The sequence below is a fragment of the Crocodylus siamensis genome, chromosome 2 (assembly GCF_052110815.1).
Source record: "Crocodylus siamensis isolate JL-2025a chromosome 2, ASM5211081v1, whole genome shotgun sequence".
In the NCBI taxonomy this organism is placed as follows: domain Eukaryota; kingdom Metazoa; phylum Chordata; order Crocodylia; family Crocodylidae; genus Crocodylus; species Crocodylus siamensis.
Window position 1 is genome coordinate 125,580,367 of NC_143396.1, and position 570,618 is coordinate 126,150,984.

General features: G+C 42.1%; 4 protein-coding genes across 15 annotated transcripts; 2 read left to right on the forward strand and 2 right to left on the reverse strand.

Moving 5' to 3' along the window:
• Nucleotides 1-113,344: 113,344 nt before the first annotated feature.
• GIMD1 (GIMAP family P-loop NTPase domain containing 1) lies at nt 113,345-128,610 on the forward strand. Of its 2 annotated transcripts, XM_090036756.1 has the most exons (4): nt 113,345-113,473; nt 113,805-113,871; nt 117,750-118,171; nt 127,094-128,610. In XM_090036756.1, exons 3-4 carry the CDS (start codon nt 117,779-117,781, stop codon nt 127,349-127,351), a joined length of 651 nt encoding a protein of 216 aa, XP_089892882.1. In that variant the 5' UTR covers nt 113,345-113,473; nt 113,805-113,871; nt 117,750-117,778; the 3' UTR covers nt 127,352-128,610. The 2 variants fall into 2 exon arrangements, with proteins under 2 accessions (XP_089892882.1, XP_089892881.1); XM_090036755.1 differs by lacking the exons at nt 113,345-113,473; nt 113,805-113,871 and adding an exon at nt 115,732-115,869.
• An 864-nt stretch (nt 128,611-129,474) lies between these two features.
• On the reverse strand, nt 129,475-214,403 carry AIMP1 (aminoacyl tRNA synthetase complex interacting multifunctional protein 1). 3 transcript variants are annotated; one of them, XM_090036752.1, is made up of 7 exons: nt 214,261-214,403; nt 164,977-165,110; nt 160,560-160,673; nt 150,392-150,553; nt 148,055-148,266; nt 136,423-136,591; nt 129,475-129,725 (listed from the first exon to the last, which is right to left on the reverse strand). In XM_090036752.1, coding segments are annotated over exons 1-7 (960 nt in total). In that variant the 5' UTR covers nt 214,263-214,403; the 3' UTR covers nt 129,475-129,558. The 3 variants fall into 3 exon arrangements, with proteins under 3 accessions (XP_089892878.1, XP_089892879.1, XP_089892880.1); XM_090036753.1 differs by lacking the exon at nt 214,261-214,403 and adding an exon at nt 178,995-179,121; XM_090036754.1 differs by lacking the exon at nt 214,261-214,403 and adding an exon at nt 171,378-171,652.
• A 203-nt stretch (nt 214,404-214,606) lies between these two features.
• TBCK (TBC1 domain containing kinase) lies at nt 214,607-396,034 on the forward strand. Of its 8 annotated transcripts, XR_016440822.1 has the most exons (28): nt 214,607-214,743; nt 216,864-216,949; nt 220,961-221,193; nt 227,711-227,783; nt 252,205-252,319; nt 254,587-254,660; nt 258,584-258,725; nt 260,424-260,484; nt 262,419-262,480; nt 263,772-263,833; nt 264,873-265,021; nt 265,995-266,133; nt 267,514-267,613; nt 269,464-269,513; nt 270,063-270,192; nt 272,480-272,578; nt 279,909-279,971; nt 280,807-280,933; nt 281,588-281,638; nt 284,963-285,046; nt 290,371-290,456; nt 301,889-301,925; nt 303,677-303,838; nt 334,628-334,803; nt 367,764-367,939; nt 376,700-376,859; nt 390,252-390,334; nt 394,902-395,022. XR_016440822.1 is itself a non-coding variant. In XM_090036745.1 (27 exons), the coding sequence occupies exons 3-27, from the start codon at nt 221,001-221,003 to the stop codon at nt 395,010-395,012; spliced, it is 2,682 nt and encodes an 893-aa protein (XP_089892871.1). In that variant the 5' UTR covers nt 214,607-214,743; nt 216,864-216,949; nt 220,961-221,000; the 3' UTR covers nt 395,013-395,737. The 8 variants fall into 8 exon arrangements, 7 of the variants coding, with proteins under 7 accessions (XP_089892871.1, XP_089892876.1, XP_089892877.1 ...); XM_090036745.1 differs by lacking the exon at nt 390,252-390,334 and having other exon boundaries at nt 394,902-395,737; XM_090036750.1 differs by lacking the exons at nt 390,252-390,334; nt 394,902-395,022 and adding an exon at nt 377,120-377,765.
• Nucleotides 396,035-461,308: 65,274 nt separating this feature from the next.
• On the reverse strand, nt 461,309-542,695 carry NPNT (nephronectin). 2 transcript variants are annotated; one of them, XM_090036757.1, is made up of 13 exons: nt 542,542-542,695; nt 539,642-539,742; nt 529,314-529,364; nt 509,002-509,094; nt 500,871-500,990; nt 499,910-500,029; nt 498,482-498,616; nt 497,316-497,438; nt 492,299-492,754; nt 474,415-474,510; nt 472,992-473,090; nt 465,412-465,668; nt 461,309-463,258 (listed from the first exon to the last, which is right to left on the reverse strand). In XM_090036757.1, the coding sequence occupies exons 1-13, from the start codon at nt 542,610-542,612 to the stop codon at nt 463,163-463,165; spliced, it is 1,818 nt and encodes a 605-aa protein (XP_089892883.1). In that variant the 5' UTR covers nt 542,613-542,695; the 3' UTR covers nt 461,309-463,162. The 2 variants fall into 2 exon arrangements, with proteins under 2 accessions (XP_089892883.1, XP_089892884.1); XM_090036758.1 differs by lacking the exon at nt 529,314-529,364.
• Between the last annotated feature and the right edge of the window lie 27,923 nt (nt 542,696-570,618).

The window sequence follows — 570,618 nt, forward strand, 5'->3', positions numbered from 1 at the left end:
AAGATGACTTTATAGTTTTACAGTGACCCAAAAGTGAGAAATGTTATCATTCTTGTTGGTAGCAGTAGCTCAAGTACAATGTGTCTGGGCTCTGCCTTCTGTCACTATCTCCTTGTCATCATTTTTATTTCTGCTGCTGCTCCCAGAATACAGACTAGTAGAAGGGAAGTCTTCTGAGTCCTTGTGCTGCCCCAGTCCAAAAGCACAGTACAAAGCAGTCACTTCAATAATCACCACTAGCATTTCTTAGTCAAAGGCATATAATAATAGTATATTCCAAAGCAGTGAAAACAAAAATATATTATTCAAATTTAAATGGCAATTCCTTTAAGGTACATTTTCTTGTTTAGCTAGACAGTTGTTCTCAAGTATTTTGATGGAGCCTAGAGGTAATCAGATTTTTCAGTCCCAGGCCAACACAAGGTTTTGAAATCTGGGAAATTTAAATTATTTATTCAACTAAATGGGCTTAATTCCCTCTATGCCAAGCTAAATTTCAGTCCTTCCAACCATTGCCAAACAGAAATGAGACAATGGCAGCTAATAAGAAACATTACTAGATCTGGAGAGCAAGTTACAGACGAAATAGTCTGGTAAAGCCCTTTGATCTTTGTTAGACATGTCCCTTTATGGTCTGAATGGGATGTTTCCTCATGCCCGTATGGTACATGTTAGGAAATGTTTCTCCTTTTTAATAAGACAGGTCAGCTGACCACTTGCACAAGTGTTTTCTTCCTTACTAAAAGATGTGTCTCCATCATAGTGTTTCAATGAGTAAGATCCTGCCTTAGAAAATTTCATAACACTTCTGCTTTGTTTGTATGAAATTATTGTGGGTATTTGTCTATATAGTTATACATATACACTTTCTTTTATAAAACTAACATGGAAATAATTTGACAGCAACACTGCAAGGCACATAGTTGAGTAGCTTTTTTAGACTTAAAACAGATGTTAAAATCAGAAAGAAAATGTATTTAAAACAAAGAATATAGTATATAAATAAAAGCTTCTATATGAATGTCTTTCACAAATTCAAATTGGCAGGGGGAAACAAAACTGTGAAAGGGGCAGTGAGATCATGAATGTTGCACTAAAATTGAAGTTTGCATATCAGTCATTTGCACATCAATGTCACAATGAAATGGGCATTTCTAAAAACTGAGGAAATGTCTATAGAAGCTTTGCCTATTTCAGGTAGTTAAATCCCAAGCTGATGGAAAGGAACTGCAGAAAGATCTCAGCAAGCTAAATGAGTTGGCAAAAAACTGGCAGATGAACTTCCATGTGGACAAGTGCGAGGTAATGCACCTAAAGAAAAATAACCTCAACTGTGCATACACAATGCTGGGTTCTGAACTAGCTGTTACAACTCAGGAATGAGATCTTAGAGTCATAGACAGGCCTCTAAAAATATCAGCTCAATGTGCAGCAGTGACCAGAAAAGCCAATAAAATGTTGGGCATCATTAAGAATGGGACTGAAAACAAAACAGAGAACCTCAAAATGCCACATATTGAATGCTCTGTACAGTTTTAGTCTCCACATCAAAAAGGATGCAGTAGAACTGATAAAGATACAGAGAAGGACAGGAATATGGAGCAGTTACCATACAAGGAGAGACTAAAAATGCTTGGACAGTTCAGTTTGGACAGGAGAAGGCTGAAAGGCAATATGAAAGAGGTCTATAAAAACATGGAGGATGTGGACAAAGTAAACAGGGAACTGTTGTTCAACCAGTCTCAGAATTCTAGAACAGGGGGCACCTACTAAAATTAGTAGAAGATAGGTTTAAAACTAAAGAGAGAAATTACTTTTTATGCAACACATAATTAACTTGTAGAATTAATTGTCACAAGAGGTTGTAAAAGCAGATAGCACAGTCAAGTTCAAAAAGGGACTGGATAAATTCATGGAAGATGGATCTGTTAATTGCTGCTGAATAGAATAGTTGGAGATGTTTCCTCTGGCATCTCTAAACTAATGGTTAAGGCCAGGGAGGGCATGAATAGGGGATAAATCATTCTAGATATATCCAGTTCAGTGCTGTCTCTCTAAAGCAGGGGTGGGTAAAATACTGCCTGTGGGCTGGATCTGACCCACCAGGCCATTCTATCCAGCCTATGGGGCCCCTGAAAAAAATTAGAAAATTATTTTTTATTTGCCCCTGGCTGCCTGTCAAAGATGACAGTCAGCCAGTAGCAGCAGGACTGAGGGGGAGCTGGTGGCAAGACCCAACAGCTGAGCAGCAGGACCTGCCCAGCTCCACCCTGCTCCCAACCCCCACCCTCCTCCCACCTCCAGTCCCCAACCTGAAGCCTCTGTGGCTTTGGGCCTCGTGACCCTGGTGTTGTTCCCTGCCTCCCTCCATCTGAATGGAAAGTAAGATAAGATCAGATGGAGGAAGGTGAGGAAATTGCTGTGATCCTCCCAGTATCTGGGAGCTGTGTGATGCTGGCTGGGCTGGGTTGGAGCCAGAGGAGGAAGCAGTAGGCAGGGGGCAAAGGGAAGTGGGGGGGGGGGGGTTGTGGGAAGCAGCAGTGTTATAGGGAGCAGCAGGGGCCGTGGGAAATGGTAGCAGTGTGAGGAGCAGTGGGGAATGGCAGTGGCACAAGGAGAAGTGCAAGCCACAGACAGCAGCAGTGGCATGGGGAGCAGCAGGGGCCATGAGAAGCTGTGGTGGTGAGAGGAGTGGTGGGGGTGGCAGCTGGGAAGTGGTGGCAGCAGTGGTGGGCAGGCATGCAAAAAGGAAAGAAGGGAAATCACAGGGGACCGGTGTAGGTGGGCAGGAGTGGAGATCCTGTGCCAGTGCCCTGGAGCTGACAGGGACCCAGGGTGGAGTAGCAAAGGTGTGGAGCCTGGCCGTGGGGTCTGCCTGGATGCATCATGAGGCTCACACACAGTAGCTGAGAGCTGCACACAATGGACCCAGCAGCCCAGGCCCATCTCTCTCTCTCTCTCTCTTTGTCTCCCACCCCACCCACCACAACCCCACGCCCTCCCACAGCTCAGACACCAACCACATACCCCACAACCCTCCACACCCACCCACCATACCCACTGCCCACCACACACACACCACCACATACACCAGCTTACCACCCATACACAATATACAGTAGGACTGTATTTTGAGCTATGATGCAATCACTTCTAGATACACTTTGCAAACACATAAATCAGTACAAAAATATTTTAAAATAAAATTAAAATAATTTATAGTAGATGTTTTAGTTTTTTTTATATGATTTGGGGGTTTGTTCCGGTTTCAAGATTGCAGCATCCTCCCTCCCAAAAGGGGGAAAGCGGAGGGACTTCCAGTGGCAAAGGTCAGGGGTGGGACGGGGGTGACTTCCGGTCCCAATATGGTGACTGGGAGTGGGGCAACTGTCAAGGGGCAGGGCTACCCATGCAGCCCTCAACAGCTCACCAAAACTTGGTAAGTGGCTCTCCACCCAAAATAATTACCTTCCTCTGCTCTAAAGCATCCACCCCTGCTACTGTCAGAGATAGGATACTAGATCAGGTGGACCATGGTCTGATCCAGTATGGCATTTATTATGGTTTTATATAATTCAGTCTGTATCACTCTACTTAGTGCACCATTCTCAGGACTGTCCTCAGAGGCATAACATGGAAAAAATGTCCCCTGGGCAGCTGTCTCTTACCCTTATCCCCCGTGCCTCTGCCTACACTCTCACTTGCAGGTACAAAAACAACAGTCACCAAGATCCAACAAAGAACAGTGTCATGGAGTGTGACACATTTCAGAAACTGTATTTCTCTAGACAGGCAGTGGAGTTTGCTGCTGCCAGAGGAAAACTGTCACCCCCGTTTCTTACTGCCAATGCTCATATCCAGAGAGCAAACAAATGCTGAATTTGACAGCAAAAAGGGGAATCTGTTCTTCTCCCAACAACAAACTCTAGTGTTGCTCTACAAAACTGATTCTTAAAAAGCCTTGAGCTCTATGACACCCATTGCCTGAGTTAACAATGTGTGTCATAAAAACAAGCAGTGAGGCAGGCTGGCAAGCAGCAGAGACAGAGGCAAGCAGTGTCCACAGGGTGAAGCAGTTCTCCCCTTAGGCAAGTGCCCAGGGCACATGAGCTGCTCACCCACCATACGTGACACCAATGGTTCTCCTAGCTCTGGGTGTGCTGACAGGTCCCCAAGTGCCTTTGAGAAAACTTAAGGCTTGCTCTCCTCTTGCTCTGGACCAGCACTAAATCAGTACTGATGTTTTTGTCTTGTCCATGAAATTCGGAAATCACGATCAGAATTGCGGGGTAAATTGCAATATTGTAACAAGGCCCGGGCCATCCGCCCCCTCCCGCGGGGCCCCGCACGCTAAACAAAGATGGAATACCATTGTAGTGACATGTACTGACTTTTCTGCAAACCCATTTGACTATGTATAGCAGAGGTGTCAAACATACTGCCCATGGACTGGAACCACTCCACCTGGCCCATTGGAGTTGGGGACCGTGGCTAAGTGAGTGGCCTGCCAAGGAATTCAGGGCCCTTGAGTCCTGGTGGACATGACAATAAGCCCCTTGATACAGCCTGTCACTCCACCTCCTCCACATCAGTATAATAAGCAATTCAAGAACCCTGGACCAGTCGTTATCTGTTATTAACCTACTAAGCCCTATGACAAAGAAGCTGCAGCTTAATGTGATTAGAATGGGCTAATTTAAAAGAAATAGGTAGTATTCTACTAAGTCAATGTATCTTTCCTGCTTAATTAAAAAACAACAACAACAACAGAATGTGTCAAACTTAGACTAAATACAATCAGGAATCTCATGTGGTTTAATTTAGGCAGGTTCCATGTATTTAACTATCTTAAATATCTTATCTTTGGCAGCAGCAGTTATGCTTGGCTAGAGCCACTTTAGGCTCTGTTCTGACAGTCTCAATTTTTCTGACCTCTGGTTGCATGGCATTATGATGTCCTTTGAAGAAAATCACATCCTTTGGGCATCAGTACAGTCCCAGTATTTTTTATGTTTGAAAGAGCCATGGCATGTTTTGTTGGACATTATCAGGAATTGTGTTTTTATACTGTTGTAAATTTGCGTCATTTTACATTTCTAACTGGCTTGGCAAACATTGTAACTGATAACTGTAACTGTAAATGCATGGTATTTGAGGCATATTTACTTCCAACACTTCTCCCTTCACCTTCTTTGCTTCTATTATTCATGGAAAGTTGAAACGGAGGCAATTTTTTTCACTTTCAAGAAGCTTTCATAATGAGGCCATTCTTCTCCTAGTTATATGCTGTACATCCTGATCATCTCTGCTCATCTCAGTAGTTATTCTGGGATTTCTCTCGTGTAAACAAGATAAGAGTTTGGTCCATTGAATCAATCAGCATTCCTCTGAGTTCATAGAAACAACCATTTTATCCTGATATTATTAACTTAAATGTAATCAAAGTGATATCAAAATGTTAATGTCAATACTTCCAGCCTTGATATACAACAAAACAGTTGCTTCCTCCCCGAGGACCATTAAAAGGCCCATAAAGTAACTGCCTGGTATTAGTTTGCAGCCCTGAGACTGTAGATGGCAACTGTAAAATGTGAAAGGCTTTGGATAAAAATGTCATAGGATTTTATAACCTGACCGTATTTCACAAGCTGAAAATGTGAGTCACCCTTGTATGAAAGATATGCCTCTATAAGATAACTGTACTATGTGACTGGCTCATTGATCTTACCTAAAATGCACAGCAGTATGCTCACTGTGATACTGAGTGACAAAAAGCAACATAAACAACAGATAACTATTGGAAGATCCAATCCCACCATTACAGCAAAGGTTTCTTCCAATAAATACATGCTCTGTGCTCTGAACAATACAATAATCATCACACAAGAGAATCTACATTACTGCACCCATAAAATACATAATCTGGGCCCCATCCTCTAGTGAACACCAGTGAATCACACCCCAGTGTGTAGTAAAGTTCAGGTACAGCCAGACATTTGAAAGAAGCAAGTTCAATGGCCTGCTGTCCTAACCTCTATACACGCCTAAATTCCCAATGTGACAGGACTGATTCCAGGAAAATCATTAATACGCATACATGTGGTTGTGGTACACATGGGTGCAGTTACTATAGATGTAGATATCCAACATTTTAATAAAAGGCCTGACAAAATACATTAAAAAATAAGCCTGCTAGTTGCCATAAGACATATTGCCCCCAAAAAATAAAACAACAAAATGTACCACATTAAGACCTCCCACATTTCAATACAGATGTATTGCTATATAGAATTTGATTCAGTTAAAGAAGGGTGCATGCTACTTCCAGAGTAAAGCAGCAGACTTTGAGATGGTGTGGTCTCCTTTCATAGACTTTTGTAAGGTTAGAAAAGGAACACTCCCTGCACCCCCCCAAAAAAGCAGCAGCCAAAACTCAGACTATGAAGCATCCAGTTTTATGTTTGAAACTGAAATCTGACAATAACTTTTTTAAAAAGTCACCATTTTATTCTGTTAGTTAAAGAGGATTAATCCAGACACAAAGCGTGCAGAGATACCTAATAATCTCTTTTGGGGTGCTTAGAGTACATCCCACTAATAGAAACTCTACTGTCAAACATTGCCTGCAAAGTACATGCTACCAGGGGGCCAACAGTTACTGTATGGGACAAGGAAAGAGATCAGCAGTTGATCCAGAAGAGTAAACAATTGATTTATTTTTTTTTACTTTGAAGCTCTGGCTTAATTGAAATACTTCCTGCCCAGGGACATATCATGCCTTGGGCAAAGCAGCCCTGTGTAAGAATGAGTCAAGACATGTGTCATTGTTTCCTTGCATGAAATTGTTGCTGTTTTTCTCTTTAATTTCTCACAAACTTTCTAATTAAGCAAGGAATAAAATATGTCTGTCAAACTGTACTAAAGCCATGTTTACTCTTATCTGAACTGAAAGGAAAAAATAAAACAAAATTATACCAATAAAAAAGGCATCCAGTATATTTTCATAGAAAAGCAAATTTCTTTCCCCACCTGATAGCCATTAGGTTACAAACTACCTAAACAACCATATGGTAATCATCAGTGGGTGCATCTACACATGCTACTAATGCACTTGAGTAAACACAGCCCTGGGCTCCAGGTGACAGCAATAGGCAGCAAAAAGGCTGGCTGGGGCATGGGGATGCTACAGTATGTAACTAGGCAGTAGACAGCACCCAATACTGTAGCACCCTCATGCCCCAGCCAGCCCTGGTCCCAGTCTACATGTGCATTTGAGCACACATAGTTACTCCACTATAAGATAGTGCTTGTCCTGAGCAGTACTGTCCTACAGAGGAGTTAGTTAGTTTACTGAGCCATAATACAGGTGCACATGTAGACTGTGATACTTTACTGCAAAGCTAATTAGTCAGCTCTGCAGTAAAGTGCACATGTAGATGCACCCAGTGGGGGCACCTAAAGTGCAATTAATGCGCATGAATGTTACTGCACAGTAAATTCAAGCGCATTAAGCTTTGCCCAGGAATGCATCTACACATGCAACCTGTTGGGCACAGATTTGCACCCAATGGAAGCAGTCAGGTCCAAGACTGCTCTCGTCCTGCTCTGACCCGGTGCAGCAATCAGGAGGAGCTCCAGGCTCCAGCTCCAGCTGTCCGGGTGCCAGCCCTGGGCTGGCAGTGGGTTCCAGCACACTCAGGCTGTCAGGGGATGTTCTTCTAGGGTCAGTGCACCATGGACTCTTCTTCCTGTCCCCTTGGCAGGGGCAGACAGAGCACTATGACTATCTCCTCCTCCACCTGCTGCAATAGGGCACCTGGGCAGCTACCCATGGACCCCAGGCCCACAGGGCAACCCCAAGAACACATGAACTATGGACAGTTTGTAAGAAACTTTATTTCCCTCCACCACACATCAATAGACTCTCTCCCTCCCAGCAACACACCCTTCCCTAACCCCAACATGCACCACCAATAAAGGACCTGCTTCCCATGCAACTGTATGCAACTGTGTCTGGTTTGTGAACTGACAGGAGGAACAATGGGATGGAGGTGCCTACAACATGGATCCCAGGGAGAGGAACTCAGCACCCCAGCCTCTAGCAACATAACTGTGGGTGTGAACAATGCAGTGAGCCTGGCAGGCTTGGAGCTGGCCCCAAGGGTAAAGCTGGGCATTGTCTGGCTCACTCAGCATGCTCCCCCTCCTCCACAGGGCAGGGCCAGCAGATCCCATGTACGGAACTGGCCCAGCTGCAGCCAGCTCTGGCTCATGAGCTGCATAAAGGAGGGTGAGCAGCAGGCAACAGCATAGGCAGGGGGCGAGGCACAGAAGGCCAGACACAGACCACTAGGGGAGGAGGTAGCAGAGGGCCCTGGCTGGTGCAGATGGCACTGTACCTCCTCCCAAGCCCACTGGGGGGGCCTGGAGCTGGGCTGCAGGCAGGTGCCAGGGGCCAGATGGGACTGGACATCAGGCAGCACAAAGTTGACCACCAGGGCCAGGATGATGTCAAAGACCTGGCAGAGCTCCTCAGTTGCCTTCAACACTTAGACCACCATGGCACTCTACCAGTCCTTGGCCTCCACCAGCCTCTCCAGGAGGGCAATGTGCCTCTCCTCAAAGGTTAAGTACACCCGATCCCTCTCCTGCTCCTTCGCCAGGTCCTGGGCTCACCAGGCCCAAGAGTCCACAAGCTGCTTCTCTACCACTCTGACCAGCCAATCCAGCAGCAGGGTCTGGTCCTGGGTCTGATGCTGGTGGCACAACACATGCTAATAGTGGCGGTGTCCTTGCAGCCCCAGCTGGTGGTTCTCCTCTGTGTGCAGCTGCTGGACCTGAAGAGCAAGGACAGAGAGGCTTTGTGAGAGTTTGCAACATTAGAGAGATAAATGTGGAGGCCACTGTACTGAGGGGCTGCACACCGCCCAGCCTCAGATAAGGAGTCACGTGCACACAAGTGCTGAGGGACCATGGTAAGTTGGCTGGGAAAGCCCTTCCACAGGCAGCTGCCCACCAAGCCCTCCATCCCCACTTCCACAGTGGCAGGAGGTGAACTACTTGCCACTCACCACAAGTAACCTGCCTTCCCCACCCCCTACCCAAGCCAGCCCAGGACCAGCCCACGGGTTGTTTCTGCCAGGAGCTGCCATGATAGCTCCAAACCAACTCCCCCACTTCTCTTCCCTATAGGTCAGACAGTTTGTTCCCTTGCTGCTGGGACCAGGGCACCCAGGGCAAGGGGGTGAGGGACTCTTGCCCAGCTGGGATATGGAGCTGATGATGCCTCCCCTGTCCCAGGGCAGAGTCCTGTGCCCCAAGCATGCCCCTAGTCAGAATCATCTGGGCACACCGCAACAAGCTGTTTGAATTCACTGAGCCATCATGACCCACCATGGTTCCCTGGGTGCCGCTGAAAACCTGGCATGGGGTCTTGGACTTTAACAGTGCCCCAGACAAGCCCTCACTTCCCCATAACCTGCACTGCCACCTGGAGGGGCATCTCTGCCTATATTATGACTGCCTGACTCTGCAGCCAGTGAGATCATCACTACGTAGGCATGTGCTGGCTGCAGCAGCCCCGTGGACTCTGTCTCTGCCCCCTGAGGCTCATGCCAGCAGCTGCCTAGCCCATGGGCTTTTGAGTTTTCCCTCGCTGCCTAGCTGGGAGGTACTGGCTGGGAGGCCACTGCTCAATAAAGTTCTGAACTGCCTCCCGCTTCCCTGCAGAAATTCAAGCACATTAAGCCGGGGGGGAGGGTAGAAAACTCTAGTGGGTAGGGAGGAGCTCAGCCAGCAAGGGAAAGGAGGGGAGAGGAGAAGGCAGGGCCCACCCCCCCATGCGAGGCCCTGCATGTGAGACCCTGGCTCCAAGTGTGCAGCCCAGTGCCAGGCAAGTAAGCTGGTGTGGGCATTGGTGGCTGCAGCAACTTCCTTCCTGTGCAGGGCTTACCAAATGGATGTGGCAGGTGCTCCTGACAGCTGGAGTCAGTCTCTGGCTGCAGTGACATGATCCAGATGCCTGTGTCCCAGGGCATGGAGGCATGGCACCTGGCCACCTGGGCAGTCGCCCCCTTCAGGGAGGAGCTAGAGACTGCTTGCTGCTGAAGCCAACTCCAGCCTGTCCTCCTGGTTTGGGGTGTGCTGCCACAGTTGGCAGGGTAAGTAGTAGACCAGGCTGCCCAAGCAATCAGGTGAGGCCGCAGCCAGGAGCACACCAGGACCTGGCACTTGTGCCCCATAGAGCATTCCCCTGCAGAGTCCTCCTCCTTGTCGGGTCATAGCACAGGCTCTGGGCAGCCTACCCCTGCTGGAACACATTCAGCAGGGCTCACCAGGATGCCTCAGGCCCAGGATCTAGTCCAGCTACCGCGTGGACCTGCAGGCAGCCTTGGACTGATGATTATGGTCCATGACTCAGCCACACACCAGCATGTGGGCTGATATGATCACATAGATATGTATGTTTGCCCTCGTGGCCTAGCAAAACTGCTTCTGGACCTCTGCATCACCCCAGGTTGTGGTGACATCCGTGGTCCCCTGCTTCATCCTGTTGGGGTCCCGGGATGCTGCCTCTGTTGTCAAGGAGGCCACCATGGCAGCTGCTTCCAGGGACCTCAGGGGGTCAGGCTGAGGCTTCAGGTGCTGGTATTGTCTGGCACATGCCTGCTGTGGCAGGGCAGATTCTGAACATGTAGAATTCACGGGGGCAGAGCCGGAGCCTTCAGGGCCCAGTACATGCCCGCACTGGTGGGGCACAGAGCCCATGGGCCAGGTAGCTGCTGGCATGAGTAAAGATAGCACAGTAAAGCATCTCATATAGATATACCCACTGAATATGAACAAGGACCTCAGAGGGCTTGTCTTAATCACAGTACCCCTGACAAGAACAGGTCAAGAACAACTGCTTATGTTCCACCTTGAGCCTGCTGATGTTCTCCAGTAAAGTCATTCCAGGCTCATCCTCTGTAGCTGCTCTTAGGGCACGAGAGTGGCCACTGGCCACATTCCCAGATCTGAGGCATACCTGCAGGCACAGGTGGGTGAAGCATGGGGGAGGTATGTTTGGCCCTATTCTTCCTGGAATGAACCTGGAAGAAGTCAGAGCTGGTGTGCTGCTGAGGTGGGACTTGTGTTTGGTTCTATCTTTATGTAATCTGCACACCCTCAAATCAAGATGACAATAAACCTTAGGGAAACCACAGTTTGTGAAGTGGGGCTTCTTTTGTTACTGCATCAGCTATCCACTTCACTAGGCTTACAGTACCTATATTTTATAAAGAATTGTATTAATCCATGGCATCATCCTTGCCCTACTTAAAGGTAAAAAACTGACTACTTACAGGTGCCTTATGTGTTAATGGCATGAACCATGGTGACAACATAAAGTCGTGTTTATAAATAATGATGACAAAGTTCCCTACTATAAGAGAAAAAAACTTCAATTCTGTTTCTGGGTATACAAAAATAACTAAAAATAGGCAAGAAGGCAAAATATGGCTTTCATATTCATCCCTGCTTCTGCATACTTCTAAGTCTAAAAATTCTCCTTAGAGCCTAAAAACTATTTATGGTTTGCCTCAGCCCACAAATAACTTACTTAGGAATGTTGGAGGAAAATCTTAACCTAACATTTTTTAGCTGATTTGAGTAGTTTTGAAGGGTTTTGGTTTTGGGGGGGGGGCTTTTTGGGGGGGGGGGGCGGGGGTTGGCTCAACATTAACACAAAATGGCTGGAAGAATCTCCATACACCCCTAATCTCCTGAGCTCCATATACCCCTAAAGTCCCAAGGTGACAAGTCATGGATTCCAGCAAAGTTATTAATAAACATACATGCTGTTGTGGTACACATGGGTGCAGTTACTATCAATGCAGATATCCAACAATGTTTGGACATACATAATCCAAATGTCAAGTTTCTTTCCCAAACAGATCAGGGACTCAAATATGAAAGCTGTGTCATAGCCTTTTTAAATAAGAATTAAAGTCGTTTTTCCAACTCTCTGTTTAGAAATGGCTGAGACATTTTAACTCAAAGTTTTGAGTAATTCATGCACACACACCAGACCAGATGTCTGCCTAAATTTGAAACTAATCCATGTAGCGTTTGTTCTTCTGCAGCTATCTGTGCTCATACATCTGCAGTAGCAGAAAATCAGAGTATCTTACTGTGACTCCAGAGGCATGAGTTCAAGCTTTCCTCTGGAATTGTGCTGAAGGCTGCCTGGGTCAACCCAGCTATAAATGGCTACCAGGTCTCCAAGTCTGGACCAGAGTCAAAGCAGTCAGAGGCGATGCTAAGCACATCACAGTTTGGTGTGATATTGATTTAAAAGACTGGTATGACTAAACTACCTGCCATTTAGATTCAGGTAGACCTTTGGCCTTTTTGATCAGTCCTAGAAAAGAAGTAGTTGTAAGCCACATGCAAGACCAACTCATTCAGGGATCTTAACACAAATAGAACTGTCTGGTTTCCAGGGAGCAACTCTGCCTCAATAATTAATTCCAGGTAGGGAGACTGAAGACATAAGCAAACTCCCTGACTGCTGGCAGTAGGTTCCCAAGTAAACTACAACAGAAAACCAGCTAGTACTCAGCATTTCCCTACAAGACTAAGAATTTGCCAAGAAAAAGAACTGGTAAGGCTAGGAGTAAAATCATCATTTGGTGACATATGCCATAACACAGTGACCTGTTTTACAAAGTGACAAGATATACATAGCAGTGAATCACATTCCTATTCAGTCCCCATATAGATATGGAAACCTGGGGTGCCATTTAATTTTTTTGTCTCATTTGTATCATACGTCTATTAAACTAAAAGCTTCCCTCATTTGATATGAAAGCTCTGATGTCTTTGGAATCTGTATATATTTTTGCCATTTAAGAAATCATGCACAATGACAAAAGTCATATGCACTAATAAAATCACTAGCCTGGCCACCCTGTGGGTGTATATTGTATTACAGGCAATTAAGTCAATTTAACTTTCTTAGTGGCACAAGAAACACCACAAACCTAAACACAATAAATACACTGGAGCCGATTAGAAATGGAGCCTGATAGCCTGGGGAAAACTCACATGGTGGGCTTGCTTGTTTCATTTAAAGAGAAAAACTCTTCAAGCTTGTTAGGGTCATTAATGTAAAACAATCGCATAGGACCTGATCCAGCAGGTCCTTCACTAGAAAAATTTGAATGGAACAGCCAAGTTTAGGATGATCGTGGAATATGAGTTTCGATGAACAGCCTATAGAATTCAGTGTGCTTTTAGCTACTTACTTCAATGAGCTTTAGACTGATCATTTGGATTTATTAAAAGACCTAAAAGTTTACTAAGGGTTTCATAGTAGGTAGGGTCAGAAGTGACCTTAGCAGATCACCAAGTCCGACCCCCTGCCATGGGCAGGAAAGAATGCTGGGGTCAAATGACCCCAGCAAGGTGATTATATAGCCTCCTTTTGAAGACCCCCAGGGTAGGAGCAAGCACTACTGCCCTTACCAGAGTATGGAAAATATGGCTTTCATATTCAAGGTTGTGGGTTATAGCCATGCTGGCCTAAGGACATAGGCAGACAAGGATCTTTGGGTAAATCTGATATCTTTTATTAAACCAACTCAAATAGTTGGAAAAATTCTTCTTAGCAAGCTTTCGGGCATAAACACCCTTCATTAGGCTGAGGAAGCATCTGCAGATTGTCCATGCTGTTCCTGGATGGAGAGGTAAAGCAGCCAGAGGTCTGTACTGGATCTCCTCATCAGTGTTGACTTTCTGGGAGGTGGCTACTGAGGTAGAGGCAGGGCTCAACCACCTCCTGGGTCTTTCCCTCAATGGTAATTTGGGGAGGGGGTCACATTCATAGCCTGGAGCGGGTGATAGAGGACTTCAGTCTTCTTGATGTTGAGAGAGAGGCCCAAAAGTCTGGTAGGCTTCTACAAAGAGATCCAGTGTTGTCCGGAGACTTCCCTCGATGTATGCAAGTATGGCACAGTGGTCGGTATATTGAAGGTCAAACGTTGTTTCGCATACTCTGGTCTTCAAGGAAAAACGTTCCCAATTGAATGTCACTGAACAGGGGCATAACTAGGAAGTTTTTCATCTTGGGCAGCAATGTCTGGAGTAGGAGGCAGAATTTTACCTGCTAAGGGACTCAAAGATCCTAGCTGCTGCAACACAGCCTTCCCACCTCTGCTTCATGCTGCTGTGGTGTGGTGTCTTCGTACCATAGCTGCTGCTGCCATGACACCAGCTTCCCAGTGATGGCTATTCTGACACCTCCCCTACATCAATGCCCAGTGCCACCAGTGCCTTCATTCAACCACTCCTAGTTACACTCTTGCCCTGAATGAAATGGAGCTGTTTATATAGAGGAGGGGGGCAGATTTTGGTCTTTTAATAGTAAGCTCTTTGGGGCAGGACTTTTTTTTTTCAAGCACCCGGCCAGTACACCTATGGGAAGGCAGATGGCTGATGGTAACAGTAGTAATTGCTAAATGTTTTTTCAACCCCCAAATAAATCAACATTTGGCATGTGTTGTTTACACATTCTTCTGGCTGCAAGTATAAAATAAGATTCCTAAATCTGTATCTGCAACTCTGGCACCATGATGACATAAAAACACAACACAAAGAAGCATTTTGTAATATTTGGACAACTGTCTTTTACATTGTGTAAAGCAGTTAGTGGCCAGAAAGTACATCACATATGCTCCAGCTGGAGGAATGTCCATCTGTTGTTATATTCATTATTTGTGCATCTGACATTATCGCAGTGCTTCCTTACACAGGGATCCTCGTGGCTCTTATACGGAAGCTCTACCATATGAGACATATGTAAGACTTCCTCTGGCCAAGCCAGTAGACATTGTTAATCCTGCCACTGCTGGAAATTACTTTCAACATACCTTGTAAGCATAGGACCACATTGTGTTCAGCTCCTCTGGTGCATTCCTGCTGACTTTAGTGAGGTTGAACTAAACAGCTGAAAACAGAATTTGGCCTATGATGTTATTGAAGGATCATTTTTATAGCCTCCTTAATTCATACAGTTTATTCCAGATTAGTAGAAGTAGAATAAAGACCTTCTTCAGGAAGCCAATGGTACTGCAGACACAAGATCTTTTTAATGAACAATGTAAGGTCCTAGAGTCTTAAAATTCCCTCTGTACTATACCGTATTTTCTGACCTGAACAGTGACTTTTTCTGAATAATACTGAACTTTGGTTGCACAGTTCCAAGGATGAGAGCCCGGGCTTCATTAAAATCACCAGCAAGATGTGGATTTTACTTAAGAGGTGTAGTGCTGCCTTCCAAAGAACAAGGGACTCTATCAACTGTCTTTTTCTTCTGAAACAGGAAGTCTAAATATATCAGCAGCCTGTAACATAGGAACTCCTTTTATTTTAATTTTTCCCCCTTCCCTCTGAATATTTAAAGGATCCTTTTGGTAAAACAGTCTTCAGCTTTGGACCTGACAAGACATGCAGACAAACCCCCTTTCCTTCCTACTTTCTTTTCTTACTTTGCACACTCCTTCCTGCAGCTTCCTCCAATGAAGTTTTGTTGCTACTGTTACTAATAAGCACTGTTTTGCAAGTCCTAGGAACAACAAAATGCATAAATATACAAACAAATAAAATTCTTTTTGCTTTAATTTCTTCCAGTTAAAGTAACTTGGGGTTACTTATTTAATAAAATAGGTACACCATAATCAAATTGAGATGAGATTTTAAGCTTGCTAGCATCCCTTTAGGTCATCATGAAAAACTAGTTAAATGATACATATTTAACAGTAGGTGAACTTTTCTGACTAATTTCAAATTCACAGTGAAAACATGAATTAGAAACTTGGATTTGAAACTCTTTAGGTTTTATTAAACTGAGAAGATATTTCTAAGAGTAAGATTACACACTACAGTTAGGTCATGTTAAGAGCTCTTAAAACTTGAATGATCACACATTAAGGCTCATTAACTAGTGCCAAGTCTTGTTCAGGTATTTTAAAGTTACACAACTTTGGACCAGGATTATCTTTGACATGAGCAACCTAGTTAAATTAACTTCTGGGTGTTTACCTGAGATAAAACTAACAATCTGCAGTCCTCCAGTATCTCAGGAAGCACTGCTGCCAGGTAGCCTAGCTATCTTCCAAGATTATATGGCTCTGGACTGACATCTGGGAAAGGCCAGGCAACAGGTAAGTGAGGGTGGACAGGGGAGGGATGAAAAAGGGGTTAAGGGGGTAAAGGAGCCAGGAAGCGTGGGGCATGGGAAAGGGGTAAGGGGGGGCAGGATTGGAGGTGGGAAGAGGGAGACAGTAGTGGGAAGGGGGGAATAGGTGAGTGGGAAGCTACCAAGCTGCTGCCTCCTTTGCCTCCCAAATCTCCTCCCCAGCCCTCAGATTGCCTCCTTCAGCCCCATATTACTCCCTTGCCACCTCAATTACCCCCTGTTCCCCCTTCAATCCCAGATCACTGCCCTACTATCCTGATCAGCCCAAGAGACGCTAACAGGGAGGTTCCCCCTCCTGGTCTGCTCCTGGGGTCTCTACAGACCACACTGCTTCAGTGTGCCCACATCCAGCCCCCATGAGGACCTGCAACTGAAGGGGAGGCAGATAAAATAAGATGAGGGGGGCAAGGAGCTGCCAGGTAGCTGCAGGGCCTGGTGGGGATGGATCTGGGTGTGCAGGGGTGGCATGGGCGGCAGGAAGCCTGGGAGCAGGCAAGGAGGCAGACCCGTTCCCCCTCTGCTGCTGCATGCATGGCTCTTGGACTGTTTGGGGTAGCATGGTAGTGATCTTGGAGTGGAGGGGCCAGTTGTGGGGGTGGGAGAGGGCAATCCAGGGGCTGAAGGGGGCGGCAGTGGGGTGCTTTGGGGGATAGAAGGGGTAATCCAAGTGGCATAGGAGACCTCTCCACTCCAAGCCTATGCTGTCTAGAGAGCCAACTATCAGGGCAGACATGGAGCAGACTTGTACCCCCTAGCCACACCCCTGTTCACCAACCCTCTAACGGCAGATCTGAGCAGTGTATCTTAGAGAAGGTGTTAACCCTGAATATGTGATGGATCACTAGCACTAGTCAACCTTAACACAGACTAATATTCCTTAGAATGAGCATCGGAGAACTGTAACGTGTAGCTACACCCTAAGAAAGGCACAAGGAATTGAATTAATCAAATCAAAAATATATGAGAGAAAAAGCCTCAGCTGACACGGACAAATATACACATAACCCAGTGTAAACTATCAGTTTGCATACCTATATAAATAACACTGTGATCAGGATGGACAGGCAAATCCTCTAAAGAAAATCACACAGTAGACAGTTATCACAAAATACTGTACCTCTCCCAGAAATTAGAAGTCTTAGTCGCAGAGAAAGAGAAAAGGTCAGGGATACAATAGGTTGTAAATGTAGAGGGGAAAATTTAGTTTGAAAGTTTCCTAACACTTTGAACTACACAAGGTTTGCCCATCATAATTGATTTTTTTTAAAGCCCCTCATGATAATGAAATGATTTGTATGCTTGGGAAAATGAAAAAGTCCAGGTATCTTATTTGTTTTAGTCTCATCTGGTGAACACTGGTGAAACATTTTTAGTTGTTAAATATCAGTTTTCCAGATGTATGTTTTTTAAACATTTCCTTTGTAGTGTGTTCTGCAGAATGAAAAATGCAAATGCCGAAATTGTGGTGCTCACTCCTCCCCATCTGAAAGTACTTTTTACTGATTCTTTCATGGACATGAAATATAACACAATTTGAAACAGGTCAGAAGCTAAACAGTTCACACACACACACACACACACACACACACACCCCCCATAACATAATCCCAGGCCCAGCCAGGGGCCTAAAGTGAAGTTAGCTTGGTGGTCTAACCTCAATCCCATGATAGAAGTTTTCTGCATCCAAACCAGAACACCTGATTTTGCAGAATTTGACATTTATATCTGATGCCTCAATGCAAAAGAAAAATTTGACATGCATGGAAATTAAATTATCTGCTACCCCTAGAGATGGTCATCTTCCCAGGTCAGGGTTACCTGAAGGAGAAAAGAGGGAGCTCACATTTTATTGTTCACATTGTATCTGCGACTAGGTGGAGAACACCTCCTTTTGAGTTTTTGTCAGGACTTTGGATTTCCCAAACATTCTTCATAACAGAACAAATTTTAAAAAGAGAGTGAGGCTAATGCAGCTTTAAGCAAATTGTTAGTTCGGGAAGTACACCGAAATTGAAAATTCTGTGGTTTTGGTAAAGGACGAGAACGCTGTCACATGGCTGCTCTTCCACATATGTTTTGCATTGATGGTCATAAACCATAAATAAACATTAAGAAAACCATTATAAAATTTTCAAAAATCACTGGTAGGGACTGTAAAAGAAAAGACGCTGCAAAGGAAAACAAAGTCTATCAGTCAGACTTTGTGATGGTGAGTGAGCTGTGATGGTTTTGCAAGCAAGCTTATGTTTCACAAATGTTTACAACAAATATGAAGCCTAAAGGCATTTAACAAAAAAAGCAGGAAGACAACCACAACTATATTGCCAGGGCCACCATGAAAATTTCCAGGCCTTCAAGAATTTGCAGGCCCTGCATAAGGCCCCTTAATTGATTTAATCAGAACTCCTGTTTGGCTTTAATATGGATATTAATAAAATACACACGAGTTCTGCTATATGTACTGTATTTGTTGGTTTCACTCTTGGATTGCCAAACACAATCCAGTTACTGAAATAGTGTGAATGATGAACTACAACCTTCCTAGCTGACCAGAAGCTTTTGTTTCAGCAAGTTTGTTCCATTAGGTTGCAGCATGGGACCATAACCATGTGCTTACCTTTAACGACCATATGCAGACTCAGGATTAAGTTTAGACTTATTCTTCAGTGTCTGTGCCCGATTCATTTAAACTTATACATTAAACACAGCATTTGGCATACATTGCCCTTCTCTTTCACTTTTAAAATCATGCTGCCAATCCATAAATCCATAAAATATTCTTTATTTGTATAGCACTTAGCACAACATGGGACATTGGATGAGGTGAAGGGGGAGTGGCAGTAAGAACAAAATAACAGCTGAAAATGTATCAGTATATTCACAGAAAAACAAGATGTCACTTCATGTTCTGAATAATATTTGCACATATATATACAGAAAACAAAACTTACATTTTTGTAACTTGGTTCCTACTGTTGGTGCTGTAACTATGTAGCTGGTGTCACCTGATAAAATGTGTTTATTTTGTTGGGAGCAGGGATGGGAATCCAATCATACCCCTCCCTGTGAAATGCCCACATCACTCAGCTACAAACTCACCATCTTTCTTGTTTACTTTCCCTCTTGTTCTGTGAAACTTAGATTCCTGTTTACACATTAGCCCTGCCTCACCAGGAAAAGTACATTGGCCCCAGCCCTGTCCAGCTTCTGTACTGATTAATATTAAACAAGAATTATGCTATTTAATCCTAAGTGGGAGATGACCTGTAAATTGGTTCTGGAGAGGAAACTCTGCAGAGTAGGTTTGAGGATGTGACCAGCAAAGCACATAGCTTTCAGGTTTGTATTTGTGTCTGCTAAAGGCCCATTGTGCAACACACATTTCTGTTGTGTTTGGGACCTCCCTTGAAGGAAGGTTATGTTCAATTACAGTTCTACCAAAGACTTGTTGTTTGTCTTTGGGCAAATCACTTAATTTCTGTGTGCATCAAGTTCCCTAACTATAAATTAGGGATAATAATACTGTTTAGTCCTCCAGGACTATTTATTTTTGGGAAGCATCCAGAAACTTCAGTGGTGGAGCAACATAAGTAACAGGAAACAACAGAAGACCATCATGATAGGTGCGCTTCATTTTAAATGCATTCTCAGGCAGTAGGTTATTAATCATCAGTTATTTTTATGAGTATTCTCAGGGCTTCACTTCCTTTGTTGTACATTCCATACTCACCAGTACCAAGCAAGACATTAAATTCTGTTCCTTGTTAATCATACCTGCACTGGTCTTTTCTAGCTTTGTTCACTCCATCAGTCTCATGATGAATGAGCTTTCTGGTCTCATCAAAGACCATGCTGAGGATGCTGAGGGAAATCAGGGCAAGCCTCAAATTAAATGATGAAAAATAAGAGATTCTTTAGCTTTCATATTAAAAGTCAATGACTGGGAAGGAAAAAGAGAAATCCTAATATTAACCAAAATGATTCACACTGAAAGCCCATGAAAGTCTCCTGTAATGTTGTGACACCATGGTCTGGAACAGCAACTGTGATAACATACTTATCAATGGAGTTTGGTGGGGGGTTCTATTAAATCTTGGGCTAGGTACAGGTAGTCAAAAAGCCTGAGGCTGAATCAATTCAGTCTTCACACAGATTAAGTTGAAACAGGAATGAACAGACATTTACCTTTAACTCAGGAACTACAGCCACATACCTGCAGTGGCTCAGGACAGACGCCAGGGAGGCACTAGTTCTCTGGCTGTGTGTTCACTTCCTCTTTCTGCCACCCCTGAGGTCTCTGAGATTTGCAGTCCACAATCAGAAAAGCAGGACTGCAGATTTGCTTATTACTTCTTCTGTCTGCTTCCAGGTGTCTCTGGGATTTGTAGTCCAAAACTGCAGCCAGCAGTAAGTTTGAGCAGGGGAAGGCATGTTTAACTGCCCTTCCTGGCCCCAGATCCCGACCAGGGTTTGCCTGCAGTGGGGGGGCAGTGTGTCCCTGCACCCCCTGCAGACTGGGCTGCATCCTCAGCCAGGCATGCCCCCCACTACCCCTTGTCAGCCAGCCCTCACTGCTCCAGCTAGGGAACAGAGGAGCAAGGCCAGCCCTGCTTCTGGAGCAGACAGGCCATCCCAACCCAGGACTGCAAAGCATGCTGGGGGACCGTGATTTAACTTGACCTAGGAAGGGGTCTGGGAGAGAAGTTTCATAAACTGGTTTGACCCAAATCAGTTAAGTCTGATACTACATTCAGCCAGGTTTATCTTAAACCAGTTTCAGCTATTTTGAAACTGGTTTTGTGTGTGCTGAACTTCTGTTCTGTTACAGGTTTAAATCAGTTTCTGAACACTTCTGTCCCCAGCCTTGATGTTTTGTTGAATTTAAGGGTTTGTTGACACTGCATTTTTGCAACAGTGTATTCCAGTTTGAAGTTGTGGTCAGTAACACTCCTAGGCATCTTTTTTTTGCCATTGCATCATGCTCACATGGGAGGCAAGAGGGAAATGGTTTATTAGTGTAGTTATGTCTGCGAAGCTACCTTGATACAAAAAATCCCAAATGCAGATAAACCCTAGATTCATATTAAGAAATTAAAATTAATGACTCTTGAATATAAAACTAAACTTCATCTCAGTGTCCAACTTCAAATACTAAAATACTCTCTTTGCCCAAATCCCACTCTTACTGAAGTCAAAGCAAAAACACCCTTAAGCTAGGACTAGACTTTCTGCAAAGAAAAGTACATTCTTTCTTTAGATTAGGTTTCTGGAACAGTCACATTCTGAAGAAACTTCATGTTTACTACTTACCAAAAAAACCCTCCAAACCCCAAAACCCATGGTTGCTCACTAATAAGCTGGTGATAAACTATCTGTAAGGGTGCCAGCATCTGTTTCTCATGGAAGAACAGAACTGTGTATTGAACTGACACACACATGTAAAATTGTTGTGGTCTGCACAGATTGATTACATGGCAGAAAAATAACAATACCATAATGAAAAGTCATTTCAAATTCATCTATGCATCCAATTAAATTTTTTGGCTTAAGCAGGTGTAATATGATGGTAAAAAAAAAAATCACCTGGCCATTCTTTTTGACCAAGTCTTTTGCCAGGAAGACAGCAGTTTGCATTAAAGTTGCAGGCTTAAAGGTCAGTTGCAGGACAGGATGTTGGAACTGCATTACAAGCAAGTACAGAGACCCTGTTCCTGTTCCTTGTTCTTCATAAGTGACTTTTGTAAGCCAAGCATCTTCTGTGTTACATTGCCCAGAGAATGCAGCAAATTGAGGGCAAGTGGGAATATAATGCATTTCTATGAAGTTGACAGAGAGTTCAAGGGCCTGGTACCAGGAAGAGTCCTGTTAAGGGACAGCACGTTCTCTCACTTCCAGTGTTAATTTCTTCCCCCCAACCCACCCCCATTTTCTGTTGAATAAAAAAAATATCTTAGCACTTTAGTAATAAATTAAACCAAAATATACCCTGTGCTATCTGGAGGAATAGTCATCTGCAGTTAAGTCCAGCTGCTAGAAGTACCTTAACGTTCAAGTTTGGTATTAATAAGAAAACAGCAACAACAACAGCATTTGGAACAGATTGCCCCCAGAGGTGGTATAGTCATCCACGCTGGCAATCTTCAAAAAACTTCTTGAAGCCCATCTTGCTGGGGTCCTCTGATCCTAGCAGTCTTTCCTGCCCAAGTGCTGGCTGGACCCGATGATCTGTAAGGTCCCGTCCAGCTGCTAACAACCTTGAAACAAGCCTCCAAAACAAGAATATTTGTACTGCTATGAGTGTGCCCAATTCTCCTCATCCCATATTCCATTTCCCTACTCATTCTAGATTTTTCTACAGTGCCTATCACCACAGTATCTATATGGTTTCTCCTTCAACAGTTGGTAGGGTTGCTATCTTCTCACTAGGCAAAACAAGTGCTTTAATCCCTACAAGTTGCCACACACTTTTTGATCAGTTGATTCAGCTCTCCTGCTCCTACGTTTACTGGGCCCCTACTGAAATGGGTTTATTAGGGGTATCATTGAATGCTTTGCACTGAATTCAGGATTACCCGATGTCAGCCCAACTGGCAACATAGAAAAGATTTAGTAAGACAATTTCTGCTTAACTATATATTATCCAACCCTATGAAAGTCAGTGGAGCTCCATGGTGTGTGTGGTAAGTTCAGAATTCAGAGCAAATTGTTTTAAAATGGCTAAAGAGAAAGTGCATTTCTTTGGACTACCCCAGAAATCTGTAATGGTAAGCATACTTCATGCATGAATACATTAGATAGTTCTTTTTCTGAAAATGAGTGCTTCAAGTCAGCTAGGCTGCATCTCTGGGTTTTGCATCTGTCCTATTATTCCACCTTGCAAAGTGCATTCATGGAGTTCTCCTGATGACAGAAGCAATCATCATTCTTTCTGCCATAGCTATTAGGGGCACATAGCTAAGGCATTTTGCACATATACTCTTCCTGGTCTTATTTGTTGTCTAGCTTATCAAGCTCTGGCCCAGTTACTTCTCTGAATTTCACCTCTAACCCTCCACACCTCAGGCACACAGGTTATTCAAGGATTTTGGATCCCTAACACTCTTTCCCCCTCTGCAGAATCTGCATAGGTTCCCTGTTTAGGTCAATAAAAACAACAAATTACTTCCATTTTCTTAGCTGGTATTTGGGATTACTTTTAAGGTTTAGCTTAGGGGGGGTACTCAGTTGCCTAAGTTTACTAAAAAATTAACTGTGATAGTTGCCTAGGCCTATATACAGAAAAACTGCAGGCTATTAAGTCTGAAAGCTTCTAGACAACTCTAGGTAAAGCTAACTTTCAATGGTTAGTTGTCCAGATTCATAGCCATGTTCCAATACATCCTGGTCCCTTATCTTTCTTCAGTATTTTATGAGATACCCTAGGTAAGTGTCTAGAATCACATGACTGTAGCCATTGTTCTATTAAGGAAAAACTCATTTCCCTTATTTCTTCAGTAATTTTCCTGCTTAGTGGAGAATTAACAATTTCCTAGAGCCCATTTGCCTTCAATAGGCTGTTTTCCATGTGAAAGTTAAACTGTATAGTTTAAATAGGATTATTTTTATATCCTGTTTTCACATGCCATTAATAAGTCTACTCATATTTTATATGTATTTCTAAAACATTAAAACTAAAAATTATTATTCCCACTAAGATACTTTTGAGTAGTAACATGTCCTTATATGATTCCAAAGTTCTGACTATTACAACCAGACCCCTTCACAAGGGAGCGCTATTAGCTGCTCCTTTATGAAAGTCCCTAGTGGATATCTATAGAGCATCTAAGATTCAGCCATGTAGTGAACTGTGAGAGTAGGCACACTACAGTCAATAGGGATCACTTGCATACTTTGAGCTAAGCACCTTCTTAAGTGCTTATACAGATAAAAGTGATTGTGCCCAATTTGCATTTTCATACATGTATCCCAAATTGAAGACTGAAATTCATCCCAGTCCATGAAAGGACAGAATGGAAAGTTTCCCCAAAATATAAGAGAAAATGACAGAATGTTGAGGGATGTGGCTAGTTTGTATGTTGATGAAAGTATGGATATATCACACATCTGATATTCAGCTCTTTTCTCTCACAAGATAGCAAAATCAGGTTGTTCACCATGTGGGGTGCCACAGAAGAAAAAAAAATGACTTTCACTTGACCAACCTGTCTCAGCATGTTACTAAGATCAAATCTCACTACTTTCCTGAGAAAGAGTTTTGTGACAGTAAACATGATTTGAAAGAAAGCCCAGAACAGTCATGTGATCTTTGGCCTTTGTAGCATACGGAACATTTTTGCAAAACCATTTTCTAGAATAAGCCAGAGTGTAACAGCCTTCTGTATTATCTGGCTTTGGGCCTCCAAGCAACAACCACAAATGAATTTCAGATAACATTAGTTCTATTCAGACTGACATCCTGTCTTTGGCAGATGGAACAAAGCACCTTGAACCAACAACAGAAAACTTAGATTTAAATCCAGACACAGGACAAGCTATTAGTTTTCACACTGTGCCAAATTATGTTCACTTTATTCACAGGAGTCATGCAATTCAGGTCAGTGTGATTGCTCACACGGGTAAAGTGAGCTGAATTTGGCACACTGTGCTTGAATAGTGCAGATGTAAAATCTACTTCCTAGCCAGAGACAAATAGCAAGATTGCAACTATAGGCAAGAAAGGGCTCGACTAGGTTTCTGCTGACCCGCTCATGCTCTGAGACCCATCCAGATAATCAGGAGTACTCCCTAATGGTACAGTTTATTGCTAAAAGTGTAATTTATGTTTCAATAGCTTATTTTTTAAGAAGGAGACCTAGACAGTTGAATAGAACTTGCCAATATTTTCTGACAAATTTTTGAAGAGTCCATCTCACTATTGAAGAAAAATGTGCTTGATTTTAAAAATCCAGGTTTTCACAGCAGAGCTTGAGATACCAACATTTCTTTACACATGGGACAAAGAATAAAATACCTCTTGAAATAGTAGTAATTCAGACACTGATGCAAAATAATTAGGGAAATATCTTTACAAACTGCCCCTTGCACATGTGCAACTGCATTGTATCTTATAAATTTTTCAAGGACCCAGAATGTAGGAATAATGAACTACTGAATTAATTTCCAATTCATTTACTTAAGGAACATGTATTGACTAGCTATGAGTACAGATTCTTCAAAAGCTTGACTTTCCCAGCTAGAATCTTAAACACAAGATTCTCCCTACTCCCTTCTACTCTTGAAGGCCTTGATCCTACACTACGAAGTCAATGTTCATAGGGTTTTTGTATAGCATAATTCCAGTTCTAACTGGGGAAGTCCAGCTTTTGGAGCATCTGTATTCACAGCTGGTCAGTACAGGTCTCTTTCTCCTCTGATGACTCTTCATTCCTGGGTATCATTGATTGGTTTCCCTGTGCTCATTATGCTGTCCACGTTCTGTTTTGTCAACATATTCCTTTGTTCCAACAAACCCATCACATGCACACATCTTAATTTGGTCATTTACCAGTGTCTTAATTTGGGCATGCCTGGACTCCTAATTTGGTTCGTCTAACAAAACCAGAAATCCCAGGGGCTTTGCAGCTGGTCACTGTGGCCTGGCTCCAATGCAGCCAGCTTATCTTTTATTATGGAAGTTCAGGGAATATTGTGGTACATGTCTTCAATTTTCCCAGCCTGTTGTTCTGCTGGCTCCAACCTCTAAGGCTGAAAACATGAAACTTTATCATAGATGGGCTTTTAGACACTAAGTAACGTCTGCTGTTCCCTTGGACCATTATTCTAATGCAATATCTACTTTGCCTACAAGCCAATTCCTAAAAGTAAATATCTAAATATCATTTTCTAGCCATCAACCATTTTCTAGCCATTAACATTTTCTCTGTCCCATACTAAGCAGCTGAAGGGAACATAATCTGTCTGGCCAATTTCCTGCTGGGCTAGTTCAAGACAGCAAATGTCAAGATACACAGTTACTGGGTCATAGGAACTGCCTCTGATAATGCCCTCCACCTCTTCCAGTTCCTAATACAGATATGAGTCTCCTTTGAGTTTGGACATTTCACCCTACAACACAATGGGCATGTCCAGACAAGTGTGGTCATGTGGTACATGATACCAGAAACAAGTTTGCAATGCCACATACAGCACAGTTTGGTGTTCTCCATGCTGCATGAATATCCAGGGGTAAAAAAAAAAGTGGGGGGAAAAAAATGAAGCAGCACACACTTGGGCAGCATGGACTGCTGAAAAGCAGAGCCAGGCCACACAGAGCTGCACTGCAGCTGCTGGCCAGGCTCCACCTGGAAGGATCACTGCTTCTGCAACCCCCAGAGGTTCCCAGGACCCCAGCTAAGCATGCTGGAGCCAGCACAGTGCTGGCCTCAGCCTCCCCTACCGCCCCCAGGATAACTTGCGCACCAAAGTGCATATGGCATGGGCATTCCTCGGGGACAAGTAGTTGTAGCACAAGGTGCACCACCACTACTTGTCCCTGGGGAACCAAAAGTCCAGAGACATTTGGGGAACCAAATGTTCAAACATCCCAATGGGTGCGTCCAAATGAGCGTGCATGGGCATTTCCTTGGGGAGAATTAGCAGTAGCATATAGTGGCTACTACTTTTTCCCCAAGGAACACCTGTGCACGCACGCCAGCCAGGCTTCAATTTCGGGCAATGCATGCTACCATTACATGCACCTCCCTGCTTTTTTCTGCCACAGGTTTTTTTGACACCAGGATCTCTGGAGCCTGGCCCAACAGAGCCACATGTCAGTCACCAGCCAGGCTCCATATGCCTGGATCACCACTCCTGGAGCCTATGGGCTGGCCCCAGCAACCTTACCCCACCTAGAGCAACTTGCCAGAGTATGTGTGCACAGACATTCCCCAGGAACAAGTAGCAGCACAACTATGTGCCAATGCTATTTATCCCTGGGGAAATGCATGTGCACATTGATCTGGACATGCCCAATGTATCCAAATTTGTCATTCCAGACCATCAAGGAGGTACTCTGCATAGTAAAAGATGGATAGCTAGTCCTAAATGTGTGACCCCATGAATGGCAGGTGAGGGCTAGGGGGTTGTCCCCCAAGCCAGGGAGTGCCCCCGGGACTAGCCTAGGGGAGCAGGCTCCAGTCTCACCAGATCCTCCCCAGTGGGGGTGCTCAGGGGGCGGGATCATTGACAGGCACTTCCGGTGACACCGGAGCGCCTGATTGGTGGGTAAGGCAGCGGCGGGTAATTCAAACCGCCTCCTTTATAAACGGCGGTTTGACGTAGCTTCCGCCACTTGGAGGTCAGGAGCAGCGGGGAGAAGAGGGACTCAGGCGCACGTGTGTCCTTCCCACACGTGTGCCTCCTTTCTGGACCCGGAGCGGAGGAGAGTGCAGCAGTAGAAGCGGCGGCGGCGAGCGGAGCAGCTGAGGGGCCAGCAGCAGCTGATCCCCCTAAGGTAAGTGGGGCTGAGGGACTGAGGGGCCGGCGCAGCTGAGCCGGATCCGGAGGGGAAGCCCCCCGGGTCCCTCTTAGCTGAGCCGGTAGGGAGCCGCGCTCCCGAGCCGCGCGAACAGAGCGCGCAAACAGGTGAGGGCTAGGGGGTTGTCCCCCAAGCCAGGGAGTGCCCCCGGGACTAGCCTAGGGGAGCAGGCTCCAGTCTCACCAGATCCTCCCCAGTGGGGGTGCTCAGGGGGCGGGATCATTGACAGGCACTTCCGGTGACACCGGAGCGCCTGATTGGTGGGTAAGGCAGCGGCGGGTAATTCAAACCGCCTCCTTTATAAACGGCGGTTTGACATAGCTTCCGCCACTTGGAGGTCAGGAGCAGCGGGGAGAAGAGGGACTCAGGCGCACGTGTGTCCTTCCCACACGTGTGCCTCCTTTCTGGACCCGGAGCGGAGGAGAGTGCAGCAGTAGAAGCGGCGGCGGCGAGCGGAGCAGCTGAGGGGCCAGCAGCAGCTGATCCCCCTAAGGTAAGTGGGGCTGAGGGACTGAGGGGCCGGCGCAGCTGAGCCGGATCCGGAGGGGAAGCCCCCCGGGTCCCTCTTAGCTGAGCCGGTAGGGAGCCGCGCTCCCGAGCCGCGCGAACAGAGCGCGCAAACAGGCGCGGTCTGTAGGAGCGCGCCGGCGTTTGCGGCGGCGTTCGCGCCGGCGGGCGAACAGGCGGGGCCCAGAGGCTGACCCCTGCTCTGCTAGTAAGGGCAGCAACTCCTGCGATGGTGTCGACACGGAGTTCTGCCAGGGCCCCTGCCCGGGGGGCGCGGCCTTCCCGGGGCTTGTCCGAGGCCTCCACCCAGACAGAGCCCTCGGGGGGGCTGCCGTCCTCCAACCCCCTGGCCTGCGGGAACTGCCTGGCAAGGTCTGGGGGGGCAGGGACTGGGGACTCCTGCACCTGTCCTGTAGGTATCCGCCTTAGGACCCTGGAGGAGCGGGTGCAGGAGCTCCTGGAGGAGGTTAGCAGGCTGAGGGGAATCCGTGAGGCAGAGGAGGAAATTGATAGGTATTTTCTTTCTCTGCAGGGTGATACAACAGAGGAGAGGGCAGACCGGGATGAGCCCTCCACCGCTGAGTGGCAGACAGTCTCCCGCGCCAGAGCTATTAACCATGTTGCGGCACCAGTTCCTCCTGTCCATCTGGAGAACAGATATGAGGTCCTGGCAGCCCTGGAGGAGGAGGGAGCAGTGGAAGATTCCAGGGAGGAGACTTTGTGCACACAATGTCCTGTGCGGGCGGCGGGAGTCAAGAGGCCTAAGAGGAGGAAGCGTCGCGTCATCGTGATTGGTGACTCCATCCTGAGAGGTACGGAGGGCCCCATCTGTCGCCAGGATCCCTCAGCACGTGAGGTATACTGCCTGCCCGGAGCGAAGATTCAGGATGTGAAGGGGATGCTCCAGTCCATCATCCAGCCCTCCGATTATTACCCCATGGTCCTTGTCCATGTGGGTACTAACGATGCGGCCAAGAGAGCCCCTGATCGCCTGATGGAGGACTACCATGCTCTGGGAGGCGTGCTGAGGGAGATGGGCGCACAGGCGGTCTTCTCTTCCATCCTGCCAGTGAGCGGACGCGGCAGACGTCACGAGATGTGCATTGCGGAGACCAACTGGAGGCTACAGGAATGGTGCTTCGAGGCGGGCTTTGGCTTCCTCAGCCATGACCGGCACATCGTGATGAGAGACATGCTGGGATGGGATGGGCTCCACCTTTCCCCTAAAGGTAAGCGTGTGTTCTCTTCCAGGTTGGTGAACCTCCTTCGGCGGGCTTTAAACTAGGCTCGTCGGGGGAGGGGGAAGATGAGGGCGGAGGAGACGATGAGATACCAGGCCCAGCAACAGCCAGCGAGCCCAGACCAATGGTCATAACGGAGAAACAGGTAAGCGATAGGGGACGGGGCATTGCTGAGACTAGGGGGTCAGTGGGCACAACCGCTGAAGGCCTCAAATGCCTCTACACGAATGCTCGAAGTATGGGGAAGAAGCAGGAGGAACTCGCCCTCCTCCTAGCTGTCACCAGCCCTGACATAGTAGGGATCACAGAAACGTGGTGGGACTCATCGCATGACTGGGCGGTGAGTGTCAAGGGCTATAGGCTATACAGGAGGGACAGGATAGGAAGGAAAGGTGGAGGAGTAGCACTCTACATCAAGGAGGAATATACTTCCTCGTTAATTAGCATGGGGGTAGAGGGGGGGCACTCTGAGGTGCTCTGGGTTAGAGTAAAAGGCAGTCCAGGGGAGAGAGACTTAACGGTGGGAGTCTACTATAGACCTCCCAACCAGGGAGAAGAGCTCGACCTGGAATTCTTAGGTCAGCTTACAGAGGCAGTGAGGGCTAAGGATGTGGTCATCATGGGGGACCTAAACTTCCCAGACATCTGCTGGGAGGAGCAGTCAGCCAAGTCTGATCGCTCACGTCGGTTCTTAGCCAGACTGCAGGACCTCCATCTAACCCAGGAGGTGCACAGTCCCACCAGGGGAGACGCCTTGTTGGACCTAGTGCTGGCCACGGGTGAGGACCTGGTGAGGGGGCTGCGGGTGATGGGCCACCTGGGAGACAGTGATCATCGCTTGCTGGAATTCACCATCCAGCGTAAGGTGGCAAAGGGCTGCAGCAAGGCAACAGCCCTAGACTTTAGGAGGGCTGACTTCAACAAGCTAAGGAGGATAGTTGGGGAAGCGCTGAGGACCCAGAGGGGAAGGGAATCAGATGTCGAAGGTGAGTGGTTGCTCCTTAAGGAGACGATCCTCCATGCCCAAAGGGAGGTAATCCCAACAAGGGTCAAAGGGAGCAGGAGGGCACATAAACCCCCATGGCTCACTAGGAGCATCCGGGAATGTCTCCTTGCTAAAAGGGAGGCATACACCCAATGGAGGGATGGGGTCATCGCCAAGAAGGACTATGTTATAGTCGCCCGAGGATGTAGGGGGGCAGTCAGGAGGGCCAAGGCAGAGTTGGAGATAGGACTAGCTTCCCGGATTAAGGACAATAAGAAGTCCTTCTTCAAATACATAGGGGGTAAAAAGAGGGTCCCGGGTAATGTGGGGCCCCTGCAGGACACGATGGGCAACTTAGTCATCACGCCAGATGACAAAGCTAACATATTTAACGATTTCTTTGCCTCTGTCTTCCTAAGTAGGGACCAGTTCAGCCACCTCCCTGCTGGGCCCCCCTCGGGCCCCGAGAGAGACACGCCTGGGCCAAGGGTTAGCGAGGAGTTAGTTAGGGTACTTCTGGAGAAGCTGGACGTGTTCAAGTCCGCTGGTCCGGACGATCTTCACCCTAGGGTTCTACAGGAACTGGCTGAGGTCATTGCGGGACCCCTGGCACGGCTCTATGAGCACTCGTGGTGCTCTGGCGAGGTGCCGGAGGACTGGAAGAGGGCCAATGTGGTCCCTATCTTCAAAAAGGGAAAAAAAGAGGACCCGGGAAATTACAGGCCAGTTAGTCTGACCTCAATCCCGGGGAAGCTCTTTGAAAAAATTATCCTGGCACATGTCCAGGAGGGCCTTGCGGGGGAATGCATGCTCAGGGGCAACCAACATGGGTTTATCAGTGGCAGGTCTTGTCAGACCAACCTGGTGGCCTTTTACGATCAGGTCACCAAATCATTAGACGCAGGGGTTGCTGTGGATGTAGTCTTTTTGGACTTCCGGAAGGCTTTCGACACTGTCTCTCACCCTGTCCTCATCAAAAAGCTGAGAGACTGTGGTGTCGATGCCCACACGGTCAAATGGGTCGCCAGCTGGTTGGAGGGCCGCACCCAGAGGGTGGTAGTGGATGGGTTCTTCTCGACCTGGAAGGATGTGGGCAGTGGGGTTCCGCAGGGCTCGGTCCTCGGGCCTGCACTGTTCAACATCTTCATCAGTGACTTGGATGAGGGGGTAGAAAGCACCCTGTTCAAGTTTGCTGATGACACTAAGATGTGGGGGGATGTGGGTGCACTAGAAGGGTGCAATAGGCTACAAGCTGACCTTGACAGGTTGCAACGGTGGGCGGATGAGAATAGGATGGGGTTTAACACTGATAAGTGCAAGGTGTTGCACATGGGGAGGAAGAACCGGCACCACACTTACAGGTTGGGGAACTCTCCTCTTGCCAGCACGGAGACGGAAAAGGATCTTGGAGTCGTCATTGACTCCACGATGAACATGGGCCGGCAGTGTGGGGAGGCAGTCAAGAAGGCCAATCGTACCCTATCATGCATCCACAGATGCATCTCGAGCACGTCCAGGGAGGTGATCCTCCCCCTCTATGCGGCACTGGTCAGGCCGCAGCTGGAGTACTGCGTCCAGTTCTGGGCGCCACACTTCAAGAGGGACGTGGACAATATGGAAAGAGTTCAGAGGAGGGCCACTCGTATGATCAGGGGTCAGCAGGGCAGGCCTTATGAGGATAGGCTACGGGACCTGAACCTGTTTAGCCTCCACAAGAGAAGGCTAAGGGGGGACCTTGTGGCCTGCTACAAACTGGTCAGGGGGGATCAGCAGGTATTGGGGGAGTCCCTGTTCCCCCGTGCGCTGCCAGGAGTGACCAGGAATAACGGTCACAAACTGGCGGAGGGTAAGTTTAGATTAGATATTAGGAGGCGCTACTTCACAGTCAGGGTGGCTAGGGCCTGGAACCAGCTTCCAGGGGAAGTGGTGCAGGCTCCTAGCCTGGGGATTTTTAAAAGGAAGTTAGATGAGCACCTTGCCGGGGTCATCTGACCCCGGTGCTCTTTCCTGCTAAGGCAGGGGGTCGGACTAGATGATCTACCTAGGTCCCTTCCGACTCTAGCTACTATGAAACTATGAAACTATGGCGTTAGGGGAAGGAGGTTTCAATCTTTGGTGATAACGGCAGCTTGTTACTGATGATTGTTTCATGTCTGGCACTTGGCAGGGCCATACACTATTGCAGTAGTTCCCACACTCTGGCAGATTGTGCACTACCAATTGAAAATGATACAACCTTAAGTACCACCAGCAAATTTTCCAGTTCAACCTGAAGTACCACCAGCAAATGTATATTCATATGAAATAACTATAATTTAGGGGGAGTAGGAGGGCCACTCGCATAATCAGGGGTCAGCAGGGCAGGCCCTATGAGGAGAGGCAAAGACACCTGAACCTGTTCAACCTCCACAAGAGAAGGCTGAGGGGGGATCTTGTGGCTATTTACAAACTAGTCAGGGGGGACCAGCAGGCATTGGGAGAGTCCCTGTTCCCCCGAGCACTACCAGGAGTGACAAGAAATAATGGTCACAAGCTGGCAGAGGTTAGATTCAGGCTAGACATTAGGAGGTGCTACTTCACTGTCAGGGCAGCTAGGATCTGGAACCAACTTCCAAGAGAAGTGGTACTGGCTCCTACCCTGGGAATCTTTAAAAGGAGGCTAGATGAACACTTTACTGGGGTCGTTTGACCCCAGTACTCTTTCCTGCCATGGCAGGAGGTCGGACTTGACGATCTGCTCAGGTCCCTTCCGACCCTACCCTACCAACTATGAAACTATAATAAATCTGTTAACACATACCACTAACAGGTTGTCTGTGTACCACTGGTGGTACCCATACCACAGATTGGGAACTGATGAACTATTGCATTTTCATCTTTTGTTTTTAATAATTCTATAATAAAGCTAAACATTTCTGTCTGTCTACTATCCACTTACCTTTGTAACTCAGTTCCCCATCTGTTAAATGAGTGAATATGAGTATATCTGACAGTTTGCTTATCAATTTAAATTGCAAACTCTTCAGGGGAGAGACTGACTCTTTCTATGTATTTGTAAACTCAGTGGTTTGAACATGTAACGAGAAGGCCCGGCACCCTTGCCAACACAATTCTGCAGGGTGCTGTGGATGGACAAAAGAAAAGGAAGACCTAGCACAAGCTGTCCACCAGCATCAAAGTCTGGACAGGATTAAAACTGACTAACTGTACAAGGATTACAAAAGACTAGGAAGAATGGAGGAAAATTATTGCTATATCAAAGGTGCCCCAACTGTCAGTGTGGCCTTGGAACTCGCTAACTGACTATACAATATGTATATTTGTCAAGTGATTCATTCAGGGGCTCTAACAATTAAGAGATATGAGTGACAACAACAGCAATAAAGTTCTAAAATAATTTAAACTTTAAGTATAGATTGTGATCTATATATTACACACACATTTTAATAGCAAAATTAATTCTATATTGCTTTCCATATCTTTATGGTCTAATCTTAAAATGTTAGAGATAGTTTATACCTTCCATTTCTTTCAGACCACAAGTTAACAACACTCCATCTTAGTTTTAGTATTTCATATGTAATATAGTAATTATTGAAAATATCTGCAAATATTAAATAGTTTTGGAGTGATGTTTTAGCTGTGATGATATAGGAAATATGCAAGAGACAAGGATTTCTATGCGTGAAATGTGTAATTTTCATAGCTAGTAAGACAGTTGGTTCTACAGAAACAAAATAAATCTATTATTGGGTCATATTTAAAACAGCTTTTTCCCATTTTTCTTAGTGTAGTGGACTTTATATATGTATGATATTTATATCATATTATAAATATAGCTTACATATATTTTGAAATATATTTTCCATCATATAACTGTGCGATTATATAACTGAACTGGCACTTATTAAGGTGCCTATTGTCCTCTTCCTGGTCTTATCTCAGAGTTACTCCAGTCATACCCTCTGGCCATTTATACATGTGCTCCGAGAGGCAAGGCGAGGCAAGACGAAGGGGGTACTTTAATTAGAGCAGTTCTGAGAACTTTAGTTAAAGCACCTCCACCACCATTTTTCAGCACAGGGATGCTGATATATGTGATGCTGATGTCTGCTGGAACATAGACATTACCATGCTCCAGCAGACTTAATCAAGTCTGCTCCAACGCATTGTAACTATAATGCATCAGAGCAGTCTCAATGTATGTGTATTTTACTGATATTGATAATCATACTTGTCTTCTTGACACCTCCTTCTACCTTGGCTGATGTGAATACTTCCTGTCCTATTCTCCTTTCTTTAATGGTTCCTTCCCTGACTCCTTATTCTTTGATGAATCCTTCTCTTCTACTTATGCTTTCAATGCATGGCTTTTTATATCAATATACAAATTCCTTTCCCTCTTTTTCCTGATCGATCACCCTGGTCCATCACCCTGACTCCAAAACCCTTTCCTTTGTGTCTCTATTTTGTGCCACTTCTCCACCATGTAAAATTAAAGTTTCTTATCTTTAAGGCCCTTCATATTTTCATACTTCGCTACACCATTATTGGGTCCTATTTTCATCTCTGTCTTATAAAACTTGGGGAGGAGAGTGAAAGCACTACAAGTTTTTATTTGTTGAGATTCCTGGCAGTTCCTCATTAAGCGGGATGTTTTCCCCACCAAGAAAAAGCCAGCTGTCCTATCCCACAAATCCGCACAGATTCCTGGAAGTGAAAGTCACCTGGATTAAGGCTGCCACACTTAACAACTTTATCTGCCCTTTCATGCTCTCACAAACACAGAATTACTACTTCCTCCAGGTAATTATCTGTGATGATTCACCCCGACATGATGACTCATAGCCATGAGTTGGAAGCTAGAAGTTTGTGGAGTATATACTTGTCCTGTACTAGTACTAGTGCCTGTTCAATGTGACCCTCTTGAAATTTCTCACCCTTGTTCCTGTGTTAATACTCAGTGCTCCCTGCGATTCTCTGTTCTGCATAACCATGAGCACTGTGGTTGGGTTGTTGCCATGTTAATTTCTGTCCATTTCTGGTTCTTACATTTTTTTGCCTAGGGCTGTCCCGGAAGTCCCCTTCAAAGGAAAATGCCACAACATGAAAACAGTAGCCTGACACAAAGTGTTGCATTTCTTTTAACCCAAGTGAGATAAATGGTGCCAGAATGAACAAAGCAGAGTCTTTTATATACATTATAATTTCCCTTTTGTCTGAATAAATGTACCTTAATTTTCATTTGTCTCGTTGATCCTGAAATGCAGACATAACCATACAGACCATATCCTTGAGTTCATCCATACATCCTTTAGTGAACGAGCTTAGTCATTTACCCTTCTTAGCTCTAAGAACAGGATTGAAAGGGAATACTGGAGTTATCAAGTCTGGTTCCCTGGTCAATACTAGGCAACCACATCCTAGACAACCACATACTAGGCATTAAGTCCATTTCTTCTCCTTCCTCTACACGTGCTTCCCACAAGACATAAAATGCCCCCTGCCATCTTACAAAGAAATTAAGTTCTTCAAGACAAAACATAAAGGCCTCAAAAACTACTATGTGCCTTAGGAAAAGAGCAGGAGAGAAAAAGGACACAGCTAACATCTTGGGCCCTTTACAGGACAACATATTTCTTTGGGTAAAATATAGCCATGCAATCTGAGGAAAGGGACTTGCCCCATGCTGCAGAGGAAATGGGGTAGGAAGGGAGAGAAATGGGGGGAAAACAATTCTTGTTCTCTATCAGTGTGATCTGAGAGAGAATATTTCCCTGAACCCAAACTGGTGGTTGAATACTGAGCATGTAAGTGAGCCACAGCAGGCAGATGCCTCAGAGTTTTTCATTGTCTCTTGGAGCATGAGACCATCTAAGCCAATGTCTCATCTCTAGCTGTGGCTAGCTGCTGATGTTTCTGAGGAAGGCAAAAACAAACAACCAGAAGACAAGGTATGCCTTCAAAAAAGAATTTCCCTGGGCCATGAGGTTAATTAATTACATATGATGCAGCTGAATATGATAAAAAAGTAGTGCAACAGGTATCTCAAGCATAGTCAATAGAAAGAACTTTGATCAAGTGAAGGAAATTGAATATGGAAAGGCAATTCTAAGTACTTGGCATTGTTGATAGCACTAACAGACAACTTTTGAGCACCTGAAAGAGTTAAATGACATTTGTTTCACAAAGCCATGGAGGATACATGTGAAGATCCATCTTTGATCCAGCTTGCATTTCTTTCCAACTCCTTTATTTACTCCATTCTGAGTTCCCACATAACTGCTGCTCACATACTGGAGGAAGCTTTGCATTAATTCCAGCAGCTGCAACAGTGGAACCTTCATATCACCTTTTCCTCTTAGCTACAGACAAGCTTTTGCACTGGTTCTGTACTGGAGTCAATCCCTCATGCTTTGGACAACACTTCTTTCGTCCTCTCCTTTTAAACCCTTCCCTAAAATTCACATATTTCATGACGCTTCCTACATTGGTCCACTCATCAGTGATGTCTACACACTCTGGTATTTCTCCAGTGTCATATTGATTATAATTACTTATTATATACTGAATTCATGGAACACATCTCCTGATGTGTACATGAATCTACATTCCCTATGTAGTAGGGTCCAAAAGGAATGAGTTAGAGTCACATTTAGTTCTTTACAAACTTCTACAGTACTCATTGAATGTGGCATGTTCCTATAAACATGGAAGGAAAGATATATGGATATGTGATATTGGCTTACTCCAATATAATAAAGAAGAGATCCTGAGTACAATGTCTACAGTTCAGAACAACAGTTTGCTGTTGTGCTGCAGTAGCACAGTAACAAAGTGCATCATACCATAATTCTTACACAGCCTCCCGCTTGACCCAGATAAAACACGAATCTTGAGCTATTTCCAAAAGACAATATATAATCTTGCCCTGAGCAAAACATACTGTTCTTTGCCCTACAATATATCTGTAGCAGGACAGTCTTGTTCCTTAAGTGGGGCAGCAAGCCCTGAGACAGAAGCCAGCTGTAAGTGATTAGCTGACAGTTAAAAGCCCAAGCAGGGAGGCAGCAAAGAGCTCCAGCTTTTGTGGCCAGGAGGTAGGCTGAAATTTAGAGGAGCTCACTTCTGCATAAAGGACAAGAGCCCTCTCCTGCCACCTGAGGAAAGCCTGAAGATTTGCTTTGCTCATCTGTTTGCTTGAATCAATAGTTACAGTTTGTGTTATAAACCATTATTTGGACTGGCTGAGGACAACCCTACCTAAATGGAAGCAGGGACACCAACCCATTTACACCATCCTTTTTTACTTTTGTAGTCTAAGCACAATGGTATCTGCCTTCTGTCAACTACAAAAAACCATGTGTCATACCACAGACTCAAAGGAAGTCACTTTTGTATTCTTTTATGAAAAAAAAATACCATGCACCTCAAAATGTCATGATTAAAAAGGCAGGTTTGCTACAGGTTAATCTTGGCTAGATTCATGCCATAGCAGCATAAAGATTTAATATAATCCATTCACTGAAACATTGTCTGTATGACCTGATTAACTTGACACAGCAATAGCTTTTTGCTCCTTTCTTGTGCTTATAATAAGAACAAACACTTTGACAGTGCAGAAGGTGGTTTAGACCTTGATGTTGTACCAAAGATTTTGGCTTTTCAGAAAAGCAGACCTCTCCCTAAGTATCTTCCTATTATAATACACATACTCACAGAGTCTCCACTCCCTCTCATACATATGCATTTACTTTAGAACGGTAATATTACCAGCCATTTAATCACATCTGCCGGGTTGGCAAGCTGTTCATAAAAAAAAATAATGAGGCCCGCAAGCTTTGCAGCGGTAATATTTATATGCTATTTTTCCCTCTAAAAAATACATTTAAAAATCGTATCAGTGGGAAATCGGCACTGGCATCTGTTATAAATTACCTTGCCAGCTGCACCCAGTAAGATTAAAATAATTTCAAACCCCTCAAACTCTCATTAAAGTAAAATAATAATAACAATACTTCCCCAATTTACCTGCAGATAGTAGAAAAATACTTATCTATTCCAGTAAGCTGTTAGACTCAGGAGGACACATACAAACAAAGATACATGAAAGAAAAAGCCCATTTAAAATAATTTTCACCCACTGAAGCCAAATACTCTGCATATAGGAATATGGTAAAACCCTTTAAAACAAATATTTGATAAAGCAAGCAAAGGAGAAGACTAAGCTTCAGTTGCAGAAAGGTGAACAGTAATAGTAAACTGACTTGAGAAAAAAATCCAGATCTGTTAAATGTCTATTTTCATCATACTTTATGCACCTACAGTGTTCAGTAAAATTGAGGAGTATATCTAAAACTGGTTTTCAAACTTCACGGAACCCTTTCATATCACTTCTTCTGCCACAGAGCCCCTCTCCCTATACTAAAGACTGATGCAGAGCCAGGTGATGAGCAGTGATCCTAGTTTTCTATGATTTATCAAAAAGAAAAGTAACCTCAAATCCACATTTTTCTGTGATGTAAATGAAACACTGCGTGTGTGTGTGTGTGTGTGTGTGTGTATAAGTGGTGTTTCGGTTTAATAATGGAAAAATATAGATTTGGGGTACTTTTAAAAAAAATCCCAAATTTTTGGTTAAGTCAGAGAAAACTAGGATCCCTGGTGATGAGGCCTGGCAATGGTAGCATAGCATCTCTCCACCCACTCTCTCATTACCCCGTACCTTTTTGTGGAACCCCTGGTGACCTATCACAGAATTCCAGGGTTCAACAGAACACAGTTTGAAAACCACTGTTCTAAAACAATACCTCCAAAATGGCTTAGCACAAATTTTCCCTCTTGGAGGGAGGGGCACTTACATTATGACCAGGGACAGAAAATACACACAAACTAGTATAAGTGATTGGAAATTGGTTAAAATCTGTAACACAACAGAAGTTCATATACACTCCTTTCAAAGTGGATGAAACCAGTTTAAGATAAACCTGGATGGATGTAGCATCAGACTTAAGGGTATAGACAGAAGTGCAGCTCCCCATGGTAAATGAGAACATCTTGCAGGAAGGGATCTGAGTTACAACAATCCCCAAAGCAAAAAGAAGTTCACTGTTGGTTCCAGAGGGAGAGGAATCTATCTGCTGGCTACCAGCCTGCAGCTGGTTTCCCCTAATGATGGCCTCTCTTCCCTGTGTGGCTACAAAGTTTCAAGAAAGGGAGGGGGAAAGAAGAACAAAGGGAACTCATTCTAGGGGTTCCCCAGTGGCACTGGAGGGTGGGATGGGTGAATTGGAGCCCCCCTGCCTAACAGGAGGGGACTTCAGTACACCCACCCCACTCTCCAGCAGGGGCTGAAGAAACCCCAGAATGCTCCTTTTCCCCCTCTGCTCCTTTTCCCCCTTTCCATTCTGAAAACAGCAAAAGGCTGGGAGGTAGTGCAGACACAAGTTACAGAAGACACTGTTTTGAAATGCCTTTATCTGAATCCTCATGCAATGAGGGTTCAGATTTTCACCCAAACAGCCATTTTTGAAGTGGTCTGCAGCTGTTCACTTGTGTTTGACCACAGCTACAAACTGCTTTCTGTGGCCAGATCAGGCAAAATGTTTCACTTCTGTCTGGGCCCTTCCTGATTTAGGTTAAATTAGCTTATTGAGCTTCTGTCCCAGATCCCCTTCAGATTCAAGTTAACTCACAGTCCCCCAGCATCCCAGGATGCTTTCCATCTCTCCCACAAATCCCCCCCCCTGCAGGGTGGGTGGGCTAGCCTTGGCCCAAGCTGTCTATTCTAACCTAGCAGTGGTCTAGCACCCCCTGGCTTCTGGCCTTGGCCACTGCTAGCACGTGGCTGTATTTCCAGAATCAAAAGTGAATATCTGTTCATTTACTTATTGGTTCAATCTACACGATTTAGACCAATGGGGGAAGATTGAATCAATTCAGCCTCAGCTTTTTGACTGCTTGTACTTAGCGTATGGCTCTAAAGTCAGGTTTTTAAAAAATAGGAATGTAACCTGAGATTCTTATTCCCATATATATGCATCTGCTTGACTTTCTAAATTTCCGAGCACCCGGTATCTGTAGCTAAATTCAAAATGATTTTTCCTTTGCTTCATGGAGGCTAAAATACAACTCTTTAAACACATAATCCTTAAACACATTAAAGCATTGCCTGTTTGAGAAAAGAGCTTTGTAAGGAATTATGACATTAACTTGTAGATCTTTTCCACACTAAATTTAAAGTAGATAGTCTGAAAAACCTGCAACCAAGTAGAATAAATGTGATAATGTAGTGGGGGATCACCATGAATACACTGTCTTTGCTCTCCAAAAACTCTGGTTGACACTGTGAACTGTCTGCATACCTGTGGATGTTAGCCTGCCTACTTGGTTGATCATGTATGAGCTTGATTTTATCTTTCACTAAGTTTTTTCTCATCATGTCACATGAGCTTGTGATGTCTGGCTACTAAGATGTTGCATCATTCCTTTTCTTGAAAACAATTGATGTTGATTAACATTGTTTATACCATATTTTTGCACATACAACATGACCTGGAATATAATATTCACCTTGATTTTGCAAGGCAGAAGAAGAAAGTTCTTTTATTGTATTAACTAACTAAATAGCAGCAGATAGGAAACTGAGCTTGTTCATTGTTCTTCTCTCTGTGGATCACTGCAGATTTTACTTTTGATTTTACTTTTTTTGTAAGCAACAGAACTTACTCTTACTGTATTTCTTGCATGTAATGCATAATTGAATTTCCAGCAGTTTTTTGTGGGGGGGGGGGGAAGGGGAGAGAAGGGGAAAGGTGTGTGTTATTCTTGTGATGTGAGAAAACATGATATTTTAATTACTTAGTAACCTTATTCCTTCTACTGTTCATTTATAATGGTGTGCAGACAAATTTATAATATTGTAGTACAATAATGGTACAACAAACTCAGAGGTATTGTTTTTCTTAGCAATAAAATATGAGGAGATGGGACATATCACACAGCTGATTTACTACACCAGAGAGGAGGAGGAGCATATACTCTTACTCAAATTAATTATGCTCTCAAGGCTCAGGCTTGTTCTATGTTGAAGTTAACAGGAATTGTATATATGCATAGTGGCAACTTCTACTTAGGAATCTTACATCTATTGTAACAGGACTTGGGCTTCTCTGTCAGAGAAAGTCCTGATAGCACAGAGGGGAAAGTTGCTACATACCGTACTCATTCACATTTGGTCACTAATATCAGTTTCAGTGGGTACCCTTTTATCATCTCTCAGTATGTATAAAACAGTTTTATAATGAGATAGTTTAATAAAAAGACTGCCAGTTTCTGGCCTCACCATTTCTATTGTTTTTTATTTCCTTTTTCAGAAAAAAGGAAAAGGGCATTCTTATGTAACCTGGAGTGTCTTTTCTTGCTCTGGAATGGAACTCTGTGGCCTATTCTTTATTTGCATATAAACTATAATAGCACTTCATTTCACTTACTGTTCTGGCAGTTTGAAAAATTCTCTCTTCAAACTTTTCCATCCTCTATGAAGATTTATGAGCATAAACAAACTTAAGTATTTTCCTTTGTGTAATCTATTATTATAAGTGTTGTCTTCAGAACTGTAAATGCCCTTATACCTTGTCCAGCAGCCCTTCTTACCACTATCATCAATGTCAAGTGAAAAACGTTCCCTGAACCAGGGTTACGTTTAAATAAAATGTAACAATAATAAATTCAAGAATAAACGCAGAAATCCTGTATAAACCTTCCTGACAAACTGCTGTAATGAGCTGGAAAGTACAGATGTTTTTCCACTAGGTTTGTTACAGTGTTTATTTTTAAATATATTTTTTTTAATCATGTTGTTTTTCTGTTGTAATTTCTGTAAAGCAGATGTGGCATTTTAGGCTTAAAGGCTTTTTTTTTTTCTGATTTTGACAGCCAAGGCTTGAGGTTGCTTACACAGACACAAAAAGGCCTTATGCTAATGACATAATCAATATCCCATGAGTGGGAACTAAATGAGTGAAGAAACTTTCTATGGGGATTTTGCACTTTTGGTGTGTTAGCGATATGGCTTCTACCAGAAGTTTAGTTACTGGATCCACACATGACATGCTATCCCATAGCCCAGTCCCAAAACTGGATGGAATGGGTCACGTCAGCTACACTCAGCAGCAGCAGCTTCAGGCCCAGTACATACATGAACAACTGGTGCTGAGTACAAATATTACACATAATTTGAAATTTAAATCTTCCCTCTAGGAATCATTAACACACACAAAAGCTCTGAATTGGGTCAAGTTAGTTCCCATTTTTTATTTTCTAACTTGACTATTTACATGGTACATCAATTACAATGTCAGACTCAGATTTGGCATTCAGGGAACAGTCATCAGCAAACAGAAGATTGTGAACAGTCACTTCCTGTAACTTCTTCACCTGTAGCATCCTCAAATTGAAGAGTTTGCCATCAGTAAGTGATATCAATCCCAGTGTCACAGTCATGAAAGGCATCTGTAAGCATAGCAGAGAACATCAAACTGAAGAGAGTTGTGGCCAACACACAGCCCTGTTTGACTCCACTGGCGGCTGGGAATGGTTCAGATGACTCATCGTCATCCACAATGGGAGCGAGCATGCCATCATGGAATTACCAAACCATTGCAATGAATTTCTCTGGGCAACCCAATTTTGTCATGATCTTGCCTCAGTCAACATACAATACTGAAGGTGTACAAAGCAATTGTGTTGCCAGTCCTGATACATGCATGTGAAACCTGGATGGTGTATGAACGCCATACTATGAAGCTGAACCACTTTCACATAAGCTGTCTGAGGAAACTGATGAGCATAAGATGGCAAAACAAGGTCCTAGGCACTGAGGTTCTCTTACATGGGCAGGTATTCCAAGCATCCACACTCTGTTGATGAAATCACTGATGAGATGGGCAACTGCCAAATAAGATCTTTTACGGTGAATTAAAGAAGGGAAAGTGCTCTCAGGGAGGCCAAAAGAAATGCTTCAAGAACTCCCTCGAATCATCCTTGAAACATTTCAACATTGACCCCAAGTCTTGGGAAGATCTTGCTTATGATCATTCCACCTGGCAAAGCCTCATCCATACTGGAGCTACCATCTATGAACAGAAAGAACTGCCGCGACAGAGCAGAAATTCAAACAGCATAAATCTCACAACAGCAGCACGCCCTCTGTTGATCAAGCAACCCAAAGCGGCTTCTCTTGCTCCGTGTGCTATAGACAGTTCAAGGCACAAATTGGCCTGATCAGCCATTCACATGTTCACAGAAACCAAACCAACCAGTGATGTCATGGTCATCTTTGAATTTGAAGGACAAACAACACACCCTTTCACATACTTTACTATGGTTTTCCCTGAAAATACACATACATGATGCAAGATGACCCTTATTATGGATGATGCACAGACTGGTATGAAATTGTTTCTAGCACACCTTTGTTTGTCTGCTTTTGAAAGCAGTGGTTGTCTTCTATGATGTGAACATACAGTGCTCAGCTGGGGTTCCAGTTTCAGTCATTGCCTTTAGATGTTGCTACCCTAGTAAAAATAACAATCATAGCAATATCTAGCTGCATCTTCCTTCCACATGGACTTCCAAATCCTTTGTCCTTTAAACTGCCCCTTTTTGTTGTATAACAGAGATAAGCATGTCTGGATATGCTTTCAAAAAATTGATAGCAACCATTCCTATTTACTTTCAGAGAATTCAATCCAATCTCTGGGCAATGCTTGTTTACTGTTCAATCCTCTCTGATACTTCTCTAGTATTTTTTTCCTAAACTGCCACAGATCACCTCAGACCTGCTTGGAAAGTTAACTTACTTGGTAAATGGCTCTCTGCATGCCTGCTTGCCAACAGAGAGCTCCCCATGGGAGAAGTCCCATGAGGAAGCAAAGCAGTACATTTTATGCTTATGTGCTCAGGTTAATGTGGGCAAGTGCCAGAAGAAACCACCCCCCCCCCGATTTCAGGGGTAAATACTGTGAAATGTTCTACCTGAAAGGAATCTTCCCTTTCTAGCTAACCTGATGATGTTAGTAAAAGAAGTTAATTTAAAACACACACATTAATCTTCAACCAGATGGTCAATGCAACACAGATTACAAGGCCTGAATATTCCAGGAATCATCATTTGTCTCAGTTTGTTAAATGACAGAGTACTGTTTTTTATGAGTAACAGCAGTAGTATCTCATGCAAGCTTTCTGCTCTGCCACTGGTTAAATGCTATTCATCAAATACATTCTTCAACAATTTTTTTCTGTTTTTTGACCGTCTCTTCTTAGCACCTTTATTTTACCTATCCATATGTTTACATGGCTTCTTTCTGTGCCTCCAAGCAATCTATTGCAAGATCGTTTGTACCATTACAATTTGACTGTGTCAGTTGCTGAAAACTTTCTGCCATGAACTCAGCACTGTTACCTCTATTGGAAATCAAGGAGCCCAGTACCTTACAGGGAACACAGCATATCACACAACTGAACCCTTTAACATTTCTGTGCTAGGAAGGCTGTAGAGCCACACTATGGCACGTGGAGTTGTAGAAGGAAATCTGCCTTGGGGAGGTAGGATTCTTCTTTGAGCTCCATTTACAGAGGGGAGACCACCATGTATCTACTATGCTAGTAATCCTGAATACTTGACCATACTTCATATCGTTTGGGATCCTATGACCCCAGCTGACTTCCTGCCCTTCGGGCAGGTGGCCGGACTCGATGAACTTCCGAGGTCCCTTCCAGCCCTAATGTTTATGAAATCTATGAAATCATATGCCTATACTACATGAAATATGAAGGATGGTCAAATATTCAGGATGGTAACACAGGACTTTAAAACCCAGATTCAATTACCTGTTCTGCCACCTGCATCTTTTATTACCTAAGGCAGGTCACCCAGTGTGTAAAAAGATATGGTCTTTGTGCCACCATAAAAATTCTTATGATGCCACAAAGGCCAAGCAAATAGACATCAATGACTCTTCTTACACAATAAATGCCCACAATCAGTGGCTGAGACATAGGTGGTATGAATTCGTGCCACTAGTTTGCAGTGGATGTCTGTTTGCTTTAAGGTGGGAGAGTGCAGGAAGCCCAGAACTGCCCACACTCTCTTACTGCCCTGAGCAGTTGCTCTTGGGGCTGCAGCATGGATCCTGCTCTTGGGGCTGAGGTGTGGATCCTCTACACCCCAAGAATAAGAATTCCCAAGTATGCAAGATTGGCCCCCTGAAGTCCAATAAGTGCCTGTCTGGGTCCCCCCATTTGGGATTCCCTGGGCATGTGTCCCCACAAACAGGGAAATCCCAGGATTCCCTACCAGTAGAGAGGTGCCTGGACTTGGGGCACACCACTACAAATGGTGAACCCTGGGTTTCCCCATGTGCAGAGAGGAGGTCCAAGTGTTGTCTCACAGCATCAGGCCCCTTTTGCTTCTAAGAGGGATAATATGTGCAGTCTATTTCATCCAATGAAGTGGATCAGCTGTCCCAGGACACATCCTGGCACAGCTGACCTGCTTTATTTGCCAACATCTATTTATACCCTCAGAAACTCTATGTGCCTGTTTTTCCATTTGTAAAATGGGGATATAGCACCACCCTACCTGGCAGGAATGTTGTGGCATTAAATGTAGTGCAAATGTCAAATCCTATGGTGATAGGTCCATTCTAAGTACCTCAAGAGCTAAACTGCTCAGCACTACTGTCTCAAAGGTAGGCAACATTGTTGGCAACAGAAATATATCATGAAAATTCAGTTTTGGTTTAATTGTACAGAATTTCAATATTGTACAGAATTTCAATAAGATGAGAACAGGAGTAGTTAATTACAATTTATATGCCATCAAGTGCCAGTAGTAGCCCAATCTGTGCATATTAAAATAATGTAAAGACTTTAATTAGTTCAACTTTCATTTCTTTTTTGCATTCCTTTTTTTAAAAGTCCACCAAAGACATGACCAAGCATAATATAAGGTTAACTTTCTAGGTTAATTTGCCATACACTGTAAATTCTTTTGCTGATGACATAAAGGGGTAATGTCAGCTAGTAGAACAGGGTGGGCAAAATCCAGCCTACAAGCCAAATCCAGCCTGCTGAGGGATTTTATCCATCCAAGCATGGGAGGCAGCAGAGGCCATGGCATGTGCAGCTAGTCCTGCCAACCCTGGGCTACAGCAGAGCCAGCCTGGTGGTTGGACTCCATTTTCTGGCAGCTCTGCCAGCAGTGGCTCCTCTTAGATGCCACAGCCGTTGAACCCAGCACCAACCCTGCTGTCCAGGCACCATGGCCCACCTGCCTTGCACCCACCACTGGGGGCAGGACCTGTGCAGGCAGGGCATGTGGCTGGGTGGCTGGGTTGCAGGCAGGTGGGGAGCAGCATCTGAGAATAAGATGGGCAGGTGGGGCTGGGAAAACCCTGGGATCTTGGAGCAGTGCTAGCACGGGTTCAGGCCTGGGACAGAGCTGCGATCCACTGCCCCTGTAATGGGTGCTGGTTCTGCAGGCAGGGAGTGGATTGTGGCTCTGCCTCAGCCTCATGCTGTCACTGCCCCACGTTCCTGAACAGTGCAAGCCCAGAACAGAGCCCTGGTTCTCTGGACAGGGTCACGAAGGCAGAAGATCACAGATCTATCCTTGTCCTGGCCCTGCACTATGACTTCCCCATGATCCCAGGATCTTCATGGATACTGGCCAGGAACTGTGCAGACAGGACTCATGGCCAGGCAGATGACAAGCTGCATCTGGGGCCGGGGCTGGGATCTTGTGGCAGTAACATCACAGAGCTGGGGCAGAGCTGTGATCTGAGATTTTTTTATGGCAGGAGACAAATACAAATCTTTTAAGATATGTCTATGGGAAAAAATGTAAATTTGAGAACAGTAATACTTTATTTTCAATGCCCATCTTTTATCATATTTTAAGTATTATAAAACAGGACCTCCAAACTCCTTGCAATGTGTCATTTGAAAGCAATTGCAGAAGCTGGACTTATTCAAATTGTACCATTGTGGCTTATGTTTTCAATAAAGGCAAAATCCTCAGTCCTTAGTCTTTGCTAAGGGAAAACTCCCACTGAAGTCTCCACTACAACCAGCGTCACTGCAGCTGAAGCTACCAAATAGCCTTAAAGCTTACATCACTGAATAAAATATCAAAAGCAATAGATGTTGGTTGAACCTGGGAATGTCACTTAGAATTAAAGTCTTTTTTCTTTTCAGATAACCATATAACTTTCTAAAAGATATAACATAGGAAAACATTAAAATAATCTGTTAAATAAAAAAAATCACATTTATTCATATATACTTTAGCATACAATGCTTTAAGACCATATGGGAAACAGCTGATAATTTTACTAGGGTATTATTTCAATGTGGATCGTATTAAAGACATAGGGTCCCCTTCGTAAAAACTATAGATACCACTAAGCCTAAAATAGGGTATTTCCTGTTTATTTCAGGTTAAATCAAAATCAGAGCCCAATTTTCTTCTATTTTCCATTCTGAAATCTTTGCTCCATCACAGTTGGGAAGAAAGCAAACTATTAAATGGGTACTCAGTACAAAACGGAAAGGAGCCATAGTGAGAAATATGGCAGTACAGTTCTATGCATAAAGATAATGTTGTCTTTAGCAGGGTAAGAGAAAGAAGTTAGGTGAGCTTACCTTCAGTTTTACTTTTACCTACTGCTTTACTTTCTGAGTCTGTAAAGTGAAGCCAACAATATCTATCATGAAATTAAATATTAGCTACTGCTTCCAACATTCCTTGAGCGCAGGGTCATAGGTTTTCCAAAGTGACTCTCTTAACTGTATGCTATACCTGAGGCCAGATTTTCAATGATTATCCAGAAATTTCCATTGGTCACTTTTGAAATCAGGTCACTTAGGTTGTGTGTATATGAAACAGGGGCCCTAAATTGAAGCGGTGGGTTTTCTGGCAGTCCTGGGGGGGAACCACAACTGCAGAGGGAAGCACCGTGCCCCCACACAGCTCAGGCAGGCTCCAGGGGGGGGGAAAAAAAGATCAGGCTTGCTGCTTTCTTTTTTTTTCTTGGGTGGAGCCTGCCTTCCTGGGCTGCTCTCATGCTGCCTGCACAGGCTTCCTGCAGAGCCCCTGAGGTGCACGGAGCCCAGTGCTTTGTTCCATGGCTATAGGGCAGCAAACTAAAATTCCTCTAAGGAGTTTCAGTTTACTGCGCCCCAAGTCATTTAAGGTGCATTACGCCACCAAATTTGCAACAGGGGCTGGAATTACTGCACCATATGCTGCCGATAAGTGCAAATACCAATGCCCCTAAAGAAGTGCAAAAGCATTTAACCTGCTTTAAAGTGTTGTGCACACATGTCCCTCATTTCATTTACACATGGCCTTAAATACTTAAAAGAGGAAAATGGTATATTTACACACACAAAAAAATGCCCTTATCTATAACTGATTCTCTGTTACTTGTTTTGTATGATAATGAAGTGGGGAGAAATCACCTGTGCCCCATATTCCAGATCCTTGTATCTTAAGTAACTGAATTTGAAGAAAGTGCCATATGCTCCTGCCTTGTACGTTATTTATTTGTAAGGTGGAAAAACATGATGGTACCAGCATCTTGAATTAAGCACAATGTACATGCACACCTGCCATGTCACACACGTCTGCACAGCTATACAGTGGGAAGGCAGAGCAACTAGGCCACCTACAACATTTTTTTCTAATTATTTTAACAAAAACAAAGAGAGTGAGTGATTTGGAATGCTTCACTGAAAAGATAACCTGTTTCACCAACTTTCTTCTTTCCTTTCATTTTATCTGTTTATTTTATTTACTCAACTTCTTTCTCTTATCCTCCTAACCACTACATTGCTCATCAAAATGGGGGGAAAAATAACCAACCAAGCAAAACCCCTCATGCTATGTTTTGTTAGCTCAACTCAATGTTTTTGTATGACTGAATAAAACTACTTTTTAAAAAGAAAAGCTGTCCAGCCAGGGAAGCAAAGAGCAGATTTTGAAAGATGCATGAGGACTAAGAACAAAGGTTCCTCATTTGATTGTTCATCTAAGACCTGTATGGATACACTGTGGAGAAAGAACATACTGTCACGGACAAAAGCTATCACATACATCCAGCAGGTGAGGCATTGTACATGGAGTCTAGAGACCTGGGTAGAGATTTTACTAAACCCAAACTTCCATGACAAAGTATTGGGGGGTGGGGGGGGGCAATGTTAGGCTTAGGCTTAGGCTTAGGCTTAGGGTTGAAGGGGGGTCAAATAATTCCTCTGGTACAGATACTACATAAGGAACCTTTAGGCTGCTCTGTGTAGGCCTTTTTGCAACTCCCAAGGTGACTGATTAATTATCTAGCTTCTAATTTCAAAAGTTTAATTCATGATAAGTTGAGCTTTAGGGCAATATGATTTTCAAAAACAGCCTGTCTAGATATAATATTCCAATATAATATGATTATATTAGTGTTAATTAAGTAGAATACAACTACGTTATTTCTCAATATGCTTATAAATTTCTTGTACTGTTATCAAAAATAACATGTAAGCTCTGATTCCCTTATTCAGCAAAAAGGCCATCAAAGGAAGGGGGGCCTATTATTTAGAGTATTAGCTTAGGACTATACATCTGTGTTCAGTTCCCTGGCTTCACAGGACATTGTTTGTGTTATTTAGGAAAAAGGGCCTAATCCAAATTGACTTTGGAAGGCCACTGAAATACCTAAAAGTTGGGCAATTTGTCCCTTGGTGGGTCATCCAGATTGACAGATCTAGGCATCTAGGATCCCTGTACACAGAAAGAAGAGAACTAGACACTTCCCATGGGCAGCCCAGTGTGCCTAAGGGCAATAGGCAATGTGTGGGATAGTACGAGCCTCTCCAGATTTCTGTGCAGACAGCAAGGCATGGGGTGTGAGGTTGCAGCCTTGCCAGAGCCAGTGTCCAGCAGCAGGGAGGGTGGCAGCAGTGGCAGTGGTGCAGAGTTATGCCCCCTTCCCACTCTCAACACATATGTATAATCTATGCTAGGGCCTGATCAGAGAGGCATGTGGGAAGTGCAAAGGACAAAGATATACATCTCCTTAGAACTTATGGGTGCTGACAGATGTGCAGCTCCACACTGTAACTCATGGCACTTCACAGAAAGCACCATGAGTTATACTGAACCACACTCCCCAGATTTGGATCTGGTCTTAGATGTACAAAAAATATCTAACTCTTGTTTGAAACACCTACATCCAAAACTGCTATTCTTAAAACTCCACTTAGGTGATACACTAGAAGCACGTAAAATAAGCAGCTAGGTTTTCAGCATAAATTCTACCACAAAACTAATGTTCTGATTCTGGGAAAGCCCAGATGTGTCTCTCTATTGACAAAGCCCACAAGCTCAGAATCAAAAACTAGGCATTCTTCTGGCTATGTGACCTTGGAGACCTGATCCAGGAGACATTCTCACAGCATGCCTAACAAATCTGACTCTGTACAAAATAGTGACAGAAAAGGAAGACCCTAGTCAACTGAACCATTTCATCATTTCATATTAAATATTCTTTGGGACTTAGGACTCCCTCAAGCCTGTAGTGATCTCTGGGTTCATTAAGCAGGCATATGTGAATAAGATAAACTAAACAATAAACTTCAATTGTGGAGCAGCAAGCAACTTCTGCAGACCCTTTGTCTAACTCTTTGGCTTCACTGAGGGTCTGCCCAGCCACTAGGGCCACATGGCAGGGTGCAGGAATTTGGCATTCACTTTAGCATGTGTAGACACCTGTCAAAAATTGCTTAATGCACATTAAATTTAGTCACACTTAAATGCATGTGTAGACATGCCCACAGAGCACTAGTCCCTCTCTGGATTTAAGCCTTAGCCTTATTTGTTGTTCAGTTCCATTTCTGTAAGACTGAAGGTGCAAAATAAATTAAATGTACACTCAATGAAAAAAAAATACTTTAGATTGTTGGTTTTTCATTTCAAGAGTCCTAGGCTTAATTGCAGTGACTTTTTCACTGTCAGTCTAATAGGCTCAGCCTTTAATAGAAGAGTATTAGATATTCAGGAACTGTGGGAATAAGAGGTATCTCAGATAGGCAAGATAGCCCTTAAATATGACTAGTGACAGACGTAAGCAACTATGAATACAAGAACATAAGAAGTGCAATACTGGGTAAGATCAGTGCTGTATCTAGACTGGTATCTTGTCTCCAACAGTGGATGCTATACAGGGAGAGCGCTGAACTAGCTATTTCCAGAGTGATCTATCCCATTTTCAATAACCGCCCTGGCGGAAACATCTCCAACTATTCTGTTCAACAGCCATTAATAAATCTATCATCAATGACTTTATCTAGTCCCTTTTTGAACCTGGCTATGCTAGCTGCCTCCACTCCGTCCTGTAGCAATGAATTCCATGTTAACTACATGTTGCTTTCTCTTGTTAATTTTAAACCACTCTCCTACTAATTTCAGCAGGTGCTCCCTAGTTTCAGTGCTTCTCTGATTTGGAGTATAAAATGAAAATGGACTCTTACAACTACAGTATTTTCCAGTAAAGGAAAAACTATCAGCTATATAAAAATGTCCAGACAGCTTCACACACCGATACTAAAGTTCTTCAGCAAATAACAGCAACACACAACAAAATGTGTTTTCTATTGTGTTATATACAGCTCCAATATTTAGACTAATTCTGCTTGACATTTTTCACTTTATAGCGTTACTTTTTTCATCAAAACAGAAAAAAGTTATAATAAGATTGATCCCCCTGAGAAACATTGCTCCAGTGTGAAGAATTTGAATCAAGAACCTTGGCCAATGTACAAATACAATATAATAAAATATAACACGTTGTTATCCCTGTTTTCCCACCCACCCCATCTTTATTTTGTAGAAGGTAGTCCTCTGTTTAATTTTTCCTATGACTGTAGGCTATGCTTTAAAATAATTTCATTGTAAAAAGAGCTGAATATTCTCTTTTGGTCTTGCTTTTTCTGTCAGTTAGCTGCTGTGAGGTTGTATGTATACTGATAGAGAACATACATCCCTACTCTAATTATGTCAGCTAAGTTTTAAAAGTAAGGCATAATATGACCTAAGCATGAATACAAAAGCTAATTTTATCTTCACACTGTAGATTTTTCCTCATAAAACTGTTTAGCCTAATTCTGATCTGTCTCCTCATAACTGAACTAGCCTTTTCTTTAAGGGCAACAGGTCTTTAAGAACCTATATCAGCTGCTTGCCAGTCATTTAAGGAAGAAACAATTCTACTGGAGGCACTAATGTCTTTGTGCATGTGGAGTCGTAATTCCATCTGCAGGGAGGTGTAGAATAAATAAATGACACAGAAGTGTGGGCAAGAGATCAGTTCATTTCCTGAACAAGTTATTTAAATAAGATTCAACACAAAGGCTTTAAAGTAGTCATAGCAGTAGTGTGTAAAGAGGTTAATACATTTTTTTCCTATTATATTATTAAGACTTTTTTTGAATCAGTGGCTACTGTTGCTTAAAAGACCCCTTCAGAGTAGCCCATACATGTAAAATCAGGTAGACTTACAGATTTTTATGGGTGCCCCAGCTACACTGACAGTTGCAGCATAAAGAGAGTTCCCACTTCAGCTTTTCATCTAGGAAGATGAAAACATATAGTTATATGTTTGATACTGGAACTGAAAGCTACTAGGTTGCATGCAATATTCTGATTACTAGAGAACTTTTGTTTTCAGATCTTCTGCCATTTTTACCTATGTGGTTTTAACAATATCATAAGATTGGCTGTTTGCATTTAATTTCCTGTTGTAATTTTTAAAGTTAAAAGTAGGAAAAGAGGAGGAAACAGAAATAAAACGCAAATGCCACACGCAGAACTGTTCACTAAGTGTCATATGTGCCACTGGCCAACTGCCAGTAGCTGTATCCTTAAAGTGCACAGCGCTTGAAGAAGCAGTTAGGTAAACCTTGAAAAGTCTACACTCTGAAATAAATGCACATGCATATAAAATATGCATGCATGCTTTATTTCTTTTCACACACTGAATGACCCAGCACATGTTCTTCAGGTAATTTATATCCATTTATTTTGGCCTTATCCTCCAGCATGCTGTGTGCCATTGGCTCCCACTCCTAATGATAGCAAAGAGGGCTTTGAGAACTCTCCATCTGACTCTTTTTAAAATCTAGTTTTAGTCTATAAATTACCAAAAATGAACTCATTACCCATTATCAAAAATGGATATTAAAGAATTAGAGCATGGTAATGGAAGGGCATTGAAGATAAGAAACATGGAAAAACACCTCTTATAATCAGATTGACCTTTTTTTTTTACCTTGAAAGAAGATGAATAAGAGGGGGCACACTAACAGTCTTTCACTAAATGAAAGGCCTAGAGAAGACAGGCTGGGAGTTTCTCTTATCCCCATGCCTTGGTTGAGAAAAAGAGGATTGTCAATTAAACTGAAAGGTGGTAAATTCAAAACTAATAAAAGGAAATGGTTTTTCAAACAATACCATATTTACTTGAATCCAAGGCAAAGTTTTCTTTCTCCAGTCAAGATTAGGAGGGGAAAACCATTTTAGATTTGAGTATAGCCAGGGGTAGGCAGCATCTCAGCTCTGGCTTCAGCTCTGGGCTTGAGACTGAAGCTGAAGCTGAAGATGAAGCTGAGTCACCACTTGTCCCTGGCAGGGATGATTTGTGTGGAGGGAAAGAGAGCTCATAATAGTGGGGGGAATGCAGGAAAAACCACAAGGTAGGGGTGGGTGGAATGCAAGGGAGACCTACAGTGAGGCTGGGAGGCATGGGGGAGATTGCATAGCTTGCCAACACCCTCCTCCCCGCCATTTACCTCCAGTTCCAGCTCTGGATGGGTGCCCACGCAAGGCTTCTGATAATCCTTGGAGCAGAGTGATAGCTGAGGATCTGGGGGGAGCAGCCAGAAGAATTGCTGTTTTCAGGTTAGAGCCCCACTGCACATGGGAGAGATCCCATGGGGAGTTTGCTCATGTTTCTAAGATAAAAATGTTTGAAAAAGATTGTATTTATAGTTTATAATGTATTAAGGAAACACTGCTATTCCCTTTCCGCCAAAAAATTCCCATATGAGCAATAACCAAGAATATACATTTTCAGATAAAATGAGATTATTTTAACCATCAGCAACTCAGAAAGTACAAACAAGAAGATATTTAACTAGCTTTTGTGTCTTAACCAGAAATTTGCCACTGTGTGGGTGCACCTACACATGCATTTATTCCAGCCAAGATTTACTCTGTGCAGTAGCTTTCTGGTTTAGGGAGATTTCCTGTGAAGTAAGAATGTGCACATGTAGACCCATGTGCTTACTTCACAGTAAATTATGTTAATTGACCGTTAAACGTCCTGTGTAGGCATACCCAGTAAGAAAGAATGCAAGACATCATTTGGAATCATGCATTGTGAGGAAGATCAGGACTCTCTGGTACTTCCTGTCAACATTGGCCCCTATGGTTAGCCCACTAGCACGTAAGTCCAATAATTAACAACTCCAGTGTTGATGTTGTAATGATCCTTTCTTGCAATTTTTACTGTACATTATCTAATTAACCTCATCCTTATAGTGCCTTTTTACCCCAAAGTCTAATCTAATGTTTCCCTTTGGGAATTTTTCAGTCTGCCAAATAGTACTCACTGCTTTGCAACAGTAGGTTAACATTTTGTCCTCCCAATCCAAAATGTTTTCTTCAAAATATTCCATAAACTGTTGTAAGCCAATGCCAGAATAAAATCAGATATCCATGACTATGTTCTTCCAAATACTAAATCAGATTTTTTTCTGCTAAATGATGGTAGTGGCAATTGGCAATTTGTTTTCATTTTGTATACTACTTAGTTGCATAATATGCATTACACACATGTATTTTTTTCCAAATACAGATTTGAATTTTCACAGTGGGATTGATTGTGAGCCTTCTATTCAAGTTGAACAGTAACTTTTGTTTGGTTGTTAAGTGCAAGTTTGACTTTAAGTTCCATTTCTGAAGTAAGCTGCAAACCAGGATATCAAAACTGTATTTCATCTCAAAACTTAGTGTTCTGTAAATATGCAAGATAATGCAGGAAAAGGGAAAACACAGAAACTATTTATAATTACTCTATGTGTTTATATTAACATACTCATTTCCTACAAAAAGGGCAATTTAAGCACAGTTTCATCTGAAATATCTTTCTGTGAACATCCATGGAGAAATTAAAGTGTGTTTGTCAAGAGCAGGTGCAGAAAACACTAATTTAAATTGTGTATACTTTATTACTCAACCTTTAAAATGGACTTGCTCTTGCCCATCCTGAGACTTCAGTGATGGAAAATTAGGTTCTGTAACAGAGACAAACCTATAATTAAGGCCAGTGACTATTAAAGGCAATATGGGATCTGATCCGCAATCTCAAAAAATCATGCTTCCTGTCATGCCATACATGTGTGGCAGGAGGTGCAGTTGTGGGACTCCCAGCCATAAAAGCTCATGACAGCCAAGGGCTCCATGAAGTCCAGTAGCTGGAAACCCCAGTCAAGAGGTACTGGAGCCCTTCAAGGCTCTGATGTTGGCCACATATACAATTCATGGTATAATAACTTTGGGGCTTATTCCCTGGTTTATCGAATCATTCATTGCCACTTAAGATCACAAGAAGCCAAAGACAAATCCTGTTATATAATTGTCTCATTTAAACCTCCAAAATTCCTATAATCCACTCCTTCTCAGATTAAGTTTGGATCTTCATCACAGGAAGTTGTCAGCAAGAACTATATGATGTAAGGTCATACAATAATTTGACTTTTCACATATGAGGATATGATGCACCACTTGGAACCATGCAAAAGCAAAAGTCAACATGAAGATCAAAAGCCCACAGGCCACAAAACAATATCATCAATCCAACATGACTACTGGTTGTGATTTCAAGTCAGCAATAGAAACATGAAGACCTGTAAATATTTCCAGTGTAATGGAATACGACTCCCCCGCCAAAATGTTGAATGAAACTTTAAGATTATGTTGATTGCTGTCTTTGTCAAGGAACACACGTCTGAAAATGTGAGAAAAATACTATGAAACTGGGATGCATATCAACTGGAAACTGATAAATTGTAAAAGTAAAGTTCCCTTTAGTCCCAGCTGACAAAATCAAGATTGATCATTTATAAAGCCCAGTTTTTCACAGAAATAAGCCTTATAATTTCAAGGTCTTTGGGACAGTGAATGAAGCTCCTGTTCCCTTTAGACTGGATAACGTTATATTCCTTTTTTCATGCCAAAAAAGCTTAGATTGTGGGAGTATGGAAATATTTACAATGTGATTATTATTTATTTATTCTTTTATTTACTTATTCAGATCCTATTCAACTGAGGTTTGTTATAAATAGGCAGCAAAGATTAGGCTGCTTCTTGGAATGGAGGACATCATCCCTGCTATTTCACAATACCACTCCATCATCTGGGAACCCCTCTATGACAGTGTTTGTAAGCTGTCAATATATGTCTTATTAAAAAAATACATATAGTAAAAGCTGAGTTATCTGGCACCATACAAGCTGGCATACTCTGTTAACCAGCATGCCAGCTTGTAAGGGAAAAGTGAAACTGGAACTTCCCACCATGGCACTTCTGGTTTTGCAGCACCCCCATGGGCTGTGGGTAAGCAGCCTGCACTCCCAAGCTCCCATGGCCCAGGGTATAGCAGCCTGTGCAGGTCCCCCCTTCCCTCTCCCTCGGGTTTTACGGAGCCCACAGGAGGAGTGGCAATGCAATGGGAGGGGTGGCAATGTGGCATGAGGGACAGCAACACCCCAAACACAGCAAGATAGGCAAAGACGCCTGTTTGGGCCATTCAGTTATCTGGCATATTTTGTTATCCAGCACCCTCCATTCCCCATGGGTGCTGGATGACAAAGCTTTATTGTACCACAAAAACAATTTTCGGTCACAGATACTATGCTACTAGGGGTGGACCGACATAGATTTTTGGAGCCAATACTGATATCCAATTTTTAAGGAGGCATATCAGCTGATACCTAGCCAATTTCCAATACAGTGTGGAAAGCTGCCTCTGGCTGATAAATCCATTGGGATTAGAAGGTGGGGGAGGAAAGAGTCATGGAGGGGACAGATCAAATCCTCCCTCCTTTGGTGAGGGAGGGGACAGGGGCAAGGGCAATAGCAGGGGCAGGTGCTGCTCAGCTGGGGTGGGGTGGGTTAGGGTGAGACCAATGGCTCATTGGAGAGGATAGCTCCTGCTGTTGCTTGCACCCTGAGAGGGCACAGGGGGGCCATGTGCCCCCCCCCACATCGGCACAGGGCAGAGTGGGGCAGGTGGGCTGCAGCTGCGGGCTGAAGCCAGTGCTGTATCGGACTGTTCTTGCTGGAGGCTATGGAGGGGTCTGCAGCCACCCCAAATTTTGCTGTATGTCCCTCCCAGTGCCACTGACACTGCTGCACACCAAGTACAGCCCCAGGTCTTCCCGGCATGTGAGCAGAAGGTGAGGGTTAAGCCGGGAAAAGCAAGGGCTGCACTAGGCATGAGCAGCACTAAGAGGGAGCTACAGCAAAATTTGGATGGCTGAAGCCCCCTCCATAGCTGCCAACCAAGGCCAAACCCCAGCAAGAAGAGCCCAACACAGCCCCAGCTCTAGCTTGCAGTTGTAGCCCACCTGCCCTGCCCCACACAGATCTGGGGGCACACACCTCCCCCCATGCCCTCCTGAGGTGTGCACAGCTGCAGGAGCTGCCCCCCTCCATGAGCTGTGGATCCATCCTACACTCTGCCCCACCCCAGCTGGGCAGCACCTGCCCCTGCCCCGTTCCCTCCCTCACCATGGGGTGGGGGTTGATCTGCTCCCCCCACACACCTCTTCCCTCTCCCCTCCCCTTCCACCACAATGGACTTACCAGCTGGAGGCAGCTCTCCATGCTGCCAGGCTCTGCTCGTCACTGCCCGAGTGCTGCGTTGTGGCTGCATGCACACACAGGCATTTATCAGCCAAATTTTTGGCCCCATCAGGCAGATTTCCAATACACCCAATTTTCTTTATGTTGATACCAATCCAGTATTGGACCAATGTATCAGTGCATCTCTATATGCTACCACCAGCAATATTTTAAAGAACACATTTACTTCCCAAAAGGGGGTACACAAAACATTGGATTTTTGAATGATGTAGCAACTAGTGTCATTTTGGCCATCCCTGAGACCCACAGCCTCTAGAATAACTTGCATGACAAAGAACTCTACAAAAGAGTGAGAGAGACTCTAAAATAAACCGGTTCAGCTATTCAAAGTGTCAGTTTGTTATGAGAAGATAAATTTTTATTGCTTTGTGTTCTGATTCAATGACTTTCAACCAAGCTTTTTAACAAGATTACCAAAGCTATTATTATGGTGAAAGGACAATTCTATTTGTATCAAGGATTATATCATTAAATTAAAAGAAGCTATATGATAACCAGGGTTTTTGGCTGATACTTAAAAACATTTGTTTGACCAGACTTTTAAGACCGATGGGGAAATTTTTCTTCTTTAAAACTTTCAGTTGAAAGGTAATAGTGGGGACATTGGGGGATTATTTTATTTCCCAAAGGAGAACAAAGGAAGAAACAAATAGCCATATAATAGTATTCCTTCTTCTGGCTATGGGTGTCACGCCATTTATCAACCCACTGGATGTGATCTGCTTTGCTTTGGTGAAGCTTTCAACTATAGAAACTTTGGCAATGATCCTCCCTGTCCCTTGAGAGAGTCATCTGGGTTATAACCACACTAGCAGCAGGATTAAACCACTTGTAAAGAAATGTATCATTTTTCATTTGGTTTCTTAAAACTCTAAAAGAATTTGAAACTAGCATCATGAAAATCTAAAAGGAGCATTTGTGAGAGTTTCTGAATTCAGGTTTAAAAGTTCTTTAAAAGGAAAGAAAGACTGGTTTGGATTTTATATTTTCAATTTGTTGCAACAGCTCTGCTTATCTAGGGGGATGGTTATACAAGTCTCATGAAGTAGTGAAATTCCTGTAGATGGAAATTTTGCATATATGTGTATTACAGCCTTAAACCTTAAGTTTAGAGATAAAAATCTACAACCACAAAACCTGAAAACCTTTAATCAAATGATGTCAAGAAATATTCTAATTAGTTTTAATTAATACATACCTAGAGAATGGCAGAATCTCCATCCTTAGAAGTTTTCAAGAGCAGGTTAGACAGAGATGGTTTAGTCAGATATGATTCTGCCTTGAGCATAGGACTGGACTAGATGATCTTGTGAGGTCCCTTCCAGGCCTACTTTGCTTTGATCCCCAATCTGAAAGAAGGAAGGAAAGACACCAATAAGTAATGAAGAAAATAAATGATCTTACTGTAGAGTATTTAGGATTTAATCCAATGCCTACAGAAGTCTGTAGAAAGGTGGTCTCCTTTGCTGTTCCAATTTAAATCATTGTTACCACTCATCTACACTATTGTTGCAGACTTCAGAGATCATGATTTATGTGGAGAATGAGACTATTATGGTCTCTGTCTACTCTAATATTGCTTTCAGTGCTAGCCTTTAGAGAGACTGTGAGAGCCACCACAGGACTCTGAATTGAGGTGACAACATACACAGCCACTAGGAAATGCAAAATATCATGCATATAGTTTGACACCAAAGCACGCAAGTTTCTAAGGGGTAGGCAAAGGTTTTTTGGCTGGAGTGCTGAAAAAACCACAATGTCTAACTTGGAAGGTGCCGGAGTGCCAACATGCCAGAGCCTGGAGAAGCTGTTTGCAGCCTCCCAAGCTGCAGCCAGCCCACAAAGCCCAGTCTACAGAAAGTCTGCTTTCAGCCTCCCAGCTGCCTGCTCGGAGCAGCCTGGGCTCTGTGGCTGGCAGTAGCTGCTTAGAGCGCGGGCTGGTAGTGGTATGCTGAGCAAAATGACCTTTCGTGCCATGCTTGGCACGCGTGCCAGGGGTTGCTGACCCCTGTTAATCCATCCTCTGCCACATTAGGCTTGCTGACTGCTTGCACCAGTTTTTTAATCTTTTCTTCATTGGAGCTGGGGTCCTCTCTGAAGCTCAATAGGCTGCACCATGTCAGGCAAGAGACACAATAGGGACTGGCTAGAAAGATTTTTTGTTAATAAAAATGGCTTCAATTTCATTTCCTTTATGGCCTTACTATGGAGATGGAAGCAGATACGTACTGGATGGTTTGCCTTGGTGCTCCTACTTGTAGAGGAAACCAGACTTGGGCTGCTCATGAAGGAAAGCTGAAGCCAATCATATACTGAGAGGAAATTGTTGAGGAGTTCAATTACATTTGTAAAATAATAAATGTTGAGGATCAAAAGACAATGTGGGGAAAAGATTGCCTTTTGTGCATACTGAGAAAAAATTGTATATTGTGTCACTTTTTGAAGGGAAAAAAAGAAAGGAAAATTAATTTGGAAAGTATTACTTTGGGCCAGGAAGAAAAGTGATGCTATGTGGAAGTGACTACTATGTTGATAAATGAGATTTGTAGAAAGGGAGAGAGTTATGTAATTAGGAATGTTTAACTGGGGGAGTGTACCAGGGCAGTCTGGCCCTTTAAGAGGAAACAGCCCTGTTGGGGACCTTTGGATAATGTTCGAGTGTCCTACTGGGAATATAAAAGACCAAAGCAAAGAGCAGAAAAATATCAAATTGCAAGGGAACAGTTTACAAGAGTAAGCAAAGCAACCTTGCTACAAGGAAGAACCAGGCTGCTGTGCTGAGGCCAGAGCCAAAGGGCTCCCCTCCTAGTGCCCTGGACATAGCATCAGGGTTTGGTGCTGTCTGTTTCTTTGTTCATTTGGTCACTTATTTGGGAGCAAAACCCACCTGTAGACATCAGCAGACTAGGCTGCTTTAAGTAGAGCCATTTAAAGGGAGCCAGTCCCTACTTAGCAGCTCAACTGAAACATTTAGCAATTTCCTCCCCCCTACCCAGCCTTATAACTGTTTAAGGCTGGTTGAGGCTCCTTGTCATAAGTGCATGCCTCCACTTCACAGTAACCTTAATCATGCCTGGCTCTCTTCGCAGGTAGGAGTCTTTGAATGTTACTAGAAGCATATCTTAAGGTTGGTATTACCAAGGCAGTGAAACTGCTGTAGAAGGAAAGGATAAAAATGGAGAATGTGCAAGAGATAAAGCTAATCTTAGCAAGGAGTCTTGTCAAGTAGTAAGCCAGGATGTGGCACTGGTGAATCAACATTGTCTAGCAAACAGCTTTAGCAGAAATGGCTAAAGTCAGCTCAGGAAAATGAGCATGTATATTAATCAATTTAAAATATGCAAAATTACAAAGTATGGAAAATTTCCTTGGCTTACCCGAACTAGAATACGTGCCATCACATGACAAGAAGAAAAAAGCAGCTTACCGTACATTAAACCACAACAAAAGGATTAGTCATTAGCTGTTCATTTAATTATGCTTTATATATAAAGAAAGGGAGGAGGGAGGGAGAAAGTGGGGAGATTTGTGTTTGAGTAACAGAATTTTATTGTTTAAGCTGCTCTCACATTATAAAATTACATGCAAGCAAATTGTGTCTATCAGTTTATTGAACTTACTGAAGTTCTCTGTTGACCAACCTCATACCTACTGCTCCGTTAACTGGTCCACCATGCTCTTTAATCAATTTCAGTATATCTTTGGTCCATAAAAAGTTTCCAAAGCATGTACCTGAAAGTGGAATGAACTGTATCTGGTGGCTAATCGTAGCCTTGTCATTGCTTTTCTTTCCTAGTGCTGCATTTTTCATTAACATTTGTACTAGATTCTTTTCATGTAAATCTACCAAATTAATTTTTGTCATTTTTCTAGAGTGATGAAAACTTTTTCACACACAAACTCAAGTAAAGGAGAGCAGAAAGGGATCTCCAACAGAATTTCTACTTCATCCAAAGCTTCTGTAACTTATGTATCTTTTTCTGACTCAGTTAAAACTCAGGGTAGCCTGTGTGCTCCCCAAGATCCTACTGACTGAAATGGACCATAACTGGAGTTTGGGTGGAAAAGGAATGCAGGACTGCATACTCAAAACTTTTTAAGGCCTTTTAGATATATGTAAACAACTCATCTCTAAATGTCAGAAAAAGGCAGAAAAATAGCAAGTATAAACTAGCACAAGCTGTAAGGGCAAACAAAAAAGAAGGAAAGATTGCAGGGGGTGGAAGGGAGGTTTGGCTGTTTGCTTTTATTTTGTTTGGTATAATTGGAGGCGGTGTTTTGTTTGGGGTTTTTTCTTCCCTCTTTTTGAAGATGCACACAACTGCTCAGTAGCAACTGTGAAAGCCCCCTGCAATAAGGTCACATATTTTGCAATTTGCCCATCTCATCACATGCGGTTTGTTTTTATTCTTTGCCACCTTTTACTGAGGATGGGGCATCACCCATGCAGAAGTAGGGTAGAGGCTAATCTAGGCCCTACAAATAGGATACAGAACATTCTTATGGTAAAAACAGATGGAATAAAATTGACTGCTACAATTGAAGAATGAAGAACAGAGGGAAACCTGACCTGCAGAGAAAGAAGTCTAGATGAGATGGAGATGGTTTTAGGAACATAAAATAAACTTAAAGCTACGATAAGGGTATTATAAAAAAACCTGACAGTTAAGAAAAGGTATGACCGTTAGTGCAAGTAAAGCACAGGCACTGAAATAGAGAGCTGAGAAGGAAAAAAAAAGATATGATGTTGGATAAAGGAAAAAGTGAAGAGGACCGTGAAACAGGAACTTACAGTAATTTATATTGTCTACCAAGCTAATTGAACCATGTGTGCAATGAGACTAGGTCATCTATATGTGAGGAAATACATGTTTATTATTATATCAATGGTGAATGACATCATGAGACTTGATTATCTAACATTTGTATCTTTTTTAACTTACATGAGAGTAAACATTAAGAGAATCTCGTGTACAGTTTATCCAGGTATATTCACATGCTATAAATATAAGTTTCCTCTTAGTGTTATATTATTTACATTTTATTGCAGTTGTATATTGGACTTTGGTTATACTACAGACCCACTTACATATTAAGGTCATGTTTTCAGATACTTATACAGATACTTGTTTATTTTAAGTCCAAGGTAAAATCAATACAATTCTAGTTCATCATTTTTGAGTTAATGAAGCACAAGAATGCATTTTTAGTGGCTTAACCCTGATATTTAGTATTCCATCCCCAACTTTCTGTCATCTATTTTAAATGTAATGCACGCTTTTTAAATCAGATTGCCCCCTGCATGTGCAATTTCAGAACACATGAAACTGGATTTTACTGTGCAGACAACATACAGGTTGTATGAACTTGAAACATACAAATGGATGCACCAATAGTCCTGGTTATAGGTAGTAACAATAACTAAGACTGAAAGGTCCAGATTTTCAAAACAGCCTAGCTCCTATTCAGGCACCTCAGTGAAGTACATCAGATTTTCAAAAGTGGTCAACATTTAGTACATCCCATTGTTCTCAAATGGGTTCTTCACATCTCTGCATTCAGCCGTATATATCTACTTTCGATGTCCTCATACTAACAGCAGCTCCACTTACTATGAAAACAGTGGGCCTTCTCACATTCTCCATGTCCATTCAGTAACCTCTTCAAATCTGACATGCACAGTAAATAGGTTTGCAAAGGAACCATCGGGAACGCTGAAATCAGCTCAGCTAACTCTCTGTCCATAGAGACCCTCTGACTGAAGCATTTGTAAATTACATTTGGCACAGTCCTACATAAAGCGCTGATCATCTTCCCAGTTGTTCAAATCGTGTCTTGACATTTGATTAATTTATAGCTTAGTCTTCTATATTATTAATCTCCCCTCACAGCTTTAATTATTATGTATTTGTCAGATAATTCAGCATTTTTCTATCACTGTGTTACTTTTAGAATTTTCTCCAAAATAATTTCCTCTACTTTTGATAATGCTGGGGTTTTTTTGGTTTTAGTGGGCCACTGAGCTATCCTGTTCACTCAAATCTAAAGTCTGTAACCCCCACCCCAGTTACCAGCATTTGGGGGAAGGCCCTCATCTTAGATTTGATTACAAAGTGAGGAGGGGGAACAGGCAGCTAATGTAGGTCAGATTTTGGCCCTGAGCCCAGGTTGGGGCCAGAGTCAGATCCATAGCAGCCTCCTACCTCCCCTCTTCCACTTCCTTTCTGCAGCTTTTTCTTCCCACCCCCAATCCACAACCCTTTCACCTCCCTTACTGTCAAGGTGCAGTTTGGCTCCAGCAGCTCAGGCTGGCTTCCCTCCTAATCATGGAATACATGGAAATTCTGCCTCCTGCCTGGCCAATTAGCTGTACCAGCATTGCTGCATGACCCCTGCCTGGCCAATCAGTAGCACGGACATGGCTGCACGGCCAGCAGGGGCTGTGCTTCCACATGCTGTGCTCCAGGAGGGAAGAGAGCCCAAGCAGCCTCTGACAGTAATGGGAGAGTGGGGTGAAGAGGTGAAGACAGCAGGAAGTAGTGGGGTGGGGCAGAGGAGTGGGACAAGACAGACAGAAGCTGTGGGGAGCTGGGGGGAAAGGAAGGCTGCAAGGAGAAGAAGGAGGAAGAGGGCAAAGGAGTTGTCTGACCCTCTGTCCCAGATACCTGACTCCCCCAGCCACCTCTTTCCCTGCTGTAGCAGTGGGTGGTGGACAAATTTAAGACAGCCCTCCAATAGTTATATTCTATGCCTAGAAAATTGTATCACATGTATACATTTTCCATATATAGAATCTAATTATTGGGGGGTTGTCTTAAATTCAAAGTCAACTTAGATTTGAGTAAATGTGGTATTTCACATTATCAGATAAATTGGAGACTTCTTCTTTCATATGACTTCAAAAAGTCAACTCCTCCAACAATTTAACAATAGATCCATCAATACTACTGCAATCTTTCAGGCTGTTTGCTTCCTCTGGTGGACCATATAGAGGGCAGTCAGTATATGCTGAGCTGTCTGATCTCTTTTGCCACAGGGGCATGATGGTGAGTTTGTAAGGCCCATTTTATATTTGATTTTATTGAAGTCTCCATAGCCTGATCGCAGCTGATTCAGGTTTACCCATGCCTTACATGGGAGTTTATAACCAGGAGGGTGTGAGGATGGGAGTGGTATATAGTTGTGTAGCGGGATATTGTTGTTATTCCATTGCTCTTCCCACCTTCTCTGGGGCCATGATGACAGTATGGTGTCTCCTGCTTCCTCTGTGGTGGTTCTGACAGATACTGGTAAGAGGTTTTCTGCTTCTTCAGCGTTTCTGCATTGTGTATTTTTCAATCATGTCATGTAGTGGATGGTCTTCCTGTTAGACTTTGGTTGCCAGGTCAAGCAGTATTCCAGACCTCTTGATGTTATGAGGTGGGATTCCTGCCAGAATGAACGTGTTTTCCTGTTCCATGTATACTGGACAGCCACTTATTGTTCATGGTGCAGAATTCAGGTTGCTCTCCAGTTTCCGGGTGTGGGTGCTATTTGCCCACAAAGGGAGGCAGTATTCCACTGGTGCATAAACCATGGCTAGTGTAGTTGTTCACAAGGTGGAACAACAATTGAAGACTTCATCAAGTGAGAGGCAAATTATTAGGGGTGTGTGAAGTGGGCCTATTCGATTCAGATTTGAATTCAGCCCAAATCAGGGACAGTGATTCGATTCATTGATTCAGTTCACTGTTCCTGATTTGATTCAGCTGAATCTGAAGATTCAATGCTGATTTGAAGAATCAGCGATTTGGACATAGACACAGCTTTAAATGTTTTTTCTACATACCTCAAGGTACCAGCATGGCTTGTGAACACTGCAATGCTGGGGCGCACGGCATGTGCCACAGAAGTGTGAGGGGGCCCTCCACATGCTCAGCAGCGAACCCAGAAGTATTGTGTTCCCCCCAGCTCAGCGATTGGCCATGGGAAGACCCCAGGTGTCCCTCCCAACCCAGAAGTTACCAGTTGCCAAGCCAGGGAGGTGCAGGGGGCCCCCCAGCATGCTCCTCGATGGACCCAGAAGTGGACCGGAACTGCTTTTGCTCCACTTCCAGGTCTGCTGGCGAGTGCACTGGGGAGCCCCCCGCACTTCTCTGGGACACTCCATGAACCCCAGCATTGCAGCATTCATGAGCTGCCTACTACCTAAAGGTGTGTAGAAAAAACATTTAAAGCTGTGTCTATGTCCAAATCTCTGAATCTTTCCAAATCTCTCTGAATCAATTCAGAGGATTCCAATTTGATTTGGAGAGATTAAAGGGCTCTCTGATTCGATTTGGATTCAGAGATTTGGCCACTGAATCGGGCTGAATCTCCACGGAATTGAATCAGGGACTGAAACTTCACACAGCCCTACAAATTATATATTAAATGACTCCAGTTTCTACTTTAATTGAGGTCTATTGACCCTAGCACAGTTTATAGCTTGTTTAATCAATTCAAAATATCCACTGTATGGTTTTTAAATGCAAAAAAGTACAAACCCATAAAACAAGTACAACTTTTAATTTTCAACATTAAAAACATGCCCAAGTAGCCTTCAGTAATTCAGCACATTTTTAGTCTAGCAAAAAGTTTAGTTGTCCATAAATTTAATTAATCTATGAAGAAACATTTTTATCCCCTTTACATATACTGTAGTACTCATTTTTCATACCACAACAGAACTTTAAGGGCATTTATAGATATGCTTCAGGAGTGGGGGGGCGACAGGACTTTAATTAGAGTGGTTCCAAGAGCTGCTCTAATTAAAGCACCTGGAGCGCCACATGTATCAGCATCTCTGCACTGAAAAATGGTAACAGGGGTGTTTTAATTAAAATTTGTCAGATGGGCTTTAGTTAAAGCATCCCTACCATCATTTTTCAGCACAGGGACACTGATACATGTGACACAGGAATCTGCTGGAGCACAGTAATTACCATGCTCTAGCAGATTTATTTAATTGGGTCTGCTCTGATGCACTGTAATTATACAGCACAGCTCCAGACAACGTGTCTCTGTTTTTGAGTGGTGCGTGCTGCCCATATAGTGCCACATACTGCATGGCCAGGCTCATCTGGACACAAGCCTGGACTTGACTAACTTCACAGTATGGTGAAAAGTGAACCATGGATTTGTAGAGTAGAGAATCAGCTCCTACATGCAAGAAGTGCACAAAGGTCTTGCAAACCATATGGACCTTCTAAGCATTTAGGAAAGGGCACTGTATAGTTTGGACCTGAAGAACTCCTAATGCCCACAGAAACAGGACTTTTTTTCTTGGATTTCCTAAGAAGAACATTTTCCAGTGACAATTCAAATTGTTCCACAATATGGAATGTACATGTTACTGGTAAGGATTTGCAAAACAATGGAGTTTTAAAGTCCTGGAAAGTGACGCCTCAAGCCTCACGCCACAAAGCAGACTTTGACTCATTTAGGGAACTCATGGGCAATATCCTCCGGGAAGCCAGTCTGAGGGGGAGATGAGTCCAGGAGAGCTGGCTGTACTTTAAAGAAGCCTTACTGAGAGTGCAAGAACAAACCATCCCAACACACAGGAAGACGAGCAAGTATGGCAAAAAACCAGCTTGGCTTAGCAGGGAACCCTTCAGTAAGATAAATCACAAAAAGGAAGTGGAAACTTGGAGAAATAACTAGGAAAGAATATAAGAGCATTGTTTGGGCATGCAGGGATGAAGTCAGGAAGGCCAAAGCACAACTGGAGTTTGGGGAGGAGGTGAGTAGCCCTCAGTGGGAAAATAACAGGAACTATTTAGAAAAGCTGGACGTGTACAAGTTCAGGGGATGGGATGAGATGCACTCAAGGGTGCTGAGGAAATTGGCTGATGTGATTGAAAAGCCATTGGCTATCATCTTTGAAAATTCATGGCAACCAGGAGAGGTCCTGGATGATTGAAAAGGGCAAACATAGTTCCCATATATAAGAAAGGGAAAAGGAGGATCCTGGGAACATCAGACCAGTCAGCCTCACCTCAGTCTCTGGAAAAATCATGGAGCAGATCCTCAAGGACTCCATTTCTAAGCACTTGGAGGAGAAAAAGGTGATTAGGAAAGGCAGCATGGATTCACGAGGGGCAAGTCATACCTGGCCAGCCTGATTTCATGGATTTCATAGCTCTCATAGACATTAGGGCTGGAAGGGACCTCAGAAGATCGTTGAGTCCAGCCCCCTGCCCAAAGGGCAGGAAGTCAGCTGGGGTCATAGGATCCCTGCAAGATAAGCACCCAATTTACTCCTGAAGGTGTTCAATGTAGGTGCTTGAACCACCTCTGATAGCAGGCTATTACAGACCTTGGGGGCTTGGACAGTAAAGAAATTCTTCCTTATGTCCAGCCTGAAATGGTCTTGCAGTAGTTTATAACTGTTCGACCTCGTCATCCCTTGGGGCGCTCTGGTGAACAAGCGTTCCCCCAAAAACTGGTGGTCACCCCTGATAAACTTATAGGTTGGGCGGGAGGACCCATCACCAGGGAGAATTATACTGCAGTTGCTCGGGGATGCAGGGGGGCAGTCAGGAAGGCCAAGGCGGAGATGGAACTGGGACTAGCTTCCCGGATCAAGGAAAACAAGAAGTCCTTTTTTAAATACATAGGGGGCAAAAAGAAGGTTCCAGGTAATGTGGGACCCCTGCAGGACACACTAGAAAATTTAGTTGTCACACCAGACAACAAAGCTAACATATTTAACGATTTCTTTGCCTCCATTTTCCTGAGCAGGGACCGGAACAGCCACCCCCCCCGGGTCCCCCCTCAGACCCCAGGGGAGGCACACCTAGGCCAAGGGTTAGTGAGGAACTTGTTAGAGAACTTCTGGAGGGACTGGATGTATTCATATCAGCTGGTCTGGACGATCTCCACCCTAGAGTACTGAGGGGATTAGCTGAGGTCATTGCGGGGCCCCTGGCACGTCTGTATGAGCACTCATGGTGCTCTGGTGTGGTGCCAGAGGACTGGAAGAGGGCCAATGTGGTTCCCATCTCCAAAGGGGGAGGAAGGAGGAAACTATAGGCCAGTTAGTCTTACCTCAATCCTGGGCAAGCTTTTTGAGAGAATTATTCTGGCACATGTCCACAAGGGGCCAGCAGGGGAGATTATGATTAGGGGCAACCAACACAGGTTCCTTAGAGACAGATCCTGTCAGACCAACCTGGTGGCCTTCTATGACCAGGTCACCAAATCCTTAGATGCAGGGGTAGCAATAGACATAGTCTTCCTAGACTTTCGGAAGGCCTTGGATACTGTGTCTCACCCCATTCTCATTAAGAAACTGGGGGACTGTGGTGTCGACACCTAAACAGTCAAATGGGTCACCAACTGGCTGGAGGGCTGTACCCAGAGCGTGGTAGTGGACGAGTCCTTTTTGACCTGGAAGGACGTGGGCAGTGGGGTTCCACAGGGCTCGGTCCTCGGGCCTGCACTGTTTAACATCTTCATCAGTGACTTGGACGAGGGGGTAAAAAGCACCCTGTTCAAATTTGCTGACGACACTAAGATGTGGGGGGATGTGGGTACGCTAGAAGGGAGGGATAGGCTGCAATCAGACCTAGACAGGTTACAGCGGTGGGCGGACAAGAATAGGATGGGATTCAACACTGACAAGTCCAAGGTGCTGCACCTGGGGAGGAAGAACCAGCACCATACCTACAAGCTGGGGAATTCCCTTCTCGTCAGTACAGAGGCAGAAAAGGATCTTGGAGTCATCACTGATGCCAAGATGAACATGGGCCGGCAGTGTGGGGAGGCAGTTAGGAAAGCCAACCACACCTTGTCGTGCATCCACAGATGTATCTTGAGCAGGTCCAAGGAGGTGATCCTCCCCCTCTATGCGGCACTGGTCAGGCTGCAGTTGGAGTACTGCATCCAGTTCTGGGCGCTGCACTTCAAGAGGGATGTGGACAACATGGAGAGGGTCCAGAGGAGGGCCACTCGCATGACCAGGGGGCAGCAGGGCAGGCCCTACAAGTAGAGGCTACGGGACCTGAACCTGTTCAGCCTCCACAAAAGAAGGCTGAGGGGGGATCTAGTGGCCTGTTACAAACTAGTCAGAGGGGACCAGCAGGCACTGGGGGAGTCCCTGTTCCCCCAACCACTACCCGGAGTGACTAGGAATAATGGTCACAAGCTGGCAGAGGGTAGATTCAGGCTAGATATCAGGAGGCGCTACTTCACTGTCAGGGCGGCTAGGATCTGGAACCAACTTCCAAGAGAAGTGGTGCTAGCTCCTACCCTGGGGTCTTTAAGAGGAGGCTAGATGAACACCTTGCTGGGGTCGTTTGCGCACAGGCAGACAAGCGCACCTGTTTGCGCAGCCTGTTCGCGTGGCTTCCTGGGAGGCTGGGCCTAGTAGGGGCCTGGGCAGGGCGAGAACTGGCCCAACTCCACTCAGTTGCCTCCTCCCACTCACTAAGGGTTAACCCCTCCCACCATGGGCCCCGCTTACCTCTGGCTGTGCTGTGGGTCGGCGGGTGGCTCCGCGGCTGCTGGGGGGCTTTGGGGGAGTGGAGGCTTTCACCCGCACATCTCTCATTGCTCCAGAGCCTAACTGCCTTATCTGATGAGGTGACCGGCTCTGTAAATGAGAAGAGACTGGTGGATGTGGTGTACCTTGATTTTAGCAAGTCTTTGATACAGTCTCCCACAACATTCTCACAGGCAAACTAAGGAAGTACAGGTTGGATGAATGGACTGTAAGGTGGATAGAAAACTGGCTGAAATGTTAGTCCCAGAGAAGCTTGATGTCTAGCTGGCAGCCAGTATCAAGCTGAGTGCCCCAGGGGTCAGTCCTGGGGCCAGTTTTGTTCAATGCCTTCATCAACCATCTGTAATAGAGCAAAGAGTGCACCCTCAAGAAATCTGCAGATGTCACCAAGCTCAGGGGAGTAATAGATACACTAGGGTAGGACTAGGATTCAGAGAGACCTCGACAAATTGGAGGATTGAGACAATCTTATTAGTTTCAATAAGGACCAGTGCAAAGTCTTGCACTTAGCACAGAACAATCCCATGCATTAGTACAAGCTGAAAGCTGACTGGCAGGACAGCAGCACTGCAGAAAAGGACCTGGGGATTACAGTGAACAGTAAGCTGAATATGAGCCAGCAGTGTGCCGTTGTTGCCAAGAAGGCTAACAGCATACTGGGTTGCATTGGTAAGTGTGTTGCCAGTAGGTCAAGGGAAGTGATTATTCCCCTCTGTTCAGCACTGGTGAGGCCACATTTGGAGTATTGTGTTCAGATTTGGGCCTCCCAAATAGAAAGAATGTAGATAAATCGGAGAGAGTCCAGCAGAGGGCAACAAAAATGGTGAGGGGGCTGGGGCACATGACTTATGAGGAAAGACTGAGGGAACTGGGCTTATTTAGTCTAGAGAAGAAACTGAGAGGGACTTAATAGCAGCCTTCAACTACCTGAAGGTGGGGGTTCAAAACAGGATGGAGCGACACTGTGCTCAATGATGGCAGATGACAGAACAAAGAGCAGCAGCCTCAAGTTGCAGCAAGGGAAGTTTAGGTTAGATATTAGGAAGAATTTTCTCACAAGGCGGGTAGTAAAACACTGGAACAGGCTACCCAGAGAGGTGGTAGAAGCTCCATCCTTGGAGGTTTTCAAAACCCGGATAGACAAAGCTTTGGCTGGGATAATCTAGTTGCAGATGGTTCTGCTTTGAGCAGAGGGTTGGACTAGATGACCTCCTGAGGTCCCTTCTAAGCCTAACTGTCTATGCTTCTATGAGGGGAAAGAGGGTGAGGTGGGGGTAAACAAATATGAAATCTACTTTAAGTGCTTCAAAATCAGGAAATGCTAAAGTTAGAAGTTGTACACATAGCAGTAACTCTACCTCCTTTGTATATATGCATTATGGTTTAATGTTTAATTAAGGGATCACATTATTTCACAAATAAAATAATACAGTGAAATCTGTCTGCTGTAAATTTATATGCATGCTTCAAATTAATAAATTACTTCATCCTTATTATAGAAAAAATATAAAGGGATTTTTTTCCAGGCCAAAAGTTCAATAAGGTGCCCCAGTTGCATTAAGTCAACAGGAAAAGCCTTTAGCTTTCACATTTCATGACTTTTGAGTGCTTAACCCTCCTATCTTAACCTACTCTTAATGTGCTTTTCATTTGGAACTATAATATCTAAGATGCTGTTTCATTTATTTACTATTGCTTTGGCAGTCTCCCTTGAACTTTTCCCTTTTCTCACTCATGAGTGTTTTCAACAATAGGTACTTGGCTGAAACACCTGGATGAATGTCTTAAGTGCTGACTTTTAAACGTTAGAGCCCAAAGAGCAGAAATCAAGATGTAAGCTATATTATAAGAGGTAAAAGATGGCACCTACTCTCTCACTAGAGGTAGTTTCTGAGCTTTTAGACTGCAACTATGGATCTTTCTCCATGACATCATGGCTCATCCTTTGTGCTGGTTATTATACATTGCTATTCCAGGGTCTTATTGGTCCCTCTTTGATCCAGATTCTCAGCTGCTACAACTCAGTTTTAGTCAGTGGAGTAATGCCTGTGGAGAGTTTGGCCCTTGGTTTTTCATAAAAGTACAGACAGACACATAACTCATCAGAACAAAATATACATTTCCAATATTGTTTAAAGGTCACAGTCAGCTCAGTGTCTAAGTCACAAATGCATACAACTAAAGGTCGGTTACATGTTGGGAAGCGACTGAAAAACTGGCAGTGAGAAGTTCCATATTTATTGTCTCTGATTCCCAGATTCAATTTCTTGTGTTTATCAAATAAAGCTGTATTTTCTAACTGCCAAGTCTTGAAAACTCAACATGAAATTAAAGATCAGACCGAGTTCTTTATTGCCAATGTTCCAATCAAAAAGATTCCACTGGCCACATCCTTTCCTCTGTTACATCTTTATATCCATGTCTTCAGATTTTGCCTTTTGATGAGAAGTAACTAAATACAAGGTTTGGCTGTCCAACTCTAGCTGCTGATGCACGAACTAGAATACATTCAGTTCCCCTTTCTTAACAGTGTCAGCACTTCAGTGTTAACAGGAAGAGGCCAACTGTTTTTGGTCACTGAAGATCAGATGAGATGCATGCAGCTGAAATTCTGCTGATTGATACAGGGGCATTAGGATTCAGTTTTTAATTAGCATTCTAGCAGAACACAGCTTATAGGGACCTCCATGAAGTGTCAAATCTGCCATTGTCTGACCATGGAATTTTATAAACTCAGCAGTTTTGAAAATCTGGCCCTCAATATTATCCTTTATTTGGAATTCTTTTGCATTTCCTCTATTAACAGGGACAGATTCCCATTATTGTAAACCAGATGTTATTAAGCTAAAGTAAAATTAGAAAACCAAGAGCAGTGCACATTGCTCAGCTTAAAAGGACATTGAATCAGAATAATAAACATACTTAACAAAAAATAATTTTCCTAAATCATGGTAAAAAAACTAGTTTGGATTCGGGGAAATGGTATTACCAGGATTTACCTGTGGTCTCAGTTTTAAACAGAAATCTTTAAAAACCCAAGGTACATTTGAACCTCCATATATGCACACTAAGCAGCAGTTGCTCCAGTTAACTTCAGGGATTACTCACATTACTGGTCTCCTGTGTTACTGAAAGGGTCCCAGTATGACTCAGAGGACACCTATACACGTGACAAACCATGCTAATTATCAATATAATTAGCCCTCTCCAGCAGCCTCTGTGTCCCATGTATTTATAGTCCTCGCATTTCAAAATGGCAGCAGGGATGTTTTAACTAAAGCTTGTCAAACGAGCCACTCTAATTCAAGGGCCTCCACCCCAGAGCATGTGTATAGACTACTAGAGTATCCAAGTCAGGATCTGTAATGAAATGAGGCCCCATTGGGGCAGATCTAGCCCCAGGCCTCATTTGGAAGTAATCAGGAAATCAGGCTGAATCATCCCTCAAGAAAAGGGCCCCATCCACACTGGTCTGTATAAACTAGGAACAGACAGCAGTAGGCTGTCTGGGCAACAGACTGCTTGGCTGTGCTTCTGTCCTGCTTGGAACTCTTAAACATGACTCTGTTCTTTGAACCTCTGGCTTGGATCTTCCCAGCTGTTCCTGTTCCCTTCTTGGACCTCTCAGTCTGGATCAAGTGTGTACCCTGACTGTGACCTTAACTCACCCCTTGGCTTGCTATCGTGTACTAGGACTGATACTTGGCTTTGACCTTGGTTTCTACTCTGCTAATCCCTTGACTTAGTGTGTTCCAGTCAGATGAACCACTTGTGGCTCCAATCAACCCTTGCAGCATCTTGAGTTTAGCAAGGAATTGCAAATCTCCCCTTGGAAACAGCTGAATCCCTGTATCTATAACATTACTATGAGCCAATGGTGTTTAAGAGAGAACTTTGGAATGCGTCCACCATCCATCTGATGCAAGTCTCCAATCTAAACATCTTAAATTTAATTGTAAAATAATACTTTAAAATACATTTCTCATGAAGCAAAACACCTATGGAGCAAAACACATCAGTGTTCCAGTTAGTTTGTCTTCTCACTCTAGCTTTCTGGTTTGTACTGTTGGCTGTACACAGAGCATCTGCTTGCCTAATCAAATCCACATCTATCCAATTAATCTTGCACCTCTAATTATTTGTTGGATATGAAAGCAATGAAGCAATCTGTCAAAGTCTGAGAGTATGTAAGATACATTATTCAGAAACAGGAGGCACCGGAAGATCCTATTTCACATAACATATGCATTACTCAGCAAGATAACATACCTACATTTTATTTATTCTTTGTCCAAAGAGTAAGGACTGTAATTTCAGAAAGGATCTGCAATAATCTTTATAGAGATCAAATTGACTGAATCCCTGCTTCAAAAATAAAACTCAGATAATAACACTGGAACCACAACTAACAGAACTTGAGATTTAAGTTAATTTCCTTAACTCTTCTTGTGATACTTTTCTGTTTCTGGTTGTCATACTGTATTAGCTCTATACATATATTATATATGTTTTAAAACTGTTAAGGTTGTGAAATAAATCAACAAAAGCAAAACCATCCAAAATAGTTTCTGGCACTTTTATCTCAGTCTACCTTCCTGTCCCTTAGTTATTCCATATGCTATAGGAAACTTCAAGCACCAACTGTAGTGCATCAGATGAATGGGGTGAAGACCCAAAGATCCTTTGCACAGTAACTACTAATGGATGAACCTTATGGATTCAAGTAATGTATAACCAGTTCAGAGGCAGTACCAGAACTTTTTGTTCCAGATTTTCCAGACTTTACAGATTTTGATACAGAATCATATATCCATGACTCTGAAAAGGTAACGGTGTCCCTAGTTCTGTGGAGAAGCTAGAGAAAAGGGTGGATTGTCTTGAATTACTGGAATTAGGAAGACATTACAAGTGCTTAAGCATCTGCATAGTGCTCGCTGGAAGAGGGGAAGTGTACCATACTTGAAGAATGTTAATGAGAAAATACTTCATTAAAAAAGGGTATCAAAGTGATTTCAATTATTATAGAAAACTCTCTCTCCTTAGTGGTACTGGTGTTCACACAGGTGAAGAGATTGTAAATTCTTGCTGAATATGTATATCCAGAGAATCACTGTAGCTTCTGTGCCAGTAGGTCATTTACTGACATGCTTTAAAGGAACTGCAAGAAGTGTATCTAGGACACAAACATTCTTTCGATATGACTTTCATAAATTTTACAAACCCTTTTGACCGGGTCAACAGAAATGGCCTTTTCCAATTACTGGTAAAAATCGGACGCCCTCCATTCCTCTTCAGCCTGATTTGATTTTTCCACGTTTTTAAAGACTACAACTCAGTATGAAGGTGATCAGTCAGAGAAGTTTAAAATGCATAGAGGAATATGTTTTGGCACCAATGCTCTTCAGTATATTCTTTTTTTTTTTAAATCCTTTTCTACATACTCTTTCCTCTGCTGAAAGCATACATCTCCATATAAGGTCATAGGGAAATTTTTTACAACTTCATATGTCTATGAGGAAACTACAATGTTAAACACCTGCTAAGAGAACTTCTCATGACAATGATGCAGTACTCATCACACAAGAAATATGAGCTCCTGAAGATTTCCAGTAGATTTGTGTTTCTTTGTGATGAGTCAGTGAATATGGCACAAAGTATGTTAACTACTCCAGAAGCTTCATTAAACAAGATTACACATAAGTTTTTGCAGATTCTGCTATCTGCAAGAATACAATTAGACTGTATCAACTGGTTTATCTTAACATGTCAATATTAATCCTTGCATCAGAAATGCAGCTATCACACTGAACAGTGAAATGTGTCTTTCTGGCATGAATTCTGATCAAAATATTACAATGTCAGTGAGACCTTGGAAACCCATAGTAAGCATGAAAGAACTCTCAGCATCTTCTACGCTCACTATCCTCACCATATGGTGAATATCCAGTGGGGGACAAAAGTACTTGACACTTAAAATACTGAAAGAAAGCAACACTGCTGAGTCCAACAATGGTTCTCATACAGAGACCTCTCAGTTGGATTGTTCTGTTGCATCAGATGGATGGTGAACACATTCCAAAGTATCTTCTCTGTGGAGAACTCATGGATGCTCCAAAGTGAACTAAGACTTAGGTTCATAAATACTATATTTATTCAAATCCAAGATGAGGTTTATTTCCTGAGTCAACATGGGGAGGGGTGAAGAGGGGAAGCCTCCTCTTAGTTTCAAGTATTGGCCCAGGACAGGTGGTGGTTCAGGTCTGACTTTGGCCCTGGGCTAGGATGGCTCACGCAGGAGGAAGCATGCTCATGCAGTGGGGGAGGGGGCATGCAGTAGAGGGAGAAAAGGGGAGGAGGGGGCTGGAAGAAGCACAAGAGACCACATAGCTTGCCACCCCTTGCTACCTGTCCCCTACCCCACCATGTACCTTCAGCTCCAGCCCTGTTCCCTCCCCCACCACTTATCTTCAGCTTCACCCCTGACCCATCTGGCCCATAGCTGCCACTGCTCCTTCATCCTAGCCAAAGCCAGAGCTGGGCCAGGACTTGGGATGCCACTGATTACCCTGGAGCCAGAGCAGCCCATATGGTAAGTAGTGGAGGGATTAAGGCAGCAGGAGGTGGGGGGAGCAGCTAGTAGGGGACAGGCACAGGCATGGGAAGACAAGGGGCAGGGGTAGGAAAGGGCAACTAGCACCAGGGGTAGGTAGTGGGGCAGTAGGTGGCAAGGGCCTGGTCTCTTGCACCCCACCACTCCATTCCCTACCAGAGCAGTGTAGAGGGGACACAAATTTAAGCTGCCCCTCCAATAATTAGATTCTATACATGACAAATGATAAATTTATAATTTTCCATGTATAGAATCTAGTTATATAGGGGGGATCATTGTCTTAAATTAAGACTAATCTTGGATTTGAATAAATACAATACTTTTAAGAATGACAGGAAGATTTTCAACACTGCCATCACAAGCTGGGAAGATGCTGCTAGTGAGATCTTATGCTGGGGAAACTGTGTTGAATGGAGTCAAGGAGTCTGTATTGAAGAGACAGAAGGAAAAGGAAGTGAAGAGAGCAAAGAGGAAAATTCAGTAGGCCTAAATGTCTATTAAAGTTCCAGGTCCTTTAGACCTGTGTCTTACCTATAACCCTAGTCCACTTCTACTGGATCTTCTTTGCAAACCCTAGCACTCAGTACCTCCATGGATCCAATCTTTATTAGTTTATGGGGCCTTCTCACAGCCCAGGTCTCAGATATATGGACGCTGCTTTAATCCAAACTCATTCCTTCATGAATCATTTACCATAATACTAATATTTCCTTTACTGATATCTAGGGTCTGTGAGCCTTTGCCTCTTCACAGAAAGAACAGATTTTTTAAAGAGTAATGCAGTAAATCATCCTTTCTTAGAACATTTCCCAAGTATTTTAAAGTAATTAAATTAATTAAACATTAATTGCCTTCCAAATTTCCTTTTTTATAATCATCCTGCTTTTAATTAAACAACACAAACAATTGGAAAGGCACTTGAGACTGGAAACATCTAGTTCTATTTACGTGTCTAATTTTGGAGCAGTCACACGGATTTCTTTCAAATTCCTCTTAGCAAAATGGTTTGTTTTTGATAGATTTAGTTCACTCTCTGAGAATGATTGACTCACTTTTGAAATACAGAACCATACAAGCAGGTATTTATAATGAAAAGGCTACCTTATGATCAATTATAGCATAACCAATGGCAACAATGCACTGTCTATTTGAGTTCTATATATTTAGCTGACTCTGTGATCAGAATTATTGTTATTATTGAGTATAGGATCATCTCTAATTCACTTCTGTCTAACAAATCAGAAAACAGATTCACCTCGGCTTAGATGCATCATGTACTGTGCAACGGTGCACACAGTCTTGAATATATGCACATAGAAACCCCCATGTTGTATATATTCAACGATGCCATATATTGAGCTTTGGCTTCCAGCTTTACTGTATATCTAACACGTACTGACTTTTCTGACCATTTTATCTGTGTAAGTCCAAACATATCATAGTATTTCATTAAAATGACTATCTTTGGTAAATCCCTCACATTCAAGGATGATTGTCTTCCATGACTAGGCCTGTGCAAAGCGGCTAGTATTCGCTTCAGATTTGAATTCAGCCAATTCAGGGACAGTGATTCGATTCAGTGATTCAGCCAAATCTCCGAATCAAGCAGGCCCCATTCCCTGCCCACTCTCCCAGTCCCATCAGTGGCTGCCCCACCTGGCCCCAGCACCCTGGCACTTAAAAAGAAAAGCCTTTTAAAAGCCTTCTGAAAGAAAATTCACCAGCTCCTGCTAGGTGGGGGGCAATCCCCACTGCACCCCACTACCCCGTGCTGCATGGGGGGGCTCCGCTACGAGCCCCCAGAGGCCCTAACGGCTGCTGCAGCAGCCAGTGAGTGCAAGGCGTTTTTTAAAAAAACACCAGGACATTGGGGCTGGGCAGGGTAGCCATTGATGGGGCTAGGAGAGTGGGCAGGGGGCAGGGGGCACTCAGGGGGGCTAGGGGAGCAGGCAGGGAATGAGGCCTGGCGGGGGCCCCTCCCCCCTCCTCCAGCTCTCCCCCCTACCCTCTACTTACTGGCACATAGTCCAGGTCCAGCTCTCTGCAGCAGTGACTGCCCAAATCACCGAATCTCCTCTGAAACTTTTTCCAGATCGATTAGGAGGCTTTGGATTGATTTGACCTTTTTATTGGTCTCCTGATTCAATTTGGATTCAGAGATTCAGCCACCAAATCGGGCCAGATCTCCTCTAAATCAAATCAGCAACTGAAGCTTTGCACAGCCCTATCAATGACTGTCTTATCTGTGAGTCCAAAGATGGCTTACAAGGCCAGTCCAGACTCTGTTGTAACTCAGGCATGTGTTTTCATGTGGGGTGGGTGGCTCCAGGGTAAGTCCATAATATACTGTTTCTGCCACTCCCTTTTTTCCATCTCTTGTTGTCCTTGTCAGGTTTCAAAGTACTGAAAACTTTGCAGCAGACTCTTCCTCCATTTGAGGCAGTCCTGGGTGATAGTCTCCCAGGAGCTGATGTTGATGTTCATTTTTTCAACTTGACCTTGAAGATGTTCCTTGAACCTCTTTCTCTGCCTTTCTCTTGAGTGAACACCTTGACTACTTCAGGAGTTGGACATCCAGATGACATGGCCAGCTCAGCAAAATTGATGTTAGATGATTATTGCCTTGATACTCATGGTGTTCATATACCACGAGGGCTCTAATGTTGGTGCATCTATCTTCCCACTGGATCTGAAGGATCTTCCACAGGCAGCATTTAAGGTACTTCTCCAGCAACTTGAGGTGCCCCCTGTACATTGTCCATGCCTCAGCTCCATACAATAAGGTGGGAATCAAAATTCTTGATGAGCTTGGTTTTGGATCTGATGTCCCGATCTTCAAACAACTGTTTCCTCAGGTATCCAAAGGCTTCTCTTGCACATTTGAGGCGGTTGAATTTCTTTGTTAACATCAGCCTTCTTCCAGAGATGGCTTCTGAGGTATGGGATTACTATAATCAGAGCAAAACAAGAAGAAGAAAAATAAAACCACAACAATATAAATAAAGTAGGCCCTCCTACATTAATCAGTGCAAAGCCTAACTGAAATCACTAGGATTATTTTGGAAGTAAAGCACTGCACAAACTGAGCAAAGGTATCAAATAATAAGAGCCATAGTAAACTGGCCCTTACATAAACACATCAAGCCTCATCTCTGTTTTTGTGGTTCCAATCCAGCACCAGGTCTAAGTAATCAACAAGTCTTTTGAACTCTGCCACATTAAATGTCCTAAAACTTAGTCTCCACAGCTTATAAGGCTCCAAAAATTAGCCTGATTCTTAAGTAATTGTAAATTATCATAAGTTCAAGCCAAAAAGCAACATATGTAAACCCTTACTTGATAACAAACGTAAGTGTAGCTAATGATGTAAAACTGGTGTTCCCTTTGGGATGTGGAAGGTGCTCATAGGAGGTGCATCTTAGCCAGTGTTAAAGAGAGAAGCACATTTCACATTAATTCCAGTAACTCCACAAAGAACACATTATACCCTTCTCATAATATCATTTTGCATTTTTTGAACTCTGTATAAAACACACCCAGAGTTAATTCGCCATATAAACCTCCAGTATAGCTCTATTCTCATCTCCCTGTCTCTTTTCTCTTCCCTTTTGACAGCTGTTTTATTTTACTGGTTGCATCCTAGGATCTGTGCTAGGCTGTGCCCTCTTCCCCAAATGCAGAACTGCATTTCAAACAGCCCCCACCATCACTGAATTAAAATCCTCCAAAATGAAACTTTGGGAGGATTGTGAGCCTGAGAAAGTACTGGTTCCACATGTGAGAGGACTGGCAGCCAAGGATCAGGCTTGATAAATATGCTTTAATAAATATTGGAGAATCAGGAAATTGCAGGGTCTGTGATTTTATCATACCTGTGCCTTCCCTAAGGCCATAAGAGCAGCCAATTTCATGTTGCCTCTTATTTTTCCATTTGAAAAGGTCCTTGAGGGACTTAGCTTTGCAGGCACATCCTGTCAGGTACTACTGCATTTTGAGATTCTATACCTATTGTGGAAATATCTGAAACCAATTTGAAAATAAAGGCAACACTGCTCCAGGGGCACCAACTGAGGACAAAGCTCAAAAGCAGTCATTCAAATGAAGGAAAAGGGAAATGTCTGACAGAGAAGAATGTGCCTTGGCAACTTGGGTTGATTCTTATTTCAAAGAAAAATTGAAACCATACTCTGAGGGGGATCAGACACTGATTCACTGGAAGGACATCCTGTGAACAAATATGAACTGTGTTCTCCTCCTCCACCTCCATGATCAGGCCATTCACTTGCAAGTACCCTCCCTGAGCTGATGATGTTGAAATAGGGAGAGCAACATGTGTCAGAGGGAAAAGAATCCATTTGAAGAAAAGCCTGAAGAAACTGTAATGACAGGAGCCTTATAATAAAAAGAACTTTCTTTGAAGTTTTTCTTGTTATTAATACTTTCACCAGAAATTCTTAACATCTATTATTTAACATATGACACTGAAGACTACACAAGCTTACATTCAACAAGTTAGAAAGTAAGTAGGGTTTTTGGTTAAGGTACTGGATTAGGACTCAAGAATTCTGGGGTTTGGTTCCCTTTTTAGCCATAGATTTCCTGTAAGGCAAATGAAAGCCTCTTTATTTTCTCAGTTCCTCAGTTTTCCACCTTTAATGGAAAATTCCTTAATAACTTCATTTTCCCCACCCTTTATCTTATTTGTTTGGCTAAGAGGTAAATATTATTAGGTGCCAGTCCAGGTGCTGGCAGGGTGCACAGGAGCCAGTCCTGATGTGTACAGGGCCAGGAAAGCTGCGCAGCTTCAAGAACAGCTGCGTGGACATGGGGACCCATCAACATGTGTAAGGGGCTGGGAAAGCTATGCGGCTACAGGAGCAACTGTCTCTCAGCCCTGTGCACATGGTAATACGTAAAAAAAAATATTGGGAAAAATGAAGCAAAAATTCTGGAATTGGCGTGATATGTATGTGACTTTCCAAGGCTACTAGATCATAGGAAAGTAGAGGTGGAAAGGACCTCAGAGGTTCATCTAATCCAGCCACCTGCTCAAGGCAGGCACTTATTATTCTTCCAACACATTGGGAAAACTTGCTCCTGTGCCCTTAAAAGGGCCTCCTTAAAGTACAGCCCACTTACCTGGACTCCTTGTCCCCTCAGACTTGTTTCACTGGGAATCCTGCCCACCGGTTCCCCCAGTTTGTTGAAGTCTGCATTTCTGAAGTCCAGTGTCCTTATTTTGCTGCTCTCCTTCCTTCTTCTCCTTAGGATCTTGAACAGATATAAACTATGAACACACTGAAGGACAGAAGCACAATTAAGAGGGATTGTAATAGATTAGAAAGTTGGACTAGAGGCAACAGGCTAAAACCTCCGATGTTGGAGATTCCACAGTTTCCCTAAGTATTCTTCCCTACATCTCAGGAAAAATAATCAAAAATACAAATACAAAATGGGTGACAACTGGCTGGATGTCTATGCTACCAAGATGCATTTAGGAATCTTAGTGGATCACAGAGTCCATGTGAGTCTGCTGTCTGACCCAGCTGCACAAAATGCAAATGTGGCTTTGGGTTGTATCAATAGGAGCATTACATGCAAGACAAGAGAGGTGATAATGCCTTTTTACTCAACACTGGTTAGGCATCATCTAGAGTACTAAGTGCAGTTTGGGGCTTCACATTTTAAAAAGAACATGGAAAAGTTAGAAAGGGTCCAGAGGCAGGTAACAAAAATGATAAATGTTTTGGAAGGCAAATCATGCCAGAACAGGTTGAAAGAAATAAGCACAGTTAGCTTACAGAAAAGGCAAGTAAGGGACATATAAGAGTCTTCCAATACCTGTAGGACTGCCATAGAGAAGAGTGAGAATGTTGCTTTTCTCCAATACTACAGAGAGCAGGACACGTACCAATGGCTTGAAGTTGCAGCAAAATACATTTAGATTGGATAGAAAAAACTTCTTGACTTTTATAACAATAAGGCAGTGAAACAGACTGTCTAGGGAAGCTGTGGAATCAATCTCCACCACTGGAAGTAGCTCTGCCTGGAATGCACTGTAAAGAAAAACAGCCCAGGAACCCCCTTACCTACAAGAATTGCTGGGAGATTACAAGAAGAGCCCTGCAGCCTAGAGTGGGTGAACATTGGAGAGGACCATACTTAGCAGCAGCAGAATGAAAGAGAGCTCCACAACCAACTTATTTATGAAACAAAATCAGAGCAGCTGGGATAAATTTATGCAGGGGATACAGAAAGGGAAGTTCCTGTTATCCAGTTAGAGCAGGGGTGGGAAATTATTTTGCTGGAGAGCCACTTAACAAGTTTTAGTGAGCTGTCGAGGGTTGCACCATCTTAGGACAAGGAATCCTGCCCCCTAACCTCTGACCTTTGCCACCTGAAGTCTCTCCCCTTGCTCCCAGAAGTACTCCTTTTGGGAAGAGGGTTTGCCATTCTGGAAGTTGAAAAAAAACAAATTATATACTACAAATCAAACATTGACAATAACATATTTTAATTTAGTTTTAAAAAATATTTTTTCCTGATTTGTGGTGTGTATATAGAGGTGTGTTGTATATATACCTAAAAAATGAAGTCTTATTCTTGTATATTGGAGGGGGTATGGAGGGGTGTCCCCACTGGTACTTCAGGGATGGGTGGCAGTGTGGATCCACGCACATAACCCCTACTCGGGCCGCCCCATGCCTGCTCCGGACTTGTCTGCCCTGAGCAGCTATGGTGGCTGGGCAGAAACTGTTTCTCAGTGCAGGGGAAAAGCAGCCCATACCCCTTGCTGCTTCCGGGCCCTTCCTACTGCAGCTGCCTGGAGTCTGCAGGGGGCTGCCCTGTGGCTCCTCTGCACTGTCAGCTCTGCCCTGATGGGCAGCCCAGAAGCAGCAGTGACAGTGGCAGAAATGCAGGGCAGTACAGTGCAGGCTCTGGGTGGCTGCAGCAGGAAAGCCCTGGCAGCAGCGAGGATGAGCAGCCGGTTTTCCCCTACATTGAGCAAGTTTCTGCCCAGCAGTCACCACTGCTCAGCGCAGGTAAGTCCAGAGCAGGTGTGGGGTGGGCTAGGGTGGGGATATGCACATAGGTCCCCACTGGTACTACGGGGTTGGGGCCAGCAGCAGCCAGGAGGAGTCACTGCCACCCGGGGTGCCTAGAAAGGCAGTCCAGCCATGGAGCAGCCCCAGCCCCACTGCATGCCCAGGGAGCAGAAGGACACACAACGGCCAGACAGTGCCTGGGCCAGAGGACCAAGGGACTTGCTGCGGGCCAGACAAAGCCCCTCTGTGAACCGAATCCAGCCCACAGGCTGTATTTCACCCATCCCTGAGTTAGAGGGTGTAAAATTATGCCCGCTGCCCCCTGTTGCAGAGCAGAATGGAAGGGTTTTGGTTTTCCCATACTTCCCAGTTTTGTTGGTTGCCACATGGGGCTGGGAAGGAATTTTTTCATCATCTGTTGCTACCAGGGATCAGATTTTTTCTATCTTTCTCTAAAGCACTGGGTATTGGCTCCAGCCTAGGCTGAGGATTTTGCCTGGGGTATGCCAGTGTTTCTGTTGGGACTAAAACCCAGAGATTCCTGTACAGGGGGTATTGCCCTTTATTTAGGATCAGACTGATTGCTACATTAGGATCAGAAAGGAATTTTACCCCATGGTCAGGTTGGTACAGTCTGTGAGAGGTTTTGCCTTACTCTGTAGCAGGGTGCATAGCCTGCTTGCTTGCGTCTCTTAAGTACATTGTAACAACCTTTGCAGCAGCAGGACACTGACAGTCTTCATTCCTCTGCTTTACCTGTGGCAGGTTAGGGTTCTGTTGGTGTCTTTGGGCAATATGCTTGTAGTTATGTGATAAGGTTGACTTTATACTTTTAGAGACAAGTTAGACAACAACTTTTATGGGATGGTTTGGGTATCGATAATCCTACCTCTAACAAGTATGGACCTAATGACCTCCAAAACTCCCTTCCAGCCCTACTTTTCTATAATTCTATGATTCCATGATACAATCAAGCCTTTAAGTTGTCATACATCAGTACCAATATATTATTGGGCAACCAAGCTAGCCCAGAGTACTGTTTTGGGACAGATCCACAAAGTGAGTTAATGATGTAGATAACATTGTTTTAGATGGTGTTAACTGCCTTTTAAAATGTTCCAGATAAACAGCTTATCTTAATGGTCACAGGGGAGCATAGTTTGGCCTAGGTAATATGGGTAAGTAATTTTGTGGCAAGTTATTTTAATAATTATTAGAATCCAGAATCACTGATTTAGAATGGTAAACTTAATAGTGTGTTTTAAATATTCAGAATTGCTCAGAAGGATTGCTCATTTCCTCACATACAATCTGGCTTATAAGAAATGCTCACATGCAGCTTTACCTCATCTTTGAACAACAAAATGAAGCCCTGTATGGAGTTATTCCTCCCTGAAGCCATCCTGCAAATGACCTATGTCATTTATGAAAACCCTTCTGCAGAAAAAACATACAGCAAATCTTCATTTTTGAAATAGCATTTACACCTGCATGCACATTAGTATTCATAGGGATCTCAGTGGATGAAGGAGGGTAGCCTGGGAATAAAAATACATATGAAAAAAAGAAAGTTTACTTTGATTTTCATTAGTACAATTCAAGCACTTAATAGGCCTTTGAGCGAGTAGGGCTGTAGTTTCAAATTCTTTACATTTTTGCTCCTCCACCAGTTTTGTTTTGTTTATTATTTTTATCCATTTCTTCTTACTGAGAACGGATTGAGATGGAATTGAAAGAGCTCTGTTTGACAAACATGTCAGGAAGTCACTATATTTCACATTATACTGAGCTAAAGGCACTCCACAATTAGCTATAAAAACTTTAAGAACTGATCAGAATAATGAAAATTTAAACTTGAACTAAAAATCTCTCTCAGGAAGATAAGAACAGGAAATATCTGTCGTAGTTTCCAGATCCACAAGGGATATGAAAAGGAAATGGAAGATAAACCCTATTAGTGTTAATATGGATTATAATCAAGGATAAACCACTATAACTACTGGTGTGTCCTATAGCTTCATTCTTCTAGTATAGAAATGGATGGTCTTTTGAAGCTCTTTTGTGCTTCATGGAAAGTCATGTAAGAAGCTGCTCCACATTCCTTTAGATGGTTAGTTGAATACTGGCTGTATTCAATTTCTTATGATTTCCTAAAGAAATGAGAAGTCTGTGGGTCTGTCTGTGGGTCAGGATGTACAGTCAAGGATGCTTATTATACCTTACATAATATACCTTTATTTTTTTTTATCTTGGGTCCATCCAACTTACTACTCAATGTAAATTAAATAGTTTACCCTAATACAAAAACCCTCACCCTATCATATTTTTTAATATATTTATATATATTTTTAAAGTCTGATTTTGGTCTCACATCTGGTGATGAATATATTGATATTGTCACTAACACCACTTTCCTCTTTTGCTGAGTGATTCTGGTGAGGGACTGTTAGAAAACTTTTTATGCAATGTGCTGTTATTGTACACTGAGATAAATAGTAACAGATGAAAATACTAAACTATTATGTTCGAGATTTCTTTTGTGATTAAGCATATGGTACTATTCATAATGATCTCAAAGGCAGCATAGAAAAACACTGTTTAGGATTCTGGAACAGGGATAGAATTTGTCTTTCTTGAACCACTGTTCTTACAGCAAGTGGCTAGCCTACTACTTTGTCTTGCAACATGTTATATTCTTTCTAGGACATTGTGTGTGATGTGTTAATCAATGTTAAAGTTGTGCATCATGCTGCAGTGTCTGCGTGCTATAACTTTTAACTCATTGTTTGTTACTCAAAGTTTGCAATGCAAATTATTGCACAGACTGCCCATTTATATTTAGAGTTGCATCAAATAGACATGGCTCTCTTTTTGTGAATCCGGTTAAGCTCAAATGACAGCCTGATTTGACATCAACTGTGTGGCACAGGAAATGCCTACTCTGATATATTAGTCACTGCTACTTTAGAGAAAGAGTGTGTCCACAGAACCAAGTGGAAAACTAAATCACTTTTCAATAAATCCTAACATCTCATGCTGTGATCTGTCTATTCATAAAAAATAATACATCTGGGACTTCCAAGAACTAGACAGTTGCTACAGCAAGTGCACTGGTGATTCATTACAGGTGGCACTCTTAACAGTAACTACTTTATGATTCCATAGGACCTTTCCTTTAAATGCTATCCCAGCATTTCTAAACAAACTTCACAATACTCTTTCAAAGTAAGTGTTGCACAGGGATTGCTTCTGCACTGAAATACAATCCTACGGAGATGGAATTAGGCAACATTTAAGAGTATGCAGCAACACTACAAAATCATTTATGATGGCACGTAGAGTACTTTATCAACTGAAACTGTGAGAAGATTTGGCAGAAAGAAACACATGGTAATTGCTTTGAGTTGGAATTTGGTCAGTCATCTAAACCTAGCAATCTCTGTCATATGAAAATCGCCCTGGGGATTGCTAGTATTCACAGGTGTCAGGATCTTGGTTTTCCATCTCTGCTGAAAGAGCACACATCCAGCTGCTCGGCATTCTGGGAATGGCAGAGAACAGTGCCACCTGCTGAAACATGAGCTTCTGTTACTTGGTGTTTCGTGGCGGTTTCCTGTTCAAGTGTAAGCCAGACTTGACGGTACTTAGTTTGCCAGATAAGCTAGGATCCCAGCACAAGGTAGCTGAACTGTTATTAGGTGCTATTTAAAAAAAATTGAATCTACCACAATGGTTGAATCAGTCAGTCCAACAAAATCAATAGTGTCATATCTGAGAGATTACACGAATATGAGTCATTCATTTAATACAATTACTGTGATGTTTTTACTGGAAAATAATTACATTCCACAAATTCTCATTGTTATTTCTGGGAAGAGACCTATAACATGAGTGAAACATCATGTTTCTTTTGTTTATATGTCCAGTGTTTCACATAATCAACTTGGGTCTGAACATCCCTGTGAGAATACAGAATATTTGTCAAAAGTCAAACAAGGGCCACATAATAAACTGTTTAGTGAGAGGCGTTATAGCTTTTGGACATTCTGTGGTGGTAAAAAGCTACTATCTTATCTTGTACTTTGTTGAATATGGATGAGCTGAAAACTGACTCCAGCCTGAGCAGGTCAGAGAAGACATGCAGTCACTATATTGGCATCCCATATATTATGGCATCCATTTCACTCTATGGCACAATATGGCGCATATGCTTAATACTACATCCTATGGACCCACTGTCTTAAAGGTCTGCTCCCCATTCTACCCACTGGGAAATGCCTACATTAAAACTAGGTCCTGTACATCAGAAGTGAGTTAACAATTCTGTTCTATGTGAGCAAATAGAGAATCCAGCTTCCTTAACCCTTCTGCCTGCCTCTCTCCCCGTTACTGTCAGGCACAGGTTGACTCTGGCTCAGGTAAAATAGCATTCCCTCCTGGCATGAAGTATATGGAATTGCATGCTCTGCCTGGCTCTACTCAGCCCATCAGCAGCACTGATGCTGCCATATGGCCCTGCAGGGGCTGCACTTCCACATGCCATGCTCTGGAGAGGGAATAGAGTTTGAAAAGAGTCTGAAAGTAAATGGGGGGGGGAAAGGGGAGAAGAGGCCGAGACGGGGGAGTGTGTGGGGGAAGAGACAGAGACTGTGGTGAGTGACAGGAAGGGCAGAGATTATGGGGAACTGGAGTCGGGAGGTGTATGTGGCATGGGGGAGCAGGAAGGCTATAGGCAAAAGAAGTGCAAGGGGCAGAGGGCAAGGGGCTGTCTGACCTCCCTGCCCCCCAGCCACTGCTTTCCTTGGTATATCAGTGGGTGGAGGGGGGTGAATTCAAGATAAGTCTCTGAATCGATACCTGGATAATTATAACAATGTTCCATATAGAGAATCTAATTACTGGGGGGGGTGTCTTAAATTCAGGGTCATGTGAGATTCAAGTAAATATGGTAATAAGCAGATAAACGTGAATGCTCACAGGAGCTAGTATTCAAATTGCCTTAGTACATATAGATTCTCATTCCCTCAAGGAGCTAGCTGAAATCTCCAAAATGAATTAAAATTGAACATAGATCTCCCATTCCCTAGAGGATTTCCCTATCAATACACTGTAAAATAGACTGGATTAAGGCCCATCCCTCCAGCTGCTCCCTAAGATAGCCTAAAATGCCATTCCTGGGATCAGAGGGAGAACAAGCAAGAGGGAGCCCAGGGGTTAAGACATGTCTGGGTTCCAGTGCTTGCTGCCATGTTTATTTCCATTTTGTTTATTTATTTACTTTTAACCAATGGCTAATAGGGATTATGTGAAAAATTCTTAGCAGAAACCCAATGGCTCAGCAAAAGGTGGGCAGCACTACCATTACCAACTTTAAGCTTAATTCAGTGCCTTCAGTGTGAGTTAGTCCTGTTTATTTGTCTGCCTTAGCTCTGGGGCCTTTCAGCTTGTACATTGAATGTACGCACTTTCAGTGAAAAACTTAACTGAGCCGGGAGTGGGCTGGGCAAGGGGTTGATCTTCACTAGGTCTGAGCATCTACATGAGCCTGAGAGGATGCTCTTTCAGCACTAAAATTCAGATATGGAGGTGTGCACTGCATTTAGGCAAATACTGAGTTTTTTTAAGTGCTAGCTCTTTTGCTCTTCGTGGCTTAGGCAGCTAAAGTGCAGCCAAGTATCCTTCATGCATGTAACGAGACAATTTGCATCTCATTCAGAAAGCATACTTTACATAACCAATATTGAGAGTGGAGTCACAGTTCTTTTAATTTCCTGAACCTTGCAAAAGTCACAACCTTACATTTAGTGTTGCTTTAGCAAAGTAGTTTGTATGGTTAATAAACATCTTCATTCCAGTCATAGAATCAGAGAAGTAGGGCTGAAATGGGCCTCCAGAGGTCATCTAATTCAACCCCCTGCCACAGGCATGATCATCACTATCACCAGTTCCTCCCACCAATGAACCAGCTCCTCACAGAAGGTGAAAATATATCCTCACTGCTGTCAGCACGGTTATCCTGTTAAAGAAGTGTTTGTACTGGTATAGTTTATTTCCATGCAAGAAAAGAAATAAAGTCCACTGTCAAGAGTACAATTATGTTGTCATAACTGTATCCAAATTGTTGTACCAATACAGCGTTCTTAACCAGCATAGGTATAGTGATAGAAAGATTGTGTGAGAAGCAGGTCTAACCATATTCATTTTAATCTGTTACCCAAAGCTCAAGCTTCAGGAACCTCAATGTGTTTAGGAGATTACAATAGGCAGGTATTTCTTTAAAGAAGGACCACATGGGATTATTTATTTTGGAGTCAGAGCTTGGAATGAAATGCATGGAAAAGAGAAGTGTGTCAGTAATTTACTCTCCACCTACCTCTAAAAATCCCTATTTCATCTCATGTTGCCTGCATCATTCTAAGTCAAATGGTTTTCTAATGTGCTCCTAAACCCTGCCTGTCTTATGTTATTGCACAGCCATGTGCCAGGCAGCAAGCCAGCTGGAGGCAGAGAATATGACTGCTAACTGATACCAGCTGATACACTGCCTCCCATTGTTAGGGTGATCTGCTGATGCAAAGGCATCACACTTTACTTTGAAAATCTCCTGCTTTACATCCCCATCAAGCTATAACAGCCACTTTCTTCAAGTCAGTATGTCCTTTCTCAGTACACAGCCTACTTCAATCATTGGAATGCTTCACCCAAAGCTTAAGTTTGCATACAAGATCTCAGAGGAGAAGTAAAAATGTATTTTATTAAGTTTGAAGAGAAATAATTCCAGATATTTTAAAGACACCCTGGGCAAAAGGAAATAAAATAGGAAGTACAACCATTTCTGAGCCTGCCATGACTTCATACAACTCAAAAGTAAAACAAGAATGAAAGAGAGGAAACAGAATATGGAGCAAGGTTAGGCCATTACATGGTTCCAACTGTTTGTATTTTATAGGCAAGTGGTAGAGGAAGGACGAGACATGCAATACATGACTCTTTGAAAAGTAGCCAGAGTTTGGGCACCTCAGCTGTTTTTCAGCAATCTTTATTTCTGGTGTCTCCCCCACAGACAGTTCTTCCTTTACCCCTCAACCCTGCCCATCTAGCACAAATTAGGACCAACAGGAATTATCAGATTAATACAACAGCAAAGAATTACAAATATTAATTACAAACTATTTAAAATTAACAGTCTCTAGCAGTCAGATATTTGTACCAACAGCAATGCATTGAATTATAGTGCTGTTTCCATTGATTCTTCCCTTTCATTCTCTGAAGCTCTCTGAGTCAATGTGGCAACTCTACCTATATTTGTATTATTCATTATGGTTCAGTCCAATTTTCAAATGGATGGTTGCCCAGCTTATTACTTAGCTTGGCACTTTTAGGGTAAATCATTGGCTTTTATCTTTACTGATTTAAACATACTGTGATTTGAAGGATATTCTTTTTTCTTTTTTTTTTTTTGCTTAATGTATCATCATAAGATTTAGAAGCTTCAAACTATAATGGATTTGTATGATTCAGCTCAGGACTTGAGAAGGAAATCCGTGTTAGAGAGAATGCAATATATGCAGTGACTTTAAACATTATGTCAAGTGTTGGAATGCCCCAAAATACAAATATCTTCTCCCACAAGATATTAGAGCAGAATGCCTGCCATAGATGAAGTTGAGAACCATTTTCTGTTTGAAGTCAGCTTTTCAAAGTGCTCCAAATCTACATGCCTACTTGGACTACCTTGAAATTTGGTGTACACACAGGGGTAGAGGGTAGGGATACTGCTTCAAATTCTAGGGTCATTATAGCCATGTGTACTGGAGGATTGCACTTTTCCTTGGTTTGTTAGCCCAGGTTGCACCCTCACATGAGGGATAAGAAGGAGGGCTAAGACTACACTGGGTGGGGGGGGGGGGGGACAGGAAATCTTTAAATTTTAGCACAATCGCTGGGAGTGGAGACCTCCTAGAATGGCTAGGCCACAGCAGGTCCTGGGTCCTACCTACACTTAGAGGCAGGGATGAACTCAGATCCCACTAGAGAGATAGGTGCACCTAAAGCCCAAACTACATGGGGAGCATGGACAGGGACACCCAGGTGTTGGGCATTAAATTCATGCTTATCTGTAGGACTTAACTATGTGTTGAATAGAATACCAAAGTTCAGTACTGTTACTCCAAAGGAATTGAATGTGCCATGTACTAGACGGGGTAAATGTCTAGCAAATGAAATCTTTCAAATGCAATCACAACCAAACTAACTAACAAACCAAACCACACATTGTAAGAATGAACTGGAAAAACCTGCCAACCGTAGGCCTTGCCCTGTGGCTGTGCCTTGAGAACCCCTAGCTCAAGGCCATGGAGATAAAATTTGAAATAATAGCTCTGAGGCATCTGGACCAACACATTCATTTCTGGACATTTCTGGGCATCTGGACCAACACATTCAAGCTATTCTTATCCCCTTTTGCACTTCCAGTGCCTAAAAGCTTGAGATATGCCTTACAGAGGCCCATTCTTCACTCCTTGCTATATGCTTGGTGCATGCTTTTGGTATGCCTGTTCTCAGTTTCTTGCATACAAGTAAGGAGAAGCACAAAGTTTATTAGCCACAGACAGCGAGGTTGATATCTCCTTTCTGCAAGATGGTATTTGCATTTGTATCCATAGGTGCATTTCTTCCACAAAACATGTTTGTGTCTTGTGTTCTGAAACATTTGGTTTCTTCCAAAAAGATTGTCCAGATTTGGGCCATAATGGCCAAGAGGATCATTAGGAGGCATGACTGTTATATCTTCTTCTTCTGTGAACATACACTTAACTAGATTCAATTTCTAACAAGCTACCAGACCCCAAAATGGCATCACCTCCCTAGGTACTACAGTGAGTTCATATACTCTATCTTTATATTGATTAGTAGCAATATCGTCTCCTTTCACTGGTATATATCTTGAATAGCCAGTTATTTTGATGTTTGTTGGACACTGTAGCTAGATCCAGATGTGTAGGCACATGTGTTTCCCTAGGGACAATATGTACCGCTACTACCTGTCCCTGAGGAACACCCATGCAGGCATAATCTGGCATATGGCACATTGCCCTGGGTAGGGTAGGGGAGACCTGGGATGATTCTGGGATCCAAGCAAATCGTTCACAAAAGCCTTTGTCCTTCCATGTGGCTCTGTTGCTCCACTTGCTTTCTGTTTCCAACTTCTGTTGCAGTTTGAATCTCAATTCTCACAGGTTCTTTCTCATTCACCACTCTGACACCATATAGTGACCACTAGGATCAATAAAACAGGCATATGAATGAGAATAACACATTTTAATCTGTGAAGTAGTACACATCTGCAGACTTGTTATCCGTCTCTTTCTACTTGACCCCTAGCTGCTCCCTGAGAGGCTTTCTCCCAATTCCCAATTCCAATTGCAATAGATAGAGAGTATCTATAACTTATAACTTCTATCACTATAGGCTGCTCAGTCTCAGCCATAACCTTCAACCTGCTCTTTGCTGTTGTGTGTAGAGAAAATGGGGGTCCTAAATTGAAGTGGTGGGTTTAGGGCTGATTAAACTCCCATGCTGTGCACACACCCCACTGATTTACCTGCCTCTGGCAGGGAAGGGAGAACAAGCTGCTGGCAAATGGAGTGGTTCCTGGGCTACAGGGGGGCTGGTGCTTACCTCTGCAGCAATGGTGGCCCTCCCACAGGTGGCACCCACCTGCAGGCACCAGGCTCAGGTGGTCCTGGGGGTCACTGCAGCCACAGAGGGAAGCACTGGGCCCCTGCACAGGTCAGGCAGGCAGGTAGGCTTTTCTTGGGTGGAGCTGCCTTCCCGGGCTGCTGTCAGGCTGCCTTCAGGGCTTCCTGCAGAGCTATGGAGCTGCATAGAGTCTGGTGCTTCTCTTTGCGGCTGTAGGGGCAGCAAACTGTGCCCCTACTGTGCCTCAAATCATTTAAGGCACGTTATGCCATCAAATTTCCTACAGTGGCTGGAATTAATGCACAATATGTCACTTAGGCGTGCAAACACCGACACCATTAAAGCAGTACAAAAGCATTTAGCCCTCTTTAAAGTGTTGTGCACACACGCCTCTCATTTTGTCTACACATGGTCTGTAACCGAGTACTTTCCCAACCCTGACTGTCAGTATCGTGATCACTTGCCTGTATGCCATAGTGGTGGAAGACTCTCTCCTGCCATGTCTTGATGTTTAAACATGATCTCAATCGGGAGGCGGTAATTCTAACTGACACTGCATAATGATATCTTGATGTAGGTCTCTTCTGGGGCCCCGACCTCCTCTATACCCCAGCCTACCACCACCCAGATGTTACACCTCCATTCATTTGCGGCAGTCTTAACTGGCAACTTTTTCTGTCTATTTCAGGCTCATGCATGTCTCAATGAAATAGAATTAGCATGGACTACCAGACTTTTTCTTCAGTCCGCAAGTCCTGCGGTTGGTCTCTCTCAAGGGTTGAGCCCTCTAGTAGCTCAATTACATCAAGAAAATAATGTAATGAAAAAGAAATAAAGCCCACCTGGACTGATGTCTGTGATCCACCCTTGTTGGTCCCAGCGTGTATTGCTCAGTCTGGGGATTTCCCCACCTTGTGTTCACCGGGTTGGGTTTCTGGCTACCTTACTCAGCATGCCGCTGACCTGTAGAGGCAAAGGCACAGCAGGCCAAACTAACAAAAAGAAAAAGAAAGTAACTTAAAGTCAATGACCTTATAACTGGGCTCAGCTGCTCTCCTTCTTGTAGGCCTTTCCACCATGGCAGTTCCCCCACTGCTTGCACCACTCTGCTCGGTGGTGCCTCCCAGGTTAAATGAGCTCCTCAGAGCTCCACAGCCAGCTAGCTGCTGGCTCTGTTGTGTCCGTCCTGCCCATCCTCCCCGGTCTCAGCACACAGAAGCCTGCTCCTCGGCTCCCTGCGCTCCCCACGCTTCTCTACTTCTGGCTTTCCACTTTCCTTTTTCTTCCTCCGGAGTTGCACTAGCCTCATGGAACAGCTGCTGCGGAACTGCAGCTGCCAGGGGACTCTTCTCTCCTTTGCTGGCTCCTACCAGCTCTCGGTAAGTACCTTCCTTGTTTCCTTTCCCTCACAGTGTCACAGAATTTATCTGGTCTAAGAGTCGTTCAAAAGCATGTGATTACAGATCAGCAATATATATATGAAAACCCTAACAAAGAAATTACAAATATATATTAATTGAAGAGATATTTTTAGTGCAACAGCCAACTATGAAACTTCACAGTTGGCTCCCAGTTACAATTAAACTATACCATTTTACGCCAGCTGATGATCTGGCGCCACATGTCTTTGGCGTAATTTATGACTGAAACTGATTACAAATCTATATAAGGAATTTCAAAGAGGGTCTGCGGTAGGCACCACCTAGATATCAAAGGCTTCTCTTGAAGTTTTGACTATAAGACTATAGTTCTGAGTTCTCTTAAGGAAGTCATTTAATTGTAGCTGGCACTTCATCCGGAGCAGGGTGAAATCTGATAGCAGTTTTAGAACTACACTAGACCGGCAGCCTTAAGCCTTAATATTGTAAGGATAGCTGTATACATTGCTACTTGTTTATTTGTGTGACCATTGAGAAATTTCATAAAAGTGTATAAAAACACACACTCACATGTATTAATTTTGATCCCTAAAATAGAGTATATACAAAAGAAATGATGTTTGCACAGGTGGAGTCAGCATGATGCCCCTGTAAAAAAAAGTAGCAGATAGATAATGCAAACTCTGACACTGGGACAACTTTGCCCAAGTCAGTGGAAAATTAGCCGTAATACGAGTAAAATTCTACCAGTATAAGCTGGATCACTTTCTTCCATCGATCTGCTTCCATTCCAGGAAATGCAAATAGGTTTTTAACTGCTTCCTAATCATCTTGTGGCATGGCACTATAACAATATGTACTTCCTGAGACAGCTGCATGTCTGGCCATTTCTGATTTCAGTGGACTCTCCATTGGTATACAAACCTGATGTAAATTATACTATAGTATGTGAACATCAGCCCATCCCCAGATACTTTCTTAAGAGAATAAATGAAAAGGAATGGAAACATAGCTCTGTGTGTGTGTGTGTGGTTTCAGGATTTTGGAAGGAGTAAAGGCTATTATTCTCTGGACTTGGCATTCCATTCATATTCTGTTAGTTTTTCTTTTTATGAAAAATCACTTTGTTAGATCAGTGGCTTCTGTACTGTATGTCTGAACATGTAATTTCTCTTTATTGAAGGTATATTTTCTCATACTTGGACAATGCTAATTAATCTCTAAAATATACGGTCATGACTGTGACCATGATTTTAATGTATTACTTCTGTATCTGGCTAAAAAACAGATAGCACTGCTAATAGATTTAAACATATATGTCTTTCTTTTGTTCAAATGTCAAGATAAAACTGAATATGAATTCTGACTAAGTAAACCCAAGAGTTTTTTTTAAGCTTGATGATATCTTGGCTGGGTTACTTACTTGACTGATAAGACTTGTGCCTACAGCTTGCATAAAGCTTGAGGTCCTAAGCCACCGTGTACAACTCAGCTCAGTTCCCAACTCCACTCCTGACCCTGTACATTAGTTTGCCTATAATTAATAAGGAAATTTGGAGAAGGCAAGAATAAATTAATTATACAGCTCTTAGTGAAAGAGTCATGAAAATCTTATTGTGCTTAATAAAATAAATCCTGGAAACAGGAGATTCCAAGAAATTAAACATGATTAGAATTAGAGAGTGTGGAATTTACTTCACATGTCAGTCTAGATAAAACCAGTGACGCTTGTACTGTTGCTTTAATTTCTTGTATCATCAGTGCAAGCCAACTTCTTATCTGCTTGCATTTACTAGCATTTCAGCCAATAGTCACCTACATATCTCATTCAGTGGATTCCTTTAGTTTTCATTTCCATAACTAATCCATTCTGGTTATGTGTTGTCTCTAGCTGCAAAAAAATAGTTCTGATTTTTCCAACTCATTTAATTTACCCTACCACATTTTAGGTGCTCTGTCATTGTCTATAGTATCATGTCTTGACCTAGTAATGCCACATTAATTAGAAGTGGTCATAGTTTTCATTTTTGTCCTGGAGATCAATCATTATTATAAACTTAGGCATTCTTCATTAAAAGGAGACATTTGGCGAACCATACACTTATATTGTAATTTCCCCCTTTTCTTGCAAGAATATATAGATATTAGTAATTTGTAGTTATGTTAATAAGAAAAAGAATTTGAAGCCCTCCCTTGCTCTAGGAGAGCAGTTCTTATGCTCATATGGAATCTCCCTGTGATAGGAGCTGATGCAGGAACATTCACAGCCACAAGTACCATGTCTACTACCAATTTAAAGGAAAATGTCCTGCTACCATCAATAGATGCAATATTAGCATCCTCTAACCATTCACAAATAATTCCAAAATGTTTTGTGACTGCCAGTTCTCTCTGAAATATGATTGTGACTGAGGATATTAGCAAGAAAGTCAAGTAAAAGTCAAACAAGGCTATCTTACAAGAACCAGCAGTGAAACCTGAGAACATTAAAAAATGCAGCACTATATTGGACAACTTTTTTGAATGAGTCATAGGATAAATATTTGATCTGAGCATGACTTCTCTAAACTAAAACTGACTTTCCCCATCCATTTTTTCTCCTCCACGAGTGCTTTGATCTTGACTAGAAGCAGAATGGATTGTAAAGCCACTCAGCCAGTTGCTTGAGCTTCATGCAACACATTTTCTGCATTTTGATGGCTTTTAGCAAGGTTTCTGTTATCTCAACAATCTGTAGAAAGAAAAAACATATGATTTCCAGAGGAAAAAACCAAGATTATTTAGAAGAGTATAAAAGAAATTGGAGGGTAGTTCAATTCCAGTCTACTAAAGTAATGTTTCAAACAAATTTTAGAGTATCTCAAGATGTGCGTTATAAAATGGATATGGGTTCCATACAAAATAGCTATAATCAGACAAGGATTTTATATCATCATAAAACTCACACTTGGCTAAACATGATCTACAGATGAATGCTGAGGTTTTAGCAGGGTTTACTGCTTTCTAACATTGGTTAAGTGATAGCACTGGAGAGACAGCATCCAGTAGAAAATAAGGAAGTGATTTATTTTGTAATTTTAAAAATTATAATTGCAATTGAGACTGATTCTGAGCTCAGAAAAGCAATATTATCCAGAAAATTATAACAAATTGCAGTGTTAAAATTTCATTATTAGGTGTTTTAAGAGGTTTTTTTTGTTCTTATTTTCATTTTTTTGCATAGAAATTGAATTAGGACTACTTATAGCTATAGTACAATCACATCAGTGGTACATTGGTAAAACAAAATAATTCAAATAAAAATAATGTCAATCAAAAGAAGAAAATAAACCATATTATACATTATGTAAAACATTTAAGAAATGTACTTTTCCCTCAAATGTTCTAAAACTTATCACAATTAATACAAAAAGTACTCAGACTTTAGCTCAGGGTGCAAGAAAACGTACAGTACAGTCACATCTTATGCATATTTAACTTATGCGATTTCAACTATATGCGCTCGGCTGCTGCAGCTGGCCGCCAGGTGCTGGCTGGGGCATGGCGCTTAGTGCGGCACCGCATGGTACTGCCTGCACATGCCGGCATGGCGGGGGCTGGGGGGCTCATGCTCAGCTGGCTGCCCTAGCGGGACGAGGCAGTGGAGGACGAGAGAGGCAAGGAGTATGTGCAGATTGTGCAGCTGTTGCACTGCATGCACGGGCTGTGTGGTGCCGCACACGCCTTGTCCAGGCCCTGTGGCGGCAGCGGCTGCTTGGCGCCAAAGCCCGGCGATTTCAACTATACGCGATTTCAACTACATGCGCTGTCTTTGAAATGTAACCCTCACATAAGATGCAACTGTACTGTAATAAAAAACACACTTTAATTATATAAAGTTATTACAACTTATTTATTTATTGTTGTGTACTAAAGGGCACCAGCATCAAACTACACACCCAAAACCAAAGTCGGGAGGACATACAGCTTCTCACTTTGTACATACAAATACACATTTATGCCTTCATAAAGATATTCTTGCATTTGAAAGTTTATCTAACTCTCTTCCAATTATGCAGTTGGTCCAAGACATCATCCAAATAAATCCTTGCCTCTTACATAATTCCTGGACCATCACAACTACATCACTCTAACACTTCATAAAGATACACCCACAATGTTTGCACGTGTCCTTCAGGGAACTTTGAAAAGAAACTTTGGCCTTAAACTTTCATTTTGTTTTGATTTTGCTTTTTAATGCACTTAATCAAAAAACTATTTTTTTCTTCCAGAGAAAGGAGCATCCCCCCACTCACCACGACCTCACACACACACTTCTAACTCTAATGAGCTTGTCACTGTTGGAAATTTTTTTTAAAAGAGTTTACCAGACACACACAGATTGTTATGAATTATATGAGCTATACCAATACCAGTTGGTGAATATGGAGACAATGGGACAGCTTCTCATATATGATTACTGCTACCCCTTTCCTCGTGCAGTTAAGAATTTGCATCCTTCATAGCTGCAGCTGTCTGTCAAGGAACCCAGCAAGTGGTTGTCCTATAAAGGCACTTCGCCAGCACTTTTCCCAATGCATATACAGCACGAAACTTCTGTGATATGAGCCATTTCCTTTGGCCTCAGGGTGCAATGTCGAAAGTTGTTCCAGTATGATTGTATGATCATTAGTAATGGAGAGTAATTCAACCTCATCAGCTGCGTTTCTTTTAATGGGATTTGAGGTAGGGAATGGAGGAGTTACTAGAAAATAGGACAGAGAAAGAAAAACAGCTTGGTTTGAAGCCAGAAAAGTGCCAGTATTCATCAGCATTGACACAGAGGTCTCACACTGGGAACAGCAAGGCTTGGTTTGGTTAACATCCATTGAGACTTAAATAAATAAATAAATACAGACTTGGAATATCCCATTCCACTACACCAAGTGAAAATACACCCTGAATTGGGAGTAATGGAAAGATCACTGAGAAATATCAACACTTATTCTACCAGGAACCAGCAAAAGACTTGAAGAGTCTCTATCATGTCTGACCATTCCTACAGTATGACATCATCCATCTTTATTGTTTGTATACATTACAGTGAACCCAAATAAATTTGGTAAGGAACTACATTACTTGAGGGGATATGGATGTCACTGAAAAAATATCCTTAGAGGTTGTGCATCTGTATCACTGACAAAATATTTATCTCTCTCTTGTTGAGAAAGTGCTTACAAAAATGCTGCTTTTTATTCTTTCGATAAATATTTTCTCTCCCTTAATTCATACTATTAAAAATAATAGGAGAAATATAATACAACTTTAAATGAGAGTTTATATATCACATTCTTTATGACAGCTGCTTTGATTTCATTTTAAATGAGCAAAACCTTTATGTTGAGTCTTTGGAGCTGACCTTACAGAGCAGCAATACCATTAGCCCCGAAGCACATGTTTCCTATTTAGTGTATCTGAGGTAATAGTACTCATGAGAGTGGGAGAAATGAGACTGCAACTTTCAGGAAAAAGTAGAAATCTATGCACGTTTGAATGGCATTAAAGTCACCTCAGACACCTGAAAATATGAAGTAAAATGGAGTAATATGAAGTCTTACAAAGAGCTGCACAATGAGTTCCTAAGAACCACAGAGCTTACCCACTCCATTAACATGCCATATCTAGCTGGTCAGCACCATTTGGGAGGTTGTACATATTTTGTGATCCCAATTTGAAATGAAGGGTCTGATTTGCCACTGTGTTACTTCAGTTTTAAACCAGCATAACTCCACTGATTTGTAAAAATACAGTCAACAGAGCTATACATTTGTTAGAGTTATGGGAGCTAGAAGAGCTACTCCAATACCTATCAGAGGAGAATTTGCCTTACCATATTCACAAGAGGGCTGAATTACAATTGCTGCAGGAAGCATGATTTCCAATTCACAGATTTTTGTGCCAACTCACCAATCAGTGCTGCTTTCACATACTTATTTTCTGTTGCTCAGTACAACACTGTATTCTCATTAAGCTAATGCCCAGCACAATTTCTCTGCCCACCACTGGTTTTTTTTTCATATCTCCATGCATTGAAGGCCTATTTTATGTCCTTTCCCTACTTTCACATTCATGCCTTCTCCATGTTACCTCTTGAATGGCCTCCTCTGCCTATTCAGTCAATGAGACTGAAAAGCTACAAAGTCTGAGAGGGGAAGGCAAGACTCTAGGGACTTGCAGATAAAGACAGTAGGTATAAAAACATGTTCCTGTCTTCTCTGTCCTGTTTTATGGCAGGACTTGCCAAGGAAGGAGAGAACTGACCGCACAAAAGAGAGAGGCTCCATGATTCAGAGAAGAAACCATGAAGTCATTGGTAAAACTCCTCTCCATCCCAGGGAAGTTAGATCAGGCTCCCTAGAAACATATGGCCCCTCACTCTTAAATCAAATAGCTCTCTTAAAACACACATCCACCAATAAATTATAATGCAAAGCCTGGTGATGACTGGGTTTTTAATTCAAATATAGAAACTTCAGCCAGCATAGCCTAGAGAATGCATCTAATTTAGACACATGCCTAAATGTATTGGTGTCCAATTTAGACTATGAGGTCAAAAGGAATAAATGTGGTTTCTTACAACCCTATCTAGACACCTAATACTTTCAGTTCAAAAGTGTGAAGCATCCACCAGCTCTTGTTGACTGTAAATCAGGTCATTGGAAGCTCTGTATTTCTGGAAGCCAGATCAGTTGTGGAAGAGCCTGAACACTGATTGAGGAACTTAACTCTGGGCACCTGAAGTGGCCTGAGCCACTCTCTTCTATAGAAGCATGCCCTTTACTTTTGTCCTGTCCAGGCCTCCTGTGCCTGCACTGTGCCCTCATGCTCTGCAGCTTTTTAAAAGAAGGCTTTGTTTTTCTGCTTGAGGAAGTTCAACTTTCCAATCATTTTTCCCTTCTGCCAAACATGGCTGGAATGGTTTGCCTATGCTTCTATCATGTTATTATTATGTGTGCCCAGTTGATTGGAAACAAACAGTGACCTTCCACTGTGGCTAGATTGGGAAACAGGAAACAGCCCTGACAGCAAATGTTGAATAATGCTTATATTGAGTTGTGTGTGATATAGCCATTTGTGGTTTTCATCAGTACTCTAACTATGGAAGGGTAAACACAGCATGAGCCCCAGTTACCAACTTAAAGATAGTGCAACAATGGAGCTACCATCACCACAGGTCCAACCATCACAGCCATCCCTGCTACCAAGGACACAAAACTTAAATTTGTGCAGGGTGCATGAGAGAAAGATCAGTGAGAGAGATGGATGTAGATATAACCTCTTTGTCACTTTAGATTAAGTGTAATGGCATCACATATACAAGTGCCCATATATTCAGCTTATTTGAGTTTAATTTGCCTCTCTTTTTAGAGGGGATAGGAAAGTGGGGTGTAGGCAGGAGAGATAAATAGTTTTGTTTTATAGGCTTAATCTTAATTAAATAGGCAAATAAGTTCTCTCCCCTTCAGTCCATTGACTACAGTGATATTGAGAGAGGTAGTCAACTGTGTTAATCTAAAGTCGGTCAGAAGGTAAGATAGATATTAGGGCTATGAGAAATTTCACCGGCTGTTTCATTTTCACACTGTTTTGAGCTCATTCTGAGCTCAAAACAGTGAAATTGAAATGAAATGAAGGGCTTCGAAGCAGGCTTGAAATGAAACAAGGGCAGCTGAAACGTTTCAAAAGTTTCGAAACATTTCGAGTTTCAAAGCAGCCAGACAGGTGGTGGGAGACAGGGGAGAACCAGGGCTACGATTGGGCTGGGGGAGGTATCTCAGCCCAGCTGAGGTCAGCCTGGTTGCTTCCCTTATGCAGCCTGATTGAAATGTTATAACAGCATTGAAACAGCAAAACTGTTACGATGAAATGGTATGGAACAGTGTTTTTGAAATGAAAGAAAACTCAAAAATGAAACACTGTTCTGTCAAAACAGATTTTGAAGTGGAATGCTGCTGTTTTGCACAGCCCTAGTAGATATGCACTAGGGCTGTGCAAAACTTTGGTCCACGATTTGATTTGGGAGAGATTCGGCCTGATTCAGTGGCCAAATCTCTGAACCTGAATCAAGTCAGAGAACGCTGTAATCTCTCTGAATTGAATCGGAACACTCCAAATCAATTTGAAGAGATTTGGAAAGATTTGGCGATTCAGAAATAGACACAGCTTTTACGTGTTTTTTCTACATATCTGTAGATAGCAGGCAGCTGTGATGCTGGGGTGCATGGAGTATCCCACAGAAGCGTGGGGGGTCTCCCCAGTGTGCTCAGCAGCAGACCTGGCAGTGGACCAGAAGCATTCCCCTTGGCTCAGCAACTGGTGCCTCCTGGGTCTGGGGGGGAGCACCCAAAGTCCCCCTGTGGCCAATTGCTGAGCCTCCCTGGCAGTACTTCCGGTCCACTTCTGGGTTCACCACTGAGCATGTGGAGGCCCCCCCACGCTCCTGTGGGATGCTCCATGTGCCCCAGCATCGCAGCATTCATGAGCCATGCTGGTACCTCAAGATATGTAGAAAAAATATTCAAAGCTGTGTTAATGTCCAAATCAGCATTGAATCTTCAGATTCAGATTCCATCAAATCGAATAAGGGATAGTGATCCGAATCAATGAATCGAATCACTGTCCCTGATTCAGACTGAATCTGAATAGAATAGGGCCCACTTCGTGCACCCCTAATATGCACCTTTGTAGACTAATTAGATAAGATATACATATGAGCACAAGCTCATGCACTCAAGTTTGCTTCATCAGATGCACTGGTCAGATAGGTCAAGTTATTTGCATCTGTATTTTCCAGATCAAACATATACTTTTTCTTCATATTTCTAACACAGGCTAGTAAAAAATGAAGTAGCTGATTATTTACTATAGATGTCCTATTTGAAACTAAGGAAGGAACCTAAGGAAGGAAACTAAGGAAGGAAATAAATTTTGGAGAAGCAGATATTGAAAAAGCAAATATAAGTCTTGTTGGGTTTTTTCAGTCTTCAGAACTAAATTTAGTCAAGGAGGAAAAGAGCAAAAGAATGATCCTGTGTATGGGTGGATCTAGGATTTTGAAAAGGCAGGTGCAGATGGTGTGGTACATTATTACATCAAGCACAACACATATTTTCCTCTAGCTAAAGAGAAACCAGAAGGCTTACTAAGAAGTTATCATTAAATTATTCAGTTTAAGATCAAATCAAAAACAAATATATAACTTTATTGGAATACGCACTAATTTGCTGGTGATATATCAAAGTTTTAAAAAACATAACAAATTAGGCAGGCAAAAATAATCAAAATAGTCAAAAGGTATAGTTTCATTAGTCCTGTAGTTATTATTGTTAAATGGACATCTCATTCAAATTCACAAAACAAAATCTAGCCTTCTTGACTTTCTTGACATTGCCTCCAGGAGTTTGCTGTCAGTCATTTCTATGCTGGAATTAATATTACCACACCAGAGTTAAGGTTTTTATCTAGAGCTCAAAACAGTTTGCAGAGCTGTGAGATAGAGGGAGACATTACCAGGAATAGCTAACAGACAGCATTTCAGATGAATGGATAGTTGGACTAATGGAACATAAAACCATTGAAAAGTTTAGAGGGTCAATAATAATGCTGTGCGAAATGGCACTGTTTCATTTTGACTTGAGTTTCAAGGTTTGGATGGAACAGCATTTTGTTTTTAATTTAATTTTGAGTTGAAACAGCTGTTCCATTTCACTTTGTCAAAACGGTTAGGCTGTTTTGACGCAGTTTCGATGTTTCACCTGACCATTGCACTGGGGAAAGGAACTCAGCCCCACGATCGGGCTGGGGAAAGGAACTCAGTTAGGCTGAGTTCCCAACCCAAGCATGACCACTGAACTCGAAATGAGTCGAAACAGTGTTGAATCGAAACAGCCAGTGAAATTTTGCACAGCCCTAGTCAATAACACCTGTGAAGTGGAGAGAGATTAGTAGGAATCAAGAAGATGATAATTACCCATTAGGTCAATTGATTCAGCATTGTGTGAACAGAAATAACACTGCCCTTCCCAGGCAACTGTTTTCAAATTTTGGGTGAGGCAGGAATCAAAAGGGGGTGCAACTGCACCAGGCCTCCCACCCTCCCAGATCTGCCCATGATCACACTGCCTATTTTCAAGGGGGCTGTTTCACCCCCTTTAACAGTACTTAGTATTTTCTGCAAACTTCTTGTTCATGAACAGCATGAATTGTGGGCAATTGCCTCTTCTCTTTTTTCAAATAGTCCTCATCAGTTGTACATGCGATATCATAAACATGGAGCTTTCCATGACAATTTATACTAACTACAACTAGTAAGAAGGGCAAAACGTTTATATTATTCATTCATGGTTTGAAATAGCAGGGATTTTTTTTAGATTTTGCTCGGTTGGTTTGACTTCATTCAGTTAACATCTAAAACATATGCCTTCCACACTGTCTGAATTCAAAAAAGAAAAAAGGTTGTTCTTTTAAGTTAGTACAGTTCTTTCAGTATTCTATGAATATGCATGGACATACTGGGGCAGAAAAAGCTTGCATACTGTTACAATTAAAAAAGACTGATATGTTATAATTTCTGTAATATTCCCCAAATGCACAGGTTTAAAACAATGTGAAGGCATCTTCTTAACCCTTCTTCTCTCCCCCAGTTCCAAGTCCAACCAGATGAGAGTCTCCCTAGCAGTAAATAACTGGGGGGGAATGAGATGGTATGCCAAATTCTGTGCAAGAAATGTTGAATAAGTAAGAACTGATCAATATGACATGTTATTTAGTCCTTCCTGCAACAAGCCAGTCAAGCCCCCTTCTGTTAAAATGAGTCTTAATCTTTTTTTTTCCCCTCCAGGTAATGATTTCTCAGTTTGCAGTACATTTATGTAGGTTCTTCGTTAAGTAATTATTGCTGTGAATAGATTTCCCGATACCGTCTTTTTCAAGTCTGATAGATTCACATATTTTGTTTGGATTCTAGATACCAATAACAGGTTAAGAGATACAATTCTAAGTAAGAATTCCCCAGGCTTGACTGCTTATTTGAAATCCAGCTTTCTTTCTACAATGGGTTTATCCCTAGAAGACAAAGAAGGCAATGCAATAACTTGGTGCTTCTGTTCAGGAGCCCATATGTAACGTTCAAAATCTCTATTACACTTGGTTAATTTTCAGTCAATTCTACTTAGTGCACATTCATTGAAAGATACCCAATTTTACAGAAGAATTCAAGACAGCTTTCAGAATGATGGAACAGACTAAAAATTAGCCACACTGATATTCCTAGTAGGGCCGTGCGAAATTTTACCTGGTGTTTTGTTTCGAAACTGTTTCGATGCATTTCAAGCTCGAAATAGCCAAATTGAAATGAAACAAAAGCCTTCAAAACAGCTTTGAAACAAAACAAGAGCACTTGAAACATTTTAAAAGTTTCAATACATTTTGAGTTTCGAATATGGGCTTATTTGACTTCAGCACCAGTCCCAGGCAAGAGCAGCAGCCTCCTGTCATCCAGCACAGATCCAGGGGCTGCCCTCCCCCAGGAGGATTCTGGCACATCTCCCAGCCCTCCTGGGGGTGTGGGCCCCATGATTGTGCACTGGATGACAGCATGCTGTTGCTGCCATCTGGGGCCAGTGGCAGCACCAATCTTCACCATGCTGGGTGTGGACTGCACCCAGCGCAGGTCCCAGCTGGCAGCAACAGCCTCCTGTCATCCAGCAGGCAGATCAGGGGCCTGCCCAAACCCCTGGAAGGGCTGCAGGGCTCTGCTGGACTCCTTCCAGGGGTGCAGGCCCCCAATCTGCTTGCCGGATCACAGGAGGCTGCTGCTGCTGGCCCCTGCTGCAGCAGGGACAGGAAGAGGATCTGCTGTAGGTGGGAGGAGCCAAATAGTTTCCTGGGTGGCTGCAGCAGTGGTAATGGCACTGGGGTTGGGGCTGGGGCTAGGGCCCGCTGGTAGGCAAGAGAAAAAATACAGTGCATGCTGCCCCAGACAGGAGTGGGTGGGTCTCGGCCCATGCAGAGTGCAGTGGGCCAGGCCAAATACAATTCATTGGTGGGTGCCTGCCTGCAGGCTGGATTCAGCCCATCGATCATATTTTGCCCACCCCTGCTTTAAGACCTCAGTCAAGCTAAAAACTTAAGCACCTGGTTGAGTCCCTGTTCCGATACCTCAATATCCAGAATTCTTTTGTGAATCAGGATTTATTTATCCTCTAGGCTAGACTGCATGGCATAAAGGATAAACACAGCCATAAAGGATTAATACATTTCAACACAGAAATACCGTATTTACCCAAATCCAAGATAACCTTGAATTTAAGATTATTGCCAATCATTAAATGCTATACAAGGAAAATGAGACATTTGCTATAATTTCTCATTTATAGAATAAAGTTATTGGTGGGTCATCTTAAATTTGTTATCCCCCACCCCTCATTGTAGCTGGGGAAGCAGGAACAGGGTAACCTGCAGAAAAGGTGCTAATGAGAAGGCAGGCAGCCTGCCCTCTTTCCCTTGCCCACTTTCACAGGTGACTGTACACTCCAGCACCTGCCCCTTGGCACCTATGTGCTCTGCCACTTGCTTCCCTCTGGTGCCTTGACCTATAGAGAATATAAGGGTGGGAAATGTTATATAAGTAATTTTCTCTAACTATAAAAGGAAATATCATTTAACAGTATTAATTCTCCTTCTCCTTCCTTTAATTAAAGGACAAAGTTTTTTGTAGATTTTTCAACAATCAGTTTCCTGGCTCAGCAGCATTTGGTCTTCCTGCTATTCCCTGCAGAAGCTGTCTTCTATGTCAGCTGGCAGTAATATGGGTGGCAATAACCTGTAGCTGGATTTACAACAACAATGTTAAATTTACATGATGCTGAAATGGAATACACTTACCAGTTGCACAAGAGCCAGTCAGCAGTATGAAACCATGCATTTAAGCTCTTCTTATACAGTGTACTGAATTGTACCTTGAAGCCAGAAGTGAATCCAGGATTTTTCAAAAGCTGGTGCAATCCCCAAAAGCAGGGATGAATTCCCCCACCCTTCCCTTCTGTGTTCAGAGGCACAACACTTCCCTTTCCCCTTCCCCTTCCAACTGCTGCTGCAGCCCCTGCTGTTCCAAGGGTGAGGGGAGCTCTAGAGCCATTCCAGTTGGGCTGCACAGGGGTTGGGCTCAGCTCCAGACAGCAGGAACAGTGGGCAGGTGGGACCAGTGTCACCTGCTCCCAGGCTGTTGGGGAACACTCAAGGGGACTTGGTAGGGAGGAGAAAACCACCTACCCACCCACTAGTGCTGCCACTGTCTTGGGCTGGGCCCAGCCCCCATGCAGCCTAGTTAGAGCAAGACAGGAGCTTCACTAGTCCCTGGGACAGAAGAAGCAGCAGGCTGAGGAGTGGGGGGATGGAAGAAGCCATGACTCAGAGCACAGAGAGGAAGGAAGGAGTGGATTATTACTTTCTTCAGAGACTTATAGAAGTCCAATGTGGTCAGAAAGGAGGGTGTGGCCATGCCACTGCACCCCCACTGGATCTATCCCTGATTGGGGTTTAACTGTATGGATAAAATCCTTAGCTGGCTATTTAACAAAGGAACAAGAAATAAAGAGAAGCTGTTATGACTCGGGGCTTCCTATGCGGTTTGTAATCTACTGTATTTACTCAAATAGAAAATGATCTTCATCCATTAGGATACCGCCCAATAATTGGATTCTATATATGGAAAATGTACAATTGCATTATAATCAGGGCCATCCTTGGGAGGGAGGTGTATTGGGGCAACTGCCCCGGGCCCCACAAAGCTGGATGGAGAGGCCATGGTTGTAGTGTAGCCACCTGCTCACCCAACGGGTTGAACGGTTCTTTGCTTGTTCCAGCTGTCACCCATCCTGCCATGTCCGGTGTGCCAGGGCTTTTGCTCCCCAGTGGAAGTGTGCCATGGGATGGGTAGGGGGCCCCACACAGGCTGCTTTGCCCTAGGCCCCTCACCCTGATGGGATCATCTCTGGTTATAACTTCCCAAGTATAGAGTCTTATTATTCAAGGTTTTGCCTTGAATTTGTCCCCTTCCCAGTGCTACAGCAGAAAACACAGTTCGGGGGGGGAGGGGGTCAAGTAGTCCCCTTGCCCTCTGCCCCTTAACTTCTCCCCCACCCCCTCCTTATTGTCAGCCCCTATTCCTCCTGAACACATGAAAAAGGGGCAAAATTTGAATATAGGTAAATTAGTACAGGTACCCATGAACTTAGTTCATCTAAAACTGAAGCATTTCACCATTTGTGAAACTGCTGCAAAAAATCTTTTTTGAAGATTTGGGTTTTTTAACTTTTTTAAAACTGGGGCCTCATCTTGTATTGAGTAAATATGGTAATAGAGATAATAAAAACGTTTGTATGACTTTGCAATATAAATACCAATTGAATTGAAAACCAAGCTTATGAATTTATTGATTGGTATTAAAAAAAAATAGTATGGCACTTAAGTTCCTGTGAGGAAAATTAGATGAAGAGGCTCAGCAGATGGCAATTATTTGCAACTATGTCACCTTTACAGTGTCTCCATGGTCATAAAAAATTATTTGAAGATATACAATACTCTCTAACTTACTCCTACTCTCCATAGACTTCATGAACATTGGGCTAGTCAATGAGACTATGCATTTCTCACCCACCATACCTGTATTACATAGGTATTTTTATCATCTGGAATGAACACCTGGACTTTCTTATTGATTTCTACCACAGCCTCAGAAGCAGCCACCCTTCCAACAAGCTCTCTCTAAGGTACTCTAATACTAACATCACTTTTTTAGATGCCAAAATCCACATCCAGAATGGCACCTTACAAACAATAATGTACAAAAACCCAGATTACTACAAAAGTTACCTCTGCAAATGAGTAATTATCCCAAACACACCAAGGAAGCTGTAATCTATAGCCAGGCCCTCAGATACCACTTTAGCTGCTCTGACGAGAACATTTCTAACACCTGCTCCCACCTAAAAACTGCTTTTACCCTGCAAAATTCTTCAAGAAGAAAAGAGACAATATAGACTATACCCCATATTAACCTGTTACAATATGTATATTCCAGCTAATTGCCCATCAAGAATGACGGGGGGAGGGGGAAGGGAGTGGGTGGAGATGGAGCCCCATGCCCTCCCTTCTCTCCTGCTGCTTGGTGCCTGGGCCTGCCCTGCTGCAGTGGTGGAGACAGGGGAGCAGCAGGCCCAGGCCGACATGGTGGCGGCAGGGGGACAGGAGGAGTAGGCTTGGGGCCAATGCAGTGGCAGCAGGGGGTGGGGGAGGAGTGGGCCCAGGCCGGAGGGAGGGAGAAGGCCCACTCCTTCCCTCCACCACTGCTGCAGCGGGCTGGGCCAGGCCAGACCGGGCCAGCCCTGCTGCTCTCTCCCCCTCCCCCACTGTGACAGGCCAGCTTCTCCCCCACTCAGGCCAGCTTCTCCCTTCGGGCCGCATCAGGCCTGCAGGCGAAAATGACAAAAGTGGGGTGGGGCAAGCTGAAGCCAGCACCTGTGGCCATGCTCCCCCGGTGGCGTCCCACTGTGGCTCCCCCCCACATCACTACCACTACCTCTTCTCCCTTCCCATTCTGATAACTGCTCTTTGTTTTGACAGCTTACTGCCTTCTGCCCCTTCTATAAGTGACTATTTTCATTTATATAATTGAATTAAACAAAAGTAATTGTTTTACCTGGTATTCAGTAGTCTGTTTCTGCCCTGAGGAAAGGAGTTTGTGACCAAAACTTTGTCAAATTTCTCTCCCAACTATAGGGCTGGTCCAACAATAGATATTGCCAAACAAACCTTGACTAGAACTGTCACAATGATTTCAGGTCACCAGAGTTAGCAACTCCAGCCACTTGTTATCCCACAGTTACATCTTCTATTTTAATATTAGCAGCTCACTGAGATGGGGAAGCAGGAGGGGCTGGCAACATCTTTATGCAAAGTTAGGGTAGAAGCTCCTGCAGTGCCCTGGGCAGAGTCCCAACTGCTGGGGGGAGTTCGGGCAAAGAGTCTAACTCTTCTCAGCTGTCTGCACTCTGGTGGCAGATCCTGCAGATGTAGGTACAGCAGCATTAACACATGATAGTCAGGAGTGTCTCTGTCCTCCTCCCCAAGAGCCTTTGCTCCAGCAGGCACAGCACTGTGCCACCTAGCCATAGAAGCTGGGCAGCCCTCTGTCCTGTAGCATATACAGTGCCAGCCTTAAGGGTGGGTAACCTGGACAATTGCCCAGGGCTGTGAAAAAGAGAGTGGAAGAAGAAGCACAAGCTTTGCATGGGTTAGGAGGAGAGAATCCTGCATCTCTGCAGGGTGTTAGGAGAAATAGATAATCACTGAAGTTCCTTCCAAACACATGATTCTATTCCTACAAAAAAGAAACTACTCTGGAGCATGTCAAAGGTTTATGAGGTTATGAATCATCTCCTACTGTTGATAGGTGTGACTGGACTTAGCAGAAATGAAGCAAAATTTGCTGTGAAGTACTGTTGGTATATTTAACTTTTTTTCCTTTCACATTGGGACAGAGCTAGGGCTGTGGATATAATCCTAGCAGAAATGGGAGTAGCAACAAGCTGTTTTATCTCTCACTCAGTAAACTATGGCTTGCCTGAATCTTCACAGAGATTACACATTTCTTATTGTGTAATGGAACTGAAGGTATAATTCTTGGAGTGCTTGGACTGTATTATATTTTTTCAGGACACTGTATAGCTCCTTGCATGTCTCATAATTTTGAGGAAGGGTGGGAGCCTGCATCTGTGTGTGGTAATCCATTAAATGGCCTCCACTGGTTTCCCCTCAGTGAGAGAAGTTTGCCAATGCACAACTTAAATTATTTGCGGCATTATCTTAGGCTAAATGAGAGCATGTATATGGAATGAGGTTAAGGGATGGGAGTACATGGGAACTAAAAGATAAGTGTCTGGTGGGAGACACCAGTCATGAAGGGAGACCTAGGTTAAGATAATATGGAAAATCTAGCAAACACAGAAAACAAATTAACAAACCCAACAACAAGTATTAAGTTACTTGCAAGTCAGTGATCTGAACACAAGTATAACAAAAGAATAACAGCTGATACAATAACATAACTAAGGTGAACTATAAAGTTAGTGTAAGCTAACAGGAATACAGATTCCAGGTTGTACCTGTAGATTATGTTATTTTATTCATTTAGCCTGAGATTTTACAAGGAGCTTGATAGGGTCAGGTACTAAGTCCAATTGGATTTGATGGTCTAATTACCTCTTTTGAAAATTCCAGCCAGACTTATTTGCATTTCTCTAATAATAATCAACAGAAGGCTTCCCCCATTCAGAGCTCTGACACAAGTTAGAAAAAACAAAAAATTAAGAAATTCCTCATTCCCCGACAGCCAGAAGTGCTGTACTTATAAAACATCAAAGCAATCTTTATTGTACTCTAAATGCTTCTGCTAGTTCTCTACAAACTTATGTTTTGAGAATAACAGTCCTGATGGCAATGTCAGTACCAAAGACCACACTAAGCATAACTGAATACCTGCTCAAAACAGACCAGGGGAAGATATTGTGTGGTGATGGCATGGAGGCTTAAGACTCTCTTCATTTGGTAACCATCAACTTTAAAATAGAATTGCATGACTACTTGAATCCTGGTAAGATGCTATATATTCTCTACATGCATAAAAAAAATGCAGAAATATTGTTTGGAGGTGACAGTTGGGAAATACTTATTTTCAACTTTAAATTATTCTACTGCTACTTGGAATATCTGTGTAATAATTAATCTTTATTTGAATGGATTTTATCTCTGATATTTTATTTCAGTGGAAAATCTCTGGAGAAAGGGAACCCGTTTAGTTTCAAAGTACCTGTGAAACAGGCTGATACTGCCACCTTGGGGAAGACTCTTTCTAAGTAGTTCAAGGAGTTTTGAATGTTTGTCATATAAATCAATTTCATGTTTTCCCTGTCTTATTCCCACAGGAAGAAGACTTCTTAAATCTCTCTACCCATGCAGTCATAAGATCTTCCAGATGTCTTCCAACTTAGGGTACGTTACAATACATCCTGTAAAACATGCCTTTTTGAGGGTGGGAAGAAGTACTGTGAAGTTTTCGTTGTGATTTATCAGGACCTATTTTACTTTGACATTGCTGTTCAAGATACTTGCAAGTGGGCCAAGTCCCTACTCTACCCTCAGGAGCACACACAGACCCAAAGTTAGCACGTACTTCCTGGGGTTTAGCGAAATCCGTCACTCAAAAGCAATAATGTCAATCATAGCCTACATTTTATCTCTGAGATTGGATATTCCCCAAGTATCCCAGCAGGCTGTTTCCCTGTCTTGGCTCCTTCATCTGCTTTCTCTCTGTCTAGGTGAATGCATCTATGTCCCCAACATCTATCCTGGAGCTAGAAAAGGGTACTTGCCACAGTGAATCTACAGGTCTTAATTTAAAGCAGGGTCCTGGCAACTTAACTGGCTGGGTTAAAAGAAGAGTCCTGTCTTCCTAATACCATCAGATCATCATGGGAAAGTAGAGCTGAAAGGCAGAATCCTGATTAAACCATCCTGGCCAAGAATGCGCCTAACTTGCTTTCGTGATAATAGCCCGATTGGGCATCATTACTAAAAGTATACTGTGTGAAATCCATAGCTAAGTTTCAATACAGAAATGGTCTATGGAGGTAGCTCAGGGCTGCGTTATTGTATCGAAATGGAGGCTGAGGTTTCAGGCCACACTGGCCACTGAGACTGAAAAAATCTATCATCTTGTAAAGTGAATCCCAATCACTCTTCCATTTAAAGGGATACTCTCTCCATAGAAAGGTTGTAGTACAGTGACAGGTTAGGAAAACTACTTTACTATGACTACTCTGAATTAACAAATTTTTTGAGATAGCCCCAGTAAAGGAATTGAGGCACCTAACAGTTAGTATTATCTACGTGCCTAGGCTCTCTTTACAGTGAATGAGGAGAATGTGTCAGTGTCAGAATGAGATTTAGAGCAACCAGCATGCTGAGCAGGAAGCTGCCTAAAGTCAGTATGACCACAGTGCAGCTGCTTAGACTTAAACAATAGGAAATGCCAAAGGCAGGAAGGCATCTTAAATCCCACCCTCTTTAGGTCTTCAGTGCTTTCCACAGTCTGCAATCCATGCCATAAGGGAAGTGCTTACAACCTGGTTTTCAAAGAACCAAGCAGGGCTCACTCTTTCCTCTAAGAAAAACCAAGAATGATGGGAGATACTAGCATAGTGTTTAGAATACTTGGCCAGGAAGTGGAAGAGCTAAGTTAATTTCCTGCCTCATTTTGAGCAGATTCAGACCCACACCTCCCAGAGTATAAGGGTATCATTATTTACCTCCTCTTTTTGAATCTCTGCCACTATAGAGCAAGGAATTTGAGATTCATTTGGCCAGAGAAGAGAGACAAAAGTAACCATGTCTGTAGCCTAGGCATTAGGGCACTTACATCACAGCAGGGAGAACTTGGTTTCATTCTGGTTCCCAGCCCCTTTTCTGTATTTTATCTAATGACTAGTGCAAAAAAACTCGAGTCATGTTTTGACATTGGCAGTTACTTTAAAAGGCAACCCATTAAAATTCATCATAAGAATACTGTAGAACATGTATGCACACGTAAATACACCTTCCCCCTCCATAACCCACCCAATGGAAATTTAATTCTGCATAGTTAAAAATGTAGAGTTGAAATAATCACTAAGTGCCTTAACCCTATGTAAAATAAGAGCTTTGGTTCAGAGAACTGATAGAATTAATATAGCCTTGAGATGGTCTCAGTGAGTAAGTAAATGCAAAGCTGCAAGTGTGCAGGTGGCCAAGAGGAAGTTTGTAAGCAATCCTGATTATTGGGTAGACCTACCTAAGTGAAGAGCTATTTGTAATAGATTAACCAGAGTAAAGAGTACATACCAGTCTCAGTGTGGTACACTGCCACTGTCAACTTCAAAGTTCATACTCAAAAGCAGCATACATGGAATAGGAATATATCTTGGTAGAGGAAGAATTTTAAAGAAGAATAAGGTAAGTGACATACCATTATCAATCTAAGTATTTAGGATCTCCAGACTGACTTGAAAAATATCAACAAAAAATGCCAGCCTTTATGATAAAAAACAATACTTAAATTTTATATACAAGTTTGAACATGCACCTGATCTGCTGTGATTTTCCTATATAATCCTAATGCTAGACTGTAATACATCAACCTTTTCCCCTCTGGCTTCAATGAATGCTGTAGATGTTCAACACTTCTGAAAAAAATCAGACTCATGACGGCAAAGAGGCCTGCATAATACATACAAAGCAGGCAACAGGGTTTAAAAAGGAAGACTTTTCTGCACAGGTCTAACAAATCTCAGCTGGGAGAGGGATTATTAATATGTTACAGAAAATGAACCTAAAAAAATTCTAGATAGTCAAATTAATAAAAAGATGTCTGTTTTCCCAGATGTCTTCCATAAAGATTATTAGACAGCTACTAAAAAAAAGTTCAATTAATCCATCTACTTTAATAGTCAGGGGATAGACCATCCATTTTCCACACATTGTGAACTCTTCAAGGAAGATCATCACATGAAGGATATAGTGTCCCCTTTAACACAAATGTATTAGCTTAATAACCTCTCACTTGCTTGAGTTTTCACAGAAGGCTCCTCTGAGCCTGGTTCAAATGATGATGGAGCAATATTGAACTACAAGCTCAACAGTGCCTAAACAAATATGTGATGATAGGAAATGACATTCAAAAGCAGCCACAGACTTTCTAGAATGTGTATAGTGAATATTAACCAAAGGACTTTGAGCAACCCTCCAGTGTTTTCAGGTGTCTATGTAATATGAAGCCAACAATTTATTCCCCAATGTAGACTCAACCTTTTTCAAAATGTCCCTGAATCATAATTCTCTTTGAATTCCAAAAATCTGCTAAAGTTGTTTTGAGATAATAGCCAAGACTCCAGAACCAGGTAATTTCTTGGTGGTTACTTTAGTGCATTGAACACATTACCATTTCCACTCTCCATCCTTGTTTCTCCCATCCCTAGCAGTGGTGGGTACTGTATAGGAGCCTAAAAGGTTACACTGATTCTTATTACCCAACCTATAGAGTCTGAAACACAAGCAGTGACCAGACATTGTTCTGTTATCACCACCCTAGAAAGAAGTGGAGTTTGATCTGGACCAGAAAACTCTATTCTGGAGTCAGCCTGCATTTCCAATTTTAGGACAGAACTCTGTTGTGGCATGAGGTTGTCAAATGTAAAATCCCAGACTAGTGTTAATTTTCCCTTTTTGTCTTGGCCTACAGAAATGGGCTCCATTCCGCCTGACAATATAATTTGGTGACCTGCCAGAACACCTTGCAGATTATGGAAGAAACTTTCTAAACCACTTTCCAAAATTTGTGTGGGGCTTATGCTGCTTTTCCCACACCATCACGTTTCTAGGGCCAAATTCAGTCTTAACTAACAAAATAGGGGCATTTGAAAGCTATAGAACATATTTATCTCCATTCTAACTTTCCTGCCTTTCTTGATGTCTTCTTTGGCAACCAGCCCCCTTGCCTTTGTGATTTTCCCTACTCAAACATTGGTTGGTCACCTTCCTTCCTTACTTGCTCTTATCTTTTTTATAAGCTCCTTACTCCCACCTGTTTTTTCCATCTTTTTCAATATGGGAGACCCACTAGGTCTGCTCTAGTACCATGCTTAGGTCTCCTTTTCTAGGGCAGCAGGAATAAAGAAGCGTGCTCTTTAGAATCAATCAAAGGCAGGGGAAACCGTCTTTCTGATCCAAGTGCGGTTACTGATATAGGTTGTAATTCTTGCAGTTTACTACTGACTTACAGAAGTATTATAACTAGCTGAAAACAAATATTAATAGAACTTGTTCTGCATTGACAGACACGCACTTAAGGACAAAGGCACTTACAATGCTTGATGATAATGATATCACCGTCAACCTGCTCTTGCTGGGAAGGACCCAGAGTGGCAAAAGTGCTCTTGGGAATAGCCTTCTGGGGAGTTCAGACTTTGACAGCCACCTGTCCCCCAGCTCAGTGACTACATCTTGCAGTTTTGGACGCAGCTGTCGCATCACAGGCATCACGCGGCGAAATGGCTGTGAACTCTCTCTTCGGGTTCATGTACTCGACACGCCAGGATATTCTCATAGTAGCCTGAGCAAAGAACAGGTGGTGAAAACCATAAAAACAGCTTTGGATCAACACTTCAGAGATAAGGGCCTTCACTTAGCCCTCTTAGTCTTGAGAGCTGACTTGCCTCTTTGCAAAGACGAGAATGACCACACAATTCAGATGCTACAGGTAACAAATTTCCGTATCTACTGGCAACTATTTTGTGTTCAGACCTAGTTGTTTTATATGGGGAACAACTAAAAGAAAAAAAGGAGTAGGTGAAAATTTAACAAGGACCACTCAACTCAGAACTCAAACTTGTTCCCTCCAGAACTGAGGGCATTAATACACTTCACATGTTATATCTAACAGTGTTATCAATTACAAGCTGCTGAGCAGAAATGAGCTTGTGAATGCACTTGATCCATTCAGAAAGGTTTGCTTTTGTAGTAGGACTTGCATTCATTGCTTTTTGATGTTTATCATCACTGATCTAGATCTGTTGAACAGAAAATGGTACTTTAAAAGTTTGCAAGTAAAGAATTAACAGGTTTTAATTGAAGAAAACAGCAGGAATTTCTTTAATAAAGCTCTGACTATCCACTTAATTCCTCCTTCTTGCACATATGCATTTCCTAACAAATGTGCATAGAAATTTTAATTATCAGTGGTTATAAAAGTGCTATCTAAAAGGGCATTTTTAATTTTTGATTGAAGCTACTGCTGTGAATAGTAATGTAATATGCATACTCTACATTTTTATAGCAGCTTTCATTTGATGAACTCAAAGCATCACCATAAAAAGAATTTGTTTCAGAACTCCCCCTGAGATAGGAATTATTCCCATTTAACAGATCAGGAAATTGTGCATAGAGAATTACCAGTAAGGACCTGATGGCCATCAGGTACTTTCTGGATAGAACTGGGAATATAGCTCAGATCATCTACCTCTCTATTATAATACATATTGCACAAAAGACAGACAGAAAGCAATACATTATTTTACACACACTTTTCTGAAGCTTCCCAACCAATTATAATATTAATAGTCCTCATTCAGTTGACAAGGTTTACCTGTGCTAGTTATGAGCTTCAAACCCCTGTGCCTCACCATAGGGAGACAAGAAGGCACCCACTGTACAACAGTTTTTAGTAACAATAACATAGATTTATCAGGAATGGGCCACTTAATTGCTGGCAAGCTGCTGCAATATCTCTTACTCATGGACAGGGAGCATTTCCTTCTCCTGGGCTCTAGCTAATTCTTAGGTGTATCAGATGTCTCCTTGGGCGTGTTCCCCCTCAACCCAGAGCCAACATCCCACAGGGGCACAAAAGGCTTCCTGTATCCATCTCAGAGCCTATCAGTGTACACTGGGGCAGGATTTTTTTTGCCATCCTTCTGTCCTGTCAGTTTCTTCTGCCACCAATAAGCATTTGAGGACGGGTTTTATTCCTTGTTGATTTGTGCGGTAGCTACCACACAGAAGGGCTTCCCACTGTTCTATTCCCCTTTTTAAAAATAGAGACAAAAGACACTGAGTGATTGCAACACATTCACACAATTGTGGCAGACTTAAGACAAGAATCCAGAGCAGCAGACTTTCAATTCTATGTTTTCATGATAAGACGATGGCCGTTTCATAGTGGGACACAATTATAAAAGTTACCAGAAACTTGCTGTGCACAGACAGACCTAACAAATAGCATTCTGTTTAAAAATGTATCTCAGAATTTAGCTTGTTCTATTGGTGTCTAAAATATGTTTTCTCAGATACCAGGAGAATGCTGCTTTTTGGGGGTAGGGGTAGGAGGGAGGGTGGCATTGCTACAGGAGGTCCTTTTACTTGCAAGTCACTGCCCTGCCGCTTGAGATAGGTCTTCCAGTCACATGGTTCAGATCTGGTTCACAGGGCCAAATGAGTTGCACACCCCCAGATTAAGAAATAAATTAACTAAAAGACCTAACCGCCCATTCTTAATTAAATTCAAACCTGCCACTTCTGTTCCATGATTTTAACTGTGCCTCTCTGCTGATGTAAAGGTTGGCTGGGGGGGGGGGGGGGATTTACTTTTCTCAGAGACCAGATGCTATGATTTCATCAACCACAAACAAATAGGGCAGGACAGCTGGTTGCGTCCTGGGAAAATTTGTGTGTTCTGTGTTTATACTACAATGTCCTGTTCCAAAATGATGCTGGAACCAGGAACAGCCTTCAGCAATCATGACCTATTCTTGATAAATGGCAAAGAGCCTCACCATATGAAGGCAGTCCATTATTAAATTGTTACATATAACCTACATTTCTTTTTGGATTTTTTATTTTGCCATTGTGGTCTAGTGAACTGAATGGAAGGCTAGAGGCTTTAATTCTGAGATGCATCTCAGCACTGTTAGCAGATATTTTCCTCTTCCTCTGAATGTAAAGCATGCTGCACATTAAGTGCATTACATGCTGGAAGTAGCTACTTCTGGAATTTTTCTTACAATCTGCACTTTATAAGTAACAAATAGGAAAGAACCTGACTTTTCAATATCAATATATTAGAGTTTTCTTGCTTAATATGATGGAGTTTTCTTGCTTAGTGGGTCTAATTGCTGCATTCCAGCAATTAGACCCACAAGTTTATTTTATTTAGGTGTTAAACTTCACATTAGCATAGCATGGGTTGATTGATTATTAGAGGAGTAAAATGGACTTACAGTCCCACACAGGATGCACCATAATTACAGTTAGAGGAATACTGAAAAATGAAAAGTGTATGCCTTTATTCATATTAAAAATATTTGTATGTTTACAAAGCAATATAAAAAAATCTGATATTGCCTCCAGTCTGCTCAGAGCAGCAAATGAGTACAGCAAATGCTGTGTTATGCAGCACTTCACCAACCAGAAAGCTCCACTAACTGGCATCTGTCAATCTTTCAAGGGACACGGGAGAAGCTGTGAGCCAACTGTGAGACTTCCTTGTGGACCGCAGCCCTGGAGCAAAGCAGCCTGCATGGGGCTCTCCTCCCTGTCCCCTGGCACACTGGCACAGATGCATAGTGCACCAGGACACTGATGTGGTTAATTTGATTAACCGGCAAATTTGATTAACCGGCATCCCCCATTCCCCGGGGGGATGCCGGATAACAGCGTTGTTGCTGTAATAAGAAATTGGGGTTAACCCTTCTATCCCTTCCTTTCATTTAGCAGTTGATGGAAGAGGCAGGTCATATCAGGGGCAGAAATGCATGCTGGTATTGAACTGTGGCAGGGCACTGGTAGTGCCTGCCACTTTAAGGGTTGAGTCAAGCAGCCAGAAAGCACTTGATTGTGGCAGCCATTTTAAACCACTGTTGCCTATATAAACAGAGCAGTTTGCTGCTGGCAGTGCAGGCAAAAATACTGCCTGGCTGAGCTGCTGTATAGAATATCTTGCAGGAGGCTCTGGGTCCTGAGCATGACCTAAAACTATACCCTGCTGGGGATGGGTGGCCTGGTGGGGCTCCTGGTGGTATGGGGGTCCCCAGGAAATGCCAGGCCAGTTACCACCCCAATGAAAGGCAAGGAGGGCGCCTTAACCCCAATCCCCATCTTTGGGTGGGTTTTGGAGGCAGCTGGGGGAGTAGTGGGACCAGATATGCTCACATGTAGGTGCCTGAGCCCAGCAGAAATGAGGTCCTGAAGACCTCAGAGGGGGTAGTGTGCAGAACATTAGGAGGCCCTACACAGAGTAGGGCTGAAGTGTGAGAAGGCCTGAAGGATGCATGCTGAGTAGGGATGAATGGGAGTAGATTTGAAGGACAGCACAAGGACCAGCTCTGTGAGAAGTTGTGCTTGGTGAGAGGCTTAGGGCAGAAGTAGCCCAGGGTTTGGCATAAGGCTGGACCATGTACAGTAGGGGAACTCACAGGAACCGAAGGTCATGTGTGGTGAGGCTAGTCTGGGAGTAGTGAAGCCTGATGGCTCAAGAAGGAGCAAAGGCAGTGGGGTGTGGCCCAGTAATGGGCAGTATGTCAGAGGCCCCAGTGAGAGAGGGGCGGAGTGGAAGAGGCCTCTGGGGAGAGGGGGTGTGTGTGTGTGTGTGTGTGTAGCTCAGCTTTGGATTCAGTTGGCTCCAGTCTCAGACCAGGAGTAACATTAATTTGGATGCCATCTGCGAGGCATGGGCTGTGGTATAGAGGAGGTTCGGAGCTGTAGATAACACCCTTTGGCATCAGGACAGTACTAGGAAATCCCTCGCATTCTACCATCACTTTTTGCAAACAACACAGTTGTGGCAGGCAAGATCGGGTGGGTTACCCCGTAATGACAGGTAGGTGGACTGATATGAGACCTGGTCTTGAAAGATTGCCCCCTGCCACATGCACCAATAAGATTATTGGATTCTTTAACATTTTTAGTCACATGGCATTAAAAGCTTTCAATATAGAAAAGGGATTGAATGACCAGCATAAAATGTCTTAGCCACATACAGACACTTAGTTTCTCCTGGGAGATTCACTGCTTTCCCAGTAGAAGTCACAAGTATACAAATGTTCATGATTTTTCTCCCAGAGCAAAAATGGCCACTTCGGGAGAAAAATAACCCAAGAGCAACCCAAGTTAAATTGCTCCCTGGGAGAGGTACTTCTTGGAGAGTGAATGCTTGTACATCTTCCCTTCTAAGAAAAACCATAGCGCAGTTGCCCACCTCCCTCCAGCAGACTGTCACTGACTACACTCAGAGAGCAGAATATGCCTTTATTGCAATTCTGTAGGGAGATGCAGGCTGACCCAGAGCGATTTGGCTCGGCCAATCAGATGGTCATAGTCCAGGGGAGCCCTGTCTCTAGGCAGACTAAGGAAGCCATCAAGGTGTGCAGTGTTGTGTCTACAGGGTGGGCCCTGGTTATACAGCATTAGCCCTAAAAGCTCTCTGTTTTCCAGGGGCTCAGCACTCAAATAATTATTCAGGGGTCTCTGGGTAAGTTTTTCAACTAGAAAAACAAAGCTAGAACAATTATCCCAGATCATTTGAACTTGTGTATGCAGCCGAAATTAGACAAGTGTTATTGACCGTATTAAGGCTACACAACTGCACAAATGCTGGGAGATTTCCTAACTTGTGATAACAATAGATTATAGATCACAACAGTTGAGAAATACAGATTTGCCAAAAATCTCTAATATTTCTAAAGTTACAGACAGGCATTCATTTCTAGTAGTGAGAATTTCTCTAGGGGCTCTTCAGGAAGGGGCACTAAAGGGCTGTTCCTTGGGTCAACTCTACCCTTAAGAGAGCCCACTAGCACCTTTCCAGGCAGGGGAGAGGACAAGCTGTAAGGTGTCAATAGGTAGACCCCTGGACTTTTAAATCACTGATTTAAAAAATTATTATTTAAAGAGTGATTTAAAGGGTTGATTTAAAGCCGGAGGCTTGGGGAACCAGAGGCTCTCTGACCACAGTTCTCAGATTTCTAGTTTTAAAAATCATCACATATGAGGCCCAAGTTGGGGGTCATACATCTTTCAAAGCCTGCAGGACTGGAAGAGAGACAGAGAGAACTTCCCCAGCCCTGTAATATTTAAAATAGCCACCCATGCCACCTAGCAGGGCAACATACGCAGTAATGGGAAGCCAGGGTTACCTGGAACCAGGTTTGATGCTCACTCCAAGCCTAGTTTCCAGTTCCACCAGCTTTGAAATTGCTGCCTGCACTGCCCGTCTTGCAGTCCCTGGTCTGGGGAGGAGTTGGGGAACAGCAGGTAGCTGTTCCACTCTCCTCCTGGATCAGATGGGAAAGGGAGCATAAAGGTATTCATTCTTTGAGAGAATCTCTTTCTAGGGACTTCTTTGAGGTGTCAACCTGGAATATCTTTCCCCTAGAGGGGGCATGTTTCCTCTTGGAGAAACTGAATGAACACTTATACGCTCCTAGGCCATGTCCAGACTTGTGTGGACGCTTGGTTCCCCAGGGACAAGTAGCGGCAGTACACCTTGTGCCACTGCTAGTTGTCCCCAGGAAACACCTGTACCATGCACTCTCTAGTGTGCCGCAAGTTACCCTGGGTGGGTTAGGGGAGGCTGGGGCCAGCACTGGTCTGGCCCCAGCAGCCTTACCTGGGATCCTGGGGGCCTCTCGAGGCTGCAGTCACGGCAGCAAGCCTGCTGCACAGAGCCTGGCCAGCAGCACAGTGTGGCTCTCGCTTTGGGTGGAACCCACTGCTGCTGTGCGCACACCTTTTTTTTCCTGTGGGTTTTTTTTTTGACTCTGGATATCCCTGTGGTCATCCGAAGATAACTGAACTTGCAGTATGTAATGCTGAAGACGCGTCTTCAGTGCCACATACTGCATGGCTACATGTGGACACGGCCCTAGTTTCTGCTGGGAGGTGGGCAGTTCTCCTAGGTAGACCATGAACATGTATCACATTTTATCACCACTCTCTTATTAATTTAGCTCTGGCATGAATCTGCCAAGGTTGATAGTAGTTTTTATTTAGCAGATGTTCAGTGGCTTATGCCAAATAAATTAGTGATATCAGTTTAACTTGCAGCACTGAAATCCAGGGTGAGATTTACAAAGTTAGTTCAGATAATAATACAAACCCATCCCTTTTTTCTCTTTGGTGGTTTCCTTGCCTTTGATTCTTCTTTGGGATTTTGTAAAGGAATGACTTTACCTATAGTTATCAGGTATCTTTATGTTGATCCTAAACAGTTTTTTTCCCCCCTAAAATTGAATCTGAAAATGTGGAATCAATTTATAATCAGAATATGGAATTTAGAATTTCTCTTTCCAGTTTTTTTATATTATACCACATAAATTTAAATCAGAATAACAAGGATTCATAAGATCATGGATTCTTTTTCTTTGTCTTAGTTTAAGAAATTCCATGTGTAATTTTTTATTTTGGAGGGTAAGAGTAGCAATTGCCATGATGGTTACTGAGGAAAGCTTCATGTCAGAGGTAAATAAAGCATACAGTAAGATCAGCTAGCAATCAAATTCTGAGTTAATCTCATCTCTCCTGAAAGCTTATTCTGCAGCAAGATCTGATCCCCTGACCAGGGATGCTTAATAACCAGTTTTGTAGCTTGCCCTGGATTTTAATCCATTGTATCCCAAAATAATGTTAACTAAATTGTTCATAAATGGAGCCTTCATTTATGTTATATATATATTATAAATGAAGCTGGTACTCAACAGTGGTAGTCAAGATATTAAGGGTACATGTTTAAGAAACTTAATAGGAAAAAATATATATTCCTCTCACCAAAATAGTTAACTAATCTTTAAATATAAATATAGATAGATCAGACAGGTAGATATTGCTGTAGATTCTTGTGTATGTAATTTAACTATTATGGTTAGAAGTGACTGTATATCAGTGCTGAGTGAAGGGATGCCTTCATATAAAATGCCATTTACCAGAATCCAAGATGACTTTGAATTTAAGATGACACTCCAATGATCAGATTCTATATGTAGAAAATGTATGTATTTATTGGAGGGTTGCCCAGCCACAGAAAGGAAAGCAGCAACAGGAAAGCAGGCAGCAGGAGAGGGAGCAGTCTGCTCCTGTCATCACCCCCTTCTCTCCCTGCCACCTGTCCCCCATACCTACACCCTTTCCCTGTTCACAGTGCTTGTGCCCCTGCAGTCTCTGCCCCTCCACTTCAGCCTCTGTCTCCCCGCCTGCTCCCCACAGCCTTTATCCCCCTACCTGCAGCCTCTTCTAATCAGTAGTTCAAGAGGTAGCAACTTGACCCTGGGACAGCAGCTGGAACCACAGCTGATGATAAGTGATGAGGGGGCAGATGCTGCAGGGGTCAGGCAGAGATGGGCAAGGGCTGTGGAGGCAGGTATGTGTGTGCGCATTGGAGGGGAGGCGGCTGCTGCAGCTCTGACTACAGCCCTGACCTGGGCTTGAGGCCAGAATCAAACCCACAACAGCTGCTTCCCCTTCCACTTCTCCCCTCCCACAACTTGTATTCCCTTACATGTTGAATGTGGGGGGACCTTCTCTCAGATTTGAGTAAATACAATACATAGTATTTTGCATTCTTTAATTTTAAAAGAAAGAACAAATGGTTGGAAAAGTGATTCTTAACAACCTGAATTCAAATTAGACTTCTCTTAAAGTAGGTATCAATCCAAACTCAGGAACCATTATCCTCACAGAGGGGGATTGCATGAATCCTACTTGCAAAAGAAAGCAGAGAGGCAATAAATAAGAAAACAGAGGTGTCAAATGTGAAGCCTGATTCTTGCCCATCTTTTGAACACAACATGCATGCAGAAATAGAATCCAGCTAATTATAAACCATGAAATGCCAACCAGCCAAAGACTAGTTGCAATATTAAGGACTTCCTATGCCAGTCTAATTTTACAGTTTTTGTGAACACATATCTAAGTGAGTATCATCTAACACAGTGGCCATGTGGTGCAAGGCCAGGCCACAGGCCAGATTGGACCGTGCGCCCCAGGATTTAGTCTGCACACCTGGATCCAGACTGCATGCTCCCTCTCCTTCCCCTCCCTGCCCCACATGTTGGGATTGGGGCCCTGGGACCTCATGCCAGCCTAGTCCAGCCAGATGTATCAAGATTAGAGCGTTTGGGACCCAAAGCTGCCCCTGTCTGACCCCAGGTACTGGGATCAGTGCCCTAGAACCCCCACCCCAGCACCCAACTCTGCTCTGCGCTCAAGCATCAAAGTGGAGCTTGACCCCTTACCCTCCCAACCCAACACCAAACATCTATGCTGGAGTGGGGCAGGTAGACCCTCTCCCCCCACAAGACTGAACCCAGCCACCCAATCAGGCAGAAGTTAATGAAGGCACCCTGCTTTGGAGTGCCTTAATCTGAACTGTCATATAATGAGGGTTAATGTGCTGCGCAATCATGGATTTTTAAAAAGCTCTGCAGCCGTGCATTTTTGTAAGGGTGTGGCTGTAGAATGCTTTCAAGGGATGATCGCACGACAAATGTAACTTCCGTCTGTAGCCTCAATCTACATGAATGGCTTTCTGCCAGAAACGGAACAAATATTGGTCTGTTAATACATAACTATTCTCTCTTTGACAGGAGGAGGGAACATGGAAAGATAACTATCTGAAATTTGTTTTTCATTACAGGAACTTCTGGGTCCCACATGGAAGAATTTTACTGCAGTCTTTCTTACCCATACAGACAAGGTAGAAGAGGCTGGATTTAGTGAAGAGAAGTACTTGCATGCTGCCTCAGATACCCTGTTAACACTCTTGAGCTCAGTACAACACAAATATATTTTTGTAGACAACAAGGCACACGCACTCAAACAGAAAAGAGTAACAATCTTAAGGAAAATTATGGATTTTATAAGACAAAACAGTTACCAGGTAACTTCTATTTAGATAAGCAGTGACAAAAAGAAATAACTTCAGGCATTGAAAAGAATTCAATGGGAAGACCTAGTCATGAATACTTCTGGTGTCTTCATGTCCAAACCAATGCTTATGCCTCTTTACCACAGATAAAATAAACTGTTTAGGCTACAAAAGTAATTATTATTAGTATTTATAGTATGCCTATAACCATGGTATCCACAAGCCATGACACACTCAAATAATAGGTTGAGTTACAAACGGTGCTTTTAATTTTGTGCCATTATGTACTTAGTCACAGATATACTATACAACATGTTTATCTTGTAGTTCAGGAGTGCAAGATTGAGAAAAATAAAGATTGTGCATGCTCTAAACTATTGTCATGCTGCTATGCATTGGCATGCTGCCACATTCTAACTCCAAAGTGGCTGTGGCACACTAGTGGAAGAAGCATTTATTACATTTTGTTTTTAACTGCAGTCTTTACAGAGACAAATTCCTCTGAAGCCCATGGTTTGTGGAGTTTTCAAATCCTGAATGTTGAAAGTTGCTTGATGTAAATTTCTCAATGTTTTCTAATAAATTAAATTAAATAGTGTGAATTTCTCAAAAATGTGTGTTTAATAAGACCTCATTAGATATATAGTTGATAAGATAGTTGGCTCCCAAATGCTAAAGATTTTTCAGTGCATTTAAAAGAACTACTTATTTCTGGTTGTTCCCACATGTATACAAAATTAGCATGGTTATTCTACAGTATAGAGACATATACAAACACATCTTAAAAAACCAAAAAAACCCAGCTGTTCATCTCGTTTGCACTGGTTTCTTTTAATTTAATATCCTTGTCCTTTTGCTGTTTTTCCAGCTTACTAGATAGAGTTCAAAGCCTAGGAAATTCAGAGAGACTGAGAAATTAACTTTAACTTTATTGTTTAAGTGGTTAGATGGTAGACATCAAATTAATTAAATGCTAGATTTTAAGACATACAGAAATGTACCTAATCAGTTAGTGAGGGTTATTTAAAAGTTTACTTGTGAACTGATTTTAGTTTTGTTGTTGTCAATCCATGAAAAGGCAGGAATTTTGAAAACTATCAATTTAAGTTTATCATATTAATTGAGGCTAGTTTTAACATCATAATGTGATGAATTACAGCAGAGTCTAAAATATTAAAAATGATTAGCTATTCCTATTACAGTGAAGTATGTGTTTTGTATAAAATGTTACTATGTCCAAAGAAATTTGATGGAGACACTAGAAAATAAAAATGGGTTCACTCTTATTTTTGTTTTCAGGCATCAATTCAATAATTAAGGAACAGAACTCCAGCAACACAGAATCTTTGCTTTAAAGACTGAAACTACAGTGGTAGATGCACTGGTTTTGATTTTATCTACAAAAGTGAAATTGTGTGTGCAAGCTTTTAAAGTTTGTCTGTCTTGTTCAAACCTTTGCACTCAGTCAGAGATTACCCAGAGTTGGGCAATATAGCCAACAGACAGGCTGTAGAAGATCAAGGTACATGCTGAGGAAGTGAACTTCACTTACCCACTGTTAGGGGCACAGACTCTATGCAAAGCAGACAGAAGATGATTTCAAAAAGGACAAAGAATAATCTTTCTCTCCAAGGCCCCACTCCCAGAGTTGTTGTAAGTCTAAGAGCATAGTACACTTTTCCATCCGCTTCAGCAGGAAGCTCACCAGCTTCAAAATTTGTTAGCTGGCTTATGCACCCCTTGTGCTAGATGAATAGCTTTCAGTATTGAGACCCAAGTATCTGCCTAGCTAATAAAGGCAACCCCTGCTTAGCATTCTTAATTGGTTCCTGAAAAATGAGCGTTAAGTGAAACAGAAAGTATCTGACGACCCAAGATGGCAACCACAACTGTTTTTAATGACCCAAGATGGTGACTGCATGTGTTATAATGAAACTTGCTGAGCACTAAGTGAAATCAGGTATCAATTTCAAATGAGCGTTATAGTATTAAATGAAACAGCATTAAGCGGGGGTTGCCTGCAACTGCTGACATTACTGTACGAATCTATCAATTTCAAGGAGACAGAAAACGGTAACTTCTAACACTGCTACAGGTACATATCTGAATATCTGAGAAGAGGTCAAACAAAAAAATTAACCAGTCATGCCTTCAGGGGGAATATATTCACATTTTTATTGTGTTCACATAGCTTTCCTTCAAACCACTGAAAAGGTTTCAGCAATTGGCTTTATTTATTTGATTCCACTGTTGGCCATGGTCTGAGCCCTACAGACCCCTTTCCCCTTCACTTCAAATGGAACTCCTTTGTATGTAGCAATGTATTGATCATTAGTATGAAGGTCAGGCTGAATCTGCTCCCATATCTTTTTCTTGGGATTAAGTTCCTTTTCAGGCTCTCCTGTCAAAAAAAAAAAAAAAAAAAATCAAGTAAGCAAATACAAAAATATAAGAAAGTGTACGATCTGTATGTATGATTGTGCACATGACAGAAAGCACAGTACATTTTTTTCCTTTGAGATTATGCTGGTTACCAATATCTGACACGTTTTCCTTGACAGTTTTTACTTTATCATAAATCATAATTACATGACTGGGTTGGGTAATTTTTACACAATCTTTACTTGTTATGACTGTAGGTCTTTAGAGGAAAGTTTTATGTAACTAACTTAAGAACAGTGCATAAGTCTGGTTAAAAGGAAGTAACAAGTTGTCATGTAAACATTTGGGTTAAAAGGGGGGGGGGAATCAACAAACCAAATTTATTTCCCAATCTTTTAAATAAATATGTGACAAAGTAGATAGTGATCGCTGGAACACAGTGTTCGTGCAGACTTTGGCTGATCTGCACTGTGAGTGCTGCAACAGTTCAGAGGTTTTAGAGGCATACAAAAAATGAATGTAGTAAATCTAAAACACACTCAAATTTTAAAGATACAGATGGTGAAACTGGTGTTACAGCACTGGCCTCAGGAGATCCTGTTCAAGTCTGAGTTCTGCCACATGCCTTCTGTATGTCCTTGGGCAAGTCATGGAGACTCAGCTCCACAAAGATTTTTCAGTTGGAGTTGAACACCTAGTATACGATCAGGTATCTGGCTATTACCCTAGGCCTCAACTCTCCATCTTTAAAAAAGGCCCTCGTAAGTACCTTCCCTGTCTTGAAGATTTATATATTAAAGATGGTTGCAAGCTCCAGCACTATGATAATAGAGACTGCTTAAGTACCACACTAACTAGCTTTTTCCTCCTCCAAATTTCACTCTAGTGCTATAAACAGTGAAAGTTACAAGACTGGAATAATGAAAATTTTTCACACAATTTCAGCATATTCCTCCTGCATGCATTTTTTTTGCCTTTCCATTATGAAAAAGACAAGGGAACCCACAATTAACCTGAACAGGCTCCTCTACTGCTAGTTTAAACATGATTTATACCAAATGAACTGCTGCCTGCCAACATCCTTCATGATCTAAATAAAGCTTGACAGCCAATTCACTGTACCATTTATTTTCCTTTGCAAAGATCAAATGAATTTCAGTTCTAAATTCTAATAATACAATGCAGATCCTCCTCAAGTAAAACAAGATTCCTTTATTTAAGTTACTCAGTCATGATGCCTTGGGGTATTTTTAACCCTTCTTCAGAAATTTAAGTTAGCAGACAGAAGAGTCTAAAGGAAAATATAAGTACTTTCACAGGGTTAGGGCTCATGTTTAATAAAGAACCTCCAAAGGAATTCCTGCCATTTCAGTGGATATATTTTTGAAAATGCTAGGAACCTTACTTTAGCTCCAATGTTGCACATTAATTTCAAATGTTATGTTTAACAAGCCAAAAAACGTTATGGGGAAGGGATTAGATTTCCAACAGGTAGTGCACAAGCTGGTATAGTAAACCCGATGCAAGTAATTGATGAGCTACCAGCTCTTAAAGTGAAACTGTGACATTCTCTGTGCTAAAAGAAAAAAATACTATATGTAGCCTTCCCACTACATCTTAACTATTCAGTGCTTGACATCCCACAAAAAAGGTCTTACTGGACAACTGTGCTATTGAAGAAGTCTTCAGTAAATTATCTCAGGAAGATATTCTACTGCTATGATGCACTGGCTGACCAGCACATTTAAATCAAATGTGTGCCATTTAAATAATCTGCATGTAGTATACTAATTTGGCAATCGATCAGCATAAACACCATGTGTAGTCACGATCAAAGCTGTGTTGCGTCTTCTCCTATGTGAAACCCCCTGGTACTCCTTTCTCTTATTAGAGAAAAATGTTACAAGACTATCTGTGAAAAAACAGGACTAAAATTAACATCAGAAGGATTTAATGATTTCCTCATTCTCTTCTCAGAGTTATGAAACTTGTTGAATCTGCCAAATAACCAAATTAGATAGGCCATAGTGAACAGTCCAAGCTTTGGTGATCAGAAGTAATAAAACAAAAGGTGAGAGAAAGTGGTAGAAAGAACTTCCTAGCTAAGCAAGGGACCTTTCCATCTTGCCACAGATCAGTGACTCATACTTGAATCTACCCTAGGGTGTTACAGTGCTATTATGAGACCAGAGATAGGAAGGAAAATAGGATCTGATGTGACCAACCAGCAAACAAAAAATACACAATTTATACCTGAAAATACCCACAAACCTAGAACTGAAGATAGTCCTTCCATGAGTGATAGTAATTTCTTAGCAGTAGGGAGTGAAACTGTGCAAAAGGAAGAAGGTAGGGTAGAGATGTACCTTATAGACTGAAAAAATGTGTATGCTGAAGTCTTGATTAAAGGAAGCCATTTACAGAAACTGTCCACTGCATGGCAAGTCTAGAACAATCTGAATTTTGTTCTATAATTGGTTAACAAACAATTGAAACTCCAAAGATTTTTAGACCCAAACTAGTAGTTAACCATAGTCTCATATAACATACTTAGTGTTTGCTGTGCCATTTCTGTATTTTACAGTTTTTAAAGCATCAGCTATTTTTACAGAGAAGGAAGGATTTTACCACAAACTGTGTAATGATCAGAAATATATGTTTTGGGAAACAGGGTGTGGGAAGGGGAGGGGGTATTCAGGAATCATTTTGCTTAAATCAATTAGATTCTTCCACTAAAATAGAAAATAAACCTTACAAAATACTTAATGGGTAAAAGCTCCTTTTTAAAGCTACAAAATCTTGACAATATGTGAATTAGCTGTAAAACTGTTAATCTTTTTGTAAAGTTAATTTTATACTTCTTCTAAGAGCAACTACATCGGATACAAGCCATTCTCTATCTGAATGCCCATCTTTCAGCAAGACATTGTCTAAAAATGAGGGGAAATAAATCTGAGAAAGTTCTCCAGTTTCTTCAGGAAAAAAAGAAAAAAAGTATCAAATCTTACAGCATATGACCACAAAAACTACAATAAACAACATGGAAAATTAACAAGTCCCAAGTCCCAAAACTCCTGTTCACCATGTACAATATCAACCTATGTTACTTTTAAACTTCAGACCACGCTGCTTGACTTGGGACAGCTGGGACTGTTTTGGGTTACTTTTCTGTTGTTGCTTTCAGAACGGGCTTTCAGAATTTCAACTAGAATCAGACCCAGCTGTTGCTTCTATTTTAATTGCAACGACTGAAAAACAAACACTCAGTCTGAAACTCCTCTCTTAAAAAATTATCAGTATTTAAATGGTTATAAGGTAGCTTTGAAATTAAACTAAATTTGAAAGAATGTGAGCCAAATATTTCCAATAATGCTAATGTTAACCTAGCATATTAACCTTGCCTTTTATGAGACCAGTAGCCAAGAGACAAAATTGAGATTTTTGACAAACAAAACCAAAAAGATTTAGACATTGAAACTCCAGTCATTTTCATGGGAATTAATTTGATGTTGACACCTCAACTAAGGTTTCAAGACAAGATGTTTCATTTTTAAAACAACTGTTTAGGTTTGAAAATAAAATCTGCAAAATCTTTTAATTACTTGGACATTCAGTGGCACTAACATGACTAATTTTCTTAGCAGATAGACCAACAACAGATAACACTCACATTTAGTTTATATAAGTACAAAACACACCTAAGGTACAGGCCATATATTGCATAAAGGTTACAATATTAAAGCAGTTACTGCCTGCTTTTATTGCCTTCACTGTTGCCGTCTAGATTGATTTTTCTGCCTCCTTGTTGAGGTTATAATAATTGAAAGAACACAGACCTCTTTAAAATATATTTCTGAGACTTGGTAGCAACAGTTAGACAGACACCAGCATCAACAGACATAAATTAGAATGTGAAACAGCAAAGAATTCTGACCTGATTTTTATCAATGATGGAAGCCGACATGAGGGCAGGTATCATTCTTGAAAAGAATAAAAACTAGCAGCAGCAAAGTAACTGCTGAAACACAGCCACATAGGTGTAAATGACTACTGAACTGACAAAGATGTAGAAAACAGCTCCTGACTACTCATTCTGAACTGTCAGCTTGTTCACTGCCTCCACTACCCTTTTTCAAACTTCTAGATAGCAGAGGATGGGGAAAAAAAAAATCAATCAACCCTACATTGTTTGACAAATTAAAATCTAGTAGTGGTTAACTTAGTTTCATTTTTAAAAACAAGCACTCAAAATTATATGTACATATTTTACACCCATACCCACAAGATCAATTAACACTCCCTATGTTGGATATCCATATTGTGCATGCATGTGTATTCATTCCACTACCCCCCCAATTATGATTAAACCAATAATCCTTCCTTACCCCATTCCTTCCAGACCCTACACAGCCCCACAAGTATCCTGAAGAGGCATCTTTCACTCTCATGGCTCTAAAGCCCAGGTGGTGCTTGCCCCAGCCTGCGGGCCAGACCAGACCACCCCCCTGTACAGTCCAGCACTGGGTCCAGTCTACATACCACATGCAGTGCATGAGGTAGGGACCAGTGCATAGGATCCAGCCCAGGGGCCATATGTTTGACACTCCTGATTTAGAAAATAAGTTCTTTGGAGCACAGGCCACTGCATCTGTCTGTACAGTGTCTAGCACAATGGTTTCCTCTACCTTTGGTTGATTCTTTGTCAATACTCTAATAAATATTACTAAAAGTCACCCCCTCAGCTTAAAAGATGGACCACATCAAGCATTCAAAAACTGCATTTGGATTTTATCTGAAGTTTCACATTATTCATTCTTAAAGATCCCTCTAAACTATTCTATAAATGCTGTTTACGTACAAGAGGAATGCACAATTCCTTCCATCTGCTGTGTGCCATTTCTTACCCATGATCAGACTACAATTTAAAAATACATCATTTCTGTCATGGACTATCTAACAAGAAAAATCAAGTATTTCATTGAGAACTAGCAAAAGAAGCTCTTTTAAAAATCAAGTGGTCTCTAGCTTTCCCTCATGTTACTCCAGAGTGCCTGTTTTGTATGCTTTGGCATAAGAAGTGCATTATCAAAGACAAGCATTATAGCCTTTTTTCTCATAGCTACCAATTTCTCCTTTGTGCAGTAGGCAGTAATTGCCATATTTTGTAGTTAAAGTTTACGGAACCAGAGATTTAAAATTTTTAATGGGCTGTAAAAGACTTCATTTGGCACCAACTATTAAAGCTCCACAGATATCTCTGGCTTCCTATCAGGAGGAAATAGTTGTAAAATATATAAAACCTTCTAGCATAAGCCTCAGAGTTCAGTTCTGAAGTGCAATTTTCACACCACATTTAATTTATACTGTGGCTTTCTAGAAACAGAATAGCAGAAATAGAATACCAATAGAACAGAAACAGAATATCAATATACCTGAGGACCTGCAAACAATTTTATAATAAATGTTGACATAGCTGATTTTCACTAGGAAGACACTTTTTAATAACTTATGAAGGAATTAGTTAAAGGACTTTTAAAAAACTAATGGAAGTCTCTTTAAAAGCAGTTCTAATTATTTTGCTACTGAAATGCTACTTCAGACTGTAGTCTGGCAGGCATGAACTAACAGGATGCATTGTAACAAAGTGCACTGCACTGTGATTATCTTGTACCAGTCAGTTTGATGCAATATTTTTGATGCATGTTTAAGAACATATGCAAAAAAGTGAGGAAAGGCTGATTCTTTCTGTAGTGATCAGAATGGTCTAACTCATGTGAGGACAGAACCAAAAAAAACTAGGTGACATCCTCCCAGAACAGTGATGAGACCTCTGGATCCTCAGTTGTAATTAGGAAACTAATCCACAATGCTATCTATGCAGCATCTTTCACCAGCTCCATGTTTTACTTTACCAGCTCATGAGGGAGACAAAATATTTTTCCCTTTCATGATCCATGACAAATTTATAACGTTACAATTAATATTATATGCATGAACACATACACATATATGCATATATACCTCTGTGTGTATTTGTACACATCTAAAATTTACACATATACTGTGAATATATGTACATTTACAAATTTACAAATAAAGTTAATGTTTAAAAGACAAGCAAAACAAGGTTATTTTAAGAGAGCAGAATTAAGAATTATTCAAATTTCAACGTATATATAAATGATAAGACTTCTTTAAAAATATGTTGTGCATATACTTATGGGGTGCAGGACTGGGAGTCAGGAAACCTTGGTTCTATGCCTTTCTCTGCCACTGACTTAGGTGATTTACTTACTGTGCGACTCAGCAAGTCACCCTCATTTTCTATGCCTCTGCTTCTCTGTTTGCAAAGTGGAAATAGTAGAAACTATACATTTAAGAAGTGTACTTGCATCAATAAATCTAAAAGCACTGCAGCCATGACATCTAACTAACATTTCTTTCACTTTAACTTTTAGCTGTTTAATATTTCTTTCTATTTTTAGTCCTTCTAAATACTCACAGAGCACTTGTGTATGTTTATTCAAAATATAAAAGGTAATGATCACTTGCAATATTACCAACTCATGGAGTTCAGACCAAAAATTTAACCCACTTCAAATTATTTACCATATAAAACTCGCCCTACAATGAGATGGGTACAACAAAGATGTGCTGTTTCCTGTTTATTATTCCCCCCCACCAAGTTTCTAATCTCCTAAATATGTATTACTTACCAGGAAAACCTTGAAATGTGATTCTTTCTCCAGGGACAGACCCACTGGGGGGAGCAAGGATTTCCACTTTATCTGGTGTGCTGGCACACATCACCATTGCTTGAGATACCACTCCCCTCATTTTTGCAGGCTTCAAGTTACAGAGTAATATTGCCATCCGGTTCTGCATCTGTGCATACGCAAAAAATAATTTAAATTAGTTCCCTGTATAGAATATGAATATGCCTAGTTTGGGTGGATTGCAAAAATAATCTTGGGACAGGCCATATAGCCTAGGGTAATGCTGTTCAGAAGCAAATTTAAATAATTTGCAGGCGTGCACAGCCACTTCTGGACTGTAGTAAAATTGAAATGTGGAAGAATTTTGAATTACCTTGCCAATAAACAAAAGACAATTGAAAACTAAAATAAATAATTCACGAAAGGATTAACTTGTTCTCCCTTCAATCAAAATTGAACATGATTGCACATATATCCATAAGGATTTCTTTATTTCTTAATAATGTACTTCTGTTATTATAGAATTAAGGCTTTTCATTAATGTAAAATACAGCTATTTTAAATAGCAATAGTTATTTAGAGCTTTCTGCCATGTGGTATTATTTCAATCAGCTTTGTCAGAGTGCTTTTACAAACATTTTGGTTAGTCAATCATTTCCTAAATGTGGGATACTAATTTCCACAGGAAAAAGGTAAAAAATATGCACAAGGAACTTTGTTTTGTTTTAATAAAACAGAAAGACTAAGCAAACTGAGCAAAAAAGTCCTCTCAAAGAAATCGTAGAAAGGTAAAAACAAAACAACCCACCCCGCTGAGAAACGGAAAAAAATTTAAAGTTTCTCCGAGTATAAGAATATTCTCTAACCTGAATAGTTTTAAGTTTATTCTGACTGGCAGAAAGTAGGCATCTTAAAAGTTTGAAATCAGATATAATGGCTCTTTGAAGATACAGAAAAAACATCTAAAAGTAGAAAGCCTAACTTAATAAATGTGCAAATTAAGGAGAAAAAAAAATCAGTCAAGTGCAAACGTAATTATATTACAGACTGTATTTCTTCTTAAAGTTACAGAGGCACATCATAAATGGATAAAAATAATTATTTTGAAAACAAACAGGAATATGGAGACTGGCTGTTATCTCTGTCATTCTCACTTATTCATTAATAAATGAAAAAATACACAAAAATAAATGCACCTAATTTACTGTTCTGTAAATTGTCACTAAAAACATGTAATCATATAAATAGCAGAAAGAAAGGTAGCTATGAAAATTTGATACAAATGTGAAAGAAATGCACTGAACTAGACATTTTACTAGACAGAGATGACTAGGATAGATGTATATAGTTGAGGAGAGAGTCAGGAAGGAAAAGTGAATCTCCCTTATAGACAAACTACATGTAACATTTACAAAATACCCTTCATATCAACAGATCTCCAGATACATTCACAGCCACATATTCATGCCACTACTGAAATGCAGATGAAAATAAGGGCGGGACAGGAAATTTCAGCTAAAGAAGCTAAAACAAATTCTTATGTTAATGAAAAGTACTGGGGTGAATAAGACAGAGTTTGCACCTATGCAGAGCTGCTAAATACTGGTGTGAACTGGTAGTCTCACACACATTAAACTGAGTGAAAGTTAAAAAAAAAAATCAAGTTAATCTTTTTTTGAAATGCTGAAAAATTAAGTTCATTCTGCTAGCATTCAAACCTTTTGTTTAAAAAAAGAATAGGTACTTTAATTACAAGGTTTAACCAGTAAGAATCTGTGACAGCCAATGTTTCTTGTTGAAGTAAAATAAGTTTTTTCTTAAAACGTAAGGGTGTTTTATATCCAAAGTTCCAAGAAAAAATAAGTATACCAACTAGCCTTCAGCAATTTACTTCAAAGTAAAAGGGTCACAACAGGCTACCCTTCCTTAGTTTGAAGTCAGTACACATAAGTTGAGTTACACTATGAGTTAAAACCACTACAACTCCTTAAAAGCCAGAGGAACTGCAAAGCCAGTAACAACAAAAAATGCTTCTCAAGTTATCATGCACTTGTCTGAATGTTAAGTTTGCCAGAAAACATAATGTGCAGACCACAGATTTGGTTACATAAAATATTTCTTTCTGTTTCCTACCAGAAAATGAACATATAAGGGTATCTAATGTGGATCCTGAAGTTTAGTGCTTCAAAAAGCAATGGAAAATTATTTAAAAAAAAACCAAACCAACAAAAACTGTATAGTGTTACAGAGGAAGTGCCAAAAAGTTTACAGTTGCTCATACTGAAGTCAGTCTATGCTTCATTTTCTATATGATTTATGGAAACATTTTTCCATGGAGTAGACAATCCCCTCCTCCCCCCCCCCCCAAAAAAAATAAAAAAGAGATCAGGAATGCATGTAAGAAATAGAATTAGAATCTCAAATTGTAACAGAAAAAAATTATTTCAGTACCATCTTCTGACAAGTTCAAGGCTGGCCTTTGAAGAATGATTTGGAATGATGGATGGTCTCAAGTTTTCCTCAATGAAAAAAAAGGTCTATGCTTAATAAAAAAAGTTTACACTACAAAAATTAGAACCATAATTCTTCTGTGATACAGCTTAACACAGACAAAACTCAAGTATTTTTACTCATGACAATGTCTAATCCTAAGAACAAAAGCTAGATTACCTACAATTACCTACAACAGAAATGCCTAAACATGAACTACATTACTGCTTCCACCATAGCTACTACAAATGGAGTTGAATTTCTGGAGAATTATAGGGCTTTTTCTAAAAATACAAACACAGCTAAGATATAAATTATTCATATTATGATGGTGCCTATGAGCCTCACTGCTAGATAGTTCACAGATATACAACCAGAAAATGGCTAATGGCTACAGCTGTAAAGTGTTTAAATATACTAACAAATTAACTAGGCAAATAAGGTTCTTTGCGTGAATCTGATATCTTTTATTAGACTGACTTAAATAGTTGGAAAACAATTATTAAGCAAGCTTTTGGATTCAAAAACCCTTTGTCAGACTAAGTTAGTTTCTGCAGTTGGTGTGTGCTTTTCCTGGATGGAATGAAAAGTAAAGCAGCCAGGTAGTCAGTGAAAATGTAGATTGAGGAGTCAATGGGTGAGACAGGCGGGGGGCGGGGAGAGAAGGGGGTGAATAGTGGAGAGATGGCTAGGGAGTCAGGTGTCAGGCAGGTTATAATGTATACCTGACTCCCTAGGTATCTCTCCACTATTCATCCCCCTTCTCTCCCCTTTTACGCCCCAGCCTCTCTCTTACCCATTGATTCCTCAATCTACCTTTTCACTGACTGCCTGTCTTGTATGCAGACCAGCCCAGCTTCTGGCTTCTTTACTTTTCATTCCATCCAGGAAAAGCACACACCAACTGCAGAAACTTCCTTAGCCTGACGAAGGGTTTTTGAACCCGAAAGCTTGCTTAATAATTGTTTTCCAACTATTTAAGTTGGTGTAATAAAAGATATCAGATTCATGCAAAGAACCTTGTCTGCCTATGTCCTTAGACCAACACGGCTACAACCTACACCCCTGTAACAAATTAACTATTCACTTTGAACCTGCCAAAAAAAATCTCTGAATTCTCTACTGTGGGGCATTTTGGAGGATTATTTTTCTCCAGCAATTAGGTTACAAAAAATAAGACGGCATGTCTATTATATCTCTGAATTGTCTGCAGTGTATTCAGTTTGTTTACAATAAACTCTTAGTAGCTTACAGTCAAGATAATGCAAAAGATTAAACCAGATGGGTAATAGTGAACCTTTCAGACATATACATTTTTACCTCTGCAAATCTGGTAACAGAAGTAACACCCTACAATATGACGATGCACTATGTGGAAGAGTTATTGCACTCGGCTTAGTATTTAACAGACAACTGTCTATGTCAGAGGTGTCAAAATTATGGGCCCCCAGGCCAGATCTGTTATGTGGCTGCAGGGCTTGTAGAGGCACTGAGATTTTCAGGGTAGGGCCCATCCCTAAAATTCAGCACACAAAGCTCCACTGGGAACATGTGTTGGTGGTGGGGGTGAGTGACAGCTGTTAGCCCTAGAGGTCACTGCCATCACTCATCCCACCACTGCAGAGAGATCCAGTCCTGAGGGGCAGTTTGACACACCTGGTATATCTCATAAAAGCCACAATCAATACAGTTGCAGATTCCAGCTGCAACCCATACTGGGAGTCTCACCATTGAGGATAGGAACTGGTCACCATTTGAGAGTAAATCAGTTCCCCCAAGAGCAGAGTTTCCTTTAGGCCACATGATGTAGGTTTGATTGCCAATGGAGGGGAACATTCAATTGCCAGGGGTCAAGTTATCTCATCCCCTTCAACTCCACTGAAGTTGTACCAGTATGCAAAGAGGATGTTATCCTAGTTGTCAAGCCATCATTTCCAAATTGTATGAGATACAGTATGCTGTAATGCTACAGTATTCAGTATCATGCCTGTGTAGAAGGATTTCAGGTTCATATACTGGTTATGTCATCTGTAAACAATTTAGGTGTTTACAGATGACCGGGAACCTACCTAAATCATGGTTGCAGTGCAATGGTGCCTTTAATCCAGTTCTTTTTTGCCGTGTGCTCCCCCTGCTGCTGAGTGGCCGAGGCAAGAACCACAGCATTAATTGCCTCTTGGCCACCCAGCAGCAGGGTGGAGAGTGAGCAGCAAAAAGAGCAAGATTAAAGATGCCACTGCAGCGTGAACTTCTGTCGCGATTTAGATATGTCCCTAGTCATCTATAAACACCAAAATTGTTAAGGAATCAAAAATGACATGGTAATATAGCAATCAATTCTTCACCCTGTTTAGATAGTTCAGGCATTATTGAGTCTCAGCTATAGTGAGTGGGCTTCTTGAAGCAAATCTGAATAGTTCTGGGATCCCAGTAACATAAATTTAATTAAATTTGTCCACAGAACACAGGACCTTGTACACCAGGCTTGTCCAACATGTGGCCTGCCAAGCCATTTTCTGTGGCCCAAGGAGCTGCAACGGGAAACAAAAGTAAATGCTGGTAAAGTAAACGCTGTTTATTTTTGTTCCCACCCCTTGTCCCACCCCCAGCCCCTCAGCAGCTTCCTAATGGCTGCTGAAGGGCTGGGGAAGGGACAAGGTTCCCACATGCACCGCATCAGCTTGACATTGCCAACGCGGTGTGTGTGAGTAGTAGCCAGCAGCAAAAGTGCTGGCCGTGGGTGTGGCGTGGGGAGGTCCCGGGCAGAGCTTGCACGGGCTAGCACCGCAGGCAGCGAGTGGACCCCAGCTGGGTACACACGGGGCGAGGGAAGCAGGGACAAAAGCCCCCCAGACCCTCCCCAGTCAACTTCCCCCGTGGTAAATCACTGCTTGCACCTGGCTCTGCCCCTCGGGGCTGTGGCTGGGGAGAAGGAGACATCATCCTGGGGCCCCCATGCCTGTCCTGCTCCATGCTCACCTGTGTGGTTCATCTTCCCAGCAGCGGGCAGAGAAGTTGCAGCCGGGGGCTGCCTGGGTGCTGCCCCGTGCCCAGCTCGCGGGTCCTCATGTGAGCGCATGGTGCCAGCCGGGGCTCGCTGCACCACCTCCACTTCCTCCTCCCTCCCTGGGAAAGGAATCCCCCTTTTTTTTTTTTTGCTGGCTCTGGGCTGGGAGCTGCCAGGCAGGCTTGCCTAAGCCAGGGCCTGGGGTGGGGGGCTTAGGTGGCCTGGGTCCCTGCCCATGGCTGGTCCACCTGTAGAGTCCAGCACGTGCAGGATGCAGCATCATGGCCCTCACCCAGCTCCTCCTGTGCATCCATAAGAAGCTTTGTTTTTATATCTCAAAAGGACCTGCTTAAGCCTATGTGAATTCAGTAGGAGGTTCTAATGGTCAGGACTGAGGGGTATTACGGACTATGAAAGTTTACATTAGCTCATGCTATATACATTATCTAGTGCCTCCCTTGGATACTAGATTCTTTCTCATTTCTTTGGAGGTAAAGGTACATGTTACTAACTGCCTTCCCAAAACGTCTCCACACAAGTCCACAGTGGTTCAACTCCACAGCCAGCACTTCTCTTCAAGGGCAGATGAGTCAGTCATAATAAATACAGGCAGACTATCAGAGAGGCATTAAATCTTTGTTCAATTTGATGGCTTCAGTGCTAATTTGCCAGCAGCCTCTGGGCTGCACCTAAGTAAAATGGCTTGAGTTGCTATGGCCTGTCATGAATGGGGATGTTGGATGAGAAGGCAGGTGTGGAGCCCTTGTGGGATGCAATTCCTGGCATGCAATGCTTTTATGTAGCTTTTTTGTTAAAGGTGGAGCACAGCCCATAGGGACCTCCACAGGAGTCCCAGGAGTGTGGCCCACTCTGCATCTTTGGTCACACTATGGCTACCCCTACTTTAGGTGAACATGATTTCCACTTTGATATTTGTGGGAAGACTCCAACAAATCTCTGACATGGCAGCACAGGAACAAAGGCAAGAAGGTAGGAGATCAACATTTAGCACAGGGGGCAGATCCTTAGCTGGTGTAAACTGTCATCACTCCATTGAAGTCAGTGGAGAAGACTTAATCCTATGGGTGACAAAGATGTACCTGGGCAGGGGGAAGGAGCATGTAGCTACAGTGAAAATGGGCTGATCATGGCAGGCTAAGGTGAAAGGATGCACATGCAGGCTGGTATCTGAAAAGGAGCAGGTTCTTTATCTGCCATTAATCAGAAATATCTCCTGTTGGCCTTCAAGCAGAGGTGCCCGTAGCTCCAATTTTCACAAGTGGCCTCCGATTTTGGATGCCTCAGTTTCTTGGTACTAAATACAAGACATCTTGGACTTAAGCAGCCCTAACCCCCCCACAACTGCCATGAAAGTCTAAGGGCCTTTTGGAGAATTTAGCATCTCTGAAAGCCAAAGCCTAACGTCTTTCACTGGGATCATAGAGGTGGTCTGAATCATGGGTTCCTGTTAGCTTTAGCATCAATTACATACTTATTATTCCTTATTATTCCTTTGAACTTATATGAATAAGGACTTGCCAAATCACTTCTCAAAGTTTTAGGGCTGAAAAAAGTCCTGTTAATTTTCCCCCCTAGTATTCAATATGTTTGCTTATAATTTATTTTTTTTTGCTCTGGTCAAGCTTTGAAACATAGGTGCAGAAATGTAGAGAGACTGGCCTCCCTCGAGGTACCTCTGTCTCGACCTTCACAAGAAAGCCTGTACCCTTGAGATCTGAGATTTGGGAATCCTGAATGGCTCAGATGAGCTTTGGATGAGGGTTCATGCCTGTGTTTAGTTAGCTCCGGCTTGTCCAACAAGCAGCCCGCAGGCTTCCAAGCTGTTTTCTGAGGCCCAAGGTGCCATGATGGGAAATGAAAGTAAACACTACTTTCATTTTGGGGTGCAGGGTGAGGTCTTTGAATATGGCTTGCTGGCCCACTGGGTTATAAAAAGTTCATGATCCGGTCCCACATTCAAAAAGGTTGGACACCCGTGTTGTACACAATCTGTTGCATGTTTTGTGGAGAGGAAGCAGAAAAACACTTTGTAACGTGGGCCATGCAAACTGGAGAAAATAGTGTGTTTCTGCCTTTGAACCACTGAGTAAGAGTCCCTCTCTCACCTTCCTCAGTAACTGCAAACCTTCTGGAAGGGTTCTGAGATTAGGATTTTTTTTAAAGTTTTATTATTCAATGGTATCAAATAATTTTTAAAGTAAAGGATTTGGGTGGGGGGGGAGAATATTTTTCCCTTGCTTCTGTTTTCCCAAGACCTCTTTAGACTTAACTTTTTGAAGGCAAACATCTTTGCTAAAAATAGTATTTGATCAAGGTGAAGCTGTAATAACTACAAAGAACACTTTGAGAGGATGGAAAAAAGAATAATGAAGAACCTATATGGAGACAGAACTGGAATTTTAAAATAATATGCAACAGTGGTAGCTATCAACTAGAGGTACATGCATAATTGATTTATCAGTTAATCTCTTTTATTGAAAAATAAGCTGTGGTGTGTATTGATTGAACCAATTTAAAACTTTTGGGGTTTTGCTGCAGAAATAAAGGAAGAGTGAAGAAAGCAAGATGGTTGCCTTTTACCCCACAGCTCAAAGTTAAAGCAACTGCTCAGAATGTGGGAGATTCAAATTTAATTATCTTTTCTGCTTAATAAGATTTGAATTTACCACCACTAATCTTTCAGGAAGGTGCCCTACCTTCCCAGGCTTCACAGTGTTTTCGGTGAGAGTGACTTTGATATCTCTTTGACACTATAGGAAACCACAGGTGTCCCACCTCCTGGGTGACTACTCTAACTTTCAAAGCTAGACTCATTCCTACTCTCTTAACTCTTTGTGTAAAATATTGAACAAACTGAAAAATCTTCCAGCACAAGGTACTAGCAGCACTGTGCCACAAAATACCCCAATGCCTGCTGGGGCTAGGACACTCCTTTGGGATATTAGAGACTAAATTCAAATCTACCCTGTTTAGTTCATGGCATAACTTGAAACAAATGTCTCCCACTCCTGGACATGACCCCCATGGCCATCAGGCACTTGTGACAGGGTGCTCTCAATCCCTCCTTTTGAAGATGTTCCACTCCCTAAGAGTATTTAAATCAATACTGAAACAGACTGAAAACATTATATAGGCTAGTGGTTAGGGTGTTCTCCTAGGAGGGAAAAGATATGTGAAAGTCCCCTCAGGCAGAAGAGGAAACTAAATTAGTGTTGCCTGGGGTGAAGAGGGGACATATCTTGTGAATCCAGTCTTAAAAATATTTTTCCTGTTAAAAATTTTTAGCAGAAAAATTTAGTTCTGTTCATGACTAGTTTTAGGATAGCCAAAAGTACATTTTTGGCAAAATTACTGTTCATGGAAAAAATATAGCAGAGAGCTCAAGTTATAACTTGACGCCACTGTGCAAGTAACCACCCCTCCACCCCTGAACACCACTATGATACTGTGCATTGTCATTTTATTCTGAATAAAAACAAATGAAGCATTTTTAGAAATACCTTATAGTGTAGCACGCTTCACCATATTACATTCCCAACAACTTCTGGATGTACTATGGAGGCTGAATACTGCTTGCTTTATGTCATTCAAAATACATTGTTAGATATCTTTTCACCCCTTTTAATAACAGAAGGGAGTAGAAAGCTTTCAGAGTATCTATACTGTCAAGACTTCACTACTGTTGTTTTTATACACAATAGTTATTGGTCAGAAAAAGGATGTACACACTTGTAAACTTTAAGTATCCAGATGGTTTTCCTGTCTTAATGTTCCCAGTAAAGTAAGATAAGTATCCTTTCCTTAGCTTGCCAAGTCTCAATTTTTCCAAATGTTTCTTATTATTTTCTTGTATTGTTCCACATATGATTAGGATTCAGGGAAACTTTAAAGAATGGACATGAACAGATTATCAAAAAACCTAATATTTTTTGGATAAACACAAGAAGATTGCATATATGCCACTTACTCCAGTTACTCATTTGATAGCCTTGAAATATCCACAATCTCTTTAATTCAGCTGTTGTTTATCCATGTGAAAAAGACAAGGTTACATACCTAGAGAAGACCCCTAGCCAGGGGAGTCTGCCAAACTACAGCCATGTGGCCATGCTCCGACGGGAGCTCCCAGTTTTCCCCAGTGCCGTTTTATCACCTTACTGGGTGAAGCGGATTGGGCTCATTAAGCAGCCCAGGGTTATTTCCGGTCCCGGGAGAGGGGATGGCGTGGAATGGTAGGAGAGAGAGAGAGAGAGTCGGGGCATGCAGACAGTGCGAGTGCCTGTCTGCTGCCCAGAACTGAAGTCCCCAGGAACACGGCAAGGGAGCTCAGAGAGCTCGGAGGAGCTCACATACTCAGGGGAAGCCAATGCTCCCACGTTAAATTGGCTGCCATGCACGTGTGGTCAATTAAGCCATCGTGGCTTCAATTACTGAAAAAAAAGGTTGCAGCTTTGGCGATCAAGCATTTATGGATTAAGGATCTGGGAAGGGAGAGCCTGCATCTGAGTCCCCTGCAGCCGGGAGAGGCACCACGGTGAGTCACCTGTAACTCTGCTTCCTATGCCAAGAAGTTTTGTTTTGTTGAGTATACTTGGTTGAGCACCTGGAAGAGACGGCCAACACTGGGTCGCGGAGTCACCACCCCTCCCCCCATTAATTAGGTCATCAAAGTCGTGGCAGGAGAGATAATAGAGAGGAAGACCAACCCCACTGAGTTGACCAACACCGGCCTTGAAGGAGGGAAACCAGTTAATGTCAATGGGATGTAAAGGCCCATGTCTGTACACAGTCATATCTCGACAATCCAGAATGCACTTAAATGGAACTAGGATTATTACAGGTGTTACACAAGAAAATAAAATGATCAGAAAGGAAGCATTATTCAGTTTTAAAAGGAACTTTTAAAATTTACTGTGTTAAGCGTTTGCAGGATAGTTCATGTTCTAATACAAGTCAGTCCTGGAAAGATCTCTCAGCTTTTCAAATGTTAAATGTGTCCAGTAGGTAGTTTAAATGGGCCCAATTTAAAACATCAGCTCCAAAACACCGAGGAAATTAAGGGTAGTTCAGATTCAGGTAAGATGTCTGCAATCATACAAATGGGCCTAAACTAAAATCTTGATTTCAAACCTATACCTCTAAGCAGTGGTTGGCAAAGTTTCAGAGCTGCAGGCAGGGACAACCTGGTTTGAGTCCAGGGCAGGCCAGTGTTCCAGCTAGCCAGACCTGCTTCTCCCTGCCCCCCAGGTACTCAGCATCTGGTGCACCTCCTCACCACCTGGCATGGGCATAGCCCCCAGTACAAGAATGGTGCTAAACCCTGTCAGCTATGTAACCAAATCTGGCCCATGGCCACCTTGCTTATATCTGCCCTACAACAATTCAAGGTTAAGAAGTTTGCATCAGAACCCACAGCTTAAGTCTTGGACTCATCACCAGTAGTAGCCATATGATATTTATTAAGTAGCTTGGAACCTCCAGGCTGTAATAACTGACCAAAACCTGGTATCATAAAAATATCTGAAAAACCAAAACAGCAACATTTCTCTTTTAGAACTGCTTATGGGAGTTACTAGTTACTTCATGGGAGTAAAACAAAGATCTAAAGGACCAAAAGTTTTAATTTAAGCAATTCATTTGTATATAGTTCAAATACGCATTAAAATGAAGCGAGAATTTAAACCTAAAGAAAAAATGTAGCCTTTGGCCAGAGTGCTATTCATCACAGATTCAGAAAAAATAAAGTTCAAATGGACTACAGAGAATATAACCTAGCTGAAATAGAAACCCATTTATATTACTCCCCTCCACTACCCCATGAGTGCAACATCTTATTTCCTTTCAAACATTTTCAGGACTGTACTCCCTGTAAGACACACCAAAGACTCTCTCTGAGCAATAACACATAAAGTAACAGAATAAAGTCTCACCTAATTAAAATCTGTCTTTCAAGAGTCCAATTAGAATTTGTAATTAAAAAAAAATCTAAGGAACAGAACTTTCTGTTGCAAACAAGGTACTTGGACAGAATTAGCAATTGCCACACTTTGATGCTAAGAAACTACACATTAATGCACATACATTTTATACATAAATAATTTCATATGTACATACCTGTTCCAAAGGTACATGCTTCACCAAGCCACTGACAACAGTTCTTGGGTTTGCTTCTCCAACATCTACCTCCTCGACATAAAGAGAATCTGCATCAGGATGCTTTTTTGCAGTAATAATGCAACCAACACGCAGGTCCAGACAAGAAACATCTATAGGTTTAGAGTCATCACCCCCAGCTGCTGGAGGATGCTTCTTTTCCTTCTTCTCCCCTGCAGGAGAGAGTTAAATTAGAAGCCAAGGGAAAGAAGTTACATGATTACTTTTCCTTACTGATCCTGCAACCACCAGATCTCAGCAAAAGCTTTGAATTGTGTACTGACATCACTTTATTGCCTTAAATGACACATGATACCACCTTTGTATTTCATATCACCTAGACAATCCATGCGTGTCTAAAGGCCTCTGGCAGATATTACATTTATTGTGCAATTAACTAGTTCATTACACAATAACTTTAGACATGTTACACATGCAAAGTAATTATCACACAACAGAAGTGGTCAACAAGCCATAAAAATGGGCAATTAGCTATAAAAATGGCCAATGAGTTATATACATTTGTGGCTTGAAAAATGTTGAACAGTTCTATAGAAAGTTTCTATTAAGCTTTAATTTAAATATGTGGCATGTTACACATAGGATGACAGCAGCCCCTGACAGACATTCACTTACAGATGTTACAAGTGCATGGTAAGAAATGCGATTCTGGATCTCAAATCGCACCTTACTTGCTGGTGGAGAGGGAGCCCAGGCTCCTGACCAAGTTCCCAAGAAGCTTGGTTTTGCAATCCTCTCTGGGTAGCTTGGCCTTTGAACATGAAGCGGGTTATATGGTGTGACTATTTCCATTGAGTGATACTGCCTGTTCCTCAATAGAAGTAATGTTTGACAAGGGCCTGATGTAGCAGTACAATATAACGTATATTTTCTGATTGGAACCCACTTAATTTGTAGTGGGTTGCCAAATTAACGAAGAACTGCTCAGCTGTTTCTTGTAGCTTTCACTTCAAAGGGAATTGCTATGCCTCGGATCAGATGAAGCTTCTCAGCAGCGCCCTCTGGAATACATGTCACAGCAAAACCTGGAGTGCTCAATGCTCCTGCACAGTTTTTTGCCTCAACATGCCCAGATACTTCACAGCCCCTTTCCTTCACCAGTGGACTAGGAATCTAACCTCAGAGAGTATCCGGATACCTGGTATCTCTGAAAGGATGTCTAAATTCTGAAGTGGCTCACAAACTGAAGTTACATCAGTGAATTTTAATTCTCATATAATGACCACTGATATCATGCACTGAGTTAACAAACAGACTGAGGCTGTATTTTTGTGCAAAGATAATTGATAATTACACTTCTTCCTATTTAAAATTCTAATCTTCATAAAATTACCTTATAAGATTACTACAAGCAACTAATAAATGACAAACAGAGGCAAATATATTATGGTACTCCTGGAGTCCCAAAATACAATGTTAATTTCCAGGCATGTCATTTGCCTTTGCTTACTTTTTACCACTGCACTTCTCAGTCACTTAACAATGCTACAATTCTAGACATAGATTGAGCAAAACAAGATGCTGAAGCTGAATGACTGCAGAATTTTCCAAAAAGAAAAGGACATACATTTACATGAAAATAGTACAGCTAAACTGAATGCAGTTCCTTTAGTGCTATATAGCAGAGGTCGGCAACATTTTTTGGCAGAGTGCCAAAAACACCTGCAGCTTTGACTTATAAGATGTTGGTATGCCAGGGGCAGATGGGGAGGATGGAGACTGCAAGGTGTCAGATCCTTGTGGTAGCAATGCTGCCCCAGCCCTTCCCTGCCATCTGCCCCAAAGGGTGTGTACAAGCAAAACACATTTAATCTGCCACACACTGCTCGTGCCAGCGGTTATGTCTGAGCTAGTTTGTGGGCTTTTAATTGCACGGTGTCTATGGCCCATGGCAAAAACCAAGCTCTAACAATGAATCTTGAAGATGTGTTCTATTCCATTCGTTTTGGCAGTCTATGCTTCTTTAATATTCAGCATGCACACAAACATATGCATATTATATATATATATTTTAGGGGAGGAGTCAACAGCAGCTTAGCTACTTTAGTACATATCTGCCAAGTATCTTGCATAAACAAGAACTACAAGTCTATTTCCTTAATTCCCTTTATAAACTGTAAATACTTCCTTTTTCCAATCTTCTAAGAGTTGGAGTGTTGATTTCCTTACTGTAGTTCTACTGATCTTTTTTGCATCCTCTGCAATTATGAAACTTTACTTAGAACATCCATAAATTAAATACTGTTATTGTTCAAAAAATTTCAGAAGTCGGAATACCTTTTTTTCCTGCCTTGTCCTTCTTTTTCTTTTCTTCTTCTCCACCTTTAACTTGATCTTTGAGATCAGAAGGAGAGGCTGTGAGAGGTGTGGGCTGTGGCAAGTCTTCCGAAAACAAAGCTGTAGAAATGGTTCCACTGGGTGGAGGTGCAATTTGTTTCACTAAAATTAAATATGATGGACATTAAAAAGCTATTTAATTTCTTAAAAGTGCAACTGAAACTCATTATTTTAAATTTTAAATACAAAGAACAATATGTAGCATAAGTGGTTATGAAGAAAAAGAAAGTTAATAAATACTCAGTGGAGAGAACTACTGATGCTATTAAGATAAAGAGGAATATTATGAAGCAGATCTCAGAAAGGAGATTTGGTGCTGACCAAAAAATTGCAGCTCCCTTTGACTCAGGAAGGAGCTTCATTTGCTTAACCAAAGGAAAGAGTAGGCTTTCAACTCTACGTATTATTTGCAAATACAGTGAAAACAATCAAATGCATACACATACAACAAATCTCATTCTGATTAACTAATCTTTGTGATCTTTGGTAACTTTAAATGTTTCCCCAAAAAATCTATTAATTTGAAAAAGTACACAAACACATAGTAATAGAAAGAAAGAAGGTTCAATGTACCTCACATTTTAGTTCCTTACTCAACTTCAGGTTAAATTAAAAAAAAAAAAGGCAAAACGAAGTTTTGTACAAACAGTATAACAGACGAGAGAAAAGCACAGGGCCCTGCAAAGTTTTATGCACGTGCTTAACTTCATGCTTATACATAGTTCAAGAAACTTTAGTGAGGCAATTCATGTGCATAAAATCAAGCAGCTTTGCAAAACCAAGGACTGCATCTCTAGGAGCTGAAAATAATTTGAAAAACAAATATAGTGCAATTTCTTTAAAAAAAATCCATTAGGAAATAAAAAAAAGTCCAGAAGGCAACATAAAATGGAGACTATCAGAAGCTTAAGTTCTCTTTATCTTAGTGTTATACCACTCTGATTATGGACTGGAAACACATCTACATGGAAAAAAGCCCCAAAAGTACAGAGAAAGGGGCTAGGGACAGACATTACACATAAACCGGTTCAAGATAAACCAGGTTGAATGTAGCAGCAGACTCAACTGATTTGGTTCAAACCAGTTTCTGCAATGTCTGTCCCAGACTTCTTGCTGGTTTAAGATAAACCAGACACTCCCAGTATCCTGGCATGCTCTCTGGGCTAGGAGGGGTTCTCTGCTCCACAGCAGGGCTGTCCCCTTTCCTCTGCTCCCTAACTGGAGCTCGGCACAGATTTGCAGGCACAGAGTGTCTGCCTGACTCCTCCCTGATAAGCAGGAATTATTCCCCCCTCCCCTCTGCCTTACGCAGACACCTCGGCATTAGCTAGCAGACCCTGGAGAGGACAGAAGCAGACAGGCTTTTTGGAGTTAATCAGCAGGTAGCTTAATGTCCTTCCTTGGAAGAGTTGTTGAAGAAGAGCTCCATTAGTTAAAGGAGAGAGGTTTTGTTTTCTTAATGAGCTGATAAATACTAAGTTAAGGGTGAAACATTCCCTGCCATAGGGAGGAATAATCAGAGTGTCATGCCCGGGCGGCCATGTTCCCCTCAGCTCTGCCCTGTGGAATCAAAAGGAGGACTGCTCTAGTGCCCCCTGGCTTCTAGCCTGAGCCACTGCAGGCATGACCGTGCATTTCTGGGATGTCTATCTGGATTACAAACTGCTTTAGCCTAGCCAGGTTGGACTAACCTGCAAAGACTGAATCAATTCAGGCTCAGGCTTTTTGAATGTCTGTCCCTAGCCAGGGAGGTGGCATAATCTTGCTGTTTGGAATTGTTGTGGAAAATTTTAGAAGTTTTATGTTACACAGGGACAGATATAGCCACAAAAAAACCTCCTGATGAATGCTAAAAGGATTCAGGTGACTTCCTGCACTACTTGAAAAAAAAAAAGACCCTTGGATGTTCAGTTTAATTTTTTAATATATTCTTTATTTATTTGCATTTCAACAATACAAGACCAATACTCCATCTTGTTAGGCCCCAATTCTGTATTTGTAAATTCCTCACAATATGAATTAATCTCACAAAACTTTCTGCCTTGGTTATTTTCTCTTTGCTGCATTCTGCCTTGGTATTATCCATTTTAGAGCAACATAATTATGAAAGATGGCTAAATATCTTTCAAGACAATGCTTTAAACTGTTAACTCTTCTGAGTAGGGACTACGTCTTCTCTCTGTGTATACAGCACTCTAGCAGATTGTAGGCATCCCTTGGAATAAATGCATGCTGTATACAATGTATAATACTGACTTCTGACACTGATTAGTGTCCCCATTATTTCTCTTTACTCTGCTAGTGATGTGAATATTGCCATCTATGTATAACAATAGTTCTCAACCTGAATTGAGTAGTATCCAAATTTAAAAAATTAATTAATAATTTAGTGTTCTGAAATCCTTGCAGAGGGGCTGGGTAGTGGGGCTGGGGGATTAGCCAGAGGTTGGGAAGGTCTTGTTTTTGTTTTTGTGTCCCCCAGATTTGTGTGCAGGGTGAGGGCAGGCTGTCCGGCTCAGGGCTGGGGGCCGTGCTGGCCTCTTCCTGGTAGGGGGCTGGGTTGGGGCTGCATTCAGGGTGGGTGGCGGTGGCGCTGGAGGGGAGCTATGGTAAATTTTGGGATTGCTGTAATCCATCCGGTAGCTCCCCCCACCCACCCCAGCACCACCACCACCTGCCCTGACCGCAGCCCCAGCCCAGCCCCCCCACCGGGAAAGGCCACCACAGCCCCAGGCCCCAAGCCCATAGTAGGCAGTTCGCCCTCACTCCATGCACAAATCTGAGGTGCACATGACCCCACGCTTCCTCTGGGGGTGCATGCAGAAATGGGAACCACCTCCCCCCCCCATGTCCTCTGGACCAATTGCCCATGGCTTTATCCCCCGGCCCCAGCTGGGCACTGCCTGCCCCAGCCCCACTCGCTCTCTCACTGTGGGGGCCTCAAACTGCTCCCCCTCCACCATTTCCCCCATACAGACTTACTGGCCGGACACTGCTCTCCAAGCTACCAGGTTGCATATTGGCTATTGGATTGGTATTGACTAATATGGCTGTTTAATAACTGGCCATTAGTATCAGTCAAAATATATTTATTTGTGCACCCCTAGTAGTTTAGCTCCACTCTAGCTGGAAGCTTGATGATGCTCAGATGTAACATCGCAACAAGAAATATTGAAAAGTGTGCTGGAGTGATAACACAGCCTTACTTAACTCCCATTTTAAACTCAAAGGGATCTGTGATGGTTCATTATTGAGAACCACCACTCGCATACTGTCATGGAGCAGGTAGAGAATGGTGACAAATTTTGGCATCCATACTTCAAAAGGATTCTCTATAACACTTCTCAGCTGACAGAGTTGAAAACTTTCATGAGGTCAAAGAAGGCCATAGAGAGATATTTATGTTGCTTCCAACATTTCTCCTTCATCTGACAAGGTGTGAAGATCATGTGAATTATGCCTCTTGATGTCCTAAACCCACACTGAGATTCCACGAGGAATCTCTTCAGCAAGTGGAAGGAGACAGTTCAGAGGGTTCACATTGATTTTTCCTGTGGTGACCAGCAAGGTGATCTCTCTGTAGTTTTCACAGTTGGACTTGTCTCCTTTCTTGAAGAGTGTCACAGTCATGGCATCCCTGAGGTCATCTGGGATTTCTTCATCACTCCAAATCCATAAGATGAAGGCATGAAGCTGTGATGTGAGCTCCTCTCCTCCCTGTTTTAAGATTTCAGTGGGGATTCCATTCACTCCAGACACCTTGTTCTTCATCTACTTGACAGCTTTTCTCATTTCATTAAGGGCAGGAGGGATTCCAAGATTATCTCTGACTGGGTGTTGCAGGATTGAGTTGAGAACACTCTCGTCAATAGCAAAGTCTCAATTGAGAAGGTCTTCAAAAGGTTCCTTCCAATGGGCATTGATATCTCCCCTTTCCTTCATCAGGTCTCCTCCATCTTTAGCTCTCAATGGGGTTGGTCCCGAAGTGATTGGACTGTAACCATGCATACTGTGGATGTCAACCAGATGCTGAAGTTCCTTAGTCTCGTCTTCCAACTATTTGGTCTTCATATCACATGTCCACCTTTGGACCTCTGCCTTGGCTTGCTGGAGTTTTGCCAAGCACAAAAGGCCTTGCACTTGCAATCAATCAACTCTTGGATCTCCCAGTCATTCTCATCAAACCAGCCTTGATGTTTCCTAGTAGAGAAGCCAAGTGTCTCTTCACAGGTGCTGATGACAGTGGCCTTAAGGGCACTCCACACACTGCTGACATTCTCCCATTGTTGATTGGAATTCACCAGTTTTTCTGTTGAGGCACTGGTGAAAGAAGTCTTGCTTGCTTGGGTCCTTGAGTCCCTCAACATTGATCTTCCATCAGGATTGCTTCTGAAGCAACCATCATTTGAGAGCCAGTCTGAGTGACATAACCCAGTGGATAAGTCAGTGATCAGTCCAGTCATCAGCTCCTAGCATAGCTTGGGTGATGCAGACATCTTTGTGATCCTGGGCACAGACGATGACATAGTCAATCAGGTGCCAATGCTTAGACTGTGGGCGTTGCCATGATGTTTTGTGCCTGTTTTTCTGGTGGAACAGTGGTGGTGAACATAGTTTCATAGTTGTTATGGGCTGGAAGGGATCTTACAGATCACTGGGTCCAGCACCACTGCACATAGGTAAGAAAGACTGATAGGCATCAAGACATTTGAAGATCGCCAGGGTGAATGACTGTACCACTTCTGGGGGGAGCCTGTTCCAAACCCTTGGTACTTGGCTAATAAAGATTTTTTTTTCTTATGTCTAGCCTGAAGTGATCTTCAGTCAGCTTGTGCCAAATATTTCTTGTTCTTTCCTGGGGGGCCTTGGTGAATAGATGCTCCCCCAAACCCTGATGTATGCCTCTGGTATACTTGTAGGCTGCAACCAAGTCCCCCCTGAGTCTTCTCTTCTCCAGGCTGAACAATCCCAAGTCCCTCAGCCTCTCAAGTCAGTATTCTCCTTCCTGTTTACTCTTCCAGAAGAAGGTATAGCTGCTTCCATGCTCTTTTAAGGTGGCCATCTCCCACCTGCTGGGTCTCGCTCAATGCTGTGTTGCCCGAGTTCTCTGGTCACAATTACAGAGCAGTGCTCTAGGCACTCATTAGGGCTGTCCATGAGGGTCCCAAACTTCCAGGTCCTGAAAATAATGGTGCATCATTGCTGCTGTTTTCAACTGCAGGAAAAGTGATCCCACTAGATGCAGTTATTCAGTCAGGAAGAATTACAGAATACTGTATTAAGCTATGTTTAGGGCACCTTTTCTAGCACCCTACCCATGTGGGGTGAGCAGAGTAGATCTTGAAGGCGGCCACTCAGTGACAGTTACAGCTGCTGAATTACCCTCCTGTCTTGTCCAAGTGCTACATGACCTTCTTGTAACTGCCATCTTTGGGCCAATTCATGACTAGGAGTTTCCAGACCTCACAATTCTGCTCCCATTACCATTAGATGGTCACCAAAGGGCTTGAGGAATGTGCTGGCATGGAAGATGCCTGTGCATGGCTTCTTGTGCTGTGAAGCTACTGTACATCAGCTTCCACGTGGCTCTTGACAGAACAGGAACAAGGAGCCCGAGACAACTGAGGATCTTGTTCTGCTGCAGTTTTCAGCCACCTATGCAGCCATTGAGATTCTAACATCTTCCACCTGATCTGCTGTTGAGGACTTGTAGACCCACAGTTGGGGGCCAGGCAGGCATATTATAATGGCAACCTGTACTCACCATGTCACAGCAGCATCAAAGGATCTATGTGACTTTACATTGCCATCTGCTGTCCTCACATCCTGGTGTTGCTGCTGCTGCTTGGTCTGTGACTGCTTAATCATCAGAGTTACTCCTGCTTATTTCATAGCTAACCTTGCCTGAAGGGTATTTCACTATCCGCCACCTGTGGACATGTTGGACACAAGTACAACTCTGCCCCTGCATATATGTAATTACTATGTGATATAGTAACTGCCCCCACTTTATAGTGAGGTAACTAGTTTGTGCATAACAAGCCCTTATGCACCACTCAAGGCATTATGCTTAAAAATATTAAAAGAACATATTATTAGTTAGTCTCATAATTCTCACTCAGTACAATAGATTTCTACAAAGACAAAGCCTTGAGCCATGATGGTGGGCTGGAAGAGATAATATACCAACCCAGGAAAGTCTATGGAAAGGAGAGAACTCTCTCCATTACAAATTTTGCCATGAACCAGACAAAGAAAAAGGGAAAGGAGATAACAATGACTTAACGTATCACAGTCAATGTCGTCAAAATTCTGGATTTTAAGGGGCTTCCTTAGCATAAAGATTAAGAAAATATTTTGCTTTATCATACCCAAGACAGTGTCTTGTTTAAATGAAGCCAGTATAAAATATACATGTAACCTACTCCTGTTATAACTGTACTGTATGTTGTACAGATAACCTTGCACACTGTAACCTATGGAATACAACTTTTTTTTGAAAGTTTAAATAGGAAGTATGTGCTAACTACAGCAATATATATCACATGAAGAATGACCTGACCAGTGGATATGTGCCAAGTATAGAAGAGCTCCTTTCCAGACTTTTAGCAATATTTGCTTCTAAATTATTTTCAGAGTGGAAAGTCATAGCATTTACTTAGTTGGTCAAGTGAAATATACCAAGGCCTACCACGTAAAACAAAAAACACAAACCACCCACCTAACTCCCTACATTTTCCATTACAGGACAACTACAATATGGAAGTCTGTTATACAGACAGTGACCATTTTCTGAAGATAAATAACAAGTGAGAGATGCCTTTTTAAAGTTGAACAGCTGCTGGTCCTGAAAATAAGCTCACTGCAAACTAAATGAAACAAAATGAAGCATGAACAGTTCGCACAGCTCTGAAGTTGAATGAAAATGGTAAAAAGTTGTCTTGAGAACTACACTGAGAAGAGACTACGGGTTATTTTTCACATAGAATTATTTAACAGGCAAAATAACTATCATAATCCACTCTGACCTACAGTATATTTCAAGTCATTATATTTCATCCAGTTGCCCTTATATTGAACGCAGTAATATTTCACTAAAGCATAATTTGTATCTGGCTAAAACAGAACTCCCAGAAAAGTATTCAGTTTTCATTTGAAAACATCAAGAGATATGAAATCTACTCAGTTCCCATGGTCTCAACAGCTACTCAACTTTGTTGCTAAAAATTTGTGTCTAATTTCTGATTTCCATTTGTTTGGCTTCAGTTTCCAGAAACTGGTTCTTGTTATCCCTTTTTCCTTTCTTCTTATTGTTTTTCAAAGCATACAGGATTTTCTTTCTAGGAAAGCATGTATACTTTATAAACAAGTCCCTTCTCAATCTTCCTTTTGATAAACCAAAACAAATTGAGCTCCAAGGCTCTCTCACTGGTAAGCATTTCCTCCACCCCTCAAATAATAATGTTCTTCTCAGCACTCTCTCCAATGCCTCAACAGTAGTTAAAAGCACTGAAACTAATCTTCAGTGTGGCACTTCAGTATATGTCATCCATTCCCATGTTCAGAAATAAAAATCACTTCCATGGTTCTACTGCCTAAAATGGCCTTTTTTGTGGCAACACTGTATGTATGGGCAGTACAGCTGCTTGTCTGCTATAACCACTAGATTCTTTGCAAAATCACTTCTGCATATATCTTATCTCTAAATGCACCTCAATAGATCTGGATCTCTTCAAAGACACTTTTTTTGAATCGGTCTGTGTTAAAGTGGCTCAATATGATTATACCATCCTTGTCATTATTCACCACTTTGCAAATCTTTGTCTCCAGAATTTGTCTGTCATTTTATATTTATTTCCAGATCACTGACAAAAGTGTTGCACATTGTACCTAATACTAATCCATAAAGAATTGCAATAGAAACACCCTAATTACATGATGTGTTTCCACTGACAAGCACTTTCTGAGACCAGTTAGCGAGCTCCTAATTTATTTTAACTAACACATGCCCTAGTGTAAAGCAGTGACCTTTTAATCAGAATATTTTGTGACATGAGAATCTAAATACATTTTGAGTTCAACAAACAGAACAGTCTCATCTTCTCAAATAGTTAAACTGTCAAACAAACACAAGATTTATTTGCCATTAAGCTGTGTTGACTGGCAGTAATTATACTCCTATGCTGTAAAAACTGAATGCCCCATCAAGCTTCTTCCTTATTTTCCCTTTGATGGTTGGCTATTCAGCCATCTAGCTGCCTAGCTCAATTTGCTTGTTGCTGTGATCACTAGCTTTGGAAATTCATTTTGTTCATCCTATTCTGAAGAAATATTCAGAATGCTGGTGTCTATGTTCCTTCTACTGCAAATATATAGAAGAACCACCATACAATCTTCTGTTCAACAGGAAAGTTCTTATAATTTAGCATTGCTTCCTAATATTGCTTACTTGAAGAAATGAAGTTTATCCAAAGGCTTTGTCAAACAGGATATTAATTCTCTATCCTTTTTATATAATGCAATACCAACGTCAAAACTTCAGAACACACACAGGCTTGTCCCTGAAGTATAATAGTGCAATATTTTTCTGCAAAATATCAGTAGACACTCTTATACAATACCTACATATACCACATCTAAAAAAGACATTAACGCAAACTACTGCAGATTCTCAATTCCAAAGGTGGGGGGGTAGGGGGAGGGGCAGAATAATGGGTAATTTAGCTCAGTGTTTCTCAACCCATGGGATATGACCCAAAAGTGGGTTGCAAGAATGTATGAAAGGGTCATGGACAAACTCTGAAAATGGATCAACAAATTTTAAAAATGGATTCTCCTTTAAATCTTAAAAAAATCTTTCCCATACACAGAGGGGTTGGGACCTGGGGTCAGGGGGACAGTGGGCTGGGAGAGAAGGACGCTGGGTTGGGACTGGCTATCAATGTTTACAAATAGGTCTTGGTACAAAAAAGGTTGAGGACCGCTGGTTTAGCTTATGAAAGGAATTTAGTTGTACCAAAGAAAGAAAATGATTCTCGGCATTGACAAAGTGGTAGTTGTTTTGAAGACTATATACTGACTTAATAGCATAACACATGAGTATTGGAAAGCGGTAAGATTTGGCTACACCAATGGTTCTCAACCTTTTTAGACTCAAGGCATGCCTTGGAATGCGTTGGCTCTTAGTTTTCACAGGACACTGTGTGGCACCTTGTGGCATCCTTGAAAAGATCTCAAAGCACCCCAGGGTGCTGTGGCACTCTAGTTGAGAATTTCTGGGCTACAATGAATATCATTTTACTGGCTTTCAGTACTAAAGCTTTGAAACAATAGACATATTAAAAAAAATGAGGTTTCTTTTCTAAGTCATATTTCCATAGTACACATGTTGGCTTATAAAAAAATACTTGTGCTGGAATTGGAACACTGAAGCCTCCTCCTGTGACAAACAGAACTACAGAATGAAGGTGAGTCTTAGAGGACTTAGGGCCAAACAAAGGTAGAAAGGATGGTGCAGTGAAAAGTTAATTGTGTAATAAAAGGCACTGCACTGAGACAGCTTGGTTTTTAATTTCAGTACTATCACAGATATCATGAATAATTGTAACAAGAACTTGGAGCCAGAGTTTTAAAACTCCTCAGTACCCTCAAATGGACCTAGGTTTTTAAAATGAGCTCAGTTACATTTTAGACACCTAAATGAAGTGGCTGGAGTTTGAAAAGATTGCAGCATCCAATATCTTCCAGTGTACTACAGTAGGGCCCAACCAGGATCAACATCCCATTGTAGGGGGCATTGTACAGATATGTAGAAAGATGCAGTTCCAACACTGATTAATATCTTTCATATGCAATAGTTGTTTTTGCAGTTTTCTAAAATGCTCACATATTGCAACTCTTTGATGTGGCTAGTCACTGAGAAATATGGGGTTCTAAAATATTACTTTAAAAATATTCCTTTAAAAAAAAGAAAAAGAAAAACTTCTAAAAGATGCCATCAGTAATTACTACAAGAGCATGAATCATGATGGATTAAATAAGTGATCAAATGTACAGTCACTAGAGGGAGACAGGAGCTCATGCATATGAACACAACTTCCCTTCTTACCTCCATTTCGAATTTCTGCCTGAATCAGCTCCTGTTTCAGCCCTTCAATTTCCTTCTTCAGTTTTGCATTTTCGACGCGAAGTTTCTTCTCTTCTCGGAGGGATGCCTGCAAGACTGGAATTGACACATTTATGTTGGAAACTGTAAGCTTCAATCATTAAAATTTACCACTTAAAGATGATGTCTACTTTCTGAAAACATAATCTTGAGTTCACAAAGGGCAGTTTAGTATGGCTGCTGCAGAGTAAATCATTTTAAAATATTGACTTTAAAGTTACTATTAAAAAGTTCATAAACATGTTTCATTATAATTACTGAACATTTTTGTCAACAAAAATAAGTAGTAGTCTCTCAAATATCCATTTTTATATCATTTGAATAGACTTACATTTAATAAAAAACCCCAGTATTGTGAAACCTGAAAACTCAGTATTTGGAACTCAATGTCACAATTATTTAATTTTTGGAGTACCCAAAGCAAATTAACTGTTGTCTAACACATTCCAAAACTGGATTTTGGATTTTAAAAGTTACACATAGCTTAATAAGATCAAAAGATGGGCAAAGAGCAATCATGACAACTCTAAACACCTTACTGCTGCCCTGAAGGAAAGGATGGTAGACTTCTATTCCATTGGCTAAATAAGATGATCTGTGTTTGGCTCCAAGTACTCCCTCAGATCTCTTTTTTGTTTTGGGCAAGTCAATTTACTATGTAGAAACTAAGGCAATGGTGGTGCCAAGAGGCTCATTGTAATGTACTCAAGAAATTAAAGCAATAAGCACCACAGAAAAGCCAATAAAGAAATACAAACAGATTTGTTTCACATGTGCAGTTTGGCATCAGTTTTAAGAAAACTTTTATTTTGTTGATCTGGGGTACTCTTGGGAATAAAATTTGAGAGTAAGTGGTAAGGGCTTCATTCCTTGTATATTACATTTTCTCTTGTGATTTGGTTAAGCTAACTCATTTAAACACTGTTGATATTGTCATAATTTGCCTTGAGGAGCAAAATCTGGTGATAAAGGGCTGAATCGTTTAATCTTTAGAACACACTTGTTTCTTACTAGGTGAAAAGGTTGGGATGGAAAGATGACAGAGCTTCAGTGGAAGCTGTAGGAGGGAGAATACTCAAGGCATTACCTCTGGGTTCAGCAGAATGTGTTGAAAGGTTTGATCATTTGAAAATTTATTAAGTAAAACATGTCAGATTCAATGCCAAAAGAAACTCCTTGGGAGCTGAGAAGATATGAGGCTTTAGTCCAAACTCATTTATTAACAATGTTAGGAACTTTCAGTTTAAACTATATAAAAAGGTGGCAGATGCACACTATTACATAATATACACAACTGGGCTGCAGAAAAACCCAAAAGATCCAATTAAGATTAGGAAGTTACAATTTTTGGAGACTGTATGGGATAGGAATAGGAACAGACTAGGAAGAGAAGACAGAAGGTTTGACAAATGAGGGGAAAATGATTAGGAAGAACACTGGGAAGAGTTGAGTCATGAAATCATATGGTTTGTTTTGAATCACTGATCTGAGTTTGTTTTGAGGTTACTGCTTTTTTTTTGCCTATGATCCAATAATCAGTTGTCCAATTTTTAATATGTATCAGAGAAAAAGTAGCTTGTGGGGAGGATTCTGATGATGTCAATTTACAAAATATTTTAGGAAGGAAGTTCCACACATCACAGGTGATACCAAAGAACCCACAAAAACTTCTATGTGGAACAGGCTAGAGATTGACTTTATTTGTTGGGCAAGTTGGCTCTTGGGACAGGGATGGGCAATTCAGTAAAAGACAAGACCAGATGGACACATTCAAGCCTCTTGGCCTCATGAACTAAGATCCTGATAAAGCAGGTAGCCAATGGAGAGATTCAAAGAGGTCAGGGTGGCCATTCAGTTAAAGAGCTTGGTGAGGACAATGATCTAACTAGATGTATTTTGCATGCATTGTGTGAACAAGGATGGATGAAACAATTAAAGTAATCAAGATGTGTCTGGAAAAAGTTTTAACACCATGGATTTTTTTTTTTTTTTTTAAGTGCGACAGAGAATGAATTAAAGCACATGAACCAAAACACTAGAAAGGATGTATTCTTGTCATCAGAAAAAGGAGAGTGGGCACCACTTGAGAGGAAAACTAAGGGAGCAGCTGAGTTTTGCTTTGTAAAAGAAAAAGGCTTTAATAGGAAATGGAGAAAGAAATGTTAGTGTCGCTAGGAACTGGACTGTAATTTTAATAAAGGACGATGGAAAAAAGAAGGGTTTTCAACTGTGATATTGGCTAGACTGATTTTTAGGGAAGCTTTTTAAAGAGCTGAATCTATCGCTTTATAAAGATTTGGAAGTAAGTTTTTGAGAGCTGAGCACTCACTAACTTGATCAAAGCCATCATGGCTTTGAGATGGATACATACAAGGATATTTCGGTTGGATATTAAAAAGACCTTTCTATGTGGGTGGTTAAGCATTGGAACAAATTATGTAGAGAGGCTGTACAGTCCATATAATTGAACAGTTTTCAGAATAGGTTAGAGAAATATATTTCTAAGTTGGTTTAAACAGGGGTGATCCCTTGAGCAGGTAGTTTGACTAGATGGTCTCTGTTAGTCCCATCCAAACCTATTTTTCTATGCAATAAAATACAGGAAGAATTGTTTACTAACAATTAACAATAATTTTAACACATTGAGAACTGAAGCTAAGTATCTCTTTATAAAGATTTGGAGGTAAGTTTTTGAGAGCTGAGTGTTCACTTCATGAATGGCTTTGGGATGGATACATACAAAAGAAACTGTTATCCAAACAACGATAATGTAGAAATGTTAGAATTGTTAAAAAAACAACATAAAAAACAGAAATATTCACTGAATATTTATGTTGGCTATTTGAGAAAAGCCAGACAATCTTGCTGTATCCCTGGATAGTGGTGAAACACTTTCCATCCCAACAACAATTCAGGAGAATGTCAAAAGCAGCTACTAAAGTTTTAAATCAGCAGGTCTGGATAACGTGCATCCAAAAATGTTAAAGTACTATACAAACCGTTAATATTGATTTTTATTAATTCCTAGAACATGAGAGAAAAAGAGCTAATATCGTGCCAATATTTTTAAAGGATAAAGGGAATAACCTTGGTAACCCAGACAATTATAGGCCTGACTTTGAACCCACACAAAACAATGGAGTAGCTGATACAGTACTATTAATGAAAAATTAAAGGAGGGAAGAAAAGGAGTATTTTTTTTGAGATTACAAATTTGTCTAATAAAGGAAACACTAATATTCCTGTAAAGTGTGCAACACAGATCTTGATTAAGAAACTAAAACTATAAAAAAAATTAACGTGGCATTAATATGGTGATTAAAAATTGACTATCCTACTGGAATCAAAATGGCCTGTAAATGAACAATCACCACTAAACAGGTGTATGCCTAGCAGATCTCACACAGAACTTTTTGGTCCTACTCTACAGACATAAGACCATAACCGGTAAAGTTCACAAGTGAGACAAAGATTGGTGAAATGGTAAATAATAAAGATGACAGATCAGTGTTAGGGTGGTATGTGGGCTGGGCACATAGAATTCATTCTAATATAGCCAAGTATAAAGTTTGACACGTAGAAACAAAGAATGCAGACTATACATACAATACAGGAGATTCTATCCTGGGATGCAGTGATTCCATAAAGGATGTGGGCATCATAGCTGAACACGAACTTGTCATTTATCTCCAAAGAAAAGAATACCCATGAAGTTGGAGCTCTGAGACAGGATGTGCTTAAGCAAACAGAAAGATGTGGGTAACTAGCAATAATTTTGGGACCTCAGCAACTGAACCATGGGGTCTCATCTCAAAAAACAGGCCAATGCAGAAATGGAAACAAAGCTGTTTCATCAGCATATGTAGAACATATGACGAAATATTAGGCTACATGCCAAGTCCATGTAAATCCTGGTTGTTGAAAGTAAAATGAGACATGAATTTACATACATGTAGCATTCTGTACTCTATTTTGCAGGAAGCAGTCCATCATTTGCATCAAAAAGTGGGACAGACAGCTCACTGGCACCTTCAAAGAATTCTACAAGGCAGTGAGAAACAGTAACACACACACATCTCCCTAAGATCATTTAGTTACTTCCTCTAGGGTTGTTACAATCTGCTTGTGTCACTGATCCCTCCCCTCTTTGATTATTTCCAGAATATAAAAACTATGACTTTGATAAGGAATTAGAGGGAGGAAACAAGAAGGTATTTCTAGTTCAGATTTTAATTTGGAGAATCTAAATATATCCTCAACACATGCAAACATCAATTGCCCCAAACAAAGCTGTTTTTATGTAAGATAAATATTAATCATCTGGTTAGTAAAATTTGCTTTCAAATACTGATTTCCTTACTAGCTTTCTCCTTTAGAAGAGCAACTTGCTGTTTCAGGTATTCAATGACTTGGTCTGCCTCTGCGCCCTTCTGCTCCAGTCTGTTCAACACAGCATTGTTGGCTGCCATCTTTAGCAAGAAACGGACTAAAAACCTAAACGAATAGGGGAAAAAGATAACGTGAACATTTTCTTAATGTAGTTAACATGATCATCTTGTACCACATAAAGCAGCCCTAAAAATCAACTGCTGATGAAGCAGAACATTTGGTAAATCCACAAATCGGGCTCCCCCCAACCCTAGCCCCAACAAAAGGCAATGTTAACCAGACTGATATTTGCCAGCTGCATTTTTCCCTTCTTTTTTTAAAGTCTTTTCGAAGAAAAGGCACTTTTCCTCCCATCTGCATAAAACATGTTCTTGCTTCGTAACAGCAAGAAATTCCACCTTCCCCAAACGAAAGAGCCAGAGCCCACCAAGGAACAAACAAGACACTGGAAAAAAATAAGCATGGAAAAGACTAGCAGAAAATAAGGTTAGACTAGCAGTTCTCAATCTTTTTAGGCTCAAGGCACCCCTCCAAAAATACCAGCTCTTAATTTTCACAATTTTTATATGAAAAATAACCCAGCAATTCTGTTGCAAAGAACTCAAAGGCTAAGTACAGACAGTCAAAAAGCCCAAAAGTGAATCGATTCAGTCTTCACAGATTAGTCTATGCTGTGGAGACTGAACTGATAAGCAAGTGAACAGACATTCACTTTTGATTCCAGAAACACAGCCACATGCCTGCAGTGGTCCAGGCCAGAAGCCAGGGGGTGCTAGTGCATGCTTCCCTGCTTCATTGGATCAGACAGCTTGGGACAATGCTAGCCCACTCACCTTGCAAAACAGAGTTTGTAGGGAAGGTGCAAAGCATCCCAGCATGCTGGGTGATGGTAATTTACCGTGAAACTGGAGGGGATGTGGGACAGAAGTTCAATAAACTGGTTTAACCTAAATCAGTTAAGTCTGATACTACATCCATTCAGGTTTGTCTTAAAATGGTTTCAACCATTTTGAAAGTGGTCTATGTATACTGAACTTCTGTTGTGTTACAGATTTGAACTGGTTTCTGATCTCTTCTACCGGTTTACATGAAATTACTGTATCTAGCCAATAAGATCATAACAGGTCAGAATTGTCTTTGTTTTATTTTTTTATACTATGGATTCGTATTTGAAATTGGTGTGTTCATCTTGCGAATCATGTTTGCACACCAAACAGTACTTACATTGTGTAGCATCCCAAGGCACCCCTGAAAGGATCTCAAAGCACCCCAGGGAGCAACGGTACCCTGGTTGAAAATCACTGGGTTAAACCAAAGGCCAATGTATCTTATCTTTGTATTCAATACTGAAAATATTTTTTATAAATTTTCTAAGAATAAAAATATGCTGCCCCATAACAATTTTCCAAGTAAATCAAGTTAGAACACTTAGGATACAGCATACCTTTATGGTTGCACATAAACACTAAGGATAAAAATGAACACAACAGTGAATTTCTAAGTATTCAAGCCTAACCACACTGTGAAAGGAGGACCAAGTTACTCTCCCTCCTATTTGCCCTCCATCCCTCAAGCAGCAACATTTAGTTTTTGAGCTTTCACTTTTAGAGCTGTTTTATAGTTCATATTTGAATTGCCTCATTTTGTCTCCATTTTCAATCTGAGAGAAGGACCAAGGTCCAATAAGAGAAGCCGAGGCAAACAAAAAAACAGTTCTGCAAGAAGAGGCACAGGAAAATGCAGTCCCATTCTGTCATCTCTCTCAGCTCCTTGCAGATACCAATAGTTCAGAGTTCCTCTCTCACGATAGAGAAAGTGACAATGAACACTTTCTCTGCCTCATTCCTGTGAGTCCCAGCAAGTGAAGTTCATCATTCTGTTCTTTCAATGTCTGTGTTTAACCATAAGGATTCAAATGTCAACAATATATTGATGATATCCAGGTATTTAATCACTTTCATCTGCAGCAGACAATGCTTTCACTTAGCCATCTAATATCTGGAAGGAGAAAAAAACCTGCACAAATTACGGCTGGGTGAGATGTTGTTAAAGAGCAGATGGAGAGAAATACTCTGAAAGATCCTGCAGAATGAATGACAGGTCTCAAAGGTGTGGGAGTCTTGTCACTCAATCATGCAAGATGCATGCAGTCAGATAATATCACCCAGTTCAATGCCTGGACTCAAGTTGTAGCAGTGCCTCAAAATACCTTTTCCCATCTCAGGGTGTCCAAAAGAACAGGTGTAATAATCTTGCCAATGATTCTGTCATAACAACAGATAATAACAGACTTCTGACCCATTCTCTGCTAGGGCAGAAAACAGTAGCTACGCTAAAACACATCTGTTTCTAACCACTATCCCATTTTCTAAGGACCTAAATCAACAGTATGTTGCAAACACTGCTTTTATATATAGCGTCTGCATCAGAGCTTCCGAATATGTTGTTTAGTATAAAGAAGAACTGTTAGGAATCCCAAGATCACTTTGCTGCATACTGGGTGCATCTACACATGAAATTAAGGTGAAGCCGTTTGAGCCAGAGTAAACTGCTCCTGGGTGCAGGGTCTACATGTGCGCGTGAGACAGCAGCAATGTGAGGCACAGTGGAGCAGACCTGGGCTGGCAGAGGGCACTGGGGTCAGGCCCAAACTCTGGGTGCTGGCACTGGGCATGAGGGGGTTGGCTGGGGCATGAGGGGGCTGGCCCTGCAGAGCCATGTGGCTAGGTGGCAAGCAGGAGTCTGGCCCCCACCCAATCTTTGTCTACATGTGCATTTTAGCACAGTTAATTACTCTGCTGCGAGATAGTATTGTCTTATGGCAGAGTTAGTTAGTTTACTGCACCCTAATAGTGGCGCATGTGCAGAGGGTGATGCTTTACTGTGGAGCTAATTAGTTTACTCTGCAGTAAAGCGCACGTATAGATGCACCCAGTGAATATCAAACTCAATTCTAAGTACTCTGAAATTTCGCAGAACTCAATAATGTAGGCCACAACATCAGCCTTCCAGTTCTTCCCCGAAATTCTACCAATTCATCAGTCAGCCAGTCTAGGACAATGCTGCTGACCGTTTCCAAAGTGATGATGACCCAATGAAAACTATGTGATACAAGATAGAATTCTCTTCTGTAGGAGACAGGAAGGAACCATCGTCTTGTCCTCTTTAGAATCCAAAAGACTATCACACAAGAGAACCTACAGTACACAACATTTCTCAAAACAAGCAATGATGCTTGCTCCTCTTTCCCTTCCTCAACAGAGGCAAGAAAAGAAAATTCAGCCTTTCCAGGTGACAAATGGTTATTAAATATTATAATTGGTCCTGAGTTAGTCAGAAAATCTTGGCTTTTTTTTTTACATCAAACAACATTATATTTGAAAGCTCTAATGCACACTAGGTGCTACATAGAAAAGTAGCGTTTGCAGCATACTTCTGACTTGCATGTTGTAGGGAAATCCCTATTCATTATTTAATCACAAAAAGCTAGATTATAAAGCCCAAAGAGATCTATATGCCAATAGAATAAGATTTCCCCTGTACAGCACTCTCTTCTGCTAGCTTTCCTTTTACATAGACCAGTTTAGGAATATCATTACAACAACAACAAACTTCTATAATACTGGTTTGTAACATCACATCGAACAAGGCAGGAATGATTACAAGGGCATAAACTTCTGTTTACAAACAAAGCCTCACTATAACGATCATTCATTTCCAGTTATTTAATGGAAAGGGAGATGAAATTAAATGTTAGGATGTGCTAGATTACAGCAAAGATGGAACCTCAATTTTTTCTTGCACAGTTAAAAACAGTGACTTAGCAGTGACATTAATTTCCTTTACATTGTTAAAGGCATCAAAGAAGAGATGGCATTAAAGGATAACACTTTATAATAAATGTATACAAGGTGGCTAACTCAACTGCAGTGATCCTTGGGGGAAAAAATATAAACCGCATATTCTCTCAAGGGAATATAATACTACTAACGGTGGAAACTTTGCCAACAATAACAAAAACGCTACTAAAACTTCAAAATGAACAGAACTGGTACATTTTATAGTTTTTAGCCAAGTTAGCTAATAAACTGAGGCTCTGGAAATGAAGTTACATGATTATACTGGGTAGACCTTTTCCCACTCATCAAATACATTTCCATAGATCTAGTATTATAACAATAACAGAAAAGCAACAGGTATTTCAGATTCTAATACAGAGCCAGCAGACCAAAATGAACTGCAGAACAGGCAGGGCAAGAAAACAAAAATATGCAGTAATAAGATGTATATACAAATGGTTTCTAATTAGCAAAACTTTTTTGAAACTATGTGCTTAAATTAAAACATTCAACGTATTTAAAACATTAAATGAAAGCCAATAAAACTGTAATTTAATACTATGACAATCAGTGCTGAGGGGTGCAGGATTCTTATTTTCCTTCCTACTGTTTCACCCCTCTGGTGCTAAGATGAAAAGCAGGAGAAGAAAAAAAGTGAATATTATGATTTGATGTACAAATTATCTGTATAAAATGTTCATAAATTCAAATTAGAAAAGCAAGTCACTCGAATTTCAGAAAACCATGTTTAAGACACTGCTGTCCCCTCTTTCAAATAAAACTTGCGGGGAACATAAAAAAAACATTCAAATTACTTAATATCCTTAATACTACTTATTATTCACTCAAAAGCAGTAAAAATCTGAGCACTGGAAAAGTGATGAAATTTGTTTTCCTGATATCTTTTTTCATTTAAATAATTATACTGAAGGTTTGTTTTTTTAATTGGAGCTTGAATATTGGAACTTTACTGGAACTCACTTTTGATACAATTCAATATTAAAACTACTCCTAAATGTAAATGAATTCTTTTAAAGAAGAAAGCTGCCTTGGGAGAAAATGAAGAGAAAAGTAATATACAAATAAAAACCTGGACTTCTGATTCATGGTGCATTAATAACAAATCAAGAGAAAAGAAGAACCTGCGTTTAAAGAACATATTTTAACAACAGCTATATGAAGACCCAGCTAAAATAGTATGAGATTAGCCATTTATAAAAATGAGCACAGAGGAGAAAAGATTTCGTTAGGTCCCCTTTTTGTTCTTTTTTTTAAAAGGAAAATAGGAGTTGAAAACTGGAAAAATAAGTTTCTGTTCTTTGAAGGAATCTCTAAACACATTTATGGTTTTACTTGACATTTAAAGTGGAAAAGGTCACAGATGCAGAAAATTATGGTCAGAGGGGGACATTCCTTCAAAAAAAAATTTGCTAGAAGCAAAGAATTCAAACTTATGCTTGTTAAAATATGAAATTTATTTAAATTTATTAAAAACGTATTCATTCTGAGCAGCTGAACACCATTTATTTCAATCAATGCAAATGGATGTATGTATTTTCAGTGCATATCTACTAACTTGTTCCTATCCTATAATGAAAAGCACCTCAGGAGTGACTTAAGTGGTCTCTGCAGTGCTTAAGCTAAATGCACGCAACCTTCAAGAACAGGTTGAAATGAATAATATGCTCTACACATAACACCTTAAATCCCAAACTAATATAAAATAAACATCATCCTTAAATAATATTAATAAAGTCTAGAGATATAAAACCTTAACCAGGGTGGCAACTGGAAAAAAAAGGAAAAAGCAATTTTTGCTTCTCCTTGTTGTACTGGGAGATATAAGCCATTTTCAAATCCAAATATAAAAGCCACAGTAACTTTGAACGAACAATTTAGTTAGTAAATGGACTTCTTGATCACCAAAGTTAACTCAATCAGCATACATTAGAATAAATACGGTAAAGTTTCTTCCCAAATGAAAAGTTTCTCCTATTGTTTCTGGAAATGAAAAAGTCAAGTTGGGGGCCAAATTCATCTTTGGTGTAACCCTCGTCTCGCTGGGAAATAATTTGATTTTGAAAATGTGCCTTTACAAAACTGCTTATCTTCAGTTATAAGAATTTCAGAGACATTTCTTAGATAGGCAAAAACTGACAATGTTATTTGCGGAAAAAGAAACCCAGCATTTTTATAACTAAATGAAGGGATCTGAATGATAAGATACAGAAACAAAATTCCAAAATCCACAGAAATAATCTTGTTGCTTAATTGCTGGGGTGAGAATTGTTCACTTCTTTTCAAATTTCTGGCATTCTATTGAACCATTTACATATCAGAGCTTTGGAACTGACTGACCACCTTTTATTTGATTAAATGAAAATAAATGTCAACATCTGAACAACTTACGCAAGCCTTGCAGGTATAAGGAAGTGCTACATTGATACCCACAAGTTGTTTAATTTCTACTCTGATAAAATTAATACCAAAGCTGGATAAGCCATATGTTAATTTAGTTCTTATATATACCTACAAAAAGTAAAGAATCAGGGGTTACTTCACCAGTCCTGCAACTGAAGTGTGAGCAAAGTATGCCTTTGCTCTCTTTCCTTCCAGTCCAAAATGCCTAAATGGAGGGTGAAAAAGGCAAAACTGTTCACAAAAATGTAGAAATGTGAACAGAATGCAAAAAGAAATCTCTGTATTCTGAGAAAGATATGGAGGGCAAAACCGAAATTTCTGAAGGTCTTTATTCCTTCATTCCCCAGATGTTGACTTTTTCAGATTCCTGCTTTTTGTAAATACTGTCCAACTGTAAATACTGCCTCCAGCTGGCTGCTGCAAGCTTCTGTAGTGTCTCATGTCAAAGAGCAGGGGGTGTTCTTTCTGGTTCCTAAACAAAGAAAATTAAGAAGGGTCCAAAAAGGTGAAATTGAAAAGCGGCAGGCAGTGTAGAACATAATAATCCTCTGCATTTATACAGCACAAATTATTATAGAATTTCTGTATACCTTACAAATAACACAATTAACCTACAATTTACAATGGCTCAGAGTTCAAAAAAATAAAATTGGAGGGCAATAAGGGGGCGGTGGGGAAAGAACTCATATGCACAACACCAGGGAGATGCCAGGAACATTTAACGCTGTTGTATTTCCTTGCTTTAAATATGTGGTCTTTTCTCCTCTTTAAAAGTGTTGCCAGTTGCAGATGATTTTTGCCAAACTAAAGAGCTAATGTTAAGGTTCTAAAATTCAAAAATAATAAACTGGGTTTGGAACCTATCCATTGTCCCAAGATGGATTCAATTACATTATTGGAAAGAAAGTCATTTCACCAGGAAACAGAATTTAGAAGCCAACTGGTTCTAAACACTAAAAACATTCATCGTAAGTACTATTTTCCAACAATCGGTTTACAAAAGTCAATGTTTTAAAGTTTCTCAATTTTCCCTAGCATTGCTTAGTTAACGTTATCACATATAAACTATACAAACAATATTATTTATTCTACGTGATCTCAATTGCCAATCATTTTAGTAACGCTCATTTCCCACTGATCAACACTGTTTTCACTGTTGCACTGAACAGTTTTGAAGCAGTAACTTTACTTTTATATTCAGCTTGGTATGGGAAGTACCACTGCAAATCCCTTCACTCAAGGCAAGGGGGCCAACCTGTGGCACAACCAGCCTCTGTGCATATAACACAGATGATTGGTGAGTGTACAGGAAGCACAGTGGCGGGAAGCAGAAAGCAGAGCAGGCAGGGGAAGGGGATTGGAATGGCACTCTGGGAGAAGGATGCAGGGCTAATTTGTGGAACACCTGCCAAAAAGGTTGGCCCCCTACTCACCCAAGGGACAGACTCCTTATTGCCTACTCCTCTCAGCATTGACTCTCTACCCTTCCTCTGCATTTTAGTGCAATTCGTCAACTGTTCATCAGTCAGAATCAGATGGGGGATGAAGGGAGACTGTTGAAAAAGGAAGATGTTTACATTAGAATATGTCCTCAGAAAGCCTTCACTATAATTATTCCTCCATTCCAAACTTCTCAATAAAAGGAAGAGTCAAAAATCAATCGACTCATTCTAAATCAGTGTGATGAAGTAGTTGGCAGAGGCAATTGTACTTCGTCATGCATTCATAGGTGCTTCACAAACAGGTCCATGGAAGTGATTCTTCCTCTCTGTGCGACACTGGTCAGGCCACAGCCGGAGTACTACGTCCAGTTCTGGATGCCGCAGTTCAAGCGGGATACAGACAACCTGGAGAGGGTCCAAAGAAGAGCCACTCATCTGATTGGAGGCCTGCAAGGAAGGCCCTTTGAGAAAAGGCTAAGGGACCCTTAATCCTTTACTCTTCAGCCTCTCCAAGAGAAGGCTGAGAGGGGACATTGTGGCGGCATACAAATTCATAAGGGGAGAGCAACATGAAGTAGGCGACAATCTGTTTAGCAGGGCACCCCCTGGAACAACAAGGAACAATGGCCATAAGTTGCAGGAGAGTAGGTTTAGACTGGATATTAGAAAAAAGTTCTTCACAGTCAGGGTTGCCAGGATCTGGAATGGACTTCCAAGGGAGGTGGTGCTCACCCCATCCTTGGGGGTCTTCAAGAAGAGACTGGTCAGGCACCTGGCTGGGATCACATGATCCCAGGTCTGGTGACCCTTTTCTTGCCTGCCGGTGCAGGGGGTCAGAGTAGATGGTCCACTGAGGTCCCTTCTGACCCTAGAATCTATTAATCTAAATCCCCATCACAACAGTAACCCATGTCTTGTGCTCCCCATCATGGGATTTAGTAGGATCATGAGACAGCCAGTGCCACATACAGCCACTGAACACGAACACCAAACAGCAATTGCAAGAGGGCTGCTCTTATTATTGCAAACATTCCTTCTAGTAGTTGTCACTTTCATCAACAGCCAATTTTAGAGGGTTAGAAAACAGACTTGAGAAAAGGAGTTGTGCTCAAAAAGAACACACTTTACAATGCTACAGAAGTCTGTTAAAAGTTGTCATTGCAATATGGGATTGTCACAGACAAATGGACTACGTAACTAAGAATGTGAGGGAGATGAGATTCCTTTGAACTGGATGCTAAATAAAAATATTACCAACTTAAAAGATGGAGAAAGCTACACACAGTATTTATTTAAGGATGATTACTTTGCTAGGTTTTGGTCTGAAGTAATATAGCTTTCAAAGAGTTTTCAGAATTTTTTTCCATGAGACTTCATTTTATCCATGTTTCTCTGAAAGTATCTTAAATTGACAAATTATCACCAAGAAGATCACTTTGTTTCTACAAAGGAAAACATGTTCAAAGAGGAAGAAAGAGAACAACTTTTGTTAGGACTGTCATTTTTCCTAAAATCAGGCTTCTTGGCAGACTCAAACTTATGAAAGCCCATAAGTATAATAAAACATGCCAGCTGTTTGCCAGACTCTGCTTTCCTTTACTTTGAATGCACATCATCTGGCAAACCACTTGCTGAACCAAATGGAAGAACCTCACATAACCTCACTACTTTGGAAAAGGAGGGGGGAAACTATTACAACAAAACAGAAAAAAAATGGTAGGATGGGAAAAAATATTTGTTTTTATAAAATGATAAGCTTCCTAAACCAGAGTCTACTACAAGCAGCTAGGCTAATGGCTATCATTAGTAGCAACTTGTGCCATATTAGTGAACACCGAGTGGTATTATTAAATATTTTTATTTGATTTTAGGAGGGAGAGAAAGTGACCCACTGCAATTTCTATAGACCTGTAATTACAAATGTATTGCTATTAGAGAAAAACAATTTAATTTTTTAATGACCTTTTTGTGGCAATTTGTGGGCATGATGTATTTCCTGGAAGATATGATGTGCCACTTGGTTTCCAAGGGGTAGATATTTAATTTTTTGTGACTAAGCAGTAGTTAAAAATGACTATGCAGGAAGTTATACTAATAAAAATACAGCCTGGACTTCTATGCCCCAAACGTTCTCCTTAGGAATGGAGAATATGAAGGGATGGATGTTTCTGCAACTCAAATGACAAGGCTCCAGAAGAATGAGATGTCCATACTTGAGGGTGCCACGAAACATACAAATGCCATTTTCACCAAGCTACAGGAAAACACAAACAAACACCCAAACTACATTTACACCGTTTCAGTACTTTGAATTCATGTAGTGGGAACAATTATCCTATTGGGGCAATATGCAAACCAATAATGCTTTGGTACTGCTCTTTACTAGATTAAGTGAAAAAGAGTGCCCTATAGTTGGCCTCTAAAAATATTTGTGTTAAGGTGAGAACCTTAGACTCCAATCAGGATCAGAGCTCCATTTTGCTAGTTGGTATCTAACAAAGGGTAAAAGACAGCTCCTGCCCTACTTAAATACCTTTCAATCCATATCAAACAAAGTGCATAGGCACATCAACAATTATTTGTAAATCACAAAGCCATCTGCTTTTCTGGATCTATTGGTAGCAATTTTGTTCTCACTGTACAGAACTGCAGGGGAAGAATATAGATTTCCCATACAAAATATCGATACACACCCTTGGTCTCATAAAGCAGAGCATACTACAGGGCATTATACAAATACGAGGACATGGCCCTACTATACATGATTCTCAGCCACATCCGACTATTCTCTACTGACTTGATGGAGGCCACTAACCACAAACTGAAAATTTAACTTCACTGTCCATTGCTGTTAAATGATGAAACAAGCAGTATAAAGACAGATTTCAAGCAACATGCATATTGTATATCATATTAAGATGATGGAATTTCTATTTGAATTTAAAATAAATTGAGAGTCTCACAGCAACTATCCTAAAGATAAATGAGAGATTCATTTCCAAGAAATAAACGTGAAAAGAAAAAAATGACAACAACCTAAAAAGAATGGAGATACATTTAAGCAATCACAGCTGCAATAACATTTCATTTTATCTATCTGGGAAAATGAGACTACAGCCCAAACAGCAATATCACTATATTTTTTTTGTTGAACAATCAGTGTTGAAGACATTCATCCCCAGAGAGGTAAGCTACCATGGGTTACCTTTCACTTACTACAGGGTAATAATATGCACAAGATCAGTTACTGCAGAATAGCTTATGCATTTTAAAATAGGGCAGGCATTTCCCTTGTGATAAACGTATTCGTGTTTATGTGACGCCCTTAGCTCTCAATGGAGAAAACCTAAATTTTCTTTCCTGACATGAGCAAATGATTACTGGGATCAGTGCTATAAAAAGTTGTTCCGTTTTTCCAGACATTAAATGTTTCAGATCTAAAAAGATAATTTAACTTTTCAAAACATTCTCAAGCTACCAGCTCCTGTGTAGCCAGTATTCATAAAACAATAACAAACATAAGGAGTGTTAAAATGATGCTGTGGCCATGATGGTCCAGGAATCACGAGGCAAAGATTTTTGGACAGTGATACTTTTATTCTCCCAACTATGCAGTTGATCTAAATTAGACATATTTTCAAATACTAAGCGTTTCTTCAGGTCCAAAGAAGAACGCTTTGCATTCGAAAGCTTGTCTAACTTTGTCCTAAATATAAATACAAGGACCAAAATATTTAATAACTAGTTGTATAGATTCCCACAAGTTATTTTAAGTCGCATCTTTTGCAGTATGAAACTCACAGTAATTGTTTTACAGATTCCAAAAAACAATACATTTACAGTCAGTCCAAGAAGCTGTGTCAGTCCCAAAGAATGAACCGATAATTCTGGGAACTATGGGACAACCCCTTCTGGCTGCCTGATAATCAGGCTGAATCCCAGCTGCAGACGGTTACTTTTACTAGTCCTGTGAGTCTATTCCCCTCCCTATTTTTAAAGCATGAAAAACCCCAACTCCTTATTTAACACACTACAGCACAGAGATTTTTTTTTAGGAGTCTAATGGGACATCACACAAATAAAAGATGAGGAAGGTGCTATTCTAGGAATAAAATGCTGAAAAAAAAAATCAGAGAAAGATTGAAAGGAGTAACAGCATTCGCATGAAGCTTTAGGCTTCATGATGCAAGTTAAAAGTAACAAAAATATACTTTTCTATTGTTAAAAGCATGCAGTCATGGTTTTCTAGGTGAAAAATATACCACAAGTCACCCTTGCTTGTGTAGTATGCTGCCATTTCTCCCTGAGAAGTTTCAGAATTATATCTTATTTTGGTAAGAAGAGTTACCATCTCATTCTTAAATCTTTTACCTAATTATGGGACCTAGCATGTTCTCTTGTTGTCCTAGTTTCCTAGTCTTCCTACAGTCGTCCCTCCATCTTGAAATGTGAAATACGTAGGGCCTGTATGTTGACAATTAATTAGCTGATCACCACTTCCAACCACTAATTCTTTCATACAAAAAAAGGTGCTACCTATTTTATAAATTTAAAAAGCAAAAAAAAAAAAGCAAATCTGGGCCTGATACTTGAATGGAAAGTTTGAACTTGATCCTAATGTAAGGTTAACTGATAATGCAGAAATAAGCACAGGCTCTAAAAGTGTGATTGGTTTTCAGGAATCATCAACTTCAAAACTTTTCCTTTGCACCTTCAGGCTGTGTTCTACACCCAAATAAATCTTTCAGAAGGAAAAGTTTGCAGTTTAAAACTGGCAGGTTAAGAAAAAAAAGATGCCTAATTGTCAGCTCTGCCTTCTGAAAAAATCTTATTGAAGGACAGTGCGATTGAGAAATCAGAAATAAACAGTAGCCATGATTTTTGTAAGTGGCTTCAGATAGGATTTAGGTGCGTCTTATTTTAAGGTATAACAGCTCTTACTTCTGCTCACACAATATACACGGAATTTTAAGGTCAGGGGGATCCCAGGGGAGTTCACTCCTAAAAGACTTTTGTACTGCTCCCATCTGTTGGGGATTGCCTGGGGAAAGGAGCAAACTCATTCCCCATGAAATGCGTGGAATAAGGGCCCCCAAAGCGATTATCCTGATGCTTCTTGGACACCAAATATGGGGAGGACAGTCCTTTCCTTGAATATACATAGGGCATTTTTTTTTTATTTTTATGTTAGATCAGAGTAAGTGTGTTTGGTTTCCATAATTTTATTTTAAGAAAGTTTTATGTGCTTTGCTGCAAAACTGGTAACTATAAAGTTAGGCTAATGAGGGAGAAACACTCAGAGCCCTCTGAGTTTGTAAGAAAAGGATTTTGCTTGCAAAACGCTACATTTTAAAATGTGTTATCTCCTCAAAAAAAATCAAATCCCATGTTACAGTTTCTCTTGGGGTCTGCAAGACCATGCAGTAAGAATTATTTTTATTAAAAACTTAGAAGAATTCATAGCTACTAAAAAGGATCTGTTTTAAAAACTCTCTCTCCCTACCCTTATAAATATCTGGAGAGAGAGACAGAGAGAGAATGGAAGTGCCAACTCAGCATCAGTAATAAAATAGAAATAGAAAACACACAGTGTAGATTGAATAAAAGAGAGGAACACCGACTCCTTTCCATGCAGTTCAGATGAGGTGTACTTCAACTCTAACAGACAGTACTTTTAGCAATCTTTGATAATTCCCCATACAAGTTACTGTTTATAACTTCTGGTGCCATCTTCTGGAATTTTTTGTCGTAATCTTACGAGTTTGGTCATTTTTGCTTTTTAGATTCTCAAAGTTAACATTCTGCAGCAAGACATTAATATGATAAGTAAAGATAGCTTTTAACCACCGAAACAAAAAATGTGCCAGGGGCTAAAAATAACCATTTTAGCTCATGAAATATAAAACAAACAATATAGAGCTGTACAAAAGCTAAACCAAAATAAATTAATAGAACTTCATCAAGAATCAATTACATGTTCCCCATATACTAACACAGAGTTTTCTCCTACATAAGCCAGTTAAGGAAAATACTGTCCAGAATACCTGCCTTACCTACCTTAAGGCACAGAAGTAGAACAGTCTCATTTAAAATATTGGTATAAACATCTGACTTGTAATTGTATTGTCCATTTTATAGAAAATCAATTATTTCACACATTCAGCTCTCTCTCTTCACTAACTTGAGCTGGTTTTACATTTGATAAGTTGAATTCCACATGAAAACAAGACACATTTTTAATGAAAACAAAAACACAGTGAAGACCCAGAAGTGGTTTTCTACATTACCTAATGAAGAGAAAAAAATTTCAGTTTGGAAATGAAGAGCTGACATTAGCTTCTCAGTCACGCCATTTGCTAATGTGGGCTGGCAGCAACTGGTTCCTGTCAATCATTCATAGTCACATTTCACTTCAAAAGCATGCTAGTGGCATCTGCCACATTATATTTTTGGAAGAAAATGGCTTCATCAGAACATATCCACATGTAAGCTGGTTACAGGACTTGGATCAACAATTACTACTGTCCTGAGAAACGTTTCCCCACTTAAAAACATAAAGAGCATTTTGCGTGTTTTCTCTTTTCCAAGAAACTAGAAAGGTAGAGAAAGTCCTGAAGGGACCTCACAGGCAGACAAATATACCGGAGCACAGAATTCCAGAGCTGAGTTCTGGAACCAGAAGTTGAATTCTGTTCAACCATGTATCTACTATTTATGCATAGATGCTCATAAATCTATGTTGAGTTCAGCTGAGCTTTGCAGTGCAAACCAGATCTAAACCCTCCACATTCACAAAGTTCCTTTAATACAGCAGACCAACTGCATAGACCAGGGGTGAGCAATGTCTTGGAGTGGGGGCTGCTTTAAATTAGCTTAGCTCTTTGCATGGGCCACTCCCAACCTGGCCTTCACTATTACTTCAGTGACCACTCCCTGCTGAAGAGCCAATAACACAGCTTCTCCAGCCACTACACAGGCAAAGCCCCCTGCAGCTCAAACAATGCTGAAGCACTCTAGTTAGACAGGTTGGATAAAATGCATCTGGAGGCCAAATCTAGCTTCTGGGCTGTAGGTTACCAACTTCTGTTGTTCTAGATTATGAAAAAAGCAGGGCTTAGAGTGGCAGGCTGGCCAGCTCACACCCAGCCGTATTCTCAATAGCATACATCAGGTTCGCAGGACAGACATCATAGCAGCCAGTGTATTAATAGGAGACCCTCTGCCAAGTGTCCTGGATTCCTGACCACAGGACATAGGTTTCAGATCTGCAGAAGTCCTAATGTTTGTAGGAGCGGAGCTGAAGAGTGGGATTCTACTCCCGTAAAATTTGGAATGGCCACAGCAACTGAGGTATACTTGTACTCCTGAAAGCCAGAACACTATTCAATCCAGTTCTTGTCCATACACCCCTCACCACAGTACCCTAATAGCAGTGAAACTGCTATCAATACCAAGTACCTGGAAGAGGAAAAAATAATGTTTCAATGGTTCAGACAATGGCAAAAAGTAGGCATTTCTTTCATGAGGAAAGAATGAAAGCACTACCCCAAACGTCAGCAAAGATTACTATTTTAAAGAACATTTTTTTCCCCGAAAGCAAGGTTTTAGGGTTTGTTTTCTTTCTATGCTTGCTTAAGTATGCCATGTGTACTACTTAATGTGCTAAGTATTTTTAATGTCTCCTGAAAAATTATGTTATAATTTGATACCATCCCCAATCTTCTACGCAATTAATATGGACTTCAACAGAAAAGGTCTGTAAATTTATTTGCGTCAGCTACACAAGAATGAAACTCCATTATTTTTAAGGAACTGTTCCTGAAAACACCATTTGCTTCAATAGGACCATTTGCAGAAAGGAACCATTAGGTATAAAGTTGGCTGACCAGAATAAAATACTAGCACCTTATCCACAAATAAAGACACGACAGTTGTGTAAAAAGAATAAGAAAATATCAATTAGAGGAAACAATAATATAGTATAGAATAAGCAAATGGCTCTAGTAGGGGTTGCACTTCAAAAATATTGGGACATGGGAAGGTATTTGAGGGAGGTGTTTTTAATTGGCTTTTTTAAGCTCGAAAGTTAACATCTCTTTATAACTAGTTTGCACTGAACAAAAGTAAGTGTTTAAAAAGAAATATTGGTGCCTTTGCCCCTAGAAGCAAACAGGGATATATCAAAAAGGGCAACATTTTAGGAACAATCTTATTTCATTTTTCTTCTGTGAATCTCAAAGTGATTACTAGATTTTAAGAAGTGTGCAAATAATTTTTTGCTCTAGTGTACATGAAACCAAAAGAAAAAAAAAAAAGGAACCATTGAAAAGAATGTTGTGGATTGAGTCCACACTTTCACTCAACTTGAAATGCAATACTTAATTATATATTTGGATCATTTAATCTTATTGTTATTATTTTTAATTTAGGTCAATCTTGAAACAACTCCAGTGTCAAAAATCGTAATGTTCCATTTCCACATTTTTTAAATGAAATGTTGACTTTTCCCTTCCAAATCCCGCCTCCCCATTTCTTGGGTGAATTCTTGCACTGAATCCTACGCGAAAGCTTGCGAAGAACTTTGTTTCAACTACTCAGCTGGTCTAATAAAAGATATCACGTCTACCCAAAGAACCTTGCCACCTGAATTCACAAAGTTTCACTTCTCCTGAATCTGCATTTTTCAAACACTTTTACTCTTTTCTGAAAAATGTTCATATGGCTCTAATCATTATCCCCCTTTTTTAAATGAGGAACATGAGAAACAAGTGTATGGAAAGACTTGTCCAAGCAGAACAGCTAGGGATAGACAAATTTTCCTGAATTACGATTTTATATCCTTTCTTTCTGTGTTGACTCTCATCTTGTGTAACCTTCAGCAATTATCAGACCATTTAAAGGAAAAAAAAAATAGAATTTACAGTAATCTTACCAGGAATGTGACCTTATAGCCTTCACCTCTAGAGCAGCTGTTGCTAAGCATACTGAAGTCAGTGTATTCAGCCATGTGCAAGTATGTACACTCTTGTTGAACTAGCAATTCCTCATTGCCCTAGCCAACTGAGGCTGCTGGAATGATCCACTCACTTATCTACTGAGCCTGAAATGAGATGCCACAACAAAGCTATATGTTAAACTGTAATGGAGAAACACTCTGGGACATAAACTAAATCCAATAGCCAGGGAGCATTTCTGAAAGACGGGTCCTGAACTAAAAAAGTAAGCTGTAAAACATCATTTCATGCTTAACTGAGGTTATGTCAGGAAAGCTCCTGGTGAGAAGGAAATGGAAAGAAAAGTCTCCTGTAATAGGAAGTCTATGCCAAGAAAACACATCAAATGTCTCCAAGAAGAAGTTTGCAAAGTCTAGTTTTTTTTAAAGAATCATCAGTATGTTTTATGCACTGTCAGCAACTTTTTTATAACACAATCTGAAAATCGATCTGCTTTCAGATAATTAGGATATGAGACAATGCACTAGGGAGTCATTTAAGACAGGGATCCAATTTTAACATGGGGACCAAAAAACTCCAGTTAACTAGCATATAAAAGTTAACAAGCACAGAAGAGTTCTTTTGCTGTCAAATTTATTTTTTCAAGTTATTTTTTGTTTCAGTGGAAATGAATTATTATAGAAGCCCATGTTCTGACCCTATCATTAAGTTTGTCTGTAAATCTCCAATGCAAATCCTATTACCAACTGCCCTTTAAACTCTTTGTTAGAGCTACCAATTAGTTTGCAAACATGTATGCTACAAAATGGGCTTAGGGACAAAATAATCCCAGAGGTTGAATAGTTCGTTATTAAAAAAATGTAAATGCTAGGCTTATCAAAAATTACTTGTTCTGAAGATAGTTCCCATCACTCTGATTAAATCAGCCCACATGTACTCAGCACAGGAAAAATTGCATATCCTCAAATTTCCCCCGCCATTTCATTCATTCAAGTAGCAGCATTTTCTTTGGAGACTACAAATGGCAAAATAGATGAAACAACTCATGGGTTTGCTCAGTAAAATGCATCAACTTGACCAACATCTTCCTCTTCAAACATCATTTAATAGAAGTCCGTGCTTGATGACCATAGCAATGACATGCGAAAGATAATGCCTTCCCTTGTCTGTCATATTCATATATGTAAGATGATCCATAATTAACGCTTATGATTGTGTGCAATATTGACACTGATTTTCAATTTTCTCGTTACTTGAGCATTCAAACATGCAATAAAGATGACCTTTATTTACTTGTTATCCTTTGTGATGCTTAGTATTCTTCATGCCTTTTCCCAAGTTTTAGGAAGGTGTGCACCTGACAATCTCCTGCATATTACACACAGTATAGCACAAAAGACTAGAAAAAGCATACCAGAGTACAGCTGAAGGACAAGAGGCTATTAAAGATGTCAACTTATTTACCAAGTTATATATTTACTTCAAACCCTATCCTTGAAGTAGAGGACAAGAGTGATTGAGAGGGACAGCAGGAGAAACAGGACATAACAAATATTCGAGGAAGAATAAACAAGAGGGTCTGAAAACAAATTCCTATAGGGACATACTGTATTGCTAATGAGCAATAAAGTGCACTTATGTGGAGCGTAATTATGGAAGGCGTAAGTAAGTAGCAGGGGAGAGAACAACAAGTAGATGAGATGAGATTCCTCCTGTGCAAGTCACCTTTGCCTTCACCTTGCACTGACTTCAGTGATATTACTTCAAATACAATACTGAAAAGCAGAATGCTGGAATTCAAATGCTAAATTTACCTAAATATCATCACCAGTCATATTATCATCGCTGTCATTTTATACTAGAAAACAATTCAAGCCAGTGATAAGATAGGGAAGTTTGAGAGCACCTCATTTTAGTGAGCCTGTAGGATCTAGTGTTTTAGTGGGATTTCCAAAGAAGCAAATACGGTTTGAGACAATGCATAGAAAAAAAGCAAGGAAACAAAAAATCCCCACCACATTTGGTTTATTTCTGTGCTGTCTGATTATCTGTTATTATTGAGCGTTCTAAGGTTGCTGCTCACTTTTAGCATTACTTTTTTTTCAGCATGTCAGAAGCCGTGTCCTCACAGGTACCTCTTATTTAAAGAAATATCCTTCAACATTTTCTATTTTATACTTACATCTACACAGAAGTATAGTGCATATCTAAATAAATAACTTCAACAGTGTCAGAATAACAATCCTAGTATTCCTAAAGTCTAATACGAAATATTTGTAACAGCTGCACGTTACCAAACAAAATAGTATTTTTTATTACAACCAAAAAGTGCTTTCCCTTTTCTTTACATATAAATGACATCATGCTGCTTTGCATCATGCTGACAGGAAACTTGGAAGCTACATTTTAAAAGGGAAACATCTACTTGAAACATGCTTTGTACCTGCTGTGAATTTAGCAATTCAAAGTCAAATGACATACTTTAGTTGATCAAGTAAGCAAAAGTAGCATCTGGAATGGGCTATGAATATAAACACATCACATTGGCTGCTGAGAGATATGGAAAAACCAACCCCCCCCCCCCAAAATGGTGCTTTACTTTCAGCTCGGTGTGCCCTTAAGCTGAGTGCAGCACATGCCCAGAAGACGAATTACGTCAGTTTGACCCATCTTACCCAGCATCTGTATGTATTCACATGCTTCACTGGGGCTTTTTGGCACTTTCAGCTACAGCTGATTGAATAAGTTATTAAATAAAAGCACCAAAACGCCCCACTGAAGCATGCAATATATACAGATGCTGGGGAGCTGGGTTAAACTGACAAAGTTCCTTTTCTGGTAAAGGGCCTTTTTTTTTTCTTTTTTTTTTTGGGGGGGGGTTGTAGATTGATATCTTACCCAATCGTTAGATATTCACCAAACCTAGATCTAGATAAAACTGGTTTATTTCCTCCAAAAGGAAAGGACAAAGGGAAAGAGAGAAGGGCAAGGGAAGCTTTTGGGTAGCGTTGGGGTAACGTAGCTGCAATAATTGACTAAAAATATAATAGGCAGGATTTTTGTGGGTGATATCTGTTATTGGACCAGCTGTATAGTTGGGAGGGGCACAGACAAGCTTTTAGGTACCCCATACATTTTTTCAAGTCTCAGAAAAAAACAGACACAATAGAGGTAAATCCTCCTTTATACATAAGGGGTGCATACATTTAAAGTAAGCCACCTTAAAATAAGCCACAGCTCCTTGGCATGGTGGCAGACATCCTGTGAACTAAACAGACTTAATGCAGCTCAAGATAATACACCTTGGAGGTGTGTTATCTTGCACTGCACTTAAGCTGACTCTGCTTCACAAACATGTATGGGCTCTGACAGTAAGCTGCCTTAAAAAAAAGTTAAGAAAGCTTAACTGTCAGAAAGTTAGTACTTCTGTACACTCCCAAGGTGAGCAATCTTGCTACTTTCCAGGAGACTTCCTCAGCTTAAATGCCACCAACATCCAGTGAAAGGTAGGGGATGGATATTTGAATTGGTTTGGTCTTACAGAAACCAACTGAAGCTATACACACAGGGTAACTTGTTCAGCTTCTTTTTAAACCTTCTTTTTAAAACTACTATAGATTACTGTTTGAAGGGCCCAGCTCCCTGAACAAGCATTTACTTTATTATGGCAGAAGTGTTGCTACCCAGAACTAGGAAAGCTTTTTGCTTTTTCCTAAACTGATTAATCAACCTCAGGTCAGATAACATATTTAGCATGCATGGGAAGTATATTTAGAATACTTCCCAAAGACAAAATTATCTAATACACTAAACCCGATCCTTTTAGTCAGCATGTGACTGTTTCAGACATTCTCTTTCAATCACTAGAAAGACCTCCACCATTCTGATCCTTCACCTGAATTCTGGTTGGCATTTGTGAGTTACTACTTCAAGCTTCGGATCCCTGTGATTTGATGGAAATTCATAGGAAACAGATAAAACACAAAAAGATAGGCAAACCATCTGAAAACCATTCTTTTTATGTGCAAAGGCTTTATGCAGAGAAGAAATTGTTAGGAAATACTATTTGGTCTCATTTAGAGAATGTAAAACCAATTAGACCACCTCTTTTCAGTAGCATGATCTGAATAACACAAGATTTTCACAGTATGGTATTACTTTATCACTAATCGAGATGACTAGTTTATTGGTTTGTCTGGACAAGAAGTCAAAGGAGACTGGCTGACCCTTTGATTAGAAGAACCAAAAGCATTCAATTCACAAACTCCTTCTTGTTGGTTTGGTCACATTTGAATGAGAATATCAATGGTAACTTGGATGCTCAAAATTCACTATCTATCACTCTTGGTCATTCTTGGCTGGTTTTAGTAAGTTGTAGCCATTATTATTGCCTTTCTTAGGGAATATGCCAGTAAGTTTTGTATACAAAGGGCTAAGCCAAAACTAAAAGCCTGGCAACTACTGCCCAACCTCAACCATTTTAAGACACATGAAAAAGTAGCAGTTACTTAAATGTCAGATGGACTTGGATGCCTATGGCATTCAAGACACTTTCGGGTCTGGCTCAGGTCTTCCCCATGAAGTTCAAATTGTCTTTGCCAACATGAAGGAATGGTCTAAAGCATAAATCTTATGAAATACATGCCCCCCGCTTCAAACATGCAAGCTTGATAGCTGTCCAAAAGAATTTTTTGGACAATAGTTCCAGATGGAGGAGCCAGAACTACCTTCAGTATGCCTAGGAAGACAGAATTCAGGCCTGTTACATCTAAAATCTTTTTAATTAGCGTCCTTGCTTATGGGGGTGTTTCAGAAGTGTTCTTTCAATGGAAAACCCAGGTGACAGATCTGGAATCTTTCTGCCTCAGGTGTATAATTCAGACATGACACTTTTCTGATCCCATGTCCATTTCATAAAACATGCCTTTAAATCAGAAGACTTTATTACTAGTTTCCACCACCATGTCTAGGGCTGACAAGCAATGATACTTGGCTGTCAGCCCTAGGGCCTTAGGGTATGGGGCTTACTCCCCGCATCATCCACAAGACCATTTCATCCAAATTTTAGCAGCTCAATAGGGTTGTCTTTAGTTGGACTTTAAATACTTTAAAATATTTTTCTTGCCAAGCAATCAGAATGCCTTATTTGGGAGTATACCTTAGTCTCACACCCCCTTCCTAAACAATTTGGTGACTTCACCTTCAATGTGATGGAAAAAAATAGAAGAGAACTCATTTAGAAGGAATAGCTTTGGAAGTAGGTGAAAAAAATGTAAGGAAATAAGTGACAGATGGTTTAATGGATAAAAATTTCATAGTCACTCAGGTGCTAATGGCACATAATCAGTTAGATAATTTTACAGTTCTAACCAAGTCAATTACACCAACTGGATATTTTATTTATACAATTCTTTCATTGGGACTTAGCATATACTTGGTATAATGCTTTGCAGAAACTCAGTGAAACATGAAAACAATTTAAACATTAGGTACTGAAAAGTATGCTATTGTAGAACTACACCCTGGCTGCAGCTTATTTATTAATACACTACATTTCCATAAAAACCAATAGAATTTACTTGTAATGTGCTGCTTGAGAGGACAATTTGTTGCTGTTTTCCCTCATCAATATTTTCCATGTCATCTGGGTTTTGTTCTTTAATAACTCTTTTTAGTCTAAGTACAAAGCTTGACAGTATGTAAGCAAGCGTGAGCCCATATAATGCTTTTTTGTCCCAAGTTATGTCTCTACTTTTCTTCATACGTACAAAAAATTGTATGGAATTACAGCTTAGAAATTTGTTGCTGATACCAGAAATATCATTCATACACACACACAGATAGATGGATACATGATAAAATTATGTATTTATTTCTTTTACACAAGGCAAACATAAAACCACATGTATTGCTTAACTGACATCATTAAACATTTTAAAATCAGACCCTGAAAACAATGGCAGGCTAATTCTATCAGCCAGGATTAGGATAGTGAACTATCAGGTGAGAGGTCCTAGTGGCAAAGCTATGCTCCTGTGAGAAATTCAGGACTCATTATTATTTGTAGAAGATAAGGATGAAGAACCTGAGATTTCTGTTCAGGTGCTGTTTCTGGATCCTGTAGGAAGCTTCATCTGATTAATAATGAATATGTCTTCTCTCCTCTGCCCGAAGAAAAATATTTCAGTTTCTCCTCTATTTTCTCCGCGCTCCCAAAACTTTCTTGACTATTACTGGGGAAGTGAAATGGATGGAGTTTCAAGTCCCACAGTGCCGGCCATTTTCTCTAGCCTTTTCAGCACACTCCAACTTATCATTTTGATTTCAAGCACCAGAGATGTATACAATATTGTATTTTGATCTCGCTGTTGCTGAGCATAGTGATAAAATTGGCTCTGCTCCTACTTACCATTCTCCTATCTTGTCATCCAATTCATTAGCCCTTTTCTGCAGCTAGGAACCCCATGTTCAGCTGCTTTTCCACTTTATCCCTTAAATCTCTTCAGAGTTGTTGCTTCCCAGGTACAGTACAGTCCTCAACTTTGTAGCCATGGCCTGCATTCCTTGCTCTTGGATGTATAATTTTGCATCTGACTACATTAAAACAAAATATTCTTTGAACAGATTCAAGTTAACGAGGCATTCAGATCGCTCCATAATGACAACCTTGCCTTCTCTTTTTTACATTTCCAACAATGTGTGTCATCAGAAGGGTTTATCAGCAGTCATTTTTTCATTATTTATCCAAACTTTTAAAAATGTTGAATAGTTTTGCCTATAGGAACATGATCAGTAAATGATTCCCCATTGACAATTAATAATTGAAGTCTGTCAGTCGCCTAGTTCACAATCCGCTGTAGTCTAGTAATATTGTATAATGTTAAATTTTAATTAAAAAAAAAAAATCAAATACCTTACAGAATATATTTTATTAATGTGGTTGCCATTATCAAAATTTCAGGAGATTGCATGTTTGTGGAAAAATATTTCCCATGAAATTATGTTAATGACACTACATTCCTGTCTTTTAATTCTTTGTCAGTTTGAGTCCTGTATTAACTTTTCCATTATTTTGCTCAGGATTGATATCTGGTTAATCAAGTTTTAATTAACTTGCACATCCTGATTCCTCCTTTCTGGAATTGGCTGGTTATTTCAAGATGTATTAAAATCACTCCCTTTTCTCACAAACACCTGGCTTTAGTAAAGAAGGGTAGGAAAGCAGTTTCCATTACTTTAACTTCCTTCATTGTGTGTTAGTTCTCTTTTTCAATAATCATTCTGCTTGCCTTTGCTCATACACACGGTTTTCCTAAGCAGCAGCATAAAAAGCTGTCACTTCGATTTATGCTAGTAGCATTCTGAACAGAAGCAGACACTGCCTATGATCCTGCTACTTGATTTCTTCCAAAACTCTAACCTCCAAAAGAAGCACTGAAGTCATTTCCTTGAAGTCACAAGGGCTGTGTCCAGAGAAGCGCAGCCATGCAGTATGTGGCGCTGCAGACATGTCAGCTATTGTCCACACTGAAAGGGGGCAGCACGGGGGGGGTTGACCCCTGGATATCAGGGGCCAAAAAAAGGGGGGAGGGGCAGCATTTGCTTCTCAAAACCAGAGCCTGGACAGCTGGAACTACACTCCAGCTGCTAGCCAGGCTCTGAGCAGCAGGATTGTTGCTGCTGCAGCCCACCAGGCCCCCAGGTCAGGCTGCTGGGGCCAGCCTAGTGCTGGCTCTAGCCTCCCCTACCCCACTTGGGATAACTTGGTGCATACCAGAGGGTCCGTGGCACAGGCATTCCCCAGGAACAACTAGCAGCAGCACAGAGTGTCCCACTGCTAGTTGTCTCCAGGAACTAAACATGCACACTTGTGTGGATGCAGCCAACAAGGCAGCGTTGCTTCAGCTGTTTTCAGAACCAGAAGAGCTACGATTCTTTTTTTTTTAAGAAACACAAGAAACCTCAAATCATGAAGAAAGCAGAATTTTCAGGAACTAATCAATAGATTACTATGAGGCTCTAATCTACCTTTCATATTTATACTCCCCCCCCCCAACCCAAAAAAGCACAACATGCTGTATATAAGTATCTTGTTAAACAGGTTTTGTCTTTGGTAACCTGGACTGCAGACATTTGGAAACAACACCACGTTATATGTGAAGGCAACTTGTGTACTAAAATAAAAAAAAATTTATTTACTATATAATTAATGATGCATGTCACAGTTGCTTTAAGAGAACTAGAATTTAATTAAGCACACAAATTTATACACAAAATGGATTTTTATTAAATAAAGACTTCAGATCTTTTGTACACAGAAACTTCTGCATAAATTTGACACCTGAGCCAACCAAAGTTCAGGTAGGGAGAGGCTAGAAAGTAAGAGTGAAAGACCGGCACATCATGACGAGAGACATGCTTGGATGGGATGGGGTCCACATTTCCCCTAAAGGTAAGTGTGTGTTCTCTTCTAGGCCGGTGGACCTCCTCCAGCGGGCTTTAAACTAGGCTCGTCCGGGAAGGGGAAGATGAGGGTGGAGGAAACATCAGACTGCCAGACCAAACAACACCCACAACTACAGCCCAGCCCTGCCCAACGAGCGAACAGGTAAGCAATGGGGGAACGCTGGGACTAGGGGGACAGTACACACATCCACAGGAGGCCTCAAATGCCTCCACACAAAAGCTTGTAGCATGGAAAACAAGCAGGAGGAACTTACCCTCCTGATGGCTGACACCAGCCCGGACATAGTGGGGATTATGGAAACGTGGTGGGACTCTACACATGACTGGGTGGTAAATGTCAAGGGCTATAGGTTGTACAGGAGGGACAGGATAGGAAGGAGGGGTGAGGGAGTGGCACTCTATATCAAGGAGGAACATACATCCTCGTCAATTAGCAAGGAGTCAGAGGAGGGGCACTCTGAGGTGCTTTGGGTTAGAGTACAAGGCAGTCGAGGGGAAAGGGACTTAACACTGGGGGTCTACTACAGACCTCCCAACCAGCGGGAAGAGCTTGACCAGGAATTCTTGGGTCAGCTCACAGAGGTAGTGAAGGCTAAAGATGTGGTAGTCATGGGGGACCTGAACTTCCCGGACATCTGCTGGGAAGAACAGTCAGCCAGGTCTGAACGCTCACGTAGGTTCTTGGCCAGAGTGCAGGACCTCCATCTAACCCAGGAGGTGCACAGCCCCACCAGGGGAGACACCTTGTTGGACCTAGTGCTGGCCACGGGTGATGACCTGGTGAGGGGGCTGCGGGTGCTCGACCACCTGGGCGACAGCAATCATCGCCTGCTGGAATTTACCATCCAGCGCAAGGTGGCAAAGGCATGCAGTAAGGAAGCAGCCCTAGATTTCAGGAGGGCAAACTTCAATGAGCTAAGGAGGATATTTGGGGATGTGCTGAGGTCCCAGAGGGGAGGGGAGCCAGATGACCAAGGAGAGTGGTTGCTCCTTAAGGAGGCAATCCTCCAAGCCCAAAGGAAGGTAATCCCAACGAGAATCAAAGGGAGCAGGAGAGCACACAAGCCTCCACGGCTCACCAAAAGCATCCAGGAATGTCTCCTTGCTAAAAAGGAGGCATATACCCAATGGAAAGAAGGGGTCATCACAAGGGATGACTATTCTGCAGTCACTCGGGGATGTAGGGGGGCAGTTAGGAAGGCCAAGGCAGAGATGGAATTAGGACTAGCTTCTCAGATTAAGGACAATAAGAAATCCTTTTTTAAATACATAGGGGGAAAAAGAAGGTCCCGGGTAATGTGGGGCCCTTGCAGGACACGTTGGGAAATTTGGTCGTCATGCCAGACAACAAAGCTAACATGTTTAACGATTTCTTTGCCTCTGTCTTCCTAAGTAGGGACCAGAACAGCCACCTCCCTGCTGGACCCCCCTGGGGCTCCAGAGGAGGCACACCTGGGCCACAGGTTAGCGAGGAACTAGTTAGGGAGCTTCTGGAGGGGCTGGACGTATTCAAGTCAGCCAGCCCGGACGATCTCCACCCTAAAGTTCTAAAGGAATTGGCCGTGGTCATTGCAGGACCCCCGTCATGGCTTTATGAGCACTCGTGGTGCTCTGGTGTGGTCCCAGAGGACTGGAAGAGGGCCATTGTGGTTCCCATGTTCAAAAAGGGGAGGCAGGAGGACCCAGGAAACTATAGGCCAGTTAGTCTTGCCTCAATCCTAGGCAAGCTGTTTGAGAAAATTATGCTGGCAGACATCCATGAGGGGCCAGTAGGGGACTGCATACTTAGGTGCAACCAACACGGGTTCATCAGGGGCAGGTCCTGTCAGACCAACATGGTGGCCTTCTACGATCAGATTACCAGATCATTAGATGCAGGGGTAGCAGTAGACATAGTCTTCCTGGACTTCTGGAAGGCATTCGACACTGTCTCTCACCCCGTTATCATTAAGAAACTGGGGGACTGTAGTGTCAACACCCACACAGTCAATTGGGTCGCCAACTGGCTGGAGGGCCACACCCAGAGGGTGGTAGTGGATGGGTCCTTCTCAACCTGGAAGGACGTGGGCAGTGGGGTTCCGCAGGGCTTGGTCCTCAGGCCCGCACTGTTCAACAGCTTCATCAGTGATTTGGATGAGGGGGTAAAAAGCACCCTGTTCAAATTTGCTGATGCCACTAAGATGTGGGGGGATGTGGGCACACTAGAAGGAAGCATCAGGCTACAATCAGACCTAGACAGGTTACAGGGGTGGGCGGATGTGAATAGGATGGGATTCAACACAGACAAGTGCAAGGTTATGCACCTGGGGAGGAACAACTGGCACCATACCTACAGGTTAGGGAATTCCCCCCTCCTCAGCACGGAAGCGGAAAAGGATCTTGGAGTCATAACTGACTCCAAGATGAACATGGGCCGGCAGTGTGGGGAGGCAGTCAGGAAGGCCAACCACACCGTGTCATGCATCCACAGATGCATCTCAATAGGTCCAAAGAGGTGATCCTCCCCCCTCTATGCGGCACTGGTCAGGCCGCAGTTGGAGTACTGCATCCAGTTCTGGGCGCCGCACTTCAAGAGGGATGTGGACAACATGGAGAGGGTCCAAAGGAGGGCCCTCGCATGATCAGGGGAGAGCAGGGCAGGCCCTATGAGAAGAGGCTACGGGACCTGAACCTGTTCAGCCTCCAAAAGAGAAGGCGGGGGGGGGGGGGGGGGCGATCTAGTGGCCTGTGATAAACTAGTCAGGGGGGGATCAGCAGGCATTGTGGGAGTCACTATTCCCCCGTGCACTGCCAGGAGTGACCAGGAATAACGGTCACAAGCTGGCAGAGGGCAGGTTTAGGCTAGATATCGGGAAGCGCTACTTCATGGTCAGGGCGGCTAGGATCTGGAACCAACTTCCAAGAGAAGTGGTGCTGGCTCCTACCCTGGGGGTTTTTAAGAGGCGGTTGGATGGGACTGGCCCAGGCTAACATCCTAAGGGATAGCCAGCACGAGTTTGTTGCGGGTAGGTCTTGTTTGACCAATCTCATTTCCTTCTACGACCAGGTGACCTATCACCTGGACAAGGGAGAAGAGGTTGATGTCATATATCTTGATTTCAAAACAGCTTTGATCTGGTATCCCACAATCACCTCTTGGCCAAACTGGCCAGTTGTGGCCTTGGCTCCACCACGATCAGCGTGGGAAATTGGCTCCGTGGTCGGACCCAGAGGGTTGTGATTGATGGCAGTCACTCATTGTGGTGCCCTGTGACCAGTGGGGTCCCTCAAGGCTCTGTCCTGGGACCCATACTGTTCAACATCTTCATTAACGATGTGGACATTGGAGTCAGGAGTGGACTGGCCAAGTTCGCCGATGACACCAAACTTTGGGGCAAAGCATCCACGCCAGAGGACAGGCGGGTGATCCAGGCTGACCTGGACAAGCTCAGCAAATGGGCAGATGAGAACCTCATGGTGTTTAACACCAAAAAATGCAAGGTTCTCCACCTTGGGAGGAAAAACCTGCAGCACCCTTATAGGCTCGGCAGTGCTACGTTGGTTAGCACTACAGAAGAAAGAGACTTGGGGGTCATCATTGACCACAAGATGAACATGAGCCTCCAATGCGATGCTGCGGCTAGTAAAGCGACCAAAATGCTGGCGTGCATCCATTGATGCTTTTCGAGCAAATCCCGGGACGTCATTCTCCCCTTGTACTCGGCCTTGGTCAGGCCGCAGCTGGAGTACTGTGTCCAGTTTTGGGCTCCACAATTCAAAAAGGATGTGGAGAAGCTTGAGAGAGTCCAGAGGAGAGCCACGCGCATGATCAGAGGTCAGGAAAACAGATCTTATGATGACAGGCTGAGAGCCATGGGACTCTTTAGCCTGGAAAAGCGTAGGCTCAGGGGTGATCTGATGGCCACCTATAAGTTTATCGGGGTGACCACCAGTATCTGGGGGAACGTTTGTTCACCAGAGCGCCCCAAGGGATGACGAGGTCGAATGGTCACAAACTCCTGCAAGACCGTTTCAGGCTGGACATAAGGAAGAATTTCTTTACTGTCCAAGCCCCCAAGGTCTGGAACAGTCTGCCAGCGGAGGTGGTTCAAGCACCTACATTGAACACCTTCAAGAGTAAATTGGATGCTTATCTTGCTGGGATCCTATGACCCCAGCTGACTTCCTGCCCTTTGGGCAGGGGGCTGGATTCGATGATCTCCCGAGGACCCTTCCAGCCCTGATGTCTATGAAATCTATGAAACATCTTGCTGGGGTTCGGTTTCAGTGCTGTGATGATAACTGCCAGTCTCTTACACCTTTCACACAACAGTATAATTCTTGGGCCCTCACAAAGCATGAATATAATATGTGACATAAAGTGATATTTATGAAACTGCCCTCTGAAGTGAACACCTCCCTCCCAGCTCCTTCCAATTCTTTTCTTATATGGAAAAGCATAGTCTGCAACTCAAGTTTTGGCAAAGATTCAAAGATGTAGCATATTTGCCATTTATATGTTTTAAGTGATTTCAATGTACAGACTGGAACATAATTTGTATTAAATCATTTTTTAAATATGTACGTTAAGTCTAAGTAAAAGAAAATACCATCTTTATGTAACTATAAGACAATCCTAGTTATAAGATGACCCCCATATTTAGATTACATGGAAATTTTGTATAAATTTTTTATAATGTTCAAGTATACAACATAATGGTTGGAGGTTTGCCTTGAATTTGTCCCCCTCGCACTGCTACAACAGGGGAAACAACCTGGGGGGAAGGGGCTCAGGTAGTCACCTTGCTTTCTGCTCCCCACCCCCAACTTCTTCTCCCTGTGGCCTGTACCGTGCTCCCTCCCTCACACCCTTCCTGTCAAACCCTGCTCTTTCTGAGTACATGGAAGTAAATAATAAATTTGAAAACACTGACCATGAAATTAAACATAACTGTAATAGTTTTCATACAGTGGCAGGTAGCCCCTTACCTCCTTACTGTCACACCATCCTGTCCCTGAGCACATGGAAGCAAGGAGCAAATGTGAAAATACTAACCTTGAAATAAGCATACCTTTAGTAATTTATATACAGAGAAATCTCCTGTGGGTACTCATAGACTTAATTCATCCAGAATTGGTGCATCATACCTTGATTTTTAAACTGCTGCAAATTTTAGTACAGGTACTTCACAAACACACTTTAAAGCAGCCTCCTCTACTTATAGTATTAACTATGCATGATAGAAGTCCAAAGCCAAGAGGCTCATGATTTACCATACAGTTCATTGGGTTGGGCCCTATCAGAGTCAACAGTGTTTCACCCCATGGTGACCCCAAAGTTCAGCACTACTCTGTATGTGTATGTACTTTAGATACCCCCACAAAAGACCCATGTACTAGTTAGCCCCCCACTCAGAACTGGAACCAGGTATTCTTGGGATCCTCCAAAAATGTATATGTAGATGAGGTGTAGAGCTTTGCCTCATTGAGGGTGGGGCCACACTAATTGTTTGCAATAGACAAAAAAGGGTAATGAACTTGCTTGGTAATGAAGTATTCAGGGCCTCATTTGGTGATGTTTGCTAGATGTTTAAGGATGATGAGGAAACAGAAATAACTAGAACTGTGAAAGAAATGTGTAGTTCAGTTGTGGGAGTGAAGAGGAAGTTTAAATATATACAATGTAGTGGCTCACCATGACTTGAAAACGAGTCAGTGCTGAGGGGGACTGCACTTAATGGGTATTACCATACATACATCTTATTCAGACAGGCTACAAAAACTTACCCTCACAGTAGGATGCCATCAGTATTGGCCATGTACTTTAGTCATGCTCAGCGTTCACTGTATTTATTTTAAAACAAGTGGCTTTTTCCCCTATGCTGATTGGAGGAAAAAGCTTCATCTTGTATTTGATTAAGTACGGTAATAAATCCGGTTCAAATACAAATCTTATTAATGCTGTTGATATAAAAATATTTCTGTGACATGTATCTAAAGATCTTCAAACACTTTACGAGCATTAATCTAAATCCTTATGCCCCTCAAACAGGAGAAGTGTAACAGGGTCTTGTTCATGGTTACAGAAAGTCAGAAGCAACATGGGATAAGAACTTAAGTCTCAACTTCCAGTACTCTTCGCTAAATATCTCTTTCCATTCCAGATCAAGGTGATCAAATTCCTTCTGAATTTTGCCTCATAACCTCTCCCTTTTCTCATTAACTGCTATCACACCTAGTTGCTATTATGCCTTTTGCTGAAGACCGAGGCAAAAGAGCAGTTAAAAATTTAAGTCCTCTGCTCTCCCTCTGTAAAAGTAGAAAGAAGCAGACCTGCCTTTTTCTACCATCTTCCCTTTTAGCTTTGTACATACTTAAAACTACTTTTTAAATTCTCTCTCACACCCTATTCATACAATACATTAGAGGTGGCCAAGATATAGCATGGGTACAAATGGCACAGGCAGCCTGTGTGGCATGCAGAAGATTGGGGAGGGAGCAGGGAACACAATGGAAGACAGGGCAGGGAGCAGAAAGCAAAGTATCAGATTAGACAAGGAGCACAGGAAAGGAAGCAGGGCAACAGATTAGGCAGGGAGCACAGGGCTGGGAACAAAAACTACAGCATCAGATCAGGCAGGAAAAGTGGATCAGAATGGTACTTGGGGAGGTTTGAAGCTAACTTGTGGCCAACAAAAAGGCTGCCCTCCACTGCAGGATGTCACTTTGTACTTATTTCCACTCAAGTCAGACATTTCCAAAATGATGCTAAATACCACATCTGTGTCTTTATTAACCTTCCTCCTTTGCAAGAGTTAATTATTTTCTTGTGCAAACTCTGGACATGCATGAAAAAGACACTTCAGAATTTAAATCACAGAATATATTTATTTGAAGCATCACAGCCTAAACCAACTCCACATGATTCTAAAAGAAACCTGAAATTTTAAATCATCACCTGCTTTTGGCCTTTGTTTTGAATTCCAGACAAAAGCTGCAACGGGCTCATTAACAACAGCAGACTAACATATAACGTAGTGCTAATCCCTAGCAATAAAATTTGTAGGTTATAAAAGATGCAGAAACCTGGTTTCAAAGAACATTTTAAAGACTGCCTGGACTTTGCTGGCAAAGCAAAATGGAAACAAGTAATATATTTGATAAAGGAAAAAGTAAAATAGAGAAAATGAAACACAGAGATGTGGTAGAATAAAATCCAATGCAAATACACTGAGTATTAGTTTATAAATAAAAATGATAAATTAGAGGTGCTCTGATACATCAGTCCCATATCATATTGCTAAGCACTATAAGGAAAATTGACAATATTAGCAACTGGCTTTTTTTGGCTTATGTGGCCAACCGATAATGTTGCTAATAAATGTCTCCATCTCTCCCCCATGTCCCTTTCCCCCCCCAGTCCCTTTCCCCACAACAGACTTACCAGCTGGACACTACTCTCCAAGTTTCTGGGCTGCATATTGGATTGGTATCAACCAATACAGCTTGTTAAACATTGGCCATGGATATCAGCCCAAAAAATCTCTATTGGTACACCTCTATGATGAATGCATTGATATTTCAATGCCCACAAATTACCATATAATTAAGCCTTAACTGTTAGTCAGGACATTAGACTTCTACTACTTGAAGCAGTCCAAGAGAATTCCATGGCTGGAAGCCTAGAACCACTTAATACATATTAATGATGGGAAGGAGAAAGGATTCTCACCCTAGGAGTCCATTTTTCATAGCACTAGCTGTTTACTAGGTTTCTGAGAAATAGGAATCCCCTATCTCCCCCCCCAGTAGGTACTCTATCCTCTATTACCAGAATGTCTTGGCATCTGAAAAAGATACAGGTTTTTACTTGAGTCTTCCCACAGAGCCCTCCATATTACTACTCCTGCTGTGCCCCTTTCCTGGCTGCTGTGATGAGAGGACATTGAGGCTGCAAACTCATCCAGATATTGTTTTTTATCTCCTTATCCCACATAACTGAACACCCATCTCTGCTACTCAGTGAACAGCAAATGTGAATTTGCTCTATTGATGCTCAATTGCTTCAATGCTGTAGGAGTAAATTTAGTTGGCTTCCGGCCTACTTGACTACAAAAACAGAAAGAGACCAGAAGTGCTGATACTGCTTATTTCAGTTGTATGTTCTGAGATAAGGAATCTTGCATGCCTTGGTCTGTCTTGATATATTACCCCATGCACAGATGGTTTGTTTAAGTAAACTTCCTAAATGTCTGTGTAATTTACTATTGTTTTGTTTCTCCAAGGTCGTGGGTTTTTTTCCTCTTTCTCTGTCTTAAGTATAAATATGCTTGTAAACTTAGAGAGCGCGAGGAATCCTCTGAAACAGACAAATGGATGATTCCCCTTGCTGTATGGAATTCTCCCATTGATCACAGTATAGCCCTAAATAAAGAAAAGCTGGCTCTGTCAGTTCTGATTCAAGCACAATGCGAAGTTTGACTTCTTCCACAGTGCTGTGTAATGGAAAAAAGAACAGACAAACAGAGTCTTGCTAATAACACTGTAGTTTTGACTTGCAGCTCTGTCCAGGGCAGTAGAAGGCCAAGAGTTGCCTGCAGATTCAGGAAGATAATACCTTTTGATTTTATACCTGAAGTTACACCTTTTGATTTTATACCAATAGTGATAGGTGCTTCATTTTAAAACTTAAATTTTGTAGAAACAATCCACCAGGCAAAAAGAGAATGTACTTTGAGCTCTGACTACAGTCTGTAACATAATGTTAGAGTCCTAAACCTTCAGGTGTAACTGGACTGTCTTTTCTTTCTGAAGACCTTAGATGACAATAAACTAGAGCTCTAATACAGTGCATTTATTTTAAATAGAAAAAGTCAGAAAACATTCACATTGCATTACAATAATATTTACTGACTTTTTAAAAGTGCTTTGAGATCAAATTTATGAAAAGCACTAGATAAAATGAATGACTATTGTAACCAGAACTGGATATTATTAATATTACAGTAAAAAGTAGTCTCTTCAAAAGGACTTGAATTAAGAAATGAATGAGAAAATAACAGACCAAATATCCATGAGTACTTCCATGGATTTTAGTTCAATAAATGAATAGAGGAATTTGGCCATAAATTAATTTTTTCCTTCAAAACTCAGCAAACCTATAGGAAAGAATACCTAAAGAATGTTAGGAAAGAATGTTAACTTATCTTTTTGGCAGTTCCAGTTTAGTCATTTACTCCTCCCTTTCCCCATTTTTAAGACTATACTCTAGCCTGAAGGAGTGAAATGATGAGACATGTAAACCAGAAAAAAAAGAAAGATTAACATGCATACTCTATTGCTAGGGACAGACATTGCACATAAACCAGTATACATGATCAGAAAGCAATTCAAATTTGTAACACAACAAAAGTTAATTGTACATAAACTGCTTTCAAAATGGCCAAAATTACTTTAAGATAAACCTCAATGGATCTAGCATGAGACTTATTTGATTTAGGTTAAATTGGTTTATTGAACTTCTGTCCCAGATCGCCTTCAGATTCAAGTCAACTGACAATTCCCCAGCATCCCAGGATGATTTGTACTTCCCCACCGAGACCCTCCCCCTCTTGCAGGATGGGCAGGCTAGCTTTGGCCCAAGCTGTCTGCTCCATCTGAGCAAGAAGGCGTTCTCTAGTGCCCCTGGCTTCTGGTCTGAGCCACTGCAGGCATGTGGCTGCATTTCCAGAATCAAAAGTGAATGTCTGTTCACTTCCTTATTTGTTCAAACTGTGTAGTTCAGACTAACATGCAAAGATTGAATTGATTCAGCCTCAGACTTTTTGACTGTCTGCACTTGGCCTATGTGTCCATAGAATGAAACTTGAACCCTTGAACCCTGGCTTAGACAAAAAGCTCTTACAGAGCATGCATCTGCAAAATCCATGGCTATCTTTTGCACCATGCAACTCCACCAAGTAGGGAAATGTTACCTGGAAACCATCTCAACTTGCAGTGTTCATGCTTTTGTGCAGAATGTCTAAGCAGGGTTAATTTAGTGCTTAGTTCATAAAAAGGATCAACAGGGAATGAGAACACAGAAATCCTAGGTTGTAATGAATATTATAAATTTAAAAACTAGTGGAAGCTAATTGCGTGGCATATTCATTAGAACATGTGAAACACTATTTGCAAGCATCTGCAAAAAACCACATCATTATGAAATTCACAATATTAATATTTTATATTTGGCCAGAGTTAAGCTTACTTCAACTTAAGACCTTATTCATTCAAAAAAACGGAATACTGATAACAAACTTGGGCCGTCAAAAAAGGAGGAAATAATGGGAAATACATCTAAAAATTAATCTAAGTAGTATGATATCTTTAGTATTTCTACATGCTTTTAGCCCACGTATGAAATATTTCTAAGGGCTCCTGTGCTACAAACACTAAGGTACAAGGCCACAAAGCATTTAAAAGAGAGACATAAATACTAATTTTGGTAAAGACAAGGAAACTAATATTCTACAAAAAGTATATTTATTTTCAGATACTCATCTCTCCACTGAATTGTCTTTCCATTCCTCTTAAATCTCTATGTCCTTTCTCACCCCATAATGTCTTGTCTCTCTATTGTCTTCAGATCCATGAAATTACGTGGTAGGTAAGGATCCAATCTCCACCACAGGCAATCAGTCCTCATTCACAAGCATGCTCAGAGTATAGGAAGTAGTGTCAGATCTGCAAATGGTAATCCTCTGACACTGACAGTTGTGTGTTGATTTGATACCTGGAGATTTCTAGTCTGTCATATGGTTAGATATTTAGACTATTATTTTTTATGTATGAATTTTTTGTATGAAATTTTGTGTGAAATAGCCCTGGGAAAACATTTTACGCATAAATTACCATGCAGTTGCTTTTACTGTACTCTATTTTACATGGGATACAACCACATCAAATCATTATTTACATGTAATGAATGGAAACACTACACAACCTCACACTGTGACAACAGGGGTCAATCTTGGCAGCCTACATCTGTTAAGCAGAGCTCAGAAGTGACAGAGAAGGGGATATAGGGTACAGCAAAAGCCTCATCTTCTGGCACTTTACCAACCGGAAAACTCCACTAACCGGCATGTGTCAATACAAATCTTCCTTCCAAGGGACACGGCAAAGGTGAAACTGGAAGTCCCACTTCCGTTTCACTGCCGCAAGCCGAGTCCCACTTCTTCCCCGTGGACCATGGCCCAGGGCAAAGCAGCCTGCGCAGTGGTCCCCTCCCTGTCCCCCAGCACACTGATGCCAGGGAGTGAAAGCCCTGGTGCAGCAGGTGTGGCATATTTGATTAACTGGCATTCCCCATTCCCAGGGGATGCCAGATAACAGAACTTTTACTGTACTTTCCATTCTCTACATTGATTAGCAATTTTGAAAATGTAATCAGAGCGATATATATACACAAGTCAGATAAGAACAGGTACCATATTTAAAAATAAAGCAACTATACCTTCACTACAGAATTATGGCTGATGTTTTCGAAGAGGTATAAATCTGAGTTATTGAAAAAGATACAAAAAATGTCACTGTCTTGCCACATAATGCCAGACAACTGATTTAGCAAAGCAAGATACACATTTAATTATGAAATTCACATTTCTTATTTCCTGCCTGGAGGTGCTGGGGTGGTGGTTTTTCATCTTTCCTTCCACCCCCAAGTTGGGTGCTTAAATTGTAGCCCGCTAGCTACTGTAAAAACTAATTGCATTCTTTCCGCTTCTGGACCCAATTTCCTGAAAGCACAATTGCAGCTGGACTTTTTCACCTCTTCAATACCTTGTCAACTATAGTTAGCATGCTTGAGTAATGTTTAGTCTTTCTTTCCATGATATGCATCCACTGCTAGGGGATGGCAAGTGTTTTGGCTGGAGGGCCCCGGCCCCGCCGCATGCCTGGGGTGGCAGGACCGGCCACACACTCCACAGCCCAGGCTGCCCGCCCCACCATGCCTGAGCCGGGAGGGGCAGAGGGACCTGCTGTGGGCCAGATAGATTGCCCCAGCTCTGACCTGTTGGCCATATTTTGTCCACACCTAATCTAAAGGATACACATGCATAAAAATACAGCCATTGCAGAAGAACACTATACACTTAAAAAAAACAACTAAAGCCAAGGCTCATATATTTTGTAGCTCCAAAAAGCCTACACAGCATCTATGCATTTTGCTGGGTGCCCATGTCCCTAAAGTGTTTCCACTTTTCTTAAGTCTCTGGAAAACCATGAATGTGCCTGCTTTTGCAACAGGCCTCAATCTTTGCCCACATTAAAAACTGGACTTCTGAGGGGAAAAGAATATAAGAATCACATAGCCAAAAAGAGCAAGCCAGAGGGAGCCTGATTCTAGAGAGCAGTGTGGAGGGCACTCCACTGAAAAAGAGAGTCTGGGTTCTACTTCCATTACTATATACACATCTTGCATTAAAAACAGTCATTGGAAACAACAAATAAGCAGCTTTGGAAGCAAAGAGCAGATTGTCAAGTAAGCACTGCTCAGATTCAGAGATGAAAGAAGCATACAATGTATAGTGCAGAGTTGGAAGCATATGCCTGATTTCTGTATCTCTTATTAACTACCTGTAGATGACTTTCCCACATGCTCTGAAGACAGATAAGACTACGTGCTGCCAGAACTGACAACATAATGTGCCTCCCCAGAACAGAATAGAAACAACCACTTGAGGGAAAATAGGTTGCCTATTCTTCCAATGGAAGAACTATGCACCACCACAAGTAGACTAGGATTGCTCTCCTGGGATGAGATATTTACTTTTGACCAAGTGGCAATGCAAGTTTAGGCTTACATCACTCAAGTTCTTAGCCCTATCTTGTTGGACCAGAACTTGAGATCTATTCCGTTTTTCCTGGATTTATTCCCAAACTCCTTCCTTTCAAATTCCCCTGAACCTGAACCATGCCACTCCAGGCATACCCAAACGAAAATCCAAAATGCTTATTATTTAATTGCCAGGGCTGAATTCCTTAACTGGCATATGCTAGACAAAGTTAACCCAGATCCCTTCTGAAGGGCCAATCCTCGTGGTTTATTTTATTTTCCATTCATGCTATGAAACCCCACAATTTACTTTTCAGTTCTGTATTGGAAAGTCCTGTAGAGGTAGCAAGTTATCCTAGAGAGGTCCCTTCTAGCCCTACATTTCTATGATGCCCTGCTTTGAAGACAATGGTAGGTGTAACATTAAACAAGAGATTACAGCGTGGAGATTAAGCTACATATACACAGACATTTTTATTCCAATAAAATGAAAGAGTAAGCTACCACACAAAAAACAGTGAACTGTAATAAATTATGACCACTTTTCTGGGATGCTGTTTTATGGGGGGGGAGGGGTTTAAGTTCTGTCAGAGACAGACAAGCACACATGCACAGTACGCAGTACAGTGAACAGCATGCGCCGCACATGCAGGTGGTAGCCGCGCTGCTAATTTGCAGTGAGGCAGGGTTTTTTTGACACTGGAAGATCCCAGTGCCAAAAAGAACCCGGCGCCTGAAAAAGGCAGGGTGCTGCATGTGGCAGCGGCATTCACCACCTGAAACTAGAGCTTCACTGGCCGGAGTCAAAGTCCAGCTGCCAGGCAGGCTCCGTATGCACAGATCACTGTCACTGGAGCCCCAGAACTCCAGGAAAGGCTACAGCCAGCCCAGGAGCTGGCCCCAGCCTCTCCTACGCCACTATGGGCAACCTGCCAGGTATTCCCCAGGGACAAGCATCAGCAGCACAACAATGTGCCCCTGCTATTTGTCCCTGGGGAAATGTACCTGCCCACTCATCTAGATACACCCTCAAGATAATAACAGCTAACAAAGGCAGCCATTTATATCATGGAAATAATGCAGACCATTTGTCTGGTACAAGTAATCTCAATATTAAAGGCAATGTTTAAGCCACATAGGGCAGGGGTTTTCAACCTTTAAAGAGTGTACCCCTTCTGGGTACACTTCTGGCAGAGTTGGGGGGAGGGAGTAAAGAGTGACAGCGGCAGCGGGATGGTGGGGGGGAAGGGGTGGCGGTGGCCGGACGCAGAGCGGGGATGAGACTTGCACGTGGCACTGGCACGGGGTGGTGGATAGTGGCAGCTGCGTGCGAGCCCCCTGCCCCCAGCCATTAGGGTGGTGCTGCTGCCCATGCCTCCCCCTTCTGCCCCCCCGGCCCTGCTCCTGGGAGGCAGTGGTGCGGGGTGGTGATGTTCCGTCCCTGCCTGCCCACACATATCCCCTAGCACCTTTCCAAATACGCCCAGTGGTAGTGTACCCCTGGTTGACAACCCAACATAGGGCATGCTGCAGACAAAATCTGTGCTCAGCTGGCTGAACACCTCCTTAGGTCTCATTACAGGACAATTACCTTGCCATTCAGAGTGTGACACTCACAGGCTCTTGAGCTTATTTTTAAAGGCCTGCTAGTATCAGGCCTTTTCGTCTTGGGTCTGCAATTACCAGCCTTGAAATTGACGGCTGCTAGTGCAGCAGTCTGTATTGTGGCTGCAACAGCAGAGACTGGAAAGAGGAAAAAAAGCACTTGAAGTAATGGATGCTGGTGAGTTTCACAGCTACTATTACAAGACTGTTAATACATTTGATCCAAAAAGTAATGCAAAATGTATAAGCAGGACCTGGAGTAAGGGCCAGACACCAGGACTACCTTGCTCCCAAGGAAGTACCCTTATTAATGGGCTACACTGCCTAATCATTCTCTCAGGCCTATGAATCTTGTTTTTCAGCACAGCTGCTCTCTCAACAAGCAATGGGGAGTAACCCATCCTAGCAGTGCCCCCAACCTTACATTTAGGACACCCTCCTGAAAAGCAAGAGATGTGGGCATGATGCCTCTCAAACTTTCGGGGAAAGAAAGGAAGAGGAAATGGGTTTGATTGCAGTAACGCCCATCTTTGATGTAAGATCTGTCCAACTGGTGGCCCATCATCTCTATGCAGCTCCCTAGGGGTTAACCTGCAGCCTCCAGTCCAAATGCTGCTCTGCCCCCACTGCTCTCCAGCACATGCTGTCAGAGTCTCCAGGCTCCCCTTTCCTCCTCCGGTTTCTACCTCCTACCCCTGTTGCTGTCCCCGCTGCCCCATGACAGAGGGTTCAGAGGGATGTGGGGGTTCCAGTACAGTCCAACTGATTCACACACAGCAAGGTGGGGTAGTCCCATGCAGGACAGTGCAGTTGGCATTCAAGGGATGTGGCACATGGTCTGTGGTCAGAAGGCTTGTCATCTCAGACCACTCAGAAGTTGAACAGCCCTGTTATGCTGTATTTACACGAATACAAATGAGGTTAGGGGAAAAGTCCCTCATCTTATATTCACATGTAAGGAAACGTCATTAAATACATTATTTATCACGAAACTGCTGCCAAAAGGAGCATGTGCTCAGTAATGGAACCAAGTAAGAAGTTGATTAAATGCAGCCAACACTCAGCATGACTAAAAAATGCATGGCTCATGATGGGCAAACATACTAAAGGGACATACTGATGGGAACCTAGTTAGTGCAGCCCATCTGAATAAAATACATGTTAGTGCCCATTGTATTCTGTCCCCCTCAGTGCCAAGGGGAGTCTTCAGTGAGCATACAACATACCAGGAAGCAACAGGGAGCCAGAGGTTGGAGATAATAAAAAGATATAATCTGAGTGACAGAAGACATCATTATAGATTTCATAGACATTAGGGCTGGAAGGGACCTCGGGAGATCATCGAGTCCAGCGCCCTGCCCAAAGGGCAGGAAGTCAGCTGGGGTCATAGGATCCCAGCAAGATAAGCATCCAATTTACTCTTGAAGGTGTTCAATGTAGGTGCTTGAACCACCTCCGCTGGCAGACTGTTCCAGACCTTGGGGGCTTGGACAGTAAAGAAATTCTTCCTTATGTCCAGCCTGAAACGGTCTTGCAGGAGTTTGTGACCGTTCAACCTCACCATCCCTTGGGGCGCTCTGGTGAACAAACGTTCCCCCAGATACTGGTGGTTCACCCCTGATAAACTTATAGGTGGCCACCAGATCACCCCTGAGCCTACGTTTTTCCAGGCTAAAGAGTCCCATGGCTCTCAGCCTGTCATCGTAAGATCTGTTTTCCTGACCTCTGATCATGCGCGTGGCTCTCCTCTGGACTCTCTCAAGCTTCTCCACATCCTTTTTGAATTGTGGAGCCCAAAACTGGATGCAGTACTCCAGCTGCGGCCTCACCAAGGCCGAGTACAAGGGGAGAATGACGTCCCAGGATTTGCTAGAGAAACATCTATGGATGCAAGCCAGCGTTTTGGTCACTTTACTAGCCGCAGCATCGCATTGCAGGCTCATGTTCATCTTGTGGTCAACGATGACCCCCAAGTCTCTTTCTTCTTTAGTGCTATCCAACGCAGCACTGCCGAGCCTATAAGGATGCTGCAGGTTTTTCCTCCCAGGGTGGACAACCTTGCATTTTTCGGTGTTAAACACCATCAGGTTCACGTCCACCCATTTGCTGAGCTTGTCCAGGTCAGCCTGGATCACCCGCCTATCTTCTGGTGTGGATGCTTTGCCCCAAAGTTTGGTGTCATCGGCGAACTTGGCCAGTCCACTCCTGACTCCAATGTCCACATCATTAATGAAGATGTTGAACAGGATGGGTCCCAGGACAGAGCCTTGAGGGACCCCACTGGTCACAGGGCACCACGATGAGTGACTGCCATCAATCACAACCCTCTGGGTCCGACCACGGAGCCAGTTTCCCAGCCAGTGGATCGTGGTGGAGCCAAGGCCGCAACTGGCCAGTTTGGCCAAGAGGTGATTGTGGGATACCAGATCAAAGGCTTTTTTGAAGTCAAGATGTATGACATCAATCTCTTCTCCCTTGTCCAGGTGATAGGTCACCTGGTCGTAGAAGGAAATAAGATTGGTCAAACAAGACCTACCCGCAACAAACCCGTGCTGGCTATCCCTTAGGATGTTAGCCTGGGCCAGTCCATCAAGGATGGCCTCCTTAATAAACTTTTCTAAGATCTTCCCCAGGATAGAAGTCAGGCTAATGGGCCTGTAGTTAGCCGGATCCACTCTCCTCCCTTTCTTGAAGATCGGCACCACATTGGCCTTCTTCCAGTCTTCGGGCACTACACCAGAGCGCCAGGAGTTTTCAAAGATCCGTGCCAGGGGCTGGGCTATGACGCTCGCCAGCTCCTTGAGTACCCTGGGGTGCAGATTGTCAGGGCCGGCTGACTTGAAGGTATCCAGCTTCTCAAGGTGTTCCTTCAAGAGGTCAGCATTTATGGAGGGTAGGGGATCCCCATCACCCGGATCTCCCTGTCCCATAGCAGGCATGGGCGTCCCATGGGACTGATGAAAGACTGACGCAAAGTACCTATTTAATAGGTTGGCTTTTTCCTGGGCGTCAGTTGCCCCATCTGGTTTAGCAGGGGTCCAACATTGCCCTTGCTTTTCCTCTGGCTCCCCACATATCTGAAAAAGGACTTTTTGTTGTCCTTGATGCTTGAAGCTAGTTGGAGTTCAGTTGCAGCCTTGGCTTTCCTGGTTTGCTCCCTGCAGGACCGGACCAGTGCAGAATAATCCTCCTTGGAGGCGAGTAGGCGAATCCCATCCTCCATCCTTTGTAGGCTTTCCTTTTTAGCCGCAGGAGGTCCGCTAGGTCCCTGGAGAGCCAGGAGGGCTGCTGTGCCTTCTTGCTGCCTTTTCTCCGTGTTGGAATAGATTTAGCTTGTGCATTGAGGATTGCTTCCTTGAGAAGCAACCACTCTTCTTGAACTCCCATCTCCCTGGGGTCACGGTCCCTGAGTTATATGGCAGAACTTTCTGATACTGCATCAATACAAGATTCTGGAGAGCCATGTACTATTCTATGTTGGAATGCAAACATCAGATTCTGAAGTCACATCGACTCTGAGGCTCTCTGGGTGCATTTACATGTCGCCCTATGGTGACGTAGTGCTGCACTAGGATGCCATATGGTGTGCTACGGCAATCTAGCAATCGGGTGTTTACACTACATCGTCATGACAGCTCACTCCCCGAGTATAGGGTACCGCTACGGCAACATAGCAGTGAAATTTACCTGTGTGCCATGCACAGCACAATAACCGCCTGTACTGTGCTATACTTTAGTACTTCTTTTTTGACAGTACTTCGTAACAACATCATACAGCAACGTGTAGGCATGCCCTCTGTGACTAACACTTAGTACCACTAAGCTTGTTTTTTAACCACCACATTGTTCAACTATGAAATAAAATGAAGTGTGAAATCCTGACTGCTGAATATAAGCCGGCCAGAATTTCACCCAAAGAACGTGTATGTGACAACTTTCATGACTACTTCATTTTAAGGAACAGGAACATTGACAGGGTCTCTTGTAAGAACAAACATAGTTTTTTGTATGTTTAATTCTTTCATCAGTAACAAAGGGAATTCTGCAGAATTCTCAACGATATTTCAACAAAACATGAGCTATACTTTTCTACCATCTGCTTATGTAAGTAATTGCTTTTTCCAAAGGAATAACTTAAGACACTAATCTTGCAAAGGCAACAATGTAGTTGGTGCAACTACACACGCTTATTTGAAAGACTGGAGGCCAAAGTGCAAATAATACGTGATTGTATACAATGTACTATAGGACATAAAGGAATGCCAGTCAATAGAAGAATACAAGGTGAAGAGGACTGTAATGTTCAACTCTAGTCCTAAACTCATTTTTATAGGCATTATACCATATCAGTATATGGAGGAGGCATTTTATTTAACGAACTATAGAACATCTGTTAACATAAGGAAGCTTAAACAAATAAAATGCCACTTTTCATCATAATTACTGTCATATACATCAAAGAAACATTTGATGAAAATCATACCCAGAATTATACATGCAAACACTTCTTATAAGTTGCTAAGTAAATAAATTATTATTATTAAATGCAAGTAAGGTCACAGAAGAAAAGATAAAAGCCAGGATTACAAAATAGGAAGGGAAGGCAGATTAAAAGTTAGAGGAGAACATATCTGAAGAGTTACAGAAATTAAAAATACTCAGAATTGTTATGATGTAAAACACAAGCATTTCACTGATATATAAAGCAAACAAAAGAAAAATGAGGCTTCTGGACAGTTTAGGGTGTCAGCTCTGAGAATCTGACACATAAAATAGGATTTTGATGACAAATACTGTAGACAGATGCATATACTTCACTTGCTTTGAAGAAAGATTTTGAGCACATCAAAAATGTTAAATAAATCTAACAAAGATACAAAACAAGATCTCTTAGGTAAGGGCATGACCAGGAAAATACTAGAAATGCACAGCAATATGGCCTGTATCATGTGGTGTCAACCACATTACATTTTAAGTTTTTCTTTATAGTGAGATCTAGTGTAGTCATACCACTAACTCACTAGGATGCTACAGAAGCTTCTAATATACTGGAGCCCTTTTACTCAAATTCACATGGAATTTTAAAAATATGACATGAATTGATTTGAAGCATTTGGCGAAAGCTGCATAAAGCTTCAGGGATTTGCTTCCTTTTTTCTCTGTATAACATCATACAATTAATTTAGTTACTATAAATTGCCCTGGGTAAAATATGTAACAGCAGCAATAACAACTAATTAAGTGAATTTTAGAAGTTGGATGCATATCTGGAAGGAAAACTATTATGAAAAACATTTGATGGCTCATTGATATGGACAGACCCTGATGAGCTATTTGGTGTTTTTTCCTCCAACATCCTTCGCATGAAATAAAGAGGTCCTAAGTCATAGACAGGGATTTACCCTATTTGCAATTTCAAATTTTTCACAGAAACAATAAAAAAGGGAACCCCACAAAAATGGTGAACCCTGTAATTTTGGCATGGGATCACCTGGAGGGGTCGGGGAAGGGGAGACATACTAAAAATAAAATGCTGGGTCCCCAGTGGGCAGGGCAGGAGCCACTGGCATGAAAAGGAGTTGCAAAAATAGGAACTGCACTTCCCCAGGCATTGATTGGCCAAGAAGGCTACTTGGTGTGTGGTCCTGGCCCCCTCCACCAATCAGCAGCAAGGTCTGGGTCTGCATGATGGACAGCCCTCTTGGCCAATCAGTGGTGAGGGACAGGGCCACCAGGACCCCTCGACCAACCAGTGTCATTGGGGAGGGGTGGGAAGCCACTGAAAAAAGACTGAAAATGGTGCCATGGGCTGTTTTTGCAATTTAGGTAGATTCCTAGATTCTTAGAGTGTAAGGGGCTGGAAGAGACCTCGCAAAATCATCAAAGCCAGCCCCCCTGCACAAGATCCCTAGTCATAGATAGTCATCATTCACTAAGGTGACAAATTATATATAAAATCATAAAATCAATTTAACTACATCTCCCACTTTCCAAATTGAATATTATAATTCATTTTTAACCTAAACTTCCCTCCAGCAGTCAAATTTAGCAAACCTAGAAACAAAGGTCTTAGGCAACTTTAGACATTGCAGAAGGAGTTCTAACATTCCCAGTTGCATTTTACTATCATCACATGTATCAGCCATTTCTCCTTCTGTTTGTACTGTCTAAACTGCTCTCCAGGTCTCAGCTTTAGGAACGTAGGAATGAAAAGTTGCATGTCTATTTCTTCACAAATATCCTTCATAATGCCCAACTTCAATACTTTTAAGAAATATTTGTTAAGGCATGATTTCCTATCATGGTAGAGAAACATTAATATGTATCACCCTACAGGAATGTCTCATGGCTGGCCAATTCAAGGATCATGGGGGCCCATCTAGACCCTCAATGGATACAAACAATAAATTAAACTAATGGCAGTACTAAGGGGGGAAAAAAAGAACAACTCTTCTCCTGTCAATTTGATCTCAATCTCTCATTACATTTAGATGCACTGTTAAATTAAATTTGCAGCACTGTCCAGTCTTGTATAGCTAGGATATTTAGATTAGTTATATACATGAATCTTCCATGAAATCAGTGAGAACTTGTATCTTTTTGAAGATTTTTACTACAAAAACCACTCATAATGAACTGTATGGGAAATGCACTGAATCCTGAAAATGCTCCAGCCAAGTAAATATCTCCATTTCCCAGAAGTGGGAACTAAGGGCATAGAAACAATAACTTATTTGTTTAAGGTAAGAAAGTGTGCCTATAACAGTTCTGAACATAACCATGACTTCAAATCATATAACGGCCCATACACCTCAGTCAATGCAATAACCAGTAAAACACAACAATATCACTAATATAATCCCCATTCCCTAATATGAAGTTATAAACCCATGTCTAGGAATGGGTCAAAGTAGATGTGGAACTGTTTCGCAATATTTCTATGATCACTGAACATGCCCACCTTTCTGTATCCTTTTACACACTGGAAAAATATTGCTTAACCTACATGCTGGACTGTGGTGAGAATGAGATATGGATACTTACACTTAGCTGTATAGAATCAGTCATCAAGAATTGAATAGGACCAACCACATGAGCAAGGAGCACCTCAGTCAAGACGAGATAAACCCAAACAAGAGATAAACCCAAACAAATAGAGATTAATTTTAATCACTGGCACCAGGATTAAGTGGACTTGCTGGGTGATGGACAGTTTTAAAAGGGACAAATTACGGGAAAAATAGAGGGCAGGACAGGAAAGATTCCCATCCTGGAAAATTCTTCCTGAATACATATGATCCACTCAGGCCCCTACATCTCTCAAGGAGAAAGGGAAAGAGAGAGTCTCCAGAGTGCCTCCCAGTTGGGTTAAGAACAGAGACTGTACTGTATGCCCCCAATTCTGCTCCAAAGAACAAGATGCTGCTTTGAGACAGTAACATGGGACCTTGCAGCAGCAGTAGCCCAGGACCAAGAACAGGACTCAATACAGCCAGAAGCTGAGGCCACCAATAGTAGTCCAAAAGATTTTGGGGATGGATCCCATGCCCGTGGTCAGTTGCTTCAGCTGGGACAGGTGACAGAGTGCCTAGAAACGGCAGAACCCCACACATGAGAAATCAACTTGCCTGAAACTTGAATTCCTTTAAGCCAGAATGTTGATCAGATACAGGAAGGGAAAGAGAGCAGCACAGCTATTTCAGCAAGCCTCACACATGTGAGTGAAAGACAGGCTATGCGCTAATGCCAAAGGACTTTGGGGGGGACAGCTTCTCACACACCACTGAGACATTCCGAAAACTGTGTCTAAAATTTATTGCATTTAAGAGTGTTCTCTTTTACATTTAATAAAATCTCTTTTTTATTACATGCCAAACTTGTTGCTTCTACATGGGGATGTTATGATCATTCTGAGCACCCACATGTTGTCATATAATCTTCCCATTTTGGGTGGAGATGACCTTAAGCCAGCATTATTTGTTAGCAGGAATCACTAGAAATTGAACCCTAACAAGGCTACTGCCAAATAAGGGTGGTATCCAGCAGAAGAGTTACAAACATTTGAAAATATTTGATACACACACATTCTTTGAATCTTTGTAACCACCTCTAGAGAGAAAAGGGTGAAGAATTTGTTACTTATTTATGTATTTATTGAAATATGTAATATACTTTAAAGTGCACATGCATATTGAGAAAAATGTGTATATGAAACAACTCTCCCAGTCAGCAGATCTGTTCAGATCAATAACCACTGCCCCACACAGTGCGTGGCTATAGATATAATACAAAGCTGTCTTACAAAACTTAGTAAGAAGCCAGATTTGGTAATATCTGTTACTGGTTCAACTAACTAGTTGAGATGTTAGGCAAGCTTTCCGCTACAAAATGCCCTGCCTGGAGACCTGAGGAAACTTTATGACCAAAAGCTTGTCTAACATCTCTCTCCACCCCCATACCCCCCTCTCCCTGTGCCCCCTGGACGAGCCACGGCTCCATCCGCTCTGCCTTGGCAGTGCAGTGCCTGCCCCAGCCCACTCCCTCCTTCACTGTGGGGGGTCTTGATCTGTTCCCCCCTCTGCCCCTTCCCTCACAACAGACTCACCAAATTCACTAGACTTACTCCTGGGCCCTATGCGTGCTGCGGTTGTGCACATATGCATTTATCAGCCACATCAGCCAAAAAAGCTAACTGCCAACACAGTCAATTTTCTTCCTTATATTGGTGCCGTTCCAATGGAACCAATGTATCAGTGCACCTTAACAAGCATAATTCAACATCCTTCTTGCCATCACACACCTTTGAGGAAAATAAACTGCTCCAACTTTTATCCGAGCTAAAATGGACTTTTCCAGCCAGAGAACTGACACCACTCTCCAGCTCTCCTGTATGAATTTCCATTTCTGCCTGGGAGAAACTTTACCTTCTCCTGGGGAAAGGTGTGAGTGCCCGAAAGCTTGCAAAAAACCAAACATTTTGTTTGCAACTGCCTAATTGGTCTAATAAAAGATGTCGCCTGTACCACACTGTCAGCAAACCTGATCACTTTCAGCTTCTAATACAGTAACTGAATGTTGATGTTCAATATCACTTGGAGTCAGACAAATGCCTGAGGAAAGTAGTTGAGCAGTATGGCATGCACCATAGGGGGCATTACGAGGCACCATAGCCACCAACTGGAAACTGGTCCTTGGTAGAGCAAGTCCCTACCCTGGACGCTTTCAAGAAACATTTGGATGTTTATCTTGCTGGGACCCCTTGACCCCAGCTGACTTCCCACCATGGGGCAATTGGCTGGACCCCATGATCTTCCAAGGTCCCTTCCACCCCCGATGTCCGTGAAGCCTTTGAACACCTGGAGACGCTGCCACCCCCGCGCTAGAACGTGCCGGTAGCCCCGCCCCCACCTCCCGGCCAATCGCCAACGGCATCGGGAGCCGCCGTCACCGCGCAGACCACACGTCATACACACCCCCTCCCCCAACGGATTCTTCTGTCCCTTGGTTTCAATTATAGCGGTCCCACTCCCCGCCACCAAGCCCAGAGAAGCCCCGGGCCCGGGCACTTCCGATGCCTCCAACCGCCCCAGGGCTTGCGCCCACGGTAACAGTCACAACCGCCTCCGAGGGCCCAGGCCGGTGGCGCGCATGCGCTGTGGCGACGGGGTCGGCCGGGGCCACGCGAGAAGGCGGCAAGAACTCGGGGGGGGGGCGCAGCGCAACACTCACATGAACCGAGAAGCTGGTACCGCCACCGCGCGCCGCCCGGGAGCGGCAGCCAGAAAAAGGGCCCCGCGCTGCTGGCTGCCTGGTGCCAAGCCTGCCGCCGGAAACCGCTGCGCAACCTGAAGCCCTCCCGTTCTGCTGCATAAGCCACGTTACCGCCACGCGCACACACGCTGCCAAGGCGCGGCAGGGCTGCCGGGAGGGCTTCTCTGTCCCAACGTCTTCTACATCGTTTGGGTTTTTTTCAGGCGCCCGCGGCGGCCACCCCGACCTCGTCTCCCCCTCCCCCATGCCGCAGGGGCGCGCCTGAGGGTCCTTCCACAGCGACGTGCCGCGGTGTGAGACGTCATAGGCAGGGGGTTGGAAGGCGCTAGGGCATGACGACACCTGCCAGGCTGCGGAGGGAGGGGTCGGTGCCTGAGGAGGCCGGGAGCTGGAACGCGGCGGCAGCGCGCATGCGCCTCGCTCCCCCTGCAGCTGCAGCAGGTACCGCGCACCCCTCCAGGGCATCCCCTGGGCGCGGGGCATGGCTGGGCGGCGGGAGTTGGGCGGGGGGAAGCAAGGGTGAAGCCTTTGTTCCTGGTAGAATGCACCCCCAGCCCTTTAGAGGACCTTGTGATCCGGAAAGTGTCCCCTTCGCTGGGGCGAGGCAGGAGGCAGAGCCGCAGATCAGGCAGGGAGCAGAAAGCAAAGCAGGCGGGGAGCAGGAAGCCGATCAGCCAGGGGGTACAACAGCCGACGGGGAAGGGAAGGAAGCAGAAAGCAAATTGGGCAAGGAGCAGGAAACTGGAGCAGCACATGAAGGGTGTGCAGGACAGGGAGCAGGAAGCTGAGCAGGGGAGGAAGCAAAGCAAGCAGGGAGTAAGAAAGCAGAGCAGCAGATCGGCAGGGGAAGAAGCAGAAAGCAAATCAGGCAGGGAGCAGGAAGCCAAGCAGCAGATCAGGCATGGGAGAATGATCAGCGGCGCTTGGGGGAAGTACTGGGTGAGCTTGTGGCAAGCCTGTCAAAAACATTGGTCACCACTGCACTAAGAAGTGGCTGTAAATGGGCAAAGTGATACTTTCCCAACTGCAGACAGAGATCCTGAGTGTGACCTTGTTGCTGTTAGTAGTTTTGTCAAGTAGATGCACGAGAAGGTGGCAGGTGATGTGTGTTCATTTTCCCTGATGCTTCTCTGGAGAATTGTGGAACCTGAGAAGCTGCACATGCCTTCTGCTTCAGGGTCCTAGGGGACTGCAGGAGCAGTGCAGCTATCTGTGAATGAGGATAGCCCCCCAAATCACTGTTGTTCCCTAAGCTTTTCACTACTCCATCATCAAGAGAGTGTTATTTTTGCTGGGGGGTGGGGAATAGAGGGATGGACAAAGCTCAGCAACCTGGAATGAGGGGAAAATTTATCTCGCAACTTAGCAGAGTGGCAGCCCTGTTTAGGATGTAATTGGACCACCCCAGTATGATGTCTTTTGTTTTTCCACTTGGGATGAAACTGACTGATTGTCTCTGGGCCTTGCTTTTGTGCCTAAGCTAGTGTTTCCTGTTTGCTTCTGGCTAATGGTTTCTTGGTCAGTAACAAATCCAGCCTGAGACTTGCAGGCTTGCCAGCAGCACTTTAAGAAGCGAAATCAAAAAAATCTCTCTTCCCCACTCCCTTTCTTCCCCTTTAGCTTCTGAGATTGCATCATGTCTTTTTGGTCCCTGGGTATTTGTAGATGATATCTAAACTGGAGGGGTAACAAAAATAAGGCACTCAACTCTAGAGCTGTCTGGGGCCAGCAAAACGGTTGTTTCTGCTGTAGTGAAAAGAAAATGAGTAGTGAGCATGAGGACTAGGAGAGGAAAACACAAACATCAGTCACATAACAAAGAAAGAGACATAACTGTGTAGTTGCATGCCATATCTAAATGCGATTGTTTTAATGTTTTATTAACAGGTTTGAAATATTTTTCTTTTAACAAATTGAGATGGCTTTAATTGATGTTAGTGTAAGAAGTGTCCACAAATAATAACCTAAATGTAGTCTGAAATATGAAAATGTCTTTTTCTAAAGACGATAACCAAAACATCTCAGTCCTATGTGTGTCCATTCCAAAAGAAGGCTTTAATAGCTTACTGTTCTGGGAAGGCTACTTCACTGCCTAATGGCAGAATGCAGGCAAACAAGAGAAGCCAGTGTGTACATGCAACACGATTATAAAATTTCCGATTGTGTGCTCTCTCTCTCTCTCTCCTCTCCGCTTCCTTCCACTTTAAGTAAGTCTGAAGAGCAGTGGAATCTGTACTACTTTTTGATGGTGCCTGTTTTATACATGAAGGAGATTCTCCACAGTGAAAATAATGGGTGCTTATTGGTGGGGGCTGGGGGAGATAGTTATATTACTACCCTGTGATTTACAGGTCTCCTCCTCCGCTCATTTCTGTGTTAGCTGTGGCCTAACTGTTGGGTTATCCTGTCGTCACCAGTGATGATTTAGTATGTGGCTACACTATTCAGCTTTGCTTTTCAGTAAGCACCCAATAAATTACATTTGACACTTGTCAACATCTAATTTTGAAAAATACAGTTCAGAAAATGGGAGTAATAATGTGTTGTATGTGAAATTCAAGGTTACTATGGAAAATTGCAACGTTGTCCTGATTGTCCTGGAAATAGCATAACCGAATGTTAAAAGAAGTGGCGTACACAGTTCATGGTAAGGTGCAAAACTTCTTTTGCTTGTTTGCTGAACCTGTTTTCTGAGGATACAGCAAATATGGTGTTTTCCTTGTACAATAAGGTTATTGCTGTTGATATATAATGATTATTTTTGTTTCAGTCTGCTGAAAATATTTGTTGACAACTAGTTATAATCTGTTCCTCTCCATTCCCTGCTACATTGCTAGCTGTTCTTTATTTGTAAAGGGACTGCTTTTCATGTTGAAGATCTGGGTAGCCAGAAAACTTCTGAGAAGAGAAAATAACTATGTTTGACCACAGTTAAATATTGATCACATTTTCATTCTCCAGGAAAATTTTTACAGTAGGAAGTCCTTGGTTAGAGTTTCAAATGCTGTTTACATCATGATTTTTGAAACTCTTGGTGAGAACTGTTTAGCAGGGCAATATTGTTTCAGTTGAGGTTTATGCTATAATTTTACACTCCATGTAAATGAGTTAAATTTAATGTAAGGTAGTAGTTTAATATGAATGTACCTCTACCTTAAACAATTAAAGCCATCTTACTGCTCTTTTTTTTTTGTCCGAACAGGCTTTTCTGTATCTTTTATACTTGTTTGGTAAGATATTGAATTGAGTGAAATTCAGCCTGTCTGTTAACCATATTTTTATTATGAACACTTGTTTTAAATGAGCTTCCCAAACTGAGGGTTAGTGGTCCATGGAAAGCTAGCTGGTCATGTGATGTTGGTTTTTCTTGCCTGCTTCCAGCTGCTGCATTGTATTAACCACAGCTAAAAATGTATCCTTTCACTACAATAATTTTCCACATTTAATAATTGCTGTAGTTGCAGTCTCAATGTTTATAGGTTTCTGACTCAAGGGTTGAAGTTTTCATTAAGCAGCTTTTATTAAAATGGGGCATACTGTAAATCCATTTCAACCATGACATGCAGTCTTTTACGTAAGGGCATGATGTTCAGTTGTTCTTGGAACTGTTTCTTAGCTATTATTTTAACAGCAGAATTGATTTAGGCTTACTTGGAATGGGAATTTTCCCTGCTTTAAACAAGAAATGGGAATTTGGTGCCTAACTCTTATTAAGTCCTAAATATCCTTGGACGATTTGGGCCTACATGCTTATTATGTTCTCTCTTTCTACTGGGATGGGGACATAGGTGAATTGATTACTTTCACTGGTGGGATTAGTTACCTCAAATTTGCCTGCTTGTGCACCATGTATCTGCTTCATAGGATACAAATGTAAATGCCAGCTATTATGGGGCTAACTCTTCATAACCCATTCAACTTCTGGTTCCCCAGTACACTGCATATGGGAAGGGCGTCCATTGGTTATATATTTTTCAACAAACTACTTATTAAAATGTGTGCATCTAATTGAGTTAGTTTTCAGGTGTCAACTGGCAAGTCAACAGTCTGTGATGGTAGGTGGGTAGGGTGCAGGAGTAGAAACTAATGTGGATACTTTGGTTAGTGTAGGGTTCAAAGTACCTTGCCAAAACTAGAAGCCAGAGGGCAAAGTAGTAAGCAGGCAGATATAAAAGGGATGAGTAGAATGTTCTGCTGCAAAGCTCAGTCCCTCTTCTACTTTGGACTCCTGTTCTGGGATTTGAACCAGGTTGCAGAGAAGGTGCAGAACAGCTGTTCAGCTCTTGCCATTTCCCAGCAAGTTGCATGTTAAGCTCTGCCTGGTCTTGCTATAGCTTTCCACTGCAGCAAAGACAAAATTGATTGGATTTTTTTTGATTATGTGACCAGAAGGGAGCATTGTGACTGCGTATTTAGTTGGATATAAGATGAGGTTTTCTTCCTCTATTAGCATAGGAGAGAAAAAGCCCCTTGTCTTATTTGCATATGAAGTACAAGCGGGGAGCAGGTGGATACCATGGCTCTGACTCTGGCCCAGACTGGGGCTGAGGGCCAGAGTCAGACTTGCAACAGAAGCCTGCACCCACCTCCCTCCACTTCCCCTCTGTAGCTTTTGTCCCCTCCCTCTCTTCCCCTGAAAATCCCATTTTGTGCTGTTTCCTATTTATTTTCTTAAGATAGCAACTTAAGAGCCTACAATGTGTATCTGATTAATTTTGAAGAAGTCAGTTTTAACACATACATTTTATAGCAGAATAAATACTTAATTTTGTCACATGTTTGTACTTTAGGCTTCTTTCTGCTATGTATTATGACTTTATTTGTAATTAAATGAAAATGGCCACATATCTAATTTTTCTTCAGTCTCAATTCAGAACTTCCAGAAAGTAAACTAAACTTCAATAGAAAACTTTTTTTGTCCAAAGATCAGGTTTAAGTGTGTTGATTTAGCCATCATTAGTTTAGCACAACCTACATATCCAGAAAAATTGAAAGCACATGTTCATAGGTGATGTGTGTGTCCATCCTTACTTCAGTGTAGAAGGACACCTTGAGATTTCACTGATTTTAGCTGGAACCTACTGTTGGGAATACAGCTTTAATCAAAGTGAGGAATTCACCAAGGGAAGCTAGGAAGACCATGCTGATAATCTTTTGCTGTGAACAAGGTTGCACTTCTTCAAAAAAACCTAGCTATGTGATTATATTTCTTTTTTAAAAATTGTAATATGCCTTATTTTTTCAGGTATTGCATTCCTCATTGAGAAGTTGCAGGGCAGTATGAAGTCACTGTGGCTTCAGATTCTGTATTGCTCTGAACCTCCTTTGTTTCATGCAGCTCTTGTGGTAATGGAGAATCCTCAAGGGGCTGAGATTACAGTGGCAGTTAAAATGCAAAATATGTTTAAATACCTCCCTTTACATCAGTTTCCCCAGGGTTCAGATCCTGAGGGTTCCCTTGCTGTTTCTGTGTTTGTTCCCTGTCCTTTCTTTTGAAGCATCTGTGTTGTTTCCACTTTTCAGAGCATATAGCTGATGCTCTTTCATTGAAGGGCCTGAGATTCATATTTCCTATTGGTTTTATGCACATCTTCCTGAAGGGCTTACATCACAGTGACTTTTTGGGCTGGAGTTAGTGGAACCAGAGGACCATTAGTACTGCTTGTTGCCTGTAGACTTGCTGCAGAGCAACTTGTAAGTGTTCTCCTCTATAATGTATTAAGTACATTGACTTAGGCTAGAGGTCGGCAATATTTTTGGGCGGAGTACCAAAAACACCCGCAGCCTCGACTTGTAAGATTTCAGTGTTCCAAGAGCCCAATCCCTGTTATAGCACTGCAACCCCAGACCCTGCTCCGCAGTCTGCTTTGGGGCACGCGTGCACCCACCACCAGCAACAAGCCAGGCTGGGGCTCCACAGACCCCAGTGTAGCTGCTTTCAGCCTCCTGGCTGCCCGCCACAGCTGGCTCAGGCTCTGGGCAGGCCTCTGCTGCCCACCACAGATCCTGGGCTGCTCCGGGGTCTGCAGAACCCCAGCCCAGCTCATTGCTGGTAGCAGGTGCACACATGCCTTGAGGTGGATGGTGGGAAAGGGGCTGGGACTGTACTGCCAGAACAGGGATTGGGCCCTGTGCAGATTCCCCACTGTCCACCCTGAGGCAAAGCAAAAAAGTTTCCTTACTCTTTCTTTTTCTTTCCACTCATTTCTCTTTAATCTGTCAAGACAGCATGACTGTAGAGGAAGTCTTGTCATTTGTGGGGAGCACAAATAACTAAGAAAGTTCAATAAACAGTATTTTAAACTTCTGAAAATCTTAATTGTGGGATTCTTGCATGTAGGGGATTAGAAATAAATTTCTCCTTTTTCTTTAAAATCCTGCTGACTTACTTTGACAGTGACCTGGTCTTCACTATAAGTCTAAAGTTCTTTTGAATTTCTGAGCACTGCTTACAGCTACCTAGGTTTCCCCACTGCCTTTGACCCCGCCCCACCCCAGCGGGGTTGCAGAATTGTGATGTTGCTTCTGTTTTCCCAGTAAATACTTTTATTGTTTTTATTATGTGCTTCCTATCTTGGTAATATCCATAAGCTGTTAATCATAGCAAATGTCTGCTGTATGTAGGTTTTTAACATGCATTGTTTTTCTGCCCCCTCAGGAACATACTTGCTTGGAAGGATTTAAAGAAAGAACAAAAAATGTTCCCCTTGAAGGATGCTGAGATGGGTGCTTCCACCTTCTTTGCCTCAGCTCTCCCACATGACATTTGCGGAAGCAATGGTCTTCCTTTGACACCCAACTCCATCAAAATTTTGGGGCGCTTCCAAATTCTTAAGACAATCATTCATCCCAGACTTTGTCAGTATGTGGACATTACTAGAGGAAAACATGGTGAGTTCCATGGAAATTTTGTGTGTCTCCATCTAGGTATCTTACAATGGTTTTGTTTAGAACTTTGAAGACAATTATTCTTGTCAAATTTTGCCCTTTTGGCTTGCATCAAAAAACATGAATTGCTTTTTCGTTGCTGTTCTTCTTAAAGTATTAATGCATTTCTGTTCTGACAAACTGCATCAGTGTTTTTTCTAGTCCCCTCCTTTACCCTCCCCACCCCACCAATCCTTACCCCAAACTTTCTGATGCATACATACAAAGCACATGTAGATGGTTTGGCTATGCATCTTTAATCTAATTATTGTCATACTATCATGCCTTAGATCATTCCTCTTTTATTTCCTATTTACAGTTCCACAGATTCTTTCATGAATTCTGCAAGTTTCTTGTTGTTCATTTGACTTGGAGGTGTCTGTGATTCATTAATTGATCTCTCCCCTCCCTCCGTTCTATTTTAAGCCTTTTTTTTTTGGGGGGGGCGTCTTCTGCAATATACAAAAATGTTTTTGACTAAAGGCCAGCCTAAAATTCTCTTCTTAATCTTCAACTTCAGTCAGCTAATTTATGAAGTTCATGTTAATCCTTGAAATGCAAACTAGAAATACTTTACTTTTGTTTACAAGATGATTCATTGTAAACTACTGCATTGTTCACTTACTACACAGCTTTTAAAATATTTATGTTTGTTACTTAATTTGGGCAATGATTATTTATTTAAATATTTTTAACCAGTATAAATTAGAAACCATTTAAATGATCATCTGAGAAATGATTGTTTCTGTCACTTCTTCAAGGACAAAACCAATGGATAAAGCATTTTTCAAGTGGCTAAGCATATTGTTGTCTGCGTTTTCCCATGACTCATTGAATAAGGTATATCCAGATGAGAGTGGTTTAAAATGGGTGGCTTTTTCCATAGTGTGCTCATGTATTTGGTGCTTCTCTCTGTTTTCCACTGTTGTCTGGTTCTTAAACTGTTCCTTCCATATGTGCTTACCCACTTTGGCTGTGTGAATGTACTCAAGATGTACTACTCAATATTCTGATACTAGCGTAATGCTTGCAATGTAACATTCATTGGTGTTCTTTCCATCTGGTTCAGGTTGTCAGCTTAAATACCATCCTTGCCTGTTTCTTGTTCTAATAGTTGGATCTAACAATCTTTGGTGGAAATTTGTTTTAAGAAGCAAATTATGGTTTGTTTGTTTTTTAAAAAAGATTCTCTGTTTCTATTCCCTGAAGACGAGTATTTTATTTGACAGTTGACATAGTTAGAAACTTAATTTGTTTAATAAATAGATCCTTAGAATCACCAAGCTCTTCCTCTCAATACAGTTTTACTCTTAAGAACCTACAACGGGTACACTTAAATCACAGATAAACTAAACAATTTTTGCAGGTTGGCCGCAACATATAAATAGCAAATTCCGCAGATATTCCCTGCCCCTTGGCACTGATTGGCAAAGAGGCCTCCGAAGGGGAAACAGGGGTGTGAGCACAGTTGCCATCTTGTCTTCTCCTGTTTGTGCTGCCCTGCCAGCTAACGCCTCGCCAGCCTCGTGGGGAGGCTGCAGCAGCCGTGAAGACCACTGGCTCCCACAACTTATTTTTATTACATTTTGTGTTTTGTTTTGGGTTTTTTCAATTGATTTTTGTGGACAACCCCGGATTTTGCAGTTCTGCAAAATCCGTGGAATTGCAAATTAATTACATCCTTACCTATAATCCAATGTTGTATTAGGATTTTTGTCAAATTAGTAGAGTTTGCAATATTACCCATTGGGATTTTTTGTGGAGTGTGTGTGTTTTAACTTCTTGTTGGTATAGAAAGTTTGGTGCACAACTGCATTTTAACAATGTGCCTTTAATCCAGATTTGCAAATAGGATTTTAAGAACAATATTGTCTTAGTATTCAAATAAACTAATGTTCCTGTGCTTCCTTAGGCAACCATAGGACAACCTGATTAGCAGGGATCCTGATTTTCTCTGATTTAAAAAAAAAAAAAAAACCAACCCAAATTATCTGATTTTAAACCTCCAAAATCCATATTTTACCATCATTAAAATGAAATGTCACTCTGTGTGTGTGTGTCAGTTGAACACAATGTATTATTGATATATTTACCATTTGAAACCCTTACCGATGCCTCAGTCATAATAAAATTAAATTCTAAATACTTATATATTTTGGTGTGTGTTACCATGGAAAATTAGCACTTCCCTTACCACCTTCGCTCCCCAGGATGCAGGTCCAGCTGTGGCTGTTCCCCTTCCTGATTTGTGGCACTGAGCAACCCTGATATGGCAGTGTGCTGTCCCTGCTACCTCCAGCTGTACTGTGGTGGGGCAGCTGTTAGGGCTATGAGACCCAGCAGCTGCATTGTGCCTGCTCCTGGCCCCACAGGTGCCAGCTACAGCTGCTAGCGGTGTCCAAGGCCTGGCTGCTGTGTACAAGAAGCAGTGGCTGCTGCAGCCAGAGCAGAGGGAGGAGCATGGAGCCTGGGCCCCTTCCCGTGAACAATAGGGCCAGAGCAGAGCCTGGTGGGGAGGGGAGAAGCATGTGGGCTGCTTGCTGTAGGACTTAAACCTCCCCAACCTGCTGCCCTCCCCCCTGGGGGCCTCTGCAGGGCGGGGAGACTTAGTGTTACTGTCACTGCCAGGAGCCTCATACCAGCCACATGGCTATGGCAAGGCTCCCCATGCCCACCTGGCAGCAGCAGGGGTAGCAGTGGCATGGAGTTGTGTGTCATTCCCTGTCCCGCTGCTGCCAGGCGGACAGGGGGCACCTTACCTTGGCATGGCTGGCATGGGGCTTCTAGCAGCAGTGGCAATAGCACTGAGTTTCCTTGCCCCAGCCCACCCTCCTGTACCATGTCTTGCCCACTGGGCCACAGAGGCAACTCCTACCCAGTGCCGGCCCAGCCAGGCTGAAGCCTTCTGCCCCACTGTCTGTGCAAAAATCATGAGGCACACATGCCCTTTGCCCCCATACCCCTCCAATGCATTGCCAGTGGGCCTGCTTGGATGGTCCCCAAGCCCTGGCTCCCTGCCTCCCCCTGTCCCATGGACTTACTTTTATTCAGCTGCTGGGGCTGCTCCAACCACCCTGTCTGGCTGTATTGCTGGCCGTGTGTATATGCATGCACACACACATGTGGCGTCCCCTGCCTCCAGTCACATTCCCCGCAGCTCCTTGCAGCCTGGAACAGCCAGCCTTCAAGGGGGAATGTGCAGTTTCCCACTTCAAAGGGAAAAATCTTGATTTTTTATTTATTTATTTATTTATTTATTTTTTTATTTTTATTTTTTTCCATGCAAAATAGAAAACCCCAGATCCCTGCTGATTAGTACTACATGATGAACAGTTGTGTGGTGCTACACATACAGGGCACTTTTACATTTGCTCTGGGAATGGGGGTGCTCTTTAACTGTGGTGGCTCAGAGAGCTGTTCTAATTAAAGCACCTCAGCATCTCGTGTATTGGCGTCCCTGTGCTTTAAAATGACAGTGGGGGGCAATTGAACTAAAGCTCATTAAATGAGCTTTATTTCAAGTGCTCCCACCAAAATTTTGAAGTGCAGAGATGCTGATACATGAAATGCAAGGGGCTACTGGAGCACAGTAATTGCCACACTCCAGCAGACTCGATTAATCGAGTCTGCTCTGATATGCTGTACTTGCAGTGAGTCAGAGCAGCCTCCATGTTTGTCTACAGGCAGCCAAAGTTACCAAAACGGTTTCCCAATCTGGTGGGAAAGATTCATAGAAGTTGCTCAGAGTAATTCCAAAGCTGTTTCCAGGACTGGACAAGGTTTTACTTTTACATTCACCTGTCTGTAATTGCAGTTATTCTTTCCTTCCTCATAAGCAATATCATCATAATGCAGTGCTGCTCAACCTTCTGACTCTGTGAGCCAAATGAGTGGTATGAGACTGACCCCAGCCTGTGAGATCTGTCTGTGAGCTGGATTCAGAATGGGGTCAATCCATAAGTATGATTAGGTACACCAGCCTGGCCCTGTGCACTGGACTAGCTCTGGAGCAATCCCACATATCAACTCATTGCCATGCACTGGATACGGCCATAGAGTGACCTTGTGAACTAGTACGATCCAGCACATGGGACAGTATCATCTGGCCCACAAGGCTCCCTACAGGTCTGGAAATTTGGCAGGAGAGTGGTAGCAGTGTTAATTGTCTCTGGAAGCTGTGACAATTGATGCTGCTCCACCATCCCTGCCACCAAGTTTCCAGACCTATGGGGAACCCCATTGTTGGTAACCTGGCTCTGTGGGCCAGATTCAGCTTCTAGGTTGGAGGGTTGCACTAGGCCTGTGCAAAACGGCTAGTATTCACTTTGGATTCGGATTCTGCTGACTTTTTTTTTTTCGGGGGTCAGTTATTCGATTCAGTGATTCAAATCACTGTCCCAAATTGATTTGGCCAAATCTGATTAGGAGATTTGGCCGCCACCGAATTAGCAGAATCTCTGAATCGAATAGGCCCCATTCCCTACCCACTCTCCCAGCCCCGTCAATGGCTGCTCCACCCAGGCCCAGCATCCCAGCGCTTTAAATAAATAAAAAATCCTCACACTCACCAGCTCCTGCCAAGTGGCGGGGGAGCAATCCCTTCTGCCCCCTACTGTCCCGTGCTGTGTGGAGGGCTCTGCCACAAACCCCCATAGGCTGTGACAGCCTCTGCTACAGCCAGTGAGTGGCTTTTTTTTTTTTTTTTTTTTTTTTTTTTTTTTAAGTGCCAGGACACTGGGGCCAGGCGGGGCTGGGAGAGCAGTCGGGGAGGGGGAGGAACTGGGGGAGGAGGCAGCGGATGGGGCCTCACGGGGGTACCCTCCATGGTCCCCACCCCCGACTTATAATCACGGAATCTGGGTCTGGCTCCCTGCGGTGGCAAGTGGGGACTGCCTGAGTATCCAAATCGCCTCCAAATCTTTTCCGAATTAATTCAGAGGCTTCGGATTGATTTGGAGCTTTTTATTGGTCTCCTACTTTTTTTGAGTCCTTTTACTGGCTATTTTGATTTGGAGATTAGGCTGCTGAATCTCCTCCAAATTGAATCAGCAACCGAAGCTTCGCACAGCCCTAGTGGGCACCATTGTTATGATGTATGGTATGTTGTCATTGATAGGTTTAGTGTCTGAGTAAATAAACACCTAGCATAACTCCACTTTCCTAAAACTTATAAGCATCTAATTGAAGCTTTTCCTAGAAAATCCAGCATGCTTTTCAGAGCTGTGGTAAACTGTTCTGATCAGTGTTTCTTGTTTGTTTGCTTAGACCAGTTCATGTTTTGGCATCAAATTTACCTCATATTTTTAGTTCATGCTGTGCAGAATACAGCTCTCATCTCATCACTCAAAATGTTATTTACATGTCTATTAACTGTTTTCACATGCAAAGCTAGCTCACAAATCAGGATTCAGCTGTTTTCTATTCAGAAGTGATTCAAGATGATCTTATTTCCTTGGGAGCTCAAAAGGAACGGAGTGCACAGTTGGCACAAAATGCCCTCTGCCTTGGACTGGTAGTTTTTAAAGACAGCACTAACAACATTCGCTTATATAGGCTGTAACTGCCTAGCTAATTACAGAATCTGCCAAAAGGTAGTAGTTGGTAAATTCTGCCCTCCTGCCTAACCCTTCCACTTTGAAAGAGAGATTGTTGAATGTAAACCAACTGTGGTGGTGTCCGGATCACTACGCTTCTTGGCCTCTAGATCAAGTGTAATTGTATATAGCATCATGAGCTTTACTGACTATTTTGGAATCGGTGGCATAAAGTATTTTCACTCACATGTTAGATATAAATGTTTTCAGGATAAAGTTATCAAATCTGTTGATCATCAAGGCAGAAAAAAATGAAGATATTGTACTTCTTAATGAAGATACTAATAGACTAAGAGGTAAATAAATGCTTCCAAGTTTAAACTGGCAGTAGCTTACTAAAGTAATATGGTAGCGAAACTGACATTGTAATACTTAAAGCAATGGTAAAGCACTCCATGGTCAAAGTTTCTGGATATAGTAGCTAATGTTTGTAGGGAGAAAAATCTGCAAACTAAATCTAGAAGTGAAGGTAGTAAAATTCAGTGAACTCTGGAAAGATACTTTTCTCCTCTTCTCATACTGTTGGAAGGTAAGGTATCAGAAAATTCACTATACAGCCATCCCAATGTAAGTGGTGCTCTTAGTTTCCCAAGAACTGTTTAGCAATTGAGATGATGGCAAATTCTTGGTACCTTAAATTTAATATGTGAATATTTGGGGGTAGGGCAGGAAATGTGACCTACAGGGAAAAAAATATTTTTTTTCTTGCATTTTGTATTTAATTTGTAAATCATTCTGAAGGAAGTACTTATTTAATAACGTAGCTATATATCTGGTGGATGCCAAGATGCTGTATAATAGTTTAAATAAGGTGGCTGTTAAAATATTTGGGGTAAAGCCATGTGTCTGGATTTGTAAATTTGCTTTTGGTATATTCTTTTAATCAGAGAGGCTGGTGGTGGCAGCTGAACACTGTGAAAAGAGTTTGGAAGATTTGCTACGAGATGGGAAACCTGTGAGGTATGATATCAAACTTAATGAACCCACTAACAAAAAGGTTTAGATATTTTCAGTGACCAAGTCCAGGCACATTGAAGAAAATGTAACTGCTTTTATAGTTCAGCATGAATTCAATTTTATGTTGCTCAGTGTTTGAATGTCTTCCTACTGCCAAACAAATAACTACTTTTTTCTTATAAGTTTGGGGGGGAGGGGTATTTAAAGCTAAAATAGGGTTTTTTGGACACTGAATGTTGTAAAACTTGTGCATTTTAGGTCTTTTTAGTAGTATTGAGCTCAACAGGAATTGAAGTTTAAAGGTTATTTGGTTTCGTGAAATATGGCAATTGATGTTTAATTTTTTTAGATGAAAATATCACTTTTTCAGTAGGGAAAATAATGAAGTGTAGATACTGAAATCACTGTTGCTTGTTATGATACGTAAAGTTAGCTGATCTTTTATTTTTAAAAATGTATTTGTTGAACAAGTTTGAAAAATACTAATTTGATGTAAAGAAATACAAGAGAAGAGATTACTTGTTATTGTACCAAAAATATTGAGTAAGTATAGATCATTCTCATAATGAAAACATTATCACAAGTGCTAAACTTCCAGGATTTTTTTTTAAGTTATTGCTACTGCAAATTTTGGCAACATCTTCCTTCAATGAGAGATTCAGGATATTTATGTAGTCACAACCTTGAGCCACTGGCATTATGATCGACTTGTTCCTTTTCTCTCTAAACCACAGCATTATAGTTATTCACTGAAGTCCCAGGATAAAACTCGGAGAATATAGATTTAACACTCGAACAGTGCTTAGTTGCTCCAAGAAGGCTTGTTAAAGTTTATTTCATTATCAAGTTGAATCAGGATTTTAGCAATTTAAAACCTTGTGGTGCAAAGTCTTCTGTTTCCCTCTATGCCCTAAATCCTCAGCCTTTGGTCTTGAAGGCAGTTAGAAAAGACGGACTGATCTTGGGTAACCAGTGTCTTTCCTTCTACGTGAGAAATGCCTGGACAATATTCCATTTCTCTTATTCTTTAGAGTTCAAATTCAGTGTAAGATTTACCTTATTAATTCTGTGTGAAAAAATGGCTTTTAGAGACTCTAGATATTTTAATTCCTACATATCCTTATTCTGTTATTAAGGTTGTACTGTTAAGCAGTGATGATCAGCATTAACACTTGTCCCAAAATCTGTTCTTTGTACATTCTGATATAAATTACAATGCAGTACTTGCATAACTTTGAGGGAGTTGTAAATGGTTATAAAGGTTATTTATTGCAGTACAATTCTTCAAGATCAAAGAGAAGTGTTAACCACACACAACATTCACTCGAGCACTTCGCCCTTTCTGGCTGTTCGGATGCAGCTGCCTCCTTCCGAGTCAACTGCTTGCCTTCCAGTAAGATGCGTTGAAAGGTTGGCAGGGATTCTCTCCTGCCACGTCTTGTTGTTACTGGTTATTGCTGGGAGGATGTTCTTGAATCCTGCCTCTCCTGTTCCCTTCTTTCAGCTGTCTTGCCTGGACATCTGTTTCAGGGCTCCACCTCCCCTACACCCCACCTTACACCAACCAAGGATGTTGCTTCTTGACCAAGGCTAAGACAAAGTCTGCCAGCCACAGTAGGGGCCTTAGCCCTTACCTCATCAAAGCCCTTCTCAGATGGTGTACTCTCCTAGTTCAGGCTTTACGTCAGCCTGGTTTGCCTTACTATTTGCCCCAGGATGCCTTACTCCCAGGCGCTCTCCCTTTTCCTCCCAATGGTTACTTACAGTTTCAGACTCCTTCCTTCTTTCTCTTCTCATGGATCCACCGCTGTCCCAGTCTATACCAGCTGTATCCAGGCTCCACAGTTTTATGCAAGGTAAGGATTCAGGTGCCACCAAGCCAGCTTCAGCAAGGCATTCCCGCTCCTGGGGTTGCCACCACTCGCCTCTGCCAGGGCAGTCATTCATTTGTGGCTGTTCCTGGCCCTCTGGAGGACTCGTGTCCAGTCCTTCTTGAATGTCCGGCCAGTGGGGTTTTTTATTCCCCTCTCCGAGGGTCACTGGAAAACCAGCATTAACACGCAGCCATAAAGCATGGCCACATCAGTGCATCCAAATGCACCGGCTCTCCTGTGGCACTCTGTGGCCACTTCTGTTCTCCTCCCTCCAGTTTTGATGCGGCTTGCCTTCCTGTGGCAGCCTCTTCCCTGCTGCACCTTTTAATCCTAGGCGGCATCCTGCAGTCTGTGCGTCCCTCTCTCCTCTCAGCTTGGAGGTAGGTTTTGATCTGCAGCGACATCCCTGCCACAAAAAGGCTAGAGTGTGTGTGTGTGTGTGTGTGTGTGTGATGGTTTTTATGAACCAACTCTCTCCACTGCTACAACAGTGTACAACCACCCACAATGAGCCCATCAGAATCCATGGATCCTACATATGCCTATCCTGAAATGTGATATATCTGATTCAGGGCACCAAAAGCCTTCATGCAAACTGTGTGGTTGAAACTAGGCTAAAGTTACATACCAGGATGAATGATCGCGAGAAAAATATTACAGACAGATACTCGAACACATGCAGGAGAACACTTTTCACAGAACAACTTACTTTCTAGTCTTGCTATCCTTGTGCTCAAGGGGAAATATACAAAACATTTTCAAAAGACTAGCTGGGAACAAAAATTGATAAGTTGGCTATTGCGTTCAGGACCTCAACTATGCACACATACATAGGGGCCTAATATACAAGCTAATAAAGTTGATAGTAATCTTTTTAGTGGGTTTTGGTTTGAGCCCATAACCTACAAAGCTCTTCATATCAATTGAGCAGTAAAAGTGCCTTTCTTCCCTTGCTCCATTACACACCTCTCCTGTCATCAATAGAAGCTTTCTTCTAAGATGAGAGCTTTGGTGTAAGATGCTTGTTGCTTCTTGACCAGTCTTGGAAAATACGCACTTCTGGTATTTTTACTAGTTGTGACTTGACATAATAAAAGATTCCCATTCCAAGGCTCTCTAGGGACCCTTAGTAGTTTTACAGGTTTACCACTCAGTATTAATATTATCCTTCAGCAAATTTAGCTATGTGGTTAAAGCAAGAAAAAAATGTCCTTTTTGGAGTGATGAGGAAGGCAGTTTAAGCAAAGTTATTTCTTGTCAGTAAAGACTAATTTTATTTGTATTCATAACTTCAGCCATTTTTGTCTCTGCCAAGAAAATAATGTTTTGTTTTTAAACAGGGTGAGAAGAAACATGGTGGTTGGATGGGATTTTTATTTAAGATAGAAATGCTGAACGGCTTCTGCAATATTAATTTAAAAATCAGTATATGTATTTCAGAGCTAATTTTCAAAAACAGAATCTTTGATAAAGTGCTAGTTTCATTTGGAGCAGTAGCTAGAAGCTGTATTTCTCTTCAAGAAAAGTCTTTTTTTTTCCAGTGAGACTAGGACACATTTTCCCTTCCTTTTCAGTTGATTAAAATGGACATTTGTTTCTTTTGTGAGACATGTCAATGGTCAGAAGTAGTTTGGACAGGACCAATTCCCAGTTACGTTATCTGATCCATCTATGTCACTTAAGCTTTGTAAAGAACTATTTGGCTTCTTCCGTGTATTTTAATTGCATTAGTCCATGATACCAGAGCTGGTGTGCATGCTATTGTAATTAATGTTATAAACTGTTTATGGAATGGAAAAAACTGTTCTTATGGTTTCTAAATTAATTCTTCCTACACTTGCCAGAAACCAAGTTCTTTGCACCTGTAAGTTGATGTAAAGTCAGCAGGAAATCTTCTATTAGTTTTAGTGTTGAAATTCAAGACATACCACTGAGGACTGTCCATTCTTCTGTGCATATTGCAAAACAGGCTGTTCAACTGTCTGGTGGTTATTTTGCAGTTAGTGTTCTCTAAAGCCATGCATCATTTATGTCTCACATTACTTACTGTATGGTTTATATCTAGGAATGAGAACAAGTACACAAGAACATACCTTGAACTTTAAGTTAATTTTTCTCAAAATCTGACCGGGAAGCATGAGTAGGTTCGTGAGAACCAACAATTTTTAGGCCTGAATATTAGAAAGCATATAAGGTAATGAGTACACTTGGATAAATTGTTATATGGTAACAAAATACAAAATTTGCCAGAAATATCATGTCCTCTGTTAATTTAGTTAAGCTTAATTTGTGTGGTAGTATAGGGTCAGATCTTCAGCTTCTGAGTAGGACTGATGACCTGCTAGATTCTAGTGCATAGTGAGAGAAAAGAAAGGAGAGAACGTGCCCCTTCACATTTTTTTGAAGCTCTTAAGTTTCCTTTGCGTATGCTCTGAAGTGAATGCAGCCTGTAGAGTTGCAGGAAAAGTTGAAAATAAGCAGTCTTCTCTCTTCAGGCTTCCTTGGTTTACCTTGAATGGAGAGACATAGTTAGCTATGTTAGTGTAAAGTCATTGAATCATAGTGAAGTTGGGTTAGAAGGGACCTCCAGTGTCTTATCTAAGGCAGGATCATCCCTATTCAAATCATCCTATACAAATCCATAATCTAAACTCTTAGTAAAACTACTGTCACACTGACACAGCCTCCTAACTTGCCACAAGTAAAGCCGAGTAACCAACATCCTACTTCTATAAAAGGTTGTTAATATATGCTTGAGAGATCCCATGTAGAAGGCCCTGATCCCTGCTACAGAGGAAGGTAAAACCTTGCCCACAATCCATACCAATATGACTATGGGGTAAAAGTCCTTAAGTAGAAGGCAGGATAGATTTGCCACCTGTATAGTCTAGACAAAGTAAGTGTGTGTGAAATATACACATCATGGATATTGATGTATAGATACCACAATCTTTTGAGCTGAAGCTCTCTTCATAAGATGCTGGGAAAGGATGTGCAGCACAGGTTGTCCACACTCACCCCAGCCCCTGCTGCAGTGGCCCCGGGAGCAGTCAGTGCCACCTGCTTGCTGTGCTGTGCCCCATGTCCCCTGGGCCTCTGCTTGTCCCCACTCACCCCAGCCCCTGCTGCAGCGGCCCTGGGAGTAGCTGATGCCAGCTGCCTGCACCATGACATGGCACAGCCCAGAGGCTGGGGTGAGTGGGGACAAGTGGAGCCCTGGGGGGTTCGGGACATAAAGCAGCGCAGCCCAGTGACTCCCAGAGCAGCTGCAGCAGGGCGTGGAATGACTGGGGCCCAGCCCCATGGACCTTTCCCCTCCTCTCGCAGGCTTACCTGCTTGTGGGAGTGCGGAGCACACCTATGCCAATCGCATAAGAGTGAATTTACCTCACGTATAATGAATTTGGGGTATAAAAAGGGTCATCACTTAAGAGCAAATTTGCATATACAGAACCTGCATAAAGCAAGGGAAGCCTGTAGCATTTCGATGGAAATGCTTTTGTGAAGCCATACAGAAATATGGTAACAGTAACACCAGTTGTTAGCTGTAGTAGTGGTGCCTGTTGGCAGCTATTGATGTATAATCCTGTGACTGGCAATTTATTGTGGTACATATGAGTAGCTATCTTTCTTTCTTACTCCGTTTCTTCATCCATTTCACCGTCTTGACGCACAAACAAACATTATTCAAGTTACCCATTCAGTTCCCTGAAACATGTAATTGATTTGTGGAGGTTGCTGTCTCCTTGCCTACAAAAAAGAATTAATGACATTAAAAGATGGGCAACTTTAAAAAAAATAAATTTAGCAGTTTTAGAACTGTTCTGTTGGGACGTACTTCCAGACTGTTTGAAAGGAGCTATATGTACCACTCCTTGTTGTAAAATTAATTGTATAGTCTTTACTTTCATGTTATACTTGGAGTGTGTTCTTCCTTTTGAAGTTGGCCTGCACTTGTGTTCTTATTGAGTGTGCCAGCAAATGTAGAATGCAGACATTTCACAGACTTCTGGTACCTACTGTAGACATTCTGGTCTGGTCTTAGATTTGTGACTGGCAGTCGAAGCATATTTCTTTCTTCTATACAACATAGTTGTCATATGTTTTGAAAGTTATGGTTTTGAAAAATTACTAGTGAACCATCAGATATACGGAGGTATAATATGTTATACATGCAGCTTTTGATGGGAAGCAGACTGTGCAGCTGTTTACTAGCTTCAGAAAAACCATGTGCAGATTTGGATGAGTAAGTTTTATTTGCCATTATTAGATATTGTCTACTCACTAGATTGAATTTCTTCATTCTATCCCTATTGGAATGTACTTCTAGCATACCTGAAGTAAAATTGCATTATAAAAAGATACTATATGCTAACTTCTGTGTAGGTTCCATAAAAAAACCCAAAAAACGGGGGGAAAAAACCTCTTGGAATAGATGCAAGTAATCCAAAAGCTATATAGTTTCATGTGACTTGATTTCAAGGGCTGAATCTATTCAGCTTTAAATCAAAACTACACACAAACTGTACATGAGAAATACTGTCCTGAAGTTCCATTTTATATGACTAAATAATGACCTAGTAAACTCAGCCGCATTGATAAACACTTAAAATAAATAAATAAAGTATCTCCCTAAAGGTGTATGAGCTGCTATGCTTTAGGCTATCTAGTAGCGTTAGTGTTTCTTTTACTTCTTTGCCAGAAGCTATTTCCAAGATAAAATTTACTTTAGCAAAATCATGAATTAAGTTGGCTATTAGTCATGACTTGTTTATCCAAAGCTGTTTTTCTTAATGTAATTAATTTTTTTTTTTTTAAATTGGAGATGGAGTTAGACTGCAAAAATATAACTAACTGTAATATTCCTTTTAGGAAAAGAGCATATTTTGTCATTTAACCTTGTTTATAGCCTAAACGTTAAGGCTCAGGACAAACATTACACATATACCGGTTTAAGTGATCAGAAACTGGTTTAAGCCTGTAACAGAACAGATGTTCAGTGCACATAAATCAGTTTGAAAATGGCTGAAACCAGTTTGAGAGAGACCTGTTTGAATGTAGTATTACAGTGAACCAATTGGAGTCAAACCAGTTTATGCAATGTCTGTCCCAGCCTCCTTGCTGGTTTTAAAATAAACTAGACACCCCCAACATCCTGGCATGCTCTCTGTGCTGGGCAGGGCTTTGCTTCACAGAGCTGGCCCTGCCCCTCTGCTCCCTGGCCAGAGCTCCAGCAAAAGTTTGCAAGTGCAGAGCATCTGCCTGGTTTCCCCCTGCTAAGCAGGGATTATCCCCCCTCCCCTCTGCCTTACGCAAACACCTTGGCCTTAGCTAATGGAACACATGCTGGCTACAGTCTGTGCTGTGGGAGACCACAGGCAGACAGGCTTTTTGGAACTAATCACCAGGTAGTTTAATGTCCTTGCTTGGAATAGCTATTTAAGAAGAGCTCCACTAGTTAATTTAGTGAGGCTTTGTTTTCTTAAATAGTTTGATGAACACTGAGTTATGGGTGATAAATATTCCCTGCTGGGCTGCTTGGGGGCGGAATAATCAGTGTCCTTCTGGGGCCTGGCCACACCCTCCTCAGCTCGGTCCTACGTAAGGGAAGGAAGGGAGGGCTGCCCTAGAGCCTGCTGGCTTCTAGCCTTAGCCACTGCAGGCATGTGCCTGCATTTCTGGGGTGTCTGTCTGGTTACAAAACTGATTTAGCCTAGCTAGGTTAGACTAACCTGCAAAGACTGAATCAATTCAGGCTTTTTGAATGTCTGTCCCTAGCCTAATTATATTTTTAACTTGTAAGAGAGAGAGAGATTTGTATATTTCATGTATTCTGTAAATACTTGATCCTTCCACATTAAAATTAAAAATAGCTTAATTACAGACTACAATGATCATTGCTCAAGCTCACTTTCGGTGGTATACAATTGGCTATATGCCACCTTGCAGCCTGTATACGCTACAGTGTGTCTACCAGTTGTGCAGCTATGTGTGATTTGTCTCATACTGAAAAGGAATTAATAAAAATGCACATTTTTTTTTTCCATGAAGACATGCTACAGTTTCAGTCCTGCTAGGGAAGAGTAGAATGTGAGTAATAATAGGCATTAACTGTTGAATTACTACTTTCTGTTCTGATCTACCCCTCTCTCAGTTGCTTTTGACTTCCTTGTGCAAAATCCTTTTCTACTCAGAACTTCTTAAAATAATTCATATGCAGTTTGCAATCAGGCCTCAAAGGTGATTAGTGACCAGGTATATTATTAACACTGAAATAGTTTAGAAATAGTTTAGGCCATTGGTGCCCAACTCACCCAGCCTGTGGACCAAAGAACTGGTACAGGTCAGGAATTGTGCAGCAGTATTAATTGCTGCAGCTCTCAGAGCCACGTTGGCCGTGGTCACCCCACTTTAGGCAATCTTTACTGCTGCTGCTGCTAATACCCTAGTATTCATGTCTAAAGTTGTTATACTTCTTTGGTATCACTAATTCCTCAAAGGGAAAAGACAGATCTAATCACTGACTTTTAGAAACCTCTATAATATTATTAAATATCACCACTTTAAGGTAAAATCTATTCCCATACAAGAAAAAGATAAAAATCTTTATACTGTTTGAGAATTCCTTATTTCCTACCTGTATAAAGTCTGTTTCTTTGTAGCTCTGGTAATAGTGCTTCTGTTGTGAATGTGCATGGTTAAAGACAGAGAGAGATTGTTACCATATTGACCTGTAAGCTAACCAAGTTTGCACTTAGTTTAATGCGTTAATAGAGTAATAATGTGGTTAATTAGAGTTCTGTTGCTGTTCTCTGACCTAGTTATTTAGGGTTCACTTTGGTAGGTTGAACACCATTATTGCTTAGCTTATACATTCTTTAATTTACCAATTTATGTAGACTTCTAGAAATGTATTAGCTGTGCTGTACTATTTTAAAACTGTATGAATAAGTACAAACTTCAGAGATGCATGCTAGGGATTTGCGAAGCTTCAGTCGCTAATTCAATTCGGCCTAATTCAGTGTCCGAATCTCCGAATCGGAATTGAATCAGGAGACCCTTTAATCTCTCTAAATTGAATCGGAACCTGCTGAATTGGTTCAGGAAGATTCAGCAATATGGACATAGACACAGCTTTAAATGTTTGGTTTTTATATATACCTCAAAGTACCAGGCAGCTCATGAATGCTGAGATGCTGGTACGGATGCAGAGTCCCACAGGAGCATGGGGGTGGTCCCTAGCGCACTCAGCAACAGACCTGGTTCCGGTCCACTTGCAGGTCCGCAGGAGGACTCCCCTATATTCTCTTGGCTCAGTGACTGGTGTCTCCTGGGTCTGGGGGGGCACCCAGGGTCCCCCGTGACTGATCACTGAGCTGGGGGCACTTCCATGCTCCTGTGGAACACTCCATCTGCCCCATCATTGCAGCAATCATGAGCCACGCCTGGTACCTCAAGGTATGTAGAAAAAACATTTAAAGCTGTCTATGGCCGAATTGCTGGTTCTCCAGTTTGGCATCGAATCTTCAGATTTGGATTCAGACTAATCGAATCAGCGATAGTGATCCAAATAAGCTAATCGAATCACTGTCCCCAATTTGGGATGAATCCAAATTGTACATGACCTGTTTTGCACACCCCTAATTCATGCCAGTAAATTAATTTTTTAAATAATTACTGCAGGTAGTAAACACGGTATAATGGCTCATATTCAGAATTTTAGTGCAAATATTATTACTATGCAAATAAAGAACAGGAAACATCAAGCCCAAGCTCATTGGGGCTGGACCCAGTGATCAAGCCCCTAATGTCTGTGAATCTGTGAAACCAGGCAACATTTTGGTTCTGACCAAAGGATCCTGCTGTGGTATCAGTTTGGCCTGTAGAGTCCTCAGGAAACAGAAACTTCCTGTTACTTTTTGTAATATTTGCATTCTTTGTTTCATTTTCCTGTGTAGAATAAGATGATATTCCCATACCTTTTATACTTCTTGCATAACACTTCAGATAGGTTGGTGTAGTAATCATTGAGGAGTCTTAACCAAGATGTATTTTAATAGCTGAAAATTAATTGAGTTTAAACTTGGGAAGAATTTATAAAGCTGACAGAAGTACTTCAAATACATAACCCTGGCAACCCAGTATGACATCACTCTTCCATTTCCTCATGACTTTGTCTTTGATTTAAGAAAATATTTTTTCTTTTGGCCTCAGTATAAAGAGAGAAGCTGAGCTAACTTTAACCGTGGCATGGTAAAACAGATTTGGTGCTGGGATTTTTTTTTCTTTTCTTTCCTTTTCTCCCAGCAAAGGCTACCTGAGAGGCTGTACTGGATAACTCTGTGCAATATTATCTCTCTCATAAGGGAGAAATAAAGAAAGATAGTGATTAATTTAATCAGCAATTTCCTGTCAGGAAATCTTTGAAAAGTAATAACTTTGAATGAATAATGCAGATAATACTAAGGCCTGCTGTTTTAACAAACACAGCTGAATAAGCACATGGAGTCCTCTAGGTAGTGTCTGTTTTTAAAAAAAAAAAAAGTTCTCTAATAGCTTTTGCAAGACCTAAGGATTTTTGTGGGTGGTATCTTCTATTGGACCAAATGCCTGGTTGAGATTTAAAAAGCTTTTCAATGTAGAGCACTCTTCTTCTGGTCTCATTGCAGTTAGTCCAATAAAAGATATCCTACAAGGACCTTTTGCCTCATTTTTCTGGGTCATTACAAGTTTGTTTGTTTGTTTTCCACGTACAACAAATTTAAGAGGAGGACCAATACAATTTTTCATATCCATTGCTGCTTGCAGGGCCTCTATCTCCGTGCCCTGAACTTTTTTGCTCAGACTAGTGAGGGCGAAGCAGGGAGAGACCAGAATCTCCTGCCTCCTCACTTTCAAGTTGCCGACCTTAAGAGTTTGGGGATTTGCATAGGTTATGGGATATAATAATGAGTTCCCTTGACTCTTTCCCTCCCCATTCTCCTGTTGTTATAACACATGCCATTTTTCTCTTATTATTGAACTTTGTTGTGTTTAATGGGGATCAGTGTCTGGGAAAGTCCCTTCTGCAAAACTGGTGCAGGCAATCTGTAATTGTTTCACTGTTTCATTCAAAAACATCCCCAAAATCCTTACACAGTTGTAACTCTGTCTTGATTTGTGATGTCTTTTCAGTTGCTTTAGATTAGTGATAGCATGAACCTCAGGCACAATGATTTTAAAGTGAAGGTGCAGATAGCTTATGCACAACAAAGTGCCTTTCTTCATATGTTACTTGACTGTATAATCAACAAGTATTGTTCATTGTTGATATTGTGTGGCAAATCCCATGATATTTGGTGGGCTTTTAGAAAGCCAAACTCATAGAACTACTGAGTCGTGTGAGAGTTTCTGCTTCGATCTTAATTATGTTTTTCAGTTGTAGGGAAGAAAATTGAATGTAGGCTTTGCTCAACAGGAAAAATGCAAGGCAGAGTCTCCTTCACCCATTTAGCCAGTCTCATAATCCTTGTGGGCTGGACTATCTTGACTGCCTGCAAATGGCACTATTGGATCAGTTACTTTCTGTATTCCAACAGGTTCACCTTATTTGGAACCGACGCCGAAAAGGCTTAGATGAAAAGCTTTATGGTGTTTTGTTATTTTTGTTTGTTTCTTGTCTCTTTCCCCCCTCCCAATCTGAGTAAATTTTATAATTGATCTGTTTTATAATTGTTCTGTAATTGACAGTTCTTCAGGTTTTTTAACTGAATCCTGTTTAACTACTCACTTTATTTTGGCACAGACAGCTGATGTTAGTTGACTAAGATGCTGATCTTAGTTAATTGCACTTTAAGAGTTGAATAAGACTTTTGAGATTTGAGAGTGAGGGCTGTGGGTGCCCAGCAAACCATGTGCAAGCAGCCACCCTCCAGCTTCGTCCTGAGCTTGTCCTTGAGCCACATCCTTGCTATCCAAATTTCTAACATCTCCATTGTACCAGGTTGTGTTGGTTAGGTTTTATGAACAGATGCCCACTAGAAGCTCAAAGAAGGATCTCTTGACTTATGCCATACGTAAATCTTTAATTCATCTAGGGAAGCTAGTATCCACTCACCTTCAGACTGGTGAATAAAGGTAGTGATCTGGCACAAGTAAGACTGTTTAAAGACTCAACTCTACATTTTTGGTACAGTTTTATTTTTAAAAATAAATCTGTAACCATGATTTTCCTGGTAAATTCATCTTATCAAAATTAAGAAGCCTTACGGATTTTAATCTAATTATGTTGGAGACCACGCCACAATATGACCAACAAAATGCACAGGTCAGTTGGGTTGTATTCTGATTTTGTTTAAAAACTAAGAGAGAACAAATCTGAAAAGAGAGTAATTCTGTCCTGGTTTGATCTTTGTTCTACTCTTTTGTTTCTAGTTTAGCGGGTCACTCCCTTTGGGGGAATGGGATGAGGGTGAAGGAATGTGAGTTGTTTGGCTCTTGGTTTAATTTCATGAAATAACGTTCATGTTATACATGAGGTGTGATTATAATCATGGTTAAATTAGGTCTTTGTTTAGTCTGATGTCATTACTTGGATTTCAATGGGAAATCTTATTTTGATGTTTTTCTTCCCTTTACTCTTGTTCTCCTATTGTCACCTTTGCATCATGTCATACTGTGTTAGTTATTTATTTCGTAACACTAACACCAGCATCTGGTTCTAAGTGAGGTCCAGCTTTACCTAATCTTTCCATCTGGTGATTTTTTTTTTCTTGGCCTGAGTTTGTTTGTTTGAACTGTATTTGTTGGTCCAATAAAAAATATCACTTTACCTCTGTACATCTGGGCTGAGTCAGACTAAGACACAAAAGTGATTTGTCCCAGGTCAGTCAGTGGCTGAGTCAGGATCAAAAACAAGCACTAAGTATAGTACTTTCTACTAAGCACTAAACCACATGGTTTTGCAGATGTCATTAGCATAATACTTTATAAGGTGCGTCTCTCTTGTTTTCCAAAAAGAGTTGTTCATTTGCTTCCCCTTTTTATAGGATGAATGCTAGATGTTTGAGCACACTGGGTTTCTTTAACACTTCTGTTTTCCAAATAGCACATCTGTTAAATCCTTCATAGTGACAATGTGATTAGAAAATTGTAACATCTATTAAATCCTTAAGTACAGTGTGTTACGTGTTTAACTTCCTTCTTAGGTATTTCTTTATCCATTATTTATATTAGCACTGAAAAAAAATACAGTAAGGAAGGACAACCTGTTGAAACTGTATAATAGACTGTAATACATTCATTCATATAGCATCTAAGCATGTTTGTAGTTTTGTACTTTTTAAAAAAAGTTTGGGAGGAAGTTGGGAAGCAGATTCTTGAATCCTCTCACATGAGCAGGTTGAAGTAGATGAACATGTGATGCATAAAATATCCTCATATGCTTACACTTGAGGCTTTCTGAGGAGGTTTACAATAAACTTAATATTTGGCTTTATATTTCTATTTCCTGCATTCCTTTCCAGTTCATTTCATTCTGATAATGTAAATACTTTTCCAGCTAAATTGGCTGTGTTTACAGTTGCACTCCCAAGTGCCACTTTTTAATCAAACACACAATAAAGTGCTAAATAAAGACATTCCCACCTGCATTAAATGCTTACTCTGTATAGGATATTCTGTAGTTTATTTATCCAGGAAGACCCAGCTCATAGGCACATCTGTCTTTTAACCCTCTTCTTCTTCTTTTTAAATCCAATTTTCCAGCTGGGTTATTAAGACATGGAGGTCAAGTGATTTTTCTCAAGTCAGACAGTGATTCAGCCTTTCACCTAGGATTAGAACCAGGCTTTGTCCTTTTTTTGGGACCACTAGATCACACATTCTTGATTTTCTTTTATGTTGTTTCATTGGGCAAACAAATTCCTTCATGGTACATAACTGAAGACTTCACTATGTCATTTCGAACTCAGCTCGAAGTTGTAAGGAGGCAGTTAGAAAGGCCAAAGCTACCATGGACCTGAGGATGGCATCCCAAGTTAAGAATAACAAAAAATTGTTTTTCAGATATATGGGGAGTAAAAGGAAGGTCCAGGGTGGTATAGGACCACTACTTAACGGGCAAAAGTGGGTGGCAAATTGGCTAGAGGGTTGTACCCAGAAAGTGGTAGTGGATGGGTCGGTATTGACCTGGAAGGACATGGGGAGGTCCTTGGACCGATACTCTTCAATGTCTTCATCAGTGACCTGGAAGAGGGAGTGAAGTGTACTCTGTCCAAGTTTGCAGATGATACAAAACTGTGGGGAGAAGTGGACGCACCAGAGGGCAGGGAACAACTACAGGCAGACCTGGACAGGTTGGACAAACGGGCAGAAAACAATAGAATGCAATTTAACAAGGAGAAATGCAAAGTGCTGCACCTAGGGAAGAAAAATGTCCAGCACACCTACTGCCTAGGAAATGACCTGCTCGGTAGCCCAGAAGCAGAAAGCGATCTTGGAGTCCTAGTGGACTCCAAGATGAACATACGTCGTCAGTGTGACAAAAAGTCGTCAACAAAGCTAACTGCACTTTATCATGCATCAGCAGATGCATGACAAACAGAACCAAGGAGGTGATACTTCCCCTTTATTGGGCACTGGTCAGATAGACCACAGTTGGAATACTGCGTGCAGTTTTGGGCACCACACTTCAAGAGGGACGTCGATAACCTGGAGAGGGTCCAGAGAAGAGCCACTCATATGGTTAAGGGCTTGCAGGCCAAGCCCTGCGAGGAGAGACTGGACCTCTTCAGCCTCCACAAGAGAAGGTTGAGAAGTGACCTTGTGGCTGCCTATAAATTCATCATGGGGATGCAGAAGGGAATTGGTGAGGCTCTACTCACCAAGGCTTTCCTGGGGGTCACAATAAATAATGGCCATAAGCTAGCAGAGAGCAGATTTAGACCGGACATTAGGAGGAACTTCTTCACAGTTAGTGGCCAAGGTTTGGAATGGGCTCCCAAGGGAGGTGATGCTTTCCCCTACTCTGCGGGTCTTCAAGAGGAGGTTGGATGGGCATCTGGCTGGGGTCATCTGAACTCGGCACTCTTTCCTGTCTATGCAGGGGGTTGGACTCAATGATCTATTGAGGTCCCTTCCGACCCTGACATCTATGAATCTATTTTACACTTGACAGTCTGGTTCAGTCACCATTCCCCTCGGACTGATCACTCACTCTGAGTCCTTGGATATGTTCCCAGCCTTCAGGGTAAGGTCCTTATATCCTCTATCACTGACACTGGATATCTTTTTACTAGTGCTGACATAACTGACTTTCACTTGGATAAGCAACTTTTTAAAAACAAGTGTTTGTCGATCACTGGCTAAAGAAAATTACATTTACTAGGCTGGTAGATCATGGAGCACTTGAACTTTCATCACTTCCTTTCATCATCACAGTTTTCAGTGAAGAGAATCCATTCAAAGGCATAGGCCCTGTTGATTTAAAAACTCTGTTTCTCAAGCCTGTCAGAGCCGTTCAGTGTAGAGCTACAAAATGGTTGATCAGCCTGCTGTGACCATTTCACTAACAGTTTACATAAAACTAAAAGTCGTAACTAGACATATGTTCTCCAAATTGTCATAGCAACAACAGTATTGTAACTAGTGAAATCTTTTGCTTTGTATTAGTACCCCAGGTTTTCTCACCCTCTCAGCTTCATAGCTGTTGCACCTGCATATTAATATATTTATTTGTTCAGTTTGTGTAGCTGTCCTGTAGTATAGGTGACACTGAAGGCCACCTTTGTCAAAGGCTATCTGTAGTATCAAGGAAGTCCTATCTTGTTTTATGATGGTGGTTCAGCAGTCTCCAACAGTTAGCTGTCTTCACTGTGGGATGAGGGTTTTTTTTTAGCAAGGTAAAGGTAGGGGTGATAATATTAAACTGATCTATTCTGGGTCTCAGCCAGGAAAAGTCTAGGAAACAGCCTTGCTCCTGCACATAAGCTATGACAAGGATGACTGTTTCAGGACTGAAGGAAGGAAGGAATGAAGGGATATATTTTCACTTAATGCTTGGAATGTGCTTTTGTTTAAGGTGATCGAATATAGTAATTCCATCTGCAGCTTTACCATTTAATTTTCCTTTTTAATATGGATTTGCTTGTGTGAACTTAATCTATAAAAACAACCTTTTGAATACTGAAACTTTATCTTTATCCTCCTTTTGGCTATTTTCTGATGTCATTTCCTTTTTAATAGGTCTCTTTCTTGAATCCAAATAGCTCAAAATTCCAATCGTATGATCTCTGGTCCTGTAGTGTTAGAATTCAGAATGTCACACGCTCAGGAATTTGTCAGCCCCTTGGCTGTCTACAGCACGCAGGGGTGCTGTTGCCAACTTTTGGAGGCCCTTTTATAAAATCCTCCTTGACCCTAACCAAAGCAGTACTTTTGCTTTGGTTAGTAAGTGATATTTCAAATTGGTTTTCTACCCTACAGAAAGTTAAACACCACTTACCAAACAATATGATAAAATTTACCTGTGCTGTTCATTCTGTTATCATTTTGAGTTCACCATAACACATGATGACTCTTATATGTGGTTACCATAAAGAACTTCCAGATATGGAGCCACACAGTTTCACTTCTTTTTAAATCTAGCAGGGTATTTGCAACATCATGTATTTGATGTAAACTTCAACAGCATCAGCGTCAATGGTAAATAGAAATAATGTCAGTAAAACAGTGATCAGTTTACACAGATGTGACCAGTCATTTTGAGAGTTGTCCCTATGCAACATAGAGGGTTCCAGCCTCACTAAGTGAAGCTTCTCAGAGCTGGATTCTTTTCCCCATTCCCCTTACCCTGCCTTATAACCTAACCATGACTTCATCCATCTTGCTTTGGATCTGTTGCCTTTTCAAAAAGTGCTTTGTGTCCAGAAACATGAGGCCACCAAAAAAAAAGTTCTAATTACTGATTTTTTTTCACAGGCTCTTTATAATGCAAATAGCTCTATGTAGTAATGGGTGATAGATAGTCTGCAAAACAGTTTTGAAATGAGGATTTGAAATGAAGTGTGCTTGCAGGGGTCACTTTCAGCTTAAACTTATTTTTTGTTCTAACTTTGTAGGAAGCAGATGCTGACATAGTGCTCCTGTGAGAGGGATTTTTTTTTTCCCCCAGACACCTGAAAATACAGAAAAATAAAAGGGCTTAAGGCACCGGCTCTGTGGCCAGTAAACAGGTGCAGACGGTCAACTCTCTATGAAGTGTATAGGGTCCAAACTCCAGTCTATAATCCTAGTAATGATCTAATAATATGGGTAAGGACATAAGAGATGACTCCCAGTCTTAACTCTCTGTGTTCAGCCCACAGGCAATCATTTTAGTAACCACTTAATCTTAAACTTAATCTGTACAAGTGGTTTTCTTCCATAGTTTGCCTCTACTGGAAGGCTGTGCCAGAATTTCACAGCTTTGAGAGTTAGAAACATAATTTCCAGTTTAATTTTATGCATAGCCAACTCATGTTCACATGTTCTTCAGCCACCTTTAATCTATACACATTTATAGAAAGCAACAATATCTTCCTTGTTTCAGCTTTTGATTTACTAAGTTAAACAAATCAAGCTCTCTAATATCCTAGTTAACCAAAGATGTTCATTATCTCAGCTCATTGAAGTGATCTGCTGTCATGAAAGGTCCTCCAGGGGATGCTCTTTAGAGACAACTGTGGCTTTGTCTCATCTCTGAGACTCCTCTGAAGCAAACCCAGGCTTGGCTTCTAAAGAAGAATAGAGGGAGCCCAGATTCCTTCCCACTCTGAGACCACAGCCTTCGGTCTCTTACCTTCCTTGGTACTATGTAGCCCTGACTCAAGGAGCTAGCATCCAGGTCTGCTCCCAAGAGAGCGGGACTTTGCCTCTTGAATGCAACCCAAAGTTCACAGGAGCAAAGCAGATTAGTTTCTTTTACTAAAGGCATTTCTTGAGGCAAAGACAACCCAACCAGAAGTTCTCTCCAAAGAGTAAAGCCATTCCTGTGTCCCCAGTCTAGCCCACACAGCCCAGAGTACCCCTAAGATACTCATCTGTTTCCTTTCCAGTTTTTCCAACTCCATGAAGCTCCCAAGTTGGTCTCTGACTTTCGGCACCCTGCCAAAGGGCTGACAAACCCTTTGTTCACACTCCCCTTCTCCACAGTTTCCACCTCCCAGCCTCCTGTGTGTGTGCCATCTCACCTTTGTTGGTATGTCAACAAAGCCAGTGGGGTAAGGAGGGGCAGGGGATGGGGGCAACCTACCTGGGTGCTGACTTGGAGGGGATGTTCTGACTGCTGCTGGCAGTGGCACACTATTCACAATAATGAACCAGAAGCCACTGCTTCCACTTTGCGCCAGGTTCTTGGCTATGTCCCTATACAGCTGAACAAAACTATTCAAGGCTGTGGGTTTTATAAGTCCACCTTGTCTCATCCCACACTTCCCACGTGTAGGCAACCCTGGCACTTAACAGGAACTGTATTAACCCTTCTTTCCATGTGTGCTAGCATATGTAAACTGGGTCATGCAACATTATAACAACATAAGCACAATTAGCACAAAAATACTATAATAAACCCATAGTGTCACTTCTGTACCAGTTCCTCTTTGAATTAATCCTTCTTGAACATGGATGCTTCCTCCTTGTCTCTTTTGTGGCTGGGCTTCTTGTTAAAATCTGACAGGACTTGTAGGAAAAGGAAAGCCTCCTCCATCTGTCTGTGTAGGAAGACACTTATATTTTGGCTGACAAATTCTGAAGGTTGTGATGCACTGTGCACATCTGCCTCACCCCATCCCCCTCTCTTCCGGCCACCAAGCACCGTCCTTTAACTTGGATTATGCTAGTGTGGATCTTTGGAGGTACTTGTTGAAAAGGGTGGGAATATTTCTATCCTATCAAGAGAAGGGTTTCTGAAGGAGGAATTCCTGTTCTGTATCTGCTGCTCTAATGTAGACCAGTTCTGTATTTTTGTTTTTGATTTATAACTGACTTTAAAATACCTTTCCTGAGCTCTAAGTACCTTTGACAAATCCACTTCTTTTATTCCTTCCATGTCCCTTTCCTTCATCCCAAAGCTTAAAATCAAGCCTAACTGTTATTACGATGTCCCATAGCAATAGCAGCCTTTGTGCTTCTCAAAGGCTTCAATAATGGGACTCCCTCAGGAGCCTACTCTAAAGAGGAATGGATTTTATATATTTAAGATCAGCAGAGGTAAGGTTGATCTAAAATGAAGACCCTGCTAGTAGAGCCAACAACTAATTCCAATAAATCATATTCTTTTTTTCCCCTTTTGTGTATTGTGTCTTTTCAGAGAAACTGTCCTTCAAACACTTTTCAAGGGCTAGTTTTACTGGAAGAATTGCATTGCTGCATTTCTGCTATGTCTCGGGGGGAAAAAGCAGCAGGACATCTTATTCTTTGTATCCTTCATTTTATCCTTCACACTTCAGGAGGGACTTGAAGGAGGATGGCAGACTTGTACATGTATAGGATCCTGGGACAAAAGGCATTCTCCTAGGACAAATGTGACTTCTATGTACAGTCTTAAGTCCTCTTCACCTGGAGTAAGGAAAGAAATGCTTTAGGAATCAATGTGTCTGAACCCCAGAGCTTGGTAGAGGACTGTACCCCTGTATTGCTGGGATAGCTGTGCCAGTGACTAGAGCCTGTGGAGGACCTGAGGTAGTCTGGAGAATCTTACAGCGGTTCCTGTGCCTAGAGAAAAAGGACTGCTGTTGTGGCTGGCTATAAGTAGGTTCATAAAGTATGGAAGCTTTTTCTATCAATTACTCAGTCGCCCATCCATATATATATCTCATTACAATTGGGAAACTTTTCATAATGAAACCCAAGCTACAAATGATATCTTTAGGAAGGAAAATATCATTTTTGATTACTTGGTACTTAAAGCATTGCAAAGTGCAGTAACGGTAGTATAGCATTTTTTGCTTTTTGAAGGTGGGCATACTCTGACGTACCAAGATGCTGCAGAAATAGATTTTAGCTACTGGGAAGTAGTGGAGGTGAGGCAGCCTGTGCAAATCCCACCAGTTATACATTGATCCACATGAAAGTGTGGTAAGAGTTCTTTACACAGATGTTTTTCAGTCAGCTGCTATTTTCAACAAAACCCCATAGGGATGGATGAACCTTCACTTTTGGTAAATGATAAAATCTGGAAACCATATCAAGCATTTTGGCTTAGTTCTCTATCCATGTTTTTGTCTGTTTTATGAGAACTGTTTGTGAATAAATGTGCATATGAGGCCCTCTAGTGTCCAAATGGAGCATTGCTTTCCTCTAGCACCTATTTCAGGCTTTCAAATACCTTTTGCATTTCAAAGAGTCTCTGTCAGTGATTCTCAGCCATGGGGTGCCATGAGATCCTTTCAGGAGTGCCATGGAGCACATGCAATACGAGTATTGTTGGATGTGCAGACATGGTTCACAAGATTAAACCCAGAGGTTTTGAAACGAAAACCATAGTGTTAAAAATAGTTTGACCTTTTGTGGTCTGTGTTCTTTGCAACAAAATGAATTAGTATTTACTGATTTTTTTTTTTTGACTAGAGAAAGATAAGAACTGACATTTTCTAAGAGGTGTCTTGAGTCTATTAAGGGGTTCTCTAAGCCTAAACAGGTTGAGAACCACTGCTCTAGTTCTTTCCTTAAAGAGATCACAAAGAACTGGATGAAAGAGAGACACTTCATCCTGCTTAAAAAGTAATCATCAGTAGCTCAGGGTGTAGTTAGGAGGAGTTATCAAGTGGGGTCCCTAGGGGTCAGTCAGGTCTGGTATTATTTAACAACTTCATTAATGATTTGGACAGTGAGACTGAGTATATGCTTAGCGCATTTGTAGATGACACCAAGCTAATGGCAGACACTTTGCAGAGTAGAGCTAGGTTCCAGAAAGACCTGGATAGAATGTATTTGTCCTTATTGAATCTTACTTGATTGATCTCAGACCATTTCTCCAAAGTCTTGCACTTGAGATGAAAAAATTGTATACACAAACAGGGGAATGAGTTGCTAAGTTACAGTACTGCAGAGAAGCACCTGGGGCTTACAGTAGACCACAAGCTGAATATGAGCTAACAAGGTGCTCTTGTTGCAAAAAAAGTAATGGTATACTGGGTTGTATAACAAGTGTCATTTGCAAATTCAAGGAAAGTGATTTTTTTCATCCCTACTCAGCACTAAGGCATTTCCTGAAATGCTGTGTCCAGTTCTGGGTCCAACACTTGAAGAAGGATGTGAGCAAACTGGAAGGAGTCCAGTAGAGAGCAACAAAAATGATTGGAGTCCTGGAAAGCAACACTTATGAAGAAAGCCTGAAAGAACTAAGATGTTTAGTCAAGAGAAGACTGAGGCAGTGTATGGGAAGTTGGGGGCGGGTGCGATTTGGTAAGCCTTCAAATACCTGAAGGGGTCTTAGAAAGAGGATGGAGACAGATCTATGTCTGCACAGGATAGGACTAGAATCAATGGCAGTAGAGGAAATGTTTTGTATGAATAATGCATAAGTCCTCTCTTACTAATGAAAATACCTGTAATATCAGAACTTTGTTTTACTTTTTACAACAGAATTAAATTGTCTGTCTAGTTTTTGCAATAAGACTACATGTTATGTTACAAATCTTGTCTCCACTGAGACTTCTGTAAGACTTGCTAGTTAGCAACTCAGGCCAGAATCCATCTCCTACCTTTAGGTGAGTAAGTAGCTAACTTAAACATATATACTTGCTTAATATATATAAGCAATTATATAATTTAAGTGTTCGCATGCGTGTGTATATGCAAGTCCAACTCTAGTATCTGATGAAATAGGCTGTTGCCTACAGGAGTTTATGTCTCTCTAAACCAGTTAGTCTCTTAGATGGCACCCTGGCCTGCCTTCTCTACCTGACTACAGGCTAACACAGCTACTCCCAACAAGAGTAGCTACATAACTCTGTATACATCACAGAATCATGGAGATGGAGGATCCTCCCATGCCTAGTTTAGTTGCTGAGTGGAAAAGTGGTCTATATGTCCAGGGATTGGGATACCCAGGTTTTAGGGGCACCCTCACCCAGAAAGTGTTTGATGTACTATATCTCACTAGTAATCTATCCCCTAGGGTTAGGCATTTCTAAGAAATTCCCTCTCCTGTTGCAGCTAGCCTACTGATAGTGAAGCCAGAAGGAGAGCCAAAGGAATGTGACTTGTGAGATGCTTCCTCCCTTTCTGGGTGCAGCCTCCTGGGATTTTTGCCTTAGTCCTGTTCCTGAGAAGCTATTCTATTCCCATTTGTCCATATTACCAAAAAATATTCCATTCAGAAACACTGAATGGGTGTGACTTAGCCCATTGAACCAAAAAGTGGAAGTGCACTTTTTGATTCTTCATAAGTCCTCATTTGTTTGTTTGTTTGTTTATTATTATTTTATCTCCTCTTTTCCCTCTCCTTTTCCTTTCACCATGGCTAACATTTCACCTGCCCACACAATCTCTATATATGTCCTGGCAAAAGGCATTGCAGCAGAACCAAAGTGTGGGGGCTTTCTGAAAATTATTACAAGTCCATGGCAAGTTGTGCATCTTCTACAGCTAACACTAGCTGTGTAAATGCTACTTACCTACCTAATTGGACTTAAATTTGGGCCCAAGTGTCCATCTTAAATAAGAGGCTTAGCTTCACAATATGGGAAGCCAGACAGGCTGCTGTAACTTTCACAAAGCTCCTAATAGTTGTTAAAGGTTTGTGTTGTACAGTGAAGAAAACATGGACAAAGGGCCAATATGTGGGGTATGTCATCTTAACAAAATAACAGATCTGGGACACTAGGATATGTACAGACATAACATTTGAAGCGCCCTAAATAACGAAGGCACAGGGCTATGCAGCTGATAAGCACTTTGAATTGGGATGTTCTGCTTTAAAAATGAATCCAGATAAGCCAGTAACAACTTGAATGTGCTTCACTGTGAAGTGCTTCATATAATGTCTGCACCCTCTGTAGCATGAACCTTGGAAAGCAGGTAGTTTCATAGTTGTTAGGGGCTGGAAGGGACCTTACAAATCATTAAGTCTAGCCCCCCTGCACTTGGGCAGGAAAGACCACTGGGATCAGATCATCCCAGCAAGATGGGCATCAAGACTTTTTTTTGAAGATCGCCAGGGTGGATGACTACCACTTCTGTAGGGTGGTACAGCCACCTAAACTCTTGGCACTCAACTTGTGAAGTTTTCTCCATGCACCTAGCCTGAAGCAATCTTCAGTCAGTTTATGACTGTTATTTCTTGTCCTCCCCTGGGTGGCCTTGGTGAACAGATGCTCCCCCAAGCCCTGATGTTTGCCCCTGATATACTTATAGGTTGCCACCAAGTCCCCCCTGGGTCTTCTCTTCTCCAGACTGAACAGTCCCAAGTCATTCAGCCTCTCCTCGTATGACCTGGTCTCTAGGCCTCTAATCATGCATGTGGCCTTTCTTTTGGACACTCTCGAGCTTTAAACAAAGAGATGGTCTTTGTTTTCAGGGAAGCAGGTTCATTTCAAGCTTAGAAAATGTGATGCTTATAAGTCTGGAAATGTATATTCAAAAGAGGAAAAATTAAAAAATTGAGAGTACCTAGAACACCTTACATCTCAGTCTTTGACTTTGCAAGTTGGATTTGTTTGAGAAGCCTGAACATGTTATATCTCCATGTTTTGAAACATACTAATAGCAGTCATGAAATCTGATTACCATTCGGACACTGTTTGAGCCTTGACATCTGTGGAGTAATCGTGTTCGAGCATTTATGTGCATATATGTTCATGTTACTGGATTATCATTGTTTAGTGCAAGGTGTGCAGTATGAATATTAAAGTCATCATGCTAAATGGTAACTTCTTATATCCATGGAGAAAAAGAAGCAAAAAACACGTGGTCCTGCTTTTTAACTGAAAAGAGGTTCAGTTAACAAAACTCTTAATTTTTAATTCTGGGGCACACCATTTTTTGTTCTAAATTTAAAAAAAAAAAAAGAAAAAGATTGGTTGCACTTCTGCTGCATGCTGTTTTATAGCTGTAAGCATTACTACATGGTCCGGATAACAGCATTTGGGCACCACAGAACGCTTGTTCAAATAAATTCTATCTGTGTAGCCTAGCAGCAGAACTGAGATTATTCCTAGTTCATTTTCAGTTCCTGGAGTGATAAGCATCCAGATCTTCCATACTAATGTATAGTTACTTAAGTGGAAATGTATGACAACAGTAGGATGGGGGGGGAGGAAAAATCTCACTGTTGTATTTGAGTTGCTTTTTACAATATTTAGTATTGATTCTTTCATCAAACTTTATGGAAGTACAGTAGTCTTAAGTAGGAACAGCATAGGTCTGGAAGGGGTCCTCTGGGTAATCAAATCAGTCTTCTACATTCACAGACTATCGTTAGTTGAAAGAATTCCTAGGAAGAAACCATCTCTGCAGTGTCCAAAGCAGTGCATACTTTTTCTGCAGAATCATGAAAGGAAAAGTTACATACCATATGTTCTTCTTTGCAGCTGTTCAAGGATCTTATGCATAGCATTTGAGGTATTGCAAGGCTTGCAGTATATGAACAAATATGGAATGGTTCACCGAGCACTCTCCCCTCGCAATATCCTCTTGGATCGAAAGGTAAACTTGAGTAACATTTTTTTTTCTTAGGCTGTCAGTGCCGCATTATGGATTTGGGGACTTGGACAATGAGATGGATTTGAGGTCCTTCTGAATGAAAGATCTTCTGCATGTGATGCAACTTAAACAATTTCAGATGTATTTAGAGTTCAGTTGCTTTTTCATTTTCCCATTTTCCTTATCTCCTGGCCTGCTCTTCTTATCCTCTCTCCTCCCCCCCACCCCATCTTACCATTTGATTAATTGTGTTACTGAAAGATTCTTTCAGGTGAATGCTAAGTGTACCCTTACCTGACTGTGCAAGCATATTTCACAGGAAGTGTCCATGCATATTTGGTATCATCTGCAGATTTGGAGATTTTCACTATGCACCCATTTCCAGGCCATTGAGAAAATGTGGAACAAAATTGGGCCCACTACAGATTTTTGTGACACTCCACTTTTGACCAACTTCCCATCCTGAAAACTAACCGTTTAGTTTTACCATTTGCTTACTGTGTTTTAACTAGCACTCATGAAAGAACATTCCCTCCAATCCCGTGGCAATACAGTTTGGATTTTGGTTTTTTTTAAAGCCTTTGGTGAGGGACCTTTTATTAATCCACTTGGTACCCTTTTTGATTTGTGATGTACACTTTTCCTGAGCCTCCAATACAGTATTTTTAAATACCTTCCAAGCTGCCTTTTAAGCCTTTCACATTTTTGACTTCTCCTTTAAACTTCTTTCTAACCAATTACTTTCTAAGTAATTTTTGTTCGGTTTCCCTTCCTAAAGTTGTACATCACCATGGTAGACTCTTTAGGCATATTCCTTGGTACTATGATGTTGAATGTGATTGTTATGGTCGGTTTTGCAGAGTGGCTCACCAATGGATACCAATTAAATCAGGTCTTGCGTGTTATTCAGGATTAGGTCTAGAATTGCTTCTCCTCTTGTAAGTTCCAAGATGACTGCTAAAAAGCAGTCACTTACCACATCTAGAAATTTTATCTCCACATCTTGCCCTGATGAGGCATTTACCCAATCTGTGTGAAGTTAGTTGAAGTCTCCCATTATTATTGCTACTGTATTCAGAGCAGTCACTTAATTGCTTGTAGATGCTACTGTATTCAGAGCAGCCATTTAATTGTCCTAATTATGCTTTTTTGCAATTTGTTGTTAAGAAGCTAAAATAATAATGGAGTTGTGATATGGCTAGGTTTAACTTCTGCCTCTGCAATGGAGTGGGAAAGGAAGCAAAAAAGAACATTGTTCTGTTCTGTCTCTTTGCATGGGGTAAAATGACTTGTATTTTAATTTAGAGATTTAAATCCTTCAACAAAATCTCTGAAGAGCAACAGGACTTAGACTCCTAGGACGGTGATAAATTATTGAAATTAAAGGAGAAGGGGTGCTAGAGAGATTGCATTCATGGAATTTTTGGTTTTTAACTTCTTCCCTTTAATGGCTTTAGCAAATATTCTTTACCTTTGCACCAATCCCAAGACATCTTCCCAACAAAATTTACTTTACATGGGGGTACTAGTAAGAGGAGTCTTTTTTTTTTTTTTTTTAACCTGATTTCTGTTTTTTCTCTTAAAGTAATCACATTAGGATTGAGAGAATTTCCAGGAAAATATAGTTTTGTATTTGGAAGTATCACTGTAACCTTGTGGCAAATGGCATCTCTCTGACTTAAAACAACAACAACCCCCAAACAGTATTAATTCTACAGGGCTGATATCTGGGAAATGTTCTAATGGCAGAAACTATGGGGAAAATAAAAGGGGAGGGAGTCTGTGTTAAAGGAAGCAGATAAGTGCTGAGCATGGAGTAAGTAAGAAACAAGGAAAGGAAGAAAATAAGTAAATGAAAGATGGCTAGAATTACGGTGGATGGAGTGCATTTGGAAATGTTTACACCAGAGTTCACATACTCTAGAAAAACACTTGAATGGAAGTCAGAGAAATTGAAGGAACAGTTTTTAAAAACTATATAGTTGAAAAGAAACTTAGGATGCTTAATATTACAGGGCGGTACGCTTATTGCCTATCCACACACTGCCTGGCAAGTAAACACTCTTACTAGTTTTTAATGGAGTTCTGTTTACATGTGAACTGAGACCTGGAATCTGGGCTCTGCATTTTTAAAAGCACTATGGGTGTTGAGAGAACTTTGGTCCTCACCTTTTTTACACGTTTCAGATCACAAAAGGGTTTTTTATTTTGTATTTAAATTGTGCTCTAAGTAACCAAGAGCTTCACCACTGACGTGTTTACTTTCACAGGGACATGTTAAATTGGCCAAATTTGGACTGTATCATATGACAGCTCATGGTGTGGATGTTGATTTCCCTATAGGGTGAGTAGTCTATACACCATAAAAATCTTAGGCTTTGTATATTGAATAAGCACTTACTGGAAATGATTAGTAACAGAAAGAACTACTTTGTGAATTGTGGATTTTTGACCTCCAGTTTTGATAGATTAGCTGATGATTGACAGGATCAGGACCACCCTGGAGGTCAAATCCTGATGCAGTTCCAAACCAACCAGTGATCAGTTGATCATCAGCAGGCTCCGCAGACCAGACTGTGGCTTGAACCAGCCACCGTGAATTGGCTCAAACTTGGTATGGTCCTTGCCAGCTAACCATCAGCTGATTGTCAGCAGGGTGAGAACCGTACCAAAGCTACCTAATCTCAAAAGTATTGTAATAATTTTGTGGCTTATTTCCTGTTTTATTGCACCACTAATTGCCTGAACATGTGGCTGGATTATATTTTTAAGACGCAAGTAACTGGTTAACCATGTCTTAAGTGTAATGTCTGCCAGGGGCCTAAGATCAGAGGAACTGAGTACATAAATCCATAATGAGGCTATCCAGATTTTAAGTAATTAATTAGCACATTTGTCCAAACTAACTCTTTGTGAGAGTCTCAGCCTAAAACCTCTGAGAGATCATGCCATGTGTTCTTTCAGTGGGGTCGTTATACCTTCTTCTGTAGCATCTGTTTGCTGAATACTTTTGGAAATAAACCTTGGGCTTGAGCCAGTAAAGCATTTTTTTTATTTCTTCATAGAAGTTACTGATGCAATTTCTGCTTTCAGTCCCCAGCTACTACAATAATGAGCACTTTATCAATATTAAATACTGGGGGTAGGAAACAAATGAATGACAAACATACAAAATCTTATTTGATGCAAATATGTAAAAGTAAATAAATTGCTTCAAGTTATAGCTGAATTCAAGACACTTATTACATTCATTTTTATGTTTGGTTTTCATAGATAAAACATGCAGAAGTCCGTATAGAAAGCTCCATGTGCTATTGGTAAACTTGTACAACTTACAGTCTTGTTTTCTGTGCTGCTCAGTGAGATTTAGCTAAAAAATATATTACATTTTGATGTCCTTTTTTATATTTGTGAATGTAAAGAAAATTTAAAGTGTGTTGAATGGGGATCAAGGAGGGATCCACAATATTTCTGCTGTCTGTCAACAACTAAGTATGTCCTCTCCTTTGTACCATTGCTGGTCACAGGATAAAAGTTATAGCAGGATATAGCAAAAATAAATTAAAAAGAAAGGGTACTGTGCCCAGAAGGACATGTGAGTGAAAGAGTAAAGGACACTTGTTAGTTTTAAACAGCACATCAAAAACTATATTTCTTCACTATGAACTCTGCTAAAAATAGTTGTCTCTGAATGAAAGTTATGAGTGTTTGCTCTGCAATTGGTCTACTGCTTTCTAGATTACTGTTCTTGTTCTGGCACTGTACGTTTTTTGGTAGCAGTGTTTTGTAAAGATCTCTGTAATTGGAGAAATGATCTGGTTTTATGTAAAACAATCCTTTTGTAAATTTGTCTGATTTAAAGCTTGGCATCCAGATTTCTTCTAAGATGTTATGTATATGAGTATGCAGTAGATTTACATATTTCGTACATACTCTCTGTCCAACTAGCAGCCTGTAGGCATGCAGCTCACAGGCTCCTGCGCAGTCACTGCTATCCACCCCTCTGTTGTGGCTCCTTCCATGGCAGCTGTTTTTTGGGGCTCTCACACCCTCCTTCAGCTTCTGTTTCCTTCCCCCTCTCCTCGGGACCAAGTGAGGCGGGATACCAGGAGGGACTGGGGTGCCCAAGCTGTGCATGTCATGCTCACAGTACGTGACAGAAGGAGTTGGGCTACTTGCACTGCAGGTGGGCCTATAGGGCCAAGACGGGAGGGAGGTGCTCTTCATGTAGTGGGTGGAGGTAGCTGCCTGTGTGGCTGGGTGGGGAGGGGGAACCAGGGTGTCTATGTGGCTTGAAGGGGAGGAAGGAGTTAGGGCTGCCTGAGCGGTACAGGAAAGCCAGGGGGAGGGAGGATGGTGTTCACACAGACCCCTGGTCTTTGGCCCACCTTATATGGCCCTTAGGACTATGGCCCATGCAGCAGGTAGCCTCTGGTTACCTGGAAGTTAGAAAGCCATACTTTTTCATACTTTGGGTACATTAAAAGAATACACTTAAAATAGACAAAGACAGATCATTTAATTGCAAAATGAGGTAATTTCTATCCCCAAAGCAAAACACTGGTCCTCAATAATGTTAACTGGAATGTCAGTCTTTTTAACTTTTGATCTTTGTGAATTTTAGTAGTGTTTCTACATGATGCAAAGAGGATTAAAACTTCAAATGAGGTTTGAAGTTGAATGCATCTGACAGGTTAAAAGGGGTGTAGGTTGTAGCCATGTTGGTCTAAGGACATAAGCAGACAAGGTTCTTTGGGTGAATCTGGTATCTTTTATTAGACTTAATATTTTTCCAACTTAAATAGTTGGAAAAAATATATTTAAGCAAGCTTTCAGGTTTAAAAACCCTTCATCAAGCCAACCAGGTTTCTGCAGTTAGTGTGTGTTCTTCCTGCATGGAAGAGCACACACCAAGTGCAGAAACTTGGTTGGCCTGATGAAGGGTTTTTAAACGCTTGCTTAAATATTTTTTTCCAACTATTTAAGTTGGTCTAATAAAAGATACCAGATTCACCCAAAGAACCTTGCCTGACAGGTTAATACTTTTGATACTGTTTGTGCCTTAAAACAAAAATGTTAGGCTTTCTTCAGAAAAAAAAATAAGGTGACTTGAGTAATTGAAACATGAAAAATCTCAATTAAAATAAATTTAGAAATATTTAAAGGGCATTTCAATGATTTAAAATAATATTAAACCTTAACATGTATCAAAGGATGCTTGTAGCACTCAGTTGAAAGTTGCTTAGAATGATCAGGCAGCTTAAGTTCAAATACTTAAATGGTGCGGTTTGAGTCTGTCGACATAGTAGCTCTAAAGATGAAAAACTTCATTTTTGTTCAGTCTACATTTAACAGAATAATGAAGTAGTTGATTTAAAAAGGAAAAGCGTTCTTAATTTTAAATAAGCAATGATTTTTGTTACATTTTGTCCAATCAGAACATCTAGTTAGACTGTCACAGCCTAAATTTTGATTTTTTTTTTTATTTTTTTTTTTTAAATTTCTGTTTGGATCAGAGGTTGGCAAAAGTCCAGACTGCAGTAAACTCCATTTCCCAGCAGACCTTGCAGCGGTGGGTCCTTCTGGCTGCTTCTGGCCCCAGCCCTGTGGCCCTGGCACCTCAAGTTCCTGTATAAAGTCTTTTTGATTCTTGTGTAATTCCTTTTACTCCCTATTGTCTGTGGAGCACTTAAATGTATTTATGTCTCCTGGCACCATACGCAGCTGTGACTTCTGTCCCCTCAAAAGTTGCCTTTTTAAAAGTATTAGGAATGTCATATAGATGTCCTAAGCCAGACCAGTTTTTTAAAAGTAAATTGTTAACACCAACTAGGATAAGTGTTTGAGTTTTTTAAACTTGGTTTTCTATGTGTTACTAAATTAAATCAAATTTAGTTGTTGGCTATGAGCTAAAGATTGGGAATGATAATATTGGTGACAGTCAAAAGATGCTAACAACAAAACACTGAAATACACCTAGCAGTAAATTAAATATGAGCATATAATAAGATTTAATGCAAATATATGATGTGTAGGAAATGTATTCTGATCAAAGATGCTACCATTTACTCCTGTTCTTATGATAAGTCCTCTTTTATGGAAAATACTAACTGTAGTGTCATTGATGGTAGTTTGATTGCTATGCTTTGATTATGGGGCACCTAGGTGATTTTGAATTTTTAATGAATTTTCTTATAATTTTTTTGGAACAAGAGCTTACTTCGGAGAATTTCAAACTTCATGACATACACTTATGTTTCATTATAGGTACCCATCATATTTGGCACCTGAAGTTATTGCTCAGGGGATAGTCAAACCAAGTGATCATACTCAGTGTGAGAAGCCTTTACCCTCTGGCCCTAAATCAGATGTGTGGTCCATTGGTATTATATTATTTGAGCTTTGTGTGGTATGTAACAAAATGATTTTTATATATTTGGTTTTGTGACTCTCAGTGGGTGCATCTACACAAGACATTTCCTGCACAGTTAATTAAATGTGCAATAAATATCTTGGCATCTACATGTTTGCACCTTTTAGGATGCATAAAATTAATAAACTGTGCAGTGTTTTAACTACTACATAATTTTTTTTCCTCATGTGCATCAAAGCACAAGTAGATGCTGCCCCAGGTAGCTGGAGCGCAGGGTGCTTCAGTGTGGAGCTAGCTGGCAGGCATGAAGCTAGCCAGCAGCAGCCCAGAGCTGCTCTGACAGGGTTCCATGTGCTGCAGAGCAGCTAGCTGGGGCATGAGAGTGCTTCTGTGTGGGGGCTGCCTGCTGGCTAGCCCTGCACTGAAGCACCCTTGTGCCTCAGCCAGCCCCTCCACAGCATGTGGAGCCTGGTTGGAGCAGCCTTTGGCTGGCAAGCTGACCCCTCTCCAGGTCCCCTGCCAACCAAGGGTACTCTGACTGGGCTGCACATGTTATGCACAGCACACTCCTGAACAATATGCTCTTGAGGTTTTTTGCTTCTGGATGCACATTCAAATGGCATATCCCAGAGCAATAAGCTGTAGAGTTTATTTATGAATATTAATTGCATGTGTAGATGTACCCAGTGACAAATTGTGTATACTTTTATACATTTGGCTATATGACTCTTGGTGAAGAATTGTGTATGCAAATATATTATCTCACTCCGCACCTTTTTTCATTGAAAAAAGTGCTGTCTTGGATACATTTAAATCAAAGTGACTGTTAAACATAAGGTAACAAATGCAAATAAGTAATATTATGGGTAAAATTTGCTTACTACTAGAACATTGTAAAGGGAGAACATGTTATCAAGGAGATAAGTTAGTTCCTCTAGGGCATTATTGATTTTTATATAAAAAAATATATATTGCTTACTTTCTCCATGATTTTTAATGTATTTTCCCAACATGATTTTCACGATGTGATCTCAGTTGTACTAGTTTATAGCAACAAAAAGTAATATGCCAAAAGATTAATGTGCCAAGAAATGATCAGTCAGTGGTTATCTCTTGAGCATCATTAAATTACTAAGAATCTAAATGAATTATTATATGACCCAAAACTAATATAATATCAGCAAAATGGTGGAAATTGTGAATTCTTCCCCTTTTTTGGCCTGCTGCATACTTGCAGTTGTATCTTTGGGCAAATTACTTCTGCTGTTTGAAGTAGAAAATTTGTTTGTAAAATGAGAATAACCATGTTTAAACAGATTTGGAAAGTGTTTTCTTGAAACCTACTGTGTACCGTAACTATTTATGATTATGTTCAAAACTAAACCTTAGTTATTATTTTTTCATAGCAGTATATTATAAGGTTCTGTAATACAGTAATAACTTGTAATCACTGTGAGTGTGGGAGGGAGAGGGATAGTAACTGAATTTAAAATTTCTGCAAGTTTAATATTTAAGGTCCTTAAGAAGACATCACTTTATTTACTTCTGTTTTACAGAAAAAAGAAGTCTTAAGGTCATTTAGGTAACTTTGGCGAAGCAGCAACTCAGCTGACTCTTCCAAGTTCTCTGATATCGACATGCTGATTCATACTGCATTGTCATTGTTAAAATGTACAGTGTTCCTAGCTGTTACAGAAGGCTACTTAACTGTCTGCATTTTAATATTGTTTTTAGGGGAGAAAACTGTTCCAGACCTTGGAAATAGAGCAAAGATTAAAACTAATACTTACTTTAGGTAAGTAACACAAGTACAAAGCCAATTGTACCAAGCTCTCAAATAATTGGTGCTGTGTTAGCCAGTTTGCTCATGATGCTTAGGCCTCAACTATGGTGTTTTTGTGGGTAGAAACAGATGTTACTTTTGTGCTTCCATAAACATTTTTAGGCTGGGACAAAGACCAAAAAAACAGGTGCCCAAGCCTCTTGTCACACCACAAATGACCAGAATTTGTGGCTGCAACCATAGGTGGTATCAATATGTGCCGCCCTATTGTGGCAAGCATCTGCTAGGTTTATGATGGGAGGGTGTGGTCTGCCCAGAGCTGCCCACTCTTCAGCCTTCTCAGGGCCCAATTCTGTACACCTTGGGAATTTCCCATGCAGGATTGGGCTCCTCAAGCCCTGGGTGTGCATACCTGGCTTTCTCTTCTTACAGAGATGCTCCTTGGAGATTTTCCAGGGCACATATCTTTAAGAGAGGAAAACCAGGGTTTCCCATCTTCATAGCTGTGCCCCAGGCAGCCTCCTGGGGGGAAGGGGGGGAGCTGTAAGTGGGGGAAGATGGGGTTACCTGCTTGTAGAAACATGTTCCAGTAGTCTCAGAGGCACATCTCTGAGTGGGAGATATGTCTCTGGTTCTTCCACCAGACCTGGCCCCGGGACAGTGGGCAACCATTCTTTTACCCATGAAGTGGATCAACTGTGTCAGGACTCATCCCACCACAGCTAATCTGCTTTATTTGGCAACATCTGTCAAATAAATGAAAATAAATGCTATCTGGGAACAGTCAGCAAGCAGTTAGGAGCTTTTCTTAAAAAAAAAAAAAAAAAAAAAAAAAAAAAAAAGCAATAGCAGTAAGCTAGATACACAAAGCACAGGGATAGCCTGCTGATAGCGTTAGGTAAAGACTGTCTAGGTGGGCAAAGGGAAGCTTTGGTGTAGAACATCAGTTATCCTGTGTTGTTTCATGTGGTAGCTCCCTAGTGTGCTCTAGGTACTATATCAACAGTTAGAGAAGACAGTCTCTACGCAAATATGTTAGTATGCAAAATGCCAAACCTGGTATGAGCAAAACCAAGTAGTAAGATACAAAATCCAAGCAAAATTTTCAGACATTAACAAATATATCTCCTGCCGATTTTCCAGGCTTTTGCTGCTTATTGTTGTGTCCTTTTTGTAGCTAATATTACAGAAATGTATTTTAGTTGTGATTTTTAAAGAGGCAAGGCTAGACCAGTAATTTTTTTGGAATCCCATATGTGGTTTTTTTTAATGAGACCCCCACAGAAAAATGGTAGTACAGCTATATATATATATATATATATATATATATATATATATATATATATATATATATATATATATATATATTTTATCTTAAATTATGGGTGTTTCCTAATTTTATGCTGTGGGTGTATGTTCTCTTTGTGCCAAGAGAAAAGCTTTTCTCCTGGTATATGTTATGCCTATATGTGGCCATAACTAACTTCTGTTCAATGCAGACATCCTTTTTTATTCAGTAAACTGTTTCTTTCTAAAATTCTTGTTGTCTTGAATAGTTGCCTCATGACCATATATAATTCTCAGAAGAATTTAAGTTACCCATTAATTTTAATCCTTTTATGATGTGGAATATTCAGCTGGATACTACCATCCATCACATTAATAATAACGTACAGTCCAGGGAGCATTTTTTTCAATCTAAGAAGCAGCAAGTGGTAGTGAACCAGATTGTTGAGAGAGGAAGAGTTGTTTTCCACACAGATATGAAATTCCTGCACTTATCCTTGTAACAACAACTGTAAGGAGATGTGGCCTGGTAATTAGTGTTAAAGCATCAGGCAAGTTTACCATAAAATCAGTCAATCTAAATAAAATGTGATTTAAGAAACAAGGTAAGAAATATCTCTTTTTCTAGGCTTTATGTTTTGTACTGTTCTGTTTTGTAGGCTGTGTGGATGACATTGTAACTGTATTAGCTGAAGAACATGGCTGTCTGGACGTTATTAAGGTCTGTGAAACTCTTTTAGCCAGTGTTTTCCTAGCTAATGCTGTTTTACATTTCACGAAAATCAGCCTTTTATGGTTTTGTTGACTCAAAAAGATTTGTAACTTATCTCTTGGATCTTTTTAATATAATGATGATTAGGTAGGAGGTAGGTCAAAATGTTCCGTGCTGACAGTACCCAGACTTGATCCTTTCCCCAGATTATAGTCCAAACTATGTGTAATTAGTTATAAGTAAAGGCAGTCCTTGGACAACCATGTCTTAAGTCGAAACATCGTAACTTGGAACCCATTTTCCCATAGGAACAATGTTATAGATGGGGGATTGGTTCCTGAACCAAGGCTCGATACCTTATTTTCACCAAAAATAACCAGAATTTTGTACTCAGTCAATTATAGATAATTAGTATAGCTACATTAATGTATTTATATTGTAAATGGAAATCATGTTGATTTGGAAGGACTTCTTTGAGGTGACTTTGTTGGACTTTTTGAAGGGCTCTTGGTCGGACTTTTTGAAGGGATCTTACCTAGAGTCTTGGCTACAGGTTTTTCTGGAGTCTTGTCTGCTTTCTTAAAGAAAGTATCCAAGGAAGTTTGGACAGATGTTTTTCAGGGAGATGGGTGATGTAGTGAACTTGTTTGCTGGTGTGGCGTCAGATCAAGCATCATAAAGTTGAAACTGGATGTCAGTTTATGAATGTCATAAGTGCCATTCATTGTAACTCAGAATGGCTTAAGTCAAGGACTGCCTGTAATCAAATTATAAGTCCAAATAAATCTAAACATACATTTATTCCTCAATGTATTGGACTAGTGTAGCATCAGGTTTTGAAGGGTTGGTAGTTTTTTAACCCTTTCCCTGGTTTAATGACCAATTTTTATTTGGCATTTCTTAATTAAGAATGTATAATTATATAGTTGTCAGGCTTTCTACAGTAATTTATAATTTTGGGTATCTCAATTTTGGGTGCCTGCATTTCAAAACTGTACATAAGATTCTGACTTTCAGAACAGGCATCCCCAGCATCCTAAAGTTCTTAAAACTGAACAACCAAAATGTTTTGAAGAATTTGACTCTGAGTCTTCAAAAAGAATCTTCTAACCAAAAAATATATATCCTTCTTGCTGGAGTAGCCATAATGTTTTGCACTTCACCCAGCTAAACCATTCAATATATGCAGTCCAGCGAACTTGAATAGAATAATTTGCATAGTTAGTTACACTGCTACTTGGTAGCATGCTGGATGAAACCTGTAGTAAACAATCTTGAGGATTTTTCTTTTATTATCTAGACCCTCCCTGAAAATGTTGCGTCTTTACTGAAGAAAAGCCTTACATTTCAACCTTCCAAGAGGTAAGTGTCCAATCCCAATTTACAGTATGGGGTCCACAGCATTTAAAATATATGCTGCTAAACTACATTCAGACATTGTCTTTTAAATAAGTTGTATCAAAGTGCATCTCTCTGGAACTCTATATAGTAATGCATCAGTGGAGTTGCTTGATCGAATTCCTTTTTGTTGCTTTGCCATTTAAAAAAAAATGAATAAAAGTTGAAGGTGTCAGATTAAACTAGAATTCTAGCAAACACTCTAATAGTTTTTCCAAATATACTTCTGTTTTTGCAGCCATGACTACTAAAAAGAATAGCATAATACTGATCATCTAAAAGATCATAAAAAAGTGCATATAATTGCTTGCGTTATTTGTTTCCATTCAAATGCTTTGAAAGAACATTTTGAGTAGTAACATTGCAAGCTTGAAATATAATGGTCAATCAAGAGTTGAGGCTAAAATCACTGGGCAGGAATAACAGGGCTCAAAGCAAAGGAAAAGTGAACTTGATTGACATTAACACAGACATTTTGGGACTCCTGTTTTTGTTTTTAGAAAGTAAGGTCTCTTTTTAAACTGAAGTCTGGTCTTTCATCAGTAACTACTTATGCTGATTTATAGCACTTGTGTTTAGAATATGTTCTTGTAAACAACTTTTTTCTAATGTCATGTCAATATACCTTTTTCAAGAAAGTGCAGCACAGTATAGAGCCACATTGTAGTCAGAGATGAAAAAAAAAGTTTGTTTTCAGGAGCAGAAAGATCTTTTTAATGGCCAAAACCTGCTAGACTACCTTATAAATTAACAAAGCAAAAATTGTCCAGTAAAGATAGATTCCAGACTTGGGTTGAGCATAAGAATGACCATGTGTAGGCAAGCTATAAGGTATTGACTGTCATAACGAAGGCAAATGAAATGTTTTATCATAAAACTTTACATTTTTATTAAATAAATAACACCTATTTGTCAGTGAGAGTATTAACATGCATTTTTTAAAGGATTTAACTTTTTTCTCTCTTTCTGGTCATTCTTGAACTTTTTAAAACATTTACGCAAGACCTACGCCTGATGAGTTGCTGTGTGACAGTATATTCAGTGAAGTGTCCTCTTTGTATGAACCCTTCCATAAAGCTGCCAGTCTGTTTTCATCCTCTTTGAGATGTGCTAATCTAACACTTCCTGAGGACATCAGTCAGCTGTGTAAAGGTAAAAGTGGGCCATGAGAGAGGGTGGTGGCAGGAAGAGAAGGAAAAATAAATATGTACCTGTTGTTTATACGGGATAGGATTTAGAGTAAGTGACTGTTTTGTTTCTTGGGAAAAAAATACTAACAAAGCCTCCATTCCTGTATTGAGGTACTGTTGTCTGTTAAGGGTCAGTGAAGGATATTATCAGTTTATGCACTGTGAGGACATGGATGGAGGCAGGTCTCCATGTTCTTTATTTTTTTCTGTACTTGTTCATCATCATATCTGATAACCACCCACAAATGGCTTATGCATGGCTTTTGAGATTTTTTTTTTTTTTGTAGCGACTTGGGGACAGGGTTCTCCTTGGGCACATCCTTTGATATGGGCTGTAGTTTTGTTAGAGTTTATTTAGCCAGCAGAGAAATTCAAAGTGATGGGACTAACCAAATCTCTCTGCATTTAGAGACCCAAAAAACCACGCAGGTTTAGAATGGTCTTGCCTTAAGTTCAGAAGAGAGAGGAATTTCTTTTTGTTCCTGTTTGCAGTTTTCATACAAATGGAATGGGCTGCTATCATCCTTGTTCGAACCTATGTAGAGTGCTTATTTTGGAAAGTTTTATTCTTTAATATTGTGACGCTAAAGCTTCAGAGTGCCAGTGTGTGCGTCATGTGTGATAGATTGGAGCCTTAAATGCAATTCAGTGGTTTAATTGCATCTATCTGATTTTGTTCTGTTTTTCTGGCACCAAATGAGATGATATTTTTCACTTGTTTATGTGCTGCAAAAAACTCCAGAATCTTCCCAGTCTCTCTTCTTATGAACTTTCCTTTCATCAATTGCAAACAAAAGATCGCTTTTCGTCTAGTATCACATCAGGATACCTGACCCTAATCTGATCTTTCTAACAAAACTCTATTTAGAATGATAACTTCTTAAGCAGCTGTTTTATCTCACTAGAATTCATTTGTATTTGGCTTCTGTTAATAGATGAAGACTGTGATTACCTAGCAGAAAGATCAGTTGAAGAGGTTTATCATCTCTGGTGCTTGGCTGGAGGAGACTTGGAGAAAGAACTTGTCAACAAGGAAATCATCAGATCAAAGCCACCCATCTGTACACTCCCCAAGTAAGAAAAAGGAACACACTTTTGAAGATGAAAACATGAGAAAAGGGGGTTGGTGTAGAAAATGTCTCAAAAAAATGTTAGGTGTGTTTTTCAGAAGTTCTGAGTTCTCACTTTGAAGGAAGTTTGACGGTAACGTGAAGAATAGTGAAAGGATCAACACCTGCACATATGTCTCTGTTGCTTTGCCTGACATATACCAGCCATCAAAACTTAATATTACCTTGCGAAATTTGTTAAAAAGAATGCATAGGGAAAGATACCACCCTATAATAAAATCTGCAGGTTCATTATGTGCCATAGCATTAAATTATTCTATAACATTACTCACTAAAATGTTGTGCATTTGGTATGCAACACAGTACATCTTGAAAATACAAAATGCAAATAGTACATACATTTACACAATACATTCAACTCACTGTATCCAACACATCAAGCCATTCAGTTTTTCATAAAAAATGGTTTTATTTTGTGCAGATGCTACATGGTTTAAGAACTTTCCAAGCTGTGAAATAATTAAATGCATTGCTACTGGAGTCCTGTTGAAATTTTTACTACACAATCCAACTGTGTCCTGCAGTCTGATCTTAGTATATGAAGACTACTGCAGTGGTGCAGATCAGATTGTAGCTCTCTTTTGGTAGTTAAATAACATACTAAGTCAGCAGTGAATAACCAGCACCATATTTTCATTACAAAACAAAAGGGGGCAAAGTTTAGCCTTGAGCTTTGGTGAATGGTGTAATGGGTTGACGTTTTAGTGAATGCTTAATCACTTACTGCTACTACATACTGCTATATAATTTCTTTTCCTTAAGCAGCAACAGAATATGATCCTTCAGTTTTCTTTCTAGAAACTTTCTATGTCAAGAACATTCCCTTCCATGGACTGTTTGTGTTTACTCCTTTTTGGATTTATTTGTGGTTCTGAGGGCTTAATCTGCCATAGACAGAGAGTGCAAATAGCCTGCCAAATACTGTGTCACAGCTGTCATCTGTAACTGAGGAGGAGTGGACAAAGTTCCCATCATGTCTGTTACTGTCATTGTTGATTTTCAGCTTTTGACTGACAGTAGCATTTATTTCTCTTTCCTCTTCATTGCTGGTAATCCTCAGATATGTTGTCTTGGATAAGAAGCTATAGATTGTACACATTAAAAAACCTGATGTGGCTATTTCATTTGGAACTTTTTCAGCATTTCAATGTATTACACATCCCCTTGGTAGCTGGCTTTGTAGTCAGGAGACAATATAGTATAATTTCAGCATTTGTTTTGTCTTAAAAAGAAAATACCAATTGAATTGACATAAAACTTTGTTCTTTTGATCCAAATAGTTTCTTTTAAAATAACCAGGATTTGGGTTTTCCTCTCTTCAAAGCTTTTTGTTGGAGGATGGTGAGAGTTTTGGACAAGGACGAGATAGAAGTTCCCTTCTTGATGACACAACTGTGACACTGTCACTGAACCAACTGAGAAATGTAAGAAAAAGCCGTTGCTAAGTGCTTGTGCTCCAGCTGTAGTAACTATGTTTTTATATTCCCAAATAGTAGGGCTATGTTTCATTTCAGTTTCGGCCATTTTAGAGCACAGTGATTCGTTTTGGTGTTTTGGGTCACTGTTCCATCTTGGTCCAACCAAATCTGTTTCAGAGTTTTAATGCTGTTTTGGCACTGATTTGGAGATTTGGATCAGCTGGGGAGAGGCAGGCACAGACAGATGGCTGCAAGTTCTCCCGCAGTTCCTTCAGTTGTGCCTGCCTCTGCCCTGGTGGCAGGGGACATGGGAGAAGCCCCCATGACTCCTCTGCCCAGCCCCATCCCCCGCCTGGCCCCAGCCTCCTGGCACTTTAAAAGGAGGGCTGTGGGGCTGAGCCAGACTGTTCAGGGGTGGAGGGGGCGCCTCCAAAACATTTCAGAAATGTTTCGGAGCCTTTCCTTTCATTTTGGATTTGGCGTTTCAGGTGCTGAAACAGACTGAAACACCTCTGAAATGAAACAGCTGTCAAAATTTTGCACAGCCCTACAAAATAGCAAAAATAAAATCAGTGTTGTTCTTTCAAAACTCCTTTGGACACTGATTCCAACTCCGAGAAGACTCAGACACACAGATTCTGATTTTTACTTATTTAATGGAAGTAAGTTTACACAGACAAAATATATCAACTTCTTTGTGTGAAATGAAATTTGTATTTAGTTTTGTTTTGATGTAACAGCTGTTTTATTGAGAATAAGTTTAACATTCAGTGCTAATTTAATTATAGAAATAGAACGTTCTATCTTTTTGGTTCAGGCAATGTTTCTTTAACAAGTCCACCTTTCTCTCTGTAGAAAGTTCCTGAATATCCAAATAAAAGATTGACCCACTTTTAATGTCTTGCAACAAATTTTCCTATTGTTTCTTACAAGTCTTGAGATGGAATTTCTGACAGCTAAGCAATCTAGTCTAAAGCTATGTCAAAAATCTCCCCAAGCTCAGTAATTGTTCTTTTTCATATTGTTAGAAAACCACATTGAATTAAGCATAACTAACACAGGCTACTATCCTTACAAACGAGAAAGCTCTGAGTCTTTCCAATTTCCTAGTCCAATTTACGCAGTTAGTTTGCGGGGGGTGGGACATTTAACCACACTTCAGGGAATCCTTCAAACACTCCTTGTGGCAAAGAGCACAGTGATGGTAGTCAAAAAAGGATCAGTGCTGAATGAACTGAGAGTCTGATCTGCTCCATCAGTCCCCAGAAGAGATGGTACTCTACCTCTAGGTTAGGGATTGTACTGCAAAAGAGAACACTGTTGGGAAGATGGAATTAAACTTTAATCACGCTGCACTGAAGATGTCCATACACTCCAGGAATTAAGTGGTGTTTTGCCTGCCTGTCTTCTTCACAGGGACTGTTTATATAACTGACTTGTTCTCAGATGTCTTTATGAAAAGTGAAGTAACTAACATAGCTTGTCTTGATTAGAAAAGCAGAACCAAATTCTTTCACTTTGGTTTGCAGCTATATGAATCAAAAGTCTTTGTAGGAAAAGTAGGGGGTGTCTAGATAAGGTAGGAATAATTTTTAGAATTGATTAAATTTGTAGAGAGAGATTCCATTCACTCTAGTAGAATATAAAATATTAAATGTTTATGCATCATTGCTGCCATCTAAGGGTAGATCTTCCTTCTTTTGTCCCTTATCACAATTAACTTAATATCTAGTCAAACACCAGTCAAGATTTTAAAAATTGCTTTTTGTATTTCTTTGTATATTTTCCATTAAAATACCAAGGAATGGTCTCACATGAAATAACGTTTTTTTTAATTATTTTTCCAAACTCTACAGAGGCTAAAAGATGTGGGTGGGGAAGCATTTTATCCACTGCTTGAAGATGAGTAAGTATATGTAATCAAATTTTATTAGTTATTTTTGATTAACTATTATAGTTGCACAGTGCATATTCGGATCAAGATTTTCCAAAATTAGAAATATAATGCTAATACCCTGCATCCTTATTTAGGCTTCTGATGTGGGTGAATGCTTCTCAGTGCTTTTTGAAAATAGGTGCACTTAAAGGTGGTTAAATTTACAAGTTTAACTTTAGTTAAGTATTTTGAAAATCTGTGGTCCTCACAGTACAGCACTGAATACAGTGTTACTGTTCCATTCATGGAAACATCTTTCCTAATCGTCTTCCAGCATAAAGACAAGTCAGGTTCTTTTATTGACATCTTTTATTGGGCTAACTGTATAATTGGGAAGAAGCATTACACATGTTTTCAAGCATTTTTACCAACAGCCCTTGTTTCTTGCATATTTCCTAGAGTATCATGGCTGCAACACTCCACCCCAGCTTCCAACATAACAGCATTTCCAGGCTGTACTTCTTTAAAATTAAGGCTGTTTAGTCGCTCTTTACTCCTGTTTTTCCCATTCTTTTCCAGCCAGTCAAATTTACCTCATTCAAATAGTAATAATGAGCTGTCTGCAGCTGCCAATCTTCCTCTGATCATCCGAGAGAGGGACACGGAGTACCAGCTAAACAGAATCATCCTTTTTGACAGGTTACTGAAGGTATGAAATCTTAATCATGCTGGAGTAGTTTTGGTTTCCATTAATTGAATAGATAAGTGGATTTAGTCTATTATCCCAGACTCTGAAATACATGGCAGTCTTGAAAGGCTTCTGTGTGCTCCAGAGACTAGATACTGTCCACATCCTCAATTAAAGGTGTGATGGAAACGGGCCACAGTTACTGCACATAACTGTTTGTGTGTCTCCTTACACAGTTGTATGTAATCATTTGACTGAGTCACCCTAAATATCTACAAACCTCTTTCTTTTGACAGTGCCATCACAGTACTGATAAATAGTACCTGACATCAAGAAAAGCTGATGGTTCCCCAGACAGACCCAGTGAACCAGACCCAGGGCTGACAGTGAGTTGATTGTCAGTCCCAGCATTACACTGTCCTATCAAGCACCTCTCAGATGATCAGGGATCCCAGCTGGGGGAGTACACCATGCCCTTCCCCAGCTGGGAGCCCAGATAAACAGATCAGAGCTCCCAGTCACAGGAAGGCACCATATGCGGTCTGCCTGGGAACCCTAGTGAGATGATCAGACCTCCCAGCTGGGGGTATGCAGGGACCTAAGCTTTGCTACCTGCTGGCTCATGGAGAGTCGAGGATAGGATCTTAGGTGAGATCCTACAATCTCGCCTCCTGCTGCACATGTGTAGACTGTGCCCAATCTCTGGAACATCTCTGGAAGTCTGTTCACCAGGGCCCCCCTTGGAGTCACCAGGAACAATGGCCACAAGCTGAGGGAGGATAGGTTTAGGTTAGATATTAGGAGGAACTGCTTCACTGTAAGGGTGGCCAGAGCCTGGAATAGGCTTCCCAGAGAGGTGGTGCTCTCACCTTCCCTGGAGATCTTCAAGAGGAGACTGGATAGGCACCTGGCTGGGGTCTTATGACCCCTGCCACCCTCTGCTCCTTCCTGCCCATGGCAAGGGGTCGGACTAGATGATCTGTCTAGGTTCCTTCCGACTCATTGATTCTATGATATGGACATCATTGAGCACACAGACTCCCATGTGCTCTGGAGGATGGGAGAACCCCTCAGCTAATTGGAGATTGGAGAGAAGGTAGGAAGAAAAGGGAAGAGAACTGAATCAGAGATTACAGGAAAGAAACATAGGAGAAGTGGGAAGAAATGGAGAAGCCAAAACAAAGAAGAGTAAGAATTGGAGTTTACTCAAATGGATGCTACACCTCTCATTTCTAACAGCTATATGCTGAACCTGACTACAGAAACAAATCTGAGTGGTGTAGAAATAAACAGTCTGGTGACGCTTCTTGTATTGCACTTTCCAAGTTGTGAGACTTTTCTTGCTGTCAGGCATTATATATTAGTACTGTGGTTGCATTGTCCGAAAAACAGGTTTATGTATATTTAGGGCAAGGCATTTTGGATTTTCTCAGCCAAATGATTTCACAAGAGATGGCTGCGTAAAGAGGCACACAGTAGACTAGTCTTATTTGGTTTCTCATACATAATGAACCAAGATATTTTAAAAAATAATTGATTGGTTATACCATTAAAGCGAATACTCGATGAAGATGAAATTATAAACTATGCAAACACAAAACTTACTTTTAAATCTTTCAAATATAAAGAAACATGATGAAAAGTCTTCTGCTTCCAATACATGGGTGTTGGTCTGGAGTAGGAAAGGCAGGCTAGGGCCTGGCACACATTAATTTAAAGGCATAATAGGATCTAATCCCTGATGCTAACAGTTTTGCCTCTTGCAAATGTACTTGCCAGTGTAAGGGGAGCCCAGGATCATGATCCCATGCTCTTCTTCTTACACCAGCAATTTGGTAGATGAGTGTCATGATGGAGTTGGCAATTAGCTGATTGTCAGCTTGAACCCTACATTGCACTAGGGTCTTTAATCAGCCCTGTGTGGTCTGGGGCTGACGATCAGCTGATTGTTGCCCTCAGGACTGCACTAGGGCCCATCTGAGACCCAGCTATGGTGATGAGGGCAACAGCCAGCTTATTGTCAGCCCCATGTCTGTTTCAGTGGGACTCTCTGGGCAGACAATGAGCTGATTGTTCGTCCCAGCCCAGATAGCCCCAGATTTGAGACCCAGGGCTGTCCAAGCTGGGGCCAACCATCAGCTGATTGTCAAAACCCTAAGCTGCCACATAAATGTAACATCTAGAAAGGGTCCAAGGTTAAGCATCTTTCATCTAGAAGGGCAGCTCTTCTATGTGTGTGTTTAGTGGCACAGAAGCTTTTATGAAAAGAAGGCTTTTCTTTGCTTTTAAGAAAGCGATGTTTTTGCAGGCCTATCCATACAAAAAAAATCAAATCTGGAAAGAAGCCAGGGTTGACATTCCTCCACTTCTGAGAGGCTTAACCTGGGCTGCCCTCCTGGGGGTTGAGGTAAGAAGTATAAATAGAATTCACACTAACTAAAAATATTTGGGGAGAGGGGTGATGGGAGATGGTTGATAATTGGATAAGTACAGTTTGCACTATTTAGTACAATACAATACTGTATTTTTCTTTTGTACAACATGCGCTGGAATAAAATTTGAAAGGTAGAGTGAAGAGAGATTTTTCAAGATTTATAAATTCAGAGAACAGGGACAGAACCTAACCATCAGCTGACTTGCCCTCCCTTTCCTTCTTAACTAAAAGCTGAAACTCTAACTGCTGTTGAAAATTGGTTTCCATGGGTGGATGATGTATGATTTTGAAAAGAGCTAAAGAGTCTCCAGGGCTGTGAAATAGGAGAAAAAAGACCAGAAACAGCAAGCAGTCTATACAGTTGTCCTAAAAAAGTTAGCTTATTTAATGGAACATCAAGACCACTAGACAGGAGAGACCAATTTTTAATGCCCATGAAACAAAAAACAATGAGCCTTTAAGTCAGTTTTCTCCTTGGCTAGCTGAATAGTAATGCCACTGCTGCTGCACTGTGGAACAGGAATCAAAGCAGGGTATTTCTGTTCCAGGCAGAAAATCAGTTTCCCTGCTTAAGATATGCACCTTAGTTTATGGGACCAAATTTTGGGGGAAAAAGTGTGTATGGTTTGTGGGTAAATGAGGTAATAATATAGGAACATAAACAAATGTGATTTGGGAACCTTTTATCTCACTTCGTGGGGGTTTTATGTTTCTTTTAGGCCAATGAATTTTAACATTGTCTACATTTTATTTTATTTTATTTTTACTTGATTTAATGCCAAAAAGTGCACTTAGATATATATAAGAATGTATGGACAACCACTATTTAAAAAAAAAAAAAAGTCCAATTCTTAAAACTCCAGTCAACAAGGGCTAAGAACAATATCTTTTTTGTCTTGCCATTAACCATCCTTCCCTTCCTAAAAGTTTTGGCTGAATGGATGGGTTGCAGGCTTAGAAGTATAATTTATTAGAAGTCATCTTGAACCCATGGGTAGGAAGGGAGAATGCAAAGTTGGGAGGCCCTCACAGATGATATTGCCAGTAGTCCTGTGCCTCCCTGCCACCTGCTGGGCAGCACCTGCCCCTACCCCTGCCCCCTCCCTCACTGTGGGGGCCACTGGCTCCCCTTCCCTCCCCTTCCACCACACCAGACATACCACCTGATGGCAGCTGTATCGGATATCAGATTGGTATTGACCAATATGCCTTCTTAAATATTGGCTATCGGTATCGGCCCTCAAAATCGTTGCCAAAAACTATTTATTAAACATACAGATCGTTTGAAAGAATATTTATGATGATTTGAACCCAAAATATTATTTAACTAGAACTATGAACAAAATTTAAACTTTTTTTTTTTTTTTAGAGTTTCAAAATGTGAATGAACAATTTGCTAAGTCTGCAGTTCACACAGTTTTCAAACTAACAATTACTTCCAAAAACATTTTCTTACTGTTTTAACTAAATATGGCTTTGTTCACAAAGCAGCAGTGATGTATGGTGGTACACACAAGCAAATTGCTTACAATCTTTGCATCGTTTCTGGGTTTTTCTGGGTTTTGCACAACATCCATGCCTGCTTGCAGAAGGTTCTGCTGGGGTGCATTGTGGCAATTTTTAAGTTAGGGCAGTCATACCAGATTTGACGGACTTAGACAGATTACGTGTATCCATCACTCTTCGTTTTATTTGTCCATCAACCAACTGTTCTCCAAGCTCCTGCAAAAAAAGAAAAAAAAAAAGGGCCGTCTCCTTAAGTGTGATCTTTGCTTTCAGTTTGCATTCTGGCCTAGCCAATTGATGAGGCTGGCAGTGGCAACCATGTCCAGCATATTGAAAACAATGTCATTGGCCACCTGTTGATTTTCCATCTGCAGGTGGTCATACAGACTAAGTGGTCAAGGTTATCCATCCCACCCTTGTTTTTACTGTAGTCATGTATGATGTCTGGCTTTCTTTGCTCTCCACCCACTGACAGGTACATGCTTGCCAAAAGCAGTTTAACTTTGGACTTGTTTGGAACATAGGAAACTAGGGTGAGTTATGCATCAAAAGCAAAAATGGATGAAAAAGTTTCTCTTCTTCCATTTGCTTGCATTTTGTTTGGGATATCAGCCTTGTTTTTCCAAATCGCATCCACATAGGTTAAGTCCTGCTGTAGCAGTCTTTCTGCTAGCTCAGTACTTGTGAAGAAACTGTCACCCACAATATTTCTTCCTGTCTTGTACCAGGGATGAGCCAGCTTTTCAACAACCTGGGTACCAAGATTACCTTTGCATGGAGTTTCTGGTTGCTTGCCCAGGTAGATGTCTCCAGACAGGTGGAATGATGTTGCATCACAAGCCATTTGGGAGGCTTGGTGGGCATATACTGTCTGAAGGGACAGTGACCCCTGATTGCAATGAGCTGCTCATCACCCATCAGGTGTATTCCTGAATATACCATTCCTGGTATATTCCTGAATATACCATTTCCTGAGCTGCTTCACAAATTGTATCCAAATATCTCTGAAGGCAGCAAGCTTGTCCACAGCTTTCCTTTCCTCACGTGTCAGTTTTTTATCAAATCTCAGGTAGTTGGTGATTTAACAGAATCATTTTTAACTCATGGAGGCACAGAAGCAAGGACGCCTGGTGCATTGCTTCCACAACTCCTCCAGTGCCTCATGACCACTGTGGTATAGACCACTCAGCAGTAGAAACCCAATGTAGGCTTTCCACTGTTTCATCCAGCTTTTTCCACTCCTTTCTTTTTTCAGGATGGCTATCATTCCACTCCCTGAATCGTCTTTCTGTCTCTGTTTCTCTTATGAAAACAGTCAGGATATTTTGTAAGAGAAACAGGTGGAACATTTCTACCGCTGTCTTTATTACTCTCTCTTGTTTGGCCCAGCACTTTCATGGACTATGTCCTTGGCTGTTCTCTGATGAGGCATTAGCTGTGGACTTTTTTCTCCACACTCGGCCATTCCTTTCTCTAAAGGTGTCATCATCTGCAAAGTTTTCTGGGGGTGGTGGCAATGGTTCTGCTCCACGTCCTGCTGTAGCTCTCCTCGGTCTTCCATGGTGGCCCCGGGGTGGTCCTCTTCCCTTTCCCACTGGAAGTGTCGGCATCACTTTGCTTGTGGCACCAAGTCCTCCTCATCTGAGCTGGATGAAGCTTCCACAGACTCATGGTCTTCTTGCTCTAAACAATCTCCCATGTCTGGAACAAAGTCAGCGTCCTCACTGCCTTAGGATAAGATTTCATCAGTGGATGTGTCACTTTCATCCCCAGTAACCTGTGCAAGACAGGCTTCAGCAGTGAATATGCACTGCCTTCTCATCCTGGACTGCAGGAAAAAAAAAGAAAAAAATTGATTACTGCTGAATGCATATACATAACAAAGACAAGCCTGCCCACCTGTGCTGTCACAGAAGCAATTCTGCCCTGCCCTACGGCAGCACAGGTAGCACCCTCTGCTCCTGGGCACAGAGACCAGCATCCACCCTTTGCAAGCAAGCCAAATGTGGGTGGATGCTGCTTGGAAGCCACACATGCAGGGACTTATTGAGAGCAAGTAAAAGGGGCATGGAGGGTGTTATGCCCTTACCATTGAAGAGGACTCCATAGTGTATGCTGTATTGCAGTATGATGTTGTTCTGTTTCTTCTCTGCTGTCCCTTTGCTCCTTGTCCTCCCTTCCAACAAAGGCAGGGTAAACTAGCTTGTATGCTATAAAAGATGCAGGTGAGGCGGAGTTTTGCCATGAGAAAAGAGAGCAGAGGTGGACTTGGATGTGACAAAGGGTTTTGGGTTTTTTAATAAAGGGCAGGGTGTTTTGATGACCTTGCAGCCTGCAAACAAAGTGGTTAGCAAAAGAGATTACCACATCTGCAAAAGCAGTGTGGAAGATCGCCATCTATTAGTTACTGTGGACATCAATGAGGTGTGACTGAATGCTGACCTTTCAGATGCATCCATCCAAAGTGGCCAAACAGGTCTAGGCCTATCATTTTTATACAGAAATTGCATTGGGGTAACAAGTTACCCCAGTGTGTTAACATGGGCTTAGGGTAAGTTGTTATCCCATATGGAAAACACATTTACACCTGGGACAACATGTTACCCTGGGCAGTTTTTCATCCACAGAGGGCAAACCACTCATGTAAGCTGGCTGTTCTTTGGGGATATTGTGCACTGTGGTGCCACTGACAATATCTTAAAAAGAAAAAAAATTTAAATTAATTAACTTCAAGATACGGCACAAAATGTGTGTCTGAGGTAAGAAATTACCCCATGAGAACGTATGAAGGTTAAACCCAAAAGCTCGCTAAGAAGAATTTTTTTCAACTATTTGAGTTGGTCTAATAAAAAATATCAGATTTACTCAAAGAAACTTGTCTACCAAAAACAACAGATATTTAAATTGTTTTCATAGTTGGTAGGATCAGAGCAGATCATCGAGTCCAACCGCCTGCCATGGGCAGGAAAGAGTACTGGGCTCAAACGACCCCAGCAAGGTGTTCATCCAGCCTTCTCTTAAACACCCCCAGGGTACGAGCTAACACCACTTCTCTTGGAAGTTGGTTCCAGATCCTAGCCACCCTGACAGCGAAGTAGCGCGTCCTGATATTTAGCCTAAATCTACCCTCTGCCAGCTTGTGACTGTTATTTCTAGTCACTCCTGGTAGTGCTCGGGGGAACAGGGACTTCCCCAATGCCTGCTGGTCCCCTCTGACTAGTTTGTAAATAGCCACTAGATCCCCCCTCAGCCTTCTCTTGTGGAGGCTGAACAGGTTCAGGTCCCATAGCCTCTCCTCACAGGGCCTGCCCTGCTGCCCCCTGATCATGTGGGTGGCCTTCCTCTGGACCCTCTCCATGTTGTCCACATCCCTCTTGAAGTGCGGCACCCAGAACTAGACGCAGTACTCCAACTGCGGCCTGAACATTGCTGCATAGAGGGGGAGGATCACCTCCTTGGACCTGCTCGAGATGCATCTGTGGATGCATGACAAAGTACGGTTGGCCTTCCTGACTTAATCCCCACACAGTCGGCCCATGTTCGTTTTGGCATCAATAATGACTCCAAGATCTTTTTCTGCCTCTGCACTGACGAGAAGGCAGTTCCCCAGCCTGTAGGTCTGCTGCTTGTTCTCCCCCCAGGTGCAGTACTTTGCACTTGTCAGTATTGAAACCCATCCTGTTCTCATCCAGCCACCCCTGTAAACTGTCTAGGTCCGACTGCAGCCTATTCCTCCCTTCTAGTGTGCCCACTTTCCTCCACATCTTAGTGTCGTCTGCAGATTTGAACAGGGTGCTTTTTACCCTTTTGTTCAAGTCACTGATGAAGATGTTGAACAGTGCGGGCCTGAGGACCAAGCCCTGGGGGACTCCACTGCCCACATTCCTCCAGGTCAAATAAGACCTGTGCACTTCCACTCCCTGGGTGTGGCCCTCCAGCCAATTAGTGACCCATTTTGACAGTTTTATTTAACTAAAACAACAAGCTTATGTATGTTGGAAATTTACTTTGACTCTGCACACAAACTTGCAAAAAGGCAATATGGCTGATGGGTAGGTAATCAGGTCTGTTGTCTCTTATCTCTATATACCGCTGTTAACAAGGATGTTATCTCTGGAGACAGAAATCCAGTTTGAGGACCAAAATTAATCATCACAGATGCTTAATGGGATCTTCTAGACTGAGCATAAAGTACCATTAGGTAGAGTGGTTGTGTTTAATCTTTAGTAATCTGTAGGGGAGCCTGTGGAAACCCCATAAGATTGGGCCCCTAATATAATCCATGGCCTGTTGTTACCTATTTATAAATCTTTTCTAAAAAGGTTACGTGCATCTGTAGTCTTAAATAGTATATCATTAGAAGTAATAACCCCTGTTCCATGATGATGTCTTTGAGCTTTAACATATCTTGCATTAAAACTATCTTTATATAGATTTAATTTTTTTTAAAAAGCATCTTAACAAAAAAGCCAAATTAATACAACTAAACAAAAAAACCCTGATTTTTAAAAAAAAATTTTCAGTCATTTATTTTTACCCACCCTGAACAGAGTGCTGTGGAGGCTGGTACAATGCAGAAACACCTTGCGGTAGTACAAATGAATGTTACCAAGGCTTAATTGATTTGGGAATGCCTGTCCTTGAGCCCATCTTTCTCTGGAGAGTGAAGGACTGGGATGCTGGGGGTCAGAGAGACTCCCTATTGCATTGCAAGTAACTATCCACACATTGCCTGTGGTGTTATGGTTTGAAACAAGAACCTTATTGTAGCAGATTCACCTTTTTGCATGTATCCAAGCACTTAGTGTAGTTATGTAAGGCTCATTGTCAGTTGGTGCAGACAACCAGTTACAAATGTAGCATGATCAGGGCAAGAAGAGTACATCAGTGGTTAGACTACTATCCTGGGATACAAGAGACTGATTCCTTTCACTTGCTTGAAGCAAGTTACTTGGAGTGTGTCTACACTGTGGCAACAGCAACATGTCCTGGGTTGGTCCTGCCTGATTATGCTGCACCTCTCATTCCTGAGTCACTGTGCCCAACCTGGAAATACCCCAGTGAAGATAGTAAGGGTTGTCCCCAGCAACTGTTCTCAAGACCTCAGGCTTCAGCATGCTTGCAAACAGTATTTGTCGTGACTTGGCGCATCTTCACCAGTCTGTCCAGGCTTAGAACAGGTGGATGAGGCTTGTTCAGGGCTGGATAGATCTACTGGATAGATGCTGCTGCCCTTTTCCATAGTGGTGTCACAAGAATCAAAATACTGTTTTGTCTGAGTGTCTAGATGTCACCTGACAAGCCAGCATCTGAAGTCTGTCAGCTTCTTATTGAAGAGCATGTTGGGAGGCTATTTCTTTCCTGATAGTATATCTCAACATCATATTGGAGGCCCATGATGTGGCTATCTTAAATCTTGCAAATCAAACACTAGATCAAGAGTGTGGCCAATTTTATGAGCTGATCCCATACAGCCACCTGAGATGAAACATGCATCTTAAACACAAGAGAACTGCTACATCTCAGGCTAGTTTCATAGAAAGCAGGAGCAAATGGTTTGGAATATAACAGACAAAAGATGATAGTGCTGACACAGTCTTACAGCTGGGATTTATTGAATTATGAAGCATTTAGTGTCCATACTTTATTAACAAACTGCATTCTTCTGGCTAGCGTAACTGGAAAAAGCTGTAACTTTATACCGTAGTCGAATTTCTTTTGGTATATGTGCAGTGAAATGCATTAGTATTTAACCTGAAGTCTTTCTGTTTCTTTAAAATTATTCTTCCACTTGTAGGGTGCCATTCAAGCAAGATATGATGCTATTGATAAGGACACTCCAATTCCTACAGATCGACAAGTAAGCTTTGTGTTTATTTTCAAGTCCTGTCTCAATATAATGCAAGACATTTCCTCCACTTCAAAAATGAAGTTAACTGTTCTACTCTTTTACTGCAGTTGATGCTGCTGATCTAAATTGAACTTTGAGGGGGTTTTGTAGTTATGTAAACTAGAGTATAAGCATGTTGCAAGACCTGCAAGAAACTAGTTAACGTAACACAAATTATAATATAGCATTCATAAAATGCAACCTTGTATTCGGGTTGATTGCTTTTGAAATAAAAATAAACAGATGTTAGAACCTAGCAAAGGGATACTAAATAGAAAAAAGGAAATACTTACTCTGCAACTTGGATCTGGATGCTGTATGACAGCATCCCCAAATCCCATCAGCTTCAACAGAAGCTCAAAGGATATAGTTCTTCACAGAAATGTACAGTGCCAAATGGTGAACAGACGTTACTAGTAACATCTGCTCTTTTCATCTAGCCAAAGGAATATAATTTTTTTATTGAGCTGAGTCTGTCCTGAGAATTCTTACTTTAACATTTAAAAGAAAATGATTTTAACACCCAAGAAGATATGACTTGAAAGCTAAGCCAGAAACTGGTGCCACTAAAATTCACTTAAGAGACCAAGGCTGTCTTTCATGAATATAAAGCACAGGTAAATGGCATTTCCCCACACAGCATGTCTTTTTAAAATGAAGGAAGAAAAGGCTTGTGATTTCATGGTGGCCCAATGTAAATGTATTGGCTGCATTCCACTACTTTCCCCTACTCTCATTGTTGTGGGATTGCCATGGGACCACCCCTGTTCTGATTTCTTCCTCCTGCTTTCCTCCTGTGTTACAGATTGAAGTTGATATTCCTCGATGTCATCAGTATGATGAGTTGCTGTCATCACCAGAGGGCCATGCAAAGTTTAGACGTGTATTGAAGGCATGGGTTGTATCCCATCCTGATCTTGTGTACTGGCAAGGTAAGTTTAACTTGTAAGTAAATAGGTTGGTTGTTTACCTGGGAAGCATTCGAAGCAGAGACTTTCTAAAATGCAGTTACTTCCTAAATAGAGCAGAGGCCCTTTTGCTTGCCTTTGCTCTTCATTTCTTTTTTAATAAACTTTAAAATTGGATTTAATTATTCATTTGCAGCTGTTAGTGTAGAAATTTCAGGAGATTCCATCTGTACATTATTGAAAATGTAAGATTCTTATGCTTCCCATTCTGTTTGTAATGTAAATTCTGTCCCTTTTTCCCCACAGAAATTGATTCATTCTCTTGCATTTTCTGACTCCCATTATTTTTATTCACTTTGTTTTTAAAAGTTGTCAGTGACTAATGCTATTCAGTTCAGTGTTAACTTCAGTGACTTCTGTGCAATGTTACTATTTTGAGTATAATATGCTGGAGCATTTTTAGAAACAGGGACACAACTGAGAAAAATTAGCACAATCTCCCTATTAGTACAATTTAACAAATTTAAATTATTTATATTTATTTTTATACCATTGTTTCATGCCTATTCTCTGCAAACATAACTAACACTAATATTGTAAGTCGTGTGTTTTGTCTTATGTCATATTCAATGAGTGTTCATTTTTTTCATAGTTTCTTGGCACTTTTCCTCCCCTTAGGTCTAGATTCTCTTTGTGCACCATTCCTGTACTTGAATTTTAACAATGAAGGTGAGCATCTTTAGAATACGTGTATAACTTATTATGTATGTGTGCACACATGTGCAAATAAGCAATAGGTGGAGTTTTAGTGACGTAACGTCAAAGGAACTTTGAAGCCGGAGGGTATATTTACATAGGCAGTTAGGAAGAAATAAAATCTGGTACAGCTTACACTGGAGTCTTTCTCCTGGGCATAGTATTTACATGTGCACCCAAGACCACAGCACACTGAGCCAGGTGGATCCAAGGGGTGAGCTCCGGGCTCTGGTTAGCAGCATCAGGAAGCAGAGGTGCTGGCTAGACCATAAGGGTGCTACAGTGTGGGACTAGCCAACAGGCAGCCCCTGCACCATAGCACCCTTATGCCTCAACCAGCCCCATTCACCATCTGCATGTGCATTGCGGTAGCATAAATTACTCTGCCATAGGATAGTACTTGTCCCAGACAGTATTATTCTGTGGCGGAATTAATTAATTATTGCATCCTAATATAGGCGCATGTGTAGATGGTGGCTCTTTACTGCAGAGCTAATTAGTTGCACCCACTGTTACCATCATTTCCAACAAACAGCACCAAGTTCTTAATGGCAAATACTAAAAATTTCACTGTGTTGAAATTTTGGGGAGGAAGCTTTATAGTCGTCTTTGGCAGCAAAGTGGTAGAATCTGCTTCTGGGTATAATACTTTATTCAAACTACTAGTAGCCTTTTCATTACTATCTACATCTGCTCTTGTATGAAGATACTGAGTAGTTGGTAAAAAAGTTCTTTGCAAGCTTCCGAGCACAAGCACCCTTCTTCAGGCATTGAGAGACTCTGCTGTTCTGAGATCTCCAAGGTAGGAAAGAAGCTAAAAGCGTGACTCCTCGTGGCCACATTTTTGGTAAAATTGAGTTGATTCGTCTTGTTTCCTGTGTCTTTGTTAGCTTGCCTTTAGAAGTGGTTTTCATGTGTGCTGGCACTGAATTCTTAGAATTAGACAGAGCTTCAATATTCTGATTAGTTTTTATTAGCACTTTTGTTCTAGCCATAAGTAGGATGCGAGTACGGGATTAGGCTTTTCATGGTTGTGACTCCCATTGGACACATTAAGTCTTAGAGCTTTTGCATAAAATCAGTGTGTTGTGACTTTTTGTAGACTTTCCTAATTTTTTATTAATATCACTGTGTATATTATGTTTGGGGGGGGGGCGTTGTTTTGTTTTATTTGCATGTCTTTAAAAATACTGGTAAAGGAACTTGTATTCCAAAGTAAGAGACTTCATTTACATGAACTGTAACATTCAATATTTTCTCACTATAAATTTATATTTTTGCCTATCACTTTATTTTTGGTGTTTTGTAACACACAAGATCTGGTGGAATTGATGACAGTTCTGCTACAGTGGCTTTTATTTCCTTAGAAAGATGTTATCCAAACTCCATCTGTGAATGCTTTGGTTTCCATTCCTTAACCACTTCCATTCAATGTGTAAGTGAGGTGCTTGTGATAGACAGATGAGAAAAATATTTGGGCTATCAAAATGTTAATGCTACTCTGGATTTTAGGTCCTCAGATGAAGTGAAAGCTGGGTAGCTTAATCTGAATCCTAATAACATAGGTCTCTTGAAAGGAAGTCTTGACTTTATGGGGACCGTGACTACATTGTCTGCTGACTTGGTGTTATTTACTAGGCCTGTGTGAAGTAGCAATTACTTGTTTCGGATTCGGCCAATTCAGAGGGACAGTGATTTAATTTGGAGATTCAAATCACCGTTCTGATTTTGATTTGGCCAAATCAGATCCAAAGATTCAGTGCCGCTTCAGAGATCTGGCCATAGACTAAACAGACAGCAGTCATTGCCACACTGGACTCGGTTGCCTCCAGCTGGTAAGCCTGTGTTGGGTGGGGGGAAGGAAAGGGGCATGGGGAGGGAGAGATTTTGGCTGGGGCAAGCTGCCCAGCCAGGGTGGCAGGGGTAGGGGTGTGGGATGTGGGCACAGCAGCACTCAGACCTGGGGCTATGCCCTGTTGCCGCTTGCCCCCTTCCGCCCGGAGCAGGTTGTGCCTACATTATTCATCCCATGCCCCACTGCCCTGGCTGGGCAGCTTGTCCCAGCCACAATCCCTCCTTCCCCCACACTCTTTCCCTCCTCCCACCACAACAGACTTACCAGCTGGAGGCAGCTGTGTCCAGCGCGGTGAGGACTGCTGCCTGTTTAGTCTATGGCCGGATCTCCAAAGTGGCACCAAATCTTTTCCAAATCAGTTCAGACCTTTTATTTGGTTTCCTGATTCAATTTGGATTCAGAGATTCAGTCACCGAATCGGGGCAGATCTCCTCCGAATCTAATCACCTGCCAAAGCCTCACACAGCCCTGTTGTTTACACTTTGTCTTGTGGTTCGTAGTCTTAATGTGTTTATTGGACTAATGCTACTCTGGATTCTTCCATGACAGTTGTTGTATTTATTTGCATATTCTGCTTGTCTGGAAGTTATGAGCTTCCCTGACGCAGACATTGCAACATTTATTTGTACTTGGGCATTTCTTTGCATATTGACCAAAGAAATAAATTGGAAACAATTTTTGATGGTGCACAGTAAAAATAATAAAATAGTAGTAGTAAAAAGAGATTTGTTTTATCCTAGAAATGTTTGGGTCCACAGCTACCATTTAAAAAGAAAATGAACAAACCACATATGATGCATTAGTCACATAATGTACTGCTCTGTTGGAAGGTGCTCAGATAATACAATGCTGAGGGTGGAATAAGAATCTTAGAAGAGAGTGACTAGCAAAGTCTACCTAGAAAAGACAGAAAAAAGGGGGTTAAAAGAAAGTGGAAACTAAATTACAGCTGTTAAGTGACTTGCCTAGACTTAGGCAAAAAAGCTGTAGCAGAGCAGGGAATCAAACTAATCTCTTGAGCCCAAAATTGTCCTTCCCCTCTGAAGAATTCTTCCCACAGAAGGTCACTTCCAGTTGAAACAAGCAAATTTTAGGTGGACAGAATGTGACCGCCCATGTTTAGACAATGCCTCTGGCATAAAGGGCCATACAACTTCTAGTCATTCTGAAGTGCCACATTCATTTTCTGCAGCTCAAAAATTAATATGTAAAGAATTGCATTGCTTGATTTGTTCATTGGATAATTGGTGCAAGCCAGATTTTTTTCTGAGTAACTTTTTAAAACATTTTAAAGGAGAAATGCTCATTTTGTGTATATTGTGTACAGTTGCCCTGTAGAGTGTGAATATATATATTTTAAAGTAATAAGTATTTTCCAGTGTACAGATGCTTCTTTCTTTCCATCAAGTTTTATTGAATTTTTTTTCCTAATTTTCATTTAGCTCTGGCCTATGCCTGCATGTCAGCTTTTATTCCCAAGTACCTGTATAACTTTTTTTTGAAGGATAACTCTCATGTTATTCAAGGTAAGGTCATAAGGTAAAATTTAACTCTTTATGAATTTGGGTTTTTAATGTTGCATGTTCATATTAACTGTTTGGTGGGGTTTCTTCTGTTTGGGTCTCTCTTTCTCTTAAGTAGCTTTTATAACTGTCACAAATGTATAATCAAACTTTCATTGTTATAGGAAGTAACCTATTTGAAATCTATAAATGGTTATCACAGGAGCAGGGCAGTAAACAAGGGCCCACTGGTAAAAACAGGTAAGGATGTGTGTGAAGAAACCCCTTGCTGTTATTCAACAGCTGAAGTAGAAACCAGTCAATTAAATGAAATCGGGATCTTGAAAAGGAATCTGTCCTTGCTTGGAGGGATCTCGCCATGCAGCAATACAAAGCCATCCTATTATAAATAGCTATTCTGCTACAGAGGAGAATGCAAGAGAAATGACTAACTAGAGAGTATTTGGAGACTACAGATACTCTTATATCTGGAGAGTCAAGAAATCTCAGGGTAGCTCCTTTACAGGAAAAAAGACTTCAACTGAGTAGAAAACAATCCTTAAAGTTCCATAAGGAGACTGTGAGACTGTAGAGAGCTGGGGAAAGGTTGATATGAGGAGAGGTGAAAAACATTTGGAGTTTTGGAAAGGAAATGGATAAGAAGATGTATGAATAAGAGCTATAAAATGAATGTTGTGAAAAAGCTGTTGGGAGATCCCTTTTGTACTGTCCTACAATACAAAAGTGGGAAGTTGCTTGATAAAGCTAAAAGCACTAAACTTTAAAAGAAGAAAAGAAATTGATCTAATATGAAATAAATAATTTATCTGTGGAATTAACTTGTAAGTTGTGAGAGAGGTAGTTAGCCATGTTAATCTGAAAACAAACACAAGGTAGAGTACATTTGCACCTTATAGACTAAATCAGAGATGTGTAAACTTTCATAAGCAGTAGCTTACTTCATAAGATAATATGAAAATCCCTTAATACAGTAATTCATAATCAGTGTACCACAGTACCCTGGAGTTCCTTTCAAGAGTGCTGCACTGTGTGACGCAGTGTTAGCACTGTTAAGTGTGCAAATGTGATTCACAAGCTAAGCACAGAGTTTTCAAATAGAAATCCATAGTTGTGGTGTTTCTGAGTTCTTTGCAATAGAAAAACTGCTCTTTTTTTTTTTTTTTTGCACTCAAAAACAATAAGGGGGTGGGGAGTTGATACTAAAACTTGGCATTTTCCTAGGTGTCCCTGAGCTTAAAAAGTCTGAGAACCATTGCCTTAATAGCATCTGATGATGTCATTACTTATCAAAGCTTACATGTCTCTGATTTAGTCTCCTATTCTGTAAGGCGAATTGTTTGGTATTTTTTTTCAAAGTGTAGATGCTTCTGTGTAAGAATATAATCGATTGCTAGCTAATATACAATAAGAATAACTACAGCTCATGTGTCCAAAGTATAAAACAATGATCAATTGCTGTTGGGTTTGTGATATGGTATGATACTTTCGCAAAACTAAATACATGGTTAAGTCTTCACTGCTTTTTCTGCAGCACCCTATATTGAATCCTGGTTTGGAGATGCAGGATTAGGTGCACCATCGGTGTATTCTGACTTCCATCTTATTTCAAAGTTTGTAGTATGTAGGTTTGTAAGATCTTTATAAATATTAACAATTTCAAAAGAAGGCTTTGTGGCAATTTTCTTTAGTTTGTTGCAGTGAGGTTTTCTTAGGGAGAAATACAGTAGACTGTACTGTGTCTGAGGTAAGGTTCAAGAATCTCACCCATCATGGAGTAACACCATTCAAATCACAGAAAAGGTCAGTCGCTGGTGAGGCACACCTACGCAGTCAAAGCACTGGTCATACCAGGCTTATCTAAATGTCTTTCCCCATATAAAGAAAGATATAAGAACAATTAAGAATTTATAGAATATCAAATTATGCAAAAGAATAATTCAGAATACCATTCCAGCTCACAGTGGCTGGCTGGACCTAAATCTTGTAGATTGTCTCTTCAGTAGACAATTAATCATGTAATCCCACATAGTAATTATATTTTGAGTCTGGCTAGTTAAATAAAAGTGATGTTTAACAAAGTCTGATGGATCTGCACCTGAACACCATCAGCACAAATTTTCAGTTTAAAAGAAAATATACTTTCAGGAAACTAATGATGAAAATGGATTCACGAGCACACTGCTGAATGTATGCGATCACTGCTTTTAGGCACCTTTCCTATTGCTGCTGGATATTTTAAGAATTAAAATATGTCAGAATCGTATGTGGGGAAAGCTAAAGTAACCCAGGCTAGCCCCACTGGCCTCTGGATAAAACATGCAAGCAGTGCCCTATGTCATTTCCATATCTATTTAATTTCAGAGACTGAAGGTTTGTTTCCACTGCAGCATTGGCTCAAAGCACACCTTGACTTGTGACCTTACCCTGACAGCCATTTACAACCACACATCTTGACCTCTAGTTAGCGTAGTGTCTTAGAGTCAGCGTTCCCCATATACTATATGTGGGGAATGGTAGGCAGTCCCTGAATCTTGCTATGTTGACATTAACTTCAGAGTGGAGGAGGTAAAACTCAGGCATTGATGTCTGAGCAGATTTTCACTGCTTAAAATGCTGGATAATTTAACTGGGGATGTAAAAAGTGCTGTATTTACTGCGGTGTAGCTAGGAGAGTTCACTACGTATACCTCTGCCTTATCTGATTTAACTCACAGTAGAACTTAAATTTTCTCCTCAATTGTGTGTGCGCATAGTTATCCTGCTGTAAAATTGCACTACTTTTTTTTTTTTTTTTAAGAACAGCATATAGGACTGGTCCTCTCATTCAAGCAAAGTAATCGCTAGGAGTGTGCAAAGTGGGCCGTATTCGATTTGGATTTCAGTCTACGAATTCAGGGGACAGTGATTTGATTTGCTGATTCAGATCAGTGTCCTGATTCGGTTCAGCCAAATCTGAATCAGAAGATTCTATTTTGATTTGGAGAATCAGCGATATGGACATAGACACAGCTTTATATGCTTTTTCTACATACCTCGAGGTACCAGGCACAGATCGTGAGCACTGAGATGGTGAGGCGGATGGAGCATCCCGCAGGAACATGTCTCCCCCCCCCCCCCCCCCATGTGCTTTGCGGTGGATCCCCCCACGCCCCCACAGCTCAGCGATTTAGCCACGGGGGGACCCTGGTTACCCACCCAGTTGCCAAGCCAGGGGGTAGATCTTCTGGGTCTGCTGCCAAGTGTGCTGGGGACCCCCTTGCCCCCCCCATGCTCCTGTGGGATGCTCCATCTGCCCCACCATCTTAGCGTTAACAAGCCACCTGGTACCTTAAGGTATGTAGAAAAAAATATATAAAGCTGTGTCCATGTCCAAATTGTCAAATCTCTCCAAATCGAATTGGAGGATCCCGATTCGATTCGGAGAGATTAATGGGACTCCTGATTCAATTCAGATTTGGTGATTTGGCCACTGAATCGGGCTGAATGTCCTCTGAATCGAATCTGTGACCGAAGCTTCGCACAGCCCTAGTAATCACTCATTTTGCTAGGCAAATTCAAATGGTCTTCACTGAAATTTAGATAATGAGGCCAAGAACTTGTCTACAATTGAAAAGCCAATCTGGATTAAAAGCAGGCATAAATTTTAAAGTGCTATAGCTATTCCTGAACAATTCCTTGTGTGTGAATACATTCTTTCTCTGAAATAAATGTTTATAGCTAGAGGTATTACGGAAGATTTAATACTGGCTGAATGATTCCATATACAGGTAAATCCTAAAGTAGCAGTGAAGGAAGGCCCTAATTAAGGAAGGGGCACTTTCAAGGTTTTGTAACATGTTGGAACTACATTAGCCATTCACTTACGAAGCCAGTGTTCAAGGCTCCACTGATCTGTTGGGAGTAAGAAGCTGAGGCTAAGCAACTGGGACAAGGGTAGGCTCTACTGGGCAACAGGAATTGTTGGTTTGGGATGTGTGAGCTTTGACAGAGGGATGAGGGGAAAGAGACGTAACCAGTCATGAAACCACAGGAGAAATGCCTCTTGGTCCTGATTCTAAGGAATCATATGAAAGTATAGGGGACAAGGGAATGGGAGAGTGGTAATATAAAGCACTTGAGGGCTGCATGCCTCATTCTGCCCATTCTCAAGTTAAAAATGAATTGTGGTGAAGGCAGTTATGTTAAACTGTCCCTTTCAGGCTGATGTGTGAAAGTGGAGACATATTATTGCAGAAGAGATAAGAGAGCATTATTTTCTTCTCCTCCAAGGGGACAATAAAGAATACAGATGATAAAAACGTTAATACTTAAATTAGCAGTATAGTATAAATAAGTTATCTTTGTAGCAGATACTTTTGGGCTTGTGATATCTTTGGATTTCTTCAGTACAAGTAATTTTCTAGAACAAGTTTCTTTCAGTAATTTACAGCTTAACTGTATGTCAAAAGCCTATTTCACATGAAATATTTCAACTTTGTGTAGTTTTTTTTTGCAAATGAGGTATAGATCATTCCATTTAGTTTTGTTGCTGTAGAGTGTGGGGAAAAAAAAAAGTACAGGAAACCTTTAATTTTGGAGACTATAGAAGTTGGAAGTTGCTAATGAAGATGCAAAATAAGAACTATGAGCAAGCAAAGGAAGAAAATGCCAATTTTGTTTTGTAATGTACTTAAATGCTAAAAGGTAATTTAATAAGGAGACATTCTTCGTATAAAGCAATGGTTCTCAGCCTTCTTGGATCCAAGCCTCCACTCTAACTTTTCTGAATTTAGTAGTCCCTAATTGAGAACCACTGTTAGGTTGCCTCAGCTTACTTCACTGGTTTTCAACTACTGTGCTGTGGCCACAACCTGATAAAACAGTCCTCTTGGAAACAGGGGCGTATGGGATAGGTCCACTTAGTAGCAGCCCGGTGATTTATCTGTGTTTGTGCTGGCTGCTGCCATTGCCACTAACTGGACCTATCCCACACCCCTCTGTTTCCAGGAGAAGCAATGCAGGGCTGAACCAAGTACTCTTGCCTGCATTAGGTTTCTCAGATAAACCTAATACAGGCAAGAGCATCTGCTGCAGCTGCTTCCTAGTTGGGCCCTTTATAATGTGGGTGGAGCAGTTTCACCTGGTTGTGGTTTCAGGTGTGCCAGTGCTGTGACACACTTGAAAGGGGGTTACAGCACCCTCATTGAGAACCACTGCTGTAAAGAATAGGGCATGCTTTGGAATCTGTATTCACGCCCTGTATCTACTCATTGTTTAACAGCATGGAGCTGCAGTGGTGTTGGGGGTTCTTGGTCTGGCAATGATCTGAAACATTTGTTTCATTTCAGAGTACCTGACAGTGTTTTCCCAGATGATTGCGTTCCATGACCCAGAGCTGAGTAACCATCTCAATGAAATTGGCTTCATTCCAGATGTAAGTGCTGAGGTTTCTTGTTTAACAAAAAAAAAAGACAAGTGAGGACAACTCTGGGGTGGGGGTGTTTCTAAACTGCCCCAAGTGCAGTTGAAGTAGTCTATGAAAGAAGATCTTTCTCTAGCCCCAGTTGCTTTTTCCCAAAAGCTTCTTGAGGAAATGGCAAAATCTTGTTTCAAAGGCAGTATCTTTAAAACAATTTTTTTTCATGGCCTGGAAGATGTAAATAAGTGTTTATATGTCAGTTAGAGGATGTGTATGAGGATATGTAGTAGAATTTGCAAATTAAATTTAGTTTTTGCTGTCATGTTCGAGATATCCACAAAAAAAACCCTTAGAAGAAATTAAACTCATAACAGAGTGACAATTTCATTTTTGTACTAGAAGCAGAATGCAACATTTGTACAAGTTAATTAAATGCAAACTTTGTGGCTGGTGTCTGCGTGTGTATCATTACAAAAATAATAATAATGTACTGTGAGATCTCATAAATGATTTGGTAGTGGTATGTCAGTGAATATACTGACTCAAATGTCTGCTCAAGAAACACTATTCAGCTTGGGGGAGGTAGACTCTAGGAAAATATAGGAAAGCATGCACTGCACACAAGGGAGTTTCCAGCTGGAATAGTAAGGACAAAAAACCAAACTACTTTTCAGGAACAGTCAACAGGGTATGAAATAGCTTGTATAATGTGATGGCTGCAAAAGCCTACCTGGATCATTGAGTAGTCTCTTGCTTTCTTCCACCCCTGTGCTTCTCTAAGGGAGAGCTTATGTTGAAAAACAAAATTTAAGAGTTCTTGATGATGTTATAACACCTTGTTGTAGCTACTGCTGGATTTAATTTAGCCTTCTCCCCTCTGTCAGAACAGCTACATTGTTTTGATTTGTCCAAAGAACTGAAGTGGTATTTCCATGAAATGTGTCCACAGAATTTGGTTTCAAATAAATTTACAGTTTACAGACAAGTGGCAATTTTAACTAACATCTGGTAAGGATGGTATTAGTGAAGCATTGTTAAATAATTGGGGCAACACTATTTTATACTGTTTGGCAGATTTATAAAGTATGTCATTTTAAAAATATGTAGTAAGCTTTGGAACTATAAACAATAAAAAAATGGAGAGAAAATCTCCAGAATAAGGTGCAAGTGTAGATTTTTTTTAAACATTTTTTAACCAAAGAATATTCCTCTGAGCATTAAAGTCAAATCAACACTTTTTTGCAGAAACTCTCTGTTTTTAAAGAACCAGGTTAACAAAATTGACGCACCACATGCAACTTACTTTTAAACTTGTGTATTATGGAATCAGATTGGTATTTGCATCCTAGAGTATAGGTTCTTATGTTATGCTGTTGAATGAATATTTTGGCAGGAAACCATTCCCTTGCTCACTGCTGAAGCCTCATTCCCCCCTCGCCCATTGCCTCTCATCACAACAGACTTACCAGCCAGAGCTGGCTGGTCTCCATGCTACCAGGCTGTGCTTCTGGCCGCCTGAATGCTGTGCTGCAGCTGCATGCATGCATGGGGCATTTATCAGTGACATTATTGGACACATTAGCCTAAAAAAGCAGATAGCCAACACTGTCAATTTTCCTTATATCAGTGCTGATCTGATATGGGACCGTTGTATCAATGCACCTCTACTTTTTATGAATGATTCAAATTCATACAGGACAGTGACATTTATATTGCCTGCTATTTTCAGCTAAATTACAGAGCTTATACACTGGTGAGTAGAATTTACTCTGTTAGAAAGAAACCTTTACAGAGCTATATATATCACTTGATACCACCATCAGAAGAGAAAAATAATTCCATTCACTTGTTTGAAGCCTGAACTGTCTGAGCTTGTATAGGCAAATTATGCAGGAAGTTGGAAAGGATAAATGCAAGCTTCCAACGTGGTCCCAATCCACAGAGCTGCATCCTGGCCATGGAAGCACACTGTCCCCCTAATTTAGCCTCTGATTTTAAATAATTCCAGACCATTTGCCCAGGATAAGAGTACCATCAAATAGATATAGAGGTGCATCTCTCTTGTCCTTTTATTTGTTTGTTAGTCCTCCTTCGTCAGTTGCTACCCACATTAACTGCCATGAAACCACCGAAAAGATCCATCCTTGGTGCTGCTAAGCTGGTGACTTGCACTCCAGGTTTGTGCTGCCCTGGTCTATTGCAGACCCTTGGCATTAAGACACATGTTAACATTTAACATTGTCTGTTTTGACATTATTTGTCTTGCAGTCCTTGGTGAGATCTCAGACTAGTATAAAAACTCCACTGTGTTTAGGCACTGAACAGCCCATAGACAAATACGGTCCTTGCCATAAAGAGTTATAGTCTAGGAAAGGGGACAATTGAAGGGAGTGGAGGAGATTTAGACTCAAAATGGTTACAAATTACTGTATATGAATATACACTTCTGCATTTTATAAATCTGTCAGGGATACCCAACCGCTCCAAAGCTTAACCCAGCCTCCTAAAAGAAAAATCATCCTTGCCAAATCATTTTAAATCTCCCCCTTTTCTGTCTGTCTTGTATATTAGTAATAAGGAGAGGTGTGTGTTTACCTGCAGTAGGGGAGGATCTATTAAGATGAAGACTATGCACTTCAGTAATGAGATCTGAACCAGTTTCGTGCCCGAGTACTAATCATGTCTAAGTAAACCCTGATTAATCTTTCATCATTGAGTTGCAGTCTCCTGCTTCAGGAAAAATTGTGTTTCCTGTCACCTTTCCATTTGCTCTGGGTCATGTAACTCTCAGTATTGAATACTGATGAAGCTTTGAGTAGTTGTGGATATTGTTAGCTGCCTTAGTGCCTGGATAAACATATTGCTGTGCCTATGTGATTTACATGTAAATAGAGATATATGTAAGGGGGCTGTTTTGTTATTTCATGGCATGAATCTATGTAATGGCTTACAGCATTTGTCTTGTATTTTATATAAATAATTCTTATACCAAAACCAGGCCACTTTAAAGTGGAGGAAAATAAAGTGAGCCACATCCCTAGAAGGGAAACTATCCATAAATTATTCTGAGTAGCTTTCAACTGCAAATTATGGAAGCTAAATGTAGTTGTCACCTCCCAGTGGTTAACCAGGTGATAAAGTCTGGTTGCAGTTACTTAATGTCTTCTCAGCAGAGTTGCTGTTACAGTTAGACAATTTAGATTGAATTCAGTGATATGTGGGAAATTTGTTTAATAAAGGATTTGTCTAATAAGGTATTAAAAAGCTTTTTTTTAATTTGTCGTTTTTGTTCTTTTGGCTTTTTTGTTTTTTCTGGTTTGTTTGGGTTTTTGTTGTTAAATCCCTTGTGTGTAAATCATTCTTGGTAGCCAGAAATTGTCCTTACTGAAAATCTTCCACTGTGCATGCATACATGTGTTACACTTTCCGATAGGATTGTTTATCCATAATTGTTTTTCTGCTGCTATTCTTTTTGTAGGAAAACATTTGATTGATTTCAGGCATAGGACAGGAGAGGTAGGATTACGTATAAAAATTTAAGCCTGTTTTTCCTGCTCACTGACACTCAGTTCCCCTTAATTTCTCAGCATGTGAATAGTTTCTTTAATTTCCGTAAATCTAGTAAAGTGCTGACAGCTTGCATATGTGCATAAATGTTTGAAGGATCAGAACCTTAGATACCAGTATCCTGATAAAATGCTGAACTAGAAAGCGTAAGATGCAAAGCTTCTCTTTGGTTAATGTGCTATGTAAGTTTGGGTAAGTATCATTTATCATTTTGCGCTTCATTTTCCATATTGCCTTAATAAGTAAGGCCCAATAATGTAACTAAGGTGGGGCAACCAAGGTGACAGCCCCATGGCACTGGCTTAGCAGGAGCTGGAAAAATACCATGGCTGGCTGTTGGCTGTCTGCAGCTCCAACACTGGCATCCAGGAGCCCTCATTGTGCAGTGTACCTCTGCTCCAGGTGCCAGACTACTCTCTTACCCTTTTGGAAAGGCCTACAGTTTTAGCAAGGTTCAGAAAGGAGCTGGATGTTCTTAATGATACCTTGAACACACAGAGTTATTGTAATTAAATATACCACTAATTCTGACAGAGTTATTAAATCTCATGACTCAGCTTTACGATAAAATATGTTGGAAGAAAGCAGATTATAGTAGAAGGCAGATTTAATTCCAGAGATATCAGTTGTAGAGTTCTTAAGACATCCTTCTGCAGCATCTGGGCTAGCCATTGTTGGGTACAGGATAATAGACTAGGCGGACTTTGCTAATCTGGTACAGCAAGAATGCTCCTATAAAAGTTGGATGTAGGAGAAGTCCATAACTTGTTGGAGCACCTAAAAGCCCTATAAAACGTGCAATGGTGACCTTGTTATTAGATCTCTAACTTTAATTGCTCAAAGAAATGTGCAGCATGTGTGGGAGGGTGGGTATAAATAAGTTTCAACTTTTTAAAGTTGAGACCTTGTTTTGATGATGATGATTATGATTACCCTGCCCTGAATTTTACCCTAAATTGCTGGCATATATGCTCAGAGGTATCTCCTGCTGAATATTTTTTATTTGACAAATTGCCAGAAAAAATAACCAGAGTAAATATTGTATTTACTTACATACCACACAGACTTTTGCCCCCATCTGTATTGGTGATATTGTCATTTATGTCTTAAGTGAGGAAGCAAATTTTTCTTCACAGGAATAGAAACAGGAATGAATGATAAGATGCAGCGTCTACTTGCTTCAGGTTGCCAGTGTGGCTGCTGTCTTTGGTGCCAGCAAGAAAAGGCAAAGCCCTGTGTTATCCCTCTCACATAGATAGCCATTTGCTAAACACTAGCTTGTGTCTGAAAGAGCAGTTGAGCTCAAAGCAAATGAGCTGCTGCACGCAGTCTGTCATACCTCAATGAGGCTTGTTGAATAGAAACAACATGTTATTTAAAGGGTGTTGGTTGTAACCATGTTGATCTAAGGACATAGGCAGACAAGGTTCTTTGGGTAAATTGGATATCTTTGATTAGCCCAACTAAATAGTTGGAAAAATCTTCTCTGCAAACTTTTGGGTGCAAACACCATTCTTCAGGCATAGGGAGAGTCTTCTGGTGTTTTGTGTTCTCCGTGGTGGAATAGAAGCCAGTATGCAAAATGTAGGTCTGTGAAAATGCAAATGCATAGCAGTGAGGATCAGAGGCCATAGGAAACAAGGAGACAATAGGTGTGAGGTGTGCGGGGGAGCATGTTAGCCTGGTGATAGAATGTAGCTGGTAAAATATAGAGAGGTTACCTGGGATTATCAGATGGCAGGCAGGTTATGATGTTCCATAAATCCAATGTCTGTTGTTTAGTCCATGATTTTGGTACCCGGTAGATTTTATGAAGTGAAGTTCATAGGCTTACTTATGAAAAGTGTTTTGTAAATTCCCTTTGAGGATTAAAACTGAGAAATTGGTTCTCTTGTAAGAAGTGTGCCCCCACAGGTAACTGGGTATTTTTGTCTTTGATAGCTTTTTGGTGTGTGTTCATTCTGGTACACAGTTGTTGTTTGGTTTCTCCTACTAAATGCTCTGGTGGAAAGGCATGAACCTATGTAACCAGGTGTTCTGCCCCTGTGTGCCAGGATTGAGTTTAAGGGTCCTGGTACCACCCTTTACTTTCTCCTGTACACCAGGATAGGATCTTAGCATGATACCACCTCCTTGTACATCTGGCACTTGGCACTCTGGGATTAAGCCCTGAAGTTTGGTGCTGCCCCCACCTAGTCCTGTGCACTGGGATAGGGAGCAGATCCATCACTTGAATCCCAGGGTTCCCATGGGTCTGGAGATTTTCCAGCAGGGGAGCTGTGCCATTATACCCCCACTGCCGAATTTCCGGACATGTAGGGAGTCCCATGGGCCAAGTGACATGGCTGCTGGCTGGAGGTTGAGCACCCCTGGTGTAGATGATGCTAATTTACTTCACAAAAAGTTTTGACATCTTGTTAGTGAAAAGAGCTATAAAAGTGCTAGATACTATTATATGGAATTCTCAGTAGTAGAATGTTGTTTATCGGCATCTACAGAAGAAGCTTTCAGATACCAACCTGTTATTTCTTATTTAATTAAATCCAACAAGTGATCTTGAAAGACCCAATAGTCTCTGCACAATTCACGAATAAATGTTTGCATCTATATTCCATTTAACATCATCTAAGAGAGAGAAATCAGTCAGACAGAAGATGCTAAACTTAAGGGGAATGTTTTTAAACTTTAACCAATTTTCTTTTGTAAAATTTCAGGTCTGTTCAGTGAATAACTGCTGTTATGGCTATATTCTTCACGGACAAACTGTTGAATCCTTGTTTTTAAGTACAAAATTCAACCCCACTCCACATGTACTATGTAGCAATAATTTTTTAGGCTGTGCGAAGCTTTGGGTGCTGATTTGATTTGGAGGAAATTTGACCTAATTCAGTGGCTGACTCTATGAATCTGAATCGAATTGGGGGACGAATTAAAAGGTCCAAATTGATTCAAAGCTCTCTGAATGGATTTGGAAAAGATTCAAAGAGCTTTGGCGATTCAGGCAGTCCCCGCCCACTGCAGCAGGGAGCTGGAGCTGGACCCAGACTCCATGCTGGTAAGTAGGGAGTGGAGGAAGGGAGGCTGGAGATGGGGAGAGGGGACCATGCCAGGTCCCATGTCCTGCCTGCTCTCCCAGCCCCCCCCCCCCCCCCCCCCATGGCTGCCCCACCTGCCCCAGCTCCTGGCCCTTTAAAAAAAGCCCCCACTCACCAGGTGCTGCCAGGCTGGGGGGTGATCCCTACTGCCTCACCCACCCTAGCTCCTGGACCTTAAGAAAAAAGAAAAGAAAAGAAACCCCACACTCACCAGCTGCTGCAGTGGCCTCAGGGATTCTGGGGGCTTGTGGAAGAGCTCCCCGTGCAGCAGGGGGCAGTGGGAACTCCCGCCCGCCAGAAACCAGTGATTCCAGGGCTGAGGTTTGTTTTTTTTTTTTTAAAGGGCCAGGAGCTGGGGCAGGCTGGGCAGCCATGGGGGCTTGGACAGTGGGCAGGGGCTCATGGCAGAGCCCCCCACATGGCATGAAGCAGTGGGGATCGGCTCCTGCCAGGCAGGAGCTGGTGAGTGGGCCTTTTTTTTTGCTTTTTTTTTTTTTTTCCCCAAAGAGCTGGGGCCAAGCGGGGCTGGGAGAGGAGGAAGGGGGTGGAGCCTGTGTGATTTGGAGATTCGGCTGATTCAGCAGCAGCCACATCTCCAGATCAGATTTGGCTGAATCAATTTGGGAAAGCGATTCAAATCGCCAAATTGAATCACTGTCCCCCAAATCGGCCAAATCCAAATCTGAAGTGAATACTAGCCACTTCGTGCAGGCCTAATAATTATAAGATTGCTGACAGTATCAAGGCATTTCCTAGAGAAAATGTCCTTGAAGAGTTACTTTGAAATTGTGTATTTTGATTAATCAATTCTTATCACTTTTCACATGGAAACTTTTTTTCATCCAGAAAATCTTATGAAAGTAAAAATGTTGCGTTCATGAAGTGCTTTGTAAACTTTCTATGAAAGATTGAGCAACAATCATTCTGAAAGAAAGATACAGGTGTGAAGGGAGCCCATTAGGACCCTTGTCTCCAGTGGGTTGGAAGGCTAACAGGAAATGTTTGAAAATCACTGGTGTAAAAGTACTTGCAGTCTTAGAATAGTAATTCTAGCCTGTGGTTGCTAGGGGGCAGTATTTACTAAATATTTAAGGTATCCTAGTTCAATAAGTAAATTTGGCATCTTATTTCGAATTCATGTTTGTGAGGCAAATACTTTAAACCAGGTATATACAACTCTTTTCCTTTATCTTCATTTTTCACTTTTCATCTGCTACACTGGAATAATGAAAAGAAATGGCAGAAGTGAACAATGCAATAATGCTTCTTATTTTCAATAAATCAGCTGAAGATGAGTAATTATATCCTATTTAGACTTACTTAGGTCCCTTCCTGTTCTAGAAAACGACAAGGAAAACTTTTCCTTCAACTCCTATAATTTTCCTGATGCCTACCTGATACTTTAATATTATTTAATGTTTTTATACTGGCTTTTAATCAAGTTAAATAAGTGTTTTGTAGCTAGCTCCATGTCTTGGAGATCATATTGTTTTTAACTATTTGACATTCTTCAGTTTATTTGCATTTTTCAGCATGCCGAATCATTTCAAATGTTTTTTCTTGTGTGTGTATTTTCATAGTTTCATAGTTTCTAGGGTCGGAAGGGACCTGAACAGATCATCTAGTCCGACCCCCTGCCATGGCAGGAAAGAGTACTGGGGTCAAACGACCCCAGCAAGGTGTTCATCTAACCTCCTTCAAAAAATGCATCTACAAAATAGATGTAGATACCCATGCTTGCGCATGTGTGTATGATCATGTATAAAGTCTACTCTGCTTAATAGTGTATTTAAAAAAAATCAAACCATAGGCAGATCAGAACTTCTAAGATGATTTACAAACTAGTTTCCCTCTGAAAATTACCTTAGCTAAGAAGGAATCTCAAAGCAAAGAGAAAACTTTCTTCTCCGGTGAATGTGAAGCAGATCCTTTGAATGTGAGTAAATGGTTCCAAAAACGTCAATGCATAAACACTACCAAAGTTCTTACTAACAGTAGTGGGAACCATCAAGCTGTGTATTGAATACCTTACAAAATACACTTATGGACGTTTACTTGTATGGTTATATCATGATAATAGTAATAAAGTTGTTTTTTATTATTGTTTTAACCAGGAGAAATTGAACCTTTTGGATATAGCTGGTGTCCAGATATTTAAAAAAATACTGACAAGTTCTGTCACCTCAACTTCTTCTATTACTGTTACACAATCTAAATATATATAAAGAGGATTAAATGTGTACTAAATAGAAAAACCACCATGAAAGCAATATTAAGATTGCACATTACTCACTACAAATAAGGACATGAAAAGTAGAAGTGTAACAGCAATATAAAACTGGGCCTTTTATGACCTAAAGTATAATATTAACTTTTAGTTTTAACAAAAAAAGAACACCACAAAAAGTAAACTACATCATGTATGCTGTGTAGATTAAGCTAAATTTAATAATAGAACATCAGCTCCTGCATTCCTGACTTGGACTGACTTTCTATGCAACTCTAACTTTTTATGAGCATAAGGGTTTTTTGCCTTTTAATATTTATAAATAGTTTGTTCTTAAAATTAAAAAGCCCTTAAAGTGGCATAATGTCTTAGCTGACATAGAGGATGAAAAGTTTTTAAATTCTTTTAATATTTATAGTGACATAAATGCTTACAGTTTATTTGGAAGCCTTCCTAAGACTAAGGCAGAGAGAGTCCTTCAGACAGTGCCGCATATGCATATTCTAGAAGAATTTTCCCAAGCTTTTGCTCTTAATAGAAAAAAATACCCAGAACCTTGGGTACAAGCACTTGAATGCTTAAGGCCCCAAAGAGGGGAGAGCTTATAGTGCTGACGCTGCATCCTGAAGCGGGCCTTATGCACACATCTCAGCATGCTCTTCCAAATCCTTTTGTCTGCCTGGCAACAGATGGCAGCAGTGCATAGGGAAGCCCTGATTGGCTGCCCCAGACTGTCCATAGTCAGCCTGTGTTCCCCTGCTGCAAAATGTGTCAATTGTGAAGGGGACATGTTTTGCTGCCTGCTAGAGCAGCAGAGTCCAGCAAGTGACACACTTGGGGCTCAGACAGTAAAGAAGCTCTTCCTTATGTCCAGCCTGAAACAGGCATGAAGGAGTTTGTAACCACTTGAACTTGTCATCCCCTGGGGTGCTCTGGTGAACAAACGTTCCCCCAGATCCTGGTGAGCACCCCTGTTAAACTTATAGGCAGCCACCAGATCACCCCTGAGCCTGCACTTTTCCAGGCTGAAGAGTCCCATGGCTCTCAGCCTCTCATTATAAGGTCCTGACCTCTGATCATGCGTGTGGCTCTCCTCTGGTTTCAAGCTTCTCTACATCCTTTTTGAACTGTGAAACCCAAAAATTGATGCAATACTCCAGTTGCAGCCTCTCCAGGGCCGAGTACAACGGGAGAATGACATACTGAGATTTGCTTATGAAGCATCTATGGATGCAAGCCAGTATTTTGGTCGGTTTACTAGCCACAGCATCACATTGAAGGCTCATGTTCATCTTGTGGTCAGTCATGACCCCCAAGTCCCTTTCATCCATAGTGCTAGCCAGCATAGCACTACCAAGCCTATACGCATGCTGCAGGTTTTTCTTCCCAAGGTGGAGAACCTTGCATTTGTCAGTGTTAAACACTAACAGGTTCTCATCCGCCCATTTCCTGAGCCTGTCAGGGTCAGCCTGGATCACCCTCCTGTCCTCAGGTGTGGATGCTTTACCCCAGAATTTGGTGTCGTCGGCAAACTTGGCCAGTCTGCTTCTGATACCAGTGTCCACATCATTAATGAAGATGTTGAATAGTGTTGGCCCAAGGACAGAGCCTTGAGGGACCCCACTGGTCACAGGGCACCACGACGATTGGTTTCTGTCAACCACCACCCTCTGGGTCTGACCACAGAGCCAATTCCCCAGCCAGCGGATCATGGTGAAGCTGAGGCTGCAGTTGGTTGGTTTTGCTAGGAGGTGACCAGATCGAAGGCTTTTTTGAAGTCAAAATATATGACATCAATCTCTTCTCCCTTGTCCAAGTGATAGGTCACCTGGTCGTAAAAGGAAGTAAGATTGGTCAAGCAAGTCCTACCGGCAACAAACCCATGCTGGCTATCCTTCAGGATGCTGCCATCAGCCAGTCTGTTAAAAATGGTTTCTTTGATAATCTTTTCTAAGACCTTCCTTGGTATAGAGCTCAGGCTGATGGGCCTGTAGTTAGCTGGATCCACTTTCCTCCCTTTTTTGAAGATAGGCACCACATTGGCCTTCTTCCAGTCTTTGGGCACTTCGCCAGAGCGCCAGGAGTTTTCAAAGATCCGTGCCAGGGGCTGAGCTATGGTGCTTGCCACCTTCTTTAGTACCCTGGGGTATAAACTGTCAGGGCTGACTTGAAGGTGTCCAGCCTCTCAAGGTGTTCCTTCAGATGGTCAGCATTCATGGAGGGTTAAGGGATCACCCTCACCCAGGTGTTCCTGTCCTGTAATGGAGTGCAGAGTAACTATGAAATGACCTTGCTTTATTTATTTATTTATAGCTAATTTAAACATATCGAAGCAAAGACCTTGGCTGGGTATATGTGGACCTGAAAATGATATTATTAATTAATTAATTATTGATAGCAGATCACCTTTCAGCGGCAAACTCCGGATTTGGGTTTGGGTTTTTTTCTTCAAGCTATATTAAAACATTTTGTTACTAAATTCATGCCATGTTAGGCATCTTTCGTGTGATAAAATGTCTGTGGCTCTTAACAAAATGTTTTTGTCCATTCTTTTGCAGCTGTATGCTATTCCTTGGTTTCTCACAATGTTTACACGTGAGTTGGGGTTTTTTTCCTAATTAAATATTAGCTATGTATTTGTATGTTTAACTTCTCTTGTTTTTCATGTACTGTACTCCTTCGCTTAAAAGGGAAAACTATGGAATCTCTGCTAGGCTGCTAGCTCATTTTCAGTCATGGTTGGCTGAAGTCCATGGAGACCTAAATCTTCTTCTAGTGAAGACCAGTCATTTTGCTTCTATGCACACATCTTTTTCAACCATAAGGGGAAAAAAATCTGTGTATAATTTAGATTACTTATACATGTCCCAGACATCCCTTACATGTCTTTTCAACTCCTTTTTTGAACTTCTCCTTCTTAATTAGTCAGTTGAGTCTCTCTCAATTAGTAGGTCACTCCTGATCTGTAGCAGAATCATGGAGTTAGGTGGATTTCAGTCCTGAGCTGCAGCAGTTTCATTCCATAGCTGTAGTATAAAGCTCTTTGTACTGATTCCATGACAACTGGTGCTTCCCTATTCTCTGAAGTAGGTGCCATATTGAATTCAATTAGATTATATTACACAAACTGTATTTACAGTGTATGAAAGAACAGCCCTAATCCAGGAAAAGAAGTCTTCATGTATAGTTTGTCACATTAAAAAAATAAAACAAAACAAAACCAACATTGTGAGGTGAGAGAGAGCAGCTTTGTATGGGTTGGCTTTAAAATCAAATATACCTTAATTTACTATCACTCAGATGTATTCTATTGTTGACTGACTTTATATTGTTTGTTGAACAATATTGCTCTTAATCTTCTTAAATTAAGAGATGATATTGTAACACATTCAAGCATGTCACAACTTTTCCTTTAGCCCCTGGCAAAGTCATATTGTCTTATTTCATGATAGCATTGGTGGTATTAAAAAAAATCCAAAAAACCCCCAAAACTTGCATTCTGATCTTCCCAGAAATATTTTAAGTCCTTTATACTGGTGGAATATCAGAATTAAAGGTGAAATTCTTGTCTGGGGAACAAAGTACTGGTTCTCACTGGTGTCCATTTAAATATTGGTAGTCAAATGAATTACATCATTTATGAGAGAATGGAAGAAGGATGTTTGAAATGATACTTCTGTAGCATAGTCCACAAAAGGAAAATGTTGAAGAACCACTTCATCAGAGCAAACATTTTTGTAGAAGGAGTTGGACTTTGTTCTGTAGGCACAATTGTTTTTTTTCCATAGGCTGTTCTCCCCATTTCTTCTGTTCTATGACTTTACCTAACTGCAAGTAATTGATAAAATTATGTTAATGTATTAGTCGGGACAAAGCCGCCTTTAGGTTTTGTGAGCACAGATTGGTATTGATGTTATTTTCCTGAGAGAAAAAGTTTTGAATATTTTAATGGAAGAAAACTCGCATTTCAGAATACTGTCAGCAGAGTAGTATCATACAAATTTGTGGTAGTAGTGTTGGGATTTTTATTACTATAATTCTTTTTTGCTTTTTCAGTTTTTGGTAACATTATATTATGTAATTGCAAGGGGGGAAAAGTAGAAAATAGTCTTTTAAAGTGCATATTTAGTGGCAGAGAATAAAAAAATTAAAGGAAGAATTGAATACATAGATATAAATTTGTATACGAACACAAATGTATGTCTAAACAAGTCTAATCCTGTTTGCTCCCAAATTAAAAAATAATATTCCTTGGGCAGCAATAACATCTGTAAGATGTTTATTTATATTTTCAAACTAGCAATGTTTATTTTAATTAAAATGTTGTTGCTTGTACCATTTTTCAGATGTCTTTCCTTTGCACAAAATTTTTCACCTTTGGGATACCTTACTTCTTGGGAATTCTTCCTTTCCATTCTGCATTGGAGTGGCTATCCTGCAGCAGCTGAGGGACCGGCTTCTGGCTAATGGGTTCAATGAATGCATTCTACTCTTTTCAGACTTGCCAGGTATAGAAGTAATACTTTTTCCCATTTTTCTCAAAAGCAAGGTCCTATTAATTAGTCTCCAGTCCTTTTTTTATGGACTTTTAGCCTGACTGAAGGCAAAAGAAATCTTCCCTTTTCAGCATCTTCAGCAGGGTTTGGGTGAGCTTATTATCTGTTCCATGTTTAGTTTGGAGAACTTGGTGGAGTTTAGAATATTTTCAAGTAAGTTTAATGAGTGAAAGAAATTTGAACTATACATGAACATACCAATTTGGAAGGAGTCCAGTGCAGAGCAACAAAAAATGATTAAGGTACTGGGAGGCAAGACTTCTATATCAGGAAAGACTGAAAGAACTAGAGTCATTTAGACTGGAGAAGAGAAGACTAAGGTGGGATTTCATAACAGTCTTCAGGTATCTGAAGTGATTATAGAGAGGATGTAGATGCACTTTTCTCTTTGGCCATAGGTGACAGGAGTAGAAGCAAAATGGCTTCAAGGTGCAGCAGAAAAAAATTTAGGCTGGAGATGAACAGGAACTTTCTGACTACAGGGTGGTTAGGCATTTGGAACAGGCTACGTAGAGAATTTTTTGGAATATCCATCCTTAGAAGTTCTCGAGAGCAGATTGGCCAAACATTTGGATGGAATGGTTTAGTTAAAGATGATCCTGCCTTGACCAGTCCTGCCTGGACTAGATGACCCCATGAAGGACCTTCCCGGCCTACTTTTATATGATCCTGTTCACTTAGTTCTGCTTTGACTACTGTTACACTGGTTCTTCAATTTCATGAAATAGTCTTCTCTTTTCCTAACACACTTTTTGCTGCAGAAGCAAAATTACAAAATGCCTATTAAAAGCCAATAAAAATAATTTTGTCAAAGCAATCTGCCCTTGAAATTACAAGATTTTGAAAGCATTTGCATGCTAACATGCAGGAAGTTCCTTTACTGTTGGTGGGAAACTCTGTTCTACCCTCCTGTTTGGTGGGATATGACAAGCCTTCTGGACAGACTGTTCTTCCTAAAACATAAAAATCCAGCATTGAACTGGCTTTTATTTATGAGCAAAAACTTGTTCTAAGTGGAAACTAGAACACATTTCCTTCACTTTCTAGTTTTGCAAAATGCCACTCATAGGAGTGTTCAGCAAGTTACTGAAAATTCAATGTCTGCAGTGTTTATGAATATTTTTCCTAGTTCCATTTTTTTCATACTTCCTTCAGTATTCATGCCATATTTTCACAAGTCTTCCTTTACTATTATCCTTCAACCTGCTTTCAAATATGCAGCTAGCATTGTATTTTCCAGTTTACTGAATTATATAACTAATAGTATTACAGTTTCCTTTGCATGCTTGCTCATTTCCAGTGTCTGTCTTAAAGTTTTAAAGGATAGTCTCTGGAATTCTGAGAGGAGTCATTCACTATAAAGGTTTTTCTTTCCTCTTCTGCAACTACTGGGTAAATAACTACAACCAAGTTCATTAATTTTTAATTATTCCTTGCCAAAAGGCATTTCCCCTAATGTCTTTTCCTAAGTGATTCTAAATTGCACATGCCAATTAATCGTAAGCCAACTACTTTATTTTATGAGCATATGAGTACTGTACGTCATAGTGTGGTTGTGTTATGTATAAGAGCATATTAGTTCCCATAGTACCACAGACCTTTAATGCTCGTAAGTTTTTTATGATAGCTGTTTTAGAATTATCTAATATCATAAAGAATTTTGACGATTAGTGTATACACAATGAAGTATTATCTAATTTGATATATTTTAACCTAACATTTAGTAGTAGGTATGATCTGTTTCCAGAAACTGTATTCACACATCACTTTCAAGATTTTGCTGATCTTAAAATAGAATGGTATAGGAAGAATACTGTCCACCACACAATGAGCCAGATGTGTGCTAATTTTACATACTTCAAGGTGTGCTTTCGCTTAAATTCAATGAAATGTAGTTTCACCAGCCTAGAATACTGAATGCGAGTCTATATGAAAAACTGAGTGTACTTTTGATGGTTGAAAATGCTGTCTAGAATCGTAACAAGGATATACCTCCATTAATAAAAACTATTTTAGAAAATCCATCATGCTTTAAAAGTATCTGAGAAATATCAGAAGCCTGCTTCACCACTCTTTCTTGTGCACAGTCTTAAGCGTAGGGGACTGGTAGGGAGGCACGGTGGGGGGGGCATTTCCTCCCCCCCCGAGATTGGCCACCACTGGCTTCCGCAGGCAGTCACCACTCAGCAACCCCACCACATCTCGCTGATGCCACTGGCTTCTGCGGGCAGTCACTGCTTGCCATGCCACCACTGACTTCTGTGAGCAGTCACTGCTTGCTACCACTAGCAGCTTCTGCAGGCAGTTGCCGCTCACCACTCTGCCACCTATGCTGCTAGCCACAAACTGTGCCCCCCTAGTCTCAGGAGGCATTAATCACCCATGGTCTTAAGCCATAAAAAGGTATTCATTTCTAGGAGTAGAAATTTTCCACCACTAGAAATGTTTCCAGCAGAGGGAACAGTACAGGTGTTCAGCTTCAAACAACCCTCTCTCCCCTGATTCTTATGATCCTGGTCTGGGGAAAGCATAAGGAGCAGTGGCTGCTCCAGCCCCCTAGAGCAATGGGGCAAAGCAGACTGGGGACTCTGATATGAGGAGCAGCTGGGGAGCAGCAAGTGTTTCCCCCTCCCCTCCTGATTTATGGAGCAGCTGCTTCCATGCCTTCTCCAGACCATGGTGATCCTAGTCTGGGGGAGGAATGGGAGCTTTCCCCACCACTCAACTCTTCCTGATCCCCAAGAAGAATCACGCATTCTGGAAGTGTATAGGCATTTCTTCTCCCAGGAGCAACTTCTACCAGGCTGGAAACAAGTAATTTTTAACCACCATTTTTTTTTTTTTTTTTTTGTTCCAGAACGAACTGTGTGGATGCCTGTGTGCTTGTGATTTCTACTGGGAGAACTGTGATTCTTCTGGTAGAAATGTAAAGCCTATATGTGGCCTTAGTGAACCTCTTTAATGAAAGTGTGTGTCGGTGTAAAATGGAGAAGGAAAGATAACTTTAGCTTCAGCCATCTCTGCTCCTATTTGGTTTTGCCTCAAGCTACATTTGAGTCTGTTCATATTTAACTGTCTGCCAGTGATTATGGGAATAAAAGTTAATTATGAAATAACTTCAGTAAATTCTGTGTCATATAATGCCATGCTTATTAAGTGTTTTATGATTGATTTTTGCTAATGGTACTGTGGGAAACAAATTACAGTAGCATGATATCTTCAAAAGAACCTTTTTTTAAAATGTAGATAAAAGTAACAAATAAATATTATCTAGTTCTTTTAGTACCATCAAAAATATTGTACATAATTGTGAATTTAATGTTATGAAGTTAATACAATACACAGTATAGATTGGCTTTTGAGAGGGGGAAATATTAGAAATGGAAAGTTGATCAACAAAATTTGGAAGTAAATATACTACCTGTCCAGCAAAAAATCCATCTTTGCATACAATTATCCTGGCTTTGGTTGAGTCTTTCCTAAGTAAAATATTAGTATTTGGGTTTTTTAAGGGTTTACCTTGCATGCTTTTAGTCACCTGTGTCCCCCTTATACAAGGTTTTCATTATTTTTATTTATATCTTACAACATCTCTGAAAATTTCCTGAGACTAATTCATAGGCAAATTCTACCTGAAACTGGGTCACTTTGAGAAAAAGATTAAATTGTTCAAAAGATCCACATCAATTTCAGTCTAAAATCAATTGTCGCTCAGCTTCCTGAAACTTCTGTGGTTTTAAGCTTTCTGCACTCCTGAATGGCTTATCTCAGGGTACCAATAAAAGTGACCTTGCTTCCCAGTCTGATAAAATGATTCCAGTGTTGCTCAAAATTTTCAGGTTAGTGTTGTCACATCTGTTTTGTTCCCATTAAAGCATGCTGAGTCATCAAAACCTATAACTTCATAACAAAAAGCCATTTTTTTCCAAATGCACTTGTACATTGTACAGTTTACTCTTTGGGAAAGTTAATGGTGCCAGTAAAAAGTGGCGTAGAGGTAATGTCATCATAATATTTTAAATTAATCCTAAGCCCCTTTACAGTGACAGTGACTGACTTTCTCAAGATTTTGGTTGTATCTTTTGATATAGTAGGTAATACTTGACATTTCCTGGCAGTTCTATTTATGGATGAACTTCAGTGTTTTACTAAGAATAATTTTGAAAGCAGAATATTCATCCAGTCATTCTATACAAATTCTGGCCATGTGGCATCAAGGTAAAACTAACCTTTCTCATCCTGTCGAGGAAATGACCTTTATTTAAAATTCTCTTTACCTCTGATAGCCTGTCCTTACTGTACACCAAAAATAAACTTCCTTGTTTCCCTACAATGGCAGAGGTTTTCACCTTTGTCTAGCAATATATTGTAATGTAAAATAATATATGATGGCTATAATGTATTGGCTGTGTGTGGGAGATCCCATTTTATGATGTTTACAAAGTCTAAAAATGTCAAACGTCTTTTCCTCTTGAGATTTATGGTCTCAGCTGCTTAGCTGCATCAGGGAGTAGGCTTATTGGAAAGAAGCTACATCCAGTAGTTGGTTAAAATACTAATAAAATGCTTACCCTCAAAGCCAGGGGTGTCACTCACCCATTCCCCTGGAAAGGATCTTCACCCCATAGGTCCTTATGCCTGGATGTAGTGGCAGGAGGGTGAGCAATGTTAGGGAGCTGCAGGGGTTAATCACTTGTCCCCCCACCTGGGGAATTTCCAGCCCCTTTGAGCCCTGCAGGCCATATGTTTAACATCCCTGCCTAAGCTGTAGTACTGGTAAGATAAATTATCCTAATTCAAACTTCTGAACCAGAAAAAAGTTTAAATTTCTGTCCCAAACTATCCTCTTTCCAGTTGCCATAACTGTAAGTACCAATTTCCTCAGCCCAACTGTGGGAAGGCAATTGAGAATCGCATACCAGGAAGATAGGAATACAGAAGTATTTTATAGTTGCAGGTTAGCTCTGATTTCTTCCACATTCCCTGCTACACAGAATCTGTGTTGTTGAATTTGTTGTGAAATAAGCTTGGAGGTATGGAGCAGCTATTGTTTGGAAATGTAACTTGCATAAATCCCACTTCAGGGTTTGATTGTCTCTTTGGTTTTTTTTAAGAGAAACTTTCTTTACAAATATTAAGTTTCTGTTTTATAATAGAACCGCCAGAAAATATCAAGTATTACCTACTATATCAAAAGATACAACCAAAATCTTGAGAGAGTCAATCACTGTCACTGTAAAGGGGCTTGGGATCAATTTAAAGTATTATGACATTACCTTTACTCCACTTTTTACTGGCATCATTAACTTTCCCGAAGAGTAAACTGCACAATGTACAAATGCACTTGGAAAAAATTGGCTTTTTGTTATGAAGTTATAGATTCTGATGACTCAGTATATTTTAATGGGAACAAAACAAATGTGACAACACTAGCCTGAAAATTTTGATAACGATTGTATTGGAAGGATATCATATTCCCTCAAATGCTAAAAATAAAAAGTTCAAAAATAAAATCGCATTCATTCTATGAATGACTGACTGCTTCTTCCCAGGTCTGTAAGTATTCAGCTCTGTCACCTGTCAAGTAGTAGTGTATATCACCCTACCTATATAATATACATAGTAAAACTACTAAGTTGCCAAAGCATGCAGAGAGCCTTATTGTGTAGTATCACTTTCACTTAAAGATCGGAACCCTGAGTCTGATAGTGTATACAGTAAGCCAGTCTGAACACAGACCTTTACTAATATCCCAGTGTGTGTTTTAAAACAAGAAATATAAAAATGACTTGCATGCAAGTGCTTGGCCTCATTTTGTTTGGTAGCGAAAGGTAGCTTCAACTAATTTGATTTATATTTGATATTATTCATAGCATTTTATTATATAAATGCTTTTTTGAGCACTCATTCCTCAGAGAATTTTTCTTATGGCAAATAGGTAGCACCCTAAGAACTCACTGTTTATCCATCCCTATTTCCTCTGCTTGTAAATTAGCTGTGCTCTTGTCTAGCATTGTTGGGAGACCTGTCTTCTGTATTGGGGGTGCTCAACCCACAACCCATGGGCCAGATCCAGCCATCACGGGTTCCCAGAGGTCTGAAAACTTGGCAGTGGGCAAGTGATAGCAGTAGCTGTTGGTCACCTGCTACCAAATCTCCAGATTTGTGGGAAGCCCTGAAGGCCAGATAGCACACTAGAGATAGCTCAGGGACAAATCTAGGGACACAGGGGCTGCCAGAAAGTAGTATGGGCCCCAATTCTGCAGCTTGGGGCCCTGGGAGGCAGCACAGGGTCCAATCCAGCCCACAGACTGACCCCGAGCCATTCATCTGGCCCACGCTAGTGAAAAGTTGAACACCACTGTTCTATACATTTCTGATAACACTTGAGTTTATCTAGATTTCTTTCTCCAACTCTGTGCCTGTAATTACAGTAAATGCACAAACTAGGTATGAGTGTGCTACAGAAAGTGGGCTGCTTTATTTTTTAGAGCATGTCAGTCACTGCATACTTAATAAGACTTGTAATCAACATTATTCCCATTTTGAAGGAGCAGTAACTCTATTTGATAGACTCTTCAAATGCTTTGGTAATCTGCTTTAGTGTATCAGTAACTTTTTTGTACATTAGAAATTTATTTAGTTGGAAGTTTCTGAAAAGGAAATAGGTAGCAGCAGAAAAGAATGATCTGTAATGAATTTTTCAGTTCCTAATGACTAGCTTAGTATATGACTTCTTGCAGTACTATGGATCTTAATGGGTGAACATAGTTAAAGGGACGCTGACTAAACTGGTACAGTATTAATTTAGTTTGTTTATGAACATGCTAATGCATTTTAAGTTATCTATGCTGCTTTCTAATTTAATTTTTGTTTTTGCAAATATCATGAAAATATGAGTCCTTTTCTGTTAGTGTTATTTAGTGTTTAAAAGGTTCTCAAAAATTCATTTGAATAATGTAGGCATCAGAAAAACATTTAAGAACATTTATCAAAAGCAAAAACCAAAAATCAAGACCAAGTGTTCAGCTGCAATCACTTTGCTATATAATTTGAGATTTAGTGAGGTTCTTTCTACAGATGTAATGATGTGTGCTTGAAGGAGGGGTGGGGAGGAGGGAAGAGATGTTCCTCAGCAAGGGAAAGGGACAAGGCCGAAAACTACAAGAGCAGGAGGTTATCAAAGGCACAAGCAGACGTTAGGCACCCATTCCTGTTGCTTGTATGCCACAGGATACCAAACTTCCATTTGTGCCTTTTGAGAATCTAACTAATGACAATTAAAGTTTTAATATGAGGCCATGAAAATACTGAAGTAGTTGCTGGAGCTCTAGTTCATATCAGTATATATTATCAATGTTTTCTATTGTCAATGATCTGTTGTTCAGATGTTGGAACATTGAAGTTCATAGTGAATCCCATTTTAAGTGAGTAGCTGAAAAATCTTGACCACTTTTCTTTTTACTACTATCACTTTTTGAAAATTTGTCTTTAAAAAAATCATTTCTATATATTTAAAGAGCTGTGAAGCAGGAATACACATCTTTTAAAATGAACTGTCATCACAACCCAAGCTAAATGGAGTCACAGCAGGTATTTCTCTTATAACATGACCAAGTTCAAGACCTCTATCCTTACACAAAATGACTTGGCAAGGTGTAAGTTAGACCTATTATCCTGTACCAAATTACTTTATATTTGTGAAGGAGAAAATAATATTTTGTACTCATTTTATATTATTGAAAAATGATATTGTTTATTTTCTTTGCCTTATGAAGTTCAAATGCTGCATTCTTTATTCTTCTATTCTAGGAAAGAGATACCAGACTAGTATTTGTGCAAATATGTTCATCCCAAAATACACTGCCCCTCCCCCCATCCTTGTTTTGCTTTTGATGGCTCTGTTGAGATGCAAGTGGCAGGTGTATTTATAAAGCAGCTCATGAAGATTTATCAGTAGTAAAAATGGTATTTGTGAAACAGAAGTCATGCAGAGCTGCCAATAATTTTTTTTTCTATGGCTTGCTGCCAAGTATGGGATGGGGAATTAGCTTTGGTATAGCCACAGAGCGATCTGTTGGTGTATACCTGCTCATCCAGAGTGCTCTGCAGTGTCAAAGCCTGCAAGATTGATGTTGTTTTACCTGAAGCTTGGAATCTTTTAATTATTTACATTTTTCCACATGTAGCTATGTGATCATGCCTCTCTATTTATAGCTTCCACCTTTGTAAAACTAAAAAGGGGGAAAGGTAAGGCACTAAAGAAATAACTTTCCTTGTAATCAGGGGGAAGGGCTTTTGTGTGAGATTTCACTGGCAAAAGAAAATAGTGGGATAGTTGTCTAAAAAGTAGAACCAATTTATAATTGGTAGGTGGACAGCAAACAAGGAAAAATTGTATTTTATTGCTATAGCCTTTCTTGTACATATGCTACCTCAAAATCAGCTCTTCTTGAGCTGCTCACATCTTTCCCATTTACTAGCTATATGGGTTTTTTTAAGCAAAAGAAAATGTGAATGAAATTCAAATGTGTCACTTTGTTTTTCCAAGGTGAAAGTGCATAAAAACATAGTGGCCAACACAGTCTGTTTAGTGAGAGCTGTCAAAAAGCTGACAGTTGTTAAGTTTGGGTGGAGACTAGACACAATTCTTGTTATGTTTCCATTGGCTTGTTTTGTCACAAAGTAGTTTGGTTACTTTGCCAAGAAAAAAAGTATTTGTATTTTCCTGCTTTGACTGGCTCATTAACATTGTAAGAGTGTTGCATAGCTTTTTTTTTTTCTTCCAACTGATGGAAGTGTGAAAGAGCACAGTTCTTTTCCTTTTGTAATAATAAAGTTTTTTGCTAGTGGAGCTGGTCCCTAATGTGTTCATTATTTATATCTTTAGCGCACTGAATATTTTTGCATAAAACGTAAGATTTTTTTTTCCATCAGTGAGCTTTTTAGCACTGTACTTGGGAATCATCAAGAAGATAGGATCCAAAGTGGTCTGTGAGATGGTTTCAATTCACCTTCATCTTTCAACAGAAAGATGAATAAATGACAGGAAGATTATTAATAGAGTGGAGTAAAATGAAATTAACAAAATTGTCAGTGTTTTGCATCACAAAGTGAAATTTACTCAGATAACTTCATCCTTGCAGCTGTAACCAAATAATGAAATTCATGCAATTTCTGCGTAATGTGATTTAATACATGTTTTGAATGTGCTCAAAGCAGAGAATTTCCGAATAGAAAAGGAATCAAAAGTAAACTGAATAGAAAACCCCTTGGCTCAGCAAGGGCATTCAGCAATGCCTGAGTACCAAAAGGGGGCATACAACCGGTGGAAGGGAGGAGCTATCACCAAGGAGGAGTACTCCTCCTTGGCCCATGAGTGTAGGAGGGCTATTAGGAAGGCCAAGGCAGAGATGGAACCCAGGCTAGCGTCCAGGATTGAGGACAACAAAAAGTCCTTTTTCAAGTACATTGGAAGCAAGAAGGGACCACATCCAGGCAGACCTGGATAGTTTAGAGAAGTGGGCAGACCTGAACAAGATACGGTTCAACAAGGACAAGTGCAGAGTGCTGCACCTGAGGGAGGGAACCAGCATTATGGTTATAGGTTAGGGCCTGACCCTCTCAGCAGCACAAAGGCAGAGAGGGATCTTAGAATCTTGATTGACTCCAGGATGAATATGAGTCGCCAATGTGACGAAACAATAGGCAGAGCCAACCGCACCCTGTTATGCATCAACAGGGGCATCACTAACAGATCCAGAGAGGTCTTGCTCCCCCTGTATGCGGCACTGGTCAGGGCACAGCTGGAGTACTGTGTCCAGTTCTGGGCGCCGCACTTCAAGAAGGACGTGGAGAACTTGGAGAGGGTCCAGAGGAGGGCCACACATATGGTTGGGGTCCTCTGTGGCCAGCCCTATGAGGAGAGGCTGAGGGACCTGAATCTCTTCAGTCTCTGCAAGAGGAGACTGAGGGGGGATCTTGTGGCTGCTTACAACCTTATCAGGGGCCAGCAGCAGGGACTTGGGGAAAGTCTGTTCACCAGGGCCCCCCTTGGAGTCACCAGGAACAATGGCCACAAACTGAGGGAGGATAGGTTTAGGTTAGATATTAGGAAGAACTACTTCACTGTAAGGGTGGCTGGAGCCTGGAATAGGCTTCCCAGAGTGGTGGTGCTCTCACCTTCCCTGGAAATCTTCAAGAGGAGACTGGATAGGCACCTGGCTGGGGTCTTATGACCCCTGCCACCCCCAGTGCTCCTTCCTGCCCATGGCAGGGGGTCAGACTCGATCCGTCTAGGTCCCTCCTGACTCGTTGATTCTAAGAGGGCACCAGGCAATGTAGGGCCCCTGCAAGATGCAAATGGTAATCTTGTGGCTACACCGGACAAGAAAGCTGATATTTTTAACAGTTTCTTTGCCTCCGTTTTCTTGAACAGGGAGCAGGATATCCCACCTACCAGAGGTTGGGACAGTCTTGGGGATAGCTCTGTCAGGCCTTCACTCAGTGCAGATGTAGTTGGGGATCTTCTAAAGGGCTAAACATTTTTAAACCTGCAGGTCCAGATGCCTCCACCCAAGAGTGTTGAGGGAGCTGGCAGGGGTCATCGCAGAGCCGTTGGCCTGGCTGTATGAGCATTCATGGTCATCTGGCTAGGTGCCGGGGGATTGGAAACTGGCTAATGTGGTCCCAATTTTCAAGAAAAGGAGGACCCAAGTAACTATAGGCCTGTGAACCTCATCTCGGTGCTTGGGAAGATCTTGGAGAGAATCATCAAGGAGCACATCTGTGGGGGGCCTGCAGGGGAGATCGTGCTCAGGAGAAATCAGCATGGGTTCATCAAAGGCAGGTCCTGCCTGAACAATCTGATTGCCTTTTATGACCAAGTAACTAAATCCTTGGATGATGGTGTCACCATGGACATAGTTCTTTCTGGACTTTAAGAAGGCCTTTGACACTGTCTCTCACCCCATCCTCATTAATAAATTAAGCGACTGCAGCATTGACACCTGCATAGTTGGATGAGTAAAAAATTGGCTGATGGGGCGCACCCAGAGAGTAGTGGTGAACGGGTTGTACTCAACCTGGCAAGATGCAAGCAGTGGGGTACCCCAGGGCTCAGTCCTTGGGCCTGCACAGTTTAATATCTTCATCAGCGACTTGGACAAGGGGGTGGAAAGCACGCTATCCAAGTTTGCTGATGACACTAAGATGTGGGGTGAGGTGGGAACACTTGAAGGGAGAGAGAGGCTGCAAATAGTTTTAGACAGACTACAAAAGTGGGCAGATGAGAATAGGATGGGGTTCAACGTAGACAAATGCAGGGTGCTGCACCTTGGGAGAAGGAATCCACAGCACACATACAGGCTGGGGAGTTCCCTCCTTGAAAGCACAGAGACGGAATGGGAACTTGGAGTCACTATTGACTCCAAGATGAACGTGAGCTGCCAATGCCAAACTGCAGCCAGCAAGGCCAGCCATACCTTGTCATGCATCCGAAGATGCATCTCAAGCCAGTCCAGAGAGGTGATACTTCCCCTTTATGTGACTTTGGTCAGGCTGCAGTTGGAGTACTGCATCCAGTACTGGGTGCCGCACTTCAAAAGGGATGTGGCCAGCCTGGAGAGGGTTCAGAGAAAGGCCACCCGCTTGGTGAGAGGGCAGCAGGATAGGGCCTACAAAAAGAGACAGGGACCTGAACCTGTTCAGCCTCAGCAAGAGGAGGCTGAGGGGGGACCTGGTGGCTGCCTACAAACTCATCAAGGGAGATAAACAGCAAATAGGTAGAGCCCTTTTCTCCCCAGCACCACGTGGGGTGACGAGGAACAATGGTAATAAGCTGATGGAGAATAGGTTTAGGTTAGAGATCAGAAGGCAATATTTTACAGTTAGGGTGGCCAAAATCTGGAACCAACTTCCCAGGGAAGTGGTCCTCGCCCCTACCTGGGGCAAATTCAAGAGGAGGTTGGACCTGTCTGGGGTCTTGTGAACCCAGCATTCATTCCTGCCTGTGGCAGGAGATCAGGCTAGATGATCTGTTCAGGTCCCTCCTGATCCTAACTATTATGAAACTATGAAATCACGCTTACGTCACATGCTTAGGTATGTCTTACTATACCAAAAAGTATGTGAGGTCTGGGCTTTAGTTGGTGGTATTCTGTTCAGATATATCAAGGAATTGTATGTCTAGTTCTTTGGGTGAATTTGATATCTTTTAGACCAACTTAAATCTCTAATTCTTGGTTTGTTGGTATGTGTCTGTGTTTGTGGGTTGTGGGTATGTGTCTGTGTTTGGGAGACTGAACGTCTATACACTTTCCCCCACCTTAATTCTGCTACACCAGAAGGAGTGAAGCTGGGAGAAAGGCTCCCTTGTGTTCCTGAGACTGGGGTTACCTGGTCTTAAGAAGGCCTGGGGGCAGATACAGCCCCATGTCCCATAAACCGGGAGGTGCGGGAATAGAATCATAGAAAAAGTTAGGGTTGGAAGGGACCTCAGGAGGTCATCTAGTCCAACCCCTGCTCAAAGCAGGACCATCCCCAACTAGATCATCCCAGCCAAAGCTTGGATGTGTGTATACATTCATCTGATTTTTAAAAAAGTAATGGAGCAGCCTAACAATCACAGAAATGGCCAAAAATGCCAAAGGCCAAAAACTAAGCTCTTCTACATTGCATTCTGAACTCTAGCATAATTTTATGGTCTTTGTTAACTCCCTTAACTTTTTTTTGTTTTACTTTCTCTCTATTCAAAGAAGTGATAGAATATCGTAAGATCAGCTACAGTAGACTAACAGTATACCAAGCATCTTGGATGTCTATATACTAATAATAGTATCCCCCTCATCCAAGTCACTGATGAAGATGTTTAACAGTGCGGGCCTGAGGACCGAGCCCTGCGGAACCCCACTGCCCGCATCCCTCCAGGTTGAAAATGACCTGTCCACCACCACTCTCTGAGTACCTAGTAACTAACAGAGTATATGGGGAGAGAGGGGGAGGAATTAAGAATTGGGGATAATAGAAAGCATGAGAATGCAGCCTTAATTCACAAAGTTATGACTAAATTAGCACTGCAGAAATTTCACCAGATAAATTGTAGGACTGGAACCACAGGTAGGGAAGAGCATAACTTGTTCAAGAAGGATAGGTGGTAAAAAAAAAAAAAAAAAAAAAAAAAAGAGTAGCAGGTGTTGCATTGTTAAGCACGCTAAGAATGTTGTACTTGCTGTGTAGTTCAAGAAGCAATGATAGGCAGGCCTGTTGAATGTCCTTCAGTGAATATATAAGGGGAAAGAATAGGACTCATGGTACAGACCTTCTGTAGACCTCCAAATCAGGAGAAAGTAAATTTGAAAGAGAATTTTGAATAATTAACTGAAGTATGCAAAGTACAGGACTGGTAGTGGGAAGCTAGCTATCCATGTATCTGCTGGAAAGGCAATATAAGAGATACAATATGTATTCAATTCTTGGAAGGTGTTGAGAATTAACTTTGGGGCCTGGGATGGAGGAGCAGCTATTTTAGGTCTAACTTGTTCCTTCCATTTAGTCTTGTTGAACTAAGGGTGAAAGGCAATTGGAATAAAAGGAATCTTGAAAGAAGAGTTTGCAATCCTGAAGAAAAAGAGCAGCAACGGTGCTAGAATTAGTTTTTTATTAGCTGACACTGATGAGGTGAATATTGTGTCATTCTGTGTTAAGAAAGATGTAGACAAACCGGAGAGTCCAGAAGAGAGCAACAGAATTAAAAAGTGTACAAATGTGACCTGTGAAGAGAAGTTGAAAGAACCAGGTTTGCTTTCTTTCGAATAAAGAGGGAGGCGAGGGCAACAAGTTTTGGAGCTGGGCATGCAGAGGTTTTCCCTAGCTGAGTTCCTGGCTCTCAGCTCCTCACTTGCTGCCCTGCCACACAGCTGGGCATTAGGGTGGCAATTTAAAACCAGCAGCTGGGAACAAGCACTCTAAGACCTGTTCCCAACCAGTGGTTTTTAAGTTGCTTCCTGACCACTTAGCTGGTTTAGGGAAGAGGCAGGGAGCACTTGGATGGAGTTAGACTGTTCTCATTGGTGGTAGATGACAGAGCAAGGAGCAATGGTCTCAAGTTGCAGCAAGGAAAGTCTAAGTTAGATATTAGAAATAATTTTCTCACTAGGAGGGTAGTAAAACAGTGGAACAGGTTATCCAGAGACGTGGTGGAAGTTCCATTTAGGAGGTTTTCAAAACCCGGCTAGACAAAGGAGATTAGTCGGGGAAGCACTGAGGTCTCGGAGTGGAGGAGAGGGGAACCAGGTGTCCAAGAAGAGTGTTTGCTCCTTAAGGGGACAATCCTCCAAGCCCAAAGGGAGGTAATCTCAACACAGATCAAAGGGGGCAGGAGGGTGCAAAAGCCCCCATGGCTCACCAAAACCATCTGGGAGTGTCTTCTAGCTAAAAGGGAGGCATACACCTGATGCAAGGGAAGAGCCATCACCAGGGAGGATTATACTGTAGTTGCTCTGGGATGCAGGGGGGCAGTCAGGAAGGCCAAGGCGGAGATGGAACTGGGACTAGCTTCCTGGATCAAGGACAACAAGAAGCCCTTTTTTAAATACATAGGGGGTAAAAAGAAGGTTCCGGGTAATGTGGGGCAGCTACAGGACACGCTAGGAAATTTGGTCGTCACACCAGATGACAAAGCTAACATATTTAACGATTTCTTTGCCTCCATTTTCCTCAGCAGGGACAGGAACGCCCACCCACGCCTCTGGGCCCCCCTCAGACCCCAGGGGAGGTGCACCTAGGCCAAGGGTTAGTGAGGAACTAGTTAGGGAACTTCTGGAGGGACTGGATGTATTCAAATCAGCTGGTCTGGACGATCTCCACCCTAGAGTACTGAGGGAATTAGCTTAGGTCATTGCGGGACCCCTGGCACGGCTTTACGAGCACTCGTGGTGCTCTGGTGTGGTGCCAGAGGACTGGAAGAGGGCCAACGTGGTCCCCATCTTCAAAAAGGAGAGGAAGGAGGACCCAGGAAACTATAGGCCAGTTAGTCTTACCTTGATCCTGAGTAAGCTTTTTGAGAGAGCTATATTCAGGCATATGTCCACAAGGGGCCAGCAGGGGAAATTATGCTTAGGGGCAACCAACACGGGTTCATTAGAGATGGGTCCTGTCAGACCAACCTGGAGGCCTTCTACGACCAGATTACCAAATCCTTAGATGCAGGGGTAGCAGTGGACATAATCTTCATGGACTTTTGGAAGGCCTTCGACACTGTCTTTCACCCCGTTCTCATTAAGAAACTGGGGGACTGTGGTGTTGACACCTACACGGTCGAATGGGTCGCCAACTGGCTGGAGGGCCGCACGCAGAGAGTGGTGGTGGATGGGTCATTTTTGACCTGGAAGGACGTGGGCAGTGGAGTTCCGCAGGGCTCAGTCCTTGGGCCCGCACTGTTCAACATCTTCATCAGTGACTTGGATGAGGGGGTAAAAAGCACCCTGTTCAAATTTGCTGATGACACTAAGATGTGGGGGGATGTGGGTACACTAGAAGGTAGGAATAGGCTGCCATTGGACCTGGACAGGTTACAGGGGTGGGCGGACAAGAATAGGATGGGATTCAATACCAACAAGTGCAAGGTGCAGCACCTGGAGAGGAAGAACCAGCAGCATACCTACAGGCTGGGGAACTTCCTTCTTGTCAGTACAGAGGCAGAAAAGGATCTTGGAGTTGTCATTGATTCCAAGATGCACATGAGCCGGCAGTGTGGGGATGCAGTCAGGAAGGCCAACCGCACCTTGTTGTGCATCCACAGATGCATCTCGAGCAGGTCCAAGGAGGTGATCCTCCCCCTCTATGCGGCACTGGTCAGGCCGCAGTTGGAGTACTGCGTCCAGTTCTGGGCACCGCAGTTCAAGAGGGATGTGGACAACATGGAGAGGGTACAGAGGAGGGCCACTCACATGATCAAGGGGCAGCAGGGTGGGCCCTATGAAGAGAGGCTACGGGACCTGAATCTGTTCATCCTCTACAAGAGAAGGCTGAGGGGGGATCTAGTGGCCTGTTACAAACTAGTCAGGGGGGACCAGCAGGCATTGGGGGAGTCCCTGTTCCCCCAAGCACTACCAGGAGTGACTAGGAATAACGGTCACAAGCTGGCAGAGGGTAGATTCAAGCTAGATATCCGGAGGTGCTACTTCATGGTCAGGGCGGCTAGGATCTGGAACCAACTTCCAAGGGAAGTGATGCTGGCGCCTACCCTGGGGGTCTTTAAAAGGAGGCTAGATGTACACCTTGCTGGGGTCGTTTGACCCCAGTACTCTTTCCTGCCATGGCAGGGTGTCGGACTCGATCTGCTCAGGTCCCTTCCGACCCTACAAACTATAAAAGCTTTGGCTGGGATGATCTAGTTGGGGATGGTCCTGCTTTGAACAGGGGTTGGATGGACTAGATGACCTCCTGAGGTCCCTTCCAACCCTAACTTTTTCTATAATTCTATTCCTTCACCTCCCAGTTTATGGGACGTAGGGCTGTATCTGCCCCCAGGCCTTCTTAAGACCAGGTAACCCCAGTCTCAGGAACACAAGGGAGCCTTTCCCCCAGCTTCACTCCTTCTGGTGTTGTAGCAGAATTAAGGTGGGGGAAAGTATAGATGTTCAGTCTCCCAGAAGAAACTCTCCTGGAAGCAATTTGACCTTGGTTGTTTCCAGATTATTTTTGTCCCCAGAGGGGCCAGTTTTGCTCCAAGAAAAGCCTGAACATTTTTACACTTGTATTTTCTACCATGGGAATACAATTCTGCAAGTAAAAACTGAATGTCTGTACCTGGCCTGGGTGATTCTTTGATTCCCTTCTAGGCCTATATTCCTATGATTTTCACGCTTTCGTTTCTCTTTCTCCTTGAGACAATTGGTACATTGTTCTGACAGTACACAAATCATCAATGTGTATGCTAGTAATGTACTCTGTAATATTCTTTCACATGATGGTTTTCCTGAGAACAGAGTTGTATTTGAAATCCCAGCAATTGCTGTCATCTCTATTAGCTTGGAAATCAGCATGTGTTGAAGTCATAGTGGAGCTGCCTTGAGGGCAAAAAGATTCCAAGAGACCCACTCCACTAGTCGCAGCAAATATTAAGCCTTGAGGGAGCCAGGTGGGGCCTAGTAGTAGGCATGATGGAACACAGTGCTTTATTTTCTCATATTTGTGACCTGGTGAGACAGAAGCATTTTGATTTTGCTCTGTTCATCAGGACTGAATTTTTTTTCCCCCCATATAGGTTTGCAGTGTTGCTTTAAGGCCCTGAAAAGTTTCTGGGTGTTTAATGTAAGCAGGAAAACCAATCTGAACTTTGCATTTCTCCATGCAAAAGAGGTCAGACATCCAAATTTATGTGTGTTCTCATGTGGGGTGTTATGTTGGACAGAAGTGACCAGTGGAATCCAAGAACCTGAGACAAGTGAACTGAGGCTGTCTAGTCACCCGACTCCCATTTTGCATCTTGCACAAACAGGTTCAGAGGTTTCCCAGTTGAATGCAGATTTGAGGATCACACGTTTAAATTGGTCTTGGCTATATTATAAAGTGCTGCAGATGAAAGTGTCAATCAAGGGTGACTGCTTATAACCAAGAAACACCATACAAAAGTATGCAGTTGTTCATTATTTCAGTGTTTTTGTAGGCCATTCATTTGTTTTACTGCAAATTAAAATCCCAGTTGGTGCTATTTAATTTTAATTTAATTTTCATTTTAGCAATTATAAATGGAGGTTTGATAGCTTTTGAAAGCTAGAGAAGTAATTGTTGGATTTGTGGGTCATTCTAATTGGATGCCAAACAAATCAAATGCTCAAAAGCCAATATATGCATAGAACGTTATGCAGTGTTATTAGTATGCTTAGGTGTACTCTTCAGTTGCAGTGTTCTATGTTGTGTCCTTTTAATATAAAAAGGCCAAGGAACTAGTTGCTGATGCAGTGGCAAAATGTTGGAATGAACAATTGAATTTAAAATTAATAATGTACATCTAGCTGCAGCTCATGCTGTATGAAACAATTGATTCTTATTTGGTTTTTCTCTGCTGTACACAAATATGTATATGCATTTCACAGCCTTGTATGATGCACGTATGGAACATATCCCAGAAGAAAAATAATATGTATATGAAGGTGACTCTTTTTGAAATTCAGGGCTTCCTCAGTTATTGCATTGCAAAATTTTGATTGTAACTAGTATAATAATAGTTTTAGCAAACAACTTCAGTAATCACTTACCATATTTATTCAATTCTAAGACAAGGGGTTTCCTCCCATTTAACATGCAGGAAAATGCTCCTCATCTTAGAATCAAGTACAAGGGTGGTGGGGGTAGGGCAAGTTGCTTGACCTCTCCACAACACCTGCCCCCTATTGCCGCCTCCTGTGTAGCAGTGGGGGGATGAATTGAATTAAAGACAGTCCTCCAAGAATTAGATTATCTACATGGAAGATTATAACATGTATAACTATTCCATATACAGAATCTAATTGTTGGGGCTCATCTTAGATATGAGTAAATACCGTAGATTAGAAAGGATCAGAAATAAACCTGTTTCTTAGAAATCCATTCTGTTAAAAATAACATTGGAACATATAAAGAAGAAATGGTTCTCTGTTTAGCTACTGTTAAAGTAGATATGATTTTAATGATTTTTTTTTTTAAACCAATGATTTTAACTATGAACCTACATATGAAATGCTACAAATTTGTTCAAACATGAAGGAAACACATTTCATTACTTCTGAGATAAGCCAATTATGCAACAAACTTTGAAGCATGGATAAAATATACAGTGACATGATAATTTATCCTTAGAGTTACTGAATGTCTCTGTGGCCCCGGCCGTGTCACTTAACAGGATAATGGGATCTGATCTCAACCTAACAATCGTACCTCCTGCTGTGCCACGTGTGCACAGCAAGAAGTATACTTGTTGGGATTAGGGATCAGATCCCAGTTGTCCCAATATACGGGGAGTTCAGGATCATAATCCTGAGCACCCCCTGCACCAGCAAGTTGAAAGATGGGTACTTGTAGTTCCAGCCAATCTGATAATCACCTTATTGTCAGCAGGCCCCCAGGACCCTACTGGGTACTTGAAATAGTCCTAGTGCAGCCTGGGGCAGGCTGGCAATCAGTTGATTGTCAAGGCTGGAGCCAACAATCTATTGACTGTCCCCAGCCACAGATCTCACTGGTTCAAGTCCTCAGTGCAGTGTGAGGGCCAGAGCTGATAATCAGCTGATTGGTGACCTCAGTTGAGACTATTCCAGGTCCAGTTCCACAATGGGACTGTCCAAGCTGGGCTGACAGTCAGCTGATTTGTCAAAGCCCTGTGCCTGGCAGCTCTGGTTAGGCTTCCCAGCTCCCCAACTGTCTGTGCTCTACACTGTGAATTGGTGCCTGCACCTGAGGAGTGGGAAGCTCCCAGCTCCCCAAGTACCACTTCTGTGTATGCCCTGGCAGCATAAAGCAGGCTTGTAGCTAGAGCTCTCAGGTCCACATTTACTTTTTAAAGGTCTGAGGTGCAGTGAGTCCAAGTTTGGGGAGACATTCCTTATTGTTGGGCTTGCAACTCCTCCCTCTTCTCCCCTCCCCCCACCCCCGACATGCATCCACCTCCAGAGATTAGATGGGAGCACTGGGTCCAGGACCTAATGGTGCCTTCAGGTTGATTCCAATGATCAGGTAGGGGGTGCTGGTGTCCCAGTCCCTGACCTGTGCCAGTTTCCAATACAGCTGAGCATCGGGGTCTGTCATGGGTCAGCCTTGACCTGCCACATGTTCAACTTGAGGCATGATACAAATGAGCCACAAAGATGTTACATGTTGTAACTAGTTTTCTCTATTATCACACCATAAATAGGCTTTCATGTGTGGCTAGGTTACGATTTGTCACAATTCACACCTTAATCATGCTTTAAATGTAACGTGTGCCAAGGCCTTATCACTCTCCTACCCTCTTCCCCTCTCTGAAAGACTGTTCTCCTGGTAGAAACACAAGTGTACAGATGCTCAGGCTTTTTCTCCTGGAACAAAAATGACCAATCTGGGAAAAAAATAATGTGTCAAAAACCAGGGTTAAATTACTCCTGGGCAAGTTTATTCTGGGAGACTGAACATCTCCCCCAGCTTAAGTCCTCCTGGGAGGAAGGCTTCTTTGCCTTCCTGAGACTGTTTGTTTGTTTTATTGTGGATGTTTGGATGTTTTGTTTTGGGTTTTCTATTTTTTCCATGAGTTAGAGCGCTTTCCCAAATTCATGTTTGCAGCCAGCAGAACTACAAGTGACAGTGAAAGTTTTAAATGAGACTATTTTATCTTTATCACCTTCCCCTCCCTCATGCCCCCTAATTTAATCCAAAGGGAAATCTATGAAACTACTCCAAATAGCAAGGTTGGAGAAAGACCACCATACTTTCAGCTCATCTTGCTGTCACTTTCCACCCAGATGTAAAATTCTTTGTCCACATGAGTACATCTGAAGTAGACTTCATTTGAGGGTCATTTTAGAATCTATTTGGGAATTCAGTTTTGTGGTTGACTTGATTCTGTGACCAGCTAATGTCCTATACCAGTACAGTGTACTCCTGTGTTGCTACCTTAGGAGAAAAGCCAGTAGTATTTTCTTCAAGGAATTATTAGTCCTTCCTCCTTCCCCCCCACAGTAATTCAGAACTAAGCATTCTGTGTGCAGCTAGAAATCTGAGGGGAGGAAATATCTCATTTACCTACTAGCCAGGTGGAGAGGTCTTTAAAAACTAATAAAATGCAATCCATCCACCAAGCAAAACAAATAGGTACACAATATGTTCTTGTGCTCAAGTGGACTTAGAAAAATATATTTTTCCCTGAAATCCTCTTAAGCATTATAGCATTAATAGGTAAAGAAATTTCAGACAAATGTGAGTTTTGGAGTCCCCTTTATCCGTAACCTTTAGTGCTTTTCGTATGGCATATGAAAAGATCTTTTGGCTCTTTTCTCTTACAGAAGAGGTTACAAAGTCAAACGATTTTACCTGTTCAGCTCCCATCCTTGCAGTGGCCTACTTCCCCACTTAAACAATAGCTGGGTATAGGGTAGTGGCAGGACAGTAATGGAATATTTGTGATAAAGAGAAAGCCCTTAACTTTGGCTGTTTTCCAAAATGCAGATGCAGTTTATCTTTTTCCCTCGACAATTTTCTCTTGACGTCTGGTCCTCTTCCCAAAGGAAACCCCTCTGGAGTGGATTAGAATGATGCACAAAGACCTATTCTGTATAATTTTTTTTATTAAATACATTCCATTTAAAAGGCTTGGCTTCAGTAACCATTTGTTTGTCTTGCTTTTTCTATGAATGGCCTTTGCAGATTTGTGTTCAGGCTTTTGCTGGGGGGGAAAAAGTTCCCCATATTGTTGTCTGAGGCATGGTCCCTTAAACTGTCACTTTGTATTTTGGTATGTATCTGAAGTGAAGACAGTTGAAGATTTAGCATGGTCTGTGTATACTGCTGTATCTCCTATTTTCCATACAGTCAGTGTAGCATTACGGCTCTCAGTGATTTTTGACAAGGCTTTTAAGAATGCAGTTTGTGAATATATATCTTATTGATACACAGTTTTCAGTTAAAGCAACATTGCTGCAACTTCTTGACCTTTATCAAGCTACAGGGATTAATGATTGGCTTCGTGTTAAAAAATATTGCAGCCTAGTTGCCAATGTTTACTTGAGACTGATTCTCAGTCAGGGTGCCATGGCACCCTGGGTGCCTTCAGATCTTTTCAGTGGTGTTGCAGGGTGCCACACAATGTTAACACTATTGGTTTACAAACACGATTCACAAAATAAACCCAGAGATTTTAAATGGAAATCCATAGCTGTGGTCCTTCTGAATTCTTTGCAACCGGGGAGGGGCGGGGGGGGGGGGGGGGAGGAAAGTATGAAAATTAAGTGCTGGCATTTTTCCATGGGGTATCTGTGGCAGGTTGGTGCCTGTCACTTTAAGGGCTGAGCCAGGCAGCCAGCAGGTGGTTGATTGTGGCAGCCTTTTTAGATCCTTGGCTGCCTATATAAGCAGAGCAGTTCGCTGCTGGCAGGCCAGGCAGTAACATTGCCTGGCTGCTAAGCTGAATGCAACATCCTGGAGGTAAGAACAAGAGCTGTAGGGTATGGTTTGGAGGCTTCTGGTCCTGGGCATGACCTAAAACTGCACCCTGCTGGGAATGTGGGTGGTCTGGTGGGGCTCTCAATGGTGCAGGAGCCTGCAGGAAATGCCAGGCCAGTTACCACCCCGGTGAAAGGCGAGTAGGGGCGCCTTAACCCCAGCCCTCACCTTCGGGTGAGCTATTTATACCATCAGAGCAGGAAAGGCCAGGTAAGCTTCAGGAAGTGCCGGAACCTGCTGGGGGAGTAACACTGTGGGGCTAGGCATGCTTGAAGAAGCACCTGAGCCAGGAATGGGGGATCCAGGCAGGAGGTGTAGACCCAATCAAGGGACTCAACTAGTCAATGCTGGGGCCAGGACCAGAAGGGTCAAAAGGGCCAGGGGCCCACTGCAAGGGACCCCCATACTGAGCAAAGAAGCTCGAGGTCCCAACTGGCCTGAGATGGGGCCAGGGCTTATACAGAAGCCAAAGGTCTCATGGAAGAGGCCACAGCTAATGGGCCAAGGGGAGTTGAGTTGACTGCCTGAGATGCCATCTGCAAGGCTTGGGCCACAGTATAGAGATGGAATGGAGTCGTGGATAGCCTCTCCCCCCCCCTCCCCCCCCCCAGTATCCGGGTATATAATGGGCAGCCTCATGCCTAATTAACACCTCAATTGTGTTCCATCAAGGCATGGCAGGCGAGACAGGTGGGGAAACTAGCCCTATGGCTAGTCAGGGACCCCCCACTTTGCCATAGTACCTCAGGTCTGTCCGGGGGTTCCTCAAATCTAAAAAGGTTGAGAACCCCTGAGTTTAATGAATTTGCTAAACAAATCTTTTAACTTCCAGGAAGTAAATAGCTAGGCTTGCTTAATCTTGCACAAAAGCCTTTAGCAACTTTCCCTTTTAGAGAAGGACATAATGGAAAGAGAGTTTAAGGATGTTGTTTTTTTAATCTCGCTCCAGAAATATGAAGGCTAAGTTGATCTATGAAAGGTTCTTACATCCTGATCCAACAGAAAAGCCATACATCCTTTTTCCTTATCAGAGAGTGCCGTAAATACGTTTTCTTATTTCTGTGATAATATGCACTAAAGATATGTGGCATAAAATCCAGCAGTGTCCATATCAGCCATTTGTCACACTGCGGCATCTGTTCCCACTTGAGAGAGATTGCATTGATAGAAGAGAGGTGGTTACAGAAATGATAATTCATTATGGAAAGGACATACAGCAAAATACAGTGAGCAGGGAAACCAGGTTCAGAAAAACAAGGAAAACCTTTTTGTGGACTTAATATTGATTTATTGTAGTAAAAGCCAGAGTGAGAATGACCCTTGACATTGTTAGCAGTATGCAGAAGGTGAACTCTTTTAACAACCAAATTATTTTTATAAAGAAAAATCCAGTGATTTTTAGGAAACAAAGTCTTAATGTAGACCATTTATATAAATATTCTGTACAATGGAATTGTTTTAGGTAGGAGTTGCTGCTTGATTGTTCAGTACACAGAAGTAGGGGAGACCATCTCTTGTTTAGTGATTGATTGCAGGAGGCATCTCTGTTTTGGACAGAGGATATGAGATATGGTGAAATGTAGCTGCTTGGCATCTTCAGAAAAACAGACTTGTTTTAAGGTGTTTTATGTTGGATATTTGAAATTTTTAAGCCAGGTTTTAATATTTATATGTAGGGTTAACATTAATTTTGCTGGATCCTGTCATGATTAAAGGGCTCCATGTTGTGCCAGCAGGTTTTTTGTTTTATTTCATTAAATGCTTTCCAGCAATCTTTCAGAAGGACATGCATTTTGTACTAGAAGCACAGGCCTATAAAAACATTTGGGGCACTATTTGCAAATAACATGCATGTTTTTTCTCCACCCTTCTTGGGCAAGCCTCTTCTCTTCTTGAAGTGTATGAGATCCTTGAAATGTACAACAGGTCTTCTGTCAGGAGGCCTTGGTTCTTTTAAATTTTAACATGCCACATGATGGTTAGATCCAAGCAATTTGGCTTCCTTAGGAAATGTTCTGTATCTGCTTGTCTTATGATCCAGAACATAGTTGCTGTTATGTTTCAGATCTTTGGACTACAAGTAAATTATCTTCCTCATACAGTGACTACTATCTTTTCAAAATGTGTGTTTTGTTTTGTTTTTTGGTAAAGCAGAATATTACTGAGAAGTGAGGTTTAGCTGTCTCCTGGTTCTCAAAGATCGTCTTCCCCATACCATGATGAGTAGTATTAAAATGGGAGCTTTGTATCAAAGGAAGGAAGAAGTAAAGACATTCGAAAATTTTAAGCATATGAAAGTGAGTGGGTAGGGGTGGGGTGCTTATCTATAAAGGCAAATAAATGCAAAGTAGAGAAAAACAGTGTTTCAATTGATACTTCAGACCTAACCTTTACATATCAGTTCTTTATGAATTACTGTCACAAAAGCATTATGTTGTTGTATTAGAAACATTTTAAAATTTATACTGTACAAAAATTGATAATAGCAATGATTTTCTAAAGCAACCAAGTATGTGACTCATGTCATAGTTAAAAATGCTAATTCTCCCCATCAGTTTTTTTTATGCAACTTCATTGTTGTTCATTCTAGTATTTGTAGATCACAGTATTTTAATAAATAAATAAAACAGCACTCCTGTTCCCATCCCATAAAAAACTCCAGGTACATTCACCAACTGTTTTTAAATTGCTCTTAGGTTTTTTATATTAATAACCACTTACAATTCAATGTTACAGCTCGTTGCTTGCAGATGTTTGAAAAAACAGAGCTCTGCACTTTACCGGAAGCAGCAGCGTGTTAATTTGACCTGGCTCTGCAGCGTCTGTACAGATCAGGCACTTCAGCAGGGCTTTTTGGACTTTTATCTGATAGTTGATTCAATCAGCTATTAAATAAAAGTGCCAAAAAAGCCCCATGAAAGTACCTGATCTATACAGACATTGGGTGAGCTGGGTCCACCTAATGCAGTGTTTCTTCTGGGCACAAACTGCACGCAGCACAAGAGCATGCAGAGTTTAAAGTAAAATGCCATAATTTTAAGGGTTTTTTAGCTCTGTAAGCAGCCATGTCCATCAGGACAAGCTTATCAGGTTCACTGATGTCTATCAGAATAGGCAGAAAAAATTGCTTTACAACACCAATTGGAGAAGGAAAATCCAAAATATACAACTAGTTTGCATGTGTTCTTAAAAATGTTATTGCCGTTGTTGTCCACACTGAAAATTTACTCTTACTCTTGAAACTTGTTTTCTGTGGATATGCTGTAAGAATGCTAAATAGTAAGAGGAGAGAATAATTTCTTGTCCACATAGGTATAAAGGAATACAATATTTTAAAAAATATTTATAGTACTAATGTGTCTCCCTACTTCTAGAATAGATAAAAGTTTAAATCCCATCTTATTCTTTGGTATTTACCTAAATAATACAGTATGAGATATGGGTTTCCATACTGTATCAGAGCAATGGTATATCAAGCAAAATATCCTATCATTCCCAGTGACCGGCACCAGATGCTTCATAATATAAAGAATCTCTATAGTTGGCAATCATAGAATTACATTCCTCTCATCTTACATGACCAGGGTTTTGTAATATTGGTATCAAATGCTTTTGATTTTTTGAGCTCGTGAACTCTGAGATTATCTTGTGACAGTGAGTTCCCTGTGTTGGTTAGCATTGCATTAAAAATTACTTGCTCTCATTAACCACTTGTCCATGTTCTTGAATGTCTCCTTGGTGGTGTTTTTTTATTATGTGAGACGGTATTCCTTTAGAATAGTCATTATGTCTTTCCTTTCACATTTGTTAGTCTAATCTCTCTTCATGCAAAAACTTTTCCAGGTTTGTAATTATTTTTATTGGCCATATCTGAATCATTTTTATGTATTTTTTTTTTTTCTTAAAATGACTAGGCCAGAATATAATTATTTATGTGAGGGAGTTGCATTGATTTAGAAAACACCATTACATGTCTTCAGTGTTTTATCTCTAAATCATTTTTGCACCCTTGTGATTTAAGCTGTCTTCTCTAGTGCTAGATACCGAGCTGAGGTTTTCATCAAACTAGTTATACAAGAGCATTCATATCTCCTACATAAGATGTCACAGCTAGAACTCAGTAACATGTATGTTTGCACAGTTCAGCCAATTCCTTCAAGTGTACATTACCTCAGACTGACTACTGAATGTCATCTAGCATCATGCTGTCCATTCTTCAGTCTTCTCTAGTCTCAAGTAGCTAAAATAGATTTTTCCACCTTACTCCTTCTCTTCTCCTCCAAGTCTTTCTAAAATATTAATGTTTATAGTGTTACAGGGATCCTTGCAGTAATCCACTTGCTACATATTTATGGTCTTGAAAGTGGCTTCTCTATGGAGAGTCATGGACTGGGGGAAGACATTTGTTCACAAGATGATTTTTCTGATACTCTGCCTAAATATTTGCTTTCTTAATTTCATTACTGCTTTCGTCTCAGGCATACCTTTTTATCCCATTCTTAGTAATTCCTCTCCCTCTTTGAATTCCCTGGGGTTTTTTGAAGTAACATTGAGATATTTTGTAGACCATGTCCTCCCACAATTGTGTTTTACTTGGACTATAAAGCTGGATATGTTCTGATGTCTTGTTAAACTTGCAAAGGCAAGCCACTTTTATCTCTCTTCACACACCAGCTGAAGTTTCCTTACCAGTTGTGCAAGGTATGCTGAGAAGCCCAGCAGAAGGGAGTGCTAATTCATGATCAAGTAAACCATCTCCCAATGGAGGAGGACTGTGGGAGAAAAGCTGTAAATACACCAAAACATTAAATTGAAAATCTCATCCATGTACAAATAAACTGTGCCTTTAAGATCTGAGGAAAATGTAGGTGCAGTGGCAGTGTTTCGGAACCTGTATTCTACGATGTAGTGATAACGGAGTTGAAATAATTTGGCAAAGTTTAAATCAGAAGTCTGTGTTAGTTTTGCCACTTCCTCAGACTTTCCTGGAGAATATTTTTAAATAGCTTTATCATGGCTACAACACTCCGTATTTGATATCTCCCTTGAAGATTCCTGTTTTTCAATCATCTATCTGCTCACTAAGACTGTGGCGTAGGAAAGCACTTAAATGCATCGACTTCTTTGACATTTATTCTGTAAGTTATGTATCTTTCTAGCATACAGATGGCTTTCTGAATTTTGAACTGACAAGTCTTAAGTTGCGAATAGATTGGAGTGAGTGGTCCTACCCATCTAAGAATATTCTGTTTCATGCCTCACCTTCTCTTCCTCAACATGTGGTTAATTATCAAAGTTTTTCTGGCACTGTCTGCTGAGGGCTACATACCAAATTCATGTGAAATATATAGATTACTCCCTGGTAGAGTGTTGCATATTATCTCATTTGGAAACTGAGTTATTAACAACTGACACATCCAGTGCTATTTTTAATGCATCTGATATCTTTCACTGTCAGGCTGTTAAAAGATGCACATTAGAGTAATTCTGCAGTTATTTGGCCCTTTGGGAGATGGGAGATCAGGCAAAACATGTTAGCCCTATGGATATTGCTTGGTAAAGAAAGAAGGAAATTTGATTGCTTTATTTCAGAACTGCAGCACTTTCAGAGGCCCTTAAAATATGTTTTGTCCATATCTTCAAGTGTTTCTGGTAGCATCAATTTGTTTTCTTTTTATTCTTCTATAATAGTTTTTTACCTGATTTTCAGCTTTTTCATATTTTAAATCATTACCTTTTACCAAATGCCTGCTATCCATCTGATTTTTAGTAACCTCACACCACATACGGTACTTCAGCCAGCTTGTTTCTCTTCTGAATTACAGCCAGGTTTGGACTGGATTCAAAGGTTTTAAAAGAAATCCATTCTGTGGGCCATCAAGCACAAATTAACACTGAGATTTCCTGTTTTCCAGCAAACAGATAGTGTGTAGCTTTGTCAAAAGAAACAGGCTACACAGGCACATCCAGACAAGTGTGCACATGCCTCTTTCAGTGTCCTAAACCAGTCTGAGGGTCTGCAAGAAGCACGCTGCAAATAAAAAATGTTTCCTGTGCTGTATATTTGCAGTGTGGGCTCAAAATTTGATACCTGGATATCCAGGTATCAAAAAATACCCCAGAGGAAAAAAGCGGGAAACTGGTCCTCCAGAAAAATGCTCTGGCCAGAAACCAGAGCGTTTCTGTGTTTCTGCTGCCCCAGCATGCATGGCATGCACCCTTAGGATGCAAGCTGAAGCTCAGCAAGGATCAGGACCTGGGTGCTGTTGGGGATAAGCAGGGACTGCATGGGAGGGGGGATTGTGGGTGTAGAGCAGGGCTGTGCTTGTGTGGGGGGACTAGTGAGGTTGTGTGTGGGTGGGGGAGACTGGTTGTGGGGCATGTGTCCCCCATAGGGCGCAAAGCCCCCTCCCCCACAGCAGTAACAGCAGCCATGGGGTGCTCAGGGCCCTCTGTTGCCGGTCCCCCATGGTGCAGCATGGTGCCACGCACCTTTCTGCAGCCCCGGACTGCTCATGCTGTCACCTGGGGGGGCTGGCACTGCTTGCGGGGACCACGTGTCATGTTAGGCTGGGTCCTTTGTGCACGGGCCCCACGTGCTGTAGGCGTGGGCTGGTGCCATGGAGCAGGACCTCGCCCGGCACAACATGCAGTTCCTGTGAGCAGCAGCTGCCCCCAGGTGACGGTATGAGCAGCCTGGGGCTGCAGAAAGGCACGCTGGACTAGACTGCACCCACGACAGGTGGCACAAGCAGCGCTGGCTCTGAGGCAATCAGGGCCACACTGCACCACAGTGGAGCTCCAACAGCACTGGGCTGTGAGTGCCCCATGGCCACTGCTGCTGCGGAGGGAGAACTGTGGACCCTGCAGGGGGGACTGTAGCCCTGCAGGTGGGCTGGGGCCCTGCAGGATGGGGACAGTCCATGTGTTGGGGGAGGGGCTGTCCCCTGTGAGGGGCAGGGAACCCATCCGTCCTGAGCAGCTTCCCCCACATGCACAATCCCCCCACATCCCTCCCACACCCATCCTGTGATAAGAAAACCAAAAGCAAACATTAGATCATATGGATATTTAGAATTTATTTAATTATGATGATAGAGACACTGGTAGGCTTCCAAACTGCTTTAACATTCTAAATATAGCAATAAAACATATGCTGCATGTATGGACATACCCACACAGTTCAAACTCAGTAACTTTGTTTCACTGGGCTCTTTCCATCTAGGAAGTAATTGCTTTTAGCATCTGTGTGTCTATAGTGGTCTTTTGTTCTAATTGTGGAAGAACATGGATTTTACAGAGTGAATTTGGGATTTTTCTATTGCAGATTTTGCAGTTTTTAAATAGGAAACTCCAAAATTCCTGCTGGTGAGGCAGATGGCACAACCCAGGCAGGGGAGCCTGTTCAGGGCTGACACCCAGGACCTGCTTAGGGCCAGCAGGGCATGCAATGACAGTGGAAAGTAGGCCACCACTCTGATAACATCATCTGGGTGATAGCTGCTCAGATCGCAGGGGGGTGGTACACATGGCAGTAGTGCCACGCAAAAGCCAACTGTGCAGCCACAGCCCACTGGCAGAAGGCTCAGAGGTGCAGATGCCTCTGCTGTGGCTGTGCAGTCCCTATCCAGGTCTGGCAGGCATGCAGCCTTGGGGCCACATGCTGTTGCAGATGGCAGCAGGTCATAGTCAGACCTGCTGCAGGGGGTAGAGGGTGCAGGGAACTCTGTTAAGGCTGCTTCAGCAGCCCAACTGGCACAAGGGTAGTGTCCCCAGATACATTTGGGCCCCAGAAGCTCCTGAGAACAAGTAGCCCTGAGCTGTTTGCCAGGGCAGGTATTTATACCTGATCTGGGAGCGGGTGGGCAGGGTTATTTTGCCCCAAGGGCACAACTTGCCCCACACCAAAGTGCACGTTTGGGCATTTGCACTCAGGGAAAAATCCCTGGCACAAATTTGTGCCGCTCCTATTTGAATCTCTGCAAGTACACATGCCTGCATGTGTGGACACACCCACATGGTTCAAACACAGTAACTTTGTTTCACTGGACTCTTTCTGTCTGGGAAGTAATTGCTTTTAGCAGCTGTATAAGTGTGACAGAAGGCACTGTTTTTTGGACTAAATGAAACCACATTTACATAATATATGAACTACTTGACTTATGTCCTATTGTACCAGCTAGCAGTCAAGCAAGTTTGAGCTTACAATATGCCAAGAAATTTTCCTAAAGTACCTGTTACTATGAATAATTGCCTTCCTCTACTACAATATTCATGTAGTTTAATTGATTGTAATACTTTCCCTTCATGTCTTTAACAGTCATATAGTGTTGATTTGTTGCATTTTAAAGAGCTGTTATTTGACATTAATGATTAGATAAAATTAACTCCCATGCACTTTGTATATTATTTTTTCTGTAAAACTTCTTTAGTACATTTTGAAGGAAAAGCAAATTATACCACAGTTACTAAAAACTTTAACTTGCTTGTCAGCTGGAATATCGTTGATCTAACTCACTGGACTAACTTTCACATCTGTATTTTTTTTCTTGTTTTTTAATCCTTGATCAGAAATCGACATTGAACGTTGTGTCCGTGAGTCAATCAATCTCTTCTGCTGGACTCCTAAGAGTGCTACATATAGGCAATACGCACAGCCTCCAAAGCAAGCCAATGAGAGCAATGGCACAAGAGGTTCTATGTCTTGCTTTTCAGCAGAGTATCAGGATACACCTAAAAGTGATCTGGTAAGCGTTTACGGTTATATTTTCCTAGACCCTTGAGGGAGAGATGTAAGATTAAGGCTTAATACTATAAATTCTGTTCAGAAATTCACACTCCTGTTGTAGTTTAATCTGTCTCTTGATTTCTTTCAGTACAATACTTCATTATATACTTAATGTTTTTTCTAGTGAAAGCTCCTACAGGCCTCAGACAGGTTGAAGCCCTATTATCAACATGCCCTCTAAGCTGTGCAGCATGCTCAGGTGTGCCTGGCAACGCAGCATGAGTGAGACTGCATGGCCACGCACACAATGCAGCTTAGAAGGGATGCTGCCCATTGTATGCACATAAATCTCTTGCCCAGCTCAAGATGCTGGCTTTGACTTAAAATGCCATAAGCCAGGAATTAGCACCCTGTTGTCAACATAAAGTCCCTTCCAGCCCCTAACAACTATGAAACACAGACCTCCCTTTGTGACCCAGCTCTCACTGCTGATGCTCATCCGCTTTGCAGCAAAAGTAAGCACAGGTACAGCAGAACAACAGGTTCTGCAATAAAGAAGAACAAGGTCAAGGGGACAGGAGGCATGGCCCAGCTCCCTGCCACCAGTTCCGCCATACTTGATCAGACCTTTGTGGAGCAGATCTAGCCCACAGGACTCCTAGGATGCTGAGCCTTGCCCTCAGTGGACTGGACCCAGTGGCCAAATACAGACAGTCAAAAAGCCTGAGCCTGAATCAATTCAGTCTTTGTAGGTGCATCTAAACTGAAGAGAATAAACTGACTAACAAGTAAGCAGACATTCACTTTTGATTCAGGAAATGCAGCCACATGCCTGCAGTGGCTCAGGCCGGAAGCCGCAGGCAGTAGAATGAGTTTTAATTAAAGCACCTCTGCCACTGTTTTTCAGCGTGTAGACGCTGATGCACATGATGCTGGAGTCTGCTGGAGCACAGTAATTAACGCACTCCAGCAGAATCTATTAATCGAGTCTGCTCTGATACACTGTAATTAGAGCATGTTGGAGCAGCCTCACTGCACATGTATAGGCACCCAGAGTGTTTAGGCTTCTGAGAACACAGACAACTATATAACTAGCATCTGTTCACAGCCACCAAAAACCTACAATGTGTCAGAGGGAGAGAGTGGAAGAGACGAGGACCTCGCTATCATCATGGCCACTGCAATTACGGGGTATTTGTTAAGATCCACCAAGTGTTTTTCATCTCCAAAGTGACTGATGCCTCAAAAGAAGACAAATGTCCTCTCATTTTCCATAGAGGTCCTTGCCAGTTTGAGCAGAGGGAAATGCTGCTGTGTTCCCCCCCCATCTGATGCTGGGTTTAACCTGTAGTATAGGAGAAAAAAATGCCCAGTCAGATACCTGAGTATTTACTTGATATGGTTAGGAGCTCCAGTGCACCCAAACTGATGGTCTAGCCCTGGCTAAGATAAAAGCTTCAGAAAAATTAAAAAAAAAAAAAAAAAAAAAAGACAAAACACAGGAGCCAGATAACGGATTCCAGAAAATATACAGTTGTTTTATAGGAAATAGATATATAACTCCTGGGAAAACATATCAAGTGTATCTCTAGTTGTTGGTCTGTACAAAGGATTGTCACATCTTTTATTCAGCTATAAGGGATTTTTCTCTAGACCTGCAGATCTGATGTCCAGACCAGGATATGTCCAGGTTAAACTCCTGAATATGCTTCTGGTTGCACAAGATGGGTTTTTCCTCTTTAAAAAATATCTTTATTTAATACACACCATAAGAAAGTACCCTGAAAACAGATCTTGGGTTTAAAGAAAATGTTTTCTCTGAATTCTGTAAGTGCACGAATGTTCCAAATTCTGGTCACTTGTCACATCTTTATTTGTCCATCATTACACATGGGCAAGGTCGAAGATTGAGGAGTGTTGGTTTTTTGATGATTCCTCTGTTGCAGCAGACGAAGAGTAGCTGCTGCAAAAAGCACTGCCTCTTTTCCACTTACTTGGCTCACTGAGTCTTAATAATTTGTGCTATGGTTCTGTAGTAGTTTGACCTTTTTGTATTATTACTATTGATTTGACAGCCATTCTGATCGAAAAACTGCTGTAAGGAATGTGCCAATAGAAATATTTCTTCTTGTCAGGACCTCCCCTTATCCTATCTACCATCCTTTCTACTGTCCTTGGCCCCCTGTTTCCATAACAAAGTATTATCCAGGGGCAGGCTCTAGAACTATGAACAAGCTTTGTCAAATGGCAAATAGTGAAAGCAATATACAGTTTCCTTGAAAGAATCAGGAAACCGTGAACTGAAGTGAAATGTGTTAAATGCCAGCTGCATTTGTGACTCCTCTTTGTATCTGGTATGTTAAGTCTGAAGATGTGGCTTAACTTTTAAGTGGGTAGAAGTTTGTGAGTGAATCCTTGTGCTTTCTCTTTACCAGTGCAACCTGTGTGAGAAGAATATGTTTGTATTCTCTAGCAATTCAGCTTTGCCAAATAATTTCCAGATGTTCCCTCCCTATGTCTCTTACTCCAATCTGATTTTTTTTTTTTTCAAATGTGATGCCTTAAATTACAAACAGGGATATTTTAATTAATTATATTCCTTTTCTTCAGCAGCAGCTTGGGTCTCTTTTTGAGTCTTGCCAAAGGTTAGCCGTAGCTTTTATCCACATCACATCTTGCATCAGAATTCTTATGGATCTGACATTACAGTAGCATGGTTGCAGAAAGCACATTACTATTTGGTTAGGTCCAGCTTTCAGAGTTCTGTCCACCTGTTCTTCCTAACTTTTAAAACTAAAGCCATAAAATGTGTATCTTAAAATAGACCTTATTATAGCAAATACTTTTTAACGTTTTCATCATCATCTAACCCCAAAAAAAACAAAAAACATGCATTTGGTTTATACTGGAATTAAAATGAAAAATACAATTTCTATAACGTCCTTTTTTACATAATTAAAAAGCAAAATGTAGAATAAAAGACCAGAATGCTGACTTACCCCTTGCAGACTACAATCTTCCGCTGTACTAGGTGGAATTTAAAAAGTAGAAATTCTAGCACTCAACTGCCAAATATAGTTTTTGGTGTTATACTGTGAAATCAATCAAAACTTGCAGTGCTGCCCAGATCTTTAGGCAAAGATTTTAAATCTAAATGAAATTTAAACAAGCTAGGAAAGACAACATTGCATAAGGCTCTCATTGAGGTAGGGAATGAAGAGCACAAGTATAAAACTTTGTGGGATTGTAATGGCAGTAGCCCTGGTCATTAAATAGTTAGTGCCTAAGGTTACCTTTACACTGTTCTAAACATGCTTCAAACAGGGAGTACCCATGCATTAAAGGGTGTGAACTTATGTTAAGGGTGCCTGTGCACATGCAGAGAGGCTTCTCTGATGCATTATAATTGCAACATGTAGGAGCAGACTCAGTTAATCAAGCCTGCTGGAGTGTGGTATTTACCACGCTCCAGCAAACTCCAGCTTCACATGCATCAGTGTCCCCACGCTGAAAAATGGCAGCAGGGGTTCTTTTACCGAAGCTAATTTGACAAGCTTTATTTAAAGTGTCCCCATCCCTGTTTTTCAGAACAGGGACACTGATGCATATGATACTCTGGGCATTTTAATTAGAGCTGCTCTTGGAGCCACTCTAATTAAAGTGCTGCCTCCTCCCGCCCCCCAGAGAAGGTCTGTAAATGCCCCAGTTGTCTTAACTTTTGTCCAAAGTGTCCAACTTTATCTTTGAGCTGTTCTACCCAGCTCGATCTAGGGTATTGCCAGTCTGCTCCACAGAGAAAAAGTGACCAATTTGTAGTCTTCCAGCATCCCAGGATGCGTGGCTCCCAGCCCCTCTGCTCTGACAAACTTTCCACCTTCCCAAGATCTACTGTCCAGGAGCTTGTATGAGTCCAAGTCAACACCCCACCTACCCCCAGTGGGTTTGACCCCTGCCCACATGGTACCATGCTGCCAGCTCCAAGGACCCCAGCAGACCCAATTTGGGCCCCTAGGCCAGAGGCCAGTTATACAGCCTCCCCTCAGAAGGATAGGCCTTTGACCCATATCTGGGAAAGTATCCCTTGCCAGAAGAAGATTTTTGGGGGTGGAAGCCATCTTCCTTCCTCAGCCTCCCACATTCCCAGGGAGCGATGGGAGGGGAAGGGCTGCTAAGGACTGAGCATGGAAAGGCATACTTTCCCAGAATCCATGCTGTCACTATAATCCCTGGCAGCTCCGCTGCCAGGGACTAGACCATGGGGGCCTCAAAAGAGAGCTGCCCCCCTTCTTCCCTCTCCACCCCCAACCCACTGGCCCTGGGCGAGAGTAGGGAAACAGGGCCAAGCAGTCATGGGAAAATTTCAATTTAAACTCAGCTGAACTAGACTTAGGGCCCTCATCAACTCCCCAGTCCCAGTCAGCACAACCCCTTCCACCCAATCCCAATTCAATGACACACATGCAAGTGTGTGATCTTTTTTTTTCCTACTCATTCCTTGGTTCTCCTCCCTGCCCTCCCCCACTTCACTATATACACATTAAAAATACTCAGATTTCTCCCCACAGCTCTGGCTTCTGCTGCCATACGGAGAGGCAGGGGGGAAAGCCACAGCCTTGGTGCTGCTTTCTTTGCCTTCCAGCTACCCGATCCTGACATGCCATCCTCTCCCTCCTTTCCTACCGTAAAGGAAGGGATAGAGTCCTGGCTTTTGGTCCTGCAAGGCCCTCTAGCGAGTGGCAGGTCAGAGACATCGTTAAACTTTAATCTGCTACTTCTCTGAAACTGTTCTAAGACCACCTAACGTTCCACAGATTTAGAAGGGTCTGAAGGTAACCTTTAACAACACAAGGATTTGGTTACAACAACAGACAGCCACAAAACAGACATCTTCTTTGCAAAGTATTGGCAATACATGCTCGGGACAAGTTAAGGTACTTTTCTGCTTCCAGTAGAAATGCGTGAACAAAGGACTCCAGAAAGACTTTGCCAAAGTAGCATCGGTAGCACTAGTTGGGCTGGAGATACTATCCCTGGAAAATCTGCTATGCAAAAAGCTCCCTTGGACTCATGATCCAAGAACACTGTGTGAAACTAAATGGCTGTCGAAAAAAGTGAAGTGAGAAAGGGAAGGCACTCCCAACAAATGGAACTAAAAGAATCCGGTAGCATGGGAAAGATGTGAGAAATTATACAGAGGGAAGCGTGAGCCTTGATTCTGAGGTAGCACCACCAGTAGTACTGTCAATTTTAACATTTCTCAAGCTGGCTTATCATTAGATCTGACATCAGTTTTTGGGTTTGATATAACTGAAGAGAGGTAAGAGAGAGATGTAAAAAGAACATATAGCTTTTTCCTATGATAATTTTGCTGGTAGGAATTGGGTAGATTAGGCCTTTCCATGGATTTGCCTTACGCCAGAATGGTGAGACCCAAAAGTAAGAAAACGGCAGCTATGCATGAAATTGACAGATAAAACATTGTTTTCCTAACATTAAAAAAAATCTACTATCTGAGCCAAGTACCAGCCACTTATCAGCAGAATTTCTTTGGTGTTGCTCTGCAATTCCTAAAGGACGCTGGATTTATACCAGATTTATATTAGGCTTTTTTTAATATAAGCTTTAATCATTTTTCATGGCAAGAGCTATATTTCCGCAGACATGTTAACCAGTGCCAGCAGCTAGACTCATTCAACTTACCAGTGCCAAGAAGTTAAGCAAACGTTTGTGGCATGTCATATAAAAGAAAAATAAATATTTTAGTTTCATATGCCTTGCCTTTGGGTTTTCCCCCCTTTCTTCATAAAAATGCTGTCTTTGATGAAGGGCACTTCACTCCAATTGTTTCATTCCTTCTGAAGCAGAAAAGGAATTGGACTGTGTAGGAATCCTGCAGTATACTCATTTACTTTATGTTAAAATATATGGAACTTTACAGGTATAGACTCGATGAAAACTCAGTTGTGGGGGTTGGGGGGTGTTTATGGTAATGAGGATATGAATGTGAACAATTGCACCAGTAGGGAGAAATGAAATATGAAGTTTTAATCTATAAACATCCGTCTTTATAAAATGTTGGTCTTGTAACACATTTCAAGAAAGAATAGATGAAGTCTTAAATCAGGAAAAATAGGTTTGAAAAGTGACTTCAGTTCTGAGCGGACAAAATTTGAACCTGTATGGTGAATCTAGTGAATTTTCTAGTGTTTTTTACTAGATTAGGAACAGAGATTCATAGACATACACAGATACTGTAGTGGCTCCTAGGGATGGCTGCCACTTGTTTTTGGTCCCAGCTAGCAAAAGATGCAGAGTCCTGTATTAACCCTCTCACTGCTGCAGTAACTATTGCCTAAGAACTGTGGCTTGTGCCTGAAGCTGGCTTAGAGCAAATGAGCTGCATGCATATAATCTGTAGCATGTTGATGAGGCTGGTAACATGCAAAAAGCACTTTATTTTTTACAGGAACATATATTAAGAGCTACTTACAGTAAAGAAATACCAGACTTGCTACTGCCTTTTCAAGAGTCTGGGGCCTAGCCTTATTGATACCCTGCCACACTAGGAAGTTCCTGCTCTCTCAGACTTTCCTGAGATGCCACATTTCCTGGACACTGTTTCCAGTAAGCTTTATGTCAGTCAGCCATGACATTTTTTTTTTTTTACATTGTACATTCCAAAAGCAAGATACATATCTTATGTGGGGGCATATGGTATGCAAGAAAATACAGCAGCCTATAGTATTGACCAGCTACATGTTTCATAGTTTCTAGGGTCGGAAGGGACCTGAGCAGATCATCTAGTCCGACCCCCTGCCGTGGCAGGAAAGAGTACTGGGGTCAAACTACCCGAGCAAGATGTTCATCTAACCTCCTCTTAAACACCCCCAGGGTAGAAGCCTGCACTACTTCTCTTGGAAGTTGGTTCCAGACCCTAGCCACCCTGACCGTGAAGTAGCGCCTCCTGATATCTAACCTAAACCTACCCTCTGCCAGCTTGTGACCGTTATTCCTGGTCACTCCTGGCGGTCCTCGGGGGAAGAGTGACTCCGCCAATGCCTGCTGATTTCCCCCCCCCCCCCCCCCCGACTAGTTTATAACAGGCCACAAGATCTCCCCTCAGCCTTCTCTTTTGCAGGCTGAACAGGTTCAGGTCCCGTAGCCTCTCCTCATAGGGCCTGCCCTGTTGTCCCGATCATACGAGTGGCCCTCCTCTGGACCCTCTCCATGCTGTCGACATCCCTCTTGAAGTGTGGCGCCCAGAACTGGATGCAGTACTCCAGCTGTGGCCTGACCAGTGCCACATAGAGGGGGAGGATCACCTCTTTGGACCTGCTCAAGATGCATCTGTGGATGCATGACAAGGTGCGGTTGGCCTTCCTAACTGCCTCTCCACACTGCCGGCCCATGTTCATCTTGGAGTCAATGATGACCCCCAGATCCCTTTCCGCCTCCGTGCTGATAAGAGGGGAGTTCCCTAACCTGTAGGTATGGTGCCGGTTGTTCCTCCCGAGGTGCATCACCTTGCACTTGTCTGTGTTGAAACCCATCCTATTCTCGTCCGCCCACCCTTGTAACTTGTCTAGGTCTGATTGTAGCCTGTTGCATCCTTCCAGTATGCCCACGTCCCCCCACATCTTAGTGTCATCAGCAGATTTGAACAGGGTGCTTTTTACCCCCTCGTCCAAATCACTGATGAAGATGTTGAACAGTGCGGGCCCGAGGACCGAGCCCTGTGGAACCCCACTGCTCACGTCCTTCCAGGTTGAGAAGGATCCATCCACTACCACCCTCTGGGTGCAGCCCTCCAGCCAGTTGGCGACCCATTTGACTGTGTAGGTGTCTACACCACAGCCCCCCAGTTTCTTAATGAGAACGGGGTGAGAGACAGTGTCAAAAGCCTTCTGGAAGTCCAGGAAGACTATGTCTACTGCTACCCCTGCATCTAATGGTCTGGTGATCTGATCGTAAAAGGCCACCAGGTTGGTCTGACAGGACCTGCCACTGATGAACCCGTGTTGGTTGCCCCTAAGCATGCAGTCCCCTCCTGGCCCCCCCATGGATGTGTGTGCCAGCATAATTTTCTCAAACAGCTTGCCTAGGATCGAGGTAAGACTAACCAGCCTATAGTTTCCCTGGTCCTCCTTCCTGCCTTTTTTGAAGATGGGGACCACGTTGGCCCTCTTCCAGTCCTCCGGTACCTCACCAGAGCACCACGAGTGCTCGTAAAGTTGTGCCAGGGGACTTGCAATGACCTCGGCCAGTTCCTTTAGAACTCTAGGGTGGAGATCATCCGGACTGGCTGACTTGAATATGTCCAACCCCTCCAGAAGCTCCCTAACTAAATACCTTCTGCATGCCTGTCTGAACTGTGTCCGAGCCAGTGGAACAAGCATGTCCTCTCTACAACTTTTGTTTCTTCATTAGTTTGGTTCCAGTGTGGTAGTGATGGGGGACACATTTTTTCAGGTTCAGTGTTTAGAGGGGGAAAAGAAGGGAAATAAAATTTAAAATCAAGTAAATGATTTAAAATTTAAAAAAAATAAAGTTCAGATTTTATTTTAAGATAGTTATGACACTTTTAAATATATCAAGTATTCAGTGGATTCAATTCTAAATACTGACTGGCTGTCTCTTCCTTGTGTCCTTATTTTTCCTTTAAGGTGCTTGAGTTTGTCTCCTGAGTGGTTTTTATTAGCTACATAAATATTTGCTTAGTATGTATCATCACATTACAGTGCTTTGGTTACTAATAAAAATGAGAAGTGTTTGCCCCTGGGTACATACTTGTCTCCCCAAAGCAGCAGGTAGTAAAATAAAACCTGTTTTAATGCATTTTATTCTTAGTATTAGTTAACTTTCTTTTTACTACCACTTATTTGCAGCTGCATCAATTGGCTCAGCAATATCCTCTCTAGACTTCCCAAATGTGTTGCTTGCACTTTTTTTTTATTCTTTCATCCATGAAGTGTTTTACTGCTAAGCCTGAATCTGGAGGAGGAGTGAAACATGTCCATCAATAGTATGTAGTACTAGTAGCTTCAAGCAAAAGACAATGCCTTTTAAATTGAGTTGTGGTGTTGCTAAGAATAACAATGTAATGCTAACTTTCCAATTTTCACTAAAGAATTTTAATTTAGAGCTTGTTCAAATTAAGGATACTGATTCATGATGTTACTGCAACCTCTTTCCTCAGTTGACCTTCCCAAATCCCCTGTTTATGGTATAAGTTTCACCCAAGCTTTCAGTTCCTGGAACTAACCCTCAAGGCTAGGTACAGACATTCAAAAAGCCTAAAGCAGAATCAATCTAAGGTGCACGGCTTTCCGTAAGCAGCAAAGTTTAGATCAGTAGCGAACAGAAAACATCCCCTCTTTGGTGGGGGTCAAATCTAAGACTGGGTTTCACCAGTTTACATGTGCCAAACTTCTGTTCTGCTACAGGTATAGACTGGTTTCCAATCACTTATGCTGGTAAAAATATAGTGTTTGTACCTGGCCCAAATGTCTTATTTCCTGGGCCAGTTTGAATTCACCTGTACATTTAAACTGTTAATCTCCCTGCTGCCCTAAACCAATTGCTCAATTTGCATTCCTACAATTTTTCACCCCCCTCCAGTGTTCACTGAACAGAAGTCTCACCATACTTTTGTCTCCTGGCCCTTATGGTACTCAATTTCTAAGAGTCATCCATTTGGAAACATTGCTGCTTTCTATTGATTAAACAGTCACCAAAATCTAACTACCATCCTGAGGGTGTGGAAACAGTTACTCTGCTTTAAGGGGTAGAGGACTTGTATCAAATTCAGTCGAATATCAGGTAACTGCTATAATTTACCCTTTGTTTTATTTAGGGTAGCCGTTTCTGTTATCATAGTCTATCTTAGGAGTCACCTTTCTCAGGTGAGTGTAAGGAAAATGGTTGAGAGACTGATGGTAGTGCCTGATCCTCAACTCCCATCATCAGCCCAAGGGGAGTTCATATCTGTTCCAGTACGACAGAAGGGATTTCCACAAATGCCTAAATTCATTCAGCCAGTTCTGTGCCACTCTCCCCTCTCTCTAGGATAGGGAGTTATCAAGGACAGACTAAAGAAAGGTACCCAGGAGGAGCTGGAAGCTTCTAATGAGCACAGTACTGGAAGTCCCGAAAGAAACTGTTTTGATATGATGGAAGCACAAGAATAGCCAGAAGCCAATGTGGCTTTTCAAGGAGCTTCTAGGATGCTGTAAATGCAAAAAGAAAGAATACAGGCAATGGAAAGATGGGCAAGTCACCAAGGAAGCATACCAAGATATAGCAAGAACTTGTAGAGACAATATCAGGAAGATAAAGGTAAAAAACTTCCCTGGTAAGGAAAGTTAAATATAGCAAGAAAAGCTTCTGTAAATATGTAGGCCAGAAAAGAAAGACAGAGGAAGCTGTGCATCTACAGTAAAAGAGCTAGGGTCAGCTCTTAACAGAAGATGCAAGGAAGGCAGCTACTTGACTACTCGGCTACTCTGCCTCAGTTTTCACAAAATAAGTAGGCTGTAACCAGACAGCTAATAAAGATTATCCGGATAAGTAAAGAGACAAGCTGAGGGATGAGACAACAAACGAAACGGTCAAAGAGATTTTGATAGGTATAAATGAACTCAGATTAGCAAAACCTGATGAACTTCATCCCAGGGTACTGAAGGACCTGGCAGAGGAGATTTCAGAGTCCTTGACAATAATATTTATGAAACGAGCAAAGTGCTAGATAAGCATTGGAAAGGGCCAACATAGGGGAAAAAACAAAAACAACAACCAAATCTGAGGCACTATAGATATGTTAGCCTCACCTTGATACCTGAGGAGTCACAAAAGAAAGTCCATTTATAAGCATCTGGTGAAGGAAAGACTGATCCCAAACAGCCAGCATGGGTTTACTAAGAACATTGTGCCAAACAAACTTGATTTCTTCCTTTGACATGGTAACTAGTTGCATAGGTGAAGAGAATGCTATGCATTAATAGTGTATCCGGACTTCAGAAAAGCTTTTGACAGAATCCCTCATGACCCTCTCATAAACCAGCCGGAGGACTGGGCTAGACGAAACTTCTGTAAGGTGGATAGAGAATTGGCTCAGCTGGCAAGAAGGATTGTAAATGGATCCATGCTAGAATGACGGGAGGTATTGAGTGGAGTCCCACAGGAGTCTGTCCTGGGCCCAGTGTTGTTCACTATGCTTATTAAGGATTTGGATTCTGAAACGGAGAACTTCTTAAGCAAATTTGTAGATGACATAATACTAGGAAGAATTGCAAACACACTGGAGGTCAGAAGTGCAATTCAGAAGGATCTTGACAGATTGGAGATCTGGGACAGAGCTAACAGAATAAAGTTCAGTGCTGACAAATGCAAGCTGCTGCACCTCAGGAAGAATAATCAAAAACAAATAAAAAATGCCTGGATGGCAGCACTAGAGAAGGATCTAGGAGTCGGTGGATCACAGACTCCATCTGAGTCTGCATTGACACATCTGCACAGAATGTAAGTGTGGTTTTGCCTGCATTGTTAGGTCCAAGACATGGGAGATGGTTGTGCTCCTTGGCATTGGTTAGGCCTCATCTCGAGTACTGTCTGCAGTTGGGCTCCATATTTTAAAAAGGACCTGGAGAAGTGAAAGACGTTTCAGAAACAGGCAGCAAAAATTGATAAAGTACTTAAGGCAAACCTTAAGAAAAGAGACTGAAAGAAATAAACATGTTCACCTTGTGAAAAAGGTGTTTGAGACAGAACATGATAACAGTCTTCAAATGGTCTGCCATAAAAAAGGGGGAATACACCTTTTCTCTCTTGCTACAGAGAGCAGGGTGCAGACCAGTGGTCTGAAGTTGCAGCAAAGTAGGTTTAGACTCAATATCAGGAGAAAAACTTTTTCACTGTTGAAGCAATGAGACTGTGGAATAGACTGACTATGGAAGTTGTGGAGTCTCTGTTTGTTAGAGGTGTTCAAGAAGAGGTTGAACAAGTATTGATCAGGGATAATATAGGAGTAATTATTAGGCCTGTGCCAAGCATCTAGTATCTGCTTCAGATTTGGCCGATTTGGGGGACAGTGATTCAATTTGGCGATTCAGATCACTGTCCTGAATCGATTGAACTGAATCTGATTCAGAGATTCGGCCATTGCTGAATCTCCTACTCAAATTGGTCCCATCCCCCACCCGCTCTCCCAGCCCTATCCATGGCTGCCCCCCACCCTGACCCCAGCATCCCAGCTCTTTTTTTTTTAAATCCCCACACTCACTGCCACCTGCCAGATGGGGTGGGGGGAAATCCCTGCTGACCCCCACTGCCCTGCACTGCATGGGGGGGCTCTGTCTTGGACCTAACAATGCAGTCCCCAGAAGCCCCAATGGCCACTGCAGCAGCTGGTGAGTGTGGGGCTTTTTTTTTTTGCTTTTTTTTCTTAAGAGTCAGGATTCTGGGGCCAGGCAGGGCAGTCATTGACAGAGCTGGGAAAGCAAGCACGGTGGAGGAGGCACTCAGGGGGGCTAGGGAAGCAGGCAGGGGATGGGGCCTGGCGGGGGTCCCCCTAGGGTTCCCTCCCCCACCCCCTACTTACCGGCACGTAGTCCGGGTCCAGCTCCCTGCGGTGATGAGCAGGGACTGCCCAAATCTCTAAAGTTCTCCAAATTGATTCGAACCTTTTTATTGGTCTCCTGATTCAGTTTGGATTCAGCAATTCAGCTGTTGAATCAAGCCAAATATCCTCCAAATCAAATCAGCACCTGAAGCTTTGCACCACCCTAGTAATTATGTTTATGCTACACAACAGGTATTTTCCATGCTTCTGGATTTTGCTGCTTGATACCTGGGGCCTGGAAGGATGTTTTTCCCCTTCCTGTTGCTACACAACTGGGAGGAGAGAAAGGGAAGGGGGATGCTTGTCATTTTCAGGAGCATTGGGTTGACTACAGCCAAGTCTGGAGATTTTGACTGGAGTGTGCTAATGTTCTTGCTGGAGCTAAAGCCTGGGAATTTCTGGTTGAATGTCTTTGCACTTCCACTCAGACCAATCGCTACATTTGGGGTCAGGAAGGAATTTTGACCCATGCTCAGTTATGTACAAACTGGAGGGGGTTTTTTTGCCTTCCTCTGTAGCGGAGGGCATGTCCCTCTTCCTTGGATCACTCAAGTATATTTTAACCCTTGCAGAAGCAGGACACTGATCACTGTTGTTCCCCTACTTCACCTGTGGCAGATTAGGGTGCTAAGCCTTATAGTTGTTCAACAGGATTGAAGTGTAGCTTTAGTAATAGGCTATGCAAAGATACGTATGGGATGGTTTGGATAGGGATGATCCTGCTACGGACAAGATATTGGACTAATCACCTTCAGAGTTTCCCTCAAGCCCTACTTTTCCATAATTCTATAAATTTGGAAGAGGTGAAACAAGAGAAGCACTCAAATGATCTTTGCCCAGATAGTCTACCTCAACACAATTTTTAGCCTGATCTAGCATCATTCCCCTACCCCCATTGCACTACCCCATCCCCGCTGCAGAAACGAAAAAAAAAATCAGCTGGCACTCAGGTCTTGCACCAAGTACAGCTCAAGCAGACACTAAAATTTAAACTCAAGGGTTAGAGTTTATCATTAACAGACTCCTTATACCTAATATCATCTGTCTCTGGAAAATTCATTTTTGCTAGTTTCCTTTTTATTATGTTTTCTTAATGATACTGTATTTAGCTGCCCACAGAAGTATTACCCTTGAGCTGTAGAGTTTTAGGGTGGGTTTGGGGGGTGGGGGGAGAATTAATATATCAGATAACTTAGAATCCTAACTTTGTGGGAGTGTGAATGCTGGCTAAACAAAAAGAATGCAACAGTGAACAGGAATGTGGTTTCTAGATTAGTCCTGTTAGTCTTGCTTTCTGACATACAAGGTCCACACACATTCAAATAAGTGAACCAACCCTGACAACCCTCATTGTGGATTGTCATTAGGGATTATACTTAATCAAGCTTCCAACCACTGAGCATCCCTAGTCCCTGTTGAATTGTGAAGTATTAGTTGTGATTTGCTGAGAACTGATTGGTCACATCAGAACGACTCCTCTTGTTTCTAGTTGCTAAAATTAATTAAAATACTCCAAATATGAATAAATGCCTTCTTAATGTTACCTTTGCAGGGGAAGCAATTGTTGTTCAGCACAGATAACGTCACCAGAAATAAACTGAAGTGGTCAAATGGGGAGGCAGTGATTCCCAGTATCTGCAACATTTGGCCATTTCATAAATATGAATAGGCACCTACTAAGTCAATGGTATTACTTCTACACCATTCCTCTCTAAGACACTTTCTTAAAGAACTCAGTTTTCATGTGGCTATCAAAGAACTGTTGCAAGATCCTTCAGATGAGTGACTATGGGACTACACCCACAAGTACCAAAACATTGTATTACTAACCTGTTTATTTCATAAGAGGATATATAATTGTTGAAATGTAGCAAGTATTGAGTTTCAGTTCAACTTTGCAGTCACTGAAGCACTGTAAAGACTAAATTGGCCAGAAAAGGCCTTGCAGACTTGTGTTGACACTAATTTTTAAAAAAATAAATGTAATTATAGTGGTTTCAGAGGGTTTGCCCTACAAAAGATAAGGCATTCAGTTGCCTTAAATATATTATGTTAGGAAATAACCAAATGTTAATCTTAAAGTTATGATTATTTGTCAAAATCTAATTTAACTAGCACTTACTTGGAATTGAATTACAGTAAATTGAATGTAAACTGACTTGTTAGAATCTGCTGCATTTTCTCCTTCATAGGGCAGATGTAAGGAGTAGGCTTTAATGTACTGGTTGTTTAGCTTAAACTTTGGTACTTTGACAGATTCTTCCTTAGATCATATATAGCAAATGTAAACCTGTTTTCTGTACTGACTTGCCACTTGTAAGGTTCTTCAAAATATGATTAGCCTTGGTCAAAGTTAGCAATGAATTACTGCAGTCACAAGTTCTGTGTTTCTGCTTTACCCTCAGGCTCAGATTCTTTATCCATTAATTGTCTAAACAATTCCTCAATGCATAACTTTTCAATTACCCCTGCTTTGGACTTTGAAGCTGTGTATTGTAGACACTTAACCTCTCTGACCTCCTTCAATTAGAATTCCGTGACTGATTTATGAACAAACTTTTATATGTTTGCACCTATAAAAGTAAAGAAGTAACAAAAATAATAATAAAGGCAAAGATGTTGTACCAGTTATGCCAGTCAGGTTCATCTTCATCTAGAATATTTATTCTTCTGTGAATTTTCTAAGACTTTTCTTTGTAGTATTAAAACCAGATGATCCAGATGGAAGAAAATACCTTTTTTCTATCTTTCTAAGGCTCCCTCTCCACTTAAGAGGTAGTCACGCCTTAAGTTATGACCCAGGTACATGTTCAACCAATTAATGGCATGATAAAACAAGCAATAAGCTATAACATTATTCCCCCAAAAATGTGTAATCATGTTGTAGCTTGTTATAATCATGTCATTAGTTGAACATATGTCCAAGTACTCCTCTGAGGCTGGGAGCCCCATCAGCTGAGAGATTCCCAGACACAGGGGCACCCCACCCTCTGCCAGACCCTTAGCTGATAAGGCTTGCAATGGTGGCAACATTGTCAGCCATGAGCCACACAGTGAGGAGGATGCTGCCCACCCCCCTGCAAGCCCAATGGAGCAGCAACTTCAGCTACAGGGCTTTCAGTGGCAGCAGTGAGAGAAGCACTGCCACCACTGTGAGGTGCTGGGCTTCCAACAACGGCAGTGTTCTCCCCATGCTGCCCCTACTGCAAGCATCACACCTCACAAGGCTCAAAGCGGTGGCTGTGTTCTTCGCACTGCTGCCGCTCAGAACCCTACAGCAACGTGGCCCTCGGGGCTTACATCAGGGGCAGCGTGGGGAACACTGCTTCTGCTGTGAGCCCTGCCAAGCTCCATCAGCTGCAAGGTTCACAGCACTGGTGATAAGGTGCAGTGGGATCTAATGCACAATCCCACAATTGCACTTCCTTCCATGTACATGTGGCCTGGCAGAAGGCACAATTGTGTGAATCACATGTTAAGTCCCATTGCATCTTTATCTGCACATGTAGAGGGGCCCTAAGGGTATTTTTTCTCCCCTTTTTCTTTTGGAGCTGAAAAGACGTTTGGTTTAGGTTCCTGGTCAGATCCCTTCCTCTTAAAATATTGGAAGCACCTGCACTAGAAAAGCACAGCTGGTAACCAGGATACTGGAAAAAGAATGAGACACCTAATTTTGTTATCTCTGGAATTCATTATAGGAGCAGGAGTAATGAAGGATCAGGCCCTTAATAAAATACCAAATATGATGCAGCACAGCAAAGAAAAGTTGATGGCAAATACTAAATGAAATGACACAAGGATTTATCATGGTAGTGTTGATTGTTTTCCATGTGGCATTCCCTGTGGGGAAAATGGAGCTCTATAATTTGGTTGTAGCTGGTTATCACAGTGTCAGTGCCACACATGCAGCACAAGAAAGCATATTATTCAGATATTAAAACAAATAACGATGAGCTTTTCATAGCTCAGAATGTCTCTAATCAGTAAAGTATGTGTCCATCCGTGATGAATTACAACGACGGTCATTTTTTTGGTTCCACCTATGAGCTCCAGAAAACAATAGAACAGTTTTTCTACCAGTATTGGGTTGGGTTGGGTTGGATTTGGTGGGGGGTGATTAGGCAACTGTTATTAGGTGAGCTGTTTCCCACCTGTTGGCCAAAAGCTAAACTAATTAATTTGTGTCTCCAGTTGATTGCTTGTGTACATCTCAATGCACACAACCACAACTGGAACAAGATCCTGTAGTACTTTTAACTGGGCACAAGAAGAGGGGAAGATTTTCTTGTCTCTCTTAGCAAATTGACAGTGAGCTTGTTTTCATGTTGCATCTTCTAATCCCATCACTCTGAACATGTCCATGTAGTTGTCTGTCTCTTACTCTCTTTGTTTTTGCAGTGATAAATACTATTTGTTCGTCTATTCAGTTTGAGATTTATTAGGAAGAAAAGGTATTAGAGGCTACTTTCCTGAGTTCAAAGTAACTTGATAATTTATAAACCATGGTCTTTTGAATACCTGTAATGGAACATATTCCCCATTCTAGCATATTTAATTAATAACATGAATTTTTTAAGATATTCCAAATGCTTTGTACACAGAGAGGTACACTTTATTTCAAGGGATTCTCAGTCCACAGTTCTGAACAACTGATGAGATGGTTGAAAAATAGCATAACTTTTATGTGAAATATTTATTTTTAAAGAAGGCTTATATGAACATGAGGATTATACAAGGAGGGATCCCCATGAGTGAAAATAGTATATTTTGAGCCCACTTAATGTTCTAGTTTTGGATCCTGCTGCCTAGTGGAAGACTTTTAGCCAGCCCTGCATTTCTGTTTCACAGTTGAGCATTGGTTCTAGCTACCTCTGTAAGAGACAAATGAAAATGGGTCTCCATCAGCTAATGTAGGTGCACAGTGTGGTTTTCTGAGTGTGACGCCTTTATTTCATACTTCATTAAAGCAGCCATATTTTTATCATCAAAATAGTTGTTTGTGCCTTAAAAAGGAAGATGAAAAGAGAACATTTTTAGTTTTTCATTGTAATGTGAGTATTCACTGAATAATTAGCATTCCCACAGTGAGCATGCTAAAATACCATAAGAATGGACTGGTTATAGAATGTTATCAGCTTTGCTTTACTTCTGATGAGCAAAGTTTGGACCAGGTCTGTCTGGAATAATTTTCTGTTTTCCTTTGGGCAGTGTACCGGAGCTTGCCAGAAACAATGACCGGAGCTTGCCAGAAACGATGTTTTCTAAGCAAAATATAAGAAAAGAAATATTCTATGAAATGCACAGACTCTAGCATCATGTGTCCAACCCAATTCCCTACCTCTCTGCATTTGAGTCAGTTGGCTTCCATCCATTTTCTTTTTGGGGTAACATCAAGATCACAGAAGATACAATTGCTCTGTTCTCAGTTGCTATCCCTGGTACCACAGCTGTCCTCTTGCAACTGGGAGCAGTAGTTACAGAGCCCTGTTTAGCCCCTCTACTCCCAGGATGGAGCATCCACTCACTGTGTAGGTAGAATCTTTCCAGAACTTAGTCTTTGATTAAATGTATACAGAATTTTTGCAGGGGTGATGAAAGGTGTGCCCTTAACACTGCTGTCGTATTTAAAGTCCTTGCTGTGACGCTTGAAACCATGAGAATTTTACAGTAAAACAACTGTAGGAATTTACCATGGGCAGAACAATATATTTTCTCTATGCTCCTTCTGAAAAATACCTTAACTTCAGCTGAAATTATACAAAAAAAGTCCTTGACATCCACAAGGAAAAACATCAGACTTAATTGTTGAAGTTTACTCAACAAGAAGTTGAAAAATATTGTAGAGTGAAAAGTAATCAGTTGATATCCTCATGCTGATGTGTTGGAATCAGATGTCTGTAACTGAGCTAAACCAACAATCATTAATGATTTCTTGACGAGTCCACAGGTCCTTGATTAATAATACTGTTTTTAACTTTGTGCATTCAATTGCTTGCTTTGTTTGACTGAAATGATTTCAACCAATTTTCTATATCTTACTTTATTGTTTTATTTAAAAAGGGAATTCCATGAGAGAAAACTATCACTTCTATGGTTCTGCTTCCCTGGTAGCCTTCTTCAAACAGTAGTAGATCTGAGGTTAGGTGCATTAGGACTGTACCAGCAAAACTCAATCTGAACAGTTCCAGAAACTTAGCCTGAATATCAGCAGGTTACAGTCCTAATAAATGAATTTGATTGTCCTCTTAATGTAATAAACCTATTCCTGTGGTCAGCAGTATAGAATAAAGTCAGACCCTGAAAGAGGAAGCTGTATTTTTCTTATCCCTCTCATCTGGCAAGCTTGCCAGTTGGGTTAGGGACAAGTTAAACACAAACTGATATAAGTGATTGGAAACCGGTTTAGTCTGTAACGCAGCCGAAGGTCAGTGCACATAAACTGCTTTCAAAAAGGCCAAAACCAGTTTAAGATAAACCTGATGGATGTTGTATCAGATGTAACTGTTTTAGGCTAAATCAGTTTATTAAAGTTCTGTCTGAGATCCCCCCTCCAGATTCAAATTACCTCACAGTCCCCCCGCATCCCAGGGTGCTTTGCACCTTACCCCCCCCCCCCCGCCCCATCACAGGGTGGGTGAGCTAGCCTTGGCCGAAGCTGTATGTTCCAGCTGACCATAGAGGTGTGCTGTAGTGCCCCCCAGCTTCTGGCCTGGGCAGCTGCAGGCATGTGGCTGCATCTACAGAAGAAAGTCAGTGTTTGCCAACTTGCTTATCAGTTCAACCTATGCATCTTAGACTGAGCTGCAAAGATTAAATCGATTCATCCTCAGGCTCTTTGACTGTCTGTGCTTAGCCCTAAAGTTCAGCTCTCAGTGTATGCAACTCAGGTGACAGTGTCAAAAGAGAGAATCCTGCTTTATATTTCTTTTCCTTTCCTCACTCCAGGATGAGTTTGCACTGAAACTTGTTTGAAAAATCTTTTGTGTTTTGGGTCCTGACCATTCATAATATTTGTAAAGGTGTTTAGTTTTATGCATGCAAATAATCCCACTGCTAAAGGGATTGCATGTGTAAATATTTGCAAGTTTCAGGCCCTAGTTTGTAAACTGAGCGCAGATGTTATAAAAAGTCAGAGGATAATTATGGAACCCACAGATGTAGTTTTGGAAATGTTTTCCCAACTAAACACACCTTGAAACTTCCAGAATCTTGTGGAAGATGACTGGAACCCAACTGCTTAGTAAAAAAAATTCAGGTACCCCTCCCACTGAGATTTATATTGACACTGTTTATGTAGCCCATAACCAATGTATTATGTCCTCTAAACAGACTCTACCTTCCTGTATAATATAGACTTTCCAACGCTGGGCTGATATTGCTAATGGTTAGAAAGCATTGATACATTTGAACTTCGTTAAGAATTCCTAATGATTTTTTTTCCTGCCAAATAGTCCTCCTTCCCCAACAACAATTTTCTATGTTAAGTCTACCAAAGGGAGCAGGGGAGGAGGTTAAGTGGCGCATAAATATTTCTAAATCTTCCATTTTAGCCAAAAGAATTGAACTACATATTACTTTAAGTGCTATAAATATTTGTCTCCTAAAGCTCAGTAACATAATTTGCTACCAGGTCCAATTATTGTTTCCAAAGGAAACTGAGACTGAAATAAATTAGTCCATAGTGAAAAAGTACCAGAAGCTCTTGAAGCTATCACTTCATTTCAGTCTCTTCACTTGCACCATTTCCCTCTGAGCTGCTTCATGTTAAACAGTGCTGTGTGTGTTTAAGGCACAGCCAGACTGCGCTAAGCTTGATAATTTAAAATGGTTTCCCACAGTGGGGAAGAGAGGTATTTAACCTCTGTACTGAGCCAGAGAAGCAGCAGCTAATGAGACTTTGAAGCGTGCCCACACAGTAGCATGGAGTGGAGAATTCTCCTTTCTGCTGTGCTAAATCAACTTAATCATACATTATTCCAGGCAGAAAAAGATGGGTTTGCTTAATAATGAGCAGCCTTGCCAAAACAGAACTCATTTATATTTTTGCAGATTTTGCAAAAACGTGTGTGTGTATGTTATGGTATTTACCATGTTAAGAGAGCCAAGCATACTGGATTGAATATTGGAGAATATGAATGCCTCTCTCTCTCTCTGACTTAACTTTAACAACTGATATTTTCCCTTTGTCCTCTTTCCCAGGAATCCTTTTCTCATCCTGACTAGAATAGTATTCTTTTCTTCATGTGTCCTTCCTTCAGCCAGTAATAATGGATTTTTCTCCAGCAGTATTGTATCAGTAAACCCTTTCTCATTACCAGGCTTCACTACCTGTGTAGTGGTTGGAGTCCTTTGGACTGTATACAGCAACAAGAAGAAGTTCTTATGAGATTAAATATATAGGTAGTAACTGCTCTCCACATTCAGGTTGGTAAGGCAGTATTCAATGTCCAAGTATTTGTTACAGATTTTTGAATGTCAAAAGCACTTTTTGGAAACTTAAAATCCATAAAACTACTACTCTCTCTCCCTTCAGATCCTTTCTTTAACTTGCCTTGCATGTGATGTGCCCTTGTCTTCCCTGCTTACCTGCAAGTTGTAGGGCAGGGGTGGGCATAATTTAGATCTGGCCCATGAGCTGATTGGATCCGGCCCACAGGCCAGTACTCACCAATTAACTGTATCTGGCAGCTGCCCCTGCTGTGCTTCACATGGGACCAAGTCCTGCCCACTCCCAACTGGGACAGCATGTGCTGCATTCCCAGCCTTCCCAACTGCAGGGCCCCAGTCCCAGCCAACAAGCACAGCTTCTGGGCAGGGCTGCTGCTGCTGCAGCCACCCAGGGAACTGCTGGGCTCCCCCAACCCTCCAGCAACTCCTCCTGTCCCTAGTGCAGCACTCCATGCAGCAGGTAGGGAGGAGAAACTGCAGCATTGAGGGGGTGGACTCTGCCAGCAGCTCACTTTGCTCCTGCTTCTGTATGGCTGGGCAGGGGAGCACATGGAGTTAAGGAGCTGGGCTGCTCGCACAGACCCACCAGGCATGGGACAGGAAGCAGCAGCAAGAGCTAGCACAAGCTTGGCATTTAGACTTTATTGCCCTTCAGAGCAGGGGCTGTCACGAACAAGTTGGGCAGAATGGTCTCTCTTGTAGAACACACCCACTTTCTAAGAAATTGGAAATGTGGCAATAATCATCTTTTCATCCTTGGGGGAATAACGATCATATTTTACTAGTATTGACACTGGTTTAATAGGAGGCTAAAATGCCTTCTGGAAAAAAAAATATTTTTGAGCATTTCCTTTTTCTTGGGATAGGATACAGTCAAGTTCAGGGGTCAGGAGAGCTACCTTCAATCTACTTAAAGCAGTCCTTTCTCCTAGATAAAACACTAAATAGAGGAGCCTAAATGTAGGTCCAGCAGAATCGGAAAAAAAGATGATTTTTTTAATATAAATGTGTATCTTCATGTGAATGCTGTGATGCAATGCCAATAAGAGATTAAAGCCTAATGGAAAACCAGATGGAGGTAGTAACTTTTGTGTAGCCTATCAGTGCTGGGGCTCATTAATCTTTTGGAAGCTCAGTTTCTAATTTCAGAATGCTTAAATAGCTTTAATTCCTAGCATTAAAAAAATTAAAATTCCTAATGCCTATTTCGTTTTATTAACAACAGTAAATGCAGAAGGTTTAGTAATTCCCAGTCTTATATAAAAGTTATGGGGTGAAAAAGAACAAGTGCTCTATCAGTAAAGAATTTAGAGTGTAGTCAGGGAACTCACGGATGAGAGTGGGCTAACTCTTGCTGAAATAAATCTTCTAAAGCAGGCTGCCTGTTTTAAGCAACCTTCCTTGGTTCAGCAGATTTTCATAGCTGATGTCTAAAATGAGATTCCATGGTTGAAGTTAGACCAGAGGAAAATAAAAGTTGAGAAGTTTTGTCCTCTGACAAGGAGCAGACTTGAAAGGCATTTCTAAAGACAAAAGGAGAAGCAATGACTAACAAGTGTTTTACAGACTAGGAAGTACTATATGTTCACTATCAAGACCAGAGTGAGACATGATTTGGGGAGGGAGGCACATCTCTAATCCTTATGTTTCTAAACAGTTTAGTTCATCCTTGGATTTGAACGCACTTCTTTGTAAGCAGTTTATAATATTTAAACTCATCTCTTACAGTATCTGTAAATCACAACAGTATGCACATTGACTAAGTTTTTAGTGCAGATCTGAGAAGTCTGCTGAGGGCCTCTATTCACACATCTTACTATTGCTCCTGGAGGAAGGATCTTAATTTTACTTCTCTTTTAAAGTAATTATGGAGTCTTTCTAGTATACAAGGCAGTAAATGGGTCATAGCAGAAAGAAGAAAGTTGCAAATGCCTTTTATATGCTACTTAAACTTTAATTGTTTCAACATTTTGGGGGGGGGGTTGTTTCTGCCCCTCCCCCCCCTCTGGATGTCCTGATTTCTTGGACTTGTCCTCTCAGCACCCATCTTATAATGAGCCTTACTGTTCTTGGAGCTTCAATTCATGGGCTAGTGACTACTTGATAATGCTTTAAAGAGAGCTTTTCTGATTCAGCAAAATACCCCAGCATTAATCTTAACATTGAGCATATGACTCCTGTTAAAGCAATAAGTAATCCTTTCACTTAATCTTATGCCTACTTCCTGTTTCTTAACTGGCAGCTATTTAACATTCACAATTTAATTGTGTGTGAATTTGTAATTGCATTTTAACTAGACGTCTGCCACCAAACTTCATAATATAGAGTAGATCTAAGGCACATAGAGGCACTAGAGTAATACGACTAATAATAACTGGGAGAACTGCAGCAGAATACAAAACATTGCTGTTGTCATAGAAAATAATGGAAATCTTGCAGTAGTATTTAAGGAGAAGGATCTATGCCATGAAGATTGTTAGTTGGATATGTATAAAAGCAAATTTGAAAGGGTCCCTATGCAGACTTTCAAATCCATAATCATTGATGTTTGAAGCTAGAGCTTTCAGAGTTTGGCTTCTCTCTTGCAACTAAATTGCTCAAGTAAAGAACATAAAAGAGTGCACTGAAATCTCTTCAGTGGGTTGAAGCTCAAAAAGAAATCATATAAAAACTTGGTCATAGTACTAGGAAAGGGTATAGGAGTATTGCCAAGGTATGCAGAGAGAACATTGGGAATACCAAGGAACTATTTGAGATGCACCTGGCAAGGGATAAGAGAATAAAAAGGGATTCTACAAATATTTCAGGAAGAAGACCAAAGAAACCATAGGTCCATTACAGAATGCAGAAGGCAGCCTAGTCGCTCATGATATGAAGAAAGCGGAAGTATTTAATGCCTTTCTGCTTCAATCTTCATAAATGAGGGCAGCTACCAGATAATGAATGCAGTTGGCAGCAAAGATAGGGAATCAGAAAAACAGCTTAGAATAGTAGAAGAATGGGCTAGGAATTACATAGAGAAATGGGATGCTTTCAGTTTGGCAGGGCTGAATGGGATGAACCCTACAGTACTGAAAAAATCGGCTGAAGTAATTTCACAGGCATTGGCTATCTTCGTTGAGAACTCATGGAGGTCGGGTGACATCAGGTGACATGGAGAACAGCAAATATAGTGTCCACTTTTAAGAAAGGGAAGAAGGAGGTTCTGGGAATCTACAGACCAGTCAGCTTGACCTTGATACCTAGAAAGAGAATTCCTGGTCCTCAAGGAATCTATAGTGAAGCACCTAAAGGAGATCAAAGTGAACAGAAGAAGCCAACATAGATTCTCCAAGATCAAATCATGTCTGACCAACCTGATTTCTTTCAATGATGAAATGACAGGCTCTGTGGATGGGAGGGAGAGCAGTGTATGCGTTGTACCTTGACTTTAGCAAGGTTTCTGACACAGTCTCCCACAACATTCTCAATTACAAGTTAAGGAAATGTAGGCTAGATGAGCGTACTGTTACATGGGTACATAACTGGTTGGATCATTGTGCTCAACGAGTAGTCATCTGTGACTCATTGTCTAGTTAGGAGGACATATCATGTGGGGTTCCCTGGGAGTCTGTCCTGGATCTGGTATTGTTCAACATCTTCATTAAATATTTGGATGATGGGATGGAGTGCACATTTAGAAAATTGGTGGATGACACCAAGCTGGGTGGAATTGAAGACACTCAGGTGGGTAGGTCAATCAATCTAGTCATTCTGGATCCTAGGAAAAATGAATCAAATCAATCAATCAGATGAAATATGATAAGAACAAAAAAAGTGCAAAATCCTGCACTTGGGGCAGAATAGTTCTGTGCACAAATACAGACTGGGAAGTGAATGGCTAAACTGCAGTACTGCAGAGAAGGATCTGGTGGTTCCAATAGACCATAAACTTCAGTTAAAGTTTACTCTTATTACCAAAAAAAAAAAGCCAACAGAGTCCTGGATTATGTTTAACAAGAAAGTTGCTTGCAAATTGGATTTGGGCCCCACCTTTCAAGAAGAATGTAGACAGTTTGGGAGAAGTCCAGCACAGAGTGGCAAAAATGATTAGATGCCTGGGAAGGAAGACTTACAGGGAAAGTCTGAAAAGACTAGGGTTATTTGGTCTGAAGAAAAGAAGACTGAAGAGGGATTTGATAAGTCTTTAAATACTTGAAGGGTGATTATAAAGAGGATGAAGATGGGCTTTTCTCTATAGCTGTAGGCTGCAGGAATAGGAGCAATGGCTTCAAGTGACAGCAAAGAGAATTAGGGTATAGATTAGAAGGAACTTTCTGACCATAAGGGTCAAAACAGCTAGGGAGGAGGTTACATGACTAATGGCTAATGGCCTTTAATCTACCCATAGCTTTGAAGGAAATAGAGGTGCTGAAACAATGCTTTCTAATAGTTCTGTGCACAAATACAAACTGGGAAGTGAATGGCTAAACTGCAGTACTGAGGTTACATGAAGAAACTGTAGAATCCTTGGAAATTTTCAAGAGCAGGTTGGCCAGACACTTGGCTGTGATCACTTACAGAGGAATGATCCTGCATTCAGCAGCAGGCTGGATTAAAGGACCTTGTGAGGTCCTTTCCAGCCCTAATTTCCTATGATGTTACCTCCTTAAAATTGTTCTGAAACAACATTAAGTGGTCTTTGCCTGTTTTAACTCTAAATGAAAACTTCAATCATGAAATGAGACGCGACAAAAACAGGAGTGAAAATGGTAAAATTGAACAATTGAGAAACTGAAATGAAATTGAATGAAAAGCAAATCAAAGTTGTAGTGTATTGCAAAATTACAAAATCCTAGAGAAAAGCAGAAGTGATTAAAGAAGCATATATAGTCAAATAGTGCAGCTAGGAATTGACTGAGGAGAAGCTGAATAAGCTTGGTTGCCTCAGTCAGAACTTTCCAAACTCAGTTGCTAAAGCTAGTTGAATATGTGTACAGCATTCCTCTCCTCATTTTTTTTTTTTTTATTAGAAAGTCCCTATAATGATCTTCCCACGTGGATGTGCAATAGTGAAGACATCCAGTACAGCTGATTAAGGACCAGTATAGATAGTGAAAAAAGGCCGTTTTACATAGGGGTGATAGAAATATTGCTTTTTAAAGCATGTTCTCATTTGGTCAAGTCTTGGAGGAAGGAAGGAAATGACTAATAAAAATAGCTTCAGAAGAAAGAATTGTTTCAGCACTTCTATTTCCTTCAAAGCTATGGGTGGGTTAAAGGCCACACCTTTTATATACAAACCTTATGTGCTAGAGTATAGGCTTTTGATACAGTACTAGCAGTAACTGGGCATGCTAGATCAAAAAGGAAGAGAAGGTATAATAAATATGATTTGTCAACTTTACAGATGAATATTTCCATCTTGATTTTGTTTCAGTTGGATTGAATTTGCCTTAGTGATTAGTCAAAAATGAGTCTTTTACAAATAGAACACTTATTGCCTCTCTGTTTTTGGGGACAGCAAATGTATCTATCTTGACCGCATAATTGACCACTATGATTTATACTAGAAAAGTGTGAAGATGGCATATTTATTTGTGTGGACATTAATGCTTTCCCTGTTGCATTGATTCTGTGTGGCGAATTAAGCAAAGTAAAAGTGGGATGTGGTAGTTTAAAGACTCTTGAATGCAAATGTGCATGGGGACCAAGTAAAGACTGCATGCATAATCTCTTCTAGCATGTCCTACATAATGGTGGCTTACACACATAAAAAGCCCCACAAAACAATGCTTTACTTTAAACTTCACGTGCTCCCATGCTGAGCCCAGTGCATGCCCAGAAGAGGCATTGTTTTAGTTTGACCCAGCTAACCCAATGTCTATATAGATTGAGTGCTTCAACAGGGCTTTTTTGGCACATTTATCTAAGAGCTGATTGAATTAGCTCTAGATAAAAATGCTAAAAAGCCCCATTGAGGTGCTCAGTCTGTACAGTTGCTGAGGAGCTGGGTTGAACTAATGTGCTGCATCTTCCAGTAATGCACAGGATTTTTTTCACATCTGTCAGCAGCTTAACTGTCTAATTTTACAACTTAAAACATTATTTTAAAGTAGTTTTGTATGTAATTTTAAAGAAAAGGGTGTGTTTGTTTTTAAATGGTTATATAAAGCTGTCCAATTTCTATGCTCCCATTGTACCTCATTCTCTGGATTTGAACTTGGAACCTTCAGCACTGCAGCAGACTCAGCCCTCCCCAGTTGACTTATAGCACTACTTTAGGAAAATGCTGTTGTCTCATGGGCGGAGGGTGAATGACTTTAGCCCAGCAAGTGCACACACATGTTCTCCAGTCTTCCTCCTCCCTCATCACTTTTCTGGGTGGTAAGAGTTCCTGCTTTATATTGTTCCCAGAGGTGGGCTTCTGATACAATGTTCTGTATCTGAATTTTATCCAAAGAGCTCCACCTTGGTCTTTCTCTCTTCCCCTTCAACCCACCAATTCCTGCAAACTTCTTTTAAGACTAAACTATATGATGGCAAAATGATTTGGACAATGTGTTCCCAACTGTATTGTATTTATAAAAAGGATCTTATTTTGAGTATTTATCAGTTTTAGTTAAATAATTAGTGCATTAGTTAGAAATCAGATGTCTTTGCTATCATAAACAATTGCATGCTATACTATTCTAAATAGAGGAGGAAATTCCCTGTTGTGGCTACATCTGATAATTGTGGTGACAGAGTTCAAAATTTCTTTGTCCTGAAGATCATAAAACCCAGCAGACATATTAGTTTGATAGGTTAAGCATCTTCCCTTTAGTGTAGCAGACACTGCCTATAATTTAAACTTTTTTGATATCCTGTTTCATAGCATAGGGTTATATGGAGGCCGCACATAGGTTGGTTAAGGTCATACCACAACCAAGTCTTTATTTTGTACAGCTGAATTTCACCTTTCTTGTCTCCACAGCTCATTAATGTAATTATCTCTGTACTTATGGCAAAACCATAATGTCCAATCTGAAACATTTTAATAGAAAATTAATAGATTCCATAAGATGAAAAAAAGCTTCCAACACATTGCTGAAGCAAGACCTAGAGTTAGCACCATGATTACTTGAATTAATGCTTGGATTGTCTGATACTAAATGGCAAAGATGATACTATGTACTATAACTCCTTTTTCTCTAAGTGTGAAATTTTCATTCCCTGAATACTCCTTGATGAGGTCCTACATTTTAACTTTCTGAAAAACATAGGGACATGGTTTGATTTTTAACTTTCAAAATTGTATTTTACACCTAAGCCCTATTATTCTGTGCAGTCCATCATGTTTTACATCTGGAAATCTTGAGGAAATAGATTTTTTTAAATTAGCACAACATTTTCCAAGGTTGATAATTAAAACAGCAACCAAAAGACCTTCCGGAAGATGTTCGTTGTAGCAGATCGCTGCTGTTTTGCAAGCCATGTCTTCAGGCCAACCGGAATAAGTCACTAGAAACAGCTGTGCACTCAAAAGTTTTATAAACAGCTTTTGCCCCTGTTTGACCTTGGGCACAATAGGAGCACAACAATTGCACAAAGCCAAATTTAGCCCCAGTATTAGCAGGCAAATCTCCACTACAGGGATAAACTTAGAGTAAACTGAGCTCCATGGTGCCAACCTGCATGCTTGACTAATTCCCTGGAATATTATGCAGACCAGCTCTCTATGAATTTCAGTACTAGCTAGACACAGCAGTTGTTGTGGGGAAAGGGAAGAAGTCATATGGTCTCAAAAGAGTACATTAAAGCACAGTTCAGTGGTGCATTAAGCATCTCAAACTGGCCTGCATTTTAGTGTGGGGGAAAATGTTTTCTTAGAAGTGGGTTTTTTGAAAAGTTGAGGGTAGCACTTGAAGCAGAAGTGTCAAGACTTCTCCATAGAGTCCTATTATCCACAGAAGATTTGCTGTGTGAGGAATGCTTGGTGGTAAAAATAATCTAACTCATGCCTGTTCAGTCCTATGCAGAGGTGATGTTACAGATGTTGTGTGTGAAGTCCCTCTCTCTCTGCCTCTCCCTTGGGTCATTCCAGGTGGATCTGTCTCTCTTTTTGGTTCAGGCTGGTCAACCAGGTGAACTGGCCAGATAAATTCCTGAGGGGAGCGGGGAACACACTTTTTTCCTTGTGGCAGACATTTTGAAAGCAACAAGCTACGTGCTTCCAGGCTGCTGTCTGGATGACTTTCTGTAAGTAAAGACTTGGAAACTAGACAGGAGTTAGGATTTATGTCTAGGCCAGACACATTTTAAAAGGATGATTATGTCCAAGACTGTATATTCTGACTTTCTTGTTCTACCCTCCTTCCCTCTTCCCCACCCCCCCACATCAATAGAAGTATCGGTTTACAGCATGCCTTTACATGGTACTGTGGAGGCAGAGAGGTGCACCTTTTTGCTCCAAGATTGGATAGTGGAGTTTGTCTGTTTTATGTTCCTCCAGTACGACCTGAGGTTTATGCTTGGGGTGCTTCAGACTGAATGAGGCACCTAGCAATATTACCTGTGGGCAAAGCAGCAACCCCAAGATTTGCAGGGTCTGTGTGCCTGAGGCTGCACAGAGCCCTAACAGAGACCAGTGCCTGGGTGGTGGCATCCTTACACCAGCCTTGCAGGTGTTCTTCAGGAAGCAGGACAGCCAGCTGTAGACTCCCCGGGGGAGACTTGTGCAGCAAGGTTTTTGGACCTGGCACAGTGAGGAGGGTGACTCTGCGTAGTAGCAACCACTGCTATGCCTCCACAACATGCACCATTGTGTTAATTTAGATCCGTGGCTGTCTCACCATTTACTGCTAGATCAGCTGGAATTTTCAAGATGGCAATCCTCAGATTTTTTACACAGTTTGAAGTTCATTCGATGGGGGGGGGGGGGCATGTTTCACCTTTTTTCATGCTTTTTCTGGTGGGATGGAGCGGATTGAGTGAGGCTAGCTCTTCTGCATTGAAGAGACCTTGTAATATAATTCATTTAAAAAAAAAACACACAAAACCTAATACTCCAATTATAAGTAATATTTTATTGAAAAAATTCCACCAGGCTTCATCTTTGGATGATCATAGAATCATAGAAAAATAGGGCTGGAAGAAACCTCATGAGGATATCTAGTCCAACCCCGTGCTCAAGGCAGGACTAGCCCTATTTAAGCTATTCTGGACAAATGTTTGTTTAACCTGCAGTTAACAGCTTCCAAGACTGAAGATTCCATGACCTTTTTAAGTAATCTGTTCAGTTCTTAATTAGCTTCATAGTGAGCGCATTCTTCCTAATAGCCAACCTTTGTGGTCTTATTTTCAAACCATTACTCCTTGTCCTATCCTCTGCAGACAAGGAAAAAAGTGCATCACCACCCTGTTTATACTACCCTTCAGGTATTTGAAGACTGTTATCAAATCCCTCCCTCAATCTTCTCTTCTCCAGATGATAACAAACCCAGTTCTTCTGACCTTTTCTCATAAGTCACGTTTCTAATCCTTTGTACACTTTTGTTGCTCTCTTCTGAACTCTCTAATTTGAACACAATTTTCTTGGTGTGGTTCTCGAAATTGGACATAGAACTCCAGGTGAGGCCTCACTGGTGCCAAATAGATGGGAAGGATTGGATTATTTAACTTGATTTGGAGATGGCATTCCTGCTAATATAGCCCAGTATGCTTTTGTGTGTGTGTGTTTTTGTTTGGATGGGGAAAGGGTAGGTGGGGGTGGGGGAGCTTGGTAATAAAAGCACACTGTTTCCTCATTTACCTTGTGTCCACTGACTCCAGGTCCTTCTCTATAGTACTGCAGTTCTTACTAGACATTCTCCAATCCATTCACTTGTCTATTGAATGTAATTCAAATTAATTTCAGACCACTTTTCCAGTTTATCAAGGTCATTCTGAATTCTAATCCTGTTCTCCAAAGGATCTGCACCCCCACCCAGCTTGGTGTCATCTGCAAATTTGCTAAGTATTGCTAAATCTTATTCTCCAAGTTATTAATGAAGAATAGATTTTCCTATCTTCTGCGATGGTCCCATTACAGTTCCTTGTTTGTAAATTTGATTGATAGAAAATAAAACTAACACTTGCTGGGGTTTTGTAAAGATATTCACAGAGAAAATTATCAAGTGCAAATAAGCTAACAAGGTTCTTTGGGTAGAAGTGATTATCTTTTATTAGACCAACTAAATAGTTGGAAATTTGTGCCCAAAAACTTGTGAAGAACAAACACCCTTCTTCAGGCATATAGAGAATCTGCTAGTGAATTGTGTACTCTCCTGGGCAGAATAAAAGCCAAAATACAGGTCTGTGAAAATGCAGGTGCCTGGCAGTAAGGATCAGAGGGGTGGAAGACGATAGGTGTGAGACAGATGGGGGAAGGGAGAGTGTAGAACTGGTGATAGAAGAATATAGCTGGTAAAAATGCAGACAGGTTACCTTGGGTTATCAGAGGGCAGGCAGGTTATAATGTGCCATAAATCCAGTATCTCTTTTTAGTCCATGATTTTTATTATATCCAGTAGATTTATGAAGTGAAGTTCATAGGCTTATCTGTAAAAGGTGTTTTGTAAATTCCCCTTGAGAATTAGAACTGAGAGATTGAAAAGAGTGGTTTTCTTGTGAGAAATGTACCCCACAGGTAATTGGGTATTTTTATCTTTGATAGATTTTTGGTGTGCATTCATTCTGGTACACAGTTGCTGGTTGGCTTCTCCTACATATGTTCTATCAGGGCTTGTAGTTCATTGGATGAGATGTATTACATTTCTGGTGGTGCAGGTGTAAGATCCAGTGTTGGTGATGGTTCTGTTGTGGGGTGTAGTTATTGTGGGAGTGGTGAAGATATGTTGGCAGGTTTTACATTTTTTGTCTCAGCCTGGTCTGAATTCATTCAATGTGTTTTGGGCCATAGGAAGTCTGCTTCTGGTGATGAGGTTGGTGGGGTTCAGTGGAGGGTGAGATTCAGAGTATGTACAGCCACTTTACCTTACATACAGTGGGTGGTGGGGATGAGGATTTCAGCCACAATGAGTACTTCGTGAACAAACCAGATACAAAATTTGTTCTGCTAGCTGTTCATCAGGCAGTTATGAAGGGCACACTCGCAACGTTTAAGAGCACAGGCAGTCCTCGACTTACGGCATTTCAACTTAGGGCAATTCACACTTGCGGTGCTCTGCTACTTACACCCATGTTATTACTTACGCTGCTGAATCCTTACAGTTGGGCACTACAGGGAAATTTACAATGAGAAAAAGAGGGCAGCAAAATAAACATCCCTGAATCAGTTTCTCAAAAAGCCATCAAGTGGCCCTAAGTCTCCCCAAAATCTCCCCAAAGAAGCCCTTCTGACTTCCATGACCCTGATGGTGTTCCTTCACCTTCTGATTAAATAAAATTTTATGCGATTAGTTACTCTATTGCCCTGTTTAATCGATTTATATACAGTACACTTCAGAATGGTTTGTACGGTACACTGTATATCATTTATAGTTGATTTAAATATGGTGTTTATGGTCTTTTCTATAAAAAGGTGGGCATCAGGCCCTTGGTCAGGAATGTAACCCCCTATTATAACACTATTTCTATGGGAAAGTCAGATTTGACTTGCATCGTTTCGACTTACAGCACCTTTTCCAGGAATGTAACCCACTGTAAGTGCGAGGGCTGCCTATAATATACAAATGGAAAATAGAGCTAAATTTGTCAGGTGAATTATGTACAAAGAATAATATCAAAAACTTGCATCAAAGTTCTTTGGAGTTGTAGGAAATGATCTTTTCACTGTAGTACTTGACTTTCTTTATACTGTAAGAGTGTTGTATGAAGGAGAATCTACAGAGAATGTCGTAAGTATCTGATTGGCTGAGTCATTTTTAAGATTATTTTGTTTTTCCGTCTTAAAGTCTAGGGACCCTATCAAGTTGGATGATCTGAAGGCAGAGGTATCACCACGGATATCAGCAGAAGATCTGATTGATTTATGTGAACTGACTGGACCCAGCCATTTCAAAACACCTACCAAAAAAACCAAATCTAGCAAGCCAAAACTGCTAGTGGTTGATATCCGTAACAGTGAAGAGTATCCTTTATGTCTAAGGCCATATTTTCAATCCTTTTTTTTTTTTTTTTGACTGACCTTGCTTATTTTCATTGCTAGTAATGTTGTGGTAGAATGGTAAATAATCTAAATGGCTCTGTAGATGTACAGTAGATTTACTAAACCTAGCATTGATAATAGAAGCTCTTGCTCTGTGGAAACGACACTCCCCATAAATCATTTCTTTCTTTCTGTCTAAAAAATGGTTACAGTTAGTTCAGTTTGCACTAGCTCAGCACAGGTGACCTTAAATCTCAGAGCATTTGTAGACTATCCTGATGTAATGAAACGTTGGATTAGTGTAAAGCTGACACAGCTGACTTTCAACCAGTTGCTTCTGGCTGACCTTTTCCTTCCCAACATTGTGATTGGAGTTGTTTTGGAAGTGGGACTTTGCAGAAGTCTGAAAGGGTAAAAGAAAAATGGAGAAGAGGACTAGTATACCATCCCATTTAGAAAAAAATTGCCCAGGTGGTACATTCTAGCAGCCACCAGTTAAGGTACCTAGAGGTTCATTTTTAAATTATGCAAGAAGGCTGTCCTAACCTCAGAGCTTTTGTGCAATCAGAAGACACACTAAGGTGGCTGAAAGCTACCTTTTTCTTGGTATGGCTGAGGAACAAATCCTGTCTTTCTTTAAATTGTCATTCAAACTTGTTTTTCCATGCAGCATAACTTCACGTATTTTGTTGGGTTTCTTTCCATTTCACAGTCTCATGAGTTTTTTCCAGATGAGCTCCAACCTGGTGCCATGTTGTCCATAAATCACAAGATACTATTGGATGAAGCGCCATCTCATAATGAGTTTTTCAAAATGTAGTTAATTACACTTGAGCCATTTTTAAAAATTGCTTCTTTCAAAAGAGCAAAGTCCATACAGGCTACAACCTTTTGAAGGAGCTAATTCCCTGATTTTGCTGTGTGACAAGATACAATGTCACCCTGATCATAAGTTCCTATTTATGTAATGCCAGCAAACAATGGCTCATGATAGTATAGCAGGTCATAAATTAATAACCATTTTATAGTAGTTGAGACATCCACAGAATTAATGTATTTCACAAGTTCTGTGTAGGAGTACTGTAGTATATGAATTTGAGAGAACAGCTTTGGACTTCAATTTTCTATAAAATTTACTGAGGTTTGTTTCAAGTGTAACACCCCACTGAGGGGTCATAACCACTGCCAGTGGCATTTTGTGGGACCCTGGGGCACCAGCTAGACCTGTCCTTTTGGTTCCTCTGGACTAACAAGGAACCTCAAGAGGATCCCAGTATGGGGATACCTCCTGTAGCAGCACTCTGACAGAATAGGTAACTCTTTACAATAGTTATTATGTACATATTAATTTATATTCAGATATTTACATGCATACATACATATATTTACACTTGTATTTATACATTGCTCCCTATTCTGAGGTTTAATTCATAACTCAGTTAACTTATGGGATAAAACTAATGAACTCAATGCTTATATATATAACTGTGTAACAACTTATGTACACACATAGGTAGGTGATCACACACCTGGTGGAGCTGTGGCAACAGTAGGTCCATTCCCCATACAGCAAGGCAACCTTACATGCGTCCAAAACCCAAAAGAACCAAAACACAAATACCCCAATTTTTGTTTAAAATTACAGTCCTGGTAGGTCTGATGTAGACACCCAAAATAAGTCTTTCGATTGACTGCTGTTGTCTTGATGTCAGCTTAGTTCAGGCAAGAGTAATCAGTCAGATGTGGGTGCATTGGGAGCTCCCTCAGTGGCCCTGGGGCTCTACTCCTACTGATGGCTGGTGCCTTTGCCTCCTATAATACACAAACACCCTCCTCCCCATGACATCCCTTTCTGCCCCTCAGACAGGGCTGATGGGCCTACTTTCCTGCAGGTTAACTCACTCAAGGCCCCCCATGTGGGAGTCCACTACAAGTACCAACTCCCAGCCCTGGGTGCTTCCCTATCCCTTGCTGTCCCCCGCAATGAATTTGTAGATTTGCCACAAGATCACCTCTCATCCTTCTCTTATGAAGGCTGAAGAGATCCAGGTCTCTCAATCTCTCCTCACAGGGCCTTACCTGCAAGACCCTAACCATATGAATGGCCCTTTTCTGGACCCTCGCAAGGTTATCCACATCCCTCCTGAAATATGGTGCCCAAAATTGGATGCAGTACTCCAGCTGCAGCCTCACCAGTGCCATGGAGGGGAAATATCACCTCCCTGGACCTATTTGTGATGCACCTGCTTCCATCACTTTGCCCCCCAGCGAGATCCCTACAGTCTCCTCACTGTAGTTTGTCCCTCTCTCAGCTCCCCAGCTGTTCCCAAGGGCCACCCTTCTGCACTAGACCCTGGTGGTCGCTCCTCCTGGCCACAGAGCTCTGGGGCTCTGAAAGGGACTGTATTTCCAGGGCCTGAAGGCAGAATTGCTCCAAGCCTTTTGTTCTGGTGTCCTCAAGGGGACAAAAAAAACTCCCAGGCTCAGCTTAGTTTTGGCTCACAGTGGGACACACCCTCTATGGCTGAGTATCCCTTCTGTTACAGTCTGTTACATAAGTAAGTATGGAAGTAGAACAGGCTTGTTAGAAAGTATCTTGTTTTTGTTTAACCAAAACCAAACTTTTCATTAAGTAGTGGATCAGTATTAACTATTAGGTATTCATATGTACCCTGGATGGTTTTTCTACTAAGCTCGTATTAGATGCCTTAATTTTTATAAATTTTTTTCTTAACCAACTTATTTGGTGATTTACAGCTTGATAAATCCTGATTTAAGAGGAATTGTAAGTTTGTCAAGAAGCAGTACTAAAAGATTTTTTCTGTATTTAGATATGCTGTTTACTGCAAAACAACAAGGTAGAGTTTGGAGAACATTTTAATTTACAGTGTATGTTAGCAAAACACACAAGCCATTGTTACAAGAGATATTGTCAGTCTCTGGAAATATGCCAACACTTGAACTAGCCACATGATCTGCAGTACTGATAAAACAAAGATAGTCAAAGCTCCAAGCTGGTGTAATTTTTTTCCCCCTTTTTGTTTGTTTAACCTCATGCATCAGTTGAGGTTTCCAGCTAGTTGCAGGCTTAGCTACCTGAAAAGTTTGTTCATTATCTAGAGTTCAGTGGCTTACTTTCCTCTTGGAATTTAGATTGATTTTAAATTTTATTCATAGAAAAGGTCAAAGTAAGGAAGTCTTTTAATTTGGTCTTCACTATTCTTTATCATGTTCCTAAACTATTTTGTGGGAGATAATTACCTTATGAACAGGAGTGTACCTGCCAAATGAGACGAAATGAGAATCAAACCTGTAAAAGGTTATTTTATATCACCTAGAAATCTCTAATACTATGGTCAATAGTAAGTTTAAATATTCAAGTGAAAATTCGGTTGATCTGTTTAATTTGGCTCTCCAGTAACCAAAGGAGCCCAATAGGAGCACGGGGGATATAAAATGCTTATAATACATTTATTTCTACAGGCATTTCTATTGCTTATGTACAACAATTGGTTTATTGAATGTCAGCTGTGAAAACAAAGTATTTTTAAATGTCTATATAGCTTTCTCAAGACTTCATTATTAGCTAGGTAGGCTGACACCATTGGGCTGCCGTGAAACAATATGTGATGTTAAGAGCAAGTCCTTGTCTACATTGCAAAGTTCTCAACAGAATTTAAGTAATGTTATTAGAAAACTTGCCAGAGAAGGATCATAAATTAGAAGTGACAGTATAGTCCAATTTCTACTGATGATGATGTTTTCAGGTCGGAGTTTTGAGACAGATTAATGAATGGGGTAGTATGGGAAGGAGCTGCTTAATAGGTTGTATCAACACTGTGGAGAAATAGCAGACTTAAGATTTTGAAAAATGATGAATGGTCAGCTTTGAAAGGGTGCTTGTAATGACAATAAGATATCATACTGGGTGAGTTGACGTTTTACTTGGAAACATGCCAACATGGTGCCCATTTTTAAGAAGGGGAGAAGGGATGAGCTGGATAGCTTTAGGCCAGTCAGTCTTACCTCTGTCCTTGGGAAAACACTGGAAAAAATCCTTGACACCATTCAGGCAGGTTAATTGTTGAGTAACAATGTCAATTAGCCTGCGTCTTTGGCAATGGCCTCACGGTGTTTGGTTTAGGAGGCATTGTGCCCAGAGTAGACTAGCACGTTTGGAGGTAGTGTTGCTGGGGCTGATAAAACTGTTGTATAGACATGGTCATAGTATCCCATATTCTTTTAGTAGGTTTGAGGTACTCAATCTCCAGCTGTGATCATGTGAACATACCAAAAAAATTGTTATGCAGTGTTCTTCCTTTTATGCATTACTACCATATTTACCTACATCCAAGACTATTTTGAATTTTAGATGAAACTAAGCCACCCCCCAGTTACATTCTATGCATGGAAAATGATACATTTCTCATAATTTTCCATGTATAGAATCTAATTATTGGGGGGAGGGGGGTAATCTTAAATTTATCCCCCACAACCGCTGCAGCAAGAAAAGCAGTGTAGGGGTGGGAGGCAGATGTCTAGATGTCCAGCCCCTTGCCTTCCCATGCCTGTTGTCTGCCTGCCTCCCCTAGCCCCTGCCCACTCCTCAGGCACTTGCCCCTTCCTCAACCCTGATTACCTTCTGCAGGATCTCTGGCTCTGGGGCAGGCAGCGAGGCAAAAACAATGGTTGCAGCTCCAGGTTAGGTTGGGGTCTTGGTTGGAGTCACAGCTGAGGCAGAAGTTAAGTGGTAGAGGGGGGTGGGTAGGGAGGATTGACTGGCTTCAATCTCCCCCAAACTCCCCTGAGCCTTGCACACACTTCAGGTCTTTCCCATATGCCCTCCCCACAGATGTCCCTTGTCCTTCCCTCTCCCCCTCACTGTTCTGTCTCCCCTGTGCTCCCCCTGTTGTGTGCCACTTGCCACATGGCTTCAGCCAGCCCAGCCCAGAGCAGATGCGGTTTTAGCTCTGGGCCCCATACCAGAGCCTCAGCAGCCACCTACCCCAGTTGGTACTTGAATCCAAAATAAGACTTCCCCCCCATGTTGATTTGTGGGGGAGGGTGGGGAATCTCCTCTAGGAGTCACGTAGAAATGGTATTTCTTTAAAAAGTGGATTCCATGTTAATTAGTGTGCCAACAAGTAAATACCATCCCATTTCATTTTAATACTTTACTCTACCTGTGGTATCCTTTCTCACACACCTTCATACTTCCACAAGAAAAAAACAAAAAAAAAAAAGAGAAGCCCAATTGCTTTTAATACAGTTTGGTAGGAAACCATGTACAATATAAATATAATATAAATTGAAAAATTTTAAACGGGTGTCCTGCTTGTACCATTTTAAAGGGTCTTTAGCATGGTTTGCATGTTAGGCTGTACTTGGAAATGAAGGAACAGCTGTATTGTAATGAGGTACATGTTGTGAGCACAAGATCTAGAGACGGTTCCCTTTCCAGATAGTTTTACAAGAGAAGACTTTTTAATGAAAATGTAATATATTCTAAGTAGTGTCTTTGTTTGCAGTTGAAAGCCAGGAGTTCTGTCTAAGCCTCATTTCATTAAGTATGTTGGCAGAAATACTGGCAATGTTCCATTCCTTTTATGAAAGTTAGCTAGCTAAGTACTCCATGTTCTTTAAGTCTGTTGCACAAAATCTCTGCCTTTTGTAATTATCTTAGTGATGGAATGGTTAAGATGGTCATTTAAGATTAGAAAGAATACAAATGACGAAAAATAGCGAGCCTGCATAGTTGGATACTAATGTCATTACCCTAAGTACAAGTCAATTTATTTACCCTGTCAAAAGGTTAGGGTGCTTGAACTGAGTAGTTTATCATGCTCAGTATAAATAAAATCATGTTCTTCTGAAAAAAGTTCTCCTATTTAAAAAAAAAAAAAAAAAAAAAGTCCTATGTAGCAGTAATGTATCCAATTAGAGCTATAAACCAGAGCCTTTTTGTACCTTTCTTGGGGAAGAGAGAGTCTTTTTTGCCTTCCAAATAGAGGCAAATGACCTATAGTAATCAGTGAGATTTCTCTCATGAATCTTTCAGAAATTTTTGTTTTGCTGGACTTTCCCACCACATCATAATGATAATCAAGCTTCATGTGTTCACACTTAATCACATTTTTAAAAATTATGCTAGTCTTAGTCTAACTAGATTAATCTTAATGCCTTCCAAACCAACTCATTTTAATTAAATCCTGGAATTTACTAGCCTTCTCTAAGTATAATTGAGTGACTAATCATCAGAATACTTTGTTTGCAGTATTTTCCACCCAACAAATTGACTGCTATACATTTTTTTTTTAAAAAGTCTTGCCATGTTCGTATGCAAGAGAGAGAGGTGCCTGTGAAAGTTTTAATAAGTCAGTAATAGATTACATGAACTCTTTAACTTCAGTTTGAGTTTTGAGCAAGTTTGGACCTCCATTGTTAGTGAGACAATGCTCATCTTTTTTAAAAAGAACTCAGCATTAGGCTTTTAGACCATTTCTGAATAGGAAGACTAATGGACTTAAATGCAGGAATATGACATGCTGACCAGGCGTGAGTTAGGCTTTTGATAAAGTTTAGAAGAAACTTTTTAGATTACAACCTATCATGTGTATGCCTTCCAATATATAAATGCAAATATAGATTTTGAGGGACTCAGTTTCTAATCCTTTTTATGTGCTTTTACCCTGTCTGTGAGGAAAAGTTTGTCATTGTATTCAAATGTCTATATTTTTGAGGTTAAAAAGGTGTAGTAAAAAAAAATAATAACTTCAGTTCATACCAGTGATTGGCACTGTATCGATGACCAACAGACACACAACTTCACGCAGGCAATTGCCAGTACTTTCATTTTTTGGTACAAGAAGCTTTGTGTTCCAAGTACTAAATATTAAACTGCAGCCAGGGCAAAGTATCTGTCGTTTGTGGATGCAAAAATTTCATGCATGCCAATTTTAAATGATTAAACCTTTAAAAAGATGTCAGGCTGACAAAAGGCTAGATGTGTTCGTGAACATAAGACCCCGGCACACATTTATGTCATTGGCACAGTGGGAACTGATCCCTGATCCCAACAACTGCATTTCCTACTGTGCCACACATACAGAAGCATAATTGTTGGGACTGAGGATCAGATCTAAATCACACCATTAATACTTGCCAGTGCAGGGGGACCCCAGGATTATAATCTTGCACTGGCAGATTGAAAGAAGGGTGCCCACAGGTCCATCCTGGCTGACAGCTGTCTGTCAGCTGGCCCCTAGATCCTATCAGGGACTCCAGCCAGCTCTAGTATGGTCTGTGCTTAGAGCTGACAATCAGCTGATTGTTGGGCCTGAGGCAAAAATCAGCTACTTGTCATTACCAGCCCAAGACTGCACCCGACCCAGTTCAAGCCCCCTAAGTGGTTGGTGGGAAAAGTACTTCCAGTCCACTTCTGGGTTCACCACTGGGCACATGGGGAGGGCCCCCACACCGCTTCTGTGGGATGCTCCATCTGCCCCAGTGTTGCAGCGTTCACGAGCCACGCCTGGTACCTTGAGGTATGTAGAAAAAACATTTAAAGCTGTGTCTGTGACCAAATTGCTGATTCTCCGAATCAGCATCAAATCTTCAGATTTGGATTCAGCTGAATCAAATCGGGGACAGTGATCCAAATAAACTAATCAAATCCAAACAAATCTGGAATCAAATAGGGCCTGCTTTGCACACCGCTGCTGTGGTGCTCCAGCTCCCCATGTGCTACTTCTGTGGACACCCCAGGAACTTAAAGTGAGTATGCACCTGGATTCCCAAGCAGTACACCTGCTTTTTAAAGGCCTTGGGCACAACGAGCCTTAGATGAGGAAAATTCTCCCTGATGTTAAGCTCGTGGCACCCCCTGATCTGCCTCTGGGAGTTGGGTGGTATCGCTGCATCCAGAACTCAGTGCTGCCCCCAACTCAATCCCTCTGGTTGGGTGATGGATAGCTGTATCCTGGACCCCTAGAGCTGCCCCATGCCACATCTCTGCACTCACCTGAGCAGTGGGATTTGGTATGGGTCAGCCCCAACATGCCACACATTCAATTTAAGGCCTGGTGCAGACAAGCCACAAAGATGTTCCACCTTATATGTGGAGCATCCTTGTGGCACATTTGCTGTATTGTCATGTCCTAAATTGGCTTTAACATTTGGCCAGGTTATTATTTATGGCACAGTTTACACAGTTTTAAATCTAGTGTGTGCCAGGACCCTACATTTTTCTTTTCACTGTGCATCTAGGTACACATTGACCACTGCAGTTTTGGAAATAATTCTACCTTTTTTTTTTTATAAAACCATAAATAAATCTTTGCCCTGTTAGTTTTCACGTGAGCTAGCAGCTATTTTCAGTTTGAATAAATAGTAACTGCGATTCTCAATGTGCATTAGCCCAAAAAAAATAAATTGGTTTGTGTCATATCAGGCAGAGGAGGGGACTTCTTAAAAGGAGGCAGCTTCTGTTTTAATTACTTCATCATTGGCAGTAGCAGTGAAGGAGGAAGTTCATTATTTGCACTTTAGTCAAAAACTTAATAGTACAAATTCTTAATTAAAACGCTTGCATATAACTCCCATTGACTTTCAGTGGCTGAAATCTCTTCATCTGTTTTGTGGTAGACACTGTACAGTGCTGTGCTAGGGTGCTGTACAGAAAGTGAGAGTATATCTTAGAACATCTTTTCCATTGTGTTTTTTCTTAACTGTGTTCTCCTTCAGCTTTAACCGTGGCCACATTTCAGGCAGCATCAACATTTCATTTGGTTTGGCTTTCACAACAGAAGGAGAGCTTGTCCAATGCCCTGCTACTGCTACACTCCAGAGCTTTAAAGGAAGAGTTATTGTAATTGTAGGACATGTGGTGAAGAACACAGCTGCTGTAAGTTTACTGTACTGCTGTAACATATACACATAGTATAAATGCTCCTCAGACCTGAATAGTAATGTGAAGGTATCAGTAAGTAAATATCACTAAGGACTTGGAAAACTGCTTCCACATAAATATTTTAGGGCACGCTGGGGCTTCTTCATATCTCTTTCTAATTCAGAGAGGGGAAAAAATTAACTTCCAATGTCTGGAAAATGCCAGTGTTGGAAAGGACATCTGAAAATGGTTTGTTTGTTTGTTTGTTTTTACAGTTTTAAAACTTTGGCGTATTTTCTAAATGGCCAACTTCTGAGTTTGCACTGGAGGAAGCCAATCTTGTGAATTAGCTGGCTTTTCTTGCCACTACTGTAGAATTACAAAAGGACTGGATGGGTAGGTAAAGGGGAGTCGGGTTGTTGCCAGGTTTAAAGAAAGTGAAAAATTGTATCTGGCTAGGAAAAAATAGAAACAACTTGCTGATCAGATTTCCAGTATCCTAGCCAATTTTCCCATGAGCATTGAAGGGGAAACAAGTGCTCACATGTGACACCTTTAAATATGTTGCTGATGGTGTTCAAGTGGCTGCATTTTTAACTTTGTGGCAGTGGTGCTCTATCTTGTCTGTACCTCTCCCTAGCTGAACATTAACAACATCATAAGCTAATGCAGCAAGGAGTGGAAGTGCCTTTTGTAGCATCTTTTCTCTGAAGTAAAATGAAGTTTGGAACTTTCCTTTTCTTTGTGAAATTCTGGAACACTTCTCCTCTTCCGCCCTCCCCACCTCCAAATTCCTCTGCAAGACGCTCCGTGGCTTAGCTTGCTCTTTGTCCACAGGAGACGCCTGAACCTAAAGCCATGATCTTACAAGACTTAAAATGGCTTGAATCCTCCTATGGCCAAACACCAAGGGACATATCTATTGTGGGGAATAGAAAAAACATTTTACTTAATGCATGTTGGTCATTTGCAAAAGTAATTGAGATTGTTTAGATGGTATCAAAAAGAGGTTGCATTAAAATTTACTATACAGCTCATCTAACGTAGTCTCATATCAGTGAGTATCTGTGACATTTCTAGGTATATGCATTCGAACTAAGTCAGTCTCTTGTTACTACAGTATGAAATGCATTTGTTCACAATAGGTTGCTGAAAGCTGGCTACATAACTCTCTCTTTAGTGGACAAGTGCAAATGTATAATATACTGGGCGTGTCTACATATGCAGTAGACTGTTTTACTGTGCATTAAAGCGTTACGTGAAAAACTGACACTATGCTAACGTGCAATAAAATATTCTGCTGCACATTAAGCATCACTAAAAAAAAGCATGCAAGTTTGCTAATGCGCAGCCTAATGCTCAAAAATTTAGTACCTCATGTTGGAGAGCACTTGTACATGTTCCGGAGAGGGAGGGAACATTTTACTTGGAACAGCTCCAAGAGCTGCTGTAATTAAAGCGCTGCAGTGTCTTGTGTATCAGTGTCCCCCACTTCAAAATGGCAGTGGGGGTTCTTGAACTAAAGCTTATTTGATAAGCTTTAATTTAAGTATCCTTGCTGCCATTTTGAAGCATGGAGATGATGATCCGTGTGATACGGAGGCTGGCTGGAGAATGGTAATTACCAGGGATCCTAGTTCTCTGTTTTAGAAATCACAAATTCTCTTCTTTTAAAAAGAAGAGTTAAAATCCACAAAGTCCAGCCTGCCCCCGCCCCACACACAAATCTGGAGGGTACATGCCCCCTGTGTACTCCCCAAGAATATATGCAGCAGCAGCAGCAAGGAGTCAGCCCCCTCCCCCCAGACAAGCTGCCCGCGGCCCCATCCCACCTGCGACCCTGCAACCATGCATTCTGATCCTGCGCCCCAAGCCCCACGCATTGCCCCAGCTGGGCAGCAACCCCAGCCCTGCCCAAATCCCTCCCTCCCTCACCATAGGGCCCTCCCCCCACTCAAGACCTTCCTGTGGGAGCTGCTCTTCAGGCTGCCTGGTGGCCATGTGCATGTATTCATGTACATAGTGCCCCCTTAAAGATCACCCTTTTCCCATTCCCCCAGCCCCTTGCAGGCTGAAACTCTGCCAGCCTGCAACTCTGCCAGCCTGCAAGGGGAAATCCACTGTTCCCTGTGGTTTTTTCTCCTCATTTAAAGGCAAAAATCCAGGTTTTTCTCTTTAAAATGAGAAAATTTGGGTTTTACCATGTTTTTCCCTGGCAAATGGGGAACTCAGATCCCTGGTAATTACCACACTCCAGCAGACTGTATTAATTGAATCTTCTCGTACGCGCTGGAATTACAGTGCATCAAAGCAGCCTCACAGCACAACTAGGGACACCTACCAGGTGGTGATAAATTTAATGCACATTAGAAAAGGCATATTAGTGCCCGTGTAGATGTGCCTACTGTGTGCCAAATGGAGATGATATAAGGGGAGTTTTAAGTATTTAATGATGCAATATTCATCATTTTTTGAAGTTACATTTTAAAACACTACACATCACTTCTTTCAATTATGGCTTTACCATTCACTAACCCTATGGGAATTGGGGTGGGAAAGACAATCACCATGATGCTCAGTAATGACTCTGTCATTGGAAACATTCTGCATTTTTGCAAGTCAGTTTTCAACAGCTGCCCTGAAGGATTAGTGTGAGAAATTGTATGTGAAACAGCATCAACTTGGGAGAGAGACAGAGAGAGAAGCAAGGTATCAGTGAGAGCTTGTCTGAGTAAAAACTTCAGGATTTGGCTGTACAATCTGTGCTAACAGGGAGACTCTTCTTTTCACTTCCTTGTGGTGGTCTGCATACAAACAACCTTGGCCTTTTAGCCATTCTCTCACGTTTGTTTCACTTACTGTTTGCCATTGACAGAGGTGGAACTAGCAATTTTGGCGCCTTGGGCAGAGATGCTGTCAGACACCAGATAGCAGAGTGCAAAGTGCTGCAGGATGTTGCTGGTGCCCCATTTGCCCCACCTAGTTGTCTTAAGCGTCTAATGACTAAGCGGGTTGTGAAAAACGTACCCAGCATCTATTAGGACTGAAAACCTGACCCATTAACCCAGAGTGAAATATTTTTGTGCTGCAACATCTTCAAAATTATACTATCTAAAATCTAAAGAAAATTGTGTTTGTTGGATGTATTTGAGAGTCATCTTTCTATTGAACATATATCAGTATTAATATAATGTTAATATTCGGGTTTTTATGGTTCTTGAAAGCATTGCTGCTGCCCATGGGATTCGGTATAGCAATAAATACTTGGACTGACCAGTATTTTTTGTCCCACAAATCAGTCAAATACTAAAACCTCACTGATAGACTGATCAATGCTGTCCCTGTTAGATCTTTGTAGTTGATGTATGTCAAAACTGTCTGACCTCAAGTATACTCGGAAGGATCGTAACTCCTTGCTTCTCTATAAAATGTTCAAATGCCAGTTTCTTTCTGTGCAGTTGTATAGAATGGTTTACAGATGTTCATAAAGTTTACTGAACCAAAATTGGCAGTTTGAAGACCAGACTAATCCAAAACAGTAGCTACTGCTTTTAACAAGGTTAGGATTCAGTGTTTCAGTCATTAATAGGGACCTATTAAATCACAGTTTTGCGATTTTCACAGAAACTGTGAAAAGAGCAGCTTTTGCAATCACCATGAAAAACGACATTTCCTGCAATTTTGCACAGAATTATGCAATACAAAAAACACAACAGTCTCTCCAGCCATAGAGCACATGGCCTGAGAGGCAGCTACTGAGAGGCTGAGCTAGTGATGTAGGCTCAGTGAAGATGCCAGTCAGGAAATCAAAAGTTTCATTGCCATCTTTTAAGGAGCCAGATGCAGTGCTGCATTCTGAAGATGATGAGTGAAAATAAATCCAAGAAATCCTAAATACATTTCAGGTCAGAATCATGTAAGGCACCTTGCATGCAGATAGTGGTAAATTGTTTTGTTCATCATGCACTGCACCTCTGGATGCGTCAAGGAAAAACAATTGATTGGCATTTGGAGTCCAAATCACACAAAGCAAAAGGCCACTGCAGAAGCTGAAGATTAGAGTAAGAAACAAATAACTATGTACTCAGTCTTTAAAAGAACAATTGAAAACAGTTTGACAAGAAGAGAGGCTGCATTTGCAGCAGTGGAAGCATTCACAATCTCCAGCATTCCTTGTAGAAAATTGATAACCCTAAATTAAGGGACTACTTGAACAAACACGTGCCAAATGCTAGCAGTTTCCCATGTGTGAATAAACTTTGCCAAAATTATCTACCATGAGTAATTGCTTTGCATGTTTAGTCTACAAAATGTGCATTGGCAGAATATGAATCAATCTCGATTGTAGCAGAAGAAGCAGCAGATGCCCAAGATAACTGTTCTGCACATTTTATTTGTACCTGGGAGCTGAACAGACCACAACCTGCCTGTTTTTCAAACAAGAGACAGTTCACCTCACATCTGTCAAACTTTCTACCGTGTAATAAGCTGTAGTGAAGGCTGTTGTAAACTATGGCTTAGAATTTAACAAAATCTCAGTGTTTGTCAGATAATGCTATGTATATGTGCAAAGCTTTCTCCATGGAATGATGCCCAACACAATTCACGTCACCTGCAGTCCTTTCTTTAGTAAGTGACATCTGGTGCATACGTTTTCCTGATGCGGATAACGTGGTTTCCTCTTTTTAAAAAGTGTTCAAACATTGCACAGGCTATAAGGTTCGACACCCGAAATCCATCGCCAGTCGAAGCAGGGATCTACACGTGACTGTCAGTTCCACAAGAGCCAGTACTTACAAGGTGGAATTTGTAGCTTAATGCAGTTCATTACCACACAAAGAATATGAAGTACTACCAGCTTAAACTACATGATCTCTTAAGACAGTGAGACATTGCACATCAAGTTAAATTGGCGGCGAAAAATATGAACCAGTTTATGGAGCTTCTGACATGGTTTGAAAGTTGGCAGGCTTTGATCTACCAAGCACAACAAGCTGATGGATTTGATAAGTTGGGTTGAAGACATGGCGTAAGAACAACTCTGAAACTATCAATGTGAAAACCAGCGGAGATGAGAACTGTTCCAGGAAATAGGAAATAGCCGCAAAGTTGAATTAGTAATACAAATATGATCAGTTGCTAACACACGATCAGCTTACATGTTACATGAATTGTTTTACTAAACAGTTACTAAAATGCAATCAGTTTAAACAACTAGCTACCATCTTTTTTTTTTTTTTTTTAAAGAGTTTGAATTTTTTTACCCCAGTCAGGAGTCTCTTCTGAGTTTTGACCCTCAGCTACTGAAACGAATCCCTGGATGGCAAAAAGAGCATGACAAAGAACATGCTGCTTATATGAACATTGACACAGAGTGCCAGATGCCTTTTGACTGTGACTGTTTTGGGAGTCCGTTTCCGGTCAGTTTCCACATCTCTACAACTTGGCAAAACACTACCTTACCACTGCAACAAATTCAGTGGATGCAGAACGTGATCTCAGTGTATGGACAAATGTTCACACTGCAAAGACAAAGGATGTCAACTGCAAATGCTGCTAGATGCTGCATGCTAGCGTTTAACAACTCACAGGAATTGTTTCTATCAAGGTTAGCATCATCTAGTATTACTAAACTTTGTGTAGAACTCGAAGAATAAATGATAATTAGTTGCAATTCATATTGTGTAAAATTTATGTTCATAATATATTTCAATTTGGATTAAAATGTAATACTTAGATGTATAATAATGCAGTAATTTATTTGATATTTTCATGGGCTTTGCTACCTAATTACATCATGGTTTTTGCCTCTCAGCCAATTGCCAGCAAGGGCCAGGGCCACTAGAGCCCTTCAGCCAATCAGTAGTGAAGGGGCCATGAAATCAGCTCCATACGCTGTGTGGCCCACAAATCCTGTTGTCTCACCACAATTTAAATAGGTGCCTAATCATTAATACAAAAAGTAACAACCAAAAGTATGGAAACCAAATAGAATTTTGTACAGTTAAGTTTCAATATGCTCTTATTTCTAAAAAAAAATAGAATATTACAAACTAAGTTGTTTAATTCTGGGTAAAAATAAATTATCCACTAATAGTTTAACTCTTATAAAGATCATTTCAGAATGTGATATTCCAAAAAAGCACTGAAAAAATCAGGTTATATTGTTTAAATATATAGATCAGTGTTCGTCTCTAGATTCAAAACACTTCTGAATAGACTTGTTACGTCACTTAGAAAATGCCAGCTAGTAGTTCTGACAACAGAAAATCATAGGGCATATTTCCTGATGCAAAGGACTCAGAAAGACCACCATACTGGATTTCTATGTGAAATCTCTGGATTTACCTTGTGACTCATGGTTGAAAATCTCATTGTATTGCACCCTTGAAAGGATCTCAAGGCACCCTCGTTGAGAATCACTAATAGAGAGGATAGAAGCAATGAATACGAAAAACATATTTTATTAAAGTGACCAGTTGTAAACTGAAGGCAGAAGATTACATTTTTATTTCCCATTAGTAGCCTGTCCTGTGTCATTAGAAGCACTAAAAGTTGATTATTGAAAGCTTGACACAGAACACTTCCTTCCTCCTCCTGCCTCTTTGTATGTTTTATACTTGATTTTGCTCCTCATTCTGAAATGCATAAATTGGCTTTAGAAAGTGCTTTCTTTCCAAGTAGATAAAAGCATTGCTTTCAGCAGGAGTCAAGGGAACACAGCAATGGCAATAGCTCTAGTTCAGTTTTGGCTTCAGATACTTGCCAAGGCCTGGATTAAGCTCTGCTAAATTCTACTTGTCAATAAACCCCTTAATTGACTTCTCCCTAAAGGTTAAATGACTGTTTTATCTGCTGACCAAGTGTGCCATTAGCTGTCTAAGATTAGCATAAGGAGAAACTTGGACTGGAGCTGTGTGGGGTCAATTTAATGACTGGAGTTGTAGCCCTCTAGAATGTTTATCGCTACAGTTTTTCTTGCTACTGGCATGTTAGGAAGAACTAAGTGATCAGACAGCCTTTCAGATGAAAGGCGGTGTGTTCCACTGTCAACCTGATTCATGTATCAACCTTCTCTTTCCCATATCCAGACGTGGGAATACTGGGATTTGGAAGTGTGCAAGAGGAGTCCTTTTTTAACATATGGCTGTTGGAATTTCAGTGCTTATTAACTCATTGATCAGTGGATCTCTGTCATTCTCCAAGCATGAAGGTTGGAGAGTGAACGGTGCCTCCATAATGTATGAAGAGGTAGTTAGCCATGCTAGTCTGAAGTCAGGCAGAGTATCTGATGAAGTAATCCATGCTGCTTACAAAAGCTTATGCATCTCTGATTTAGTTAATTTCTAAGGTGCACATCTGCCTTGCCTTCTTCAATAACATAAATCTCACAAGCGAGGCAGGGGGCTCATTTTTTCTGTCGGAGGAGGGCACCGCTTCCTGCCTCCCACTGCAGAATCCTACTTGCTTTTTATTCCTGTTCCAGCCAGGTTCACTGATGTTAGAAGAGACTGAATGATTTCATTGTTTAACGTAATGCTTGGTTTCAGGTGCATGCTATGCCAGAAAAACATTTCAGACCACCATTTTTTTTCAGGTGGTAATAATTTGAATACAGAGTAGACAAACTTAGTACTGCACAGTGCACCATTTCTTAGCTGTGAAGCGATCCTATTACATTATAGTAGCTTTTATGTAACTAGTTTCTTAGTCTGTTGGGCATAATAACTAGGAATGCATCTCCTTTTTTGTTACTGTGATGAGGATATAGGATTTCAATATTGAGAGAGAGCTGGTGAGCTACAAGTCTGAGGTAAATGAACCAGCAGCCTAGTGTTTCGTATAGTCACGTGATGAATTTTTATAGCTGGGGTGTGCAATTCCAGTCATTGCAATTAGTCATTGCAATTAATTATTTTGATCTGGAAAGTCATTCCTTTATCTAGATCACTTTCTAAATCATTTTTAAAATTCAAGTACAATAACGCAGATTCCAGTATGTCACATAGTTATATGATAAGAACTATGAATTCTCTCCAAGGCAAAGATAGGGCTTTGTATGAGATCTACCTGACCTTTGACACAGCACGAGGAAAGGCGTTAAATTTAGTCTCCTTTTAATAAGATGCATTCCTGACCTAAGCAAAGGTCTCTTTCTCATGAAACTGTCATGTTTTTAAATGTGCATAGTGATCCTTTTGCATGCAAACCAGTCCAATTGATAGCAACAGAATATAGTTGGTTTGATGGCATTGAGAGACTAGTACCACAACACATTTTTGCTCTGGTATTTTTTCTGGAACAGAAAAGTTTGAATGTGATCTAATATATCGCTATGTATTTACTCGCCATTCTTTAGCAAAATTTAAAATGTCAGCATGTCTCCAGTTTATGTCTTAAAACAATTTTTTTTTTGCTAATTTTTTGCAGTGGAATACACATTCAAGTTAGGCAAGGCATTCATTGCACAGTCCTTCATGTTGTCAATCAGTGTTCTTATTCCTAATTCTTCTAACGCAGCACCAAACTTGCTTCTGAAAGCACATTTTTACGTCTGCACAACTTGATGCTCTTAACTTTATGAAGGCTGAATTTCAGGGGAATTTTGCTGCTTAGTTTACTTGGTGTCTATTGAAAACGACAGCCAGAGAGGCTAGTCTCTGCAAGGTAAAGCTGTGTTTCAAAAAATAAATACTATATGTCCTTTCATACCCATTAGTAATTTAAATAAACATGAAATGGCTGTCCCTGAGTTATCACTCAGGTGATCTTACAGGGCAGAATCACAAATGTATTTAAAGATGCCAGTTGGGAATTTTACAAAATCAGGCAAATCATGTTTTAGTACAGTTGACAAGGCTGGCCTGCAGGAAATTAGGAATGGCCTGTGAATGCCCTTGATAGTCTTGTTATGGGGCAAATTCGCCCATGCATTTAGGTAGAATGGAACAAAAAGTAAGATTTGGGGTTTGTCATAATTCTCCAAAATGTCCTTCTTTTAGCTATTGACTTAGCTTAATTTAGTAACGGTGCCTTTATCAGTGATTCAGAGCCTATTATAGTCAATAAAAGTCTTTTTTTCAAGTTCAATGGGCTTTGAATCAAGGTGTTGTATTGGGGGGAGAGAAAAATTTATTTAGTTCACAGCAATTCCCACATATTTAATAAAATATATATGGCCTGGATTTTGGTCCGGAACTGGTAGCCTCCAAGTATTTCTTTAAAGAGTACCTTGGGGATTGCTGTTCAGAAACTAGCAAGTGCCGTGTATAGCCCTGTTACAGGTCTCCCAGTCAGTATGTCTGTCATTTCGAATGGAGACTTGAATTGCTGTCTAGTGCCAGCATTTGCTTAAACTAAAAAAGGGTTTTTATAACTAAGCAGTTTTAAAACATTTTCAAACAGTAAGAGCCATCCGTAGGTGCACAAAAATGTGTTGGGTTTTTTGGAAAAAAAAAAAAATTTAAGTGCATGGAGAGGAGAATGGTAAAATGGTATTTTCATTGTTATTGTTTCATCGATGACTCACTGCCTGGATGTGGGGCATTTCTTTTTTTTAAGTATTCTGATCTGTACAAATTAGCTGTATTACAAAAAACAATCTTATGGACTAGTTACCTTTCATTTTCTTTTTACTTTTCCAAGTAGAAGATTCAGAATGTGTGAAGGAGGTCATAAGTTTTTTGCTGTATTAAGGGAAATTTTGGTGCATTTTCTTTCAGATATGTTGTACCTGGTAAAGCTGACTTCATTCAGAAAATAGCTGTCAATTTGTGTGGAATAATGGGTTACCTTCAAACCCCTGTGGTATAACAACCATAGAGCTATATAATTGTAGTAATGGAATGAAAAGAGCTTGTTCTTTACCAGTTCAGTATGTGAAGAATTCCCCCTTGATCTTGTTAGAACAATAAGTGCATTTTTAACATACTCCATGTTTATAGTTAGCTTTCTTCCTTATCTGCTGTACTTTCCTGCCTTTCAGTGTGTGCTAGAATTTTTATAGTCGGCATCAAATGATAATGCCTAGATATAGAGTTTTTTGTTTTGAGTGTTCCTATAACCTGGGTATCAGAGTTTAATGTCATATCCGTGGAGCATCTTTAGTATTAAAAGTAGTTGGACTAAAAATACCTTCTGAAGTGGAGGAATTGAATGCCTCCCTAGTAACAGGGAAAGCGTGTTCATAGGGACTATTTCATATTTCTCTCTATTTGTTGAAAGTACACTTCAGTTAAGAGCAAACAGTTTGAGTTTTACAGAAAAGTATCCTGCGGTCCCTCAGCTGAAGCTTCTATAATGTATGTTACAAAGCAATAAAAAAAGTTTGAGAAGTTTTGTGCAAATCTACAGGTAGTACACAGAGTTCGGCCAAGGGAAGCCTCTTCCCCTTTAATATACCCTGATTCATAGATGTTGGGTCGGAAGGGACCTTAGCAGATTGAGTCTGACCCCCTTCCCTGATTCTTCCGGTATGTAGCTTTTCATCTACATGCATTTTGTCATAGCATTCTTTTTCCTTGGTATTCTGGTACAATATGTCATTCCTTCTCCCCTTTAATTACTCTCTGCCATAGGGACATCTGTGAAAGTGAGAAGTTTAAACATTGCTTCCCTCCTGGCTGGCCTGCAGGAAACTAGGAATGGCTGTAATCCATTATAGTTCAAAACTGTGCTTTGTCACTGGGCTTTGTATTGTATACATTCTGAGAGCATGATGTGTCTAATGTAATACAACCAGCACACTTGAAAGCTGTAAATGTACTTCTCAGAGTGGTCTCATATAAACACATCTTGATAAATGATCCAGAGAAAAATCTGTTTTTCCAGTCAGTATGAACATCATTTCAGATCCTGATACATGACGGTACTTAAATAATGGAAAGAAGCAGCAAGACCCTCTAGGTATGTTAGTATGGAGAACTGTGCAAAGATAGCACAAAATACTGAGTGTTCAGTCAAATTTTAATGTGAATTTGCTTCAACGCTACCTATGCCACTTCTGGATTTCATAAATATCTGAATGAGTGAGTCTGTCTGGAATGCTTTCAGAAGTAAAATAAGATTTGCAGGTTCAATTATTTACCATGGCCAGGGTGTATCTTACATAGAATTGATTGATGTTTAAGGGTCCAGGGAGCAGGATTAACCACGCCTTCCAAGACCATCCTTTACACTTCACATATGTGTATTATTTGCTGTAAATATGAGAAGAGGAAATTGAATCAAAATCTTTGTGTTGCTAGTGAAATCATAGCAGCCTACCTTTTCTGGAAACAATGCCTTGAACAAAGCCTGTGACACAGATAAAGAAAGCTTTTTAGCTTTTTTGACACTCCACAATTCTAACTATCTGCTGCCTGTGTCTGAGATAACACTTCCCTAATCAAGAACCAGAAACAGTATGGTTAGGTATAGACATTCAGGGAGGTTAAGGGGAGATTAGGTCATATTAAAAATGGCCACCCCATCTAACTTAGTTCATCCAATGCAGACCATACACTTGCATTGACCTAAGTAGGGATTGAAATGTGAACTGTACAGAAGTTCAGGAAGCTTAGATCAATCTGAAAATGGCCGACCTGATCCAAGTTAACCCTATCTCCAAGGTAGTCCTAACTTACAGTGGATCAGGTGATACTGATTTACCTGCACTTCTGTACAGTTACCAGTGCAGCCCTGAGGACTGGGAAAGCCCAGCTGCTGGTCCCAGGTCTGGGGCTGTGCTTTTCCTACCCTCCCCCTGGTACCAGCCTATTTTTAGCCTCCCAGTCCCCACCCCTTTCCCCAACTGGACAGCCCTCTTCCCTGCCCCCCACCATGGACCAGCCAGTCCCCATTCCTGAGCTCACAACCCCCCCCATCCTGCAAGCCTCCCAATGTCCCCCAAAGACCCCACTTTCCTTCCTGCTAGCCCCTCATCCCAACTTACCTTTGATTGGGTGGCCATTTTTAACTCTATCTAACCTCCCCCTAACATCCCTGAATGTCTGTACATACCCTGTGAGTCTTTTATTTATTTTTATATCTATGGTTTAGTGCAAAGTATGCAACTCCTCACTATTGTTGTCCTCTGTGCTGTCAGCTTCTCTGTAAATCGTGTTACTTTTCATAAAAAAGTGTAAGTAGGGGTTTAGCTTTAGATGCATACTTTAAAAATGTAATCATAGTACTTAAAAAGAAAATATGCCCTTAGATGCAATGATTACTCTGATAGAATGAAAGTAATAGGATGAGAGCATGGGGGAGACTAATCTTGTGTTTTCTGGAATTAAAACATTAGTTGCTAGCACCTGTAATAAAAAATCCATAATGTTGTTTTTACTGTATCCTTTTGTCTGTTTGTTAATTCTTAAAATCATTTTGTGGAAAATATTAACTTTCTCATTATCACTTAATTTAAGAGATCAGAGAATACGTCAACAGCATGACTTTTTGTACAGAACTGTAGGCTATGAAAAGGGCTTGAAAGTCCATGTAAATATTTGAAATGATCTTTCCTCTCCTTCCCCCTCGAGCAGTATGCATGCCAGAAATAACTCTTTCACCTTTTTTTGATAAGACAGTACACTTTGGCAGGGTAAGATAGCGGGTGGTGTTGGAACATCTCTCTATAGTTCCATCTCTGATCTTACAATGAGAAGGTCCTACAGAAACTCCTGTTTCTCTGTTTGTGTCTATGTACAATAAGCCAGAACAAGTGCACACAAGAATAAGCAGATAAGAAGTCAGTGTCATACAATACCAGAAAATGCAATTGGGATTAACTTTAATTAGATCATATAGTTCATCTAAGGCCAAATCCTTGCCCTTTTCTGCTCTGCAGCATGAAGCCAGCATATTGAGCAATGCTGCAGAGTTTATTTTGTGTCCGAGTAGCCTTTATGACCCTGATCTGTGGGCTGTCCCTTGCAGGATGTTAAATGCAGGAGGTTAAAAGCAAGAATATGTTGCTTTTCATCATTCTGAAACTGCACAGTGTAGAAAAGTGTGTGCTTCTTTCCATGGCAACTACAAAATGAAAAATATGTTCATGGTATTTCAAAGTTGTGTGTTTCTTTAAATACATCTAAAGCCCCCTGAATCTTGATTCCTGCGGCAGCTGTGCAGCAGATATTGTCCAGGGCTCATGGTAATTTTCCCATGCAAAGCATAGAAAGAAGGGAACAGGAAGTCAAAATACAGTGGAAATGTCTTGCCATGATGGTCCCAAATCTAAGTTGTCCTATGTACTGCTCTGTCACCATTTCACATTGGGATCAACCGACCTCATTTGGCCAATGTGGAGACTGACTAGATGCAGGTAAGTGGTTAATAAACTTCATATTCCTGCAACACAGGTCTCACTTGGCCAAAAACTAAGCAGTGTCATTGTCTAGGGAAGCTTTCTTCTGCTTTATTTTCTAGTTATTCATGTAAGGCAGTTGGACACAATCCAGCCTTCATGGTCTGTGATCTTGTTTCACTTCGTGTTTCTCTGGAGATTAGAGGTAAGCCCTGTCATGGGTTTTCTCAGTAATCTCTCCCACTTTTCCAAATGCCTACTGTGACATCTCTAGCCCTTCTCCTGCCCAAAACCCCTGCATACTGTTGCAGTTAATTGTTCATTAGAATTGGTTCCTTTTTTGAATTTTCTATCTGCTGTCTTCACCTGCTAAAGTTCTTACTCTGTCACTTTGTTTCCATCTCACTGCCACTTTCCCACTTTCCTGAGTACTTTAATTTTCCTTGTCCTATAATATTGTTCTGTTCCTCAGACCACCCAGCTAGCTGATGCCAGCCCCCCCACTCCCTGCACACTGCAGTTTCCCCATTTGTTCCAAGTTTTCTCCATAGTTGCCATGGGGCCCTTGTGACAGAGCTTCCTCAGTAAGCCTGCAGGTTTTAAAGGAATCATTTATCATATGTGCATTAAAAGCCTCTTTCTGTCTATACTCTTGATTACAGAGGCATTGGCAAAGCGTATTATAGCACAAGATTTGTGATGTACAAACCCTGAATAAGAAGCAGTTATGTATGATGTATGGTTTTGGCCTGTTATGACCAGTGGATTAAAAAACATGGAGCAAAGATCCTATTTGTTGTAAAAATGTAAAAGTTAGGTAGGTAGATAGATAGATAAGTAACGCTTCATGCCATATCTATCTATCTATCTTATCTATGAGATGAGGATGTACAATATATTTTCAATATATTGCTAAATATAGCACCCCTACTCAAAAACACACATGTATGCTTCATCCCTGTTGCATATAATGATTTGTATGTGTTTGCCTGATGACCATAATGAGATGAGGAAAGGTCAGAACACTCTTCAGTAATACCTCAGAGGCAGCTCTGAATCAAAGCGCTTTCTCTGATCCAGAGAATGCGTGGTATTTATTCCTCTTGCATGTTGGCACTGCTTGACAGTTAATCTCCCATCTTGCTTGATAGATTGCACAGTTTTTCATTTTCATCTCCTGAATATTCCGTTGGCTGACACAAACCAGTGAAACCAAAGAAACAGGCACGAGTAGAACTTGCCTTTGGCCTTCCCTAGGGCCATACCTCCAACAGACATGACGCTGGAAATTTCCTGACTGTGATCAGTTGTGACCCTTACTCTGTTTGAGCAGGTATTCTTGTTCACAGGATCACATGCTGAATCCTCAGTCTGTATTGAAGTTTACCCTGAAATACTTGGAAAGGAATTCATTAGCTTTGTTTGACATACAGATGTGCAGCAATGAGTTATGCATATACAAAATGCCCTGAGCAAGAGTAGCTTGAAACATATTTATTGCAAGGAAATGATTCCAGCTAGGGAAGTAGATTAATGCTTTGCTCCTATGAAGGTTGTCTATCTCCATTAAAGAAAACATCCTTCCTTTCATTCTTAAGGTAGATTAGGTAACACTAACACATTTTTTAAAGCCTTAGTTGTTATTATATTGTCACAGTCCTTTACCATAGACCAGAAAGAGCATCTTTCAAACTACTGTTTAAAGTACTGAATTCAGCTCACAGTTTGGTACTTGGACTGAAAACTTATCTGTTCTGCTAGCATTGGTAATTTAGTTGTCTGCGCAGAAGTAGTTCTTGGTACTTTATACCTCCTGTGGGCTGTGGAAGAGAAGTACAGATAATTTAAAAAAGAATGAAAGAAGGAAGCTTAAATATTGTACAGTCTTTAAATTGAAAGGGTGGGAGGCTGCTGTCTGTCTTCCAGGTGACATTCAATTTCTCAGCCAGATGTTAGGATAAAACACTGCTCTTCGTGACAGAGATTGCATGGGGAGTGAGTGGGCAGAGAAGAGTTGAAGCCTGCAAATCGTCTTCCTGATTGAGCAAACTCCAATTGTGGAACGAACTGAAGATCACCTATATGGAAGGATACATCTGCAAGATGGAAATATCTGAAAGAAGCTGGAGAGCAGCTTTGCAAAGTTAACAAACATTTCTCTCTAGTACTTGCACTTGATAATGAGTAATCAGTGTCTGTAATGTATAAAAATGTTGCTGCTATTTTGTGGGCCTATTACATTCTGGGCATGATAGATCTACACAGGGACATTGCCTTTTTACCTTGTTGTATTGTTGGCACTTGGTTGCAATGAGAAAATTGATAATCTTGTGTTTAGCTTATATATTTAAATATGGTCAGGGAGGCAGGGAGTTTCGAAGGGGTGGATTTATTTTGAAGATAGTTTAATCTGCCCATGAGAAGATTTTTTTTATTTTGATTTGACAAAGTTGAGTAGTAGTGCTGTGCGAAACAGCTATGTCTCGTTTTGATGTTGGATTCGGCCATTTCAGAGGACAGTGATTTGTTTCAGTGTTTCAGATCACTGCTCCATTTCGATTTGGCCAAATCTGTTGCAGAGTTTCGACGCTGTTTTGGCTCTGATTCAGATCGGCTAGGGAGAGGCAGGCACATCCAGATGGCTGCAGGTTTTCCTGCACCTCCTCCGGCTGTGCCTGTCTCTCCCCAGGTGGGAAGAGCCACAGGAAAGGTCCCCTGTGGCTGTCCTGTCTGGCCCCAGCCCCCACCCAGCCCCAGCCTCCCAGCACTTAAAAAAAAAAAAAAAAAAAAAAAAAAGGCCTGCACTCACTGGCTGTAGCAGTTGCAATCAGGGCCTCTGAGGGCTGGTGACAGAGCCCTCCCCCCATGCAGCATGGGGCCATGGGGGGGCAGTGCAGATTGGTCCCCCTACTTGGCACCCACGTGGTAGCTGCCCCATGGCATGTGTGCAGTGTAGCTCAGCAGGGCACTGCGCACTGTCTAGGAGCTGGGGCTACTGGGGCTGAGTGGTGCCAGGCTCTGGCTGACTCCTAAAGCTGCCCCAGCTCCCAGACAGTGCTGCACCCACGCCATGGGGCATCTGCCCTATGGGTACCCTGCGCTGCACAGGGAAGCTCTGCCATGAGCGCCCAGAGGCCCCAATCCCCGCTCCTGCAGACAGCAAGTGTGGGGCTTTTTTAAGTGCTGGGATGCTGGGGCCAAATGGGGAGGGGGGCATCAGGGCTGGGCAGGGGTGGAGATCGGGGAGTAGGAGCCAGTGGCGATGCATAGAGGGTGCACATGCACCCCCTGAGTGCCAGTGTGCCCCCTGACAGGCCATGCTCCCTGCTCAGGTGATGGATGTGGGGGGGGCAGGCAGGAGCACCGATGCCCCCCCTGCCAGTGCCAGCTAGGGAGTGGGAGGGTCCATTGGCTGCGGGGGGACATCCCCCCTCCTCCCATCACTGACTGGTCACTGGGTCCTGACTAATGCGGCACCAGTTGCCCATGGCACAGGCTCTGCCATGTGGCCCCAGAGCCCTTGCTACAGCCGGTGAGTGCAGGGCGTGTTGTGTTGTGTTGTGTTGTTTTTGAGTGCTGGGAGGCTGGGCTGGGCTGGGCTGGGCAGCCATGAGCGCTTCTCCTGCACTTCCCCTGGCTGTGCTCGGTACAGGGTGTGCCGAGCAGACTTGGGTGCTGGTGCTGGCCCCAGCCGGCAGTGGCAGCATGCTGTCATCCCACACACATCCATGCCCCCCAAAAGGGCTGCAGGGCTGTGCCAAACTCTTCCCAGAAGGTGCGGGGGCCCCAGATCTGTGCGCAGGCTGCCATCACTCCCCCAGAGGACTAGGATTGGAAGGGACCTCAGGGACAGCTCACAGAGATTGGCCAACTACAGATGTCAATATCAGAGCAGTCCTTCCACCCTTCTTCCCCCTTCTTCTTAGTTTCTGTTTCCCTGCAAGCCCAGCTCCGAAACCCAAAAAGTTTCGGATGGTTTCGTTTTGTTTCAGATGTTTCGGAGCCATCCGTTTCATTTCGGATTTGGTGTTTTGGGCACTGAAACAGGCCCGAACAAAATGGCTGCCGAAATTTCACACAGCCTTACTGAGTAGGTTGTGCTTCTGTCAGCCTGCTTTTTAGGAATCTCCATATAGTAAGTCTGAATTTCTGATTTCGCTGGCAGGGGAGTACTAGACAGAACAGTGTTTGGAAGTGAAAGCACAGTGTGACCAAAGACCAGTCCTGTTCTTGGCCTAATGGGGAGGTGGTTCCCGCCAATTCTGTATGTAGATTTTATGTTTATTTTCAAAATATAAACTCCTAGAAGAATCAAAAATTTAGAAAATTACTGAAAAGAATATAGACCCTTTCACCTCTAAACTGCAGAACCACATATGTCTTCTCTGGAACGAGTTCTTGGTGTCAAACTCCTACAGACATGCAAGTGTTTATATTCCAAGCTACCATGTTTGCTGCTTTGCCTGTTTATATTTGGGAGCCTCAGCAAAAAAGTGCAGAACTGCATTTGGAGAATGTTATTTATCCCTTCTCAGTACTGCAGCATGCTTCCTTTCTGTTGGATGTTAAGAAATCTTGGTAGTGTTAGAAGAGGAAGATGTCCCTGTTAATGCCTGTGTGATGCATGTCCTGTAGATAAAGAGAATTTTGATCTACCAGTTTGACACTTTTGCTTTTACAACCCCTTGATCTCTACTTTTGTGTCTCAGATGAAAATAGTATTTTAAGGAATATAATAGTGTCATACTAATAACATGCCTTTCTTTTTTCAGTTTGCAGCTCATCTAGTGAAAAACAAGTATCCACGGGTCTGCATTCTGGATGGAGGCATAAATAAGATAAAACCCACTGGTTTACTGACAGTTCCTTCCCCACAAATATGAGCAGCTACAGATGTTATGAAAATCAATTTAAAGATTGCTGTTTCTATCCACAGCATATGAACATTGTCAACCATAAGGGCATTATGACACATCCAGAAGACAAGCAATCTGGATGATCACTGTCTTTCAGTATGGATCTGGTTTAAAGAAGCTTTGTTTATGTCATTTGACATTGATCTTCAGTTTGATTGGATGAAAAATGTGAAGCTTTAAATCTTGGAAGGGATTTGAACTATCGGCAGCAATGAAGTCTGTGTCCAGTCAAGCGTTGTCAAGTTGCAACGCAAAAGTTGAATTGGCTCAATTGATATTTAATGTCTGTAAATAGTTCAGCAAAGCAGGAGAGAACAATGCTTGACAGGTCTGAGTTGCACTAAACAGATTCTTTTTCAGCAATATTTTACAGTAAAAATTGAAACCAGCAGGTTGAAATCATATCCCGTGCATCTTATTCAGGAAAATTGCATTTTTCTGACGTAACCTTTTAAAGATTAATTATTGTATTTAGTGTTCCACTTTTCCAAAAAATATGTTTTCTGATATGAATGGGAAATAAAAATAAATTCCAAATTGGAAAAGAGCCTTGGAGATAATGTTGAGTTTATTTTAAAACATACCCTCTCTTAGAAAGCTAGAAGAGGCCTAATCCTATTCGAACAATATTTCCTGAAACCAAGGTTTTCAAAATATACAGAATAGTATCTGACTAAATAACAAAAGATGGGTTATTTCTAAAAATATTTGTGAACTATATTTCAGACTTGTAACTTAAAGAGAGAAGGTGGTTTTATTTTTCATATGGACTGTAAGGTGGGTAGGAAATTAGCTGGGTCGTTGGGCTCAAAGGGTACTAATCAATGGCTGGATGTCTAGTTGGTAGCTGGTATCAAATGTCAGTCCTGGGACTAGTTTTGTTCAATATCTTCATCAACAATCTGGGAGGTGGGATGGAGTGCACCCTCAGCAAATTTGCTGATACCACCAAGCTGGGGGGCATAGTAGATATACAGGATGGTAGGGCTAGGATTCAGAGAGACCTAGACAAATTGGAGGATTGGACCAGGAAGTTCAATAAAGACAAATGCAAATTTCTGCACATAGGATGGAAATCCCAAGCTCCGGTCCAAACCAGGGACTGACAGCTCTGCAGAAAAGGGCCTGGGGGTTACAGTGGACAATAAGTTGAATAGACGTACGGCTATTCAGCTGTAGGCTAATAGCGTACTTGGCTGCATTAGTAGGAATGTTTCCAGCAGATTGAGGGAAGTGATTCTTCTCCTCTATTCAGCACTGATGTGCCATGCCCAGTTTTGGACCCCCACTACAGAAAGATCGTAGATAAATTGGAGAAAGTCCAGCAGAGGGCAACAAAATTATTAGGGGGCTGGGGCACATGACTTCGGAAAAGACACTGAGGGAACTGGGCTTATTTAGTCTAGAGAAGAGACTGGGAGGAGATTTAATAGCAGCCTTCAGCTACCTGAAGGGTGGCTACAAAGAGGATGGAACTAGACTGTTCTCAGTGGTGGCAGGTGACAGAATAAGGAGCAATGGTCTCAAGTTTCAGCAAGGGAAGGTATTAGGAAAAAACTTTCTCATTAGGAGGGTAGTAAAGCACTGGAGCAGGTTACCCAGAGAAGTAGTAGAATCTCTAAACTTAGAGGTTTTTAAGACCCAGGTAGATGAACCTTGGTTGGAATGATATAGCTGGGGCTGGTCCTACTTTGAGTAGGGGGTTGGACTAGATGACCTCCTGAGTTCCCTTCCAACCCTAATTTTCTATGATTATGTACCACAAGACTCCCTAACAATAACCTTATCTCAAAATGTGCACTTTTGTTTCAGATGGAAAAGATGTATTGGATCATTTTTTTTCTAGTGTTTAGTAACTTTTTGGAGGTCCATGTCTTACACCTGAACTTTAAAGTGACTTATCTCAGATAGCAATCATATCTCTTAAAGTAAAAGTGTGTCTGTGGTATAAATGAATGAAAGCAATGGGATAAAGTGGCTATGGGTATAAGAGATGTGGAAATTACTTCCTTTGCAATCAAAAACCAAGAGTGCTAGAAACTGTTAGGAGCAGGACTTGGGTCTGCCAGCTGCAAAGGAATAGTTTAGCTTTTTTTTTATTTGATGTAAAAGCCACCTTTGGGCAAAGCTCACCTTTAAGAAATGCAGAAGAAACTTGAATTTTCTCTCAATTCTAGCTTCACCCCATTCTTATTATGCTACAAATTCATTATTCTAAGAAGAACATTTAAAATTTTTTTAAGAATCCCTGACTTCAAAAATAAAAAAAGGATTTTTAATCCAAACAGGTCTGTTGGATGTGCCCACCTGAGACTCACTAAATGGCATTAAAATGAAGTGTGCGCCAATGCCTTGTTAACAAGTCTTTTAAGAGATTAATATTTAAAACCTGGGAGGGGAAAATGTCTTAAGTATTACTTTCACTTCTAAAATTAGAAAACTTCAGTGTGGCATTTGGCTGAGTGTTAACAAGTTTGAAACATTATATGGATCTTAGAGGTCCTCATAAAACACACTTTTAAAAACTCTAAAGCAGGGGTACTCAACCTCCAGTCTGTGGGCCAAATGCAGCCTAAGGAGCCATCACATCTTGGTCAATGAAATACAAAGGTTTATAACAAAAATGCCATGGTAGTGTATAAGGATTTGCTTTGGAAAATCTGACTAAAACTACTGCTTGCTTTACTGAGGGATTTAAATATCATGATTTGTTTTTAAATTTTCCAAGTAGAGCATTATAGCAGCTCAGTATATTTATATTTTTCTTTTCTTATATCACAAGAGATTAATTTTTATATTGAGACACTTGAGGAAAGGCTAAGCCCAGCCCACGTATTCTTGCATACAGGGTGGGAAACAGAGCCCTGCAAGTTCTCCATGAACTCTGCGAGCCCCACTGATCCCACTAAACCCAGACACTACCATCTGCCCCTGCAGACCCTGTTTGCCCCTCCTCCCCAACCCCCCCCTGTGGACTCCCCAGTCCCTCCAACCTCCCCCACAAGCCTTCCCATCCTGACTTACCTTAAATCAGGTGGCCATGTGTAACTCAATCTAATCTCCCTAAATATCTGTATCCAGCCAGGAAAAGAAACTAACAAAAGCATGTATTTCACAGAATCACTGAGTGACATCTCATCTAATGGTTCTGGCTTAATTATAAATGTATTATATATTCCATCTTAATAAGGGCACACCTAACATTGCCTGACTTAATTTGAGCACTAACATAAAGCTGCTTTATTACTTTAATCAGCATTAACATGTAAATAATTTAGATAAAATCTGCTGATTGATGATTTCAGACCTTTTAAAGAAAGAAATAGCTCATCATTTCTAGATTCCCCCTTAATAAATGCCTATCTGATAAATACCACTGCTCACAATAAGTCTTGTCAGTTCAAAAACTCCTGTGTATATATTATTTCTATGTTGGGATTCTTCTAATCCTGGTCTAGTGCTCAGTGGAAAATGTATATTTTATCTTTTTCCCTAGAAGGTTGACATTCTTGCAGGTTTTAGTAATTTATTGTGTTGCCCTGTGGGGTCAGGCCAACTCTCAGGATCTCAGTATTGCGCTGTTAGACAGGAGGGTGTGACACAATTGCACATATACAAACACAAATCAATCGGGTGTGTACACACATACAGACACTACCAGCTTAGGCACATACACATCCAAACCAGCCTAGGCACATGCATACCTATCACCAATTCAAGCACATACACTATACGCCCCAAAAGTTAGACACAGATTACTAATTCGTATATCATGCGCACAATGACATGTGTACACACACACACATACAACCCACCTACACATACACGCAGGTAAGTTCCTAACTTGGATGGTACAGTGTGTATGCGTGTGCTTGGGGTACCTGGGAGAAGGTTCAGGTGAGAGAGAGTTAAAGCATAGGGAGTGAAAGTTGCCAGAACCAGGAGTAGAACCAGTGGACTACAGAGAAGCTGGCTGAGGAACTGAGGCTTGGGTTTACTTAAGGTAGACTGGGGCTGGAAACTGAGGCAGACAGCTGAGATATTGGGGGGGGAGAGGGGGGCAGATAAGTGGTGGCAAGGAGGAGACAGCCAGGAAAGAAACAGAGGCAGAAACTTGGTTGCTCAGGGGAAAAGGAAAAGGCAGCTGGGATAAGACAGTGGCAAAGAAACAGGGGTTTGAGACTCAGAGAAAGAGACTCAGTGGAAGGGCTGGAGTCCGGGTAGGGAAGAGAAGCAGAGTCCAAGTCCTTGGTTGAAGAGGGTGTGGGGGGTGATAGCTACCTATCCAGGCTGGAAAGGTGTCCTTGTCCGGTAGGTGTTGTTCAGAGTGGGCTCACCAGCAGGGCCTGTGGGTGGATAGGTGGTGTGGCATGGTGCTGGTCCAGATGGAGAGGGTTTCCCACTGGGTCTGTCTTCACTGCCCCTTTTTATAGGGGCAGATGATGTGTGAACCTAGGGCAAGGGTCAGTCCCTGGTATTCTGCGTATGTGTGCTCCAGGCAGTGATGTGCAGTTTCAGGTGTCTGTAATGGTGGGGTACAGTGGTAGAGTTGCTAGTTCTGCAGGGTGTTTTGTCTTTCAAATGCTGGGTTCTTGTCTCTGTTCCTCGGTGAGATCAATGGTTCCTGGATGAATCAATGCAAGGTGATGGCTTGGTCATTACAGGCCATTCAATAGAGGCCTGCTACCATCGTATTTCAGTCATTCCCAATCACTCTCATCCGGGAACCAATTTACATGGGAGGGGTACATGACTCATACAGTTGCAACCCAGAGGATGCCCGGGCAGAGGACACAAGATGGAAACTTGACATGACTTATACTAACTTACATATGTAGGCTAAAACAGTAATCACACAATATAAAAGCAGTATAAACATAATTATTACTTATAAAATAGTGGGTATCAATATCAAAATAGCAGGGAACTTATTTACAAAGAGGGGAGAGGAAAAAAAAACTTACTCCCTAAAATAAAATGTTAAAGCTTATCCTACTTCTTAGCTTACTTATACTTACCTATAGGGAATAGAAAGGGAGAAAAAAGTCAGAAATGGTTGGGGAAGGGGAAGTAATGCATTTTAAAATAGATTTTAAAAGAAAAACTGGGGGTTTTGCTACAATTGTAATCACATTATGATTTTATTTATGTGCCCTGCCTGGTTTAAAGGGAAAAGGGGGGTGGGTGGGTGTGTGTGTGTGTGTGTGTTCACTTCTCAATCCCTACCTCTTCCTGCATTTCTGATACTGCTAGGAAGTTGCCCACCAAATTCTTGACAGTTGTCATAGAAGTAGCTGTCTAAAAAAAATCCTGTTTTTGTCTGATGATCATATTGCCAAAATACTGCCTGTGTTGCAGTTCTTTGGTCTAGGCCTCCTAGCAAACCTCAGCAAGGTGTAATAGAGAAGAGAAGTGGTCTCTGTCTCATGCTCCTGTTTTCTTCAAAAGTAACACCTTAGCTAAGGTGTTGACCAAGGAAAAGCAGTCTCTCCCAGTTGATTCCTTCCTGATGTTCCCAAGACGCATTGCCTTACCTCTAGCCACTTCTGCTGCTACCTCATACCGACTTTCTTCACAGGCTAGATTCCCAACAGGTTATTGGGCTGTCCAGTGAAAGGAGGCCAAAAAAGGCATTAATTAAACCCTGCTTCTCCTGGCAGTTCCACTTCTCCATGACCCTCACAGATTGTTATATAGTTGCTGTTCTGCCAATCCATCACCCATAGCCTTAACCCCCAAGCATAGTCCTCTGATACTTTCATTATGTTTTCCTTCCAAGGGGTTTTTTCTGAGCTCACAGGGACTTCTCTGAAGCCTGAATGGTTTCCTTCACTTGGACAGTTCTGAGCTAATCCTCCATGGTCTTGCCAAATGACCTCCATACAGGATAGTTGCTAAAGTACAAGCACCAGCAGGAGCTTGCAACCCAAGCAAAAGGGAAAAAATGATAAGGGAGGACCACAGCCTTAAACGAATAAGCAAGCACCTCAAACCTGCTATTCAAACTAATCAAAGGACCTGCAAGCCATGGAAATGCCAGCTGATCAATAAAGAAGAATATCTTCCCATGGTCAGAAAACACAGAATTAGTGACAATGACCAAAGGTTATGCTGAGCTTGACCTTACTAAAAATAAACAGATAACAAAATATTCTTTGGTTGCAAAAATAAAAAAATCAATTGGGAAGAACGAAGTGGGGCTCATATATTTTGAAGTCAGGATAAAGATGAAGGACAATCTAGACAGAACCGAAGAACTGAATAAATGGTTTGCCTCAGTCTTCAATGTGAAGATGTAATTGACGACAATGGTCAGGTACTACATGGCAATAAAGATGTGAGTGTAGAAACTAGCACTTTTGAGGTGGAAGCCCATCTTAGATTGCCTACTATCACAAAAAGGGGGAAAAGTGGCCTCCTGATTCAATTCAGATTCTAAGGTTCAGTCCCTGAATCGGGCCGAATCTCCTCCAAATTGAATCGGTTACTGAAGCTTTGCACAGACCTAATCTTTACCTGCCTCTCTGGTGGCAGGGAGGGAAGGGCGAGCTGCCAGGGGCAAGGGGAGCCTCTGCAACAGTGGCAGCACTCCCTGCTTCAGGTGGAGCAGGGTGGTCCGTTGCTGAAGAATCCTCTCGACGTGAAGTCCATCTGGTGCAGAGGGGGGTTCAGGTGGTCCCCTCTGGGTCTGGTCCGGCGGCAGTCCGTCTGGTGGGGTCAGACTACTGGCAGTGGCCCGTGATGTGCTCCATGTAGATGTCGTGGGACCAGTGAATGGTGTTGGACACCATGAGGCAGCGCATCAGCTTGGCGTAGCAGCAGATGTGGCAGGCACATAGGACACTCTCATTGCTGGGGTCCCAGGCTCCGAGCATTCCCATGATGAGCGAGTCGACCGTCATGTCGTAGCCACAACCCCTCAGGATGTTGGCCAGCAGGGCGTACTTCTCCTGTTTGCGAGCCCGGGCTTTGGTGAAGGCTTGGCGCTGGTTCTCGAAGGGGATGGTCATGTCCACGATCACGACCTCTTCATTGGTGATCACAATTTGGGGTCACATCTGGCTCTCGCAGCCCAGGACAGCGCGGTTCACACAGATCTCCCCTGCTGCAGCCAGGATGGCCCTTACCAGGCAGTCCTGGATAGTGTTGTGACGGAGCTGTCAGGCTCTGACACGCGGCCTGCAGCTGCACAGCATGTGGGGGAGGGTCTTTACCGCGTAGCCACACCGTTGACACCTCTTGTCGCAGTGGCCAAAGCAGATGACCCCATTCAGAGGCAGGCAGTTGAGGTGGGCACAGTGGAGAAAGTGCCAGTCCGCAAAGTGCGTGAAGCTCCTGCTGGACATGAAGTGGTTGCTGGAGTCCCACTGAGGTGACATCGAAGACCTTGCCCCAGATGGGTTTGGCACTCAGGTCACCGGCATGCTTGTTTCAGCCAGTGTCCTTCAGGAACCACTCCAGGAAGGTCCTTGGCAGAATACACGTTGGCAGGATCCCATTCATGTTTGGGGAAACCCTGCATTCCACTCTTGACCAAAAAAATCAGGATTATGGACCTTAAATGGACATCATTCCTGTTTGAAGAACCTGATGACTGTTTTCCAAAAATCCAGACTATAAACTACAACAAAGCCATATTTGGTCTACACTTGCAGCTTAATGAAACTTTTTCAGTAAAGGCATGAGTTACACAAAGACATGAATTCACATTTTAGTACTGGGCAGTTTTGTGAACTGCTATGGGGAAACAAGTACTACCTTTTAGCTCAACATTTCTAAATTTTTTCCTACCCCTAGGTCTCGTGCCTATATAAAATTAAAAATTGGCTGCTCTTGCAAGCTTTGTCTTAACATTTAATTCATGATAAAATGTTTCCATATTTCTTTTTCCGTCAGAGATGACTAAGAGTGCTTAATGACCTTTTCAATACACTATTTGTATCAAGGCGCAACCAGGTGTATTTGGTCTGTGCAGGCTGACTTTAGCATTAGGTTTGTATATCTGGCAAGCAAAGCAATAGATTTTTTTCTTAGCAAATCACATATTTCTATTGTTAATATTGTCATTCTTTTTGATTTGCAGCTTTTGTGAGGCAAATTGGTGCAAGAGATTGTTCCTCTATGGCAGTACAGTTTACTATGTCTCCCAAGGAAGTGTTAGGTTATTAATTTTGTCAAAATCAGTGCCTTAAATAATATCACTATTACATCAGTTGCATGATTAAGTCTGCAGTCTTTTATCTTAACGCATTCATCTAATATTACAATAATTGTGCTACTGAATATAGTAGTTATTGCAGGGGGCTGTCTCATCTGTCTGCACTATATAATCTAACAGCTATTCTACACATCTTAAAAATCAGATTGGCAAAGTGGAGGGATCAATTTGCAATGATTACACAATACTTTGGGAATTGTGAGTTAAATAAGTTTAGATTAGGTATAATGTGTTGTTTGAAAAGCTTTTTGGCCTTCTCCCAAAATGCATTTAATCATATTGTAAATTACTGTGATGGCTTTGTTCTAAATCAACCTATTGTGGTTGTGTTACATTGTTATTGCTGGCTGATCTCAGTCTGTGCACCCTTGTAATCTGGGTATTTTATTTCTAGATTAAAATGTTATACGTTTTAGCACCCATATTCTATGGTACGTTAATCCGTAATAAGGTCCAGGACATGGTAACCTGTCTGAGAGAAGAGATAAGGTGCATAAAATGAGGATTTATGTTGTAATCATTATATTAAATGGCATTACCCTAGTCCAAATTGAAAGATTACTGGTTAAATTATGCATTACTGAATAAAGCAGTCTTGAATTCTAAAACTCTGCTGTCCAGACATGGTATCTAGCATCACACACTTAATGAAAATGTTATTTTTAGCTCTAGTGAGTTAATGGCTGGCAATCTGACTAACAAAGAACAGAAGAGGAATATGGTGTACTCTGGGCTTTGAAAGGTCCAACAGGTAAAACACTCACTTGGGAGAACTGGCTTCATAAATGCTCTGCCATAAACACACACACTATGTGTGTTCATGAGCAAGCTGCTAAATGTGTGCCTCAGTTCCCCAATCACAAAATGGAGGAAATAGGAAAACCATGTTACATAATGCCAGGTGTTCAGATATTAGAATAACATGGGCCAAGTTGGTACCTAAAATGGAAGAATAGGATAGCTACTTCCTTCTTTAATACAAGGGAAGCCTTTGGTTTTTCAAATGTCAGGCTGATTTCTCCATCACACCTCCCATGTTGCACCCAGTTACCTAGATTTCAGAAGCCTGGAATAAGAAAAGAAATATTTCTTTGAGGATCTTTAATTTCATTGTACTGAGAACATTACCATTATTACTGGCAACCTTTTTATAATTGATCAAGGAGTAACTTACCTATTTGAACACCCATAATCTCAGTCTAGGATAACGTCAAGCATCTAGGAAAAACTTTTCATCTTTACCATCATTGGTAGGAACCGATGTTAAGTTTGTCTACTGCCTAGATCCTTCATCATCATCATGATAAGTACAGGGAAAAGTCAATATTGTGCCTGCAACATTAGGCAATACTGAAATATATTACAACTTTTAGTTTCAAATGCCAAGATTCCTATTTTAATATTAACCTAGATTGGCACCAGGTGTAAAAACTAAATCAGTGCCATACATTACAACTCATGTTCTGCAATATGAGTGAAATCTGGGCATACCTTTGCCATTAGCCTTGAACAAAGCAGAGATTATCAGTGTAAATCTGTTGTTATTATTTTTCTTTTCTTTTGTGGGCTCCAAAGCAGATTTATTCTTTGCCCTGCAGGAAAGCAGTGTGTGGAAGCAGACCTGAAAGATCCATGAAAGATTCACACGCCTTAAAGGTACCTGCAGCTTGCCGTTTCCCTGTCCACATGGAGGATTAGAACAGCGATAGCTTAAACACAGAAGTTGCTATAACTATCTCAAATGAGTGTGGACAGGAATCTTTGTTTGAGGGTTGTGTTAGAGTTGTATTCTTAAACCATGCTGCCACCTATAAAGGCAGCTAGCCTGTAGAATTGCCTGGCTACTGTGATCTTCTAAAACATCTAACAAAAAAATTTCCTCTCTACAACTACAAAAATTGTGCTGGAGCCCTGTTAGGTGCAATCATATTTTTTAAAAGAATTATAGCTGATATGGTTCTGTTCCAGATCTGTGACCAGGCCAACTGAGAGCCGTCACTGGTCTAAATTGTACTGAGATAGAACTAACTTAAGAGTACAAAGGACACGTATTGGGTGCACAGGATTACACTCCCCATCCCTCTTTCTCCCCTTTAGATATGTATAAAGAGGAGTTGGTACAAAGGTGAGTGAGAACCAAAATTTTGGCTCCAAATGCCTCTAACTTTGGGAAATACGAGATATGGAGCCTAACTTTGAAGTCTGGATCTGTGCAAAATAAGTATATGTGAATAAGCAATGGAGGTGCAGCCAAACCCCTTGAAGAGAACTTTTTGCACAGGTGTCACACAGCTGAAGGGGGTGTGACCGCAGTCCCTCACTCTGATTCTGGATGCCAGCGAGCTCTCTGATCTGACCTGTATGTCAGCAGAGCGCCTGCTGGGAGCACTGCATGTGCTGGGAGCTCTGAGAGCTCACCAGGTGGGCAGCATGGGACCTACCTGGAATCCCTACTTCCAAGCAGATCCAGAGCCTGCTGCTTCTTCCCCTCCTTCTTCCCCTGCCAGCCCCCCAGAAATTCAGCAGCAGTAGGAAAGGATGGCGGTGGCACAGCACAGCACCTTCAGAGCAGTGTTGTTGCCAGCTGCTTGCCTCTTCCTTTCCCCTGCTGTGAATTCCAGGGGAGAAGAGGGGAAAGCAAGCAGAATGGCTTGCAGGCAGAGAAATTAGGCAGACTCCACGCTGCCCAGGGGGTGAGCTCGTAGGGGTTGTGGTTGTAATGACCCTGAGGGGTGGGCAGTTGCAGGAAAGCAGCAGTGGTTGGGATAGGGCAGTGTTTTTAAGGTTTTAGGACAGCCATCTGAGAGTCTTTTTGTTTCATACCTTATTGGAAGCCTCCCTGAACCTTCTCTGGATAGGGTGGTATATATGTCTAAATAAATAAATAAGTACTGGATTCCCATTTACCCTCCACAAGTTACTAACATGTTCAATCAACTGTTGGAGAGAAGGTAGGGTTTTATTCTTAAAGTGTATTCACTTGGGCTTTCTCGCAGCAAGCTGGTACAGCACAGTGAGTCATGGCTACAATCTCTTTCTAGGCACCCCTGTGGAAAGAGAAGGGGTTAGAGTTTATGTTGTTTCTGGGGATGATGCATAGTTCTGGCACCACATTAACGCTGTGTGGAAGGCCATCGAGCAGCTGTTCACCTGCGCAGCGTTGTCAGAATTCTGCCACTGCTTTGCACTTACCCATCTGTGTACAAAGAAAATCAAGCCATTGCCATTGCTGTTTCACTTGGGAAGAAATTGAGTCACAGAGCACTGGCATGACTTTCCACAGTCGAATAAGTAGCAGAACTGCAGCTTTTGGGGAGCCCTGAAGTCTGGCCAGGGCAGCATGGGGGCAGGGCAGGGCCTGATCATGGTGCACGGACTGCACCCTCCCCTCCCGACTCATCTGTCCCACAGGGCTAAAAAATTGAGCACCACTGATCTATACAGATTTCCTCTCCTCCACTTTGATCACCTTGTATTGCTTTCTCGCATCCAGTCTGCACTCAAATGTGCATGCTCTATTACACACTTGACACAATTATCCCATAGTAAATCCTGGGATAATCCAGTGTTTGCTCAGTCCTCCCTCCCCCCACACCCCTCACCATCCCCTTTCACTCTACCTAATACTGTTTTTCCTTCAACTTTACTCTCCCTGGCATTTACAGACTGTTTTCTACCTCCTTCCCATCCCTCTAGGACTTCATTTATTCTCTCACAGACTTATCTCCTTCCCTCCCTTATGCTCTCCTTTTCTGAAAATGTGTGTTTTGGCAGGGGGGTTGCATCTCCTCCTCTTGCAAGTTACTCATTTCTTATTAGCACATGCCTGAAGCCAAAGACATTATGATTCCAGGCTTGTTATGAAGTGAGGGCTGCTTTCTTTTGAGGGGGAGGGGAAAAGAAGTGGAAAATTCAAGGCTGCACCTCCCTTAGAAAGGTGGCACTTTCATAATGAGTCACCAAGAGGAGTCTTCCTGATGATGATGGATGGGGAACAGTGGAGGTGGCAGGAGAGAGTGGAAGGCAACAGGGAGATATCCTCTAATTACTTGCTCTTGACAAGGCAGAATAATTGACACTGACATCTGTGCTTCAGACTATTGCCTCTTGCTCATCACTTGTAATAGGTACACAGACTGTCCCTCATGGACTGGGGCTTCTTGAGGGCTTCTCAGACAGCGGTACATCCTGTCACCTCCTATTTCAACAAAGATGAGCTTGCTTTTTGGGGATTAAGCAGGGAATGCCAAAGTTGAAGTGCTTATGCTGCAAGTACTGTTCATAGAAGTTCTGCATTAAACAATCTGTTGCATTGTAAATCGAAGTGTGGATGTTAAAAATGGATTGACTTTGTCTATTATTTGAGTATTTCCCAGCTCTTTTTTCCCTGGGCCTGGGCCTGAGGAAGGGCACGTGCGCCCAAAAGCTTGCAGAAAAAGATAGTTGTTCTGCAGTTTCTTAGTTGGTCTAATAAAAGGTATCATCTCTGAACCAAGAGCTCTAGAGTTTTATGTTTCTTCCTCCCAGCTCTTTGGTATTTATGTTTTAATCCTTAATGCCATATTTATGTGTTTCTTACATCTTATTTCCTTGCATGTCTCCTTACCTTCCCAGTCCTGCTCCATTTCCTTTTTTTGTCCACATTTCTCTTTCATTTGTCATATCTCATTTGCTGTATCCAGAATCCAGGAAATCCCTGACCTATTCAGCATTCCAGCCAGAGCTGGCCTTAGGGTTGGGCAACATGGGAGACCACCCAGGGGGCACCAAACACACACACATGGGTGCATGCACACACACACACACACACACATACACATAAGCAGCCCACATTCACAACAGTGCTCTCCCCCTGACCCATCCCAGCTGATTCCCACCCCAGAGAGGAGGAGTGGTGCCCAGCCCAGCCACTGCTCACTAGGAGCTGGGCTAGACATGGTGGCACCTGCTCCAGTCTGCCCACCTTGCTACCTCCTGCAGCAGTGCTCCTGACTGGGAAGGCAGAGGGAGGGGGGTACCAAAACACAAGTTTGCCCAGGGTGCCATTTTCCCTAAGGTTGGGTCTGGTTCCAGCAGCAGTAAGTAGACAGGCTTCTTAGAGGCTGAAGGTTTTGACATAATTTGGCACTTTGTTCCTAATGTCTTCTAAACCAAGATTTAAACATTTTTGTGCTAATTATTAGGGACCTACCAAATTCGTGATTGTATGATTTTTGCAGAAACCACAAATTCCGACAGGCTTCACAAAAAACAGCGGGCTCACTGCAAAAAAAAATATTATCCCCGAGCAGAGAAAAGGGCAGGAATCCTACAGTCTTAGAGCACAGGGAGGGTGGAAGGAGGGTAGAGGATGGGGAAAGGACAGACGGCAGAGGGTAGGGGTGTGGGGCATGGGTGGGAGACCTGCAGTAGCAGCTGGACTGTGGTCCTTGGCTGGCTGCTGTAGGCAGCCAGAAGGCTGCAAGTGGCTGCACCAGAGTCCGTGGAGTGCCAGCCTGGCTCATTGTATGCATGCACCTGCCTCTAGCAGCAAGCCATAGCAGGGCTCCAGCACACCTTGATGCAGCTGCTTGCAGCCTTCCAGCTGCTTGCCACAGCTGGCCTGGGACCCTGGATGGCCTGAAACCACATCTTAATTACCCTAATTAAGCCTAGGGAAGCCAGTAATCCATGCTTAATGACACATGGATTAATGCCTTCCTTGGGCTCAATTACAGTAATTAAGCTGTGGTTTTGAGCAACCTGTGGGGAGAGGTGGGACTGCTGGGGTCCTTTGGCCAATCAAAGCCTGGGGGGAGGGAGGGCCACCATGCTCAGACCACAAAAATGGTGGCTGGCCCCAGGATCCACCTGCAAAACTGGCAGCCATCCAAGTTTGTAAAGCCATGATAATTGTATGTTTGTGCACATGGGTTTGTAGAAGCACATATAACAAAGTATTAGGCGAAGTTTGTTGACTGGCTGAAGCCTCCCTTCCTTACTGTGGTTCTTAAATGTGTGTAATGTAGTAGAATGTGGGTATATGGCGGATACAATGCACACTGTAATGCTTTAGCAATGAAATCAAACTTTCATGGTGGTTTGGCTTTGGGCTCCATATGAGTCATCTGAAGTACAATATTTTTTCACAACAATACAAACACGGGGTAATTGCAGAAATGAGAATGGCTCCGTTCATGATAACCAGGCAGAGGCAGTTAGACTTTCAACTGCTGCTCTTGAACTGCTTGTTGTTTGTTTTAATACTTTATGAGAAACTTGCTAGCAAAACCAGAACAAATGCAGGGACTAGACCACAAGCCAGTTGTTAACCATTGCTTAAAATTGTACCAAACCCACTGAAAAACAAGCCAGCTGTGTCACAGGCTAAGAGGTCTCTGTAATAACACCAATAACTTGCTTTTCCCCAAGCTCTGTTTCCCATCCTTTTTTTTTTTTCTTTCATCTGTACTTTGCTGTTAAGCAAAATCTCTGTGTTTACAAAGTAGCTGGCATAATAGGATCCTGATCAGATTTTTAAGGCCTCTAGTTTCTCCTATAATAAAAACAAAGTTTTAAAATACTAGTAATTCAAAATTAGAGTGTAGGAAAAGCCTAATTAGTAGGTTCTTAATGTTCTTTTAAATGCAAAGGCAAAGGAGGAAGAGGATTAACAACGCATATTGGCTGTAGGAGGCCATTAAGAGAAGTATCATGGCCACACTGTTTAAAAGGGATGAGCATTTTGACCAATAATAACAATTTTAGCAAGCAATACAATGGGAACAAGGTTAATCAAATGTAATGCTTCAGTCAATAAACTGACTGTTCCAGTGACGAGGAAGACGATTTTTCCCAGGCTTTGCATATTTAGCTACCAGCATTCTTGTTGTTGGTTGCAGTGTAATGGAGATTTTGCCTTACTTTGAAGTTTCAAAATATTTGGCTACTTCTTAGCTTCCTGTGGAGACCAGCAGAATGATTTGGAGCCTGACCAGTGTATCAAATCCCCTCTTCTTACACATTGCAGGTTAATATGACCTCTGCCTATGTTGTCTACCTTTTCACTCTGCATAATATTATATTAACTTCCTGCTTATCCCATTGGTTTAGGATGTAATCATGTAGTATTACAGTCGTAGCTTCTCCAGCTGTTTTGTGTAAAATGTACCGAGAATCCTTCCATGCTTCCACAAGCGTGGAAAATATTTAACAAGACATTCAGCAAGATATTTAACAAAAAAAAAGAAAGAAAGAAAGAAAAAGGTTATCACTGCTGCTCTCCACATCACCAGAATGATCCAAAGTCAGTAGTAGTCTAGTTTGTACAATGAAAGTAAAATACACATGCAAACTGTTTTTGTAAATAGTTTGGGTGGCAACATTTAAAGACAAACTTTCAGAAGCAATCAGGTGACAGATTTCAGAAGACTTCTGCAGTTTGGATAAAGGATTTTTGTAATCTGGCCCTTACTCAAATACCTATGTCTTGTCACATGAGCTTTTTTGCAAATCCTGTTTCAACAGTGAGTTTTGAGACCTGAACAGATAGCCTTGGAAAATTTGTCCCCATTGGACTCAGGATTCCTAAATGGTCACTCTAGCAATAACTGCTAATCTCTTGCTCCTCCTAATATTGTGCAGTTCACCCAGGCTGTTTGCCAGAGAATGAGGCCTGACCCTGAATAAGAGCTACCTTTGCTCTATACTTTTTAACAGACAAAAAGAGGTCCCCTGTCATATCTCCCTCACAGTCAACCTCTAAAGATTACTGATAACCTGAGGGTCCCAGCCCTGTCTGCTTCACACTTCTGTCTTAAACTATAATTATATAATAATTATAATTATAATATAATTATAATATTAAATAAGTTTAATAATAATGGAAATTATTACAATCCAATTCTAGGAATTTGAGGTTGGCTATGCTCAACTGATTCAGCAAGATATTTAAGCATATATCTTTAGGCACCCAAGTAATCCCATAACTCGAAGTTGAAGACAATGGAACCACTGATATGGCTTAAAGTTATGCATGGGTTCAAATATCTTGCCAAATCAAGGTCTTTTTCCTGTTCTGTCTAACAGTGGCTCAGAAGGAAACCAAAGCAAGAAAGATCAAAACGCCCAGGCAGCAATAAGCCCACTGAAAAAGCTGAGTTATTCCTTCCTATTACTTTTTCCCTTCCTTTTCAGGCGAAGGAGCAACCGATGACATAATAACAACCACACGTTGTTGAAGTAAAAAAAAGTAAAAGCCCACCCACCAACACTGTGCGTCAGTACAAGCAATATCATTTACATTAAAATGACAAAAAAACCACCATTGTAAGCAACATGAGAAGGTGCACGTAGGCCCTGGAAGCACTCGCAAGCAAATTAGCCATTGCACTTTGTGCACTTAGGGTTAGAGAGGGAAGGGAGTCGGGACCCTTTGTAGCTTTTTGCAGAGCTGGTGTCTACAGTTACGCAATGTTTCTCTTAGAGAGAGAGCTGTATGGAGAGGCTGTGCTCAGTGCTCAAGTTCTCTCCTTACCTCAGTGATGTACATTTTCTTTTTGGGATTTCTCTGATTAGCTCTTCAGGGCACAGAACTCTGGGTGGGCCCTAAAGCACCCACAAAGTGCCCCATCTATACAGATGTTGGGTAAGCCGGGGCCAACTAGTATGACGCCTCTTCTGGGCATGTGCTGGGCTCGGTACAGGAGTGCGCTGAGTTTAAAGTAAAGGACCATTTTTTGATTATTTTTTTCAGGTCTGCAAGCAGCCGCTCCAAATAGTCTCTGTGAGAATATAGGTGTTTTCATTTACTTTTGGCTAATGTTGAAAGCCTCTCAACTCCAATCTGAGGTGTAGTACAGTAAGTGATTTTTCCCAGTCCGGTCCAGTCCAGAACAAACAGTCATAGAAGAAGAAATTGAGACATTGTAGGGAGCTACTGAGAAGCTCAGCAGATTCAGTTTATGTAGCATTCCTGGAGAAACAATGCATATCCCTGAGTGATAATCCTGTAGCTGGATTGTGTACGTTTGCATATACCCTGATATATTTCAGAATTGTTCCCCCAGACCATTTTTAATAGCCTCTTTCTGGTAAAGTTTTGAGAGAATAAAATAAAAGTTACTGCTTTTATGTTGATAAACAAGTATGTTGGCCATCACACATCTGGAATTTAGGTTTTTGTTTCCTGAGGACGACAGAAATTCAGAAAACACTGGCTTTTCTTACTTACGGATGCATTCAGTGCAGCTCTGTTTATTACTCAGCAGAAACAATTATTTTTATTATGCTAAGAAATCCAAAGCAGAAAACAATATCTGCATAATACCTGTTTTTGAGCTTTAAAAAAAAAATTGAAAAAGCAAGAAAGGTGAGGGGATTTGCATTTTCATTGCAATAATTGTCCTATGACTGGAAAGTTTCTGTCAGTGAAGAGGAGTCAGAATGGCAGAAGACTGGAAAACTGAGTGTAATAAGTGCTTTACCTAGATCTGTCAATCATCAGTCAAAAACCTTGTGACTCAAAGGGGGAATGGGTAGTGCTCACACTCTTAAAACTCTGTCTTCTCATTCTTGCCCCGGTAACAATCTTAATATCCTGAATGCACACAAAAAACAGCAGCCGTTTCCCCTGACTTGCACCTCTCTTGTTCACCCTTAAACATTCAAGGAGACAGGCACCATCCCTTCTTGCTAGTCTAAAAGTATTTTAGTACATGGTGTAAATGCAAACTAGTAACTCTAGAATTGTAATAACATCTGCGAGCACAACCATGTATCAGCCGATCTTACATGACAAAGATTCTGGGGTCAAACCGTCATCCTGATGTTGCCTAAGCAGAAAGTGAGGTGTAGTTCAGTCTCACAGTGCTTCCTGGGATTCAGTGTTTTGGCTTAGGAATTGGGATCTGGACTTGGTTGCCCTTCCAAATGAAATGGAAAGGAAGGGTGAACCTCCCTAACCTGGGATATCTAGCATCCCTTGGAAACCAAAATATTAATGTCAGATGCTTGGCATTTCAGTGCTATTCCCTGAAAGTGCTTGCCTTTCATGCCAAAGGCCCAAATAGGTGGAAAGTCAGTTTAGGACTGCCAACCCCTGAAAAAGTGCCTAAATAAAAGTCAGCTGAACCCAGATATTTGTAATGGTACAGACTTCTAGGAGTCTGTACCTCTATAGCTCTTGGTCAGATTCTCAGCTAGTATAGATCGGCATTGCTCCTCAGAGTTGGTAGGTCTATGCCAACATATGCTACCTGAGATTAACTGTAAAGACTGCATACAATTTTTCTATGAAGTTCTGCACTAGTAAATCCTTAGATATGGTCAGTATTTGCCTTTATTTTGTTAAGTCTGTTTTAGGCTTCATGCTGAAAGACACATTCTGGTCATCCTGACTCTGTGCCCTCCGTATGCTCAGCCAAATGTAAAAGCTTTGGATTTCACTTTTGTGACAGGCTTATGAGAAGGAATTTCTAGTTCAACTATTCAAGGACATTTGTAGGTTATTTGACATGTTTTATGTGCTCCCTGCCATTTTCAGTCATAGAGACTTAGAATTCTCCCGTCTCTATAGGAAGAAAATGTCTTTATAGCTCACTATCAGTCACTCTTCAGGAGGAGTAGAATTTTAAAGGCTGCAGGATTTTAAATTTTAGAAGTTGTAAATTAGCTGACATTGTTAAAATGAAAAAATAGCCTATTGTGACCTGCCTGACCAGCTTTTTCAATAGCACTCCTCTACTGATCCTATAATGCCTTTGGAACAAGTGTATCTTTGGCCCAAGAAAAGCTCCACCAGATAACTGAGGGAATGTCATCAATGCAGTCAAAGGTGTTTCAGCAGCTTGTGCAGACATCATGTGTTGCTAGTAGTCCAACTAGCATGGAGCTCAGCACAGGTTACAAAATTAGTGTGAGAAACTGAGTAAATACTCAGGCAACTACAATATTGCTTTATTTAGAACTCTACCTGTTGTCCCCCAAGCACAACCATAAAAATAACTGTTGTCTTGCATACAAGGTTGTCCTCTCATTGAAACAGTACCTTGCTCTTATGTGGAACAGAGGACCCTTCATGGCACCCTGAAGGGCCAGTGAGCGTGGGATATAAACTCTGCTGCATAATTTCATTTGCTCACCCACCACCATGACAGACTGAGTGACCCTACACAGCATGGGTGCAGGCAATGGAGCAAATGACTCTGTGGCACCCTTGAAGGCCAGACGGTAGGGTCCTTAAGTGTTCTGTATGCAGTCATCTCAACTACAGAACCGTCAGTGGTTAAATATCAAATATTTAAGACAGCAACATGTTTGATTCTTCCAGAATGTAAATTACCCGAATGTATTTCACCAACACTTTCAGGAAGGGTCAAATCTGAGCTGATACCTTTGTATAACAGTTGTGTTAAATACAATCACCCACTTTCACTTTCTCAAAGAAACAGAAAAACTTGGCATTTTGAACCTTTAGAACCAGAAATGGGCTCCATAAGTCACATGAGGTTGGAATGCAGACCTGCAATTCAAATCTGGCCTTTTTATTAAGGACCCTTTCTTTGTTTAAGGTGTAAACAGCTTCTGTTTAACAAACTAGTTGGTGACATGACATTTTAGGATACTGACAACATGGTACAAAAGCAAGAGTTTTGTGGGTGACATCTTTTATAGGACCAACTGCAGATGCTTTTCACTTGAGTGTTTTAGTGCCTGTTACCCTTTCTGTCTTTTCCTTGGTTGTTTGATTCTCCTGTAGGATTTTGTAAGGACAACAGCAGTGCAAAGTCTTGATTTGTAGTTATCAACTTATATTTATGGGAGGAGGATCTGTTTTTCCTAAAATCTGAATGTGAAAATGTCAGGTAAATTTGCATTCAGGGTCAACTTATAATGGGGACAATATGGTAATATGCTTCAAGCATTGGGCTCCCTCAGCTACACTGTTATCAGCACTGTTGTTAGCTAATGTGTAACTAGCTTGGGTTATGTTTATACAAGCTTCAGTCACACCTTTGACTGCTCTGTAGACATAACCTAATAATTGTTATTCTGACCAGTTTTCCGTGTGAGCCCAGGACCTGAGACATCTCATTTTCTACATGTGCCTTTCTTACTTACCCATTTTCACTCCTCTCTCTCTTTCACTGCTTTCTTTTATGCCTTTCTCTCTCTCTCTCTCTCTTTCGTGCATGAATTCACAGGACACCAAGAAGAGGGTGGGGAGAAGAGCAGATAGGCAAGTGTGAGTGACTAAATATCATGAGGTCTTAATGAAAGTGGAAGGAAAAAGCTTGTTTCCATTAAGATGGGACAATAGAAATTATCTTCAAAATAGGGCAAATCTGGGGCCAGGAGCAGGCAGATCTTTTGAGGTCCCTTCCAGCTGTAATATCTATGAAATCACCAGGGCTAGTGTCGATTTCGTTTGGCTACTTGTCCTAATCATAGAATCCTAGAACATGAGGGTTGGAAGGGACCTCAGGAGGTCATCTAGTCCAACCCCCTGCTCAATGCATGACCAAATAGATTTCATAGATTTCATAGACATTAGGGCTGGAAGGGACCTTGGGAGATCGAGTCCAGCCCCCTGCCCAAAGGGCAGGAAGTCAGCTGGGGTCATAGGATCCCAGCAAGTTAAGCATCCAGTTTACTCTTGAAGGTGTTCAATGTAGGTGCTTGAACCACCTCCGCTGGCAGACTGTTCCAGACCTTGGGGGCTTGGACAGTAAAGAAATTCTTCCTTATGTCCAGCCTGAAACGGTCTTGCAGGAGTTTGTGACCGTTCGACCTCATCATCCCTTGGGGCGCTCTGGTGAACAAACGTTCCCCCAGATCCTGGTGGTCACCCTTGATAAACTTATAGGTGGCCATCGGATCACCCCTGAGCCTGCGCTTTTCCAGGCTAAAGAGTCCCATGGCTCTCAGCCTGTCATCGTAAGATCTGTTTTCCTGACCTCTGATCATGCGTGTGGCTCTCCTCTCTCTCAAGCTTCTCCACATCCTTTTTGAATTGTGGAGCCCAAAACTGGACGCAGTACTCCAGCTGTGGCCTCACCACGGCTGAGTACAAGGGGAGAATGACGTCCTGGGATTTGCTCGAGAAGCATCTATGGATGCAAGCCAGCATTTTGGTCGCTTTACTAGCCGCAGCATCGCATTGCAGGCTCATGTTCATCTTGTGGTCAATGATGACCCCCAAGTCTCTTTCTTCTGTAGTGCTATCCAATGTAGCACTGCCGAGCCTATAAGGAAGCTGCAGGTTTTTCCTCCCAAGGTGGAGAACCTTGCATTTTTCGGTGATAAACACCATCAGGTTCTCATCTGCCCATTTGCTGAGCTTGTCCAGGTCAGCCTGGATCACCCGCCTATCTTCTGGCGTGGATGCTTTGCCCCAAAGTTTGGTGTCATCGGCGAACTTGGCCAGTCCACTCCTGACTCCAATGTCCACATCATTAATGAAGATGTTGAACAGGATGGGTCCCAGGACAGAGCCTTGAGGGACCCCACTGGTCACAGGGCACCACGATGAGTGACTGCCATCAATTACAACCCTCTGGGTCCGACCAAGGAGCCAGTTTCCCAGCCAGCGGATCGTGGTGGAGCCAAGGCCACAACTGGCCAGTTTGGCCAAGAGGTGATTGTGGGATACCAGATCAAAAGCTTTTTTGAAGTCAAGATATATGACATCAATCTCTTCTCGCTTGTTCAGGTGATAGGTCACCTGGTCATAGAAGGAAATGAGATTGGTCAAACAAGACCTACCCGCAACAAACCCGTGCTGGCTATCCCTTAGAATGTTAGCCTGAGCCAGTCCATCAAGGATGGCCTCCTTAATAAACTTTTCTAAGATCTTCCCCAGGATAGAAGTCAGGCTAATGGGCCTGTAGTTAGCCGGATCCACTCTCCTCCCTTTCTTGAAGATCGGCACCACATTGGCCTTCTTCCAGTCTTCGGGTACTACACCAGAGCGCCAGGAGTTTTCAAAGATCCGTGCCAGGGGCGGGGCTATGACGCTCGCCAGCTCCTTGAGTACCCTGGGGTGCAGATTGTCAGGGCCGGCTGACTTGAAGGTATCCAGCTTCTCAAGGTGTTCCTTCACGAGGTCAGCATTTATGGAGGGTAGGGGATCCCCATCACCCGGATCTCCTTATCCCATAGCAGGCATGGGCGTCCCATGGGACTGATGAAAGACTGACGCAAAGTACCTATTTAATAGGTTGGCTTTTTCCTGGGCATCAGTTGTCAGTTGCCCCATCTGGTTTAGCAGGGGTCCAACATTGCCCTTGCTTTTCCTCTGGCTCCCCACATATCTGAAAAAGGACTTTTTGTTGTCCTTGATGCTTGAAGCTAGTTGGAGTTCAGTTGCAGCCTTGGCTTTCCTGGTTTGCTCCCTGCAGGACCGGACCAGTGCAGAATAATCCTCCTTGGAGGTGAATCCCGTCCTCCATCCTTTGTAGGCTTTCCTTTTTAGCCGTAGGAGGTCCGCTAGGTCCCTGGAGAGCCAGGAGGGCTGCTGTGCCTTCTTGCTGCCTTTCCTCCGTGTTGGAATAGATTTAGCTTGTGCATTGAGGATCGCTTCCTTGAGAAGCAACCACTCTTCTTGAACTCCCATCTCCCTGGGGTCACGGTCCCTGAGGGCCTGACCAACAAGCCTCTTGAGCTTGTCAAAGTCGGCTTTTCTGAAGTCAAGGACTTCTGTGTTGCTGACTGACTTGCCAGCTTTACGGTGGATGGTGAAAGTGATCAGCTCGTGGTCGCTGTCACCCAGCTTCCCATCGAACACTAGGTCGCCGATTAGGTCGTCCCCCATAGCCAGTACCAGCTCAAGCAGTGCTTTGCCTCTCGTTGGCCCATAGACTTCTTGAGTCAGGTAGAGGTCATCCACACACGAGAGAAAGCTTTGTGACCGCTCGGATTTTGCTGAGTGATCTGCCCACGAGATGTCCGGGTAATTGAAGTCACCCATGACAACCAAGGTCCTGGAGCAAGCGGCCTCAGTCAGTTCCCAGGTGAACTCCTGGTCAAGCTCAGGACTTTGAGTGGGAGGTCTGTAGTAGACTCCCACCGTTGTGTCCCCTGTGCTGTATTCCCCACGAATTTTTACCCAGAGTGTCTCTAGCTGTCCATGCCGGTCGCCAACATCAGTTTGCAGGGACATGTAGCTTTCCTTCACATAGAGAGCTACACCCCCGCCCCTTTTGTCAACACGATCCCTCCTGTACAGGGTATAGCCCTCTATACCCGTGGTCCAGTCATGGGTGGAGTCCCACCAGGTCTCCGTTATCCCAGTGACATCATAATTCGTTGCACTGAGCAGGAGGACGAGCTCCTGCTGCTTGTTACCCAGGCTCCTGGCATTAGTGTACAGGCAAGCAAGTGTGCCCTTGGGGGCTCTTGCCTTGCCCACAGATTGTGCCAGGGCTGTGGCAGGGGTGGGCTCCCTTAAGTGCCTTAGTCTGCTGGCTTTGCAAGGGTCGCTCAGTGGGCCAGCAGTGGCAATAGTCCTCCCATCCCCCAGCGGGCTTAGTTTAAAGCCCGGTGGAGCAGGTCAGCCAGCCTGGCTGAGAAGAGCCTCCTCCCCAGGGGAGAGAGGTGGAGGCCATCTCTTCCCAGCAGCTCGCTGCCTCTCTCGCCAAAGAGCGGGCTGTGGTCATGGAAGCCAAAGCCTTCCCGATGACACCAGCACTGCAGTCTTTGGTTCACTGCATCGATCCTCCTCTCCCTCCTCAGCCCATAGCCCGAGACTGGGAGGATCGACAAAAACACCACCTGAGCTCCCAGACCCCTAAGCCGCGCTCCCAACTCCCTGTAGCGCCTCATGACCTGGCTGGGGGTGTCTGAGCCATGTCATTGGTGCCCACGTGAATAAGGAGCATGGGGTAGTGGTCTGTGGGCCGGAGGAGCCGTGGGATCCTCTCCACAATGTCTCGGATGCAGGCCCCCGGGAAGCAGCAGACTTCCCGGGCTAAGGGGTTGGGGCGGCAGATTGCCCCCTCAGTGCCCCACAGGATGGAGTCTCCCACAACAAACACCTTTCGCTTTGACTTGGGGAGAGCGGGGCCAGTAGCTGTGGTTGAGCCTGGGTTGCCTGTGGGAGCTGGCAACTGAGCAGGCTCTGCTGGGGCTGCAAGAGGTGCGAACCTGTTGCTAAGCTCCGGCGAGGGAGGGGCCTTGGTACGGCGGGCCTTAGGGCCCTTGACCACCTTGGTCCATGCCCCTGACTGGTCAGAGCAGGAGGTCCCAGAGTCCTCCTTAGTCCTGGGAACACCTCATCCCACCTATTGATCATCTCAGTCAGGGCTTTGTCAAGCTAGGTCTTCAAAACCTCTGAGGATGGAGATTCCACCACCTCTCTAGGTGACCAGTTCCAGTGACTAATGACTGCTATAAAGCAAGAGGAGGATGTGAATAGAGAGGGTTCTGGTGATGCTGATAGATGAGCGGTTCACAGAGCTTTGCATAGGGGTTGTCGTAGGCTGGGATTCATGAATGTATTGTGTATAAAGCAGCTACTCTTTCAATTAGGATGAGTGTGTGGGAAGTCCTTTGTACTTGCAGACTGGGTTTATTAATGTGTGATGATTTATGATAACAGTCTGGCATCATCTTCACTGTAAAACTGTTTTCTAGAGAAACCTGAGATACGATGGTAAATTAATTGTTTCTGGGAAAGTTAATTATACAAATTTGCACTTAATTAGAATGAATGCCTACTGCAGCATAAAGGCTTCCAGAGCCTGCTGGATCTTACCTGGGCAGGACTGCAAACTAGTTGCAGCACAGTTTAGAGTTACAATTAAAATATGGTTCTGTTGACAGAATTCAGTCCATCATACCCACAAAACCTGATGTGGGTTTGAAACATGAAACGACTCTGCTTGCTTTGCCTGAGGGTGGAAATAGGCATTGCCTTTTGTTGCCTTTCTGCCACCATAAACATTTTTATAGTGACACCAAGCAAACAGATGTCTGTACATGCCGCAGATGCCCAAAATTATCATGCCACGGATGCCCAAAAATTGTGGCCGCAACAAAGGTGGTATTAATTTGTGCTACTGTTTGGAAGCAGGATGCCTATTTGTTTTGTGGTAGAACAGCCCAGACAACCCAGAGCTGCCTGCACTCTCCAGTCACCCTGGGAAGGTGCTCTTAGGGGTCAAGAGGCCAGATCCTGTGCACCTCATGAATTTCTATGGAACAAAGCCCTAGGAGTGACTGCCTGACTTTCCTCTTACAGGAATGCACCCCAGGGAAACTTGGCGCACATCTCTATAAGTGGGGACAGCTTGGGACTCCCACTTACAGAGATGCACTCCTGGGATCTCTGGGGCTTCATCTTCATAAGCAGGGAAATCTGGGATCCCCTGCTTATAAAGATGGCCCCTGGGCACCTGCTTGCAAAGAGGTACCCTGTGCAAAGCCAGTCAGATGCTCCCAGGCTTGAAGGCCCTGACTTCACAGGAATTCCCAGAGTGCACAGGACCATACCCCTCAAGCCCCAGAAAAACAAATTTCCCATTTTCCCACAGCATCAATAGGTGGGATGAGGTGTTCCCAGGACATATCCTGGCATAGCTGATCTGCTTTGTTTGGCAACACCTATTTCTAGGCTGAGCATTACTTTCCAGTTCCAAATACTTTTTGAGGCTCAGGTTGATTGAGATGTCACAACAGCCTGAAATCTTTGTCGTGACACGGGCCATGACAGTTTTGTTCTTAACTTGGCTGTTGGCTTGGTGATGATGCACAAAGAACTGTACCTCAGGAAGTGGTCTCAAGGGCAGCCATTCCACCTCTGATGGAAATGGGCCTATTTTAGGTTCAGTGCTTCTACGGTGGGCATTTTCAGGCCTTGTTCTCAGTGGCAAGTCTTTGGGAGGTGGCAAAGGTTTCTATTGGAATCAGCCATACTGTGTCATGGTGACTACTTACAATGTCTTCCTCAGTACCAACATCATGTGCTAGTCTCTCTCCATACCCTGCTGCCATCAGTTCCAGCTTCTTGCATTAAATAGTGACTTCCTCTTTGACTTAGTCCTGGATCTAGGCAGGTGAGAGGGAGGCAACTCTTCTCTTCACTTTCAGGAGCTCTTGCTGGAAGTTGCACACCAGCAAGTAGATGGATCACTGTCACATGAGCTTACCTCAGACCACCTCTGATTCCTAAGTCTTATAACTTTATCCCATCTGGTAGGGTCCATTTTGAAAACGTCCTATGTTAGAAGAGAAATTAAGAGAAGATCAGAACATACCTTCTTTGTCTGTGTGGGGTAGGATTGGGTGCACAGCATACAAGGCAGAACTAACTTGTGTGCCAGGTAGAACAAAGCCTCTGTTTCTACAGGTAACTACCATGGGCCATGGCTTAATGTCCCTAATCAAATGTTCAAGCTTCTTACTGCTGGTGAAACCTACTAGCTCCCCCACATCAAGTAGCATAAACTCATGGAAGTAATAACCCCATCCAAATATAGATAAGAAAATACTTTGAGGCAAGAGTGAGAAATTACTTTGTGACTTGAACTTTCCAGCTCCTTTGTTTCTATCTACATTGTTCTGTGTTCTTTCAGATCCTCAGTTGCAGGGCCTCATGAGTCTTTTTGTTTGTTTATATGGGTCCTACCATCATGAACCCAGCTTTTACCTTTTAGTTCTTGTGATGATTCTGATCTCCTTGACCCCCTTAGCTTCCTATTTCTGGCTGCAGTGACATAACTTCTCCACTGCAGAGTGACCACAATGAGGACCCAAAACTGACCCTTGAAAAGACATACTGCATTTTTTTAAACCCTGTGATCCTTGCCTTGTTCAGAGGAACAAAGAACCAAAAAAAAAAAAGAAAGAGAGAAATGGTCTTTCTGGGTAAAAACATGAAAGACCCAAAGCATGCCATCATGTGTACTGTTTGCAAAGAATTGGACTGGCATGATTGAGCCCTTCTGCCCCCTTTTGAGAAACCTCTGTGTTGGGCACAACATGTGAAAAAGCACCTTTTTTGGTGCTAGTCCTCAACACATTGCCTGCAATTGCCTTTGTTAATAACTGGGAAACTACTTCCTCTCACTTTTGACCTCCAGCTTTAGTCTCCCCTAGAGAGAGGGAGAAACTGTAATGTGAGGGAAGCCAAATCCTGCAAAACCAAATAAAACATCCTGGCAAGCACTCCAACCTTCCAATACAGAATGTTTATGCAGTAAAAATAAGAGAAATTGTATTATTTTGTCTGTGTGTGGGGTAATATAAAGTGACACTAAGAGCCGTATACTGTATTCGTTAAATATGGAAACCATGTGGAAGTAATTTAATACATACAGAGAACAAAACAAGGAGGAAAGTATTAGTGTCAAAAGTGTTATAAAACAAATTTGTTGTCCAGAGACAAGTGACTGAGTTTAAGCCTGGAATATATCTATTTTCACTGCAGCACTATAATAGCTTTTGCTTCAGAAAATATTCTTTTGCAAACTGCTACTGTTGCTAATGAAGATGATCTTTGTTGCAGAGATTATAAAATGAGGCAGGAGATAATATTTTATAATTTCTTTAAGCACCTTTGTAGTATTATTTTGTATCTTTGTCAGTATTTGTCTCCTCTCATTTTAGTTTAATCTGCAAATTTCAATCATATATTATACAGCCCCCGCAATAGATCAGAAATAAGGAGACAGGAGTGATCTAGGAGTAGCTGCACCTATTATGTCCTATAGGTAGTTCCCTTGCTTCTGAGCTTTGCCGGTTGCCACATGGGGCCAGAAGGGATTTTTTTTCCCCTGCCTGTTGCTATGCAATCAGCAAAGTGTAGCATCAGCAAATGTGTAGGGAACATGGCGGGGAAGAAGGAGTTAACCTTTCTCAGGTGGTTGGCTGCAGCCAAGGCTGGGGAGCTTGACTGAACCAATGCTCAGACTGAGACTCAGACCCAGAGGTTCAAGGTTAGAGGGTCAGGGTCAGACTGATCACCATATCTGGGATCAGGAAGGAATTTTACCTCATGGTCAAATTGGTATAGACTGTGGAGGGTTCTTGCCTTTCTTTGTAGTGGGGGGCATGGCCCTCTTCCTTGGATCTCTTGTGTCCCCCTGCCTTACCTGTGGCAATCTAGGGTTTTATGCTTTGTGGTTGTATCAAGGTTGACTGTATAGTTTTACTAATAAGCTAGACAATGGATTTGTATAGAATGGTTTGGATGGGGATGACACTACTTCTGCAGGTTTCTCCCAGCCCTACTTTTCTATGAGTCTATAATAGTCCTCTTTCCTTTTCTGAAAATAGTTGTTTCCCTTCCTTTCTCACTATCTCCTGAGTCTACAGAGTTTTTAAAAAATATAATTATTTCTGATGTGGTATAACCCTATCACTTCTCTTTCACGTCTCATATTCATATTTTGATTAAAAGAATCCTTTCACCATCTCAATTATATGCACTGGATAATAATCTCCATCCATTAGAACTTATGTTGTTTGCATATGTGTAGACACTTCAACTCTTGCTTCATTACTTCAAGCCCCTTTCAACTCCATTGTTAATATAGTTTGTGTTTTGGAAATGCATACCGGCTTGCATAAATTCAGCAAAAACTTTCTTATTCCCATCTGGTTCAAAGGCTACTTAACAAATTCTGCCAATATTAAACCTAAATAGTTAAATAGACACTATTTAATCCACACTTGCTCTCAAATCAGGCATTACTCTACATCACACTTTTCTTTACTTCCCAGCAAACAAATCTCATAGAAAATCTTTCACTGGTGTGACTTGTATCCATTCAGGATGCAGTCTTTAATTTCATTTAGATAGACTACTTCTTATAGTGACTTGTGTCATCAACCAAAGTTACTGTTCTTTTTGGTGATTCCCTTTTCCCATTTGGTTTCTGATCCCTGTTTGGGGTTGCTGGTTAGTCTTCTGCTTATCGGAATAGTTACAGTGTAAGGATAAGCCTTATTCTCCGTGGCATTCTCACTAGCCTTTGTAACAACTAATAAATATGGAACCAAACACCAAGCCTTTTATTCTCCTTTAATGATCCAGCAATTCCTAGCTGTGGCCGTGGGTAACATCTGCTTCCAAATTCTGAGAAGCCTCTTGTTCAGATTTCCTTGGGGGCAACACAAATAGAGTAGAGAGGGAGCATGTTTCACTGGTTAAGGTGCTAACTAAGAACTCCAGAGACCTGGATCCCTGATGACAGGGACCTTTAGTAAACTGTCTTTGTTCCTCAGTTCCCACTTTACAAAATGGTAGCTTTCTACTTCACAGGTGGTTATAACAATAAAAAATGCATTATATCTTGAAATGTTCACATATTATAATACTGGAAGCCTTGAATTCTTTAGGCATCTAATTCAAAAATTATGTTAAGAGACTCTTCTGACATCAAAATAGCAAGTTTTGCCATCCTGTGGTAGCAAGGAGTCATGGTGACTTAAAACTATTGAGTGGGAGAGAGAGACAGAGAAAGAGAGAGACAGAAACAGAGAGGATGCCACACTCTAGAGAAGTCCTGAGGAAAGATGACCTGGAGCAGGAGCTTTGAATCCTGAAAGAGACTGGGCTGATTTCTGTAAAACACTTTGGAATAGTAAGGAAACAGCAACAGATTGGTGACAAAAAGCTTTATTGTTTTGCTTTTGGATCTGTATTATTCCTTGGGCTATTCAAGGAGTGATCGGTTTCAGAACCTTTAACAAAGCCGGTTTGTGATATAACCGTTCCATGTGCCTGAAGAGAGGGACTGCAAGCTAGGGAGGCAGTAGGGGCGGAGCTCTATAATATCGTATTTACTCAATTCTAAGATGATGTTTTCCGCTGCCATTTAACATGGTCTTATAATCAAGTATGTGGGGGGTTGGGATGGCAGGCAGCTTTTGTGGCTTGGGCTCTAGCCCCTACCTGGAGTCAGGACCATAGTCACAGCTGCTGCCTAGCTCCATACCTTCTTGCCACCTCTGCACCCCACCATCTCCCCCCGAAGCCTTTTCCCCTCCCCCCATGTACCCTCTGCTCCCCTGCCTACCTCTCTCCTTCCCCTCTTTACCTTTGCTTCACACCAACAGGCTCCATGCATGCTATAGCCTGAGGCACTGAGCACTGCACCAGCCTGGCCCTGTAGCAGCAGTGTGCAGCCCACACAGCTGAAATGGGGCCTCGGCTGGGGTTGTCCTCAGTGCCCCAGGCTAGAACAGGGACAGAGCCTGCCATTGCAGAGCAAGAGTAAAGTGGGGAGGGAAGTACAGAACAGAGGCTGGAAGGAAGCAGGGAGTAGAGAAGCTGGGGAGGAGGAAGGGGAGGAACAGAGAGGCTGTAGGGAGAGCCTCTCTGTAGGGAGAGGAAGGGTGAACAGAGGCTGGAGGGCAAGGGGGAGGGAAGAGCAGAAAGGTTGCTGGGAGGCAGGGGCAGAGGTGGCAAGGAGCAAGCACAAGTAGGGGCAAGCTGCCTGCCCCCCCGCAGCAGTATGGGGGTGAATTAAAGATGATCCCCCCAATAATTAGATTCTATACATGGAAAAATGGTAACGAAGTTATAAATTTTCCATGTATAGAATCAAATTATTGGGGGAGTAATCTTATATTCAGGGTCATCTTAGATTAGAGTAAATACTGTAAGTTAAGACTATGTGGAGCTGGGGCCGGGAGTATAGCACTAGTTTTAGGATTGGACCACAGAGTCTTGGGTCTCCCCAGTTGAGAGCCACTGCTATACTATATTAGATAATCTCTGCATGATACAGTGCATGACAACAGTGCATGGCAACAACAATTTTAAGAATCATGTACTTAGAGAAACTATCTGTTGTGTGACATCCTTCAGAAAGAAGTTTGGGCTTCAGGAGATCCAATTGCTGGACAGAACGGATATATGAGATGCACCTTTTGTTACAGGGATTCTTTTGTGAATAAGAACAATGTCCAGTAGACTATTTAAAGGGATGTACAGGTGAAGAAAAGAAAGCCATCTATTGAAGCAATGCCACACAGCACATGTGTTTGACTGAGAGCAGTATCAGGACTCTGTTTTTAAGTATCCTGAACTGAAAGGCTATCAGAGGTGCAAAAAAAAAAAAGTTGTCTGAAATCGAGTTGCACAGATCAGCCTTCTCCCAGTTTAGCCTTCCTGGTTTAAAATCATCTTAATTTCCACAGCAAAAGATATTACACCTCATTCATGCATTGGCCAACCAAGAATGAGGTGCTCTCTTTTTGTTTTAGGGTAGGAATAAAAGATACCTTTTTCTGGTGAGCTTGTTATTGGCAAGCAAAGAGAATGTTAAAAGTTTGGTGGGTGTTAAAGAACTGTCCTTGACCTGGTTTCCAGAATCTGGAGATGACAGATTTATTCAGCTTTTGCATTAATGAGGTGTTAGGTGGAGAAGTGATGAGGTGGATTTCCTTTGTAGTCCTGCCAGTGCTTCCTGATGGGAAAAAACACCCACCCTGATATTTTAACAGCATCTGTGTAAGCAAAGCGTTCTGAGAAGCATAACAAAGCAAGATTGTAGTAAAAGCAAACCTAATGTAGTGTGTTTGAGAGACATGATAGTTGTAATGGCAGGACACAACCTTCCAATATGTGACAGACCAAGTTATTCTATGCTTGAAAACATATTTTGATCTTTTAATACACAAGGCTGGGAAACAGAGGCACAGCCATTAGGATCACTATTAGATCAGGTTTGCTAGAGTTTTTCTGGTTTCCCTTGAACAATATCACTCACTTCTTTATAAAAAGTTGTTTTGTTTTCTGTTGTCTTTGCTTTCTCAATGAGAAGCAAAGTATCAAGGACTACAGCTTTTCTACACCTAGGAAATCTTTTTTTTTCCCTTGGGTATTACACTTTCTAATTAAAAGCCTTCAAAAAAGAAGTCTTCATCAATTACTGCCAACATGACGTTTTAAAGCCTCTTTATAACTGAGTGGCATCTAAATGAGGAGCTAAGGGAAATTCTCTAAATACTGGTAAATATACGTGTTTTCTAGAAAAATGCCGTGAAAAATTATCTTCTCAAAAATGCAGAAAATTCTTTAAAGCTATTTCTATGGTGCAAACCTTGCAATATAATTCTCTTGCAAGAATTTGTCTGCAAGAGTATTGTATAACAGCTTGAGCAGAGCAATAAGAACCCAAATGCCCAGATTATACCATCAGAGGATCTAGTTCTCTGTATATAAAACTCACACCTTCTGTTCATTTTTTTCCACTTTGAGTTAATGAGATTACTTTGCCTGTATGGCTTGGCCTCTCTTTGCTATTGTAATCATTAGATGAGTACCAGAGACATGTTAAGGAATGTCAGGATTATTGAATTATAAGCAAAATAAACAGTTTTCACCTGACAAGTTCGGCTCTGCACAACTGAACGTGAGAGCATCAGATTTCAGAACGAGAGCTGCAATCTTTCTGTTTAGCAAGTTCCAATTCAGTCTAGAACTAGAAATGTGAGAGACTTTAACATGGCACTTTGGGAAAAGGAGTCAGTGTTCAAGTGGCCTACTGTCGTGCTAAGTGGACAAATCAGTCTTGCAAAACTCTTATAATGTTCAGGAGAGGAGGGAGAAATGTATGCAAATGGATCATTTTCGGGGGAAAAGGGAGAAGGGGGTAACCACTGCAAATGGGGATGGTCGATAATTACAAAAGCTTTTCTCCTGCTGGGTGTTAACGTCTTTCAACATTAAGAGCTAGATTTATCATTGTCCTGCACCTCTATGGTCAGTGACACTGACCTCATCCAAATAATGACATATACCATATTGCACTGGTGTAAATGGCCATGTAAGGTGCAGAGCAGTGAGCACGTATTGTAGAGTGGCCAAGCAGGGCAGGGGAGCATTAACCTCAGTGAGACCCTATCACACTGCCATCATGTAAGCAAGTTCTCATTTACATATTAAGATCAGTCATACAGATGATATACTCTTTCGAGTGGAAATAAGTGACTGATAAATATGAGTGCTATGATGAACCTGATGGCAAGTGAAATTTGCCATTGCCAAGGGCCTTCTCAAATGTTACACTTGGCACGTGTTAACTGCACTTAAATGCTAAGGTCCAAGTATTCAAGCAGTGAAGTATGTGCTAATTGCCATCATAGCATATTGAAGTTAAGACTTTTCCTGGAAAGACTGTGTCTACCTGCTATGTCTGACTGTTCCATGTAGATAATACAATCAGGAGATTCTGGTAGTGTGGGTGGGTGCAGTTGTTTTTCGGTCCCCCACAGCACGTCACAGTGCACCAGGGTCTTCAACAGCTCTGGCACTTAGTATGTGTTTTATTTAGATCATAGTAAGCATTGCCTGCTCAGAAAATTTTCTAACTCATAGTAATACCTACTACAATTTAAATAAAACACATCACTAGTATAACATATGACAAGTCCCTAAGACTTGGCAAGGAAGACTCTCCACAAAGTATTGTACTGAACTCTATTTTGCCAAGCTGGCTAGTTATAGTGCCTACTTATGCCCCTGTCTCTGGACACCTCTTTCTCCCTCTGGACCCAACTTGTCTGCCTGCCTCAGCTTACCTTTGAAGTGTGAACACTAACCCTGGGTTAGCTTGAGAAATAAGCTGAAAACAGGAAGGAAGGATGGTAGTAGTAAACAGGTCAGCAAGGAGCTGTGGATGTACTTAACCTGACCCTGTAAAACATAATGTTTTGTGTATCTGGTGGCCCCAAAACGCAGACGGGAAAGGGTTATAAGCTAATACTGTTTTGCAAAAGTTTGATTAACACTTATTAAATCAAACAATGCTAATCTGATATTCTAATTTTCCTTTTTCAGTGACAGCCTTAGCAACCTGATGCCATCTGTGATTGTAATAGTGCCTAGAGTCCTGAATTCATTTTCAGGACACCCAGAAAATGACAGAACTATACCAGTAAATTGCATGGAATTTCAGAAAGAAGAAATGAAAGATGGTGAAAGGGCAGGAGGGTTTGATTAACAAGGCCAGACTAAAAAACCTGCAAGCTTACAGCCTGGCCAAATAATGTTAAGGTATAAGGTATTCTGGGAGGTCTCCAGAGGAAGAACTGTTTGATATTAGTCAAAGAAAAATGTTTGGCTGAAACACAGAAAGATCTTCCTAAAAGTGAGACTGGCACTTGACTGATTTGGGCACTTAAAATCACCTGACTGTTGCTCCCTTGGTGCAGTCTGCCCATCCCAGTGGGGGACAGACTGGGAGCAGCAGTGCTGTCCCTTGCAGTGCCTGTTGCTGCTCCCACACTCCTCTTTGCGAAATCCAGGATCCACTTCTGCATTGTGCATTGGAGACAAAACAATCCAAGTGATTGACTCCTTCCCTTAACAGACTCATTAGGACATCTTTACATTTGTGATGCCTGGAACAATAGGGCCCTAGTCTTAACTGGGAGCTGCTGGACAAAGTGCCCAACTCAGTTAAGAACCCCTGCTACCTTCCCCTCCTTGCTCAGAGGCGCACACATCCTCCCCCCTCCTCTTCCCCCACCTGCCATTGTCCCTGCCATCTGCCCACAGCCCTTCCAGCCAGGCTGTGTGAAGGACTGGGCTCAGCCCAGGACAGGGGGGTTCCCCCTCCCTGTGCCTGTTCCCCAATAGGGAAGACTTGGGGACACTAGGCAGGGAGTGGCAAATACCATTGTCCCAGGCTTCGCCTAGCCCTCTTGCAGCTTGGCTAGAGCTGAACAGGAGCTCCCCCACTCCTGAATACTAGGGGCCAAGACAAAAGTGAAAGTTAGAAGAAGGGAGGGGGCATGGAGTGTTTCTTATCTTCCCTGGAGACTTACCTGCCTGCTGCTCCTGCTATGCAGAAAGGAAGGGGGTTGCCTCAGCACCACTGCACCCCATCTTGATCCACCCTTGCAGATTAGCTGTGAATGCACTAGTTTGTGTACTGGAGTGGTCATGTTATAATACAAGCTATGTAGATACCTAATGAGCAACCTCTGGAGTCTAAAACAGTAGAGTTGGGTGAAACAGTGGCCTTATACACAAACTAATCAGGTCTGCTTCGCAGCAGAACTAATTAGTTGGATGCTGCACTGCGCTAAACAGCTATACTGCTTCTCCTACCAGAGTTAGCAGCCCCACAGCTTGGGTATCACTGCCCAGCACAGCCTTGCATGATGTAAACATACTCTAAGATGGATTGGACAAAGCAACAGAGAATATAGCACATGGAGCAATCCTGGTTTCTCTAGTTTCCAAATCTCTTTGGTCCTGGATTAGAGTTCATCACAATATTTACATTCATTTGATACGAATTTTTTTCACCCTTTTGTTTAATATGGCTTCCAAGCCTCTGAAAAGTCAAGACATTAAACTTTTCTTTTCAGTAGTGAACAATGAAGGGAAAATCATACGACTGGAACTTGGGAGGTTCTGCATTCTCTTTCACTGTGATTGCTGACTGGCCTTAATAATACTGGGCCCATAAGTAGCATGTCACAAACATTATTTAAGTAAAATGACCTATTTATAAGTAAAACTGTTACCTCTCTCAGCCCTGCTCCACAAGAGGTAGATATCTTGACCCCATTTTGTAGAGAGACATAAGGTTGGAACTGGACCCCCTGCCGAGACAAACATTCAACTTGTAATCTGCTGGGTTTCAGCACAGTCATGGACCTGGTTGCTCCATTAAATAAAAAAAATCTAATAAGAGCGGTGTTCAGAATTTTTTTCTACCAATGCCCGAGATTTCAAGTGGACAAGTAAAAAAAAAAAATTCTTTTCTTTTTTTCAGAAAAAGACAAATAAAGGTAAGCCACAGAAATTGCTGTAGGCAAAGTTGATTGGGGCAAAAAGTTGATTTGGGGGGAAATCATATCTTGATTTCTTGGGAGTTTGCTAAAGTCAGGATGCTGCTGGTATTTTGAATTAGGTCCTTACTCTTTCCTGGATGACATCAATCAGATGTTGCTGATTATGGTGTTTTTCTTCCTCAGTGCCCTTAAAAAAATTCAGAAATCTTTCAGGCATTCACTGGTTTCCTTAGAAAAACTAAGCTTACCTCCAACCTGGATATCATGTAACTTTAACTTTAAAAGATTCAAATACTACTTATAAGTAGATGAATATATCTGGAACATAAAAGTTTATGGGCCATATATTCAGCTGATGTATACTGGCACTGTTCCATTGAATTCAGAGACATTAAAAACACTGAGAGCAACTGAAAATTGGGCCCTGTTTATGTATGTGTATTCTCTGAATTATGTTATTGGGGCTGGTCCTGTACCCTCTGAAGAGATGTGCAGGCACTTGGATGTAGACACTGCTGGCAGACTCAGCTAATAACAGTAGTTTCTTGCCCACAGGACTGCTTTGTATGTGCACTATCAGAGTCAAGGTCTAAACAAGCACTCTTTGAGATGGGGCTGGACGAATATTGGTCACTTAAAGGGGTGAGAGCAGCTCTACCTCTGACTCCACAAACAGACTGTAAAAGAAAAGTATTGTGAACACAGTTAAAGACAAACCAACAGACCACTGTACTGTTCCTGGTTACTGAAAGCTTTTGTATTAGTATGCCAGTTTCCTTCATGAAAAGAGCTATTGGCTCCTAGCGTGCTTGAATGAGTTTGATTAGAGAGAAGCCAAATGCATGACATGCTGCAGCAGAGCACTTCAGCCCTTAAGCTTCCAGTCCGTTTTACTTAGTTGCTAAGCAGCATGGAGTCAAAGAACATGAGAGCAACAGTAAAAGCAGACAGCTGTCTGGGAGCTTGGGCCAGATAGCAAACCTGGAGACAGACTCTCTCCCACCCTGGAGTACATGAGGCCAATGCCCCTTCCTCAGAGTATAATTGTAGTAGGAGGTGAGAACAGGAGTGAATAGATGAAGGATGATTAGATCAGTAGCTGGGAAGTTGCGAAGGGTCTTAATAGTGAGGACTAATTGCTTTGATGTGGTATGTCAAAATGTACTGCTTGAGCCAACAGAATATGGGTAGGGTCCAATTTGACTTGCATAGAATTTTAATGAGGATTGAGTCTGAGATCAATGGAACAGGGCTTCTGTGTTAATTTGGGGGATCAGGTTAATCTGCTCATCACCACAACACGGTGAACCAAGTTTTATGCCTTTTAACCTGGGACCCAAGTAAAGAAAAAAGGAAGAAAAGGTGTGAAAAGCATTTAGAAATATCTGAGCTCAACACTTCCCCCATGCTATGATTTTATTGCTTAACTAAGACCTCATTATGTTCAGGCAGTACAATGTCTCATGAAGTGGCGTCTTCATCATAATGATTTAATCTTTTCAGAAAAAGTTAAGAACAGAGCTATTAGCCTGCATATACTAAAATCATTTCTATTAATTTACGGCTCATAAATGCCCAGTCCAATTGATTCAATGTGTTTTTATTATAAGACAGTGAAAACACCCCACACAAAAGAATGGACTCAAAGGCATCTTTTCTTTCCAAAGAGATGTCACGTTGTTCTGTATGCCAGGTCAGGGAGAAACAGCTTTTGGGGCATTACCTATAGATCAGCTTGTAACTACAAGGGATAAGTGAAAATAAATATTTTCTTCAGGAAAACAACATCCAAAATATTTCAGCATTGCATTGTTGTGGTTGAGTTGTTGCAATATGTTCAAGAGATGACCAGCGTTCACTTTCTGATTCTGATGCAAAGTATGAACAGATGAAACAATAATAGTGAAGCATAGTGGGGGGAGAGTTTTGTGGCGGGAGGAATCTCATCATGCTTCAGCTGTTCTGTGACAACTGGTTTTGTGTGTCTGCTTTATCCAGTGATAAGTGGAGACTGCCATAATTTAGCACTTTTTTTCATTCAAGAGAAAACTTCTCTGTTTTATCGTCCACTTACCATGGAGTAGTCAAAAGAAACAGTATTATGTACCAGCTGATCTGTGGTAAGTCCCCTTCCTGCCCCCTTTTAACTCAGTATAACTTTTTGGTCTGTCCATTCTCTCAAACTTGTGTGATGTGGGGCAAATCAGCTATTCTTTTTCTGCCTAAGTGCCCTCTTTGTACAATACAAGCAATATCAGTCCTGCTCTTCATAACTTTTTTGATTATTTAAGCTGAAAGCGCTGAAAGCAGGGGTTTTTCACATACATGTATATACAATTATTTTATGCATAACACCTTAGTTAAGCAAGTCCTTGTCTTTATTGATGTTTCTGTGTGTGACTAGTGACATTTTCCCTGTGTAGACATTAAAAATGCATTATACCAGGCTTTTAACATTTCCAAGGAAAATATTCTAAAAACTTATTGTCTTTTAGCTTGGCAGGACAAGTAAGTAGATGATGTGATTGTGCTACTGCAGTGGTTTTCAACTTGTGGTCTGTAGACCCCTGGGAGGTCTGCAGACTGTGTCAAAGGCATCCGCAAAAGATGACTGATCAATCGAAAGTATGTGAATACCCACACTTACAATTCAAAGGGGTCTGCACCTCCATTTGAAATTTTGTAGGGCTCTGCAAATGAAAAAATCTGTGATAGTGCACTGTAATGAAAAGTAAAGTCTACAGTGAAAACTTGTTGGAGGTTAAACCAGGGGTTGGCACTGTTTTGAAGCAGGGGGCCACACCATTGGAGCTTAGCCAATTGGAGCCAGTGCAATTTGGTACATGCCACCACAATTGCAGTTACCATTCCCTGGCCCTTGCAGTGTAGCTGCCAATTTTTCTCCCTGACACTCAATTGAACACTCCACAGAAGCCCCCTGGATCAACAGCCCAGCGTGGCAGGCTACAGAGCCAGAGGCTCCAGCCCAGCTGTGGGTGGAAATGCTAATGGCAGGCTGGTCAGGAGGACTGGGCCAGCAGAGGGAGATAATTAGTGGCCACAAGAACTTAAAGGCTCCAAGACTGAGACTTGGTCAGTGGCTACAAAACTGGACCAGAAACATTTAAGGTCTGGGAAGAGACCCAGGTGCTACATAACTAGGAGGAGCAGCAACAGTCCCACCACCATGGCAGGGAGGTGAGATTCAGTCAGCCTGAGAGGGGAGACTGCAGAAGGGAAGGAGCAGCACCAGTGAGCCAGAGGCATCTTCTCAGGGGCAGAAGGGGACTCAGACCTCTGAGTTAAGCCTTTATGGAATATGGGTTAAAGTTTGAGGACTGACTGATATAGGAGGGTGCCCATAGGATAGATGTGCCCTGGGACTATAGACTGTATCATGATTAAAGGCTTTGTGAGTTGAGCAATAACCCTGAATCTGCTACACCAGTTAAGATGGCACTGAGAGCCAGGTCCAAAAGCTGCAGGGTCCCAGCTGCAACACACACTGTTCGAGAGGTGCTATCAGCAGGGACTGGCTTCTATTCACCAGGTATACCACTGCACTGAGCTAATTGGTCTCAGCAAGGGGCATTAAGATGGCCCCAATCCAGCTTTGAGCCGCTGTTGCACAAGGTTCCTGAGCCCTGCCCAAGGCAAATGTTTAAGATAAGAAGAGCTGATTTTTTGACAAGTGGTTAATCTTCTTAGCATGGAAAGTTGGCATAAAGTAGCATGGATAGACTAATAATAGCTAAGTGTGTTTAATAGATTGCCCTGCTACTTTACTGCTATTAAGAAAATACCTTGCAAATTATTTAAAAAACAAAACGTATCTTGTCATTCAGTGTACAGTGGGTGTGACTACAGCAATAGGGAAAATCCTGATAATTCTGTTTCTCTTGTCAAATAATTCCTGTTTGCTTAATGGCAGTCTCAGAGGTAAAATGCCAGAAAAAACACTCAAGGGGTCCTATAGCTCTTAAGGCCGGAAAACTCTGTTGTTCCTTGGGCAGAATCCAGAAAACATTAGTGGCACAGTGGTTTGAGGTGGGGGGGGGGGGGGGTTGGCTGGTTTAAGTCCATCAGGATTCCCTTTCATTACAGCATTGGAAACTGAAAACAAATAGCACAAAACTGTAAGGGCATGACCCTGAGGAAGTGAGTGCCTTGATACAAAGCTGCTGCCTGGCCCCTTATACACTACTCCAGAGGCATTAGCTACACATTTCAATAGACGAAGATCCCCTAGGTAAGGAGTGGTTTTTGAGAGATCCTTCCTCAATATCTGATTACAGATGTGTGCCTGGTTCATGAGAACCAGACTGTACATAGAATTCAGCTCACTCCAACTATTCTAGGTTGTTAAGGTCCCTTTGAGAACATTATAGAGACCAATAGAAAATAGAAAAGTTCCCATGCAGGCCTGCACTTTACACAGCTTTCTACTTGTCAGTTCAGTATGTGTAGCCTGGGGCTCCACACCTTGTTGGTAGGTTGAAAGGGCATCATGGAAAGTGTAACATTGGAGACTGGTTCCCCTTGCCAGGCTCTCTGTGATAGATGTGTGTGTTTGGGATTTGACCTCTTGAGCCCACAACTGTGCATCCTGCCATACACATATAGCATCATGGGATGCACAGTTTAAAGGATCCAGGATCAGATCCCATCACACCATTAAACTGACATCTGCCAGTGCCCTGAGAGTCCTCTGATTTATGGCTTCTAATATCATAGAACTTCAAAAGGGGCAAAAAGCACTCTGTTGCATATGATTCAGCCAATGCAGTTGCATGACTAAATCAGGACCCACAGTCATGGTTGCTCAGGAAAAATAGTTGGTTCATAACATTATATAACAGCGAGTATGTGCTGAAATTAATAAAACAGCAATGTTTGGTTTCATTGGGAGGAGTCTGAGACACCATATGCGTAACCTTGAGGTAGTGATTCTCAACTAGGTCGCTGGGGTGCTGTGAGTGCCTTTGAATGATGCCACAAGAAGCATGAGGAGATAAGGACTACAAAAGGCAGCACTAGAGAGGGAAGACGGCATGGACTTTCACAAAGCTGGAAGTTTGTAACCTCTGGCAGCAAGCGGAAATCTTCATCTCCACCTACAGAAGTTTTCCTGGAGAACAGATATTGAGCCCTAGAAACAGAGGAGAAGGAGCACAGTCTGTTGGTGGAGGAGGCAGACATCCTCAAGGTTGAAGTATTGAGACTACTGCCACCAGAAGAACCGACAGGTGATGGTGGTTGGAGACTCCCTTCTGTAGCAGAGGCATTTATCTGCTGGTCTGACCTGTTGTCTTGGGAGGTCTGCTGCTTGCCTGGAGCCTGAAAAATCATGGAGTAAGTCCTCAAAAAAATCCATAGTTTCATAGTAGCTAGGGTCAGGAGAGATATGAACAGATTATCTAGCCTGACCCCCTGGCACAGGCAGGAATGAATGCTGGTTCACAAGACCCCAGACAGGTGATCATCCAACCTCCTCTTGAATTTGCCCCAGGTAGGGGCGAGGACCACTTCCCTGGGAAGTTGGTTCCAGATTTTGGCCACCCTAACTGTAAAATATTGCCTTCTGATCTCTAACCTAAACCTATTCTCCATCAGCTTATTACCATTGTTCCTCGTCACCCCAGGTGGTGCTGGGGAGAAAAGGGCTCTATCTATTTGCTGTTGATCTCCCCTGATGAGTTTGTAGGCAGCCACCAGGTCCCCCCTCAGCCTCCTCTTGCTGAGGCTGAACAGGTGCAGGTCCCTCAGTCTCTCCTTGTACGGCCTGTCCTGCTGCCCTCTCACCAAGTGGGTGGCCCTTCTCTGAACCCTCTCTAGGCTGGCCACATCCTTTTTAAAGTGTAGCACCCAGTACTGGATACAGTACTCCAATTGAGGCCTGACCAAAGTCACATAGAGGGGGAATATTGCCTCTCTGGATTGGCTTGAGATGCACCTTTGGATGCATGATAAGGTATGGCTGGCCGTGGTCTGGCATTGGCGGCTCATATTCATCTTGGAGCCAATAATGACTCCAAGATCCCTTTCCGCCTCTGTGCTTTCAACAGGGGAACTCCCCAGCCTGTATGTGTGCTCCCAAGGTGCAGCACCCTGCATTTATCTATGTTGAACCCCATCCTACTCTCATCTGCCCACTTTTGTAGTCTGTCTAAATCTAGTTGCAGCCTCTCTCTCCTTTCAAGTGTGTCCACCTTGCCCCACATCTTGGTGTCACCAGCAAACACAGACAGCATGCTTTCCACCCCTTTGTCCAAGTCACTGATTAAGATGTTAAACAGTATGGGCCTGAGGACTGAGCCCTGGGGTACCCCACTGCTCGCATCTCGCCAGGTTGAGTACAACCCATCCACCACAACTCTCTGGGTGCACCCCATCAGCCAATTTTACCCATCCAACTGTGTAGGCATCAATGCTATAGTCGCTTAATTTAATGATGAAGATGGGGTGAGAGACAGTGTCAAAGACCTTCTTAAAGTCTAGAAAGACTACATCCACGGTGATACCATCATCCAAGGATTTAGTTACTAATCCATTTATAAGCACTTGAAAGAGAAGGTGATTAGGGACAGCCAGCACTGATTCACCATTGACAAGTCATGCCAGACCAACCTGATTGCCTTCTGTGATGAGAAGTGCAGATAGAAGTGCAGTTCCCAGCTATAACTCAGAACAAATTCTGCAAAGCGGACCCAATAGAAGTTCACCACTGGTTCCAGGGGGGAGGGGAATCTGGTTGGAGCTGGGATCCTGCAGCCAGGTTCCTATAGCGATGGCCACAGCTTTCTGCCAGTGCTAACTGTTTTCAGAATGGGATGGGGGAAAAGACAGTGGAGAGAGCCTGTTCTTGGGGCTCCCCAGCCAGTGCTGAAGGTTGAAGTGGGTGAATTGGAGCCTCCCTACCTTGGGGGGCTCCAATGCCCCCTCCCCACCCTCTGGAGAGGCTGAAACCCCCCAGACTGAACTCCCTCTGCTGCCTTCCCCCTTCCCATTCTGAAAACAGTGACAGGCTCTGCAGATACAAATTAAAAAAGACACTACATTTTTAAATGTCCTTATCTGATATATCATGCAATGACAGGTCAGATTTTCACCCAGTCAGCCATTTTTGAAGCTGTCTGCAGCCATGCACTTAGATTTCATAGACATTAGGGATGGAAGGAACCTTGTGAGATCATTGGGTCCAGCCCCCTGTCCCAGGGGCAGGAAGTCAGCTGGGGTCAGATCACCCCAGCAAGATAATCATCCAAATATTTCTTAAAGGTATCCAGAGTAGGTGCTTACACCACTTCTGGGAGGGAGTCTATTCCAGACTGGGGACTTGAACGGTAAAGAAGTTCACAGCTGTGGCCTCACCAAGGCCGAGTAAAGTGGGAGGATAACTTCTTGAGTCTTGCTTGAGATGCATGAGGAGATGCAAGCCAGAGTTTTATTTGCTTTGCTGGCTGCTGCATCACATTGGTGGCTCACGTTCTTCATCTTGTGGTCAGTGATGACCTTGAAGTCTCTTTCAGTCACGGTACTAGTGAATGTAGTACTGACAAGGCTATAAGTATGATGAGGGGGGTTTTTCTCCCAAGGTGGAGCATCTTGCATTTCTCCATGTTGAATGTCATCGGGTTTTGATCCTCCCACCTTGCGAGCCTCTCCAGGTCAGCCTGAATTGCTAGCCTATCCTCTAGTGTGACCGCACTTCCTCATAATTTGGTGTCATCTGCAAACTTAGCCAGTCCACTTCTGACTCCCGAATCCAGATCACTTATGAATATATTAAAGAGTACTGGTCTGAGTACTGAGCCCTGGGGGATGCCACTGGTCACCATGCACCGTGTTGACTCAGTTCCATTGACTATCACTCTCTGGGTCTGACCACGGAGCCAGTTCCTTAGTCATTGGACCATAAGGTTGTTGAGGATGCAGTTCCCCAATTTTACCATGAGGACACCATGAGAGACCAAGTCAAAGGCTTTTTTGAAATCTAACTATGTGACATCAACCTCTTCTCCTTTGTCCAGGTGATGCATCACCTGTTCATAGAAGCAAATGAGGTTGGTCAGGCAAGACCTGCCTGCAACGAACCCATGTTGGCTGTCCCTCAGAATGTTACCTTCCATTAGCCTGTTGTTGGTGGGTATTAACACTTATTTGGTCACAGATATAAGCTGCTTTCTGTGGCCAGATTGGGCGAAAATTGTCACTTCTCTCTGTACCTGAGAAGACTGGCTCTGTGGATGCAGGGAAAGCAGTAGACATGGTAAGGCCACATCTGGAGTACTGTGTCCAGTCTTGGACCCTCCACTACAGAAAGGATATGCAGAAATTGGAAAGAATTCACTGGAGGGCAACAAAAATGGTTCCGGGGGCTGGGGCACATGACTTCTGAGGAGAGGCCGAGGGAACTGGGGTTATTTAGTCTGGAGAAGAGAAGACTGAGCGGGGATTTGATAGCAGCCTTCAACTACCTGAAGGGGGGTTCCAGCAAGGATGGAGCTAAACTGTACTTAGTAGTGACCAATGACAAAATAAGGAGGAAAGGTCTTAAGATGCAGCAAGGGAATTTAAGGTTGAATATTAGGAAAAACTTTCTCACTAGGAGGGAAGTAAAGCACTGCAACAGGTTACCCAGAGAAGTAGCAGAATCTCCATCCTTAGACGTTTTTGAGATCCAGCTAGACAAAGCCTTGGCTGGGATGATCTAGCTGGGGATGGTTTTGCTTTGAGCAGGGGTTTGGACTAGATGACCTCCTGAGGTCCCTTCCAACCCTCATTTTCTGTGATTCTATAAGCACATAAGGACAAGCTGAGGCTCCAGGTGTGAGGAGATGACCGGGCTCTGGCTTTCCCCTCACCCACAATGCCTGGCACTTCTGTGAGGCAGTAAGCACTATATGATGAATAATAAACTAGTTGGTAAAATAGGATGCCCACAAAAGTTCTGGAGGGATGCCTTGCATCAAAAAAGGTTGAGGACCACTGCCCTAAGGAAAGACTTCAACTAGCCATTTTATTTATCATTATTTATAACAGCTGTCATTTGCTATTGGACATGGCATTTTCAAATGTTTCATTTTATTAGGAAATTGTGAATACTAGCACCTGTTCAGTGTGTGTAAAAGATACTACCAGTATGACATCTAGACTTGGCAGGGATGGGGGGAAATAGAAATAATAGAAGAAAAATAGCTTGGATTCCCTGAAAATATTTGGGTCAGTCTTATTTTTAAAAAAATGTTTCTGTCCTTTGTAACTAAGTGAAAGATGCCCAGAAACAAGAAGGTTAATTGACTGTCTAGGAAATGGAATAAGCTTTACAGAAAGACCTATTTCTAACTTTTTATAATCCAAGCCAGTAGCATAACTATGGCTGGACTCCCACGGCAAAAGCCTGAGGTGCCAGTTTCTGAAGGGGTGCCAAAACACCAGCTGCCATAGCAGCTCGCCCACCACTGCAGCCCAGGTCATGGAAACTGCTTGTTACACTTCTGGTTAATTATCAACATTACCTGTTATCTGTAGCAACAGAAGGCAGAACAGTTTCACATGGAGTTGTGATTTTTGAGTCCATGATGTCCTTCTAACCACTTTCCAAAAACGATTTGTATTATGTTAGTAACTCATCATGGACCAAGGACTCCCAATGTGTTAAGTGATATACAAACCCTGAAGAAATCAGTCTTTTCCTTAAAGTGTTTAGCACTTTTGGGGAGAGGCCATTGTTGAATTTGAACAAAAGTATAAGTGAATAATGACCAGGGATCTGGGTTTTCTATTTGCTATGGAAAATGCAGCAAAACCCAGATTTTCTCCTTTTAAGGAGGAAAAACCCAGATTTACTCCTTTTAAGGAGAAAAAACATGGGAAATGGTGGGTTTCCCCTTGCAGGCTGTCAAAGTTCCAGCCTGCAAGAGGGTGGGGGGAGTGGGAGGAGGGCTATCAAGCAAGGGGTGCCATGTGCAAGTGCGCCTTCTAGGAGCCTGGAGAGCTCCCCACAAGTAAGTCTGGCTGGGGAGGGGAGGCCTCTACAGTGAAGGAGAGAGTTGGGCAGGGCCGGGGCCAGGGCTGGGGCTGTGGGCCTGCTGCCCAGCCCAGGTGGTGCATGGGGCCTGGGGTTGGAATGCATGGCCACAGGGCTCAGGCAGGGAATGGGGCAGAGCCATGGCAACTTGTCCAGGGGGCAGGGGGGAGGCTGGCTCCCTGCTGTTGTGTACACTCCCAGGGTGAGGGCATGGCAGGCATGTGCCCCCCAGATTTGTGTGCAGGGCAGGGGCAGGCTGCCCATTGTGGGCTCCCCACCTTGCTGCCTTCTCCCCCATGGCCTCCACAGACTAATGGGTAAGACCCAGCATGGCAGGGCAGAGCAGAGTGGGAAAAGTTCGATGCCACTGCTGCAAGCCCCGTGCAACCATGATGAAGAACCCCTGGCTACCTGGCAGTAGTGGGGTGGTGGTACAGGGTTGTGCCCTCCACTGCTGCCAGGCGGGCAGGGGCCACTTTGCCATGATGGTGAGGGGTTCGCAGGAGCGGCATTGAGCGTCCTCCACTCTGTCCTGCCATGCCGGGTCCTAGCTGCTGGGCCTCAGAGGGCCCTGGGGGAGGAAACAGGGCAGGGAGCCCAAGCCCACAGTGGGCAGCCTCCACACCCCTTCCCTAAACCCCAAATCAAATGTCAAAATGTATAGGTATTTAGAATTTATTTTATTCTAGTGATTGAGGCACTGGGAGGCTTCCAAATTGCTTTAAAATTGTAAATATATCAATAAAACATTGTGTTCAACTGACACCTAATATATGTGTATCCCCATACCAGGGATGGCTTCAGGGAGGCCATCCCTGGTATGGGGATATATATAATGTACATGTAATCTGGGAGGGGTGATATGGCCAAAGGTATGTTAGTGTCACAGATCATGTCCCCTTATAAGAAGAAGCCTTATTTGGCCTCCCTTTCCTACAGGACTTCCCCAAAGCCATCCCTGGTGTGGCTTCACAAGGGGCAGGCTTCTGGCTTTGAGACCTTGGCTCTTTGCTTTCTCTGGTGATCTGTAGCACACAACTTGAAGAGCTGCTGCTTTTTGATCAGCTCAAGGGAGTCGGGGGGCAGAGCACAGATAACCCAAACAGCACAGCAGACTGCCCAGCTCCAAACAAACAGGCTTTATTGTGCCACTGCAGGTTCAAGACTCCCCTCTGTCCTCCCTGGGACTACTCTCAGCTCTCTCAGAGCCCCCCTCTTTCTCCCCAGGCAGTCAGCCACACTTGCAACAAAACCATTAAAAACTACAGCCTTAAAACTCACCCAATCAAATTAATCCTAATGTTATGGGGAGCCGATAAGGATGCAGTCTCAGCAGCCTGCTGTTGCACCTAGACTGCCATCTCCCCCTGGGGTAAAAAAAAAAGGGATCCTACTTATGAAACTATTTGCAACAAAACACGCTCACATGGAGCCCCTAGAGTGTTCCCCACAAGAACTGCAGGCCAGATCTCGGCCCTCTTTTACTTCCTCTTCACAGCTAATAGAATGATCTTGGCAGGAGCACTTCAAAGGGATTTGAGTTGAGCAAGACTGTTTTGACCAATGCCAGAGAAAAGGCTGTAGAGGGGTTTTCCCCATGTGGGTATCAGTTTTGAGTTAAGCCAGACCTGTGTAATAATTAAGACACAGATGATGAGAGCCTGGATGAGAATTGTAACTGGACTATCTTAGAGATGTTACACCTAAGCTATTCCCCCAGGTGGGGGAAGGACGGAGGGTGAGGAGGAGGATCCTCTACAACAGTGGTTCTCAACCTTTTTTGTAAACATCAATGGCCAGTCCTGACCCAATGCCCCTTACTCCTGACCCAATGCCCCCAGGCCCCCTCTGTGTAGGATAGGGGTAAGAGTGTGTGGGGCAGGGGAGGCCCCAAGCAGCCCCTCGCTGGCTAGAGCTCTGCCAGTCTGCAAGGGAAAAGCCACAGTTTCTCATGTTTGTCTCCTTTAAAGGCGAATCCATTTTTAGAGTTTGTTGATTGATTTTGTTGTTAAATTTGTTCACGACCCTTTCATATATTCTTGAAAAGCTGTTCGACAACATAGGCTGAAAGAGTAATTAGAAAAACCAGGAGAGGCTGGAGTGACAGAAAGCAAGGGAAGATAAGAGGAGGAGGAGCATGCTCAATTGTGCCTGATATTGGACAGGTCAAAGAGCGTGAAGCTGGAGTACTGGTTCCCTAAAGTTTGGTTTGAGAGAAGTCACTGGAGAGTTTGCAAGCAGTTTCAGTTGAATTGAAGGGGATCTAGAAAGGTTTTGGAGGAGACTGATTCCAAGCAGACAGGGTGTTCAGTGAGCTTAGAGATCGGGCAGTAACTGGAGCGGAAAATAATTTTAGTGGTATTATACTGAGAGACATAGTATAGATGAATCCTATGCACACATGCCACATGTGGCACAATGGCTGGCGTCCTGCGAGGTGCCCGAATGGAGGCAGAGGTGCTCAAGCCTCCAGTCACACGGAGTGGGGCAGGGGCAGGACACTCCTCTAAGAGGAGGTGCGAGCTGTCACTATCAGAAGCCAAGTTAACCCTTCCCTGCCCCTGCAACTGCTGCCAAATTCGGGGCTTTGGATTCCTGCTTGCTATATAAAACCGAGGTGGTTGTGTGACCAGGGAAGGGTTAATCTGGCTCTTGGAAGTGACACCTCTCACAATAGTGTCCTGCCCCTGTGTTGCTCTGCAGAGCAGGAAGCTCAAGCTCCCCAGCCTCTGTTCCAGCACCCAGCCTGCAAACTATCAGACACTCTTTTTGGGAGGATTGGGATCAGTGGCACCTGGGGAGGAGGTGGGGCTAAACTTGCAGCACACCTGCCAAAAAAAGGCCACCACTGGTATAGAAAGATTATGGTGGTATCAAAGGATGCCAGTACAAGCTGGGACCATGTGATTTACGTCTTGTGTGACTCTGTAGTGAGACACATGGAGCATGTCCACTTCAGCTTTGACCTTGAATAAAAGCATCCTTAAGTTAGGATAACGTAACTGGCTTGCCTTGCTATAGAATCATTCAGACTGAAGTAACAGTGCAACAGCTGATGCACACTCACCACTAGCTGCAGCTGCAGCCTTTTCTCTTCTGAATCAACTATAACAGTAGAGCAAGTAGGGGCAGGTGTGTGGGGAACCAGCCTTGAGTGCCCACAGCAGCCACGTGCAGGAGCTTCATGCCGCTACTGTAGCTGTAGCAGCAGCAGCAGCAGCAGCAGCAAGGCAAGACCAAACAAAATGCTCCATGCCAGTAGCAGATGAGGATTTGAGTCCCCGAGGCAGGTAACGCTGCCACCCCTTCCTGTTCAACACCCCCTGGCCCCCACCCCCAACCAGGGTTTAGCTCAGGGCGCAAAACCTGTTAGCAATGCTTCTGAGCTATAAAGTATTTCTCTATACCCGTGGTCTCCAACCTTTTTACAGTGAAGATTACTTTCTGGCACCCCAGAATCTACCACCCCCTCCCAGACAAGCCGTCCAGGCTCTGACCCCACTCACCCAGCCCAGCCTGGGCAGCAGAGGCATAGTCAGCCCAGCCATGTGTGTCCTGCTGCTCCTGATCGCGCAGCCTCTGACAGAGAGAGATCAACTGTCAAGAGGCTCCACGATCAGCCTAATCGAGATTGACTAGTTGGTGACCACTGCTCTATACCCTAACGCAGGGGTGCTCAGTCCCTTGTCTGTGCAGCCATGCTATCTGGCCTGTAGGTCTCTTTATGGGGCTAGGAATTTGGTGAGGGAGCAGTGGCAATTAACACTGCCAACAGTTTCCTACCACCAAATTTCAAAGCCCTGAGTGATTGGATGAGCCCCATCCAGGCCAGTTCTGTGCATAGCTGAATCATGGATCCAGACAGACTGGGGCCCAGTGTAACTGTATAGGGTCAGGCCAAAGGCAGGCTATTCCCACACAGCTATATCAGACCTAGCTGGACAGTTTCAATGCAGTTCAATTGGGCCCTGGCTAAGCCAGCACCATGCACTGGATGGACCTGGCACTGCTTCTCTGGCCCATGGGCCAAAAAGGTCGGGCAGAACTGCCCTAAAGCATTTTTGTAACAGGAGGGGAATGACCCAGAGGAAAACGAGAAAGCAAGAAGAGTAATGGAGGAGGATGAGAGTGGCTATGAGAGAAATTGAGAGATGATATGGGGTCGCAGGTACAAATAGAGGGGTAAGAGGAAGACGGTGGTTTAGACTTCTGCCTGTGGAAGAGGAGTGAGAGGAAAGAGTTGTAAGCGGGAGAAGGGAAGGCCACTTAATAGCCAAAGCGTCTGTGTCCAAGACCAAAATATATACACCAATTTATCGTGGATGAGGTAACAATCCTATACACACTTTCCTTACCAGAGAAGTTATCTACTTTTTGTAGATAACAAAACTTGGAAGTAGGCAGGGGCAGTGGGAATAAAAGCACTCATCTCAGAATATACACACTGTCATGATTTACAGCTTCATTAAAGAGCTAGTTATGCTTACAGGCAACACTGGTGCCCACTCTAGTGTCATCTATCAACAGCATCACTGTCAAGATCCTAATTGCTACAGTTTTCAATATATTTCAGGGTTGCAATGCTGCATGCACTGATGTTCTTCATTCATCGCCTGTTGCCCAAACTGTGGCCTTTTAAAGTGAATGGGCATTTTTTCCATTTTGGTTTCTACGTAGTAAGGACTTGCTTGTACATCCATCAGGCCAAGTCCAGCTCCAACTGAACTCATACAAACATGCTTTTGAGCTTCACCATACTAATAGGGTTATCGCTTTCTGGTAGCTTGAGACTGAGGATGACAGAGTGTACAGATGTTTTGGTAGCCCCTGGAGACAATCCTGAATACCTACAATCCTGAAAACCAAGCAATAGTCTGTTTGGGCTACTAATTTCCAGATAGATTTCAGAGGCAGTACAGACAAGTACTCTCAGCTGTGAGTTAATTAGGTGCAGCTGAATCTACCAAGGCTGAATGCCTTGGAAAGGTTATGTTATATTTTAAAGGGCAGAAACAGACTGACTCCTGACCAGAACTCAGCGGAAGGAGCTCTGGGGACTATCAAAACTATGATTAAAGGTTTGTATGTGTAGGGAAAGGCTGCTGTATGTTTGAGTTTCCTGCTTACAACATTTCACAAAAAGACTGTGCTAGAGGTGTTTGACAAGGCAGCAGTTTGGGTTAAACTGTAAACATATGTGGGTAATGAAATGTGATTCAAATTCAGCAGGAGACTCCACTGGGCATCCATCCTATCTTCTTGTGTTCCGGTGTAGAGACCATTCGTCCCTTGCTATCTTTCCAAGTGCGTGCAATTTGTAGGAGTCTCTAATGAGGAACTAGGGGATACATTTCAAAATGTGGTAGGGGGTAATCATGACAATTGTGTTGCACCTAAGGGAATAGAAAATTAACCCTCTATGGAGGGTAACACTTCTTGGATGAGGGAAACATTTATAAATGTATTTGAGAAGCAAGGGTTTTTGTGGGTGCTATTTGTTTTTTTTAATTGGATGAACTGCACGCTTGGGACCAACTGCATGGTGTTACAGATTTGAACCAGTTCCCAGTCAGGTATACTGGTTTGTGTGCAATTTCTGTTCCTAGCAGATATTTGAACAGTGAAATGGTTCGATCAGGACTTGAGCTCAGGATGCCTTCCTTCACCTTCAGCTGTAGATTGTGTTACTTTGGAGAAATCAAATTATTTCTGCACAAATTGGTCCCTCTTGAAACTCTCTCTTAGAACAACAGTGATAAATCCTAAGTATCTGTCAGATGCTTGGATATAGCAATGACGGAGCCCTCAGAACTCTAGTTCTGCATAATAGTACTGATTAAAAAAGAAACGCTTCATAGTCCTAGTACATCAGAGTAACTGCCAGTCAGCTACATATCTCCTGCTATTGCAGCATTTGAATGCAGAAGGGCATAAAGGCATTTACAGTCCTCCCCTCCTCTTCCCTCACATCCTTTATGATTATTTTTATTCTAGCCGGGGCTCATGCTGAACTTGTAGGAGACAGGTATCTCCAGGAAAGGGTTAGTTTACTGTTGGTGAAGAGCCAGGAGTGAGATGCAACTCCTGACACTTCAAGCTCTTCGAGCACTGCCTTTGTGCTGGGGGTGCTTGTATTGATAAGCTTCATAATTCTCTAGCTGACCATTCTGAAAACTGCAGGTATGCCTTGAGCAGTCTGGCCTTCAGTCATTATTGGCAGGCTGACAGTGGCTGACAATTCTCTTTCTTGCTTTCAGCATGCCCTGAACTGGAGGAATATTACCCTGTGGGTTTCTTGCCCAAGGGGTCAGGAAATTAAATTTAGAGGCAAAAATAGAATTTTCTTGGCTTCTTTCCAGTGCTGTCTCCTAGCCATAGCAGACCATAGTCTCTGCCTGAGCACGCTGGTTTCCCTAACCTGTAGGTAATTTAAAGAATTACTGCCTGAAGGTTCACAAACAGACTCAGATTTGTTTGCAGCATATGCGGACCACCCGCCTGTATCCTGGGACATCTGATGAATGGTCTACATCACGTTAATGGCAGGTCTTGTGGAGGATGGGACTAAGCAGTACCCCATCTGCCTCAGTCCTGAGCCAGAAAGTTACCTGTGAAGCTACTCAAGACTCATTCCCAGCACCTGCCGTCAGGCCCACAAAGGGGCACAGTTTAGAAAATGACTTGTGTTGTGACTGGACAAGAGAATTAGAAGGAGTTATGGATAGTTTTTTTCTGCTATATTATACAAGTAGTTTCTTATTTTCCTCCCTCTCTAAAGTGTGTGGCTCAGAAGGACAGAACCCTTCACAGAGGATAAGTGGTATGTACTTTCATTGCCAAATCATCCACTGAGGGTGCTTGTACACATGACGAAACTGGCCATTTTTGCAGTTTAATTGTATCATGCTGTCCACATGTGACCAGGGGGGGAGGGAGGGTTACAGTTTAAATGAGTTTGCTACATTACAAACTAAACCACATCTGCATGTACTTTTTTTGGTAACATAGCTATTTGTAAGGTTGCAGCCTTTGACAGCTTATCTGTCCCCCCAGCTGTGGGAGATGCCCAAAGGCAGAAGCAGTGAGGGACCTAATACTTATTTTTTTTTCTTTTTGAGGAACCTGTCTGCACCTCCTGCAGCTGGGAGATGAGCTTCTGGTTGGCTAAGTGATCCCTGACCTGCAGAGAGCCCCAGTCCTTCTTTCTGCAGTGGCAGCACCCCCTGGGGCCACCTGGGTGGGCTGGTAGCAAGCCGGGTACTGCCTCAGCTTGGGCTCAGGGAACAGCTGAATTGGGCTGAGTGCTGCCTGAGAGATGGGGCAGCACCTGCCTGCTAGCTGGCTGCCCAGGTGGCCCCGGGGGTGACACTGCCACGGAGGGAAGGTCTGAGACCCCCTGCAGCTCAGGCCCCACCAGCAGGTCACCCCCCACAGCCATTTCAATTTAGGGGACTAAACCCCCATTATGTGTACAAGTGGCCTATGGTTTAAGTTCTTATGGCATGCTCAGTGCAGTGGCTCCTTTTTGGAGGAAAAAGAATATAAAGACTTTTTCTACTGGAGCAGCTGATTCAGGTCCTAAAAAAATTGGGATCTTCCTGTCTTGTAGAAACACTTGCAAGGTCATTCTATAGTGTAGGAATGGGCAAGGATGGGATATGGCATGTAAGAAAGTGGGAATGGAAGGGTAAATAGCCCAGGAGACTTGCCTGAGGTCACACTGGAAGCCTTTGGCAGAGCTAAGAACTGAACACAGCACTCTGGAGTCCTAGTCCAGTGCTATAACCACAAGAGCACAATGGAAAACACTTGGAAATACTCCAAGCCTATCACAGTAACTTATCTTAATTAGGGCATCCTGTAAATGCACCATCTGCTTTCTGGGTAGATTTTTCATATTAATGAAATACATTCTCAAGTCTTTGGTCATCCATGTCAGTTCAAATTATTCATGAAAAGACCTCATATAGTAACTTTCCATACTTTTCAGCATGTTTTTGTTCCTGTGTACCAAATCCACTCACTAATACAAGACAAAACTGCCTGAACATGGAAGCCTTGTAACACCTGACAGAACTGCCTAAGGTACATGCATGGGTAATTAAACATTGCTCCATTTATAAATTAGTCTTCGGTGCCAGAGTTCAGCCAATTTAAAATATTGGTTTATAAATGGGATGCAACTAGTGGCATATGATACAAAGGTGACTGAATTGCTCACTGTTTAATGACACTTACAGTTCCGCAATAAAAATGTCTGGTTTCTATGTAAATTGTTATACACTCTGGGATTGCTGGTTTAAATATTAGTGAACTGTTTTGCTCTCTTTGAGTTCTGTTTACACAATCTACCATGCAGTGAGTGACGTAAAGATTATAATGTGGTTCATGTGCATTTAAAATGAAGGGAGAATATTAAGTATCCCATCTGTACATGGATGCCTTGCAGACTTATTTGGAAAGGGCTTTCCTTATACACACCTGCACTCCAACTGGTTCAGTAACCTGAGATGAGATGCAGACACTTCTTTGGTTACTTTTAGGGGCTACCAAGGGAAGAAAGTGAGAGAAAAAGATAACTGATGTCTCTTCTTTTCCATGCTGCACCTGGATCAAAACAGCCAAATCCTTGTCTATGTCCTTAGAACAATACTGCTACTACAACCTATACCCCTGAAATACTTGCCATAGTATTTCTGATCTTTTGAAAGTAAACTTGGCCCTGAGTTATGTGTATTAGTTCCTACTTATTTGATCTTGCCCAGTGCTTAAGATTTTGTTTGCTATAAACCCTGTGTTGGCCTTAACGGCCAAAGGACACATCATACCTGGACTGCTAAATTGGGAATGCTTGGAGGAGTGCCAAAACTTAAGCATTGGGTATGACTGATCTTTGTGCACTTTGCTATACCTTTCCATCAGAAACGGTTCAACAGAGACAAGGGAGAAGGAAGACAAAATATTGCTTGAAACTTGCACCAGCCAAAAAAGGCAGCTTGAATCAACATTGCTGGCCTGGGTTTTCTAGAACCTGGGATGTGAATTTAGTGGGCAAAGTAACTTTTCTCTTCAGTGAAGAAGTTGTGTGTGGCATTTCATAGTTTCATAGTTGGTAGGGTTGGAAGGGACCTGAACAGATCATCAAGTCCAACCCCTGCAAACAGCAGGAAAGAGTACTGGGGTAGGTGTTCATCCAGCCTCCTCTTAAAGACCCCCAGGGTAGGAGCCAGCACCACTTGGCTTGGAAGTTGGTTCCAGATCCTAGCCGCCCTGACCGTGAAGTAGCGCCCCCTGATGTCTAGCCTGAATCTACTCTGCCAGCTTGTGACCATTATTTCTTGTCACTCCTGGTAGTGCTTGGGGGAACAGGGACTTCCCCAGTGCCTGCTGGTCCCCCCTGACTAGTTTGTAATGGGCCGCTGGATCCCCCCTCAGCCTTCTCTTGTGGAGGCTGAACAGGTTCAGGTCCCGTAGCCTCTCCTCGTAGGGCCTGCCCTGCTGCCCCCTGATCATGCGAGTGGCCCTCCTCTGGACCCTCTCCATGTTGTCCACATCCCTCTTGAAGTGTGGCGCCCAGAACTGGACGCACGCAGTACTCCAACTAAGGCCTGACCGGCGCCACGTAGAGGGGGAGGATCACCTCCTTGGACCTGCTTGAGATGCATCTGTGGATGCATGACAAGGTGCGGTTGGCCTTCCTGACTGCATCCCCACATTGCTGGCCCATGTTCATTTTGGCATCAATAATGACTCCAAGATCCTTTTCTGCCTCTGTACTGACAAGAAGGGAGTTCCCCAGCCTGTAGGTATGCTGCTGGTTGTTCCTCCCCAGGTACATCACCTTGCACTTGTCGGTGTTGAATCCCATCCTGTTCTCATCTGTCCACCCCTGTAACCTGTCTAAGTCTGATTGTAGCCTATTCCTCCCTTCTAGTGTGCCACATCCCCCCACATCTTAGTGTTGTCTACAAATTTGACCAGGGTGCTTTGCTCTCCCCTCGTCCAAGTCACTGATGGTGAACAGTGCAGGCCCGAGGACCGAGCCCTGGGGGACCCCACTGCCCACATCCCTCCAGGTTGAAAATGACCCATCCACCACCACCCTTTGGGTGCGGCCCTCCAGCCAGTTAGTGACCCATTTGACTGTGTAGATGTCGACGCCATAGTTCCCTAGTTTTTTATGTAGTCTGTTCTTTCTTGTTTAGGATGATGTACTTTTGACTTCTTGCCTACCATGTTTTGAGCTTCTTGTGCCTTCATTCCCCCTTAGATTTAGACCTTTCAACCATTCAGTCTGCCTTCCCTCCCAATGTCTTCTGGGAGCAGAAACTGAGCAAATGTACTTTTCATTGATAACTTCTTTGTCAGGATGATCAGAGAGACGGATATGGAGTTACTGAGGAGTACTTCTATGAAATTGTATGTGACATGGTCAGTGAAGCTAAGTTATAGCCTAGGGGATTCTAAGATTTTCCTGCATGAATGTTCCTTTAGTTTCTTGGGGTGGTAGGGTGGGTAGAAAGACAACACAATGATCTTTAGGTTAGCAGCTTGTGCTAAACTGCAATGCCAGGTCAGAGAGGGGCCTGGGAATGTGTCACTGTTAGGGAATTTCTCCCTAGATGTTTGTTTTGGGAGGTTGTTTATGGAGAACCAAAGATCCTTCCCATCTCCCTTTTCCTCCAGCACTAAAACATAAAAGCATACATCTGTCTTCAGAATGGGAGGGGGAGACGGTAGGGGAGGGAGTTCCAGTTGGGGTTTGCCCAGCCTGGGCTGGAGGGTGGGGTGGGGTGGGTGGGTTGGAGGGTTACATCAGGGACCTGCACATCTGTTGGTGCCCAGAATGATAGTTTAAAGCCAAGGATCTGGGTGGGAGAAGAGAGGTGAAGTTAAATGTGCTTCCTTGTTTGCCTAATGTAATGATCATTGCCAGGGGTATTTCCCCCAGATTCCATGAGTGATATTTGTGGAACTGCAGTGGCGTGAGGCTTTGAAGCAGTGTCACACAGCTCCTTAACTATGTAAGGATCCCAATCTGATAAAAGCAGCTTCTCTGAATACTATCCATGTCCTGTATTCCCAGGATTTCTTCCACACTGACTGAATCGGGAGAAGATAGTGCATAAGAGTCTGATGCAGTAGAAAGGGCTGTCAAAAGACACTAAAGGAAAGACTGGAAACTGTAAAACAAAGAGCAAAACTCCTGGGACTGAATGAAAGCTGTGCAACAAAAGAAGCACTCTAGCTGCTTGTGGTAGAAAAGGCAAGACTTGACTGCAAAGAACAGAGAAGTAATTCATTTTTATAGTTGCTAGATACAGACCTTGTAGATGTCTCTTGCATTCTTCCTTTTAATGATTAACATTGTGTTGCCCAAGATCAAAGACACCAGGCTTGTTTCTATGGCAGTGATTCTCAGCCAGGGTGCCCTGAGATCCTTTCCAGGGTGTTGTGTGATGTTAGCATTGTTAAATGCGCAAACATAATTCACAAGATAAATCCAGAGATTTCAAACAGGAATTCATTGTGTTAAAAACAGCCTAACATGTTGTGGTCTTCCTCAGTTCTTTGCAAAAGAGGAGCTACTCTATTTTGCTGTAATTAAAAAAAAAAACAAAACAAAACCAAAAAAACTAAGCTGGCATTTTCTGAGGGGTGCCTGGAGTCTAAAAATTTTGAGAAGAGTGCGCTGGGGTAAGGAGGAAGGATATGAAACAGGCTTGGTTTTGGCAAAACAATCCCATTTTAAATATATATCTTGGGCATCCTGCTGAAAATGGGACAAAGGTGTTTATTTCCACAAAACAGGACAGTAGGGACATGAAATGTTAATATGGGACTGTCCTGGCAAAAGCAGGAGAGCTGGTTGCCCATTCTGAAGCGGTATCTGGGGATGCCTTCAACAATGCCCCTCTTTCTCTAGACTTGCTATCAGAATACCTATAAAAGAAAAGTAGCATACTACTGCTATGGCAGCTTGATGGCAACCAAGGATTCTCCTTTGCTGGGGGCTTTCTCTAGTAGCTGGCTAGCTGGCTTTTAGGACATGCCAGGTCAGTAGCCCAAGCTGTTGAATCAAATCTTGGCCTGTAATAATGAATCCTAGAATGGACTGTTGATTGTAAGTGTTACAGAAATAAAATTTAAGAAAGACAAAACAATGGAGGGGGCCCAGGAACCATCATCCGTAGCAAATAACGGAAGGGGACAAAAAGCAGCGTTTTCTAGTGACTAGTCTACAAACAGGGTAGGCTGAAAGCTGAAATGTGAAGGTACTTGGTATTGTCAGAAAACAGAATAGAAATTTTTGCAGAACATGCAAAGAAATATGCAGATCTCTGCACATCCACACTGAAGAATAATACACTAACAGTTGATTCCAGCACATCTCTGGTTAAAGAGTCAGAGTCAGGTGATGGTTATTGGAGTCAGTGACTCTGTCCTCATGAGCTGGAATCCACACTGGGTAACGCAACTAATTTCATACCAGTAATGAGCAAGGAAATGGGAGAGAGGAAGGTAGCCATCCCGCCTCTGGAAGGCAGGTTTATTCATCAGCTGAGCACTGAGCTCATGCTCACTGGTTGTTCTCAGTTGTGCAGATAACTGACAGTTCAGAATGCTAAACCATGTGGCCATACCCATACTCTGCAGAATAAAGGCTATATCTGTACTGTGCTTTTATGTGCTTATATATATATACATATAAGGTACACTTCAGTTTACGTGTATGATATCCTGTCTGGATGTGTAGAGTTAAATCAAAGGATGCTTGTATTTGTACAGGGAAATGAAGTGATGATGTAGATAAGAAGCCTCCCAGCAAGCACTCAAACAGACAGTCAGGTTATTAGCTTTAAAAAAAACAAAAACAAAAACAAAAAAAAACTGCCTGCTTGGCACCAGCAGAGTTACACAGCTGTTTTGCCAGGGGTGAGCAGTTGAGAGATCAAAAGGCACTGGCTACTTACAGAATTCACTCATAAGAAAGGACTGGGGAGGGGAGGGAGAGTGGGCTGCTAGCTTGATGAGACACATCATGCTACAGAAGGCAATCTGTCTATCCCAGCCAGTGAGGGAGATAACTAAACTGAAGACAGCTTCCAAAAATCTGGTAGGTAAAGATAAAGGTTCAAAAAATGCTTTTAGGCACCTAAATTCTACCAGAATCCAACATGGATATGGAGAAGCCCCCACTAAGCTGCTTCCTAAAGCCTGTAGCTGACTAGATTTTCTTTTTCTTACATTAGAGTTCTTTGAGTGACTGAAGTTCTGCTTGTGCATTGTGCCCAAAAGTGTCTGTCTTTGCAGAGCTGAGCCTGTTGGCATGTAGGTAGTGCCCAAGCCCAACCGACTAATAAGTGTTCCTCTTTCCCTCCAGTAGGCATGCTCTGATTATGTCTACTTTATTGGATTTATTTATTGGATCAGACTCTAGACCCATCATTTTTAAAATGAGACTGAAGGAAGAGATGATGGTGATGCAGTCCTTTATATAACAGTTTATTAGCAAAGCCAGGGGGTGGGAGACCACCCTCAATTACTTCACCTTGAGAAAAGTCTTACACTTCTTAGGAGAGTGATTGTTTCCAGTAGCATGCTCCCACCTCCTTTTGAAGCTGCGACAAGTGCCAGGAAAGGTGCAAAAGTGGGCTTGGCTGTTGCCTAGTGGTTAGGACACTCATCTGGGAGAAGGCAGGTCTGAGTAACTAAATCTTCCTATGCAGGGTAGAGGTCAGGTGCTGACGCATTCAAGTTTAAGCATTGCAGTGCTCAGTGGTGTTACATCCAACTCCCTTTTTGGATCTGAGCCTGTCGGTATAGAGGTTGTTGTTTCATCCCTTTGCTCGGCATGCTACAGACTAGGGCTGTACGAAGCTTCGGCTGCTGATTAGATTTGGAGGAGATTTGCCCTGATTCCGGTGGCCAAATCTCTGAATCCGAATCAAATCAGGGGACCAATTTAAAGGTCTGAATTGATTCAGAGAACTTCAATGATTCGGGCAGTCCCAACCTGCTGCAGCAGGAGCTGGACCCAGACTTTGAGCTAGTAAGTAGGCAGTGGTGGGGAGGGGACCCCTGCCAGGCCCCATCCCCTGCCTGCTCTCTGCCTGCCCCCCAACTGCCCCCATGGCTGCCCTGCCCACCCCAGCTTTAAAAAAAAAGAAAAGCTCCCACTCACTGAGTGCTGCCCAGTGGCAGGGGGCAATCCCCACTGCCCCCTGCTTCATGGGGGGCTCTGCCACAAGCCCCCCAACCCCTGCCCACTCTCCCAGCCCCCCCCATGGCTACCCAGCTCTGGCCCTTTAAGAACCCCCCTGCCCCCAAACCCCGCACTCACTGGCTCCTGCAGCAACCTCAGGGCTTCTGGGAGACCTCCCTACACAGTGTGCGGCAATGGGGATTGCCCCCAACTGGGCAGGAGCTGGTGCACCTGGGGCTTTTTTCCCTTAAAAGGGCCAGAGCGGGGGCAGGCAGGGCAGCCTTGCGGGGGCTGGGACAGCAGTGGGGGGGTCATGGGGCTTGTGGCAGAGCCCGCCATGCAGCATGGGGCAGTGGGGGCACCAGGGATCACCCCCCCCCGCACACGGTGAGTGGGGGCTTTTTTTTCCCAAGTGCTGGGAGCTGGGGTGGAAAGGGCAGCCATTGCAGGGCTGGCAGAGTGGGCAGGGGATGGCCCTGTGTGATTCAGAGATTCAACTGATTCGGCGGCAGCTGAATTGATTCAGGACAGTGATTCGAATCACCAAATCAAATCAATCTCCGCCAAATCAGCTAAATCCAAAGCGAATACTAGATGCTTCATACAAGCCTACTACAGACCTTTGGGTGCAGGAGTGAGCAACGCTTTGATGGAAAGAGACTGTTTGTGCTCTTGTAAACTCATTTAATCTCAGTGTCCCAAAGGAAGATGACATGTAGATGCCAAATAGTTTGGTCTATTGGGTTAATGAAACAGGGAAATGGAAGCAGCCAGAAATGTAGTCCTAGCATGGTGAAGCAGTACAGGAATCCAGGCCTTGTCACCAGGAAGGTTCACTCAGAGGAAACCCACTGTGTAGTTTGCCCACAAGCCATGGCACATACCAGGACTAGTGTAATTTCTAACCTGAAGCTTCTTTACACGATGATCAAACTTAAAAAAGGTCTCAGATTAGAAAAAGAACAAATGGACAAAAAATAGCAAACTGCTGGAGCATCTCTTATTGTAGGTTTCCTGCCAAAGAACAACCCACCTGCAGGGAGTGATAACCCTTCCAAATTTGGAAGAGCAGCACGGTTCTCACATTATGGCAGTAGATATTTTCTCCTCCTGGTAGCTTAGCATCTACAGTACTTAGATTTTTATATTGGAATGATGATGGGAGTAGACCAGCATAGTAGGGTCTTATGCAGTTCCTAAGCCCTTCTGTTTGTCACTCAGACAAAAAATATTAAAAAAAAAATACTGCAAGGAAAATTGAGCTTCTCTATGCGCAAGTGTTATCTTTCTCATTCTGAACTGGGTTTTGACTCTTTTTAGTGTGGAGAGCCTACAACAAAAAGCTTTGTTGTGACTACAGTACACAGGGGTGAAATAGGTAATGGAGAATGTGATGTAACAAGCACGATGAACCTTTTGACTTTCCTCCCTGCAGGAGTAATAAATGGAGAGATGACTGTGACACATGGTTTTGGTGAAATCCAGGTGGGTATCAGTTAACAAATAATGACCTTTCATCTTGAGAAACATAATGAAAATATTAAAGAAAGATTTGGCATAGTTTATGTTGTGTTTTGGCATATGGCTGTTGTGAAATTAATTAAGTGGTGAAATTAATCAATGACAAACATTTCTGAAAAGAAAGTCTGTTGCCAGTCTGTAACATTATGAGCTTCAGTATCCCCTTAGGACATATGATACCAAAAAGATGTTTATATAAAGTGTTTAGTCTGATCCTTTGAGCAATTTTAGTTAGTCTGGCTATCGAATCAACATTTTAAATAGAATAATGCATAAGAGTAATTGTACAAATTAGAAGCCCTGATTTGCAAAGTGTCTTACCTGTTAGACAAAAGATCTGTGGAGCACCAATGCCAGCACATGTTGATGTATGCCAGTGATTCTCAAATAGGGTGTTGCACCCTATGTAGTTAGCACTGTTAGGTGTGAAAACATGATTCACAAGCTAAACCCAGAGATTTCAAATAGAAATTCATGTTTAAAAACATTTTGTTCTGCTTTGGTCTTTCTGAGTTCTTTGTAACAGAAGAATTCCTCTGTTTTTTCTGTAGTCAAAAACTGAGCAAAAACTGAGGTGGCATTTTACAAGCTTCAAGTCTAACAAGGGGTTCCTTCAGTCTCACAGGGGAGTGCAGACTGAGAACCACTGATGTATGCTCTTGTTCTCTGGTAGTTTATGGACAGATATGGGGCAGGATGATGCTTATCAGAAGCAGAGAGGAAAAAGTGTTGATTAGAGATTGCAAAGGAAGAAGGCAACATGGGGTGAAACTAGGGCTGTCAATTAATTGCAGTTAACTCATGCTTTAGGATGAAGCTCAAGGTCTCATAAACAGGAATCCTGGCTTTCTCCGTTTAAAAATCTGCAAAATCTCTGATTTAAAACCCCCAAAATCCGTGATTAAAATGAAATGTCACAAATATTGTACGTAAGTATATAGGTATCAGCAAAACACAATGCTTTATTGATATATTTACAATTTAAAGCAATTTGGAAGCCTACCAGTGCCTCAGTCACTACAATAAAATAAATTCTAATTACCTATAAATTTTGCTGTTTGATTTAGTGTTTTTTATCATGGAAAATCAGAGCTCCCCCTGCCCCCTTTGCTCACCAGGACACAGGTCCAGGCTCCTCACTCCCCATCCACAGCCCCCTGGGCCTGCTGGTGTCCCCTGCCCTGCTGGAGGGGGCCCCCAGCTGCCAGGGCTACAGGCCAGGGACCTAGGGGCACAGTTCCTTGCCCCCTGCAGCTGCATCCAAGCCCTGGCTGTTGCCAGCAGGAGGCAGAAGATGGTGTGGCAGAGCACAGTGTGGATCCCGGCTCCCCCTCCCCCATGGGCATCATGGATGGAGCAGAGCCTGTTAGAGGAACAGGTGCATCCTGCCCACTGTGGGCTGGAGTTCCCCACCCTGCTGCCCTCCTTCCAGGGCCTCTGCAACCCAGCAGGTGGGCCCCAGCATAGCAGGGCTGGGTGGGCAAGCTCATTGCTTGTGCAAGCTCCATACTACCATGACAAGGTGCCCTCTGCCCACCCAGCAGCAGCAAGGGGCACCTTGCTATGGTGGCATGGGGCTTGTGGTGGCAGCACTGCACTTATTACCTGCCCTGCTGCACTGGGTAGGAGGGCAGCAGGGCATGGAGCCCAAACCTACAGCTGCCAGCCTGCCCCCACCCCATGCACAAATCAGAGTGCATGCAGCAACAGAAAGCCAGTCCCCACTGCTGCCCCCAGCTCTGTCCTGCTCCCTGCCCAGCTAGGCAGAAACCCCAGCACTGTTCAACCCCCTCCCTCCCTTACAATGGGAGCCTCAATTCCACCCACCTCTCCGCCCCCCACCAGACTGACCTGCGGGAGCTGCTCTCCAGGCCACCGGGCAGCCGTGTGTGTGTACATGCACACGGTGCCCCCTGCCTGACTGCTGTCCTTCTGCTCCCCCCAGCCTCTTGCAGGCTGCAACTCCTTCAGCTGTGAAGGGAAGCTCACCATTTCCCACATTTTTCTCCTTTAAAGAAGAAAATCAAGGTTTTTCTCCTTAAAATGAGAAAATCCAGGTTTTACCACGTTTTTTCTTGGTGACTGGAAAATCCAGATTCCTGCTCATAAGGCATCATTGATACGGGAACAGATAACTAGAGGAACAGTTGATGGTGTTTTAGCCATATTTGTATATTATCGCACAAACAACTATTGTGCTTTTTCTCTTTAAAAAGAGTACAATAGAGGAAAGTGGTGGTTTGCTACTGAGAGTCCTCCTGTGTGTGTGAATGTCGGGAGTGACTTGGGTCAATACTAAGACAAATCCTGCTGTGGGTTGTTATAATTTTCTTCAGATGAACTGGAATGGATCTTTTGGTTTCCAAGACCAAATCAATCCCCGAGGATCCTTTGGAGGTAATGTGGAGATGAGATTTTCAGAAGCATTGGCTTCCAGCCTAATTCTAGTCTGATTAAGTCAGTCACTGGCAGCAATAGGAATAGGTAATTAATAACATAACCCCTGTTCGTTGTGGTTACTCTTTACATCAATAATCTAATAAATGCAAATTGCTAGTGTTAATTGATACCTATCATTTACAAAGATATTCTTTATTTTCAGTCACTTTGGGGGAAAAATGTTAACATTTCTATTTAAAAATATGCATGTCAGTAAGATGTTATACAGTACATTTTATAATCGTTTCCATAAGAATTTAGTGCAGCATGTTCTGGTATTAAATATAGTATTTTTTTAGCAGGAGTTTGGTTTATTGTTTTAGACCCAGGTGTGCAGTTACTGAACAATAACAGAAAGAGATACTAGAGCTGTTTTTATGCTGATTTTTTTAAGGCCATATTCTTATGTAGTTCTCCATGCATGTGTGTTATCCATGAATAAATTACTAAGAATGGAGCTAATAAGGTACATACTGTAGAAACTGGCAGCTTTGTCACCTATCATGCAATGAGCTATGGGAAAGAGGGCCTGAATTGTCTTTGTTTAGCCCCATTGCTTTAGTGAGGCAGCACGGGGTTCTACCAATGCATAGTTCCCTACATGGTTAAGGCCTATAAAGAAGGATGAGGAAACTCAGAAGAGAAGATGCTCCAACAAAAGAAGCTAAATGTTGCCTTGTCTCCAAAAACAGGAGTAGGATTGAAATCAAGTTGATAAATTTGAGTGAGCTATTATTTTTGTTAGAGGGTAGGTAGTGATGGATATATGCTGTCAAGGCAGTCTCCCTTTTAGAAATGAGTAACTTGAGACTTGACCTACCCAGGGCATTCCTGGACAAGGGCTGGTCTTGAGCCATGCTGTTATTACACACTTTCCACCAATAAAATGCAAATGAAAATGTAGCTGCTCAATAGTAATTACTATCTTGCTATTAATTCAAAAAGTCACATCATATAGTTAGATCATTACCCTATTCAAACAGTAACAAGACATTCAAGTGCCCACTGAATAGCAATATTGCATAAGGAACTCCTGATAAAAGGACCACATGAAATCAGTCATAAAATGCAGAAATCCTAAGCCCTCTTAATTCATATATGCATGTTGATAAGTCAGAATAACCAGGGGGCAGAAGAAAGCCCTACATCTGACCCATATCTACCATTTATGGTAGATTTATACAAATGGTATGTTCCAGACCCTGTTATAAAAACAGTTAAAACCTGTTTGGCCTTTCTTGTGTATGCTAGAGAGAATCCTGTTATAAGCATTATACCCAACTCCTAAAAGGTATGTAGCATGATTTAAGAAAATAATTTAAACATACTTCAATCCATTTTACATAGATAAGACACCAATATGTGTATTAATTCTGTTAGGTTACTGCTGAGTCTGAGAACATAGTGGTTGTGTTTAGTGGATATGATACTATGTGGATAATCAAAACTTGGAGTTTTCATTTCACAGGGAATTTTTTTTTTGACATTTTGAATTGGAACGAACACTTTTTAAATTAAAGCTTTCTTCTGAATTTGTTTCATAGTAACATTCATTGTAGAAAATTGAAATAAAAAATAGACCATGTTAACTATTGAAGACAGCTACTACTTGTTTTGATCTGAAAAAGATAAGTTCTAATCACAACTCTGTTTTCTTTGTAATGAAATGATCTAAAAAAGATGTTCCAATTAATACTAACCAGCAACTGCCTTTAATAATTTTAGAAAATATTACTATTACAATTATATGCCAGTATCTATTACTGATATGCCACAAAATAATGTAAAAAAAATTTTTTTTTTTTACATTTTGAAATTTGTTTCAAATTTGATCACCTCTAACTTTAGAATATTCTAAAAATTTTTTTTCTAAATGAATTTTGCATTTCCAAATGGTTTTCCTACAGGTATTTTGATTGATATCTTAACAGTGTAATAAATTCTGCTAGTCAAAACTGTCTTTTTTTCCCTGATGGAAAAATTGTTCCAGTGAAAGATTTCCAATCAGATCTGTAGCAACTATTTCAAGGTATGTACCAAGTAAAAATTTAAGTTTGGAACATGGCCTTCATTATTTCATCTCTATAGACAAAGTGTGCAAGACTGGACACAGGTTTGGGTAAGACCAGAGGTAACTTTTATAAGGTAATACAATAATACATTGGGCTAACGTTTCATTTACAATTAAGTATTTAAACAAAAATCATAAGGCCTACTTTTTTTCTATCTGTACCCTTTTGACATCTTAAGGCTGTGTCGTCATAATAAGATTGTATTAAAATTTTCCTAACTTTCTTAAATACAAAGATGACATTTTGTCAAATGGAAAAATGTTGATGATAGCACTGATTATTAAAGCTTTCCTTTACAAAATGGTAACCCAAACCAAACAGAGAAATTTGCCACAGTTATTAATTTATCATATGCACAATGGATAACCAAAGAATGTCCAATATTCTGACAAATACCAGTTTCAGCTTTCAAAATGATGTATTTTGTCATTTATTTTCTAAGCAGTCTGGCAAGGACTTTGTACAAATGCAAGACTCAATGTTCTGAATTCATTTGTTCATTCTTCTTAGTGCAACATTAAAGCAGGCAACTCACTGAGTTGCTTATGTTGTCTAGATCAGAGAATCATAAGGTTAGAGGGGACCTCAACACCTGACAATCATTCTACTCAATGACAATGGCTGCTACTATCAGCACAAGCTTTGGCCCATCCTACTGATTTTTGTCAAATTCAAAATCAGCTCTTCAGTTCCCAGGGAGATCATTGAGAACTGACAGTGAGCTAGACCTGACAGAACTGGACTTTCTTGGCTCAACTCATCAGCTAATAGACATTTGTGTAATACTACTGAAACTTACTGAGTTACCAATTCACATCAGCTGAGGATCTAGTCTCTTGCTTGCAGTCATCTTATAATATAAAAAAATTGCACTATTATTTAGAGAAAAAGGGATCATCTGGAAATCATCAAATCACTATTGATTTATCAATGGACACACACGGACGGTCAAAAAACACGTTGTGCTCACATATACTGTAGTTTAGGCTGAGAGCACAGCTGCCGTTTACCTTGCAACTAAAATCTAAATATTAAAAACATAAATATGTTAACCATATACATTTACACAAAACAGCAGTAGCAATATTACAGAGATGTAGTGTCTACTCTATGTAAGCTACCTATTGTTAATATGGATACAGTATCAGAATAAATGATACTTGATATGTAACAAACCCTTCTCTAAAAACCAATGGCAGTAAAATAGCCAGAGTTCATATCCAGGCCTCAGATTCAAATTACAAAGTCAAATCAATTGAATGGTATTTTGCTGAAATAGCAGCACTCTGGGGAAATACAGAATGGCAGCTATTACCATTGTTGTCTGAGCTGGTGATATCTTTTAGTAGTATTTGGGCACGTCTACACCTTCATTACTGTGCATTTAGTTTAGTACTTCTTTAATAAAGTACTAAACTAAATGTGCAATACCAGTGCATGGTTATTTAGTGACATTTACTGTGCATTAGCCTAATAATAACTGCACAGTAGACTATCAGCACAGTTTTTGCCATGACACACTACTTCAGCGTTATTAGGCCAATATGCAGTAAGTGTATCATGTAAATATACCCTTTAGCTACAATTTGCCCCTTTAATGGGGTATAAGAAGTGTGGGGAGAAGACTTTCAATATGATCATCCTGTAGGCATGGAATGATCAGGAACAAGTTAACGGTAGCATCCAATACTGGCTTGGAGTTTGTGTCCTTAGACATTTATATAAGTGTAAATTCACTAGGATTGCACAAAATAAGCAAACAAGAAGTGGTCACTCTTTAAATATTTCTCCTTTTTGCCCAAAGGATTGGGGGAGGGGGGTTACACACTTGATGGGAGTAGGATTAAAGGGGAAAGGGGAGATTAACAGATGTTCTTTGCCAGTCTACTTGCATTGCTAATGTCTTTCAGAGCAGTGGCCTCTCTTTAAGCTCACATCATCCAGTCCAATGTCGCCAGTTCTCCCTTTTCCTTTTTCACCTTTGAAAATAACCTGGGGAAAAGATGAAGTCTGAATTAATAAAACTTGTGATGAGAATGGCTATGTGTTCAGAAAGGTCCCAGCCATAACATAACAAGAGCACGACATGAAGTAACTCAGGCATGTCTCTGTTTTGGATCATTAAAGTGTGTCTATGAATTCATCACTTTCTAAATGAGCTGTGGATTCACATTTTGTTTTGTTTTGCTTTATTTTCAATTTCTTTGATCTCTTTGCAGTCCTTTTTATTTTCATATTCCTGCCAGACACACATAGAGGGTGGAAATATCTAGGAGGTACTGATATAGGCAGTTGTCAGACTGGGAATGGGGGCATCTCTTGCTAATGATCTTTCTATAGAAATTTAAATGATTCCATTCACTGCTAAGATACCTCTGTGATGAAGGAAGCTAAGTGGGCTAAGTTCTAGGCTGCAGTTCTTGTTGGGAACATGAGACTCATTGTGAGCATATGTTACTGTGAATACTTCCCTAAGTAGGACATCTTTGTGCCCTTTTCACTCCAAGAGTAGATGGCAGTCTAGGCCTGACACCAGGCCACTGAGACTGCTCTCTGTTTGGTTCCCCATGATATAATATTTCATTGTACTGGGTGAAGTGGTCCCTAGCTTAAAACTACAGTTTGATAACTGCTTTGCTACAAGTGGGGCTGCCTGGGCTTGAGGGGAAGAAGTAAGGCAGGGAGAGAGCCAGAAAGGAAGAAGGTGCCAGGGTGGGTAGAGTAAAGTCTGAGTGAGGACAGAGGGAACTAGAATGGCCCAATAAAGACTGTTCGTTTCTCAACAGTCTGCTGCATGGTTGGAGACAACTGGTACTCCAATACCCCTTTTCTTTAAAAGAAAAAACACTCCCTCCTTCCCAGGAGCTGATTAAAAAGGAGCCACAGATCGCTGGGGAGGCAAGGGACTGAAAAGAGCTGGGATCTCAAAGACGGGGGGCTTCCCCCTTGTGAAGCCATGCTAGGGCTAGCTGCAGGGGCCCTCTTAGGAGAGGGAGACCGAATAAAGCTGCTTTTTGGGGAGTCCCAAGAAAGAACTTTCCCCTCTCCCTTGAATGGGGCATTTGATCCTTGCATGACAACCTCTAAATGTAATGTTGTTTTCAAATCATATCAAACTATCACAAGTTTTGTCTAAACACACTTTCTAAGGGAAGTTTTCATTTTCAAACAGACACTGCAAATTGCTCAGTGTGGACACTAGATAGTTCTGGCTTGTAGAAACGATACTGTCTGAATAAAAACAGTCTGTGATATGACAAAGCAAATGGTTTTTGGCCTGGATGTCAAAACATACTCAAACTAAGCTTTATATGTAAAAATTTATAGTTGAGGGGGAAAGCAAAGCTCAGTGGTCAAGTGGAATGAAAAGTGAGAGAACCACAGTGGAAATGTGCTATAGATTGCTCCTCAAAAGCAAATTAGTTGCTTTTATATCGGTTTTAATCGATCCACAATCATCAAGTTTCCTCACCCATGCTGCTGCATATTCAAAAGGCCAAGCTGTTTGCTTTAACATGAGCAAATGTTATTTTTGTTCATAACTTGAAAATTAATTCAAACATTCCAGCTAGGTTCTCTCATTACAGTTAGAGGAGCCTGACACATGCTTACCCCTAAAAGAACAGAGGAAGCACTCAGTGACTGCCAAAATTGGAGTTGAACTAAACTGATGTAAGGAAACCAGTAGTCATTTAAAAAAAAAAAAATATATATATATGGATTGCTATCTTGAAATCCAATTTTGTTTAGGTTTATTAAGCTTGGTTTGTCTGTGACCGATGGGCTCTCTTAGTTGTGGTAACTCAGATCTTTAAAAGTATTCTGACAAGACTAGGGAAAAGCAGAGGATAAAGGGATGAAGTATGTGTTTATAACCCATCTTCTAAGAGGGACTATACCTGGTTTACAAGTTTTAGTGACTGCTATTAGTATTACTTCTGTTTTTGATTGTAGGTGTTTTTACATGGATAGTGTAGGGGGAAACTAATGCAGGAGCCCAAATGATCTCTCCTATTACTCCAGGGCCAAAGATAAATTCAACTGATTTCTAAATAAAATCAACTATAGGCTAGCACTGAACCAGTGCTCCACCTCCTAGTCCCCTCATTTTACTATACTAGAACAGCTTAACCAATTGTACTTACGCTCTTGATGCCTGAGCCCTGTAAAGTTAAATGTGTTTGTCTCCAACCATGGCCACCATTTCTTCCCCAGACTGCTGGTCCGTGAGTACCATTTTTTCTTACAAATACTTGGAGTGTACCAGGATGTAGTCCAGATACCTTGTGTCTAAAGGACAGACACAAGTCCCCTGAATGAGCCAACTGGCCAAGAGACAGGACCAGACGTGCTACTCTTCCCTCTTTGCCCTTGGATTCAGAGACTATAAGATACCGTCCACCTGCAAGAGAAAAAGAAGTTCTTTCAAAATGGGTTAATGCAGGGGTGGGCAAAATACGGCCGGCGAGGCCATTCTATCCAGCCTGTGGGGCACCTAAAAATGTAGAAAATTAATATTTCTCTGCCCTTGGTTCCTGTCATTTTTGGCAGTAGGCAGGGGAAGTAGGACCCAGGGGAAGCCTGACAGGCTCCAACAACAGTGGTGCCTGCCCAGCCCCACCCTGCCCCCCAGCTGGAAGCCCCAGCTGGGGCTTCTGGCCTAGGACCACATGGCTGCCCCGTGCCAGAACCACAGGTAAGTGAGGGGAGAAGGGTTAGGGGGACCCCAGGCAGGGAAGGAGCATGGGGGGGTGTGCAGAAGCGACCCCTTCCCTGTCCCATGGCCAGTGCCCCATGCTGCAGCTGCTTGCAGCCCGCATGGGGCTCCCTGTGCCTGGTCCGGATAGCCCTGTGCGGGCTGCGAAGGGCTGCAGCAGGGAGTGCCAGCCATGGGGCAGGGAAGGAGTCGCGTTTCCCCCCAAGCTCAGCTTTTCCCTGGGCTCCCCTGCACAGAGAAAAGCTGCCCCTTGCCCACCCCATGGTTGGTGCTTCCTGCTGCAGCCGCTCACAGCCCACACAGGGCTGTTCAAAGCAGGCACAGGCAGTCCCAGGCCAGCTGCGAGCAGCTTCAGCATGGGGCAATGGGAATGGGGCGAGTGAGGGGCTGCTTTTTGCCACCCCCCTGCGCTCAGCACCATCTTATAACCCAGCCCCACTGCCAGGCTGGTAGCGGGGCTGGGTTACAAGCTGGTGCTAAGCATGGGGAAGAGCGGCCCCTTGCTCGCCGTGTGGCTAGTGCCCTGCACTACAGCTGCTTGAAGCCCACCTGGGACTACCTGTGTCTGCTCCAGCCAGCCCCATGCGGGCTGTGAGCACCAGCCATGGGGTGAGCAAGGGGTCGCTTTTCCCCACGCTCAGCACTGGCTTCCTCCCTGCCAGCAAGCAGGGGGTCAGGGCTGTGTGCTCCGCAGGGCTGGGGGGGCACTGGGTATGAGCGGGCGGGGAGCCAGTGAGAGCACAGGGCCTGCACCAGTGCCCTGGGGTCAGTGCTAGCAGGGCCCAGAGTAGGGTGGCAGGAGCACGAGGTCCCAGCTGGCAGGGGCTCTGTGGAGCCAGGCCAGCTCCCCCCTCTTCCTGCTGGTGCAGCCCAGCCTGGCTCCACAGACCCCTGCCAGCCTGCGCCCCGCTTTGGGCCCTACCAGTGCTGGCCCTGGGACATTGGTCCCAAGATGGTGACCAGGGGGCAGGAAACCTGTCAAGGGGTGGGGCACTCATCAAGGGGTGGGGCTACCTATGCAGCCCTCAACTGCCTGCCAAAACTGGGTAAGTGGCCCTATAACAAAGTTATAGGGGCTTAACTCTCACCTAAGCTCTGTCATGATCTCAACTAGTATGATGTGGCGCCTAAAGTCCCCAATTATTTGGGTGGGGACAGAGCACACTGTACAAATCCATACAGCTTCATGCAAAACACAGTTGCTGCTGCAGTGTAACAACACATCTTTCTTCCCCCATTATCCTAAAAGTAATAGCACCTGCCTAGGAACTCATGGTGAGGACAGCCAAGAACTCTGGTCTCCACAGTGATTCAAGCAGATTATCTCCAGCTTCCCAGAAGAGTGGCCTCACCAAGTTGTGGGTTAGACTGGATAAGCAACCCCTTTGGGACTCCTGTGGCAGCTGGCTCCCTTGGAAGCCAAGAGTAGAGAATTCATGGGGCCAGAACAAGAGCAAGCAATAGGGAGCCTGATGCTGTAACCTACTGGTTATGGCAGTCCCTTGAGGAAGGAGCCCAGTGTTCTGGTCTCTACTGCAAGCATTATTTCTGCATTTAAATCACCTTACTGATCTTGAATCAGTCCATCTTGCTCCCTCTACTGCTTATGTTAAGACAGTTGCTGAACATATGAACTTCATTCAGAAGCCTAGTCATATCCCCACTGCTTTAGGGAGCAATACCTACATAAAAATATTGGTTAATAAATAGAAAGCAGAGGTCCCTGTGGCAGTGCAAAGCCAAAATCAAAAACATATGTAATCCCCAATAAATTCTTCCACTGAGTCTTTCATGTTGGCATTTAAAACTATGAAGAGAAAACGATGATAAATGAAACTTCACAGCTTACAAAAACCCTTTGACCAAACTAAGAAGGTATTAAAAAAATATTTCAAAGGTAAAAGTTGGAATGGGACCCTAGAGGACACAGACTGATCTTGCAAATCTCAACTGACGAGGAACATGGGGATATAAGAGGTTAAAAATATCCAGCTGAGAACTCCATGTGTTCTAAACCAAAAACTAACGGCTTTCACCAGCAAATTGTCAAAATCAAAATTCACCGTAAGGGTCTTAACGTTAATTAAGTTATAAAGGTCACATGAAATCTCAGCTATTGAAGTGAGCCTGGAAATGTTTTTCCATTTTGCAGAGATATACAGCATTTAGCTAATTCTAAAAAAAACAAAAAAACCCCCAGCATACGAGCCCTTGTGTAACCTAAAACTGCACAGCCAACCCTGTCACACAACTACAAGGCTTATTGCCCAAAGACACCAAAAGCACCCTAGCCTGCCACAGGCAGAGCAGGAGGATAATGGCAGTTCATGTCCTGATGTTGAAAGGGTGGTTAAAATGCGCTTAAGAGATTGAAGGAAGGGAGCCACACCTCCCGTTAGAGGAAGACCAAAACCCCCACAGTTTGTACCAATCTGATCATGGGGTAAAATTCCTTCCCGAATCCCACTGTGGTCATTGGTCTGACACTGGGTGGAGGAACAAGACCCTCTAATCAGGTACCTCTAGGTTTTAACCCAGCAGGGGTATTGCCACACCCCAGTCAAAACCCCCAGGCTTTGCTGTGGCCAACACCCAATACTTCTGAGGAAGGTTAAAAAAAAAAAAAAAATAATTGTAGCAATAGAAGGGGGAACAATTCCTTCTTGGCCCCATTTAAGGCCCTCTGAAACGGTCCCATTTTTTACCCTAAACTACAGTTAAATGTCTTTTCTTAGGTTTGGCCATTTTAAATAGTTTTACTGTTTGTTCTGAAAAAAAAAAACCATGATGATTTTAAATAAGAACTATGTATGTTTACAAGCAACCATTAAATGTGACTTTTGCCAACATTGTGCCATGGCACTGCAAACAAATGAAATAAAGGAAAAAATCCATATTCTCTTAGTCCCCGTTTCAAAAAAATGTTTGCACTTCACATTAGTTTCGAGAAGATTAAATGAGGTCTTTTAAATTTAATGCTTCATGAGGGCCTCTAGGCAGGTACATACAGTAGGATCCACTTACAGCTATGTCTGCTAGGCCTTTTTTATGTGCAGTCTTTTCAGCAATGCGTCTGAATGTTAAAGATAAATACACTGGTGCAACCTATTGCAAATGGGTATACTGCTATGACGGTGTTTGTTATCCTGACACATTCCCCTTGATACCAGTATAACTGCATCTGCTGTAGCTGACTGTACTGATTTACCTAAAGCTGTAGGCAACAAATTTGACTAAGTACAAAAATGAAAAGGTACAAGTGTAGACAAGCCCCAACTGGGATGGAGCTTCATAGTTAAGCCTGTTTTTTGCATACAAGATCAACTGACAAAGGAATACCAGGGCACCTTTTAAAATGAAGATTCTTTAAATATGTAAAATACACCTCAGGGGGTTGAAAAGTAAAAGCCAAAAGTTAGTTGGCCAGCTGTAAAACTAAATCTGTGAAGCAAGGTGGTGAGTTGGGGATGTTTGTTTTGCAAACAGATTTTAACAGGTTATGTCAATAGCAACAGTGCATGTCTAATGGAAGACAGATCTAGTTAGCCATATTAGTCTGAAGTCGAGCAGAAGGCAAGGTCGATTTTCACCTTATAGACTAACCACATTAGAAATATATATAGTAGGAGCTTTTGTGAGCTGGATCTCACTTCATCAGATGCTGGAAAAGGAGGACATGCACAGAGCAGTGTATAAAGCTGAGACAGTGATTTGGGTACAAAAGGTAGGAAAGGAGGGGGAGGGAGGCAGTGGGGTGAAGGGAGAACCCAAGCAAAGAACTGGTAGAAACAAAGGGGTCACAAGAGCTAAAATCTGTACTCCTTGTTTAGAGCATACTTAATATAGTCCAGTGTCTGGATGATTTCTTGTTCTGCAAACCCCTGTTCAAGTCAGTTCAAGGTTTGCTGCCTAAGAACAGCTGCCCTGAGGTCAGCGATGAAGTGTCTGGGGAGGTTAAAGTGCAACTCCACAAAGGCCTGTGGCAGAACATTTTAATTTCCCTGTCTATATGAAGCAACAGCTGGACGTTCTGCTTGAATGTAAAGCGATGGTGAAACAAGGCAGGAAGAAACAATCTTTGCCACTCAAGTTGCTTTTTTTTTTTTTTCAACTGGAACTTTCAAAAATGGTGATATCCAGAAAATGTATGCAACTCATGGATGAACTCAGTTAGTCTGATATTCAGAGTGAGCCCAAACTCAAAGTATTTAAAATGTTTATCTTTCCTCATGCAAAGCTCCAACTGATGCAATTAGCTAAGGGTTTGGCCCTATAAAGCTTCACTAAATGTGTTGTATAAACTGTTCCAGAACACATGCCTACTCTCTGAACCATCTAAAATAGTTAATCTGAGCTAACTAACATAGTTATCTGCCTATAATAATTATTTCTTTTCTGCCCCTGAGACACGAGGAGAGAAAAATATACTACCTGAGGTACCATATTAGTTACATTCTAGATATACCAGTGCAAGCCTGTTGAACAAATGTAATCAGTACTGCCCCCCTGGGCAAAAGGAGTACAGTGTCCATACCCTCCCTGCCTTACCCAAGGAGCAATGGTGCCTTTACAGCAGTGTAAAACACCCTGGCCCATGTACCAAAATGCTGAGGCAAAGACTTTTTCCTACAATCATGCTACCCTAACTTTTAATTAGGGCCTGACAAATTGCAAGCCCAGCTTGCAGTGCGGTGACTCCTTTAATTTTGGAGTTCCCACTGTACCCATCAGACCTACCACTTGCTCCTGATGCCTGGGAGGCAAAAAATCAAAAAAAAAAAAAAAAAAAAAAAAAAACAAAATTTTAAATATGTCACAGTTTTTGCGTCCAGTCCAGTCAGCGGCAAGCAGTGGGACACAGGAACTGTGGCATACTTAAAATCATAGTTTTTGCCTCCCAGCCATCAGAAGCAAGCAGCGTGTGGCAGGGCTGACAGGCCCCTCCGCCAATCAGGGGCAAGGACCCACTGTGCTGCAAGTGGTGCCCATGATTTAAACCAGGCCCTACTTATGATATTTTACAAATGGGAAATGCATTCCCATTACTATCGACAATTCAAGTATACATGCATGTCATGTACTGGAGGCTGCGCTTCAGTGTAATCCTGTGAGAGCTAATGAAGAACCAGAGGGGTGCATCTAAAATCCGTCTCTGCAGTGCTAGGGTGTTCAGCACTGTGTTTAAAATAATGCTATGGTATTACTATTGGTACTACGTGGGTAAATACACTGGTGACAGATTTCCAGCCCTGTGTGTTTGTGATTTCACTGAATTTTTTTGTCAAGAAACTAGATGCCCAGAGTGTCATTCTGCAGGAGTTTATTGCCCCTCAGTGCATACTAGTTTGGATTCAGGGATTCAAACTTTTGAACTATTTTATACTGAATTTCCATAAATTCTGCTGTAAGTTAGGAAGTTAACGTAGAGCCCTGCATTTAAACAAGAATCAGAACTTCCAATTTTGCCTCTGATTTTAGCAATCAGAACCACAAATTAAATTTACAAACACATTTTAAAAATAACTTCATAGCTTGTAACTACAATATTTGCTCTCAAATATGAAATATACTGATTAAATATATAAATACCTTCTTTTCTGGTCTTCTCAATTCTTTAGAGAGACAGAACATTTACTGAATACATTTGTTGTTTCTTCATCAATATTCCTGGTTTAGAAATACAAGCTAACATAACAGTCTAGGTCCCCAGTCGATGTAGATTTTGGCAGCAAAGTTGGTAGCTATTTACTTCAATACTTTTAAAGGAAACCAAATTGGGTCCTAAAACCTTTACACTAATCTGATCTGCAGAAGCTGAAAAAATTGCTGGAAGTATGAGAGATGTTTTGTTACATTAAAATATTAATAATGCCAGAGCAACAGCTCCCTCTCTGATCCCACATTCATTGTACTGAAGGGAAAGCTACAAAAAACCTTCAGAAACTGGGATTAGGCATACAAATTCATAACCATCCTAGGCACTGAAAACCATGGACTAAAAATAGATACTGGCTTTGTGGCTCATTACGATCTACCTGCTCTCTCTGCCAATCTCATTGCACTCCACAGGTAATAACAACCTTTTCCCCCTCTGAATGGTTTTCCACATAATTCTGTGATTCTGTCTCTCACTAGGGGGGTAGAAAAACATGGGAACAGGTTACAAAGAGAGGTTGTAGACTCTCTATCCTTGGAGGTTTTTAAGACCCAGCTAGACAAATGGGAAGATTTAGTTTGGGATTGGCCTGCTTTGAGTAGGAGGTTAGGACTACATCATCATTTCTCAACCTCTGGGTTGCGACCTAGAAGTGGGTCATAAGCATATATGAAAGGGTCATAAACAAGCTTTAGAAATGGATCAACAAACTTAAAAAATGGATTCTTTTTTCAAGAAGAAAAACATGGAAACCGTGGCTTTTCCCTTGCAGGCTGGCAGAGTTCCAGCATGCAAGAGGCTGCTTGGGGCCCCCCCTCTACCCCACCCCCTCTGCTAGGGCCTGGGGGCAGGGGACTGCTGGTCACCAGAGGGGCACTGGCTCAGAACTGGCCATTGACAGTTACAAATAGGCCCTGGTCCAAAAAAGGTTGAGAACCACTGGCGTAGATGGCTTCCTGAGGTCTAATTTTCTATGATAACTACCTTATTTATTCTACCGCACTCTCTTGTTTTAAAGCCATTCCTTTGCCAGTCTTTGCTCCTACTTACAGCTTCCTCCATGCCTTTAAGTTACTGTTTTCTTTTACATATAGAATTATACACCAGCTGTTGTTCTACCTGTTATTTAGTTCAACCTGGTTCTGCTTCTTTCCCAGACCTAAGCAAGGGCACTTTGTGCCTGAATTATACAGTTGATGTGTCCCAATTATACAGCTGATCAAATAAATGATATCACCAAAAAAAAATCCTTGCTTCTCTTCAAATACCATGGGAGTTCTGCCTCCCATTTTAAAGGGAGTTTGCTTGGACTCTTAAGCTACAACAAATGGGGTGGATCAAGACTGTCCTACCTGATGGATCGGCAACTGGTTCCCAATGTAAATCATCATCTTTATCCTTGATCCAGCCGCAGAAACCAATATCAAAGTTACAGCTGTGCACCAGGATACCTACAAAATACAAAACAAAGATGCACAGAAACAGTCCTGGATTCTTGTGGCTGCTGAATTACGCAGCAGCTCGGCATGGATGAAATCTACAACTGAGTCTGCCTGTCAAAATGAAGTACAACACAAGGAGCTACACAAAAAGAATCTGCATCCACATTAACAAGTCACTGGAGAATAACATTATCATTTTGTTATTTATACATCAACACAGAAGTTGTGTTAGTAAATTTAAAGAGGCAATCTGAGTTGGTAAAGGAAGAATGAAGACAAATTCATTTAAGAAACAGAATTAAAACAAAGTTGCTATAAAAGACAGATATTTAACTTTTGCCTACACACTTTGTGACAAAAATCACCCTCTGTCTTTCCCAGGATTAGGACACTTTGGGCTGGGGGGTGGAGAATGTAACACCCACACATATTTGGGGTTGCGTGTGGTCAAGTGTCTCTGGATGTATTTTGCAGTGTAACTTGTTTGCACTGTATATACTGCTTCCTCTGGACCATCTCCCATTCCTCCTTATTGTGTCCAGACCCTTTGTCTTGAGTTTCCTGCCAAGTAACCTGTGGAACCAGTTTGGTGACTCTGGTCACTCCACTGAGGGCTGCTGATCATGTCAGCAGGGTTCAAATAAAGCCTGTTTCTGGTTGGAGCCAGGTGATGAGGTCAGAAAAGTTATTTAAAGGTCCGGCCATCTGGTTTGGGGGGAAGGGAGGGGGGGGGTCTTCCTCCAGTAGGCATTTTGGAAGTAAACATAGAAGCTCAGGCCTCCAGAATCTTTTGGATGTCTTTGTAAGTAGCCTACCTGAAATTTAGCCCATAAATTAGGGTTATATATCTTTAGCCGTGTGTTGAAAGGGCTGACAATCCCTCTCTCGGATTAATAAAAGCTATCTGATACAACTCACCTAGTTGTGAACGTCTGAGAGGAGGGACAGCCTTTTCGCACCTAGCAGAGCTTGGCTGATTATTTGATTCTGTTCTACCTGAAAACATCCTGGGTGGCTCCAGGCTATAAGGAGCAACCAGAAATACTACTAGTGGGCAAAGTACCCCCAAGGTCTGTGTACTGCAGGCTGCACAGGGCCCTAACAGACCAGAGCCCAGGTGGTGGCAGCGATTACCCCAGGCTTGAGGCTCCAGGAAGGGGGTCAGCTGGACATAAGTGCCCCAGGGGGGACATCCGAAACGTGGTTTTGGTTGGGCACAGTGAGGCAGGTGGGTCAGCATAGTAGTGGCCCCTACTGTCCCACCACATACATCTGTAGCCAAAGAAACATTAAAAAAAGAGTGAAAGTATCAATTGGGAGGTGTGATAATTACCTGGATCGTCATTTGCTTCATACTCATCTGCACTAATCCCTTTTTCAATTTCAAATATTTCAAATAGATTATTGCTCACTCCTGGCTGGCGCGGAACTGTAAGAGAAAGTATTGAATAAAATGTATGAGATGGATAAGGAAGCATGCTGCTAGCTACCTTTATCTTTAATAAAAAAAGAAACCAAAAGAAAGCTTCAGGCATCATGCAATTGGAGCATTCAATATACTTAATTATATTTTGCATGAAGATCCATAAACTGCCTACCTCAGTGATTTATGCTGTAACATTTGTCTGGGACCCATAAAACATGATTCCAAATGTTTCAAAGGCTCCTTAAATGAAAAATGTTTTTAAAAAAGTCCTGTCCTTGAAACATAGTTTCTCCCCAGAGCTCTTCTTCAGAAAAGCAGTTTCTACGTACAATAAAATGGTACAAAGCATTCTGTGATAAGGCTCCTACACAGCAGCTTCTCAAAGGGTCTGGAGCCAACTTTCACCCGGGGGAGTCTTCAACTGACATCACGGTCACATAGGAAAATAAGCAATAATGTCTTATGCATCTGAACAGCACTTGGAAACACAGAGGCCACGATATGACTACTGAGCTACAAAAGAAGAGAATACACTTTGTGACTTAAACTGCCACATTACTTCACACAAGCCACCTAACCTCTGTTTTAGTTTTCCCATCCTTGCTCTTTTCACCAAAAGGCTGTTCTGAGGCCGAACTAAGTAATATCAAAGTACCAAACTATCAACTCTCTGAGTCAGGGATGGTCTATTTATAATTCCTAGCATTCTTGGGGCCCTCATCAGTGCCTGGGTCTCCTGGCCACCACTGTGGTACACATAATTAAAAGCCTGCCAAATGTCACCCATCTCTCCTTGCTGCCATGTTCGGCTCTTCAATTCTCACGCTTTGCTGGGCAGTGACCAGTGGCGTCCCTCAGGGTTCAGTACTTGGACCAGTGCTTTTCAACACATTCATCAATTATTTGGATTTGGGTGTTAAAAGCTAGCTAGTAAAGTTCACTGATGACACCAAACTATGGGGGAGTGTGGTCATGCCTGAAGACAGGCTGGCAATAAAGGCCGACATGGGCAGGCTTGTGAGGTGTGCAGACCTCGACCTGATGTCGTTTAATACAGAGAAATGTAAAGTCCTCCGGGAAGAAATAATCCACAACACACTTACAGGCTTGGCAGTGCTACACCTGCTAGCACCACATTTGAACAAGACCTGGGTGTCATGATTGACGACAAAATGAGCATGAGCCACCAATGCAATGCCATAGGTGGCAGGCCTAATCAGACACTGACATGCATCTACTGAGGCATCTCGAGCAAGGCTTAGGATGGCATCCTCCCTCTCTACTTGGCCTTGGTGAGACCGTAGCTGGAGGTCTGCATCCAGTTCTGGGTGCTGCACTTCAAGAAGGATGTGGAGAAGCTTGAGAGAGTCCAAAGGAGGGCTACACGCATGATTAGAAGCCTACACACCAGGTCATACAAGGAGAGGTTGAAAGAGTTGGGATCTTCAGCCTGGAGAAGAAAAGACTCAGAGGGGACTTTGTGGCAGCCTATAAATATATAAGGGGCATACATCAGAGCCTAAGGGTGCATCTGTGCATCAAGGCCTCCCAGGGGACAACAAGTAATAATGGGTACAAGCTGACTGAGGATCAGTTCAGGCTAGACATAAGGAAAAATTTCTTTATAAGTCAAGTACTGAGGATTTGGAACATGCTCCCTGCAGAAGTGGTAGTCATCCACCCTGGCGATCTTCAAAAAATGTCTTGACCCTCATCTTGCTGGGGTTATCTGATTCCAGCAGTCTCTCCTACCCAAGTGCAGGGAGACTAACATCTATGAAACTATGAAATGTCTCCAGTTCTGAACTGAGCAAGGTAGTTAGCTGTGTTAGTCCAATGTCAGCTTATCTGGCAGAAGACACAGGATGGTCATGGTATGAGGTGCCACTTCTGGGCACTGAAAACATCAATTCCTCATTCACCTATGCTGCTCTCCCTTCACGAACAGCCTCATGCCACCCTGCTACTCTTTCTGGTTTCAGCTGTCCTCTACCCCATTTCCTCCAGTCTCCTGATTGCCCTGCCATCTTACAAGAAAATATCTCACTGGAATATGAGTCTTGCAAGCATGAAGGACTCAAAATGGCTGAAGGTATTTTGCTGAAAGAGTTAAAAAGACAAAAAGTGAAAGAAAAGAAATGGAAGCTTTACCTTTTGCCACAGAGTACAGATAATGCCACATCACAAAGATATGAACAGTTGAAACAGAGCAATTGATAAAAAAAGAGGATGTTTAACCTCAACCTTAATTATAGTTTTTGGTAATACAGGTTCTGTCCCCCTGGAGCTTCACCCAGATGCATGAGAAGCTAAAAAAAAAAAGCCAGCACTCCTTAAAATGTAAAAGGCCTTTATGGGAACCATAGCTGCAGAATTAAGACAGTTACATGCAACTGACACTTAATTATACCACCCCTTAAATACTCTGACCTTGAAATGCCAAACAATTCCAACAATCCTCACTATACTAAAGGCTCACAATGGCTCCAAATATCCTATAGCATCCTTCTAATTATGATCTGCATGCCAAATTTAAGTGTCCAGATATAATACACAAACATTATGCCTGAAGGACAGCTGTAAACTGTAGCTAAATAATTTCATTTGCTACAGCTGTCTTGAAAATTCCTCTTCCAGAGATGCAGCATTTAAATGACAGCAGTAATGTGTTGCAGACTTATCTCCAGATACTAAAGTCTATGGTGGCACTTAGAATACTTGTGAGTACGTTCAATTACTTACACCATCAAAACACAGAATAAAACCTAGACAAATATGGCAATTCACAGTTTTAGAAGAAGTTCTAAAATGTATTTACAGGGCTTTTCTGTGACTGAGACTAAAGATGAACTGATATAGGATTCTGAGCTGAAATAAGTATGGTTCTATGGCAGAGTCCTTTTGCTCCTGATTGGATATGTAAGTAGCATAGCTGAACATATAACTCCAACTGGTAAATGACCTCTGCAAGTCCATCCACAGCATTTGATGAAGTGGGCCTACAAAAGTTGGTGTCTCTGAATCAGCCAGCCTCTAAGGTACCACACTTCCCTACCTCCTGCCTATAAAATGCAGAAAATCCAATATCAGCAAGTTAAATAAACGTTAACTTAAATCAAGATTCAAGTAGATTTTGCAGTGTATGGCTATGACTTTCAGAATCAGAATAAAAAAAGCCATTGTTTACAGTAACTGTCTAACCAGCTATAATATCTTTAAAGCTTGAAGGCTACAGGTAATGACAGTTTATTGTATGGAAAAATGTCGTATTAATAATTAAAAACCAGCAAGCTAAAGTCCTCTGGTAAAGTGGGTACTTTCCTTTTTGTTTCAGTCGTCTTTAAGAAGTTATTTTTTCTTTTCCTCATTTTTCCCCACAGCAAGCTCTTTAGTGTTGCAAAGGTATGTTTTTCTGTTTGTCAGCACTGCAGGCCATATTCCTAAGCTCTTACTCATGTTGAATAATAACTTGCTCCATAAATAGGTCCCATGACCTCAGTGTGGCTATTTACAGAATAAAATACCGTAAGTGAGCTAGAATCTGGCTCTTTATAATAAATTATTTCCCCCATTTGATTTTTTAATATTTTGGTTGGCTTAATTTTCTGTATAACCTGAAAACCTAACTTACAATACCACTTACCACCTGGCAGCTTAAGCATTAATATACAGAAGACGATAAGTTACCTCAGCCAGAGAATAAGTCTAAATCAAAATCTTAAAAAGACTTTCACTCTCGGTCCTACTCATCCTTCCCAGCAGTCCTACCAAAAAAATGGCATGCCCACATTATCAGATTCAGTATGCCCTGAAAATGCACCCTGATCTTTTTGGATCTGAAAGAAATTGGTGTAGTTTGAAAGCTTCTATTTTGTTTTAAGCCGCAATAGTTGGCTTTCAAAAAGGCAGGTTCAGTATGTTTTTTTTTTAAAAGGTGCTATTCAGCTTGGTGCTTAAACTCAGATTGACCAATGATAAACCAGGACCTTAGGAATTCTTAAAAATCCCTAATGGAAAATATTACTGCTAAGTAATATGCAAATATTCTAATCACTGCTCTAAAGAGCAAAGAAGAGGGAATCAGTTAGACACAAGTTGAGAGGCTTTTAAATATACAGGAGAACAAGATAAGTTAATAAACAGTTGGCTGCCAGTCTAGAAATAATTAGTTCAGAAGGGGTGATAAACACTGAAAAATAAATATTCAAGAAATTCAGTGGAATAAAAATGGCACATTTGGGTTTGGAGCATCTCAGTGATGCTCCTTTATTTGGTTTTCCCAAATATTCATACAACTAACCTTTTAAACACTGGAGAGGGAAGTGTCAAATTTCCTACTGGTATAGCCCATAGAGTTATATCAGTTATGTACAGGAATCACTCCTGAATCACAAATGAGGAATTGTTGCAAATATTTAAGCAATGGTTGAGTGATTACATCTGTCAAAGGGAAGATCTTAAAGGTAATTGCCCCAAGCCTCACAGATGGTACCGACGTTGTCCAGTCTTGCCCTTGTCCTCCCTGGGCTCTCCGCAGCCCTGTCTCACTCTGTGCCCCTTGGCACTGGGGTCTGTGCACCCCAAATGCCATGCCCCCTCTGGCGCCAGGGTCCCCATGCTGCAGTGGGCTCCCCGTGAGGCCTCCTCCTTCCCCAAATAGCCTCACCCAAACCACCAGTCTTATATAACAGCAAATAAAACACAAGCCCATGGGCTATAATATGAAACAAAAGGTCAGGGTGTGCTCTGACCCTTTAAAAGGATCAGGTTTCATCCCTGGCACTAAGTGTCTAATAGGCAAAGGTACATGTGGAGCTCATGGAGCCCCCTTCACCCTGGGTGCAACATACCAGGCAGTTTCAGTGTCAATGGGTACATCCTCCCTCAGAGCTGCTAGTGAGGAACTGCCTTCCTGGCCTCAGCCCTGGGGTTTATATATGAGCCAGGCCCTGCCCCTTCTGGTCAGCTGACCGCTGGCAGGTGTGGACCTACTAACTCATTCTGGCTGCCCTGCTAGCCAGCAGCTGGGGCTCCCCACTCACTGCCAGGGCTCTCTCCCTAGCAGTTTCAGCTCTTTAAAGGAGCGGGGCACCTAAGTGCTCTGCGACAGAGTGGTACACAGGTGTCCCACGTAGAAGGTCTAATGATATAAACCCACGGGTAGGCTGCCCGTGCCCGGCTGACATGCCAGTGAATATGACAGTACCTGTTTATTCTGAGTGCTAACGTGTGCTCAATATCACGTTTGGTTACTGCAACTCTTCCAATACAACAATGTTCTAATACTGTTTCGCCATTTGACAAGCCATTAGATCAGTGCTTCCCAAACTTTTCCTCAGCATGACCCCATTTCCTCATCATGGCCCCTCACTTCCACCACACAGCCCCCCACAACCCCAGGTGCCCCTCACTCCCCACCCACAGCCCATGGGAGGCAGCAGCTGCTGCAGCTGGAGCTGAGTGCAGAGCCCAGCTTCGCCCCCACCCACTCACCCCATTCCTTCTGCCGTGGGCAGCACTGCTGGAGGAGAGCCCGTGGAGGGCGGGGAAGACGTAGGCTGCCTGCTGCAGGCTTGGGGCTCCTTGCCCTGCCCCACTCCCCCTGGGAGCTCTGCAGCTTAGTGGGTAGGATCTGGCACAGGAGGGAGGGAGTGCCACAGGAGGCCCGGAAGATGAGGAGCGTGGGTGCAACTGTGCCCCACTTTGACAGCCACAGTGGTGCGGTACCCCCTCCCACAGTGAGTCCCACCTGCTGAACTGCAGAGGTGGGGACAGAAATCTCAGGGGGCACATTTATCATGACCCCATCTGCTGATGTTGCGACCCCATTTGGGGTTGCAACCCACAGTTTGGGAACTGCTGCCTTAGGTGTGAAGTTTTACTCTGGGAATCCCCTTGGCATTTAATAATTACCACCTGCCAAAGAAAAGTTAAATCCTACATTCCCCAGGGATCACTTTTCCTTCCTTCTGTGATCTGAGTTGAGAAGAGAAAGTGAGAGAAACAATGTAACATGTAGCTGCTCTGAGCTAGTAGTGAAGATACAGCTTTCCAATGGATTTTCCCCCAACCCCTTCATATCTGCCATACACAAAAACCGCAGGATGTGAACGCAGGCTGGATCTCCAGCGCAGAGGTGAAGAGGTATTCCTTTGCTTCTCCCAGTGAAATTCAGCCTACACTATAAAATTCAGCACTTTTTACTGAGACTAAATATGCCTATTGGTGTCAACAGGAGTTTTGCCTTAGTGATGTCAGTAAAATTTGATTTACGGTGTGTTTACATGTCACCGTATGATGACATTACTATGGCAGTACAGGTGGGTACCATGCCACGCGCACAACACACGGTTAGATTTTGCAACTACATCGTCATAGTGGTGCGCTATAACCAGGAAGTGCGCTGCTGCGGCGATGTAGCTGGTGATTGCACGTAGACCTGCATGATTGCTATGTCACTGTACTGTGCTGCATGGCGACATAGCGCGTTGCTATGTTGCTGCAGGGCAATGTATAGACGTGCCCCTAGAGTAGAAAGAAAAGGCTGTTCGGCATGATTCTGCTGTTAAGAAAACACCGACTGTAATGATGTCGGTAATGATGCTAATCCTGTTATCTCAGTATTTGCTGCTTTTCCTCCATGCTGAATCCACGCTCCTTGCAGCAGGAAGATTTGAGCAGAGGTTAATTAGCAGTCTATGGCAGCACAGTTATGTAACAACCCTTTTGCCACGGAAGGGAATGGGAAATATTGTGGAGGACCCACGCTCCATTCTCACATCCCAAACTCTTGCAGGTGGGATCTGTAGAATATTTTAGTAAAACTCTGTCTCCTGAGGTTAGCAGGGCCAAACCCATCAGCCCATTCCCCCTTGTGTCCCACATGCAATACAAATGTGAGGAAACCTCCCAGGAGAAATTTGGCTTCCAAGCCCTCAGTCAGTTCTTTCATACCAAGAGGACAACACAGTTCTTCAGTTCACTAAATGAAATACCCTTTCTAATGCATATGAAAAAAAGCTAAAATATCACCTTACTATGTGGGACATGCACAAATACTGCTCCATATATTATTAATAATACCATATGTACTGAGAGGAGCATGCTGGGGTGCTTAATTAAGGGCATATGCCCTCATGTCTAACGTACAAGAACGCCACCACTTGAGATGCAGAAATCTAAATACGAACCACATGTCTCTGCTAAGACTCCTAATAAGTTGAGTGAAGATCGTGGGAGAAAGAATTTGGCACGATTATTTCATGTGAGCTTTCCAAGCCTTTTCTGTGTACTTTATATAGCGTATCAGTGAGCTTTTCACTTTATCTCAACTGTTTGATAAGACTGTTAAATATAAACTTGACTTCTTTGTAGAGGATTTCATGAACAGTACACTACATGGTATTTCTCAAGGAAGGAAGAAAAATAGTAAAACTACAGAGCTTCGTGAGGCTATAATTTAATTCTACAACATTCCCAAAATCATTGAGTAAAGGTGTTCATCACTGTACTTAAGTGGGAGGCAACACTGATATGTCTTACTAGCTATTTCAGATTGATTCTTACTCTGCATTTTCATCTTGAAACAATATTATTAATTCTTTCATCTAGCTGAGAAGGGCTGAACTTGGGAAGGTAATGGCATGAGTATGTATGTGGTTATATGTTGTTATAACCCTCACCTGTTTAGTGATTCCAGCTGAAGAAAAAAGGAAGATATAAATTGAAGCACAGCTTCTCTCTTTACATAGGGAACAGTCTTGAAAATTCTGTAGCCTGTTTTTTGCTTATGGGGGGAGGCAAGGAGTCTCCTCACTGAGGTTTCTGTGCTTCCAAATGGATTGCTCATAACTTGGAATATCTTTAGACAGGATGGGAAATCAGAATTGTTAAAAGAAATATGTCTGCCATTTCTCCTTCTCTTTGGTACTATTATACCTAGAAGAGAGAAACTATACAATCCATATACAGCCCAATTCTTTGTTCATCAGACAGGTATCATGCTTATTAATCTCTTTAATCCAACCTTGCTACATTTCTAAGAACATTCTTCAAAAAAATGAGATATTTTTATCCTTCAGTGAAAAAATACAGATGATGAAAAGCAGCTATGTAGTCAAGGTGAGACACAAAAAAAGCACAGAAACAACATGCAGCAGCTTGAAAGACTCATGTCCGTGCACAAAACTGGATAAAATAATTTGGGAGTGTGTGATTTGCAAAAGATTCAAGCTCTACCTCTCAGCTCCAGATGTCACATAGGAATGAAACATCTATTTTCATGTAAATACTTAGACAAAATCATTTTTAAAAGGTATCAGAACACAGGGACCAAACTAATCCCTACTATAAAATGAGGTAATTCTACCAACAGCACTAAACCCTGGCCCACATGCTTTATTTATAGCACTTACCTTATTCTGATAGATTCAAAGATCACATGACTACACATGCTGCACCTTCCAGGAATGTTTCATTCATCAAAAGAGGGAATGAATAGTGTCAAATTTTAATGCTAGCTCTTAAATTTTATTAATGCTTTTTAAGAAAATATCTCCCAATTCAGAACTCTTCAGCTTTACCGAGAGTTTTGGTTTTGGGTACAAAAAAAAGTGTTAAACTATTCATTAAGTTAAAATGAACCTTTTGTCTTTGCTTTTGCTTATTCTAAATAATTTGTTTTGTTTCTAGGTCTGTGCACTGAAACTGGGATTTTTAAAATGGCTGGGAACCGGCCATCCAGAGTTTTAAGGTAACTGCAGACATCAGCATTACAGAATAAGCATTTCTTCTTATAGTTTCATAGTTTCTAGGGTCAGAAGGGACCTGAGTAGATCATCTAGTCCGACCCCCTGCCATGGCAGGAAAGACTACTGGGGTCAAACGACCCCAGCAAGGTGTTCATCTAACCTCCTTCAAAAAATACATCTACAAAATAGATGTAGATACCCATGCTTGCGCATGTGTGTATGATCATGTATAAAGTCTACTCTGCTTAATAGTGCCACTAGCAGCTCAGCCAGTGATTCTGCTCTGCCCATGCATCACTGGGCCTGTGGCTCTCAGGCATCATGTTACGGCCCTGATTATTATGGTCCATAGCTACGTACTAAATTTAGGTATATTCTGAAATGAACTGGTAGGAGGACTACACCCAGCTTGTGGGACACCATATCAGAAGAGCCAGAAGGGAGAAAAGAGGATGATTAGATGGTTGAGAAGTGAACAAAAGAGAAACAGACAGATGTGCTTCCAGAAACCAAAAATGCCCATTCTCAGGGAGGTTGCTTGGTTGATCTGAGCCAATCTTGTAGCATGGACGAACTGCAGAATTTGGTCCAATGTGCTAAGGCATTACTTCCCATCTCGTGTCCCTTTCTCCCATCCAAGGACTGCATTCTTGTACACTGGCAATAAGTCAGCTCCCCAACAATCATTTGCTATATTAAGCATATAATTCATGATTTGTTACAAACAAGGAGACCTTAAGCTGAAACTGTTACTCTCTCAAACCTCTTTTTTTGAATGTGTTCATTTAGAAAGGCAAGGCAGAATCTAGCTAAGTCTCCAAATTCCCCAACAGCAAAGCCTATGCAGTAAAGAGAATGAACCAGCCTGAACATCCATGTTTAAATATGGGACTACCTGATAAAGGCTGGAGAACAACGATGAACAACTGGCCAGTTTAACTTATCTGCCACGTGCTGCTCATTCTCTGAGCCATGAAGTACTGCAACTTGTTGTTCACCAGCTTTTACAATTGTCTCATTAGGACTTTGTTTCAAGACATCTGCAACAAGACCTCAGCTATGCATGAAGGGCCAGTCTAATAGCCAGCACAGTTTCTAGACAGAATTTACCTAACTCCAGTCCTTCACCCTTTGTGAAGATGCTGACCATAACATCATCTACCAAATCAATTCTTTCTGCATGTACAAAGATTGTTTTAAGATGCCTACAGTTCTGTTTACCCTGCCCAATGGCAACAGGATCTCTTACAAGTCTGTCCTTTCTCATGTTCCTCTGTTACCACCTGTGTGTAACAAGGAAGACAGTGCAATTGGTAGAGTCCACTTGCTCTGTTATCAAACATCAGCCAGCCAACTAGAGGGAATAATTGTAGGGAATTGCATTCTTAAGAGGCTCTGGCATGAGCCACTTGTAACCAACTGGGTCAAACTAGCAACATGAATTAATTACTATGCAAAGGACTCCAATGGATATGAGATGCAACCCTTAAAAAATTTAAGAAACCAAAGGAAGTAATTTAAAAGGCCCCAGTCATGAAGGACTAAAACAACAAGTGAAAGACTAAGCTGTCCATGGATGCTTCCAAAGGGGGCACTGGAATGGAAATTAACACAACTGGAATTAATTAAATTAATATATTTACTGTTATTGTTTGTGAACTGTATTAGTGTCACCTTGGACTCAGGCCCATGTGTCAGCGCAGGGCACTACAGGAATTAAGTGAACATCACTCATTAGCCTAGTTAATAGGCTGATTATAAGAAATTGAAAGTCTGTATTATGTTAATATATTAAAGTTGTTTGTTAATTATTGTAATTGTACTTGGCTGCGAAAGGGAGATGTGGGAAATTATAAATTTATGAGCAGGGGCTGGCAAAATATGGCCTATCTGGCCTGCGGGGCCCCTAAACATTTTAGAAAATTAATATTTATCTGCTCTTGGCTGCCTGTCCAAGATGACAAGAGACAGGGGCAGTAAGATCCAGGGGAAGCCAGCAGAACTCAGTAGCACAGCCAGACCAGCCCCACCCTGCCCCATCCCCTACCCCTCCCAACTGGAAACCTCTGCCTGCAGCTGCTTTCACTGCTTCCCTGCATGCCTGCCACCTGCTCCAGCACCACGTGGACCCTGGCTACATCAATGGACCGCAGGAGCACAAGCTGCACAGTACCCCAGGGCCAGAAGTGGGGGAGAGGGGTACATATGCAATGAGGGAAGAAGGGAGAGACTCTGTGTGTGTGTTCATAGGGCAAATCCCACATGCACACCCTACCATACACATGCACCCCCCCTTGCACTGCCATACATGCAGGCCCCCAGACTCATACCCCACTCACACAGTCCAGCCACCCTCCCCTCACAAGCCTCATACCCACCCATACCCCACATATTGGCACACACCCCCACAAGCTCCATCACCCCACACTCACTCCCACACCCCCAGCCTCCCTCACACCCCCCTACAAACCTATACCCATCCCTCCATGCCCCCATCCCCCAACAACATACAAGAGTAAAACTTCAAGTTATTGTGCCATCACCTCTATGAACACTACACAAACACGTGAATTAGGACAAAAATGTTTTTGAAACCAAATTAATGAATGTTGTAGACGTTCAATTTTTAGAATACAATTTGGTATTTCATAGTTTCTAGGGTCGGAAGGGACCTGAGCAGATCATCTAGTCTGACCCTCTGCCATGGCAGGAAAGAGGTTAAACGACCCCAGCGAGGTGTTCATCTAACCTCCTCTTAAAAACCCCCAGGGTAGGAGCCTGCACCACTTCTCTTGGAAGTTGGTTCCAGACCCTAGCCGCCCTGACCGCTCTTGGAAGTAGCGCCTCCTGACATCTAACCTAAACCTACCCTCTGCCAGCTTGTGACTGTTATTTCTGGTCACTCCTGGCGGTGCTCGGAGGAACAGTGACTCCCCCAATGCCTGCTGGCCCCCTCTGACTAGTTTATAACAGGCCACGAGATCCCCCCTCAGCCTTCTCTTTTGGAGGCTGAACAGGTTCAGGTCCTGCCCTGCTGCCCCCGATCATGCGAGTGGCCCTCCTCTGGACCCTCTCCATGCTGTCCACATCCCTCCTGAAGTGGGGCGCCCAGACCTGGACACAGTACTCCAACTGCGGCCTGACCAGTGCCGCATAGAGGGGGAGGATCACCTCCTTGGACCTGATCGAGATGCATCTGTGGATGCATGACAAGGTGCAGTTGGCCTTCCTGACTGCATCCCCACACTGCCGGCCCATGTTCATCTTGGAGTCAATTATGACTCCAACATCCTTTTCCGCCTCCGTGCTGACAAGAGGGGAGTTCCCTAACCTGTAGGTATGGTGCTGGTTGTGCCTCCCCAGGTGTATCACCTTGCACTTGTCTGTGTTGAATCCCATCCTATTCTCATCTGCCCACCCTTGTAACCTGTCTAGGTCTGATTGTAGCCTGTTGCTTCCTTCTAGTGTGCCCACATCCCCCCACATCTTAGTGTCATCAGCAAATTTGAACAGGGTGCTTTTTACTCCCTTGTCCAAGTCACTGATGAAGATATTGAACAGTGTGGGCCCAACAACCATGCCCTGCAGAACCCCACTGCCCACATCCCTCCAGGTCGAAAATGACCCGTCTACTACCACCCTCTGGATGCGGCCCTCCAGCCAGTTGGTGACCCACTGGACTGTGTAGGTGTCAACACCACAGCCCCCCAGTTTCTTAATGAGAACAGGGTGAGAGACAGTGTCAAAAGCCTTCCGGAAGTCCAGGAAGACTATGTCCACTGCTACCCCTGCATCTAATGATCTGGTAATCTGATCGTAAAAGGCCACCAGGTTGGTCTGACAGGACCTGCCACTGATGAACCCATGTTGGTTGCCCCTAAGCATGCAGTCCCCTGCTGGCCCCTCCTGGATGTGTGCCAGAATAATTTTCTCGAACAGCTTGCCTAGGATCGAGGTAAGACTAACTGGCCTATAGTTTCCCGGGTCCTCCTTCCTCCCTTTTTTGAAGATGGGAACCACATTTGCCCTCTTCCAGTCCTCCGGCACCACTCCTGAACACCACGAGTGCTCGTAAAGCCATGCCAGGGGTCTTGCAATGACCTCGGCCAATTCCTTTAGAACTCTAGGGTAGAGATGATCCGGACCGGCTGACTTGAATACGTCCAACCCCTCCAGAAGCTCCCTAACTAAATCCTCGCTAACCCTTTTTTTCTGGTTCTGAGATGGCAAAACCCCTTGCTAAAAGGAGTACTTCTAGGGGCAAGGGGAGGGCCTTCTGCTGGCAAAGGTCAGGGGTTAGGGGGCAGGACTTCCAATCACAAGATGGTGACTGGGGGTGGGGCACCTCTCAAGGGGTGGGGCTACTGATGTGGCCCTCGAGAGCTTGCTTAAACTTGGTAAGTGATTCTCCACCTGAAATAATTGCCCGCCCCTGTTTAAGAGGCTCTAATGTAAGCCAGTTAGAAATGGTGGTTTTGTTGCACACAGGTGATCACTTAGAATGCAGCCCCCACCTGATTCCTTGGTTCCAAGTGATTTCTGAACACCACAAGTTAATGTTGCCAGACACAGAGGCCAATTACCACTCTCTCTAGGGCTTGAGTGCAGGCCGTTGACCAGGGTTGGTCATGGGTGGTGGTCTACCAAACATGCTGTAGTATGAGAATCAGCCATAGCAGAAAATGTAGAATGATTGTAAGTCTTTAAATGTTCAATAAACCATATCAAATGGGATTAATATAGGAGTGACAGGAGGAGAAACTATAACAACCTTGCTTGATTTCAAGTTTTTGATTAATATCCCAGAGATCTTAAAAAAATGTCTCAACCCACAAACAAGCTTCAGGTTTTGATCCACTTTTGGCAAGCTTTTTCTTCATTATGCATGGAAAGAAAATGAATGTCAATAGCCTAAGAACCACAGCTGTCTCATACACAGTCTCAAATATCTGAACAGCTTTGAACCGCTGTCCATCTAATATATCATATTACTAAAGCACCTGTCACTATAGTGTCTAAGCACCATGCAGCAATTAAAAGCTGCACACCCTAAAAGAGAAGTAGTCTCACAATCCCTCCCTGGCTTTCAGTGTGCTGTATGGATTTTTGTTCGACTATTTTTTGTCTTGCTTTACATGCCTTATCCTTCTGCATTCCAGTTTGTCCAACTGCAAGTGGATCTTGGAGAGATGTCACTACTGGACTGAAGCAATTATCAAATACTGCATTTGAACCTGAACATAGTCAAAGTCAGGCTCTCTGCCTGGACCTGCTGAAGTGGAGGTATCTGCCTACTGATGTAAGCTACCAGTTGTTGCCTACCTGGAGAGTACATCGGGTACTCTTTGTTTGAAGTGGTCCCAATCAACTGTAAAATCTTCCCTGTATTTTGCAATGGGTTTCAGCCCACAAGGAATTTACAGGCAAAAAAAGAAGAGGCAGAGACAGAGGATGAGGAGCTGGAGACAATTCAGAGAAAGGGAAAGATCTCCTTGAGCCTGGCTTTGAACTTGGCTGTTGCACTGTAAATGAAGTTGGGAACAATGCTCTGCAGCTGCCCAAGAATGTACAGCTGCAAGCAGGAGTGGGAGCAGGCAAGAGCTCGATAAATCAGCAACGTTGGCAGCTCCTTTATGCATAATGCTCCACTGAAACCCTTTCTTCTGATAATCCATCTCCAAATCACTACTACTGGTGTTTCTTTAACTGGCGTGGTAGGAGTCCATAGATGCCAGTACTGTAAGGTGCAGACATTCTATATGACCCCTTATTCTGGTGGACGGGAGCTCCAGTGATGTCTCTGATTAGTCATCAGGATGATGAAGGTAGTGTAATAGGGAATGTGAGCCTTTGGAAAGAGATGGAGAGTTTATTCATGAACACAGCATACTGCAGCACGGGGTCACTTCTTGGTACCTGGGTCACTACACACAACAAAAAAATGTGGAGTCGGGGAATTACATGTCAGAGTATGAAAAAACTTGGGGGTGACAGGGAGGACAGCTTTCAATAATTGTAATAGTTGCACTAAAAAGATGAGTACTGTATCTCTTTCTTAGACAAAATTTGCATCTATATAGGAACTAAAAACAGCAATCATATAAAGTTTGTGGGTTTGTAATGAGGTTGAGAAATGAACACAGCAAACCAGTCTACTGAAAACAGTTGGGATTTGCCATTCCTTCTGAACATCCTGTAGGAGGAAATGCAGTGGCTTCCTTTCTATATACCTGCACACTGTTCTTTTCCCCAGACTCAAAGCTCCCTATGGCAGCAGGAAATGGGCTGCAGATTTCATATTCCAAGTGAAAGCTCATTAAACAAGCTCACTGGTACAAGGACTGTTTGTGGCTAAGGATGGGGCATTGCCTACCACATTGTGGCTTCTATAAAGCTGCAAAAAAGTAAAATATAAAAATGACAGAAAAGCAGCTTTGCTTTGGGTTACCCCAGGGTGCTATCCAAATTGTCACATCTAAAGCCTGAACAGAATTTAGGATCTTGACTACACAGCTGTGTGACAGATGTAAATCAAATACATCTTTAGTCAAAGATGAAGAGAAGGGATAATATAGGATTAAAAAGCACATGTCTATGGATTTGATATTGAGGGATACCGAGTTCCTTTGTAGCCTATTGAGTCCAATGACGGCAGCAGGTGCTCAGGATCAAGCTGTGCATTTAATATAGTCCTCTGCCTGAAAGTCCTACAGAATAAAGAACTGGTTTTAGGCAACAAATATATTTCACAAAGCCACTGCTGAGTCCTCACATAAACATTTGACAGACACACTGGACAGAATTTCTGGGTTTTGTTCTGGATTCAACAATGTAAGATCAGACTCAAAAAGCAAACAAACACAGAACCATTCTGCACTTTTGGAATTCAAAACTGCATATCCTGATCTGTACAAAATGAACAGATCCTTTTGGAAAGACTCTATGGAATCACTACACTTTAGAATACAAGAATTTAATTGAAAATTATCTTTCTGCTCTAGAATACGTAAGATGTTTCAAAAATACTTGTTAGGAGAAAAACATTGACTAGTGAATGCTACAGATTAGTGTAGTTAGTTCTCGGTTATGTTAGTGCAGAGAGATGTTGCTTTCCACCTTAATACATTCTTTCTGGCTGTCAGAAACTTGACAAAAGTTGTGTCAGCAGCACTGTGATTTAGTTTCTCAAGTCTGGAAACTACCAGAAGGAACTTTTCACTTTACAGAACATGCACTATCTGAACTAAGCCCCAAATACGATGATGAACAAATGACAATATTACCAGTCTAGGCATGTATGGTATAAAGGAAATTAGGGAAGACATTTACAGCTATATATAATTTCACATTACTTTTAATATGCTAAAGAACTGCTGTCTGCAGTTGTCCTTCTTAGTATGTGAAGTTTGGATGAGCCTATATGTATGTCTATAGGCTTGCTATAACTACACAGAGAACACATCTAGCTACAGTCTTTACCAGTTTTTCAATAACCAGAAATATGTACATTTTTATTTCAGATTCAGTTTCTTAAGCCAAGCAAGTTATCTTGCTTATTCAAAACTGAAAAATGAAACTCATAAAACAGTTCTAAAAAATCCTTTCGAGTAGCCTGAGGACAAATCTTGTTTTTTATCTTTCTGAATTCTTTCTTGTTCAGTTTTTATCTCTACTATAAGTTAATCAAACTGCCTGCAGCACATAAACTATTAACAGAAAAACGAAACCTATATTCAAAGAATGATGTATTTCTCTATGTAATCATTTGAAAGAAAACACCCGAGAAAGTTACTGTATAAAAGTCAAAGCTCCCTGCCCTCCCCTAAAAAAACACAAGTGCTTGTCCATCTGCTCTGAGAATGCAACGTTTTCCATCCTAATTAGCTTCAGTGACTTTTATCATACATCAAGCTGAAGAAAAAGAGATGATCTTTCCCCTACCCTCCCACTCTCTAAAATTAACTGCAGCTACAGTACTAAGGATGAAACCGGTGCTGAATATTTCTTGGCAGGCATGCCATAAGTGCACGTGCCAGCAGTGTCATCTGTGGAATGTAGTAAAGCTGGCACACGAATGGTGCGATATCTTTCAGGGCAGTTCTCAGAATGGTATTTCCTCATGCAAAGAGCATCTTCAGTGTCATGAGCTCTTCAGGAGTCCATTTTTGTGAGATACATTCCATAAAGTGAGCCTCAGTGTTATTTTTAATGCAAATTTCCTGTTAGCAGTAAATATTAAAAGGATGCTTGAGGTTATAATTCACACAACGCAAAAAAGTTAGATCATACCATCCACTGGCATTTCTTTCCATTCCTACAGTCACATTCCTACAGCCTTATGTTATACTCTTCCCTTTCAGTATCTCAGAATGTAAACCTATTGTCTAAAATACTTTGGATAAGTGCAATAGGCATAAAGTCTCTTTCCAAGCTTTTTTAAATTTAAAAGCTTCTATTAATCTTCGAGTACTGGAGAGTGCTTATTATGGCACTTGGGATTTATGCGGTTTATAATTTATCAGAATACAATACAATAAAACATATGGTGCAAAATTACTAAACAGCAGTAGTCTATAGGCAATGAAATGGTAAAGGCTATTACTGTCTAACAGTGGATGAAATTTGTGGACATATAAATTACCTGCCAAAAATACAGGTTCAGGGTGATCAAAACTATTCATTAATTTGGCATATATGTTTGGTTGAAAAATAATGGGGAATTTTTTTTCTGAAAAGTTAAAAAACTTCCTTTCAACATTTTGAAATGAAATGTGTTGAACTGAAATGACCCAAAATATTCTTTCAGGGGTTTTTTTCCCCCCAGTTTCTAGTTTCACCAAGAAATTATTTCAGGCTACCCCAAAACTAATTTTTTCATACTATTCATGCTGGCCCCCAAAGTGAAGAATCAGTTCTTTGCATTGTGATGTCTCCCTTTGCAATTTCATATTCTACAAGCTGTTTATGAAAGTTTTCCAAAGACAGTATAGACAATGCAATTCAGAGATCCTCTTAAAGAAAGAACATATATATTTACTTACTAAAAACATCCCCTCTTGGTTTCTGCGGATCTATTTGTATCCTGTTGTCAACTGTAATTCCAGGGGGAGAGGTAGCTTCCGCAAGCACAAGGAAAGGGTCTTTCGTTGTTAACCTTGGGGGTCTTTCCGGTGGTGGTGTACTCAATGTTGTCGGTGGTGGAGGTGGAGGCCTTGTTACTGGTTTCAGTACTGGTCTTGTTGTAACCTGCTTCGGTGCAAACCTGGTAGTTGGTTTGGGTGCAGGCTGCGTAGTTGGCTTGGGCGTAGGTCTTACTGTTGGCTTGGGTGCAGGCCTTGCTGTAATAACAGCAGGTATATGTGGTGGTCTAAATGGCTGTCTTGTGCCTCCATTATCAGGTACCCTATTGGTCATACCACTGCTGCCCTTAAGACGTGTACTGTTGCCTTTGAATATGTTATATGGACTTGAAGGTTCAATCATAACTTTAGGAATAACTGCAAAGAGAGTGAAAATGGGAGGAAATTGGCACCTAAATATCTCTACTGACAAAATAAAGCCTAGTGCATTAATATAAAGTTGAAATCATTGTTCTTGTTTGATTTTTTATTGATTAAAGAGAAATATTTGAGAATCATTTCCACCTTATCATCATATGCTTTTAGAAAGACCACTTATCATAGTATTCGTAGGGACTTGGAATAGCTTGGAATAATGTAGAGTGGTAAAAAGGGAGTATATATTCAGTTGCCTGTAGTATTAAGGTATGGAGTAATGAGCAGTGGAAATGACAGCCTAATCAGGTAGCACAATTAATGAAAAGCTGGGGCAGAAACACGCATTTTTCATTAAGCTCTAAAAGTGACCAGGTCTGGACTTCCTCCTCAAGCAATTTGCCTAACCTATTCCAAACAGTAGGTTCTGCCACTAAGAACAGTACCCTTGCAAAGATATCTGAAGTAGTCCAACTGAATGCAGGGGTCATATGGGGGTTACCTTGTAAGTCTTCAAGGTAAATGGAATTGAAAATACTGGAAAGACTGAGACCTTTGTAGACATTAACTACAGGAGGTCCCTTAAGTTCACCCAGAAATGAACTGATAGCTGGTGAAGAGTACAGATATACTGTATTTGAATCATTTTGCCCAACTCAAAAAGTAGGAGAACCACAGCCAATACTAGATTCTAAGAAACTTTAAGTGTAGTTGGAGGTACAGGCTGGTATGGTTGTTGGGCCTGATCTACACACACAATTGTAACAGTGTAATTAAACATTTTATTTTAAAATATTTTAATAAAACTGATGCAAACCTATGTATGAGAGCTCTTAACATGATTTATGTCTGGCTTATACTGGCTTAGTTTGCCTTGGTAAATTTAGAGGTTCAAACTAAAGCAATGGAATTAGTTTTAAACAAATGTAATAATGTCTAGACACATGGAGCTTTCTTAATGATTTTAGCTAATTAAAACAGGTACAATTCTGTATAGAAGAGACTCAGATGTGACGTCATAAACCAAAGCCCCATCTGAGAAGGCGCACAATCTCTTCTTTAGAGGCAGCCCACAAAATGTGTTCCAGGATCATTTTACTATCTAGGACTCCAGGAACAGAGCCTAGCAAGACTCTAAGACTGAAAATCAGTTTAACCATGGGTGGGCAAACAGTTTTATCTTGAGGAGAAGCAGCAAGCTTTACCAGTTCTTCAAAAATGCTTTCTACTGCCAGTCAACATTAACTCTGCTTCATACTGATTGAATCTGAGCCAATTGGTTTTCATCCAGGTCACAGACTCTGCCAAATACTGGGAGAGCAAAGAAACAGTGTTATCTTGGCCCCCCAAAAATGACTTAGAGCTGCGTGCCATCCATGTAATAATGGCACTACACTCCATATTGCTTCACAATCTGCCCTACCATCACTGTATCCAAAAAGTGACAGAATTGTAGTCCCTACAAATGAGACCATTATCAACAGTATGTAAGGCTGTTAAAAGATTTATCATCAAGGACATCTGTTGATTGCCCTGAGGAAACAGCTCTCTTGTGAATTTCAACTGATTTGAAAATGGCATGTCAAGATCTGTCAAAGTCTTACATGTTTGCCACCTGACAGGCATCAAGATTATATGGAAATCACAAAGTCACACTGCAAATCCTAACTATTGTTATTTAGCACAGGTTTGTAACCTAACACTGAGAAAGTCTGTTTTTTATTCAGTACTTTCATGTCAGAACTCACCTGGCCATCTATTAATATAACTCCCAAATATCAAAATGTTTAAATCCACCATTTCTTAAAATACACTAGCATGGAACAAATCATTTTGATTTGGGCCTGACTTCAGTTAAGCATGTCAGCAAGTTTCAGTGCTTTGCTGAGTAGAGATGGACTTAAGGATGCACTTTACTGAATCAGGGCTATTGCTGTTAATGTTCTACATTTGATGTATAATTGTTTCAAATCTAAGATAGTAGTCACATCTACACATCACTGTACGGTGACATTGGTACAGCACTGTACTTTAGTACTTTCTTTTGGAAGTACTAAAGCACAGTACAGTATGGGTGGTTACTACATTGTGCGCGTGGTGCACAGTTAGATTTCGCTGCCACATCATCATAGTGACACACTATACCAGGGAAGTGCGCCGCCATGATGACAGCTGCAGATCCCGTGTAGACCCAGATGATTGCCATATCGCCACAGCACACTGTACAGTGATGTAGCATGTCACTATATTGCTATAGGCTGACATGTAGATGCATCCAGTGAATCATAATGAATGGTTGGTCAGTGAATGGATAACTATATGTGGGCATTACTGGATGCACAAAAAATAAGTTGTTAAATGCATCCCTCCCTATGAAAATTCTTTTAACTATGTTAATTGTTGTATTATGCCAATTTAAATTTAAAACACACTTTAAGATCCAGATCATGTACCCAAGATTTACATTAGTAATATTCTCTCCCTATGTGATTCTCTCAGTTCTAAATAGAATGTAGTGCATGGGAAAAGAGATATCATTCAAATGGTGCTGAGCTCTTCACTGTCCACCCCTTCTTTGGACCTCCCCACCATACTGGAAGGAATGGGACCATGAATATTATCAGGTAAAGATATAGCCTCATTATGCATGTCTCTAGGGCAGCCATAGCTGAAGGGAGTACTTGACAGTCCACTGGAGACTCACTATTGGAAACTACATGGGACCACCAAAGACCCCCATGAAGGCACTGGTCTCACATGATGAGGGCAGCCTTCACATCACAGAAATCCCTCTCAGATCTATGTAGATCCCTGGAGATTACCAGACGTGTGAGGAGACCTGGTGGAATACACCATAGTGATAGGGATAGTTGCTTCCCAAAAGAACAATGGAAAAGACACAGTGGCACATCTACGAGACACTTAACTCAAAATTATTGCGCAGGAAGGGTCAGCGTCTACATGTACAGATGCTTACTGTGCACTAATCTGCTCTAATCACGAGTAAATTTACTACCTGTAAATACAAGTAGCAAATTTATTCATGAGTAATTACTGCACAATATGGCACATGTACATGGCCAACTCAGAGCAGAGGGCAGGAGATTGCTCCCTGCCCCGGTAGCTGCTTGCTGCCATGATGGGCTTCATCACCAGAGCCCAGGCAGGGACAATGTCCCCCTGCGCCAGCAGCAGGAAGCTTCTAGCCTCCGCTCTACAGTCACAGAGTGGTAGCTGGGAGATGATTGTTCCCAGCTCTGCAATCACAGTGCAGAGCTTGGGAGCTCCCTGCACAGAGAGTTCCCCATCCAGCCTGGAGCTCACTGGCACCTGCCCCTGACCAGGACAGTTTCCAGCCACCCCTGGACAGCATGGGGAGGTTTGCACATGTAGCCTGGAGGTGGCTGGGAACTGTCCTATTCCAGGAAGTTACCAGCCTGCTCCAGGCTGCAGGTCCCTTCCCCATGCCCTGATTGGGCAGTCAAGACATGGGGCTTGGAAAGAGCTGCAAGGGAGGGGCAGGTCAGAGCCCCTGCCCCAATTCACCAGTGGGGCAGCTAGCAGCGAGTTAAAGAGTACAATAAAATAGAGCCCCAAATCCCTGCCCAGCTGGGGCTCATTGTTAGCTGCCCCACTGGCAGAGCAGGACAGGGACCCGCCCCTCTCCTGCAGTTCTTTCTGAGCTCCTTGCCCCCAACTGGGGAGCCAGGACTGGGAGCTCCCTGCTGCCAGGGCAAGTGTCTATTGTCCCTGCCTGGGCTCCAGTGGTGGAGCCCATCCCAGCAGCAGGCAGCTCTGGGGGGGCAGGGAGCAATCTCCTAGCCCCTATCAGGAGACAGCTGATAGGCCCCATGTCCCCTGCCAGCCCCTGGACTAGCACCCAGGGGCAGCCTAGAGCTCCATCTGGATGCTGCAGGGGGTTGGTGCAGGACCAGATGGAGCAGGAGCAGACTGCTGCTCAGAGCAGCAAATCTGCTCCCCCATCCCTGAATGTGTAGACACCTGCCCAGGGTAAATTACTCTAAAGTAAACCTGCCCCCCACAGCATTTGCACCTGAAAACACACCCAGTTTCTAGGGAAAGGAAACTACAGAACTCTTAGTCTCTCTGTCTGCGTGCTCTCTCACAACTGTGTGGAGGAGAGGGCAAGCTGTGTTATAAGAATCCACACAGCGTTTACAACAGAAGGAAACCATGAGAGGTACGTGTCATGACCAGGCTCTAAATTACTTAATGCACTTTCACCTCATAATGGGAACAACTAGAGTCACCTACAGAATGAAGCTGCAAATGGGGCTCACTGGATTTTATCTTACTAATGAAAAAGTCTCATGGAATGATATTTTTTATCAAGGCCTGTTAAGACTCATACCATTCTGAATACAGTATCTGGTCCTCTATTGTCTTTCATACATACTTAAGTGAAACTGAACCTGATACTGCTACATCTGAAAATTACTGCACAGGATTCATTACAATGTTTCTCACCTTTCCCAATAAATAGTCTCACTGTTTGGCATTTGACTTAAGTATTAAGGCCAAAAAAATGTGAAGCAATACATACGTATGCAGTTTGTTCCATCACCTCTGTAGCCCTCTTTACATTTACACTTGTAGGATCCCTGCGTATTGTAACAACGGGAAAAACCACCACACTGATATTGGCCAATTGAGCATTCATCTATGTCTGTAAAATAAAATTGTATAAAAGCTATATATGTAGGAGAAAGAACTTGCCTTTTTCTTCAAAATAAATGGACGTGACCCTTTAAAACAATGTTCTGAATTTTAAAAGTACAATAAAATTATGCCATAGCTGAAAAAAAGAATCACTACTAAATTAACTGTGTTTCATAGATGGTAAGCTGAGAAAGCCCTTCAGACCACTGACAGACATGGGGGAGGTAGGGGGGAACACATTTTAATAGAAGCAGCAGCGTGTTAGTTCAGGCTGGCTCCACAGTGTCTGTATTGATCAGGCACTTCAGTGGGACTTGTTGGCATTTTTATCTAATAGCTGATTCAATCAGCTATTAGATAAAAGCACCCAAAAAGCTCCACTGAAGTGCTCCGTCTGTATAGATGTTGGGAAAGCTTGGTGCAAGTAATGTGCTGCCTCTCCTGAGCATGTGCTGGGCTCAGTGCAGGAGCCTGTCAAGGTTGAAGTAAAGCACCGATTTGTTTTTTTCCCCCTATGTCTGCAAGCAGCCTGAGTGATCATCTAGACTGACCTCTGGTATACAGCAAGTAAACATTTTAGTTTTTTATAATCACTTTTACACTGACCTCTCAGGGAGGGGAAATATCAGGTTTGCAATATAAGATTTGTAATATACAAGACCCCAATCTGCATTTAGCACGCTCTTCTTCTGTGGTTTACCTTCTTTTGTGTATTACACCAGCGTGGAAACTGCTTACAATATCTTGTATTGCTTTTCATGCTGTTAGTGCTACAAACAAGGTACCAAAACCTGCAGGTGCTGTCTGCATTCAATTCCCATTGAAAACATCAAAGGATATTACTTCTTTTTACATGTTCAATGTAATTCTATTTCACAGTTCACTACACACACAAAAATACAGAGTACTTTAAAACAGTTTCAGGCTCTCAGCCTGTATGAAGATGGATAAACCTCTGTTAATCCTGGATACAATTAAATAATGTACATATACATTATTATGTATTATTATGTAAATATGTGCAAAAATGAAATACATGGATTTTATTACCATGGCATTGATATTTGCCTCCGATGTACGTTAAATCGAAGCCTTTATGGCACTTGCAAATGTAGCTCCCAAAAGTGTTAACACATTTCCTAAATCTGGGACAGACAACTCTCCCAGTAGCACATTCATCAACATCTGCAAATAGAAAAAAAGTGTTATTTTTTATTACATAGATAAGGTACTATCTATCTTAAATGAGTTTCAAGTCTCAAAATTAAACACAGCCATCTGAATGGTCCCGTATCTTTGGAAGACTTCTTTTTGACTCAGGGCTAGCAGCCTCATGAGCACTATGATGTTGAGGAGCTCACACTCTATTTCACACATCTTCTGTCACCAAGAGAGACTAAAGAAGCCATTTGCTAAGATACTGGTAGAAAATAAGGTTAGATATGATCTACCATAGCCTCACTTAGCATAAACTGATTTATGTTAATTGACTGATTTATAAACAGGTGGCAGGCTGCGGTAGTCTCCTGAACGCTGGCTAATTTTGAAGGCTGTTCACTGCAATTTGCCTGGATAGAATAATGGCTCTTCCAACACCTAGTCCAACCCCATGCTCAAGGAGTGCAAAGCAAAAACAAAGGAGGGGTGCTTCCTTGATGAAGATGCCAGACACCCAAAGAAGTAGTTATTTTCTCAACTCCCAGGTGCCTTTAATCAGTGGATTGTATTAAAAAAATCAACTAAACTGTAACATTTGTCTGCAATGGTTTAGAGAGGGATGCTTGTACCCCTGGGCAGGGGATTAGACCAAATGAGCAATCCTATGATTCTATAAATTGTTAGGTTACGGTAAATTATTTAAAAATATTCACTCACACAAGTGATATAAAACACAGTCCTCTTGGAGTTGACTACCCAAGTACAACAAACAAACTGAAAGAGAAGCATGGATACAATCACATCTACAGAGAAGCTCCTCATCTTTGATATCTTGGGATGCAGCTGGCCTGCAGGTAGGAGGCTTATGAAAACGCAAAGGGGCATTACCAGATTCCCTACAGAATGCACAGCACTTGCTTCAAGACGTGCAAAAGCTCAAATCTTGGTCCTTAAATCCATAACATTTTTATATGTGGAAAAACTATTCCAGGTTATTCGTAGAGGCTTTATTGCTCTCTCCAATCCCTGCACAGTTGTAACTACAGCATCAGAATTTGCAGACAATGGGATACAAAAAAATAGTTGCCATATTTTTTTTTAAATGCTTTAAAGCCTGCCTAAAATATTGTTTGTGTAACATCTAATATATACAGAACACATGATGGCACAATAGAAAGGTGCTTGTTTGAGACCACCTGGGTAATGTGGCTATCTGAAACTCATGTTGACAGATTGTTACACTACACCTATCATGCAATTCATATCTATGCAATGATTTTTTTCAGCTGGATTCAGCTTTAAGATGGAAGCATAACTTACCTACACAGGTCCTGCCATCAGGCCCTAGCTGCAACCCTGGAGAAGGACACCGGCAATGGACCTCTCCTTTCACTACATCACAGCCATACTGACAGTTGGCCATAGAACAAGAAAGGGCATCTAGGGAAAAATGGTCACATGTCGCACTAAATATATAGTATAGACAAATCACTGGAGTCTCAGGTGAAATAAAGTCTGGTCCAGCTACATAAAAGTCAGTGGAAAGTCTCCTGCTGATTTTAAAGCGAGTTGGATCAGGCCAATAAAAGCAAAAATGTGCTCTGTAAATCTTTGCTTTGCTTTCACAGACTACATTTATAAGAAACACCAAGTCTAAAGAATACAGTTTTTAGTGGTCTGTGTTATTGAACAAAAACCCCATGAGGAAAATAAAACCAAATGTGTGCTACAAACCCTTGTGGATGGATTCATTTAGAAATGGTAACTCCTCCTTTCAGTACTATCTTTAATTAAAGGTCATTTCTCTCTCTCACCAGATACCCAAAATATCCACTTTTATTGGATATAAAAGTGAGGAGGAACCTAATCTCTGGGAAGATCTCAGTACAATTTTATACCAGGCAGCCACCCAGCATATGTAGCTTTAATGATTTTTAAGGCTTTATGTGAGCATAATACAGCAGAACTGCAGGTGTCCTGCTGAGAATACTGCAGGCACCTGTCCCTGAAGGAAGATTAATAGTGATTTGCAGAGTTGAAGAATGGTTTAGGAAACAATGATAAAACTAACAGAATAAAAATAATTTGTTCATGTTCTGTTCAGCCTCATTTCCTGGAATGAGGAGGCCCGTTTAGCACAATGCACAATTTTCAGAAGGATATGTTTTTGCCTTGGGACTCATCTTTTTCTGGTATAAGTTTACCAAGGGTCTCCAGAGATTATAGAAAACAGTAACTGGAGTTTCAAACAAAAAAGGGAAGCCAAGGAGCCTTGACATACTAGAACACGTTCCATCCGGCATGAGCATGTATCCGTTCAGACAATAGCACTTGTAGCTGCCATAGGTGTTCATGCATCGGTGTTTGCATGGCCGAGGCTTTAGTCCACACTCATTAAGATCTGAAGTGGAAAGAGAGCAGGGAGGGGGGAGGAGAGAAAAAAGCAAACCAACAGTTTATGAAAAACTGAGCATCTGAAGCTGTTACAGGACTCTCAATGTTTGGAGAAAGAAGGAAAAATGGGATACTACATTGTTTATATCCAGCCCAGTTTTGTAGTGACCAGAACTGGCTACAATGTAGGTGTGTTTCAGTAACCTCACTACCCCGTGACACTAGAGCCATTCAGTTTACTAACCAACTGGATTGTTTCTTTTCGTTCACATCATAGATACCACACTCATATATTGAATAAGCAGAATTAATTAACACTAATACATATTGTATCAATTATATTTTCTGTGATTTCTGAGCAATATTCCTTCCCCTCATTTCCACCTTGATTGGGTCAGAGGCTAGGAACAGATGTGGTATTTGTCCCTGGACAAGTTGTGCCTGTATTTGTCCCAAGAAAAGTCCTGGGATTCATGTGTACACGCACTGCCTTTCTAATCAGGGCTTAGTCAGCGGCTGAACGCACTGCCACTTTTCTGTCATTGATTCCATGATGCAATCCCAGGACAACCATTCAGGTGCACCTTACAGTGTCACAGGACAAACTGTTAGCACTTCTTAACCCATAAGCCTTTTTAGGATTTATCCCAGGACAACAGACTTGAACATCTGAACCACTGCATTTTGTCCTGAGATAAAATGGTTCACCCAGGGACAAACTATAGTGTCTGCTCACAGCCAAAGTGTCCTCATTACCATCATCACTGCAGTAAACACTTTTCCTTTCTCTGGCAAAGGAAGTAAAAATCCTGCCACTCTTTATTCTTGCCCAAGACTTGTAAAGAATCAAGAATTCTGCTACCTGCCCTCCGACAGGAGTGAGGAGAAGAATTCTTATGCCACCTCTTCCTCATGCCAGGGGAAAAAAAGGCTTTTATTTCCAATCCTAACATTTCAAAGCAAGAAGAATCCCCAGGCTTACAACTGGCACCTGCTAAGACACTACACTAAAAATGCTCCATGTGACACCCTTCTTCTGGATCTTTCAGTACAGTTCGATTCAAATGTGTAGTTCTACCATAAGCTCCTTGGGACAGAGATCATTTCTGCTGCATGATTTATACAGGACCAATCTCATTACGTAATCATTAATAAAAATAGAAAAGACTTCCTTCTACACTAGATACTGGGGTAAGGCAAGGAAGGAAAGTATTTAATGTACGTTTGTAAGATAATTTTAAAAAAATGTATATGTGACTTAAGTCTCCTTAGCATTCATTCAGCTTTGAATACCATGCTATTTTGTATCAAATATTTTTAGGGCAGAATTGAAATCCATGGTTCTGGGCGTCAGAGGTGTGGTCAGCTATTTGTAATACTTTCTAAGAATAACCATATCATATAAGGAAGAGGTTGGGAAGCATTGCAAGATCCCATTCCATGTGCATTTTTGCTGTTTACTGAGTTTCAGCTAATCTCATCTTGCTTATTTCTATTAACATCTCTTAGTGCTATTTCTGCGTGTGAATGAAAACAGACAGAACATCAGTTTTAAATGCTTCTAGATTCAGATCTTGAAAAGTATTCTGTGACAGACTGCCCCGCTCCAACCACCCCGCCAAGGGGTAACTTGGCTGACATGCTAATGATCCAATGCCAAGAGAGTCAGAGTAAAGCTCTTAACATAGCTCCATTAAATTATTTGATTTTGAGCTTAGCTTTTTAGAGAGAGTTTGGTTTTGAGCCCACAGCATGCTGCAACAAAATCATCTGCTACTGCAGTTCATTATTACTATGATCACTTCACTGTAAGCCCAATTCCAAAATAGGAAGTCTGTCAAATAAGCTATTCTGTGAGCCTACTGGCAATTTTACCATTCCATTTTATTTTCCTCAAAAAGTGGCTTTTCTAACACTGTCTGCCACCACCGCTACAGGATCTTTTCCTTTATCAACGTACAGAGACATATACCCTGTACACCACAGTATGCAATATTTAGTCTTAGAAGGGACACACACTAGGCAATCACTGGTAGGTCCCACTAGTTCTTCATAAAGCCTATCATTAACACACTGACAGAGTAAAACCCTTACCAAACTCAAACTTATCAAAATCAAACTCTTTCTAAAGCCCTTTTTATCTAGCTGTACACACATATTGTCTGTAATAGTAGAAGATTATGGATATGTTGCAAATGGGTGAGAGAAGAAATAGATCAGGCAATGTGTATGTACATTTCATCCCTGTTTATGAGACCCACCAGTAGCTCTGAAACATTCGCACTATTAATATTCTCTGTCTTTCTCAGATACGTATATTTTTGTTCTTTAAGTAAGGCCCTGTTATTCATGAACAGGTTCAAGCTAATATTAGTAGTTAATCATTCAGCTATAGTTGGCCCAAGCTGAGTGGATTACAAGCAAATGGTGGATTTAAGAAAGGTCAAGTTACTTACCCAAAGATATAGATATCAATTTGGTATTTCAAACAACATATATATAATAATCCCTCACTCACAGTAAAAGTTTGTACCAAAAGGGAAAAGAAAATAAAAGAATTATCCTCTAAAAGACTGACAATTACAGGTTGGAAACTCAGACAGTACTAGATCTAACATGCTAATTAGCATGCTTTGGAGCAGACTCGACTGAGGGTGCTAATTAGCACACTCCAGTAGCCTCAGTGTCTCGTGTATTCCATGTACCTGTACTTCAAAATGGGAGCAGGGGCACTTTAGATAAAGCTCATCAAATGAGTCATGTTAAAGCGCCCTGCCACCATTTTGAAGTATGGAAGGCTGACTACATGAGACACTGTGGGCCACAAGTGCTCCTGAGAGTCGCTCTAATTAAAGTGCCCCACACCGACCCCAGAGCATGTGTAACAATGTCCATACTTTCTTTTAATAATTTAAGGTGAAATTTAAAATCTGAGGTGCAGCAATATTAAGGTAAGAGTTCAGAAAGTTCCATGATGCTGTTGACTGAGTTCAGAAAGTTCCATGATGCTAATGACAGTCAGTCATTATTCCAAATGTGGCAATTATGCCATTATGCCACTTAAATTCAAATGTTGCCTGCAATTATAGACAATACAAAATAGAGCATTCTGAGCTGAAAATTGCTACGTGTAAAAGCAAGTTGAGTGATTTACGAGCTTGGGAAAGCTGGTCCAGAACATAAGCGCAGGCTGCGGAGCACAAATATTTCATTCGAAAGAAGAGATGAAAAAATGTGAATGCAGGGAAAGGACAACTGGCAGTATGCTGGTAAATCTAGCTGTCTCATTTACCTAGCATATAGGTGCTGCTTTGAGATATCATCTTGGATAATAATTGATTTTCTGTATGCCCATAATAATGGAACATTTCCTTCCCTGAGATTCTGCAGTATACTCTATAGGTTGTTTTAATTAGCCCTAGCAGCAAAGACCTAGCATTCTTTTGACGCACATTCAAACTTTTCTTTTTAGTTTTCAACTTGGATCAGGAAGAAAAGTTAGAGGTCAAATATACACTACTGAATTTAATAAGATTGAAGTAAAACAGAAAGCCCTTGAGCAGAAGCCAAGTAAAATATTCGAGCCTTCATGACCCCTATACTCCAAACAGTAGATCAGTTTTCATTTTAGGTACATGTCATCTGACCACTATGCTGAGTTTCATCTTGAGAACAGATTTATATTACTTTTGAGGAGGTCAATTTAATCACTGCTTGACTAACAAACAGACAATACAACAACAGTTAACCTCAGAAGTTAATAATGCTCATTCTCTTTTGCTTTCAGTTTTGTTTTAGTCACACTATTGTTTTCATCTGAATGTGATAACGAATTTCCATGGCTATTGCCTTGGAAAGAAATTTAGAAAAAGCAGTGCAAATCTTGAAAGAGTAAAGCAGAAAAGACACGGTCGTAAGTTAAAAGGATTGCTGAGTGTCAAGCCTCTTCAGAGTACAGGCACACAGCGTCAAGAAAGAGTAACTGCACATTTGCTTTGCATGCCAATGATACTGGAGCCCTGCAACCATTGACAGCCATCAATTCATCATCCTTCAGTACAATTGCAAAGTGTTTTATTATTGTTTAAGGCCATGCAGGTGGAAGGAGCATACCACCTGATCTAAAGGACTCTGACGGACTCTCTCACCCCTTGAAGGTAAATTGGTTGCACGATGATCCAGGGGGTAGGAAAAAAGTGGCTCACTGTGCCGGTCAGGTGCGGTTGTATACAGGTGCTCGGCTTCACAGGGGGAGAAAGCACAACAGAAGTCAAAAGACCAAAACTCTGTAACTTTATAATGTCAATGTCATCTGCCTTTACTTTATAATGTCAATGACCATTAGCTCAGACTCTACAAAATATATTTAAAAAGCAAAGAAATTATATTTGCAGGTTGGTTCTGGGAAAACAGAATTGAGATAACCAGTGTTTAGTAAAAAGCTGATAGTCTTGAATTACTTGGACTCCGTATTAATCTGCAAAATATTCTCCACTGAACATATATATTGGCTCTGAGCTCAGCTATAAAGCTCACTGCAAATTTTTAAAACAGGTTTCGCAGAACATTTGCTTTTTACAATCTGCTGATGCAGTTCAATTTTTTTTTAAATTCCAGTTGCCATCCAGTCTCAAACAATGAACCAAACTGACTCAGTTTAACCTGCTAATTCATGGAAGTACATGACAAGATATTGAAATGATTGTTGTTGAACTACAGCAGGGGTTAAATTTTGTAGTCCAACACTTGGGAAGAAACTGAGGGTTAGATGTAATCAGTCAGTTAAGTACAGCGTCTTGTCTTGAGAACTTCTTGCTTGGCTCACAAGAGATATGAGGGAACTGAACATATGAAATGTACTACCTATTAACAATACCTTGTATCTATACAATGTCTTTTATCCATTTCCTTCAGCTAAAAACACTTCATAACTGGAGTAAATGCACATATCATTCACCCATCAGAGGAAGCCGGTCACCACTGCCGAGTAACATTTTAGCAACAATACATAATAATGATTTTTTACTGCAGTAGGGGAACTGCAATTGAGAACACAGAAACATCAGGGGGGGTTGCTATATTTAGCCAAAGAGAGTCATACAGACTTCCATTTGATTAAGATACTGATTTAATGATCTCAATCATGCTATTTGAAAAATACTGTGGCTAAGGCTTTCGTTTTACAACCAATGGGCATCATGTAGGATAGTCAAAAATACCCAAGTGAGCAAGAGCACATGTTCCACTGTTCTAGTAACTCATACAGGGACTTTTGAAAATCACAAACAGGTCACCAATGTCCTGTTGGAGCACTGGTTCAATACCACACAAGATTTAAGAGTGCCACCTACCACGCCACCTATACCACTTCCCTTACTCTTCTGACATTTTTAGGAGGCCTAAAGTATTGTAGTGCATAATGCCAAAGCCTGAGATCACCTGTGTAGTGTATATATGATACTGTTAAGCTATTATGCTACTGTGCAGCTGGTACTTAATCAAACTATTTTCTAGGTAAAGCTCTAAAAGCAATCAAGGCAGACTAGGAGTAACAAAATCATAACATGCTTTTATGACTGTCACACCAGAGATAACAGTAAAGACAACATGACAACTCTAAAGGGGAAATCAGACCAGAAATAAGGGAAAGTAGCAAAAATAAGCACTTACTTCATAGAAATATGTCAGAAAAGGATTTTAAAAGCAAAATAAATGTATTTAGAAGATGGTGTCATGGAAGGATTAGCAAAGATGAAAGGATAAAATTCTCAGTACCAACATACCTCTGAAGTAGTCAGATTTTTCTACAAACACCTTCACATGATTTTTTTAAGGAAAAAAAAAGCTAAAAATATTTACTAGATCCCAAAACAACTGTTGGAGTATGACTCTTTTAATGATATATCACTGCACATGAAAATGCCACATCCTTCATAAGTTAACCGAAATTCAAAGCTGTAATTGTGTATAGTGTGCAGTGCTATACTGATTATTACTTTTTTGGAAATCAGTTATGAAAAAACATTGAAAACTATAGCTATAATCATTGAATATAAAGGGAATAAGATGGGGTGTGCTACGGAGTCTTGGGTTTAAAACAATAAAAAGGGAAATGTTTCAATAAAACTGTATGAAAAGAAAATTTTCAATTAAAAATGATAGCTTATTATCTACACCTAAACAAGGAGGCTAAACTCTGAGCCCACAACCCCAAAGTGTATATTCTGCATCTATTTCATATATACATATATACACACATGCATACATGTATATATATATATCTCATATTGCATATTCTCCATCTCACACTTCATATTCTGTATCTGTTGGCTTTCATTCAGGAAGACAGGTAAGGATGTCTTCAATTCTAAGGAAACGCTGAATCCCATTGACTTCAATTGGTTTTAGGAACACGCTAAAGTGCTTTCCTGAGTAATGGATACTTCACTGAAGCAAGCTTTTACCTGTACTGAAAACGCACAATAACTGTGGGCTTTTAAAGAGCTTTCTTCAAAATTCAAAAGATTATGGAAATGTAAGTCATCTTAAAAGTAAGGTAAGGAAGGATGAAAAGGAAAAACGAAGTTCTTCAACTTAAGGGTACTATCTAAATTACTCCCTAGACATATCTACACATGTAATTAATGTGCTTTAAGATTACTGTGCATCAAAATAAAGTGCAGTAAACTGCACCTAGGAACATGTCTACACATGTGCCTGCACTGGAAGCAAATTTCCTCCCAATGGGAGCAGCTGAGTCCAGGGCTGTTCCTGTTCCTCTGACCTGTTCTGTCCCCCTACAGAGGGGAGCTCCAGGCCCTCCCAGTGCCAGCCCTTGACTGGCAGGGGCACAGGGTCAGGCCTGGGCTTTGGGGAACACAAGGAGCTGTTTGTCCTGGAGCGAGGAACAACTCCCAGCCTCATGGAGCTCAGGATCACAGACTGGCTAAGCAGCACAGGCTTGGGGCAATGTCCTGTTCCTGAGTATGGGGGCAAGCAGCACCAGGACCAGGGAAGGAGGGGAAATGCGAGAGGGAAGCAGCACTAGAACTTTCCTGTAGGCTTTGTTAAATATGTCATCAGCGTGCCTAGGTGGGAAAAAAAGATCGCATGTAACGAGGAGGATTGAGGGCCAGGCCTGGGAGGTGGGAAGCTGGGCACAGGATTGCCCTGCAGAGGGAAGTCCCCGGCTGGCTGGTGGATCTCTGCACCCAGTTCCTTTTCTCCCCACTGCAGTGCTGGTCAATTTTGAGGGCGCTAAGTAAACAGCGCACAGTCCCCAGCCCTTCCCACCCTGGCTCAAGGGAAGGCTGATTTCAGTCTCCCCCAGCAGCAGGGCACAGGCAGAGACGTGCTTGCTGCTGCTGCTGCTTTCAGATCTGCTTGGAAGACAAGGGTTTTCTCTCAGCTTGGAGCCCTCCTTTCCTGTGGGTAGTACAAGGTATACATTTCATTTAGCTGCTTACCTCCCATGTGATGCCCAGTGCCCAAGCATGGGGTTAAGCAGTGCCAGGACTGGGGGAGGGTAGAAACATGAGGGGATATGCAGCTCATGGTCAGCATTGATAGATATGCTACTGCACAGTAGCTAATGTGCTGTTAATCTAGGGCCTGTATTTGTTGGTACTAGCAAATGGTACATTAGCCAAATTTACTGAGCAGGAAGTCCTGTGCATGGGTAGACACTGATGCTTTACTACACATTAGTCGTGTGTTATAAAGCATCTCATGTATACATGCCTGCTGTGAGTCAATATAGTAGTGATGCTTTTTATTCTAAATAGCAGCAGAGTAGCCACTGCTGAACCTAGTAGATAAAATCTACTGATCTGGAAGTGCAGAGTGCACAGGTCCCATCTTTCAGGAATAAAGATTCATTTCTGAAGAGTCAAACATTTGTGCATAAAAAATTGTAGCTGCTGTTATTTGTGCATAATACATACTTAGCATTTAATTTATTGGGATAAAAATTTTTCTGTGGTCTTATGAGAAGATTTTATTATAATTTGTTTTCTTACCTTGGTTGCAGGTTTTTCCAGTGTATCCTGGGTGACACTTGCATTTGTTTGGTCCAACACATTCACCATGTTTGCATCTAGGCTGACATATGGCTGCACAAAAAAAAAATGTATATAACTGTTCTGGTCTAATCAAGGTTTATGGTACAGTTTCAAGGAAAAGGCCACTGGTCTAACATTACTATAATAATCACAACTGCTAACTCTTAGTCCTCATACCTCACTTCATATTTTCACACCATTGTGAAAAAAATAAATATGTTTTCAACAATACAGACTAAATGCACATCAGGTGGATGATCTAAAATGAGCACTATGTTCATGTGTAATAGCATATAGTGCCGAACTCTTTACAAAACTTTGATTTTTTTAGTATCTGACTAGCAAAGACACAGTCTTAGTCATGCACCAAGTGATGCACATCATTCAGTTTGCTATAAATCAGAACTGTCCTAACTATATAGATAGTACATTTGTCAATACAGGGGTTAGAGTCTAATAATAGAGAAGCAGCAGTGCAATTTCTGCTAAGCTTTTGTCCCCTCTGCCTCATTGAGATAATTGCATTTCCTTATGATGAAATATTATGGATGCTTCTGTTACTTCCCTGTTTGACATAACAAGCCCAGAAAATATAAGGAAACTATTCTGTCCCCAAAAGAATGTGCATCATAACTAACTAAGGAGAACTGACACAGCTTGCAAAACCAATTGAAAGCTCACCTTTACAGTCCCCTATTACTGATGCAGGCTTGTAAATCCCATTTCCCCTGCATTTCTACTAGGCTTTAATGGTTACAGTTTAAAAATGCCATGCCTCCATTTCCCTTCAGCATCCACAGCATCATCAAAGGATCAGCTGAGGTAATGTTTTGGGGTTGATGATGTCTGTTGTGCAACCAGACTGTGCTGTCAGTCCAGTGCAAAGCAGCTGCATGTCACAAGAAGTTCCTGCCCAGTTCATTTTCAGCTCATACTACAAATGAATAAAAAACATGACTATTTTTACCTTGAAAAAAACCCCAGCTGGATAGTAAATTTTATTTTCCATAAGGAATATAAAAAACATGTGTAGAGATTTCATGGACAAAGACAGAAAGGAAAGTTACCATTTCTGAGCAATACTGTACATCTAATAATATACCGTAGCAGATAATATGAACTTTCTGGTTTTTCTGCCATATGCTTTCTCAGTTTCTTGATACACAGTGGTTCAAGAGAGACTGTTGGGACTGTACATGAAATCCCATCCTGCCTTTAAATGAATGTCTTCCCAGGACCTAAGACCCACAATGCAGGCAGTTCCTGGCTGGATGAGCTTGTGAGTTCGCGATGTAAGCAAGACAAAGGCAACGCAGACAGGAAACCAGTACCTAGCATAACTGAAATTTTTTGTTTTTATGATGTACTGTATTCATGTACTTTCAGTTCATTTTGTTAAATACTGGTATCATTTAGAATTTGTCAAGTAATGAAATGGAGGCAGCTGTCACATCAATTAACTAGACAGTGGGTGTGTCTACACAAGACGGTTACTGTGCAGTACCCTAATAACACTGTGCAGTAGCATGCTGGTCAAAAACCATGCTAATACACTATTATGCAGTGTTATTAGGCTACTATGTAGTAAGCTCATGAAAAAATTGTGAGCTGGAACTACTGTGCAGTAACTATAGTTATGGCACATTTAGTTATTACTTCATTAAGCAAGTACTAAACTTGCTTAACATGTAGATGTGCCCAGTAACTTGCACAGAATCATAGAAAATGAGGGTTGGAAGGAACCTCAGGAGGTCATTTAGTATAACCCCCTGCTTAAAATAGGACAATCCCCAACTAGATCATCCCAGCCAAAACTTTCTCTAGCCAGGTCTTTAAAAAATTATCCAAGAATGGAGCTTCCACCACCTCTCTAGGTAACCTACTTACCGGTGCTTTACTACCCTCCTACTGGGAAAATTCTTCCTAATATCTACTCTAAACTTCCCTTACTGCAACTTGAGACCATTGCTCCTTGTTCTGTCATCTGGCACCACTGAGAACAGTCTAGCTCCATCCTCTTTTGAATCCCCCTTCAGATAGTTGAAGGCTGCTATTAAATCCCCCCTCAGTCTTCTCTTCCCTAGATTAAATAAGCCCAGTTCCCTCAGTGTCTTCTCAGAAGTCATGTGTCCCAGACCCCTCACCATTTTTGGTGCCCTCTGCTGGACTCTCTCCATCCAATTTGTTTACACCCTTTCTGTAGTTGGGGGCCCAAAACTGAACACAGTACTCCATGTGTCGCTTCACCAGTGCTGAATAGAGAGGAATAATCACTTTCCTTGACCTACTGGCAACACATTTACCAATGCAGCCCAGTATGCCATTAGCCTTCTTGGCAACCAGGGCACATGATTGGCTCATATTCAGCTTATTGTCCACTGTAACCCCCAAAACCTTTACTAGAGAGCTGCTCTCCAGCCAGCCAGCCCCCAGCCTGTACCTGTGCATGGGATTGTTCTGGGGCAAGTGCAGGACTTTGCACTTGTCCTTGTTGAACCTCCTCCTTTTGGCCCAATCCTCCAATTTGTCTAGGTCACTCTGAATCCTAGCCCTACCCTCCAGCATATCTGCTACTCCCCACAGCTTGGTGTTGTCTGAAAACTTGCTGACTTGGCTTGATTAAGCCATCTTCGAGGTCATCGATGTAGACATTGAACAAAACCTGCCCCAGGACTGACCCCTGGGGCATGCCACTTGATACCAGCTGCCAACTAGATATCAAACTATTGATTACTACCCTTTGACCCTGATTCCCCAGCCAGTTTTCTATCCACCTTACACTCCATTCATCCAGCCCATATTCCTTAGCTTGCCTGAATGAATGTTGGGGGAGACTGTATCATAAGCCTTGCTAAAATCAAGGTACATCACATCCACCAGTCTCCCCACATCCACAGAGCCAGTCATCTCATCATAGAAGGCAATCAGGTCGGTGAGGCATGACTTGCCCTTGGTGAATCCATGCCGACTGTTCCTGATCACCTTTTTCTCCCTCCAAGTGTTTAGATATGGAGTCCTTGAAGATCTTCTCTATGATTTTTCCAGGGATTGACATGAAGCTGACTGGTCTGTAGTTCCCTGGAGCTTTCTTTTTTCCCTTTCTTAAATATGGGCACTATGTTTTCCCTTTTCCAGTCATCAGGGACCTCTCCTGATCACCATGAATTTTCAAAGATGAGAGCCAATGGCTCTGCAGTCACATCAGTCAACTACCTCAGCACCCACGGGCGCATCCTATCCTGCTCCATGGACTTGGACACATCCAGCTTTTCTAAATAGTCCTGAACCTGTTCTTTCACCACTGAGCGCTGCTCGCCTCCTCCCCAAACTGTGCTGACTGGTGCAGTAGTCTGGGAGATGACCCTGCCTGTGAAGATAGAGGCAAAAAAGACATTGAGCACTTCAGCCTTTTCTGCATCCTCTGTCACAAGACTGCCATCCCCATTCAGTGAGGGACCTACACTTCGAAGCTGAATCATGAAGCTGAATGCAATAAGGACTTTATTTAACAGAAATCAGTCATAACAAAGCCACAAATCTAACTTTTTAGCTTCCATTCTAGGCCAAACTATTCAGCTGGAAAAAAATGTAAAACATTACTTGTAGCTGTAGAAGAGCTATGCAAACAAAACTCTAACCATCCAAAGATTATTCCTACTTGTTTCCAGAGTTGGCAGTTTATACAAGTGCATTTACTAAAACAATTTCAGGATAGAATTGTCTTTCACAAGCATCTATAACTTACAGACAATCCCTGTCCTCTACGAGGGAAAATCTTTTGGATGAAGTACTTTATATAGTTAAGTTGCCTATATATCTGTACATACATAGAGACAACAAACTTTCTTCTTCAGTCCTGAAAGAGTAGTTAGATCTTGATCAACATTTTCCCACTTTAAATTTTTTTTGATGCAGCAAGTCGGTCTTAATGGATTTCCATGACAGGTTGGTAGCTGGCTTGCTGCCAAGTCTGACATAAAGAGTATATTAGTATGATTGTTTTCTTAATTTATTACTGTATTTGAAAGGCTCAGGGACATTTTTGGTGAATAAAGATGCTTCTTTAACAAGCAGAACCTAAAGAATACAGTTACAGACTGCAGTATATAGTTTTTTATCTTTAAAATATTTGTTATTAAATACAAAATTTCTTTTTTAAAAGTCATGAGGGAATTAAGGCACATATCTTTCTTTCTAATTCACCAATCTGTGCTTGAAGTCTTGCATTATTTAGAAAATTGATGGATGGTGTGTTATGATGAAAAAGCAGCTGAAGCGTCATGGAAAACTTCTAAAACATTCTGCTTAGAAGCAATTCTGCTTGTCTTACACATTTTCTCAGTGTAGCTACTTCTGTTTTAAATGCCAAGGGCATTTACATGAATAAAGGGTTTTTGTTGTCTAAGAATTCAATCGCTCACTGGAATTGTGTTTGTGAAATCACAATACTACAAACCTTTAGTAACAAAGGATGATAAAACAAGGAGGCCTGAGGGACCAATTCCTTCCAACTGAAAATAATGGGAATAGTGAAAGTGGAAGCAAACACACCCAATCTATAATAACAGGTAAATAAAAAGTGTGCCAGCTTGTAGGCAACTGAAGACCATAAGTACTAACAACAAATAAAAATGGGAAGAGCAATAAGGAGATCTATGATATTCTGACACAGACCAAACACAAATGCCTCCAACTTTTAGACGGGAAAGATGTTAGACAAGCTTTTAGGCACAAAGCAAGAAGGTCCTTTGTACTCAAAAGTTTGTCTAACATCTCTCAAAACTATACAGTTAACCCAATAAAATATATCACCCAAAAATCCTTTGTTTCTTGTGTATTTCTCATATAATACTGAGGATGCTGCATTTATGGGGTTGCTTGCTTTAATTGTGTTGGTCAAACAAGCAAATCTGACTTTGCATGTAACATGGTCACAGTGAAATCATATTAACATAGGAAAGGAAAGGAATAGCCTGTCTTTTTACACTTAACTGAAAATAACTTCTGAAGTATTTATTTGCAAGGTAAATTTCGGATATCAAACATGGAATGCAGGTTCTATCATTAAATCAAGCATGCTTTTAAACAATTAGCAAACCACAATCAATGCTCTCATGGCATAACCTATGCTGCAATAAAGTGTCACTTCGTATGTGAAACAGGCGTTTGGGAGCCTGTACTTGACATTAACACTATTCATAAAGAAATCTGTTCATTAGGGCACGTTTAATATGTTTTAAGCCACATGTTGTTATGCATGACAACTGAAATTCAATACAATATTATGATTGAGAATTAAACTCATAAAAGTAAAATTTCAGATTCAGACTCGAAGCAGATTCAGTCTCTAAGCAGCTGTAGCCCAGCTACATTATGCATGCACTGTATATTGCTTCCTATTCAAGAAGTACTATATACTATACTGTATGTAGTCAGCTCACACTGAACTCAGTGAAAGTGTTTCCACATATTTTTACAGCAATTCCTTGAGTGCTCAGAACTATTAAGGATCAGGCCACCTTCAGTTAAATCTGACACTTGCACCCCACTGACTTCAAAGAAGTCTGTGTGTATAGAGTTCTGTCTGCGTAGGATCACTTGTAGGAGCTTAGCCTAAACATGGAGTTATGAGTCTAATTTTCAGCAAATGTTTTTGAAAATAAACATGGCTAGTTATTTCAATGATCTCCCATAACCAGAAGAAAAGTGGACTTGTTTATTTTGTGCAAGTAATTTAAATGCATGTCACCCTGTGTAGTGCAATATGTAGAGTTCCAGCTACGCTTACTCACATGTGACGATATGTTCAGCTCATGTATTTTATTTATTTGCAAGGATGTACAGCAAGTAAAATACAAGATTTTTCACTGAATGCTATGGGTGCCCTGACAATTTAAAAAATACATCAAAACAAAGAGACCTCTCAGTTCTCCTAGATCAGTTCAAATATAACATAGTTATGACTGACATTAATCAGACCCATGCCCTGTCCTCGGAGTTCTACCTTGTCCCAACCCTTCCAAACACATACCTCCCTTAAACAAGGGGGAAAAAACAGGTTTTTGCAGTTAGTGTCTGAGGAGAAAATGAATTTCCAAGGCTAAGAACCTGCAAGTTTGTCCAATGGAATGAAAAACATTTTTTAAAACCTTGTTACAAATTGTTTTATCCATAAAACATTCATACAACAGGCTGACTGTCCATACCTATACGTATTGATACTTTGTAGCTGTTATGATCATTTTTTCCAAAAATCATTTCATATCAATTCTGAAACTGATATCCTCACAAAGTATAAAGTATATTTAAAAGACCAAGCAATTATATAATACTTCCATACATTCAGAAAGAAACTTTAACTATCTGTCTTTTAGGCTTATCATCATAGTCATTCTTGCAGATTTATTGACTCTGCAAATAGCCTATTTTAGTGCTCTAAATTTTACTTTACTGACAGAAGGGATGCATCTACACCTGCAAATAAGCATGCCTAAATTTAATGTGCTTTAAGCTAATGTGCATTAAGCAATTTTTGGCAGGTGTCTACTCATACAATGACTTGGAACTACAGCTAGTCCCAAATTCCAGCTTGGAACTAAAGTTAGTCCCAAGTCCCTCCAGTGCTGCCATGTGTCAGCAATTGGCAGCCATGTTGAAGCCAGACCCAGCTGCCAGGACTTGGCAGCCATCTTGGAAACTCTGATCCGTGGACAACCCCTTCTCCCAGGAATCATGTGCCCAGCGCCGGGGCAGCACACACCAGCTCCCTCTTTGCCCACCCTGCCTCCCCATGCTAGGGCTGCTCCAGGTCCCTCCCTTATTCCTGCCAGCAATGCCCTGAGCCCCACTGCTTCATCCAGGCCCCTGCCAGCAACCACCAGTGCCCCTTGCTTCTGCTGGCCCCAGCAGTCCCATCCCCCCTCGTCCCCCCCGGCCCAGGCCCCAGGACAGGTGTGCACCAACCAGTGGTGGCCAGGGCACCAGCTGTGTGACCCCCTCTTCCTGCAGTCGCTGCTCCAGCCTGCCTGCCCCACTGCGCACACACTCCCTACCTCCTGCCCACCTCCAGCACTACTTTCAGGACACGCATGTGGTTGAAACAAAAACATTTTATTATCCTCACAATACCCAACCCCATCCCTCCCCCCCCCCAACAAATAGAACCCCCTCCCCCTCAACCAACAGAGCCCCTCCACCACCCTTCAAAAATAAAAAACCTGCTTACACGTGGGAAATTATACACAAGGGGAAAACTATTTACAATATTTTGGGTCTTCAAGCCCCGAGTGGGAGCTGCAGGGGGGCCTAGGGGGAAGAGTCCCCGGGCAGGTGCCCAGCACCCCAGCCCCTGGATGTTCTCCTGCAGGTCCAGGGGCCGCAGTGACCCCAGTGGGTGGCAGCCTCATGCATGAGCAGATTTTCAGCCATGTGGTGCAGGGGAGAGAGGCAGGTCCAGGCCCAGGCAGGTGGCAGCAGGCCTGGGATGGGGGCTGAGCCAGGGGTTCTGGTGGGCAGGAGGTGCCCAAGGACCTCCTCCCAGGGCCAGGTGTGGGCCTGCTGCAGTGCGGAAGGCAGAACCCAGGGGTCCTGTGGGGCCATGGGCAGAGGCCAGGCAGTGGGGGACATAGACATGGCCTCCAAAGCCAGGAGGATGTTATCCATGGACTATCCATTGGCATCCCCCTGCTGCTGGAGCGGCTCCTGGGCCTCCACTTAGGCCCAGTGGTCTCCCTAGTGGCTAGGCACTACACATGCGTTAATGTGCATTAACTAATTGCGCCTAAATTTGATACCTGTATTTGTAGGTATTAAATTCAGTCATGATTAGCCTAAGTTAACATGCATTACAGGTTAGCCTAAGCTAAGTTAAGCCTTAGCCTGAATCAACCTAAGTTAACTTATGATGAGCCTAAGTTTATGAGCACACATGTAGACACACACCCATAACCTGCCTTAACTTAGGCTAACACACATTAACTTGTGTCATGTAGATGGGCCCAAGGAGTATAAAATAACTTTTATCCTAATTATAATACAACCAGTAATATTGTATTTATTCTCAACAAAAAATACTGGGGAAATCTTTAGAGTAAAGAATTTCTTCAGGGTTTCTAAATAAGATGTTTTTAAGCAGGATTATATTAATCTTCTGCCAAGTTAAAAGGGGTAGTAGCTGTTGTGACTATTTTCAGTTATACTGTTAATCAGTTAGTGAAGGGTTCATTTACATTGCAAAATAGACTGATTCAGCTGTCCTAGGTTTTCTCAGCTAAGTGTCAACAGGTTTTCACAGTGATTTCACAAAGCACCTGAGCAATAAAAATGTACATGATATTATATGGTAGACTTATGCAAGCTAGTCATTTTTTCAGTCACATTAAACTAGCTTCTAGGGGAGATACATATTCTGAAAAGGAGACTTTTTTTTCAACATGAGTAACAGCCATTGCCTAGTCCCTTTCATTAAAAGTGTAGCATTTGTGGATGGAGAGGCTCTGGGGGCAGAGAAAACTCATGAGTGACCCGTTTAAAACTTACCTCAGATGAAGTGAGGAATGCCCACAACAAACAGAGCTCCATGGGATGCTTCCAGAGCCACTGCTCTCACTCCATTGCCGGTGGGCTGATCCAGGACACTACCTCCAGCCTCAGCAAGGGGCAACCAGGGGACAGTGAGCAGCATCCCAGGAGGGAAAATGCTGAAAGTCTCTCTGGCTGGACCTCTCAGCAGAGAAGGTCTGTGACAATCGGTCACAGAGGTTGAAGGACCACCCACTGAGCCATGGACCATCACTGGAACACTGTGACCAGAGTGCCTAGAGAAGAGGGAAGCTCAAAAAGGCAAGTGGTCACAAACCAACTGTAAGTGGGCATTTTACTCCCACAATTCATTTTTCTATTATTTCCAGGATTATTTCAGTGGAGCCATCAAGGGGATTCTTTTTTTTTTCCCTGGGGGCATGAGTAAGCTTAAAGGCATTTATTTTTGTTTTAGTCCCTCTCAGACTTATTGACAAGAGAATTGATAGAAGAACAGAGGGGGAATTCCTTCTGAGGACATCATATGTCTGCTTAATTGATTCTCAAGGTGACAAGACTGTCAAAATAACTGCACAGAGAAAAGAATACTCATATAACAGATAGTTAGAATTGATAGATGAAAGGACACCTATATACTGAGTGATGGCGATCATGTTCTGAACTAGTGAAAAGTGATGTTACAGAAGCTAGTTGAACGTTGAAATAATATTTAATAGCCCTGCTGGGGTGACCAGTACCCGTGCTCCAGAAGGAAGTGGATGTGTCCCTGGTGCTGAGTGCTGTGGAGTGTACTGGATGAGGTAAGGGTGGGATGGAGGGGAGGTGGAGCCCCACAAAGATAACTCCCCCCCCAGCAGACCTGAGTCTAGTTGCCCCATTGGGATCAACTTCCTAACTTGCATAAGATCAAAGTCATGGCAGGTGAGCATAAAAGAAGAACTAAACTCAAGGGGGAAAGAATTTGACATCGACAGGCAGCTGAGTAAGGGAGTAGCAGTGTTCCCCAGTCTGACATCACCTACTAGAAGGATGCCAGGTCGAAGAGGACCCAGACCTTATAACACCTATCCTTGACAAGCATCTAAATATCTAATCTAGTCTTCCCAAACAGCTGAGCATATTGTAATTCTAACAAGGGAATACCACACATGGAAAACAAAATTCTGAATCATCTGCAGAACGCCAGTCCTTCATTTCCAATAAAGAAGCAATTTAAATGTAAGTAATAACTTTTGGTATTACATGCCCTTTAGGCAATCACGTTAACAGAACTACTTATTTTCACGTCTGAAGATTGCGGTGGAGAATATAGGGAGCCTATTATTCCCCATGGACTTTGTGATTTACATTAGAAAAGCTGCAAACGGCCTTCACTGAATCTTTTACTCAATCATATGCCTACCCTATTTTAGGGACCCTCCAGAACAAGATTCACTCCAAATGTGAACTGGAACAAGAAAACCATAGTAATTTATTAGCTATCAAATGGTCACTATAGGCGCATCCAGATGAATGCTGACGTGTGGTATGTGCTGCCACAGACTGATCTGTGGTGCCACATGTTGCACATGTAGGCATTCCCCGTGCTGCTGCTTTGCAGTACAGGGGGGAGGGCTGACCCTGGGAGATCCCAGCATCAAAAAAACCCAGACCTAAAAAAAGCAGGGCAGTGCAGGTGGTGACACTGCATGCTGCCCAAAACTGGAAACTGGCCAGCCAGAGCTGTACTCTCCTTGCCAGCCAGGCTCTCTGAAGAAGGATTACCGTGGCTGCAGCTCCTGGAAGACCCCAGGTAAGGTTGCTGGTGCCAGCACAGTTGCTGGCCCCAGCCTCCCCTACCCCACTCAGGGTAATGTGCCACACACTAGAGCACATGTGGCATGGGCATTCCCTGGGGACAAGTAGCAGTGTACCCAAGTAAACACATTCCCATTTCTGGGGGTGCACCACATATTAATTTTCTGACAGTTAGCCGACTTAAATTTCTAAAGTCAACTTAACTGTCAGAGCATACATTACTATGTGCAGCAGAGTCGACTTAAATGTGGCACAAGTTAATATACCTTTGAGGTGTATTATTTTGAGTAGCATTAGTTAAGCTACCTTAGCTCACAAGATGGCTTCCATCATATCAAGGAGCTGCGTGTGTGTGCACACTTCAATATGGCTTAAGTCAACTTAGTTAACTCGTATTATTGCAAGTCGACTTAGTACACGTGTACACACCCTTTAGTTCTCCACTAAATTCAACTGGTAAAAATAAGATGAATGGTGGAGTTTTTTAATATTAATCCAGAGCCGAGGTGGTGCTGGTGATATTACTTAATTCCCACGCAGGGAATGCCCAGGACCTCATGGGACAGATCTTTTGAGCTGTCACCCTTACCTTGAGCATTTTCAACATGTGTTTGTCCAGAAAGGCAAGAATATCTATTTTAAAATATTGTAAACTACTACTTCTAAAAAGTCAAGCAATAAATAGCACACATAGATCTTCATGTTTCACTTGCTCACTTATTTTGTTATAAGAAAACTTTTTTTTCAAATATAATTCATGAAACTTCCTCTTGACTAATAAATGATGCATCTTAAATGTCAACAATCTGGTCTGGTCTGAACTCAGTTGTTACTGTCTTTCTCACTGCACACAGCCTTTTGGACCCTAATAACATAATGATTAATCACTTGGCAAGGTTTGTTGGACAGGAACACAGGGTTTATTCTAGGTACTTGCTCTTCTTACTTTCTGACTGGCAGTGAAAATTCTGGAACGTTCTGCTAAAGCAGGGGCAGGGAAAATACAGACTGTGGGCTGGATCTGGCCCACCAGGCACTTTCATTTGGCCTGCGGTGCCCACCGACTAATTGTACCCAGCCCAGCCCTTTCACCCACAAGGGTGAGAGCGAGGCACTGGGCACGGCTGCTGTTGCAGCCACTGGGGGGCTTGCTTGCCTTCCCCCAGCATCCCACTTGCTCTGGGCAGCAAGTAGTGAAGTGGTGGGGACAGGGGAAGTGGCAGGAGCTGCAGCTGGGCAGGAGCACATAGCATGGGGCTGGAGCTGGCAGCACATAGAGCCCGCACCCAGGGGGGAGGCAGCAGTGCGGAACTCAGGTGGGCAGAGCATGGGTGTGAGGGAGGGTGAGGGGAAGTGGGAGCCCCCCCCACACTTCTCTTGCTGTGCAGTTCCCCAGCAGGCAGTGGCAGCAGCAGCAGCAGGAAGGGGTGCTGGTGCCCAGTGGCATGGGACTCTGGCCAGTGCTGCACATTGTGGCAAGCAGCACAGCCTGGCCAGGCCATCTCCATCACTGGCACTCCTCACCACGTACAGGCAGCCCCTGTGCTTGCACGCCACAGGAGGAAAGCTCCACACTGGATCTGGCTGCCTGCACCGCTCCCTGCCATGGAGGTCCTGGGAGTCCGCAAAGAAGCAGGGGCCAGGGCTCCCCTCCACTTCCAGCAGACTCCGGGACCTGTGCAGCAGGGAGAGGTGCAGGCAGCCAGCTCCAGTGCATGGAGCTTCTCTCCAGTGGTTCACAAGTGCAGGGGCTCACAAGTGCATGCATGGTGGGGAGCACTAGCAATGGAGGTGGCCTAGCCAGGCTGAACTCTTTGCTGTGGTGTGCAGCATCAGCTGGAGCCATGTGCTGCTGGGCACAAGCATCTGCACCAGGCACGAGCACCCCCACCTGCTGCTCCTGCACTAAGGGAGGTGAGGGGGTCCCCCAAGCCCCCCACTCTCCCTCACAGCCCACAAATGCCACACACCCACACTACCCCCACAACTCCCCATGTATACAACAACATATCCTATGCCTCCCACACTCACAGCCACACCCCCTCACATACGTACACTCCAGCATACACACAGCCAACACACACACACCCCACCATACAAACACCTCCAATCACACATTACCATACAATAGACAAGACTAAGAATCTATTTTGAGTTATTATGCAATCGCTTCTATATACAAACAAATCACGCAAATGATGACAAAACTATTTTTTGGTAATAAAATTAAAATATGTTATAGTAGGTATTTGACTTTTAGTGTATGATTTGCTTTTTTTTCTGGTTCTAAGATGGTAACCTGCCCCCCCCCCAAAGGAGTATTTCTGAGGGGGGCAAAGGGAGGGACTTCTGGTGGCAGAGGTCAGGGTTAGGGGTGGCACTTGCAGTCCCAAGAGGGCAATCAGGGGGCAGGACAATTCTCAAGAGGTGGGGCTACCCACGTGGCCCTTGAAAGCTCACCAAACCTCATTAAGTGGCCCTCTACCCAAAATAATTCCCCACCCCTGTGCAAAAGTGTCGCCTTCTGTGCAATTGTTAGCTGTTTCTCCAAAATGTCTAGCTATCATCTACCTTAATTTATCCTTGAGTATCTCTTCTCTACAGAGTATACACAAATGTATATTCCTCTTCCCTGTTTTGCCCCATTTTGTCACTTCTGCTCTTGTCATCTTACATATGAAGTTGTTCACGTATTCCATCTAGAATACATTCCATTGATGAGCACGTCCTCATGCAAACCTTCATCTGCTGTTTCTGCCTTCACAACTCAAATCCCAAATGTGCCTTAGCCTTTAGAATTTAAGCATTCAGCATGAACTTGAGCTCACTTGTTTTCCTCCTTCCAAGTTTGGAAACATTTCTAAGACTACCTGTATCTGAAACAAACTGTTTTAATCATCTGCCAAAATTGCTCTGCTTTCATCCTCTCTTCGTAATTTAAATCCCTCATTTATGGTCTAAATCCCAGCTCTTCAAAATTCAGTTTAACCAAATGCAGCTGCTAACTCATGCACCTGTCAGAAGGTAACATGTTACTCAGACTCAGAAATCCTTCCTGGATGCCTGTTCACTTCAGAATACAGAACCAAAGCTTCTTCCTATTTTTTAGCTCCTCTATAACAATGGTTTGCAACCTTTTCAGACTCATGGCACTCCTTAATACAGTGATTCCCAACCTTTGTTATACTGTGGACAGGCAAACTCACTCAAAGAATTTTGGTGGACCAGGTATAGAAACAATCTAATTTACATTTTTAAATTTAAATTTTACATGGGGATGGCGGGGTGCAAGGATCGGAGGCAGTTCTCCTCTCTGTCATTCAGAATTTCACTGCCCCTTTTTCAGAGAAGCACTATTTCCAAAAAAACCAATCCATTGAAGTTTGCTTGATCATCTCTTAGCTGTTACATTTGATATGGAAGGCTCTGGGAGCTGGGCTACAGGGACTGGGGGCTCAAATAGTTTTTTCTTCCATGCTCCCTGTTGCAGGCCACAGACCCAAGAGGGAAGACTGTATGAAAGAAATAAGCAGACGCAACCAACAATGGTGCTACCATGAGGGCTTCGGTTTCTTCAACCACAGCACACACTTCAGGGACAGAGGACTCCTGGGACAAGACGACACCCACCTCACGTAGAAAGGTAAGTCCCTGTTCTCAGCCAGGATGGCTGATCTACTGGACAGGGCTTTAAACTGACTTTGCTGGGGTCGGGGAAACTCCAAGTGGAGCATACCTGGTGACTGGCACACAGAAAAGCTCCTACATGGGACACTGAGATAACTGTTTTTGAAAATGCTAACCAAACAGTTCTCCCACAGTATCTCAGGAAATCGAGGGTGTCAGCTGGGGGCCTCAGCTCTCTGTACACCAATGCCAGGAGCATGGGGAACAAGCAGGAAGAGCTATCCCTCCTGCTCCCTAGTGAGCAATATTACCTGGTAGGGATCATGGAAACTTGGTGGGACTCCTCACATGATTGGACTGTAGCCATATAGGGCTACACCATGCACAGAAGCGACGGAGCAGAGAGAAAAAGCGGAGGGGTAGCTCTCTATGTGACAGAACAGTACACGTCTCTGGAGGCTGACATTTGCTCCAAAGATAAGCAGTTTGAACCCCTCTGAGTCAAGCTTCAAATGGGGAGCAAGGTGAGAGAGACCTAACTGTGGGCGTTTACTACAGGACACCAAACCAAGGGAAGGAGCTTGATCTGGAGTTCTCTCAAGAACTGACAGAGGCCGCGTGTGCAAGGGACTTGGTTGTGATAGGTAACTTCAATTACCTGGACATATATTGGGAGGAACATTCAGTTAGGTCAGATTGGTCATGTAGCTTCTTAACTGTAATTAAGGAGCTCTTTCTGACCCAGGAAGTGCAAGGGCCAACCAGAGATAACCCTCTCTTAGACTTGGTCTTGGCCAAAGGAGATGATCTGATTGTGTGGCTTGAACACTGAGGGTAGCTTGGGTGACAGCGACCATGAGCTCATCAGGTTCATTGTCTGCCACAAGGCTGACAAATCAACTAGCAGGACTGAAGTCCTGGACTTCAAAAATGTGGACTTCAACAGGCTCAGGGCATTAGTAGGGGAGGTGATGTGGGACCAGGGATGGAAAGCAAATGGGGTGCACAAAGAGTAGTCATTCCTCAAGGACACGATCCTTGAAGCACAGAAGAAAACCATTCCCATGAAGAGGAAAGGTAGCAGAAGGGCTGGCAAGCCCTCCTGGCTCAATAGAGACATTGTAGTCCTCTTAAAAAAGAAAAAAGAGGAGTACACACAGTGGAAGCTAGGGACAGTCCTCAAGGAGGACTATACAACAGTGGTCCGTACTTATAGGGAATTGATTAGGAAAGCTAAGGTGGTGACTGAGTTTAAGTTAGCCAAGGGAGTCCAGAACAACAAGAAGTATTTCTTTGGGTATGCAGGGAGCAGAAGAAAATAAATGGAAGCATGGGACCCCTGCTTAACACCTCAGGACAGCTGGTAATGGACACTCAGGAAAAAACTGAACTCCTGAATGCCCACTTTGCTTCCGTATTTCACTGGACCAAGGGGAAAGACAAGTGAGATAAAAACCACAGGGGCATGGTAGAAATGATAGCCTTCCCACTGTGGATGCTGAGCTGGTACACAACCAACTAGAAAAGCTAGACATTTATAAGTCAGCAGGACCAGATGGACTCCACGTGGGAGTCCTGATGGAGCTGGATGAGGTCATCACAGAACCCCTGGCAAAGCTCTTTCAGAAATCGTGGCACACAGGAGAGATCCCTAAGGATTGGAAGAGGGCCAACATTGTGCCCATCTTCAAGAAGGGGAAGGAGGACCCAGGCAACTACAGGCCAATCAGAAAATCCTGGAAAAACTCATTAAAGAATCTATGTGCGATACGCTCATTGAGGGTAAGGTTCTGAATGACAGCCAGCATGGATTAATCATGGGTAGGTCTTGTCTTACCAATCTCATCTTCTACGAACAGGTCTCTCGCCACCTGGACACAGGAGAGAAGGTTGACATTATATACCTAGACTTCCAAAAGGCTTTTGATCTAGTATCCCACGATATCCTGTGGAAAAATTGGAAGATTGTGGGCTTACCTGCTCAACAGTTCAGTGGGTGGAAAACTGGCTGCATGGTAGGACCCAGAGAGTTCTCATGAACGGACCTGTGTCGTCCTGGCAAGTGGCCAGTGATGTCCCTCAGGGGGTCTATGCTTGAACTGGTGCTTTTCAACATATATATCAATGATTTGGATGTGGGGATGAAAAGCTCGCTGGCTAAGTTTGCGGACAACACCAAGTTATAGGGGACCGTAGTCATGCCAGAAGATACAGGTAGACCTGGACAGGCTGGAGAGTTCGGTGAATCGGAACCAGATGAAGTTCACCACTCAGAAGTGGGAAGCAAACAATCCCCAACATACCTACAGGCTCAGTGGCGACAATTTGACTCGCTCCACAGCCGAGAAGTACCTAAAGGTAGTGACCGACCATTGCATGAACATGAGCCGGCAGTGCGATGCTATGGCCAGCAGGGCAAACAACACCCTGGCATGCATTAACTGTTGCATCTCATGCAAAACTAAGGAAGTGATACTCCCACTGTACTCCACACTAGTGCGACTGCAGCTGGAGTGCTGTGTCCAGTTCTGGGTGCCGCACTTCATCAAGGACATGGAAAAACTTGAGAGGGTCCAGAGAAGAGCCACCCATATAATCAGGGACTTGCAAGACAAGCCATATGAGGAGAGGCTGAGGGACTTAGGCCTCTTCAGCCTACAGAAGAGAAGACTGAGGGGGGACTTGGTAGCAGCTTACTGCTACATCAGGGGAGTACATCAAGAACTCGGTGAACACCTGATCACCCAGGCACCCCTAGGGAAGACCAGGAGCAATGGATACAAACTCCTGGAAGGCTGCTTCAGGCTCAATTCAGGAAAAACTGGAATTTCACAGTCAGGGTGTCCAGACTGTGGAATAAACTCCCTCCAGAGGTGGTGCAGTCACCTACCCTGGGAATCTTCAAAAGGAGACTGGACAGTCACCTCGCTGGGGTCAGCTGACACCAGTTGTCTTTTCCTGCCTAGTGCAGGGGAACTGGACCCAATGATCTATTTCCTTCCACCCCCTAACAATCTATGAATCTATGACTAGCCACAGTTACCACGATCCAATTTCAAAAGCTCAAGTCACAGTCATTGGCCGAGCAAAGCCATTCTCGTCCAGTCAATCAGCATGGTGCGGGCATGGCCCAGGCACAGAACTGCTGCTCACAGTGGTTATAGCTTGTGCCATGACCCAGCAGCCAACTCTTCATGGCCCAGTACCAGACCACAGCCTGCTGGTTGGGAACCTCTGTCTTAATAGACTCAAAGCACCCCTCCACAAATCTTGTGAACTGAGTAGCAACCCATTTCAAAACATGATTTATTACAGTGCTTACTTCCCTGCAGGTGGGGACAGCAGCGGTGATGGGGGAAAAGGCAAGGCAGGGATTTAACCTGAGCCTGCACTTATCTGCTTAATTCATTGCACCTGGTTTATCTCTTCATACCTCGTGGCACCCTTCAGAGGATCTTGCGAAACCTCTGAGTGCCCTAACACCCTGGTTGAGATTCACTGTTCTACAGAATTCTCCATGCTTCTGGCTCTCTGTATGGGCCTATTCCCTATGTCCTGTAATGCCGGACTTCTTTATCCAGACACACACACTGGGTAAACGAGTATGTTCCCATATAAATCCTGTTAGCTGAAACAGGTTCTTCCCTGTTACCCTGGGCCAAATTTGCTGTTCCTTTTGGTTAACAACTCCTACTCCTTTCTCTATAAACTACCAATTTGTACTCCCTGGCACCTGGTCATGGCACCTCTATCTCCTCCCTAGTACAGCTACAGGGGCAAATAACAACACATTATTTTCACAAATTCAATACAATTTTAACTATTTGCTTTATTCACAGAAATGTTCACCTAGCTAACCTCTGCGATTTTATCTACCTTATGAAATGGGCCTACACAAAACTTCAACTTTGTATTATTGCCCAAAGGTAGATGAAATGCTTAACTTAGTACACAGTGGGCATGTCTACACAAGACACTACTGCGCCATTGCTCATTTCTATAGTGCTGTAGTGTTGCCCGGCACGAACCGTGACAGTGACACTACTGCACAGTAGAATCTAAAAGTAACCATGTGGCGATGGGACTGTGCGTTAATGCTGGTTACTGCACAGTCATTTAGTATCTGGTTAAACACTTAATTAAGAACTGCAGAGTCCCCCACACATGTAAACGTGTCCAATGGGTATGTCCACATGGGAAATTAATGCAACTGAATAAACTTTAGAGTAGTTTGCACCAGAGTTTCTTGCTCCCAGTTGCGTTGTTTACACATGCACCAGGACTGCAGCATGTTGAGCCAGGTTGCAAGAGCCCCAGCTGGCAGGGGGCCCCAAGGGTCAGCCAGCCCAGGGCTGCTCTGACTCAGCTCAATGTGCTGAGGAGAATCTGGCTGGGGCAGACCAGTGCTTCGGTGTAGGACTAGCCAGCAGGCAGCCCCTGCACAGAAGTACCTTTGTGCCTCAGCCGGCCCCATCAGCTTCTACGTGCGCATTGCTGCAGAGTAAAAAACTCCACCATAGCCTAGTACTAGTATCTGGCAGTACCATCCTATGGCAGAATTAGTTAATTTACTCTGTCCTAACAGCACTGCACATGTAGATGGTGACATTTTATTGTGAAGCTAATTAGTCAACTCCACAGTAAAGATGTAGATGTACCCAGTGATTATTAGTTGATAAAAACCCATGTCCTATCAAGAAATACACTTTCAATATACAGTTACAAGCATACATGTTACAGAATGGTGTGTAAAAAGCAATGTTATTGTATAATGTTATTTGCTGAACAATAGGGTTAGAAACACAGACTTAAAAATTTTATATACATTTTTCAGAAATCTTTATTGTGACAACTGGACGTTAATTCAGAGACAGCTTGATATGCAAAACATTCCTACCTGCATAATGTTTTAAAGATGCTGTCAAACACCTTATACCAGCTTCACTTGCAATAATTTAGCTTCAGTGATCATCTGAAGCAGCAAAGATTTCATTATTTTATATAATGCTATCATCTAAAGGCTGATTCTTATTTCAAACACCATTTACACTTACATATAGCATTATTGATACCCTCTGACAACATTAAAGTACACACATTTTTAAGGGGCCCATAATCTTGCATACACATGCACTGCATCTGCAAATCAAATAGAGTCCATTATCCACCTACTCAGTTTGCACTTACAAATTTGGTAACTGTGCATCAAGTTAATAAACAGCAAACAAAAGGACTATTAGTGGGGAGCTCTACGTTTGGCAATAACTATTGTGGGATGGGGCTCTAAAATGTGCATACCTATTTAGACCCCAGTTCAGGAATGCCTCCCTTTTCAGCAAAGCACATGTGCATAACCCTAAACCTGGGGTGTCAAACTTGTTTGCCCCTTCTGGGCCAGATCTGGACCACAGGGCTCCTTGAGAATAGGATCCAAACTACAGGGATATTAGGCAGGGCAAGTAGCATCAGGAAACCACGAAAGTTAATGAAGCCACTTCCCCTCTAGGAGCCCCACAGGCCATATTTTTGATATCTCTGAAGTCTAAATATATTTCTAAATCCTAACTGGGATCAATGGAACTTAAAAACTTAATAGAATGATTTAAGTGCGAGTGTACATGCTATCCCAAAATGAACAAACAACATTGGAATTTTTCCCTGGAAAAAAAGGAAGAGCTTTTTTTTTTTTGGTAAATCTTCAGCTTTAGATATTAAGTGGCTTTAAGTCGCTTCATGGCAATACAGTATCTTAAGAAAAGTCTCTTTCCCATCTCAAATGTCTGTTTTTGAGATGTGGTTGGTTGAATCACCTTATAGATCAAATAATCACCGAATATAAAATTATGACTGTTAAAGCAGGTTACTTCAAATATAATCATACTTGGTAGCTCTAGAAAATTTGGACAAAATTCTGATCTCATCTTCATCAATGTAACACCCACTAATCTCCATTAAATTATTCTTAATTCAGTGATGAAACTGAGAACAGAATCAAACCCCTTGGATTCCTCAGCTTTTAAGTGTGGTATTGAAAGTGTGTAAGATTGTCAGACAGGAAAAACATTGCTTAAAGCCTGGAAAGATGAAGAGCACATGATTATTTGAATGCCAAACTTATATCCACCATTAGATTTGTATTTAAGACTAGTACAGGTCCACAAATTTCATCCCAGCCACCCCCCATGTTAATACATGAACACTTCGTTTTAAAGTTTGTGTAATTCTCGTGTGAATTTACAATTTAGAGGCCATGCCTCCAAGTCATAGGCTTGGCAAAATTATTTCAAGAAATATGTTCAGCTAACCTTTGAGCTGGCACCTCAGCCTGGCTATTCTCTGCCTTAAGACGTAGAAAGCTGCAAAACAAATGTCCAAAAAAGAAATTCCAGCTTTTTTTGTCCTGTAAGGAGGATGGACTTGGCTTGGGATTTTAGGAACTTGTTACATTCCCGGAGACATACACACATTCAACATTCAAAGTTTTTCTGAAATAAAAAAAAAAATCTGGGACACATTTAGAAATGGAAATAGCTTATGTCATTATTTAATTAGGAAAGTTAAGAAATACAGTCTGAGGTATAAGAGTGACTGAACATAATGATGTTATGCTATTCTTATTCAATCAGTCCGTAAATTAAAACTAGAAATGTAGAATAGCCCCTTCATCCAGTTGTAAGCTATACTATTACAGGTTTCATCAACTTGGAAGTTTTCTTAAAGAAGCAGTATCCGTTCCCATAAATATAAATGAATTCATGTAGATTTATTTTTTAATCCTGCTTCTTTCACATAGCTAACATAGAGTTAGCATCTGGATGCTAACTTTTATATAATTAAAATTATATGTATTTTAAGCATCTGACCATCTGTGACAAATAAAGATGTTGACCATTTTTACAGCATATGAATTTTGGGTAACATCTAATCTACAACTAATGATTGCACATCTTATCTACTTGTACTACCATATTAAGCCCAATAACCAACCACAGCTAATCAGGATGCAAACACGAGATCCAAGTTGTATGCCGAAATTAAAAAAAATATGTTTGCCAATAAAATAAAAGATTAAATAGCTCAGATTATTTTGCTATATGATTTTGCTTTGATGACTGAAGCTCTCCTTTCTTGGTTTTCTACTCTTAACATGATATGAAAGTTTATGAGACTCAGGATAACTTCACTAGCACTGATATAAATCAGTGTAAAATTAGAAAGGAAGTAGTCCTTAAGGACTTGTTTCAAAGCCCAGTGAAGTCAAAGAAAGGCTTCCTATTGACTTCAAGGAGCTTTGGGACAGACTCTGAGAATCCAGAGGCTGTCTGTTCAAATGCTACAAAGGAAAATTCTAAATACATTATAAATGCATCTTTTGGGAAAGGCTAGATTACAAAATCCTTGGGTGTAATGTGAAAGGAGAAGGATACTGTTTCTTCAACATCACTTACAACATTTTATATGAAAACATGCTTACAAGCTGAAAAAATAATTGAATAAAAATAACAACACTTCATGATTGTCTTGCAAAGCAACATGAAAACAGTTATGCAGTTCTATATAAGTATCTGTTCCTTCCAGAATATTTAAAAATGTGCAAATATATGTGTCACTCTACAAAAAGTAGGTATGGGGCTTATAAATACAAGGTGCTTAGCAAATCTAACGTATTAAATTAGGCCCCAATTCTGCAGCCATTACAGTTAATGGTCAAGCTCCTTGTGAATGTGATGGTGTCTCTATAAGTAGGGCAATATCCCTCAAGCCTGTATTTCAAAGGCTCATAAGCGACACAAATTATGGATTTATTTTTAGTTCTAAGTGGTGTATGTTTGACTATACAGAACTGCATTTCCATTTAAAGTATTATTATGTCCAAGAAAGGAATTTTAAACAAGTTGAGGCCAATTCTCTTATCCATATGTGAGATTTATATGGGTAACTCTCACCAGCATTGATGAGAGCTACACAAAACACCTCTCAACTAGCAATGAGAGTATAAACCCCTGGTTTTGTTAATGGTGTAGAAACACATTTTATCTCATATTATTTTATCTTAGAATGACAGGAGCAGCAGCACCTACCATACAGCTTCTTCACAGATGTTGTGAAAGGCAGTAGCATGCAAAACCTCCAGCAAAGCAATTGGTTACAGCTGCATTTATAGCATCCTCCAGGTATGCTTATGCAAGCCCCACACCCTGCTAAATATGTCATCTAAAAAACCCCTTTGATAATATATATTTATCTAAACCTAGTAAAAGGTAACATGTCAGGTTTTAAATGTTTTTAATTATACATTACCAACACTGGTTTGTGCAGTGATTTTTTTAACTAATCCTTTTTCACTAATGCAGTGAATATTGAACTGTTTAATTCCTTGACTGCCCTGGTGCTGTAACATTAACCTGTAATCGCAATGGCTTCAGTGAAAGATGGAAGGAAATTAGCACACTGACGTCTAGTGGTTACGCTTTCTGTGGAAGCTGCTCTTATACCTTGTTAGGGAAAGATGATTAGAATAGGTTATGACTCATTCTTCTCCATAAAGGCTTTTCAGGAAATACCAGATAGATTTCCTTAATGTCTGAGAAGAGCTACATTGCTGGATGTTGATGGTAATAGATTTTCTTTAAAAAAAAAAATCTGCAGGAGGATTCTGTTTCAGTTAAACACCTCCTATATGTCATATCTGTCTTTCTGTCTAATGATATTAATTATATGAACACAAATGGCCAAATTGTCAGAGGGAGTAAATCAGCTGAGCTCCACTGATTTCAAGGAGCTATACCAATTAATGACAAGAGAGGATCTGGCAGTAGAACTACAACAACTTACAGCAGCTGGGGATCCAACCTTCCCGTCTGCACATACTTGACAATAGGTTACAAAAAGGTTTGCCCTTGCCACTGTCCCTAGCAAAGGAGTTGTCCAAATTGCATTCAGAATGAACGTTCTTTTTCCATAGCTATATTATGGCTGTTCTTTAAAAATACAGTCGCATTTTTATCTATACTTTAAAATCTTTTATTCTCAAAAAAAACTTACTTACTTAAAATGTTGAAGGACCAGATCCAGATCGACTTTATAGGCACCTCCATTATGTGTCACAATGTCATTAAAATATAGGCTCCTTGCCCCAAGAGACTGGTTCATATCAGAAAAGTTAGGTGCCTAGGATCCCTATTCAGTGAATAAGATGATCCAGAATACCTAGCTGCTGAACAAGGAGGTTCCTACAGTTGGTCAATAGGAAATGAGAGGCCCAGAGGTGTCCCTGAACTCCTGTTCCTGATCAAGCTAAGTCACCTGACTCAGAGCTGAACATTACACATGCCTTTGTCATCTCAACTTCCAGGGTACCCAGAGTTCACCTCCCTGCTCAAGGCACTGGCATCAGCATGAAGTACAGCACGCCCATCTTTTCCCCAAAATTCGAGTGGTTCTCAATCTTGTTAGACTCAAGGCACTCCTCAGAAAATGTCAGCTCTTAGCTTTCATTCATTTTTGGCTGCGGAAAAATAATAGTGTAATCCTCCTGTTGCAAAGAACTCAGAAAAACAACAAAAGGTCAGGAAGTTTTTGACACTATAGATTCCTATTTGGAATCTCTGGATTAATTTTTTTGCACACCTAACAGAGAGAATATTTCGCGGCACCCCAGGACACATTTAAAAGGGTCTCAAGGCACCCCAGGGTGCTGTCTTATCCTGGTTGAGAATCACCGGGTTTAGAGAATTCACCCAAGGAGGCAGTTCTAAGCCCTCTTCGGTCTCAACAGTTCAAACCTCCAGGTCCCAAGAGAGGACCCTCGCTTTTTTTGTATGATGTGGGCTACTGGCCTTTGTGAAGGGAGGAGAGGCTCCCTCTTCCCTCTCTCCTGTTGAAGCTTGGACCACTGAATGGCAAAGAATGCAAGATTCATGCGGTCAGACAGCAGATGCCATGTTGACATGGATTCTAATTCCTGCTGTCCAGCTTACTTCCTTTTTAAACTAGTGGCTGCCTAATATAAAATGCATAAACAGTTCTGGAAGTAAAAACCAGAACCCAGGACTCCCCAATCCCATAGGAAGGTCCTCCTCACTTCCAAGTCATACTTTTGTCTTGCACTCTCTTCTTCTGATGCAAGGAGTCTTGCACGCTTGCCTGTCAGTTGGTCCAGGAGGAAAGGGGACCCACACTCAGAATAGCTAACAACCTGGGAGATGTGGATTTGACTCCTCTCAGACAGCGGAAGACTTAGAACCCAGGTTTCGCATTTTTGAGTGCATGCTCTAACCACTGGACTATGGAGCCATAGTAGCTTTCACCTCCTCTTCCTCCTCCTCTTCCTTTTGCAATGAAATGTATGCATGCTGGCAATGTCAAACAGTGGCAAAGAGGGCTCTTAGCCACCTAAGGAATCAGAGATTTAGATGGATACGACTTCCAGGACCTATCTGGATCACAAGAGCACTTTGGTAGGATTTAGCTGTCCAGGTGGCCAACCTGGATTGTTTTTGTGTATGTATAACAACCTAAGCTGAGATGCCCTGGACCTTTTCAAGACAAAATGGAAGTGCTGAATGAATGGATCTATGGGCCCTGGTGGTTTTGTACCTTCTGGCCCGCATGTCAATCTGGATTGCTTTTTGATACTTAGGTGCCTAAACTTCATCCAAGTTTTGTTTAGGGACCTAAAAAATTCATTTGGATCTGGCCCTGTATCCCAGCTGTTATATCACAGCTTACACATCAATAAAACAGATACTGATATGCTTAGGGTAGATTACCTACATAAATAAGCTTATATATCAGCATGCAGAAAAGTCCACAAAAAGGTAAAGCTTGGATAAGATGGAAATCATCTTCACTGGCCACCAAAAGAATTACAGAAATGTTTGCAATTTAAATCTAGCAATGTAGAAATGAATAATTCTGTCTAAAAGGCTAACAGATCAAAGAAATAATACCTCACCACAATGAGGAACCCTGCTTAGAGCTGAGAGGGATTAATAGAAACTAAAATGCCTCAAAACCAATGACACTGCATTATTAGATGGTAGAAACAGAACTGTTTCTCTCATGCTGAAAAATAAACAGAGTCTTACTGGCCATATCATCCATATTATAAGACTATGCATGAAAACACTTAGCTGTCTGCTTTGCCAACCCCAGTATAACGGTCTTCAGAATCAAGTAACAAATGCATGCATTGTATGCATGTCATATAACTGGCTAAAACACAGCATTGCTGATTTTTAATAATAACAGGACAGAACCTTGGCTGCAGTAAATGAGCATAGTCCCATTGATGTCAATGGAGCTTGGCCAATTCTCAGAGACATCAAGCCTAACACAGGCATAAAGAAGCAAAGGCCTAAGTTTCCCTCTCCTACAAAATATATAGGGAAATCAGTCCGAGCAAGAAAAAAACTACCTCAAGACAGCATTCCCAGAAAAATTCCAACAAAGGAGGCCTTATCCTAGGACCAAGAAGAGCTAAAGACCATTGGGACTTGCTGCCTCTCCAGTCCACTAACTATGAAGGGTTCTCCCTAGCTGTTGCAGCCTTTGCAATCTCCCTCTATCCAGCCATTTACCATTCCAGAAGTGGGGGCTAAACAGTTCATGCTGTGTTTATGCTTCATTAGCTTTCCAGGAGCCTTTCTAGGTGGAAGGGGCATGCATATGTGCATACAGACATAGGTGTGTTAGGAGACTGAGACAGTATTTGCTCCCCCCAGCCTCCCAATCTTTCCCATCCCTACCTTAATGCTTAAAACCCTTGAGGTGGCTTTAGATGAAACAAAAAGTTCAGAGTTCCAGAGGTGGTTGCCTTCCCAACAGGAACACAAAGTATTATGCACATATAGGGTTTCCTTTACACTACTTTACTTTTTTTGTGAACATCCTTGCTCTAAACAAAATACTTCACATAAAAAGTCACGGACTGCTCTGGAGAAGGAGAGTGAGAGAAAACATTTTTTTTCTGGGCTTCAGTTCTGTGCAGCACTCGGACACCACAGCAGTAAGTATTGTGTAAAAACCCAGAACAGATGCATATTTTCAAGCATCCATATATTGCACTTGTAACAAATACGATAATACTTACGGGCTTCCTCAAAGAAAGGAATATTTCATGTGGCTCACCATATGGGCTAAGACTGCTGCATGAATGTCACATAAATAAAGGTTGCAAGATTGGAAATGTACAGAATTGTTTCAGTTTGGCAATTTTAGCAACTTTTAAGTGATCTGAAAACCAAACCAGGGCCCCAGTACTGCAGTTTATTCAGCACGGACCAATCCTGTGTGTACACAGCGACAGAGGTCCACTGAAATCAATGGGACTCGGCAAATGCAAGGCCTACCTGTGCAGAGCAGTTTGCAGGTTTAGAGCCTCAGTACCCATAATGTACGAGTGCTGTTACTGTTAGCAGTGCTTGACCTAGTGAAAACTACTAATTAGAAATTATATTGCCTTTAACAAATTCAGTTGTTTCCAAGTTAGTTTTGTATGTTAGGTTTAATCTAGAACGCAAATCGACGTACCAAACCATGAATTCCAGAAACACTGTTTGATCTTCCACTATATCATATGGTTATGGTGCAAAGATAGTATTACTAAATCTTAATTAGGTTGTTAAATAGACATGGCTGGATTTGCAGTGTGCTGAGCAGCCCCAGATCCCAATGGACTCATCTGGAGCTGCAGTTATTCAGCACTCTTGGAAATCTGGCTTTACGCCAGAGCCTTATTCCTGCTTTAGCTGTCTCGCGTGAATTTGGTCTTGGTGTTCATAAAGTGCTGCTTATGAAACCTCAGGGGAAACATCCAAGATGCTTTAGAGCTCTCTGAATTATTTCTATTTGGATAACGTCCCCAAAAATATTAGCCAGTTTTGAAAGGAAGGTTTGGGAGTATAATCATAGGTCTACATCTCCTTGCTAATGGGAGACAAGTTTTTTTTTTACTATTATACACAGCTGAAATGGCACAGGTGGCATTTATGACATTGCAAATTAAAATTAGTTCCAGTAAAGCATGACGAGAAATAGCAAAGATAAGACACAGTTAGTGGAGGAAGACCTGCACATATTGTGGCTGGCCATTGCCAAGGCCAGGCCAGATTCCATTCTCACTGGGAGTTTCACCTTTGACGAGAGTGGGAGTGGGAGAATCATTTGCACACTTGCATTTTTGGAAGCTTTTCAATCGCTTCTCTCTATACAGTAAACACTCAAGGTTCCCAGTGAGGCCAGGAATGCCTCTTCCTGTGCCAGCCTAATCTCTCATATTGAAAAACTACCTCCCTAAAGGGGATCGTTAACGGCAGGTTTGCAATTTAGCTGCCAGTACCAGAATGATTTGCTTTCATTTAGTTTAACCTCCCACCATGAAACAGGCTGGAATTTTCTAAAGGGCTCAACACCCAGATTCAAAGCCAGATTTCTCCCACACCTCTCTCTCTCTCTCTCTCTCTCTCATTCTTCCGCTCAGTACCAAAACGATTTGCCAGCATTTCAAAAGAGCTCGGCATCTTTCTGATGAGAATCGTTTGAAAATCTGGTCTTGAGACTCTTGCTGGGTGCCAAGAAGTTTTGAAAATCTTATTTTGATACTTAAATAAGAGCTGTACTCGTCTCAAAACCTGACCCTAGTTATATGGCCTCTGAGCACTGAGTTCATCTTGGAGCGTGTTTGAAAAATTAAGTTGTGAGTGAAGAAGTTACAAAAATTATCTTGGAGTTAAGTATTTTTGTGCGTGGCAGCTTTTACTGGATCAACTGCATGGTTGAAACAGATTTGGATAAGCTTTCAAATGCAGTGCATGAGGAAGAATGCTCTACAGTCAAAAGCTTGTCTACATCTACTTCCCTAAACCTTGCCTCTGGCATATTTCCTGAAACATCAGAGCTACAACATCACTCCCAGCTCAGTTAATTTTTTTAAAAGAAATATGGCAGGCAAGAAAGAAAGGATTTTTTACAGTCTCTATGGGAGCTGCCATTTTGTCAAGTAGAGTTTGTGCTGCATCTTACAAAAAATAGACTCCGCGCATTCTCACTCAGGGAATCCTTGCTTCTTTCTTGTTTTTATGAACTCCCTTCACTCAAAAACACAATTTTAACTTGATTAATACAGCTACCCTGTGTACAAGAACATGTACATGAACAAGAAAACATAACAGTAATAAGATAATCATTTTTCCAATGGGTCTTCAAATGTATATGTAAAAGATCATTTCCCTCTTTTGATTCCGTTTCATTTTTCATCAGGGCAACTTGGATTAGCTGACTGCTTTGAATTTAAGAAAAATGTCACCTTGATCCATATTGGCAGCAAGGCAATCAATAGCCCTATTAAAATTAGTAATATAGGGAAAAATTACACAAGCATTCAAAACAGATTGAGAAAAACTATTTGAGAAGTGGGCATTTGCCTGCTGTTCTATGGAGATGTCATAGTAGACTTAAATACACACCCACAAAGAGAATAATATACCATAGTAAAGTAATAAGTAAAACCACATTCATAGTTACTAGAGATTTTTTAAAAAGAAATCAGAATAATTTTAGACTTGATTGCATGCCTGAACATCCTGATTTTGAAAACTATCTGATATCTATGTTACTAGGTCAGACTTTCAAGGCCAGCTTATGAGCCAACAGCTGCTGTGACTAAATAACAAGAAATAGTCTTTAAGATTTAAAGACATGGCATACTCTTCTATTTTCCATTAGAAATGAATAATTGCATCTTGGGGCCACATTCAGCAAACAACCATAATAATAAAATATGGAACAGAAATACTAAAAGGGAGTAGAGACTGCAGCAGAGAGGGGGAGAAATCTTTCTGTGGTATCTTCAGTGCTGCCAAGAGAAAGAATGAGGGATGTTTTCCCCTCCTGTGTTATAACTAGTAGTTACTCTCTGATAGCAACACTAAGTCTCAAAACAAAGATCACATTTCAGTCTCAAAATTTTAAGGGCATTTTTAAGCCAACTGTAAAGAAAACTGAAAGTATTAAACTTGCTGCCACTTTTACTACTGGACAAAAAAATCACTTTCCTTTTTCACTTTTTTACTATTTTTTGTGTCAGCCTCCCTTTGGGCTATTCACCTTCTATATATACAAATAAATATATATACACATCAGACAGAATTGAGAGAGCTGAAGAACTAAAGGATAATCTTGAATGAAGATTGTCCTCAGTCCAAATTACTAGTGAGCTGACTTCATTGTCACAGCTCAAATAGAAAACCTGACTGAGGAAGGCAAATCGGGAAAACTAAATATTATTTTAGAATAGTTAAAATTCTTATGCTTTCTCTATTATCTTTGTAATTTGCCATTAAACATTCTCTCTCTGATGTTTATATGAAGGATGCACATTGGTTGCAATTCTTGTGAAACGATCCCTTTCCTCATTTTTTTACTACGTCACTACTTCTCTAACTGCTAAAATCCAAGTGACTGGTGCTCATATAGATGCTAAATAGAGTTTTGTTCCATTGTTGCCATATATTTTGTTATATTCCAACAGTACCTGTCATACTTTTAAATTAGTCACCTTTTGTTACCAATTAACTAGTCTTCAACGGTCTCACAGTAGAGGGGGCACTCATTGTCATTTACAGATTTGAACAAAACCTTTGCTAAAAGACTATGTTGGGACTTTTTATGCTACTTCCACCTGCTGCCTTATGTTCACTGCACTGCAAACCCAGCTGCTAACAATGTTCATTATCAGCTCTCCTTGCACATTACAGAAATTTAGATAGGTTTTGAAAACCTTTCTATCTGGATCAAAATGCTAAATTTTCAATGCTTTTAGGTCCAACCCTGCAAAAATATTTCCAGGAATGATTTGTACCTGTCCTTGTTAATCATGCCACTAACCGTTTTCAGGATCAAGGGTCAGAAATGTAATGGACTGAGATCTCTTATCATACCCTGAAAAATTAGCATTTCTAAATAGCTCATAATGCTATGAAAAAGTAGTTAAATGATGATGTCTTATTTATTTGATTATCCAACAGCTATGGCAAGGATTCTGTAATAATATGAGAAATTCAGAGAAATCCACGTATCTTTTTATATTTATGACCTATTAAAAGGATGCCGTCAGACTAGATGCACAGTTTGAGCTTTGAAGGAAGATTTTAACTGAACACCAACAGGTTTGTTGCCATGAAGTGGCTGCTTAAAATACCTATGTATTTTTTTCCTCTAGGATATAAACATTCCTTCACTGCAGGACCAATATAATGCTGCACTATTTGTGAGCCCACACTTACAGTTCTTTGTTAGACCATCTAAGGAGAAAAGAAAATCAATTAGAAGCAAAAAAAAAAAAAAAAATGACTGGTCTGTTTTCACTGCCTAAACGAACACCAGTAACATAAAAAGGTAATTTTTATGCTTCAACTTCTACAGTGCTATTGTGTAGATTGTGCTTTAAATTGAATCAGATTTTTAACCTGACAGCATCCTTTTAAATGTCAGACTTGCAGTGCAAAAGCCCTATTTAAGTCTTAAGCCTTGCAGTATACGAGTGTATATGAATATGTGAAAGCCATGAAATAGGTGCGTATAAGCCCCTTCTACAAAAGTGCCTAAAAGCCCCAGCAGCAATGATACTCACGTTGGCACTGCCCCCATGACTGACGGGCCCAGCCCCAGCAACAGTCGATCCTACTTCCAAACCGACACAATCCTGTTGAGGAAATTATTTGCCTACGCCACCTGCACAAGAGAGTTAAAGGAAGTTACGGGCGGGAAAGAACACACTCTTATTTATCCACTATTCTTAATATTTAAAAAGAAATTGTCTTTGTCCTCCCCTGTCCTTTTGTAACATGTCTTCTTGTAAACATAGCTGCTTTGTGATTAGCCTGTGGTATTTCTCTCATCATCTACTGCAGAGCTCAGACAGTGTTGGAGAGTGGAGGGGAGAAGGGAAAAATGATTGAAGCGTCTTCTTTTAACCCACAAATAGTGGCTAGTGTATCTTGTAGTATGCTCGCTGCTGCCACTTACAGGCTGCTCACAAGCAGTATTAGAGGTCTAAAACGTACAGTGATGTATAATAAACTGTTATCATCAAGTTTTAACTGTGCTTGATTTTGTAATACAGACATCATAGCCACACTATGAAGCTTCAGTGTAGAAACCTTAAAAATAATGAAAGACAACTTTCTTTCCTCAAGCAGGAAATATGGGGGGATGGAGGGGGGGGAAGAGAAAAAAATTACAGTTTTCCACTTGTCCTAATTAAGTCAGAATGGTTTCAGACTCCAAATGCAACCTTTCAGAAAGCAGTCTCATAAAGCTATTAGTATAGTTTAATAACAAGGTAAAACAAATTTTAAAAAATATCTGGCAGCTGTAGGATGTCAGCTGATGTGTAAGTTAGTTCAGCAAGCTCTCCTTTTCACTTGAGACCCCAGTAATAGTCCCTGATTGCATTAAAATATTTGACTGCATCTTACACAATTTAACAGTGTTCAATCTACACACATTCCTGCGCCTCAACACTCTTCATAGTTTAAGTTACTTAAATTCATGACTAAACTCGAGTTGCAATTTTCACAGTATATACTTCAATACACTACTTTCTATTTTATATGTAACATCATGTTTGTAAAGGTGACAATTATTCCCATATGATCTCAATAATCTAATATGACTTTGTAGCAAGGTGATAATTATAAGAAAATAAGTATAAGGGAGGTATCCCTGAAAGGCAGTCTACAAAGGTCATGAACTGCTTTGATGCCAGGTGACATGCATGAGCTACTTTAGATCTAACTGTCTTCAACCAGCTTGACCAGTCCTGAGAACCAAGAAAACAAACTGGTTTTCTCAGCTCATTCATTTTGCCCCTACAGTAGGCTACAATGCACAGGTATGCCTTTTTTGTCTCAGAGTGGAGAGGAGTAAACGGACAATGGCTAAAATCTCAGGGCTTCCTTCACCTGAAGCTACAATCTCAGGGCTTCCCTTATTTTTAACCTTATTCTGAGCGCCTCCTCCAAACCTGGGAATGCTTTGCCTTGGTCACCCCCTCTTTCTAAGTTTCAAATGTCAGCTCCCCTCTGTAGGAAAAAAGCATCCAAGAAGCCCTATGATATATGGCACATCAGTAAGGGCTCTGATTAGCAGCTTAACTGTTGTAGCCTGTAGGAGTAAACGCTGAGTAACAAAGTTAAAAGCGCTCGGGGTTGTTCACAGCCTGTCAAAGCATGCATGCCTGGCATGTACCAGGGATACATGCATGGCTACAAGACCCTACAGCTTCTCAGAATAATTTCTGCACATACCCAGGCTGCAACGAGTGGCGAGGATTTCTGAGGGTGACGTCTTGTACTGGACCTGCTCTGGGGTTGGGATACGGGAAGGCAAGCTTTGCAACGCCAGGCATTCTTCAGTGGGGGAATTAAGAGGCACTTGGCTAGGGCTGGCCACTCAGTGAGCTGGGAAAGACAAGAGGCAGAGAGTCTTGCCTCACTTCTCCCTCCAGCCTGGTGCGGTGCCTCCACTGCTTTCTCCCTAGCCATGTCCCTCGTTGTGGGAGTAAATCAAAAGTTTCAAAGGTGCAGTTTCAAAGGAACTCTAGGCTGCCCCGGCACTTGTGGCACCATCCCCGGCCAGCTCTGCCCTTCGGCTGCCTCCTCCGCAGCTCCTTGCCTGGCACTCGGGCTGCTGGGCTGGGCTACCCGCCATGGGGAGGGCACTGGCATGGGAGGCAACAGCCAAGGCAGGTGCCCGCCAAATCTGCCAGCTCCGGAGCTGCTGAGTGCAGGGGCCTGTGCTAACTGCAGCCAAGAGCGATGCTGCCCCCAGACCCCAAGTGACTGCCACTGCTTCCACTCGTCCGCCCACAGCCAACACCCCCCCCCCCCCCCCCGCTGCAGCCCCATTGCCCAAGCAGCACTGGGGGGAGGGACTTCTGCGTGTGTACACTGGGATGTCTATGCTTGTTTACACTGAGACGTGTGGTTTACACTGGGGCGCCCGTGTGTGCATGTGCTTGCATGAGCCTGCGTGTAGGTGCATGTGTATACGGGCACACCTGTGTCTGTACCCACGCATGTGCATGTGTGTATGAGTGCCCGAGCGCGTGTGTAGGTGAGCCTACGGGTGTACATGTAGGTATAAATGTCAATGTATATACATACACCCACATATGTGTGTGTATGCACATTCATACACACGCATCCAATGTATATACACACATAGTACACACACATATACATACACTATATATATATACACGCATACATAATACACACACACATACATCCCAATGGATATGTACGTTTGCATGTGCCTGTGAATACACGCCCGCGCTGTGCACACGTGCTTGCATGAGCCCGCGTGTAGATGCATGTGTATACGGGCGCACCTGTGTCTGTACACATGCATGCGCGTGTGTGTAGGTGCGCCTGCGGGTGTATATGTGCGCGGCGTGGGCAGGTGTGTGTCTAGGCGTGCCCACGTGCGCACACGCGTGTCCCCCCTGCCCCGCGCGGCGGTCCTCACCTCCCGTCCAGCTCCCCGACCGCCGCGAGGGGCAGGCAGCACAGCAGCGCGACGCCCAGCAGCGGGGCCATTGCCCGCACCAGGCCGGGCTCCGAGCGCGGCGGCGGCGGGTCTGCGGCAGCCGCGAGCCCGGCGGGGGAGGCGCTGCGGGCGGGGCGGGGCGGGGCGGGGCGGGGCGAGGAGCCGGCGGCGCCAGGACCCGGGGGGCACCGGCCCAGCCGCCCGCGCCCCCGGCAGCGCTCCCGAGCCTGCCCAGCCCGCGCACGGGCTCGCGTGTACCGCCCGGGGCGCGCGTCCGCGGAGGCTTCCCCGCTTCCGTGCACATGCACACACCAGTTCCTTGCACGCACAGGCTTTTCATTGCACGCGCGCACACTCCTGTCTCGTACTCACACTAGTGAAGACGTGCTTTCCCTGTACGCTTTCATGCCCACGCAGGCTTTTCGTTATGCACACCGACACACCTGGACCCCCACGGACACACCGACCTATGCACGCACGCGCTCACACACATTAGACGTACACACACATCCCAATGTGTGTGTGTGCACATGTGCCTGTGTGCGCTTGTATGTGTTTGCATGCGCCTGTGTGTAGAGTACATGGATGTGTGCATGCCCGTGTGTAGATGGGTGCATGTGCATACAGGTGCATGTGTACACATGCGTGCACACATGCACAAACATACATATGTACATAAACATTGGGATGTATGTGTGTGTGTCTTATGTATCTCTGTGTATGTATGTACATTGGGATGCGTGCGTGTACACCATATGTATGTGTGTATGTACACCACGTTCAGGCCAGGTGCTTTGAGTATATTTGTTATTTTTTATTAGACCAGCTGAGTAGTTGGAACAAAGGTCTTTGCACCAGTACCCTTCTTCGGGCATAGGGAGACTCTGCTCATGAACACCCCCCCCCCCCTTTCATGAACACACATGCTTCTTTCATGTACCCACACACACCACTTCCATGTATGCCACATCATTTCCATCAACACACACGCTCCTTTCATGTGTGCACATGCCATGTTCATGTACACACATGCTCCTTTCATGCACTCACACATACACCACTTGCATGAATACCTGCTTTCACATACGCACACTGCTTTCATGTACACGCAGGCTTTTCACTACACACACACACACCTTCATGTCCACACATGCACCACTTCCATGAACGCACATACTTCTGTCCTGTACCCACACACACCATAGGTGATATGTAGCAGGGACATGGGGGAGGCACATGCCCCCCTGAGATTAGCTGCTGGCTTCTGCAGGCGGTCACCGCTCAGCCCCCCCACCTTGCCACCAACATCACTACTGGCATCTGTGGGTGGTCGCTGCTCACCCGCGCCTCCCCTCCCCCCCACTGCCGACACTGCTGCTGATATCCGTGGGCAGTCCCTGCTCGCCAACAACTACAAAATGGTGCCCCTCCAGTCTTGGGAGGTACCATTCATTCATGACACACTACTTCCATGAACACACCATTTCCATTAAGACACACACTCCTTTCATGTACATACACAGTCCTTTCATGTAGTCACACATACACCACTTTTATGAACGCATGCTTTCATATACACTCATGCTTTCATGTACAGACATGCTTTTCATTACCCACCAACACCTTTCATGTACACGCACACCACTTCCATGAGCATGCATGCTTCTTTCGTGTACATCCGCACCACTTATGTACATACACACACAAACTTTCATGTATACACATGCTTCTTTCATTACACACACCACTCATGTACATGCACACATACTACTCATTAGCACATATGCTTCTTTCATATACACACACACAGCACTTTCATGCACACTGTCAGTGCTCAGCCAGGACAGTGCCGCAAATGCACTAATCCTTAGAGGCAAGGATTTGGCAGGGGGGAGGGGGCTTTTATTGGACCAGCTGCGTGGCTGGGATAGACATAGGCAAGCTTTTGGATACCACAGTCCCCTGCCACGGGCCTCACTTGAAACATTCATCACTCCCTCTCCACAGGTTGCTTTCCCTCAAGGACAACAAAGCTCTCTCAGTTCTCTAAGGCTGTGGTCTCCAAACTTTTTTGATCGCACATCCCTATCAGTAAAAAATTTTTGACCATGCACCCCCCAATATATGTATATTTATCTAAATATACATAGAGGTTCTAATATTTTCTCCCTGCACCCCAATGGATCATCTTGCGCACCCCCTGGGGTGCGCACACCCCACTTTGGAAACCACTGCTCTAAGGGAAAGGCAGGCGGCTAAGAGAGTTTTGTTGTCCTTCAAGCAAAGTGGCCTTCAGATGGGGAGCTATGAGTGTTTCAGATGAGACTGAGGCAGGGTACTGTGATACCCAAAAACTTGCCTGTGTCTATCTCAGCCATGCAACTGGTCCAGTAAAAAAAATCACCCCCAAGAGTCAAGTCCACACGTGTGGATGCTTGGTTCCCTGGGGACAGCTTGTGCCGCTGCTAGTTGACCCCAGAGAATGCCTGTGCTACACACACACTGGCGCACAGCAGGTTACCCTGGGTGGGGTTGGGGAGGCCTGGGCCAGCCTTACCTGAGGTCCCGGAGGCGTCCCAGGGCGGCTGCAGCAGCAGCAATCCAGACATATGGAGTCTGGGTGGCAGCCAGAGTGTAGCTCCATCCAGCCGGGGTCTGGTTTTGACTGGCATACACTGCTCCCATGTGTTCTGCTCTGATTTTTTTTTTCCTACATGGGTTTTCTTGGCCCCTGGATATCCAGGGGTAAAAAAAAAAATGTCCCTCCGCCCCTTCCCCACCCCCCCCCAAAATACCCACCCCACACTGCTCCCTTATAGCACAGAGAACAACTGAATGCGCAGTATGTGGCACCGCAGATGTATCAATGGCACCACGTACCACACAGCCTTGCTTGTCTGGATACGGCCAAGAATTCCTGCCTCTTGCAGACATCCTGGACCATCACAGCAGCAACATCACCTCAACACTGAATCCTTCATATCACGTACTGAAAAGTTCTGTAGGTTTTGACAGAAAGACAGAGTTTTTGTTCATTTGTTTCTTTCTCAGTTTTTTCTTTCTATCAAGTTGTTGTGCCCCTTTCTCGTGACTGGATGGGTCAAAGACCCATGAAAAAGACTCTACCACCTATGTTGTAGTAGAGTTGGAGTATTGTAGCCAGGAAGTCCAAGTGCCTTCTTCAGGTCTCGGACAGAAGCAACCAACACGCTTCTTTTCCAGGTCTGAGGAAGCACACTTAGTGCCCCAACACTTCTCTACCAACTCTCCCAACTAATCAGTCAGTCCAATAAAGGTATTACCAAAAAACAAACCCCCCTCTCATCTGCCATTTTCGATCATACTCTGTGGAGTTTGGAGTAACACTTTATTTCTGTAAGTCACTTGCTTTCTGGGAATTTTTTCAAAGGGGTTTATATTGATTTAGAAACTTGGATGTGAGGAACTTTGAAAATGTTGATCTTCATTCTTATTAACTTCTCTGTACATATTCCATGAGGATAACCTCACCCATTCCCCCACAGGAACAAAAGCACTTTTCTAAATAGCAAAATATTTGTCTTTTACCTATCAATCCCTCCCAAAAGCTGTCTTAGTAAAACACATTTCAAATGATAAAGATGTGCCTATGTTTGGTTTTTCCCTTAGGCATTTCTATTTATAGCTCTCAGACATTGGCACGCATGATATGAGTTTTTCCAGATCCCAGCCAAAATAAAAAGAGACATGTTTCAACATTGCCCATATATTAAAAAAAAAAATTAAAAAAATGATGAGTATATCCACTAATGATCCAAAGTGCAGTAGAAAAATGACTGCAAGCTGCATCTTTTAAAACTATTATGGTAAAAATAGTGTTTGTTTTAAAAACAACCTGTCCCCAGTTTAGGGTCAGAGCTGCTTTTTTAAAGCAATATTGTTATAGTCAGATGAGCCAATAAACTGGATTAGGTTTAGGCTTTGGTTTTGATGTGGGTCTGAACTAAAACTAAGTCTCAGCAGATGTTCTTACAAGGTTTTGGCTGCAACTGAACCAGAACTAGAAAACAAACATCTTCTGGTTTGAGCTGTGACATGAAGCCAAACCCCAAAATACGAAGAATTTGAGTTTTGAAGTGTTTTGGGCTTTTTTCTAGCAATCCCTCACATATAGCATTTGCATCTTCAGCAAATTTCTAGGCTAAGTTCAGACAGGCAAAAAGCCCAAGGCTGAATCGATTCAGTCTTTGCTGGTAAATCTAAGCAGCAGAGTAAACTGAAACAGAAGTGAACAGACATTTACCTTTGATTCAGGAAATGCACCCACATGCCTGCAGTGGCTCAAGCCAGAAGCTGGGGGTGGGAGCGCTAGAGCACAGCTCTCTGGCTGTGTGTTCACTTCTTCTTCCTGCTGGCCCCAAGGTCTCTTGGATTTGCAGTCCAGAATTACAGCAGCAGGCCTCTGCAAGGTTGCTCATTACTTCTTCTTCCTGTTTCCAGGTGCCTCTGGGATTTGTAATCCAGTTGCAGCCACCAGTAAATTTGAGTGGGGGAAGGGATGTTTAACCCCAGTCCCTGGCCCCAGACACCAGCTAGGGTTTGCTTGGGGGGGGCAGCCTCACCTCCCCCTGGTAGATTGGGCTGTATCAGGGAGCTAGGGAGCCAGCTCTGCACTCTGGAGCAGACAGCACAGCCCAGCCCAAGGCTGCAAAGCATGCTGGGGGATGTCGCGCCGAGGACCAGTGTACCCTTGACCTGTGAGCCTGGGTCGGCACGACTGGCTGGACGCAGGTACGATACGGTGGTCGTACAGGTGGAAAAGTGAGAGGAGTCAGGTGGTTTAAATGCATTTTGGTTAAAGATTTATTATTACTTACACCACAGAAGAGTTGCGGCATAGGAAGGAAGTCGTGGTTACACAGTGAGAAAGAAGAAGTTCAGTTCAGTGAGAAAGAAGAAGTTCAGTTCAGCTTGCAGATACTTTTCTGTTGCACAGATCATAAATTGCTTGGTGCAGATTTTCAGCAAAGCGTACAGGTAACTTCGGTTCAAAGACATTCGTGAGCTCTTGGTGAGAATGGATGGGTCGACAAAAAATCGGATACACCTGAAAATTTTTACTGCAGGTGGGGAGGGGTCAGCGACTGGCCAGATCTCTGACTATGTCTCCTGGGTGTGCGTGGAGGTCTCCACCGAAGGCAGAAATCTTTCCAAAATTATAGGTTTTCAGGTAGCCAATCACAACACACCAGGCTTGAATAATTACAGGACTGCCAATTATGACTGTGAACAGACTCTGTGTGTTCTTAGGTTTCATGCAAGATTGACTGCGCATGTGTTTTACATTTAAGCTGGGGGAGGGCTGAATACGGAACTATGATGACAAAATATGTTATGTTAACCTTTTGACCTTTTTGCCATCGGCATCTGAAATCAAAGATTTTTCTTTGACAGGGGACTGTGATTTCACTTGAACCAGGAAGGACTCTGGGAAAGAAGTTTCATAAACCGGTTTGACCCAGATCAGTTAAGCCTGATACTACATTCAACCAGGTTTATCTTAAACCAGTTTCGGTCATTTTGAAACTGATTTATGTGCACTGAGCTTCTGTTCCATTACAGGTTTAAACCAGTTCATATGTTATGTCCGTCCCTAGCTTTAGAGTGTCACTTTAATGTCTGCTAAGGACATTTTTTACACAAAAATATGGGGTCCTAAAAAAAGGAGTTTTTACAAAATCTAACCACCACAAAGGCTGTTTGTATAGTTTTTTGGGGTTGCACTTGCCCCCAAAACTAGATGGGCTTGAAGCCACTTCCTACCAAAAATTCCATGGGCTCTGCATTTCTGTGCTACACTTTCATTATCGAATGTTAACTAGTACAATTTAGACAGGATGAAAGAATTTGAAGTCAGTACAGGGCTGTGACCATATAGACACTGTGCACCTTCCCTCAGGCACAGAGTGGATCCAGTGCCTTCACAGAATTGAGCTCTAGATGTGTAAACTGCACCAGGGCCTAGCTCACTCTACTCCTATGAATAGGAGTCACATTGATTTCCATACGGTTATGGTTGTATCCTCACATGTTCCTTCAGAGACTGACTGAGCTGGCCAAATGCCCCACAGACTTTTATGGTGGCCATGTCATGGTGAGCCACAGGCCCCCTGGGGTGTACTCTGCATGGATGTTCTCCCGTTGAACCATGCATATGCTTCCCCACACAGATGCCCCTTTACTATACCATGTGCCTGCAACCCCCTGCTGTGCTGCTATACCATATGTGAAGAAATTAACCTTCCTGCCTGTCTCACTACTCTAGGGCTGCAGCCCAACCACCCTCCCCTTCCGCACCCCACCGCTGTTTACTAAACTACTGAGTTTCTACCTGACCAGGCTGTAAAAATTCCAGAGGGAAAGGGAATCCCCTATTCATAATTTCGTAGTTTCATAGTTAGTAGGGTCGGAAAGAACCCAGTTTTTGTGTTGGAGCTTTCTTTCTGTTCTTTTGGGTTTGTCTTTTTCCCTGAGCTCCAGGGAACACCTGAGGTAGTAGACCCATGCTGTAGGCCTAGACAGTGTTAGGGAAGGGCCTGAGGGATGAAACGACGACCAGCTCAACACTGCTATACAGGAAGCATGAGGCCGGGGTGTAGGGGTAGCGGAGCCCCGAGAGTGACTGCCAGGAGGAACCTCAGGGCCAACGAGGCGCACAATGAACGACTCCGGACACTAAGCAATGCATGTAGCTGTTATTATAAATAGTGTCAATTAATTGAGCTATATAAACAATGAAGAGCAGGGTCCTCTCAAAAAGAATTTATGCTATTTTTCATCTGTATACTCAATTAATAAAGTCTGCTGGAGCATGCTAATTTGTGCATTCCAGCAGCTTCAGCGTCACATGTATTCAGTGTCCTCATGCTTCAAAATGGTGGTGGGGGCACTTTAGCTAATGCTCACCAAACAAACTTTAATTAAAGTGCTCCCGCTGTCATTTTGAAGTGCAGGACACTGAATACATGAGACACTGCAGGCTCTTTAATTAGAGCAGCTTCTGAGAGGTCATCAAGTCGTGGCAGGCCAGAAAGGAGTCAGGGAGTCGGGCGGAAACCACCAGCTCAGGCAAAGGCGAGAACACAGGAGGTGTGTAACATCAATCACCTGAGCAAGAGCAGCACAAGAACAACTAATTGAGTCCTGGCTGCGACACACACTATTTCATGGGAAGCCAGTGTAGAGAGCAGAGCACAGGCTTTCTGTTTTTGGGGTGGCCTGTGGTGCTGAGGAGTTGCATTGTCAAGTTGTGAATTAGTTGGAGTTTCCTGGAAGCTCTGAAAGCTTTGTGGCTAGGGCTCGGCAGAGATGACAGAGACATGTATAACTGAGCTCAGCAGTTAGACGTTAAAAATGCTAACTGTAAGTTTAAAAATATTAAATATCAAAACATTCCACAGTGAAAAGTGTTGATTACAGTACATTTCAGTCTTTCACAAGGTGGTGCAACGAGATGTTAATGAACAATGTCCCTTTAATGACTCATGATTCTCACCACTGCCAGCTTCTTTAGATTAAACTGTTTATTTATGTTAATAGAAACCATATACTTGTAAGCACACAGCCTGATGGTTGGCATGGTGCAGTCACACAGCTCATTACACAGGTATGTGTTCAGTACACCATTAAGTACAGTTGTCACCACTTTTTCTGAGAATAATACAGTGCAGTGTTAAACAGTTCCATAATTTATGCTATTATGAGCAATGCATGTAGCTGTTATTATAAATAGTGTCAATTAAGTGAGCTATATAAACAATGAAGAGCAGGGTCCTCTCAAAAAGAATTCATGCTATTTTTCATCTGTATACTTGGGGCTCATTCTGTTCCCACTGAAGTCAATAGCAAAACTTTCATTTACTTCAGCTGGAGCAGGATTAGGCCCAAGATGCCTATATATTACCTTAAAGGGTGCAATAAAAATGCAGTTTAGTCTGAGCTCACAAATTCTGCTCTTCCCTTAAGGGCTTAGCCTTTTATGGAGAAAGCAATATATGGAAAATACCCTGGAATAAGCTGAGTGGGCAAAAGGGGGTTGGGGACTGGGGGGAAGAGGGCAGGGCTTTTTAGCTACCACAAGAAAAAACTGTAAAAATTCAAATGGTTGGATAAAAATACTAATAACAATGGAGTCACAGTAGAAACTGGGCGCATCTACACATGCATAGTAATGTGATGCAATAAATTCTAGTACTTATTGTGCCAGAGTTTACTGCTCCTATTCATATTTACACTTGTGCCTGGGACCACAGCATGTTGAGCCAGGTTGGAGAAGCCCCAGCTGGCAGGGTCCCAGGGAGTCAGCCTGCCAGCCCAGAGTTTCTCTGATCCAGCTCAATGTGCTGCGGAGGGGCTGGCTGGGGCATGAGAGTGCTGTAGTGTGGGACTAGCCAGCAGGCAGCTCCCGCACTGAAGCAACCTTGTGCTCCAGCCAGCCATGTCAGTGTCTACACATATGTAAAAAATCTTCATAGCAGGGTAGTACTTGGATTTACAAGTACTATCCTGCTTTGGAGTTTATTAGTTTACTCCAGCTGAATAGCTCTGCACATGTAGATGTTAAGACATTTACTGTGGAGCTAATTAGTCTACACTGCAGTAAACATCCCATGTAGATGCACCCGCTGGGACTAAATTTACTTCCACTGGTACAAGCTGATGCAAATCACGCTTCACTGCATCCAGTTGCCTTATAACTGCTTTGCAAGTATTAGTGAACTAAGCCTAAATCCCAGATAAATCAGCTATTACCTTTATTCTATCCCCAGTTCATAAGAAGAATCTGTTAAGGAACAGAAATTAAACAGTTTTCTCAAAGTCAGTATAACCCAGTAAGGTAGCTGGGAATAGAACCAAAATGTCATGCCTTCCAACTCTATACTTTAACCAAAAATCCAATCTTCATCCCCAGTTTGCACTTTAACCCCATCTGCAGTCTATGCAAAATGACTGCATGTGCCACGGTACCCCAGTTACTGAATCTTGTCAAGACCCACATGAAAAATGTATTTCACCTTCATTTGTAGTCAATGATGTGAATATTTTCTGAAGCAATTTTAATGTGTTTATAATATGGAGCACCCTGTAAACTAAAGCAGAGGCAAAAAACCAAGTCTAATTTGTTTGTATAAACTTAGCTCTAAACTCCCATGCCTTTCTTATGGCTATGTAATTTACTTAACAACCATACTAATATTTAAAACTTCTATATTACTAAACGCTGTAGTTATACACACTCCCCGCCCCCACCTGCAACCAAAACAGTCCTTCAAAACAGGGGGGCATGCTTTAGTGAAAGAACTGATTTTTCTTCCCTGAAATAGAAGCATGGAGAGGCAGTGCTGCAAGATGGCTGCCATGCTTATATGTCTGCCAGCCTTAGGGAAGGAAGGAATGGAGTTTATCTCCAGGGTCAGAGCTACATCGTTAACCACCTCACAGACAGAGACACAGACACAACCACAGCTACTGCAATCAAGATATCCTGCAGTCAGCATTCTGCCATGACTATAAACATTTTTTTCTCTTAATTCTGTCTTTCCAAAATTAAGTGCGTCTCTGTAGGAGGTCCATGGCCATGGGGTTGGCCATGTGGCCCCTGCCCTGCTCAGGCTTGGCTGCAGCCTTTCCCTTTAATCTCTCCTGCGGTGCCTTTCTCTTAATGAAGGTTATAAAAGGGAGGCTGTCTGTGGGCTCTGTGAGACCCTGAACCAGTGTGTATCCCAACTGGGCCTGTCCTGGGTCCCCCTAGTCACAGTCCTGCACCCCCATGCTAAAAGGCCCTCTCAGCCTGTCTGTACCACTCACCAGCCACCAGTCACCTTAAGGGCTCTTTGCACAGCTCCGTACCTCACCTACACGATGCCCCAAGTCTCGCAGATGTTCTCTCTCTGTGATGTTGCTTAGTTTTGCACTCAGCCCTGTTGGGCCTTTGGACCCCCTTAATCCCTTACACAGTCCCTTTCTGAACTCTCAGACCCCTTCTCTGGGCTCTTAGACCCCTGGTCTTACACACCGTCCTCTTCTCTGGACTCTCAGACCCATGGTCCTGCACACCTTTCTCTGAGCTCCTGGATCCCTGGTCCTGCATGCCACCCCTTCTCTGGGCTCCTGGGCCCCTGGTCTGACTCGCAGCCCTTCTCCAGGTTCAGGAACCCTCTGATCTGGTTTAGCCCTTCCCTGGGCACCAAGAACCTCTGTGGGCACAAAATAAAACAGAGGCCACTTGCCTGTAAGACTTAATCCATCTCTGCCCAGGGGACTTGTGTCTGGTTCCAGGTCTGCAGAGTTGTTTATATAAGTTCCAGTCCCTTCAGGAGCCCTGCTGCCCTGAGCTCCTCACCTTGTAGCTGCCAGGGCGAGGCTACCTGACCAGCTCAGGCTTAGGATCTGGGCTTATATAGCTCCAGCCTGAGCCCTCTTCTGGTCAAGTGAGTCTCTCATTAGTCCACTGCACCACCCGCAAGCAGCCCCTCAAGCTGCTAGCTCCCTTGAAGGAGCAGGCTCACTCCAGTGCCCTGCTACAGTCTCTTATTTGGTTGTGTGTGGTATGCAACAAAATACAATATTCTCCCAGTCACTTGATAACTATCTTTAAATCCTATGAAATATCACAGTATTAAATTATAGGTGAGCTTCTCTGATTACAGATCTTCTCTGGTATAAGAAATAAAAGTACAAAAATCTACCAGTGACATCGTTAATGATTTCCTTTGAAATAATAATTGCCATAGATTTTCTGACCCAGGTATTTACATTTAATTGCATTTTCCTTAAAGATTGTTCTCTTTTTAGATATAATTCTGCTGAAGATTCCTGAGTTTCCCTACAAGGTTAAGTAGATTTTCTTCTCCTATTTAAATACTTTGTAGCTTTCGATTAAGAGCAGACCACCAAGACTTTGTCCATGCCACACCTACCATCTTGTGCCCGCCCTTTACTATGTTTTCCTATTTGATTCTTATAGGAATAAAGATATTTTGCATGCATAACCAGAATAATTATTCCCCAAATGCCAGGCAAATCCTGGACATCCACTCCGCTAAGGATTGGACCTACCTGGGATTGCTCTTCAACAGTTGCTCAAATGTAGGAAAAATATTGTGATAACCTCTCAGTAGAATCTGACCAGGGTCATATGGCATAGTGCATACAAGATAGTAGACTTTGGGTGAGTCTACGTGAGATGCTTTACTGTGCATTAGACTAACCTAATGTACAGTAAACCATCACTGTCTACACATGTGCACCAATTACTGTGCATTAAATTAGTCTAATTCTCCATTTGCTAGTACCAATATATACAGGTACTACAAAAATGGTACATTAACTAATGCACTGAACTGCACATGTACACACTGACTGTAAGCAATTTGCTCCTGATCAGCCTAGGCAGCAGGGGGCTACTACTGCCCGGCTAAGCCCCGAACTTCATGGGGTAGGGATAGTTGTTCTAGCTGTGGGGCAGCTCCACAGGCGATGCATAGGTGCATAGGGAGGGCGCCGGGGGGGGGGGGGGGAAGAGAACGTGCCCCTTGAGATTGGCTGCTGCCAATGCTGCAGCCACTTGCGGGCAGTCCCCGCCCAGCCTGCTCTTGGCACTGATGGCACCGCAGCTGCCTGAGGGTGGTTTCCAATGGGCCTGCCCTCACCACCGACATCACCGCAGCCACCTGCGGGCAGTCCCTGCTCAACCCGCCCTCGTCACTGATGTCACCACAGCCACCTGTGGGCAGTTCCCACTTGCCGCAGCCATGCCCCCAACGCCAACACTGCCTGCAGGTGGTCATCATGGCCCCCCCCCAGCCTCAGGAGGCATGAGTCGTTCATGGGCAGCTCCCTCCCAGGCATGCAGCAATCAGGACTGGCCCTAGGGTGCAGAGGAGAGCCACGCGCATGATCAGAGGTCAGGCAAAAAGACCTTCTGAAGAGAGGCGGAGAGCAATGGGGCGATTCAGCCTGGAAAAGCGCAGGCTCAGGGGTGATCTGGTGGCCACCTATATGTTTATCAGGGGTGCTCATCAGGATCTGGGGAAATGTCTGTTCACCAGAGCCCCCCAAGGGATGACAAGATCGAATGATCACAAACTCCACTGTGACCGATTCAGGCTGGACATAAGAAAAAACTTCTTTACTGTCCGAGCCCCCAAGGTTTGGAATAGACTGCCACCGGAGGCGGTTCAAGCACCCACTTTGAACACCTTCAAGACACATTTGGATGCTTATCTTGCTGGGATCCTGTGATCCCTGCTGATTTCCTGCCCCCGGGGCAGGGGGCTGGACTTCATGACCCTCTAGGGTCCCTTCCAGCCCAAATGTCTATGAAATCTATGAAATACTCTTTTGACTTGGTTCACTGTGAACCATGTCTATGTGATATCTGGGCACCAAGCATTATGTGACATGGGTCTGGATGGTCCTCCTCGGAGCTAACAACCAGTTGTGTCCTTCTTCCCTGCTTGATCATAATCCCTTGTTATGCCTCCCCAAACACCTGGGAACACCAAGGGCATCTTTATACTTACTCTGCGGTGGTGAGGGGAGAGGGCCTTTAATTAGAGCAGCTCTCAGAAGCTGCTCTAATTAAAGAGCCTGCAGTGTCTCATGTATTCAGTGTCCTGCACTTCAAAATGACAGCGGGAGCACTTTAATTAAAGTTTGTTTGGTGAGCATTAGCTAAAGTGCCCCCACCACCATTTTGAAGCATGAGGACACTGAATACATGTGACGCTGAAGCTGCTGGAATGCACAAATTAGCATGCTCCAGCAGACTTTATTAATTGAGTCTGCTTTGACACATGCTAATTAGCATGCACCAGAGCAAGCATCAGGCATTTGTATAGGCGTCCCATGGGTCCAAGCACTAGCCCTCTTCCTGGGCACCCCAAGTCAGGCAAGCATACTGCAGTTTGGTCAAGTGCAGGCTCCAGAACTTTACTGAACTCATGTTGAGGAGAGAAGGGCAAACAGAAATATAAAAATCCCCCAGACACAGGTCACCTATGCTGTGGGACCCAAAAGCATGGATGCAAGGCATTCTGGGCTGGGTGTCCCTTGGTGTCAGAGCCGCAGCACTTCAACCACTCTACCTGGAATGGTAGGGCACTGTATGCGGCGATACCTCTGAGCTGTGACAGCTGTAAACCAGTTTTGAGTCAATGACATTTTGGAACGTTTTATTGTTTTGTGTGTCCAAGCCCTAAACTGCACGTCAAGCCTCCCTGAGTCTCTTAATAATCTCACAAAGCAAAGCTAAATGAACTCAACCAGAGAAACTGCCACATTTATCCTTGGGACACAAAGAGCTGGTGAAATGATGCAGTTTAAATTCAATCAATCTTGTCCGTGAAATAGATATAAAATCCTTACAGTAAGACATATGTTGCTAGATGCACAGATAGATGTAAAGTGATTTACAAAACTGCATGCTAGAGTCAATGCTATGAGTCTACACTAGTCTAGGTTATATTACTATCTTGTAAGTTATTTTCTAATATGTTTACACCCAGTTTGCAATGGTCATGTGACCTGCAGTAGTTCCCTTCTGGCAAGAAAACTCTTTATGCACAGGCTGCTTGAGAGATGGCAAAAATACCCTGAATCTGGAAGATTCAGATTCCTGAATCCCTGGATTTTCAGACTGGATATGAGTGCTTTGGCAGGGAGTGTAGCTGTTGAAGATACTTATAAAACTCTGGAGCTTACTCTTCAACTGTTTCACTTGCTTTACAATGATGTAACTCTTGGCTTTAGTATTCTGTACTAGTATAAACTCATTGCAACAAAGTGAAGAATCAGGCCCCTGTCAGTAGTTTACTCTGGACTCATAAAGTTAAATGAATTGAGACTGGCATTCTGAAAAAGCTAATTTTTTACATTAAGTTGTCTGTTTTATCTAGCTTTAGTATTGAATATAAAACTGAGCATAAAATCTGGGATGTCAAAGATGCTTAGCAGGCAAGAAAGAATAGTGTTGCCATTCATTTTTTTTTTTGTTTATGAGTTTCCAGATGGTTATGGTACAGTTCACCCATTCCTTTGTTTAGCTCAGTTTTAATTTCTGGAAGTTCTTTAAAGGAACCTGATGCTTGTTTTAGTATTTGGATACAATGACTGATTACTTCCATTTACATTCATACCATGAGGTTTTTTCAGATGGAATCTGTGTATGTTTGTGTGTACATGTATGCACATGCGTATGCAGGGGGACGAGGGCACAGTGATGGGCATGTTAAAATGTATGACCTAGACCAAAATAATGGTTTGACATAGCCAACCCAGTAGGTATTTTAGCAGAGTTTTCCAACAGTAATTTTATCTTCCTTCTTTTAACAACAACAAGGACTGACAGGACCGTAGGATAAAAGTAACAGACCAAATACCCAGATGTTGTAGATTAGAATAGTCCCATTGACTTCAGTGGAACTCTGTCAGTTAACACCACTTAGGAATCTGAATATTTTTAGTGCAAAAACAAAGGAAATTTTAAACAAGTGCAGTCTAATATATTTCTTACTAAGATGCTTCATTAGTTTACTTTTAGATAACAGTTTAAAAGCATGACAGTAGTAGCACACAGCAACTTATGTGAGCCTTTGATAACACTGCACCTTGGTATTAAAGTTTCTGTTTGCTGTTTTCATTAGAAGAGATTTAAGAGACTGTAAAATGTAGACTGAACTCATGTCTTTTTACTATATTAGAAAAGACAGCAGGCTGGCATAGACTGAAAGTGGGTTTAAATGTTCAGCATACAAGGATATTAGGCAGTTGTAGGGGTATCTACAGCTTTTGATATAAGGCTACTAATTCTCTTGCATTCTGTTAAAACAATACAGTTCAATGCAATTTTATTTTGTACTATGTTTTATTCATGAAAATATCCTCAAAAACCTTTTATAAGAGGCGTAGCAATGCAGCTCCCCATCTGGGGCAGCCACGGAGTGCCCAGGACAGTGCTGGCTCCTGCAATGCCAATCACAGTGATGCAATTAGCCATCACTGCAGCAGTGACTGTTTTTGCAGCAACAAAAGGGGTGCATGGGGCTGTGGATCCAGTTTCCTCCACCTCTCCTCAATTACATTATTGCTCTTTATAGACATACTGTAAATAACACATTTATAGTTAGATAACAAACCAGACTGAAAAATCAGAAGCATGCAAAAGGATGAAATGTTAGGCTTTCAGTTGGCATTTGAAAAGGGATGGAAAACTTGGAGATTGATTTTGCTAGGTTCTTGGGCACATGCCTAACTTTAAGCATGTGAATAGTCATATACTTACCATTGTCTCACCTTATGGAACTGAGAAAAAGAGAGGGGAAGCCTTCTTCAAGTGGATGAAGGTGAAAAAGAGAAGCCTCTTTCATCTACAATGGAAACATTCTGTAAAGGGATAAGTGAAAACCAACAAGTAATAAACAAGGGGATATTAACATAGGCAATATGAAGAAGAAAAAAAGGTCTGTGAGTCTGTGGACTATTTACAAACACAAGTGCAGTTGGAAGAACATACAAAAGAGAAAGGGATGGCAAATGAAAGAGATCTAAATTTAACGTGTTCTGTACAGACTCAGGTAGTAGGGCCTACAATTAACAGAATGAATGCAAGTCCTATGCCAAGGGAGAGGAGATCAACAGAACTGCCATGTAATAGGGAGAATTAACCGTGTACATTTTCACGTCATATTTAAGAAAGTTTTTTTTTCTTGTCTCTCTAATGCTAGTAGACTTCTCCAGTGTCATTTCTACTGAAAGAACCATCCTTCAAGATGGCTGCTAAAGCGTAGTGCAGCAATCTGACTGGGAAAGGTAGTAAAAACATAGAAACAAAAAACTGTACCTTTAAATTGACAAAGCTGTGGGTTTGTAAAGGGACCTCAATCTGCCTGAGGAAACGAGTGTTCAAAGATTGTGACATCATATCCGAAACCAAGCTCATGGTTTATCGAGCAGTTGTGATCCCCACCTTATTGTATGGAGCAGAGACATGGACAATGTACAGAAGACACCTCAAATCACTGAACAAGTACTATCAACGCTGCCTACAGAAGATCCTTTAAATCCAGTGGGAAGACAGGCACACTGATATTAACATCCTCTCACAATCAAACACTGTGAGCATCAAGGCAATGATCATCCAATATCAACTTCACTGGGCTGGTCACTTCATCTGGATGTCTGTCTTCAGCCTTCTGAAGCATGTTTTATTCTCCCAGCTCAGTCAAGGCATATGCTCAAGATGAGGGCAAAGGAAGCACTACAAGAAGGTCCTTAAGGCTAACTTGAAAAAATGCAACATTAATATCAACTTACGGGAAACTATCACCCAGGACTGCCCCAAATGAATGAAGTCCACTGCAAGGATCTCAGTTCTTTGAAGCCTTACAGTGGCAACAGGAGATGGAAAAGCAGGAATGGCAGAAACTGTGTGTCATGGACCAAATCGAAAACCCAGAGCCACCTACCCTACATGAAATCATGACCCAAGCTGCAGTAGAGTCTGTTGATCCCAGATAAGCCTCATCAGTCATCTTTCGACCCACAGATAAAACAACCATGGAAGACAATCATCCTCAACTGTGAGGGGTTGCAGGGATTGTGTAGGCAAGTTGAATTCAGTAGCACTCCCCCATGTGTCGTATTAGGTGTGTGGGCATTTGCAGAGGTAGAGTGTAATCCTATAGAACACGGTGTTTTGTGTGCATAGCTGAGGCAGATGCTGAAATGCTTTGTGAAGCAGAAATCTGGTAGTATCCCTTTGTGGAAATCCAAGTACCTTCCTGTGAACCGTGGCACCATGCACCATGGCAGAAGCACAGTACTTGGAGTAGGGCTTGGGATTCAATCTGTTAATTCATCCTATTTGCTGAGTACAGGAAATTATTCTTCTTCAGCTGTGTGAGTGTCAACCTCAGATTTGATTTTCTAGGTTTCATCTGTTTGCTACAACAATTACATTATTTTCCTTGTCAGGCTTCCTGAGGGAGAACCAAACCCATCAGTTCTGGACAGGTTGTGCCTACAGGTGGAGAAAATAAATCTCACAAACTAGAAAATGACTGAAAACAAAAGTAGCATTTTCCATTTCTCCACAGCAAAGGCGAGCTATCTGCACTCAAATGAAGGGCTAGGCATTCATCAAAAACTTGCCATCCTTCACAGGAGAAATGAATTTTGGTAGGTTTGGCCAGTATGCACAAATGAATAGGTTTTAACTTTTCTTTAACAAGGAGTGATTGAAAAAGCTTCAGTTGAGTTCTTTTTTTTGCACTGCATTGGCTCTTCCATTGCCTGATTTCTGTAACGGAGACTAGATTCATAACTCATAGAAATGAGTTAGAATATATGGACCTCAGTTGACAGTGTCAACATGAAGACTTTGATGGGAGTTAGTGATGCATACAGTCTTGCAGGATCAGGTCCTAAGATGGTGCTGATCTGTTTGCAAAAGCTTTAATGCAATATAATCTGTTGATCTGCAGATAGAGCAACAGATTCTTACAAGCTGAAGTTGGCAGCAAACCACGTAAAACATTCTGACAACACAGGGGCATACCTGTTGGAATGACTCCATTTTAGCTTTGGAACTTGAATACACCCATTTCTTTCTGGAAAAATTAGGGCTGCTTCATACCAACTAAAGGAACATCAGAAGACTCCTGTAAGATTGTTCATGCTTTTTCTTATAGCAGTGTCTACTGTATCTAGTAGTTATAGACAATTTTAAATGTACTGTTCACACGTTTCAAACAGCAGCAATCACAAGTTTTTGTTAAAGAACATGCAATTTGAACATGGTTTAAATTAGTTATTCCATTTTTGTATGAATTATGATGTATTAAAAAGTAGTAAGTATCTGTAACAAAAAGTCAAACTAACAGTCATTTTTCTTTCAAGATTCACTCATTGAACATAAAATATTATTCCAAAGGAATGAGGTCCTATACCTGAATATGTATAAATAAACCTCTGTGGGTATATCTACATGTGCTATTAATGTGCTTTAGGTTTATTGCGCAGTAAAATATGGTGCAGTAAACCTTCCAGGGAGCATATTTACACATGTACCCTCCTGCGAGCAGATTTGCTTCTTCCCTGCTCTACCCCCCTGCAGCAGCCAGTGGGAGCTTCAGGCTCCCCCATGTGCTAGCCTGGGGGCTGGCAAGGGGTATGGGGGCCAGTCCCGATGCACAGAGGGCCAGAAGAGCTCTGCCACCTGCGGCAGCAGCTGTCTCCTGGCCCTGTGCATATTGGTGTGGGTCCTGATGTGCACAGAACCAGAAGACAGCTGCCACTGCAGCTGGCAGAGTTCTCCTGGCCCTGTGCACATCGGGACACACAGCTGCCAGTGAGCCCCGTCCTGGACAGGGCTTCCCTGCCCAGAAAGGGATTTTCTGGGAGCTGTCCTGGGTGCGGGGCAGCTACCGATTAACCTCCTGCCAGGTGTGCCCCCCTGCTCAGCAAGGGTCTGGCCATGATCTATTCTGCAAGCAGGGCAGCTGCTGATGATCCCTGTGCCCCATTACTTGGCAGGGGGCTTGCTGGCAGCTGCCCTGTTTGTGGGACAGTTCCTAGCCAGCCCCCCCGCTGAGCAGGGAGGCATGATGCTCACCAGCAAGTGCCCTGCTTGGGTTCCAAACTCCCACCTCCCCAAACCAACTCTGTGCAGTGTGGAGCTGCAAACTGCAGAGAGCAAGCAGGGACTGGAGTTCCCAGCTCTGTGCCATGCAGAGCTTCTCCAGAAAGCGAGTGGGGACTAGGTTCCTAGCCCCTGCTTGCTCTCTGGAGCTTCCAGCTCTGCTTCCCCTGGTTCCCAGCTCCCCACAGGAGTTCGGAGCTGACCAGTGCCAGTACTGGAGACAGAGATCTTCCCATCCCTTGTGGCCTCTTCGTCCACAGGCTGACTGGGAGCAAATTTGCTCCTAGTCACCGTCTACATGTGCAGTAGTGTGCAGTATTTACAGGTACTAGCTAACTTCACAGTAGCCTAAATACCCCACATGTGTAGACTTTGATGCTTTACTGTGCAGTAGACTCATCTACTGCACAGCAAAGCATCTTGTGTAGATGCGCCCTGTTTCTAACAGTTAAAGGTTTTGCTTAAGACCAAATGCAGAAAAGAAGAATATTATTTAAATCTTGATTTTAATCCAATACCTTGGGTATCTTATCCTGGATTCCTAATTACATCCCTGCATATAAACAGAAAGAAAATTTGTTTGCAACATGAAATATCTGGCTGATGACTTTTCCTTTTCTTTTCTTTTTCCAAAGTAAAGAAGAGCCTGTGTTCAAGTTACTTAACTTGAAAAAAACTGAACATGTCATCAGCCAGAGAGGCATATATGGAGAGAGGGAGGCCATTTAAAATGTGGTTTATAACTTCATGAATATGGAAGACATGAATTGGCATGATATTTGCATGTGCACACAGCCAGATAGATGCAACAACCAGTATACAATAGATATTTGCACAGATATGTTATCAACAAAAGTAACAGGCACAGTTGAAGGCACCTGCCTAGGGACCCTTCAATGTTTTCTTGAATGAATCTCTTTCAAAAAATGTCAAAGCCTCCAGGAATTATTGCTGTTCTGCTATACTACCATAGCTTCATCCAAGCATATATTACAGTTCATGGACTATAAACCAGCAGGAGTATGAAAGCTAATATCCACCCATAAATAAAAATCTACAATTTAGGCTGAGGTGCATGAAAAATCTGGAAAAAATGTTAAACATTCAAAGATTACAGTGCATTAGCAGGAAGAAATATACGTCAAGAACTCTCTAGAGCTTTAAGATGACTATTTCATTACAGGTAATTTAGAAAAAGTGATTACTGTAGGCCTTAATTAAAGGACAAATAACATGGGAATTTTCCTAGTGGACAAGTCTGTTGTTCAGAAGTCCAGGGTCCTATTTCCAACAGAAAATTGGAAGATTGTGGCCAGAACAGGATCCTTCAAAGAAGTGCTAACATTTTTGTAATGAAGAGTTATAAAACAATCTGCTCATTAGGAAAGTGATTGTTTCAAGCTTTAAAACTTAAAGAACTGTCTTGTGCTCATAATTCTGACTACTGCAACAGTGGATATTCTCATGACCCTTGTAAAAGGCTATTCTTGGTTTAAAACCTTGCCAAGTTTTAGTTTCAGTTTGGGGCAGCACAGGGCAATTATGCCTGCTCTTAAGAAACATGGGGGCATGTCTTTACTGCTCAATTACACGCCACCTCTCAAATTAAAAAGTAGCAGGGCTATGACAAATGGGCTAATTAGCTCTGCTGTGCTAGGTAAACACTTACAGATTTGGGAGGTAGCATGTGTGGAGTTGTACGCTGTGCACAGAAGCACCTGTATGCTCCATATTGAACATATAAAACCATGACAAACAATACTTTTCTATTACTTTTTAGGTCCTCAGCAACATTATGTTGGAGATCTTACCACAGACCATCTCCTTTGAAAAACTATAGAAATTTTCTTTGAATGCAAGTGATTGAAATACGTGCTCATGACAGTAGTTGAACTAGTGAGGTGAAAATGGGGCACCAGCCCCGAGCACCAACCTAGAGGGGGTGCCAGTTTGGCTGCCTCCCCCAGGAGTCTTTGCCCCAGCAGGTGGAGCTCAGCCATAGGTGCAGGCCAATGCCCAACAGTGCATCTGGAGGAGAGGGGAGTGGAATGACATTCTCCTCCCACTGTGGGGGGTTTAGCCACCCTGGGAGGCATGGCCCTTCCCCTGGAGGTGGGTGGGTGGTGGGAAGTGAACAGGACACCAGAATAGCCCCTGAGGAGCCCACTTTGCTGCTTATCTTTCAGTACAGCAGTAATGAGGAGAGTGAGCCCTGACAGGTAAGGCTCCTTTCCCTCCTCCCCTTCTCCCTCCACCAACTCTCCAGTGGTCAGCATAAATCCCCCTTCTCCCTCCTCCTCCCCCTGGCTCTGAAAGAGCTGGCTATGCCTCCAGCTTATTATTTTAATGACTTGTATACTCCCATTGCATCTGTGCACAGAACAGAATTAATGCAACTAGATAGTAAATAGAACTGCCCAGAAGACATTGCAGAAGCACAAATAATAAAAAGCCCCAAAGCCAGAAATAATGCAGAGCTGGTTCAGACTCCAAGCGAAGGCTTGCTGAAAACTTGTGTTCAAACATGAGCAGGGGGCAAGGAAAAAAAACCCAATCAGGACACATACAGTTTGTTAGAAGGAGCAAGTTCCATGCCTGGAGCTTTTCAAATAAGCTCCTGTCCCCACTACCTTCAATTTACATGCATGCCACAAAGGCACCCCAGTTCCTTTGAGGAATATAGGGCTACTCTGCTTAAAAGTAGATGTTCTTTAAAGAAATACCAGTTTCCTTCTAACCTTTCAATAATCAATTTGTTGCAGCACTTTTAATCCAGTGGCCTTGAAAAAACGCACGTCCTCTTTGCTTAAACACATCTTACATCATTGCTTCCATATACCAGCCACATCTTATTCCCCCATCACTTGGAGAAGCCCAGGTCCTTTTTACCAGCAATGGGAAACACACTACTGTGTGACAAAGAACACCCTTTAAACTTCTTTGTCCTAGCGAGTCAGACCTGAGCTACACGAACAAGGTATCTTGAGCAAAAAAAGTGGAGCCAAAGCAGGGGATTGTGGGGGAAGCGGGCCCAGACCCAAACCAGTGGCGGGGAGGGCAGGCAGTAGGCCCAGATCCTAAGCAGGGGGAGGGACTGGACGTGGGGCTGTGTCCCCACCAATCCATCATTCTTGGCGGGCAATTTGCTAGCTGCTCCATATTTTGCCTAACGTTTCATGTCCTATTTGTTTCTTGTATCTTTCATATCCTGTGATGTAGTGTTTTTCTTGGGTTTACTTTTGTTTGCCTAAGTGTCCATTATAGGATATTTTCATTTCAACTTTAATGACATAGAGGAATTTGGGGAGTGTAATCTTTATTGATCATGACGTTCAGAATGTGAGCCCACTATAAAAGACTGGTAATGGTTCACTCAAGGCTGTGAGACGTGGAGGAGACTAAAAATCTTACGTTTATAAACTTAAAATGTGCGCCTTCCATGAACCTCCTCATAAAATCCTAATTAAAATGTTAGCCTGCACACATGAATAGCAGCGACAGAATGTTAGAAATTGCAGTTAGTGAATATATGGAAAAAAAATCATTTGCTAAAATAAAAGATGGTGCCCTGAAGAACACTGGTATGTTTGAAAAACTGTTCATCCAAAACAAAAAAAACCCGTGCATGACATGCTGCTCTACTACACCTTAAATCATGATCTGGGTTGGAAAATAAGTATTGTGAGAGAGGGAAAAAACAAGTCCCCAAAGCTCACCACTTAGCAAATTAAATTACAAACTGTTTGGCTTGGTGCAAGTGGAAACACTTTAACATGAACTATTACTGATGGTGCAATAAAGTACACAACTACAATGTCCATCAAGAAAAAAGTGTTTTTTTATGCTACAGCATATGTGATAAACATAGGAAGAAAAAAGCATGAAATTTCTACCTATACATTGTATATTTCCAATGCTTTTGGATACTTACACACGTGTAGCAAGGCTGCTCCAGCATGGTATAATTATAGTGCATTGGACCAGACCCTTGATTAATCGAGTCTGCTGTAGTGTGGTAATTAGTAATCACCGCATTCCAGCAGACTCCAGCGTCACGTGTATCAGTGTCCCAATGCTGAAAAATGGTGATGGGTGTGCTTAAACTAAAGCTCATTTGATGAGTTTTAGTTAAAGCACCCCCACTGCCATTGTTCAGCATGGGGATGCTGATACACACGATGCTCCAGGTGTTTTAACTGGAGCAGCACTTCTGTCCCAGATCCCCTTCATATTCAAGTTAACTCCTAGTCCTATAGCATCCCAGGATGCCTGACACCTCCCCTGTAAGCCCCACCCCCCAGGGTGTGTGGGTAGCTTTAGCCCAAGGCAGCTAGGGAGGCATGTTCTAGTGAGCCCTGGCTTCTGGCCTGTGTCACTGCAGGCATGTGGCTGTATTTCTGAAATCAAAAGGAGATGTCTGTTCACTTGCTTATCGGTTCAATCTATGCATCTTAGACTAATCTGTGAAGATTGAAACAGTTCAGCCTCAGGGTTTTTGACTGTCTGGATTTAGCATGTAATTCGGGAAGTGAACTAGTAGGGCTTTTTAGTCACAGAAAGGATCCATCAGTAAACCTGTGCTTTGTCTTATATACCAAAGTTGTAGTGGACACTGGTAGTAAGTGGAAACCACATATGCACTGAAAAGATATGGTAGACAGAACAGTAGGTGTAACCAGTAGTAAATTATTTCTGCAGTCCTTGCTGACATGTTGCCAAATAAGCATGAACTACAGCTGGCAGAGGAAGTGTGCATGCACAATGGAGAACCAAGTGATGCCATCACATGTAGTATCCTTTAAAGTCCCAGATACCAGCAAGATCTGTTAGTCCAGAAGAAATACACAATGTACCTGCATATTTGGATTCATAGAAACAGTGGGCATTTTGTAAGATTTCCATGGATGGTCTAGTTAAACTGAGTTGCAATCTAGCCTAAAAGCCCCATGTGCTGGTGGAGTATTCTGTGACACATTTATGCAATACTCTCATACTTTAGTGTTATTACCTCTCTGCTATGTGCATGTGTCTTTAGCTCACTCTATAAGTAGCTGCTGGCTGCATTCTTCAGGTTGTCACTCTGCTACATGATGGGTTTGATGATAAGGTAAGCCACGACCCATGCTACTTGGGTGTCTGCTCCACTCATCGAATGCTGCTTCCCAGTTTCACCCACCAGCAACAATATTGCTTATTCTGCATTCATACCTTTTGTTCAAGTTCTGCTACATTCCAGGGCCATTTTCCTTTCCATAGCGTGACTGTTGGTCTTGGCAACTTGTTTGTTTAAAGGTGCAAGGTTTCTGGGTGATGCTATATAGCCAAGGTTATTTGGAAAAATTCAAGATTCCTTCATCTCTTTGCTTATATCATCAGTTCAGGCAGCAGCATCATGTAGGGACACCCAAAATCAGCTTAAAGCTAGGTAGTGAACCAACTCACTTGAGTATCAGAAGCAATTTATCTGCAGCAGCATGGAGCTCCAGTAGACTAATTTACTCTGTGGTTGTTCAGTTTTGTATATAGGTATCCCATAATTTCATGAAGTAATGTGAAAAATTGAGCAAATACTGTTGAACACATTACCAAAGTCATTTTTCACTCAAAAAATATATGAATAATTTGTTAAAATTTATCCAAAATGTTTTCCTTAACATAAAATTAAAGTAGTAAAATATTCAAAAGACATTTTACTTAAAAAAATTAGGAAAATGGGACATCTGACTAGTCTCCTAATTTCAAGCATATAGTTCATGAGAGTTAAAGGTAAAAAAAAAAGAAAAAAAAAGGTTCAGTTTTACCCACTGCATATAAACTTTGATCAGTTATTCGTTTAGGAAACGTAATGATGTTCTGTAAACTTGTTAAAAGCCACTGAATTTAAATCAGGGAGCCAGGTAGTTTAAATAAAAGTTCCTTTTATGCTTTTATTGCTTAAAAAGCAGAGGAAAAATGCTTTTGCCTCTGTCTCCTTTTTTGAACCACTCCCCATAAACAACTTTTTCATAGAGCAATAGATCTGGACGTCATCTAGTCCAAACCCCTGGACTAGATTTTCCCTACCTAACCACCCTATACATCCATAAACTATCCATAAGACTACCACAAACCCTGAGAAAATACAACACCCTAACCTGCCACAGGTAAAGCAGGGGAACCATGGCAGCCAACGTCCTGTTTCTATAAAACATTGTTAATATACGTTTAAGAGACCCCAGGTAGAGGGCCATGCCCCCTGCTACAGAAGGCGGCAAAAACCCTCACAAAGACAAAAACTTAAAACCAGCCCTGTCACTAGGTACAAACACATTAGGAGAATCCTCCACTCATCTTGATGGAGCAAATCTAGAAGAACTCGGAGTTGCACATCATCAAACATGGATTCATGCCCAGTGAGTGAATATTTGTGGGCAAAACATACCTGTCTTAATAACCACACATGGAACTTTACATTCTGATATGTTTAAAGAAGACTTTATGCTTTGCTGTTTTGTCTACAAAGTCTGAAGAACAGCTGTTCGACTGATTGACTCTCATATTAGGTGCCACATGACATTTCAGCTGCACTTCCAGTTGATTACCATTCTAACATAAGAATAGAACACATAGGCAGGGCATGTTTGTTAACCCCAAGCAAAAATCTCTAGAAAGAACTAAAACTGATAGCATATGGTCCATCTTAAGCCAATAAAAATCCATATGAAATCCAAAGTAAAGCTTGATAAAGTGTAGTGCAGCTAAAATCCATAATTTTTTTTTCTTACAAAGTGATTAGCTGCCCGTCCTGCGAATACTTGCTGTTTGTCAGACATTCACTACGTGGCAACATTATGTCTTGAAAACCTAATAACCAACATGCCATTTTAGCTATTAATTCCATAAGATGGCTTTTGGAAAACACAATCTCGTCCACAGGCAGGAAAAATATGGCCTGCGGGCCAGAGGGACTTTGTGTGACCCATGGTGGGTCCCTCAGTTCTGCCTGGCCCAGGAGCCATCCAGCCCATGGTGTATCCTGCCAGCCCCTGGTCACACACAGGGCTGGGGTGGCTCTGCAACTGGACTGCCTTTCTAGGCAGCCCAGGTAGTGGTGGCTCCTTCCAGCTGCCGTCGCTGCTGACCCAAGCCCCATGGTACTGGTGGGGACCTGCATACACAGCCCTGATCCTGGTCTGCCCCACACCTGCTTTGGACTCGCCTGGGCCACAGCAGACCAACTCCGGACCAGCCAGAACCCGTGCACACAACCCCGACCCTGGCCTGCCCCACGCCTTCTCCAGACTCACCTGTCCATGTTGAGCAGCAGCAGCAGTGGTGGTGGCTGGGCAGAAGCAGCTGCTTGGCATGGAGGAAAAGCAACTCCTCCCCTTTACCGCTACTGAGCCCTTGCTGCAGCCACTCAGAGCCTGCGTCTGTGCTGCCCTGTAGAAGAGCTGCAGGGCAGTCCAGGCATGGGCTCTAGGTGACTGCAGTAAGAAGGGCCTGGCAGTGGTGAGGGGGAGGGACCACTTTTTCCCCATGCCAAGCAGCAGCTTCTGCCTGGCCACCGCTGCTGCTCAGTGTGGGCAGGCAGTCTGGAGGAGGCATGGGGGGGCTGGGTTCGGGGCTTTGCGTATGGGTTTTGTTTGGTTGGCTCTAACCAGGGTAAGTCCACGGTGGGGACAGGGCGGGCTGGGGTCAGGGCTGGGGCTGTGAGCTGTTGGTGGTGGCAGGGAGGAGCCGCAGGATGCATTAGGTGTTGCATGGGGGGGGGAGGTGCTGACCATCCTGTGGGAGCTCCCCAAAAATGCCTGTGGCCCAGAGGCCCAAATAATTGCCTGCCCCTGATCTAGACATTCATCAGGCAACTATTTGGAAGTCAAACAATCATGACAATGGGAAAAAATAGCAATTTATAGCATGTTTGCTGCCCTACAAACAAAATGCTTTACATGCTTCAGTGTAGGAGAAACTATAAGATAACTGTAAGATAAATCTGATGACAAATGTGTCTTGTGTAAGGCATAATTTCTTTGAAACAATATCAGCATCATCATTGTGCATTTCAAGATTAAACTACTGATAATAAAGGGGGTACACTGCACACACCCAGGAATGCATTTGTGTATTATTAGCTTTATATAAACATAGCAATGGTAAAATATATTGGGAATGGATTTAGAAAGCAGCTAACTCACATAACAGAAAGATCAAATGAAAAAAAGCAAAAACAAAGGTACAGGTACAGATGAGTTCAGTCTGATCAGCTGTTTCTTGTATAAACTTAATATTTTCCAGTGCTACTGGGCTGCAAGGGCAATATGAAATAAGATCTGTCAAACAGACAGAATGATGGTGGGTGCTGGGATAAACATTGTACATCCTACTAACACATCTTAGTCCTGTTGGGACTACTTGAGGAGAACTGCACACAAGATCCAGCCATGTACTTGCATGTGAATCTAGTTTCTTGGATTAAAGGCCCCATGAGTCTCAGCTGGAAGCAATAGTTGAATTGCTGACCTGTCAGGTTAGTAATGTTTAATTGCCCCCTTCTGAAATTCTAGAACCTATTCATCTACATGCAATAACTCCATGAAGTGCATCTTAATTTTAAATAGCAAATATGTAATGCAATAATGAAACTAAGCATTAATAAAGCTGAGTCTATATTTCCAGATCGAACTTCCTAGCATAGTCATAGCATGCCTATAAAAAAGATGTTTTTATTTGTTGCCCAAAAAACCCCTCACCCACCTTCCTATTTTTTTTTTGTACTTTTCATCCATTTTTCTCTTCTCTCTAATAATCAGAGCATTGGTTAATCAACCATTATACTTTGTTCCTTTGTTTTCTGTTACTGATAATAGGCAAACCCTGTTCCTATCCAATTAAAAGTCTCCACTCTCAAGAGAGAAAAAGAAAAAGGAAGAGTCCACTGACCCAGCTGTTCCAAGGCCACAAAACAGAGCTTGTACAGCAGGGGTGGGCAATTATTTTTGGGAGAGGGCTGCTTACTGAGTTTTGGCAAGCCATAGAGGGCTGCATGACAGGCAGCTCAGGGCAGATAAATATTAATTTTCTAAAATTTTTAGGGGCCCCACGGGTCGGATAGAATGGCCTGGCCATCCCTGTTGTAAAGGGATGCAAGGCAGACATCCAGAGTGCCAAGATGCCTTTTGACCTCACAGATGTGTCACAAAAACCTATATTCTGCAGTCCCACCCTGTTTCCCAAAAATGTAATGCCATAATGCAACAGAGAAGCAGTGAGATACTTTTACTTTTCCTCTTCATATTTTTTACTCTATTTTAATTTCTCATTTACTCTGAAGCCTGGTCACATCCAGCAGACTCTCACAGTGTTCATGGGATTTGTTCCTATTCACATCCAGAAAA

What these genes read in the sequence shown, in the direction of transcription:
- GIMD1 (XM_090036756.1), top strand. Translation starts at nt 117,779, where the DNA reads ATGCTTGATGATAATGATATCACCGTCAACCTGCTCTTGCTGGGAAGG. An exon ending in ACACAATTCAGATGCTACAG is followed by an intron (nt 118,172 to 127,093) that starts GTAACAAATTTC and finishes TTTTCATTACAG; the next exon opens with GAACTTCTGGGTCCCACATG.
- AIMP1 (XM_090036752.1), bottom strand. An exon ending in GGACAAGGCAGGAAAAAAAG is followed by an intron (nt 148,267 to 150,391) that starts GTATTCCGACTT and finishes TCTCTCCTGCAG; the next exon opens with GGGAGAAGAAGGAAAAGAAG. An exon ending in AGCATGTACCTTTGGAACAG is followed by an intron (nt 136,592 to 148,054) that starts GTATGTACATAT and finishes GCGTATGCACAG; the next exon opens with ATGCAGAACCGGATGGCAAT.
- TBCK (XM_090036745.1), top strand. Translation starts at nt 221,001, where the DNA reads ATGTTCCCCTTGAAGGATGCTGAGATGGGTGCTTCCACCTTCTTTGCC. An exon ending in ATATCCTCTTGGATCGAAAG is followed by an intron (nt 252,320 to 254,586) that starts GTAAACTTGAGT and finishes TTACTTTCACAG; the next exon opens with GGACATGTTAAATTGGCCAA. An exon ending in CTGCCCTCCTGGGGGTTGAG is followed by an intron (nt 272,579 to 279,908) that starts GTAAGAAGTATA and finishes TTCCACTTGTAG; the next exon opens with GGTGCCATTCAAGCAAGATA.
- NPNT (XM_090036757.1), bottom strand. Translation starts at nt 542,612, where the DNA reads ATGGCCCCGCTGCTGGGCGTCGCGCTGCTGTGCTGCCTGCCCCTCGCG. An exon ending in GCCGGATGGAACGTGTTCTA is followed by an intron (nt 500,030 to 500,870) that starts GTATGTCAAGGC and finishes ATTTTTCCCTAG; the next exon opens with ATGCCCTTTCTTGTTCTATG. An exon ending in AGGGCTCAGGCATCAAGAGC is followed by an intron (nt 463,259 to 465,411) that starts GTAAGTACAATT and finishes TCTTTTCCCCAG; the next exon opens with GTTATTTTCAAAGGTGAAAA.